Raw genomic sequence first — 532162 nt, 5'->3', positions numbered from 1 at the left:
TATTTAAAAATAATTTGGTAGGCACATTAAAAAAACCATTAAATTTTTACAGAGAAAGGAGACATGTAATTAGTTTTCCTTTAAGAAGATTGAAATGGCAGTAATGTAATAGAAAACTATAGAAGAAAGTCATTTGGAAGGGGATATCAAGGAGGCATTATAATAGTAGAAATAGACAACTAGGAAAGGAAGTTTTTTTTTTTCCTGAAGTAGGAAAGTGACAGTAGGATTCAGAAAATGAAATAAATGTTTCTGTTGTCTTAAATGTATGAAGGTGAGAAAAGAATGAGGGCAGGGGAAAAAAAGGTTCCAAGCCTAAATGAAAGTGATAGTGCTGCTAATAGGTAAACTGAAAGAAGAATGAATGAGGAGATGACAGAATTGACTTTTGGGAGGTGGTACTGGGAGAGGCATTTGGCCACTGAGCTTCATCCCCAGACCTTTTTATTTTTTGAGACAGGGTCTATGTTGCTAATCCTCCTGCCTCAGTGTCCCAAGTTGCTGAGATTATAGGCATGTGTTACTGAACCTCACTCAGAATTGAGTTCAACATTTTAAATTGGATTGTGTAAATTTATCCTGTGAAAATAATTTGAAAGAAGGATCTGTATAGGTAAAAATAGTAACATAATAGAGAACCATGGGAGTAACATAAATATCCAACTCAAATGATTAATTGATTTAATATTTAAGTGAGAAGAATTACATGGAACTTAAATATATAACTAGGATGACTGAAAACAGAGTATACTGAACAAAGTTTAAATATAAAAACAAAATACAGCTTGTACACACTGACTACAATTATATGAAAATGATATATGCATATGGACAAACTGGAAATGGTTAATTCCAAAATCAAACTGCATGGAATGGGAGCATTATGGCTTAGTTGTGGGGTTTTTTTCCCTTAAAATTTCATCTAACAACATTTTTTGCAATAAAAGAATAGGAAAGCTTCTTTTGCTTAAATTTGTGTTAAGTAATTTGCTGTTGTGGAAGTAGGTTGTATCAACTTATTTTATTAAGTGTTAATAAGGGATATTTCCTGGACAAGGATTTTTTGTTTTTGTTCGTTGTTGTTATTGTTGTTGTTGTTTTAAATCCAGAACCCTTCACTGTAATAGAATTGAACTAGGGAAGATAGCATTGTGAATCAAAATAACTATATAACTGCAAGAAAACTTGCAGTTTAATCAACCAGCTTAAAGTCTCACTGGTTTTACTTTCTATTGTTTAACTTTTAGAACTGTAGAAGTTTTACTACCATTAACCATGTCATATAGTTCTGATGATATCTATTTAAAATTAACTTTTGATAATCATATTACAAACTAAGGTGTAATTTTATAGATTTTTATCATTAAATGCAATGTGCTTCGCATTGTGAATTTGTTAGAGAAAAGGTAATTTTCTTCTTGATACTTCAATATATAGAGAATAAATATGGATTGTATTGTCTTATGTAGAATTAGATTTTAAAATACAACTTTAATTGTGATATAATGACATACTGACATATAATAGATTGGGATGAGTGAACATGCTTTGTGATTTCAAACCTTCAAAGTTTATTGGAATTTGCTTTATGGACAATTTGTAATCAATTAGTAAATGTTTTGTGTAGGCTTGGAAAATATGTATTCTGCAGTTTTGGAGTGCAGTATTCTATATATGTCCAATTATATCAAGTTTCTTCAAGTCTAATATATCTATTGATTTTCTGTCTTCTATTTGATCAACTATTGAAGAGAGGTGTGTTAAAATCTGACAATGATTGTGGATTTATCTACTTTTTTCTGTCTGCTTTGTAGGTGTGTATAAATTTAAAGCTGTTTTATCCTGTGGTGAAAGATAAATTTTATTTTTATGAATGACTGTTATTAGTATGTTTTTTTGCTTTGAAAGCTTTATTTCATCTAATAACTGTTAGCTTCCTTAAACTTAGTGTTTCCATGTTGTATTTGGCACCACCTCCCATCAGTCAATCTTTCTGTGATCTTATATATCTTGTTTATTTTTAGTTTTGAAGACAGTTTTGCTAAGTTGCCTCGGCTATTCTTGAATTTGTCATCCTTGTGCCTCAGCCTCATAAGTTGCTGGGATTACAAATGTGCATCACCACACCCAACACTTAACAGGATTCTAATAAACTGCATATTATACTTTCCTGTTTTTAATCCCAATCTGACAACTTTCTATTTCTGTTTATATCTTTTTCTCAGTTTTGTTGGTGATCCTCTTTCTTGTCTGGTCTTTAGAACTGTTAAGTCCTCCAACACTTAGGCTTTTCAAATAAAACAAGTTGGTCCCCCAAAAAGAAGAAAAGTTTTATTATTAGTGGGGCTCTACCCACCAATTTTTAGTACTAAAGTTTGATTTCAGAGACAATCAACATTTTCAAATAACTGATTCAAGAATCTATTATTAAAGCAGCTGCTGTTGGAAGAAAATAACTGACAGTTACTTTTTGACATTGTAGTTCATTTTGAGCCACCAATTTTAATTCTGTCAAATGTAACTTTTTTTAAATAATTAGAAGTAATATATATATATATATATATACACACACACACACACTAGGATATATATATACACACACACTAGGAGATATATATATATATATATATATATATATATATATATATATATAAAATAAAGCTTCTTTTTTGGCTTCTTAGAATAGTACTTGTCATACTGCTGTCTGTTTTGTGTTGCTATAACAAAATATCAGAGCCTAGGTTATTTTTTTAATTTTTTTTACTTTTTTAATTTGTTTTAATTAGTTACACATGACAGTACAATGATCTTGACATACATTTGAATCAGATGGGGTATAATTTCTCATTTAGGTTATTTTATAAAGAAAAGAAGTTTGTCTTTGCTCACAATTCTGGAGATCCAAGAACATGGCACCAGTGTCTCTGTGTGAGGGTCTCCCTGGATGGTGAAAAACAGGAAGTGAGAGATTCAGAAGTTGCACCAGGTGCGCTTCAAACAGCAGCCAGTTTTCACAGGAATGGAAAAACATTAATCATCTCCCACTTGAATTCACCTGATAAAGGTTCTGTAATCTCTCAACATTGCCAGAGTGAGGAATCAGCCTTCCAGCAGATCAACCTTTGGGGGACACACTCAAATCATAGCACCAATATCTGTGTTTATTTAATAGCAAAGTGTGTTTGCTAATATTTTTTGGCCAAAATAACAAATTCTTCTTTTTTTTTTTTTAATAGTAGGATCTGCTACTCAAGTTAGATATTTTTATTTTTATTTTTTTTTACATTTGTCCCATTTCTTTTTTTTTTTTTTTTTTTGGTGTGCCATATTTTTTATTTATTTTATTTTATTTTTTTTATTGGTTGTTCACAACATTACAAAGCTCTTGACATATCATATTTCATACATTAGATTGAAGTGGGTTATGAACCCCCAATTTTACCCCAAATGCAGATTGCAGAATCACGTCAACAAATTCTTCTTTTCCTCTTATTTCTAAATGTTATAATTTCAGCCTTTCATGTTTATAAGATAGCAAACAATTATCGTGGAATATTATATGAACCAGTTATCTGGATGATTTTAAACCAGTAGCCAGCCAGGTTGAAAGCCATTGGGTTAAAAGACAAAACACAGAAAAAAAGTAGATAGACTCAGAAAACAAAAAACAAAAAACTTAGGCCTTAAAATGAGACAAGTAAAGCCCATCACACACAAATAGTCTTAACTGCCCCTTCCTCTAGAATAGGGTCTGTTACTCTTTTCTTAAATTTGGGTGGTCTCTTCCACCTCCACCATCTTAAAATGCTTTCTCTGGGGGAAGCTAGCCATCATGTATAATAAGTACCTAGAGAGCTCTGTGCTATAAGAAATTCAAGTCAGATGACAAGGTCACCTATAGGACTTTAGTTGATAACTACAGCCTAGTCTGTAACTAGGCCATGTAAGTGAGCTATTGTAGATGTCTGACTCATTATGACCCCCACCTCAGTTCACATCCAACTACATGTGAGATCACAAGTAAGAACTCCCCAGACATCTTAGTCCTTCAGGTGCTCTAATACCAAAAATACCATAAAATGGGTAGCTTATAAACAACAGAAGCTTATTTCTCACAGCTCTGAGAAGTCCAAGATTAAGGCACCAGCAAATTTTAATGTTTGGTGAGGACTTGCTTTCTGATGCATGGATAGCAACTTCTAGCCATGTCCTCACCTTGGGGGAAGGATCAAACTCTGGGACCTCTTTTATAAGGCCCTAATACCATTCATGAGGGCTCTGTCCCATGACCTGCTCACATTCCAACAGCCCCATCTCCTGTTATCATCAGTGGTGATTGAGTTTTATCATATGAATTTCGAGGCAAGACAAATAGACCATAGCATTTTAAGCTATTAAATTTAGGAGTTGTTTGTTTCACAGCAATAAATAATGAGGGATAGATGGGAAGATGGCAGAGTAGAGGAAAGCTGCATTCCAAGTCATGCCATGGCCTGAGACCAAAGCAACAGTTGTACATCTTCTCAGCAAGATGGGTAAAAGAGGGGTTTCACTAAAATTCAAAATTGGACATTCAAAGTGGCTTAGGGACTTGGGTACAATAAACAAAGAAGAAAGAATATATTGGAGGTTACCCAGCTGCCACACCATCATAGAAAGTGAAGGTGATTGGCACTGATTCACCACAGAGGATGATTCACACCCCTGTTGGGGTAGGTCCAAAATGTCTAGTTAGGCTCCTTCCTGAGGCTTCCAGTGGCCTATGTTATGTTTTTAGTGTGTAACCAAGGGCATGAATTGGCTATGCTATGGTCAGTGTGTATCTTCCAGCTGAAGTGGTTCTGGAGTCTGAGCAGGCAGGAGTGAATACCTTGGGGACTAAGCTCAGGAAGATTGTGCTCTTGGGAGCAGTTAGTGGAAGATTGGCACCCCTTGCCCCTCCACTGAAATTCTTGGGAGGCTCCTGCAATCCAAACCGGAATCGACTATTGTTAAGCCCTAGGGGTGGGCTGACCTAATCTCTCAGAAGCAGGTATCACCAACAAAGCCCTTGAGGCCTGATTAGGCCTAAGCCCCACCTCTGCAACTCCCCTCAGAACTGTGCATAAGCTTTACCCTGAGAGTGCACTAAAATGGTCTGAACAGACAGAACTCCAACTATAATACTTCCTAATATGTCACACCTTATACTAGTGAGAAGGGAAGCTGAATTTTAAACAACTTAAGTCTTACGCCGCTCCAACTGGCACATCAGACAGCAACACAAAAACAAGAAAGGGTTAAACCCTCACCCCTTGCTCTCTCAGTACAAAACTCAAGGAGAACTGGGAAAAAGGACTATTGAACTTAGACAGTGACCACCCAATCTGGTCGACTATTTTGACCATCTTTGTGGAGATGGTTCCTTCGTTCTTCATTAAGAATTTGTGTGTGTGTGTGTGTGTGTGTGTGTGAATTCTTGCTGTGTTAATTGGTTCAGGGACATATATACATACACTTATTACGTTTCTCTCATTTTTAGCATTTTTAATGTAGTTTCTTTTTTTTTATTGATTGTTCAAAACATTACAGAGCTCATGATATATCATCTTTCATACATTAGACTCAATTGGGTTTTGAACTCCCATTTTTACCCCAAATACGGATTGCAGAATCACAACTGTTACATACTCACATTATTACATAATGACATATTAGTGACTGTTGTATTCTGCTACCTTTCCTATCCCCTACTATCCCCCCTCCCCTCCCCTCCCCTCCCATCTTCCCTCTCTATCTCCTCTGCTGTTGTTCAATTCTCTCCCCTTTTTTCCCTAGTTTATTTTTCTTGTCTTTGTCTTTTGAGGGTTTGGGGTTTAGGGATTGTATATTTTTGTTTGTTTGTTCGTTCTGGGGGGGGTGGGTACCAGGGATTGAACTCAAGGGCCCTCAACCACTGAGCCACATCCCCACATTCATAGCCCTATTTTGTATTTTATTAGACACAAGGTCTCACTGAGTTGCCTAGTGCCTCGCTAAGTTGCTGAGGCTGGCTTTGAACTTGCAATCCTGCCTCTACCTCCTGAGCTGCTGGGATTATAGGAGTGTGCCACCACACTCAGCCTTTGTTTGGTTTTGTATAATTTTCATTTATTTATTTCTCTTGTCTTTCTCTCTTTTGCTAATGGCCTAATTCTATTTTTCCCCTCCTTTCATGTAAAAATCACCTGCTACATCTCTTCTGCATTCTCTTTGTTTATTTTTTGAAATTGTAAACTCTTTTCTACCTTCCTAACTCATTTTTCCCCTAATGAACAATTTTTATACCTGTCAGAACTAATTGGCTTATATAACTCTTGCTGATACAATCATTACTGCTTTGGATGATAAAACTGATACTTGCTGTTTGCTTTAAAGCCAAATCTAGTTCATGGTTATTGTTTTTACTGTTTAAAATTGCTGAACCCACTGTACCTGGGTTTTGGTGGTAATTATGTTGAAGGTGTTGTAGTAGGAACTGGGCATTTACTTTAATGCTGTGTATTTTTTGCAACAGTTATTAAAATTGTTTATTTTACCCTATTCTGTGAGGTGCCGGGAACCTACAGGGACAATAAAAATTGACAGGTTAGAAACTCTGCTGCTGAACTAAACCCAACCAAAAGACAGCATATCTTACTCCACACATAAATTAATGACACTCAATCTTCAGTTATACTTTAATGCAAATAATAGAAGAGACAAAAACCAAAACTGATGATTAGACCATGCCATTCAAGTTGGGATAATCATTAATATACTAGACAACATAGTAAACTCCTCCTGTCAAATTCCTTACCTACTTCATGATTTTTTATTGTGGTACTGTTGTTAAATGCCATTTCTATATAAGTGGCAAATAGTATAGACATCAAAGTAGACACCAGACATTTAGCATAAAGCTGTACATCTGTTGCTGAAATTAATGCTACTCCTGGCTCCTCCTTCCCTCTAAGAGGGTCAGAAAGAGATTGGGACACTACAAGATCACAGAGTAGAGATCCTGCAGCTGGGAAATACATCTCTACCAAGCAATAGTGAGTCTCACTCCACACACTCCATCTGAGCCCTGACATTTTGAGACAAAAGCCTCAAACCATACCAAGGATTCAAAGAGGAACAATCAGGGTGCTCACATCCCACCCCTTGGCATCTACTCATGTATCAAAAACAGAAGTCTCAGAACAAATAAGATAATTAGACACAAAAGGACACATGCAAAAAAAAGGGGGATCCACCTCAATTGATGGACATGTCCAAGACCCCTGAAAACATGAGGAAATAAGGAAACAAGCAAGACAACCCCCAACCCCAATCCACAATCCCCTAACAAAGGATCCCACTGAGAGTTTGTATGAAAGCCCAGAGAAAGATTTTTAAAAACTGATTATTAAAATGTTCAATGAACTAAAAGAAGATCTAAGGGAATAATTAAAAGAACAAATGCAGGAGATGAAAGATCACTGCAATTAAGAAATAGAAATAGTGAAAAGATACCAAGCAGAACTGGAATGAAACCAAGAAATACTTGCAGGCATCATTAACAGATTAAAATGCATAGAAAAAAAGAACCTCAGCCCTTGAAGATAGAACTTGAGTACACAGACTTCAATAAGGGGGAAAAATTGTAGAACATGACCAGAATATATAAGAACTCTGAGACAACATTAAAAGAACAAACCTGAGAATCATTGGGATAGAATAGAAAATGGAGATACAAACTAAAGACGTAAAGAATATTTTCAATGATATAGTTACAGAAAAGTTTTACTATATTAAATGAGATAGACATTCACACACATGAAGCTTACAGGACCCCAAATAGACCTATTCAAATGATACGCTCTCCAAGACATACAGTAATCAAAATGCCTAACATAGAAAATAAGGAAAGAATATTAAAAGCTGGAAAAGAGAAACATCAGGTCACAGAGGCAAACCAATCAGGCTCACTTCTGATTTCTTAGTGCAGACTCTACAATCAAGGAGGGCCTGGAATGAGATATTCTTTTTTTTTTCTTAGTTGTAGTTAGACATAATACCTTTATTTTATTTATTTTTATGTGATGCTGAGGATCAAACCCAGGGCCTTGCACATGCTAGATGAGCACTCTACTGCTGAGCCAAAACGCCAACCCCTAGAGTGAGATATCCTAAGCCCTAAAAGTAAACAACTGCCAGCCATGGTTTCTATACCAAACAAAACTAATTTCAAATTTGAGAGGGAAATAAAAACTTTCCATGACAAGAATAAACAAAAAGAATTCATGAGCACCAAACCAGAACTACAAAAAATACTCAAAAATAATCTGCATGCAGAATAACTAAAAAACAATTCCCAAAGTTCCCAAATACAGAAAGTTCAATAGAAGAATAACACAATAAATGAGAATCAAGACCAGATAAAATTTAGCAGAAAACCACAATGGCAGGAAACACAAACATATATCCATGATAATGCTGAATATTAATGGTCTAAACTCCCCAATTAAAAGACACAGATTACCAGAAACAAGTTGGATCAAAAAAAAAAAGGGGATCCAATTATATGCTGTTTACAAAAGACTCACAAGCAAAGACATCCTTAGGCTGCAAGAAAAATAATAGAAACCACGTAAACCCATATAGATTGAGTAATATTCTCTTAAATGAAGACTGATCAAAGAAGAAGTGAGAATAGAAGTTAAGGTTTTAGAAACGAGATAAAAACATCAAAATCTTTGGGACAGTATGAAAGCAGTTCTAAAAGAAAATTGCACTGAGTGCCACATTAAAAATGAACAAGCTATGCTCCACCTCAAGCCTTAAAAAAAAAGAACAAACTAACTCCAAAACCAGTAGAAGAGAGGAAATAATTAAGATTAGAGCCAAAATCAATGAAATTGAGAATAAGAAAGCAATACACAGGATCAATGCAATGAAGAGTTGGTTCTTTGAAAAGATAAATAGGATTGACAAACCCTTAGCCAAATTAACCAAATGAATGAATGAGAAGACCCAAAATGTTAGAGATGAAAAAGAGATATCACCACAGACCCTTCTGAAATTCATAAAAATTATGAGAATCAACTTTGAAAAATTATACTCTAATATACTGGAAAATATGGAAGACATTGACACATTTCTAGACACATATGAACCTGCCCATATTGAATCATGAAGACACAAAAACCTATACAGACCAATAACAAGTAATGAAATGGCAATTCAAGACCTTTCAAAATAGAAAAGTCCAAGTCCAGGTGGATTCTCAGTTGAATTCTACCAGATCTTTAGAGAAGAACCAATCTTTCTCAAATTATTCCACAAAATCGAAAGGGAGGGAACACTCTCAAAAATATTCTATGAGCCAATGTAACCCTGATAGCAAAACATAAAAAGACACATCAAGGAGAGAAAAGTATAGATCAGTATTCCTGATGAACATACATTCAAAAATCCTTGATAAATTATTAGTAAACTGCATTCAAAACACATTTAAAAAAAAGATCAAGTGAGTTTTATTCCAAGGATGCAGTGTTGGTTCAACATATGTAAGTGAGTAAATGTAATACACCACTTAAACAGAATAAAGGACAAGAATCACATGATCATCTTAATAGATGCAGAAAAGACCTTTAATAAAATCCAGCATCTATTCATATTAAAAACAATGGAGAAACTAAGTATCAAAGGAACTTACCTCAACATCATAAAGACCATTTATGACAAACCCAATGCCAATATCACTATAAAATCAAAAGTAAGATGAAGCTGTCCACTCTCACCATCCCTATTCAATATAGTTCTCGAAACATTAGCTAGAGTGATCAGGCAAGAATAGGAAATCAAAGGGATAAAAATAGGAAAAGAAGTCAAACATCTTTGCTTGCTGATGACATGATCCTATATCTAGGAGACCCAAAAATACTCCACAAGAAGACTTCTAGAGCTTATAAATGAGTTTATCAAAATAGAAGGATATAAAGATCAATACCCATAAATCAATAGCTTTCCCCTACTCCAGTAGTAATTCAGCCAAGGAAGAAAACCATTCCATTCACAATAACCTCAAAATAAAATACTTGGGAATTAATCTAACCAAGGAGGTAAAAGAACTCCAAAATAAAAATTATGGAACAATGAAGAAAGAAATTAGAAGATAGAAATAAGTTCCATGTTCTTGAATAGGCAGAATAAATATTGTCAAAATGGCCATACTACCAAAAGCACTATATAGATTCAATGAAATCTCCATCAAAATACCAATGACATTCTGCACAAAATTAGAAAAAAATCATTCTTAAGTTCATTTGGAAGAATAGTCAAAGCAATACTAAACAAGATAAGTGAAGCAGTAGGTATCACAACACTTGATGTGAAATTATACTACAGAGCTGTAGTCACAAAAACAGCATGGTATTGGCATCAAAATATACATGAAGACCAATGGAGCAGACTAGAAGACAGACAAATCTTTATATCCATCTTAAATTTGACAAAAGTTGCCAAAAATATATTTTGAAGAAAAGAGCCTTTTTAACAAATGGTTTTAGAAAAACTGGATAGCTACATGTAGAAAAAAAACTAGACCCCATATCTCTCACCATGCACAAAACTCAAATTGAAATAGATCAAAGACTTAGGAATTAGACCAGAAAATTTACAACTGCTAGAAGAAAACATAGGTCAACACCCCATCATATAGATGCTGGCACCAACTTCCTAAACAAGACCCCCCCAAAGCGCAAGAAATAAAGACAAGAATCAATAAATGGAATGCCACAAAACTAAAAAGCTTCTGCACAACAAAGGAAACAAAGAGTGTGAAAAGATAGTCTACGAAATGGTAGAATATCTCCTATGATGGGATTAATATACAGAATATATAAAGAACTGAGAAAACCCTACCAAAAAATTAATAAATGGGCAAAAGAACTACGCAGAAATTTCTCAGAAGAAACAAATGGCCAACAAATATAAGAGAAAATATTTAACATTTCTAGCAATCATGGAAATGCAAATCAAAACTATGCCAAAATTTCATCTTACTCCAGTCTGAATGGCAATGATAAAGAATACAAATAGTAATGAATGCTGGTAAGATTGTGAGGAAAAGTGTACACTCGTACATTGGTGGGACTGCAGATTAGTACAACCACTCTGGAAAGCAGTATGGAAAGTTCTTAAAAACCTAGGGATGGAAATACCATATGACACAGCTATTTTTCCAAAAGATTTAAAATTGGAATAGTATAATGGTACAGCCACCTCAATGTTTATAGCAGTACAATTCACAATAACTAAATTATGGAATAAACCCAGGTGCCCATCATTTAATGAATGGGGTTAAAAATTGTCTATACACACACACACACACACACACACACACATATACATACATACACACACAAAGGAGTTCTATTTAGTAATGAAAAATAATGAAATTATGGAATTTGCCAATAAATGATAAAAATGAAGAATATCATGCTAAGTGAAATAAGCCAAACTCAGAAACTCAAATGTTGAATATTTTCTCTCATATGTGGAAGCTAGAGTAAAATAAAGGAAAGGGGAAGGAAGGATTTGGATAACATAAAGATAAAGGGAAGATCAGTAATATAGAAGGAGATCAAGAAGTAGTGTGGAGGGCTGGGCTATAGCTCAGTGGCAGAGTGTTTACCTAACGTATGAAGCACTGGGTTCAATCCTTAGCACCACATAAAAAATCCTTAGCACCACATGAATTCTTTTAAAAATCATGTAATGTGCATGTATAAATATACCACAGGAAACTTCACTTTTATATATAGGTAGGTGGAATCAATCAAATATAAATAAATAGGAAGTCTAGTAGAGGAAGAAATATTGGAGAGGGAAGGGAGGGCAGGAAGAAAAAGAGGGATAAAGGGAGGGATCAAAAACTGAAATAGAATTCCATGCATGTATGAGTTTGTCATGATGAACCCAACCACTATGGATAACTATAAAACTCTAATAAAGAAATAATAAATAAATAATGATAGCAAAATCTGTTTGTTACTTGGAAGCATGTGATATCATTCTTTTTGGTTCTCAGGGGCAGGTAAAAGTGTAAAGGATCTGTAATAGGGTTCACTAGAGGAACAGAATCAACAGGAAGCATAATTATATAAAAAGGGGACTTATTAGGATGGCTTATGTGACCAGAAGCTGGATAGTCCACAATGACCATCTGCAGACTGGATAGCTGGAAGAACCAGTAGCTGCACAGTCCAAGAGGCTGAAGCCCCAGAATAAGAGAAATCAATGGTGCTGTCGTAATCTGAGACTGAAGGCTTCTGGGGAATCAATCACCTGGCAGAGTCCACTTTGGAAAAGTGAAGAAGTCAGAGTCTAATATTTTCAGACGTCACAAAAGCAATCAAGAATTCATTCAAGAATTGAACTTGCATCTGCTTCTGCTAACTTGTTCTTCCAATTTTTATTCTATCCAAGCCATCATCCTATTGGTCAGTGCTGCTCATCCTTAGGGAAGGTCTTCCTTTCAGTTGGCTGTCCCACATGCCAATGATTTCTCTACACACCCTCATTGACACACCCATAAGCCTCTTAATCCTCAGCATCTCTTAATCCAATCAAGTCGACAGATTCAAATGAACTATTACAGGCTCCAAAGATCTTGTTATTGAATGCAGAAGGCACTTGAATCTTTAGTGAGAAATTGAAGGAGAGGGAGAAAAATATCAGTGGAAGCTGAAGAAAAGGGGATTCTTGTTATGACAGAAAGTTTGGCAACATTATTGCTTACAGTAGCATGGAAGATGGAAGATTAACCTAGTGGATATAGATCTGACAGGAAAAGTTTTTCAGATGGAATGTAGGAATTTATAGTTGGTTTCTTTAACTGCCTATGATAAAATAAAGGAAGAAAGAGATGAAATTAGAAAAAAATAACATTTTTAAAGCAGCATTTAAAGAAAACATAAAGGAGGCAGGAATTGCTGGGTTCAGAAGTAAAACTTTCTATCCCAGTCTTGCCTGGAAAGAGTCACAAAATTATCAGTTGCTTCAGGGCAAAGATGAAATCCAAAGGGTTACCAATAAAGCAAAATATCAGGATGAAATTCTCAAGGGCATGGCTATATTCGTCAAGACCTAAGAGATTTAAGGGAGTGGCCATTCGTATTTGTTGTTCTCATATGCCCCTCTTCAGTTAAATAAAGTAAGTCTCATATGTCCTCTTCTCAGTTAAATAAGGACTTTTAAGAATCTGAAGGGCATTGTGTCACAACTTCATGGGCATCCCATAGTAGAGAAGGGCCTGTCTCAGGAACAAATGTGGGTATGGCTTTTATCTAATGAATCTACAAAAATTTTAAAAGAAACTGTATCAACTTGAACTGAAAGGGATAGAAATAATATAAAATAAAAAGAGGGCTTCGTATTATCAATCTTTTACTGCAGGAAGCAGTCTGAGAAAGCTACCCAGATACAAATAAGAGCTATTGCTTATAAAAAAGTAAAGATGTTTTGGTCTGGGGTTGTGGCTCAGCAGTAGAGCACTTGCCTAGCGCATAAGAGGCCCTGGGTTCGATTCTCAGCACCACATTAAAATAAAGGTATTGTGTCCAAATACAACTAAAAAATAAATATTTTTAAAAATTGAAAAGATGTCTTGGGAACCCAGAACATAGCTGAATTAGACCCTAATCAAGGAATTGGCAACATCTACCTAGCCCAAGTTCAGTGCCTCATATTTTATTCCTTTTTGTGTAGAAGTGTTAATTGTAGTTACCTTATTTGTCAACAGGAAGTGGCTGACTTGTCTCTTAGTTTGGGGATCTTCAGATTGAGATCGAAAGTGAAACTGTGCTCTTAAAGATCTAATATAGATGACGAGATGCTAACAGGACATTAGGGGTCACAAGACTACATGAGTGGGTATCTGTATGCATATATCCACATTTTTTACCGTGTTGAAGATTTGCTCTAGGACATCACACATGTTAAGCATGCACTCCTTTGGTGAGCTACAGCTCTAGCCCTAAATGAGTATATTTTACTTGTGGGAGAAATGTAAATTATTTATGGCTAAAGGACATACTGTGGTAGACTAAAATGGCCAATAATTCTTCGACATTTTTTTCTCAAAAGGGGTGATATGTGTGGCCCTGTCCCTTGTTCAGTGTATTCTTTGATCAATGGAGTACAGAAGAATGACTCAAGGCCATTCTTAAGACCTTAAGAGACTAAGAACTTCCAGTCAGAACATTTCCAATGAAGCTAAGGGAAATTAGCTGCCAAGTAAGAAATCTAAATAGTCTAAGACCTCCATGCTCTAAGAAATTCAAACTACCTTAAAGAGGTTACTTTTAGGTCTCTAGTTGACCAGGCCTGAAGGGAACTTCAAACCAATATTCAGTTTCATGCACCAGCCATGTGAATGAGCTGGATATGATTTGAATGTCCTGGATATTCAATCTGGTGTGACCTTCAGATGACTTTAACAGCCATTTGTATAAACTCACAAGAGGTACCTAGAGAGAGAACTGACCAACTGAGCTCAGCCAATTCGTAGCACAGGGAAAGATAATGAAAAGGTTTATTTTTAAAAATCTATTAAGTTATAGTATAGCATATTATGCAACTGAAAGAGACAGCATATTCCAATATTTAAAATCCCTTTTGGTTTTTCTTCTTGGCATCATCTGTCTATTTGGAAATTTCAACAATATTGAAGCTATAGCACTCTACCATATTGAAGAACTTCATGTTGCCCAGTTTAGGATGTTAATGTGTGACAAGGTTTATGAATTCAGGTAGTTAATAACAACATTTTTGTTGTTTTAAGTTTGAGAGTTTTTGAATTCTGGATTATTTGGATCTGTTGAATTTCTAGTTTATTTCCACATGGCATTCATGACAGTTTTGTAAATGAATATATTAGCAGAGTCCTTGAATCTAAAATTCTAGCAGAATACATTGAGAAGAGTCCTATATCTACATAGGACAAGAAGATTATATTGGTTTTTTTTAAGCATGTATCATTTTTTTCAAATATGTATAAATAAATTTTTTCTTCTATAATATTCACTGTAATATAAGCTTTATTCAATCTTCACTTTACTTAATTGTAATCTAGTTATCATAAAATACCAATGCCCTTGAAGTCCTTTCAAATGGAAGATCTTCTCTCATGTATCCTATGGATCTCAGGGCCAGGAACTGATAACTAATAAGGTTACAGCCCTTATGATCCAGTCATTGCCTTTGAATATTGCTGCATTGCCTAATACATGGGCTTTGGGGGGGGACATTTCAAACCATAATTTATAATATATGGCCTTCTGAATGATTTTACTGGCTCTCTTTGTTTTAGCATAAATTTTTCAAGGTTCATCTTTGTTAATATTTATATAAGTTCTTTTTTATTGGTTGTTCAAAGCATTACAAAGCTCATGATATATCATCTTTCATACATTTGACTCAATTGGGTTATGAACTCCCATTTTTACCCCAAATACAAATTGCAGTATCACATCGGTTACACACTCACGTTTTTACATAATGGCATATTAGTGACTGTTGTATTCTGCTACCTTTCCTTATATAAGTTCTTTATTCCTTTTTCTCTACTTATCAGTTAATAGAAATTTTGGTTTCTACTTTGGCGCTACTAGGAATATTTCACATAGAAATTTTTGTGTGAACTTGTATTTTCAGTTTTCAAGAATGGAATTGTTGGGTCATATGATAACATATGTTGAACCTTTTTTGGTGGTGGGGGAAGTTCATAGGAATTGAACTTAGGGTCTAATGCATGGTTAAGCATGTTCTGTAGCACTGTGCTACATCCCTAGCCTATGTTTAACCTTTTGAGGAATTTCCAAACTAATTTTCCAAATAGCTTCACCATTTTTAATTCCCTTTAACAATCTATGAGGGTTTCAGCTTATCCACATCTTTACAAACCAATACTGTTATGATCTGTCCCTTTTATTGTAGCCACCCTAGTGGGAATGAAATCATATCATGTTTTTTTTTAAATGTTTGTAGTTATAGATAGACAGAATGTCTTTATTTTATTAGTTTTTTTGTGGTGCTGAGGATTGACTCACACATATGAGGCAAGTGCTCTGCCACTGAGCTACAGCCTCAGCCCATATCATGGTTTTTTTTTTTAATGTACACAACACAATGCCTTTATTATTTTTATATGGTGCTGAGGATCAAACCCGGGTCCTGCCTGTGCTAGGTGAGTGCTCTACCGCTGAGCCACAATCCCAGCCCCATATCATGTTTTTTCTTTGTTTTTTTTTTTTTTTAGAGAGAATTTTTTGATATTTATTTTTCAGTTTTCGGTGGACACAACATCTTTATTTTATTTTTTATGTGGTGCGGAGGATTGAGCCCAGCGCCCCGAGCATGCCAGGTGAGTGCATTACCACTTGAGCCATATCCCCAGCCCGCATATGATGGTTTTTCAAAAATATTTTTTTAGTTGTAGATGGACATAACTTTATTTATTTATTTTTTATGTTGTGCTGAGGATCAAACCCAGTGCCTCACAAGTGCTAGGCAAGCGCTTTACCACTGACCCACAAATTCAGCCCCTATCATGGGGTTTTAATTTGCATTTCTCTAATGGTTAATAATGTGTAGCATCTTTCAATATATGCTTAATAGCCAATCAAGTGTCTTATATGGAGAAAAAAATCTATACAAATTTTTTGTTCATTTTTAATTGGGATATTTGTCTTTTATTATTGAATTAGTGGCCTTTTTTTCCTGATTTGTTTGCCTTCAATTATCTTTTCCTCCATCCTACTTCAAACACTCTTCTAGTTATACCCTATCACCTTGTATTCAACAGTCTGGCATCCCCAAAGTTTTAACATCAAACATACCACACCTATCTTTTCAGGCCTTTTGCTAGTACTCCAAGTTATAAGATCTTCATTCTACCATAAGGTCTTTGTAATTATTATCTGGTTATCTTAAGAACACTGGTTCCCTTGAAGTCCTCTGAGATGGCAAATATTTTCTCACACATCCATGGATCTCAGGGACAAGAAGTGATTTTTTTGCTTCGCTGCTGCTCAGGTTATTTTTCCTATTCTTAGTGTTTCTTTAATTTCACTCTGATCTCTAAATCCACTAATCCTGTGGCTTTTTGTTAATTTTTTATTTTGAAATAATTTTAGACTCACACATAAATTGCAATACTAGTATAACATTGTTTCATTATGTCCTTCATCCAGCTTCTCTGCTCTTAAGCTCTTACATGGCCATAAAACCAAATGATTATCATAATTATCAAAATAAGAAATTAACATAGATACAATAGTACAAACTAATCAATGGACTGTATTAAAATTGTACCAATTGTGCAAAAATTATTTTGCTAATTTTCTGGTCAGGATTCAATCCAAGGTGCCACAACAGCATTTAGTAGTTATGTTTCCTCATTCTCCTTCAATCTGGATATGTATCTTTTATTTCAGACAGATATATTCTAGGAATTATGTGCTTATTTATCACTGGAATGATTGATGAGTAGATTCTAAGGAATTACTGCTATGCCTTCTGTTCAGGAAGCTGTTATTCCCAAATCTCTCAAAGCTACAGGAAATCCCAACTGAAGCTATTTCATAACCCCACGACCAGACAATGGAAAGTAGTGCCAGGTCACCGCATTTCACACCTGTTATAAAACTCTCATACATTAACCATCACCACTGTGGGAAATATAGCCTCTACCTTCCAAGTCTTCATGCAAATCCCAGTCACTCATTGGAAAAATCTAAATTATCCAGAACCTTTGTAAAGGGAAGGGGGGTCTGGGGGAAATGATTCCTAGCTTCCATTCTCTGAGTCACAGATTTAAGCATGAAAGGAAGTGAGAGTAGATGTTGATCACAAATTAACAACGTTCAACTATAGGGGTGAATTGTATGCCCAGCCTGAAAAAAGATAAGTCCAAGTCCTAACTCCCAGTACTTGTGAATGTGACCTACTTTGGAGTAAAGATCTTTGAAGATGTAATCAAGTTAGGCTAACATCATACTAGATGAGGGTGGGCTTGAAGACCAATGAATATTCTCTTTATAAGAGAAAGAAGAGGAAGACTTGAACACACGAATAGAGGAGAAAGCAGGTAATATTAACATACTACAGCAAGGAGAACAAAACTGGAGATCACCACTTCTATAACCCGTTGGTCTGTCTAATAAGATATATATCTTAGACCAAGATAATATGAAAATTTTTCCTCCTTCTAACAATAGTTGGAATGCAAAACTAATCTGAACTAATCAACATTAACAATATTCAAAATCTAATTAAAAATTACTAGCTATGTTTTGATAAAATAAAAACATTCTGAAGGAATGGAAATGATTTAAATTTTTTTTAATGATACCTTTATTTTATTTATTTTTATGTAGTGCTGAGTATCAAACCCGGTGCCTCACACAGCTAGGCAAGCACTCCATCACTGAGCCACAACCCCAACCCTAGAAAGGATTTTTATTTGCAGACAACATGACTGTATATTTTAAAAATCCTAAAGAATCTACAAAAAAAGCTATCAGAATTGAGAAGTAGTTTTAACAGGTTGCTTCTATAAAAGTCATTATAGAGGGGCTGGAGTTATAGCTCATCGGTGGAATGCTTGACTCATACATGTGAGCCACTGGGTTCAATTCCTAGCACCACATATAAATAAGCAGATGGAATGAAGGTCCATCGACAACTAAAAAACAAAAAAATCATTATAGAAAAGCTCCATTGTATTTCTTCTGTATGCTAGAAATGAATAGTTAAAAATCAAAATCAAAAAACAATTTCCACTTAAATATAAACTGGGTGTGGTGGCATACACCGGTAATTCCAGCAGCTGGGGAAGCTGAGGCAGGAGCATCACATATTCTCAGCATCTTAGCGACACCCTAAGAACTTCAATAAGACCCTACCCTGTCTCTAATAAAATATAAAAAGGGGCTGAGGTGGCTGGGGTTGTGGCTCAGTGGTAGAGTGCTTGACTAGCATGTGTGAGGCACTGGGTTCGATTAAATGAATAAGATAAAGGTCTATCAACATATAATAAATAAATAAATGGGGCTAGGGATGTGGCTTGGTAGTTAAGTGCTCCTGGGTCCAATCCCTGGTACCATAAAAATAAATACATAATGAATAAAATTTTGGGGTCTGGTTTGCTCAGTGATAGAGCACTTGCTCAGCATATGAGAGGCCCTGGATTTAATTTCCAGCACCACCACACACACAAAAAAAATTAGAAATTAACCAGGGAGTTGAAACATTGTGTAATGATAGTTATAAAGCATTTCTGAATGAAATTAAAGAAGACATAAATAAATGGAGGGGCTGGAGATATAATTCAGTGGTAGAGTGCTTGCCTAGCATATGCAATATGTCTCATGTTCATGAATCCCTATCAAAATTCTAATGACAATTTTTGTAGAAATTGAAAAATTCATCCTAAAATTCATATGAAATCTCAAGGGACCCCAAATAGCTACAAAAATAAAAATAACAAAGCTGGGTGAGGGGGTCACATTTCCTGATTTTAAAACCAATACAAAGTTACTATAATAAAAATCTTGGTACTGGCATAAAAAATAGACATATAGACCAGTGGAATAGAATAGAGATCCCAGATATAAACACTTGCATATCTGGTCAAATGATTTTTGACAGGGGTGCCAAAACCTTTCAAAAGAGGAAAGCTCAGCAGTGGAGTGTTTGCTTAACACATACAAGGCTCTGGGTTCAATCCTCAGCACCACATAAAAACAAGTAAATAAAGACATTGTGTCCAACTACACCTAAAAAATAAATATTTTTTTTAAAAAGAGGAAAGGCATTCTTTTTAAAAACTGGATATCCCATGTTCATAGCAGCACAATTCACAAACAGTGGGACCAGCCTAGATATCCAGCAATAGATGAATGGATTAAGAAAGTGTGGTAATATATACATAGTGGAATTTTATTCAGCCATAAAGAAAAGTGAAATTATGTCATTTGAGGAAAATAGATGGAACTAGAGACCATTATGTTAAGTGAAATAAGCTAAACTCAGAATGTCAAGGGTTGCATGTTTTCTCTCATATGTGGAAACCAGAGAGGAAAAAGGAAATGAAAGAGGGAAAGAGTTGGGGGGACTCTCATAAAAATCCAAGGGAGATCAGTAGAGGAAAGAGACCAGAGGGTAAAGGAGGAGAGGAGGAGGGAGATGCTGTTGAATGATATTTGACAAATTATACTGTTATACTGTGTGCATGTAACAACAAATTCCATTATGTGTACAACTATAATGCACCAATAAAATATGTGGAAAAAGCTGGGCAGATGGCTCATGCCTATAATTCCAGAGATTCTGGAGGCTGAGGCAGTAGGATCCAGAGTTCGAAGCCAGCTTCAGCAAAAGTGAAGCAACTCGGTCTCTAAATAAAATACAAAATAGGGCTAGGGATGTGGCTCAGAGATGGATTACCCCTCAGTTCAATCTCCAGTACCCCCGCCCCCACAAACTGTGGGAAAAAACTGGTTCAAAAATGGGCAAAGGAGGGCTGGGGTTGTGACTCAGTGGTAGAGCGCTTGCTTTGCACGCATGAGGCTCTGAGTTCAATCCTCAGCACCACATAAATAAATAAATAAAAAGATACTGTGTCCATCTACAACTAAAAAAAATAATTTAAAAAATGGGCAAAGGATTTGAAAAGATGTTTCTCCAAATATATGATGGCCAATAACCACATGTATGTTCAACATCACTAATCATTAGGGAGATGCAAATCAAGTATTAGACTACGGAGAAACTGGAATTCTTATGCTATTGGTAGAAGTGTAAAATGGTACAACTGTAATGGGAGCAATATAATAATTCCTCAAAAAATTAGGAATAGAATTAACCATATGACCTAGACATTCCACTTCTAGGTATAGCCTCAGCAATGGTGAGGCACTAAGCAACTCAGTGAGACCCTGTCTCTAAATAAAATACAAAATAGGGCTGGGGATGTGGCTCAGTGGGCGAGTATCTTTTACTTCAATCCCCGGTACTCCGACCCCCCCAAAAAAAACTATTTAAAATTGTCTGATTTAAAGTCAAGGCACAATGAGAAATTTTTTATACCGCTACCAAAATTACAAAAATTTAAAGTCTGATATTACAAAGAGTTGGTGAAATTTGGGTTAATTGAAGTTCCCATACATGGGAATATAATTTGTTACAGTCATTCTGGAATACATTAGCACTATCCTGTAAAGATGAAGATTTTATGAACCCCCCAATAACCCAGCAATTTCACATTAGCATATGTATGGAGAACCCTATGTTTATATGTATAAGGATTTTCACAGAAGCATTGTTTTTAACAGGGGAAAAAAAACTAGGGGAAAAAAGTCCATCTAAAATACACAGAGTAATATGGATGGATTTCACAAATAATATTGAAAGAAGAAAGGGGAAAAAGAAGAAAGAAAAGAATACAAATTGTAGGATATTATACGTATGAAATTTGAAAATGAGCACAATTAACTAAATTGCATATTGGTATTTTATAGGTGATAAAAACAAAATATGTGAATATTATTAAAGTCCTTTTATTGTTTATCTCTAGGGGATATGTTATGGTTTAGACATGAAGTGTCCCCCAAAACCTCATGTGTGAGACAATGCAAGAATGTTCAGAAGTGAAAATGATTAGGTTATGAGAGCTTTAACCCAATCAGTGGGTTAAACCACTGATATGGATTAACTGGGTAGTAACTGTAGGGGAAGGTAGGGTATTGCAGGAGGAGGTAAAGTCACTGGGGGTGTGCCTTTGGGATTTATGTTTTGTCCTTAGTGAGCAGAGCTCTCTCTCAATCATGCTGCCATGTCTTGAGCTATTTTCCTCTGCCAAGCTATTCTTCCATGATGTTATGCCTCATCTCAGGCCCAGAGCTATGGAGTCATTCTACCATGGACTGAACCTCTGAAACCATGAGCCCAAATAAATGTTTCCTTCTCTACTTCGTCTTGTCAGGTATTTTGGTCACAGTGACAAAAAAGCTGACTAAAATAGGATGGGAGAGGATTATATTAGGAAGAGGCATATGGGGTGTCTTTTGGGGTGCTGGTAGTATTTTATTTTTTGACCTTGGACATAACCATATCTAGATTACATATAATGCATACTTCTATATGTACCATATCACAAAATGAATTAATGAAAATGGGGGGCTGTTTGCAAGTATCTTTCATTTTAGTATTCTCCACAAGGCAGTTCCATGCTGTTAGATAACAAAAAGAATCCTAGATTATAGCCCTTAAACAAAATCAACTAAACATTTCTAGAAAGAAACAATTAGATACCCTTCCTTCTGCCCCCAACAATTTACGGGTTAGTATAAAGCTCTGAAAGATTCTAAATGTCCATTTTGCATTTTTTTTGGTTAATTTTATTTTCTTTTTTCGGTACGAGGGATTGTACTCTGAGGCGCTTGACCACTGAGACACGTCCCCAGACCTATCTTGCATTTTATTTATAGACAGTGCCTCACTTTTCCTGAGGCTGGCTTTGAGCTTCCGATCTTTCTGCCTCAGCCTCCCTAGCCACTGGGACTACAGGCATGAGCCACTGCACCTGATGCATTTATATTTTTTAAAATATTATCAACTTTTCTCTTTCTTTATTCTCTGTGTGTGTTTGAGAGAGAAGAAAGAGGCATGCTAACCTGTCCTACCCCAAAGAAAGGACAGGTACAAGGTATAGCAAAACCAAGTCTTTTTACTGATTTGAAAGGATTTGAAAAGATGTTTCTCCAAATATACTCATAAGTCTGGGTGAGCAAGCATACCCAGAGTAGTTACAATCAGCATTTTATTCCCTAATGTGCAAAGTTCTTCCCCTGGTTCTTCATTGGCTGAGTACTCTGGGGTATACAATCTTCCCACATGTCACCCAGGATTTACCATCTTCTATTGGGTTATTTAAAAATATATACCTTTTGTTGTTCCCATCTCCTTTTGTTTTCTTGTGGAGGGACATTTTTTCTGGGATTGAGTGAGTTTTGGCACATATGCAATTTTTACTTCTTTACCTCAGTTATTATTTCTTTTTTATTGATTATTTAAAGCATTACATAGCTCATGATATACCATCTCAGTTATTATTTCTTAACAGAGAGATTTCTACCTCTGTTGGTAAGACCAACCCTTTACCCCCACCTCCTGTTTGTTAAGGGGCATGGACTTTGGATCTGCCACATCCATAGGCTATGGTGCTACTGTATGAGGTAACTGCTTGTAACTTTCCATTCTGCTCTATTTCCCCTCTGGCTGCCTTTCTTGCATCCCAATCTTATATAAGGCTAAATACTGTATTTTGAAAATAGACCACCACATTTTCTATTTTTAACAGTGTGTATGTGTGTGTGTGTGTGTGTGTGTGTGTGTGTGTGTTTGTTGGTGAGGATCAAACCCATGACCTTGTACAGGCTACACAAGTGTTCTACTACCTAACTCTAACCCTAACCCAACTGACACTAACCTCAACTTTTCTTCTTTTTTGATAAGTTACTGAAGAAAAGTTTTTTTTTTTTTTGGTACTGGGGATTAAACTCAGGGGCACTCGATCACTAAGCCTCATTCTCAGCCCTATTTTGTATTTTATTTAGAGACAGGGTCTCACTGAGTTGCTTAGTGCCTTGCTTTTGCTAAGGTTGGATTTGAACTTGTGTTCCTCCTGCCTAAACCTCTGGAGCCACTGGGATTACAGGAGTGTGCCACTGCCAAGCAGAAGAGGAAATTTTTGAGCATCATATATTAATTTTTTTTAGTTATACATGGACTCAATATCTTTATTTTGTTTATTTATTTTTATGTGTTGCTGAGGATAAAACCCAATGTCTCACATGTGTGAGGCAAGCACTCTGTCACTGAGCCACAACCCCAACCCAAAATATATATTTTTCAAATGCACTTAAGGGCTGGGATTGTGGCTCAATGGCAGAGTACTTACCTAGCATGTATGAGGCACTGGGTTTAATTCTCAGCACCACATATAAATAGATAAATAAAATAAAGGTCCATAGACAACTAAAAATATTTTTTAAATGCACTTAAAATATAAAGGACTAAAAATGGAAATTCTAAATGTTGGGTAATAATCTGTGATTTAAGATTACAGTGATGTGTTTGAAGTGGCTTTTGACTTGCTCCTGAGGATTGATTGAGCACTGCTTTCCCAACTGCTATTCTGTAATGTCATGCCACATTGATTGCTAGAAATTGGTCCTGGTGGAAATATTTATACCAGGAAACTGGCAAATGATAAATGCTACCAATCAGAAGCATCTTAGCCAGTCATTAAACATTCCTTGAGCACTGCTCAAGGAATAAGAGTTCTGAATGTAAGTATGAACTTTTATTAGTTTTCTTACCTTTGGAGAAGCTTAAGCTGTTTAAAACAAACAACTCTGTCAAGATAGATACTTCTTAAGCAAAATATGAAGCTCAAATAAGAGAACTTAATTGATGTAAATCTCAAAAAATAATAAATTGAAGAGCAAAAATAAAAGGAAAATTGGCATGTTCTAGACCAGGACCATACTCTAGACCAAGCTCCTTGTTTTTTGTGATAGTGTTGGTGGTAAAAATAAAAATTATTAAAATAATCTCCTTTTCTAATAGTTTGACAATTTATTTTTACTTTCAATTGCTCCAAAAGAAGAAAATAAAACTGTCCATTGTTCTTTGGAGATGAAAACATGAAGGCACTTTCCATATTTGGAATATCATGATTTTGTCAGTATTTAATATATAGTCTTTTCTTTTTGTTCTGGCTCCCTGGAGCTATTTTATTTTATTGGTATCAGGGATTGAACCCAGGGCGCTTAACCACTGAGCCACATCTCCAACCCTTTTTGTATTTAGAGACAAGGTCTCATTGAGTTGGTTAGGGCTCACTAAGTTGCTGAGGGTGGTTTTGAGCTTGCAATCCTCTTGCCTCAGCCTCCTGAGCCACTGGGATTACAGGGGTGCGCTACTATGCCCACCTTCTCTGGGGTTTTTAAATAAAGGTATCTATGGTTTTATTGCTTTCATATTAATCAGAGATATATCAGGAAATATTATTTATCTACTATTTCATTTGATGGAAAGTTCTCATAACTTTTCTGAGGTGAGATACAGCAGTCTTTAGAGAGTGAATGTCTAATAAGAAGGCAAAAAATTCAGAAAACCCAGGTTGTATATTTTGGTTGTACTAACCATTTACCAGATGCGTCATTTAATTGTCCTTTTCCTTAGTCTTTCCATTCTAAGAATTAAATTTAAAATACTAATAATATAATTCATAGGATTTCCACTTATCCCTTGGAACACTTTAGGATGAAGGCAGTGCTGAGGCATAAATTAATGAAATACAACTCAAAATAAGACAAAACACCTTTTACATTTTAGTGAACACTGCTTTCTTCCCTTTTACTCTCAGGCAGTGCAATATATTTCTTATTTGTGATTAGTACTGAACCTAAGACTTAGTTTCTACTTGGTAGAGAATCTACACCTTTTGAAACCAACTTATTCCTCTCCTTTCCTCTTCCCCTCCTTCTCTCCTTTCCTCTTCCCCTCCTTCTCTCCTTTCTCTCTTCCCACTCTGGGGATGACTTGCTTAGCAATGAATTTAAAGGTACAACATTCTCAAAAAAGAAAAAAAAAGCCTAGTTGCATAAGATATTTTATAGACCAAGCTCCTATAAAAATAGATTTATTTCCAATCTACCTATCCTATGAAGTTTAAAATTATCTAATTACATTGTTCCTTTAGATGCTTTTTTTTTTTTAATACCGGGGAATGAACACAGGGACACTAATCAATGAGCAACATCCTCATCCCTTTTTTTTTTTTTTATTGGATGTTCACAACATTACAAAACTCATGACAAATCATATTTCATAGATTAGAATCAATTGGGTTATGAACTCCCATTTTTACCCCAAATACAGATTGCAGAATCACATCGGCTACACATCACATTTTTACATACTGCCATATTAGTGACTGTTGTATTCTGCTACCTTTACTATCCTCTAAAATCCCCCCTCCCCTTCCCTCCCATCTTCTCTCTCTACCCCATCTATTGAAATTCATTTCCCTCCATGTTTGTTATCCCATTCCCCTCGTAAACTCTTATATATAATTTTGTATTACAATGAGGGTCTCCCTCCATTTCCATGTGATTTCCCTTTTTTTTTTCTCCCTTTCCCTCCCGCCTCATGTCTCTGTTTAATGCTAGTCTTTTCTTCCTGCTCAGCCTCACTGTTCTGCTCTTAGTTGCTCTCATTATATCAAAGAAGACATTTGGTATTTGTTTTTTAGGGATTGGCTAGCTTCACTAAGCATAATCTGCTCTAGTGCCATCCATTTCCCTGCAAATTCCGTGATTTTGTCATTTTTTAGTGCTGCGTAATATTCCATGGTATATAAATGCCACATTTTTTTTATCCATTCATCTATTGAAGGGCATCTGGGTTGATTCCACAGTCTAGCAATTGTGAATTGTGCTGCTATGAACATCGATGTGGCAGTATCCCTGTAGTGTGCTCTTTTAAGGTCTTCAGGAAATAGTCCGAGTAGGGCAATAGCTGGGTCAAATGGTGGTTCCATTCCCAGCTTTCCCAGCCCTAGAAAAAAGCCCTAGAAAAGGAAGAGCAAAACAATAGCAAATGTAGCAGAAGGCAAGAACTAATTAAAATCAGAGCAGAAATCCTCATCCCTTTTTATATTTTATTTAGAGGCAGGGTCTTGATGAGTTGCTTAGGGCCTCGATAAATTGTTAAGGCTGGCTTTGAACCTTCAATCCTCTTGCCTCAGCCTCCCGAACTGCTGGGATTACAGGCAGGCACCACCATGCTGGGTTTAGATGCATTTTTTCCCTGCTTTTCTTTTTTTAATTTGTTCTAATTAGTTATACAGTACAGTAGAATGCATTTTGGGGACACATCCTACATAAATGGAATGTAACTTCCCATTCTTCTGGTTGTACATGATGTAGGATCACACCGATCATATAGTCATATGTATACAGAGGGTAATAATTCTACTGTGCTTCCTACCCCATACCCCTTTCCCTCCCCTCACTCCTCTCTGCCTAGTCCAGAGTACCTCTATTCTTCCCTAGCCCTCCTTTTGTGGATTAGCATCCACATATCAGAGAAAACATTCAGCCTTTGACTTTTGGGCGGGCATTGGCTTATTTCACTTAGCATGATTTTCTCCAGCTCCATCTATATCAGCAAATGCCATAATTTCATTATTCTTTAAGGTTGAGTAATACTCCATTGTGTATGTATACCACATTTTCTTTATTCATCCATCTGTTGAAGGGCCCCAAGTGTGGTTCCATAGTTTAGGTATTGTGAATTGAGCTGCTACAAACACTGATGTGGCTGCATCATGGTAGTATGCTGTAGTATGATGCTGATTTTAAGTCCTTTGGGTATAAACTGAGGAGTGGGATAACTGGGTCAAACGGTGGTTCCATTCCAGGTTTTCTGAGGAATCTTCATATTGCTTTTCATAATGGTTGCACCAATTCGCAGTCCCACCCGCAGTGTATAATTGTACCTTTTCCCCATATCCTCACCAACATTTATTGTCGCTTGTATTCTTGATAATTGCCATTCTGACTGAAATGAGATGAAATCTTAGAGTAGTTTTGATTTGGATTTCTCTAATTGCTAGAGATCTTGAACATTTTTTCATGTTTGTTGATCAATTGTATTTCTCCTTCTGTGATGTGTCTGTTCAGTTCCTGAGCCCATTCATTGATTGCATTATTGTTTTTGTTTGTTTGTTTGTTTTTGTGTGTGTCTGTGTTAAGTTCTTTGAGTTCTTTATATAACCTGGAAATTATTACTCTATCTGAGATGTGTGTGGTAAAGATTTTCCCCCATTCTGTAGGTCTCTCTTCATGTTATTAGTTGTTTCCTTTGCTGAGAAGAGGCTTTTTAATTTGAATCCATCCCATTTATTGATTCTTTTTTTTTCTTGAGTACTGGGGATTGAACTCAGGGCCACTCAACCACTGAACCACATCTCCATCCCTATTTTGTATTTTATTCAGAGACAGGGTCTCACTGAATTGCTTAGTGCCTCATTTTTGCTGGGGCTGGCTTTGAATTCTCAATCCTCCTGCCTCAGCCTCCCCAACTACTGGGATTACAGGTGTGCACCATCGTGCCTGGATCCATTTATTGATTCCTGATTTTACTTCTTGTGCTTTAGTAGTCTTGTTAAGGAAGACAGATCCTAGGCTCTCCTGGTAAAGATTTGGACCCACTTTTTCCTTTATTAGGCACAGGTACATTGTTCTAGTGCCTAAGTCTTTGATATACTTTGAGTTGAGTTCCATGCAGGGTGAAAGATGGGGGTTTAATTTCATTTTGTTGCACATGGATTTTCATTTTATAGCACCATTTGTTGAATAGGCTATTTTTCTCTAATTAATAGTTTTGGTGCCTTTGTCTATTATGAGATAACTGTATATTTTGGGGGTTTGTCTCTGTGTCGTCTAATCTGTACCATTGGTCTACATGTCTATTTTGGTGCCAATACCATGCTGTTTTTGTTACTATAGCTTTGTAGTATAGTTTAAGGTCTGGTATTGTGATACCTTCTGTTTCACCCTTCTTGCTAAGGATTGCTTTGGCTATCTGGATTTCTTATTTGTCCAAATGACTTCATGATTGCTTATTTCTGTATATATGAGAAATGATGTTAGGATTTTAATTGGTATCACATGAATCAGTATAGTGCTTTTGGTAATATGGCCATTTTGACAACATTAATTCTGCCTATCCAAGAGCAAGGCAGATCTTTTCATCTTCTAAGGTTTTCTTCAATTTCTTTCTTTTTTTCAAGTTATTTAAAGCATAGTTGTTTTTTTTAATTTGTTGTTCAAAACATTACAAAGCTCATGACATATCATCTTTCATACATTTGATTCAAGTGGGTTATGAACTCCCATTTTTACCCCAAATACAAATTGCAGGATCACATCAGTTACACATTCACATTTTTACATAATGCCATATTAGTGACTGTTGTATTCTGCTACCTTTCCTATCCCCTACTATCCCCCCTCCCCTCCCCTCCCATCTTCCCTCTCTACCTCATCTGCTGTTCAATTCTCTCCCTTGTTTTTCCCCCCTTTCCCATAACAACCTCTTATATGTAATTTTGTGTAACATTGAGGGTCTCCTTCCATTTCCATACAATTTCCCTTCTCTCTCCCTTTCCCTCCCACCACTCGTCTCTGTTTAATGTTAATCATTTCCTCATGCTCTTCCTCCCTGCTCTGTTCTTAGTTGCTCTCCTTATATCAAAGAAGACATTTGGCATTTGTTTTTAAGGATTGGCTAGCTTCACTTAGCATAATTCTGCTCTAATGCCATCCATTTCCCTGCAAATTCCATGATTTTGTCATTTTTTAGTGATGCATAATACTCCATTGTGTATATATGCCACATTTTTTTTTATCCATTCATCTATTGTAGGGCATCTAGGTTGGTTTGACAGTCTAGCTATTGTGAATTGTGCTGCTATGATCATTGATGTGGCAGTATCCCTATAGTACGCTCTTTTAAGGTCCTCAGGGAATAGTCCGAGAAGGGCGATAGCTGGGTCAAATGGTGGTTCCATTCTCAGCTTTCCCAGGAATCTCCATACTGCTTTCCAAATTGGCCGCACCAATTTGCAATCCCACCAGCAATGTACAAGTGTACCCTTTTCTCCACATCCTCGCCAGCACTTATTGTTGTTTGACTTCATAATGGCTGCCAATCTTACTGGAGTGAGATGGTATCTTAGGGTGGTTTTCATTTGCATTTCTCTGACTGCTAGAGATGGTGAGCATTTTTTCATGTACTTGTTGATTGATTGTATGTCCTCCTCTGAGAAGTGTCTGTTCAGGTCCTTGGCCCATTTGTTGATTGGGTTATTATCTTATTGTTTAATTTTTTGAGTTCTTTGTATATTCTGGATATTAGGGCTCTATCTGAAGTGTGAGGAGTAAAAATTTGTTCCCAGTATGTAGGTTCCCTATTTACCTCTCTTATTGTTTCTCTTGCTAAGAAAAAACTTTTTAGTTTAAGTAAGTCCCATTTGTTTATTCTTGTTATTAACTCTTGTGCTATGGGCGTCCTATTAAGGAATTTGGAGCCCAACCCCACAATATGTAGATCGGAGCCAACTTTTTCTTCTATCAGACGCAGAGTCTCTGATTTGATATCAAGCTCCTTGATCCATTTTGAGTTAACTTTTGTGCATGGCGAGGGAAAGGGATTCAGTTTCATTTTGTTGCATATGGATTTCCAGTTTTCCCAGCACCATTTGTTGAAGATACTATCCTTCCTCCATTGCATGCTTTTAGCCCCTTTATCAAATATAAGAAAGTTGAGATTTTTGTGGATTGGTCTCTGTGTCCTCTATTCTGTACCATTGGTCCACTGCCTGTTTTGGTACCAGTACCATGCTGTTTTTGTTACTATTGCTCTGTAGTACAGTTTGAAATCTGGTATTGCTATACCTCCAGATTCACACTTCCTGCTTAGAATTGCTTTTGCTATTCTGGGTCTTTTGTTTTTCCATATGAATTTCATGATTGCTTTATCTATTTCTATAAGAAATGCCGTTGGGATTTTGATTGGCATTGCATTAAACCTATAGAGAACTTTGGGTAATATCGCCATTTTGATGATGTTAGTTCTGCCTATCCATGAACAGGGTATATTTTTCCATCTTCTAAGATCTTTTTCTATTTCTCTCTTTAGGGTTCTGTAGTTTTCATTGTATAAATCTTTCACCTCTTTTGTTAGGTTGATTCCTAAGTATTTTATTTATTTATTTATTTATTTGAGGATATTGTGAATGGGGTGGTTTTCCTCATTTCCATTTCAGAAGTTTTGTTGCTGATATACAGGAATACCTTTGATTTATGCGTGTTGATTTTATATCCTGCCACTTTGCTGAATTCATTTATTAGTTCTAGTAGTTTCTTTTTTTTTTTTAGAGAGAGAGAGAGAGAGTTTTTTTTTAATATTTATTTTTTAGTTCTCGGCGGACACAACATCTTTGTTGGTATGTGGTGCTGAGGATCGAACCCGGGCCGCACGCATGCCAGGCGAGCGCGCTACCGCTTGAGCCACATCCCCAGCCCTCTAGTAGTTTCTTTGTAGACCCTTTTGGATCTTCTAGGTATAGAATCATGTCATCTGCAAATAGTGATAATTTAAGTTCTTCTTTTCCTATTTTTATGCCTTTAATTTCTTTTGTCTGTCTAAGTGCTCTGGCTAGTATTTCAAGAACTAAATTGAATAGAAGTGGTGAGAGAGGGCATCCCTGTCTTGTTCCAGATTTTAGAGGGAATGCTTTCATTTTTTCTCCATTTAGAATGATGCTAGCCTGAGGCTTAGCATATATAGCTTTTACAATGTTGAGGTAAGTTCCTGTTATCCCTAGTTTTTCTAGTGTTTTGAACATAAAGGGATGCTGTACTTTGTCGAATGCTTTTTCTGCATCTATCAAGATGATCATATGGGTCTTATCTTTTAGTCTATTGATGTGGTGAATAACATTTATTGATTTCCGTATATTGAACCAGCCTTGCATCCCAGGGATGAATCCTACTTGATCATGGTGCACAATTTTTTTTGATATGCTTTTGTATTCGATTCGCCAGGATTTTATTGAGAATTTTTTTTTACTCAATTCAACCATATCTATAATCCTTTTATTCAGTATGGAATCACTATTTATTAGTAAATGCTATATCATTTTATGCTTTCCATAAGAGAGTTCATTTTATCCATGAAAAGTGAATATTTCCTTATTAAACACAATTAAATTTAATTTTTCAATCTGAAAGATTCATCATAGAAAGTGTTTATTTTAAAATAATTTCTAGTTAAGTTTATATTCAATAGCTTAATGTTCAAACCAAACATACAGAAATCCATTAACAAATTGACATAAATAATAATAGAATAAGTGCTATTTCATGCAGGTAAAAATAAAGACTTGTTTTATCTATTTATGACCTTCTTTCCTTCTTTATTATTGTTTTCTAGATATAAATTGACTTTTGTGTTTATACTTCTTTTTGATGTCTCTTGAACTCATAGGTGGTAGCATCCAAAATATTCAAGTCAAGAAAAACTAGCTTGTGATTGGTACATTACAATTTTCTGTTTAAAGCAGTTTTTTAATTGAAGTAAAAAAAGTTCAGCATGGCCTGCTGGTCTTTACAATTGTCACCCTCTGTTCTGTTCCAGTTGACAAAACTATTCAGTCAAGTATCTATGTCCAATTTTAATGAAACACTAGCCTAAACTTGTATGCTAGATTAACCAGCAATATTCATTCTAAGAAAGTGCATATACTATCAAGTACACAGGAATTCAGGATCATGAGAAATGTGTGCAAATCCTAGAAGCAATATGAAATGCATGCCTCAACAATCAGTGACTACTCTGCATAATTGATTCAATGAATCTGTAATTTAGCTTCCAATTTTTCATAATTGTGCATTTATAACAATGTGCTTCAATAAATTTAAAGTTGTAGTATAAATTGTTTTAATACAATAAAAAATATCTACATTGTATAGTTAAATCACTTTAAAGAATTCTAAGTCAACATACCAGGAGATATCTAGTATATTGATACTTATATTACATGAAGAATATATTTAGAATTAAATTGTCACCTAGTTTTCACTTTTCTTAAAATGATTTAATGTACATAATTTCTCACTTCCAATTTAGAAACTTTAGTGAGTCACATCTAATATTTATCTTCTATATATGACAGATTCTCTACAGTTTCTGTTGATGATTATATAGTATTTGTTGCTGTTTAGGATCAACAATTTCAAGTGATCCTTCATAATGAAGTAAGACACTTACTGATTCTTATTATTTTACTTCAAGTTCAGTTTTAGTTCCAGAGAAGGCAATGCCGTCTTAAAGACTTGGACAAGATTTTCTTTCTTGTTTTCTTTTACTCCAGGAAGATCAGTTAACAAGAAATACCTGAGGTTTCTTAAATTACACAAAGCAATGATGCCTTTATGTGTGATATTCCCACAGGAAATTATTTCCATTTCCAGTAGACTTTTTTGTAATTTTTCAAGTTGACTAAGCCTCTGCAAACAGTCATCCTCAATATAATGACACTTGCATAGTGTTATTTTTTCAACATGCTCTAGGCCCTCCATGTAATCAAATCCAATGCTCATGATACAAGAGTTGGTGGCATCGATTGCTTGAATCTTGTACTTGTGCAGAGGGCCTTTTGGGAGGTTGTTGTAATCCTTCTGCCACCTCTCCTGGCCATGGTAGCGCACTGTGGCCCCACAGTGTAATAGCCATTCAGACGCAGCCCGGTCAGGGCCAACATCCCTGATGTGATCGTAATCCACTTTATTAAACACTGCATTCAGCCAGCCCCAGAAGTGTCTGGAATCACATGACCATGGGAGTTTCTGTAAGCCACACAACTGCTGATAAATTTTTCCAAACAGCATCATTTGATAGCGTCGCAGGGAGGGAGGGAGAGAGCTGGCATCCACCTTTATTGAGAATTTTTGCATCTAAGTTCATTAGAGATATTGGTCTGTAGTTTTCTTTCTTTGAAGTGTCTTTGTCTGGTTTTGGGATCAGGGTTTTGTTGGCCTCATAGAATGAATTTGGAAGAGCTCCTTCTTTTTCTATTTCTTGAAATAGCTTGAAAAGTATTGGTATTAATTCTTCTTTGAAGGTTTTGTAAAACTCCGCTGTATACCCATCTGGTCCAGGGCTTTTCTTGGTTGGTAGTCTTTTGATAGCTTCTTCTATTTCTTCCTTTGTTATTGGTCTGTTTAAATTGTGTGTGTCTTCCTGACTCAATCTGGGTAGATCATATGACTTAAGAAATTTATCGATATCTTCAATATCTTCTATTTTATTGGAATATAGGGTTTCAAAATACTTTCTAATTATCTTCTGTATTTCTGTAGTGTCTGTTGTGCTATTGCCTTTTTCATCCCGTATGTTAGTAATTTGAGTTCTCTCTCTTCTTCTCTTCGTTAGCATGGCTAAGGGTCTGTTGATCTTATTTATTTTTGAAAGAACCAACTTTTAGTTTCATCAATTTTTTCAATTTTTTTTTGTTTCAATTTTGTTGATTTCCGCTCTGATTTTAATTATTTCTTGTCTTCTACTACATTTGCTGTTGTTTTGCTCTTCCTTTTCTAGGGTTTTGAGATGTAGTGTGAGTTCATTTATTTGTTGGTTTCTTTTTTTGAGGAATGAACTCCAGGAAATGAATTTCCCTCTTAAAACTGCTTTCATTGTGTCCCATAGATTCCAGTATGTTGTGTCTGTATTGTCGTTTATCTCTAAGAATTTTTTGATTTCCTCCTTTATGTCTTCTGTAACCCATTGATCATTCAGTAAGATATTGTTCATTTTCCAGGTGATGCAGGATTTTTCCTTCCTTCTTTTATCATTGATTTCCAGTTTCATTCCATTATGATTAGATATGGTGCATGGTATTATCTCCACACCTTTATATTTACTAAGAGTTGCCCTATGGCATAGTATATGGTCTGTCTTTGAGTAAGATCCATGTGCTGCTAAGAAGAATGTGTATCCACTTGATGATGGTTGATGTATTCTATATATGTTGGTTAAGTCTAGGTTATTGATTCGTTATTGAGTTCTAGAGTTTCTTTATTCAGCTTTTGTCTGGAGGACCTGTCTAATGGCGAAAGCGGTGTGTTGAAGTCACCCATAATTATTGTGTTTGGTCTATTTGACTCTTGAACTTGAGGAGAGTTTGTTTTATGAACATTGCAGCACCATTGTTTGGTGCATACAAATTGATAATTGTTATTTCTTGTTGGTGGATGGTTCCTTTTAACAGTATATAGTGTCCTTCTTTATCCCTTTTGATTAACTTAGGTTTGAAGTTGATTTTATTCGATATGAGTATGGCCACTCCTGCTTGCTTCTGAGGGCCATGTGAGTGGTATGATTTTTCCCAACCTTTCACCTTCAGCCTGTGTATGTCTTTTCCTAACATATGAGTCTCCTGAAGGCAGCATATTGTTGGATTTGTTTTTTTAATCCAGGTTACTAGCCTATGTCTCTTGATTGGTGAATTTAAGCCATTAACATTTAAGGTTACAATTGAAATATGGTTTGTACTTCCAGTCATGTTTATTTATTTTAGTTTGGCTAGTTTTTCTTCTTTGGTTATTTTTCTCCCCCTTTACTGAGATACCTCCCACTGTTAGTTTTGGGTGCTATTTTTCAATTCCTCTTCTTGTAGTGTTTTGCTCAAAATGCTTTGCAGTGCTGGTTTTCTGGCTGTGAATTCTTTTAGCTTTTGTTTATCGTGAAATATTTTAATTTCATTGTCAAATCTGAAGCTTAATTTTGCTGGATACAGTATTCTTGGTTGGAATACATTATTTTTCAGCGTTTGAAATACGTTGTTCCAGGATTTTCTCACTTTCAAAGTCTGTGATGAAAAATCAGCCGTTAACCTAATTGGTTTACCCCTGAATGTAATCTGCCTCCTTTCTCTCGTAGCTTTTAATATTCTCTCCTTGTTCAGTATGTTGGATATCTTCATAATTATGTGTCTTGGAGTTGGTCTATTATGGTTTTGAATGTTTGGGGTCCTGTAGGCTTCCAGGATTTGGCAATCCATTCCATCTTTCATATCTGGGAAGTTTTCTAGGATTATTTCATTCAATAGATTGTTCATTCCTTTGGTTTGAACCTCTATGCCTTCTTCTAACCCAATGACTCTCACGTTTGGTTTTTTTTATGACATCCCATATCTCTTGGATAGATTGCTCGTGAATTTTAAGCATCCTTTCTGTGTTGACTATATTCTTTTCAAGTTTATAAACTTTGTCTTCATTATCTGATGTTCTGGCTTCTACTTGATCTAGTCTATTTGTAATATTCTCGTTTGAGTTTTTAATTTGGTTTATGGTTTCCTGCATTTCTAGGATTACTGTTTGACTTTTTTTTAGGATCTCAATCTCCTGGGAGAGTTCCTTCTTTGCAATTTGAATTTGCTTATGCAGTTCATTTTCAAAGTGTTCTTTCATTGTTTTGACTTTCTGTCTCATGACTTCTCTAAGATTCCATTCCATCTGAGTAAGGTATGCCTTGAGTTCTTTCTCTGTCCATGTTTCTGATGCCTCTAGGTTCTCCTGTAGATTTAGGTTGTCCTGCATTACTTGTAATCCTTTTTTCCCTTGTTTTTTCATGTTGTTCACGTTACTTCCAACTCTGTTTAACTGCTGTGTTTCTGTTTTCTCCTATAAATTTGTTTTGGTTTTGTATATCTCTGTGTTCTCTCCTTTGTGGTGGGAGACTATGCCTAGAAATGTTGGGCTTTATTGTACTTTAAAGCTGATTCATTCAATTCATAAAAGGCTTCCGAATTCTGTATGCATATAGTGATCTGTTGTTTGGTCTTAGGACTTTATGTTTAGGTTAGGTGCTATGATGGTATGAGGGTTAGTATGTCTTGGCTACTTTGGAATATTGCTCTACTGAAGGGGGATATTAACAGGCAATTGGATCAGGGTGTTTGGTAGTAGCTAGGTATTTAGGAGCCTTATAGATGGCCTCGAAACATTCACCTATTTGCATTTAGACAATTACACTTAATGGAAGACATAATGCTAGGGATGAAAGTTGGGGGATAGGAGAAGGAAGATGCTCTTAAAAAGAAAGAAGGAGAGAGAGATAGATAGATTAGAGGAGAATGGAAAGAACAATAAAGCTTGAAATGGAAAAGAAAGAAAGAAGGAAAAGGGGAGAAAAGAAAAAAGAGAGAAAAAAATTGAGGTCTTAGAGATCCATTTTCTTCTCTTCCAGTAGGCAGAGCTGTGCCCTGCGAGCCGAGCTTCTGCCCTCTATGTGCCAACAGCAATACTTGTAAGGTGGCTCCTGGGAGTCTCTCAGTCCTGTTAGTCCAGAGCCGTTTCACTTCTCCGTCCCCTCCCCCCCTTCCTCCTGCCAGCCACCCAGGTCCTGTTCACCAGAGGAGGTCCCCAAGGATCTGGTTACACTTGCAGCCCCACCACGTGTCCTATTTCCCGAAGGACTGAGCACTCTCTCTGTCATTCATCTAAGCCCCTGTGCTGTGGAGCGGTGATCTGGGATCCAACAGTTTAATTTTTCCGGACCCCTTTGATGGGCACGCCCCCAGAAACTGGTGGCTAAGACCTTGGGTGTCACTGCTGGTGGTAAGGGGAGTTGGGGATTGGGAATCCCCTCTGCTTCCCTACAGACATGCCCCTGGAGAGATTCCGGAGGTTTCCCGGCTGCTTGTATCTGGAGGGGGTGGGAGTCACACACCTGCTAAAGTGGATTCTGCTGGGAAGGAATTCCGTCGACCCAACTCCGGTGACGTCACCTCTCTGTTATGGTGGGCCCCAGGCTCCTTGCTGGAGTGTCCAAATGGAGGGGTGGGACTGGTCTATCTCTGGTTGGTTTCCGTTCCCGGTTCGCTATTTCATGAAGGCTTGGCTAGAGACCTCTTCCTAGAGTCCCTGCGCCGCTCCTGCTGAGCTGCGCCTTGGAGGCTAGCTGCTCAGTCGTGGGGGCCGTGGGTGGGCGGCCGATGGTCGCTGAGTCGCGCGGGCGGGCAGCGGCTGGCGGGTCTGGACCTCTGTGCCATGTGGCAGAGATTCACTTGTCTGGGGCAAACTGTCACCTCCAAAAATCCTTCTAATTCCTGGCCGGTCTCTCTTCAGTGGAATTTTGCTAGGAGTTTCTCAGCAGGTAGAATCTAAGCGTATCAATGTGTCTCTCTGACCCCCTTATTGAGGAGGTACTGAAAGCGTTGCCTCCCCGTCCGCCGCCATGTTGGATCTCCTCTTTCTTCAATTTCTTGCTTTAGTGTTCTGTAGTCTTCATCATAGAGGTCTTTTACTCTTTTGTTAGATTGATTCCCAAGGTTTTTTTTCCTTTCATTTTTTTGAAGCTATTGTGAATGGGGTAGTTTTCCTAATAGAATTCTCTTTCAGTAGATTCATCAGTGGTGTATAGGAATGCTTTTGATTTAATGGGTGTTTGTTTTATTTATTAGTTCTAGAAGTTTTCTGCTGAAATGTTTTAGATATTCCAGATATACAATCATGTCATCAGCAAATAGTAATGGTTTGAGTTCTTCTTTTTCTATTCATATCCATTTAGTTTCTTTCTCCTGTCTAATTTCTCTTTCCAGAGTTTCAAGAATGATATTGAATAGAAATAGTGAGAGGCAATCCTTGTCTTGTCCCAGTTTTTAGAGTTGAATGCTTTTAATTTTTTTTTCATTTAGAATAATGTTGGCTTTGGGTTTAGCAAAGATAGCTTCTACAACGTTGAGGTTAGTTCCTACTATCCCCTAGTTTTTCTAGTGTTTTGAACATGAAGCGTTGCTGTATTTTGTCAAATGCTTTTTCTGCATCAATTGAGATAATCATATGGTTCTTTTTTTATCATATAATTCTTATTTTTAAGTCCATTGAAGTGATTTGATTTGCCAGAATTTTATTAAGGATTTTTGCATCTATGTTCATCAGGGATATTGGCCTGAAGTTTCCTTTCCTGATGTGTCTTTGTCTGGTTTTGGTATCAAGATGATACTTGCCTCATAGAAAGAGTTTGGGAAGGGTCCCTCCTTTTCTACTTATGAAATAATTTGAGGAGTATTTGTGTTAATTCTTCTATGAAGGTCTTGTAGAACTCAGCTGAGAATCCATCTGGTCCTGGGCTTTTTTGATTGGTAGGCTTTTCATGGTGTCTTCTATTTCATTGCTTGAAATTGATTTGTTTAAATTGTGTATGTCCTCCTGATTCAGTTTGGATAGATAATTTGTCTCTAGAAATTTGTTGATGTTTTCAACATTTTCTATTTTATTGGAGTATAAATTTTCAAAATAGTTTCTAATTATGGTCTGTATTTCAGTAGTGTCTGTCATGGTATTTCCTTTTCCATCACAAATTTTAGTAATTTGAGTTTTCTTTCTCTTCTCTTTGTTAGTATGACTAGGAGTTTATTAATTTTATTTATTTTGTTTTTGTTTCGTCAATTTTTTAAATTGTTTCTTTTGTTTCAATTTCATTGATTTCAGCTCTGATTTTAATCATTTCTTTTCTTCTACTGCTTTTGTGTTGTTCCTCTTTTTTCTAGGACTTTGAGATGTAATGTTAGGTCATTTATTCATTGACTTTCTATTCTTTTAATGAATAAGCTCAATGCAATGAAGTTTCCTTTAGTATTGCTTTCATAGTGTTCTATAGATTTTGATACGTTGTATCAGTGTTCTTATTTATGTCTTAGCATTTTTTATTTCATCCCAGATTTCTTCTACTATCCATTCATCATTAAATAGTATATTATTTAGTCTCCAGATATTAAAGTAGCTTCAATCTTTTATTTTATTGTTGATTTCTAATTTCATCCCATTATGATCTGATAGAATGCAGGGTATTAGTTCTTTTTTTGTATTTGCTAAGAGTTGCTTTGTGGCATAGTATATAGTCTATTTTAGAGAAGGATCTGTGTGCTGCTGAGAAGAAAGGATATTCATTTTTCAATGGATGAAATATTTTATATATGGCAAGTAAGTCTAAATTATTGATTGAATTATTATTTAGTTCTACAGTTTCTTTTTTAGTTTTTGTTTGGAATATCTATCCAGTAGTGAGAGAGGTGTGTTAAAGTCACCCTATATTATTGTGGTCTCTTTGATTCTTCAAATGGAGAAGAGTTTGATGTACTCAGATGCTCCATTGTTTGGGGCATAAATATTTATGATTGTTATGTCTTGCTAATGTATAATTCCCTTAAGCAGTATGCAATGTCCTTCTTTGTATTTTCTGATTAACTTTGGCTTGATGTCCACTTTATCTGATGTTAGGATGGAAAACCCTTCTTGTTTACATGATCCATATGAGTGATATGTTTTTTCCCATCCTTTCACCTTCATTCTGTGGATGTCTTTGCCCATGAGGTGAGCCTCCTGGAGATAACATAAAAATTATATGAAATTCAAATTTCCATATACAGGTACTGGGACTGTAACTCGGTGGTAGAATGTGTGCCTAGCATGTACAGTGTCTTGGTCTCAATCCCCAGCATGCATACATGCACACACACACACACACACACACACACACACAAAATGTTCTATCATAATTGAAGTTTAATTGCAACAGTAATTAACAGATTATCAGATTAATTTACATATGAATCTAAATATGTTGCAACCGAGATTGCATGCCAGGTAAAGTTTAAAATAGTCCTAAAACAGTGTGTTTTAGGGCAGGCAGGTTTGTTACCTATTATAAAAGAGTTGGGTTCCCTGAGATCACAGTTCCTTTTTTGTAACTCAAACCTGTACTTGTCCAGATTATACCTGATCTTCCTTGAGCTGTCTTCTGGTAATTGGGCCTTGAGGAACTGGCACACAAAAATGCTGATACTCAGCCTACTATCTCAGTGAGTAATAAAGCCCTTTGTCTCTGACCTAGTAGTCTTGTCTTCTGTCCACATCCACAACGCTATGGCAGAGTAACATGTTAGCTTATAAGAGAATAAAATCTCAGATCCTTACAGTTCTTGACAGTTTGGGTGTCAGAGATGGTATCCTGGAAGAGATAGGATTTTTGGCAAAGGAAAGATAAGGGTCTTGTGACCTGGTTAATAGTATTTTGGGGAAATCTATGGCAATCATTGGGAAATCTGTAGGAGCCTAATGATTAACCTGTATGATCAATGAGGCTATATACAATTCTCCATTATATTGCCTGTTCAATGAAAAGCTGATTGCTGGACAACTAATGTTGGGAAATAGGTTCAATGACAGTTATACAAATGTGTCCTCATTGTTGACACAACTTGTCAACTTGTCAGTTTTAGGGTCACCTCATTGTAAATGAGGACTGAGTATTTGCCTCAAAAAAACATGCACCTACATTGAATATGAAAAGAAAATTTGAAACAGTCATGGGCAAAAACTAGGCAAATTTTTATAACTGGCTTGTTTGCTTGGGAGAAGAGAGGAAAGGTGTACAAAGCTTGTTAATAACTGCAACAGCTAGGCTGCAGTACAGCTCAGCCCTTTCTTTGTCTATTTTACTAATCTTAGATCCATCTGGGGACCATAGTAAAATATCTTGTTTTTGTTTTCCAGTTTGTCTGAACTGCTATTAAGAGCTTTGACTAATGTAAGATTTTCCTGAGATAGACTTATTCCCTGGGAAGCCCAAGGAAGCATTTAGATTAGCATTAAGGCTCTTATTAGTCTAGGTTGGGTTTATGATGCTAATGAGGTTACTCCATGAATGAGAAAGAAACCTAAAGAAATCTAAAAATTCTTGCAATCAGCCCTGCCATCTCAGAATACTTCCCCTACTATTAATGTTGAGTGTAAGAATTAATATTTTAATAAATATTAATAAATAAAGCAAATATTCCAGATTCAGGTGGATTCCTCAAAAAGAACACTGCCATGTGAGCCAACCTCAAGTCAGCCAAAGGTCACAAAACCCAAACACAGTTGGAAAATGTGGCTGTGGATGTCAGTTCCTAAAGCTGATATAGTGTAGGCAAATGAAGATTTTTGCTATCTTATATAGGGTGTTGTGCTGACTGAAAACATTGGACATTTATTGGATTGGGCTGCAGTTACCGACAGCATAGTTTAAAACTCAGCAAATGCACTTTGCTTACTGAATTCTATCCTGTACCCCTTAATCCCTGTCTCTCCCTCTACCTCAAACTGATTAAAGGAATAGATGATTGGGGGAGGGAACAATGCATCCTTGTCACCAAGGGATGCCAAATGCTATCTTTGTCAGGTATGCAGGGGAACTTGGAGGAGAAGAGGAAATCAAACTTCTATGGCTCTGTTGGGTATAGGTACCAAAGTCACTATGTCCCCCATGAGAACCATAGGCATCTGCTTCAAGTAATGCTTTGGGCAGAGTTCATCTGGGGAAAGAGTGCAATTATGACCTCAGGGGGAGCCCCCCCATCTGGGCCACTTCAGGATATTATTGCTTTTATATCTGAATGTAGAGTAGAAATCGGTGTTTGTTACATGCTTGTATTCCCCCATTCTATAAGTATTAGAAGAGATTCTCCTGACTGGGAAAATGCTGCATATAGAAGTTCTAATGTCTATGAGCCTCCACAATTCTAATGACACCACCACTGAGCTATAAATTTACATGACTAATGATTTTGCTGATTGAAATCTCTGATAAGGCAAGGCAGCCTCCATTTGGAGGTGCCCCTGGAGGTTACCACAGCTACCATACGCACACACACTTTGAAAAGCAGCTATTAATTTGTTATTGGGCTCCTGTAGAAACTCAGTATTTGACTGATACAAGATTCTGATTCTCTACCTGATATTCCCATTTTGGGGTATATCAACATGGACCGAATGACTAATAAGGTGAGAAGGGCTCAATAAGTTTTACACATCAAATGGAAACAGTATGTTTGAGAATGCCACTATTCTGACCTAGAGGCATCTCAGCTTTATACTAAAAAGTGGCATTTATCCTTCTAGGGGCCTCCTGCTAGCTTTTCTGTCTGGTGCAAAGTTGCTGGCTCAATGGGATCCTCAATCCACAATTTCCCTAAATCCCTGGGCCTCATTCACTGACAGTCTGGCTAAATTGGAACCTGATAGAAGTTCTCTGAGCTGTTATGGCTATTTAGTTTCAGTGTACACTATATAGAACCCAAAATATTCAGTAGTCTGATTTTTTCTGAGCAAGTCCTCTTGATGAACCTTATTATATTTGTTCTGACTTTTGGGCTGTTGCCAGTGGCCTACCTTCCTAACTTCCTCTGCACACACTTTGGTGCTAGGTACATTGGTCACTGAGTGTGACTTTCCCCTTAAAAGGGTCATCTCCTCTTGACCAACTCCAAGATAATGATAAAGACAAAGGAGTATGATAGGGGCTTATAAACCTACATACGGAGGTCTACACTTGGAAAACTGACAGATTGAAAATACTTCTGGGCTGGGCCTGGGGCTCAGCTGTAGAGTGCTTGCCTAGCACGCGCTAGGCCCTGGGTTCAATCCTGAGCACCCCATAAAAATAAATAAAGATATTGTGTTCAACTACAACTAAAAAATAAATATTAAAAAGAAAATACTCCTTTTGGGCATATGAATTGTGAAAACAAATTATGATAGCCATCCCAACCACCCAAGTCTCTCATGTAGATGTTCATTCCTCTGATGGGTAAGAGCCCATTCTTCTGATGAGACTGATTGGTGTCAAACTATTGATAAAGTCTGCACTGACCTGATGGACACCTTGCTGCCTGTATGCATCACTGGATAGACACCATACATATCCATCCTCATAGACTAGGCACAGAGTAATCTAGGTATCTGGTGCAAAGGCAGACTCTTGCATGCTAACCTTATGACTCCTGATGAAAGTTGATACATTCTAGAGAATAACACTGTGCTCCTGATATAACATTAGACATCTGACCTCCTCTCAGGGATATTAGTTGTACCTTCAGTTGTTGACAATTTTTAAGCTTATGATATTACTGGTCCAGTTCAATCAGCTAATCTAGCCGCACCTTTGTGGCCTTTGAAACTAATCTGTTTTTTTTTTTTAACTTTCTGAGTCATTTGCAATCTGACAATAGTGTACCTTTTATTGCAAAACTCACTCAACAATGGACTAATAAGGTATTTAATGAAGCTTCCATGCTCCCTCCTATCCAAGGGCATCTGGTATTGTTGAGCACTGGAAGTTATCTCAAAAAATCAACTTAAAAAGATCTCTCATGCTACCTCCCTCACCTCTTCCTAGCCCACATACTTTAGTACTAGGTATTTTGGTCAACAAAAGTGGCCATCTCTAGAAAGGGATCATCTCTTGGATAACTCCTAGGTAATGATAAGGATAAAAGATGTGGGGTGGGAACTTATAAGCCTACTTTGAAATTCCTGGGCATTATGCTTCTTTCTTTTCCCTTATGGCAATTGCAGGTTAGTGTCGCGAGCTATCCGTGGGCTGCGTGTGGACTGTTGTGCATAATAGCCTAGTGAAGGGATAACTCTGGCATTGGGAATTTCCTGTGGCACCCCCCCCCACAGGGATTAACCACCTGATACAAGTGAACTTCCCCTTCAAGCTCTACCAAAAATCCCACACAACACCTGAGATGGGTGTGACCTGCCAAGATGTTAATCAACCTGCTGAACCCAAGACATCACATAGTTAGACTTTGCCCTTGAAACCTTATCCCTGCCTTTGATGTACCCCCTTAAATAAACCACTGGAGCCATTTTTTTTTCTTTGTCTAGTTCTAGAATCCATATGGACTAGATCTATCAGGGGCTTCATATTTTGTAAATATATTTCTGAGTATTTCTGTTTTGTTATTCACTAGTTTGAGATTTTAAGTTTTAAGGTGGCTTATACCCTCTGGGCAGGAAGAACTCCCAATGAGACACTGGTTGTTGACTGCCGTGGTAGGTTAGCTTGGTTGGTACACCCTCTGAGTGGCAGCCCAGCCAAAGGAGGCCTAAACGATTTAAACTTAATTCTGGTTCACTTGCTTGGATCTTATCGAATTAACATGGTCCCAGTTAATAAGGATAATTACCATGTGGTTAAGAACATTGTTCTCTGAGTTTTTAAATAGTGGCCATATGGACAAAAATGAGAGACATGATGGATCTCCAAAAGTATTAGAAAAATACTCTCATATGTTTTGTACCTTAGTTTTCTGGAAAAAAAAGTCTGGATGTACATAGAAGAAAATTAAGGGAAAGGAGAGGAAAAGGGAAGTTGTAGCTACTGGAATGGGAAGACAGTTAATTTTTTGTTGTTGTTGGAGATAGATGAAATAACCCTGCACTAGATAAAGGAACATCTTAGACCATGGAAAACATAGGAAAGAGAGAAGTATTAACAATCTTGTCTTCCAGAGTTATCCCTGTGTCTTTCCTCATGAAGTAGAATACTCTCAAATTTAATTTCTGGTCTGCCAAATCCTGTCATAGAGCTATGATGAAAGCAGACTGCCATTCTCCTTAACCTTAATAAGAGGCCCATTGAAAACAACAGGGATTGGCCCAACTCTTGTAGTTATAAGAGAGCTTCAGTATTTAAAGAAACACCACCAATAGATCATATAGCCCTTTGACAACTGAGAACTCTGCAAAGTGAGGCAACTCTGAATTATTTGCCTCAGAGGGATAACTGAGTTGCTATTTGTGTGCATCTTATGCCAATTATTCCTACAATGTGAACCATCCAATTTGAAGAGGTAGAATAAAACTTGTCCCTACTTTAACCAAAATGATCAGTGACATCATGTTGGCCCTGAAGGGAATTCAAGTCAGAGTCAACTCACTTTTTAGAGTTGTCAGGATTGATATAATTGCCCTAGATTTTCTCTTTACAGGCCATGACAAAGTGGGTGCAGATACTAATCCATACTGCTGTATTTAGATTAATGTTTTGAATCAAGTGGAAAAGTCAATACAGAAACAATATCTGTGAAGCAGCCAAAGTAAACCCTGGTGGTTTATGGGATTTGTTTAGTTGATTGGATCTGGAACCCTGGGAAGCATGGGGATTAATAATGTAGTTTGGCCTTATCCTGCTAATGGAGTTTTGTGGACAGTAACCTTATTAATGCTGTATGAAACAAACTGAATGGATTTGGTTCCAGCCTCTGGTTGTCAGAGTAACCAGCAGCATGCCACCCTCATGGGAAAATTTTCCAGAAATCAAGAGAGTTTAGAAACAAAGGGGGTGAATATTACTGGAAGAAATTTCTTTTTTAAAAAATATTTATTTTTTAGTTTTAGGTGGAATGAATCTTTATTTTTTTTTATGTGGTGCTGAGAATCAAACCCAGTGCCTCACGCATGCTAGGCGAGTGCGCTACCACTTGAGCAACATCCCCAGGCCCTGGAAGACAATTCTTTATGGGTTTCTCATGATTCTGCACCTTATGAATACAGGCATCAACTGTCTGTGGTAGGCAGAAAAAAAGCTCCCCAAAGATGTTCACATTCTGTAATCCACAGAATCTTTGAATATGTATGTTACATGCAAAAGGGACTCTGCAGATGTGATTAAGAATCTTGAGATATGGGGCTGGGGCTGTAGCTTAGTGGCAGAGTGCTTTCCTAGCATGTGTGAAGCATTGGGTTCAATCCTTAGCACCACATAAAAATAAACAAATAAGATAAAGGCATTCTGTCCATTTACAACTACAAAAAAAAAGAAAAAGAAAAAAAAAAGAATCTTGAGATGGAGAGATTATCTTGTATTATTGGGGTAGACCCACTATCATCACAAAAATTCTTTTTTTAATATATATATTTTTTAGTTGTCAATGGACCTTTATTTATATATGTGGTGCCGAGGATTGAACACAGTGCCTCACACATGCTAGGCAAGCTTTATCACTGAGCTACAACCCCAGTCCATCACAAAAATTCTTTATGAAGAAAAGATTGAGGTAAAGGGTTAGAGTGAAAGTGGAGGTAGGGGTTGGAGTGATGTGGTCACAAGCCAAGGAATTTAGGCAGTCTCTAAAAGATGGAAAAAGCAAGGGATAGAGTTGCCCTTTGACTTTCCAGAAGGAACGGCCTTTGATTTTAGTCCTTTATGACTCATTTTGGACTTCTGACTTTCAGAATCACAGGATAATAAACCTGTGCTATTTTAATCCACTAAATTTGTGCTAATTTCCTAGAGCAGCAATAAAGGCAAAATATTTAGTATAGTGCCTTTGTTGTAGATTATTTTTTGAAGGATATTTGTATACTGAACAGAAGATATAGTGTATCCTTACAGAGCAAAGGGAAGGGCATGGGGGATAGCTCAGTGGTAGAGTGTCTAGCAAGCATAAGCCCTTGAAAGGAGGGAAGAAAACAGAGCAAAGGGAAGGTATTTTACTTATTAAAAATTTGAGTTCAACATAAGCTTGAGTTTTCTCCTTTATGATGCAACCCACTGAATGTGCAAGTGTCACCTACCCCTCTTTCCATCACCCCATGGAAATTAGGACATGGGAACTGGCACAAGAAGATGTTACATTGGCTACTGATATTGCTGTGAGTAACAAAGTCCTTTGTTTCTTAGGAGTCTGGTGTCTTCTACTAGCTTTCATGAAACCATTAATCTGTAAGTAGGCAAAAACCTCAGATCCTTCCTAATTCTTGGTAGATTATAGAACAACTAAGAGAAGCCACAGTATTGTTCTGCCTTCTCTTTTCAACTCATTTGGGAACAAAGGTCAAAAGAATTATTTGATAAAATTGGTTGGTGGGAATAAAATGCTTTTTGAAAAACATCTCTCAGTTTCCCATGTAAAATTCCTCAACAGGTTGCTTTCTTGAATGTTACAAAACTATCCAATATCTATAAACATTATTTTTTTCCAGAAGCATTATTATCCTTTGGAATTCCTAGGTAATTTGCTTTATACCATAGATTATGAAAATTTGTGAACTATTTCTCTCTGCCTTCAGCACCTAATTTTCCGCATGGTCCATTTGCTTAGTTTACACAATATAATGACAGCCTCTTCATGTACATAACTTCCTAAGGTTAGGAAACATATTCCAAATACAACTATTTGGGATATATTCGTCAACTAAAAAGAAATCATAAGTCTTGGAGTTTTACAAAAAATAAGACTAAGCCTGTGTCTATTTATCAAATAGTTGTACACATTTTTATATATTTCCAGAAGGACCAGTCTTACCACTTCTGCAAGATATTCAATGGTTGCCTTAGGGATTGTGTTTCAGGGTTTCAGTAGTATCCTCATTATAAGAGAAGTCAAAGGAGAATAGACTTAGTCTGTTTTCTTTTGCTAAAACAGAATATCTGAACTGAGTAATTTATAAGGGAAAAAAACATTTATTTAGTCCATGATTCTAGAGACTGGAAAGTCCAAAAGCAGTTGCACCAGGATCTTATTGGATTCTGTGAGGGCCTTTTCTTTGACTTTTTTTTTTTTTTTTTGGTCCTGGGGATTGAACTCAGGGGCATTCAACAACTGAGCCACATCCCCAACACTATTTTGTATTTTATTTAGAGACCGGATCTCACTGAGTTGCTTAGTGCCTCCACATTGCTGAAGTTGGTTTTGAACTCAAGATCCTCCTGTCTCAGCCTCCTGAGCCACTGGGATTACAGGTATGTGCCATCACGCCAGGCTTCCCTTTGACTTTGAAAGTAACTTTTGAGATATTTGTGAACAGTTCCTAGACTGTGGGACAACTTTGAGATTAGTGCCCTAGGAGAGCCTTTATTTTCCAACACTGTGTCTTTCTCATAACCTTTACCCTTCTTGATTTGGTTAATAAAACTGCATTCATTTCTTAAGGCCTGGCTCAAATAATTTCCTTCAAAACCTTCTTTGACTTTCCCACCTTTTCCTGCCCAAGCAAGGAGTGAATAATGCTTCTTTCCTCTGAACTTTCACTATAAAGTAAGTTTAAAGTAAGTATGTATTCATCTGTGTAAGTATGTATGTATCTCGCTATAATATAATCATTGAGAAAAAGAAAGGGGTATAAAATATGATCTACTGCTCTAAATGAGTTTCCGCTCTAGTGGAAAAAATGATAGTCCAATAATTCAGTTCAACTGTAACTATACTCATGCCTAGAAATTAGGTTGAGCACTAATGAGATTAAGCTTGATCCTTTTTTTCCCCCAAGGACCTTGTTTAACAGAGGAAATATGCACACAAGTGTTGAGAGCCACAGCCAAAGCGGCCCCAGCAAACTTCCAGCTGCCAGCAAACTTCCAGCTGCCGGCTGATGATTGGCTCACAGCAGCCCCAGCAACATCTAGCTGATTGGCTCCTCTGCGGTGATTTTCATTGGGCTGTTTCCCTGCCCTTCAGACTGCCAGCTGATGATTGGCTCACAGCGGCCCCAGCAACATCTAGCTGATTGGCTCCTCTGCAGTGATGTTCATTGGGCTGTTTCCCTGCCCTTCAGACTGCCAGCTGATGATTGGCTCACAGCAGCCCCAGCAACATCTAGCTGATTGGCTCCTCCACGGAGCTGCTCATTGGGGGACTTCTTTGGCTCTGCCCACGCGACCCAGCCAATCGGCCTCAAGAACAGGAGGATTGTGGGAGGTGGTGAGGGTTGTGTGGGGGTGAGAGGCTTGTGGGAAGCCGGTGGTGGCAGTTGGGCTCTGAGGGTTTTTTCTTGAGGAGCTGTTTTGTTTGGTGTTTGTAGTTCTAAAAATAAAGTTAGTTTCTTTTGACAAGTGGCTCCTGAATTGTGCCCAGCCAGACTGCGGCACACAAGTAAGTATAATACAAGATAAAATCTACTAAATGACATCAAGAAGGTAATAAAGCTATATGGGAATACAAAAGATTGAGAGAGTATTTGATAAAAAAGAAGTTACTAGGGAAAATTATTAAAAATTGTTAGACTCAATTTTAATTGAATCTTGAAGGAGGATAAATTAATGGATCTAAAATGAAGAGGAAGAATTTCTACTTGCTGTGAATGTGTTGAAGGCTTGAGGCATGCTTGGAGAATTAAGTTCACTGGTTTGGTTTGGTTGAGGATATGGTTCAGGGACAAAATCTTCTGGTCAGAGTGCCCAGGAACAATTTGCAGTGTTTAGACATTGTGTAAAACTTTGGTGAGAGTGACTGAAAAGTTTTCAATGTCATGAATCAAAGTTCAGTTCTAGAAGGATAACATATGGCAGTGCTAGAAAATAAATCTGAGGATGAAGACGTTAGGCAGAGGAATCTGTTGGTTATTGCTGTAATCTAGGTTTGAGTTAACAAGGGTATGAACTAGACCTGTGTGGTCACAAGAGAAATGGTCTAAGATAAGAGAAGTTATGCTACAAGTGAATTGTGGAAACAATTATAATGGGAATTCAGAGGAAAATAAGATTGGATAGACATGGACACTCAAGGAAAGTCTTAAAGAAGAGAGAGCAATAATCTCTGCTAGATGAGGGGTGTAATATGAAAAGGTAAGAAAAGTATAACATAAAAGTGTTTCTAGAGATGGCAATAAACATCTTTGGAATGTAGTGTATCTAGAGAATAATGAGAGTGAGCTTGAAAGATGGCTTAGGAGTTAGTAGCAGGAGACTATGATTCATAGTAAGAAGCTTGGGCTTTATTTTCCAGGTAGTAGGGAGCTCATGATGGATTTTGAATGTAGGAGCAACATGAGGAATTCATGTTACTTATATTACTTATTTGACACATATATTACATTGTATTGAAGTTATAATTCCTGGACACAGGATTAAAGTTTGTCGAAGGGTACTCAATGTTAATTCTTATTGTTTAAATCATTCTGTGGAGGAAAGATTCTTTTGTCATGCAAATAATAATGTAGTTAAGTTTTAACAATAGATTTTCTCAAAATGTGACCTGTATATTTGCAGATGGCTCTTACTGGCTTATGAGAGCCGACTGGTAAAACTTAAGGTGTTTTGAGGACTAGGTAACCTCAACTTGGTAGCTCAAATTGATCATTTGCAAGTATTTACATCACAGAAATTGGCAAATGCCATAAATCTTGTTTTTTTGGAGAGCTGATTATTAAACATTTAACAGCACATCACTGGCTATCTTCACCCACCTCTCTCCTCCCACATTTAACTATCTTCTTAGGGTTTTTTTTTTTTTTTATGTTAGAGAGTGAGTTTTGTTGTATCTTCACTTCAGTACTCCATTAATGGTTAAAGAGTAGATGAAAAATCTTCTGATTGTCTCCATACCAGCCATTTAATAAACAAAAATCATTCAGGGAAAAAACAAACATCAAGATCAGCAATTGGCAAACTATCCCTGTGGCCCACATCAGATTCTATGGTTGATTTTTTTTTTAAGTAAAATCTTCAGTAAATACAGCTTTGCTTATTTAGTTATGGACTGTCCGTGGTTGTTTTGTGATACCAGGGCATATTTATAGTCTATAGTCTGCCTAAAGTATTTACTACTTAGCCCTTCCAAAAGTTTACAAATCCCTGATCTAGTCCATGATCCCCCCACCTCCAAAGGTCCCTTATAGGTTAGGGTTATGTTTATGAAAAGTACCACCAAAATGATTAACTATGCTGTATCTTCTTACAGATATATTACTTAAGTTATATAATATAAATGAGAAATTTTTAGAGGTTAATGTAGACACATAGTTACAATGTAATTCTATAAGTGTAGGGTTAGAGATATATACAGTGTATTTACAGGAGTGCAGACAGACATTGGGTCTCTAACTGTAGCCAGTGAAATCTTTCTGGGGAATGTGATATAGGAAAAGTGGGATTAGGCAGGTGAAGGCAAGGAAGAAGTCACACCAGACAGGGGAGGCAGTCCAGGCAAAGCTTGGAAAACAGCAGGACAGGAAGTCACAAATACTGACCTAATGAAGTTGGGAAGAGATTTTATTTAAATATATAGAACAAATTCCAAATGATTGGTTGTACAATGGTGGTACTTTCTACCCCGAGAAGTAATGATTAGACATAACCATTACATTTAGACATAACCGTTCAGCAAAGGACCTTGGGTTAACTCTTCATATTATTGAACAATGCTGGCACAAAATTTTGGTGATGTCAAAGTATGTCTTTATTGCAATTTATACGTCAGAACTTTTCTCTGACCCAGATTCCAAAGGGTTTTGCTAAAAGGTAGTGTTTATGGGACAGTATTTAATTCTACAACAGGGCTGAATATCCTTGCATATTTGGGTCAGGATTTTCATTTGTGCAATACTTATTACAATAATATACTGTGTTCTCTATCTTTAACAAACAATGGGGTTGGAGGGTGTGGTTTAGTGATAGAGTGCTTGCACGCTTGCCTGCTTGCTGCCTCGCATGCCCGAGGTCCTGGGTTCAATCCCCAGAACCACAAAATACCCTAACAAAACACTCAGAAATGGTTAATATGTATGTATGTGTGTACATACACGCATACACACACACACTTATTTTTTCCCCCCAAATGATGGCATCCTTTCAAATGTACGACTCAGAAGTAACTTCCTATATACACTGAAGATAATTTTTGAACAACCATCTTTGATATCACCTAAAGTCTGAAATGATGCAGTAACTTAATTTGATAGAAAACAAAAGGAACATTTCAGCTGTACTAAATTGTTCCAGTTGGGTGAGCACTCTTTGGGCACCCCGCTTCTTGGATACAGTGATCTGAGATTTGGAGATGTTCACACATGACTGTCAGCTGAGACTGTCAATAGGAGTTGCCCTGATCTTCTGACCAAACCGGTTTGACCCGAGAACTGAACGTTAGGGCCATGAAGCAATGATTGGTTCATAGGCGTTCACTCCATTTTCCTTTATAATTAGTCCTTTCGCCTTCATTGACTTATCCTCCAAGTTCCACGCACACAGCAGTTAGAACAAACATTTTAAAGCCTCCAACTAGGCAAACACCAACCATATTAACAACAAAATTCCTCGCTGCTATTTCATCATCAGACCCTCCTCGGTACTGTACGCAAGCAGGCAAGACTAGCACGCGGGAAAGTAAACTGAGCAGAGACTAGCCGTGGTATGAGGTGAGGAGGTGGGGAGACAACCTGGACCATGAGCGCGCAGGCGCATCCGCGCTCGCAGCGCCCAGTCGTCCAAGTCCCTTTCTAGTAATTTCGCTGGCCGTGATGTCATCCCGGTGCGCCGCACAGTGCCTCTTAGAAGACGCATTTTGTTTTTTGGTGACAGGAGTGAAAAAGAAAAAAATGAACTGATCTGCCCTGCCCCAGTTTGCTTTTAATTCTCCAAGCTGGCCGCGCCTACACTTTGCACACTGGGACGAGGGAGGAAAAGGGACGCAACTGGAGCTCGAAGCGGCGCCAGGCGAGGATGACTCGGCGACGCGGCCATCCGCGTTACCCGGCGTGCCCCGCGCGGCGCCGGCGGAGGGACGTGGGGGGAGGGGCGGGGGGGAGGAAGCGGCTGCGGATGTCGCTGCGAACCAGCGGCGTCTGAACATTGCGCTGCTGCGGAGCGCCCAATCCGGGCCTGCACCTGGAGCCCTCACCGAGCTCCGCGGCCCCTTGGCGGCCCGGCGCCGTTGCCACTTAGGCGGCGTGCCCTGCGTTCTCCGCTGCCCGGGCCAGTCGGCTCTGGCGTGTCCTGGCTCCCCCTTGCTCTCCTGCTCCCTCCTGCTCGCCTGAGTCACCGACGCCGCCGCCGCCATGGCCGAGAGTGGTGAGAGCGGCGGTCCTCCGGGCTCCCAGGACAGCGCTGCCGCGGCTGAGGGTGCCGGCGCCCCCGCGGCCGCTGCCGCTGCCTCTACGGAGCCCAAGATCATGAAAGTCACTGTAAAGACCCCGAAAGAGAAGGAGGAGTTCGCTGTGCCCGAGAACAGCTCGGTCCAGCAGGTGAGGCCGTGTGGGGCTCGGGCTGGGGTGGGGGTGGCGGCAAGATCTCCGCCCGCGATCGGAGGAGACGGTTTTGGAAGGGCCTGGGAGAGGGTCGTCCGCGGATGTGCCTTCGGCCATTCTGGATCTCATCCCACATTAGAAATTGCTCAAGTTCGCGGGTTTGCTCCTTTGGACACCGCAGAGGTTTGTGGCGGGGCCGCGCGGCCTGCTTGTGGGACGCGCCGCCGTCGCTGCCGCTTGGCTCTGGGTCTTCCTCCTCTGGCGTCCACCGACCCCCCAACCTCCTCCCCCAGCTCCCCGCCCTCAGCCACCTCCTCTCCAGCTCCTCACAAAGGAAAGGAACCCACCGCCTGGCTTCGGGCCTGGTGGAGGCTGGGCGGGGGTGAGGGTCCACTTTACCCTAGCTGCGGTTTTGTTTCATCAATAAAAAAGGGGCGGGGGTCTGCTCATTGTTTTACCTGTTGGCGGGTTAAGGCAGGTTTTAGGGTGAGGTGCACGTGTACGTTTATTCTGCGTTTTGAATGCTGAAATCTTTCTCATCACCTTTTGTGAGAAACACCTTTTGTGAGAAAGCCATGACGTTTTCCAGCCGCATCTTAAAAAAAAGTACTAGGCTTAAGGAGAAAAAGTGAACGACTTTTCATTCATGATGACTTGCTGTTTCTTTTTTAGTATATCTGTCATCACTTAGATGGCAGTCATTGGGTAGGTTTTTTGATCTTAGAGGGACGATAGCGACGTTACTTGGATACTGGGGATGCAACCCAGTAAAAGAAAACAAAACTGGAATTCATGGGGAATCTTACCAAATAATTTCCTGCTTGAACTTTGTTCAGGAATACAAATTTTGCAGTTAATTAAAAATCTTGGTGGAATTCAACACGTTGTTTCTAGTTTATTGTTTCCTGGAGTATTTTTTTTTTAATATTTATTTTTTAGTTCTCGGCGGATACAACATCTTTGTTGGTATGTGGTGCTGAGGATCGAACCCAGGCCGCACGCATGCCAGGCGAGCACGCTACCGCTTGAGCCACATCCCCAGCCCTCCTGGAGTATTTTTAATAATTATTGAATAGATCCCTGACAGTATCAAATAATGTGAATAGTTAATTTGGGGAAGCAGTTAACAATTATTGAAATGCACTTTTAAGTTTTCTCCAGGGTTTATCTAACTCTAAAGGTGTGTTTTGTGAAGCAGGAGGGTGTGTAGCATCAATTGAGAGAAACTTTTGTCATCAACTGAGTCATCCTTTGTTTCCTAACTCTCTTACAAAAATTTTCCTTAATATTTTTATATTTTTCAACATACAGAAAAGTTGAAAGATTATATAGCTAACATCAATGTGTCTCTCACTGTCAGTTAACATTTTCCTGTTTGTTTTATAACATAATTTATTAAATTCCATTTTATGTTTTTGAATACATTTAGAAATAAGTTGCAAAATATCAGCAGCAACCTTAACAGGCACTCCAACATTGTGTGTGTTATTCCTTTCAACTTATACAGTTTTTTTTTTTTTTTTAAGGTAAATTTGACATGCAATGGGATGCATGTGGTTGCCATTACATAAGTTTTTCACAAATGTTACAGCTGGGTCACTCAAGTCCTCAACAAAATGTAGAATTAATAATTGACTAGAAAGGTTTTTCTCTTGCCTTTTTCCAATCAGTTCAGTCACTTTCCATTTCATCAGTCACATTTTTTATTTCATTTTCACCAGAGATTTGATTTGCCAGTTCTAGAACTTCACATAAGCAGTATTTACACATAGTATGTACTCTTTGAGTAAGGCTTTTTTTCACTCAGCATATTTAAGATTCATTCTTGTGTATATTAGTACTTTTATCTCTATATTGGTTTCCACTATATGAACATATCATGATTTATCTACTGTGTAGGGCCATCTGTTTCCAGTTATTTCTGTTTAGTTACTATTAACAATCTTGTATGAGTTCTTTTGGTTAAATGTGTAGAAGTGGAATGACTAGGTTATAGGGCAGGCCTGTTTAGTTTTATAAGAAATGACTTTTTTTTTTTTTTAAGGCTTTTGTACTATTTTACAATCCCATCAGTGATATGTAGGTATTACTTTTGGTTCAGATCCCAGCTAACATTTGATATAATCAGTCTTTTGATTTAGCTATTTTAGTGGGTGTTAAATATTAAATTTTGAAGCATTTGAGTCTTTCTACAGTTTCCATTTTAGGCCTCCACCATCCTGATTGCTTTTGGAATTTTACTGCAAAATATTAGAAATAGTCAATATTTTGTAAATAAAAATTTTATTTAGGTGAATATCTGTGAGGACTTTTTTTGCTTTTTGTGATGGTGAAATTAAAATCCTAAATTCTGTGGAACTTAATTATAAATTCTACAGGTATAACTGAAGTGAATTTTCAGTAAAACTAAAGCCTTTTGAAGTAACTTTTTCTGGTGTCAGTTAATAGTTTTAATCATTTGTTTCTGTTGAAGCAGAAAACATGATAAAAATTTTAGTTTACCACTGTACCAAGAACCTGAAGAAAAATTAAACTGTGGGCTTTGTTAAGGGAAGCACATACAGGAAAAGTGCAAGAAATAAGAAAATTAGTTTTCAGTTGATCTATTTGTACAGTTCTACTTGGAGCACAAGAAAAGATATACCATTTTGAAATTTAAATTTTTCTTAAAAATGTTGAGTAGATTTACCATGCTTGTTATATATTAAAGTTTGTCATTGAGGGAGCTGAGGGTGTAGCACAGTGGTAGTGTGCTATCCTAACAATGTGTGTGGCTCTTCCTGGGGTCAATCTTTAGCACTGGAGAAAAAAGTTGTCATTGAAAAAGATGTCTGACATTAAGATTCCTTTAAAAATACAATGATGGAGCAGGTGCTTAGCATGCTGAAGGTCTTGGGTTCAGTCCCCAGTAACTAACAAACAAAGAAATTGGCAAATATTTGATCTTGAAAATTCTTATCTGGGAGGGCAAGAGGATAAGTAAAAGATCACCAAATGATAATATTGAAGACCTATACTTTATTTCAGGAAAATCCTATTTTCTATCATTGAAGATCTCTTTCAATAAATATTTCTATATAATGTATGTATATATATGTGTATATATATGTTATATAAATACACAAATGTTCTAATAATTGATCGAATGAAATCACATTAAACCTGGGTAGAAGCTGTGGTTTTAGCTAAATGGTAGAGCGCTTGCCTAGTATGTGTGAGGCACTGGGGTTTGATCCTCAGCAATGCATAAAAATAAATAAATAAAGGTATTGTGGTCATCTACAACTAAAAAAAAAAATTAAAAAAATTTTTTGTTAAAAAAACACCTGGGCAATTTGTCAAATAAGATGTAGTTGGCAGTTTATATTTGTATTTTTCTCTTGGTTTCTTTTTTAAAATTTTTATTTTTTTATTCTTTCTAGTTACACATGACAGTAGAACTATTCTGATATATTTATACAAGCATGGGATATATCTAATTCTAATTAGGATCTCAATCTTTGGATGTACACTGTGGTATATTTATATATGTACATTGGAGGGTTATATCAGATTCATTCCACTGTCTTTTTTATTCCTATCATCCCTACCTTCCCTTTCTTCCCCTTTGTCTACTCTACTGAACTTCTATCCCTTCCCCACTTATTGTAGGTTAACGTCCACATATTAGTGAAAACATTCAACCTTTGATTTTTTTGGTATTGGCTTATTTTACTTAGCACGATAGTCATCAGATCCATCCACTTCCGGGCAAATGGCCTCAAGTCATTCTTTATGACTGAGTGTATTCCATTGTGTATATATACCACAATTTCTTTATCCATTAGATGGGTTAAATAAAATATTAAAATATTAAAATTATTGATATTAATTTGACCTCTTTTTCCTTTTTTTGTGGTATTGAGAATTGAACACAGAACATTCCACATTCTAGGCAAGCACTCTTATCAGTGTATCTTCAGTCCCTCTCCTTACTTTTTCAATATGGATGCTTGAAAGTTTAAAATTCTTGTTTGGCTTATGTTTTATTTTGACTGGACAGTGTCTTACCCAGAAGGTTGTTTTATCTAAGGAAAGTTGGTTCCTGAGATAAGTTTTCTCTTTTGGGGATGTGTAGGGATTGAACTCAGGGCATTGCACATACCAGGCGGGTGCTCTACCACTGAGCTACAATCCTCAACCCTTTAAATTTTTTTTTTTTAAATTTTGAGATAAGGCCTTGATAAGCATCTTCCTGCCTTAGCCTCCTGAGTAGCTGGGATTGAACATGTGCCACCATGCTCTGAGAGATCAGTGTGTTCTTATTTGTTTTTTTCCTAATGAGTTGCTAAAAAACTCTTTTGCTTTTGGAGATCGCTTACTGCCCCCCCCCCCAACAGTGTAATTGAAGGACTCACATACCATTCAGTTCACCCTTTTAAAGTCAATATTTGACTTTTTTATTATTTTTTAGGACATTGACAGGATTGTAACAATCATCACCACAGTCAATTTGAGAACATTTTATTATGTCCAAAAGAAACCTTGAACTCTTTAGCAACTCTAGTTCCACAATCCTTTTCCTCCCAGCCCTAGGGGACTGCTGATATATTTTTTGTCTACACATTTGTCTGTTTTGAACATTTGTTATAAACTGAATCATGCAGCCTTTTGTGATTGGTTTCTTTGTTTCTTTAACACAAACTTTCAAGATTCATCCACATTGTAAATTCTATCAATGCCTCCTTTTTATTGCCCAGTAAGATTTCATTGTATGAATTCTTACCATATTTTATTTTTTCATCACTTGATGGACATTTTTCCCCTACTTTTTGGCTATTATAAATGTTGCTTCTATGAATTCATATATAAATTTTTGTGTGGGCATGTGTTTCCATTTTTCTTGTGTATATACTAGGAGTGGAATTGCTGCTCTCTGTTTAACTTTTTCTTATTTAATATATATTTTTTTAGTTGTAGATGGACACAGTATCTTTTTTATTTTTTTTAATATGGCGCTGAGGATTGAACTCTGTGCCTCATACGTGCAAGGCAGGTGCTCTACCACTGAGCTACAGCCTCAGCCCTAGCCCATCTCTGTTTAACTTTTTGAGGAACTGCCAGACTGTTTTTCCCAAGTGGCTGTGTCATTTTACATTCCCACCAGCAATGCAAGAGGATTCCAATTACTACATGCTTGGTAATACTTGTTATTGTCTTTCTGATTATAGCCATCCTAGTGGCTGTGGGGTGACATCTCATTGTAATTACTTTGCCTTTTATTATTACTTGAGCAGTAGTTATTGTAGTCTGGGAGTCCTTAATACTCTTAGGAAAACTGTGAAGCCAAAACTATTTTCCTAATAGTGCTAAGATGTTACTTGTGTTTTTCAGTCTAATTCTCACAAAAATGAGCAGTGATCTGGTTGTTCTGGTGCACACCTGTAATCCCAGTAGCTCAGGCAGCTGAGGCAGAAAATGTTGAAAGATTGAGACCAGCTTTGGCAACTTAGTGAAAGAAAGAGCTGAGGTATAGCTCAATGGTAGAGTGCTCTTGGGTTCAATCCCCAGTACTGCCAAAACAGAAACAAAAATTAGCAATGTGCTTTGCCTAAAGCTTTAAGATATCAGATATTGCAACAGATAGGAAAACTTAGCTGTTATCTTTTATGAGACTAAAGTGATTTGCAAAAATTTAAGACGGTGCTACTCTCTTTAATAGGAAAATAAGCTACTTTTCAGAAGTTTATTTATATTAATATGTGATAGGCTTATTATTTTTAAATTACTATGTCAGAGGATTTTTCACTTTTAGAAGATTTCTAGTATAGTCAGTATCAGTAGATACAAAAAAACAAAACATAGGGCTCTGAATTTTTTAAATGGTGTCCTAAGAACAAAAATTGCTATATTTAATAAGTTGAAGACTGACTCCACTAAGCTGCCATTGTCTTGCTTAGAAACTATAGTAACCTACTGTCAGTTTCCCAATTTTTCTGTAACTCTCCCTCATTCATTCCCAAGTAATCTCGAAAATTGTTCATTAGATCATGTGACATTCTGCATAAAACTAGTGAGTTTCCATTGATTATAGAATGTATCAAGCGGTGATGAGGCCCTGTGGGATGGTTCTTGCCTCTTTTCCATTCTTTACTCTGATCCCTTCTTTCTTCTTCCTCATCTGGTTCACCATACTGACTTCATGGTTTTTTGACCTGTTACTGTGGTTTTTCCCTGCTTCAGGACTTAGGTACGATTTGTTTTTGCTGTATGGCATGCCTCTGACTCTGCCACATCCCACTTATCCTTTAAATATCAGCACAGAGGTCAGTTTCTTAAGGAAGTATCCCTGATTGCCAGATTACATTAGGATCCCTTGTTATATTTTCTCACAGTACCTCGTTCTTTGTCATGATTTATCACAATTCAAAAACATATATTTATGTGATTAATGCTTCTTCTCTACTAGAAGGGGACTATGATTGTTAACATTGTGTTTCCAGAGCCTAGAACATAGTATGAACTTAGCAAATATTTATGAATGAATCTAGAACATTAGGCTCAATATGTTTTTAATAATAACTGTGAGTTATTGAAACTTTACTGAGTGTATGTAGCATGTACATAATCTCATGGCTTTAATTCTCTGTAAGTTTCATCTTAAACTGCTGTCCTTTAGCTCAGAACCCTCCAAGCACAATTCTTGACTGCCTCAGGATGTTCTTTCTTGTTCCTCTTTGTCTGGAGCTTTGTTCTAGAATAGCCTTTCTTGGCTATAGAGATCCTGATCTAAACCATAGATACAGAAAATGATTTGAGTAATATTCATTTTCCTTAAAGATGGAATTATAACTAAAAAATTTTAGATATATAGGGGATATAAAAATGTAATTCTTCTCATAGCAATATGCTGGTAAATGTTTACCAACCAATTCTTCAGAGAAAGCAACATTGATTTGTAGTGTTTGCCAATTTTTAGGATGTAAATATTCTCATCCTAGTAGATTTAAAGCTACTGGTATTAACCTGGCTCACAAAATTTCCCCAAATTAAGGAGCATTTGCTTCCACAGTTGCCTTAGGGTAGAGGTCAGCAAACTGTGGTGGACCATGTCTTTCATGCTATTTACCTTACGTATTAAGTATGATTCCTTTCAGAATAGATCATGTGGCCCAGAGAGTGGAAAAATATTTACTCTCTAGCTCTGTAAAGAAAGTTTACTGGCCATGGCATTATAATTTACTATTCTAGATCTCACACTGTTCATCAAAACTCTTCTCATTGGAAATTTTTACTGTGACTTATGTATAATCCAGCCCATAGAAAAGCAGTGCATACATATGTAATTTTTTAAATTGCCACTTAGTAGAATTGCAGTTATTTTTCATTGTGGCAAAATACACAAAATATAATTTATCATCTTTTTTTGCCATATACAGATTCCATTTTTTTTATTTATTCCTGGTGGTTATGTTCTAAATAGTATACCAACACACAGGAAGTTTATACATACTTTTGTATATATGCCCATATATACCTGATCTCTCATGTATATAATCTTAAATACTAAAGTACAAATCATTGGTAAATTATTTTTATTTATACATTGACAGCGTATATTTTGACATTATACAAATTTGGAGTACATCTTATTCTAATTAGATCCCGGTCTTGTAGTTGTACATGGTGTGGAGATTTGCTGGCATATTTATATATGTACATAGGAAAGTTAGGTCAGATTCATTCCATTGTCTTTCTTATTCCTGCCCCTCCTTCCCTATCCCTTTGTCTAATCCAGTGAACTTCTATTCCTCCTACTCCCTTGTTGTGTGTTAGTATCCACACATCAGAACTTTTGACCTTTGGTTTTTTGGAATTGGCTTACTTCAAATAATAGTCTCTATATCTATCCATTTACCAGCAAATGTCATAAAGCCATTCTTTTTCATGGCTGAGTAATATTCCATCATGCATATATATCACATTTTCATTATCCATTCATCTGTTGATTGAACTCGGACACTCAATCACTGAGCCACATCCCCAGCCCTATTTTGTATTTTATTTAAAGGCATGGTCTCAACTGAGTTGCTTAGTGCCTTGACATTGCTGAGACTGTCTTTGAACTCAGATTCTTCCTGCCTCAGCCTCCCAAGCTCCTGGGATTATAGGCATGTGCCACCATGGCTGGTTTATGCTGATTTTAAGTCCTCTGGTATATATCAAGGAGTGGCATTACTGGGTCAAATGGTGGTTCCATTCTAAATTTACCATCTTAATCATTTTCAAGTATACAGTTCAGTGGCACTAAGAAATCTATATTATTTTGCAACTGTAACCACTATCTCACCACTGAACTCTTCTCATCTTTCAGAATTAAAACTCTGTACTCACTAACAATAACTTCTCATTCTTCATTCTTTGTCAACCCCTGAAAACTACCATTCTACTTTCTGCTCCCTTCTTACCTTTTCCCTTTTATTCGTTTTAGCCTTTTTTGGTGTTTTCTCTCAAATGTCACTCTTTTCTTCCCATTCTGGGCTATTGTGAATGTTGCTTAGCAAGGCATAATGTATTCTTTTAAAATTTTAATTTCACAACAACTTAGGTTAGAGTATTATTAATTAACCCATTTTAAAAGTAAAGATAGAAGTTGATTATTTCTTACTGGAATACTTGGGACTAGAAGTGTTATAGATTTTGCATTTTTTAAAAAAAAAAATTGGAATATGTTTATAGTTTTTACCAGTTGAACATCCCTGATCTGAAAATCGAATATCCATTTTGACAGACTGCTTGGTTTACTGGCTAAGCAGCTGCTACACAGAGGTCTAGACTTGGGTATAATGGTTTTTTTTTTTTTTTTTTTTTTTTTTTTTTTTTTTTTTTTTTTTTAACCTTTAAAGCTCTCTTCAGTTTTGTCAAAGGTTGTAGCTTATATGTTTAAAAATTCGGAGTGCAAAGAAAAAATAAATACACTATACATGCTATTATTGTAAGATTAGAATAAATTCAAGTGGGGCTGGGGTTGTGGCTCAGTGGTAGAGCACTTGCCTAATACATGTACTGTGTTCGATCCTAAGCACCACATAAAAATAAATAAATAAAGCTGTATTATAAAATTCAAGTGATGTAGAAAAGTGTGTAATTAAAAGGCCCATTCAGAAAAAAGAGCTAACTTTTTTTTTTTTTTAAAGCAATTCTGTCTGGAATGGTGTTTTTTTCTATATTCACACATAATTTTTATTTATTCCTGTTAAGCAAGTGGGAACATGACCCACACTCTCTTTAACTTTTTGTGTTATCTTGCAATTAACTTAGTACTTGTTTACATGTTTTATTTGCATATTGATATTTTGAGAAAGGGAAAAAGAGCTTTGCCATGTTTATTACTTATTTTAAGTAAATTGTAAGATGGTTGGCATTTTGGAGGAAGCATGAACCTTGGAATTTGAGAAATTTGACTTTGAGTTTAACTCCTCTGAACTTCATTGGCTGTGGTTTTAATGTGGTGTAATTCTTGATTCGCTAAATGATTTCAAGAGATAATATGCATGAAGTACCTGGCTCAGAGTTTATATACTTTATCTCTACTGGTCTTCCCTCAGTACCCTTTAGCTCATCAGTAATTGATGTACACTATGTAATAGAAGGAAGCTTTAGAGTATTTCATCATGTGAGTAGTGAAACATTTAGTTTTGTTATTCTCTGTCAGATTTGGATTAGAGACTAAAAACATATTTTATAGATTGCACTGTAATATTTGTGACTGTTGAGTTTTATAAGATGGTGTCTTATATCTATTTATGTATTTAGTGTAGTTTCTCATACTTGACATTTTGTATAAGGTTTTATGCAGTGTTTTTAATAAGGCTGCTAACTTTAAGGTAAACATCAAATATTTGGAGAGTGAAAACCTACATAACTATTGTTTATGGAAAGTTTATTGAAGGTTTTTCCAAATAATACTAGCAATATTGAGTAAGGAACTGGTTAAAAATAGAGATTCCTCAAGGACCTATCAATTAAAATTACTGAATTAGCAAATGTTTGAATATGAGATGTATGTTATTCATACTATTTGGAAAATTCTTTTAAAAGCTATTATTATATGATTCTATAGGAAATGAAATTAATGTGTATGTTTTATCTTCAAAGTTTAAATAAATTTTACTTTTTCTTTGGTACTTGGGATTAAACCTAGGGCTTAACTACGGAGCCATATCCTCAGCCTTTTTTATTTTTTATTCTGAGACAGGGTCTTGCTAGGTTGCTTAGGTTCTTGTCAAGTTGCTGGCGCTAGCATTGAACTTGAAATCCTCTTACCTCACCAGGATTATAGGGCCATCCTGCCCAACTAGTTTACTTTTTTGATAGATTGCAAGATATTTCTCTCTCTCTCTCTCCCCCCCCCCTCCCCCCCCCTTTTCGTAAGGATATTAATAGGGAGGAACAGAGATAAACTGTTTGACAAATTTGGATTGTGGGGTATTTGTAAAGGATAACAGTCTTTTAGCTAACTTAAAGTCACATTAACACCTTCCCCTGTCCTTTTTTGGTCCTGGGGATTGAACCCAGGGTCTGGTACATGGTAAGCATGATATCTACTGCTGACCAGTACCCCTAGCCCCAACCTGGTTTTAAAAGTGATTATAATTCAGAGTTTATTCTCACATAATTAGGTCAGTAATATCTGTCTGCCAGAGTATGAGTACTGTGCTCAGGTAGGTTACATACATCTCTTGATTTTGCCATCAGCCCTGCAGAAAAAATACTATTTCCATTTTACTGATGAGGAAACCAAGGCTCAGAAACAGATAACATCTCCCTCATTACACAGCCAGAAGGTGGCAAAACCAGGATTTGGGAATTTAAGTCTGTATGTCTCAAAAACATTTTCTTGATATGCTAACACTTTGAGTGTTCTGTCTTCCGAACTAAGTTTGTGTCATATTTTCTTCCCCAAAATGATCAAGAACAGAGAGTAAAACAAAGTGGGCCTTGAACAGCTGCAAGCTGGCATCATAATCTTAATGCATTTTGTTTCAGGGTAGCACCTCATATTCTTTGAGCATTGTATATTGTATGGTTTCCTTGATTATTTGTTTGTTTCTTCCCCAAGTTAAAAATAGCAAATATTGAGAGGAGGTATGCTGTTAAAGATGAGCTGATAGTCTGGCAAAAAAAAAAAAAAAGCAGATACAGGACATTGAGAGTTTGAACAGTTATTGTATTAGAGAACAGCAGTTTATATTCATTCCAGTCATTCATCATTATCAAAAAGTTATATTCCTCAGGGTGGAAAGCAATTTTGGTGCTCACATGGGGTAAACGTCAATTAACTAGAGAATCCACCGACGTGAAACTCTTGACTTTTGGATGATGTTGGGAAAATGAGGAGCTATTGAACGTTGTTTTTGGCCATGCTGGGTTGGTTTTCAAATCATTAAATTGCCTATTAAGGTGCATTAGGATTTTGATTCTTGTGGCTGTTTTGAGAAAAATTCTAGTAGTTTTCTGTTGTTTATTATAAGTTGTCATTGCAAGCCCAGAGTAGGACATGCACATTTGCAGGAAATATGGATCTTTAGAGGCCCATTCTATCATGTATCTTTCATTTTGAGTTAATGATGGTCATTGTAGTCTTTAACTTAAATAGCTAGTCAGTTTAATGGAAATTATAAAAATTCCTTATGGTTTTAGTTATTCTTTAGGTGAAAATATTTTGCATAGGTTGTTGAAATAAGTTTTTTTATTTCAGTAGGAGTGTCTAAAACAGCTTTGAGATTTTCTAAAATTAATGTCAATACTAGTTAGCTTCCAGTTTTTATTTTGTTATTGTCCGATAAGCATGTAGTACATAAAACAACAAGGAAGTTAGGTTCAAATGCTAGAGAGAAAATTTCTAGAAATTTTGAAGCCAGTGTAAACTGGCTATTTCCATCTACTTTTCCCTTTTTAGGGAGCAGAATAGAAATATAAGAATCTTTTAAGTATGTGCTGAATTTTTGACCTTTCTGCAAACACCATTTAGATAATAAAACATTTTTTACTCTGTCATATTTGGATTAAAATTTTCTAAAATACATTTTATTTGGGAAAGTGTCTGGTATTGTATAATATTAAGGTTTCAGATGGAATAATGGCAGAATTTATAAAATTCTTAATCTCTTGGTTTTTGCTTGTTCCAAATTTTGGAAAATGTTCTAAGAACACATCAAAATTGCATTAGTCTTCTATTTTGGGAGTGGTTATAATACCTAAATTAGTTGACATTGATTGTTGGAAAATTTTTTATAAGAACTGAAGTATATAAAATGTAGTCAGATTACACAGTTGCCCTTTGTATAGTATTATAAGTATAGCTGTATCCTGTCACCATTTTTAACATTTTCTGACTTTCAACAATGCCATTAGTCCGTATTTCAAGCCTAAGGTGTTTTTAAGATCCAAGAGTCCCATGAGTTTGGAGGATCCTCCTAGTATTCAGTGACATTAATTGTCAGCAGCTCTAATTTTGTGAAAGGGTGATTTCTCAGTTCCAGTCTTTTAGGACTTTGATTTCTTGAGTTTTTTTTTTTTTTTTTAAGAATTGAACAAGATAATGTGTGCATTATGTCAGAAAACAGCTTTGCTGCATAATAAAATGTTTTTGAACTATGTCAAAGGGCTCAACTGAACTATTCACTGATGTTCGACAATTTTCTGTAGTTGCTGCTGTTTTGGATATCCGGTCTCATCTGTGCTGTGGTACTCATGAATGGTCATCTCTTGATTCTTGGGTGATTTTCTTTTATTCATGTCTTATCTAGTGTGTGGTCTGCTGCCTAAAACTAGGACGTCTTCATTCCAGTTCCTTTCAGATGACTTGCAAAAGACAAGGCATGTTTTAATTTCTTACTAATCACTTGAAATTGCTCAGGTCAAGTGAGTACTTGTATTTTGACTTCCTGCTTCAGAGTCAACCTTTAAAACTTTTTATTACAGTATAGCACAGAAGAATGCATACATCATAAATGCACAGCTCTACGTATTAGCACAGAGGCCAAGAATGTAGAATATTATCAACTCCCAAAACGTCACCTTGTGATCTCTTATATAAAACCGCCTCCTAAAGGTAACCACTCTTCTCACTTTTGACACTATGAATTTTGCTCCCTCCTTCCGCTTTATGAGATCACACAATTGGTTTTCATTTGTTGATTAGCCTCTTTTATTCTGCATTTGGGTATCCATGATGATATATGGCTATAGTTCATTTGTTGTCATTTTTCTATTAAATGAGTACTATAATTTATTCCACAATTGAGGGATAGTTGAGTTGTTTTCAGTTTTTGGCTAATATAAGTAATCCTGGTTTGAACTTTGTGGTTTTTGGTGTACCTGGGGACATGTAATGTTGAGTCACAATGTAAGCATATCTTCAGCTTCTATTATATGATATTTTCTAAAATATACTACTTCAACCTGCAGAATCCAGTTGCTTCACATACTCTGCAACACTGTCATATTCTTAATTTGAACCACTTAGTGGATGGGTTGCTGGTTTTAATTTTAAGTTTACCTGACTATTAACGAGAAAGAACGTCTTTTCCTGTATTTTATATTTTCCCTTTTTTGATAATGTTTCTTTTGCAGTCTCTGATTTTTTTTCAGTTGGGTCACTTTTTGGTGATTTAAAGACGTTCTTTATAAAATATGGATTTCAGCTGTTGCTTATTTGTATTCCAGATATTTTTTTCTCTGAATTACCTTTTACTCTGTTAATAATAGTGCAATTTATTGTGCTTTTTTGTTTTTTAATGGCTAGATCTTTCCATTATCTCACTTAGAGAATCTTTTCCAGTAGGATCACACTGTTGATTTATAGTCATTTTTTGGTTCTGTTTTTAATGTGATCAGAATACATACTTGGTAAGATTTTAATGCTTTGAAATATGTTGATTTGTTTTATGGTTTAGCATATGATCTAATTTTGTAAGTGTACTTCAAAAGAATGCTTAATCTGTAGTTGTTGGGTGTAGTGTTCTAGTTATGCCAGTTAGATCATTTGTTAATGTTTATGTCTTTTATATCCTTAGTAAGTTTTTCACATTGTAGTCTGTCAGTTACTGAGATAAATGTGTTAAAATCTCCTGAGTGGATTTGTCTGTTTTTCTTTGTAGTTCCATTTACTTTTGTTTTATATATTTTGAGGCTATAATATGAAGTGTGTTTAAAGTTTTTAATCGTCTTGTTTATAATGTTGCCATGCACTGGTTGCTTTTGTGTTAAGTCTGCTTTGTCTGTTAGAATAAGCCTTGCTGGCTTTCTTTGGTTAGTTTTTGCATGGACTCTATCCATTATTTTTACTTCAACCTTTTATAAATTTGTCTTTTTAAAAGCATCATGAAGTTTGGTTCTAAAATCCAGTCTGGCAGTTCCGTCTTTCCACATACAGTCTTATGTAGTCATTGATACTTCTGGTTTACATTTACCATTTGATTTTTATTCTTCCTACTTATTCTATGCTTTTTTCTCTTCTTTGAATTGAGTATTTTGTATTATTTCAGTTTCTTCCTTTTTAGGTTGGTAGATGTATACTGTTTTTATATCTTGGAGATTACCATATGAATCTTACTTATGAAATGTCTAAATTAGTAAATACTTACTCTTTTCAGATAATTCAGACTGTAGAGCGGTAGAATTCCATTTATACCCTCTTAGATTTTTCTTTCTTCTGTCTCTCCCTCCCTGTCACAGGACAGAAGACTTTCTAGGGCTTTATAAAATCAATTTTAACTTAGATTTATTTATACACACACACACACACACACACACACACACTTTTAATTGTCTTTTTATTCATTTATCTAGAATCATTTTCTTATCCCTGAATACTCTAATATCTCCTGTGGTGTATGTCTGCTAGGTGACAGATTTCTCTCTTTTAAATGTGTCTAATAGATTCTCTCCATTTTTTTTTTTTTGGTATATTTCAAGTTCATTTTAAGGGATATTTTGTTGATATAAAACTCCAGGTTACTTGTTATTCTCTCTGTCTTTAAGTTTTTTTTTCTTTTTTATTATGGATAATTTTAAACATACAGAAATTGGGCTTGAGATATAGCTCAGTGGTAGGGTCTCATGCTTTGGGTTTAATCCCCAGCACCATAAAAAAAGAAAAGAAAAACTCAGAAAGTAGAGATAATAATAGTAAGTTATTTCATCCAGCTTTGACAGTCTCATAGCTGTTGTTGTTTCAGGATTACTCATCCTTAAGGCTTTTTCCCTTTTCCCTATTATTTTGTAAAACTCTTATCAGCTTATTACTTAATATTTTGGCATGTTATCTGAAAGATAAGAACTCTTTAAAAAAAAAAAGATTGTCAGTATATTATGCTGTGTTACCATTTGCCTTAATTTCATCACTATGTACTCTCCTTAAAGTTCCCAATTGTCTCAAAAATATTTATTTTTTAGCATGAATTAGGGGAAAAAGAAGACTTTTTATTTCTTAAAGCAGTTTTAGGTTCATGGGAAAATTTAGAGTACAGATAGTTACCATTTCCTTTCCCCTTTCCTCCAACTTTCTCCACCATCAGCATCATACTTCAGAGTAGTACATTCATTATAATTGGTGAGTCTTCATAGATATCATTACCCAAACTCCATGGCTTACATTAGGGTTCAGTATTGGTATATGTAGATGCTGTGAAATCTGACAACTGTATAAATGACACATATACTCTTCCTGTTCTCTTTAACCCCTAGCAATCCCTGATGCTTTTTCTATCTCCATAGTTTTTCCTTTCTCAGGAATCAAGTAGACTTTTTTTTTTGTACTGGGGATTGAACCCAGGGCGCTTTACCTCTGAGATACATCCCCAACCCTTTTGGTTTTTGAGACAGCTTTTCACTAATTTGCTTAGGGCCTTGCTAAATTGCTAAGGCTGGCTTTGAACTTGTGTTTCTTCTTGGGAGAGTGGACATCATGCCTTGTTCCAGATTTTAAAGGTATTGGTTCATCCTTGAGATGTTAACCACAGATTTTTTTTTTTTTTTTTTTTTTTTTTTTGTAGATGCACTTTATTCCAGGTCAGTAGGCCTCTTTTTTATTCCTAATTTGTGGAGAATTTTGTCTTGAATGAACTCTGTCAAATGATTTTCAGCATTGATTAATATGATTGTGTGGTTTTTCTTCTTGTTTTGTCTGTTAATGTAGTGAATTAACATTGATTTTATTTCCCCCCAAATGTTGACTTAGCTCACATATTCAGGCTAATCCTACTTGGTCATTAAAACTTTTTTTCTTGTTTCTGTATAACTGGATTGGGTTTAGTAGTATTCTCTGGAGGATTTCTGCATATATGTTTGTGAGAAAGAGATTGGTTGGTAGTTTTCTTATGCTCTTTTCACTGGTTTTGGTATCAGGGTATAATACTGGTGTCATGAAATATTTTAAGATTCCCTCTTTGATTTTTGTAAGATTGAATGTGTTTTGGTAGATTGGTTTGCATCTTTCAAAAAATTTTGGTACATTTTATTCAAGTTGTTGATATTTTTCTGTAGTATTCCTTATCTTTTAAAGTCTATGAGGCTTGCTTCCTTTCTGTTGTTTTTGATTTTGTTAATTTATGTCTTCTGATTTTTTTCTTGATCCAGCTAGCTAGAGGTTTCATCAGTTTTACTGAGATTCTAAAAAGGTTTTTGTCTTGTACATCTGTTTTATTGATTTCTGTTCTTATCCTTTGGGTTAGTTTGCTGTTTGATTTCTAAAGATGGAAACTCAATTTACTGTGTAATGTGACCTTTCTTCTTAAATTTATCAGCCTTTAATACTATATATTTCCTAAATCGTTGATTTAGCTGCATATCACAAATATGAACAGTTTTACCTCTTTTTTGCTCAGTTGAAAATATTTTCCTAACTTCTTCTCAAGTTTCCTTTTTGACCCGTTTTTAGAAATGTTTGGTTTATTGGTTTGGGAACTTTAAAAATAATTTTTATTACGAATTTCTTCTTCTTAGTCCTCTTCCTCCTCCCTCTCTTCCTCTTTTTCATTCCTGGGTTATTTTTCATATATATATTATATATATATATATATATATATATATATATATATATATATATATATATTTTTTTTTTTTTTTTAGAGAATTTTTTAATATTTATTTTTTAGTTCTCGGCGGACACAACATCTTTGTATGTGGTGCTGAGGATCAAACCTGGGCCACACGCATGCCAGGCGAGCGCTATACCGCTTGAGCCATATCCCCAACCCCAACTAATATATTTTTGATGCATTATATTTATTGGTGTACTTAATTGTGGGCTTCGTTGTTCTATATTTATAGATACACGTGATATAACAGTATAATTTGGTCATTATCACTCGCCAGTGTGTCACCCATTTTCTGTTACCGATTTCTAATATAATACCATTCTTATACTTTTGATTTAATTACTTGAAATTTCCAAGGTTTGTTTTATGACCCATTTATTTCCAAAAAAATCTCCTTAGCAGTAGTGCTGTCTTAGTTCCACTGCTATAAGGCAGTCACATAGAGTGATTTGAAGAGGGTTATTCTTTTTTTAAAATTTGGACTGATTCCTTGAGGCAGTCTGTTAATGTAGATTCCTAGGTCCATTGTGAGGTTTTTCTGATTTGAACAGTTGGGTAAGCCTAATTGTTCTGGTGATTTTAGTAAAAATTTGAGAAACAGTGATCTATTATATTAGCTTATCGTTCTATTATCAGGTTCTTTTCTCTGCTGTTTTTGCATGTTTTTAGATAATCCTCTCCAGGTTTTCATGGTTACTTCCTAATCTCTTTTTGGTTTACACTTCTGGAAAGCCTTGTCTAGTTACCTTCTGTGTTCCTCTGTACTTTGTAATGTACTTGACTGATTCTCAATGGATTACTAACTTTCAGGGAAAGATTTTTACTTTTTATTTTGTTTCTTCATAGTAGTACTTGTTAATTGTTGAATGCAAAAATTACTATGGATAGTCAGTATAATAGACCATAAGGTTGGCTGTACAAGTATGCAATTAGAAGTAAAGGAGCAGAACTGGAGGTGGAAATCTGGGGAATAGCTTATTGTAAACTTATAATTTGTGGCTTGAACTAAATTTGGTCCCATTGACTTTAAAGAAAAGGATATTGGAAGCAATGAACTGTTAGACTTTAGCAGAAGATAGAATATAAAATATGTACATCAAAATAAGATTTTTGTTAGAGATAAGTGGTAATTTAACACAGAAAAGATGTGTTGTTGTATTGTTTGAATTTGAGGTACTTTTAGAAACTAAATTGGATGGTGTTTCATAAACACCTGTAATACATATTTATTTTTATCTTATTTAGTTCAAGGAAGAAATCTCTAAACGTTTTAAATCACATACTGACCAACTTGTGTTGATATTTGCTGGAAAAATTTTAAAAGATCAAGATACTTTGAGTCAGCATGGAATTCATGATGGACTTACCGTTCACCTTGTCATCAAAACACAAAACAGGTATGGTTTTAGAAGACACATGGCTTTAAACTGTAATAAACATTTATATTTCTCTTTTAAAAAAAAGTCTTGAGTTTAAAGGGCTTTCCTTGTCATTAATATTTAAATATTAAAATTCCTTTCTCTGTTACTGTTAATAAAATGTTTTAGAAAACAGTAGCACTTATACATTGTCAGATAATCATTTAATACTTTAGAGGATTCAGCAGTATTCAGTCATCATATCTAAGTTATTTGAATTGGAGAACAAGCAAGTTAATACATTTTTAGTTATTTTTGTTTTAGGGAGATTTTTAGACAAAGATCTTGGGTATCTTAGCCAACTACAAATCAATAAGCATATTTCATTAATTTGAGCACCATCAGCTTTTAAGAGAGACCTTTATTTTGTGTGTCACTCAGAATACTCCTAATTAAGCTGGAATTTTCTTGTCACAATTTTATTTTATCTTTAGTGATGGAATGTGTTTTAATTTGAATTTTTACTGCTGTGGCAGAACATCATGGCAGAAGAGGAAAGTGGCTCAGGACATGGCCATCAGGAAGCAGAGAGAGGGACAGACAGACAGACAATGCTTGCCAGGGACAAAATATTAATCCCATAGGCATACCCTCCAATGACCTACCTCCTCTAGCCACACCCTGTTTACAGAACCATCATCGAGTTAATGTCTATCAAGGGATTAATGCACTGATTTTAAGGTTTTAAGTTTATATTTTATCGAGCTCTTTTAAAAAATTTGTTCTTTTTTAGATATGTATTATGACAGTAGAGTGTATTTTGACATATTATACATACGTGAAGTATAACTTACTCTAATTCAGATGCTATTCTGGTTGAACTTGATGTGGAGTTACACTGGTATAAACCTTCTTGCATTGTCTCACAAGTGAGAGGACACATGGGGGACATCTCATCCAAACCATAATAGAGTGGCTTTAGACTTATTTGGGTATGGGATTTTATCATATCACTTGTGTACATACAAAAAAGATATAGATGACATAAATTGGTTAAAGCCTTTCTAAAATTACTTCACATTGGTTGTAAGTCTTCTGAATCCTCTTTTGACCAAGTCATCATTGTCCATATTTTCCCTATGATATCAAATTCTGTTCTGTCAGGATCATCAATGGTACAACATTTCTTGAGAACTATGGTGTGTTCTCCAGGATTTTCTTCCAGCTGTTGATATCTATTCAAGTTTTTATTCTGGTGTTCCTCCAATAACAATTATTTCCTTTACTAATGAAAAAATTTATTTCTCCTGTTCCTGTTCTGTGCTCCTCTATATACACATAATAATATCTTTCAGTGACAATTAATGGTGTAAATTTCTGAGGACACTCCATGTGGTAATCTAACTCAATGTGTATGCTATGTCTACTCAGTCACTCAGTACTACAGAGGGACATGTGTGCAGGCATTAGAGTTGATGCCTGACTGTACAAGTAGTTGCAAGTCAAGATACTGTTTTCACAGTTAAAATGAAAAACTGTACATCTTGGAATCAAAAAGAAGCCATAGATTTAGTTAATTCTATCTCAACCTTTTCAAAAATTTTTTTTTAAGGTTTTAAAGCCACTGAGCCACACTCCTAACCCTTTTCTATATTTTATTTAGAGATAAGGTCTTACTAAATCTCGCCAAGTTGCTGAGACTTGGCTTCAAACTCATCCTCCTACCTCAATCTCCCAAGCCACTAGGATTATAGGTGTGTGCCACCGTGCCCGGCTTTGATGAATTCTTTCTTCTTATTTTTTACTTTTAAAAATTTCAAGGATCAAAGTAAAACTGGCCCCCAGCCCTGTAGAATTAGAAGGGGATAGATAAAAAGTTCCTTATAGAGTTAAGCTTTGTGGATGTGACCAATCATCGATTATCTTCTGTGAGGTGTAACCTCTCTCCCTTTCTTAAGATGTAATCAGTATATTTGAAAGTAATGAAATAATTTTTATATATATATATATACACACACACACACACACACACACAAATATTTATGTGTATATCATACTCAAAGAGGAGGGCCAATTGCAGTATATTTTGTATTTTATAAGGTTTTACTATGTTTCTGCTTTTTTTTCCCCTAGTCCTTAGTTATTTTTATGATAATTTGAATCTGGAATTTACCCTTTGTTTCTGGATATTGGGATATCAGAGGTTCTTTTAAAATTAATTTACTGCTTACTTTGATTCAATTATTTTCTCTAGGCCTCAAGACCATTCAGCTCAGCAAACAAATACCACTGGAAACAATGTTACCACCTCTTCAGCTCCTAATAGTAATTCAACATCTGGTTCTACTACTAGCAACCCTTTTGGTTTAGGTAAGTGGTGTTAGTCATTTTTTGTAGAAATCAAATAACTCCTTTTCCTCCCAGGGTAGCTTTAGATAAATGACAGAATAAAATGTTAAGTAATTTTAACAACAAATTTTAAAAACCTTCTGCAGTTTACTTCTATAATTGATGGTGTTAAGGAAAAGTTGGGAATACAAGTGTGTTTGATTAGCTTACATTTATTTGCATTTGATAAGTTGTCAATAAATGACACAGTTCTCTTTCATAATGAAAGATGTAGTGTTTGTATACCTGATCTGACCACTACATAATTACATCTTAAGAAATTTAGCCAGTTGTTGATCATAAGCTGTAATCAATAATTTTTTCATTTGTAAAATGGAAGAATTAGACTATATTAATTACTTTCTAACTGTCCTGAATGCATAGAAGGACTGTGGCCTGAGAGCAAGCCCAGCAGTTAAGGATCTTCTATATTAGCTAAAACTACTTTTCATGTATCCTTTTTTTTTTTTTTTTTTTTTGAGTTCTGTGAAAAGTAAAAAATATTCTGAAGCTAACAAAAGTTGAAATAGATAGATGAATGACTTAAAGCCTCTTTCAGTCTTTAAATTGTATGTCTAGTATAGTACCTTGAAATGTCATTGTTTTTTATATGCACAATTTTCACATATCAAGGTCATAACATACCTTGTATCCTTTCTATAAGTAGTTTATTAATTCAGTTATACTATGCCAATTCAGTTATACTATGGAAGGATTTTAGAGAATGGCATGAATTTGAATATTCATATTTACTTTTTAAAAAAAATTTTTGCTTTTATTTTAAAAAGGTATTATGCTATATGTCTCCTTTGATTAAGGCAGGTAAATTTTAGGTGGCAAAATTATTTATTGTTATTTGTTCTTTTTAGTTATACATGACAGTGTATTTTGACATATTTGTACGAACATGGAGTAGATGGCAAAATTATTAACATGAACACTAGAGAGATTAGGATATAATTAGTGTTTATACTTATGAAGGATGTTGTTAAGGTAAATTTATGTCATCTTTCCTTACTTCATAGACAAGAATATTGAAGGCTAGAGAGGCTTTTAATTAATTTGTTTGAAGCTACAAAGCTCCCTAATCCCATTAATTCCAGTCTTAATCCTACCCCGGCTTCTTACCTCATTGTCTTTTTTTTGGTCAATTACTCTTTTTTTCTTTTCTATATTCAACTTTTCCTTTTGCTGGTTGTTATCTGTAAAGCTGTTGAATCTTACCATCCTCTCTGTAGGTTCCCTTCTTAGCTGTCTTTAGAAAAGGCATTTTCTGTTTTTTGAGTATATTTTCCCTTCACTAAATTGACTTTTATTTTTTTTTTTGTCCCATCATGTCACTGAAAATTCCTTGATAAGATTGCTACTGACCTCTCAAATATAGTAAACACCATTTTTAAATCAGTCTCTTTTTTTTCTAAATATATTTTTTGTTGTTGTAGTTGGACACAATACTTTCATTTTATTTATTTATTTTTATGTGGTGCTGAGGATTGAACCCAGCACCTTGCATGTGACAGGCAAGTACTCTCCTGCTGAGCTACAACTCCTAATGCTTAAAAATCTCTCCTTGAAATTTCCTTCCTGTAACTCCTAGATATTGTTTTTTCTATAGTTAACTTTCTAACCAGTCCTTTTCTATCTCACTTGTAGGACCCCCCCCCCTTCCGTAGTGTGGGTTATATTCTGATGATCCTCCACATTTCTACCTCAATTTACGTCACTTCTGAACTCATGCCTTATATTCATCTGTTTTTAGTCACCTGATGTTTTAGAAAACAAAGAAATGTGGGGAAGAAAAAGAAAAACAAAACAAACATAGCATCTTGCTCTTCAAATGCCTCTTTTCCCAGAGCTGGGGTTGTGTCTCAGGGGTAGAGCACTCGCCTAGCAGGTGCGAGGCCCTGGTTTCAATCCTTAGCACCACATAAAAACAAGTAAATAAAATAAATGTATTGTGTCCAACTACAACTAAAAAATAAATATTAAAAAAGAAATTGCCTCTTTTCCCCATGGAGGCTCTTGGTCTGAAACCTTTTTATATCCACCACCATGTAGATGTTTCTCCTTGTACTCTCTGGATGTAGATCCTTAATTTTTTCATTTATAATGTTTGCTCTGATTCATTTCTATAGTGCTGTTAGAATATCATCTTCAGTGGCTTTTCTGCTTAAGATGTTTCAGTTCTCTTGAAAGATTTTCAAGATATAACCCATGCCTGTCTGCTCCATCCTTATTTATTACCCATTTCAGAAGTTATAGTAGATTGTCTGGTCTTAATAGATAACCCCAAACACTGTGGTTTATTATAACAAAGTTTAATTTCTTGTTACAAACCTTCCTTGTGTGCTACGGGTTTCTCTCTCTCTTTCTGTTTTCTCTCTTTCTCTCTCTCTCTGTCTCTCTTCTCTCTCTGTCTCTCTTCTCTCTCTGTCTCTCTTCTCTCTCTTTCTCTCTCTCTCTCTCTCTCTCTCTCTCTCTCTCTCTGTCTCTGTCTCTTTTCTCTCTCCCTCTCCTCTCTTCTTTCTTTCTTTCTTTCTCTTTTTTGATACTGGGGATTTAACCCAGAGGCAATTTACCACTGAGCCATATCCCTAGCCATTATTTTTAAAATTTTGAGACAGGGTCTCACTAAGTTGCTAAGGCTGGCCTCTTGATCTGCTGGGATTACAGGTGCATGCTACCTTGCCCAGCTGCACTGGCCTTTGAGGCCCCCATTCTTATAGTCCTTCAGAGACTCAAGCTAATGAATTTTCGCCGTCTTGTAGCTACAGCACTTGGAACATGGCAGAAGAGGCAACTTAAGCATCTGAAGTTGACACAGTGATACACATCATTTCTTTCAGTTCTTTGGCCATAACTTGTCACATGGCCCTGTACAAGTATAAAAGGCTACACATGAACTATGTGGTAACCACTATATGTGTCTTACTAGTCATACTGAATTTTTTGTGGTTTCAAGAATATGTCAGTACATTTATTGCTATTTTGTGTATATACTGTTTTTTTGTTTTGTTGTTGTTGGGTTTTTTTTGGTGTGTGTGTTTTAAACCCCCCAACCTTCCCCACTTCTCTATTATTAAGTATCATGTCTTCTCAAAGCAGCCATTCCACTTAGGTAGTTTATTACTGTATTATATATCTGTTGAATTACTTAAGTCCATGTAAGCATTTTTTACCTTGTCCCTTGTATATATAGAAAATGCTCAGTAAGTGAGGAATTTATGCATTTGTTTGGTTATGTAATTTCATAAAGCAAACATTTTGTGATACATGTTTAATCATTCTCTTAGATCTGTTAGATTTTTCTGTGATTTAATTCCTGCAAAGAGGTTATCTATTTTTAGAGTGTTCCTGGCTTTCTTTCTCCTTGATTGGCAGCGGCAGTTTAACCAGAATTTATAGTGCATTTTACTTGTTAATGTAAGTTAGGGTTGTGGAAGATAGAAGTATAGTCCTGTGTGGGGTCCCGCTACTTTCTTTAGCTGGCATCTTCCGGGATGCTTTGATACCAACCAATTCTCGGAAACCAGCTGTGGATGTTCAATGTTCAATTCAGTCTTTTTTCTCGTATTTTTTTATTGGTGCATTATAGTTGTACATTCAGTTTAGTTTTGACACTTTATTAGAAGTTAGTTGTCAGGACTCACATGTTAGACTATCCCCACTTCAAAAATGAATTGGAAGTTTCTGGCCACCCTATACTTTTGATGAATCAGCTGTAAAACTGGGAGTTCCTTTGCCCAGCGGCCCTCAGTATAGATTTGCTAGAAGGTCTCCCAGAACTCAGGAAACACTTTACTTGTATCCTTTATGATAAACAAGTAAATATAACTGGAACAGAACAATGCTTTGAACAGGTAAATAGGGCAAGGTGTGTTTGTGTATAGAGGGGGGTGGGTAGAGGATGAGCAAAAAGCTTCCATACCCTAATTAATACACTGTTCTCCTCTTATCTAGGTGTTCTCACCAACCCTGAAAGATGTTTTTAGAAAGTTTGTGTAGACCTCAGTCTCTCAACTCTATCCCCTTCCCTTCTTGGAGGTCAGTAGGTGGGGCTCAAAAGTTCCATTTCATCCTTTGGTCTTTCAGATGACCAGCTCTGTCCTGAGGCTATGAAGAGACCCTATACTTTTAACCCTAATTAGCTTTAAAAAATCAAAAAAGTCTATTATGAATTACAAAAGACATCACACCTACCACTCTGAAAATTCTAAGGGTTTTAGGAACTCTGTCAGGAACCAAGGAGAAGGACCAAATACATTTTTAAAAAAAAATATTTTTTTAGTTCTTGATAGACTTTTATTTATTTATATGTGATGCTGAGAATTGAACCTAGTGCCATCAGTATTAGTTTTGGCTAATTTCAGGTATAGAAATAAAATGTGTGTGAGTAATAGGAACTCTGTTTTTGTTTTAAAACTGTTTCTTGGACTATTGAGTCAGATAATATTTTTGAATCTTCATATTTTAGCACAGGCATGGTAATGTTAAAATTTCTTATGTGTTTTTTTCCCTGTTAGGTGGCCTTGGAGGACTTGCAGGTCTGAGTAGCTTAGGTTTGAATACTACCAACTTCTCTGAACTACAGAGCCAAATGCAGCGACAACTTTTGTCCAACCCTGAAATGATGGTCCAGATCATGGAAAATCCCTTCGTCCAGAGCATGCTCTCAAATCCTGATCTAATGAGGCAGTTAATTATGGCCAATCCACAAATGCAGCAGTTGATACAGAGAAATCCAGAAATTAGTCATATGCTGAATAATCCAGATATAATGAGACAAGTATGTAGAAAAATAATTTCAGTTTATTTACCCAAAAAATTATGTTTCTTTTTAAATTTTCTATGGTGACACAGATTGCCCTGTGTATACTACTAAGCTAAAGAGAATTCTGTTCACTGTTTAGGAAAACTCATCAAAGCACTAATTTGGACTATTTAAAATTTTTTTTGTTTTGTTTTTGATGGACCTTTAGTTAATTAATTAATAACTATATAGTGCTGAGATTTGAATCCAGTGCCTCACACATGCTAGGCATGTACTCCACCACTGAGCCACAGCTCCACCCCTGATGACTATATGAACCCAGGATTTTTATGCTACATTTAAAAGTCACTTATTTTGAGGATTTAAGAAACAAAAGGTTCAGTTCTGGATATGGGCATTTTATTCATAACAAAATGCTTCCTTTTTGATGTTATTTGAATTGTAGCTTACTTTTTGAGGTAAAATCTACCATGAATTATTTAAAATAGTTTTCTGACTTAAAAATTATAAATTTGGTATAAAGCTCAAATTGGCTTTTGTGATTCTGGATTTATACCTCATTCTGTAAAATAAAGTGAGTCTTCTCATGAGTAGAGCAAATGAATTTTGCTTCTGGGAGATTTAAAAAAAAAAAGAGCGGAAAAAAGTAGAAATTGGGAGCCAGGTGTGGTCGTGCATACCTATAATCATAATGGCTTGAGAGGCCGAGGCAGGAGGATCACAAGTTGAAAGCCAATCTCACCAATTTATTGAGGCCCTGTCTCAGAAAAGGGTTGGGGATGTGGCTTAGCAGTTAATAACCCCTGGGTTCAGTCCCTTTTACTAAAAAACAAAAACAGAAAAAGAAAGTAAAAACAAGGAACAAAAAGCAAATTAAAGATTGATCATTGTAAAGAGTTGCTTTCCTATTATGCTGGTTAAGGTTAACTGGAATCTATCATTTTGTTTTTAAACTAACCTTCCAAGTTCAGTTTGATTACAAGGCACATGTAGTACAGGTGACTCCATTCTGGTTTGGTTTGGTGTACTGGGGCATAGTGGAAGAGGCTAGTCTGAAACAATGGCTTTCCATAAACTTTAACAGTAGTTAATGGCTAAGATAATTCTTATGTAGTTCAGTCTTTTTTTAAAACATATTTTTTTTCCTTAGACATTGGAACTTGCCAGGAATCCAGCAATGATGCAGGAAATGATGAGAAACCAGGACCGAGCCTTGAGCAACCTTGAAAGTATTCCTGGGGGATATAATGCTTTGCGGCGCATGTACACGGACATTCAGGAACCTATGCTGAGTGCTGCACAAGAGCAGGTGATCCGCTGGTTCCAAGGCTTAAGCCCTGAAGTAGCTTCTAAAGCAAATATGTGTGTGATTGAGGAATGTGGGGAATGTGATTTCATTAAAAAATAGTTTCTATATCTATTATTTAAAAGCTTATTTCCGATTTTCATGTCTTTTTTTTAAATTACAGTTTGGCGGTAATCCATTTGCTTCCTTAGTGAGCAATACATCCTCAGGTGAAGGTAGTCAACCTTCTCGTACAGAAAATAGAGATCCCTTACCCAATCCATGGGCTCCACAGGCTTCCCAGAGCTCATCAGCTTCTAGTGGCACTACAAACACTGTGAGTGGCACTGCTGGTAGTACTACCAGTGGCACTGCTGGACAAAGTACTACTGGGCCAAATTTGGTGCCTGGAGCAGGAGGTATGTGTGTAACAATTCATGCTTTTTTCATTGTTGTCTTCACCTATAATGGGATTATAAGTATTGCTGTGTTATTTGTATGTGGATGATGTATACCTTTTATGAAGTATCTTTCAATGTTGCAGATTTTGTGGGGTGTTTTAGGGGGGCAGAGAAAGGATTTTAAGTTGTATACACTTGCAGAGTACAGTATGTTTTGATATATGAATATATTGTGGAGTGATTAAATCAAGCTGATTTGCATCTGTCACTTCATACACTTATGTTTTTTCCTGTGGTGAGAATAAAGTTATTAGCAGTTTCCAAGTGTATAGTACATTGTAATTAATTATAGTCATTATGCTATATTGTAGATCTCCAGAACTTACTCAGGGAAAGATTTTTAAACAGGAATGATGAAGGAAGTACTCTTGTTACTATTTGAATTATGTATTGGAGAAACCAAAAATTAATGAAGGGAACTTGATTATGAGGTCATTCAAGTAATGCAGAGCAAATAAGATTATTACTGAGAAGGTGACTGAAAAATAAAAGGTAGAAAAACAAGCAACTCTTTATTTATTGTCAGAGAAGTAGGAGGAATAAAAGATAAACTACTCTTAAGTTGCTTGGCCACGTTTAATTTCTGAAGCTGGTCTTGAACTTGCAATCCTTTGTTTCAAGAGCCTCCTAGCTCTTGAATCATTGGGATTATAGGCTTGTGCACTGTACCAAGCAAAATGTGTATTTTAGGTGTCTGCTTCTACATATTTCAGTGAATTTGTATAACCAGGTGCCTGCCACTGTGATTAGGACATGAAACATTTCCATCACTCCAGTAAATTTTTTTTATGCCTTTTTTCTATTTAGTTCTTTTCACCACATCGACAGCCACTGTGGATTAGGTTCCCCTGCTTGTGTCTTATTTACTTTCATATACTTGTTTTGAAATTTATCCATGTTGTTTCTCTAGTTTGTTCCTTTTTGTCAAAAAGTAGTCCCTTGCATGGGAATCATTACAGTATGTATGACGATTTTGCCTAGCTTCTCTCAACTTTATAAAAGATGAAGAGCAAAAAGAATTAGAATTGAAACTTGGAAAAACCTGGATGGGATAAAAGCAGTATATGGTAGGATCTTGGCAGCAGCCAAATGGAACTATTTTGTGGCCAAAAGAGTGGTCTGTGGATACTTTAAAATTGGGGCATATGTTGAATTGGAGAGGGTGTCACATGATTCATATAAACTAGGGCTCCAGGATAGGCACAATTAGAGGATCTGGGTAGTATGTCCATCTTTGTCTGGGAGGAACTAGTCTTGACTCCATCTTCGGTAATTGCTGTTGTTGGGCTTCTTGTTCTTGGTGAATGTTTTGCATTGTGCTTTCTTGAATTTTGCTCTGTTCTCAAACCAAACCTACAGAACTATTAGATGTATGTCCATTTTTTAGGCCATTTCTTTCTGAAGGCTTGGGTTTAGGTGTTGGTTTATGTAGAACAATGGTTCATATCTTACAATTGTTTCTCAGTGAACACGATTTGGTTCTTTTGTGAATGCTTCTGGTGCCTATAGGAAGGTCCTTGGAGTCTGACATCTGATAAGCCGTATACATTTCTATGTTCAAGCCCATTGATGACAGCAAACTTTTGTTTTCTAAAGGAAGCTTTAAATATGTTATGGTCAATCATTTGTGTGCATTGTGGTAGAAAGGGCTATTGAAGATTTCCAGAGGCAGTTTTGTGTCTTCACATGCTCATAAGAGTGCTGAGAAAAGTGGATGGTAGTATCATTTCAATAGTAGATAAACTGAAGTGCAGAGGGAACACATAATTATCTGTGTTGTTATTCCTAGAGCACGTTTCTTCGATTTAATCTGGTTTTGTTTTCTAGATCAATCTTTAGCAGTCTTGACAGGTACTGTACCCATATTTGGTAAAAAGTAGATTTTCAGGTCTTAACCCCAGACCTTGTGGGGCATATAATTTTTCAGGGGTGGGAAGGTTTTAAGATCTGTGTTTGTGTAAAGGTCTTAGAGATTATGATGTATGAGTGGATAAAGGATTTACTTTTGTCCACTTTTCTATAGGTTAGACTCAATAAATGGATGCCTTTTAAAAACTATTCATATGGGCTGGGGCTGTAGCTCAGTGGCAGAGAACTTGCTTAGTATGCATGAGGCACTGGGTTCAATCCTCAGCACCACAGAAAAATAAATAAATAGGGGCTAGGGTTGTGGCTCAGTGGTAAAACGCTCGCCTAGCACGTGAGAGGTGCTGGGTTCCATCCTCAGTATCACATAAAATTAAATAAATAAAATAAAGGTATTGTGTCCAATTGCAACTAAATAAAAAGATATTGTGTCCATCTGCAACTAAAAAAAAATAAAAAATACAATAAAGGCATTCATTCTGTCCATCTACAACTACAAGAAAACAACAACAACAAAAAACATCCATATAGTTAAAATTCAGATGTTAGTGTTTTCCGTGAATTTGGTCTGTGATCATTAGCCACAGTGACAGGATTAGTCCTTTAGTAGCTTTGTGTTACTGTATTGTGTACCTGAGATAGATCAACTTAAAAGAAGGAAGATTTATTTTGGTTTATGGTTCCAGAGGTTTCTCTCCATGGTCACTTGGCCCATTGCTTTTGGTCCTGTGGAGAGGTAGTACATTAAGGCAGGAAGGAGTGACAAAGGAAGCTGATCACTTTATGGTAGCTACGGAGAGCAAAAGAACAAAGAGTAGGGACTAGGGTCTAATGTCCCCTTCAAGTGCACAGCCTCAGTGATCTTTCCTCTGGCCTCACCTTTTAAAGTTTTTGCTGCCTCTCCTAGCACCATAGGCTGGGAACTAATCCTCTAAGACAGGCTTTTGGGGGTACTTCTCTTAACTGTGTACTTGGCATATAAATAGAAGAAATGGAAGTATAGTAGCACTTCCCTTATATGAGCAGACCTAGATATATTTTAAAAAATACTTTTGTTTTGGCAGAGGAAGTGGAAAAATGATATTCTAGGTGAGGAACATTTTAAAAACTCATTGCTGAGGGAAGAATCAGAATGAGGAGAGTAATTGATGATCACAGTGGTATATGTTCTTTTATAGAACCCAGTGGATATCCTGAGGTTTCTGGATAATAGTATAGGTTTTATAAAAATTGAAGTACAACTGTGTGTGTGTGTGTGTGTGTGTGTGTGTGTGTGTGTTGATTCTGGGATTGACCAGGGATGCTGAGCTACATCCTAATCACTTATTTTGAGTCTGGTCTCACTAAGTTGCCAGGCCTCAAATTAGCTATCCTCCTGCCTCAGCCTCCCAAATAGCTGGGATTACAGGCATGAGCCACTGTGCCTGGCTTTAAGTAATACCATTTTTATTTTTTAAAATTTCTTTTTAGTTATTGATGGACTTTATGTATTTATTTATCTACCTATCTACCCATTTATTTATATGTGGTGTTGAGAATTGAACCCAGTGCCTCACACATGCCAGACAAGTGCTCTATCACTGAGCCGAAACTCTAGCCCAGTAACCATTTTTAAATCAAGAAAAAGAAAGAATCCTGTATTCTGCTTACTTATTTAATTCTTATTAACAGTTCTTTTGAGAGAGATGCTTTGTTCCTACTTTAAATGCTATGTAGAACAGACAGAACAAAGATTTAATCAAATATCCTGACCAGTAGGCTGTTGGAGTTTTTAATAGCAGGGTGTTGACATACAAAAAATCAGTTTTGCAACTTTTACTGAGGTTTTTAATTTAATGACTTAGTGCTCTAACATTTTATGTTGATGCTCCCATCAAATTAAAATAAATAAGAAAAATTAGTTTATTCTGCCAGCCTGTCTAGGTGTCAGCATGTAGATCACTATTATGATTCTAACTCAACTCTTTAAATTTTGACATGTGTATTATATGTCTGAATACATATATGCATGTAACAGTCAAAATTCTTAACTCTTTTTCCTATAAAAATTTAATAATGTAGAAAGTGAAGAACTAGCAAACTTTTCATGTAAAGGCTCAGATAATACTTGAGGTTTTGCATGCCAAGAGGCAAAAATTAAGACTATTACATCATGGAAGAACAAAATTCCACAGATTTTTTTTATTGGTGCAAATAAAAATATAGAAATAATTAAGTACAGTGTTTTTCTCATACATATCTCCTAATGAGAGGAATGAACTTTTAGAGGATACCATTTTGTTTAATTGGGGTTCACAGTGTTTTTTTTTTTTTTTAACCAAAATTGTAAATGTTCACCAGTTAATACTGACAAGTAATGAGACTTTTATTTCATTTAAAATATGAATTTATTTCAAAATTATGGTTTTAATAGCATATTTATCAGTTGGGATAGGCATGTGTAGAATTTTTGCTAGATTCTTTGGCTTTAGCATGCCATTGCATTGTAGATTAATCACTTCAAATTTAAAGTAGTATTTCCTCAATCACACAGTTCAGTGAATTTTAAAATGTGAAAGTTCCTTTACACTTGGGTTGGAGCTGAAAGTGCTACTGGTAATATGAACTCAAAAATAAATCTGCAAATTTGTGGGAAGGGAGATCTTGTTGCAGTTTTTGTAATATACTTTTAATTAATTTATTTTTTAATGTGGTGCTGAGAATCAAACCCAGCGCCTCACGCATGCTACCTCTGAGCCACAACCCCACCTCCTTGTTGCAATTTTTGATAGCACAAAAAAAACAAACAAAAAACCCAGTTTGACTTTCCTTGTGATTCAAACAGTTTTAGGTGTGAGAATGACTTGACTGCAGTGTGAGTTTCACATGTAAATGATAAATTACCAAACTCTCTAGAAAAAAACTAATTTTTAAAGTTTTTCTAAATGTTTAATGATGTTGGTTTTGTTGTGGTTCTCATTTAGAAAAATTTTAATCTGAGTCATGAAACTTTATCTCTGTGAAGCCACTGTATTTGGGCATGTCAGGATATTGAACTATTTCTAACAAAAATTTATGGGATTGACTATTAAGTTAAGAGTAAATGGTGTTCATCATGGGTACTTCATCTAGTTCAATAACATCACAGACTAAAATATTTTGCAGATTATCTGCTGATGAATAAAATAATGAATAACCATAGTTGTTAACTACCTTGTTATTTTTATAAGCTTTGTAGATTGATCCAACTCAACCCTTATATGTATTTTTTTCACCATCTTATATAATACATCTACTTCAGGTTGTTCCAAAGTGCTAATATTTTCTCAGCTTTGAAAATCGTCTCACTTCAGTTGTTCCATGCAGATTTTTTATATGAAACCAAATTTTCAGTCACTTCAAACTTGGCATTGACTTCTCAAGTACAATAGATCTAAGTAGTATCAGTAACATCTGTTGACTCATCAGTAACCGTGGAATATCACTCGGAATCATTTATGTTGTTTTAAATTGCATATTGTTGTTGTGCTCAATGTCTTTAACTCTTTGAGAAAAGACTGTTCTCCCAGAAGGTTAAAGATTTATTTGGCTGCTACAATTAAAATTTAATTAAGTTTGCTAATTAATCACTGTTGGTAGATGACTTTCCTTAATTGGCCAATAAATAAGCCACTTGGAAACTTAGCTCTGGTTCCAGCCTTATTTTCGTGAGGAAATTAAGCTGTGATAAGATATTTAAATTTTGATATTTTTCCTCACCATTGCTTTCTTGTGAGTAGGGAACATTGTGATTAGTGCTTAGTGTGGCAATCTCTGTGTATGTTGTAGCCTTCAATGTCATTTCATAATAAACAGTGTTTTGCCGTCTCATTTGTAGTCTACCCACCGCACCCCGCTTATTTTCTTTTGATATGATTGGTATGCCCTGGTAGTAAAAAAAAAAAAAAAAAAAAAAAAAAAAAGATTCTACAGCAATTTCATATGACATGAATTATAACTGACTGACTCTTGTTTGTGTCACACTGAGCAGCAATATGAAGCAGTGATAGTGCTATACTCTGTTGCAAGTATTCCAACTCTGCTTTTGTAGTACAAAAGTGTGCCCATAGATAATAACCAAGTCAGCATGACTGTTCCAATAAAATAGGATTTACAGACACTAAAATTTGAATTTCAGATACTTTTCACATGTCACAAAATATTTATCTTCATTAGATCACCCCCCCAACCATTTGAAAATGTAAAAACAATTTTTACCTTATGGGCTATAGAAAAATAGGTTGTGTGCCAAATTTGCTGTGCAGGCTGTAGTTTGCCAACCTTAGAATACTTCTTGGATTCTAGGATATGGAAAAACTAAATTGATGCTTCCAACTTGAGAAAATAGGAAAAACAAATTATTATAAACAGTATTATATAAACTAGAAAGTCAAAGGGAAGAGTCAAGTGTATTATGCCTGATAAAAGTACATTAGATGGAATAACGGAAAATGACAAAGCTAATGAGTTAACATAATAAGTTTTAGAATATTGGGTGATAAACTGTTAAATCACTCAGGGGAAATTCTCAGGGAGTTAGAAATAAAACACAGACACACAATGTACCTTTAAACCAAGCCCCGGGGATGGCTCCTCTGCCCTCTATCTCAGGCTCCCTAAGCTAGGAAGCGAGGATCTACAATAGAGGCTAGCAAGAGCTAGTGAGCACGCTTTGGAGTGGGCTTTTATTGGGAAACTCTAAATTCTGGGGAAAGTCCTGTCCAATGAAGGTCAAGGGGGGCAGGGTTGCAAAGACAGGTGAGGTGATTAGGTCCCTGGGGTTGTGGAGAGACACGCCTCTACAGGAAGACACTGTTACTGGAACCCTAGAAGGGCCGGGCAGTCTAGCAGCATGGCTGCTGCCTGATGCCTCATCACCCAGAAGGGGGAGCTAACTCAGTTGGGGCGAGGTTGGTCTCCCACAAATACCTTTTGAGTTTGAGTGTATATAGTCAGCAATTGAAAGGGGCGGGGTACAAGTTAAACAAATTAATTAGTTTTCAAAGAAAAATTGCCTAAATAGTAGAGTTATCACATTGAATTAACAGAAATTCAACTGTAGCTCTCAGTCAAAAAGATAAGAAAAGTAAGAATAATTATAACAAGCATTTTATACATTAACTAATTTGTCACAACCACCCTATAAACAGTATTTTCTCTATTTTACAGAAGGGGAAACAGAAATATGAAGAAGTTACTGTCCAAGATTGCATAGTAGTTAGGTTGGATTTGAATCTAGATAATTTGGCTTGAAATAACTGCTCTTTAGTTACTGGCTCAAATAACATCTTTTAAATGTTAAATATGCCTGCTGTTTCAGTCAGTGAATTGTGCCACTTCCCAAAGAAAATGGGATGGAGGCTTCTTTTTTCAATGTATGAGCACATTGAGTGCCTAATAGGATTCTTAATTAAGTGATCTTCTGCAATCCTGGAGGAAAACTTAATCTAGACTTTTTAACTTATGGTAGTTTTCAACAGTAATTTGACCATATCTAATTTTTGCCTGAAGTTGACTTTAGAAGCTAGCACTGCTTAGATAAGGAATTTATTATAAATGCAACCAGAATCTTAAAATCACAAGTTCTCTTTTACTGGTATATGTTGGTCATGTATTTTTGGAAATCTTAGTTTTAAAATTCTTTCTTAGTTTAGTAGGTACATATGAGGTACATAGTAGTCCCCACTTACCTGAGAGATATATATTGCAAGACTTCCAGCAGATACCTAAAACTGCAGAGTACCAGTTCCTATGTGCTGTTTTTTCCTCCTAAAACATATGTACACAAATTTAATGCCTTTCCCATCTACTAAGCACTTAACATGAACTGTGACCATAATTTTTGCAGTCAAAACTTCTGTATTCTGAGGGGCAACAGCAAAACTGGCCTGAATTACTTTTTCCTTTACAATTTTACAGGATTTGTTTCTTACTGTAAATCTTAGTAGCCTCATCATATTTTTTTTCTCCTTTTAATAAGCTTTCACCTTTTCATTTAAAGGAAACATACTTAATGGCATTTCTGAATTTCCAGCAACACAACTCTTGTGCTTTGAAATCATTATTGAGAAAAATAAGGGTTACTCTGAACACAAGCATTGCAGTACTTTGATGTTTAGCTACTAAGTGACAAAGTGGATGGGTAACAGATACATATGGATGTACTTGACAAAAAGGGGTGGAGCAGGACAGCATGAGATTTCATCATGATAACTTAAAACAGTTTGCAGCTTAAAACTTATGTGTGTTATTTCTGAAATTTTCCACTTAATATTTTGGATCTGTGTAAAGTGAATCTGTTGTTAAGGAAGAACTCCTGTGTACAGCTGCAGTCGCTAAAATTTAAGCACAGGGTATAGTATGTTTTAATGCTTTAATTTTGTTTATGTAAGTTTTTCTTAATAAAATGTCTTTTTTTTTTAAACCTTCAGCTAGTATGTTCAATACACCAGGAATGCAGAGCTTATTGCAACAAATAACTGAAAACCCACAGCTTATGCAAAACATGTTGTCTGCTCCCTACATGAGAAGTATGATGCAGTCACTAAGCCAGAATCCAGATCTTGCTGCTCAGGTGAGTTTTTAAATTGTATTAAAAATAACTTCAGGTAAAACTAACATAACTTAATCTAGTACTTTTGATTTTGGTATATTTGTGTTGTGTGTGCTAGCTTAACACATTAGAAATGTAGGTAAACTCCAACTTTTTGGATAGTTTTGTTTTTTTGTGTGCTAAATTAGTATTTCATATAATTGAAACAGTTTCATCTCTGCTTCATTGACTAGAAAGTCTGCTATTCATTCACTAGAAAGATGTGCAGGCTTACTTTTTGTATGTTGAGTTAGGAAATGACTATAAAATGTTTTGGATTTACCCTTTCAAAGTTATACTCTTCTGTGAAATGTGAACCTTTTAAAAGCTATTAAGAATAGTATCAATACAGTTGAAAGACTTATGTATTAGACTGCCCAGATTGAAATAGCAATGCTAAACATTGCACTTGTGGAACAACTAAAATCTTTTATTAAAATCAGAGAGGAATTTATGAGAACACCTGTCCCCCACATCTCCTAAATGGTACACAGGTCTTATATTGGATTATTTGTTTTCCAGTTTGTTTTTCTGAAGAGACTAAAATTAAGAAAAATAGTGGATCTCAACACTGGCTGAGCTATTCAGGATCATTTGGATCATCAGTTCTTCTTTAAAAAAAAATGCTGATGCTAATCTTGGTGTTCTCTAATGGATTTACATCTTTCAGGTCTTAAAGAAGAACAGGATCAGTTCTTCTTTTAAAAAAATGCTGATGCTTCAATACCCATCCTTAGAAATTTTGACAGAATTAGATTGCATCTTTCCTCCTCCTTTTTTTAACCTTCTTGAGTCCTCTGATTGTGATGTACTGCCAGATTTGGCGACACTGAACCATGAAGAATGTGAAATGAACCTTGCTTATCTGTAATTTATGTTTGCTGTTTATTAAAAATGCCCCCCCCCCTTTTTTAACATTCTTACTGTCATGTATATCTAAAAAGGACAAATTTAAAAAAAAAAAAGGCTTTTATAATCAGATATGGTGGTGCATGCCTGTAATCCCAGAACTTGGGAGACTGAGGCAGGAGGATCACAAGTTCATGCCTGGCCTGGGCAACATAGTGAAATCCTGCCTCAAAAAATGAAAAAGACAGGATGTAGCTCAGTTATAGAGCACCTCAGGGTTCAATCCCCAGTACCAAAAAAGAAAGGTGAGGGCGGGCGGGGGGGACACTTTTATAGAATCCTAGGAATTTTAAATACTTTTTAAAATTTTAATTTTAAAAAACTTTTTTTAATCTCTTAATTTTAAACTCTAGATCTCTATTAATAGGAGTATATAGTATATGTTTTTGCAGTATAATACATTCTGCCATTAAAAATTTTGTGTAATAGGAAATATAGACCAATTTTTTTTTTAAAGAGAGAGGGAGAGAGAGAAAGAGAGAGAGAGAATTTTTTTTAAGAGAGAGTAAGAGAGGGGAGAGAGAGAGAGAGAATTTTTAATATTTATTTTATTTTTTTTTAGTTCTTGGCGGACACAACATCTTTGTTGGTATGTGGTGCTGAGGATCGAACCCGGGCCGCACGCATGCCAGGCGAGCGTGCTACTGCTTGAGCCACATCCCCAGCCCATATAGACCAATTTTTAAAGAATTTTTATTTTAAAAAATTTGCATACAAATGGCTAATGAACCACACTGGATGTGCATCTTGGTTTTGGAATTTGACCTTAAAAAGCACATTCCTAGCTATTATAACCATAATTTTGTATTTATAAAGTACTTGAGTACTTTGATACACTGTTTTACTCTAAAGTAAATGTTGAAAAGAATAGCTAGGAATGGATGCCTTTTACTATAGACAATTGAGAAAAGTTTACAATGCACTCTGGTTTATCAGAAGATTAACATTTGTAGTTTCTATATTCACTTTTGATTTTTTAAATATTCAAAAACAATCTTATAAGTATAAAAACTGTACTAACTATGATATAAAGTCAGGTAAATTAGGAGAAATTTCCTAATCAAATAAAATGATTTTCTGAGAAAGAATTAAAATGGCATGCTTTTTTCTAGATTAGTTTAGATGACATAAATCTCAAAAAGTAAATGTGGTAATCTCAATGTGTTCATAATAAAGAAGTATCTGACTGAAGCAATAAAGAAGCAGGTTTGTTGACCTCAAGTAGGTATTATTTTATTTTCTGTGAACTTATTGATCACCTTGAAATGAATACTTTATGTCCATAAATCATTGTCGTATTCCTTCATTGATTATTGTGTTGAAATTAAATGATCCATTTTGCAACAATGGATGAATTAGAAGAGGGAGGGGAATTCTCTTTACTTCTCTCATGTACATGTAATTGCTCTTCCGATATGGTTAGCTACACTAGAGAAAAAGGATCATTTCCTCCCTAGATTTTGGACAGGTAAATAGGCTATCAATAAATCATTGTTAGTTGACGTCACACTTTATACAAAATGATGTAAAATTTGTCTTTTTCAAAACTATACTAATTTATTAGTTCCTGCTTTTGCTGTTAGTGTATTGTAATATTAAGTTTCAAGTATCCCACATCATGTTAATATTGGCCCTGACTTAAAATTCTTAACCTCTGTTGAAGGTTAGGAGATAATGCCACTTTTATTTTCTCTGGTGGTAGTGAGGTAAAATCCAGATACTAATCTTGGTGTTCTCTAATGGATTTACATCTTTCAGGTCTTAAAGCATTTTAACAGTTTTCCCAGAGGACTGTTGGTGCTAGTTTTGGCTGATTTTCACCTAGCAGTTCCATTTCTCTGGCAAGTTGGTTGCTGTTTTGTGGTGTTATTTTTCCAGACATAATATTAACTGTTTTGTAGTAGACAGGTAGAAATGGCGGTTCCAGATCTGGATTTTTCTCTGTGCGTAACCACTTGTGCATCTCGGTTTCTAAGCAAACCATGTATATGAGAGAGATGATGCTGTGTCCCCTTCTCCCCCATGTCCTTGTTGTGGACAGTATTTTCCCTTCTTTTTTATTTATGTTCTACCTTCCTCTCTTTAAAATGCCAGCTTAGGCATTAGGGGAAGATAGAATATTAAACAAGGTACATTACTTGTTTCAGATATTTCCAGTTAAAATTGTTTGAACACTTGCCCCATAGATGATGCTGAATAATCCCCTATTTGCTGGAAATCCTCAGCTTCAAGAGCAAATGAGACAACAACTCCCAACTTTCCTCCAACAAGTGAGTAAGAAAAGATGCTAGCTATCTTCGGTAATGATTTGCTTGAAAAAGTTTGTTGATGAACATTTTCCTTGCTCTTCTTTGGCTGATAGCAAAATATAGAATAGAATATGATAATCCTGCCAATTCGTAGAGAATTCAGCTTGATCCTACCTGAGCCCCATTTTACTGCTGACCTTTTGCTTATGTTTCTTTAATGTTAATTCTGAGGAAAGAGCTACTTTTTTTCCCCTTTGCTTTCGAGGATTTAGGATTTTGAATGCTTTGTTAATACCATAAATCATTTCCTTTCACTTTACTAACTTTGAAGTGCTGCTCTGTGTCATATGATATACTTTATGGTTTTAATCTCAAGTCACAGGAAAAGCTACCCTATTCTGTTGTATAGATTGGATTCTTTGTAATGTTTAATTTCTTATAAATTAGTAGAAAGCCTGTTTTCTAAGGGCTAAATCTTATTTCCTCAAACCTGGAATTTTGTAAAATTAAAATTGTAAGTGTTGTCATATAAGGAAGATTTTATTATAAGGAAGATTTTATTATTAAAAAAGTACTGAGATTGCCATGGTATTTTATTATTTAAAAAGATAATTGAAAAGTCAGTTTTGGTGTTTTGAAACTGGTAGTTCTAGGGCTTTATTTATTATGAAAATGATTCTCAGGCCTGTCATTCCTTAGCAGAGGTTAGTTAGTGTTCTTGATCTATTGTAATGATGTAAGCCTATTTTTTTGGTCAGGTGGTGAATATCTGGAGGTGGAAAGCTGAATTCAGGACACAAGTATTGAGTTTTGGAATTATTGTTTTAGAGTGTACATTATTGATAAATTGTTACATTAGCAACAGATACAACTTGGTCAGGAGGAATAAGAGGCTTTCACCATATTACCATGTTGTGCATTTGGAGGCCCTCTCTTAGAAATAATAAATTTTTCTTCTGTTGGAGAAGGGGAATAGTTGTGGCTTCCAGAGTCACTCCTGATTGTCTTCCATTATGCAAATGTCTTTCATGATGAACTTGGGAGGAAGTCAAATAATGATTTGCATACTAGATTTGCTGTCAAAGAGGAGGACTTGTGTTTTGTTTGGGGGAAAGAAATTATGTATTATCATATTCTGGGAGTAAGGTTTTAGATTTTTCTCAAGAAACACAGGAGAGGAAAGATGTGAAAATCACCGACACTGATGTTAATTCCCTTGTAACTACTGATTTTCTTTCATTGTTCCTTAGATGCAGAATCCTGATACTCTGTCAGCAATGTCAAACCCCAGAGCAATGCAGGCCTTGTTACAGATTCAACAGGGTTTACAAACATTAGCAACGGAAGCCCCCGGCCTCATCCCAGGGTAGGCTTATTTGGGAAAGATTATGAAAGTGCATAATGGTTGTTTTCTCTCAAAATTTCACAGTTAATGTCATTTCTTGATATTTTTGAATGAGATTATTTTTAGTGAAAATTTTTAAGTTATAAATGCTTATTTTTTAGAAGGCAACTAATAATATGTCAAAAAGTGTGATTCACTACCTGTTCTAGAGTCTAGTTTTACAAGTCCTTAGGTTTGTAATGAATTTGTGCTTTCTCTAGGTTTACTCCTAACCTGGGGGCTTTAGGAAACACTGGAGGCTCTTCAGGAACTAATGGGTCTAGTACTACACCTAGTGAAAACACAAGCCCCACATCAGGAACCACTGAACCTGGACATCAGCAATTTATTCAACAAATGCTGCAGGCTCTTGCTGGAGTAAATCCTCAGGTAACAGTTTCTTTTTCTTCAAGTTTTGCCTTCTTTAATATTAGAAATTTAGGAATTTCTAAAAATAAAAAGGAGGAAAAAAGTAGCTCTTTAGTATTTTGACTAATGAAGAACACAATTTAAAGAATCTTGAATCTAAAATTAAGCATTATAGAAATTGTCAACTTTAGTGCTGTATCATTTGCTAAAGGAAGCATTGTTAATTCTTGGGAAGAATGTTTTAATCCAGTGCCTTATTTGTTTCACAAAATTTTGTCAGGAGGAATAGAAGCTTAATTATCCTCAGAACTCCCTGGATAGTTGTAATATAGTCTTTATTTTTACTTGGAAAAAGCCTGTCTCAATCCTATACCATAACATCACCTCCTGTGTAACTTATGAACATGAACACCCTACCTCTCAGAAATGTTGTTATGTCTGTAAACATTGGCTTTACTAAGAATGCACCATTAGACAAAGATGATTGCCAGTTCAAATCTATTTTGATAGGTTGCCTCCATACTTCAGCATGGAAAAAAGTGTCTCAAGATCTGTTAGATGCAGGAGCTGGGGTTGTGGCTCAAGTGGTAGAGTGCTCACCTAGCACATGTGAGGCACTGAGTTCGATCCTCAGCACCCCATAAAAAATAAAATATATCCACCTAAAACTAAAAAAATAAATTTTTATTTAAAAAAAGTTCTGTTAGATGCTAATTTCAAGCCTTGATAAACAAAGGAGGGTGTTGTTATCGTGTGTGTGTGTGTGTGTGTGTGTGTGTGTGTGTTTTGGTACTAGTGATTGAAACCAGCGGTGCTTAACCACTTAGAAACATCTGCAGCCTTTAAACCAGCGGTGCTTAACCACTTAGAAACATCTGCAGCCTTTTATTAATTTTTTTATTTTGAGACAGGGTCTTGTTAAGTTCCTTAGGACCTCGCTAAGTTGCTGAGACTGGCTTTGAATTTAACCTTTGTCTTGCCTCAGCCTTCCGAGCTGCTGAGATTACAGGCATGTATCGCTGCACCCAGATCATGTTTGTATTCTTGATACCTTGCGTAGTTTCTAGCTTATGGTGGTACTCATAAGTGTTCATGGAATTAATACAAATAAAAGATTTAGTTATTGGACAGAATTAATCTTTATATCAGTTGAGCAGTCTCTCCATTACCAGGTAGACTAGGGTTGTTTGGATATTTATGTTTTTTGTTTTAGTTCATTTCTAAAAGATTTGATGTAGCTGAATTGTCAGCATTAGGAATATAGTTTATGAACTTAAAAGTTTCGGAATTGGCTAGTAAAGTAATTGAATCTCAGCCTTATTGGAACTTCAGGGTTTTATACATGAGAATACTGGCTTATAAAGTTATTCAGGTAGTAAGTAGCCACATAATCTAGTTCTAAACTATTTGCTTTTATGTTTTTCCCATCCCCCATGAGCCTGTAAAATAATGGTTGAAGTTTATTATGGTGCTGCTGCTTTTTATTGTTTTGTTGTTTTGGGGTGGTGCTGGGATTGAGCCCAGGGCCTTTTGCCTGCTAGGCATACACCTATTTACTGAACTACACTCTTAGCCTGTAGGACTTCAATTTTTTAAGGGAAAATTGCACGATCTATTTGAAAAGATTTAAGTGTAAACTAGAGTAAAATAAAGTGCTAACGAATTTTAAATATGTTGAATGTTGGATAATGAGTTCTTTTAAATTAGTGCATCCCAGTTATACAGAATGGTGGGTTTCATTGTGCATATTTGCATGTACATAAAAAACACAATTTGATCAATTTTACCCCCTCCTACTCCTTTCTTTCCCTTTATTCTAATGGTCGCATACTTTCATGGCATCTCTTTTTTTCCCTCTCTGTCTTCCACATATGAGGGAGAACATACTTTTCTCTTTGACTTTGGTCTCTAGTTGATCCATTTTCCTGCAGAAAACTTCACATATACCATATTTTCTTTACCTATCCATTCGGCTGATTCTATAATTTGGCTATTATGAATTGTGTTGCTTTAACCATGGGTATGCAGGTATCCCTAAAGTATGCTGACTTTAGTTCCTTTTATAGCTGGATCTCATATGGTTAGTTCTTTTTTTTTTTTTTTTTAGTTTTTTTGAGGAGCCTCCACACTCATTATCATAGTGGTTGTATTATTTATATAACAAATTCCCACCAATGGTGGTATAAGTGTTTTCTTTTTCCTCCTGAGCCTTCTAGCACTTATTGTTATTTGCGTTCTTGATGATTGGCTAGGCAGGTCCTTATAAAGTACAGTAGATCAGCATATGTTTTTAAAAAGCAGTTAAAGTATGTAAAGTTATTTAGGTGTGACATGGATTGGTTTCCCTTTGAGTAAGCTTGCTTATTTATTTATTTATTTATTTATTTACTAACAGCTACAGAATCCAGAAGTCAGATTTCAGCAACAACTGGAACAACTCAGTGCAATGGGATTTTTGAACCGTGAAGCAAACTTGCAAGCACTTATAGCAACGGGAGGTGATATCAATGCAGCTATTGAAAGGTTACTGGGTTCTCAGCCATCATAGCACCATTTCTGTATCTTGAAAAAAATGTAATTTATTTTTGATAACGGCTCTTAAATCTTTAAAATACCTGCTTTATTTCATTTTGACTCTTGGAATTCTGTGTTGTTATAAACAAACCCAATATGATGCATTTTAAGGTGGAGTGCGGTAAGATGTGTGGGTATTTCTGTGTTTTTCTTTTTTGGAACAGTGGGAATCAATGCTTTTTCATTTAAGGCTACTGCATGCATCAAACACTTCTGCATTTATTGTAATTTTTTAAAAACATCACCTTTTATAGTTGGGTGAACAGATTTTGTCCTGCATCTGTCCATTTTATTTGCTTTTTAAACATTAGCCTATGGTAGTAATTTATGTAGAATAAAAGCATTAAAAAGAAGCAAATCATTTGCGCTCTATAATTTGTGGTACAGTATTGCTTATTGTGACTTTGGCATGTATTTTTGCAAACAAAATGCTGTAAGATTTATACTACTGACAATTTTTGCTTTATTTGAATACTGTATGCACATTTGGGACTGCATTTCTAGAAACATACTGTGATAGGTTATCTAAGCAGAATACCTATAACCAAAAAAGTAAAAATAAGGAAATACTTTTAAAGCTTAGTGTTTCCTAGTTGTATAGAATCTTACAGCATCTTTGATGAACATCTCAGCAAAAGTGCCGGTTAGTCAGGTTTGTTAAAAATATGGTAGAAAAGCTGATTCTGGTTGTCTGTTTAGGGACATTTAATTGTACAGACAGCATAATGTAACATTGTCTCAACATTCACAGATTGACTGTAAATTACCTTAATCTTTGTGCAAACTGAAGGAGCACCTTAGTATACCCCAAGATGCATTTGCCTAGGTCTTTACAGCTTCTCCCATAGTAGTTTAACAGGCATTACAATTTGTAATTGAAATGTTGCTTTCACTGAAAGTGTTGATGTTTCAGTTACTTTTAATCGCCATATAAAAATAGAACAATCTTCTGGGTTTATCAGTTTTCTTTTTCATGCACAGGCAATACATGAATTTAAAATGATTTGTTAGCCACTTGTTTCTGAAGTGTTTGGATAGTTCTATTAAGAAATAGTTAAATATTGTGCTTTTCAGAGACTCAGAGAAGGGAATGGGGGGGGGGGCGAGACGGAATCTATCCTGAATTGGGCCAGCCTAAACTAAATAATACTGGCAATCAAGATTCTGTTAGGATTTCTGTGCATATAGTGTAGTCACGAAGTCTTATTTGGGGTGAAAAAGAGCCGTTTTAACAATGTTGAGTACATTTGGCTGTTCTACAGCCTTTTTCTTCCCTCCCCAAAGAAGTTCTCTTTGCCTAACTCTCAAATTGTTGGGGTGGTACATTCCTTTAGGACCAATTAAAACATAACTTTTAGAGGGTCAGTAATATATTTGGCTGACTCTGGTTCAGTATTCTCTTAGGTCGTTATTTCTCTCATGTACAGTTTCAGGAAATTGAAATGTTAAAATAACCTAAAATGAGTTCAGACCAATAAAATCAAGGGAAATACAAGATGAATTCCATTATTTCTGTAAGTTGCTTGCTATTAAAAAGTCAAGAGGCCAGGTTGCCCACCAGTCCATGCACTGTTCTGACACTTTCCCCAGGAGGAAAACATGTACAGAGGTCAGGGTGGAGGCATGACCACAGGAGGTTAAGAATGTTCATGTGTCTTTACTCTTTCTGCCTTATGCCTCAGTCTGGTTTAAAGACTTTTGTATTGGTGAATGGCAGTATACAGTGTGGGACAGTGTCATAACTAATTTGATGATTTATTAATCACAAAATAACAATAAATCTCTAGCTTTTACACTTGGTTTGTCTTGCCTCTTTTGTAGAAAGATAAAGATGTCTTCTCTCTGTCTTTTAAAAGCTTTTGAAGTAGATTCACCCCAAATTTTGTCACACTTACTCCTTTTAGTAATTTTTCAAGCTTTCCCAATGTTGTATACACTATGTTATGGTGTGTTAAAATTTGCAGCTTACTGGGAAGGGATGTGACTTGGGCTCTGCTCTTTTTTGGTTCTGGCTAGTTAATTTGAGTAAGATTTCATGATTTCTTTTATAATTCTTTAAGATCTTAAAGTACCTTTAAGCTGTTGCAGAGGCATGAGTTTTTGTTTCTGATATGTTTACCTTAGATCTAAATATCTGTTAAATGGTAAAAATCCCACTTAATGATGGTGTGAAAGCCATCTGTATTAAGTAGAAACTGTACTTCACATTTTGAATATTGATATTTCCCCAGGCTAGCAATATGTGATATGATACTCATTTGGGATGTTGGGGAGGCAGCAGCAGCAGCAAGCCATACGTCCAAGTCAGCCACTTAAACATGAGGGTAAAAGACTGTCTCTCCAAGTATACCATGTTGCTAAGCTGTGATGTTTGGTAGGTTAGGTGTTTTAAATGCATTTTCAGCTTAATGGTATTTTCCACTTACAATAGGTTTATCAGGAAGTGAACATATTCTAAGTTGAGCATGTTTGAAATTCTTAAAAGCACAAAACAGACATTTAAAATACAGTAGGCTTAAATTGTTCTCATTGAGTTATTTAGTACAAATTGAATAAAGAATGGTCTAGTAAAAATAACATTTCAGGATTTTATTTCCCAAGTGGAACCTTTATGATATATCCTAAACAAAGTGTAGCAAATATTGAACAATCATAAATCACTGTTGGCCTGTGTGTATTCAGATTCTTAGATTTTAAACTTGGTTTAACTATAGTAGTAAAAGGGGTTTTTGGATTTGGAAAGACAGTATTACTATGTAAATAGGTAAATCAGTGACAAAATATAACAGAATAGATAACAATTAGTGACAAAAGTGAAACTAGACATATTTAACCAAAAAAGCTGATGTGGTTAAGGCAAGGAAATCCTGTATGTTGTACTTTCTCTCAGAGGTTAATATTATACTTGTTAAAAGCTACAAGAAATCCTGCAGTAAAGAAGTCTGTTTGAAAGTGGTTACTCCAGCCTTTTCAAATCTTTTATTTGACCACTTCTCAAGGGAATGCCATATTCAATGACACTCTGTGGGGGAAACTACACCTAGAAATCATCCCTTCTCTGGTATTGCACATGATATTCAGCTATTTTCCTGGGCTTATATATAGCTTGCCATTCTTTCTGGGCTCAGTTAGTTCTGCAGTCTTTTTAAACTGTGTTAATCCAGTGATTTATTTATTCTGAACCACTTTAACCTTTGCCATCAATGGATGTGTTTTCTCATTCTCACCTCTCAGTGCTTTGTTCTATTTTGGTTTTCACTTTTCTGCTCTGAAATTGTCAGTTAAGTAACATCAAATGTCCTTCTCAACTTCTCTATTATCTTTTCTCATAAGCATCCATTACCTCAGAAAGTTGTCATTTTTATTGAACATGTATTAAATTCTTTCCAGTTTCAGTAACTATAACAAGGTTCTGTTCCACATGGGCCTCACATAATAGGAAGTGGAGAGTTGGACAATAAATAACACATATATTGCCTGCCAGGGCTAATGGTAGATAATTTAGTGAAAAATTCAGCATAGTAAGGAGGCTAGGTCAGGAAGGGGGTTGGGGGTTATTCTTACATAAAATAGAGAAAGCTACATTAAGAAGGTGATATTTAGCCAGGCATGGTAGCAAATGCCTATAATCCAGAGGCTAAGGAAGCTGAAGCAAGAGGATCGCAGGTTCAAAGCCAGCCTCAGCAAAAGCAAGGCACTAAGCAACTCAGTGAGACCGTGTCTCTAAATAAACAATAAAATAGGGCTGTGGCTCATTGGTTGAATGCCTCTGAGTTCAATCCCTGGTACCCCCCACCCCCCAAAAAAACCCCAAAACCAAAAAGTGACATTTAAATAGAGACATCATCGGTGTGAAGAACTTGCCAAGAAGAGAAACAAGTAAGTAATTTGTATAACACAGGAGTTCAGGTGGTTAGGCAAGGTGATTTAGGGAGAAAGCAGTATAGAGAATAAGATTGAAGAGATGGGGACTGGGGTTGTAGCTCAGTGGTTGAACACATGCCTTGCATATGTGAGGCACTGGGTTTGATCCTCAGCACCAAATAAATAAATAAGAAAGATTAAAAAATAAAAAACCAACAGCATTTCTTAAAAAAAAAAAGATTGGAGAGTTGCTCTTAGCATTTGTGATTATTGTAGGATTAGGGAGAATTTGCATTTCTGACAAATTCCTAAGTGAGAACTACTGAACTAGGAAAACCTTGTAGAAACATGGAGACTGGTAGGGGTAATAATCTAGCTGAGAAATCACAGGTGCTTAGGCTGTGGTAGTAGTATTGGGAAATGCTAAAAAGTAGCAGATTTGGGGTTGTTTTGAAGGTAGAATAAGATTTTCTAATAATAGTGGAGGTATGAAGTAAAGAACAATAGAATTTAGTCTAAACATGGGGATAATGTAAATCAGTAAGTTTGGTTTTGACATGTTTGTTGTATGTACTTACATATTAATTGGAACATACTGAGAAGGTGGTTGGAAGAACTGCAAAGCAAATGAATAGGTAACTGGAAGGTGAGAATTTAGAGAGCTCCTGTGAAAGCAAGTGAAGAAACTTATTCGCGAGGAGATGTGTATGATTGATTGTTCAATGCTCCAGCTTCGTGTGCTATGACAAGGGGTTTAAAGTGGTGGGGAAAAGTTAGAGTGGACTGAGGAGATAGTGAAGGTCATAGAGATTGCAGTAGTTGTAGGGAGAGGCATGTGTTGGTGGTGTGGAAGTTTGCCTTCTTTCTGCCTTCTTTCCGGTTGGGAAATCCATCATGTTTGTATTCTGTTGGGAGTTATCAGTATATGATCATTCACAGAAAGGGTTGAGGGAAGCAGTCTTAAAGTAACTGTTTTCTACCAAAAATCACAGAGAGACAGGAGGAGTTGTTCATTTTTGATTCACAGAATAGTTTTTTTTTTAAATTTTAATTTTTTGAATAAAAATCACCTGAGTTACATAGGCTAAGGTGTGTGAGAGTAAGTTTCTGGTTCTTTCCAGTAGTCATTTTCTCAGCTGGGGCTGCCTTTCATTGTCAGGAAAAAGTGGCTTTTGTGTATCCCATTTGAACTGTTCTTTGTGAGTAACATCTTTTGCAGTAGAGGAGAAACACCCCCTTTCTAACATTTCTGTTTTAGTGAAATTGAGTAGAATGAAATTGAGATTTCCTCTAGAACTAGGACAGTGGTGTAGCACATCCTCAGTTTGTTATCCTACTCTATACATGTTAATGTTTGTTTTTCTAACTTCTAATTATAACATGACTAGTCAAGACTCACAGCCCACTCTTGTCTTGCTTTACTCTGTCCTTAGAGTAGTGATAGGCATGGATAGGGCCACTAATTTTCCTTCAGAAATCCAAAGGTCGATGTGGAGCCAGATTCTTTAATGGGCATATAATCATCAATTGTGCATTCGGTCTAGATTTTTAAATTTGTTCTTTTTAATTATTCATGATAGTAGAATCTATTTTGATATGTTTATATAAACATGGAATATATTTTATACTAATTAGGATCCCAATCTTGTGGATGTACACAATGTTGAGATTCATTGTGGTGTATTCATATATGTACATAGGAAAGTCAAGGTCAGATTCTTTCACAGACTAGATTCTTTTTGAAAAGAAAAGTCATTCAGACATATTCTTCACTCCTTACATTTGCTAGAGAGGGGAGGGAATTTCTGCTGTTGAGTATTATCTAATGCTTTAAAACCAAATACTCCATAAGTTGTGGCTTAGGAGCAAGTCAGCCTCCCCATCCGCCAATACTGCAGAGTGAACCCAGGACCGTACACATACTAGACAAGTGCTCTATCCACTGAGCTATATCCCCATCTCTTATTTTGTTTGTGAATGAGCATTTTTAGTAGGATTTGATGAATATAGATATAGTGATTTTCCCAGATATCGAGAATTTACATGGAAGAGGGGTTATTCACATGGCTTTATAAGCATGCTTTCATCTGGGAGTGTACTCAGGATCTAAGTTCTCTCCAATTTTGGGCCTTTCTACAGGGCTGCTTGTATTTGTGTACAACATGGTGACTGGGCTTCAAGAGCAGATATTAAGAAAAATGAAAGCTGCCTGCTTTTAAAATCCTGGGCCCAGTATCATTTCTCCCATAGTCTGATGGTCAAGCAGTCTTAGCTTGTCCAGATTTGAGAGGTCAGAGACCCCATTGCTGATGGGAAGAATATTAAAGAATTTGTGAACATCTTAAACTACAACACACTCTAATCCCAGTAGGAGAAAAATGATGAGTGCATTTTTCTACTTAACTGTTCCTGTCTAAGAAAAGTTGTGACTCAGCTGCTTGTTGAATATTATAGAAGGAACTAGGTTATTCTTGACTTTGAGTCCTGTTCTCTGGGAAACAGTCTGCAAAAGAGGCATACATTGTAGTCTACTTCCTTGTGGCAGTGAGGTTAGGAAGATGGGCATGACCCCTGTGGGCCTTTGGCTTGTATTTTTTAAAAAAAAAAAAACTGTGGTAAAATACCTATGATATAAAATTTACCAATATAGTTATTTTAAAGGGTACTATTTAAAGTGGTATTAAGTATATTTATAGTATTCTATCATCACTATCATCTAGAACTTTTTCATCACCCAAAATGAAACCCTGTAGCCATTAAACAGTCACACTCTTCTATTCTCCCCTCACTCCAGTCCCTGGCAACTGCTGGTTTGCTTTGTCTCTGCATTTATATTCTCTGCAAAGTTCATTAATATGTATCTTCATGTCTGGCTTCTTTCACTTAGTGTGTTCCGAAGAACCATCCATATTGTACAATGTATTTCATTCCATGGCTGAATTATATTTCTTCATTTGTATTTACCACATTTTACTTATTTGTCTGTTGAAGAGCACTTCGGTAATTTGCCTGTTGTGAATAATGGTTCAGTGAACATTGCTGTACAAGTTTGAATTTGTTTTCAGTTCTTTAGGATATATACCTAGGAGTAAAATTGCTGAGTCATATGGTAATTCCATTTTTAGTTTTGACAGCTGCTAAATTATTTTCCATAGGGGCTGTCCCTTTATTTATTTATTTTTCCCTTCTTTTTTTTTTTTTTTTTTTTTTTTAATTTTGGAGATAAGGTCTTGCTTAGTTGCACAGGCTGGCCTTGAATTTAAAATCTTACCTCAGTGTCCTGAGTGGCTGGGATGACAGTTGTGCACCACTGTACCCAGTGGGTATATCATTTTTATTTTTGCCATCAGTTTCTATATTTCCCAAGGTGTGTTTTGTTTTGCTTTTTAAATGTTCATTCTGTTAGGTATGTCCTTGTGATTTTAATTTGCATTTCGGTAATGAGTAATTTTTGTTTAATTTGCAATTGGTCTGTAATTTGCAAGGGGAAGACTAGAATATTTCACCCATTCCCACCCCTGCTCTTGGGGGGGGGAGAGCGGGGAGAACAAGGACAAATAATGCATCAAAGAAAACAGAATTATTGGATGTTGAAATGGTGCTGGTGACATTCCAAGATGATCTTGGAATGACCAAATAGAGGTGTCTGGTTCCTGCCTCATTCACAAATATGAATCAAAACAATGAATGAATGGTTGCATTTCAAGGAGAGTGGCTGAGGAAGAACATTGGAACTCAGCAAAGGAAGAGATGGAAACCTTGTAGGGCATGGAAAGTTGTAGGCTATTGAGCTTGCAGCTGATATTCCTTGGGATCTTGGGCTTAACCTCCTTGGATCTTCAGAGTCTCAGGATGTGCACTTAGGGCCTTGGTATTACTTGCTTGCATCTTCTTCAAAGTCTTCAGTTGTCCTTCTTGGCAAAATGCATGTTCTCAGGTATGCTCTTGTGGGGAGCCATTTGTGGACTAAAAGCAATGTTGCAGCCATTAGGCAGGAAAGTTTGTTATCAGAAACTCAGTAGCAATCCCATTGGTTTGAGAATGCCTGGTTCATGTGGCATCGCTCTATCTCAAGTTAAGCACAGCACTGCAGATGGGTGGGACTCACTAAGAGCCAAACAGCCTGCCTATCCCCTCCTGTTTTTCTGAGAAGAATCAAGCACCAAGACAAGACTCCTCCTTTATACCTACCAATCCCCATTGATCTGTACCACTATAAATAAAGCAAGCATGGGCTGCATCTTTGTACCCTTCTGGTTGTCTTAACCCTTCACTGCGCCCCCCCCCCCAAAAAAAAAAAAAAAAACAACAACATATTTCTGGTCTTGTGTATTTTGTGGAACTGTTTTCATAGCTTTTATTTTATTTCGTACCCAGCCCATCCCTAGAACAGAATAGAAATTCAAAAATTAATCCATCTTTACAGCCAACTGATTTTTCAAGAAAGATGCTAAGAGCATCCATGGGAGAAATGACAGTCTCTTCAAAACATGGTGGTGGGAAAATGGAGGAGATATATAAATTTTTATATATATAATTTCCCTCGCCCATGTGGGACGTGAGAGACCCTTAAGAGATTCATATCTTTGTGATTGGGGCTTATTCATGCCATTTTTAGGACTGATTTGATGTGGTATTGTTCTTGGACTTGGCCATATCTTATTTGTAATCTATGACTCCCTGAGTACCTGGAACCAGAAAAGGAAGCAAAAGTAGCATTTTATATACTAATAACAGATTGGTTGAAAGGAAAATAAAAAATGTAATGCTGTTCATGGTAACTTTAAAACTAACAAACACTATGACAGATTTGACCAAGAAAGAGAAAGATCTCTATAATGAAAATTATAGTGCTCTACAATGAAAATTATAGTGAAGAAAGAAATGAAAGAGGACACACAAAACAATGGAACAACATCTCATGCTTTAGATTGGAGGAACTGACATTGTTAAAACATCCATACTACCCAAAGCAACGTGTAGATTCAATGTACTCACCATCAGTATACCGGTGTTTTTCACAGAACTAGGGAAAAAAACAAAATGCATGTGGAACCACGAAAGATCCAGAATAGACAAAGCAGTCCTGAGCACCTCCATCCCAAAACAAAGCTTGAGGCAGCCCAGTCAAAATATACTACAAACTACTGACTTCAAAATATACTACAAAACTACAGTGATCAAAACTGTATGTTGCTGGCATATAAAAACATATATGAAACATAGAACAGAATAGAAATTAAAAAATTAATCTGTCTTTACAGCCAACAGGTTTTTCAAGAAAGTTGCCAAGAGTATCCATAGGAGAAATGACAGTCTCTTCAAAACGTGGAGGTGGGAAAATGGAGGGGATATATAAATTATATATATATGGATGAATGAAACTTGCCACTTCTCAGCATGTACAAAAGTCAATTCAAAATGGATCAAGGATCTAAATGTAAGATCCCAAACTATTAAACTGCTAAAGGAAAACACTTCAAGATGTTGGGCTAGGCAAAGATTTTTTTTTTATAAGACTTAAAAAGCATAAGCAATAAAAGCAAACCTGGATAAATGAGATTATATTAAACTAAGAAGCTTTTACACAGTAGATAAAACAGTTAAGAAGTGACAGAGGGCTGGGAATATTATAGTTCAGTTGGTAGAGTGACCTAGAGAATGGGAGACAAATATTTGTAAGCTTTTCATTTGACAAAAGGTTAATACCTAGAATATGTAAGGAATTAAATAGCAAAATAATAATAAATAAAAATAATAAAAATGGGCAAAGGATTTGATTACATTTTTTATTTCTTAATTTTCATTATAAAATTTGTTCTTTTTAGTTATACATGATGAATGTATTTTGACATTAACTGTACATGGAGTACAACTTCCCATTCTTCTGGTCATATGTGATGTGGAGTTACATTGGTCATATATTTATACATGAACATAGGAAAGTAATGTCCAATTCATTCTATTGTATTTCCCTGAATAGATATTTCTTTAAAGAAAATATACAAATTGGGGCTGGGACTAGCTCAGTGGCAGAGCGCTTGCCTAGCATGTGTGAGGCACTGGGTTCAATCCTCAATACCACATAAAAATAAATAAAATAAAGATACATTGTCTATCTACAACAACAACAACAAAAACTTAAAAAGGAAAATACACAGATGGCCTAAAGGTATGTGAAAAATGCTCAATATCACTAGTCATCAAAACTACAATGAGATACCATCTTACTTTATCTAAAAAACAGTGCTGGTGAGGATACAGAGAAGAGAACCCAATGCACTATTGGTGGGAATGTGAATTAGTATAGACATTATTCAAGATGGTATAGGAGTTCTTCAAAAAACTGAAAAATAGAACTACCTATGAACTAACAATCCTACTTCTGGTATATATCCAAAGGAAATTAAATATTATATCAAGGAGATACCTACCCAACCAAAATATAAAATCAACTGAGATGTCCATTGGTGGTCCAGTGGATAAAGAAAATGTGGCATATTTGCACAAATACTATTCAGACATAAAAAAGGATGAAATCCTCTAATTTGCAACAACATGGATAGAATGAGAGGTCATAGTGTTAATTGGAACCAGGTATAGACAAAGATTCCATGTTCTCATTTGTGGAAATTAAAAACATTGATCATATAGAAATCAATCACATAGAAGTAATAGAGAATAGACAGGAGTCACTAAAGGATGGAAAGGGGAAGGGCAACAAGTGACAGCAAAAAGGGTAGATCATGGGTGCTAAAATTAGGGAAACTAGTTCTAATGTTCTGTAGCACAGGAGAGTAACTATAGTCTGCAACAGCTGTACATTTCCAAATAACTAGAGAAGAGTTTGAATTTTCCCAGCACAAAAATAGTATTTAAGGATATGGAAATGTTAATTATCCTGATTTCAACATTATACTCTGTATCAAATTGTAATGCTGTATACCACACATAAGTACAAGCACTTAAGTCAGTTTAAAAATCAATAAAAAAAAGTGTTGCTGGTTGTAGGCAATACTATTGACCAACCTGAACTTGGGTTTTTACAGAAAAATCTTAGAAGTTCTATATTCTTTTCTCATTGCTTTCTCCATCTAACTCTCGTACATGACCACCCAACATGACTTTAATCTCCTCTTGAAGGTATGATTTGTGCCATATCCTCATATGCTAGTATATGCTACTTTGCATGCATATACGGTGTGCCCTTTGAACACTTATCTCAATTTTGAAGTGACACTGTTGGAAGTCCCAAGATCACATAGGCATAGGCGATGGGTGCAAACAAGCTTAGTAAAGGCATGTGGGTGAAATGTTCATGGAGAAGACACGTGAGTGATGATGATTTCTATTCATATGAGAAAGACACGAAACATTTATTAGACAGTAAGGCAAGTAGATGGTGACATCCTTAAGAAATTGACGCATTAGTTGAGAGTTACAGAGTTTTATCGGCAAAGGTGTAGTAGTTCTCAAGCCTTGCTTCTCATTTGAATCAACTAGAGATTAAAACATTTATTCTCTCTGGGTGAAGCTCAGGCATGAATTTTTAAAAAGCTCCCAGAATGGATCAAGAGTACAATCAATAATAAATGCTGGGGAGGATGTGTGTGTGTGGGGGGAAGGTACACTTGTACATTGTTCATGGTACTGCAGAATTTAAAAAAGAAAAAAAAAAGCTCCCAGATGATTATAATATCCTGGCAGCATTGAGAACCATTGATTTAAAGGAAATGGGAATTTATTAGTAATTTAAAGCAATGCTTCTCAAATAAACTGCATGAATCACCTGGGATCTTGTTAAAATGCATGTTCTGATTCAGAAACTAAACAAAAAAGTATTCAAGACATAAATGTAAGAAACTGAAACCATAAGACGCTTAGAAGAAAACAGATGTACATCTTTGTGTCCTTGTTTTTTTTTTTGTTTTTTTTTTTAGTGGTTTATTAGATATGACACCAAAACTCAAGCAACCAGTGAAAAAATAGGTAAATAGTACTTCATAGTACTTTTGTGCTTCAGAGGAGATAATCGTGAAAGCTAAGAAATTGAGGGAATGAGAGAGATTTGCAAGTCATATATGTGATAAAGAACTGATTGATTTAATAGACAAGTCAACAACAACAAAAGAATTCCTTAAAATAGAGCTGAAAAAAAAAGTGTTTCTTCAAATATAAACAAGTGGGCAATAAGCACATGAGAAGATGCTCCACATCATTAGGAAAATGCAAATTGAAACCTGAAGGTGGTAACACTTTGCACTTACTAGGATGGCTTTAATCTCAAGAACCAACCAGTAAGTGTGAGGATGTGAAGATACTAGAACCCTCTGTCCATGCTAGTGAGAATGTAAAGTGCTGTGGCCACTTGGAAAATAGTTGAACAATTTCTCAAAAGACTTAACTGTGGAGTTAGTGTTTGATCCAGTAGTTCCACTGTTTGGTTTTTATGTATTTAAGAAAAACAAGAACATGGTTCTACAAAAACTTGTACAGGAGTGAATATTCATGGCAGCATTATTCTTAACAGCCAAAAGGAGAAACAATCCAAATATCTGTGAACCATGCATAGATTTTTTTTTTTTAAATACATAGAAATGTTATCCAGCAACAGAAAGGAATGAAATACTGGTACAGGGCCAGACTTCTTTCTTTCCATTTTTTTTTTTTTTTTTTTAACTCAGGCCCTGAGTGCTCCCTGAACATGTGTTGGTTGGTGTTGGACCTGATAGACAACTTACACAACTTCTCAAGGTCTTTTCATTCCCACATAGCTCATCCATAAGAATTCTAGCTATAGAAGAGAAAGTGGTGTGTGTCCTCAGACGTTGACCATGTCACTGAAGTCTGTGATCTCAGAGTATAACCAATACAGTGAAAATGGGGCGGTAGCCTTGCATGTGTTATCCTCCCCAGTGCAAAGTCTGCCCTCCATACTGGGAATTGAACCTGAAAAATGCAAGGTAAGCACACTACTACTGAACTACGTCCCTAGCCCTTTTGATTTTATTTTGAGACAGGCTCTCACTGAGTTGCTTAGGTTGGCCTTGAACTTGGAATCCCCTCCCCGCTTCTTGAGTAGTTGGGGTTACAAGATTCCGTCATCATGCCCAGCTTTCTTCTTAAGTAAGTGTGAGCCTATCTAGTGGAGAATATGAATCTAATGAAACAATTCTTTGTAATCCTACAAAAAAAAATTTGGTTCAGATTTCACTTTGTGGGATTTTTTCAATTTTTTATTTTTATTTTTTGCTTCAATGGACTTTAGAACCTAGTCTTGCCGAAATGTGTACTGCAATATCACTCTGGAAATCCTACCAATTCTTACCTCTTGTGAAGGGATGTTCAAATTAAACGCTCCCATCTGAACTCTTTGCTTCTCCTTCTAAAGATTTGTGTCCTCAGCAAATTCAAATAAAGGCCTAAAATACCTTAGTGACAATGATCTCTCCAATGAGAAAAAGAGAAGCAATCCTCTCATCTAGGAGCTAACCTGGTTTTAAATCTAAGCCTCTGCGTCCTCCTGAACATGAAACACATATACAGGACACCTACATCACTAGACTTCTCTGCAGCTAAGATGAATCAAGACAAAGACCATTCTGATGTCTGAACACAAGAGAAAAACGTGAACACTGCCCCCATCACAAAAGTGATCAATTGTACCCTTAACCTCACTTCATTCCTCTCATACTATGACTGACACCTAGTCCCAGTTCTTGATGGCCTCCTTTTAGTGAGCCCTGCTTCTTTTGAACTCTCCCCCAAATCACCTATCATATATTCACATCTTCTTTAGTTCTAACATCTTACCAAGATCCCCCCACAGTTCTTGAAGTATATGTTCTTTATATAACAAGTAATAAACCTAGCTTGTTGAATGCAGGTGAGTTCCTGCATTATGTGGAGCTGAGTAGTGGCTTCCCTATTTGGATTAGGATTGCACTTCTCATTTTGTCAGCCTTTACAGTCTCCCACAAACCACCAATGTTATGGTTTGGTTCCCTGCACTCTCCCCTCCACCCCCCCCCCCCATATCTTTTGGGCATTCAAGTTTTTGCTTGTCCTTCCATGGACTATTGTGGTTTGGAGACATTTCCCCCAACACCATCACCATCTGATTGGGTCCTCAGTTTAAGTATGTGTTAACACATTAACTCTGAAATCTCACAAAGGCGGAGTTCAGTTTCCACAGAATCCTGTCTTGGTTGGATAGTTGCTGGGGGAAAACTGCTGGAAGAATTGAAGATTATTAGGAAATCTGCACCAGTCAACATTCCACATCTGACTTTCTATGAAGCTCGTCCAAACAACTCCCTTCAGTGCTTTGACAATGCTTATATGCTGGATATCCAATCTAATTCTACTTCTTTGGTAATTGCTGGGCATTCATACTGCCCATAATACAGTTAATACCCTGCCCTCAATTATTTTGAATATATAGATTTGCTGTTCAGTGAAGGGAGAATATATTTGAATATCAACATTTCAGAAAATTAAAATCCCTGGTCAATCAGTTCTTTAAGCCAACTTATTTCAATTTCCTCCTTGGTTTTCCAAAAGATTTGTGTCCAAATTTCTTAATTTTCAATTCCTCTCCCATCATTGAAAAGAAAAAAGTGATCATTAGAGCAAATGAGCACTGAACCCTGGAGTGCCTTGTGACACCCACTATGGTTGTCTTGTCCATAGTTCCCCAGTGAGTTTAGCAGGTTGCTGGGTCATCCCATGCTCCCTGGTCCTCATCCCAGACCTTGTTTAATTTAACCTGGCCAAGGTGCAGTGGGAGATGCCATCAGGAATTAAGAAGGAAAAGCTATCAAAGCCAAAGTACAAGATTCACATTCTTACAGGGGGTTTACAACCCCTGCTCCACTCTGCAATCTGAAGAGCACGGTGGGAGCTATGGCCTCACTTCTTTAGATTCCCGGAGATGGCAAGTATAACAAGATCTAGAATTTGTGTCAGGTTTTGGTCTTAGCACTTGGAATATTTTAGCTCAGTTCTCACAACTTAGGAGGCAGATGTTATCCCTGTTAAATAGGATAGGAAAATTAATCCAAAATTATTTTTTTTTTTTAATTGTTTTAAGGGCTGGGGATGTGGCTCAAGCGGTAGCGCGCTCGCCTGGCATGCGTGCGGCCCGGGTTCGATCCTCAGCACCACATACCAACAAAGATGTTGTGTCCGCCAAGAACTAAGGAATAAATATTGAAAGTTCTCTCTCTCTCTCTCTCTCTCTCTCTCTCTCACTCTCTCTCCTCTCTCACTCTATAAAAAAAATAAAAAATTGCTTTAATTAGTTACACATGACAGTACAATGATCTTGATATATCATACATTTGAATCAGATGGGATATAATTTCTCATTTTTCTGAGTGTACAGGTTGCAGAATCACATTGGTCATGCAGTCACATATATACACACAACAATAATAATGTCTATTTTATTCTGCTATCCTTCCTTTCCCCCATCCCCTCCCCTCCCCTCCCCTCCCCTCCCATCACTTGTCTCTACCCAATCTAATGTGACACACTACTTTCCCCCCCCCTCACATCATCATACATGCATTCTGTATAATGATGAGGATCTTCTTCCGTGCAATTCCCCTTCTCCCTCCCTTTCCCTCCCACCTTTCTTCCCTATCTAGAGGTAATCTTCTCATGCTCTTCCTCCTTACCCCATTTTGAGTCACCCCCTTTATATCAGAAAAAACATTCGGCATTTGTTTTTTGGGGGGCTTGGCTAACTTCACTTAGCATAATCTGCTCTAATGCCATCCATTTCCCTGCAAATGCCATGATCTTGTTATTTTTTAGTGCTGAGTAATATTCCATTGTGTATAAATGCCACTTTTTTTTTTATCCATCTGTTGATGGGCATCTAGGTTGGCTCCACAGTCTAGCTATTGTGAATTGTGTTGCTATAAACATTGATGTGGCTGTGTCCCTGTAGTATGCCGTTTTTAGGTCTTTTAGGTATAGTTCGAGAAGAGGAATAGCTGGGTCAAATGGTGGTTCCATTCCCAGCTTTCCAAGGAATTTCCATACTGCTTTCTATATTGGCTGCACTAATTTGTAGTCCCACCAGCAGTGCATGAGTGTACCGTTTTCCCCCGCATCTTCGCCAGCACTTGTTGTTTGACTTCATAATGGCTGCCAATCTTACTGCAGTGAGATGGTATCTTAGAGTAGTTTTGATTTGCATTTCTCTGATTGCTAGAGATGGTGAGCATTTTTTCGTGTATTTGTTGATTGATTGTATATCCTCTTCTGAGAAGTGTCTGTTCAGGTCCTTGGCCCATTTGTTGATTGAGTTATTTGTTTTTTTGTTGTTTAACTTTTTGAGTTCTTTGTATACCTTAGAGATTAGAGCTCTGTCTGATGTGTGAGGGGTAAAAATTTGTTCCCAGGATGTAGTAGGCTCCCTATTCACCTCAAAACAGGCTGGTAGACCAATGGTACAGAATAGAGGACACAAAGACTAACCCACAAAATTACAACTACTTTATATTAGACAAAGGTGCTAAAAGCATGCAATGGAGAAAGGATAGCATCTTCAACAAATGGTGCTGGGAGAACTGGAAATCCATGTGCAACAAAATGAAATTGAATCCCTATCACGATGCACAAAAGTTAACTCAAAATGGATCAAGGATCTAGGAATCAAACCAGAGACTCTGCATCTAATAGAAGAAAAAGTTGGCCCTAATTTCCATCACGTGGGGTTAGACCCCAAGTTCCTTAATAAGACACCTATAGCACAAGAATTAAAACCAAGAATCAACAAATGGGATGAATTCAGAATTCTTCAGTACTGAGAAGGGGGACTAGCTAGTATTGAGAGCCCTGCCGAGGGATGGCAAGAAGTGTTTGCAGTGATGGAGAAATATTTCATATTGTTTTGAGCCACTGCAAACTGTTCCCACCTTGGTCTTCTTCCCAAGTCAGAAGGGCTGATTTGGGAACAACATTCCCCTGTCCCTAGTTCAAGGACATGCTCCAAGCATCAGTGGCTGGAGGGATTCTCAGGGCTGTTTGTGCATGTGTGTCCTCCCTGGCCACAAGAGGGCAGTACTGCCCACATGGTAGCCACCTTGTGGTCACTTTTGGGAAGGACAGAGCAGTGGTTTTCAACTTGTTGATTCATGGCTCCTTTCTTTTTTAAAACAACTATTTCCTGATGCTCATTTTACAATCTCAAGATGAAATTAATTGCTAATGAAACTTACCTGATCCAATAATAATGAGGTCTTAACTCTAATATAAAGGAGACATAAAACTACCTAGATGAACACAACTACCCTAGATGAACACAGTGGGATAAATGCTTGTGCCAATTGGTGGATCTCTGTGAAAGGAGATTATCATACCAGTCCATAAAAATAAATGCAAATGGATATAGGTATATTATGTTGGTGGCAAATACACCATGATTTTTTTAAATGGTCAACAAATGTTGGTGAGGTTAAAAGTACAGTAGAATACTATTTTCCCTTTATATGCAAAGTTATTGCATTCTTGGAAATTTCAGAGTATATTAAAACTTCAAAAGTATTTTCATGTATAACATAGATCTGCATTGTTACAATAAGCGGGTTTGCTGGACATGGTCACACACTCCTGTAATTTCAGTGACTCAGGAGGCTTAGGAAGGTGGGTTGTTTGAGGGCAGCCTGGGCAACTTAGACCCTGTTTCAGAATAAAACATAAAAAGGACTGGGAATGGAGCTCAGTGATTGAGCACCCAATCCCTAGTATGGGGGGAGGGGAGGCTTTCATTTAGTGATACACGACGTCCAACAGAATACTTGGAAATCAGTTCTTTTTTGTTGAGAACTGGCATGTACTGCATGAAGTCTTGTTCCTTGTCTGCTGAATGGCAGTACCTGTTGTTTCCCATTCATTACCATCATTGTGACCAGCATTTTGACACAAAACCAATGGCTTTATGGGTTCTAGAGGGCTGGAACAACTGAACTGCACTTGGAGATGCCAAAGTTTTCCAGATGTCCCCAGACTGGAATAGGAGCCTGTTATCTGTGCCTACTTGTGTCACACTGTCTTAGAGCCATGTGTTTGCTTGTTCAGACCCCTGCTTCTTGAGGATAGGTCCCACCTTCATTTCTTTTTCCCCAGTACCCTTCCTGAGAGTGGGGGCTGCTGAATAAACCAAGACAAGAAGCTTCATTTCTGCCAGCCACTTCTTGAGGTTCTGCCTCCAGTTCACCATTACAGCCTATAAGAGGTTATCTAGAACATAGAAAGGCAGCTCACAAATTACAGTCAAAGGTATCCTCAAATCCAGAATGGCTGAAGAACACAGTCTACTTCTCAGTAAGTCCCACATGAACTTCTGCCCTCCAGCATGGGAATAGATTAGTGCTTCATCTCGGGTGAAGATGAAGTAGCTGGCTTGCTCTTAGGGATTGTATTAAAAAATATTTATCCTCAATGTGATGTGGTTGGAAACTGTATATTCAGGCCTGTTGCTTCCCTCTCTCTGATTCTTTCCAAGTGGGAGGGAGCTGGCACTTGATCTGAAGTTGTGCCTCTCTTCACACATTGTGGTGTATTTGCTGGACTGATTTTTTTTTTAATTGAGGTAATTTTCATACCATCAAATTCAGCACTGTAAAATATACTTTAGTAGTTTTTAGTATATTCTACTACATTGTGCAAACACTACTGCTATCCACTTCCAGAACATTTTATCACCCCAACAAGAAACCTTGAACCTATTAGCAGTTAGTCCCAATTCCCATCTTATTCATCCCATAGCAACCCACTAATATGCTTCCTATTTCTATAGATTCACCTGCTCTGGATCTTTTGGCTAAATAGCTTCATGTAAAATTCTTACATACATGTATGAATATATAACAAGGAATTCCACTATTATGTATGGTCATAACACACCATTTCTTGAAAATCCAGAAAAAGTAAAGGGTTTTTATGTTTTAAAAAATAATTAAATGGGCTGGGATTGTGGCTCAGCAGTAGAGCACTTGCCTAGCACGTGCGGGGCCCTGGGTTTGATCCTCAGCACCACATAAAAATAAATGAATAAAATAAAGGTATTGTGTCAACTACAACTAAAAAAATATTTAAAAAATAATTAAAATAAATGGCAAATAATATGTAGCATTTTTTTGGTTTCTTTCACTTAGTGCAATATGTTCAAGGTTCATCTGTGTGGTTGTGCCTATCAGTACTTCACTTCTGTTGATGATTAATTGTAAGAATATTCATTCATCATCTGATTGACTTGAATCTTAGAAATGGCTTGATCCATCTTCCTTGTCTTTGTGTATTCACTTCACTCAAAGGTCTCCTCAACCTCAAAACCAACCACAAAACCAAGAGAAACATTTAAGAGGGGAGAGGCTGTCCTTTTCCTCTGGGAAGACTGTCTTAGCAAGTCCAGCTTACCCTGTGGTCTGCTATACCCAAGGCCATGTAAATCAGTATCCTTGGCCAGAAAGGAAATTCACCCCACCCCTTTGTTTAGTCCCTTCTATCTGTGATCCCAAACAACAGCCACTCTGTGCAGCACCTCCCTCCCACCCTGTCAGCCCAAAACTTCACTTCAGAGGTTGCATATTGTCGATAGCAAATTGTAGGAATTATTGGTCAGAACCAAGCCAGCGCTGAACTTTACTTTTGTCATAAGTCTTCCTGAGCTGCTCTCTGGTGGTGCTCAGCACAAACTATCAAAAACAGAGTCCTGATGACCTGAACTTACCCTAAGTTCCCAGCCTTGGCTGCTTATCAGAGCCGGCTACGGATCTCAGATCAGGGACCCAGGCTCCCTCCTGAGAGATGCTGGTGCAGTAGGCTTGTAACAAGTGGGAAAGCATCCATATGTTTTACTTCTTCAAGTGATTGGTTCTAACATGCAGCTGAGGTTGAGAACCACTGTCTTCCTCTATTTGTCCTTTTCTTGTCACCATGAGAGAGGGCCCAGGGCCCAGAATGGTAGTCCAACTGTGGAGCAGCTGTGGAGGTCTGGTCCAAATCTTTTGTCAAGGAATGTGCTTTGGCTTCTGTTATGGGAAGGGAACTGGGGGTAGGGCACAGTCTACCCAGAACATGTCTTTCTGCAGGTCTAAATCCCTATTCTCAAGGGCCCTGCCACATTCATCCTTTCTCATGAGGACTATAGCCTGAGAGTATTAGATGCCTTATCTCTCCACCCAAACTTAAGTCACCTGAGAGGTAAGGCTTTGTGTTCCTCAAACCCTACAGAATGCCCATCACAGCACACAGGGGACTAAGTACAATGGGTTCATTGATGCCATCTTGTGCAGGAGCAGAGTTTCATCTATCTGGAATATGTTAATTGGATAACTTTAAGTGTTTGGATTCTGAATAGGAGGGTCAATATAAATTGAAGCCAGATAAGAGATGCTCCAAATAGCTTGGCAGGGAGAAAAATCCAAGACTTTACATTTTTTTTAGGCAAGAGCCATCCACTAAAAAACAAATCAAATAAAAAAACCCCCATCCACTCAAAAGTACCCTTTTAAAAGTTCCCCAGTAAGCTGTTGAGTCTGAGGCTCGTGTGTATGAGACTGCATGCCCTTGTGAAAGAAGTAATTCATTCTAAAACTTACTCTAGCCAGAGCTAACCAGGGGCCTGCGGCAGTGGCTGGGTTCTGTGATAGTGAATCGGACAGAAGAATAATGCATCTTGGGAGCGTAGGAGGAAGAAGGGCTGTAATCAGGCCCAGGCTGCTCAGATTGCAGCCTCCATATATGGGTCCTTTGTAAGCTGTGTGCCAGAGGCACACCTGCACCTCTGACCTCCCACCTAGTAAGCTGCTCAGCCCAGCTGCTACATGCCAGCAGGACCTTGGTGCCCATGGCAAGGTTGTTTCATGACAGCCACAACAGCTCTTGTGCTACTTCTCTGCCTACCTAGTGTCCACCACTGAAGGGTTTTACACAGGGGGGTGGACAGGCAGATACCACTGGTCTTAAAGCTTTCTCTGGACCCCCAATGCCTCCTCTAAAACTAAGGAAGGCCTGGATCAAAAAGTCCCATGTTTCATTCACTCAAATTCACCTTTGGAGTTTTGGTATATCCATGAACCATGTGTACTTTTTATTTATCTTGAATTCATTTTTTTTAAATACCAGGGATTGAACCCAGGGGCACTTAACCACTGTGCCACAGCCTTACCCCTTTATAAATATTTTACTTAGGATCTTGCTGAGTTGCTAAGTGCCTCCCTCAGTTGCTGAGGCTGGCTTTGAACTCACCATCCTCCTTCCTCAGCCCCCCAAGCTGCTGGGATTGCAGGCATGCTCCACCACGCCTGGCTTTTTATCTTGAAATGTCCTACTTTCTTTAAATATGCAGTCAGCACTCCACATGCACAGGTTCCACATTCATCACAGATTCAACCAACCTTGGATAGAAACATTGAGGAAAAAAATTGCCTCTGTACTGCACGTGCACAGGCTTTCCTCATTATTCCCTGAACAATACAGTATGACAATTATTTACTTAGCATTTACTCTGTATTAGGTATTAAGTAATCTAGAGATAGCTTGAAATATTACAAGAAGATGCCTAGAGGTTCTAAGCAAATACTAGGTCATATAAGATTTGAGTATGGCCAGCTGGTCTTGAAACAAAACCCTTGCACATATGAAGGGATGCAGATATGGATGTTTTTCATTTTAAAAGAAACTAAAGTCATTATTTTGAATGAAAAAGTCAATTTCCTTAAATACAAGCAAAATAACAATAAATACAAGAACAACGTAAAGTGATTAAATTGTGGGGAGACCATGAGCTCACAGAAGTCTGAAGCCTGTGGCTCTTTGTTGGAAGGTGAATATACGAGGGATCTGAGTGATCCACAGCTGACTCATGAGCACCAAGGGCTGGGAATCCGAGGGTAAGTTCTGGCAAGCAGGGCTTCATTTTGGATCACAGGATCAGCCTGGGCTGGGAGGGACATTTGCACAAAAGAGGCATCCCCAATGTCTCAGGGAGATGGAGTAATAGAAATGTAAGGGAGAATCACATGCATAGAATCATTTAATGCTGTGCTCCCAAACACTAAAACCTGGAATCGCACACCTTATATATTCCTATACTGCTGCACACTTTGGGCTGATTACTGAAGTCTGTACCCAGCTCTCATACTCTGCAAGTGCACACATTAGGAACTTTACAAGTTGAACTATTTTGACAGCTCCCCTACTTGGAAAAACATTTTTTTTCCTCTGATGTAATTATTTTCAATCTTCATTCTACCAAAATGATCCTTTTTATGATCATGAAAGATTTTGTTGACCACTCTACCTTTGAAGTAGCATTTAGTGTTCTATGTTTAAATTATACACATATATAACACACAACTTGCTCAGCAGAGAGCTGCTGGTCAGTATAGACAATATCATATTAAATGACAATTTTATTTAAAAGGCAAGAAACTTGGTATTGCTGATATATTTGCATAGGTTGTTTGAAGAGCTGGGCAAGGCTTGCTCGTTCTACCCATATTGCCTTTTGAGACCCCAACGTAGGAGCTGCTGCTAGAACTGCAGCTCAAGGACAGTGAACAGATTAGGCAGTGTGTGGAGTGAGATTACTTGCTACTAGATGGCCGATTTTGCACACATTTCTGTTCCAGAGACGAATTTTCAGGGGATTTCAAGGATAGCCAAGTTTCATTTATTATAAAATATAGGCATTAGTGGAAAATGTTCTAAGCAAAGTAATGATTTCTATCATCAATTATAGAATTTCCTCTTGTCATTTGATGGCATCACTGATGAATTTAAACTTCAATTTAAGCTTGATTTTTAAAGTTCCCTTCCTTTTCTCCCTACGTGACAGCCCATGACACGTACAAACACGTACATCTTGACACACCAAGGTTGGTTCAACCTTAAGAAGCATTTAGAATACAGCATGGATGAGGAGACTGGAACAAGGTCTGGAATGGGACACATCTATGACTGATTCTGTTCTGGACCACTGATGTGTGTCATTTCATTTTCAGAGTTTCCATAATTACAGCAACGATCTCTGAAAGACTTTTGTCCACACTGATTTGGATGAAGTTTTCTGGAGGTGATGGGGGCTCCAGAGTATCAAACTGGGACTGTAATAATGCAGGCGGCATAAAATGTTCTTTTCTTTGGTGTAAGCGTCCAGAGATGACCTCAAATGACCCGCTCAGATGGACCACCAAGAGCTGCACCTCAGCTGTCTTTTCTTCCTTTCTTGACTCCCCAGACTTCAGAGGTGCACCATTTTTTCCTCGAATTAAGATGTCTCTGTATGTTTTCTTTAAGGCTGAACAGGCTAGAACCACATGCTGTCCTGAGGTTACATCTCTGTTTAAGAAAGGAAGGAAAGAAGGGAGGGAGGCAGAGGGCTAAATAATGAAGACATTTAAAATAATCAGTCTTTTTTTTTTTTTAAACCCAGGGTTGCTTAACCACTGAGCCACATCCCCAGCCATTTTCTTTTTTTAGATTGTTTTTAAATTTTTTTAAATTTTTATGTGGTGCTGAGGATCAAACCCAGTGCCTGGTAGGCAAGCGCTCTACTTCTGAGCTACAACCCCGGCCCCCATCAGCCCTTTTTAATGTGTTAGAGACAGGGTCTTCTTAAGTTGCTGAGGCTGACTTTGAACTTGTGATCCTCCTTCTTCCTGAGCTTCTGGGATTACAGGTGTGTACCACCATGCCCAGCTAAAATAATCAGTCTTAATTCTAGGTGGAGGGCTCCAGTTTTACTTCTCTGTCAGTGAAAAGTGTCAGAAAATGCAGGTTAAGCATCAGGCATACCTGGCTTTGGGTTAAAGATCTTCCACTAGTCAACAGAAGAATCTCAGACAAAAGTATTTACTTCCTGGGGGGTCAGTTCATCATCTGTTAATTGGGACTACCCACATTAACTGCTATAGAGCTGTCCTAAGGGAAAATAATTGCTTGATATGCCTGGTATACAGAAGAGCTCAGTGTTGCTGACTGCTCCTATGGATGCAGGACATGCTCAGCCTCAGTGTATGGACACGGGCTGCTGGCATGCACCTGTGCAGTGCAAATGGTTGGATCAGGTCCTCTGATGGACATTTAGTGATTTGTACTCTACAACTGGCTTCTCCCCATCCACATTCTGCAGCATGGTGTGAAGGGTGGGAGTAGTTGCCAGTGCAGAGCTAGAGAAAAGGGCAGAGGAGAGCATCAGTTCCTGTGTGGGCAAGGTGAACAGGATGGGAGAAGTTTCCAGGGATGTACCAAGGAGAAAACTGGAGCCAGAAATAGAGGCAGTGTAACTCAGCACCAGTAAGGAGAGACCTGTGTGGCCAGAGACCACACAAGAGAGTGAACCATGTTCCACTGGGCTACAGTGTGTGGCTGGCATTCATCTTGGGGCTAGGCTGTGATTAGAGTTAAGAGGTGAGGGTAAATGCTGGTGTGAGTATCTGATAGAAAGTTAAGGGGCCTTCCTTTGATATTATGGCCAAGTTGAACTGGGACCCACTGGTTGGAATGTGCTGAGAACCCAACCTACAGGCTCAGCCATAGCTCTGCCCCACAGCCATGGTGTGAGCTTGTTTATTCTCAATCTAGAGGTCTGGTCTAGGCCCTCCTGAGGATTGTCACTTCTGCTTTGATTACTGGTCAGTATTACAGTAAAGAAACTCTGACATCAATACATGGGCAGGAGTTCTCTACAGTAAAACCCTAAGCCCAGCCATGTCAATAGGGTGTGAAAACAGCAAGTTGAATTTCTAATCATAAGTATACTCTAACTTCATATGGTCCAGATGGTATTAATTTGATAAAATATGACTTCATCTTAGAAAGTCATAACCCATTTCCTGCCTTTTATCCTTTACCAGTCCCAACCAGAATTTCCAGTGGGGTCAGGCCCCAGGTGGAAGGATCTTGTTAGAGGCATGATAGAGAGCTGGATAATGCAGGTCTCTCCAATCCTGGTGGACAATTACGTGTTGACTTACAAATGACCCCAGTCTTTCCTGATTGTCACAACTTAAAGGGGAGAAAAAGTAATGGCTAAGATAGGCTATAGCATCTTCTTCTGTCTTCCAAGTCCTTGAATTATTACATAACTTAATGTGTGATTTAGCCTACTCTTGGAAGTGTATGTAATTACATATTCACATAGAAGAAGATAGAAGGGTGGCATCAGTTAAAATTTTGTGAGGACTTACTGTGTATTAGTCATTTTAGAACATAATCCATGCATCATTTTATTTCTCACAATAATCTGTGAGTAGGAACTATATTTATCCCCATTCTACAGATTAAGAAACAGGCGTGGAAACTGAATGGCTGTCAAGACTGCCAGCTAGAAATTGTGGAGCTGGTGGGAGATTTGTCCCCAGAGCTCAACTAACACATGTGCTGTCCATGGCTCATTGATATCCATGTTCATTACTTGAAAGGAGTGGACTCTATTTCTGGGATCCTTTATCACTACTTGGTTGTGACTTGTGACCACTGTCTTTTCTCAGGCGAGTTTTTACTTTCTGGCTGACGCCAAAGCCCTATGGTCTCTTACCTTAGTAAAATGTCATGCAAATTGCAAAGCCATGGAATCCTGTCCTGAAATTAAAACAGACACAAATTGACTTCTAGGTATAGTTTGTACAGAAACAACTATGTCATGTTCACAGATGTTAAGATCCAGTTGTTTCAAGAAGTAGGTCATATACCAGGGAGAGGGGCCAAGTCAGTGGGCCATTAACCACAGAAATATTTTCTTGGTTTGGGTGTCAGTGACTCTTTTTATAACAATAAAAATTGCCTTAAAGCACCATTAATTATCTATCCCTGAAAATCCCCATGGTGTATGTTTTCCCTTGTTCTGGTATGCTGACACATCTCTTGCTGCTTTCCTTACATATCTCAAATGCAAAGGGGTATTCACACATACCCTATGCCAATCTTTGAACTTTCCAAAACAAAAGTCTCTTCAGATAAATAAATTGTGAGAAATTTGTATTTTTGCTAAAGAGAAAATGGAGGAAGTTTACACAGCAAACTGCAGTGTCTCACAAAGAAATCCTTTTACACATGGTTCTCTCCTCCTTCCCAGGAGGAAGATTATTGGCCATAGTGCAATGAAAAATAAAGATGAAAAAGTTTTTTAAATCATTTTTTCAGCTGGGTATTTCTATGCCACTATAGTGTGCATTTGGGAGTTAGGTGGGGCTCTGGTTTCTCAAGGATGCCTTTTCCCACCTTGGCCCAGGGGAGACACCAGATTCTTTGCTGCTTTTGAGTCCAGAGGGTACAAATATGTTTTCTTTTCCATATTTTGTTACTGGTGGCAAATATTTGTAATCATTACAAAGGCAGCCATCAAATCAAACTAAGGGTATCTTACTTTATGTAAAGATAACAAAGTATGTAAAGATAACATAAAGTAAGATACCTGTGCTGTGTGTTTTATATTGGCTTACAGCCTCCTCTCCCATCTCTTCAGGGACACCAGATAACAGCCCTGCCTTCCTGGCCTTGGGCAGCTTCAAAACCTGGGGAAGGAGTTATTCCAGCTTAGTTCAATGTTGCTACTTTGATTCTAACACCTGAGATTTTCTCATTTTGCTTTAGACTTTGGTCAAGCCTTAGGTCACTTTAATTTTCTCTTGATCTTTTCCACGAGGAGCCTTTTCAGCTCCCCAGCTCTGAGCGAGTACCTTTGGCTCCCAGATTCTGCCCAGAGCTCAGGCTTTTCCTACTTCTTATTCAGAGTAATTCAGTGTTCAGTGACTGAAAGTTTATTCTACCAAGGCCATCACTCTGTGCTCAGCAAACCATAAACCCTCCTTAGAAAACTGTGTAGTATAAATGTTTTTTCTTCATCAAACAAATTAATTTTTTAAAACATTGTGTGCTAAAATTGGGTTGAGGATCCTGGAAGATTTGCTAATCACAGACCTCTAAGACTTTACTTTCATGAACACACTTCACCCAGTGATCTTAGGAGTTCAAATGCAATAGCTACAAAATTCATACAAGGTAGAAATCAAACAAAAACAGCTCTGTCATTTATACCAATTATATCCTAAGGGACAACAGCTACAAAATTCATAAAAACCATTATTTAAATTACAATAGCTATTGCTATGTATACACATTGTAGCTTAAATGGATTCAACAAATGAAACATCAGTTTATGCCAACACTTGTCTAAGTGCCTTTAGTGAACAAGTGTGGTCATTTGTAGATGCAATAACAAGATGATGAGGACTACCAGCTCCCAATTTGCAGACCACAAGAACTCTGTTAATGAAATTAGAGATATGGAGAGATTCTTGGAGACTCTTGGAGAAGAGCATATATATTTAATGTTTATTATTATCAAGATTCTACGGACATCATTCCCAGAAGCTAGATGTTCTACAGAATCTGCTAGGAAAAAAAGTTGAAAGAGCTACATAAATGTAGCCCATAAATGCAATTTAAAACTATAGTTGCAAAACAGAATTTTCTTGGGCTTGGTGGGAAGCAGGAGGGAAGGTGTCAAGGATTTTAGGAAACAGGGAGAATGAGCTGGACTGGCTGAAATGTGCAGTATTTTGTAATGAAAAATTGCTCCTGGGCAGAGGCTGCCAGTTGAAGCACCGATTTGAATTTCCACTTTCCTTCATTTATTTACAAGTGGGGATTATGTGTTTAATGGGCCCTAGACACTGTTCTGGGTCCATACTCTAGACATGATCATTCTGAATTTGAGTTACTTTGTTTTGTTTTTGGTGCTAGGGATCTAGTCCAGGGCTGTGTTGCTAAGCAAGTGCCACACTTCTGAGGTACATCCCAGCCCTTGAGTTAACTTCTAAGGCACCATTAGACCCCACAGTTCTAAATTCCTGTCTTTCTTGCATTCCCTTGTGATTAGCAACGTTTTCCTACCACATTTATGGACTAGTGGAGATGAAAAAGATAACATTATTTTTATAAGCTGGTTTTTATTTTAAACGTACATATTTTCTAAAGCAGAAAGCTGTAACAAAGTAGGGAGACAGGGCCTTGAAGCCTCATGCATGAGGATGAGGATTCAATCTCTTTCCTGCTCCCCATCCCCCACCACTCTTAACCTTTTTCTTTCCATTTAACCAACCCGGATTTACTTCTTGGGAATCACATATTTTGTGAATTATCAAAGGTCATTAACCTAACAGGAAAAGTATGACCTTTAAAATTAGAGAGACTCCCTTCGCTGGGTGGCTTTTCTCCAGTTATTAAACTTCTCGGTGCCTCTCTTTCTTTCACCTGAAAAATGGGTATCATATAATTTAGTGAGCTGCTTTGGGATTTAAATAAGAAAACGAATACAATTTCACTTTAAACATGATTTAAGGGTTGAAATTAACTTTGAATCTTCAAGAGTTTTAATTTGTGAATTTATAGACACTGGGATTTAATTTCACAAATGCTGACTGTTTAATGAGCAAAGCACCAAATTGAGCATTCAGTATGGAGAATGGTGGATTTTGATAAGGCCTCCAGAAGAGCAAATCTTGAAGGATAAGGATGATTTCAACTGGAGAAGGACTTGCCAAGCAGAGGGGAGGGGTGAGCTGAGACTAGGAGCATAAAGATATGTCCTGAGAACTGGGGAAAAGAAAAGGCAGCTACTTAGCTCTGGGAGCAGGGTCTGGAGAGCCGAGTTGGGGGTGTGAGGAGATGCTGATTCACTAGCCAAGATCTAAATGACCTGCTAAGGAATTCAGACCTTATTATAGGGGCAGGAGGAAGGACTTGGATGTGTGAGCTCCACATTTATGTTCCTGATGTCTGTGAATAAAGGGAAAGATCTATATCTTGTTACAGATGAAGAAACTGGGACCAGAAGGAGAAGCAAATACCCAGAGCAATGTACCCTCTGAAGAGATACCTTGGACAGCATAATAAATAACAAGTGGTCAAACCCACAAAAAATGTCTTAGAGGAAAGAGGAGGAAACAACTCAGGTTTGCATTCCTGTCTGCTGGTTCTGATGTTCAAGGTCATGTCACTCTCCATAGTCCCCACATGCAATAATGGGAAAGGCACGGGGCACCACTACCCCCAGCCCAGGGCTCAGAGGGAGCACAGTAAACCTTCTTCCAAGAGTTAAGCCAGAACATCAGGAGGCCACAGGTTTCCTTGGTCTACAGTTTCAGTGCTCTGATGGACACAAATAGAGAAAGTGCCTTCTGGAAGTGATGGGTCTTTGGAGAAGAGGAAGAGATGGTAGAGAGTATCAGCTCTGTTGGGGGAAAGGGGAAGGAAGGGTGGAAAGCATATGAGGGGAGGAGGGGAGAAGGGTTGGTTTTTACCTGGTACAGAAATTAAGTACACAAAGGAAAGGATGCATGTATAAAGAACACACCCTCCCTCCTCCACACACACACAAAGGGAAAACTACAAAATTCAATTAGTAAATATTTTTGAGGAAAACAAGGGTGATATATCTGTGAAAAAAATTTGGTACTTTGCAGATTTCTTTTAATACTGGGACAAATATTACATTTACAGTAAGGAGAATTATTATTTTTAAAAGCTCTCTTTTCCTTTTTTTTTTGGTACCAGGGATTGAACCTTAACCACTGAGACACATCCCCATCCCTTTTTTATATTTCATTTTGAGGCAGGGTCCTGTTGAGTTCCTTAGGGCCTCACTAAGTTGCTGCATCTGGCTTTGAACATGTGATCCTCCTGCCTCAGCCTCCTGAGCCATTGTAAAAACTCTCTTTTTCAAACAGACCTTAAAATCTACTTGGGTATCACTGTGGGACAGCACGGTGATGCACAGAGGAGATGCGCTGACTGAGAGCTTTGAAATTCTTTATTGATACCATCATCATCATTCTAATAAGTTTTCACAGCCTGGGGGGAATATCCTTCCAGGCTGTCACTGTCCATGGAGCTCTGTGCAATGATGAAAATGTTCTGCCTCTCTATTGTTCAATAGGGTAGCCACATGTGGCTCTTGAGGCCATAAAATGCCACCAGTTCAACCCAGAACTGGATTTTACATTTTATTTCATTTTAATTAATTAACAATTAAATGGCGTCAAGGAGCCCTTGATAGTTCAACTTAAGATCTTAGCCCTGAGCTCTCTGAGCATAAAACATCCCCAAATTCCCCTAGAATTCATCAAGTCAAACCTGTACCTCAGCCTCTGACACTGTAGTTTGATCCACATGGTACAGATCCTCAGCACAGCATCACAGGACTAGTTACCAGGGCAACCAGAGGACACAGGGCCAGCACAGCTGTGACCCACACTTTCACTCCTAGACTCCCTCAGCTCTTGTCAAGTATGAAAAACACCTGCTGTTCTTCCTCCTTGTATCTGAGGTTGGTGTGCTTCTAAGGATGGCTGACTTGCAGTTGCTCTTGGATATATTCAGAAAGTGCAGAGCTCCTCCTTATCCATGGCTTCACTTTATAAGTGTTCAGTTACCCAGTTTACCATGGTCTAAAAATTTTAAATGTAACTCATAAATAAAAATTCACGAGTTTTAAATAACTTTTATTATAGCACATTGTTATAACTGTTTTATTTTGTTATTAGTTACTGTTAATCTCCTATCTTGCCCAATTTATAAACTAAACTTTATCTTAGACATGCACAGGAAAACATCATCACACAGAGTGTGGTACTACTACCCATGGTTTCAGGCATCTACTGAGGTCTTGGAATGTACTCCCCATCTGTAAGGGAGCACCACTGTAACCTGTTTCTTCCAGTGGCCACTGGAAGAAAAGGGCAGGGACAGCTTTTCTCCTGCATACAAATTCCTTTTCTGGATTTTACCTACCTCATTCAGAGAGCCTACTGAACAAGCATCACTGGTAAACAACAGTGATGCCTGTTCAATGATTTTTAAAACCCATCTGTTTAGGCCAGGAGTGGTGGTGCATGCCTGTAATCTCAGAGGCTCAGGAGGCTGAGGCAGGAGGATCACAAGTACAAAGCCAGCCTCAGAAACTTAGCAAGGCTCTAAGCAATTTAGCGAGACCCTGTATCTAAATAAATAAACAAGGCTGAGGATGTGGCTCAGTGGTTGAGTGCCCCTGGGTTTAATCCCTGTTACAAAAACAAAAACACAACAACAACAACAACAACAAAAACCCATCCATTGTAGCTCAGAGGCAGAGTGCTCGCCTAGCATGCATGAGGCCTTGGGTTCGATTCTCAGCACCACATAAAAATAAAATAAAAGGTATTGTGTCCACCTATAATTAAAAAATAAATATTTTTAAAAACCCATCCTTTGGGTTGCTTTGCTTTGTTACCTTTTATGTCACTCACCAAAGAGAAACACAAAATAATACCAGCACAATTACACTCTGAAATAATGATTTACTTTATGTGTGTGGATCTGTGGTTTATGGTGTGTCTGTGTGTAACACTAGAAATAGTAATAAAAAAAGTGATATTTACTGAATGCTTTGGGCACTATTCTGCACACATTTTTCTTATTATTTCATTAAATTCTTCCCAGAACCCACTGATATAGGTCCTGTTACCATTCTAAATCTACAGGAAGAAAATAAGGCACCAAGACGCAAATCCATTTTCTGAAAGTCACATGAGCGTGATGTTGAGTTCAGGTTGTCTATATTGTTTATTATTTCTAATATGATATCAATATTATTTAAATTATTACCCTGTGTCTCTTTCATAGTTCCCTTGCCCCATGTCCCATATCTTCTAAAATCAGATGTTGCAAACATCATTTTGCTGGCTCAAGGCTTGAACCATTGCAAACTCAAGTGACACTTCCCAAAACAGGGAGAAGTGCCAAAGAGTTCTCTAGAACAGTTTGAATAATGGTTGTGACTGTCACCTTTCAAGGCAGAGCAAAGGGAGATGATTTAATTGGAGGGTGAGCTGAGGCCAATGAAAAGTAAAACAAGCGTTGGTCTTTGGCCAGTTCCATTTGTTCCTGCCCTTTGGACACATTTAGCCCAGGGAGTAAGACGTGCCTTGCTGCTGTGTGGATGGACCCAGCTCTTGACCTGGCCCTCTCGCTCTCTCTTGAATTACTGTTCCTTCAGCTGGTGAATCCCAGAGTTTGTAATCCAGTTTGAGAAAGACTCTTTGGGATGTAGCCTCGTGACTGTGCATAAAGGACAGTGCCATTCATTTACGCATTCATGCACTCCAAAACATGCCATAAATATTTTCTGACATTTACTCTGTGTCAGGGCCTAGGGTTACAATGGTTAACAGATAAATGCACAGTCCCTGCCCTTTTGGGGGTAAAGTCTAGTTGTAGAGATGATTAATCACATTCTCACACTAACATTTGCTGAGGTGCGACTGGGACAAGGACAACAGGTATATGGTGTTCTGAGAGTTCGTCACGGAAGCTTCAGAGAGGTTGGTCAGGGAGGGCTTTGTAGAGGTAAGGGAGCTGAGATATGAAGGAAGAGCAGGTTCACTCTGGGAAGAGGAAAGGAAGCGCATTCCTGGCAGAAGTGGATACAAAGGTCCTTCAGGGAGGGGCATGGTAGCAGGAGGGACTGAGAGGGTGGCTCACAGCATCTAAAATAAGCTGGAGGCGGGTGGGCATGGAGGCCAGCCTGCACATGTTTAGGAATTTAGGTGTTTGGCCTGGACTTTGAGAGCAGTAGGAAGCCATTAAAGGATCTCAGGCAGGGGTGACATGACCACACCTGAATTTTCAAGATCACTCTGGCCTTGGGGTGGTTGTCAGAGTCTAGTGATGGTGGTTAGCTGATAGGACCTGGGAGAAAATGAGGAACTTCCCCTTGTTTGTGACACAGGGGACCTCTGCCTTCTCAGAGAGGCTCCACATTCTGCAGACTAAAACCTGGCAACAAGGTATTGTGGCAGACCCTTCCCAAGCTGGGGCAGAGGGTGACACTGCTCCTAGTGCTAAGCTTACAGGGAGGGTCAGGGCCAGAGCTAACAGGTGCAGGACCCACCATGCAGCTGGCTCTTTGGAGACCCATCCTCTGGTTATCTCATGACTGAGGAACTCCACCATACTAAGCATGACAGAGATCTCAATACCAGGTGGAGTATGTGTGTTGGATACAGAGAACCAAAGTTACCTGGTCATTCAATGGTATCCCTTTCTCCATCTTCATCCGATTTTCCTTTGGATGATAGTCATCTGCATCATAGAATTTCCATCCCAGCTTAAAGAACAAAGGAAAAGAGAGTATGTGGCAGACAGTAGGGCTATGTTACTAATGGGCAGTGTGGAAACAACACTGTTACCCTCCTCCCCATTGTAGGTGCCAGGACATCCCCCAGGGAAAAGCCCCCCGCCCTTCATTCACCACTATTCATAATTATCAAGGAGAAAAACTGACTTGCTCCAATGGTTCCTAAGCCATGCAGAGGTGTCTGGTTGAAAATCACCATAGGCCAGAAGAAAGGGGGGAAAGCAATGGGACAAGAACACAATGGGACACACAGTTGTTAAAACAGGTTACCTCGGATGCCAGCAGGGCGCCCACTGTTGATCTGTGGAGAGGACACAGATGTTCCAGTTACTGCCCTCGCTCAAAGTGTGCAGCACTTCCTTCCTCACAAGGATGCCTCGGAAACACGTGTCTGGGCAGTTGTGCTAAAGTGCCAATCCCTGTGTGATGCTAAAGTGATGTCCTTCCTGTTTTCTAGGAATGCCTTTGAAGAAATAATTAACCAGTTGCCACTGTTTGTTTTTCAAAAGGCAATATATCAGATTTCATTAAACCTCTGAAGTTTTTTTTTCCCCTTCAATAATCAGTTCTCTGGTCTGTATTGTAAAAGAAAATACTGATTTAATAAAATGACAAAAATTCTGCTGAGGAAATTGGAGGAAGGAGTCTGATGGGGGATTTAAGCTCTAACTGCATCCATGCAAAGTTCAGTGGGCATACAGAAGCACTGGAGCTTAAAAGAGACAATCTTAAGGGACAGGCATGGTGGCACACATCTGTAATCTTAGTGGTGCAGGAGGCTGAGGCAGGAAGATGGCAGGTTCAAAGCCAGCCTCAGCAAAAGCGAGGTGCTAAGCAACTCAGTGAGACCCTGTCTCTAAATAAAATACAAAATAGGGCTAGTGATGTGGCTCAGTAGTTGAGCCCCCGAGTTCAATCACTGTTTACCCAACCCCCTTCCCTCTAAAAAAGACACTCTTAAAATAGAGGTCATGGGTCAATGACTCAAGAACCACCACCACTTGTGAAGACTGGGAGTTAAGGGCTGGGGTTGTAGCTCAGTGGTAGATCATATGCCTAGCAAGTGTGAGGCACTGGTTTGATCCCCAGCACCACATAAAAATAAATAAAATAAAGGTATCATGTCCATCTACAACTTCAAAAAAAAAAAAGGAGTTAAATGCTCTCTGTGCACAACATCTGATAACAACTGTTGTACCCTAAAAAGCAGTGGGAGCTAGAGAAAAGGGCTCAGAGCTGGAAATGCAGAGGAACTCAAAAAAGGAGGTGTGGTCCATAGCCACAATTCAGCCACAAAATGTCTGGAGATCCTGGGAAAGTTGCCTGTTCCTCTAATCCTCAGTGTTCTCAAGGGACCTGAGGTACATAATTATCCTTTCACCTGTATTTTAATCAGTGAATATTGAGCACCTACTAGTTCCCACAATCCAATGGTGAGACCTCTGAGACGTGGTCTCAGCCCTCTTGAGGCTCACAGTCTAGGGCCATGGGGAGGGATGGAGCCTGGCAGACAGTGATGCATCCAGTCATTTCTGGCTCTCAGTTTCTAAAGTGTTGCCCAAACACTCTTTTTACTGTATCCTTACACCATTTTATTTTGCGATCTCTCAAGTTTTGCCAACCCCTACAATTACTTACTTGATTATTTTTATTTAATTACTTCACTTTTAAAATTAAGTACTTTAAAGAAACACCTTTTTCTTCCCTTTTATAGGCATTGCTCACTTTAAATAGAAGGTAATAAGAAAGATGTATTCAACGAAAACAAAACAATGTGACTAAGTTCTAGTTAGACACTTCTGTCTAACAAGGGTCTTGTCATTCTTTTTTTTTTTTTAAAGAGAGAGAGAATTTTTTTAATATTTATTTTTTAGTTTCGGTGGACACAACATCTTTATTTTATTTTTATGTGGTGCTGAGGATCGAACCCAGCGCCCTGCACATGCCAGGTGAGCACGCTACAGCTTGAGCCACATGCCCAGCCCTCTTGTCATTCTTTTGTTAAAGTAGTATCCCAGAGTGTCAAAGGTACACTGGTATCCGGGGCTGGGGATGTAGCTCAAACAGTAGTGCACTTGCCTGGCATCCGTGCGGCCCGGGTTCGATCCTCAGCACCACATACAAACAAAGATGTTGTTTCTGCCAAAAACTAAAAAAAAAAAATAAATAAATAAATATTAAAATTCTCTCTCTCTCTCTAAAAAAAAAAAAAAAAAAAGGTACACTGGTATCAAACCAAGACTGGCTCCTTGATGTAAACAAAGGACTGAAGGAAAAACAACCCCTTTCCCATTATGTTTGCTCTACTGAATTCCAGAGGTGGAATGCTACAGACAGGTGGTGAATCACCAACCCAGGTGAACTCCATGCCTGATGAAGCCAGAACTGAACACAACACAAATCACATTTAAGACCAACTTAGATTAACCATGAATGAACATGTCAGCTGTCACTCATATTCTAAAAGGAAAGCTATGCAGATTCAGGTATAGATTGGCAGGAAGAAGATAGAAGGGAAAAGAAAAGCCACTGTCTGCTGCTCCATCCAAACCTCCCCAACCAGAAAATGGGGACTCTTGGACACACACCAGGGATCTACTAGAAATGAGACAAAGTGAGTGCCCGCTTTGGTGGAGACTGGTCAGATCTAAGCATTACAAACAAAATGTCATGGCCCAAATGTCTCCCAGTGGGTCTAAATCAGGAATAAGGAACTTAAAAGACATCAGACTAGCAGGAAAGGGAAGGGATACAGAATAAACATATTTGAAAGGACCACTTGATCCACCAAAGATGGGGGTGGCTTCACCAAGACTGTCAAAATATAAAGAAAGCTGGGCTGGGGATGTAACTCAGTTGGTAGAGTGCTTGCCTAGCATGTACAATGTCCTGGGTTCAAACCCCAGAACCAAAGAAAAAGTGAAAAACTAACAGTACTACTATTAAAATAGTTCATTCTTTTATTCTTCAAGTCAGCAAATATTTACTGAGCACTTACTATCTGCCAGGCACTGCTTGGGACACATATCAGTAAATGAAAAAGATTTCATACATTGGTGGTGGTGGGGGGTGGACACAGTAAAAACATTAACTAGGTAAACTTCCTGACAACATTTTAAATGGAATCTTCCTGTTTTGAGACTATTATTCTCTTAAGCCATTAGGCTATGGCAATTATTTTTCCAAATGTTATGAAGTATAATTAAAAATCCTGCAGGGCCCTAAGAGGAATTCGAAGAAATCATCAAAGAATTCACTGTTGCTACATCCTAACGATAAAAAATAATCAATTCTCAGTCATTTTATTACTCAGTCAGCAACATCTGACACATCGCTCTGATCTTTAGCCATCAGAGTGTTCTGGGCTCAGTCTTTTGCTAGTTTCTACTTCAATACTCCTATGGTGATCTTAGTATCTCATGTCTTTAAATACATCCATGTGTCAGTAATTCCCACATTTTACATCAAAAGAACTTTCTTCTCAACTCCAGACTTGGATATGCAATAATCCCTTGATATATCCACTGAATTAAAAGGCCCATCCAATGCACCATATCCTACACTGAGATTTGTGTGTTTTACCAGGACCAAACCCAGGGTCCTCTTACACATGCTAAGCAAATGCTCTACCACTGAACCACACCCCCAGCCCACACACTGTATAGGTGTCCTTAATTTATCCTTTGCCATACTAGAATCTAAACTTTTTGAGGACAGGAATTTCATCTGTCTTGTCTACTATGTGTCATTGACAAAAAGACTGAGCTCAATAAATAGTTACTGAGTACATTATAAGCTGTAAATAACATGATTCAGACACCCCTCATCTGGCTCAAGGCTTACACTCTGCTCAAGTTCATAGAGTCAGGCAGCATGAGATCTAAGACCTAGGACTCAGATCTCACTACATCACAGTATGACAATAATTTTATACTTTCTAGTTTCTTCAAATCATAGGACAGCTAGGGATTTTCAAATTGTTTTATTTTGGGGGTGTGGAGGGAAAGGCTGGGGATCAAAGGCCAGGCATGCACTTTATTACTGAGGGTCCTGGGCTCTATGTTTTATTTCAATTTCAATATAAGATTTCCTGTCTTTGAGGCTCAAAACATCAAGATAATTTTGGAAAGCTATAATTTACTTCCTGAAACAAAAGCCTTTAATACACTCCTGACCAAATAGGTAGTTTGTGATTCAGAAAATTCTAGAAGGGTACTGTTAGGCCTTAGAAAGCTATTTCCTTAAGTTCTGTCTTTGCTGCTTGTCGTTGGATATTACAGTAGGTAGGATTTTGTTTTGGTTTTGTTTTTTTCATAAAAAACACAGATTTCGGTTTTATCAGAAAGCCAAAAGCTATTCCCCAAATGGGCCAGCAGCTTGGCTGGGTAGAATATGCATATTTTCCAGAGTTCTCTCCAAACTCCCAGGAGCCACCCTCCATATTAACAGGGTCTCTTTTCATTTTAACTTGATAAATACTGATCAAAGAAAGGGGGAAACGACACCAGATCTTCACGTTCACTGAACAAAACCAAATCAGAAAAGTCCAGAAACTCACACAAGGGGGCAGCCGTCCGCCCAGTTCGACAAATGTCTGAAAGAGGCTGGGACATGGGCTCCGCAGGCTCCGGCCCTGACAAAATGTCCCAACCCCGGGCATTTAGAGCCTCCTGAGATGTGGGGTGGAACCGCCGTCCCTCACGTTGGTGACCTGTCAATCACTCTGCCCAAGCGGCCTCTTTACAAGGGGCTCCAGACCCCGGCCGGCGTGGCTAGCTAGAGCCTGGGTTTTATACGCAGAGACCCAAGGTCTCCCGTGGTCCCCGGCCGGGGCTTAGGCGGGCGGGTTGGAAGGTGGACAAGCAGGTGCCACGGGTTCCCAGGGCCTGCGGGTCCCCGCCCGGCCGACCGGCGGCGCCCGCCTCCCCACCAGGTGCCCCTGCACCCGGCCTCCTGGACCTACTTTCCGGAGCCGCTGACGCCCATCACGAGCAGCGCGCCGGGCGCCGCCATGGCTCCAACACGGCTCCTTCCAGTCGCCTTCCGGGCCCCGCCGCCCGGCGCCAGAGCGTGGACCCGCCCCCGCCCGGCCGCGCGGCCTCCTCCTCCTCCCTCCCCGTGCGTGGGGCTCGCCGCATCCTGGGTGCGTCCCGCGGGCCCCTCTGAGCTCTCCGAGTCCCACCGCCGAGAGGTGAAGCGCCTCCGGCAGCAGGGAGCGGCTGGACCACCTCCTCCTGCAGTCCTCGCAGCGGCCCCTCCTGCTCTTCCTCCACCGGTGGAATCGGCAACCACCCATTCATTTATAAAAAAAAAAATACTTGTAAAAAGAATAAACAAAATAAATCCACGCTTTCACATACCACGAGGCAATAAAACAACTCTACCAAACAATCTGCATCTCCAGGGTAGATGGAAATCAATATTTTATGAAATTGGGATCGTGCTGTACATTGTTTTGTGACCTGGACTTTTGTTTCCGTAAATATTTCGGAGATGATTTTCGGTGTCAAATATAGAGTTGGCCATATTAGCATATGTAATGGCTGTATGGCCCTGCTGTTTAATTTAGCTGTTTAATTTACTTAAGAGGAAGGAACACCCTCTTTTAAATGCCCATTTGCCTTAAAAGGATGTCTTAATTATGCATCATTTACAATATTTGATTAAAAGCCCTTCTAAAGACATTTTGCACGACCTCCTTTGTTTATCAAATAGCTGTTACTCTGTCTTAGAAAAAAAGAAGACATAAAAACAGTAACGACTATTTCAATTATCCCTGCCTGACTTTATTTTTTTATACTTAGCCTGAGTGGATGAGATTTCTGATAGGGAGTTATAAAGACAAAGAGACAGGTCTTTACAGTTCAGTTATGGTCAATTAACTTTTTTTTTTTAAACATCTACAATCTGCAGGTTGATATAATATTAATATTCATTAAGAGCTGAATATTACCCCCCAGGCACTCCTAGGCTAGTAAGAGAAATAGATGTGTAAAATAAATACAGTCATATGTGTTGTTTTACCAGCTCACTGCAAATAAAAATAAAAATAATTTCATATTTCTTTTAATGTTCAAATCATAAATGATTAGCAGAAAGTCTGGTTATTCTCTCTGTATTTCACTCCCAAGGTATGTTTAAAGACTACAGCGAAGACATTTTGTTGCACCTCCTTTGTTTACCAAGTTCACATTACTCTGTGTCCTAAAAAAAAAAAAAAAAAAAAAAAAAAATTAAGGAGACACAAAAGCAACCATCTAATGACAATTGCAAGTAGTTCAGATGGTGGCAGGAAATAGCCTACTCAGGTTGAATAATTTGAAGAGGGTTTAACAAAGGGACTATATAAAGAGATATGGGTAGGGTCAGAAAAAGCAACAAGGAGCAGCATCTTGGTCTTAGTAACTGAGGAGAGATGTAGTTTCCAAGGGGGAAAAAGAGAGAGAAGGAGAGAGAGGAGAGTGTACTCAAGCTGTCCAGATGCTTTATGGAGAGAGGTGTCTAATAGGACTCCATCTCTAGAAGGGAAGCAGACCATCCTCTTGACCCAGAAGAATGGGGATCAGGGAAATAAATGACCTCCCAACCCCTCTCCTTGCCTTCTCTTGTGGTAGTGGCCCAACTCCACTGATACATAGTGTGTTAGCTTTTTTTGCTGCTGTGACTAAAGAACCCCTACAGAACAACTGTAGAGGATGAAAGATTTATTTGAGAGCTGTTTCAGATGTCTCAATCCATAGACAGCAGACTCCATTCTTCTGGGCTCATGACAGAAGAGTTGGCAGAGGGAAGCTGCCCCATGTTGATCAGGAAGCAGAGAGAGATTTCCACTTGCCAGATACAAATATAGATATGAATATAGACTCCACAGGCGCCCCCCCTTCCCACCTCCTCTAGCCACACCCACCCCTTCAATTACCACTCAGTTAACCCCTATCAGGGGATGACTCACTGATTGGATTAAGACTCTCACAGCCTGTAAGGATGACCTCAGGCCTGAGCCTAAGCAACTCCATTACAAAACCCTGCAGTCTCCCCAGGCACAAGCCTACAGAGCCCTCCAATATGTCATCAGGCATAGCCTGGTAAATAAGTCATGAACAAGCTATAAACAAATCTTTTTCCACAACTCAAACTCAGAGTGAAGCCACTGGTATAAACACGTCACTTGCCTTAACCCTGATGAGAGTCAAAGTGTAAAATCAGGGCAGAAGCCATCAAACCATGTATTTGCTCTGAAATGTAAAATGTCACTAAGAAACCTGGTAACAGTTGATAGGGACCCAAAGGGCGAGTAGAAGCTCCAAAAACTAGTATAAATAATAGAGAAAAAGGGCAGACATTCAGCCAGCTGATATACTTGCCAGAGAGCCTGATGAGGACCTGAACTGACATCCCAACTTTTCTCATCATCTGTCAGATCCTCTGCATCACCCTCACCTCTCTCAAGCTCTGTAACAGCCTCTTAACCTTGGTGAGAATGGTGACTTCTCCTTATGACCATCTCCTTAACCAGCTGTCAACTCCCCTCCAGAAGAAGCCTCCACTGGTTGCTGACCTGATCGCTGTGCTCTGAGTGAGTGTGCATCTGCTGGACTTAAGGCCTAAGGCTTAAGACTTTAGATCTGGCACTTGAACTTAGCGTGCAGAGGTAATGTCTGTAATAGGTCTCTCATGATTCAGTGTGTTTGCAGTGCTTAGAATTAACTTATAATTGTTTATCTGCATTTGGGGTAAAATTGGGGGTTCATAACCCACTTCAATCTAATGTATGAAATATGATATGTCAAGAGCTTTGTAATGTTGTGAACAACCAATAAAAAAAATTAAAAAAAAACTTATAATTGTTTGCTTTGAATTGATTATGTCTATTGCAGTGCCCAGCATTAAGGATTGTCATTTCTTGATTAAGAACCTATTGAGTGAATTGTCTTGAGTGATTTCAGTGAATAAAACATTGAAAAGGGCATAGCACGTGGACATTCTTTATTTCTCCCCTCAACTGCATATGTGGCACCTTTGCCCATCGTGACACAACCCAATCATTTTGCCTCTGAGCCTTCTTGCATTGTTTCACATGTGAGCTTTTGGGGGACACCACATCTAAACCATAACAGACCCCAACTGGAGCAGAGAGCTAGGGAGCTATTGAAAGGGTCCTTGCTGTCATCTCATATGTACAGAACAGAGAAGAGAAGGTGGAGAGTGTATCTGGAGGGACAAATGAAAAATCTCCCACACTTGTGCTAATTAGAGTTGTGAAAGCCTTCTGTGCTTACTTCTAGTCCAGCAGAACTCAGGGGGTCCCTAAGAGCTGAATTCCAGAGCTGTTGGTTTCCAAAGAGTGCCATCTGCTGGCCCTGGTTGTCTCAGGGCCTCCTAGCTATAAACTAATGGGCAGCCCTGAGGCTGAACTTTGGTCCAATATTACGTTGTGTCTGTCGACTGCAAAAACTGCTGAACTGAGGTACAAGATGCCCTGGAAACCCCAAGAGTCTATGAGGCACAGCTTTTTACATGTGTTACCACAGTGACTCAAATCTCAGTCACCTTCAGACTCAGGTCAACAACCTACACTGTAAGTCTTGCCCAGTAATGATGACCATGGCAATGCTCCTATATGCAGCTGCCCATTCCACAGGGGTCATATGAGGTCCAATGAGAATATCCTCTCTTAATGTACATAGGCACTTCTCTGGGAACCAAATCATGGAATCCTGTGATTCCATTGCCAGGTTTATATGCCAGGACACATGTACACAAATGTACAAGCAGCCTGCCTTCCTTCCTTCCTTCCTTCCTTCCTTCCTTCCTTCCTTCCTTCCTTCCTTCCTTCCTTCCTTAGTTCTAATCAGTTATACATGACAGTAGAATGGTCTTTGATTCATTGAACATAAATGGAGCAAAATTTTTCACTTTTCTAGCTTACATGAAGTAGAGTTACACCATTCGTGCAATCATACATGTACCTAGGGTAATGATGTCCCTCTCATTCCATCATCTTTCCTACCCTTTTGTCCCCTCTTCTATCTCCTTTACCCTATCTAAAGTTTCTCCACTTATCCCATGCCTCCCCCATATGGATTTACATCCATTTATCAGAGAAAACATTTGGTCCCTGGTTTTTCGAGATTGGCTTACATGGCTTAGCATGATATTCTCCAACTCCATCCATTTACCTGCAAATGCCATGATTTTATTTTCTTTTAATGCTGAGTAATATTCCATTGTGTTTATTTATCCATTCATCTATTGAATGGCATCTAGTTTGCTTCCATAGTTTAGCAATTGTGAATTGTGCTGCGATTAACATTGAAGTTGCTGAGTTACTGTAGTATGCTGTTTTATTTTATTTTAAAGAGAGAGAGAGAGAGAGAGAGAGAGAGAGAGAGAGAATTTTTTTAAAAAACATTTTATTAGTTGTTGATGAATCTTTATTTTTATGTGGTGCTGAGAATCGAACCCAGTACCTCACACATGCTAGGCAAGTGCTTTACCACTGAGCCACAATCCCAGCCCCAAGAATTTTTTAATATTTATTTTTTAGTTATCGGCGGACACAACATCTTTGTTTGTATGTGGTGCTGAGGATCGAACCCGGGCCGCATGCATGCCAGGCGAGCGCGCTACCGCTTGAGCCACATCCCCAGCCCCATAGTACGGGGTTTTTAAGTCTTTAACATGAGGAGTGGGATAGCTAGGTCAAATGGTGGCTCCATTCCAAATTTTCTGAGGAATCTCCATACTGCTTTCCAGATTGGTTGCACCAATTTGCAATCCCACCAGCAATGTATGAGTGTGCCTCCCCCCCCCCCCCCGCATCCTCGCCAACACTTATTATTGCTAGTATTCTTGATATCTGCCATTCTGACAGGAGTGAGATGAAATTTTAGTTGTTAATTTTTTTTTGTAGTTTTAGATGGACAGAATGCCTTTATTTTATATGTTTATTTTTATGTGGTGCAAAGGATCAAACCCAGTGTTTCACACATGCTAGGCAAGTGCTCTGCTTAGAGTAGTTTTGACTTGCATTTCTCTAATTACTAGAGATGTTGACCATTTTTTCACATATTTGTTGATTGATAGTATTTCTTTTTCTGAGAGGTGTCTGTTCAGCTCCTTAGCCCATTTATTGATTGGGTTGTTTGATTATTTTTTTAGTGTTAAGTTATTTCAAGTTCTTTATATGTCCTGGAGATTAGTGCTTTATCTGACGTGCGTGTGGCAAAAATTTGCTCCCAAAATGTAGGCTCTCTCTTTACCTCATTGATTGTTTCTTTTGCTGAGAAGAAGCTTTTTAGTTTGGATCCATCCCATTTATTGATTCTTGATTTTATTTCTTGCGCTTTAGAAGTCTACAAACAGTCTTTTTCATAATAGTCCCAACCTGAATGTCCATCAGTAGCAAAGTGATTTGATAAATCATGGCATATTCAAACAATGAAATACTGTACTGAAAATAAAGTGAACTAACTACAGATACAAAATCTTATCAAAACCATGATGTTAGCCAGGTGCAGTGGTGCATGCCTGATTTGGGAGGCTGAGGTAACAGGATCTCATGACCTAGGCCAGTCTCAGCAACTTAGTGAGATCCTGCCTCAACAAACAAACAAATTCATGATGCCAATTGAAAGAATGATAACTATATGATCCCCATTTACAGAAAATTTAAAAACAAGATAATTAAGCAATATATCGTTAGTCCAAGGAGATCTATCTATCTATCTATCTATTATCTATCTATCCATCCATCTATCTATCTATCTAATACAGTAAAACAAGAGAACAATTAACCTAAAATTCAAAATAAGGAATGTTTGAAGAGGCACAAATCATCTTCTAATGAAGTGTTACTTTTCTATTTCTTAGCTGAGATATTGGTATTTATTTTATTCTTTTACTTTAAACTGTATATTTTATATGATTCAAAGTGTATAATACATCATTACATCATGCACACACAAACAGTTGGATGCTTTTCTACCTAATTTATAAATCCCAGCAGTGAAGAGGGACTTGGAGAATTCCTTCCTGTGGGCAAAGCAGGAGTGATTTGCTAGGAAACTAAATTCATCTTGACCTTCACCTCTTCCAGCTTGATTTACTCCTTCTCTGCTGCTAGTATTTCTGCTGACATCGTGCTTGAAGGCAATTCTCTCTGGAAAATGCCTGTGACACTGCACAATACTTCTTCACCAGTTTGTTTTTACTTGCCACTAAATAAGAATTATATTTTATTTAAAAAAAGCTAAAACAAAATAACATGAAAATACTCCTCTGCCTGTCTTTAACAAGGTATGTCTTTATTTCCTCTATTAGCAGCCAGTTAATTCAGGTTACACTTACATGATTAGTTATTATCTTTTAAAAAAATGCATTCCAGGGGCTGGGGATATAGCTCGCTTGGTAGAGTGCTTGCCTCACATGCACAAGGCCCTGAGTTCAATCCCTAGCACCACACACATACCCCACCCTCCCCCAACAAATATACTCCAGGTACATTTTTCCCTTATCTTTTGATTGATACACAAATGATAGATCCCTTCCCCCCGCCATCCAGTGCTGGGGATTGACTCAGGGCCTTTCACATGCCAGCCAAGTATTCTACCATTGATAGTTTTTACAAGTACAAATTCTCCAAGTAACAAAGCTGCTTCTTCAAAAAAAAAATTTTTTTTTAGTGGAAGACCCAGTTACACTTCAATACTCTCATCAAAATTGCTTCTTCCAGCTAATCCAAAACAAGGGGAGAGATAATAAAAGAAAGATAAAATAATAAAAGAAAGATCAGTGGAATAAACAAAGGGAAATAAAGGGAAGGAAGAAATGATGGGATAGGGAAAGACAGTGTATGAATCTGACCTAACCTTCCTATGTACATACATGAATATACCACAGTGAATTTCTCTACTGTGTGTATCCACAGTCACTAATTTTTAAAAAACTGTATATAAATAGCAGAAAGATCATTAGAGTAGAGGGAAAGGAACAGGGGAAGGGAGGAGAGGAGTGGAAGCAGAAGTTGTGGGGACAGAATTAGAGCAAATAATATTTCATGCTTTTATAATTATGTCACAATGAATTCTATTGTTATGTATAAGTAAAAAGAATCAATAATAAAAACTCTGAGAAATCCAACATTAAATAATTATTTTAAATTTAAAATAGCTTTTTCCATTCTTTATTTTCTTAAAGAAAAGTTATCTGGCTAGCCTTTCACAGCTTTTGCTCATGTGGTATACATTTTCTAAATTTTCTCTGATAATTCTCCTAAATAAAAGAAAATGTCTGAGTTGCTAGTTATTTGGCTCCTTTCTTTTCTACTTTTATTCTCTCCTTTGTTGACTGACAGTCACAAGTAAGGAATTTGAGTACCCTAAGTCCTCATGGTGTATCAGGAGGCTGTCTGCAGTTGCATCTTCTTGTAGAAGTCTTAGAAAAAACATGTCAGGGTATGTCAGTACCTGGATCACTATGAATATCAGTGATCCTTGCATGGGGTACTAGGTTACCTATTGCTGCATTATAAATTACAACAAAATAGCAGGGAACAACAACAAACATTTATTATCTTACAGTTTCTGAGGGCCAGGAAACTGGGACTAGCAGCCAAGATGACAGCAGGGCTGCAGTCTCATCTGGAAGCTCAACTTGGGGAAGATATGTTTCCAATCTCATTCGTATGGTTGTTGGCAGCCTGCAGTTGGCTGGAGACTTCCATTTCTCACTACACCTCTCTCTCCACAGGCTGCCTAAGTGGCTTCACAAATGGTAGCTGGCTTCCTTCAGAGAGAGTTTTGAGGAATGGGGGTGGGGGATTTTTATAGCCTAATTTTAGAAAAGACTCATCATTATTTGAGGAACAATATGAGAGGACCCTACACAGGGGTGTGAATATCACAGGGTAGGAAATGTTGGGAACCATTTTGGAGGCTAGTTACCACTCATAGAACCTATAATAGAGAAACTTCTCTTTTTTTAAAAAATAATTTAATTGTGGTGGAAAAAACCCATATAACAAAACTGCCATCTTATCCAATTTTAAAACCACACAGTTCAGTGTTAAATACATTCAAATTGTTATAAAACATATTTTCAGATTTTTTTTATTTTGCAAAATAATTTCTTATAGCTGCATTTCATATTTATTACATGCTAGTGGATGATATTACAGTATTTTTGTTCTGTCTTTTAGTTTAGATACTTATTCTTTCTACCTATCTGAGGTGTATTGCCTATTGGCCCCATTTTGCACTTAGTACTATGCCCACACGGTTGCCCTTGCCATGTGACTCTGCAGCTCTCTATATGTAAGCTCTCTGCTCTATGACTTTGGCCTTCGCCATCTGATTTACTCTGGATGATGGAGTGGGGTGGAAGTGACAGTGTACCAGTTTTGAGCCTCGGCCTAGCATAACTTTTCTGTTAGTCCTTTTGTGCTTCTTTAAGTATATGGACAATAGACCCCAGGGAACTTCTATTCTGACTCCTGCCCTGCCCTAGATGAGCCCACCACCAAAACTCCTCCCATGAACTGGCCTTGCTAAACTTTAAAACCCAGGCCCCCCTTTGTTTTTTTGAGAATTTTAATATTTATTTTTTAGTTTTCGGCGGACACAACATCTTTGTTTGTACGTGGTGCTGAGGATTGAACCCGGGTCACACGCATGCCAGGCGAGCACGCTACCGCTTGAGCCACATCCCCAGCCCCAAAACCCAGGCCCTTGTTGGAGCCTGCTGCCATTTTCCCTCTCAAAAACGTGCCCCTCTGTTGCTTAATAAAGCATCACTGATCCGTTGAGGACCTATCTCCATTTCTTTTTCTTTTTGTATTCCCTTTCATTTGGTGCTGAAACCCAGGACAGAGATTTGGGGCTCTTTACCTCTCCCCCATCCTAACTAACCTCTACTGCTTTTTCATATTTCCCTCCCATTTCTCTCTCTCCCCCCATCTCTTTCTGCCTTATATTCAAAGGTTAAACAACCATGTTAAACAGCCGATGAGATCTGGAAAGTGACCGTTGATTGTGCCGCTCTTTTGTGATTCTCTGAGGGCAGGGAAGACCCCAGCCATGACTAGCATGGCTAAATTCCCATACTGACTTCTCTCTCTCTCTCCCTCCCTCCCTCTCCCTCTCCCTTTCCCTCTTCCTCTCTTTCTGCCTTATACTCAAAGAAGGAGGCTCTTCTAGAGTTTTTCTTTTTTTTTTTTCTTCTAGAGTTTTTCTGCCTCTGTAATGCCAGATTCATGGGACCCCAGTAGACCTCCAGGAGCCAAATCCAATGCAAGCACACAAGAGTCTTTATTGCAAGCTCAAGCCTGGACTCACAACCATTCCGGACGCAGTAGTCCCAGGGAGTGAGTCCCGGTCCTTTGTTCAGTGAGATTTTATAAGTTTTGGAGGGATACTCTATGTGTCATAACATCACCCAGCAAATCATCACACACTGAGGGAAAGTCAAACAACAACTCTTAACATTGATTAGCTCATTCACTGGCAGGAACAAGTTGGGTAGGGGTGATTGGTTAGTTCAAGAGGGGGATTCCTTTTAACTGATTGGTGTAAGCCACAAGGGTTGTACGCGCTAAACTACGTGGTATGCTCTGTGGGTTTTTCCAAGGGCAAGGGTCACACTCCCTTCCTTGGACAGGCTTTTCTCTGAGGTAGAGGCTGGTTTCTCAAAAATGGAGTCACATCAGTTTCTCACCTTATGGCCACATAGATGGAGCAAGGACCTGTATCATATCTTTTATTGATATCAGAGGTATCCTGCAAATCACATCTGCTCCAATTCCTTCCTTCCTTTTGTTTTGTATTCAGACCTCAGCATCAGGGGCTGCTTTCTGCCATTTTGTTCCCACATGCCACATTGGCCTTCTCATTCTTTGAAGAGGTAAGGTCCCTTCCAGTGTCTTGCAGAGGTGCCCTGCTGAGACACTCACCTTTTGGCTCATTTGGATCCTGGAGGTCCTCCACCAATGGGATTGCAGGAAGGGATGCCCTCTCATTCTCCAGTGGAATTCTCTCCAGTGATGGGTGACATAAAAGGATGCCTTGATCTTCACTGCTACCCCAGTCAAACCTCTCCAACATGGGGGCTCCCACAGGACTCCCCTTTAGGTTGTCTCATTGCTCATCCAGACCCTGGGGGTCCTCCACCAGTCTAACCTCAACCTAAGTCAATGGCCCAAATTCAGAATTTCGGAACTTTGACTCCCATATCCTCCAAGTCTTAGATAATTTCCTCCAACAAAATGGCAAATGGCCCAAGGTGCCTTATCTCCAACTTTTCTTTTACTTTCACTCAAGGCCTTCATTATGCCAACCTTGCTCTGATGTATAGTTAATTTGTGCTGATTCCCTGCTCCATAAACCCCCTAGAACAGGTCCTGACTTCTAGTCCTCTTCTTCATTTACTGCCCCTGATATAGTAGATGAACCCCCACTGAAAGTAAATAAAGCTGGAGACTTATAAAGGAAAGTTTTACAGACTGAAATGCCTGATAATTATCAAAGGAGATTATCAGAGTCACAAGCTTATCTGCTGAGTGAGTTTGAGACTGACAAATCTTCCTAACCTCCTACATAGGCAAGCTTGATCTGTTTCTGTGTCTACTAGTAAAAGATGCAATGTGTCACATGAAAGTCCTAACATTACTAAGAAAGCCTGAAGTAACAGAAATGAAGGGATCTCCACTAAGAACAGAGATTATGCCAAAAAAAGGTATTTTGTAAAAATCCGATGATATTCGATAACTACATCTTTTGGGAGCATCTGTGACATTATAAAACTAAGTGTTGTGACAGCACTGGCAATGTTAAAGATTTACATTCCCAAATAAAGGCCTTGTCTTGACTGGCCTAGTTATGGGAACAACTTCTTAGCTCTTGCACCTTCTGGCGAGAGATTACTGTTTTCTGTCATCATCATATAAATTGAGTGTTCCAGATGATGCAACATTTATTTTGTATTTATCTCATTCCAGTACTCATGTTTTTTTGTTTCTCTCATAGAAGCACCCCATATCTACCAGATGACTTTATTACCTGTTCTTCCCAAAACAAACTTTTGCCATGGACCCCTTGACTGACTCAAAACATTCCTAAAAGGGAAACCCAACTGCTTGCCCCATGTCACCCCCTCAGCTTGAAGCAGCCAGAGCAATTATCATCCATTTTCCATTGCAGCAGTAAGATTTCCATTTTCAGAAGAGGGGTTGAGACTGGGGGACAAAGTTAGTGTAAGTAATAAATGATTGGGTCAGAAATATGGGGGCTGAGGACCTACTGGGTCAGGAGGAAATAAAATGTCAACACCTTCAGACATTTTCCCCTCTATCTGTTGCCAAGGTGACCTGCTTCCAGGGGATTGTTCCTTCCTAGAAAGAGCTGTTAATGAATGAATGCCTGCTAGGCTGCCCTCTTCCTGCCTGTGCCCCTGGGTGGCTTGTTCCTGCCCTTGTATCACTCCACCTCTGGCCTACCTTTTGTCACTAACCACATAGGCAGGATAGGGCTGAAGAGAGAGGCAGGATGGGGGAAGGAAAGGGCATGCTAAATGTTGTGTATAATGATTCTATCAAAGGGGAACACTGTGCTGACCCCCCCACATGCTTTCTTTTCCAAGAAGCAACTTACCTGTAGCCCTTCCTGGCCTCTGAGGAGAGGATATTTCATATTCCTTAGCAAACTATCTGTTCACTGCAGGAGAAATGCAGGCCCAAAAGAATGTTGATAAGAGGAACCAAGTTGCCCTGTAGGAAGAGACCTTTGTGACCAGATCCTAAAACTCTGGAAAATTCTCAAGCTAGTGCTCCCCTAGCTATAAAATTAGACTACATTCTCTAGACTGTCATAAGACATATTTTTTCCTATAATCCCCCATATGGCAAGAAAAAGACCAGAAAATCTGTCTCAGTTATTTAGAGTAAAATTACCCCTCATCTGTCCTAGTTCCGGATTCCAAATTATTTATTTTCTCTAGTGGAGATGTCACCCAGAGCACCAATGGACCTGCCTCCCAAAAGGCAAGTGAGGAGTGAGAGAGAAGTAAGTGAGAAACGAAAGATGGAGACCAGGCAGAGACACATACAAGAGTTTATTTGTCAGAGCTGACAGATAAAGACCATCTCTCAATAGGGGAGAAAGGCGAAACAGGCTTGAGTTCTGGGACTTTTTATGGGGGAGGCTCAGGAATCAGAGCTGGGTGGGTCCTAATGCAGGTGGTTAAGGGTGGGGTTGGTATGAGGGAGTGGTGAGCCTTTCTCAGAAAGGCCCTTGAGTGGGAAAATGAAACTTTTTCCTTAAAATGGTGGTTGTCACTTAAGATGGCCATCCAGATGCTAAGCAAAGACCTTATACCTCCCACTTCAAATTGATGAGCATCATATAAAATCAGGGTCTTGTGAGTATGAGGACTCAAAAGGACAAAGGGAATGTGTAAGAAATTTTAAGAGCATGACTATCTGGCAAATGTTCTCCTTTAAATTAAAATAGTTCTCAAGAAATTAGTAAATATCCTCCAGTCTGAGTGAGGCCCCATCCCGAGGTTGTAGAAAGAAAGGGAGAAATTGCTGACCCCTATAGTCTCTGGAATCAGGGAGTTGTCCCTTAGCCAAAAGGACAGTTTTATTGGCACAGGTGCCCATGTCTCTATTTATTTTTTAAATTTTTGTTCAGAAGGAAACCTCATCCTCAAAAGTAATAGGGTATGACCTAATCACATTTGAGATGAAGGAGATGCCTAATAATTTTCTGCATCCAGCCTGGACTGATTACCAACTGTGGAAATTAAAAAAAATGGTTAAAATGCTCTAGGTTCAAAACAGTAGCTTCCCATAGCTTCTGCCAGATCTCTATCTCATGGAGGCTTGCATTGAACAGTAAATTTCAGAGGCCTGCAGGGTTTGCAAGGGCTTGCAGAGAACTAATATAAGACCGAAGGGGGAAAAATATGTCACTTTTAAATCTAGGCCACTTGTGAGACCTAAATGGCAGTCTTATATCCCTCTTACAATCTAATGATCTCATATATACAAGTCTTCTTTAAAGAAGTTAGCCTAGTTTGAGAATCTTTACCTAAAGATTTCAGGGCTCTCTCTCATTCTTTCAATATCTGAACTCATTCTAATCCTAGCCAAAAGTAAACTCAGATCTGATAAAGATGTTCTGCATGCTCCTTTGCTAATTACAGCCATGCCATTTTTTTTCCCTATAGCTCTTTATCTCTTCAATTCTACATTTTTGAGCTCATGGCTTTATAGTGAATTGACATATGATCCTGCATGCCTAAATTAATATATTTTCCTAATCAGTCTTATTTTATCTAACTATAGAGGGTTTTATATTGTCTTTGTTCAGAGGCCAATTTTCAAGAGTTAACTCTCAAATATATTGGGAAAATTTCCTTTTACAACAAGCAGCTACAAGATTCATGTCTCCTGTCTGTTTTGTGTAAGTGTGCACACCTGTGTTCTGTATTGTTGTGTCTACATATGTATTTGTGTCCATCTATCATGTACATGGTATCAAAATTGGCATATAGATAAATAAGTATTCTTAAATTAAAATTTAAATAAGAACAGATCCAAATATCTTTAGTTCACATGATTTAAAAAAAGGATGGTTCAATTTAAAAACAGATGAGAGTAAAGATGTCTTTAAAATTACTAACTCACAAGTTTTTCTAGATGATCAGACAACTAATAGAGTTTTGGTTCCTATAAAATATCTAGAATGTAATATCCATTGTTTCTAGGATTTTTTCTTCAATAAGAAAGAGATGGCTAGTGCTGTTAACTACCCTTGTCTGATATCTTGGTTTTTACAATTAAAATTGAGTAAATTAGTTTTAACATAAATGGGATTAATCACAAATGTGTTTGTTAGAGACTTCTGATTAATATACAAAGTTACATTGCTAAAACATCAACTGCTAAATATAAAATCAAGAACTCTTAACTTCTTAAATTCCATAAGGTAATATATTTAAACATTATATGTGTTTTTATAAATTGGTAAATGGAAAAAGGTTTAAGGTTGGTTTGTGTCTGTATGTTCACTAAAACAAGGTTACTAAGAGTTAAGGTTCTATCAGGTATAATTTATATTTACACAGTATAAAAGTTTTCTATTGGGTTTCAGTTAAAGTACTATAAAAACAAAGTATTTCATCTTATTAAAGTGAAGTAATTTGTCTAAATTTGGAAATTTTATAAGGCTATTTCAGCATGTAAATTTTAAAAAGGGCTCAATAGCTAGGAAATAGATACAAGAAGGTTCTAAATATGGAAATATATTTTAATATGAGAAGTAGAAGGAAAAGGAAACATTTCTGGAATAAAAAAGTATTTTGTGTGGTAAAGTGTTAATAAAATGTCTAAGTAAGTTGCAGAAGGTTTGTGGAGGGAAAATGTCAAAAGTTTGTGTGTAATTAAGTTGGTTGTATATAAGTAACAAAATCAGTTAAAGTTAATCAAGGCTTTTTCCTAAGGTCAAATATTACTGTACTGATATAAACAAAAGTTTGATCATCTATAGGTTAAAGTAACAAAGATTTTCTAAGACATTAATTTGCTCTTAACTGTCAAGACAATTTCTTGTATTTGTTAAGTTTTATTCCTTTTTTAAAAAGATGGATACAAATTTTTACTTATTTTTATGTGATACTGAGAATCAAACTCAGTGCCTCACATGGGTGAGTCAAGTGCTCCACTGCTGAGCTATAACTCCAGCCCCCAGTTTTATTCTTTATAGCAACTGTTCTTAAAGGAATTAGAGTTTGTACAACTCTGGTTAAAAAACTACTGTTATTTTAGAGTATTACATTATATTAGAGATTCTGAATTTTTATTTGAAAGCTACATAAAAATAATGTAATTGTGGTGCTATTACTGGCCTCTCTGTATACTAAATGTATTCATATCTTCCAAGTATACAAATATTTAAAGTATTAGATTTAGAAGAACACTTTGTCTAGCTTGTGTTCTTCAAACTAAAGTTTAAAGTAAAGATTTGGGATTTTAAAATTATGTTTCTAAGTTCATACCTATTATACAAACTCAATATGTTTTTATTCTTGTTAATTTAATTTTGTATTTTTCTTGTAAACTTAAACTGTTATCTGTTAGTGCCTTACAGAAGTACAACTTCTAATATAATAACCTAAGTTAATTTGAGATAATAGGCTATCATCTACAGAGGACAGACAGGATGTAAGGCTAACTTCCAGTACTAATACTAAATCCAATTAAATAGAAGTTATAGATATTAAAGTTAAAACCCAGTACTCCAATTTTAAGACTGGTGAAACTGGCTTGCTAGATATTTAAGACCAAACCTTACAGACTAAAGAAGTAAAAAGTCAGGGGGAAAAGAGCCAGTATCTGGCTGTTGTCTTCTAAGTTAGCTTAAATGCAGGGAAAAAGGGGACTCTTGAAGGGCTTTGCAACTCTGGGCCGCATGACCTCCCAATCAGGGGGATCTTTCAGACCCTGGAGAACAGAAAGCTGACCAGTGCACATGCTACAAAAGAGGAGGGTCATTGGAGAAGGGCAATGTCCCTGATGCTTCCAAGGGAAGCCACATGGTCAAGGGGACCCTGGCCCATCCTGGCAAATGGCACCAAAAGAGCTAAGAAGCTGCTCACAAGTTTCCAAGAGTGACCCCCTGAGGGAACTCAGTTGACTCTTAAAAATAGATAGGAACAAGGTGAATTTGACCATATTGGTCAAATTCATAGGGCTAGAGATATCTGCTGGGATTCACACAGGAGCAGCAGGATTAGGAACCTCTATTCACTACTATAAAAAATTGAAGATCTCCAGCAGGTTGCCAATTCAGTACTGACTTTATAAAGTCATGACTGTTGTTCTGCAGAATCATTGGGGCCTAGATCTCCTTATTGCCAAATGAGGTAGCCTCTACCTCTGCCTTGGTGAAAAAATATTGCTTCTATGTCATCAGTCAGGACTGGTAAGGAATAAGGTTAAGCAACTACAGGACTAATTGAAAAGCAGAGACAAGAACTATCCAATTCCTAAAATGGTGGACTTTCTGGTTTCTCCCTCTTTTAACCCTTCTAATACTCATTTTTATTGTAATAACCCTTTCCCCCTCATTGCTTTATTAACTTTATATAGAAGCAACTTCTTGACTAAGTGACCCATCTAGCCCAGACCACCTCCCAAGAATATACAAAAGCCATTCTCCTCCTTCCCTTACATTGTGACTCTCCTGAGGCCCATAAGGAAGGAATCACCCACGATGATGCTGCAGTTTCTTGGCTTTACACCCTCCCTCAAGCCACAACCACCAGGACCATGTAGGAGCCTAAAATACCTTCCACCTCTTTATCCTCTTCCAGGTCTCTGACAGGGGATCCTCTATTCTGCCCCTTCTCAGTAGGAAGTAGCCAGATATAACATCCCAACTCATTATACCACTTTCAAAGTCTGAAATGAAGGTTGTGGACAATAGGCCCCAGGAAACTTCTACCCACCCTCCTTCCCTGCCCTAAATGAGCCCAACACCAAAACTTTTCCTATGACCTGGCCCTGCTAAACCCTATGAAACCCAGACCTTTGTTGGAATCTGATGCCTTTTTTCCTCTTGAAAATTCTGCCGGTACATCTGCCAATTGCCCTGGGGTAGTCTTTGCTTTGGTGATGCTCTGTGAAAGATGGTGTTTATTGATTAACTATGGATAGATCACGATAGATTATGATGGATTCCACACAAATGGGTTCATCAACACACTGTATTGACAATTAGTTTATTTCTTCTTCGCACCAAGGTTGGATTAAAGAATATGGGGTCTGTGATTTTCTGTTTCCCCAGTTGGATGAAAGTCTTTTTCTACATTGCACTTGTCCCTATGACTGTAGAAGCCATCTAGTGCCATGCTTGGCATACAGAAGGTGATCCCCGTAAAATGTGTCTGCTGAATGAATGACTGAAAGAAGAGGAAGGAAGGAAGCTGGGCATGGTGGTGCATGCCTGTAATCCTGGCTGTCCGGGAGGCTGAGGTAGGAGGATCAAGAGTTTGAAGCCAACTTGGGCAACATTGTAAGACCTTGTTTCAAAAAACCCCAAACAGACAAAAACAGGAGGAAATGAAATAGGAAGGGGGGGAAAGGGAGAGAAATAAAAGCACTCCCCCTTTTGGTGTGTCTCAGTGGCAGGCCCTGGCCTTGACTTCAAGCAAAACTTGCCCGTGTGGAAGCAGTTCATTGGATGAGCTGGACTGGGGGTGGTTACAGCAGAAAGCATTTTCATTTCTCACCTTGACCCCCTCAGGACGATTCTGTCAACTTGTTTCCCTGTCTCTGAATGAAATAGTAAGCGTATCTTAGAGCATTCCCTTCACCTTCAGGAAATAAAAGTCTAATCTTTTCTAAGAGCAAAACGCCAGTCTCTTTTCACGTTGAAAGCCTCTTACCTCCCTCTGCTCTTGCTTGGTCTGTCCCTGTGGGTCTGTAGTGGGAAGGAGGACAGTGCTCCTTTCTTTTATCCCTCTTCACCTTTTCTCTGAGGGAAATGAGATTTGTGAGACAAAGGTCCACGTCTTAACAGCTGTTTATGACTTTCATCTGGTATAGAGGCCTCTGAGCATGTTGGAAGTTATCTGCAGGGACTGTATGAGGGAGGGACTTTCAGGATTCCTTTGTCTCAACAGAGGTTTCACTTTTATCTTTGCTTGTGGGTTTTAATCACTCCAGTGACTCATTTTTTTTCAGTTTCCAGCATGACCTTCTCAGAGGGGAGAAGCATTGGTCCAATACGTTCTAAGATGACAGTCTTCTGTGGGGTCCAGGTGTGGCCCATGGACAGCCCCAGGGAATCCTCATTCTGCCTGGCTCTGAGAGATGCTATTCACAGGGGTACTGAAAGCTCAGTTCTTGTCCCTGTTAATTAGGAGAAGGTTTTAAGAAAAAGTAAAAGTTAAGTTTTATTGATTTGCTAGAATGTAACAACACAGCAGACTCAAGTCTCAGAGGCTTCTAGGAAGAACAGAAGACTTTGAAAAAGTGAGATACAATGGTTAAGCTTCAGCTGTGCCCATCAGAATTCATGACTCATATCCAGATGGCTCCTTGAGAGAGGGCCATTTCTTAAACCTGCTGGTACCAGCTCCCAAGTCTGGATTTCTTTATTCCTGTGGTCAATGAGCTGAAGGACAGATAACTCAGCCTAGGATGGGAAGGATGTTAGTCTTATTGCCTTCCTGTGGTCAGGTAGGGGGTGAGGGAGAAGAGGAAGAAAAAAAACGTGTCTGTGGTTGAGCAGCAAGGTCTATACTTACAGCAGGAAGCAGACACAATTCCAACAGGGCATCCTGGTCTCTGAACTCTGCTAAAGTCTCTTCTCTTCAGATTTTCCCTCTTGGTGCTCAGTTCTGTGCCCCCACCTTCCTAGAGATGTATGCCAAACTCTCTGTGTGCTTTCCTTCAAGCCTCTTTTTCTCAGTTAAGGTAAGAAGGAAATATAACCCTCTCTTTCCTCCACGGAGCAGGAGAGGTGGTGGGGGAAAGGACCACACAGAGGTGGGTTTTTGCAATGCTGAAATTGGGGAGGAAGGCTCATCTATAGTTCATAGACCCGGTCTATGGCTGATCACTGCAGTGGAGAAGTTTCCTTTCCCCTTTAGGCCTGAGGAAGTGCAGTGCTCCAATATAGAACATTTTGAAGTATGCTCACCAAGACCATTGGTTTTATTAAGCATAGAAAAATAACAGCCACAATTCTCTGGGTGACTGATGTACTTTAATAGGTGGAGAAGTAAAGAAGAAAGCATGGAAGTTATGCCAGTACTGCGTGCACCTTGTTTGTGAAATTTCTTGATACATTGTATAATGCAGAATTTCAGAGGCTTCCTGCTCTATGAGATGGCTCAGTCCTGACGTAGATTACTCAGGGCTTATCATCTCAATGTCTTCTGATTTCTGGCTCCTCCTTTTTTCCATCAGTGCAGGCCCTGGACTGTTCACTAAGACCCTTGCAGAAGGGTCCATGTAAACAACACAAAATCAAATATTAAGCATCCTTTTTTACTAAGAGCCCTTGGCCTTACCAGCCTTTGGCTGGGGAATATTTTGCTGATTGCCTCACCCTACATGGTATTCTACACATCTGTCATTTCAAAAGCTCAGATCTCTGATGTGGCTCAAAATTCCAGTTTCTTTTCCATGCAGGAAAAAAATGGTTTGCTTGTTTTGGCTCCTAATATATTATATTTTCTTTTTCTTTCATTTCTTTTCTTTCTTTCTTTCTTTTTTTTTTCAGTACTAGGGATTGAACCCAGGGGTATTGTACCACTGAGCTACATCCCTAGGCCATTTTACTTGAGACAGGGTTTTGCTAAATTGTCCAGGCTGGCCTCAAATTTGTAATCCTCCTACTTCAGCCTCCTGAGTCCCTGAGAATACAGGTGTGCACAACTCTGCCCAGCTATAAGAAAGACATTTTTTATTTGGTGGTGTTGTTATCCATTAAGATAATGACATTTTCAGTATATTCTTCCAGAGCTGCTTTGTTTTGTTTTGTTTTCCTGTTTTGCTACCCAGCGTCTTGGAATGGTGCCTACAACATAGTAGGCATGTTATACATAGGTGTCAGGTGAATGTAGCATTAGTAACTAGTTACTAGGCAAGTGATCATGGACATATAGAACTTTGTATTCCAGGCACTGCAAACTTTTAAAGTTAAGATATACTTTTATATATTATATTCAATTAAACATACATCTAATGGGTAAAGCTCAATAAATTAAAGCTCAATAAATATCTGTATACACATGTACTCCTGTAATTGCCACTCAGATCAAAATGTAATGCATTTCTAGAACTATAGTTTGTTTTCTTATGCTCCCTCTCCAAGTTGATATATCCTCAAAGATTGACATTAGTCTGACCTACATCAGATTAATTTTTGAACTTTTCAGTGGAATGCATAAATGAACTTTTTAGTGATTTTCTTCTCTTAATCAACATGTGCATGTCAAAGTTATTCCATTAGTTGTTCATTGCAATGATTTCTTTTTCATTGCTGCCTAGTATCCCACTGAATGACTATTCCACAATTTATTTGTCCATTTTTCTCTTCATAGACATTTCAGATGTTTTCAGTTTGGGTTTTTTTTTTTTAAAGAGAGAGTGAGAGAGGAGAGAGAGTGAGAGAGAGAGAGAGAGAATTTTTTTAATATTTATTTATTTATTTATTTTTTAGTTTTCGGCAGACACAACATCTTTGTTGGTATGTGGTGCTGAGGATCGAACCCGGGCCGCACGCATTCGAGGCGAGCGTGCTACCGCTTGAGCCACATCCCCAGCCCCAGTTTGGGGTTTTAATGAAAACAATGCTGCTATAAACATTCTTGCCTATGTCTTGCAAAGAAGTAGTTTATGCATTATCGATTATTTATTTTATGGTTGGCATTTTTATGTCTGTGGAATCAATATAACAAAGGGTCTGATTCCAAGGTTTTTGCAAATTCAAAAATTTATTTCTATGGGCCCATCTAGGATTAGTCAAGCCTGAAGAAATAATTCAGAACCAAATTGACAATTGGTAAGATATGTGAAAGTATTTTGTTGCCTGCATATACTTGTTGCAAAATGTTAGTTTCTCTTAATATGAGATGATATAGGAGAAGTCCCAGAGCTATTTTTGGGGGGGAAGTGGTGGTGCTGCTGGGAAGGAAACTCTGGGCCTTGCACATGCTAGGCAAGTGCTCTACCACTGAGCCACACCCTTTCTTCCTTGCCAAGCTAACTTGTGTATTCATGATTTACAATCCTACTAATCCTGTAAAAGTTTCCAAAAACTTAAGAAAACAAATTATCATTGAGAACATTGCTTGGTGGCTGGGTACCTTGGTGCATTCTTGTAGTCTCAGCTACTCAGGAGACTGAGGGAAGAGGATCCCTTTGTCCAGGAGTTTGAGACCAGCCTGGGCAACTTAGACCCTGACTCAAAAAAGAAAAAATTCTTGCTGGGCATGGTGGTGCATGCCTATAATCCCAGCGGCTTGGGAGGGTGAGTCAGGAGGATCATGAATTCAAAGCCAGCCTCAGCAAAACAACCAACCAAACAAACAAAACAAACAAACAAACAAACAAACAAAAAACAAGACACCAAGCAACTGAGACCCTGTATCTAAATAAAATACAAAATAGGACTCGGGATGTGAGTGCCCCTGAGTTTAATCCCTGATATCCCCCCCACCAAAAAAAAGAGAAAAATTCCATTGTTAACATGGATTTAGAGTGAAAAAGAATTCAATGAACTCAGCAGATACTTATAATATGCTGTGGAGGAGTTAAATGAACGTCACCATTACTCTATACGGTTCACTTTCCCATCACGGGAACCACTGGAGACGTGGGGTTGCAGCTGGAGCAGGCCTATTCTAGACCTTCTCCATTTTTCTTTTTCTTTTTTTAAATGATAAACTCTTCTTTATTGAAAGACATTCAGTTGGGAAGTAGAGAAATAATTGTTAGGTAAGCTTATATGGCACATGATTATGATTAAGTTCCACTAATTCATATTTCTGAATTTATGCTTTCTGTCCAGAGCATTATATTCATGCAGCAGTAGTAGGAAGCACTGATTTTTAAATTTTCCTCATTTAGGTCCATCCTCTTGATAATGCAGTGTAACATCAGGAGCATTTTAGCTGTAGTCATTTTCTACCATTTGAGTATGTGATGTTCTAATGTTCAGAAATCAAGTCTAAGTCTAGGAAATTTAGACTGATTATTTTGTGCTATACAAAACTCAACATGTATAAATCCAGTAGTTGTACCTGGTTTTCCCCTGTGTTTATGTTGAAATTTTCCATCATTTATGGCTTGTCCCAAGCACAAAATCCTGAGCCAAGGGATACCAGGTAATAGAATAACATGGTTGTAGCAGTTTGCTTTTGCACACTGTTCAGGAGTGCACGGATTTATCTAAAGCCTCTTTTTTTCTCTTCTGTAGCATCTTTAAGTATTTCCTCATTTATCTTAGCTGTAGTAGGCGTAGTCTGTGGAGTCACAGTGTGTCCAAACCCTTGGTAGTGACCCATGGGTGAAGGTGGCATAGAAGAGGCAACAGAAATTGCATCTTGTGATGATGATGATAACAAGCTTGTGTGTTCATTTTGATCTTGATCCTCAGGAAAATTTTTTCCTAGGATGTCCCCTGACTGTCCGTCCAACATGTCTCACTTGTTCAGAAATGTCATCTCTGATATCTGAAACATCCCACATGGCCAGAAAGGAATCAAAGCATGAGCCCTCTTCTGCTTCTTGGACATATGGTTTATATGAGAATGTGTAGTGATGAGCAATAGCAGCAAGGAACATCTCAATACAGATAATAAAGTCCTGGAGTCCTGTGGCCACGGCTTCTACAGTTTGCCATTCCCATGTATGCTTTTCAGAAATAACGCCAACTTTTACCAACAAAGCAATAACTACTGCTTGCCAAAAAGAAACAAAAACCACCAGCTTTACACAAAGAAATTTGCCAACAGGTTGGATAGGACTCAGTTCTTCCTTTAGTACTTTATAAAACAGCAGGAGACAATACATGGCAAACAATTGTGACATGTTATTTATTATAACCAAATAAGTCCATGCATTTGAAAAGCTGAAGTTTCCTTCATCATATATACCAAGCAGCTCACAGATTAAAGCAACGATGGTGGTGAATGGTCTGACAACTGTGTACTGCAGTACACCCAGTTTGCACCTAAATAGCAATACTTCTCCCATAGGCCATGGTGGACAGCAACATAAAGGTGGAAAATGTTTCTGCTGATCTTTGGCTTCAAGGATTAATACCAGATTTGGATATCGGTTAGTTAAATAATTAGTAAGGAATCCCATAAAGTTGTAAATGACATAAGCTTCATAGCATTCTCTGCAGGTATCCACATATATTGCAATGCTGGGATATTTTAAAGCTATCCAACTATCTAAACTGTATATGGGTACCATCCAAAGAATCCTTATTATTGGTTTTTGTAGTTCAGGTTGTGTATAATGCACTAGGTGTTGCAGTATCACCCACAGCGATATAGGTATGGTCAACAGCAAAAAGATTCCAGCAATAAACCAAGCCTTGGTGTGTATTCCAACCTCCAGTTTCTGTAATTCCCACACGCAAAGGGGAACCGCAACGACTATGGACACCAGGTCGATGACCACAGCTAAAGGTCGAATCCACTGTCTCCAGTTCCTCCAGGTACACGTGCAAGGCATGTTTTCGCATAAACCAGATCCCCGTAGCGAGGAAAAAAAGCTCAAAGGAGATCTTAATACGGAGCCCTGTTCCGTGGTTGTTTTGTTAACAGAGAACACAGAGAACGAGCTGTTAGGCGACTTTACCAACAGCTCGAGCCGCCTCCTGGGCCGGCGTTGTGCTTTCTGCTGCTCCTGATGCAACTTCGGCTGCTGAGGGTGCTACCACGGAGCAGTGCGGGCAGCATCCTTTCTTCCCCACCCCTCATCTACCCGGTTCTGCCGCGGTGGAAAGCCCGGGCGGAGCCGCTGCCCTCACCTGGGGATCGCCCAGAGCTCCGCCTGCACCAAGGCCTGGAGCAAAGCGGCGCCGACCGGACCGGTCTCTAGGGCCCCCGCACACTCGGATTCTGCCTGCTCGGTCTTTTCTTTGGGGATCGAGCTTCCTCCCTCCCGCGCTCGCAGGCGTCTCTTCGCCCCACTCTGTTGGTAGACAGGGCCCCAGGATTTTCTCACTCACTTGCACGGGACATGCCCCTCCCCCGGCGGAACCCCTCCATTTTTCTTATTGGTAGTCTCTTCTTTCCTCATTCAATTGTAAAAACCTCATTGTATACTTGTGTATAATTTTACCCAATTTATCTTTTATTGCTTTATTTATGGCATTTCTTTTTGCCCAGGAGAAGTTTAAGATATTTACCTACCATCATTTCAAAAACAAAGATTTTCAAGCAAAACTATATATCATGGCACTTTCTATAGAAACATGCTAAAAATATGTTGATGTTTATTTATGTCATGGCAATTAGAAAACCTTTAACAGAGAAAAATTGTTTTATCCATATATATATATATATATATATATATATATATATATATGAAAAATACATTACTAAAACGAAGTAAATATTCATTTGTTTTTAGTTTATTGTTTTAACTATTTTCTGATAATCTCATTTTCAGACAAGTTTGGCAGCTGTCAACAAATTTTAGGAAGCGTATGTTAGGAAAACATAATCTTGAGAAAATCCTGTCTATAAATTTACTTTCATTCTGTGAATTGGCAAAGATTGTCCTTGTATGATTTTAGTGTAAATATGTTGATCCAACTCATGGAAAAAAAATGAGTGTTTTTTTGTAAGAATAGCTTTCAGACCTCTATATCATAGTTCTCAATTGTTTTCCCTCTGTAGGCTCATATTCAAGTTCACAGAAATACATGAATTAAAATCTTTCAGTTACTTAAAAAGTTTATTTGTCACAGACTTTAAAGTAATAAAAATAAAGCAGAATCTTTAAAAATTGACCATAAAAGTAATAATGGTTTCATCTAGGTGGGAGAGATGATGTGCGAACTCTTCCACAGGTGTTTACACACAACTTGATGAAGAGCTTAAATTACAGGTGAAGCCTAACACCTCATGGTTTTAATTCCTTAGACTCTACTTCTGGTAATTTAGAGAATACGAGCTCACAGTGTATGTCATTAGGAGTTGCAGAGAGTGGAGAATACTTTCAGATGTGCTGGGTTTTACAGAAACAGTAGACAGATCTCATTGTGAGTGGGTTCAGTGCTCCATCAGATGCTAAACCAACCAGCATGGCACACAGATGTTGTGATGGAGAAAGATCCCTACTCTTCAGTCTGGCTTCATTCATCCCAGGAAAGTCATTCTTCAAGCTTTGTTTCAAGCATTTGCATGTGATGTAACAATATGCCCAGCCACATGCCATTGATTTTATTGTTAAATAAATGAAGAAAACCATTAATGAATGGTAGTAAAGAGCTGGCTCCCCAATTGACAATGATTGATTCTTAAGATATCCTGATGTCCTTTTTCACATTAAAACTTAACTCTGAAGGACAATTAATTAGAGAACCAATTAGCAGGGCTGACTGAAGTAATATAAAAACCCATCTTGACTTTTCATTATTGGTGTCATAGAATGACATTTCTTTTTTCCAAAAGAAATATCATTCAGCAGCTTTGTGAGATCCTGTCCCTCCTCCCTCCCCCCAAAATAGATGGGATGTAGCTCAGTGGTAGAGTGCCCCTGGGCTCAATCCCCAGTACCAGAAAAAATATATACATATATACATAGCCTCAGCAAAACACACACACACACACACACACACACACACAGACATATATATATATATATATATATATATATATATATATATATATATATATATATATATATATATCAGCTGGCAGTGTAGTGGTTCAGGTCTATAATCCAAGCTACTTTGGAGGCTGAGGCAGAAGGATCACATGTTTGAAGTCAGCTTTTGCGATTTAGTAAGATCCTGTCTTAAAATCAAAAGTAAAAAGGACTGGAGATATAGCTCAGTGTTATAACACCCCTGGATTTAGTCCCTAGTATCAATCACTAAACCAAAATAAATCAAAACAACCCCCACAAAAGAAATATCAATCTTTATGTCTGAATTAATTCATGAACAATAAAGCAAAGATCATTTTTATCATATTTATTTGATCATTTGTTACACATGACAGTAGAGTGTATTTCTACATATTATGCATACACGGAGTATAACTCATTCTAATTAGGATCCCATTCTTTTTTTTTTTAAATTCTTAAATCTGTTCTAATTAGTTGTACATGATAGTAGCATACATTTATGCGATAATATATCATACATAAGTAGAGTATAATCTCTCCTTTTCTGATGCTACATGTTGTAGAATCACATCACTCATGCAGTCATATATGTAATAAGGTAATAATGTCCGTTTCATTCTATTATGCTTTCTACTCCCATATCCTAATCCTTCCCTTCATTCTCTTCTATGTAATCCAAAGTAACTCTATTCTTCCCTACTCCACGCTCCCCACCCCACATTGTGAATTATCATCCATATATAGAATCCCATTCTTGTCGTTGAACATGATGTGGAATTATGCTGGTCATGTATTCATATATGAACATAGGAAAGTTATGTCCAATGTATTCTGTCTTTCCTATTCCCATCTTCCCTCCCTTTCCTTTATTTCCCTTTGTTTAATCCAATGAATTTCTGTTTTCCTCCATTCCTTATTGTGTGTTCGAATCTGCTTATCAAAACATTTGGCCTTTGGTTTGGGGATTGGCTTATTTCACTTAGCATGATATTTTCTGGCCCATTGATTTTCTGATAAAGGCCATGATTTCATTTTTCTTTAAGGTGGAATAATATTCCGTTGTGTATATATACCACATTTTCTTTATCCATTCATCCATTGAGGGGCACCTAGGTTGGTTTCATAGCTTAGCTATTGTGAATTGAGCTGCTATAAACATTGATGTGGTTGTATCACAGTAGTATGCTGCTTTTAAATCCTTTGAGTATATGCTGAGGAGTTGGTCAAATGGTGGTTCCATTCCAAGTTTTCCAAGAAGTCTCCATACTGCTTTCCATAGTGGTTGTACCAATTTGCAGTCCCACCAGCAATGTACCTTTTTCTCCACATCCTTGCCAACATTTATTGTTAGTTGTATTCTTGATAATTGCCATTCTGACTGGAGTGAGTTGAAATCTCAGTGTAGTTTTAATTTGTTTTTTTTTTTTTTAAAGAGAGAGTGATAGAGGAGAGAGAGAGAGAGAGAGAGAGAGAGAGAGAGAGAGAGAGAGGAGAGAGAGGAGAGAGAGAGAGAGAATTTTTTAATATTTATTTTTTAGTTCTCGGTGGACACAACATCTTTGTTGGTATGTGGTGCTGAGGATCGAACCCGGGCCGCACGCACGCCAGGCGAGCGCGCCACCGCTCGAGCCACATCCCCAGCCCTGTAGTTTTAATTTGTATTTCTCTAATTGTTAGAGATCTTGAATCTTTTTTTTTTAAATATATTTGCTGAACATTTGTATTTCTTCTTCTGTGAAGTGCCTATTCAGTTCCTTTGTTCATTTATTGATTGGGTTATTTGGTTCTTTGGTGTTAAGTTCTCTAAGGGTTTTTTTTTTATATCCTGGAGATTAATGCTGTATCTGAGATGCATTTAGCAAACATTTTCCTTATTCTGTAAGCTCTCTTTTCAAGTTTTTGATTGTTTGCTTTTCTGTGAAGAAGCTTTTCAGCTTGATATCAACCCACTTATTGATTCTTGATTTTACTTCTTGCACTTTAGGACTCTTGTTGAGGAAGTTGGTTCCTAAGCTGACATGATGGAGGTACAGGATCTCTGGTCTAATGATTAGGTCCTTGATCCACTTTGAATTTAATTTTGTTCAGGTTGAGAGATAGGAGTTAAATTTCATTCTGCTATATATGGATTTTCAGTTTTCCCAGCACCATTTGTTGAAGAGGTTATCTTTTCTCCAATATATGTTTATGGTGCCATAAAGATAATTTTGATGTATGTTTAAAAGCAATTAGTACCTCATCCTTTACAAAATAATCTGAAAAACAAAACCAATGAAAAACAAATTCTCTAAAAGCATTTTTATAAAAAAGCATTAGAGCTTCTTAGCTCTTTTGCATTATACCCCGAATTTCAACAGAGTTATTATTAATGTGTCAGAAGCTCTTTCTTCCTTGGGCATGTAGCACTTAAGTTTTTGGAGCTTAGCTTCTTCTAAATAATAGAATACTTGCCTTATCTATTTAACTGTGTGGTTAAAATGAAGCTGAAAGCATTTGTAAACTGCAAAATACTATGGAATTGCTGTTGGCATATTTTAGTTGATAGCAATTTAAAAGGTAGATAATTTTTAAATCTATTCCTAACCTGGCTACCAAGTTAGATATTACTATATTCCATTAGTAACAACATGATGGTAAGGGGAAAATATTTTTAGATGAATTACATGAAATCTTTGAAGTGTATGACATTTTTAAAAATTGTAAAGGCTATTGATATAATATGACATCTAAAAAATCAGTGGCATTTACTATTCCATTTCAAATTTCTGAAATCTATGTAAACAAAATTACTTGGTAATATTTTCCTCTAAGATGGCCAAACTATCAAATGTCTGCTTAAAAGATATTTGATACCACCTGTGTCTGGGGACAGTATTTGCAGGAATACAGCCTACACGGATGGAATGGGATTTCCTCCCACCTTGGGCTTAAGTGGAGAAGGACCTGGCTGCCATGATGGTGGAGCTAGGTAAGAAGTCTCCTCCCAGACTGTCAGTCACACAGCAGACTTGGTGCTTCTGGTAGCACCTGGCTCATCTTCTCTCTTCAACAGCCTTGGGTGTCTTGAATCAGAAACATATCTTAATAATGATAATTTTATGGGTGGGAAAAATACAACAAAGTTTAACGGCTTTCCCAAGTTCACAAAAACCAGCATGATTGCCATCTAAATGTGACTCAGTCCTTAGCGTGGGTGTGGGGTAACATGTGTCAGATGGAGCAACCATTTTTCATATTTTAATTTCACAGAAAATTTGCTTAATTTTATACTTAATTTTGTTTCTGAATTTAACTACAGTTTTTATTGTCTGACATTAACACCCAACATCTGAAACAAACTTACTGTGTTTTAACTTAATATGAAGTTTTCAAAAAAAAATTTGCATAAGATATGGGAACCTCCCATCAGCATGACCTTTAGGTTGGGAGAGAAAGAAGGAAGCAGTCACAGTTGAATGGAAGTGAACAAAACATGAATCATCAGAAGAGCCGGCCCTTGGATGAACTAGAAAAGTGTTGACTCACTAACCCATATTCTCCTCTGCTGACTACCAACCTGCTTTCATGGTACAGTAGCTAAATAACCCGGAGCCTTAATATAACATTTCATTTAACATTTTTGCTTCTTTCTTGGTGTGTGGGAAGCATATTGTCAAAAGCAGATGAGAAGAAGTAGGTAGATGTTGAAAAAAAAAAGATTCTGTCTTACGCATGTGGTTTGGATTATGTATTCACGGAGAACAGTTAAAAGATTTTGGCATCCTATTTAGGAAAAAGGAAACCTAGGAAGAATTGTCATCCTGGTTATTATGGTTTAGATATGTCCCCCAATGCCAGAAAGCAATAAGATGATTGGGTTTTGAGAGCCTTAACCTAATCACTGTTAATACACTTGAATGGATTAACTGGGTGGTAACTGTAGGTAGATAGAGTGTGACTGAAGGAGGTGGGTCACTGGGGGCCTGACTTTAGGGTATGTATTTTGTCGCTGGTGAGGTATGCTTTGTCTGCTTTCTGATTGTCAAGTCCTGAGCTACTTTTCTCCATCATTTTTCTGCCATGATGTTCTGCCTTATCATGGGCCCAGAGCAATGGAGTCAGATGTCAAACCCCGAAGCAAAGAAAAGACCACGGACTCCAATTTTAAATCAAATTAAAGCAAGCTTGTATTTGTGTACACTGGAGCTGGCCAGGATGCCTCTCCTGAAAATCCTGGGCTAGAGATCAGTACCCAAGCTTTCCAGGAATAAGGTTTTATAGTACAAAAAGTTGCAAAGGAGGGTGTCTTGAGAACTTACAGATAACAGGATTTTGACAAGCATAATACAAAGGCAGGTCGCAGGTTAATGATCTTCATGGCATGATATTTCAAGATAGGGAATAAATTCAGATCCCAACATCAGAATTTATGAGGCGCCACTAAAGTTTTGTCGAGGGTTGTTATCTGGTCAGGGAAAGCCAGGCATGGGTGACTTCAAGGCTTGGGCAGGGATTCCAAGCAAATTTAGAAATTGCAGTAATTTATAGTAAAACAGAGATTAACTTTTCATGACTTTTTGACAAGATGGACCCCAATCTTAAAATGGAATTAGGCTGGGTTCATCATCAACCATCTGATACTGTGGGCACTAAATAAACTTTTCCTTCTCTAAAATTGTTCTTGACAGGTCTTTCAGTCACAGTTGCGAAAAAGCTGATACCAGTGAAAGAACTCTTGGTTCGAGTCTTGAAAGGTTATTGACCCTCAAGCTAGGTGACTGAATTTCTTTTTACCCTGACTGATTGGAGGTAGAATATTCACTGTGTCTCTAGATTGACCAGGATGGGATGGGGCAGATTCCATTTGAAACCATCTGTTCTTCTCAACTTGAGATTAAAATGTACACTGGGCAAACTGTGAAAAGATATGCTTGTCTTTCCTACCTTTACTTTTGGAAAAAAAGTGAAAAATTACATATAACATAAAACTTATCATGTTAAACATTTTCAGTGTATAGGTTAGTAGTGTTGATTTCACTCAAATTGTTATTTGACACCTCTCCAGAACTTTTCATCTTGCAAAATGGGAACTCTCTACCCATTAAACAATTAAGCCAAAATGCTGAGTGGCTGAGCAGAGGCCATATGAAAATTGCTGTGGAATTGTCTGAGATGAAGGAATAGATGAAGGAACATCATGGTGGAAGGACATGTTAGAAGACAAAAACAGCTACTCTGTTTATGGTGGCCAGGAAGCAGAGAGAGAGGGAGAAATAGAGGCTGCAGGCAAGACAGATCCTTCCAGGGCACACCCTCAATGACCCACCTCCTCCAGCCATGCACCACCTGCTTACAGTTAGCACCCATTAGTCCATTCAAACTGGGATGGACTCATTAAGTTACACCTCTCATAATCCAATCACTTCACCTCTGAGCATTCCTGCATTGACACAGGAGTTTTTTTGGGGACACCTCATATTCAAATCATAACATTATCACTCACTGAGAACAATGGAACTGATCCTGGGGAAGCATGCTGGGCTTTGGCTTTGGCCAAATGGTTCTTCCGAAGTTTCCAGTCCTCTGCACTTCAGGCTGCATGTGCAAGTGTCCAGTGGATACCCATGGGTTCCCATCCTCCAGCATTAGCAGACAGACAGAATGAGAGGCTCTGAGTTTGCACAGAACTGGTGCCTACAGAGATGCCATGTTCTAGGTGTAGGCAGAGGACATGAAGCTTGTGTGTTGGATTCGCCATTCTAATGACCCCAGTGAACTTAATCGTCCCTGTCTATAAATACAGTTACACTCTGCAGTACTGGGTTGAGCTTGGGACTTCAATATATGAACTTGTTTTGGTGGGGGGGGGCTGGCACAAGGGATGAATTATTATTCAACCCATAACAATTACCAAGAGATGTTGTTAAAATCTCCAACTTTGTGGATTTTTCTCTCATTTCATTTTGATCAGGTTTTGCTTTACATAATTTGAAGCTGTGGTATTAAGCGCATACAAATTTAAGATTAAAAAAACACTTCCTTTTGAGACTGTTCTCTTATCATTACAAAATTCTCTCTTTATCTCACACTTGCCATTTGGGATATTTCACTCTCTTCTACAATAACCAGCATCAAATATCTAATTTTCCTAATTCTGTTATGCAGTCACAGACTTAAAATTTTTTTTATTAGACAATGTACTTTTTGTCAAATTTCTTTCTCTTTTTTTGAGAGAGAGAGAGAATTTTTTAATATTTATTTTTTAGTTTTCGGTGGACACAACATCTTTATTTTATTTTTATGTGGTGCTGAGGATCGAACCCAGCGCCCTGCGCATGCCAGGCGAGCGCGTTATCGCTTGAGCCACATCCCCAGCCTCTACTTCTGTCAAATTTCTATATCATTTTGGACTACATTTGTCTGCTTGTGTCAGAAAAATAAAAAATAACACTAGCTTAAAAACGTTGGAAATTTATTTCTCAGTTATAGAAAAATAATCTGGAAGTAGAGGCAGTTCAGGATTGGAATGCAATGTCATAAAATTGTCAGATTCCTTTCTCTCTGCCTCTTTACATAGCACAGACTTCTAGGTTCAAAGTCACCTCATGGCCCAAGATGGATCCTGGGGGCTCCAGGCATGATGTCTGCATTCCGAGGCAGCAGGAAGAAGAAAAAATGGATTGAAAGCTTACTTCTGCTTACATGCAACTAGTCAAAATTAAGATACATGGTCACACCCAACCTCAGGAGAAGCTGGGAAAACTTATCTTCACGAGTGGTAATATACTTATTAGGTAAATTGGGATTTTGAGAGCTAAGAGGAAGTGACATAGCGTCAGGATAGACAAAAGGCAGTTTCTATTACTGTGTTATATCCAGTATTTCTTCCAAGGCTGTCCTTTTTCTTGTTGGGTTCTTTTGGCTCTCAGGCCTTTAAAGGGTCCTGGACTGCTTGCTTTGCTGTATCAGAAGAACTGCTTTATTTCTCCTGGCTGAGAGAGGTCTCCACTTTGTGGAGGAGGCTGGCCTGTGACTGAGGCTGTCTCTGAGGCTGCCCTGCAGCTTCCTGACTTGTGAGCCTTCTGCCCATGGAAGTGCTGCTGTGGGGGGCTCAGTAGCCACATGTCTTCCTGCAGGGGTTACAAACCAAACACAGGGAAAGTGGAGTGTTGCCAATGCCCTGAGAGGTTCCAAATGAGAAGGGTAGATATTTTCAGGATTTTGTTTTGTTGAACCACAACGCAAAGAAAAGACTACCGACTCCAATTTTAAATCAAATTAAAGGAAGCCTGTAATTCCAGCCAGGACTATCTCTCCCCAAATCCTTAGATTAGAGAACAGTCCCCCAGCTCTCCAGGAGCATAGTTTTATAGCACAAAAAGTTGCAAAGGAGGGTGTCTTGAGAACTTCAGATAACAGGATTTTGACAAGCATAATACAAAGGCAGATAGTAGGTTAATGATCTAAATGGTTCAACATTTCAAGTTAGGGAGTAAATTTAGATCCCAACACCAGAATTTATGAGGCACCACTAAGGTTTCAGAGAGGGTTGTTATCTGGTTAGGAAAAGCCAGGCATGTGTGAGTTCAAGGCATGGGCAGGCGTCCCAAGCAAGTTTAGACATTGCAGTAATTTATAGTAAAACAGAAATTAACTTTTCCTGACTTAGTGATATGATGGCTCCCAATCTTAAGACGGAATTAGGCTGGGTTCATCAGTTTCTTTTTGTTTTTGTTGTACTGGGTATTAGACCCAGGGGTGCTCTACCACTTGGTACATCCTTAACACTTTTCATTTTTTATTTTGAGACAGGCTCTTGCTAAGTTGCTGGGGTTGACCTCAAACTTGCAATCCTTCTGCCTCAGTCTCCTAAGTCTCTGGGTTTTCTGGTGTGCACCACAGCACTCTGCTATTCCCAAGCTTTTAATGAAGCTCTAGTTTAAGAAAGACAAGACATAAACAAACTGAAATTCAAGACAGTGTCTTACTATGAATCGTCATACATTTAATTCAGTGATAGAAATCTTGATATAATGATAAGAGCTAACACACACACCATGCACTTTACTTGTACTATTGCCGCCCATTTAACAGATCAGAAAATGTTGAACAGAGAGGTTCAGTAGCTTCCTGGGGTCATACAGTCAGTAAGTGTCAGAACCCATATTAGAACCCAGGCATTCTGGTCCCTGAGCCATGCCCTTCCCTTATCCCTTAAGAGGAGGACTGACCTTTTCTCATCTTGCTTTTTAATTTTTCTTTCTTCCTTTCTTTTTTTAAAAAAAAATTTTTAGTTGCAGTTAGGTACAATACCTTTATTTTATCTTTTTATTTTTATGTAGTGCTGAGGATTGAACCCTTGCACGTGCTAGGTGAACACTCTACCACTGAGCCATGACCCCAGCCCCCTCATATTGCTTCTTAAGGGAAACTGGAAGAGGTATAGGACAATTTTAAAAGCAAAGTGGATCTTGCTCAAAATCTTCTAAGACATTGATTTCAAAAAATTTAACTCTCTTCCTTCCTTTCTAGTATTCATCCACTAAATTTAGACTTGGGAAGAATAGAAAAGGGGGGTGCTTTGGTAATCATCTAATTTCTCACCTCCTCTTTCTTTACTTTCTTTCTCTCTCCTCTCTTTTGCTGTGCAGGGGATTCATCCCAGGGTCTTATGCATGCTGGGCAAGTGCTCTACCACTGAGCTATATCCCCAGTTTACTGGGTCCAGTTGGATCTGGCAGCTTGACCTTCTCTACCACTTGACCTTTCACCTTGAACTTTTCTGGTTTTCTCTGATTAAAAAAAAAAAAACGCCTATATTTTCCTCATTATATAATGTTAGAAGCTTCAAAGTCCCTTGTGTAATAAGTTATGGAACACACAAACAAATAGCAACATCCCTTCTCCCTGAGGTTTGAAGCAGGAAGCTCAGTCCTTCCTGGCGAGTAAAGATCTCTGTTCATCCTGCAGCTGGGCGCCTCAAAAATTCACGTGGCCTCAGATTTCCCAAGGCAGAGGGTCTCAAACTTCCTATGCACCAGAACCCTCTGGAGGGCTTGTTAAATCAGCAAAGCCTGGGCCCCCCACAGTTTCGATTGAGCTATTGTTGGGTTTGAGAATTTGCACTCTATCCAGTTCCCAGGTGATGCTGCTGTTGGTTCAGAGGCCCCATTTTGGGAACCACTGATCTACCAGTGGATTTCTCCATGCTGGAGTGCCAGCTTCACCTGTCATGGAGTTTCCAAATGTGGCTGGGGCCATCCCTATCTCTTGGGCCAGCTTTCCCTGCTGTCCCTAGCCATCAGGCTTTACAAGGAAACTAAGGGGACTCTGAGCATGTGTTCAACTGTACCTTTGTTCCTTCCTTTGTCAGAGGAAAAGGGAAGAAAAGGCACCAAGATGAGAATTTCCAAGTGCCTTTTCCCATAATTCTTGCAGATTGGCTTAAGTTACTGCAATTGGAGGCTTACTAGCTGTTATGGTTTCGATATGAGGTGTCCCCCCAAAGCTCCTGTGTTAATGCAGGACTACTCAGAGGTGAAATGATTGGATTACATGGCTGTAACCTAATCAGGCCATCCTAGTTTGAATGGACTGGGCGGTAACTGAACACAGGCGGGCTGTGGAAGTAGGTCACTGGAGGTGTGCATGGGAAGGTTCAACTTGCCTGTGGTCCCTTCTACCTTCTGGCTCGCTTCCTGGCACCCATAAGCAGTGAAGTTTTCCTCCATCATGCCTTTCCACCATGATGTTCTGCTTCATCTTGACCCATTAGAGTTGGCCAACCATGGACTGAAACTCTGAAACCGTGAGCCAAAATAAAAATTTCCCCCTCAAAGTTGTTCTTGTCAGGTGTTTGGTTCACATCACTGAAAAGTATACTAACACATTAGCTGGTCCAAAACTTGCCTTCCTCCTACTTATTCGTTATTGGTGTCATGACCTGGAGTAATAAATGTGTTGGACTTCATATTTTATACAACATTGTCAGGTTAGTAATTTATTAGGATCCCAGGATGGTGTCCAACTTGTGGAGAGCAGCGAGCCTTTGCCATTCTTGCTAGTTTAAAAAAATTACCCAAAGTAGAACATACTTATAAAACATTTAAGTTGTATGGGCTTGATATAAAAATTTACATTATAAAATTAATGTCGTCTTCAGCATCCTCTGCTAAAGGTCCAAGCTGTTTAATTTTGGACTTTTCTTTGCATACATATTCAGGCCCCATGTGAGCTGATTCCCAACTGCAGTGCTGTACCAGTTGCTAAAATATTGGAACACTCCAGTAAGCACTGGTAAATAGCCTCTATGTGGCGCCTCTGGAAGGCCTGTCTCCAGGTTTTAGGCACTGTAGGGCACATGGTGAAGCTGGAGTTCTTTCTGAATTCAAGTAAAAGGAAAAGTGGAAGGATGATTGGAGCCCATGGCTCCCACAGGCTGCTGAAGAATAGACTTAGAAATAGGAACATGGATGCTCAAGGCAAGTGGGGACAGGACCCACTGGGCAATTAGGGCAGCAAAGGAGATGAACCCTTCCAATGTCAGTTTTCTTATCCCTCTACTCAAGGTTAGAATCAGGAAAGATCTGTGTAAGATCAGGCAAGGTGGGCAGCGACCAAAGGAGGCAGATTTAAAAAGGCCGCCGATAGATGCTTTATTTGAGATATCACTCCCTGGTGGAACTCGATCACACCCACAGAGTGGGCAGGAGAAGGGTCTGAGGAGAAACCACGTGGGAATTCCATCAGACTGGGATTTTATGGGCCTCATGGACGGAAGGGAAGGGCTTGGGACAGGGAAAGGTGTTTTTAGAGTCCCTTGTCCCATTGGAGTTGGTCAGGGAAGTTGGCTGAACTCCAGGATTGGCCAGGGGGTCCTGATGATTGACAGGCATTAATGGGAGATCCCACTGATTGACAGACATTTCTGTCGGCGCCTGATTGATGTTTCTTTCCCATGCAGGCTGCTTTGTTCTAAGTCACTGCCACCGACCTGACAGCCTGACTCCTTTTCTCTATGTTGATTACCTCAGGTGTTTGTTTTAGTGGTGGAAAGCTAAGTAAAAGACCCCCAGGTTTCTGGTTCCAGATGCCAGGTTAAGTGGAGAAGCTGTCTGGTGAGACATGGGAGAGTGAAGAAGGGGGAGAAGCAGTGTGAGTTCCTGTGGTTAGAAGTCAGGTAGAAGAGGAATCATGTCAAAGGAGACTCAGTGTCTATCACCAGAGAAGCAGGAGAAAAATCAGGATCCTGTAGGTTTAGGGAAGGTGAAAGAGGGAGCTATCAACTGTCGAAAGCTACTGACAGCGAGAAGTAATTGAAATGTGTCCGATGGATTTCATAACACAATTTAAACTGCACTTTGAGAAAAACATACATTGTTTTGGGAAAAAAAATTGTAATAAGAAGAGCTTTTGCTACAGACCCCTTCTCTGCCCTCTGGTGGCAGGACTTGGATATGGCTGATTTAGGGAAGCCAGTGTGAATAAGGAGCAATATTAATATTAATTTTTTAAATTATTATTTATTTTTAATCAATTAATTAATATTATAGTAAAATGTGTTTTTTAAAAAAATATTTTAATTTGTTATATATGACAGCAGAATGCATTACAATTCATATTAAACATACACAGCACAATTTTCATATCTCTGGTTGTATACAAAGTATATTCACACCACTGGTGTCTTCATACATGTACTTAGGGTAATGATGTCCATCTCATTCCACCATCTTTTTTACTCTCTTGCTCCCTCCTTTCCCCTCCCTGCCTTTGCCCTATCTAGAGTTCTTCTAATCTTCCCATGCTCCCCTTCCCAACCCCACCATGAATCAGCCTCCTTATATTAGCGAAAACATTCGGACTTTGGTTTTTTTTGGAAGTGGCTAACTTTTCTTAGCATTATATTCTCCAACTCCATCTATTTACTTGCAGATGCCATGATTTTATTATCTTTTATTGCTGAGTAATATTCCATTGTGTATATATACCACAATTTCTTTATCCATTCATCTAGGTTGGTTCCACAGTTCAGCTGTTTTGAATTGTGCTGCAATAAACATTGATGTGGCTGTGTCCCTGTAGTATGCTGTTTTTAACTCCTTTGGGTATAGATCAGGAGAGGGATAGCTGGGTCAAAAGGTGGTTCCATTCCCAGTTTTCCAAGGAATCTCCATACTGCTTTCCATATTGGCTGCACCATTTTGCAGGCCCACCAGCAATGTACGGGTGTGCTTTTTTCCCCACATCCTCACCAACACTTGTTTGTATTCTTAATAGCTGCCATTCTGACTGGAGTGAGATGAAATCTTAGAGTAGTTTTGATTTGCATTTCTCTAATTGCTAGAGATGATGAACATTTTTTTCATATTTTTGTTGATTGATTGTATATCACCTTACTGAGAAGTATCTGTTCAGTTCTTTGGCACATTTATTGATTGGGTCATTTTGTTTTTTAGCTTTTTGAGTTCTTTATATACTCTAGAGATTAGTGCTCTATTTGATGTGCAAGTGGTAAAAATTTGCTCCCATGCTGTGGGCTCTCTATTCACTTCACTGATTCTTTCTTTCTTTCTTTTTCTTTTTTAAAGAGAGAGTGAGAGAGGGGAGAGAGAGAGAGAGAATTTTTTTAATATTTATTTTTTAGTTCTCGGCGGACACAACATCTTTGTTTGTATGTGGTGCTGAGGATCGAACCCGGGCCGCACGCACGCCAGGCGAGTGCGCCACCGCTCGAGCCACATCCCCAGCCCACTGATTATTTCTTTTGCTGAGAAGAAGCTTTTAAATTTGAATCCATTCCATTTATTAATTCTTGATTTTAATTCTTGCACTGTAGGAGTCTTATTAAGAAAGTCGGGGCCTAATCTGACATGATGGAGATTTGGGCCTACATTTTCTTCTATTAGTTGCAGGGTCTCCGGTTTAATTCCTAGGTCCTTGATCCAATTTGAGTTGAGTTTTGTGCAAGGTAAGAGATTAGGGTTTAATTTCATTTTGTTGCATATGGATTTTCAGTTTTCCCAGAACCATTTGTTGAAGGGCCTATCTTTTCTCCAATGCATGTTCTTGGCACTTTTGTCTAATATAAGATAATTGTAGTTTTGTGGGTTAGTTTCTGTGTCCTCTATTCTGTACCATTGGTCTACCAGTCTGTTGTAGTGCCAATACCATGCTTACCATGCTGTTTTGTTACTATTGTTCTGTAGTATAGTTTGAGGTCTGGTATAGTGATGCCACCTGCTTCACTCTTCCTGCTAAGGATTGCTTTAGCTATTCTGGTCTCTTATTTTTCCAGATGAATTTCATGACTGCTTTTTCTACTTCTATGAAGAATGTCATTGGGATTCTGATTGGAATTGCATTAAATCTGTATAATTTTTTTTTGTAGTATGGTCATTTTGACAAGATTCATTCTGCCTATTCAAGAACAAGGGAGTTCTTTCCATCTTCTAAAGTCTTCTTTAATTTCTTTCTTTAATGTTCTGTAGTTTTCATTGTAGAAGTCTTTGACCACTTTGGTTAGTTTGATTCCCAAGTATTTTATTTTATTTGATGCTATTGTAAATGGGGTAGTTTTTCTCATTTCTCTTTCAGAGGATTTGTCACTGATATACAAAAATACCTTTGATTTATGGGTGTTGATTTTGTATCCTGCTTCTTTGCTGAATTCATTTACTAGTTCTAGAGTTTTTCTGGTGGAGCTTTTTGGGTCTTCTAGGTATAGAATCATATCATTAGCAAATAGTGATAATTTGAGTTCTTTCTTTCATCTGTCTAATTGCTATGGCTAGAGTTTCAAGAACTATGTTAAATAGAAGTGGTAAAAGAGGGCATCCCTATCTTGTTCCAGTTTTTAGAAGGAAAGCTTTCAATATTTCTCCATTTAGAATCATGTTGGCTTGGGGCTTAGCATAGATAGCTTTTACAATGTTAGATATGTTTATGTTATCCCTAGTTTTCCTAGTGTTTTGAACATGATGGGGTGCTGTATTTTGTTGAATGCCTTTTCTGCATCTATTGGGATGATCATATGGTTCTTATCTTTAAGTCTATTGATGTGATGAATTACATTTATTGATTTCCATATGTTGAACCAAACTTGCATCCCTGGGATGAACCCCACTTGATTGTGGTACACTATCTTTTTGATATGTTTTTGTATTAATTTTGCTAGAATTTTCTAGAGAATTTTTGCATCTGTGCTCATTACAGATATTGGTTTGAAGTTTTCTTTCTTTGGCGTGTCTTTGCCTGGTTTTGGAATCAGAATGATATTGGCTTCATAGAATGAGTTTGGAAGTGCTCCTTCTCTTCCTATTTCCTGGAATAAATTGGAGAGTATTGGTATTAGTTCTTCTTTAAAGGTCTTGTAGATCTCAGCTGTGTATCTGTCTGGTCCTGGACTTTTCTTGGTTGGTAGACTTCTGATGACATCATCTATTTCATCACTTGAAATTGACCTGTTTAATTTGTGTATATCATCCTGATTCAATTTGGGAAAATCAAATGACTCTAGAAATTTGTGCACATCTTTGATATTTTCTATTTTATTGGAGTACAAGCTTCAAAATAATTTCTGGTTATCTTCTGAATTTCTGTAGTGTCTGTTGTGATATTTCCTTTTTCATCACATATGTTAATAATTTGAGTTGTCTTTCTCCTCTTCATTAGCATGGCTAAGGGTTTGTCAATTTTACTTATTTTTTTTAAAGAACTAACTTTTCATTTTGTCAAATTTTTTCAATTGTTTCTTTTGTTTCAATTTCATTGATTTCAGGTCTGATTTTAATTATTTCCTGTCTTCTGCTACTTTTGGTGTTGATTTGTTCTTATTTTTCTATGGCTTTGAGATGTAATGTTAAGTCATTTATTTGTTGACTTTTTCTTTTTTTTAATATTTATTTTTTTAGTTATTGGCGGACACAACATCTTTGTCTGTATGTGGTGCTGAGGATCGAACCTGGGCCGTACGCATGCCAGGCGAGCGCGCTACCGCTTGAGCCACATCCCCAGCCCCGACTTTTCCTTTTTTTAAGGAATGAACCCCATGTAATGAACTTTCCTCTTAGTATTGCCTTCATAGTACTGGCCAGAGATTTTTGATACATTGTATCTGTGTTCTTATTCAACTCTAAGAATTTTTAAAATTTCCTCCTTGAGGTCTTTTGCAATCGATTGTTCATTCAGTAGCAGATTATTTAGTCTCCAGGTGTTGGAGTAACTTTATTTTTATTTTATCATTGATTTCTAACTTCATTCCATTATGATCTGATAGAATGCAGGATAATATCTCTACTTTTTTATATTTGCTAAGAGTTGCTTTATAATAGATGGTCTATTTTAGAGAAGGATCCATGTGCTGCTGAGAAGAAAGTGTATTTGTTCATTGAAGGATGAAATATTCTATATATGTCAGTTAAGTCTAAGTTATTGATTGTATTATTGAGTTCTATGGTTTCAGCTTTTGTTTGGAAGATGTATCCAAGTTGAAAGAGGTGTGTTAAAGTCACCTAGAATTATTGTGTTGTGGTCTATTTGACTCTTGAACTTGAGAAGAGTTTGTTTGATGAGCATAGAAGCTCCACTGTTTGGAGCATATAAATTTATTATTGTTATGTCTTGTTGATGAATGGTTCTCTAAGCAGTATGAAATGTCTTTATTTATCCCTTTTGATTAAATTTGGCTTGAAGACTACTTTATTTGATATGAGAATGGAAACACTTGCTTGCTTCCACAGTCCATGTGAGTGGTATGATTTTTCCCAACCTTTCACCTTCAGTCTGTGTATGTCCTTTCCTATTAATATTCAGGGATATTATTGAGACATAACTTATATTTCCAGCCATTTTTGTTTATTTTTGGTATTTAACTTGACTTGGTTTCCCCTTTGATTGGTTTTTCCTTTAGTGTAATACTTCCCTTTGCTGATTTTCATTGTTGTTTTTCAATTCCTCTTCATGGAATATTTTGCCACAGGTTTTCAGAAGTGCAGGCTTTCGAGTTGTAATTTTTTTTTAACTTTTGTTTATCATGGAAGGTTTTTATTTCATCATCAAATCTAAAGCTTAATTTTTCTGGATATGATTCTTGGTTGGCATCCATTTTCTTTCAGAGCTTGGTATATGTTGTTCTAGGATCTTCTAGCTTTCAGAGTCTGGGTTGAAAAATCTGCACATAGTGTAACAGGTTTCCCCCTATATGTAATCTGATTCCTTTCTCTCATGGCTTTTAATATTCTCTCCTTATTCTATATGTTAGGCATTTTTATTATAATGTTCCTGGTGTTGATCTGCTGTGATTTCAAACATTTGGTGTCATGTAAGCTCTTGAATTTGGTTTTCCAATTCGTTTTTCATATTTGGAAAATTTTCTCATATTACTTCATTGAATAGATTGCTCATTCCTTTGGTTTGAAACTCTATTCCTTCCTCTATCCCAATAACTCTTAAATTTGGTCTTTTTATGCTATCTCATATTTCTTGAATGTTCTGCTCATGGTTTCTTACCATTTTCACTGTGTGGTCTATATTCTTTTCAAGTGATATATTTTGTCTTCATTGTTTGAGGTCCTGTCTTCTAAGTGGTTTAATCTGTTGGTGGTGCTTTCAATTGAACTTTTAATTTGGTTTATTGTTTCTTTCATTTCAAGGATTTCTGTGTAGTTTTTTTTTTTTAGAAACTCTATCTTCCTATTGAAGTAATCTTTTGCTTCCTGTATTTGTTTATGTAGCTCTTTATCAAAATGATTTTTTGCTGCCTGTATTTGCTCTCTTATATTATCCTTTAATTCGCAGAACATTTTAATCTTATACATCCTGAACTTTTTCTCTGTCATCTCTTCTTATGTGTTGGCCATGGATTCTAATAATGTAGTATCTTGATATGTTTGGGGCACTTTCTTCCCTGTATTTTCATATTGCTTGTTTGTCTTCCCTTCTAGCACTGTGGATCTGAAGCATTACTGTTTTTACCCTATAGGCTTATAGTGTCCCTGTAGGGATCCAATACCTCTCCTTTGAGGTGAAGGACAATGTTATCAGATCTCAATATAAGCAGCATACACCCTAAAAAATGTTTACTATTAAGACATTTACAGTTTGATACAATGTACAGAAATGGTAAATTCAATTATTATCCAGAATTCAGTAGGTTTGCAAAAGGGTTTATAGTTTCTAATGGTGGACAAAGAACCAGGGGTGAGGAGTAAGATGATGGGCTGAGGAGGTAGAAGTTGGGGATATAGAGTTGTTACATCTTAGGAAGTGTGAAAGAGAACTCTAAAGAGGAAGATTAGCAGCAGGAGAAGGGAGAGGAAGTAATTTTGGGTAGATAAGTAAGTGGAAAGATAGTAGAATACATAAAACAAACACACACATATATAAAGAAAAATAAAAAATGCTAAAATAGTAGAAATTGGTGGGAAAAATAAAAAAGGAATATACAACATAGCTGTAATATATTATTCAGACATCCTAGTCCTCAAAATCCTAATTTATGCAAAGTACTTGGCTTCACATATGTTGGGGATGTCGGGGTGGGAGAACAGAGAGGGAGAGGGAAAAAAAAATCTTGAAGGAATAAACAGTAATGTTTTGGTTGGAAATCCGTATCTTTCTGGCTTCCCTTCTCCTCCAAAAGGTGGGTTCATCTGTTGTTAGCTGGTATCGCTGCCCTTAGGATGGTGAAGGTAACCAGCATGTCACTGTGCCAGGTTAGCAGTTGCTGAGGAGAAGGGGGAGTTAGAAACTGGGTACCTGAAATTATTCCATATGGCCAGCCAGAGTTCCAACCTGGGAGTTGCCCCCACTGAAGTTGGTGATGATGGTGACCCAAGTTGGAGGCACCTGCTTTCAGCCATGGGTGTTGGGTCGGGTTGGGGGAGCCCAGCGATGGTGTTAGACAATGAGTTCAGAGAGGAGCTCTCTGGCATGTACTGTGTGACTGTTGACTGACTTCAGAGCCTGTGTGAAGTTTACCAGTGCAGGCAGGCTACTGTGCTTAGAGGACTATCTCTGCTGCTGCTGAATCCCAAGATGGCGGCTACTGGGGGAGTCCCAAGTTGGTTGATGGGGGTCCACATGGGAGTGGCTGCCATAGTTCCTGTGTATGGGAAGCTGCCTGGTGTCCTGCATGGGAGTGGCGTCAGTGATTTCTGCTCTGGTGGGTGGCTGAAAGGTCTGCGCGGGTGTTGAAGGTCCCACTCCACTGCCTGCTAGTCCAGAGTGGGTGAGTATTTGGGAGACCTACTCTGATGCTGAGGCCTGGAGCCCTGGACCAGCTCGTTGGCCATGATTCCCATTGGGGAGCAGGAATATTGCTCACAGAGAAGCAGTATTCTCACTACTTGAGACCCAGGTCATGGAGTGACACAGAATGCTGCCTCCCTCTGGCCCACCATCATATATATTAAGATATCTTAATGAAGTTTTCCAAAATGAAATTTAGTCTTCATGTTCTTTTTTTTTTTTAGACAATAGTTAGAGAAAACAGGATTTTTATAAGAACAAGTTAGTGTGCAGCAAAGGCAGTAAAATCAGGAAAGAATAGTTTTGCTGAAATGAATTCTTGAAGGGGGAAAAGAGATTTGTAAGTCACATAATTATTTGGGATAGAAAATACTCTTGGCTTTGGAAACAAGACCCAAATTATGACCCACTGAGTACTCTAAGTATCACCTGAAAAGGACTTAATGGAATAATTTCAGTTTTTAAAATGCATTGCTTCTTTATGAGATGCATTCAACATTCAAGAGGCTACAGGCTTATCTACCCCAGTTGCCATCTTTGATTTTCTGGATCTGCTTGAGAAATTTCTTCATGTGATTTACTGATCTCAATTCTAAGTCAAAAGTAGAACTTCACCTTGGAAATTGACTTAAAGAACCCATGTGTGTCAGTTTTCTGTCATTGTAAAAAGTACCTGTGATAAACAACATATATAGAGGAAAGACTTATTTTGGCTCACAATTTCAGAGGTTCTAGTCCATGATTGGCCCATTGCTTTCAGCTCTATGGTCAGGTAGCTTATCATGGAGGAAGTGTATGGTGGAGTAAATCCTCTCACCTGACGGTCAGGAAGCAAAAGAGAGGAAGAAAAAAGCTGAGGTCCCATGATCCACTTTGAGAGCACACTCCCGGTGACCTTCCACTAGGTTCTACCCCTTAAAGATTTCACTACCTCCCAACAGCACTACCTATTGTCTAAGCTTTTAACTTTTAGGTCTTTGGGGGACACTAAAGATCCAAACTAAAGCACTATGGAATAATGTTTAGAACCTCTCCAAATGCTACTAATTGCAGAGTCTTGAAGTAAAAAAATGCAGCATCTTGCCAATATTTCATTTCATTCTATTGCTCAATTCACATTAAATTTATTATTAAGGACATAAAATGTGAGTAACTTTTGTTTGTTTAGGTTAACAGATTCCACTTGGGAGAGTTTTGTACCTTATCCAAGAGTGCAATTAGATCACACTGTTTTTATATGAGGTTGGTAATTTCATGGTATTCCAGTATGGGGGACTTTTACCCACCCTGACATTTTAAAATAAAGAGGGCATCTTTCGTTAAAATATCCAAGATGAAACAAATGCTGAATTTCCTAATAAAGCAAGTTTAAGAACAAATAAACTCTAAGTCATTTTAATCAACTGATATTACTTTAATTAATTGTATTTAAGAGTCGAAAGTTCTCTTGGAAATCCACTGATCTGGATAATCTGGAATGCTCCCAGTCTCAATATTTTCTGATCTGAGTCTTGAGATTTAATTAAGATACTCATTTTTATTTTTAATAATAGTTTTAATGAATATAATTCATATTTCATACAATCAAAAGTATATAATTCAATTGTTTTAGTATGTTCACAGAGTTATATAGACATCACTGCAATAAAGTTTAGAGCATTTTAATTACCCTCAAGTGAATCCCTGTTGAAACCTCATACCCACTAGCAGTCACTCCTCATTCCTCCCCAAATACTCTGTCAATGATTCTGGACATTTCTTATAAATGGGGAAGATATGCATATATAAATACACACCTATGTACATATAAGACATACATGATACATATTTATGTATAAATTATATGTAATATTTAGCACATAGAAATAATATCAATATTAACTATATTATATAAAAATGTATATTTGTTGTAGAAATATTAATATACAGAAACATTGCTATTTATTATATATAAATTATATTTGTATATAAATTTTGTGGCATTTTGAGATTTTTTTCACTTAGCATATAGTTTCAAGGATCATTCATACTATAGCATACATCAGCACTTCATTCTTTTTCATTGCCAACTAACGTACCATTGCATTTTTAATCCATTCATTAGTGGATACACATTTGTGTTGTTTCAATGCTTCCCCCCACCCTTTGGTATTGGAAATTGAATCCAGGGGCACTTAACCACTGAGCCACATCCCCATCCCTTTTTATTTTTTATTTTGATACAGGATCTCACTAAGTTGCTTGGGGGCTTGCTAAGTTGGTGAGGCTGGCTTTGAACCTGTGATCCTCCTGCTTCAGCCTCCCCAGACACTGGAATTACAGGGGTGTGCCATTGTGCCTAGCTTGTTTCAATTTTTTTTTTACTATTTTGAATGCTTCTATGAATGTTTGTTTACAAGTTTTTGTATGAACTTATATTTTCATTTTTGTGGGATATACACCAGGAATATAATAGCTGAATCTATAGTAACTCTGTTTAATCTTTTGAAAAACTGCCAAACTATGTCCCAAAGCAGTTACACCATTTTACATCCCCATCAGCAGTGTAGGAGTTTCCAATTACTCTTTATCCTTGCCAACACTTGTTATTATCTGTCTGTCTGATTATAGTCATCATGGTGGATCTGAAGTGGATCTTTTAGTTGTTTTGATTTGTATTTCCTTCATGATTAGTGCAGTTGGACATCTTTACTTGTGCTCATTGTTATTTGCATATCTTTGGAGAACTGTCTATTCAGATTCTTTGCCCATTTTAAAATAGTCATTTCTTCTTTTATTTTTGAGTGCTAAGAGTACTTTATATATTCCATATATAGTTCTCTCATCAGACATAAATTGCAAATATTTTCTCCCACTATATGGGTTATCTTTCTATTTTTATGGTGTCCATGACAATACAAAAGTTTTAAAAATAGTCAAAAATTTACTTTTATAATTTTACATTTTAATATTAAAATTCCTTAATGTGGAAAATTTCAAACAAAACCAAGAGACAATACAATGACCTGCCTTATTTGTAGCAACCACCTTCAACAATTTGCTGTTCTCATTTTATCTCTCTTCTTTCTCCACAACACTTTTTTAGTTTGCTTTATTTTTCCCCAGAGTTCTTTTCTTCATTTAAAATTAATTTTATTTTAATTGACAAATCATCATTGAATATACTTAAGTGGTATTATTATTATTTTTTTTAATTTTTAAAAATCTTTTTAGCTGTAGTTGAACACAATACTTTTATTTATTTATTTTTATTTACTTATATGTGGTGCTGAGGATTGAACCCAGGGCCTTGCATGTGCTAGACAAGTGCTCTACCACTGAGCCACAACCCCAGCACCACATTATGATGTTTTGATATACACATACAATGTGAAAAGATTTAAATGAGACTCATTAACATAATTGTCACCTCACTTCTTATGTTAGTCAGCTTCCTGTCACTGTGACAAAATACCTCAGATAAACAACTTAAAAGGAGGAGAGATGTATTCTGGCTCCCACCTGCAGTCTGTGGTCACTTGGCCCCATGGATTTGAGCTCGTGGTGAGGCTGAATGTCGAGGTGAGGAGCATGTGGCAGAGCAAAGCTGATTACCTTATGGGTCAAACACATTAAGCTATGAATCTTTCAGTAACTAATCCATCCATGAGGTTAGAGCCCTCACAGATCATTTCCCACCTCTGAATCCTGTTGTATTAAGGTTCAAGCCTCCAACACAGGAGCTTTTGGGGGACATTTGAAATCCAAATCCAAAACACTGCACTTACTTTTTTTGTGTGTGTGTGGTGCAACATTTACAATTTACTCTTAAAGTACTTTGAGATACACATTACACAATTGTTAACTACAGTCACTCTGTGCAAATAGATCTCAAAAAGAATTCTTCTAGGGCTAGGGATGTGGCTCAAGTGGTAGCACGCTCGCCTGGCATGCACAGGGCACTGGGTTCAATCCTCAGCACCACATAAAATAAAATAAAGATGTTGTGTCCACTGAAAACTGAAAAATAAATATTAAAAAAATTCTCTCTCTCTTAAAAAACAAAAGAAAAGAATTCCTCTAGTCTAATGGAAACTCTGCATCCTTTGACTAACAACCCTGTAGTCTCCTCCTACCCCAAACCCCTGCCACAGATTTTTGGTTACCATTATTCTACTCTTTACTTCTAGGAATTTGACTTTTTTAAGAATCCTGATATAGGTGAGATCATGTGATATTTGTTTTCTATGAATGGTTTTATCTGTGTTGCCTCAAATGACAAAATTTCCTTCTATTTAAAGCCGAGTAGTATTCCACTGTGTATATTTGTTATTTGCAAGCAATGTAAATATTCTCTAGCACCATTTATTGAAGAGGCTGCCTTTCCCCACTCATCCACTGATGGACACTTAGGCTGATTCCATGTTTTGGCTGTTGCAAATTACGCTGCCATGAACCTGGGGGTGCAGTTAGTGCTTCAACTCATTGACTTTAATTCCTTTGGATGTCTTACTAGAAGTGAGACTGTTTAATTGTATGGCAGTTATATTCTTAGTTTTTTTGAGAAATTTCTGTACCATTTTCCTTAACAGGTGTACTAATTTACATTCCCACCAATAGACTACAAGGGTTGCTCTTTATCAGCATCCTCACCGACACTTGTTACCTTTCATCTTTTTGATAAAAATCATTCTAACAGATGTGAGGTGATATCTTATTATACTTTTACCCTAATGATTAGTGATACCAAGCATTTTTTTCATAAACCTATTGACTATTTAAATGTCATTTTTTGAGAAGTGTCTGCTGAGGTACTTGACTATTTTTAAATTGAGTTATTTGTTTTCTTGCTGTTGAGTTGGTTGAATGCATTATATATTTTGGATCATTAATCCCTTATTAGACTATTCCCTTATTAGATGTATAATTTTCACATATTTTCTCCCACTCTATGAGTTGTTTCTTCACTTTGTTGATAATTTCTTTTGTTGTGTAGAAACTTTGTATTCTTTGATTTTAATTTTTAATAATACAAATTAATTGTGCATATTCACGGGGTCCATTTTGTTATTTCCATACATGCGTACAGTGTGCACTGATCAAATCCAACCTCCCTTTTTGTACCCTCCACTCCCCATCCCCTTCCCAAGCTCTAATAATCATTCTTCTGTTTTCAGGTTGACATTTTTCAGCTTCCACATATAAGAAAAAGAAAACAGAGTACTTGTCTTTTCAGAAGCTTTTTAGTCTGATGTGATACTATTTGTCTACTTTTGATTTTGTTGTGTGAGCGTTTAGGGTCATGTCCAAAACATTCCCACCTACACTGATGTGGTAGAAATTTTTTCTTATAGTAGTTTTTACAGTTTCAGGTCTTAAATTTCTGTTCAATTCATTTTGAGTTGATTTTTGCTCATGATGTAAGCTAAGGATTCAAATTTCATTCTTCTGCATGTGGACAACCAATTTTCTAGTACGACTTGCTTAAGAGGCTGTCCTTTCTCTAATGTGTATTCTCAGCATTTTTGTCATGAATCAATTGACCATATGTATGTCAGTTTATTTCTGGGCTATCTGTTTCATTGGTCAATGTGTCTGTTTTTATGCCACTACCATACTGTTTTGATTACAGCAGCTTTATAATGTTTTGAAATCAGGAAATGTGATGCCTCCAGGTTTCCTTTTTACGCTCAGGATTGTTTTAGCTAATTGGGTCTTTTGTGTTTCCATATCAATAAAAGGAGTGAATTTTCTTTTTCTGTGGAAAATGACATTGGAATTTTGATAGAGGTTGCGTGGAACCTGTAGATCATTTTGAGTAGTATAGAGATTTTCACAACATTAATTGCTTTACTCTATGAACATGGGATGTCCTATCATTTATTTGTGTTTTCTTCTATTCTTTCATCAGTGTTTTATATTTTTCAATATGCAAGTCTTTGATCTTCTTGTTTTATTTATCACTAAGAAAACCTCTCCTTTTAGCATGTGCTTTTGGTCCATGAAGGCTTTGTCTTAACCTATGATAACAAGATTTGCACTCATTTTTTTCTTCTAAGTGTATTAGAGTTTTAGCCTTTGCATTTAGGCTTTTAGGATCCATTTGGACTTTTTTTTTCCTTTTGTACTGAGGATTGAACCCTGGTGTTTAACCACTGAGCACATACCTAGCCCTTTTTAATATTTTATTTAGAGACAAGGTCTTGCTGAGTTGCTAGGTGCCTTGCTAAATTGCTGAGGCTGACTTTGAACATACAATCTTCCTGCCTCAGCTTCCCGATCACCTGGGATTACAGGTGTCCATTTGGACTTTTGTGTATGGTGTGAAGAAAGAGTCCAACTTCATTCTTTTATATGTATATATCCAATTGTCCTGGAGCCATTTTTGATGACTATTCCCTTATTGCATTGTCTTGACCTACTTTGAAAATCAACTGCCCATAAATGACTGACTCCATTCCACTAATCTATATGTCTACTCTTATGCCATATCTTGTTGACTGATGCTTTGTGTTAACTTTTGAAATTGGAAAGCATGAGTTCTCCAAGTTTGCTTTTCTGTAAGATTATTTTTGTTTTTCTGGGTTTTTTATATTTCTCTATGAATTTTAGGATCAGCTTGTCCATTTATGAAAAACGAAAGCCAGCTGGGATTTTGATATGGATTGCTCTAACTCTGTAGGTAAATTTGGGGAGTCTTGTCATACTCAATAATATTATTGTCATACTCAGTAATATTTCTCATCCAACTAATATGGAATGGAGTATTGGGCTTATTTATTTAGGTTTTAAATTTCTTTCAACAATGTTTTACACATTTCAAAACTTGTACTTCTTTTAAAAATTATTCTCAAGTATTTTTTGATACTATTGTAAATGGAATTATTTAAAAAATTTTTTTAGATAGTTCATTGCTAGTGTAGAGAGATTGATTTTTTTTTAGTTTTTAAAAAAAATTTTGTTGTTATTGATGGACCTTTATTTTATTTATTTATATGTGGTGTTGAGAATCGAACCCAGTTCCTCATACATGCTAGGCAAGTGCTTTTCCACTGAGCCACAACAACAGACCCCAGTTGATTTTTTTAAATATTGAGTTTATGTCAGGCAACTTTTCTGAAATTGATCATTAGTTCCAATAGCATTTTAGTAAATTGATTAGGATTTTTCTACAGAGTTATGGGGCACATAACAATGTTTCAGTCAGTGTGGAATACATATACAACAGTAGTTCCATGAGATGATAATGGAGCTGATATTGGTCTGTAATTTTCTTTATTTATGATGTCTTTGCTTTGATATCAGGAAAATACAGGCTTCATAGATAGAGTAGGAAAGTGTTTCCTCTTTTTCTATTTTTTTTAAATAAATTTGTGAAAAATTGGCATTAATGGAATGCTTCCTTAGATACTTGGAAGAATTAATCAGTGAGGCCATCTGGGCCTGTACTTCTCTTTGTGGGAAGTTTTAAAAATAACAAATTCAATCTTTTTATTTGTTACAGTTTTATTTAGATTTTCTATTTCTTTTAATTTGGTTTGGGTAGTTTGCATCTTTCCAGGAATTTATTTAAGTCATCTAAATTTTTTGGCATGCAGCTTTATGTGTCTATTGGCCATATGTAGACCCCCGCCCCCCTTTTCTGAAACTTTCTCACTTCTACTCTGTGGTTATAGTGGCAGAATTCCCTACTCACATTTACAAGGCATGAACTGATTAAGCTATCTGACCAACTGGACATTGAGAAAGAGTTGTTTTACCTTCATTCATATGGACTGTCGACTGAGAATATCTTGGCAGCCACATTTGCTATTACGTTTCTTGAAAAAATGAGAAAAGCATTCTGCAATAAGACAGCTGACTGGAGGAGTAGATACGGGAAGCAGAGGTTTGATTAGGATTAACCCCTGATTTCAATTCATTATTGAAATTGAGTTGTATCCCTGCCAATAATTCCTCACTCTCATAGTCATATTTTTTTTATGTCCTTGGAGAGGACATCTTTCAAGTATGAACTAATAGAATCTTGATTAGTAAATAACCGGTTCCCGGGAACTGTGCTTTGTAAGTGACAGAACTCAAGGAACAATTTCAGCTGGAGGTAGCAAGGCTGTGCTATGTTCTCAGAGTGGTGTTGCAATTAGTGGTGATCTTCAGGTCTAAGGACCTGAATTGAAGTAGATAAAGAATGACTGAACAAGGATTTAGCAAGGAATGAATTTTTTTTTTCTGTTAGTAGCTAGTAAACGGAGGGTGCTTAGGGCCAGAAAATCACATATATGAATAAATAACAACAGATAAGGTTCTTACTGGGAAGATGGAGAACCTGGCAATTGGGAGAGAGAAATCTTGGAAGACCTGATGACCCCCAAAGCCCATTCTAAGAGGTCCTTTATTGGACTAAATGGTGTAGCATTTTGGATCTGGATGGAGAGATTTGTGTTAGGGAGTATCATTAAGTGGGACTCCCCCAAATGGAACTTATCCATGAGCCATTAAATACAACCATGATTTCACATACCCTATTATCTCTAACAACAATTACAAAAGGGTAAAATATGTATTTGGGGCTAGTGTCCAGTTGGAGATTGTTTTGATAATTATCTTCTTTTTTCCCACCATTACTTATTAGGTGGGGTTTTGTTGTATTTACCATTTTTGTCTATTAGTTGTAAAATCATAAAGGGCTCTATCTGGACCAAATTGAGATTTCCTAAACAAATAATGGACATTGCCTAAAGATCCTGAATGAAGGACCATGGCTTTATGAAACCTCTCTGTGTAGTAATTGGGTGTGACTTGGTCTGCTGGTGGGGAGAAGATAGTGTATTATTAAATGAGGCCATTATTGGAATTTTATGTGCATCAGAAGAAGGTATGTATGTGCTAGGTAGAAAAGAGAAAAAATTCTAGGATGATGGTCCTGCCCTTTGTGAAAATCGCCACACCTCTTGTTCACATGCATACAGTGGTGTGTATCTTAGTAGCCATGTTTTGAAAATCTAACATAGCTCTTTGGCTACTTTTATTGTTAAAAGGTGGACATCTGATAGACACTTGGCCAAAATTCCTTTCTTACACCCTGGGGATCTGGAATGTCCCTCAATGGCTCTTGTCTTGAAGACAGTTTCTGATGCAGCAGTGTTCAGAGATGGGGCTTTTGGAAAGTGATTGGATCACAAAGGCTCTGACCCATTGATGACTTCATAGCTGATGGGCTATGGAAGTAGGGCCCAGTTGGAGGAAGTAGGCCACTGGAAGCACGATTTTGAAGGGTTTATTTTGTCTCCATTCCTTTTCTCTGTCTCTCTCCTTCTTTTTCATGGTACCATGAAGTGAGCAGCTTTCCTCTACCATGCCCTATGCCATGATGCCCTGCATCACAGGCTTAAAAGCAATGCAGCCAGCTAGTCATAGACTGAAACCTCTGACACTGTGAACCAGAATATCTTTCCTCCTTTAAATTGTTTATCTCAGGCATTTTGTCACAGTTACAGAAAGCCTACTAACACATCCCTTTACTATTTCTAAAGTTCAGTGATGGAAGTCTGACCAAACTGGGAATTCTGTGCTGGGAGAAGGGAAGAGAAAGGGAGGTAGGGAGGGAGGAAGAAATGGGGGATGAGGTCATTCTTTTCCAAATGACTGGATAAGTAATAAGTAAAGTTATTTGAAATCATAATTTTCCACCACATGGCTCGAGAAGGAGAGGGAGCTGGTATATAGAAAGAAAGAGGAATGAAGGCAACACTTACACCAGAGTAGAGATGAGAGAGGCTGCTTGCTCTGGGAGCCCACTGTTTGTTGTCCTTGGGTTCTGTGATCCAGTTCTTGCAGTCAGACTCTGCTTTAGTTAATTTCAGTAGGTTTTTTTTGCTACTTACAGTTAAAAGAATATTAACTAATGCAGTCAAAGATTTGCCACATTGATGGTAATATTCGTAATATGATGATTTGTTATGCAAACAAAACATAGCAATATCTTTCTTAGGCTATAACCTTAGTAAAGAAAAATAATTTCTTTATAATTTAATTTTGAAAAATAAAGTCATTTCTTTTTTACTATCTTCCCCTTCCTCCTTCTCTGCATCCTCCTCTTTATTATTTATTTATTTATTTTTGCTCTTGGAGCCTAGCACAATGTCAGACATCAGTAGATATTCAATTAATGTTTAATGACCTGAACTGAACATAAATAAAAAGAACAGTAAGAAAAAAATCCCATCATTAGGGGAATCAAACCATTTTCATCTCTCCCTGGACCCATATTTGTCCATACACTGTCATCATTTTTTATTTAATGGCAATCCCAGGACAGACCCAGTTCTGTATTCTATCTTTTTTCAGCAATGTATTTCAAACATATTTCTATGACGTTCAGAGCCTTCCAAATTGCAATTATTATTGTTGCTTTATTAATAGGAAAAGATAAATTTAGAAACTATATTTATACTGAATATTTCATAAGGCAAAACAGAAACGGAAAGTGCTTTGGTTGTAGTCAGCGAGCCAAATCTCCTGCTCCTTATTGCTGCATTGTCTTTTCCCTTGCAAAACCATATCCTGCTCAAATCCAGCTCTGCTCTTACTTCACGCCTGTGCCACTGCTGCTGAGCATGTCTGAAGGAAAACCACCGTCCCAAGGACAGGTCTAACTTTCAGTTCCTGATCACCAATCCCAAAAGGCCCTTAATGCTGCACAGCAATCATTCCATGTTCTCCTAATCTATTTACTCTCCCATTATCCTAGGTGATTATATTATTCATTCACCCTACACTCTGATATTTCCTCCCCTAGCCTCTATCTTAGTTGATGACCTTGCATTTTTTTTCATTGAGAAATGAGAAGCAATGACTTTGCAAGACCCTACTACTACCTAATCTACCCCTCTTTGTTCTGGTATTCTCTGCCTTTCTTACTATTACTATAAATCAACAGAATATGCTTTTTTTTTTTTATATTGAGGATTGAACCCAGGGATGCTCAACCACTGAGCCATAACCCCAGCCCTTATTTTTTATTTTGAGACAGGGTCTTGCTAAGTGTCTTTGGGCCTCATGAAGTTGGCAAGGTTGGCTTTGAACTTGCGATCCTTCTGCCTCAGCCTCCCTAATTGCTGGGTTTAAAGGCATGCACCACTGAGTCCGATGAGCATACTTCTCTTTAACTCCAGTCCATTCTTGTTACTGAGCCTCTCCTCTCACTGGCTCAAGGATTTTGCTCCAGCAATTCACTGCCATTCTGCCACTCCCATCTTTTCACCACTATTCTTTTCCTTTCTACTGAGTTCTTCTCATTAGACTACTAATGTGCTTCTTCCTTAGTCATACCCCTCTACCCTGTTCATACTCTATCTGCTTCTTCATTTCTTAATTCCTATTCAAGCAAAATTCCTTGAATTCAGTGGTTTTTAAAGTGCAGTACAAGGACCAGCAGCATTAGCATTACCTGGGAGTTTGTTATAAATACAAATTGTTGTCTTGCTCCAATTCTATTGAATCAAAATTCCAGGGAAGGACACCAGCAATCTGAGCCTTAACAAGCCCTCTGGGTGCTTGTGATGAATGCTAAATGTAGAAAAACACTGTTTGGATATAACTGCTGACTCCAATCTCTCTTCTCTCAATTCTCTTTTATTTTTTAATTACATGTGTTAATTGTACATATTAATGGGGCTCACTATGATACTTCACACATGCATATGATGTGCACTGATCAAATCCAACTTCCTTTTATCATTCCCCACTCTCTTAAATACATTCCAGCCAGGCTTAGATACCTTCATTCCATAGAAGCTGCTTTATCAAGGTTGAACATGATGGGGACAAGGTTTCTCAATGTGAGAGAGAAAAGTTACGGAAAAGCAAGACAGGAAGGAATAAATCTATGGTGCTGGTTTAGTCAGAGACATTGCTATGAACTTACGATTAGCTGAATAATGGTAGAGGTATATAGCTACAGAAAAAATTGTAGATATGTGTGCATACATGGGTGAATATATATGCATATATTATTTATCTCTGTCTGCTGAGAGGGCCGGGGAACAATGACATCCCAGTAGCAATGGGAACACCCAAACTCCAGATTTTGGTTTCTAATATTACACTTTAACAAAAGAAACAAAGGCCCATTGGAGAAATGATTGGGGCAGGGAAAATACAAGATAAACGGAAACATCTTATAGTACCATAAATTAGCAGAATGCTAAGGAAAAAAAAAGAAAGAAAATATGGGGACATGTTTTAGAAGCCATACTGAAAAGCCCTATGGCCAAAGCTGGAAAAATCTGAGCAACATAATAAATCATGTAGTATTGGTTTATAAAGTACAAAATAAGTATACATGGGTCCATGCTGATGTACAGAAATGATTAAATAATAACCAATTGTGGGAGATGAAACAATTCTGAGTAATATATGTATGTAGATACCCTTTCCTCTAAAAAGTGCAGCTTAATTTCTCTTTTCCTGGGGCTAGGTTTAGTGACTCTCTTCTAAAAAAATAGTGTAGAAAAAGAAAAAAAATAGTGACTTTAGAGAAAACTGGTAAGCACTACCTTCATCAAGGAATGAAGATGAACATCTCCCATGATGTCATGGGGATATCATGTTATCATGTACATCCTGAAATGATGTGATCATTTCAGGGCATGTCACTTCTGTGATTGTCTCCCCCCCCCCCCAAAAAAAAAAAACCTAGCCTGAATCTATTCATGATTAAAATATCAGGGAAAAAAATTGGGGAACTTTCTACAGGACAGCTGGCCAGTGTCAAGGTGTCATGATTAAGGTCATGAAAAAAAAAGGAAACACTAAGAAACCATTGCAGATCAAAGGAGGCTGTGGAAGCATGACAACTGAATGCAGAGTGACACTCTGGATTGGATCCTGGAACAACAACAACAAAAAGATATTAATGGAAAGACTGGTAAAACCAAATAAAGCAGTGGAGTTCAGTTGATAGTGATGTATCAGTATTGGTTCTTCTCCCAGTATACCATAGACTATGGATTTCTTTCTATCTCACTGGTTGGTTTTGGTCTCCTTTGCTGATTCTTTCTCACTTTTCTGAAGTCTAAACATTATAGTGTCCTGGGGCTTAGATCTCGGGCTTTTTCTGTTCTATAAGTCACTCCCTGGTGATCTCATTCTTTTTTTGTGTGTGTGGCTTTAAATACTATCTATAGACTTCTAACTTTCTAGTCTACTAGACCTCTGCCTCAACTCTGCATTTACACTTGGAAACAATTCAAATATCCACAGGCATCTCATCTTTAACTTGACCTAAACTGAGCTCGTGATATCTCCCCACAAACTTGCTCTTCCTTCAGTCTTCCCTATTGTGACAAATGGCAGTTTTATCTTTTGGTTACTAAAGTCAAAACATAGGAGTCATAATCAGCATTTTTCTCTTTCTCTTACTTCAGTTTCAATCCATTGGAAAACTTTTCAGATGTGCTTTCCAAAATACACTCAGAATCCAACCACTCCCCAGAATGTCCATTGCTCCCCCTCAGCTCTAAACCATCATTATTTCTTGCTTAGATTACAGAAACAGATTCATAATTGGTCAAGGGCTTCTGCCTTTGATTCTCCCAATGTGTGCTCAACATGTTAGCAAGTGATCTTATTAGATTGTGTCAAAATCAGTTCAAAATCCTTTATGGAGGTCCCAATTTTTAGAGCAATGGTCAAAACCCTTAAATTACCTCTCTGCCTTTGTCTGATCTATTCATTCTGCAATGTCTTCTGACTTCAAATCTCACTGCTTTCTCTCTCTAGCCCACCTGCAGAGACATCATGGCTGTTCTTTAAACAATGCAAGCACACAACTTGTGCAGATCTTTATGCCCATTGCATTTTCTGTTGGGGATACAGTTTGTAGTAACTTGTTAAGAAACAATAGAAAACCAATGAAATTGAATTATAAAGGTACCAGTAATTCAAAAGTAATGATTGACTGCCAACCAGGTAATTTCTTACGCTTTTATCTAGTAAATTGCAATGCTCACTCCTACTCCCAATACCTCCATTCCCTGTATAAATTAGATCACTGTCTAATATACTATTTTCTTATTCATTTTGATTATAAGCTCTTTCTTTCGCTGTAAGTTAAGCATGCTCTTTGAGCTGCCTTTTTCATCTGGTAGTTCTTGTGCTGGGAGGAGTGTCTAGAAAATAGTAGATATTTAGCAAATGTTTGTCTGATGTCATGTAAATGAATGCAGTTTGGTGGAGGAGGTGGGTGGGAATTGGACCAACATGAACCACTTTGTTGAACAAAAACTCAAGCTGAAAATGTAGTGGGTACTTGAACAAACAAATAAATAAACAAAAAACCCCAGAAATTCTGGGCCCAGTCTTAAACTGTGGAGTTTCCAGAACCCAGCATTCTGGAGAGTGTTAGTTTCTGTGCTGAAGTGCTTTTGATTCCACACAAAACAACTAAAATGAAAACTTCCAGGGAAAGTTCTCAAATGATATCATTCTCAGACGGCCAGGTTGGAGAGTCTGGCAGCCAAATTTAGAAATGTGGCAATGGAAAGAACAGCAATCAGACAGCTACTTTCCTCACTCTTAAGTGTCATAATGGAGGAGGAAACGTTGCAGCTCCTGGGTATGGGCTGGACACTGGGCAGCATGCTCACACCTCTGCCCCGGTTCAGGTGAGGGCTCTGTGGACAGGTGGAGGTGCTTTAGATCAGGTTGAGAAAGAATTTGTGTCTCAAAAAAGAGATCCAACTTCTTTTCCAATGCTGCTGAAGCTTCCCATCCATCTAAAATACATGTGCTTCATTAAGAAGATGGTGTGAGGCTTTGAAAAATGGCATTAAATATTTATGTATTTTATTTAGCACAGTGCAGTACCTGAACAGAGATAACTTATTCCACCCTCAGGGAGTCTCTGGAACATTCAGGCTAGGGTTTAATATCTCTTTTAACCACATCTTCCCTTTTCTTTGCAAAAATAAAAAATATTCTGGACAACTTCAAGAAATTGGAGGGATGATTCTATCCCTTGCTCATATCACCTATTCACATTTTGCTATATTATGTTCAAAAAATATCCATACTTGTATGTGTTTAAAAATAGCTAAATTTTAATATAGATATTGTTGTGGTTTGGATTTGAGATGTTCTCCAAAAGCTCCTGTATTAATGTCAAATATTCAGAGGTGAGATGATTAGCTTGTGAGGACTGTAACCTAATTAGCCGATCCTATTTTGAATGGACTCACTAGGTGGTAACTCTAGGCAGGTGGTGGGTGGCTGGAGGAGGTGGGTCACTGGGGATATGCTTCAAAAGGGTTCATCTTGCCTCCAGCCCTGCCCCCTGTCTCTCCTTTCTTCCTGGATGTCATGAATGGAGCAGTTTCCCTCCACCATGCCGTTCCTCCATGATGTTTTCCTTTACCTCAGTCCCAAAGCAATGGAGTTGGCCAACCGCAGACGGAACCTCTGAAACCATGAGCCAAAACAAAATTTCCTCCTCTAAGTTGTTCAAACCAGCTATTTTGGTCACATCAAAGAAAGGCTGACACAGATATTTTTTTTTCCTTAACATAAGTTAAGATGTATTTGGATACATTATATTCCTCATAATTCTAATATCAGTAGCTGAATAAGATTTCACAGGATTAATACATGGCTATTTCCATACTTTTAGATAGGTGGACTATTTACTGTAAATAATGTTGAAGCAGCTCATTTAATAGCCTTCCTTTTCTCACAGATGGGGGCATGCAGATATGGTTCTATGGGACAGCAGAATAATTGGTGGCTTATTTGTTGATAAAAGAGACCATTCCCTAACTTCTTTCTCAAAATTTCTCCATTAGCCTAATGTATTTCCTAAAATCCCCACAATTGGCAAATTTAGGCTAAGGCTTAAAAATTAGTTAAAAGTATGTTACCTTTCTTAAAACCTAAGTCATTATCACCCACTACTTCCTCATTACTAATTAATGTCTTAGTTTGAATTGTCATTCACCCTGCAGATGTTAAAGGAACAGAACTGGGACAGTTGGGTTTTGACATAGGACTAGGGGCAATATTCCTGCAGGGGACAAATGTATCTCAGGCTGGGAAGCCCTGGCTGACTGGGGCCTTTTGAAATTCAAGATGCCTGATTAATAGTGAGGCTCTGAGAAGAAGAGGAATCTTGTTCTGAGAGTGGATGAGCCCCATACCTGAAATCAGTTGCCCTATACTTCATGTCTAGATAAACAACTTCCTCCACCTCCTGCTGTTTCTCACAATCATATCCAGAAACAATAGCATGTGTTTTCAGTAAACCAAAGCAACAATTACATCAAGAGAGATCTCTGACCTTAGGCACTTTTGTATCCACCTGAGATGAACTGGAATGGTGTGGCCCAGTGAATTCCTGAAGGGACAGCAGCAGCCAGCTCCATTGACTCTGCCCCCTTACTTCCAATTGGAAATAGCACCAGTGACCTCTGGAATACTTCAGCAGAATAATGGAGTAAGGAAGGCAACTGGAGCAACTGTGCACCCTGCAAAATCTCATTATTATTCTTCCCAGGAAATGGGCTCTCTGGGATAATGAGTCTACACAGTGTTTACATGGGAAAAAATTAAATTACATATCACTGGTGTTAACAACCTAACTGCCAGCCAGCTCCATCCGGGCAGCTAAACAGTATTAAATAGAATGTATTTCTAACATATGCTGCTTCTGCCTTTGGAGCTGATTCTTTTTGAACTTTGGCTTACTCAGTGACACCAAATTGGCCAGCTCTGCCTTTGGGCCATTTGGAATTAAAAGGCAAATGATCTACTTTTCGTGTTTCCTGAGATACACCTTGTACAGGTCTCATACTTCCTACTTCAGCAAACTAAGCAGAGCTTCTTCAAAAAACCCGTGTATTTTGTGCCAGCAATCAGAGCTATCTGGTGACTCAAGTGATGGCTCTTGAGCATAGACAACAGGCATATTTCTCCCTCTACAAACCAATATCTGCCCATTCAACATGGACCATTTCACATGAAATTTTGGGTAATTAAAGCAGGCCAGAGATGCTCTTTCCCTGAAATGTCAGGGGAATGGACTCAGTTTTTGGCTTTGTTTTATCTAAGAAAGCATTCACATATTGCTCTCAGATGGACTTGCCTTATTAAGTTGTTAGGTTTGAGATATCCTGGTTGCAATGAGAGATTTAATATTCAGGTAAATGTGTAAACAAGGTGAGATTGAATCTTCTGGCCCTCATGTTAGTGATTTGTCTAAGACAGCTCAGAGCTGGGTGTGACTTAGTGATTTGGAAGACTCCTTCTTCCGCCTTTCTCTTTTTACTTAAGTGGAATGAAATTGGAGAGGAATATTAAGGAGATGTTGGGACTAGACACCTGTGGACATTATCATCATCTTATTTTTTAAAAATGGGGTGCATTGCCAGTGTTCTCAGAAAATTAGTTAACAAAACTTTCCTTATGGCATCCACTTTAAAAAACTTTGTCGATATTATTTTTTAATTGATAGATTGTTATGTTTATGGAATATAGTTGATATTTTTGATATACGTATACAATGTGGAATGATTAAAATCTAGCTAACATACTATCACTTTACTTAATATTTTTTAATGATGTTACATTTGAAATTTACTTTTTTAGTTATTTTGGGATATATCATTTATTATTGGCTAAAGTCACCCAGTTATGCAATAGATCCCAAAACTTATTCCCCTGTCTAGTTGAGATGCGGTACCCTTTGATCATTAGCTATCCATTCCCTCCCTTCTCTACCCTGCTCAGCCTCTCCATAGCCATCACTCTACTTTCTACTTCTCTGAGTTAATGTCTTTAAGATTCCACATATAAATGAAATCATGTGGCATTTGTCTTTATGTATGTGATTTATTTCACTTGGCACAATGCCCTCTAGATTCATTCCATGCTGTCCCAAATGACAGATTTTTTTTTGAGGCTGAGTGGTAAATAATAGTATTTATATAAAGAATATATTCTTTATATATTCATCCATTTACAGGTACTTAATGTTGACTGCTTATCTTGGCAATTGTGAATAATACTGCCATAAAGATGGGAATATAGATATGTTTTCAATATTGATTTCAATCCCTTTTGAAATATTCCCAGATATGGGATTGCTAGATCATATGGTAATTCTATTTTTATTTTATTTTATTTTTTTGTGGGAAACTCTATACCATTTCCCACATTGGCTCAGTAACACACAGTATTCAAGGATTCTCTTTTCTCCTCCTCCTCCTCATAAACATGTACTTTCATTATTTTTTTTTTTTTAAAGAGTGAGAGAGAGGGGGAGAGAGAGAGAGAGAGAGAGAGAGAGAGAGAGAGAGAGAGAGAGAGAGAGAGAGAGAGAGAATTTTTAATATTTATTTTTTAGTTCTCGGCGGATACAACATCTTTGTCTGTATGTGGTGCTGAGGATCGAACCCAGGCCGCACGCATGCCAGGCGAGCGCGCTACCGCTTGAGCCACATCCCCAGCCCACTTTCATTCTTTTGTTAAAAACCATTCTGACAGGCATGAGGCAATATTACATTTTTAATTTCCACTGTGCATTTTTTCATGAGCCCATTGGCCATCTGTATATCCTCTTTTGAGACGTGTCTGTTCAGGTCCTTTGCCCATTTTTAAATTGGGTTGTTTCTTGTTATTGAGTTGTTTGAGTTTCTTATATATATTTTTATTAACCTTTTTCAGGTGTATGGTATATAAATATTTTCTTTTGCTTGTTTTAGTTGACTCTTCACTTTGTTGCTTATGCTGTGCAGAGCCTTTTAGTTTGATGCAATTAGTCTGCTTTTGCTTTTGTGGCTTAAACTTTCAGGCTCAGAAGCAAAGAATTCCTTTCCCAGAGCAATGTCATGGATATTTCCTCCTATGTTTTCTTCACGTAGTTTAGAAGAATACAGATTCTTAGACTTAAGTCTTTACCCATTTTGATTTGGTAGTTGCTCGTGATGTAAGTTAGGATTCTGATTTTATTCTTCCCTGTTGGAGAACTAGTTTTCCAGCACCATTTATTTATGGATTGTCCTTTCCCCATTCTGTGCTCTTAATCTCCACTTTTTCCATGGTCACTGTACTTACCAGATGCCTGAGGACTGACTGGGGCAGAAACTTAGCCTCTGACACACCCGGAAGGTGAGGATGGGATTAATAATGAATATTCCTTTCCTATTATGATATTATGACAATCAACTTTATACTGGTAAGGATTAAGGAAGGGTCCATGCAATGATGCAGGCACAGGGATAGCCCTGCAGGGTAGGAATACCATCTGGACATAAAGTTCACGTGTCCAAGTTATACAAGCAAACATATCATCATCTGAAGTAGTCACCACATGAAGATATATTCTTATTTTTGTAAAATAGTGCAGATGAAAGTGCTCTGAAAACCCTCAAGCACCTTGTAAGAGGGTAATGTTTTGAGATATTTACTTCTTCGGCACCCTGTCCTCCATGCTCCATTGTTAATTTTTTCCTTTTTGGCAGAAAGTAGAGATAAGAAGCTTTTTCCTAGTTTATGTTTCAAAAGCCCACATCCTATGAGAGCTGGAGAGGACTCAGGACAAGCTAAAATGTTGGAAAGGGCAAGGAGGGGTTCCTGCTCCTAAGTTAGCCACAGTGGGGGAGGGGGCTGCCCAAAGCAGGCAAGGTTAATAGAGCCAGAAAGAGGAATTTTGCCAGTGAGGACCAGGGGGGTGAGGGGGATGGAGGTTTGGGGGGAATGGGGGTGTAGGATGTGGGGCATTGTGGGCCTGGTATGGGTAGCAGGAGCCAGTTGGGAACCCAGCCAATGCTCACTCTCTCCAGAGAGCATCATTTAGGGTCTGAGCTCCAGAGTTAAGCTAAACTAGGCGGGGAGGCTCAAAGAAAACAGCCTAGTAAGCCCCTGAACTGAAAAAGTGTTTAAACAGCCTTGTTACACCTTAAAAGACCCCATCCTGGGGCTGGGGATGTGGCTCAAGCGGTAGCGCGCTCGCCTGGCATGTGTGCGGCCCGGGTTCGATCCTCAGCACCACATACCAACAAAAGATGTTGTGTCCGACGAGAACTGGAAAATAAATATTAAAAATTCTCTCTCTCCTCTCTCTCACTCTCTTTAAAAAAAAAAAAAAACCCATCCTGCATGCCAGAGCACCTGGCTTTTAATTATAACTCTATCTCTAAGTCACTCCATAATCTTGGGCACAACAATGCATTTCTCTGACTCAGTTTCCATATTACAGCTATTCATTCACCCTCTTATTCAATTTTTAAATTTTTTTTTTTTTAGTTGTAGACTGACAACTTTATTTTATTTATTTGTTTTTACGATGTCCTGAGGAACGAACTCAGTACCTCACCCATGCTAGGCAAACGCTCTACCAACTGAGCTACAACCCCAGCCCTCAATTTTTTTTTTAATTTAACAACTACTCATTCTTCACCTCTTTTATTAATCAATAAGTATTTACTAAGTGCCACTTATAGGTGAAACCCTGTGCTGGTCTCTGGATATACAAGGTGATATGACCTCTATGCAGAGACCAAAGAATAAATTCCAGAGCTCCAAAATGAGGGGGCATGAGCAGTTGTTAATTCTGACATTCTGTAATACTGTTATTTTAAGTTTAATTATGTCAAAAAATAGATAAAACCCGTGAATCAATGACAGTAAATTCTTGCCCTGAGAAATTGGTTTCAGTATCTGGAATTGGCTGATGGTCATTCTGAGTTCCTGTGTACTGGGAAAGGCAGCTAAGGCTGAGGTGCAGAACAGAACCAAGTCCCAGGTGGCCCAGCAGTAGAGTCTTATGTTCTTGTATTTATTTCTGGGTGAAGTCACCTTAAGGTTAGCTTTTGAATAAAACTCTGTGGTGGTCTGCTCAGGAATTCCATTTTTGTTAACTTTATTCATGGATTTATCACTGCTTTCAGACTCTGTGCCCAAGTGAGGGCCTTCTGAGGCATCAGGGCTTGATCATCTGTTCCTTTGCCACAGTTAGTGCTATGCTGTCTTCCCTCCCTCTCACCTTCTTTCAGATTTCAAGTAGTGAAATAATGCATCTAATAACCTACTTGTCAGAAATGCCAATTTTATGTCCCCTGCCATCCCAGTTAATTGACAATCTTCTACCTTCTGTTGAAGTTGTCATTCCATGAGTACTTCCTAAACAGCTAGCCAGATTTCTCTATGAATGTTTGCTTTCATATTTTGTACCCTTTCTGGACAGGAGCAACTTGATTCCTACTCCTTTATGCTCCAAATAAATGACAGTTGCCCTGCACCAGGTAATGTCTAGACTGAAGCATAAGACATGATTTCTGCCTCACGGAGCTCACAATACTAGAGAAGGGGTGGACACAGATAAAATTAATGGTGATGCAGGTAGAGAAGGCGGTGCAGGTAGAGAAGTATACAGGGGTTGCAGCAATGACAGAGAAGAGAAGCAGGCATGCTGGGCTCTTCTTTGTGGTAGTTTGCATTCTTGTCCCCATTCTCTGGGGACAAGGATTATACTTCCATTAACCATTATGTCCCATTGTCCTACACATAGAACACCTATAAATACTTATAAAATTTCTTTTTTATATTTATCCCATAGATAGGATGCTGGAACATAATTTAATGTTAGATTTGGCCACAGAAATTGATTTGGTTGATTAAATTATGTGATGATTTTTTTTTTTTTGGCAAGGCACAGTGGCATATGCCTGTAATCCCAGTGTCTCGGGAAGCCAAGGCAGGAGGATCACGAGTTCAAAGCCAGCCTCAGTAATATAGCAAGGCGCTAAGCAACTCAGTGAGACCCTGTCTAATAAAATACAAAATTGGGCTAGGGATGTGGCTCAGTGGTCTAGTGTCCCTGAGTTCAATCCCTGGTACCGCAATGCCCCCCTCCAAAATTATGCGATCATTTTGGTCAAAAACTTTAAAAGCTAGAATATGTTCTGTTACATTTCTTTTATTTTGTCTTTTGTCATGATGACCAGCACACATTCTGGGTTGTTCTGTAAGCCTGGGTCCTGGAGTGGAACTGACATATGATGATCATGTGGAATAAACAAGAAATAAATTGTTTAGTTATTGAGATTTTAGGGCCATTTGCTACTTCAGCGTAGCCTAGAGATGGGCTACAGTGTGACATTTCAATACATATATACTACATATAATGGTCAGTTTGGCATATCTACTACCTCAGACATTTATTATTTCTTTGTGTTTTGAACTTTCCAAATCCCCTCTCCAGGCTGTTTTGAAATATTCAATCAATTGCTGTCCACCACAGTTATATTACGGGTACATAGTAGCAACTCCATAAGTGTTTGCTTCAAAAAGAGCTGAAGGGGTAAAATTGGCCTCAGTGTGAGGAGGAGGAGGGGAGAATTAAGAGGGGTCTAGAAGGCCTTATATATAAGGAAGGTCAGCAAGAGCCTGGCAGTGATGGGTATGGTCAAGTTTTCCAGATGAACTCAGCTGGGAAGGTTCACAGTGATTTTGGTCTCCCCTAAAGTCTCCAGTTTGCTTGCTATGTCACCAGCAAGCAAGCTTTGGATATGATTATACTGATTAGCCAGAAAAGAAGTGACACACAAAAAATATTGAACATTTCACAAAATCACTGGGCAGGAAGGAGTCATTGCTAGAGAAGCAGACATGGGGAGGCATTTCCAGAAATAACACCACAGAATTTCTCAGAGAAAGCGGTATTTTCCAGCCCCACCAGTAAGAGAAAAAACTAATGGTTGTAGCAAAGACACTCAAAATACAGTGGCTTCAAGGATATGAGTTTCTTCTTCATCTCATGATTTTAAGGTGAGCAGGATAGATCAGTGTCATCTTGGAACCCAGCAGACTTTCAAGTCATTCATTGTTCCCTCTTCCCTGAGTGTTGTCACAATCTGGATTATCAAAGCTGAGTGCCTTGATCCTTATACCTTGTACCTTGATCCTAGTTAGTGGGAAGAGAGAAGAGGAGGCACATCCATGGTTTTGCTTAAATCTGAACATGGCATATAGCACAATGCTTCTACTTCATTGATAAGAAGTTAGCCACATGTTCATCTAACTGTTAGGAGCATGTTCCGGCCACGAATCCAATAATGGCTCCATCAGTACTGTGCTAGTCGTCAACTCTCATTGCAATCGTGCTGTGTGACAGGCTACACTAAACCTGGTGACTTTTAAACAAGCATTTGTTTGCATTCTCACAGATTTTCACATTGACTACTGTTTAGCTGGACTAAGCTAGACCTTTGAAAGGCTCTGATTAAGGATTCAGGTTGACTGGACATGTTGCCAGGGTGGGGGTTTAGGTCAGCTCTTTGTATGTTTGTTCTGGGGCCCAACCTGAAGGGACGGTATCTTTTCTTGTTTTTTTTTTTTTTTTTTCTTTTTAGGAGAGATGTGCACAAGAGTGAGCAGAGAGGCTTGATTCTTCTGAAGACTCAGCCTAGAAATGGAACACTGTCACTTTCCTCCACATTTCATGGGCCAAGGCAAGTGACTGTGACTAAGCCCAACATCAGTAGGGCAAGAAAAAATACTCTGCCTACTCTACTGAGAGATACTCTGATTTTACATAACAAAGGCATGAACGTGTAATTCTAATATGGGGAGAGCATGAATAATCAAGAACAATGATTCAATTTATACTCTGTGAACTAAGAGGAGGATGTATTTTGATGGACAGCTAGAAATCTCTGCCACATAAAACTTTTTCAGTTGTTGGCATTCATAGAATTTCTATAGCTTATTGGGATGAATTAGAAGGAATTTAGGACTATGTATTTAGTCCTATGTAAGCAGGACTTCGTGAAAAAAAATTATATAAAAAATATATAAAAATTATAAACAAAATATAAAATATTAGTTATAAAAATGAATTAACATTAAACTTAAGTAAAAGTTTCTATCTTTTATGAGAAAACTAAGTTTGCTTCTTGTGACCTTAATTATTTTATTGGTGTGTAATTTATATACAAAATATAGTCATTTACATTGCATAATTTGATGACTTGTGACAAATTTGTACACAACTTCTTTTGGGTATCAAATTTTATATTTGAAATGGCTATTTTCAAGTTCTTTGGAAATTTATTGTGGTATTTGTGATAGATTTTGAATAATCAATTGAACAATTTGGACTTGCTAATGCTGACCATCTTTGACCTGCAAAAATGGTAATTTTTTATGGTTTAATATAATACAATTAAATTTTGTCTAAGTATTTTTTAAAAAGTTGAAGATTTTTTAATTTTTTTTAGGTACCAGGAATTGGTACATCCTTGGCCCTTTTTAAGAGACAGGGTCTTGCTAAATTGCCCAGGCTGGACTCAAACTTGTGATCTTCCTGCCTCAGTCTCCCCTGTTGCTGGGATTAAAGGGTGTGCCCTAAATTGAAGCTTTTTCTTTTAGCACATATAGATGTCAGCATACTAATCTTAAGAACTCACTAATAAAATCAAGTAATCATTAAATGTAAACTTTATTTCCCCAAAGTTGGCATTTTTGCTTTGAATCCATATACTTGCTAATACACAAACACATTTTTTTTTCATTTTTATAATTTTAAAAGTTTCTAATTTCAATTTAACTTCAGGTGCAGAAAATTGTTAGTTACACTATTGTACTTAAGCTAAAAATATCATTCAACAAATCTGCAAGGTGAGATTCATTTGCCAGATATACTAATTTTAGCTCATCCATTCTTGATAACTCTCTTTCCTTGAATGACAGTACATCTAGGTATGAAAAGCAGAGTCGTACACTGATCCTATACTTTGCTGAAAAGCATAAACCAGATGGACTCCAGGAGCTCTTGTAAGATTCTATTTTAGTTTCATAGTTCCATGTGCAATTCAGAGCCATAGGCAAACATTTACATACGAGAGCTTCTCTATGAATAAACACCATGTGTTACTTGAATCTCCGGGTTTCATATAAAATTCATGCTGTATAGGGCCTTTACATCTTCCTGACATTGCAGCCAAATCATGACCACACACTTTTAGTGTTTCCATATCCCTCACCACCCAAAATCTTCACTTATTACCTCAAACAGCTCAGTTTGCTTGTAGAACAAATAATGTTCCTCCAAGCATTTCTCTCCCTGGCTTCTAGTTAGCGCTATGAACTGACATAGTCACTCATACTTCAGTTGCATCAATTGACTGATAAATCTTTGGCTTACCATGCTTTCTCCATTATATGAAATGTCATCTGTGTGCTTGCTAATAGCATCATCTGATGAGGGATGCTTTTCTGTTTCCTTTGCTGTCAGTGGATCCAATTAGGCTGTTGACAATTTCCATGTGGCAGATAAAATGAGCACTTCATCTCTGTATTTGAGTGAGGCATTTTAGCTTTAGCAATTAGTTTCATGACTTTGTAACCAGCTTTCTGATGTTATCGTTATCATACAAGGACTTTATTTCTTCTTATTTATACACAGATGCTTAAAAAAATAACTGTCTTTGTTTGTTTGTTTGTTTGCTTAGTGTGTGGGAGTAGGGCTGAGGTGGCAGCACAGTTTGAATGGGGCCATTGCTCAATTTGATTTGTAAACAGGACATCTAAGATGAGGAAGAGAACACATCGGTGCAGATAAATTCAAATTTAAGACTATGTTTAAAAATTACCTGATTAAAACTCTTTTTTTTTTACTGCTGTGTCTATTTTGTGAATCTGATAACTTTTAAATTTTATTAAGAAAAACTTCATAAATAAGTATGTGTAAAAACATTCAATACATAAAGATACTCAATAGAGTTTAAGTTTAAACCTTAATGTAAACTATGAACTAGCCTGATGCAAGATGACAAAAATGGGTGAAACACCTGCTTCTCATGGTTTAATATCCAGAATATATAAAGATCTCAAGAAATTAACACCCAAAACACAGTCCAACCAACAAATGGACAAAAGAACTAAAAAAGCCACTTTTCAATAGAAGAAACACAAAAGGCCCACAAATACATGAAAAAGTGTTCAACAACTCTAGCAGTTGGGGAAATGTGAATCAAAACCACATTGAAATTTCATCTCATTACAGTCAGATTGGCAATTATCAAGAATATGAATAATAATGTACTGGCAAGGATGTGGGAGAAAGGTACACTCATACATTATTGAAAAAATATACTTCAGAAAAAATTTGAATCGATACATTTTTAGGGCATCTTCATTTTGAGCATGTTTTATAATAAATTTTGTCAAAAATTAAAAGAATGAAATGTGTGGAAAAACCTTCCAAATATTAAACTGTAATTTTCACTTAATTTAATAAAAAAATTCTAAAAAGTACACAAAATATCATAGACCTTAATATCATAAAATATTAAGAAAAAACAATCTTGTGATGTTGTAAAGCTCCTAGGTCACTTTTTAAAAAATATTTTTTTTAGGTGTAGTTGATACAATATCTTTATTTATTTATTTTTATGTGGTGCTGAGGATTGAACCCAGTATCTCCCATGTGCAAGGCAAGTGCTCTACTACTGAGCTACAGCCCCAGCCCCCCAAGTCACTTTTAATGAATAGAATTAATTATGTTTATTTAAAAAGTAGACAAAGAAATTCCAGTATAAACCTGAAATGGGCTAATTAAAAACTTCAACAGCAAATAAAACTAAAAAGCAAGAAAGAACAATGGAGAAACTTAATGAAAAATCAATCATCAAACAGCAACTAATAATAAAACAAAATATATTTTATAGTGGTATAAAAGTTGGGTAAAGAGCATATTAGCTGAAAAAGAGAACTAAATATTTTTTGCTCACCTAAAAGACAAAAAATTTCACTGAAAAAAATTGATTTAAAAAAGAATTTTACTGAAATAACCAAACTACAGTGAAATGAACCATCAGACAAATCGGGATATTCACATAGGCAAGCCAAAGTCACTGGTTATTGCTAATACTCCCACGGAGTTACATGCTGAGTTCAGAAATTTCTTAGAAGGGACAACATAGTGTTCAGAATATTTTCAATGGGGCTGGGAGTGTAGCTCAGTGGTAGAGTGCTTGTCTAGCATGTGTGGGGCACTGGGTTCGATTCTCAGAATGGTGAATAAATAAATAAATAAATAAGCAAATAAATAAATAAATGCATTAAAAATATTTTCAATGATTATTTTAAAAAGCAAGACCTCATTTTTAGAACATTTTAGTTTCATAGAAAGATTATGCAGAAAGTACAGAATTTCCATATAAACTGTTTCACCCATTTTTTTTTTAAAGAAAGAGTGAGAGAGAGGGAGAGAGAGGGAGAGAGAAAGAGAATTTTAATGTTTATTTTTTTTAGTATTTGGCGGACGCAACATCTTTGTCTGTATGTGGTGCTGAGGGTCGAACCCGGGCCGCACGCATGCCAGGCGAGCGTGCTACCGTTTGAGCCACATCCCCAGCCCTATTTCACCCTTTTTTTCTTTCTTTTTTGTTTATTGTTTCCTTTTAGTTATACATAATATTAGGATTCATTTTGACATATCTACAAAAGAATGGGATATAGTTTGCTCTAATTCAGTTCCCAGTATTTCCCCCTTTCCCTCTCCTCCCCCTCCCCCCATTCCCTTCCCTTTATTCTACTGATCTTTCTGCTATTTATTTATAGTTTTTTTTTTAAATTAGTGTCCTGTGGATATACATAATGTATATACTGTGATATATTCATACGCATACATAGGAAGTTTAGGTCAGACTCATTCCACTATTCTTTCCTTATCCTGATCCTTCTCTCTTTCTCCTCAATCCCTTCCTTTACACTGGTCTTTCTTATATTTTGGTGGAATCTGACCCTTTTTTTTTCCCCTTCCTTCTTTTGGATTAGCTTTCACATATCAAAGAAAATATTTAACCTCTGATTTTCTGGGTCTGGTTTAGTTCACTTAGCATGATAGTCTCCAGTTCCATCCATTTATCAGCAAATTCCATAATTTTCATTCTCCTTTATGGCTGAGTAATACTCCATTGTGTGTGTGTGTGGTGTGTGTGTGTATACACACACATTTTTTTATCCATTCATATGTTGAAGGGCAATGGGAGGTTGGTTCCATAGCTTGGTTGTTGTGAATTATCCTGCTATAAATATTGATGTGACTGTAATACTGTAAGTATGCTAATTTTAAGTCTTTTGGATATATACTGAGGAATGGGATACCTGGGTCATGTGGTGGTTCCATTCCTATTTTTTTCTGAGACATTTATATACTTCTTTCCAGAGTGGTTGCATTAATTTGCAGCCCTATCAACAATGTGTAAGTGTAACTTTTCTCCCACATATTTGCCAACACATTATTACTCATTCTTGATAATTGACAATCTGACTGTAATGAGATGAAATTTCAATGTGGTTTTGATTCACATTTCCCCAACTGCTAGAGCTGTTGAACACTTTTTTTCATGTATTTGTGGGCCATTTGAGTTTCTTCTATTGAAAAGTGGCTTTTTAGTTCTTTTGTCCATTTGTTGGTTGGACTGTGTTTTGGATGTTAATTTCTTGAGTTCTTTATATATTCTGGATATTAAACCATGAGAAGCAGGTGTTTCATCCATTTTTAACATCTTGCATCAGGCTAGTTCATAGTTTACATTAAGGTTTAAACTTTGTGTTTAACTGTTCTATGGGTTGTGCATGGTGTCATGTATCCACCCTTATACAATGGTACAGAATATTTTTACACCCTTAAAATTTCTCTGTGCTTCACCTATTCATCCTACCTGTTCCTGAACTACTAATCTTTTTACTCCTGTCTCTATAGTTTTCTAGAATGTCATATGGTTGGAATGATACATTCTATAAGCTTTTCTGATTGGCTTCTTTCACGTTTCAAGTTATTCCATGTTTTTCTCATGACTAGAAAGCTATTTTTTCCCCTTTGCCCAGTAATATCCCATTGTATTGATGAGCCACAGTTTGTTCACTGATTTACCTATTGAAGGACATCTTGGTCACTTCCAATTTTTGACAATTCTGAATATAGCTGCTATAAACATCCATGTGCAGGGTTTTGTATGGACATAAGTTTTCATCTCATTTGTATGAGTACCTAGAAATGGAATATTACCAAACTATCTTCCAAAGTGGCTGTACCATTTTTAATTCCCATCAGTGATAAAGAGTTCCTGTCACTCCACGTCCTGACCAGCATTTGGTGTTGTCAGATTTTATCCAGTTAATAGATCTGTATGGAATTCCTTGGTGATGTGATGTTAAGCACATGCTTATAGATGCTTACTTTCATTTGCATATCTTCTTTGGTGAAGTGTCTGCTCAGATCTTTTGATGACCATTTTATTTTATTATTATTTTTTGGTGGTTCTGAGGATTGAACACAGAGCCTCACACATGCTACGTAAGTATTAACCTATGAGCTACACCCCTGCTCTTCTTTTGCCCATTTTACAATTATATTATTTGTTTTCATACTGTTGAGTTTTAAGAGTTGTCTGTATATTTTGAATATCAATCCTTGGTCTGATATGTGTTTTGAAGTACTTTCTTCTAGTCTATGGCTTGTCTTAGTCTCAACAGTGTCCTTCCAAGAGAAAATGTTTTAAATTTTAATAAAGTCCAGCTTCTCCGTGATTCTAGTTTTTATAAAAATTCATCACTAAACTCAAGGTTACCTACATTTTCTACCATTATTTTCTAGAAGTTTTATAGTTTTCTATTTTACATGTAGGTCTATGATCCATTTTGATTTAATTTTTGTGAACAGAATAAGGTCACTATCTAGATTCCTTTCATTATTATTTGGCATGTGTCTGTCCAGTTTCTCAGCACCATTTGTTAAAAAGACTATGCTTTCCCCACTGGTGCCCTGTTTCTTTGTCAAGGATCAGGTAGTTATATTTGTGTCTATTTCTGGTTCTATCCTGTTCCATTGGTTTAGTTGTCTATTCTTTTGCCAGTATCACGCTGTCTTGGTTACTGGCCAGGTAGTGCCAATCCTCAAAGTTTGTTTTTCTTCAGTATTGTGTCAGCTACTCTGAGTCTTTTTCCTTTCCACATAACTTTAGAAACAATTGTTGATATTCACAAGATAATTTGCTGGAACTGATTTGAATTGCATTAAATCTACAGATAAATTTAGAAAGAACTGACATCTTAACAATGTTGAGTCTTCCTATCCATTAATGTAGAATGTATCTCTATTAGTTCTTGGATGTCTTTCATCAAAGTTTTGAAGTGTTCCTTATATAGATCTTGTAAATATTTTTTTTAGATTTACACCTAAATTTTTTTATTTTTATTTTTGTTACTGAGGATTAAACCCAGGGTGCTTTACCACTGAGCTACATCCCCAGCCCTTTTTATTTTTAATTTTGAGACAGGGCCTCGCTGAGTTGTTTAGGTCCTCACTAAATTGCTGAGGCTGGCCTCAAACTTGTGATTCTCCTGTCTCAACCTCCTGAGTTGCTGGGATTTTAGACATGTGCCACCAAGCTTGGTCTTAAGATAATCTCTCTCTCTCTTTTTTTTTTTTTTTTTTTTTTTTTTTGTGGTGCTGGGAATCTAAGCCAGGGCTTCATGCATGCCAGGTGAATGTTCTAACACTGAGCCATATCCGTAGCCTGATATTTTTTCAATTAGCAATTTTTTAAAAAATATTTTTTAGTTGTAGATGGACACAATACCTTTGTTTATCAATTTATTTTTGTGTGGTGCTAAGGATCAAATCCAGTGCCTCACATGTGCCAGGCAAATGCTCTACCACTGAGCTACAGCCCCAGTCCCTCAATTAGCAATTTTTAATGGCTGTAAAAATGTTTATTTTTAAGAACAATCTATGACATTTACAACCATCAATCTTTTGTGGCCAGGCCACTTTTTATACATCTGTGGCTCACCAAAGTATTGTTATGCATGAGTTGTGAACATTTTTGATAAGGAATGGCAGTAATAATCACTGAACATGAGCCACTACTTTTGTTAAGAACTGGACATTGCAGTCACTGGCATGGTTGATGTTCTCATGCCTCAAATGAACCCACTTTTTCATTATTCAGATGTCTCTGATCATCTGTGTGGACAAGCCCAGGTCTGAGAATTGTTGTAGAGGTGTGGATTTAGTCAGGCGTTTGTTCGCTAGAGCTATAATTATTCTGTCCTACAGATCAGCCACCAGTAACATTCCTGGAGGTCACATCACTCCAAAGTCCACTTGGGGGTCACTGTCCCTGACTCTACCCTTGTCCTCCTTGGCAAAGAAGTTTAAGCAGCAGTCTTTGGCCCCTGAAGACCCAGACTCCGATCATTCCCATTTAAGTCAACTGCAGTGTCTTTCACAGCCCTGCCATGGTGGTGCCTTTCAATGATGATGGGATGGCGGTGCTTCCTTCAACGATTCTCTTTTTTGTTCAAATTTTTTTCATTTGTTGGTTTAAATATACATGACAGTAGAGTGTATGTGACATATACATACATGGAGTACAACCAATTCTAATTAGGATCCCATTCTTGTGGCTGTACATAATGTGGAGTTACACTGGTTGTGTATTCATGTATGAGCAAAGGAAAGTTAAGTCCAATTCATTCTATTGTCTTTCCTATTCCCATTTCCCCTCCCTTCCCTTATTCCCCTTTGTCTAATCCAGTGAACTTCTCTACCTCCCCCACCACCCCGCCCCACTTATTATATGTTAGCATTGGCATATCAGAGGGAACATTTGGCTTTTATTTTTTTGGGACTGGCTTATTTCATTTAGAATGATAGTCTCAAGTTCCATCCATTTATCAGCAAATGCCATAATTTCATTCTTCTTTAAGGTGGAGTAATATTCCATTGTGTATATGTGCTACATTTTCTTTATCCATTCATCTGTTGAAGGGCGCCTAGATTGGTTCCATAGTTTAGCTATTGTGAATTGAGCTGCCATAAACATTGTAATATGGTGATTTAAAGTCCTTTGGATATAAGCTGAGGAATGGGCTAGTTGGGGTGAATGGTGGTTCTATTACAAGTTTTCTAAGGAGTCTCCATACTGCTTTCCATAGTGGTTGCACCAATTTGCCATCCCACCAGCAATGTATGAGTGGACCTTTTCCCTCACATCCTTGCCAACATTTACTGTTACTTATATTCTTGACATTTGCCATTCTGGCTAGAGTAAGATAGAATCTCAGTGTAGTTTTAATTTGCACTTCTCTTTTGCTAGAAATCTTGAACATTTTTTTTCATGTATTTGTTGACCATTTGTATTTCTTCTGTGAAGTGTCTGTTCAGTTTCTTTGCACATTTATTGAATGGGTTATTTGTTTGTTTGTTTGTTTGGTGTTAAGCTTTTTGAGTTCCATGTATATCCTGGAGATTAGTGCTCTATCTGAGGTGCAGGTGGCAAAGATTTTCTCCCATTCTGTAGGCTTTCTCTTCACATTCTTGACTGTTTCCTTTGTTGTGATGAAGCTTTTTAGTTTGATACCATCCCATTTATTGATTCTTAATTTTCCTTCTTACACTTTAGGAGTCTTATTGAGGAAGTCAGTTCCTGAGCCTACATAATGAAGAGTTGGGCCTACATTTTCTTCTGCTAGGCACAGGGTTTCTGGTCTAATGCCTTTGTCCTTGATCCACTTTGAGTTGAGTTTTGTGCAGGTTGAGGGACAGGGGTTCAATTTCAATCTGCTACATATGGATTTCCAGTTTTCCCAGCACCATTTGTTGAAAAGGCTGTCCTTTCTACAATGTATGTTTATGGAGCCTTATCTAGTATGAAATAACTGTATTTATGTGGTTATGTCTCTGTTTCTCCTATTCTGTTCCATTGGTCTTCATGTCTGTTTTGGTTCTAATACCATGCCAGTTTCACTACTATAGCTCTGTAGTATAATTTAAGGCCTAGTAATGTGATGCTCCCTGCATTACTTTTCTTGCTAAGGATTTCTTTGGTTCTTATGGGCATCTTATTTTTCCAAATTTATTTCATGATTATTTTTTCTATTTTTATGAAGAATGTCATTGGAATTTTAATAATAATTGCATTAAATCCATACAGTGCTTTTGGTAGTGTGGCCATTTTGATAATATTAATTCTGCCTACCCAAGATCATGGGAGATATTTCCATTATTCTAAGGTCTTCTTCAATTTCTTTCTTTAATGTTCTGTAGTTTTCATTGTAGAGGTCTTTCACCTCTTTTCTTAGAATGATTCTCTAAAAGCCTTGTTGTAGGGGACATGATTAAAGAGATACAAGTGGGCTACTCGAGAAAATCCACTTCAATGCTTCCTTCTCCTTAAATATTTGGATAATTTCCTGCACACATACAAAGAGATTCTTCCTTTCTTATTTTATTTAACTGAGTTCAAAAGTCAATGAGTTTAGATGGTACATTGAAACCAAAGTCACTGAAAAGTGCACTGAATTAACAGGTTCATACAAACACACAGTCTTCAATTTAAATTAGGAGAATCTTGTAGCTATTTGTCTTCCTAGGGTTGACTTTGTAATTAGCCTCCCAGGGAGTTCCTGGATATGATTCAAGTATTAAGAGTGAAGTAGACCCTGGTGATGGGAGGGGGAGAAGAAGGTTGGCTTCTCTTATCAAGGTAACTGCTTCTGGTGAGATAGGGTTTTCAAAAACAAGGCAGGAACACCTCATTACATAAGGTAAAAAGGTCTGCTTTTGCTGTCAAGAAAGGCTTGAGCTTGAGTTATTAGGAATCATCCAAATTCTCTTTTGTAGTTCTATTCTTTTTTCCAGAGTCCCACTCTTTCCAGATGCTAAATCTTTCACTTGTAAAATTTGATGAGGCTGATGATTAAATTGACTTTATAATTTGGCAATTTGTAGATGAAGTTTTGAGTTTGTTTTTTAGTTGTTTTAGTCTTGTATTTCAATTAATAAAAATTTCTTTTAGCTGTGTTATAGAAATGCTTAGGATATGAGATGCCCCCATAAAACCCATGTGTGAGACAAAGCAGGAGTATTCGGAGATGAATGATTAGATTATGAGAGCTATAATGTAATTAGTGGATGAATCCATTTGATGGATTGATAATTTGAATGGATTAATGGGTGTAACTATAGGCAGGGAGGAAGAGACTGTAGGCAGGGAGGAGGAGGCTGGAGGAAGTATGTCAATGAGGGTGTACCCTTGGGGTAAATATGTCAATGAGGGTGTACCCTTGGGGTATACATGGCAACCAGGAAGGAGTGGGGAGGGAGGATTATATTATCCCTTGACCTCCTCCCTCCCTACTCCTTCCTGGTTGCCATGTTTTGAGATACTTTCCTCTGCCACCTCTTTTACCATGATGTTCTGTTTCACCTCAGGATCCAGAGCAATGGAGTTGGTAAACCATGAACTGAACCTCTAAAACTGTAGTCCAAAATAAACGTTTCTTCCCCTAACTCCTTCTTTTCAGGTATGTAGGTATGTTGGCCATGGCAGTGCAAAGCTAACACAAGAAAGAATACAGCTTCTTTTAGTCTTGAGCTGAATATTTAGGACTCTGAGAGTATCCTTGATTTTCTTTAAGTAGTTCAGGTTTAAATTCATTCTTGTGAGTTCATTTTTAGTTCCTCTTCCTCCTCCTCCTCCTCCTTCTTCTTATATTATTATTTTGGACAATGATTTCCCATAGGACAAAATTTTGGACACTTGATTTCCCAAAGACTTGTCTTCAATGGGTACTTCAATTCAGGTAAAAGGTAATGTACTTAGTTGTTTTCCCCCGAAACATGCCAAGGGTTTCCAGAGTCCATATTTTTATAATTCTTGAAATCTGAGCCTTTATTCCTAAGTAGGGCAGATACCCAACCTCAGATTCTTCTCATATCCTCAAACTTCTGTTTCTTGCAGAACCACATTGGATGATCTTTGTTTTGTCTTTCTCCATACTGTCCTTTTTGGCCTTATTTTTCTTCTTTGAAATATGAGATAATAATTTGGAGCCTAAGATGAATAAGTGTGTGGACTTGGAGGAAAATCATGGATTATGTTGGGTGGTGACTTTTCTTTGATTTCTTGGCTACCTTTTGGGTTGGGAGAGATGATTCAAACATAGTTGCAGTTTTCAAACTAGAGTGGCTATCATCACTGACACTTCATATATACATATGTGGCTTTGCAGGTTACAAATAGTAACCTGTGCTCCACCGGCCTTGTCTCATCCCAGCTTCTCATCCACCTGTGAGAGGGGAGGCAGCTGTATTCCCCTTTGGCGTTGAGAAAAGAAATGATGAGACTTTCCAAGATCCACAGAGTGGGCAGTAGTTGGGCCAAGAATCAAATCAATATCTTACTAGACCCTGACTTCTCCTTCAGGTTCTGCCCTAATTTTCGAAGCCCCAGGAGAAGAGTATATAAGATGGCCCATGTACTATTTCCAAAATTTAAAAGTAAAAATCCAGCTATCAAATGTTACATTAAACATACTCTATCCTCCTATCTGGACAAATTGTTGCAGTTTGGTGGATCCAGAAGCAGACACTAGCCTGTGGGATGTTTATTATGATCAAGGAGGGGAGGAAGCAGAAGCAGGTAGAGGGAGAAGTCCATAGGCAATGCAAGCACCTAGCCACAGTCAACCCCACCAAGTGTCCTACAGCATTTGTTGCCTTTTACACAGTGTAGTGGTAGGTAAAATTCCTGGACCTTGTCTTCTCCACAGGACCTGACACACCTTCGGATGAGGGGGCTCCTGGCAGGTGTGGCAAACCTTGAAAGAGCTGGGCAAGTCCTTCCTCTAACAAACATTCCTTTATGTTCAAGAAAGGGCAGTAGGGCAAGAGGGTTCCCATCAGTTTCTATTCTGTTATCCAAGTCCCCACCTCTAAGCTCCATATAGCTGCCTTAAAGGCCACAGTTGGTCACCCAGTTGGGCCTAGGGAACATCACACAGGGGCTTGTGTTCCTCTGGGGACGATAGTAATTTCCCAAGGGATCATAGGGTTCCCCTCACGCAGAGATTAGTGTAAAACGGGATGACACACATCTCCTTTGCCATCACATTCCTGGGCAACTGGAGGTGAAGGAGACTCTAAAGGGGGAAGAGCAGGATAGGAATCCTTCTTGCCAGGATTTAATGTACAACCAAACATTATACTGAGACGTTGAGAGATATAAACAAGAAATTGCTTGAGGAAAGCTCTAAATTTCTTAAAGAAGGGGATTGACTCCCAGTTAATATAAAGTAAACCAACGGTTTAAAAAATCCCCATGAGGACCAGACATTGTTACTATTAGCGGTATTTCTGGAGTAGCTTGCCTCCTGTCACTCTTTGGGGGCTCTCCATCTACTCAACAGTCCTTTCCCGCAGTGGAATCCCCCTTGTGGGAGTGGGTCAGGATCCTTCTTCGCCTTTTGCTCGAGGCCAGGTTTCTGGGGCGGAGCAGTGCAGGGTGCTGTCGGGCGCCTAGGGTGGCCCTCGGGACTGGGACAAACCACTACCAGGAGCCAGATCAATAGCTGCCAGAAAAGGAGGAGACGGAGAGGCGGAGGAATGCTGTGGGGCCCAGCCTGACGCAGCGGCAGCGGCGGCGGAGCAGGCCACTGCTAGGGCTCCCGGGCCACCCAAAACAGCTGTCCCTCCGCCTTCGCCTCCAGCGGCTCGGTGCGCGTGGGAGTGAGTGCGTAGCGCGCCCGCTGGGGGTCGCGGGCTCTATGCATCCTCTGAGATCGAGCCCTGGCGGAGGGAGGCGCACTAGCGCGCGCGACAGGAGGAGGCGGGGAAAGAAGCGGGCGAGGCCGAGGAGAGGGAGGGGGAGGGAGGAGGAGGGAGGAGGGAGGAGAGAGGGACCCGCCCGCCGAGCCCCGGCTGCCTAGCATGTGTGGCCGCAGGCATCCGACGCTGCCGCTGTCCCCCGGCTGAGCCGCGCCCGGGTGTCCCGGACGCAGCGTGAGCCAGTGTGTGTGTCCGCGCCGGTGAGCGCCGCGCCGGCCCCAGCCTCTCGCTCGCTCCCGGTTGCTGCGGTGCATGTTCGCTTCCTGCCACTGTGTGCGGAGAGGCAGGAGGACCATGAAAATGATCCACTTTCGGAGCTCCAGCATCAAATCGCTCAACCAGGAGATGAAATGCACCATCCGGCTGCTGGACGACTCGGAGATTTCCTGCCACATCCAGGTGCGGGAAGCCCCCGGAGAGGGTGCAGGGCGCGGGGTACCCCTCCCGGGAGCAGGACTGAAGGGGTGCTCTGAGGGTGGGCGTGCGCGGGTAGGAAACCCACCCGAGCTCAGGAGCCCGGCCAGAAAGCCAGATTTCTCCTCGTTTGCCCTCGGAGGCTGGGGTCTTTAAATGCCAGCCATGAGGGCATGGTCCTCCGCAGGCTCCAGGCGCACCTTATCTGCGCCGGGTCCCCTTACCTGGCATGCACCTTGCACTCATGTCTCGCTGTGTCCAGGTTGGGGGAGCCGGGCAGTTACCTCCGGGGGCCCCTGGCCCCTTCTGACCCTGCTTCACCAGGAAGTGGGAGCCCCGCGAGCTGAGAGGGACACTTGCCTGTCGCCCACTCTTGTTTCCTCCCTTTCTCCACGTGGATAAGGCATGCACCAGTCCGGGTTCACTCATTTCTCTCTCCCGCGCCCAGGCTCCAGAGGTGTCCTCAGTCCAGGGACCCTCTTCCGGCTCCCTCCTGCCCCTCTGCCAGTGGTCTTTACTTCTCTGTGTGGGGCAATGTCGAAGTTTCCCCAGAGTGAGAAAGATTGGGTAGCCTTGGGCTCCAGCTTTGAGAAATGCGATGCGCACAGGGTTGAACAGGAGCTACCTCGAAAGGAACATGTGAAGTCCGAGCTTTTCGGAGAAAGGATAAGGATTTGTGATGCCAGCAATGGGGAATCCTGCAGAGAACTGGGTCCTGGGAAAAAGAGTCCTTTGGAATCTTGACGGACATTCACTATTGCCCAATGTAGAGAATGCGCGTTGCTTTGGCAAATGCATCTTTGCTGGCATCCCTTTCCTTGAGTAGTAAGTGCCTTTGGGCTTGCAGATCTAGTGTGAACTGCGAGTGTGTGTGTGCATGAACACGCGTGTGTGTGCATTTGCGATGCGTGTACATATAGGCAAGTCTGTGCCTCTTTCCCTGATCCCAAGATGCCCCACTAGGAGCACACAATCTGGAAGGGTCGTATCAGGGGCTCCGTACTATTAGCTTCTGACTTCAAAAATTTTTAATTATTTCTGGGATTTCCTCTTCTCACCTACCAGTCTTGAGTCTTGAGGTTCCAGGACCATGCCTGTGAGAGGTAAATGGGGCAGCGTCTCCCAGTGGCAGGAATCCTCTCTAGACTGTGTTAACCATATATGAATGAAAGGTCTTTCCCTACCTATTAGAAAAAAAAAAAAAAATCTAATGTCCCCAGATGGTGTCATTATTTAACCAATCAAAACGAATTAAACCTTTATGTGTGTGTGTGTGTGTGTGTGTGTGTGTGTGTGTGTGTATAGTTTATGGCACCAGGACAGTGCAATTCATCTGTAAGCTGATAGCTAGACAGGTTTCAAGGCAGAGATGTGATGCCATATGATCTCACAGGAAAGTAGGCTCTGGTTGAATTTTCTGAAGAATCTTGAAATTTCATTCTGAGCTAAGCACCACTGCTAAACTTAATAATAAAAGGATTAGCAGGCTAGGCAGTTTTTCTGCTGCCACCATGGTTGTGCAGAAATGTTTGGCATGTACTGTCTTGTGATCCAGAGAGAGGTTTGCATGGTTTGCTTGAAGTGCTAAAGTGGATGTATGGGTGACTTAAGTCATAATGAATGTGCAGATAATAAAGGGGCCAACAGTAGACTGTGAGGCTGTTGCGGTCTTTCCCAGTCTCTCAGCCCTCTACTTTCTCTGACTAAGATGGAGTTGACATTTGTTTTTTCTTTCTCTCCTTTAAGACCAACTCTTCCTTAGAATAGATAAGTAGCCCCCAAAGGACAAGCATTTGTTTTCTATTGTTCTAGGAAACAATCAAGTTTCTTAACCTAATAACAATTTGGAAAGTTTTAATTTTTATAGCCCAACTGATGCCAAACAGGTTAAATTTTGTATTCCAAAAGGTTGATTTTGACATTGATTAAAAAAAAATCATGAAACATTTTTTTCTGCCTCTCCTGTCCCCAGATGGTGTCATTATTTAACCAATCAAACAAATTAAACCTTTTTATTTTGATGATTTTGGACATAATACTTCTTAGAGTATTCCAAACAAGAATTAAAATTTTACTCCCGGTATCATCTAGGTTTATCCCTGTTTGTTTAGAGAACAAAAATACTTAGAGGCATCAGCACTTATTTTGGGAAAATCCACTTGTGTTTCTTCCCTCCATTCTTTTCTTCCTTCTTCCCTCCTTTCCCTTCCTTCCCTCTCCCTTCCAGGGAATCAAAAAGTTAAAGGACTGTATGGACTATCACAGAGAGGCACACCCTCCCACCGTAGCCCACACCTGTCTGCCTGAGTTAGGAGCTCTCACACCTGGTGCCTATCTGACCCCTGTTCTCTCCAAGGTTCAGGTGCTATCTGTGGAACCCAGAACAAGTAGAGAAACTCAGGTCAGGAATCCTTGGAAAGATCCTTCCAAGGATCAGTCTGCCTTCCTTATAAGTGAGTACCCCAGGTTGAAAGAAAGACATCTACTCAAATAGGTTCCCTTGGCAAGGTGCTGGAAGGTGGCTGCTCTGGAGATGAATTCAGGACATGGTAGAAATCTTTCAGATTGTTGTTTGGGGCCACGTAAAAACTCTAGGTACCAGTTTTGAGTATCTTCCACGTGACAGCCCTTTGCACTTATTAGATCTAGTCTTTACAACAACCTTTAGATAGGTATGGTTTCCATCTTATGGATAAAAAAACAGAGACACTGAGATTTTAAGTGACTTGTCCAAGTCTACATCTCTAAAAAGAGGCTGAGTTTCTGGCATTCAAACCCAAAAATTGTTTGGATCCAAAGCTCATGTATATTTTTGACATATTACCCCATAGTTAAATTGCCCAACTTTCAGTGACACTTCCAGACACTGAAGTCGATAAACCCAAGGTGTGGGGTTTGCACCAGTGACTGAAGGCCAGTCGAGACTCATGATCAGTGAGGTCTAAGTGATCCTCCCTGCCAGTTTGCAAATTTAACGTACCCAGAGTCTGATAGGAAAGCTGGTAGCCCAGAGCTGATTGAACACCACAATCCAAAGGCCACTGGGGGTCATTTCTGCTCTCAGGAGATTTGGTGTTTGCCTTCAAGAAATCTATGCCACACTATATTTTTATATTTCAGATTGTGGCACCTCAAATTATCCCTGTGCATTAAAAGATGAAGCTAGAAGCTAAGGGGGACTTGCCTGGCTGTGCTTTGATTACAGGGTGTGATATAAAAGGTTTTGTCCTCTCAGTGTACTTTCCACAAAAGGGAGAAGGCGAGTATTCTACTTACTACTTCCCTCTACCCCAGGATACTTGCATTTACTGTTTTTTTTTTTAAATGAAAAGATGTTGCAAAACAACAGCTTTTAAATATTTCTTTCCCAAATGATATAATTTGATTGTATTTGCAAAGAAAACTTTCAAATACACAAACTAACAGCTTAGTCTCAGCACCCTGGTGGTTAGTTCCAGTAGGAAATTTGGAAGTCACTATCTTTGTCTCATCACTGGTATAGGATGCTGTCCCATCATCTCATTTACATGTAAATGTTTAAGTAGAATGGAAAAGGAATTCCAAATAAACGTGGAGTAAAAGGGAGCACTGGACAGAGGCTCAAGGAAGGGAAGGAGTTGCTGAATGCTCCCTATTGGCTTTTTCCATTTGAGCCAAACCTTGAAGTTCAGATATTGTAGGAGGATGTGGATTAGCCTTACCCCCCTTTTTTCATTCAGTCTTGCTGCTTTAATTACAGCAGAGTCCTAGCCATCCTTTATCCATTTTTCAGAAACCGGCACAGATATTCACAACTCTAATAAACTTGCCTTTTTTAATACTAATATCAATTGAGTAAAATTTAGACTTTTTTACATTATTCATCTTTAGCAAAACCTGGTAAACATGGCTGACATGTTTTGAATTGGTGGGAATCTGTGTTTGTATTTGAACAGCAGTCCCAGCATAGTGCTTTTCACATAATAAGAACTCAGTAAATAAAGGTACAGATTGAATAATTTCCTTTCTAGTCTATTAAATTCACAAGGGTAGGGACATTTTTGTTGTTGATGTTGTTCACCATGGAGTCCCTAATACCTGGAGTAGTGTCTGTAGTATTTTATGTGTTCATTAAATGAATGAGAGCTAACCTACACAATATTTAATTTAGCTTTCAACACAAGGATAGCATGATAGCATTGGCTTGGAATCAAATGTGTGATTTAATTATGTTAGCAACCAGTTGTGTGACATTGAGTGAGTCATTTCTTATTTGTAAATTAAAGGAGTTGGGTTAGAAGAAGGACAACAGTTTTAAAAGTCTCTGGTTTAATTATTACATAGGAAAATTGCATTTGAGCAAAACAGGGCTATCAACCGAGTGGTTACATTCATGTTATCTCAGGTGATTTTCATAATTATCCCACATTATCTTCATTTTATTGATGTTACTGTGTTATTGCATGTTATCTCCATCTTGCAGATATGGAAAATGAGATTCAGAGTGATTAAGCAATTTGGGTCACCTGGGCCAATTAATAGTGAGCCATGTCCAACTCACTATTACAGGCAGAAACCCAGGTCATTTGATGCAAAATCCAGAACTCTTTCTTCTCCGTGGCAATGCTTCTTGGGACTTGAGAGTTAGGATGCTTTTAGTTGCAAGTAAGAGAGTAGCTAAGTTAAAGTGGCTTAAATATTAAGGATACTTATTATCTTACTTAGCAAGAAGTCCAGAGATGAGACAGCTTCAGGGCTGTTCTCCAAGCTGCATAGGCCCAGGTGCTTTCCATCTTTCTACTTTGCCATCTTCAGCATGACTGCTATGTCATTATAGCCTCCCTGATTATAAGGTGGCTGCAATACTGGATGTTGGACACTACCCCACCCAACACCCGGAGGAGGCACTCCCTCATGTGTTTCTTTTTATCACAGAGGCACATCTCTCCTAGAGAACCCTTCAGTCTTCCCTTCAGATTCCGCTGGCCAGGACTGGATCACATTCTCATGCCCTAGCTACAAAAGCATCTAGGAATATGTCCATCTTTATAATGGGAGATGAGCTTTGCCATTATGGAAGGAACAGAGGAGTGTGTGTGTGTTGGGGAGGAACAGCTAGCTGTTGGCTGATCAAGTTTTGGTGTCTTTCAGAACCCGTGAAATTGGATTGTAATTATTATTTCAAGAAATCTTTCAGGAGAGTTTAATAAAATTTTTTCTCAGCTCTGGCTTATTTTAGAAAATATTTGTATGATCCAGTTCCTGAACAATAAAAATCATTAGATAATCCTTTGTGGGTTTGTGCTGTTAAACATCAGCTCAGTCCTTACTGACGCTGTATGTTCTGGGCCACTGAAAGGTGGCTTGTCTAGAGCAGGTGCAGCTCTCTACAGAGAGCAAGCTTTATGCTTGTTGAGGTGGCAGGGTGGCAGGGTGGTGGAGGGCTTACGTTCTAGAGCACTGCTTGCTTGGCTTTGAGCTGTGGCTGTGCTGTTGTGTATCCAGGTGACTCTGGGTAAGTCACTTTAACTGTTTGGGCCTCAGTTTCCTCATTTATAGAGTGATAATGACAATGGCACAGATCTCATGGATTTATGAAGGGATTGAATGGAAGAATATGTGTCCAGTATTTCGCTTAGTACTTTTTTTTTTTTTTTTTTAGTAAAAGCTGAAAAAATTGTGAGTGCTATCTTAACTATGTAAAGATACATGTTATGATTTGGACATTAGGTGTTCAGAAAGCTCCTGTTTAATGCAGGAATATTCTGAGGTGAAATGATTAGGTCATGAGAGCTGTAACCTCATCAATCCACCTAGTTTGAGTGGACTATAGGCAGGTGGGACACGACTCGGGAAGGTGAATCACTGGGAGTGTGCCCTGGAAGGGTTCATCTTGCACAAAGCACCCCCACCACCACCCTGCCACCATGAACAGAACAGCTGCACTCTGCTATGCCCTTTACCATGATGTTCTGTCTCACCTAAGCCCAGAGTAATGCAATTGGCCCACCAAATTATATGTTGGCATGTGCTCATCCAATTACCATTCCAACAGACGAGAAACTACCCTTACCCTCCGCCCCCCAACCAAACTGATTACAATAGTACTCTGCATTTGGTCAATGTTTTAACATTTACAACATGTTGGTACATACATTTTTCAACAATACAGTGGAGAATAAGTGAGGAATTATTATGCTCATTTTATAGATGGATAATAGGAGGCCCAGTGACTTGCTTCAAACCAAGGCCCATGATCATCCTGCTGGTGAAATCCAAGTTAGGTTCAGTTGACGACCACATCGTTTCTGCTAGTAAGGATAACCCAACACTTTTCTCTACCACGCTTATCTAGAATTCCATGCAGAATCTACTGAGAACCAGACAGAAAAGGAACAGAAAGGAGAGATAGTTTTTTGAATACTGTGGTCCAGCACCAACGGTTTTAGGCCTAGATAACATACGGCATTTCTTTATATTAAGTATATACTGAAAAATGCAGTACTATTCCAAAGATCTGCTAGGATCTCAATCCCTTGATACCCTCAAGGTAAAGGCAGAGTGCATTGACTACAGGGAGAATGTGATATTGCTACCTCCACATCATTTGGATGGCATATCAGCCAGATGCTTTAACTACAGGCAACAAATTCTAATTTGAACTGACATAATATTAACGACATTTACTGCCTCATATATTCAGGAGTCCTGATTTAAGGACTTAATTCAAGGATTGAGACGGTTTCCCTGGGGCTCCCTTGCCTATTTCTACCTTTTGCAATGGCTTCATTCTTGGGCTGATATTGAAATGGTTATAGTAGTGCCAGTTCTCATATTTTCATAGAACATCCACTTTCAGGAGAAGAGAGAAGCCATGTCCAACTCACTACTCCAGGCAGAAATCCTGTAGTCAATATGATCAGACTTCTCAGGTCATATGCCCTCGCCTGAACCAGTGACTGTGACCAGGGGAAAGGAATGTGTTCTTAGTTTAAAGTGGCCTCAGATAACCCTGGGATTCAGGGTGGGATCACCTTTCCCTCCAGGTGTTGTTCTGCATCAGGGAGAATGAATACCTAAAAGGCAGGACCGCCTTTGGAGAAAGGGGGAAATGCCTCCTAGGAAGATAACCCATAATACCTCCTCTAGATAGTTTGTTTGGTTAGTTGTCAAAGTGTGGCTTGGAGACCTCTGGAAGGCCCTGAGATCTTTCTGTGGGGGTATATGAGGTTCAGACTATTTTCAAATGTTACTAAGGTATTGTATGCCTTTTCCCAATAAGTTTTATTGAGATATAATTCACATTTCCATTTAATAACCCACTTAAAGTGTGCAATTTAATATATTAACTAAGTTGTACAAACATCACCACAATCAATTTTAGAACATGCAAAACTCATGCCCTTTATCAGACATTCTCAATTTCCCTTTAAACCTCCCTGCCCTAGGCAACCACTAATCTATTTCTTGCCTCTACATATTTGTCTATTCAGGACATTTGATAAAAATGGAACCATGCAATATGTGGTCTTTTGTGTCTGGATTTTTGCAGTACAATGTTTTCCAGGTTCATATATGTTGTAGCCTGGATCAGTATTTTGTTCTTTTTTCTTGTCCAGTATTAGTTCATAGTGTGGATATATCATAATTTGTTTATTCATTCATCAGTGATGAACATTTGGGTTGTCTCCACTTTCTGGCTATCATGAATAATGTTGTTATGAATATTCCTGTAGACATGTTTCATTTCTCCTGGGTATGAACCTAGAAGTGGAATTATTGGGGCATGTAGTAACTCTATGTTTAATGTTTGAATAACTACTGAACTGCTTTCCAAAGAAGCTGAACCACTTTACATTTCCACCAGCAGTGTGTGAGAGTTTAAATTTTTGCATATTCTTTCCAGCATTTGTTATTATCTGTCTGTTGGATTATAACCATCCAAGTGGTTTCTGAGTGGTATCTCATTGTGATTTTGATTTCTCTGATGCCATTTGCATTTTCCTGATGGCTAATGATATTGAGTAGCTTTTCATATGATTATTAGCCATGTATATATCTTTGAACAACTGTGTATTCAGATCCTCTGCTCATTTTTAAATTGGGTTATTCTTTATTATTGAGTTCTTTATGTATTCTGGATATAAATCCCTTTCTCTATTCATTGATTTGCAAATTTTCTTTCCCTTATTTGGGCTGTGTGCTTCCTTTTTGGTGATACAAAAAAGTTTTTGAGTTTGATGAAATCATATATATATATATATATATATATATATATATATATACACACATACATATGTATATATAACACATATGTACTTTTATTTCTTATGATTTTGATGACATAGCTATGAAACTATTGTCTAAGCCAAGATCATGAATATTTATGTATGTTTCCTTCAGTTTCATGGTTTTCTCTCTTACATTTAGGACTTTGACCCATTTTTGATTTGACACGTAGTTTAAAACTTACCATTTGAATGTGTACAATTCAGTGGATTTTGTTATATTCACAAGGTTATACAACCATCATTACCATCTAATTCCAGACATTTTCATCACCCCAGAATAAACCTGTACATGTTAACTGTCACTCCTTATCTTTGATCCATTTCGAGTTAATTTTTGCATATTGTATAATATAGGGGCTCAACTTTATTCTTTTTATGTGGCTATCAAGTTGTGCTAGCATTATTTGTTGAAAAAAATGATTCTTTCCCTATTGAATTGTCTTGTCACTCTTAAGATGATTGTCTTTCCCCATTTCCATTCTCTCACCTGTGTACAGTGTACCTGTTGTCCAAGTGTACATGTTTTGAGGCTTCATGAGGTGTGATATCCCAGCAGAGTGACGGGAGAAGCATGATGAGAATCCAACTCTCTGTTGAGTTAGACCTTAAGATGTTTGCAGAAATGTAGAACAATGCTATTTTTCTCACTAAATTATTTTTTAATTTGTTTTGTGTCTTATAACTTATGCTATTTATGTTGATATGTAGATTACTGTTATTTTTAAATTACAAAATTGAATATTTTAAAAAGTCTTAGGAAATATTGACATATACACAAAAAATTTATAGATCTTCAATTGTGTAAAGGAGTTTAACAATTGCTGCTATAGGTGACTGGTGATTTCCTGAGCTTCCTGAAAAAAAAAAAGTCCTAAATAAAACAAAATAGAATTCCTGTTCATTTTGGGCCCTCATTGGTCACAAATTAGAGGTTTCTGAAATATGTACATTGGGTATGTATACATGTATATTTGGAATTCTCTGTAGTAATCCTATACCTCTGTGGGTGCATGTGTTGCTTGTGTGAGTGTTCACATGTATTTGTGTGTGCATATGTGTGCATGTATGCGTATTGCAATGTTAGGAATTGAAGAATAAGACCAGAATCCTTTGTGTAAAATATTTCCCAAGATGCTCTCCAGCTGCATTTTGACTTTTTTTCAGCCCTAATAATTAGATGAAGCCACATTTTATTTTGAGACCCTTCTTTTGATTATGGAAAATGTGTAGCAACTATGCTTGTGTTTAAAATGTAAACTGCTTGAATCAGATTCTTCAGTGACTTGAGTTCCTAAATTGTTACTTCTTTTTCTGACTAGACATATTAGGGAAAACTTAAAAATATTGCAGGAATGAAAATATAAGAATTTATCTTGTGGAGAATCTAATATGAGATTTATAAGGCAAAAGTGATAGACATTGGGTAGATAACAGGATTTTTTTAGTGCCACTTTGTGTGATGAAGAATTTCAAATTTCTCCTCCCATGAAGTAGTAGAGAACCAGATGTGGAATTTGAGATGGGCAAAAACAACAGGATTATGTTCAGGAGCCACCAGGATAGATTTTGCAGCTGGGGTTTGATTTGAACTTGATTCAGGCTAACGAGATTCAGTGTTGAGCCCCGAGAGGGGGTGTGTAAATGCTTCTCAGTCTCTGATGTTTCTGAGAATCTTCTGTACTCTGGTTCAAATGTAGAATCTGATGCATGGTTTCTTGGAAAGTCATTTCTAACATGCTTCCAAGTAATGCTTGAGCCTCTGGTCTGTGGACCACACTTGGAACAGTAGGACATTGATGGAATTATCAGTCTCATGATAAAACTGTTTCCTTGAGTGTGGGGACTGTTCCATTTTATTTCTCTCTATGGTGCCTCACCTGGCACACTTCTCTGAGTTAGATGTTCAGAGAGTGGTTGAATGAATGCATAAAGAAATCCATGTTGATTTGGACCAAAGTGCTGATTAGTTGCTGAGGATGGAATGATTCCTTATGATAGACTGCCCAAGTCAAATCAAGAGATGGCTTTTCAAACAGGATTTCCTGTGATGGCAAATCTGATGAGTATTGAATGTTGGTGAGAGCCAACAGGGGCCTTGAGTTAGTGACAGCTTTCCTGTTCCTCTGGGCTACACTTTCTACTCTTGCTCTCCTGTATCCTGGACTCTTGGTGGCATTGCCAAGGAACTCTGAAAATATCTTGGCATAAATATTATGTATAAGCCAGGAGTGACTGGTGGTCCCCAGAGGCATATGGGACCCAGCTGTTTTTACTTTCAGATGTGACCCTGAGGGACAGCAACCCAGGAAGACAATATAAAATGAGTTCTTGTTGTAACATGATCTTTGGAGCTGTTTGTACTGGTGGCTTTCCCTGAAAATGGGATGGAAAGGAGAGGGTCACTTTAGAAAAGAAAAAAGATGTTTATTCTAAAAGGAAGGGCATTTGTATATATTAAACCACTATGTTTTTCAAAAGTGAATTAAAGGTTTTTGAAACCACATCAATCTCATTAAATAAACATTTGTTAAATATCTTCTATATGCCAGCATGGAACTAGCAACTAAAGACACAAAAGAAAATAAAATCAGACATTGAGAGGCTCACAGTCATTTGGGGAAAGATAGACAAGATAGTAATTCAAGTACAAAATGACAGGTGTAGACAGGTGTATGCAGGTGGAAAATCAAGAGGAAGCATCTGTATCAGTCTGGGCCATCAGTATTTCTGAGATAGATGAATTTTGACTTCCACTTGTCCTTTTATATCTTGCTTACCCTGGGTATAAACCAGTATGACTGGATGTGGGAATGGAGAAGGGGAGCAGCTAGGATGAATACCAGATGGTGGGTTTCAATGACAGGGGTAATGTTGATGCTGTTCCAGGAGAGTTAAGATCAGTCACATCATTTTTATGGGCCAGTACGAAATGAAAATGTAGGGTTTCTTGTTCAAAAATTATTAAATATTTTAAGATGGTAACAGGAAACCATTAAGCCAAGTAATGGCCCTTCTAAGTATGGGTCCCTGGGGAAAGGTACATGTCACATCCCATGAAGCTGGCCCTGAGGACATAAGACTAACATAGAAGCAGGTTAGAAGAGAGGATTATGAGGTCCACTTTGATATGTTGACTTTGAAGTGGCTGTGGGATATGTGAATGGAGAATTACCAGTATACAGTTGGGTCTAAGGAATAAAAGTTGCTGGACACAAAGATCTGGAGGCACAGGTCAGGGAGTTCTTAGGGTCTCTTTAAAGTGTCGGCAGAAATCACTAATGATGAAACCACCATGACTGGTCTTCCTGTTTTGTCTACATTTTTTCTTGGAGCATTATGGTAGATTAAATCAATGGATTATGAACTATGGAATTCTTTCTAAGAGCACTTGATTGCTTTCTCTTCATTAGTCAGCTCAGATCTGAATAAGATCAAGAGATGGTCCCCATTTTCTTCTGCAAATAGGGGAGCCAAACCATAGTTTTCAGTAAAATGTGTTTTTCTGTCCTTAATCCTCATGTCCTATCTTGAACTAGCAAATGAAAAAAATCTCTCTCAGATTTCAAATTCTGAGTCTCAAAGCATAGGATTTCCACTATAGGCAAGTTGCTTCCTGAGACAGTGTCATGAACATTAAGTAGACAATACATTTTAAAATTCTGTCAACAAAACTATGAAAAATAGCTTTGCAAATTATACTGCAATAATTTATTACTTACTTAATATTTATTTATGTCTCAGTTATCTCCTATGGCAAATGTTGTTTTCTACTTGGTTTCCAGGGGGTTTATTAAAAAATTAATTAAAATAATTCAAGTTCTGTAAAATTGCTCACAGAAATAATCTATTATTAGTAATATAATGACCTGAATCTTAGATGTACAATATAGTTTATCTAAATGTATCTATGATTTTGGGAAGGTATGAAATATGAGTATTCTGTAGCAGGAGAAAGCAATTAACATATTAACACATCAGGATTTGGTTTGTTTTACCTCAGAAGTATAATTTGTTGTTGTAAGGTCCCAGGAAGTCAAGATTGACAGAACCTGGATCTTCATATTCAAACAGAAAATTCAAACACAATATCATTTACTCATGGATGTTGTAATAAAATTAAGCAGTCTTTAAAAAAAACAGTAACTAATTAGCTTTATTAATAGAAGAGGGGGGAAAATCCTAATTAACAAGTTGTCTAATAATTCTTCCTTGATGTATTCTAACTAATGTTTTTATTTTTGGCTGTTATATGCACATATTATTGCCCATTGCTTTGAAAATCATGCTAGTCATTGTGATTTGTGTCTTATATAGGCATATTACAATGTTATGGTGATGTTGGGTATTTATTGGTTCTTTGTTTCGTATCAATCTTTGTCTTTACTTCTATTCATCTTTATATCCTCAAGTAGTACAGTAATAATGTGTATTAGCTAGTTGGCTAAATCAAAATACAGAAAGGTATGAGATCTCCTACTTGGCAGGTTAGGATAGGGTATTATGTCTTGAGTTTTAGGTTTGCTCCAACTATACTGAATACTACCATTATTTTGTTTTTGAATCTTCCTCCATAGTCAAAGTAATGTAATTCTTTCTTGCTAACAACTTTTTTTAATAGCACAAGAGGGAAACCATACATTGTTCACATTTCTGGGTAAAGAAAGCAAATTGATGTTTTAGGACGGTCATCCAAGGACACAGTTTAAATTCTTTCCTTATCTGCTTTCTTTAGTAATGAAAAATGAAAATTGTAGTCAACCTACCACACCACACACACACGCACACACATACACAAAACCACACACACACACACACAACCACACAAACATATGAATAGTTTGTCATCTAACCTAACTAGATAATTAGTTTCCTTTGATCATTTGGCATGGTATAAATATTGCTTATAGTTCAAAATTTAGAATTAACTCCCAAGATACTGCAAAGAGAAATAAATTAAGGATAATGTCAATAGCATTCCCTATTTACCCTCTAAGGAAATTTCTCCTGTAGTGTGAAGATTGCAAGTTGAGCTCTTAGCAATCTCAGACCATGATATTTCAAGGGCCTCTAGAAAAACATGAGAACAAAATATTTATTGGCTCTAGCTAAAGCCTTATTAGACTCTCTTTGTTTTGAAGGCTTACGCAGAAGAGTAATGAAATCTCTGGAGTCAGGGGTTGAAGAAACATTTCAGGTTCTTTCATACCACCTGGAGCCTTGTCAAGAATAACTTCACCTCCTGTGTTCCCAAATCTCAAGGGAAATGTATATCTGCTGAGGGTCATCCTGACACCTGGGGTGGGGGGCACCCTGAATGACACCTTTAACTTTCAGGTTTGGAGACATAGGTTCTCCACCAGGCATAGTTGGCCCTTTTTTGGTTCAGTGCTGATTAAAACGGGGCCGGGCGGGGGAGGGGAGGTGGGGAGAAAGGAAGAGTAATGCAGAAACTCAAGGGCAGCCATGAAGCCTGGGTTTGCAGCGCCAGCAGCAGTGTGGTAATTTGAGAATAGCAAATTAGAAGAACAAAGCAGATTCTAATCATAGGCCACAGAAAGGAAGGTGGTTCAGGTTTATCTCCAAATTGTACTTCCATTAGAGAAAGGGAGGCTTTTAATGCTATTAGCCAATATATATTGTTAAAGATTTCTTTCTTCCTTTCTCCAGGCTTTCTTTAGTACGTTCACTGAGTAGGAAATGCCAGCCAGCCTTTCTCTTCCTTGTGGTATTGAGCAGTTGTTAAATTTTACATCAGGCCCTCTCTGGCTATGCTCAGAACCATATATAAAACACTTTCTTGGAGTTACTGGAAATTGGGGTGGTGGGTTCGGGAGTGGGGAGAGAGAGAGGGAAAGAGGAATTGATTTTGAGATTTAGGGTCTTTACCCTTTAGAAGATTCCAGACTGAAGGCAGAATTGAACTCTAAAAGAGTGTTTTTTTACCATCCATCCATCCATTCACTTTTCACTCATTCACTTCTCCACCCATCTGTCTACTCACCTACTAATTCATCCATTCACCCACCTGCCCGCTCATCCATCCATCCACCCATCCATCCATCCATCCATCATCCATCCATTTTCCATCCATCCCATAAACAAACATTATCTCTAAGGGACATTGAGGTTTGTGAGTTCTTAATTAAGTTTTTAAATTTCTATATGCTATTGAGACTGATGATAGTCCTGTGACCTGTGACTTTCAGTGACTGCACCAATGAAGCAAGTCTTTTTTAATTACAGATCAGGAAATTGGGAGGCTTAACCGTGGAAAGCCATTAGCCTGTAAGGATGATTCTAAGCATAGCCAGAGAAGGCCTGATGTAAATGATTGTAGAGACTCCAGGAAATAAGTGTTGAACAGTGGTTGCCAGGAGTTGAAAAGGCCTCTGTTGGGGACTGTTCTGGGTACGAGAGGTACAAGAAGATAAATAAGAATATAATCCTTGCTAGCTTATAGAGAATACTAGTAGAATACTAGTCTGGTAGAGACATGTAAATAGATTTGAAGTGGTACGATTGTGAAAGAAGAACACCAGAATGCTATTGGAACTCACTGAGGGGGCCGATAGTGAAGTCAAATGTAGCATGGGGAAAGGCATATCCCTCCTTTAATCTCTAGTCACTTTCCTCCAAAGTTATCACTTCTTAAAAGGGAATTCCTTGAAATGGATCACTGACATTTTCTCACATTTAAAATATGAGTGAGAGCATCTTTAAGAACTTTGCTCTTTTTTTTTTCTTGCAAATATCTCAGAGAAAATTTTACCTTGCTCCAAAGTGTTATTTCAAGACAAGTCACACATATCCCATCTCTGCCAGATTTCACTCTTAAAGTATCTACAGTGTAGAAATACTGAAATACTGGAGCAGTGAGTGGGGGCCCCTAATGTAGCTTGGGAATGGCCAGGATGACTTTCTGGAGGAAATAACATCTGAGATGAATTTAAAAAAAATAAATTGGCCAGTAAATTGAAGAATATGTTAAGAAGGGGTGCAGTTAGGGAGGGAAGGACATTCTACTAGAAGGTTAAGCATGGTAAAGACATGGCATTTGAGGGGAACTGAGAGGAATGCACTATAATTTTATGAATTGGCAGAGTCCCATGCAGTAGGGTGTTGGTAATTACCTGCTTAGGCAGGTAGTGAAATGGACAGCTGGAGTTTAGAGAATAATATTGACCACTGTTTATTAGGGAATGATTAAGAAAACCTCATTGAGGCATGGTTTGTGTGGGTCAAAATGATCTGACAAATTGTTTTGCAGGAGCTTGACTCACACTTCTAGAGCTACAGGTAAGATTTGTTAAGTGTTCCATCTCAGGCTTTGAATGCCTTAGTGCTTTTTGTAAAAGCACCACCGAAGGGACACTGGAGTTAGTGAGATCTCAGCAAAGGTTTTAAACTTCTATGTGCTTTTGGAAGTGGTGATGATCCCATGACCTGTGGCCTTCAGTGCACTCATGGAAGCAAATCTTTCTTAATTACAGATTGGGAAATTGGAAGACCTTATCATGACAACTCACCCCATTAACCTATTAGGGTGATCTTGAGCATAGTCAGAGAGGGCCTAATATAAATAATTGTAAAGACTCCAGGAAGTGTGTCAAACAGAGGAGTGAGGAGTAAAAAAGGGCTCTTTATGCATGTTAGATCAGTTTTTCCAATAGAACTTTTGTGACCATAAAATGTTCAATACCTGTACCATCTAGTTTGGTAGACACTGGCCTCATGTGGCAGTTGAGCACTATACTAGTGTGACTCAGGAACTGAGTTTTTAATGTTATTTAATTTTAATTCATTAAAATTTAAGTAACTCCATATGCTGGTGGCTACCATATTGGGCACCAAATGTCAGCCTTTTAACAGTGTCATTTGTCATTTGAACCTTTGGTGAATGTGTTACTTTTGGAGTTGTAAAACCATAAGAGATTTTGAAGTACATAAAAGTGCCTTTATTCTCAGAGAAGACTTAGAAAGTTGGGGAGGATTTTAGGTGATTTATTGAACAACCACATCTTTCTCACAGAGCACTTGAAATCCAGAGAAGGGAGGGGATCCACCTAACCTGGCAAGTGACAGCTCTGGGATGCCAGTATCTGGCTCCTGTTTTCACAGTCCTTTCTACTTCCTGATAAGATGTGTCCACGTGAAAGTAGTCAAGGCTGCTATGTGTTCACTTTGGATCTGAAAATAAGTAGCATAATGATTTAGAGAGAGGAAAATCACTCCTAAACTTATAATTCTTGATAGATAGACATCATCTCTCAAATCAGTTTTTCTCTCTGTCATTTATTCTGGAGGTAATATCTTTTCTTTTTTAAAAATAATTATAAAAACACTTAGTAAAAAGAATGGAATAATACAAAAGATTACCCAACGAAAAATAAGTCATCCTCATACATCTGTACCTAGGTATAGAGGCCTCTATGATGTTTTGGAGGTAAAGTTTCCCAAAATATTCTTTTTTCTTTCAGAAAACAATCTTGACCACTGTTTATTGTGGAGTAATAATAGCTCCATTGAGGTGTAGTTTGTATAGGCCAAAATGACCTGGAGAAATGTTTTGTAGGCTAGCTCCAAAAACACTTGTAGAGTAAGAGGTAAAATGTATTGGCTTTAAAAAATCAGGCACTCCAGAAATGTTGGCACCCACATGTTTTCCTTTTCCTGAGCTCCTACATTCTCTTTGGTGAGCTCTATTTGTGTTGGATGGTTAATAATCACATCCTAGCTTTGGGGAATGTCTTTACTGCTTCCTCTATCCTGTCATTTTATTTCTCTCCTTTGCAGCATGACTGGAATAAATGAAGAAACTCCCAGGCCCTTTCCTTTCTCTGCCTGCCTCTGTCTTGCAGACTTGGGATGTCTTCAAAGAGGACCTTTCCTCCCAAGGGTCCTGTTTAAAATTCTGTTCTCAGTGAAGTGTGAAGAACAGTCAGAGATGCTGAAAGACATCTGATGTATGAGATTCCTCCCAAGGAATAGTGACTTTCTCAGATGACTCCCAAAGAGAGGGGCAAGAGGAAAGGAGGCCTGGCCTCCACGAGGAAGAGAGTAGAAAGGGAGACATGGAGATCTGCTCTGGTGGTATGGCCACACATTGGGTTTATATATGGCCACAGCAGGCCCTTGGCCATTTTTGCAGGAGGGCTTTGAGAAGGTTTGTAATGAATGAGTTGATCATTCAGTAAGCAGAATTTTAATGTCCACCACAAACGCTGTGTGAATCTTTCCTTGAAAGTGACTGTCCCAGCCACTCCCATCACATTCTTTCTTGATAATTTTTCAGAGCATTTATGGATGCTATTAAGTTGCTCATTTCTTTGTGGGCTTGTGTGTAGTCTCTCTTCCCCGTATACTGGCCACTCTCTGAGGACAGGGATGCTGCTGTATCCTAGTGTCTGGAACGTCCCCAGTGCCTGGAACATTGAGCTCAGTAAAAATATTGGTTAGCTGAAAGAATAAATAAATTCCTATGCTTTACCTAGTAGTAACTATCCCCATAATAGTGATAAATACCATTGTTGTGTGCTTAGTATGTGTCAGTTCCTGTGCTAAATACCTTTCATCTCATTGAATCCTCAAAAGCAGTCCTTGGAAGTGGAAATTAACATCCTTACTTTGTAGGTGAAGAAAATGAACCACAGAAATGTTGAAGATTCCTGTGTGGAGTTACGTGGCTAGTTAGTGGCTGACTGAGCTTTTAACTTGGGTCTGTCTGAGACTTTAACATTTAACAAATCAAGGTACAATCCCTAGAGATATCAGCTTTGAGCAGTAACTTCAGAGAGGAGCCCTACAAAGGAAGCAGGTGAGTGTTGGGCAGTTGGGAGCAGGCAAGGCATCTGCTCCTGGGGGGATTTAGATGGAGACACCCACATGGCCCCATTAACACAGTGCTGTGGAGTAGGATTATCCCTGACCCAAGTTCCTGGTGGATATTTTGAGCAGTTGTGAATAATTTAGGTGCTGAGGCAGAAATGCTTCTTTGCACTGAATTCTAACTGAAAACTGCTGAAATTAAAGCCAAGAGGATCAGCAGCTGTTTGGTTATAATTATTATTATTTTTATTTTTTGTTAAGGAGCAGGGGAGAAAAACAACCCTGAAATCAGCCACATGTTTTGCCTTTTTGGTGCTCTTTCCTGGCTTTCCAAATGGCTCCTTGGTGCTTGTGAGTATTTTTATTTTTATGAGATCATATTTTGCAAAATACCTGGGAGCCATTTTCACCATTCTGGGTGCCCAGAGAGCACTTACTTTGATCCATTTTCCTACCAGGAGAGCTGAAGTGGAGAAAAATGAGGCCTAATGGGCACCATAGTCTCAGCAAACCCCTGCTTCTGTGAGTCCTCCCTGAGCCTTGGTGCTTTTGCTCCTCCTCAGCTATGGGGGTATCAGTTAAGCCTCCAAGTGTGAATTTACACAGCATGTTATATTCTGTAAATGCCTCAGATTCTGTTTATTGGTCATCTCCAAGCAAGTCACTAAGCAGGAAAAGAGGAAAATGTGATAGAATCTGGGCCCAACACTTAGCATAGCTTGGTGAGTTAGCCCAGCCCAGGGCAAAAACTTTTGAGAGGCCAAGTGCATCTTCCTAATGAGGGTTAGTGCTGTCCAGGATCTGAGTGTGATCGTATTACATCTTTTAAAGACAGTTTCTATTGGGATATAATATACATACCCCACATTTCACCTTTTAAAATGTACAATTTCATGGTTTTTAGTGTATTCACAGATTTGTGCATCAGCCACCATAGTCGATTTTAGAGCACTTCATCACCCCCAAAAGGAGACCATACCTGTTGTCACTCCCTCCAACTCCTGAATTTCCTCCATCCCTAGGCAACCACTATTGTACTTTATGTCCCAATAGATTTGCCTTTTCTGGACATTTCATGTAAATGGAATCATGTAGCAATTGGTATTTGTGACTGGTTTCTTCCATTTAGCATAATGTTTTCAAATTTTTCCCTGGCAGCAATTATCTGTACTTCATTTCTTTTTGTTGTCTAATAATATTCCATCGTATGGCCATACTGCTGTTTATCAATTCTTTGGTTGATGGATAGTCAAAGTGTTTCCCTTTTTCACTAATAAGAATAATGCTACTCTGTGTAAAAGTTTTTGTGTGGACATAGGTTTTCATTTACCTAGGAGTAGAATTGCTGGGTCCTGTGGTAGTTCTGTGTTTAACTTTTTGAGGAAATTCCAGACCGTTTCCCAAAGTGACTGCACCATTCCCGTGGGATACGTGTGGGCATTGAGATGTCTCCATATCCCTATCAGTGACTCTTGTTATTGTCTGCCCTTTCGATTGTAGCCATCCTAGTGGGTTTGGACGGGGAGGTGGATTGACACTGCAGTTTGGATTTGCATTTCCCTGATGGCTTTCACTTCCATCTTGACTTTAGTTGTTTTCCCCTTAGTGGCCGAATGGTGTTTTTGAGGGTTAATGTTTGAACAGGAGAAGAGAATGAGGCTATCTCTGGAGGCCTCGTTTCCACAGGCAGCCTCATGTCTATGGGGCATCTTTCATGCTTGCACCTTTCCATCTGTAGGGCTGGGGGACCATGACTGAACCACTGCCCAGGACTTCATGTGGTAGCCACCTGCTACCATCTTTACTTATCATAAGATCCATAAGAAATATGAAGATTTAAAGAAATTTGCTTTTAAAAGTCAGTAACAGATGTCATCCTGTTATTCACAACCTAGGTTGTGAATGTTTCTTAGGTCATAGTGTTTTTATGAAGACACTGTATCCCAAGCCTACAACATGGAGAATGAGTGTGTTTTCCAGTTTCTTTACGTCCTCAAAGAATGAACAGATAGGCAGAGCCCAGATCCTGGAAATATGTGTGTTAATTAAACTCTTTGTTTTGAGATGGATTCACATATAGTGGTAAGAAGCAATACTGAGAGATTTCATCCTTGGACTGTTTTGCTGTGATAGGAAAAATGAAAATTTACTGAGGGATTGGAAAATAACTCTGGAAGTGTGCCAAGAAACTCCAATGATTTCTGTGTCCTCTTCTCCCTGCTTTTCCCAGTATGAAGACCACATGACCATGAGCTGCTCCTGAGGAGTGGTTGTTTTTTGACAACAGTTATTCAGCTTTGAGAATTATTTTGGCTTAAAGTAGATAAGCTTAATGACAGCACCCCTTCTCTTTCCTCCCATTCTTGCGCTTAAGAGTCATCAGCTCGCAATGAATCTTCTTGTCCATGGCTATAGCTGCTGACTCTAATCTGCTGAACGTTTAAGAGAAATCGAGCCTGCCAAGGATCTCATTTTAACTTAGATCTAGCCCATACTGGAAAAATAATCTCTTAAATGAAGCAAAGAAGGTAAATGAGCTCAAGATTGTAAACCTGGTCAGTGCATTACCTGGAACATTGTTTTAAATCTGGTGCTATCTTTGATTCAGTACATATATATCACATATCTGCCCCGAGTTAGGGATTGCTTGAGGTTCTGGGGCTATAATTAGAGAATGAAACACACAGAAATCCCTGGCCTCATGGAGCTTATGTTCTGCTGAGGGGAGACAAAAAATAAAAAATAAATAAAATATAGAGTATGCCAGTTGCTGGCAGGTGATTTGGATAAAAAGTAGGAGAGGGGATCAGGTGGAGAGGTAGAGGAGGAAGGGCATGGGATTGATTCCAGCTTTAAATGAGGTGATCGTGAAAGAACTCCCTGGGAAGGTGACCCTAGAGCAGGGATGGCAACCTTTTTCTGTAAAAGGCCAGGTAGTACACGCTTTAAACTTGGCTGGCCCATTGCTCAACTCTTATAGTTCAAAAGCAGCTGTTGAGGTGTGTAGGTGAGTGGGAGAGCACTTGCCAAACATGTGCAAAGCTTTGGGTCCATCCCTAGTACCACAAACAGATAAACAAATAAAAAACCTCAGAGGCAGCTGTAGACATTAAAGGAATGAGTGTATCTGTGTGTCTATAAAACTTTATTTGCAGAAATAGAGGATATTCTGGGCTTGTGCAGGGGCTGTAGTTTGTCAATCCCCACATTAGAATAAAAATGTGAAAGTGGAAGAATTCAGGTCCTGTGGTCTAAGGGGAGATCATTCTAAGCAGAAGGAGTAGCCAGTGTAAAGGCCCTGAGGGGATTGGTGACCAGCATGAGCGAAGAACATGAGGAGTCAAGTGACCAAGCAGAAGAGTAGTGGGAGATGAGGTCAGAAATATGCTGGGGTCAATCCTATGGGGATTTGTAAACTAGTGAAAGTAAACTCAATGTGTTTGTTAAAAATAGAAGAACAATCTGTGAACTGATTTATAAAGAATTAAAGTATAGTAAGCATACATAAAGGCATATATTCATAAGTGTGCAGCAAAATATACTTTTATAAAGTGAGCACCCTGGGGGCACAACATGCCTGGCACCCCAGAAGTCCCCATGAGCATTCTAGCATCACTGCTCCCTGAGGGTGACCACTGTCCTGCCTTCTAATGCTATAGGTTAGCTGCCCCAATGTATTTTGGACAACAAAATTTTTACATAAAAGGCATCAGGAGGAATACACTCTTTTGACTTCTGTTTTAGCTTCTTATGCTCAACATTATGTTACTGAGATTCATCCATTTTGGCGCTTGTAGCTGCCATTTAAAAAATTCTCACTGTTTCATGAGAGTCAATTTCATGAATATATATATATTATTATTCATTTTTTTAAAAAACTGTCAATGGAACTTTAGTCATTTCTAGTTCTGGTCATTGCCAGTTGCTTTGCTTGCTATAGCTTTTTGTTTTTGGTAACTAGTGTGTTAGTTATATTTTTTGTTGCTGTGATGAAAATACCTGACAAGACTAACTTAGAGGAAGAAAAGTTTGTTTAGGATCTCTGTTTCAGAGGTTCATGTGGTCAGTCAGTTCTATGCTCTGGGTCAGAAGTGAGATGGAGCATCATGGCCAGAAGGCATAACAGAGGAAACCACTCAGTTCATGGGAGCCTGGGAGCAGAGAGCAAGAAAGAGAAGTCCGGGGGTCAAGTTGTAATCCTCAAGGGTGAGCCCTCGAGTGACCTACCTTCACCAGCCACGCCCCACTTTCCTGTAGTTACTGCTCCATTCAAATCAGGGTGGACTGATTAGGTTATGGCTCTCATATTTTAATCATTTCATCTTCTGCGTTAACACAGGAGCTTTTGGAGGACACCTCATATCCAAACTAAAACAAATAGTAAACTCTTCCATGCAATGTCTACCATGGTTAGAAGCTTTTGGACTTTGGGGTTTTGAGACTTTTGGTGTTTGAGAATACAGTCACCCTGGATCATTCACTGACTTGTCTGGGAATAAGGGTTCTTCTTGCTGCCTCTCAAGAGTTCATATCTGACCAGCACTCAGCTGTCCATAGGCTGAGCTGTGCAGTGGGCATTCACTACCAGTTGGAGTAGTTTGCCCAAGTTGTTGTTGGTGGACTCCATCTTCCCCTTTGCATTCCTATAGCAGATGTCTGTCTGCTCCAAAAAGAGGTTTCTAGGTGGAGGTCCTTGTGGCTCTCATGAGGTCTTCTGTAGCCTTCATCTGTGGGATGATGGAGAATCTTCAGTCTCTAAATCTATATAACCATGATGCAGGAGAACCACACTTTTAGGTTGCAACACTTTCTTCTTACATCATAAGAAGGAATTTAAACATTTAGCTAGCTCTCGATGGAATTTCTATATAGAAAGGAGGATAGTGTTTGTAAACATTCTTCATGAAGGGCTCAGACAGCACCAGGAACGGATGAGATGACTTTTTGATGATTTGGAAGCTCACCTTTTTGAAAACACAGTTCATGTGCTGAAAGGGAGACCAGGTGTGCTTGGCAGCTGTAGAGTCATGAGGTAGAAATCTGATCACTTTGTTAGGAGGACCTTGGTGGCACTCCTGCCTCTCTGGCTCCCTCAGCCACCTGACCTATTGCCCCTCTGCTCAGCTAGTACCCTTGCCCCCGTCCATCTGTAAGTCCTCCCCTTAGTAGACAGAAGGGCCCCAGCTGCTGATCTGGTGGCCTCAGCACTTGGCTAACCTTAGAGCACTCCTGAGTCACCAACTGGGGCGCATGCAGTCTTCAGTGTCCTTTTTCAGCACTTTATGATTTGACTGGAAGGGGAAGTTCCTTCTTGTGGACTCACTCTAAGTTGAGGAGCTCAAAGAAGATAAACAAGTAAGAAAATTAGTAGGTTGGAAAAAGCAAGAGAGAAGGCAGCCTTGGCAGCTCTGAGCTTTCTCCCCTGTTTATGATTTTATGCTATATTTTACAGGATTTCCCAGTGGAATGGATATTTTAGATCATTCCATTGCTTCTATGTGAATCATCATAGCCTACTCCTTCAGTGGTGCATTATTATATTATAAAAGGAGAGCTCTTCTCTCATGTGGAAGAATTTCTTTTTAAATTTTTATTGTTTATTTTTTTGTGTGTTAATAGGGATTGAATTCTGGGCTTTATGCATGCATACCAGACAAAGACTCTATCACTGAGCTACACCCCAGTCTTGGAAGAACTCCTGATAGTTCACCTAATAGAACACCTGGCACAGAGTAGATACATGAAAAGAATGAATAAAATTTATCTCTGAGCTTCTTGCAGCAACTCTGGCCTCCTACTATTTTGGTCATGCTGAACCTAGTATGGCTTATTGTTTGAAACTAACTGACCCAATCTGATTTCTCAACATCTCCCTGAAGATTTCTAGTCACTCATTCATTCATTTACCATACATCTTCTGTGAAAAGATCTTGGGGTCTAGAAGTGAACAAGAAAACCCATTGGAGCTTATATTCTAGTGGAGAGAGGCCGACATAAGCAAACACTCATAAATATAAAAAATTATGATAGGTGGTGATGAATTCTAAGTAGAAAAATAAAATTGGGTGTTATGGTTTGGATCTGGATCTGGGATGTCTCCCAAAGGTTCATGTGTGAAGGCTTGATTCCCCAATGCAGCAATGTTCAGAGGTGGGGCTTTTTGAAAGTGATTGGATTATGGGGCTCTGATCTCACCAGTGGATTAATCCGTGGATAGATTCATATCTGAATGTGCTATTTGGATGTGGTGGAAATTGCAGGAGATGAGAGATAATTGGAAAGAGTGGGTCATTGGGGGTGTGCCCTGGGGATTATATCTTGTCCTAGCCTCTCCCCTTCTCTCTCTCTCTCTGTTTTCTGACTGCTGTGAGGTGAGCAGCTCCATGATGTTCTGCACTGCTACTTACCTGGAAACAATGCAGCCAGCTGACTGAGGACTGAAGCTGTGAGCCCCAATACACATTTCCTCCTCTGTGTTGTTTTTTTTCCAAGTATTCTGTCACAGTGAAGGAAAGCTGACTAGCACAATGGATAAAGGAGAATAGAGAGAGAAGAGGAAGTGAAGAGGTTTTCCTGTATCAAGAGGGAAGCCTTCTCTGATAAGGTGCTATTTCAACAGAGGCTTGAAGGAAGTCTGGGAAAAAGAACATTCCAGAAAGAGAACAAGTGTAAAGGTCTTGAGGCAGAAGGGAGGTTGAGTGTTTGAGGAACTTGGAGTAGGAGCAGAAGGTTAGGAGGGAAGCTCAGAAAGATGGTGGTAGGAGAGCCCTGAGGGTCTTATAGGTCACTTGAAGAACTTTGTAAGCCTTGGAAGGTTTTGGTAGAGAATGACATGGTCAGGCTATGTGTGTTTCAGGAAGATCACTCACTTTATGTGTTGAGAATAGACTTTAAGGAGACAGGAGCAAATGTAGGAAGACCCATTAAGAGGTGTAAGATGTACCATTGGGTGATGAGTGGTTTTAGGATGCCCAAGGCCAACAGAATGTCCATTAGTCAGTGATGGTGCTCTGCTTTTGTGTGCACTTCAAACTTAGGACATAAACATTGGCCTGGCCTTGGAGAGGGAGCCGGCAAGGGCAGCTCCTCTTCCTCTCTAAGGGCCATCACCATGGGGCAGCACAAACCCTAAAGGGGCTGGGTAGATGTGGGTATCATCAGTGCCCAACGTATACCCCAAATTTCAGCAAGATCTTGAGAGAATATCTTTTTCTTTCCTCCCCTGCTCATACTGCTGTGATTATCACCAGTTGCAGGGCAGTCCCTCTCCTGAGATACAAGTTCCAGCTAGTGTTATTACACAGGGTCTCAGTGAGCCATGGTTCCTCGTTTTCCTTCTTGCTTGAATGAGTTGAGCCTTTTCTGTCCATGATTTTCACTAAGCCAATGGGGGCATTGCTCTCCTCTGCTTTTTCTGGATTAGTCTCATCTGGTCCACTTAGCTGGTGGAGGTCTGGCCCTGGAGTGTTGGCCATCTTGACCCTTAGGTCTGATTTACAGTGCTTCATCATCACTACTTCGTTTCTGTACTTTTTTGCCTATTGCATAATGAATGGCCATACATTAGTGTCTCAAATCCACACTTATCTATTAGCCTTGTAGACGGGAAGTCTGAGCCACTTTGGCTAGGTCCTCTGCTCAGGTATCAAGAGGCTGCACTTAAGGTGATGACCAGGCTGGGCCTTTTCGGTGGAGGAGGGGAGAGTTTGTTTCCAAGGTCACTGAGATTGGCGGTAGAATCCATTTTTTTGTGTTCATGGAATAAAAGTTCCCATATTCTTACTAGCTGTTAGCCAGAAGTCACTTTAATTATGGAGATCACTGCACACCTTGTCATGTGGTCCCTTTCAACTTCAAGCTGGCAGGTATCACTTATGCTTTGAATCTCTCTGAATTCCCTTTTGCTAACCGCTGGAGAAAGCTCTCTGTTTTTAAGGGCTATATTACATTTGATGCCTTTGGATAACTTGCAGGTCAATTGTGCCATATAATGTAGTATAGTAACCGTACCATATAAAATACACTATCATGGGAGTGCTGTCTCAACATATTTATAGGTTTTGGGGTTTAGGAGAGGACTCTGTTAGTCTGGTGGGCTTTTGCTGCCAACACTGGTCATATTGACCTAACTTTGCCCTCATGATGATTTCTACAGTGTGCCTTTATTTCTAAGACCAGAGTTTGTCCCTTTTCAGAGAGACAGTTGACATTTTGAAGCCATGCGGTTCCCCAGCATCCAGCACTGTATTCAGAAACCAATGTTTACTGTTTCTCTCTGACTGAATGGCAGGGGGCCAAGGAAATGATGTTCTATTATATCATTATATGATCATTAAAAGTTCTCATTAAGGCAAAAATTATGAGGGCCGATATGTTCCAGGCATTTGTATGGTTTGATTTGAAGTCTTCTGAATGATAAAATTGCAGACAAACTCTCCTGTCCCTGTGCATCTGTTAGCCCACCACAGCCAGCTTCCTGGTTTTGTCCTGGATGTACTTCCCGTCTTTTCTGGAACACTTCCTGTGATCTACCTATTGCATTCTTTGACAGGTCTTTTTATAAAAAACTCTTTCTTCTATTGGGCCCTTCTCAGTGTCTTTCTGACATTTGCAACACATATCTCTTTTCTTTTATAACATAATGGATATTCATATATTCAGAGGCAGATATCAAGTCTCAGAAAAATCTTTTTTTCCAAACTAGACTCTGGCTTTGCTAGGCAGCCTGCCTCATTACCTTCACTATGAAAATGTAATCCATCCATATTTATTTATTTATTTATTTATTTATTTATTTATTTATCTTGCTACTTTGCCATGCTGATCTTAAATCCCTGAGCTAAAATGATCCTCCTGTCTCAGTCTCCTGAGAACTGAAAACTATAGGTGAGTGCATTCATGCCAGGTTTGGAATTCAGTTTTAGAATGTAGGCTCCACCCAGGCCAGGAAACTTCTCTGTTGTATTCATCATTGTATCCCCAGCTCCTGGCACAATACCCAGTGCAGAGTGGAGACTGATAAGTATTTATTGCCCAGGATGCAATTTCCTTTTGAAACTGAAGTCCAAGTGGCCTATGCTTAAGTATGTCAGGTTCTCCCTGTTTGACATTGCCCAGTCTTTTGATCCATCCCAAGTCTTTACCTAGAAACAGTTAATGTCTTTGGTTTTAAAATACTTTTCAGAACAAGGTACATAAATAGGTAAATAAAATAAGTTAATGATTTAGGCACTTGAGAGACATTGCTTCCATAAGTAACAAATTTTGGTGCTTGATTTAAATTGTGCCTCATTTAGAGTTGTGGTGGGAAAGAGGAGGTAAATACATTATAGAGAAAAAGGATTATTAAACATAGAAATGCATTTCCTTTCCCCTCCCTACTCAAGTGCATGGAGTCACTTAATCAGATGCATCTCTGGATGTCGGCTCTGACTGCAGACATGAAAAATGAAACCTCACTAACAATATGAAGAAATTCCTCCCAAGAACATACAGGAGATGTGGTTTCCTTGCTGCTTGGGACAGGCAATCACATTATTACTCAGAAAGAACAGATATGAGTTTTTGTGGTGGGTATTTGCTGTGATATTTTAACATTAGTGATCAGTTTAAAATGCATTATTTTGAATAATGTAATTTTCAACACATTTGCATAATTTTTTTTTCTGAAAAAAATATGTGTGCTTAATATCTGTAAGAAATTGTAAGTTATATATGCTGGCTTGGCAGATAGGCTCTATAACCTGAATGTATTATAATACTCCCATGAAAGAGCATTTCATATTTATAAAAATTTCAGTATGCAGCTATGCTCTCTAAAAAATTAAGGGGGTATCTTATGTGTATAACAAAGGGGTTTACCTTGTCCTCAAGACATTTATCTTTCCTCATTTCAACATATATTTATCAATTCCTGTGATATGTAAAGAAGTGTGGTTTTAAAATAGCATTTTCAAAGAAAAATCTCTGTTGTATCATAAGATCTAGAAAAACAATTATAGAAAATAATTCTTTATAGTCTCTTAACATTGTTTGATAAACATCCAAATAAACTAGCTTGTTTTTGATAACTTTAATTTGGGTATGTTTCACTTATATTAAGCAAATTTTAAAAATACTTAAAAAATAGCACTGGTCATTTTAGGTGAGGAATTTTAGTTCTTTCTTTAGCGATCTCTCCCAATAGCATGCCTAATAATTAACTGATAGATGATAATTAATTGAGAGGTGATTGTAAAGCATTGAAATGAAAGCCATAAAACACTAGAAGAGAAGCTAACCTCTATTCACCACCATTCTCTCCTCCAAACTAAAATTGTGTTCTCTAGATATTTGCATTTTGTTGGAGTCCAAAGAATCTATCAATTCTACAACCTTTTTAGCCAACTGCTTTGACTAATTAATAGACTCAGTCACTCAGTAAACTCGCACTGGCTGCCCCAATCCTGCCAAGGGTTTCATTTATAATACTAGAGATGGAGAGAAGAAAAAGCTCTGTAAGAGATTGAAGAGCTTTACCTTCAATAGGCCAATGGTTCTCATATGACCACACCCCAATACTGTCTTGTGTGTGTAAGCATGTCTGAGTGTGTGTGTGTGTGTGTGTGTGTGTGTTTGCACCAGCCTATGCTATGTACTATGTACTCTGGCTGATGGCCCTGCACTACGCTAGAGTAGGAAGTGGACTTTTCAGGATCATTTTTAAAAATTGATGACTTTTTTTGATTGTATGAAAATTGAAGTTATTTTCATTAAAAATATAACAACTTGAAGGATAAACAAACCTGGAAGAATGTATGCATGTTTTCTAATGAAGGCCTCTGTTGCCATAAGCCAGTTGGAAAAATGATCAGTGATGACATTCATTGTCAGTGAGATATTGAATGAAGGTCTGACGGGTACAGCCTTTTTGCCAAGCAACCTGATAAAACTTATTAAGAGCCTTTAAAATATCACATTGGCAATATAATTTAATACTTATTCGTTTTATTCTGGAAGGATGAATGCCATGTTTATAATAAGTTTGTTAAAGAATTTGTAACAAAATTAAGGTTGGGAAATTATCTAAATACTCAACAATAGGTCTTTTATTTAAAAATGTGATGTAACTAGTGATTGATTTTTATAAAACCATTAAATGTATAGTTCTTGAAGAATATTTAAAGCCATAGGAAATATTTATTTGATAAATGTTTTAATGTAATGTTTATAAAATAAAAAAATATATTTTAGATTCCTATAAAAATTTACTGCTTTCTAAGGCAGTTTTAGGATTAAAGAAAAATTATGCAGAAAGTACAGAAAGTTCCCATTTTTCCCCTCTTTGGTATCCCCCCCTCTCAAATTATTAACAGCTTTCATTGGCACATTTGTTTGCATCTATGAACCACTGTTGATACGTTATTAACTCAAGGTCACATTTTACGTTGGGATTCACTCTTGATGTCTTACACATCTATGGTGTTGACAAATGCATAAGGTCATAGATCCTCAATTGTAGTATCACACAGAATAGTTTCACTGTCCTAAATTTTTTTTGGGACTGTACCTACTCATCCTTCCTGTTTAACCCCTATGAACACTGATCTTTTTATTATTTCCATAGTTTTGCCTTTTGCGGATATGATATAGTTAGACCATACAGAATGCTGCCTTTCAGATGAGCTTTTTTTCACTTAGCAATCTAAATTTAAGGTTCCTTTATGTTTTTTCATGGCTCCATAGCATATTTCTTTTTATTGATGAATAACATTCCATTGCCTGGTTGTACCACAGTGTGTAGCCTACTGTGGACATCTTTTCTGCAACCAAGTTTTGACAATTATGAATCAAATTTCTGTAGACATTCCTGTGTGGGTTTTAGAGCTGTGGGGACATAAGTTTTCAATTTATTTGGGTAAATACTAATGAACACTAATTTTTTTCTATGAGCCTTATTGCTCAAATATATGGTAAAGCTATATTTAACTTTGTAAGAAACTGCCAAACCATTTTATATTCCTACCAATCATGGATGAGAGTTCCTGTTACTCCACATTGTCACCAGCATTTGGTGTTACAAGCATTTTGGATTTTGGTGATATCTCATTATAGGATTTTATGTATTGCTGGATAATTTTACTAGACACTTCAGTTTCGTTAATGTACCACACAGGTAGGCAGGTGTGGAAAGCTGCAACCTATTAATACATTCTATTTTTGGGTCCTACTTGTTTCTGAAGAGACTTTTCTTCATCAGTATTTTTACACATTAGTTATTTTCAGTTAAGAGTCAAAAATGCTGAAAGCTCTTTGAGTCCCTCACATAAGTTCTCTCGTTCGGATGAAGTTTTTTTTTTCCTACACTACATCCTTCACTGTTCCTCAGTTTTAAAGAACCAATCTTCTGGGAATTTTCCTCTTACTGTCAGCACGGTGAGTTTGCAGCTGGTCTGCCCTCAAGGGAAAAGCATCTGCTGTCAGGTGTATTCTAGTGCCATCTGGAACAGTGTCTCACTCAGAACTTTTGTTTACATAGACGATCCCATGGCACTTTCTAAGCTGAGTTTGCTTTGGTGTCCTTATGGGGTTAGTGTCAGGAGCAGTCGTGATCAATCATCAGCTTCACCAGCTTTTCAAGTTGCGTGAAGATTTTTTTTTTTCCTTTTAGTGACAAAGCCAAAGACTTAGTCAATCTGCAAGGATATTGCTAAGTTAGAGGGAGCATGCACATTGTGCATATAAAATTATCCAGCAATACGTAAAATCCTATAATAATCTAAAGAGCTAATATGGTAGATCCTATGGTAAAGCCATTCTTGTTCTCATGGGTATTTCCCTCAAGTGTTGCTTTTCTCAGTTTTATGGCATTAATATTAATGATAATATCAGCTGGGAGAGAGATATGGGAGTCGTGTCTAGGAGTTGTTCACTTGACAAATAACACAGCTTTTGCTTCTATTATGTTTTTGGAGGGTGTCTTGGAGGAAAGATATTGAGGGGATATTCCAGGCCAGCACTGAATAGTAAACTTTGCATGATAAAGGAAATATTTTGCATTGTCCAACATGGTAGTCACTAGACACATGCCTATAGAGTGTTTGAAATGTGACTAGTGCAACTGAGAAATTGTATTTTTTGGAAGGGTTATGGGGGATTGAATTAAGGGGCACTCAACCACTAAGCCACGTCCCCAGTCCAATTTTCTATTTTATATACAGACAGGGTTACATTGAGTTGTTTAGTACTTTGCCATTGCTGAGGCTGGCTTTGAACTTGACATCTTCCTACCTCAGCCTCCCAAGCCGCTGGGATTAGAGGCGTGTACCACTGAGTCCAGCTGAGAAATTATTTAAAATTTTTCTTTATTTGTTCTTTTTAGATATACATGACAGTGTAGAGAAACTGTATTTTTAATTTTATTTAACTTTAGTTAAATTAAATGTAAATTTAAATAGCCCCTCATGGCTTGTGACTGAGAAAGGCAGGGGAACACATGAACTATTTGTTGACTGCTCCCTGTTTCCTTTGTCAGAATGGTAGGCGATATGATGGGAAGCAGAAGTACATTAAACCTGAAAAACTTTTGGTCTAATAGCTTCCATCATGGAACTTGAGATCATTGCCTAAAAATGCTTCTCAGTTGGATTTGTGTGTGTTAAGTTTGGTCTTATATGGTTGTCAAGAAATTTGTAAGTAATGCCCAGGAGGTTTTAGGGACATGAAATTTTAGTCTTTCCATTGGTGAGCTCTATCACTGGGGGTGAGGTGGGATGGAACAATTCTGAGCTTCATTTTCCCAGGTATAGTGAATCCCATGAGAATACCATCAAGATATCTGTTTTCAGTAGTAGGTACCATTTCAGCAGGCATTGAATGAATTCCCTTTGCTCTTGTGAATTCAGATTTAGTAATCAGAGAAATCAAGTACTGCCAAGAGTATTAGTCAGGATTGGCTAGTTTATGCTCTGACAAGTCTCAATACCCCAAAGGCTCCATTCTTGGTCCTTTAAAATCTGATGCAGCTGGGCAACTGTTGAGGGTGGTTGTCCTTTATGAAGTCATTAAACTGCACTGGCTCTTTCAATCTTGTGCCTTCATCATCAAAGCCACCAAGAGTCCTGCAGAAGAGTAGCAGAGAGGACTGCAAGGTTGCCACCAGCTCATAAATGTCTAGATGCAGCTATGACCCAATCCTCCCACTCAGACACCACTGCTACCACTTGACCACATGGCTCCACCAACTGCAAGGGGGCTGGAGAGGGTGGAGGAGCCCATGGATATTTGGTAAGTAGCAAATGTCTTTTCTATACCAAGTCCTTAGCACAAAAAAGTTCAAATACTTCAGAATGACTTTGAAAAATTTAGCTAAAATTTGGGAGGTTGTGCAAAATGTTTTGATTCCTAGATTTTAGTCACATTTTGGAATTTAATCAAATATCTCATTTCTCAGGAAATTCACTTCTATTTCATTTTGTACATTAACTTTTACAGTGCTAATTTGCCTGAGATCCTATGGGCTCAGGTGCTCATAAATAAAAAAAATGTTATGGTTATAATTTCATTTTCCAGCTGAACAATTTTTAGTTCACATCTTTTGGGATGTGAATTGAAATACAAATAGAGTAACATGCATGATTCCCTCAAGCTTGTACTGAACTTGGGCATTACTAAGGCATTTTATAAGCGTGTGGTGATTTGTTTATTTTTAGTCTTACAAAACCCTGCGTACTAGAGACCCTGGGGAGACAGTCTTCATTCATAATAGTCAGCTTTAAAGTAGTAAACATCAAGGGAACACCCAATTTTCCCTAAATATCCTCTCTCCTCAACTATCAGCTTTTCTGATTTCACAGGGAAGTTACAGAGATGTGCTCTCTGTCATTCTATCCCAAATTCCTCTAATCACAGGAGTGGCCAGGGCATCTGCCTCAAATGCAGATTCTCTGTTTTCAGTGGATCTGAGATGGTGTCTAGGAATGTGTATTTTAACAAACACTCTTTGATGATTCTTAATATTGGAGCAGTTTGCACATTTTATCTTGTTTGAGATAACAAATTGGTTTGGAAATAGGATTCTTATCCCACAAGTGAGACTGAGACAGTCAAGACCAGAGTTCTTGATAAAGAACAGTTGATGAGTTTGACTTGTATTTCATCAGCTTCCCAGACTACAGTCATTGCTCTGTTATTTTCACAAATTATGCAGTAGTCTCATATTATCTATGCAACTGCTTATTTAATATTGTTCTTTCAGTGATATAAACCAACTTATTTAAATGGGAATTTATGCTGTGAAATCATGGCTTTACCATTTAAAAAGTTCATGTATCACTTATAATTTCATTTATTTATTTTAAAATTTTATTTAAATTTAGAAATTTAAAAATGTGTTCTTTTTAGATATCCATGACAGTAGAGTGTATTTTGATGACACATACATGGAGTATGACTTATTGTAATTAGCATCCCATTCCTGCAACTGTATGTGATTTGGAGTTACACTGGTCGTATTCATATATGAACATATGAAAGTTATGTCCAATTCATTCTATTGGGTTTCCTATTTTCATTCTCCCTTCCTTTTATTCCCCTTGTCTAATCTAATGAACTTCTATTTATAGTTTCAGATCACTCATTGTATAATATAAACCATACATGGGAACATGGCATAAAATAATTCATTATGCCAGTGTAGGGAGGTCTCATGCTTTTAAGACACCAGTTTATTCAATCACGATTCATGGCTTGAAAAAAGCAGACATGCTTGCTGAAATTCAAGCATTTTAATTTTTTTCATAGCCACTGATACCCTTAATTGAAGCAGGACATTTTGAGTAATAGTCATAAATACTCAGACTTAATAATAAATGATTATCACAAATGTCCTTTGTGAAATCATTTGTGTGACCTTGCCTTTAGTTGGATATATCCATGTCTATGTTTATTTATGGTGGCCACATACAAAAGTTTTCAAATAACTTTTCCCCCACAATAAATACTAAGTTCACCACCATGACTTTTGTTTCAGAAAAGATGCTTGCCGTATATATCACTATATAGGGATACATCACTAAGTATAGGAACATGTATGTCCAGGCATGGAACATCTTCTGTGTTCTGTAGAAGATGCAGTGAGTAAATTTGAACATGTTCATTGTTGTATTTGGCAATTTGAAATAATGTCTAATAATTCTTGACTATATTCTTTCTAGTTTCTTAGATCTGCCATCAGTCCAGTACCTCCTCTTGATCCCTGTCAGTCACCACCAATTATTACAAAATTCCTTGAAAGAAAATTTCTCTTCTCCCAAGCTTTATTCACTTGTTTCAGTCAGGTTTCGGTCCATCTATGAAGGGTACCATCAACTTCTATTTTATTCAATGCGGTGGTAAAGTTCTTGCATCTCATCTTATTTGGCTCCTGGGCGTGTTAGGACCCTCCTCCCTACTTCTTGGATTTCCTCCTGTTTTCTGACCTCTTCTTCCAGCCTCCTTGCCTGACTCTTTCTTCCTTGTTTCTGCTTCCTTTTATGTTGGGTTCAGATATAATGTGATAAAGAGAAAGGTAAATGTAGGGGAGTATTTCTCCACATCATTTATATAAATAAACAATTGGAAACCGAGAATGGTTGAATAAATCATTAAATGTTCTTAATGGAATATTGTATGACTGGCAAAGCATAATTTCTCAGAAAACATAATGACAGTGGGAATATTTATGACCTTTAGAGAAAATAAAAGTAGGATATGGAACTGTGTATAGAGAGTGATCTATATATAGTTTTGTAAAGATCATATATGTATATATCTGCACATACAATTATCACATAAATGCATAAACAAAAGACAGATATAACATAATTTAAAGAGATGGTAACTAGTTTAAAAATATTCCAAAAGAAACATATAGTAAGAAAGAAAGCAAAACTTGCAAAGTTCTGAGAAAGATCTCAGATGGTGCGGTCCAGAATATGGCATTGGGGGTCAGTTGGGGAAACATTTCAGATTCTCTCCTGAACTACATCTTTTGATTTTTAAAAAACTTCTGTTCAAGTTTTAATATTTTTAATTGATATAACATCTGAACATTTATGTGGTATAGTGTGATAATTTGATACATTTATGCAGTGTTTAATAATCAAATCTGAGTAATTAGCAAAAAATTTCTAAATAATTAAAAAATTAAAATTGACCTGAATTGCATGGATATCATGCACATTCCCATTCTAATGTTAGAAGAAAAATACATATGGAAAAACTTCATGTGATTTTTCTGAATATCTACTATTTCAGAATATTTTGCTCCATTTCATTAATGCAAATAATTGAAAAGAACAATACCCCTTGAACACATTCTATTGAGAAATGAGAATGATTGAACACATCTATTTTGTCCATTTTCCCACTCTTACATGTCCATTTCATTAATGCAAATAATTGAAAAGAACAATACCCCTTGAACACATTCTATTGAGAAATGAGAATGATTGAACACATCTATTTTGTCCATTTTCCCACTCTTACATGTTAATGGAAGGCAAGAAGAAGGGGGCAACTGCAGACTTTGCCAACTCCCCTAATTGACTGTCATGACCATTTTATTGTTGGCATAGTTATCACATGGACTCTTCCCCTAAGGAGGCTAGAAAAATGGTTTACTTTTTCCAGGTTCTTATTGGAACAAGGGAAAAGGGAGTAGAGATTGTTTTTTGGAGTCCCTAAGAGATAAGGTTAACATCCAAGAAGAGTTTGAAATACCTTTGGGATAGTTAATGCTGACAGGCAGCAGGAGGAGTGGCCTGGGTGGGATGTGATGGGAAGGTTGGGCTATAGGGGTTCTAGAAAATTTTGGAGGGGAAGAGCTCAAGCTGGCCATGAAAAAATTGACAGCATTGAGTAAGATCTACATTTCCCAAAGTCTTTCCTTGAGATGTTCATAAGTGTTCTGTGAATAATAAGTTTGAGAATCTTTGTCTTATCCCTGTCTCCTAAATTCACAAGATTTTTATCTTCAAGACTCTGAGAAATCCTGAAGTTATAACAAACAAACAAAACAGCCCATTTAACCATCAACTAGCTGGTTAAGAAGATGGCTGGGATGAGAAGGTGTCTACAAGTCAAGGAGACAGGAAAAGATGGCTGGTATTTCTCTTCCCCAAAGTCAAGGGAGGTGCTCTAGAAGGATCACTTATAAATCTGGGAGGATGTCTGCAAGAATGGAGTCCAATGTTCCATTTTACTGTAGGATATTTATTGATTACTGGACTTACTGTCCCACCTCTGATGCTCCCTGGATAGAGTAGAAGGGAATGAGGGAGGATAAAGAGGAGGCTGTGACCTGAAAGGTGGCTAAACTTGAACTGAACTGCAGCACTCCATCAGAAGAGCTGCTCATGGGTCCAGGGCATCCCTGAGAATTGGGCATTGGAGGCTAAGGAGGTAGGGATGGTGAGGTGGACATAGCTGGATCTTGGAACTGAGTGGGAAGGAGACCCTGTTGGACCCCCCAAGGAATGGATTAATGTTGAGAGCTCGGCCACCTGTTCCCCAGAGGCCTCAGTGGCCTGATAGGTCTAGGAAGATAAGCAGCAGCAACCAAGGGGAAAAAAAGGGGGGGAGCTACAATTTTACATTCCTGTGACTGCTCTCTGCCTTTACCCTTAAGGAAAATGGGCAGAAAGGAGGGTTGGGTGTGGAAGGGCCCTTCCTTCCTGCACTACTATAATCATGGGGAAGGGGGTGATGCGATATATGTGGGCCCACATTTTGGGAAAAACCCCTAAACCTATGCCATGTTTATAGCCCAATGAGATGAAAAATTTTTTTCTGACTAATGACATTTTTTAATGATTGAGTTGTATGTGCTTCATCATCTGTATCAAGCAGTCCTCATGGTGTAGTTTTAACCTTTGTGTAAAATGCTCTGGTTTCTATCAGTTTTAGGTTCTATTGGGAAGATACTTTAATCAAATCATCCTGTTTATAGCATTAAATAATAATTTAGGACTGAATGGTCCTGGGGTGACTTATGGGAGCAATGGTAGTCCTGATTTACTCTTGGTGTTTATGGGACTTATTTCCTTGGGGATCCAAGATGTGTGGCATATACATTTTTAAATCATAACTTAGATCCTGTGTTTTACAAATACACCTACAAATAGATAATAACAAACACCAAACACCATGGATTGCTATCCAGTTTGGGAAGGAGCCCATTAACAAATACAGTTGTCACTTCGAGATGGGGACATGTCCTGAAAAATTAGTCATTGGAAGGGAGATTTTTGTCATTATGAGAACATCAGAGTGAACTTACACAGACTAATCCAGCTACATCATCCCTATACACCACAGGCTTATGGGAGCATTGTCCTCTGATGCTGTTGATCATAAACCAAACTGTCTTTATGGGGCCCATGGGTGTATAGTCACAAGCTCTGCATCCCTCTGGGCATTCCTGTCCCTCCCCAGTTCTTTATTTTTTCATCTCCCCAGAGTTACCTCCTCTCCTGAATTTGGTGCTACCAATGCATGTTAATTCAGTCCAAGTAGGGTGACTTTTCCAGGCAACTATATTCAGCTAAATAGACAAGAGCTCAAAATACCACTTCCTGACTGTGTGTAATGTAATCCCTTTTCTACCAAGGGCCGGGTCAGGAGGCCGTGGAGGTGCCTTTCCTGGCTAACCTTCCCCTTTTCCATTTGCTGGCCCTTGAGGGTTTGTGTGGAAGGACAAGGGTTGATTAAAGCTTGTGGAGCCACCGAGGAGACAGAACCTTCCAGACAAGTGACTCTGACAGCTCATCACAGACTTGAAGTGCCCCTTTGTGGCCTCAGTGATGCATGTGGCATCTCTCTCCCAGACAAAGGGAGGACTGACTGGCTGGCTGATGGCCACATATAATGACCCCTGAAAATTCATTACTTTGCAGGGTCCTTGTTTGCTGGAGGAGGCTCTTCAGCATGCTTCCCCTGGCAGGGAGTTAGCATCCAGGAAGTAAGGACACCCAGCAGGCACCATTTTTATATGATCTCAAATCACATTTATGATCTTTTCTTGATCAGAGCTCAATGTGTTATTGCAATCATCCCCTTCTCCCCTTAGTGGAACAGTGAACTTATTACTTTTTCTTTAATTTCAAATTCCTGCACTTTAAATCCTAACAGTGTTCAGATTCAGTGCAACAGCATTTCCTGAATCATTCTAGGTATTAGATGAAAAAAGAGAATTTCATGGGCGATTCAGGGTTAAATAAACTACTCTGAGAGAGAGAGAGAGAGAGAGAGAGAGAGAGAGAGGGAGGGAGGAGGGTTGGGGGAGAGAACCTGCATTACTTCACAGAGCCTCCAATAGGTTAATATTTATTGTGATTCTATAAAAATGAAATATAAATATGATGGTTACCAAAGTCATGACTGTGGAATATTTTTAAAATGAAGCATCTCAAGAAACAATGGGCTCAGGACATACTTTGGGGTCTGCTGGCATAACACATTTGGCTTATACATTTTTCACTTTGTTATGCTTGCTTTTTAAATGGTTGCTACTGGCAACAAGGAATAGTGTGGTGAGAGACAGAGAGAGAGGGAGAGAGAGAGAGAAAGGCTAACAAACTGGATCTTTCACAAACTGTTTAATCAGTCTGTCAACTAGTCTGCAAATTATAGGAAGCTCATTAAAGGCATTTTTTTTTCCTAAAAAAGATTCTGTTTTCTAGTATTTAATTTTCCTACATTCTCTAAGGCTTCCTCGTGCCAAATAGATTGTAAGTTTTATTCCATTAAAGAATGTGGGACAGCAAGAGGAAGTTAGAAAAATGCCTGTTTGTTTTTCCATTGCAATCCTCCCAGGCTGTCCATCTTCAAATGGACTCTGTTGCTAATGGTCTGGTGCTTTTGACAGATCTGCAGTTCTGTTTTGCTCTAGAATGAACAAACCAGAGGCAAGTTCCTGTAATGACTGTGGGAAAAGGCACAATTAGCATATAAGCAAGATGATAGAACATGACAAAGTAGGCTGGTGTTAGTGTATTTTAGAGTTGGGGGAATTGTTTTTTTTCTAGGGCAAGCAATTTAAATCACATTTATTAGGATTGGAATGAAGTCTGGTTGCCTTCCAGTCTTTGACCTCTCAGTGACCTGGCCAACTGGGAGTGTTTGACCTAGGGAGAGGCTGGATGTCAGTCATGACAACCAAGTGTTTATTGTACTTGGTTGCTACCTTTATTGAGATGTTTATTAGTGAATTATCTACCCTAAAGATAACTGCAGGCAATAGCAGCTATTAAAACTCATTTTCTACAACTACTCAAGGTTGAGCCAAAAGTAATTATTTTAAAAATGGCGAGTTTAGCTTGATAGTATTTTAAGATCAATGAAATAATGTCTGAGACACAGGGAGAGGGCACCTTCGATCAGTGTGGGCAGCAAGACAATCCAGGTGGTTTTGGTGAGTTGGTGATGAGTTTATATAGCTTATTTTTCTAAATGCCCATCTCTCAAGTGGCCCCCAAACCTGGCACCAAGGTCCTATCATACAGCAATTGGAATACTTTTCTTTCCTTCTGCCTCTGCTTCCCTGGTATGGAATTCTGCAGGCTTCTGCCAAGGGTCATGGCAGGACTATAGAGAGGATTGTAGAGATGACCAGACAGCTGGGCAGAATTTCCTCCTTTCCCCCTGCCACCATATTCTCCCCAACCTTTCTCACACAAACACACATACACACACACACACACACACACACACACACACACCCCTATTTATGAGGCCTAGCTCCAGCTGAGGGAGAAATGGGAGCTGACTTGCTGACTTAATTTACTCAGCCTCTAGAAGCTTACTTTATTTCTTTCCCCTTTTCCTTGTAGTGTTTTCTTCATTGTGCAAGATGAACAATGTCTAAAGTAATTCCTGTGCATATTCTTTAATTACTTAGTTGAATATTTAATGAGGATGGTACTGATGGTACAGCTTTGGGTTTGGAGAGTGGGAGGGAGGTGTGTCAATGAATGAGACAAGGTACCTGGCTTTCGGAACCTCACCACCAAGTGGGCAGCCTTCTGTGATTAGCCAGGGAGATCTTCATGGAGAAAGGGAGTTTTGAGTGTGCAATGAAGTGAGAAGCATGATGCAAATATCAGGAAAGTGCAAGTATTGCACCTGGTGTTTTTTAACAGTAGGGATTCCTCTTTTTAAAGCATAGAGATTCTGTTTATGGATTCATTGACTTCTTTTGTCTTCTGTCTTATTTAATCTCTTGTGTCCTAATCCTTTGTTTGAAGTGGTTGAATGTTTCCTTCCACTGATGATCAGTTTTCACTCAGTTTCAGTAGCTCGATGGTTATGTTTGCACTTAAAGACGGCTGATTTGATGGGAATCTGTGATGTGAAAGCTTCGGATGAACGTAGAGCGAGGTATTTTGAAGGGGCTGTGCAAACAAACCACTTTCGCTTACACCCTTCCCTTTCTGTGCAATGGTGGATTCTCTCTGCAGCTAGGTTGGAGGGGAGCATATCCCTGAGATGCTTGTGTATCCTCAATTATCCAGTTGTATGTAAATTATGTAACTGTAATAGAATTGTAGAAATGCCTCACTGATTAATTATGCTTCCTTAAAAAGGAGTCCAAAGAGTGTATATTTTGGTGACTCCAGATACGATATATACTAGGAATGCAAATAGGAAAATTGTATAGCTTAGGACTTATTTTTATTATGGTTGAAATTATGCCAGAAATTGGTAAAAATTTTAGTCTCTATTGTTTATTGAAAAATGAATAAAAATTTATTTTGAGCTAGCCTTACATTTCTGTAATGGATGGTTCATCCATGGTAAGGTGCTGGCTAAAAACATTTTAGTGGAATTTTTATCATTTTGGGGGTGCTGCTCTTTGAATCTACACTGTCTGCCAAAACCCCAATCTTATTTATCTCCCTAAGCCCTTTTGATGTGTAGACAGTCTAGGGAAATCATAGATTTTCCCAAGGCACTCACTTATTCTCTCTCTTGTGCTAATTTTCATCTTTATTGCTCCACATTCAGCAGAGTAATATGTGGTTAAATCTCTCTTTCTCCTCCACTGGGCTGATACAGAGTTCTTTTAGCATGTCTACATTCTGAAGGACTGACTAGGGCTGGCACAACGTCAGTGCTCAGTATGAATTGGTTGCATTAAATCTGTTTGTGGAGAGTCTAACCACTGTGGAGGTGTTTGAAATTCACAAGCTCCTGCAGCATCCTTGAGATCTTTATTACATCTCACCTGTGTCTTCAGAATCCTTTTAGCACAAATATGAGATGAGGAAAAGATGGTTTGCATTAAAATTCAATTTCCTACAAGTAGAGATAAAATACAGATAGTCGTTAGTTAGCTCTCTCTTATTTCATGGATATAATATTTTGGGGGAGGGAGGGAGGTGGTGAAATTTTTGTTTTTAGGAACAAGAGAAAAATGAGAAGTGCTCTGAATAAAATCTGCCTGATTCACTTTGGAAGGTGGCTTTTCAGTGGCCTCTTATAACCCATTGCTAATGGCTCTCAGCCCCCCCCCCCCCAAGATTGTGACTATAGGCATATATTTTACTTCCCAGTGATGATAACTTGGGTGACATCATTAATATTCACCTCCTTGCTCTTCTGAAAACAAGCAGCATGTCAAGGGAGATGAATGGCAGGGGTGAGGTGGGAAATAATGCTATTTGCTGTGCCAGCAGTGTTACAAGGATCCCTGCTAACCAAAAGCTGAGATAAAACATGCTGACAGTGGCTTTTGGGAGAATATTCATAAACGGTCTATGGCTTCATGTTGATTCAAGATGTCGTTGTTAATGTAAGAATTTACTTTCCTTCTCTGTGTGCTTAAACTCAGGCATAGAGTTATTAAATTATTGTTCTCAAAGGACTTAGTGGTGTATGTCCGTGTAAATTGAAACACTAACTTAATGTTCCTTTAAGCAAAGGCAGAGTTTTCATGGCTCAGAAATAAAGTCATAAACTGGTGGGTTCACCTGTAAGAATATGTAAGCTAATGAGATAAGCTGAGGGCTTGGCCACTTGAATGCCAGGCAACCTGGAGTGTCATCTTTGGTAAAGTACATCTTTCTCGACTGCCCGCTGGCCACCACATGTAGAGGGGGCTGTGGAGGCCCTAGTGGCTAAGTCCTAGTTTAGTGTATAGCCTGGGAGAAATGCTTGGTAATGGGCAACCTTAGTGGACCACTGGCATCAGGAGTAGGCACAGTAGGTTTTTATAGTTCCATTGGTTTCAAATTTCAAAATTGTGCCTCTGGATGGAATTTACCAAGTGTATTCATAGACTAACATTCATTGTTGATCAACAGAGAAATGTGCTATATAAGGTTATATTCTTTGCTGTAGGATTATACCTAAATATATTAATACATTTTATATATCATTATATGTTGTATATCCTATATGTCATACAATAGATACATTAATATATTAGAATATGGCAAAGAACTCTTTTAAAATTTTTTTGGAAGTTTTAAGAATTGTTGACCTGGACCGGAATTTTGAATTCCCTTGGTTAAAATCTCCCAAGTTTTACAGATAGGCAATCTATGGCATGTGTGTGAAGGACAAGGCACATTCATGCCTGAATGGGACATGGAATTTGGGTCTTATAATGCACTGCCTAATGATTTTTCTTTGACTTCACGCTCACTGGTTCTTTCTCTGCCCTTCTCTCCTTGACCAGAGTCACATCTTGGTAGTGGGAATCCCAAAAGCAGACTCACAGTGATTCCAGATGGTATTGCATGTTTGTGCCTGGAGCAAGGGATCAGTGTAGGCTGTTACTGGGAACCCAGGGGGTCGATGGAAAAGCCAGCTTTAGATGTGAGACACGACATCTCTTGTCCAGAATTTAATGACCCGAAGAACTAGAATACTTGCAAACTATTTTTTTCTCAGTTTTAATGAAATTGCTTAATGTAATTAAATGCTAGGCAGCAGCAAATAGCAATGCACTGTTTACAGATCTCCCATCGAGTAAAGATCAAAGAGGAACTGTAAAATTAGTCATGTGCTTGTTAAATTATTTACAAATTACCCTGAGGTCTAATGAGATGGATGTTAGTGTTGAAGGCAAACCAGCCGATTTTCCACATCAGATTACTGATGAAGGTTATTTTAACATCAGAATTATAAACTCTATGTACATGTAATGCTACACACCAGGAAGGAAATAGCCTAAGCATCCTGCAGGTTTGTTCTCTATGTGCCAGATTTCCCAGCCTCTCACTGTTGTAGGATTTTGATTTGGGTTTGTCTGTCTGCTGTCCTCTCTAAGAGGATTTATTAGTGAAAGGCCCAGACGAAGCTGGTCATCGATATTTGTTTCCCTGGCTGAGGCTCTAGGGACAGAATTAATCACAGCTGTCCTCCAGCACACATGGCAGCAAAGTCATTGACATGTATTTAGTTAGTATTTGAAACAGTGGACTTTATTTTATGTATTTAAAACAATTGCCAGACTATTCATGTGTCTAGATGGATATGTCTTCAAGGTAGAACATTTCTTTGGATTGTTTCTTTTTACAACGGCTTGATTTTACTGGGGTGCAAATAATATTTTCCAAGTGTACATCATTTCCCTTTCAGTAGCTGTGCGACTTTAACTTTTTAAATCATTGATATTTCATATCCTTTGTAGAAGTGGCAACATATTTGTGAAGTGCCCATATCTACACAAGACTCAGAGAGTTTTCCTCTGTGCTTTCCCCCTCTCCCCATAACTGATTGGGGGAATTTCATGACTTGGAAAAACTTCAGTCCATTTATTGCATTCTATACATTGTCAAGGGATAGCATTTAGAAATAGGTTTATGCCTCCTGTAACATCTTTCTCATAACTAGTATGGAAGCAGAAAATGAACACTTGATCTAAGTAAGTGCTTTAAAAGAATTGATAAGCTTCACATGGTGGCCCATGCCTGTAATCCCAGCACCTCAGGAGGCTGAGGCAAGAGGATTGTGGGTTCAAAGCAAGCATCAGCAAAAAGTGAGGCCCTAAGCAACTCAGTGAGTCCCTGTCTCTAAATAAAATACAAAATAAGGCTGGGGATATTGCTCAGTGGTAGAGTGCACCTGATTTTAATCCCTGCCCCGCCCCCCAAAGAAAGAGATAGATAAACAATGGCAGGGGAGAGTATACTAATTATTAAGGTGGGCTTTAAACATATACTCTTAAGGAATAAGCACTTATTGTTAAATTCTGAAATCTTCATTAAAAATGTTCTCTTTCAGTGAGAAGGATTAAATAAATTCTTCAGTGAGTTGATGTACTGTGTACACATCCCTTCAATGTTTTTTTCTGAAATGCTTTCTCATGGCCTACAGTGGTATATGCAGGCTCAGTACATGCACTTGTGATCTTTATGTCTAGCATATTTTAAAATCCATATTCTTTCACTTTCCCTGATGCCACAGGTTGCATTTGTATTAGACAAGATTTTAGTTGCAGACATTAGAATCCACAATTGCTCATCTAAACACAAAGGTTTATTTGATGATGTTGGTAGCTCACAGTCTCATTGGCAGCATTGAAAACACTATTCAAAACCACACTGCAAAACCAGACTATTAGAGGGCTTCTGACTCTGCTATCATCAGGGAGCTGTCTGTAACAGGAGGATGCTCCCAGGACAGCTCATGTACCAGAACCATACCTTCTCTGCCATCTTCTCAGCCATGGCTTTCAAGGGAGCATGTTGACTCAGTGTTGATGCCTGAATTATTTGATTCAGATTGGTCTGCTGGTGGCCATCTATGCTCCTTCCTAACTGGAGTGTCTCCATTTCTTCTCTTCTGATTGAATTGTCTTAAGATGTCTTATTCTTGCAACAGTCCATCCTCAGCAGCTTTGGCTTTAGAACTTTCCTATTCCATATATCATGTATTTATTTTATATAACAATTGTTATCATAATAATTTTTAAAATGTTTACAACTCTTGTTGACTAGTTTATTACTGTGATTACACTTGTCCTTATCCCCTAACAGGGTAGCACCTACTATTAATGACCTATACAGTTGTCCCTTGATTTCAGGAGCCCCCATGGATGCCAAAATCCAAGGATGATTGTTTCTTATATAGAATGGTCTCCTATTTGAATATAAACTCTGTATATCCTCCCACATACTTTAAATCATATCTAGATTATTTATATCACTTAATACAATGTAAATGCTGTGTTATGTTATTTAGGGAATGACGGCTAGAAAAAGTACATAATTAAGCAGATGCAATTTTTTGGGGGAATATTTTCAATCTGAGGTTGGTTGAATACCTGGTTGCAGAAGCAGAAGATATGGAGGGCTGTCTGTGTGTATTTGTTGTCAGTGATAAAGAAATGTAATTGCTAAAAGCATGGCATCTGATTTTTTTGGAGTGTCCTACTGGTTATTTCTCAGGTGTTCTAAATAATGCTTAATAGAAGCTATTGACCATCCTGTAGATTATAGTGCCAGTTGAGGTCTTTAAAAAGAGACAAATCTTTGTCCTTTATTATTTCATAAGTTACACACAGTTGTAAAATGCTTCCCAGTTTTTGTTGAAATCATCTGGTAGGGAATCCAGCAAATAAATATTCTTGGAAGTTTTCAAACAGATGGGATGCTACTTCCAAAAATGTACCCGGTAGGAACTCCCTGCAAATGAATGCCTGCTTCTTGCATAAGCCTTGTCGGTGGTGGCTGAGACCCAGCAGTAATCACAGAGACAGGGAAGAGCCATAAAAGAGGATTGCACGGCAAAGTGCAAGTGATTTTCTGCCTTTACTTTTGTATTCTTTGTTTGATTTGTTAGGTTTTCCCTTTCATTGTTCTATGAACTCTTCTTTTTTAAAAATTGAAACAGCCTTTCCTATGTGTATGCTCTGTAGGTAGGATTTTGGTTCTCAAGGTGCTCTGTGCAAAAAAGGGTTCTTGTGGTCAAATACCTTTGGGAAACACTACACTTCTCCTCTTGGTGACCACAGTGTGCGTTACATAAAGAGCTCAGGGATGCTCCGCTAGGAAGAAGAAACCCACGTGATTTTACGTAGCCTTCTGAGTTTCCCTTCCTTATTAGACTGGAGACTCTTCTTTGCTGGATTACTATGGAACATTATAGAGAATAATTCTGAGATCAAATAACCTGAAAATTTTTGACAAGTGGAAGTTTTACATATGACGTTTAAGCTTTGGTTATCATTTTTAAAATTTAGTATTGGACTTCTTATGTGATTAATTATGTGATCTTCTAATGGTGTTATTGTAGTGTTTGGCTTGTCTATGTGTGGATAGCTTTATAAAAATCTGCTGGAAGTAGCATTTCTGTTAGGAAAAGAATTGTCCTTTTTATCGACACCCTGTGGTGCTGGGATACCTCATGTGTGCAAGCAAAGCCCTACCACTGAGCCACATCCCCAGCCTGAGACTTGTCCTTTATAATGAGAGTTTGCATTAATTAATTAGTTCTTTCCTTTATTTATTCCCACTTTTTATTGGTCCATTATAGTTGTACACTCTGATGGGATATATTGTTACATATTCATACATGCACATAACATAACAATATTTTTTGGCCAGTGTTACTCCCTAGTACCTCCTCCTCCCTCCCCACCTCTTGCCCCTTGGTTCCTTTCCTCTACTGACCTCATTTTGATTTTAATGAGATCCATCCCCACTTTTATTTTCCTTTTTCCTCTCTTGTTTCTGAATATGAGAGAAAACATACAACCCTTGATCTTCTGAGTTTTCCTTATTTCACTTAACACAATGGTCTCTTGCTCCATCTATTTTCCTGCAAATGCTATAATTTCATTTTTCTTTATGGTATCCATTGATGGACTCCTAGGCTGGTTTCTTAATTTGGCTACTTCGAATTGTGCTGCTAAAAACACAGGTGCAGTATGCATTAATTTAAATGCTTCCTAGCAGCAAGTAAAAGATCCTGTGAATTCATATCAGTCTGACAATTATTGTCAGCCTTTAATTTTTTTGCCAGTTGAATCATTTATAAAGATGTCTCATTGTGGACTTGACTTGCATTTTCCTAGTTACTACTTATTTGGTGAGTTTTCCTTAGTTTACTGGCCATATTTGATTTCTCTCCTGTGAAGTATGTGTTCATATCAGGGGCCCAGCCCATTTTCCCATTGTGTTGTTTTTCTTATGATGTGTAACATTTACATAATTTCAACAGTAATAAATTGCTTATTTTTTTACTCAGTCATCCATTCAGTGAATGATGAGGCCATGTGCAGCGGACCCACAGTTTGACCACACAGTTTCTGCATTCCAGAGATTACTTTCTAGTGCAGGCAAATAAATTATTCACATAATATGTAGGAACTCTGCCCACCAGGGACCTTGGGAAGCTCAGAAGAGAAGGTGCCTAGGTCTGCTTCAAGCAGTTGGGGAGGCTTCATCCAGGTTGTGATGTTTGAGCCGAGTATTTTTATTTTTTATTTGTTTGATACCAGGGATTGAACGCTGAGCCATATCCCTAACCCAGTATGTCTCACTAAGTTGTGTAGGGCCTAGCTAAGTTGCTGAGACTGCCTTTGAACTTGCAATTCTCCTGCCTTAGCCTCCTGAGTTGCTGGGATTACAGTGTTGCACCACCGGGTCTGGCTCTTGAGCCAAACTTTGAAGATCAGTTCACCAAACATGTGAGGCAGAGGGGTGGTGTTGGGGGATCCTGGAGGCCTCTCAGATATCCCTGACAGCTCACTGAATGAGAGTGAATGGACCTGAAACTTAGCTTTCTCTTTTTAAAAATAATTTTTAGTTGTAGGTGGACACAATACCTTTATTGTATTTTGTTTATATGTGGTGCTGAGGATCATACCCAGTGCCTCACACATGCTAGATGAGCACTCTACCACTGAGCCATAACCTCAGCCCTAGCTTCTTCTTTTATTAGGGTGGAGGCTCATAATATTTTGAGGTTATAGGACTCTTTAAACTATAGATAAACTAAAATTCACCACTTTAATGCAGTGCTGGAGATTGAGCCTGGGCCTTGCACATGCTAGGCAAGTACTCTACCACTGAGCTATACCCCCAGACTCAATCACTTTTTTAAATTACATAATAAAGAATTTACCATTTTCATCATATTTTAGTAGGTGTTCAGTGACAATACATGCACATTTTTGTAAAACCATCATCATCCATTACTAGAATTTTTCATCATCTTAAACTGAAACTCCAATTCTTTTTTTAAAATTTTTTTCAGTTGTAGTTGGACACGATACCTTTATTTTATTTATTTTTATGTGGTGCTGAGGATCGAACCCAGGGCCTCACACGTGCTAGGCGAGTGGGTCTACTGCTGAGTCACAACCTCAGCCCCTGAAACTCTAATTCTTAAACAAGAATTCTCCATCTCTCCCTCCCTCTGTTCTGCTTTTTGTCTCTATGAATTTGTTACTTTAGGTACTTTATGTAAGTGGAATCATATGATATTTGTGCTTTTGTTTCTGGCTTTTAAAAAAAATTTGGTGTAATGCCTTTAATGTTCATTCATATTGTATCAGAATTTCAGAGGATGAATAATATGCTATTATACTTATATGTCACATTTTGTTTACCTACCTTCAGTAGACATTTTTGTTGTTTCCACTTTTTGGTTATTATGAATAATGCTGCCATTGGACATTAGTGTACAAATATCGTTCCAAGTGCCTGTTATCAATTCCTTGGGATATATACCCATAAATGGGATTTCTGGTCATATGGTAATTCTATGTTTAGTTTTTTGAGGAACCACCATACTCTTTTCCATAATGCTGCACCATTGTACATTCCCACTGGCAATATGCATAATTGTTCCACATCCTCACCCACACTTATAGTTTTCTTCTTTTTCTTTCTTTTCCTTTTTCTTGATTATAACCACCATAATGGGCATGAAGTGTTATCTCTTTATAGTTTTGATGGAATTTTCCAAATGGCTAGAGATATTGAGCATCATGCCTCAAGACTCCTTGGAAAACCATAAGAAAATTACGGATTTCTGGTATAGAAAACGCATGCGTGCGCATGCACGCACGCACGCACGCACGAAATAGGCCCAGGCTTGGGAAAACTTTTATGGGTTTGACCCTATGGGTCAGGTATCTCTAAGCCATTGTGGTAAAGAAAATGGACTGCATGGTTTTAACTTTTCTTAAGAAGTGTGACAAATCCATAGTTCTAAACTGAAATATGTAAGTCTTTTCACAAAGAGTTTTTGTTTTTTAGGATGTAGTTTTTGTGCTGAAGAGAGGAGAAAGAAGGGATATTAGTCCATGGAAAAAATGAACAGGGTGAAGAAGTTTGGTCCAAGCATTTAGGTATTTTAGGATGAACTCTTGGGGGAGGTTAGAGTCTGGTGGTGTAAGGGTCCGGCAGAGCGTCGGAGAAAGAGACCACACAAAAGACTGGCTCCATGCAATTGGCAGGAGAGGATTTATTGAACCAGCATGCTGGGGTTCCAGGCTCACTCAGGAAGATAGAGCAGCCCAGAGCCCAGAGCAGTGGTCAAGCAGAGCTTAAGTCCACTTTTTGGAGAGGGCCGGGGACTTTGCATACATCAGAACAAATCATCATGACGCGCGGGAAAATTGAACAACAACTCTGAGACATGATTAGTACATTCATTGGTGGGAACAGGCTGGACAGGGGTGATTGGTCACTCCTAAGCGGGGTACACATTCAAACTGATTGGTTTTGGGGCCTGGATGCCTACGTGCCGAGCTACTCAGAGCCCTTAGCTATTAAACAACCAGTGGAAACAGTGGAAATATTTACTGGGCAGTTCGGGTATTGTCCTAACAGCTACAGGGATAACAGGTTTTGGGGGTAGCAGAGGAATTTTAACAATACCTAGTCTTTTACTTTTTAACACAGGCCCTGCAGCTTGGAGACTTTACAATGCCCGGTCTCTTACACTTTAACTCAGGCTTTGCGGCTTAGAATCAGCTTAGAAATTTTACCTTTACAGTGGATTTTCTCAAACTGAGAGCCGTGGTGGGGGTGGGACAAATATTATGTGAATGATTCCAAGGAAATGTCTAAAAAAGGCTCAAGGCTTACAACATCTGAATAGAGCAGGAGGCCCAAGTGGGTGGTGTTGAGGGAGCCAGAGGCGGAGATGGGAAGCCCAGGGCAAAGGAATTGTAGATTTAGGGCCAAGAAGTTAATAACTGCGTCATGGATGGAATCTGGAAGTACAGGGCAGGGAAGAATGCTTTTGCTCTCTAGGTTCATCAAGTGGAGTCCGTGTATGAGACAAAAGGCTTTTCTTCATCAGCAATAGAACCTTGAGGTGGGAAGGTCTTGATAATTGCCTGGTTTGAAAAGCACAGGCATTGAGGAGCTTGGAAACAAAGCCTTCATATTCTAGAAGTGGAATCAGAACATGATCAGGTTCTTAGTGAGACCAGCAGTGAGCTGGTTCTGTATTGAGTGGGGCACCTATTGCCCAAGGGATTGGCCTAACCCACATTGGAGAGAAACTTGGTTATATCTGAGGCATGCCCAGTTAGGAGACACCAGCTGCAGGCACTGGAATTATCTAGGATAGTGGTTCTCAGCCTTGATTACACATTAGAGTCACCTGGGACGCTTTACAAATCCCTGTGGCCCAGCAGGGATCCAGACTCTTTAAATTGGAATCTCTGGGGAGGGGAGGTGAAAACTTGGCATCAGAAGTTTCTAAAACTTCCCAGGTGACTCTAAACATAGTCACAGTGAGAGCTTCTGACTTAGGGATAAGCAATCATTATACATTCCTAGTTGTCTTTGAAAAAAATTAGTTCTCAATTAATTTTGGTTGAATCCAGGCTGCCGAGTCAAAATTATTTCTTTCCTCTGTCTCTCTACTCACTCAGGAGAGGGATCTCTCTTTTAAAAAAATATCTTTATTTACTTACTTTTTTACTTTTATGTGGTGCTGAGGATCGAACCCAGGGTCTCAGACCTTTGAGGCAAGTGCTCTGCCACTTAGCTACAGCGCCAGCCCAGTAGAAGGATCTCTTGGCCTAGTTCTAAAGTACCTTACCAAGTCATTACCTTTCAAGCTTTTATGTGCATGCAAATCACCTGTGGCTTGTGAGGGAGTAGCTCCAAGTCTGAGAATCTGCATTTCTTACATGTGCTTGGGTGATGTTGCTGCTGCTGAACTATAAGTAGCAAGAGTCTATGCTTATAACCATCGAGATGACTTTTACTCATTCTTTTATTCATCAAAATATTGCTTACTACCTGCAGGACACTTTGCTAGTTAGGTCCTAAGGGTGGGGTTGTGAACATGAAGGAGACAGCCTCTACCCTCAAGGATCATAAAATCAAGGAAGAAAGGCAATGAACCCATCATTTCATCAACAATTACTTAAATACAGTTATGAGAAGGGCACAAAGGAAAAGTTCAGGCTGTGATGAAATCATGTGATAGGAATTTGGTTAGTAGGACGTGATTGTACTTGCGAGGTAGTGAGCCCCAAGAGACCCATGTTGTGCACTGATGTTCACACTAGCTGTGGGAACTAACTTCTTCCCTCGACCTCTAAAGGCACCAGCTATATTTAGTATATTGTCCCTCTCTCTATTCCTGCCTTACATTTTCCCATGATGGCCTTGGCCGTTCCTTTGACTTTTCTTATCCACTTGATCTCTTCTGGGATCCTGGTTCAGATTTTTAATTATTGATGCACATCTGCACATCTCTAGCTAGAAGACCAGTTAGCACCTGAAATCCATATTCTGGAACAAAATCCTCACCCTCTTCATCAAACCAGCACTTCTTCAATATTTCTGATAGTGTTTTTTTTTTTTTGGCCTGTCAGGTGAAATCCAACATATTCTTTTAACTGATAAGGATACCACTATTGTTGGTCCAAGAATGCAGTACCTATTTTTGACATAGATGTGAAGTGTAGGGATGTATTACATGTGTGTGATTCACAGGTGACTTAAGGTGACTTGTAGCTACTCATTGAATGTTAAGAGAGATTTGGGGGAGGAAGGAGAACTGACATTCATTCAGTCCATATATTTTTGCTAGGTTATTTTATGTACCTTAATTCATTTATTCCTCCCAATAGCTTTCTAGGACTTTATTGTTTCTTTTTATCAGTAAGAAAAGTAAGACCTATAGAATGTCCAGCAAGTAATATGATATCAGCATGTAAACCTACCTTTTTCCAATTTCAGACACTATTATATTCTTTCAGTAGGCCTCATTTGTATACTGCAAAGTGCTTGCTAAAATTATTATTGTGAATATATTAAAATGCAAGTTCCTTTAAATATCAATTATGAATTTTTTTTCAAATCTGTAGAATACATTAAAGTGTATCTTATGAAATTAAGCTTAGTTACTTTAAAGTAACTGTCTTGCTTGCAGCATATGATATTAGTTCCTTCTCATAGATTGAAATAGTCTGTTTTGGATTTCTTTGAATTTTTCTTTTTATTTCTGTGTTCCACCTTGAGAATTTTCTACTGAACCACCATCTTCCATATCAACAATTCTCTCTTCAACTGAATCTATTTTGCTATAAATCCACCTATAGCATAAATTACATTGTATTTTTCAGTTCTAGAAATTCTTACTTTGTCATCTATTTTCTTAAACATGTTAATCAATTATTTTGTTTTGTAGTGTTGGGGATTGAACCTAGGGCTTGACACATGCTAGGTAAGCACTCTGCCACTGAGCTACACCTCTAGCCTTAATCAATTAAAGTCTATGTTTAATAACCCTAATATGTGGATCACATGTGAAACTATTTTTAGGGTCTATTTTTCTTTTCCTCCTAGACCTGTCTCTTAGTATGCTTGTCAATTTTTAATGGAAATTTGAACATGGAAAATGAAAAATTTGGAGGCACTAATCATATACTTTTTCACAGATGGTATTTTTTTCTTTAGTTTCTGATAGACAGGATTTTAATCATCTTAATTCAGCCTCTCTTACCCAAAAGTTATAGCCTTTTAGAGTCCCATTTAGAAAATCAGAGTGTATACCAGGATTCCTCCTCTTTGGTGAGCTCTGAAATCCAAGTATTATCTCCTTATCAGTGGTGACAGCTCTGCTTTAGTTTATCAGCCCTGTAGCAGCTGTTTTCTCTCTGCTTCTCTCCTCTCTGAAATTTACAAATCAGCAAATGCCTAAGTGGTGGTGGTGGTGAGGAGAGAGCGTTGAGTGATTTCTATGCTTCCCCACTTGGCTTTCAGGTTCTGGTTGTCTTGGTAACTCTTAGATGACTTTAAAGAGATGTTTTGTTTTAAAATTTAATTCAATTTCCGTCTATGCTTTCTACCATTGTTGAAAGTGACACGTCTTCTTTTTCTTTTTCTTTTTTTTTAAGTTTTGAAATTTAAGTAAGTGGGGCCTGGGGTTTGATTCATCAGAGTTCCCAAGAAACAGGTGTTGTACAGGTGTGCAGGTAAGAGATTTCTGTTGGGGTTGCAGGGTAGTCTGCTACTTGCTCATCTCATAAGAACCTCTGACTTTTCCTTGTCTTAACTTTTTACTTTGCATTCTGAGGTAACTTGAAAATGAGGGAATTGAATAGTATGCACTTTAAAAGATAAAGAATGTAGATTTATTCAGCGGGGGAACAGGTTTAAATGTTAGAGACAGTATCTCAGGGAGACTTCTTGGTAGTAACAAAAAATAGTCATCCTTCTATAAAGGAAGTTAAGAGAGATTTCTGCTGTATTTTGTATATTTTGAAGGTTTGCAATTCTGAAGGGTGCGGTAGTGATTTTTTGGAAGTGTTTTCAGTGATTTTTTTCTTTATATTTGTACTCATATAATAATGTATTTGAGTAGAAGCATATACAGCACACATTTTTCTTCTTTTTTTGGTATTGTCTTTTGTCATAAAAGGATTAAACACAAAAACACAAGTTCTCCTTAATCTCTCAACCTTGAGGGGAAAGAAAACTTCAGCCCAGAGATTGTTAATCTCAGTAGGAGTTTATGGTTGTAAGATTTCATCAGCTTGCTCTGGCACAGTTACATCTGCCTGTTTATTTTTCTGCTTTCTTCTCTGCTAGCATTGAACCTGGAACTTGAAGGAGGCCAACCTGCATTCCCTCATAATTATGAGGGAGGCTCCCTTGGTTTTTGGAACCTTAAAGTTAGCATGACTGTTTTCCTTCAAAGGAGTGAGCTTTCCCAATCAAGTCACTAACTAGCCTGTTCCCTCCCTTTCCCTCCTTTCATTATTATTCTTGATAGTGAATTGCAAAGAAAGCATAGGATGCATTTTCTGTCCTGAAGAAACCTGGGCTCTAGTTGTGGAAAAAGTTAAAGACATAAAAACATTTGAGTATCAGTCAGAAAAAAAAAATTGAATAGCAACAAAAGTTACTAAAAGACAATGTACTAAATAGACTACACAACCTGCTGTAGAAGTTAAATAGGGGTAGACTGAACTGGTGTCGTGTAGAAGGATTCTGTGGAGTTGAGGATCAGTGGGGGAACATCACAGGTCTTTGGGTGGGTAATGGAATGACGGTTGTTTTGGGAAGGTTAAACTGGCAGAATGCAGAGTCAGGTAGAAGGGGAAATATTGTAAACAAAGTGGATAAGAGGTTTCACCCTGATCCCAGGGAGTGTGGTAAGGATGGGTGACAGAAGGCACATGAAGAAGAAGACTGCAGAATGATTTCAAGAATATTGATGACTGATGGTCTCTAAGTAAAGGCTCTTGAAATTTTATGCATAGGAAAATTATGTGCATTTGAGGTAGTGAATTGCAAAATATCAAAAATATTTTATACAAAAAAGGTTGAAACAACCCAAGCCCATCCTTTGTACTGTGACAGGAGTCACCTCTCATGGCATAGCTTTCCACATTTTACCAAATGGATCCATTCAAACAAAAAGTGATTTTTTCAGTAAGGATAATCTGATTTTTCTGTTGACAACCTGATTATAAATTTAGAAGTGTGCTCTCATGAAATAAAAAGCACCTGATGAATACCGTGTGGGCCCTTAATGAGGAGGAGCTGGTGCTTGGTAGGTGTGGCATTCCTTTGACTGGTGTCCACCTTTCCTGGTGACATTATCATAATTCTGACTCCAAAATGTCTCCTCTGTCATGGTGATGTCTGGATAGACACCATGCAGGGAATGTCATACCCACCTGAGTGACTGGGTGTGCCACTCTCTCCCATGCACTACTGACCTTTAATCCTGATAAGCATTTCCAAAACTGTGGGCCAGGGAACATTCTTCCAGGGCACATTAATGTGTGTGTCCTAACAGGACTTCTTTCAGAATGAAGTTTGATAAATGCTGCATATTTTATTTCTCTACCTGGAGTTTTCTCTGAAGATCAGAGTGCACATTGGCATATAGATGGGTCTGAGAAGTTGGGTAAGTGAGGAAGCTGGTTTAACATTATTGAACCTGGCTTTTCCTGTATTTATTTGACCATGGAACACTTTTTGCATTGTACTTACTAACATCTCAGATATAGAGTACTGGGGAAAAACCAGGATGCAAAACACAATGATTACCTGTGGCTTTTCTGATGGCAGCCTAATTCTTTAAATGAATGAGAAAATGAATGAGACCCCCCTGTTCTGTGCTGTCACTAGGCAAGGTGACTTAAGTGTATTGTCATATTTTAACTTCAAAACAACCCTCTGGGATGGATCTAAAGAAACCAGGACTAAGATGAGTTAGGACACTTGCCCAAGGTTACGTGGTTAGAAGTGACAGGCCCAGACCTGGCCTCCAGATCAACTTCAAGTTCAGTGCAGGACCCCGTTGCTTGCTCCCTGGTGAGGGTTTTTGATTCAGTCAGTAAAACAGCAGCTGTTTCATCCCAGGGGTTTCATGCGTCACCACTTAAAAAAATGCAAGTGTCTTTTTTTGGTAAAATAAATATCCCAGGATTCTTCAGAGTTGTGGTCAGAAAGAAAACATTGAGCACAGTGAGTTTGTAATGATTGTCCTTCATCCCTTTGCAAAAGAGAGGATGAGTGTGAGTGCCCACTGATGCTTTCTCTTCTTTGCATTGAGTGGTTTGGGCTCTCTTGGTCCCACTAATTCAGCTCTTGTTGCCCTGCCTTCACTTTCCCTGAGCTGGTGTCCCACCCACTCCATTGATCTCACATTTGTTAATCTTTAGAAACCATCATACTCTTTACTGTGACAGATTTGAGAAAATTTCATGTCCTTCCCTTGTGATCTCATGAGCATCGTGGCATGAGGCTGAATATTGACATGAGAGAATGGAGCAAGGCTCTGCAGATATTACCTGTGTACAGTTGTGTGTCAGGTTCTGAGACTTTCTCATGGGACTAGGAATTTCCTGATAGTCCAGATGGTTCTTTTTTTCCTGCTTCACCTTCTCAGTACATGTGTCTGTTTGGTCAGAAGTCCAGATCAGTTCTCTGAGCTTGTTCTTCTCAGTTACCTCTTAATCTGTCAAGAGGCAGAAGATGGCATCCTGCTCCCCCTTCCCAAGACAAATCAGAACTTCATAGAATAGACTTCAGTTGTTCTCTAGATTTAGGCAGGACCACTGAATTGCTCTTAGTTTCTCTTTGCTTCTATGTTCTGCTAGTAGCATTTAATGAGTTTTAAAGAGTCAGAAACTAAACAGATGGGGGGAAATGCTCCAGCTTGTTTAAGATTGTCTATTCGTCACTTTTTCTGAATGTGAAGGGAAAGGAAAATCACTCTAAAATGAAACTCAACAGGTTATCTTCAAGACTTCTTTGGGTAATTTGTTCCTCAAACATTAATTCATTATTCATGTGCACTGTGCAAGGCATTAGGCATGGTCTTGAACATCAGAAATCATTACATTACAGCCTACCAGGTGAGCCTGTGCTTTCTGTTCATGAGTCCAGACCTTCCAATGAGGATCTTCCTGGGATGGCAAAGGTCTGCACTTCCCTCAGGCGAGGCACATACTGTTATGCTGCAGACTTGGAGAGCTTAGTTGTCACAAGACAAGGGATTTAAAAAAAAAATATTTATTTTTTAGTTATAGGTGGACACAGTGTCTTTTTTTTTTACTTTATGTAGTGCTGAAAATCGAATCCACTGCCTCACACATGCAGGCGAGAGCTCTACCTCTGAGCCAGAAAACCCAGCCTACAAACCAAGGAATTTTTGAGGCTGAAAATCCCAATCTACTCTCTGGTTGCAGCTTAGTTCCTTAAATGAGAACTAAAGATTGTTTATTAGTCTCCCTCCCTGTATAAGTCGCTATGGAACGTGATTTACATATATTTTAATTTAAATCTGTAAACAACTTCCTGTGATAGATCTGAGGAAACTGAGGCTCAGAAGAGTTGTCTAAAGTTATACAGGAAACGGCAGGGCAAGGGTTGGAATTCATATCAACTCTAAGTCCAGTGTGGGTGAGGTTCCATTGCTCCTTCTCTCATGAGAAGTTTGGGTTTAGTAAGGGTGGGATCTGGAATATTCTCTGGTCTTTTCTAGATGTGCTGTGATAGAGAATATGACTGGAGTTTTGGAGCAGCTGGAAATTTGGGGCTGAGACCTTAGTGGTAAAATGTCTCCTCCCTGTTCTCCTCCCTACTTCTTCCTCTCTCTTCCTCTTCTCCTCCTTATTTTCCTTTTCTATCTTTTATATATGCCAGTCTCTCCTGGGAAAATGAAAGTATTTGAGTTCATAGTTCCTTGTAGCTAGATTCAGTGGTTTCAATATCTGGGACCAACTGTACTTTAAAGAGACCCATCCTCAGAGGTCCCCAGGTTGGGAATCTCTACTTTTACAAAGCTCTCAGGGATTGAAATGTGCATATGAATCCGAGAATTAGTGGACCAAGAATTAATCATTGTGGCCCTTCTAACTAACTGGGTACCGCTCTCCTCATTCCCCCTGTAGTTCTCTGAAACATCCTATTGATGAGGAGCCACTGGCTGCATGAGTTTTAATTATGTATGACCATGGAGCCTTCGCCTGACAATAGCTGGTTTCTAATTCCCATCGTGGTTTTGAATTCAGTCTTCTCTTCTCCAATTTAACACCGCCCCCACCCATCTCTCTTTGTAAAGAAGGATGGTGTTGCTCTTATTTAATTCCATGTTTTCCATGAGGGCATTTTTTAGCTTTATGGATGACTTTGAAAAGGTGCCATCATTTGGTTTTAAGCTTGTCCTCCACAGTGATAGCTTCATGAATAAGATATGACTCCTTTTTCTCACCAGGCTCTTCCCTGAGGCCCTTGTACTCTCTGGTTTGCCTTTGATAATTTGACCTGTGAAAGTTCAAATTCTCCCTATCTGGTGTGAAATCTTTAAGTCCCTTGACCTATAGATATATCATGTAATGATTGTCTAAGAAGCCTGCTGACTTTCTTAGCAGTGTCTTTACCATGGGGAGATTCTGAGTGAATGCCTGTTGGATTGATTTTGGCACAGTTGAGTTTTCTTAGAGTTGCTCAAATAGAAGTTAACCCTCAGCAGTGAATGGCTACTTCCACTCCTGGGGATGAGATTCTGCTATTTTCTTTGAGGAAACTGGAGTTTTAACTTTTGTCTGTCCCTGACTTAAGTTAGCTTTATTTGCTTGGTGATGGATTGTCTCCAACCAGTGATACTGCTCATCCTTGTTGGCATCTGTATCTTGTCACATTTTAGTTTAACTGCCTTTGAGTTCTTTGCTAGTTGTTGGACATTTGTAGAGCATATCGGGAACCATGCCTGAGTGAGCTTTAGTGTCTATTGCCTTTTGGCTCTGGGCATTTCTGGTGCTGATGTCTTTTATCAGGTTGGAGTGTTTGGGTATTAAATTTGGTCAATATGCTGACAGGGATGCCTGGGTGGATCTGGAAGTCAAAGTCACAACCACTATGTGGCTGCTTTGCTATTGTCATGGCTTTAGCCTTGTCCCTCTCTTCTCTCTCCTCCCAGATTCCATTGTTGTGAGTGGCATATTGTCCTTCCCTGGCCCCATAGCTGGCGCAAAATTTAGTGTGATTAATTGCTATGGTGTTCTTTTCTGTTAATTGCCCCCAAAGTTCCTACAGACAAATTTATTAATCCTGCTATTGAAGCATGGGAGCAATTTACCAAGCTTCAAATTTTCTGAGGAATCTGGGACAGTAGGGATTTGTGGAGCCAGTTATAGAGTTGGAAACTAAATTCAGCAAGATTTGATTTGTCTGGGCCCTAAGACTAAGTAATTCCTCATTGTTAATAAAGAGAAGGAATGAAAATTTTCAGAATCTGAGGTTTGGTCCAACTTATTCACCTCTCTCCACTTCTCTGGGTGGCTAGGTGCTTCAGAATCATTTGGTTCTGAGATTTGCTCACCTGAAGCTGAAGAAAGGGTGGAATGAGCCCCAGTTGCTTCCAGAGACAGAAGACAAGATGGTAGTACTCTATGGTCCTAGCAGATCACAGGATAATAAATCCATCCTGTCTCAACAAGGCAATGTGAGGCTTGCTTGTGCACTTCTGAAGCTGTGTGTCAGTCAGTTAAAATGTAATTGATTCAGGCACACATGTATTTAACATGTATTTAACAGGGTACATGTCATGGACTGCTAGGTGGTATCCTGCATTCTTTTTTCTGAAACAAATTAGAGGTATGAAATGCAGGAGGATCTCTTTTGGAGCACTTCTGATGGGTATATTGGAGGAACCTTTTATATCCACTTAATGGTCTTTTAAGAAATCAAATCAGAGCTCTGGTTTTGTTAATTTTTGCCCTCAGAGTAAAATTTCTCCAAATTCTGGTGGTAATAATGGTTTTGGATGTGGTTTGTTTCCACCAGACAAGAGGGTCTGAACTCCTGGGCTTCTTGCTGAGGTCAAGATTGAGATGTACTTCTTTAAAATTGGCCAGGTAACATATTTTGGTTTGGGTTAACACCTGCTGTTTTCTGTACAGTTTGTGAGAGAAATCTTTGTACCACTATTGCTTCATTTTCTGATATGGACATGATAGATTGGTGGTTTCTCAAAGGATTCACAAATTCAAAATTCTTTTGGTTGACTAAGAGCTTTCTGGTTAAGATTAAGTCCTACAGTTCCTTGTCAGACTCAAGTCTGGGTACCAGTTATTAATACATAATGAAGGAAAAGGCAGGTGGAGTCTAGCCTGTCAACGATCAGACTTGAATTTCCCAGTCCTCCTTATTTATTTTAGCAGCACTAGCATTTTGGGGGGTAATCAGATTCTTCCATTTTAAATATTCTCCCAAATAGTTGCCATCTCTGTCTTATTTCTTGTACACACATACTCATGTATGTAGAGATGTTGGATGTATTCTCAAATGTTCCCAGAGAATCACAGTTGACTCTCCACATGGCAGAGATCTGTTTTGATGACAAACCTGCTGGTATTGTTCCAAACTCATTGTTTGCCTGTCCCAGGGGGGTATGCATTTCTTTCACTGTGCTTCTAAGGTACCTGGCTGTCAGAGAGTGGCTTTGTAGAATATAGTCTGTTTAGGTAAATGCTCAGCATTCCTTTCTCAGAAATGTGTAGCCAACAAAGATGCACCCAAGGCCCAGGACTTGGAGCCCAGCAGGATCATAGGACTCAGCTTACTAGCCTTTCTGTCTGGAGAAGTGTGAAAGAGTTTTCCCAATTGATAGGCAGTCTTTGTTGCCAGAGGAAGAACATAATATATTTTTTGAAGTATTTTCCCCCACCAAAATGCAAATTTTTTCCCTTGTTTTAGAATTTAATTTGTACATTTTTTGTAAAAAAGACTAATAAATATACAGTGTATGTGTGTGTGTGTGTGTGTGTGTATAATATATATGTAATTTTTCTGATGGCTAGTTTGGCTAGACTGAAAAAATGATATACTGACATCCTGGAATAGTTTATAGCTATTTTAAAAGAATAATATAGATTTACCTGTGAGTGAACATGATTAGAAACTCACATACACACACACATGTGCACACACATGTACATGCACACACATGCAAACTTTTCCATATGCAATTTCAAAGAGAAATAAAATGCAGAAAAAGCAACCACACCTCTGCTGATCATGGTAATTTCCTAAGCAGGAACTCTGCTTCCCTCAGGGATCCCTCCATAATTATAGTGAAGGCCACCAGCAGCCAAATTGAATAACAGGGTCTCAACAGCAATTCTTACTATGTGCCTTTTCATTTGCCTTTAGACTGGATGCTCACAGACCTCATTTTGGAGTTTTGATGAAGTCAGTTGCTACAGGAATAAGGGCTTTTGGTGGACATGAAAGGAGATGACGGAATTCCAAGTGATAACTGCTTCTAATAGAAGGTTCTAGAAGAATCAAAGTAGATGAGTCCTTCCAGGCACTTTATAATTTGTCTAGAGAACCTAATTGGTGTTTTGTTGTCAATCAGTTTGAAGTCCATGATTAAGATTTTCCAAATTAAAAATAAAACTTAGAAACAATTTGAATGCAGTTTCAGTTGATTAGATGAGAAAGACAATAGTTTCTAAAACTGTCTTCCTCTCTGTCTATTGACTTTAAACTGAAAGACACAATTTGAGTTCAGCCAAGGTAGCTGGTTACCAGGGTGCATAACTTGTGTGCAGGTCGGTTGTTAGGTCCTATACTATATATAACATTTTTGGGGGGGGGTACCGAGGATTGAACTCAGGGGCACTTGGCCACTGAGCCACATTCCCAACCCTATTTTGTATTTTATTTAGAGACAGAGTGTCACTCAGTTGCTTACTGCCTTGCTTTTGCTGAGACTGGCTTTGAGTTGGCTTTCCTCCTGCCTCAGCCTCCCAAACCACTGGGATTACAAGCGTGTGCCACTGAGCCTGGCTTTATATAATTTTTATTGCTTGGATCTGTATACATATTTCCCCTTTTCAAGAAATTCAGGCATACAGAGAATGTAGAAAGCACAGAACCTTGAAAAAATGAAAACCAGAAAAATCAAGCAAAACCTTTTAAAAAAATACATACTTTGGAGAAGGATTTATGTAATGTTTGCACTAGAGAAGAAGGACAGCAGGAATGGGAGGCTGTTTGGGGCAGACCACTGGAACAGGAGTCAGGGCACAGCTGCTCTGGACTTTCTGACTCCTGCGTTGTCTTGGCACAGGACAGTTTCCTCATCTGTACCCTGTGGTTAATCTCTTCCTGGCTCTATCAACCTTGCAAGTTGTTGTTGAGATCAAATGGGTAATGGATATAAACTCAACAAAGAAGACTCAGTTCAGCTTAAAAGATTTTGCAGGAGCCATTGGTTTTATCTTTAAGGAGCCTCATTAATTTTTGATCAGTTTAAACAAATGTACAATTGGGATAAGTGTTTTCAAAGTGACCTGGGTACAGGGTGTCTACTGAAAAAGTTCTAGGGACAAAAGATTGTCTCTCTGACACAAATTGGTCCCAGGGGGTTTTGGGTGAGAGTCTTTCCTCTCTCAGAAATGCTGACCATTGCTGACCCAGGCATTCTGGAGAGTGAGAAGATCTGGTCTTGGGGCAAAGAGGGGTGATGATGATCTTCCTTATCCTTTACCTTCTAATGTGATAGAGAAAGAGCAAGAATCCAGCTGGTCCCACTTGGGAGAGGTCACTAGTTCCTTAACCGGCAGCCAGGACTGAGGATTTGGGCTCATAAGAGAAGGTGGTGGGCAGATGGGTCTTGGAGCAGGACACTGCAGACTCTGAGCAGAACACACATCATTCTTTGCCAGCCCAGATAAAGAAATTCTTGAGTAATTTATGAGATTGCTGTCAGCAGTAACAATAGGAATGCTCCAGTCTGAAGTTCAAAGAGTTTTGGCAAGTGTCATGATGGGAGAAAGCCTGATGGCTTTTGTTGCCAGTGACCAATGATCAGTGTTAGGTGTGTGCTTGTTAGAGTTGGGCACTGGAATAGACATGCTGGGGGTCAAAGAAGATGCTCAGGAATCCTGAAATAAAGAGGGATGGCACCTTGGCTGGGAGGAGTAGAAGCACACCGGGCAGAGGTGTCTATGCATCAGATGACATGTCCTCCCCTTGTCCCGCCTGACCAAAGGTGGGCAAATTCTGATGGTACCTTAGCCATCAACAGACAAGAACTTTATTTCTCTATGGGGTGGTTGGCAGGTAAATCTCCCACCAGATGTGAGCTGTTTTGTAAACAATATTGCACTGATTCTAAATGAGTGACTTTCCTTGGCAAAAGCAAAGTGGCAAGCGGGTTATTATTATTATTTTTCAAGCCAGGAGAAGCCACTTTGTTGTTTATCACCAGTGAGGAATCCTGAATATTTCTGTGTTTAAGGTTAGCAATTTCTTGAGCAGGATAGGAAAATCTGAGCCAGATGCTTGTTGATTAGCTTCTTAGGCTCCTTCTGATCTTAATTGCTTTCATTTCCTTTGCTGTCAGAGAATCCCCAGAACATCACAGTGCCATTTTTACATCTTTCTCAGTCTAATGAGTTTAGAATATTTATGTGACCATACCAACCCCCAAACAAACACGACCATACTGAGAGACTATCATATAGTTATTTTGGGTATAATACTTACTTATAAAGTCACTTTATGGCCATAAATACTCAGGTAGTTTTTTTCCCTTTTGAGCTATGTACTAATAAACATCATTACCTCTTGTTTTGAAACACAGTTGACATATTAATTAATACACACATGGTTTCCTTCTATTACCTACTGTCTTCTCTGATCTGACTAGGGAAGCAGCTGAGACCACAACAAGACTGCATTTCTTCTATTCTGTAAAATGTGAAACTCTAGGTAGGGATGTCTCTAGGTGGGTAGAGGTGAGGGCCTTTGAAACCCCGAAAGGAGAGAGAGGAGGGAGGTTCTCTGAATCTGGGAAGCGGTTGCAGTGAGAATAATACTTTAGGGAGGTGGGACCATGAAGTTGAAGAAGTGTCATGGTGATCCCATCGAGGATGGACTTAGGAACATGGACCCTCTGTCTTGCCACAGAGCATTGGGGCCCTAGAAACATTGGAACCACTGGACCTGAGATGCCACCTGGGACAATGGGCATCTTAGCTATAGCTAGTGAATACCAGTGACCTGACTGAGAACCCAGGGGCTTCCTAATGCTTAGGTGTTTCAGAGACCTCAAGACCTTGGTACAATGATGGCTAAAGTAGGAGACAATATGTATCAAGAATAGCTGAATAAAAAATTCACTGTGCTTGAATTTCCTTACAACCCAATGGAATGGGAGGCAAAAATCCAGATTTATAAGACAAAAATTGAGAAATGTTATATTATTATATAACATATATCTTGCATACCTGAACTCATTTGCTAAGTAGACAGAGATAGATTTATGTTTAAACAATATAAATTTCTTGTTCTCATATGAAACTTAGAACTTCGTGATTTTTGAGGTTGCTCCATCTTTACAGTTCTCTTACTTATAATCTGTAAAACAAATGTAATTGACTAATAGAATTCCTAAGAGAATTGCTTGAGAAATTGCTGGGAAAAAAGGGAGTTTTCCTAACAAATTGATGATCTTAACATTGTAAGCACCTTGTGTCGTGCAGGGGCTCAGACCCTGGGAAACAGATTTGGGATACCAGCAGGTAAAAGGAGATGCAAGGTGCAGTTAGGATACTAGACATGCTTTATTCAAAGGTGGGAACTCCCTGCTGAACTTCCATAGGCCTTTATTATGTGCAGGCCAAACAAAGAAGACACAGTACCAACAAGTTACATAAGTGGGTGCATGCTCACAAGCAGATATTTATGACCTTGAGTACACATAGTGAATCAGGGTATTTATGACCTTGAGCTGGCCAGAAGTCTTGGTGAGGGAGCCTAACTATAGCCATCTTGGGTGAAATTCCTTGCATGTACTACATCATGGCCTTGGAACTCCCATACCACAAATCTTGTTCATTCTTAGGACTCAGCCAAATGTCATTTTCTCTGGGAATCCTTCCCCTGATACTCTTTGTCCCCAAAGACTGGCATCCTGGCTTCACCCCATGTATTAGTTCTCTATTAATGACATAACAAATTACTACAAATTTAGTGGCTTGTAACATATTTCTTTTATAGTTTCAGAGCTCAGAAGTCTGAAATGGGTCTCAAGGGGTTGGAAGTCTCAGTGTCAGTAGGGCTATGCTACTTTCAAAGGCTGTAGGGGAGATTCCTTGTTTTTTTTTTTCAGCTTCTAGAGGTTGCCTTCCTTGGTTTGTGCTACTCCTCCATCATCAAAGTCAGATCTTCAAATATCTTGTTGACCCTGAACTCCTCTGTCTCCTTATTCCACATCTAAGGATCTGTGGGCCCACCTGGATGATCAGTGATAATCTTATTTCTAGGTCAGCTGATAAGAGACCTTAATTTTATCTGTAACCTTCATTTCTCTTTGCCATTCTTCAGACCTAGGGATAAAGATGTTGATGTCTTTGGAGGGCCATTATTGTTCCCACCACACAGGTTGGTAGTTTCCTGTCACTGGTCATCTCCTTCTTTGACTCCCAGAGCTCAGGGTCTGTGTATGTTTCGGGCTGCATCCCCAGCAATTTGTATGGGCATTTCAAACAGAAGCCCTAAACCATGTACTAAACCATGAATAGATTTAAATTAGCCACTAATCTTTAAGAATTGGGCCTTCACACACTTTGTTTATATAATTTTTTAAAGTGAAAAATATCAACTGAATAAATAGTTACTCATGGGGGAAAGGAAAACCAGGTAGAAGGGATAGAAATTTGTCTTTTCTGATGTATCTTGTTTTATATACTTGACTTTAGAACCATATAAGTGTTTTATATAATTACAAAATAAAATTAAATCAAAAGGAGATAAATCCCATTTTTATGAAAATAAAGGATTCCCAATTTTTAATGGAAAACATGAAACTTTATGGCATTGGTCACGTGACTCAAGGGACCTTGCTACTATTTGGCCCCTGTCACCCACATCCATGAACTGATAGCTGTGGGCATTTTGCTTTAGAATCCTGGCCTGTAATAGGAACCTAGAAAGTTTATTTGTTGTCTAACTTGATGGCTGACTTAAAACCTAGGCAGTGGGGTAGATTAAATTGGGAGGGGCCTGAGAACAGAAGACCAGCCTGGGGAGGGGGTTTGGCACTAGGACTGGCAGAGCTCAGAAGTATGTGGCCAGATGGGATCAAAGTGCGATGTGTGTGTGTGACATGCCATCTTAGCTGGGGTCTTGGAAACAAAGCCTGAGAAGAAGACTTATGCACAGGTGATTTATTTGGGAGATGATCCCAAGGTGCTGGAATAAGAGTGAGGAGACCGAGGGAGGGAAGCAGAACCAAGATAAGAATGTTGTCATGAACTGAATGTCCCCCTCCCATTCATATGTTAAAGCCTCCAATGTAGCTGTATATGGAGATAGAGCCTCCAAGTAAGTATGATTAAGTGAGGCCATAAGAGTAGGGCCTGCTCTGATGGCATCGGTGTCCTTATAAGAATAGACACTGAGAGCTTGCTCTATCCTCTTCCTCTTGTATGCATGCACAGAGGAAAGGGTATGTGAGGACACAGGGAGAAGGTGGCCTTATACAAGCCTAGTGCAGAGCCTTCACCAGATGCCAAATGTGCCAGTACTTTGATCTTGGAATTCCAGTATTTAGAACTATGGTATTTTGAGAAGGCAGCCTGAGCAGACCAATACAGAGACTTTGTTGAGGTTCATGCTGTGGGCTATAGCAACCAATTCTGCTGAGATCTGAGGAGAGGTCAGAATTGTCAGCCCAGAGGACAGGAGGCAGGGGCAGCATTTGCCACCAGCTTCTCTCCCCTGTTGGACGAGTGGGCCCTGGGAGTGTTAACTTTCCTGCACTTATAGGCTGTGCTTGTGCATAGGTCCAGGCATCTCTCAGAGCCTCTGTAGTCTTGGGAAGCCCCCAGGTGAAGTGAGGGTATTGTCAATGCATGAAGCTTGCATGCTGTGGTCCACTCAGACATGGCCAAAATTAGGGGTGAGGTCAAGAGCATATGAATTGGAGCAGCAGAGGTGTCTGCTTATGGACATCTGTTTCAGGTATATGTATGTTGGTGGTGGTGGCAATGGGGGAGCAGGGTTCAGGATGCGGGGTTGAGAAATCAGGATCAAGCAAGCAGGCAGACTGAACCCATGTCCAAGGCCAGAGCTCTGAGGAGTATTGGATGGGGTTCACAGCCATGCAGGCTCTTAAATAATGAATAAATAGAATATGATAATTCTTCCCAAGACTCAGTTCCAATATTTTCTCTATCCCTTGCATTATACCACCCAAACTTTTGTTTCTTACCAAGTAAGATCACCTGGCAGGTGTTTTAACTTTTCTCTCTGTTCAGTGAGGATCAGCTAATGAACAGGCCTGGAAGAAAGGATGGCCTGAAGCAGAAAGGTAGATGAGTATAACAAAATGTTCAGAATAATAAATATTTGTTAAAAAAATGAATAGTTAATTCATAAATGGAAAGTGGTGCTTGGCCAACTGACCATCTTTCTTCCTGTTTTCAGTATTCAGTTTTGTTTCTTTGGGTTTTATTTCCCCCTCCAAGTCCCATGTTTCATTTACTTTTGGCCTGTGGATTTCTCCATTTGGTAAAGATTACCATTATGAGTGTATCTTGACTTTGGATATTTTCTGTTAGCTTTTCCCTTTTGCTGGATTTTAAGTTCATTAGATGTGTCATTTTGTTTTCTTAATCCCTTTGCTTTCATTCCCATGGATATCACTCTTGCTGGAAATCCTCAGACCAGTTACCCCATCTCAGGCTTTGTAGATGACACTTAGAAGATCATTTAATGAGTCCACCTCTTCAGCTTTGTGACAAGTGTGAGAACAGGTGGGAATAACCAGTACTACTGTAGGGGTCTTAAGCTGGGCAGATTTCTTTGTCCCATTGAGTTAATCATCAATTCCAAATTTAAGAATGTATTTTCTCATCTCTGAGTCACAGCCTGTGATAGAACACACTATCCTGTCAGTTGACTCCTTGGACAGATCCTGAGGTTATAATACTCTTTCAAATCTATATCTATATCTATATCTATCTATCTGTCTATAGATAGATATAGATAGATAGTTGTTGAAGGACACAATACCTTTATTTATTTATTTAATTTATTTTTATCTGGTGCTGAGGATTGAACCAGTGCCTCAGACATTCAGGGCAATTGCTCTACTACTGAGCTATGACCTCAGCCCATTTTTTCTTAGAATACAAACATTTCTGGTTTGTTTTTGGCTTCAGTGATTACTGATCACCCCCAAACTATAGTCATATATCCCATAAATACATGTTAGAAGAAGGTGAGTAGAGGCCTCTGAACATATTCAGTCTTGGAAAAGCCACCTTTCTATTAGAAGCATCAGTAGTATTTGTGCATTGGGAAGGACTATTTTTTTTTTTTTCAGTGCTGGGGATGGAACCCAGGGTCTCACATGTGCTAGTGAGTACTCTTCCACTGACCTACTTCCCTAGTCTGGGAGAGACTTTAAATAAAAACCCACTTCAACCTTTCCATTTTAATAGAAGAGAATCCAGAGACCATAGGGACCAAGTGAAATGGCTTTGTTCACTCAGCAAGTGAGTGGCCACATCCTGGTTCAGAATCCAGGTGACTCAGCTCTAAGTTCACTATTGAGCTGGTACACAGGCAATCTTGGGGTCAGTAAGGGTGCATGGCACTTATACGCTGGGAGTAACTACTTTCTTTTATTCTCAATTTGTCCTTTGTCTTTCTTTATTACTTTTTTTTAAAAGCCAGTTAAATGCAGGAAAGCCATATGTCATACATTAGACTCTCATTTATAGTACTGATATTTTGAGTAGTATTTCAGACAGCTGCTGGGTGTTCTCTCTCTATAGGAGAACCCACCCTGAATTATTATGTGCTTGTCCTTATGTCAACATTCTGAATTAATTTATTATAAGATGTTGGGCAATATTGTAATTAGATGTTTGTCTTTGCTGCTCATGTGAATCTAATAAACCATTTTATAGGATAGTGCTATGCCTTGAATTTTATAGCACCTCGCCCCTCCTTTTTTGCAGTGATGGAAACTGGACTCAGGATTTAGTACATGTTAGGTAACCGCTCTACCTCTGAGCTACTGCCCCAGTCCCATGCACCTTCCTCTTAACAAACCCAGGGTGTTTTATTCATTAGGCTTCTTATATCCCTAGTTTTTATTGTTTTAAGCTGTGTTTATTTCTTTTAAAATTGAAGTTAAGCATTTAAAACGTACCATAAATTAAAACCTCAATAAGATATCATTTATCACTTAGCTTGCTAAATAGAACACTTAGTCCATTATGTTGACAAGAGGGTAGGGAAAATATGATTTCATACATGGCTGGTGGGAGTTAAATTGTATGACCTCTGTAGTGTGGATACTTCTGTAACATCCACCAAAATATTTTGTATTTATCTGTTCCGATCTATCTTTGTATTCATTTACTTACCTACCTATCATCTGTCTCACTCTTTGACTCAGTTTCATGTCAAGCAATGTGTTGTGAATATTCTTGAACATTGTGAAATGTATACAGGGGTTATTACCAGCAACACTGTCTTTTTCCTAAGAGATTTGATGTTACCTCTCAATTGATGGCAATAGGCTAAATCAAGCATGGCACATCTATACAACAAATGTAGCCATTGGAAAGAATGAGGCAGCTCCATATGCATCAAAATGAACAGATCTGTGATGTATTATCAAATGAAAACAGCAAGATTCTGCCATTTGTATTAGAACAAGGGGGAAGCATATATACATGATTGCTTGTTTATGTGTGGAGTATTTCTGGATATATATGTGAGAAGTTACATTGATCACCTATGGGGAGGGTCACTGGGTGGCTTGGGGGCAATGGCAGAGGAGGCTAACTTTCCTCTGTAAACTTTTTAATATATTTCATAGCATTTACAGTTCTAATTTAAAGTTTTTTTAAACAAATACGCAAGTGATTTCCAATCTACCCAAAGTTTTTAATGATTATGGAATACATTATGATTATGGTCTTTTTATGTTTCCTGGATAGTAAATAAAAAGAAAAGCATATTTTTCCACCTATAAACTTGGTAAATTGTTGAAGTTTCTAGTATATTCAAGGATATTTGCTTATCTTGACTTTTTTAGATTTTTAAAAACACCTATTTAAAACATTGTATATATACAATTTTAAAAACACACCAAACTACATATTGCTTAGGAATATAAGAATATATAGTAAAATGTAAAGAAATATACAGACATAATAATAAACACAAGTTTAGTGGGGTAAGGATGGGGATATATAGGATATGGAATTCAGGAGGAATGTGGAGGTACATGGTTGTTCATTGGATTTTCCTTTATATCTTTTTGCAAATTTCAGACATTGAATAATTAAAAAGTTAATCAGTGTTACTGTCAGAAAATAATATAGTTCTGTGAAATCATAAAATGATGCAGAAACAATATGGGTACTGATGACCTTTGTTTCCCTTGTTCTCTATTGTATTAAACTAGAATCTAGAACAGAATCTGGACCCTAAAAATGTTTGTAAAAATGAGTAAACAGGCATAAAAGTCCATGAAACTATTGAAATGATGGCTGGTGGGTTGTCTGATGTTCTGGTGCATCATCTTGTGTAATGGGATTACAGAGAAAGAAGTGAACATACAGATGATGTCCACAACCCATAAGATGGGTAGAAAAAAAGAGCCTGGGGAATTTTCTCAGTAAGTAGAAGTCAAGATGAAATATAAAGAGGTGATTGGGTCTATGATAGAGTTTAGTTGCTACCTGTACTTTAACTTATTAAAGATTATGGCTTGAGAAAGACCTTTTCAGGTCCTCAGTGGGACTGGGGTGTTTTCTTTATACATCACATTCAATGGTTCCCTTTGTGAATGCAATGTACTTGGTGGAGGTGACTAATGTGGGTGTACTCTTGAGTTCCCCTTGCAGTACTGTTGCTATCCCTCATGTCTGTCTCCAGCTTGGGCGTCAGGGTGTATGGGTGTGCTGGGAATGACTGGCATTTATCTCAGCCTACTGGTGGGGGCAAATTAACTTATGTTAAGTTAATGGCTATCAGCCATTTGGTTCATATGTTTGTTTAATATGTAGAGATAGCATGAAAGGAGTGTGGGAAAATAATAAACATGATCATCTACTTTAGCCACAGAAGATGTGTTAATGTATAGTGACAATAAATGAATCATTATTATGTGCATGTGTGAATATGTTGCAAATAATCCCATCATTATATACTACAATGATGTATTAATAAAAAAATGTGGAAAGAAGAAAAAGGGAAAAATAAATGAATAATATGCTATTGTTGCTTACTACTATGAATTGAGTACTCTGTATTGCTAGCTAGAGCAGACCTACCCAACAAAAATATAACATAAGCCACATATATAACATTTCTTTAGTTCCATTAAAAAATAAAAAGATGGAAATTAATTTTAATAAAATATTTGATTCAACCAAATATAAAAAAATATTTCAATTCATAATCAAATTTAAAACATTATTAAGGAGATTTTGTATTCTTTTTCTTCATGTTATATATTTGAAATCCTATGTGTATTTTATATCTTCAGTAGGAAACTAGGTTTTTACAGGAATAGTTGATCTATATTCAGATTTTATAAAGTAGATCCACATATTTAAGTTGTTCTATACATACTTACATTTTCTTCTAATAACTGAGCTAGGCATTTGTTTTTAAGTGTAAATAAAATAAAATAAAATAAAATAAAATAAGATATTTAACTCCCCAGTTCCACTAGCCACATTTCACATGATCAGTAGCCATATGTGGGTAATGGCTCCTCTGTTGGGTATTGTAAATTTCTGCATTAGACTTTCCCCCACTATTCCAGGAATTTATCAGTATGTTTTTGAGGGACCATTAGAAAAAAGATTAGAAATATTCTTATGCATGAGTAGCTTATACACTTATAAAACAGATGTCTATATTGCTCTCTGTTAAATTAGTTTCTTGAATATATATTGCAGCTGTTTTGGAGATTTTGATAATTCAGACTTAAGATCCAAGATTTAGAGTGACTAAAATTGGGATGATAATTTTTTCACAAGTGTTCTTAAGCTCAGGTCAAAAGATCCAAGTAGCTCTTACTCTAAGAAGTGATATAGAACTTTTCTGTTTTTTTTAGAGAAAAATATAATAAATTTGGAAAAATTGAGTCCACCCACAAATAATCAAATTGAACTTCAAAAAAGATGGAAAATAGAAACTTATGGTTTCAATGACTCAAGAATTAGCTAACAAGGAGAGAGGTAATTTAGTTACTAGATATTAACAAGGAGGAGATTGATGTAAATATGTGTTGATGTGCAGAGTCTATCACATCAAAGTTCAAGATAGCTAGATGAGAAGTGTTGAAAGATTAGCCACAGTTAATTTTGCCCCCTGGAGCATGTCTTCTGGAAAGTCATAGAGGCCTGGAAAAAGGGGCAAGTATCAATAGTGCCTACTGATAGCTTGTTTAAGGGTATTTGAGCCTGGACTTGGGGTTTTTATAGGAAATGGAATTACCAACCACCAAGAATTCACTGAGGATGCTTGATAGCTATTACTAATTTAGAAATGGCTCATACTCAAAAACTATCAAACATTAGTTATAATAGTTATTAATTATTAAACAATCAATTATTCATGATACTTATTACTTTAGTAGTTATTATTACATCATTAGATTATTAACATTTATTAATAATTTATAAGTAGTCTTATCAAAATTAGGGGCAAGGAAGGCACCTAATCTGATTTGAGTGCTATTTGGTGGAATTGTTTGTGGACATGACTCCCTGCTCCTGTCCATGGCAGCTCAGACTTCACTTTCTTGCCGGTTATACCTTCCACCTGATGTCCCTGTAAGAAACTGGCAATGGGCATTTCCTGAAAGGTTCTTGCCTGCATTCCAGTTAGGCCCTGGCTCAGGCTATTTGGCAACAGCCTAAACTATCCTGTGGCTGTCCCCCTGCACTGTTTTGCAGACAATCACTTAGGTCTTCATTATTCCTCATTCAAATAGTATAAGAACAGGAAGAACAGGAGTGCTAAGAGTGTGTTGTGTGTGTTTGTGTGTGAGAGAAAGAGAGAGAGAAAGAAAGAGAGAGATGTGTATATTTGTATGCTTGTGTATGTTATAGAGGGGCAACTTAACATTTCCTTGTTGGTCTTTCAAAAGTTCAAAAACTGTTTTCTTGCTTTCTTTGCGCACTGGGGATCGAACCCAGGGACATTTTACCACTGAGCTATATCCCCAGTTCTTTTTATTTTTTATTTTGAGACAATGTCTCATTAATCTGCTGAGACTGGCCTTGAACTTGCATTCCTCCTGCCTCAGCCTCCTGAGTGGCTGGGACTGCAGGCTTACACCACCACACTTGGCCTCAAAAACTGTTTTCTAATTAATACTTGTATTATGGAAAATACCACCTACTCTCTCCTTGTCCCCCAACTGAACATATCACTGAAGTAGTATATTTTCTTCTAGTGTTTAAAACCCCTTTATGAAAAATCCCATTGACTTTGTTTAAAAGGATAAAGTATATTAAAAGAATAAAGCGCTATGAGCAGTAAACAAATTGCTCATAGTTTAGGGGATTCATCCTCAGCACTCTTGGGTGAAGGATAATTTTGCATAGATTGCTTAAGTTCAAAGCTACTATACATAATGTTTTCCATGTTGGGACACTTATTAAATGTGTTCATTAAAGCCTCATCTTTATTTTATCCATTTGGAAAGATCATCTCCTCCTCCAATTCAAACTCCTGTCTTTTTCTCACTGCTCAGGCTTTGAATGATGTCACTATTGCCAGCATTCAGAGGTCCTTGTTGCTGCTTTGGCATTTGATTTGCAGCGTGGTGTTTTTCTAGGGAGGGAGTTTCTTAACAATTTTCTTTCTCCTGCCCAGGACAGGCAGGCAGCCAGGCAGCCAGGCAGCCCCTACAGCAGCTGATCAATATCCAGCTCCGGTGGCCATCCAGACTCCAGCTCTGCCATCTCCTAGGAATCAGAGCCCTCCCTTCCAGGGGAGCTGAGGGTCTTTGTTTCAGGCTGCCACGTGGGACTCTGCTTTTCCAAGAAGGAGGAGGAAGGCTGATCGCATGCATTTTGCCCTTAACTGCCTTTTGGACATTGGTCTTGGAATGAAAACACGAAACACGAATGTTAAAACTGAGGGTGACAGCTGGGATCTCATTAGCTTAGTGGCTGTCACATATATCTAGGAAAGAGGCTGTGGGCATGTGGCTGGCTGTCTGAGAAGCTGCTCTCTCTGTGGTGCATGCATGCGCGCATGCCTGTGTTCCTGGAGGTGGGGCAGACATTTCAGACTTTGCCATATAATTTACTTGCTTAAGCTTTAAAAAAATTGTCAGTTGGATTGTAACCGGCTTGGTTATTTTTCTTTATGTGTGTTTCTGGAAATATCTTTAAATTTCAGCTTAGGCTTTTTGGGACATTCAAGGTGAAGAATAAACATATTATGAGTTTGTTCTTTTTTTAAAAAAATTTTTGAGGTGTGAAATGCACACAGTAAAGTGCCTCTAGTGCATTCTCTGAAGTGAACAACCCAGATTCAGATGAGAATATTTCCATACACTCCAGGGGCAGAGGGCCTTGGTTTGGTCATTTAGGGAATATGTTGGGTTTCCAGAGTTAGCCTACCACCACTGCCTTCCTTATCTGCCAGTCCAGCTTCTGATTCTTAGATCTTTCTAGAAAGCTTCTGGATCAAGTTTAGACTTGGTTATCAATTTCAATCAATGAAGATGAGCCTGGAACTGAGATATCAACTCCTGTTTTCAGACAAAGCTGAGCTGAGAGTAAATGGTGCCTGATGCCGCAGAAGTCAGAGGCCTGTGCAGGGCAGATTTGTGGGCTGTTGATTCCCAGAGTGAGTGTGAACCAGAGGCCTGGGTTCTGGACCCAGCTCTGTCATTAGCCTGTGGGGAACCTTACTGTGACTTCTGGAGTTCTGTCCTCTCGTGTGATAGCCTTATCATCCCAGTGGAAAGATGGCCCTTTGTGTAAATAAAATAAACTCCATGACCTCAGAGTTCATCCAGGAAACTTCTGTGATCCAGGAACAAGACCAGATGTCCTTCTTCTAAAAGATACTTTCCAGCTGTTCACTGGCCTCATTCTGTCTTCCTAGAGGCAGTGGCCAGAACTTCCAGAAGGCTGGATGGGACCTTAGAAGGCCATTCACTTGTTCTGTGTTAGGTTTTCAAAACTGCAAATGTGAATAATAGCACTACATTCTCCATGGGGCTGTTGGTGTAGCATACCAGGGTCCTCATGGAGGGCAATCAATCTGATTTGGCAGGACTGCCTTACCACCTTCCCCTGTTAAATATTTTGAATATCGCCCCAAGCTACAGAGAGCATCTAGTGAGACCCCTGGTGCAACCCCTCATGGTTGCTGTTTCCCTGCCTGATCTCCTTATTGCCTATGATGGCTTAGCAAGCCTCCTACTCTCAAATAGCATACTGCATATGATTAAGACCCAAGACCCATTCTGCCACATTGCAGTGAGCTGAGCAAGACCCCAAATTACAGGAGATCTGGGAATTGGCAAGGAAGGTTGCTATCTGGGTGTGCTCTGCTCTGCCTTCAGTTCTTCCAACTGGACCAGTAAAGCTGAAAGAAATTCAAAGAAGCAACTCTTGGTCACACTGCCCACCCACTGCTGCCAAGATAATTGAGAACTCACAGAGACTAGATGCTTTCGAGGTTTGGATGGCATTTTAGCCAAAGAAAAGTGAAAACTTGAATATCAAATCTGTTTTCAACCAGTGTTTCCTTCTGTGAGGGGAATGAGGATTGTCTCACAGGCCTTCCTTAATTTCCTTGGGCAATTGTTCCTATTCTGAGATACGGAGAAGCTTTGGAAAGCTGCACTGGCCACCCCAGAAGTCTGCTGATGCACATCTTTCTCGCTTCCCACTTGCCAAGGCAGGGATGGGTGGGTAGCATAAAGGTGAATAGAAGGTCAGGGGCAAGACAAGAAGGAACAATGGGGACTGAAGCAGAGGTGAGCATGCCCCTCTCAGATAGGTTTTTCAGCTATGTGATATAATGTCTCTCATACAGTGTGTTTAGGAATGCCCATGGGAAGACTAGAAAGGTATGAAGGCCACAGGGGAAATAATGTTAAAACTGAACTCCTCTACATATTCAAGAACTGCCTTTTAGGTTTTCAAATTAAAAAAGAAAAACCTCACATCTGCAGGTTGTGCTTACTTTGAATTTGCTAAGAATTTGCCACTTCTGGTAGAGTTGTAAAGGAACAGTACACATTTATGCCAGATATTGTAATAATTTTTAAATACATGTTATTTTATTTACTTATTTTTATACTTAATTCATTTTTTTGATGCATTATAATTTTATATAGTAGTGCAATGCATTGTGCCACATTCATACATGCACATGACATAATTTAATCACTCTCAGTCCCCAGTGTCTTTCCTTTCTCTCCCCTCCTCCCTTCTCTGAGAGAAGAGCAGCTTCTCCCCCTTCTATTACTGTTATTAGTGCATTATAATTATATGTAAAAGTGGGATTCACTAAAGTATATTTGTACATGGACATAACTTAATTTGGTAGCAGCAATTCTGTGAAGTAGGTCTCTCACTCCCCTATTTTGGATTGGCACAGAGAGGACAAATAATTTGCTTGGGGTTACTCAGGACATGGTGAGACTCTATCTTTTGGTCTTGACCTGCCCATGGTAACGCTGTATTTTGTGGCCCTTACCTGCCCACTGGTCTCCAGTGCCAGTGTTAACATGTGTCCTCCCTGGAACTCTCTGCCTATTCTGGGGCCACCCTCTGACTTGCTGAAATCCTGGCCTTTTTAACAGCCTGGATCCCTGCAGTGCTGACTGTGGGCCCCTTGTTGCTCCCTCAATGGGTCTCACCCTGAGCTGACATTCATCCAGCCTGGCTTTTGCCCATAGTCTACCCCACAGGGCCCCCAGTGGAGGGAGGGAGGCTGCTCTGCTTTCTCTTCTGGGGCTCCTTGGACACGGTGAATTAGAAACAAGCCCTTCTGTTGTGAGCAGGATTTGGGAGCTGACAGTGTGTGTCGGGGGAGGCAGGTATAAATCGCTGCTCAGGGTTGGTTGTGTTTTCTTCCCATTTCACATATACTCGATTATAAATAAATTAGAACATTTGGAATCCAGTAAATTTAGCACCCCATACTCAAGTGCTCCAGGAATGCTTTCACATATGCAGTGAAAAGGAAGAACAATTGGTGTAAAGTACAAGAAAAGGATTTTTCTAGTAGGCAGGTGTTTTCTTGGGTTTGGATGTTGCTGCAGTAGACAGAATTTTATTTTCAAGTGTGGGTTATAGTTTTACTCATAGATCTGGTAGGGGTACCAAGAGGCAGATTGTGTGCTGTGAAAGCTGCTGGCTCCTGATGGTGGGATCAAAAGTCACACACTTGATCATCCAGCTGAGCCCGAGGCCATGTGTCCTTGCTGGGCTGCTCCACATGCCCTACATGGTTAGACTTTCTAGGCCATTTCCTGGTGGAAAGGACTTGTATTTTTCATCTCTCCTCTTCTCTGAATGACTGGGTATCCTTGGACAAGTAATTGATGTCTCTGAGTAACAGTTTTCATATGTATAGATTAAGGATTATAGTGGAAGCATGCTGAGTTACTTTGAAGATTGAGACAATATATGTAAAGAGTTCCTTGTGAATGCTTGAATGCTGTGAAATGCAGGTTAGGACACATGTCAAGCCCCTCACCACAAACTTATAGGCTTGGTCTGGCTGCTTGCATCTGATTGTGACGTATGTAGAACGAGTCTTAGCCCATTCCCACTCCTTTTGCCAAATAACCTTTTCATCTTATGACCTTGCTTGCCTTTGAAAGGCAATTCCAATGTGCAAATATTCCTAATCCTCAAATATTCCTTAAATCTTTCATCAAACTCAATTGTCCTTTCTCTTATTGTCTCTTTTCCTAAATCCATGCTCATTCTTAGCCATGGATGAGTAGACATATCTTTGCATTGGTGAATATTGGGCATACTTCTTAAGTATATTTGCTTTATTTTATGAACATAAAAGAGAACTAGTTTTGACAAATGAATGTATCTCAAATGGTGAACTATTATGCAACTGAGACTGTGGTGGGGAAAGGAGAGGCCTCTTCTGGTGCCCTTATGGACCATATCATCTGGATGACACTTCAGTGATACAGCTGAAGTCACCTGTGCCTTGTTCATAATTTTTTTGGTGCTGGAGATTTAACCCAGGGTCCTGTACATGCTAAGCAAGTGCTCTATCTCTGAGCTATATTCCTAGATGTATTTATATCCAACACGTTTTATATGGAACTTGAGTTGGGTAGCAAGTAATTACTAGAATAAAAACTAAAATATTAAGAAATAATACAAATTAAGAATAAGGGTAAATATAAACTAAATGAAATGTCAAGACCAGGGAAAAGCTGAATTCAAGTAGCAGGCTATAGGATGTGGCATAGTTGCTACAGGTGGACCATGTGGTCAGGCTGTGAGCTTCCTAGAAGGCAACTCAAAAAAGGAAATGCAATCTAGTCATGAGACAGAAACAAATAAACAAACAAACATACACATATCAGTTTCTACGAAAGATGGAGATCTCTCAGTTCTTCACTCCAACTTGGATCTTCACTAGAAAATAAGCAGTATAGCCATCCTAGTCCCAACAATATCTCACAGCAAAAGCAGGATTTTAGCCTGTTTCTTGGTTAAAACTGAGGGCTTCTAGAACCTGATATTTAGTGGCAACCTGGTAAGGGGTCACTTTGGGTCAAAGTTGTGTATATACACAGCTTTTGGACTGAGTTGACTTTGCTTGGGGACAATGAAAACTAACTTCACTTAACGCAGAGCCAAAGGACACGAGTTTTGAAGGAAATTCCAAAGAGTGCACAGTGCTTTCTATTGTGCTTGGGAAGATTTGAGAAAGAGACTCATCCTTGGTTTGAATTGGGTTTGAACTGACTGGGATAATCATCAGCCACTAGTGATATGAAAGCTAGGCCAGACCTAAGTTTGATTTTCTGTGCAAACTTGGTCACTTTGAAAGGCTGAGGGAGGAGGTTGTTGGTGATGGAAAGAGCTTAGAAAAACTTGACTTTCTGGAGGATCACTCCCCTCTCCTGGGCAAGCAGGTCCAGTGGCCATGTATGTGGTTGTCCCAACCTACTGTGGAGTGAATGCATGTCATCTCAGGTGCACCTTGTTTCAGTTGCCTGTGCACAGTGTTGAAGAACTTTGACCAACAGCTCTAAGTACAGACTAGATTTCTGAACATTAATTGCAGCATTTAAACATTTTATAAGTAAGCAAAAATAAAAGGAATATATATTCTTAGTGACCAAACTACCCTTGTTTATTTTGGAACCAACAAATGTAAGTATTGAAAAATGAAAACTCTAGTAGTCTTTGAAAGTACGAACAAGGCTTGTCCTCGGAGCAAATGCCTGTTTATTGAGGAACAGCTCTGCATATTTATAGAGCCAGGGGTGGTTTGACAGTTGGCATGGGGTGCTGTTTGATTGGGGGGTAAGGATCAGGTGAGCCAGCAGGGCTAGTCTGATTGGTGGGTAGGATTAGGTGAGCCAGTAGGGCTCTGATTGGTGGGTAAGGATCACGTGAGCCAGCAGGGCTTACCGTTGGACGGCTCTTTTTGGGGGATGGGGAATTTAGTCTTTGGAGCCGAGCTGACTCCCAACAGTCTTCTTCCATGGCTTTAAAAATATTTGTTTCTATTTGTCAAGGAAATACAGTCTTAATTAGACACAGTACAAAAGAAATCTTAAAGATCACAACAATTTGGTTGAAGATGTAGCTCAGTGGTGGAGTGCTTGTTTAGTGTGCCTGAGGCCCTGGGTTCAATCCCCAGCACTGAAAAAAAAATAAAGAATTACAATTATCTGTGATTCCACCATCCAATAATAATCACTATTGACTTTTCCCCCATTTTTATGTATTTGTATATATACTTCTAAAGTTATACATATTCTCCTGGTGTAGATTAAGTGGTAAGATTAATATGAACATTAAGATTTATCCCTGAAGTCTTTTTAAGACTTGAATAATTTGGATTTAGAAGAAATATACCAGATACACCATTGGGAAAAAGGTGAGAGAGAAAGGTAATGAAATGAGATGGGCAGAAGAGGGGAAAGTGAGGGAGAAGAAACTAATACTGGTTATATGTCAACTTTGGGACAGGGACAGCACAGGGAGTTTTACCCTACATACTGTGACTTCTAGAACCCTGAAAGGTAGGCAATGGAGTTCAACACTCTGAGAAATAGGAGTTCAGGTTGAGGAGTCAGACAAGCCTGAATTTATATCTTGGCTTTATTGTTTTTTTTTTTTTTTAATACTGGGGATTAACTAAGAGGTGCTTGACCACCGAGCCACATTCCCAGACCATTTGTTAAAATATTTCATTTAGAGACAGGGTTTTACTGAGTTGCTAAGGGCCTTGCTAAGTTGCTGAGACTGGCTTTGAACTCGAAATCCTCCTGCCTCAGCCTCCCTAGCCCCTGGGGTTACAGGTGTGTGCCACTACACCCAGCTTGGCTTTACTTTTTACTAGTGTAGGGCCTCCTTTCTCCCTATAAGTGCCATATAAATCTTCTTTCATATGGTTATTTAAGGACTTAAAGGTTTAATGTGTGGGCTGCTCTTATACCTGGCATCTTGGAACTCTTATTCTGAATATAAGTAAACTGATTTTCAGAAAGGGCAATGCACTGAAGATCTCATAGCTAGCATGTGGTAATGTCAGGATTTCAATGTCCATGTGTTGGGCTTTGGAACTTGTGCCTCAATATTGCGTTAGATTCATGGCTAAGAAAAAGGGTTGTGTTTCCAGTAGTTCAATATATTTCATTTCTTTTATGTCAGATGTCTATAAAGAAGTAGATGCTAATGCTTTGGAATTCATACTAGCTATTTGGGCGGACTGTCAAGAACAGAAAGACATTGCTCTGTTTGGATATAAAACATGCCTCTCTTTTTGTGGTGGTGGTATCTACAACTGGTGGCATTTGCTCTTAAAAACTGAGAAAGGGTTAATGTGTGTGTTTGTTTTTGCCCAGGAAAATGGCAATGAATTTCATGCTTAGGGGTGCTGACTACTATTTAGCAATGAGGCTTTTTTTCCACTAGATTAGGAAACAGATGTTTTCTGGTTCATTGAGGAGTTTTAAAGGCTGAGAATACTTAAGAGTTATTTTCCAGGGCTGTTGACCTCAATTCTTGGATTATGATCACTCTGGCTGGGATCCAGAGCTCTAGAGCTTTTAATCTGTAGAAACTCTTTTGTGTATTTATCTTACTAGACTCAATGTGACCTTTTAAATCCTTAATTTATGGAGGTGTAGTTTAGATCCAGAACTGGGATTATTATTTTTTTCTCCTTTTGGTCTAAATAACTAATGTATCAGTATCTTTGCCTGGTGAACTAGCCTGGCATAAATCTTGGGATTGATTCAGTTGGAATCTCTGAATTCTCAGGCATTCCCACCTTCTTTTCAAAGATGGCATTTTGAAACAACAAAAGCAGAGTTGACATTGTCCAGAACTCAATGGATTTATTTGTTCAGTGACGATGGAAGAGGTCATGCTGCAGTAACATTTACCCACCCAAATGTCAGTGGCTTTTTACATTTCTTTTCTTGTTCATGTTCCATGAAGGGCTTTGGGGGCAAGGTTCTCATCTTAGCATAATGACCAAGATGATGGAGGTTTCATCTTCCATGATCCTTCAACCGTAGTAGAAACGGAGTGCGGTAAATCCCTCACTAATTCTTTAAGCTTGATTGGCTAAAAAAGTCACATGGTCAAGACCTACTTTAAATGGAGCCAGAAAGCACAATTAAGTCATGTACAATGAAGGATAGGAGGATCGGAATACACGGGAGCCTCCCTAATGACCATCATGGCCCCTGGGTACCAGACTCTGAATTAGGTACCTCACATATCATCTGGAATCTTAATCCTTCCTCTGTTATGCACAGGTTCCTATTCCCATATTACATATGAGAAAAAACAAAAAAACAGACTCAGAGAGGTAAGATGAATTGCCTATGGACAAATGAGTTTGTAATTGAAATCTGGTCAATATTAAAGTGTACAAATTTTCCTTTCTGTTCTGCTGCCTTTGACAGCCTAGGTTTTTATCTTCTTCTTCAACTGGACACTTCAATTGATGTTGCCAATTAATATTCTTCCTGTGCTCTATGTTTGTTGAAAACTGCGTGGGAGGTGACAGTTGCTGGTGGCTCCTTGGGGATGGTCCAAGGAGAGTTCATGCATTGAATCAAATCTCCAGATATGGAGAGTGCAGAGGTCAGAGGAGACTAAAGAGCAACTGTGGGTCCTTTGGGGCAGTCCAGAACTGGCAAATACCCTCCTTGGTCATTAGACTCTAGATACCACCACATGCCTGTTATATACAGTGACTGATTATGTTTACGTTTCCGGAAGGAGCTTTGCGTTTTATTAATTTAAATGACAGTTTGGTGGAATAATGATTAGAGTACAGGTGAAGTGCTGTCCTCACCTTAGAAGTGACCCAGGTTTGTGGCCAGTGGCTATAAGGAAGTAAGGTTTGGTCTCTTCTGCTGGTAGAGACAAGGGCACTCTCTTGGGCAGCCAGTCTATGACAACAAACTTACTAATGCCCAAAACCACCTTATCTGATTTTTGTAATGGCAGGTGTCATGGAGATATTGCCACTAAGGTGGAGGTATTTATTTTGGGACCTTAGATGGATCTTGAAAAGTAATTCCCTGTTTGAGAAGAAAAAACAACATTCTGAATTATAATGAAATAAATTAGAAATTATAGATTACTGTCTCCTATCTGGTCTTCCTACTGATTTCTCCATATATGATATGTACTGCTGCTAATATTGTCTGTTTACTTGCTAATAACTACTGTCACTTGCTGGCTGATCGATCACCTTCTGATGGTTTCTCATGCTCACAGGGGAAATTGAAGCCCTTATGGAGACATATGTAACTCTTCATGTATTGTCTGTGTCTACTAATAAAATAAACATAATATATATGTCAAGATGTATGAAGGAAGTTTCTGCACAACAGAGGAGCCATTTTCAACTGCCCACTAAACAAAAAGTAAGAATTTCTTCCAAGAGAGGTTTTGTTTGTCTTCCCAAATTAACAATGTGCTGATTCCTCAGAAAGAAGCTAACTCTAAGAGACAGCAGATGTGGAATGGTCACCTTAGTGAAGAAGGTGCTTTGGTGTTTTGTAATCATCTGGTTGCTGTAACCAACAAATGCTGAAATGCTTGCTTTGGTCCATCACAAGCCGGAAGTTGGCTTCTCAGAATAGGGCAGATCTGAGAAAGAAATGTTCCATGTGTTTACCAAGAGAAGAGGACCTGGATCTAGTTATGATAGGGCCCTTCCCTTGCTACTGGTTGTGGGTTAATACCATGTCCTTAAGGAAGAGGAATTGAAAACTAATATCATAAGCCTCTTTGGAGCCTTTATGGATATGGTCAGTTTATGGACATTAAATGTTTTATGATATTCATGGCCTAAGCCACATTTCTCCATGCTCTTCAAGTTTTAAGTCAAGATAAATTATTATGTATAATTTATATATGTCTGGAGGTGCAGCACTTACACAAAAGGTTAGAATTTGCATAAGTCTCTCTCCAATGAGTTTCTTTCTCCAGAGAGAGACCTGTTGCAGCCATTCATTGGGTGGGAGAAGGCTACAATGAGGCTCAGCTCAGCTCAGGCAGGAACAACTTCTGATGGCCTTTTCCACTGTGGGATACAGGACATTGAGAACAAGAAAGGGTTGCCCCTGATGAGGTTGTTCACCCTACCTCAGGGGCTGTGCCCTTGGTCATCCCTGAGCATACAAGTCCACGTGTGTGTCGAAAGCACTCACTATTTTCTGAGACACACACACAGGCAGATGGAAACAACCCATGTCTCTCCGTAAGTAGCCATGTTCAAGATTCATTCAGGATGTCATCTCTGAGTGGCAAGCATGATTTTTCCCAAATAGTTGGTGAGTGTTTCAACAATTTAAAATATGGAATTCACAGATTTAGTTTCTTTGAAGTAATGCTATATGCACTAAGCTACCCCATACTTGGAGGCTTGCTTTAGAAAATGCACCTTCCCTTCTCTTCCATTCTCTCCCCCTTCTTTCCCCTTCCCCTTCCTTTTCCCCTTTCCTTTCTTCTTTCTTTTTTTGGAAAATTCCAAAAGGCATTCTTTGAGTCATATCTTTTCTTGGTCTGTTTAATAGTAATTTAGCAGAAAATTTTAGCCTTTTACTGGCACTTCCAGCCTCACTGGGAGTCTGCTTATAGCACCAGAACAGCCAGTGTGTGGGAGGTGAGGCTGAGTGTGGAGGCTAATTCTGCAAAACTAAGTGTGTTTCCCACATATGCCCTCGAATGCCCTCATCTTTTTGTTTTAGCCCACACTGCCTTTTGTGCTCTTGAGGATACCCACTGCTTCATTCACTTAGTTTTGCCCAGGCATCATTCTTTTAGAATGGCAAATCTGATACAAACTTCTTGCCCCATGGCAAAAATCAAATAGTATACCCGACCTAGGAAGATGCAAGTGTGGCGTGTCTCTTTTCTATGCATTGTATTCTACCTCTGTTGGTAGACCCAGGTCTGTGTGTCACTTTACACCGTGAGTCTTGGACTGGTCAGAGGATGGCTGGGCCCGTAGGAGGAGCTATTTGGTGTTGGGTGGAAGAGGAACCACTGTGATTGTGGTCAGAGGTAATGACAGCCGTGAGCCCAGTGGAAACTCCTTGTCACCACGGTATTTTGGAAATAATTGTCAAGCTTAGATTTCAGTGGCAGAAAACTGAATAGGCACTTGTTTATAGGACAGGGAGTTAGATGGGTCAGATGCTAAAGAAAGTCTCAATGTAAAATTTTCAATAAGCTAAAAGTATGACTGTCATAGAAATATATAGTGTGCATGTGTCCAAAATTTATTTAGCTCATTAATGAGGGAACTAACAAGATGATAAAGCTGGTTCAAAGGTGAGTATGGTAAGTATATATATTCAGTGAAATAAAGTAATGCTGGCACAAGATTTACTGTGATCCAACAGGGAGAGAAAATGGTGAGATGATAACACTGTAAGCTTTGGGTTATTTCTTCTGGGCAACAGAAATTATTTGCACCTTATCACTCTTATATAAGTTAATATCTAATGTTATAGTATGGACCCTAAAGAGTAATAAATATTCACTTTAGTGAAGTTATCATCCCTAAAACATCAGGTGTACCTTATGTAGCTTTGTTAGACAATGTTGTATGTGACCTCGAAAGGGCATCTAGTCATATTTTTTGCCTTATTTCCAAGTTTTTGATATTTTTTTCTTGATAATTCATGACAGAACCATTGCAGAAGGGTATCCTGTGGTCAACATCCGAATAGGTTCCCAATTTCTTGGTTGCTATTTATTCTGAATGGTTAGCGATTTCCTGGGCACCTATAGATTCTGGGTTGTCTGTTTGCCTCATCCTTCTTTTTTCAAGTGTGGTATGTTGTGACTATTTTCAGGGATGCTGGCGCCTAGGTAAACCATCTGTATTGATATTCTTTTTCTGTCTGGCTCTCTCGTTTTATTTTTCTCCCTCTTGGTTCAGGTTGGAAAACTTCAGCCACAGAATAAAAATGTATATCTTTAAATGGCATGGCTATTTTGGGAAGGGCATAATTGAAAAACAAAACTGTGTTTTTGTCTGGTTCAGAATAGAGCTTTAAATGAATCTTGTGAAGTAACTGGTTTCCATATAGGAAATGAACATTTTATGTTTATGAGCAGTAACATTTTTTTATTTTTGAATTTAAAAATTCACTTTATCTTTCTATTGCCTCTTGAAGCAAGATCCTCTCTGCTAATAGATTGACCCCCTTGTAAGTGCACAGGTACCCCCTCTCCCAGTAAATCTTATTATAAATTAATTAATCTAAATGATTTTACTAAAGGAAACTATGTGATTAATTCAGACACACTAGGTTCTTATTTAACAAAAAGCTAAATATAGGGAAGCCCCTGGAGTCCTGTGTAATTCCTGCTGTACAGACAGCTTCGCATGTCAATTACTTTATTTAATTATGTTTCAGGAGCTCTGATCTGACCCCTAGTATGACAGAATGACATACAATGACAAACAATTTCCATGGATTTGCATGGTCATTTCTTACTTTTGGAACTACGTAATCTCAAAGAGATGCTGCAGATTCAGTGTCTGAGATCAGAATTTTAGGAGAGGGATTGCAGGAGTGGGACAGAGTGAGCTGGAATCAGTGAGGTGAGGACCTTGGGGAGGGAAGTCGGTGTGTGCCTGTCTGCCAGAGAGGCATTGATGCACCAGGAATCCCTTGCATCTGACTCCTGAACATGTCTGTATTGCAGGCTCTCTTTTCTTGATAATTAGTTTCAGGGGATTTAACTTTTGTCTGAAGCCAAGTTCTAAGGTTCTGGAGATTTTGGGGTGTTATAGTCTGGTTCAGTTTCTTTATATTATGGTCTGAGGACCACGTCAGAGTCATTGGGGCAGAGGGTTGTTAAAAAAATGTAGATAGATGGTTTCCTCCCCAGATTTACTGGATCAGAATCTGAGAATGGATGAAAGAATCTCTATTTTAAAGCCTCTCAGGTCATTCAGGTCATTTTAAAAATTTGTCAATAACCAAAATGGATGTTTATGAAAATTCTGCACTGCTTGATGTCCCTAAACAATACAACACAACACATTCTTTCATTGAAATCATCTTGGCTTCTTGTTAAGCTATGTAGACTAAATAATCCATACCAAGGATTATATGACTTAAACACAGTGTTCCTGGGGGTTGGAGATAGGTGGGAGGATGGTGTGACTCCCCAGTGAGACAGAGGGAGCTTTTTGGTCTGGACCCCTGAGTCTCTCTGCACCATTGGCTTCCTTGTTTGCAGTGGCTTTAGACCTCAGTTTGAAAAAGCACCAACTTGTAAGCAGGCTACTTGACTGCATGAGAATCTCCATTTTCCAAACCAGGTTGGACAAGAGGCTTTCCTGGGTGGCCTTGGGAATTTGCATTCAGAAGTACAATGAACGCTGCATATTGACTAGGAAGAAATAGAACAATGTCCCTGTGGGGTACATCCACCCAGGCAGCTGCAGAACTAGGAAGCACTTTATGAGAAGCATTAAATAAGGATTTAGATATTAGCATCCTGTGTTATTTACAGTTCCCTCTGGATAAGGAGAAGCTCTGGATTCCTGATCTTGTTACAACATATCCCCACCCATTCTCTCCACTGGAAACCACAAGAATCCCTAGACTTTAAGAGTAGACATTGGGAAAGAACTGTTGATTAGCATAGCTGGTGTCTTCTTAGGTATGAACAAGTTTACTTTTAAAAGTTTATTAAATGACTTCATGATCCAGAAACCCCACCGTCCTAACGCCGGATAAGCAGGAAGGGACAGTTAAGTGGAGGTCTATTGAGTTCATGCATACCATGGGCCAGGTGGATGCTGAGTGCTTCACATGCACCCTTTTGTTTAATGTTGGACATTTACCCCCAGTCACAGTTGAGGAAACCAAGGCTCAGAGGTTATACAGTCAAGAAGGCACAGAGCCAGGATACAAAATGATCAGTCTAACACCGCTGACTGTAAGAACAGGCCAGACCCATGAAGACCAATGGCACGACATCCTGGAAGTGACCTCAAATTCCACCTGAGGCTCCAGTGGTGGAGACTCCAGTGGTCAGGGCATGGGGAAATCCCAGCCAGAAGCAATGCATGTTCACTGTCTAGTTTTGGAAGAATTTGATATTTGCTAAAGCAAATTGCTAAGCCTCATGCTTTGAGGAAAGAGGTTTATGAAGAAGTCTTCTGCCTCCCTGTGGATATCTTTTAGCCTGGAAGTCCCAGATGGGGCACTCCCTGCTATCTTAGAGAGGAGGTGATACAGGGAGAATTTGCAGTACAGTAAGGGGGTGGCTTCTAATATATGTCCTTAATGAGTTTTTCCTAGGAGGAAGACATGAGAGGGACAAAGCACAGTTCTGGGGAAAGAACCAATCCCTCCTCCTCTGATCTTAAGGTCTTATAACCTCTTGTTTCCCCTATTATTGCTGAGCACACAGATCTTGATGTTATAGTTAAGGGTCACTTCCACTTACGTCCTTTATTAACATAGTGCACTAAGATAGCACTCGTTGGCTTTCTTATTCTTCTGCTTTTGTGATTTTTAAAATAAATGTTTTAAGAATGAAAAGGAATCCTTTCATATTGAACTTATATTTATTTTATACTGAACTTGCAAACATATTTCTTCAGGCTTTGGATGAGTAATCTCTGACCTTTGTTTTGAAAGTTTAACCTGCTGGGTTCTGAAAATTCCAGAGGGCTTGGGGCAGTGGGTGGCATTTTCTGTGGTGTGGTGGCGGTCTTAACTGAGGTTCACACATAATGTTTTGGAATGTGAGTGGGCAGTTTGGAAGCATGGGCAACCAGACTGTGGGGAGGCAGCCACACAAAGGGCACACAGTCACATTCCTCCCAGGCCATCAGGCCAGCCTGGTGGCTGCTTGCCATCTGGCAGCACTCTTTGATTTCTTCCCTGGAGAGGGATTCCTGGATTCCTTGGTGCAGGGGTGACTCAGTGACCTGGGCAGATGCTGGTCTTGGCCTAGTGGCAAAGCCAGAGCTGCAGCAGCAGTTGATGCAGGAGGAGACTGCTTTGAAATACAACTCCAGCTCCTCCTCTACAGCCACTGGATAAGGTAACCAGCCTCCTGGGAAGAGGCTCAACATCAAAAAGGGAGGGGCACAGAAGGAACTCAAATGAAGAATTTTAATTCCAACCCTGCCAGTCACCACCAGATTTGGGAATGCAGCTAGGGAAGGAAATCGGGTGAAGGGTTCAGTTAATAAGTAGGATGCCAGGTGCCTACTGAAGATCATCTGTGCCTGGAGCTGCTACAAGTTCCTTCTGAAAGATCCCACATTTCCCAGAATAAGGCGAAGCCCCATATTGAACTAGGAAAACTAGGAATTCTTTCTCCACAGAATGCTATGCTAGCTTCTAGCAGGCAAGCGTCTTTATGAGTTGGTGATTTTTCTGATAAGAGCTCATTCCTGAAAGGTAAATGGAAATTTCTGACTAGAAGTCAGATGGGGGCAGGAGGTGAGAGTAAGGAAAAATTAACACGAGATGCAGGCACCAAACTGGGAAAGCCAAAATTATAAGGGAGCTGCAAGATCATGGAAGTTCAAAAGGGCATTAGAGTCAACAAATCAGCGAAAAGGGAAGGCCAAGGCAAGTGACATCTTTGACACCTTAATAGGTTCAGCAAAAAATGATACTCCCAGGAAGTGAAGCAGAAAATGTTTTATCTCAGTGGTAAAGGAAGAAGAAAACAAAAACAAAAGTTAAACCACAGAGCTGTTTGAGATGATCACATGTGAAATACAAAGTAAAAACTTAAAATAGAATATCAGAAAAAAATCACAATGAAATGGGGAAGAAAAGGATTGAACACAAATGGAGATTAATTCAAATTTTGTCCTAGAGATTTTTAAGAAAACAAAGATGATTTTGGAGGACAGAACAAGTCATCCTAACTCATATTCCTGGAAATGTATGCCAATAAATTATTCACAAGAGAATAACAAACATTTGGAAGCACATGTGGTGTTGCTTGTATTTTGCAAAACAGAAAATATATTACACCACTGTCATATTCATTTATGGCTGGAAGTCTTGTTGGGTGAAGGAAATCATGTGTCTAAAGTGGCTGATGTTCTCAAGCATCCCTGCTGTTGGATGCTCTCAAGAGGCTACACAAATGCACAATCTGGAACTAATATGCTCCTTCAGTGGGTTCATAAAGGGACAATGGAAACCCCCACCTCTGCTAGTTGAGATGTTGCTCAGAGTAAGCTTACAGGACATGCTTTGCTTGTTAAAGTGTTCCATAATTTTATATAATTATCATAAGACCTCATTGTTTGCACTAGGGGTCAAAACATCAATTCTTATCACATAGGGGATCTAAAAGGACCAGGTGCTATAGATTAACTGTGGCCACAGAGTACAGTGGGTAACTGGCTACAGCAGCAGCCATTTGCCATTCTCCCCCAGCCAGCTGCCTGCCATTGGGTACCCTGAGCCAGTGTTACCTACTCAGGTGAGTTTTCAAGACAGGCAGCTTTTTAGACTTTAGATAAAGTCTCATTTTTAAACACTGGCTTTAAGCATCAAAGGTGTGGATATGGGACCACCAGTGGGCTAACTCTAGCTTTAAACTTTTGAGTAAAGGAGATTATATGTGAATATTTAATGGCTCTTTTGTATGAAATCAAAGAAGATTTAAGAAAAATCAACTAAGTTTGTGGAAATAATAGTCTTTTTCTTTTACCATGGCTATAATTTTAACAACTTAGGGAAAAGGTATGTGGAAAGACAGTCTGTCACCCATTCTACAGGCAGTAAGGGGAGACACGAGCTGTCCATGAGGGCGGAAGGGTTCTGAGCCTATCCTAGAGGTGGTCTGATTTTTTGTCACAGCCCACAGTAACGCCTTCTGGCTGATCTCCAGGAGCCATCTTAGCCATGTGCGGCCCCAAGACCGGGAAGTGAGCATCAGTCTGCAAGTTAGGTTTCCTTTTCTCCATCATAGGTTTCTATTTCTCTGATGTAACGTGCCCTACATGGAAGGAGAGGACAATGGCTGGAATAGGGCTGTACTTTAGGGAGATCTCTGCATTGGTTTGTAGGAAAAGACAAGCAATAAGATAGAGAAGCAGAAAGAGAGTAGGCAGAGTCTCAGAAAATCAGGGTCAAGTGTTTTCTCTCACATGTGGAAGTTAAAGTAAAATAAGGGAAAGAAGGAGAGGGGCTTGGATATCATAGAGATATAAGGAAGATGCCTGGAGTAGAAAGAGATCATAAGGCAGAGAGGAGGCACGTGAGAGGGGTGGAAATGTGGAATGAATTTAACAAAATCAGATTGTACAAACATAAATATGCCACAGGAAATTTCACCTTTATGTATAAGTACAAAGAACTAATAAATAATAAATAAATGAGTGAAAGGAAGCTCAGGAGAATAGAGGAAAGAGAATAGGGGATGGAAAATTGGGGAAAGGGGTATGAAATAAAATTCTTGGCATGTGTGATTTTGTTAAAATGAATCCAACTACTATGTACAACTATAAATGTTCTAATAAAGAAGAGAGTAGAAGAGAGTAGGCCGGAATCTTTTGAAGTTGTCTCAATGAGAGGTATTGAGGCCAAGACTAGGGAAAAGGTAGTTTTAATATCAGATGAATGGGCTTGATTGATGTCCTTGGTGTTGTATAATAAACAGGATTTGGTCAGTGCTTAGTGATGAGGAAGAGAAGTTCATGATGGTTACAAAGTCTCACATCTAAGAACCTGGAAAACTGTGGTGAGGAGGATTGGACATGGTGAAGGGAGTTGAATTTGAATGGGGCTTGTGGGCTTGCAGATGAGAGGTAAAGCTTGGATATGGCTCGACCATGTCTGCTTCCCTGCATGAAGTCAGGATTGGAACTGGGGGACTGAGTGAGATTCTTGAACAAATGACAGATGGGAGACAAAAATCCTGCACCAGGAAAAAAATAAGTGGCTGAATGGAGTCTGATAAAGAAAAGCATTTTAATAAGTGGAGGAGCATGAGCTGTCTCTCACTTGTGTACCTGGCATCTTCTTGGCAGAAGCCTCATGGAGGCCCAGGAAGATGCCTGGTTGTTCCAAATTTATGAATGGGGAAACAGGGCTTAACCATGAGGAGCTGGCTGGCAAGGATGTAGGACAGTGAGGCAGGTGGTGGGGCTTTTCCCAGAAGGTGGGTGGTGAAGGCAACAGCAAAGAAAAAGAGTTCAGTGCTTGCAGGTACCTCAGAATGAAAGCAAAGGGCATTTTTAAGGATGTCATGGGGAACATGTTTGTTAGCAGAGAGGAAGGATCAAAGGATGAGGGAGACATAGAAGATCAAAGCTCAAGATGAAGTAAATAATTAATGGGGCTGAGTTGCCAAGCAGGAGCAAGAGATGGGATCAAGAAGGAGCTCCTAGTGACAGGAGCCTGAAAGGAAGCTTTAATGCAGAGTACCTGAGCCCCACACAATGGTGAAGCATCTCAGTGGGAAGCTACAGATCTGAAAGGAGCCACCTGCTCTGGTAGTGATGGCCTGTTTCTGTGGCATGACTATGAAGGGAAGTATTAGCCATTGATTTCCTTTTCATCTGAATATTTTCTATGGTTCATTCATGTTAATTCTCATCAATTATAGATCAACACAAATAAATTCAGCCTAGTTGAAGTAGAAATGGCTTTGATTATCTGTCCTTTTTTTCCCCCAAAGAGGTCATGCCATTATTAGTTGCTATCACATGAGTTGTGTGTATGTGGGTGTGTTTAGCTTCAGCAAAGAGCAGAGCTTCACACCAAGGGCAACATTAAGAGGGATTAATTTGTTATTTCACTTACATCAGTATTGAAGTAATGGATTTAACACATACTTTTATGATGGAAATTTTTCTGGGGGGGAACTCCCTGCAATATGGTAGGAAGAACTTGGGCTTTAGAGTTAATTAATGGGTAGAAATGTGAGCTCCAGTATTTCCAAGTGGTATGGTCTAAGTTAAGAACATTGCTTAGCTTTATATTCTCCAACTGTAAGGCAATAATGATACCTTACAAGGTTTTCATAGTAATCAGAGATATGTAAAAACAGCAATTCTATATCTTAGTAAAGTGGTGGAAATAATAATAAAAGTTATTGTTAATCACTAAATGAACAAAAGACTAAGTATTTTATTTATATAAGAAATCAGGTCAGCATGAGTATAGTATATGTATAATATGTGTGAGTGTGATATGCACGTATGAATGTATTTTTTCATTCTCTTGTTGATGGATGTTTGCATTGTTTGGTTTTATTCCATAATTAAGACATATTACTATAAACATTTTTATACTATCTCCCCATGTGTTGGTTTTTCCTCTGACTTCCTATTGAGAATGGAAGTACTCATTAAGCTCATCTTTACCTCTGCTAGGCTCAATGAATGCCTCATCACTTTTGTTATGGTTTAGATCTGGGATGTTCCCCCAGAACTCATGTATTGAATGTTTGTTCCCCAAAGCAGAAATGTACCGAGGTGGGACTTTGGGGCAGTAATTGGGTCATGAGGATCCATTGATGAGTTAATAATTGAATGTACTGTTGGGGGTAGTAGAAACTATAGGAGGTGAGGTCTAGTTGGAGGAAGGATGTCACTGGGAGCATGCCCTTGAAGGGTCTACCTTGTCTCTGACACCTTCCTCACTCTCTCTCTGCTTCCCAGCCACTGTGGGGTGAGCAGCTTTGCTCCGCTGAGCCCTTTCACCATGAGGTACTGTCTCACTATAGGCCCAGAAACAATTAATGGCATCAGTCTATCATGGACTGAAACCTCTGAAACCATGAACCAAAAATGAATATTTTCTCCTTTAAGTTGATTTTCTTAGGTATTTTGTCACAGTGACAAAAAGTAACACATTTTTATAAAGGGGCAGTTCTCCTTTACACTCTACCAGCAGTCTATGAGAGTTTCTAGCTTCTCTGGTTCCCATCACCCTTGGAAATGTCAAACTTTAAACTTTAGAATGTTCGCCAATCTTGCTGGTAGGGAATGTTTTCTTGTTTTTAAATAAGTAGTTTCTTGATTATTGATCAGTTGAACATCTTTTCACCCTTACTGGCCTTTTGAGTTTTATCTTCTATGATGTGTCTAGCATGCTTTTTGATCTTTTTTTCCTGGACTCATTTTTAAAAAAAGTATAAAGGTCATCAATACATACACATACACACACACACACACAGTACAAATTTATGGACTGTATCTACTAGTTACCTGAACATAATAGGTATTGAATAATGAGTATCAAATTAGCATATCATGTACTACACTTCTAGATCAGGTACAAAACAAGTCTATTTTTATCTTCTGCCCCTAAGGGATATGCAACCTGGGCAGTCTTTCTAAAGACTTCATTCAATGAAGTCAGTGCCTTGTGACTTCTTGGATTATTGTGATGGGAGGTAGGGGAACTCTGACATGCCAACCACTTACAGTGATAGGAGCCGCATGTCCCCATGAGATATTCTGATGTGTGGAATCACTCTGGCTTCTTTCCAAGTCTCTAATCCTCAGGCCACTCCCATGAGATTCTGATTCCACAAGTTGCAGTGCGAATCTGAATTTAGAGCAAATGCTTCTGGTAATTCCTGTGGTGACGTGACTTTAGGAAACCCTGTGTGTGCCTGTCTATGCCTGTGACTGAGATCCAGTGGGGAAGGACTGAGTACTTTCCTTTTTACTCTTTGGCACAGATTTAGTTGGGAAGCAGTATCATTCAGGGGGAAAAAGTGGCTCTAGAAAGAAGTTTTCTTGGTTACATAAAACCAGCTAAGCTCCTTTCAAGTGTTCAAGTCCAGGCCAGATAACTCTTGTCTTCCTCAACCTGCAGCTGGCCTGAGCCACCTGGTTGTCTTGGTGTTCCCACCACCAGCCACAATGATGTGTTTCAGTATTGTGGCTCAAAAGGCTCTACCTGGTCTTCTTTCACCTACTTCCAGAATTTTTCCTTTTACCATCTCTTGCCTGTCCTGTGCTTCAAGCCTGTAGGTCTTTGCAATCTGGGTCTGTGCAACCATCTCTCCCACAATGATCATTTTGTTTCTGCTGTTTCTTATGTCTTACCTTCTACTCTAGTTTCCCCAAGCTTTCATGTGCACACAAATAACCTGCAGACTTTGCTAAAACAGGGGTTCTGAATCAGAATCTGGGGTGGTCTGGGGTGAGCCTGAGATTCTGCATTTCTTAGCAAGCTCCCAGATAATGCAGGGTGTTATTCAGTTAAAAGACCACATTCTGAGTCAGAAGATTATAAGATGCAGCCTGTGCATCATCTGCTCCTCTTCTGTGCTCTTAGTACCTGGGCCAATTACTGCCACCCTTCTCACACTGTGTGATGAGTTCTTTGCCTGTCTTTGAGTTTCTTGAGGGCAGGAATGTTGCCTCCAATATCTTTATTTACATTTTCAGTGACAGTATATAGGAGACATTCAACAAATATTTGTTGAACAGGCAAAGGATTCAAGCAATTCAGGCAGATATTTGTCTGGTGATTCTTAGCTGTTTGTGACTGTTTCCCTATTGAGGCCAATGACTCGTTGCATTTCCAGATGGTGCCCTCTGGCCTGAAGACTTGGCTCCACTTTCTACAATGCAGCAGACCTTGCCAGAGGAGGATGAGCATGTGGGTGGGTGGTTAGCTTTGGCTTTGGAAGAATTTAACTTCTTTGTGTCTAATTTAGGTCAAGATTAGACGGCTTAAAATTAGCTCCAAATTCTGAATTTTCTTTGGATCATTTGCTCACACTTTCGAATACACATGCGTGCATCTTTTATGGTGTAAACTGCCGAATCAAACTCTTCCTCTTCTTACCCCATGAACACAGGTTCCAGAATAGTCTTTCTAAAATGCAAATTTTGATTATGCCACTCATTGGTGTTTCCTTCTCTTTTCAAGGAAAATCCAACTCTCTCCCAAAGCTTACGAATAGGGTACCTGACAGCCAGGTTTGACTGTTCCCCTATTCTTCCTGTTGTCTGTGAGTTAGTTCTTCTTTCACTTTCAACAGATGACCTTGCTCCTGAGACCCTTCAGCTACTGGTCCTGATTTCTCCCCACAGCCTCACACCTTACTTTTCAGCCAAGTTACTTAGTTGTGAAAACATGTTGACGCCGCTCATTCTCATGAGAGGTAGCTTGTTAGCAGCTCACTCTTGGATTTGGTCTGGATGATTATTCTGTTTTAACTTGGCATTACTGCATGTACATCCTGTGAAAACCAGCAAGACTAAATAATGAACACATTGGTTTATGTTTTCCCTCATAAATCTTTTAATGATTGGGTTAATATTTTCACAGACAAATGGGTTTGAGACATTCTTGTAGGTGAGTAAGCAGTAGCTAGATAGGAAAAGAGGTTTCCAGTCTTCAGAACTTATTCTGCTGACAGAATGTAGTCTTCATCCTTTCATCTACTGTAAACTTGTTTATCAGTGCTGGTTGGTGCAATAGCCGAGGACAATAAAAGAATATTATTTGCAAAGAAAAATAGACTTGGGCGAACTGCACACAGTTTCTTCATTCTTCTGAGAGTTAGTATTCACACCTATAAAAGGGAAAATAACAAGAAATTCTTTGTGTAGATAGTTATGACAATTAATAATGCAGAACTGTTGAGTTATATACCCCACAGGTACATAACTCTCCTTGTTTTAAAACTAAACCAGTTGAGACATTTATTTATTTACCTGGAAACAGTAGCAGTACAACAAATACGTTGTTTGGTATTTACTTTTGGTATTGTTTTTCTGTCATGATGCAACGTTCTTTTTTTATGGTGGGAGGGCTTCTTTCTTCCTCTTTTCATTACTCTAAATATATTTTATTAATGCAGCCATGTTGAATTCCTGAATTGACCTACTTCTTTTTGAGATACTACTGTGTGAGGGATATAAAAGAACTACTCTTCTTTTCTGGAAACACAGCTGCTTGAACTATGTGGGGCCAGGCTTTCTGTTAAGGAAACCTCCGTTGGAGATAGTGTAACACAGCAAACAGATTCAGTGTTCTGAACATTTTGCTGTGAGACCTGGAATTTTTGAAAACCACATGGTATATAAGTAGAAATGTAGAAAAAAAAAGAAGTAGAAATGTAGGAAAGAGAAAATTTAATAAATTCTATATTGTATGAGGTTCACTGCTCGGTAGAACTGAAATTTGGATATAAAAGATATTCTGGAGCTGGAGAAACATTTGCCATTCAGCTCTAGGCCAGCATTTAACAGGGTTTCTGTGAGTCCTCTCAAATTTTTTGGTGTGAGGGACATCAACATCTTACCAAAAACTTGTTAGAAATTCAGTCTCTGGTCCCTCCTTAGACTACTCAATCAGAAGCTACAGTTTAACAAACTCTTCAAGGGATTTGAATGCCCATTAAGGTTCAAGAAACTGCTCTTGCCCAACACTCTTCAATAGCTATCTTGTACCATCCTGCTCCATCAGGCTTTAGATACGAATCATCAGTCCCATGTATCCACTCTGTATGTGCTACCCACTCATTACTCAGTAGTTGTCTTGGTTATCTGATCTACTGTTGTGGTATTGCAGTAGTTGTGTTTAAGTGGGCTTTATATTACTTAATTAGGGCCCTGAGGTGCAAGAAAAGTGATGCTGGAAATTTAGATAAAGAGAAGTTGCTAGATTGCTAAGATTTGTAGTACAATAAGATATGAAAGAGAAACAGAGTGGGGGGGGGACAGGGAGAGAACACATTTACATAATCTTATAGTACATTGTCAAAATTGTTCTATTTTATTGTTATTGTTGTTAATCTCATACTGTGTCTAATTTATAGATTCAACTTTAAATTTTAGCATAAATAGGAATGTATAGAAAAAACAAGATCTATATCTGTATCTATATGTAGATTCAGTACTATCTGTGGTTTCAGGCCTTCACTGGGGGACTTGGAATACATTCCCTGCTGATAAGGGGGGACTGTTGTATTTCTGTTATTTTACAAATCTCAGAGGATAGAAGATATATTTCTCTATTTCTACCTACAGTGTATCTGGCTTACAAAATATATACATTGATGCTTTTTCATTGGCTTTATTTCTTCTTTGATTTTATTCTTCACCCATAGATGCTTTAGTTCAGATAATTTAGTCCCCTGAAGAGGCTTTGGGAAACTTTTGTTTATATCTTTGCTGAAGCAATAGTCCCCTGGCCTCTCAGGGCCTCCCTCACCGGGGAGTATTTATTACATAAATATCACCTTTGTTACTGTGAGGATTTTAGCAGATTCTGTAACTTTAAGAGGACTGTTTTTCTATGTCTCCATGCTGATCATCTCTAATCACTGTTCCAAACTTAAATTCTCTTTATCAGATTTGGCAACACAAAACACTTCGCAGCTGTTCACTGGTGATACTTGCCTAAGTGATGATACAAACATCTGTTCTGGCTGGAGTTGCTCCCGAATTTTTCCAAGTGGAGTTCTGTGACCATCTGTCCCTTTTTTCCCCCACGTGACCCCAGGGTCCTATTGGGGTGAGGGAAACTGAAGAGCCATTTGGAGAAGGGAAATGAAGCTTGATGTAATAGGAATGAATTTTTACTCTAAACTTGAAATATTTATTGACCAAAGTTATACCTTTGATTACACTTAAGAAATGTTATATCATCAGATATAGAGGAACTTGTCATCTCCTTGTATTTATTTTTGTCTGAAAATATTGCCTGATTATAATCGGGAGGCATACTTAGGCCCCAAGAGTGGGAAGGGGCTGGAGTGATCATCTCAGTGTACATAGGAGTGAGAAGCTTCTGTTGGGCCTCCTGGGGGGCGGTCACAGAAGAGGCAGGTTAGGGACTTATAAGTGTACAAGTGAGTTCAGAGGGTCCTGGGACCTGTACAACTGTGACAGTTTTACAGGTATGTTCAGTGTTGGGGCAGAGAATATGGCATTTGGGACTTGCATCATGCAATCTGTTCTTTTGAATTCCCCTGATTTTAGTATTGGTTGATCCTTAGCTGCCCAGATTTAGGATAAGGCTTTATCGAACATTTTCTAGGGGATTGTGATACTTAGAAACATTAGTTTTACTAGAGGAGAAAAAAAAATCATTCTGCCATTGGCAACCACTGGCTCCAGAAAGAAGAGGACAAGAATGCTCAGCTCACAGTGATAAGGAAAAATAACTCTAGTTGCCACCTTACTGATCAGGGAATGGCAGGGCCATTTTCTTTCTTGAAGTCTAGCCCGTTACATGGTTTGTACAGGTTTTGGAGATTGACAACCTGTACTAGGAACCTGTCTTCTACCTCCTGACTGTGCCACCTTGAGCAAATGATTTATTTTTTTTCTGTACCTTAGTTTCCTCATCTGAGAAACATAAGGATGGTAATAGCTATTTGCAACACCATAATGAAGATTCAAAGTAAGAACATGTCAAGTGTAGGGCACATGGCACACCCTCCATAAATGACAACTGTTTTGACTATTCTCTGCTGACCATTTCAGCCCTGCTGAGGACCCATATCTTTGCAGACCAAAAGGTGCCTTGGAGTTTTGCTGTCAGCAGACGCAGCAGGGTGAGCTGCCCAGGAACCATATTTACTGGGAAATCCTGCCATCGAGTGGATTTGGGAATGACCGTGGAATATGTATATTTGTTAATTTGAATAATGTAGTAGGAGGCAAAAGTATAATTGTGTTTGTTTATAGTGTCTGATTCCTTGAAATGCCCACATCCATGAAGCCCACTGGTCTGCTTTGGGCTGTTCAGCCTTTTGAGGGAGTCGAGGATGATGTAGAGACTTATTTTCGTCTTCACTAGCTTTCCCAGTTTCTTTCTGTCATCCTCCATGAGGCTTTCCCATCTGCTTGCTAGAATTCTGTTTCCTGCAATAGAGTTTATAGGATAACAAGAGCACATGATCTTGCAGGAAGCTAAGTGCCAGCTGGACATATGATTTTGGGAACAGAGCCACAAGAAAACTGCTTTTGGCAAACATCGATCTGTTGTGTAAAGAGAAATAGGGGATGGATATAAATTTCTATCTTAGGCTGCAGATGAATCTTTACTTGAAGACAACAGGCAAGGTTTCTAATCCACACTGTACCTTGGGTTTTGTGGCATAGTTCATCTTACTTTTCCTTATCCTGGAAAGAAAAGTGCCTCCAAGAGCTGGTAGAGAAGGTGAAAATTTGTTTTAAAAAAATAATAACAACAGTAATGCAATAAACTCAAAGAGTTAAGGTGGCTGATACAGATGCTTGTTAAAATAAGGTGAACAAAGAATATGAAGTGTGCCTCCTAAATCTTTCTTCTCTGACATCCCCACTGTACCTCACTGTCCTTCATGATCATGAAACCTAGGAGGACTTCTCTCCCACATAACCCACTTGTGAGTCTGGGAACCCATCTTAATGCCTGATAAAATTGCCCCTAACAAATATTTTCTTTTAATGTTCTTTCCTTACCAAATTAAAAAAAAAGTAAGAGCCAAAATAAAACACAGCTTTAGACTTTATTTAAAAGAAACACATTTAAAAAGTCATATATTCTCTAGTAGACCTGTAATCCCAATGATTTACAAGGCCAAGGCAGTAGGATTGCAAGTTTGAGACCAGTCTTAGCAATTTAGCAAGACCCTAAGCAACTTAGTGAGATTCTGTCTTAACACAAAAAATAAAAAAAGGGCTGGGACTATGGTTCAGTGGCTCAGTGCCTCTGGGTTCAATCCGTAGTTTAAAAAAAAAAAAAAAGAAAGTCATATTCTTTAGGAATGAAAAACACAAAATTCAGAATTAGCATTGGTTTATGTGTCTTGGCTGCTATTATAAACCTCATGGTACCCCCAAATATGTTTAGTGACTGTGTCCCATACAAATTATTTATACTTTATTATGTCAACCCATGGCATTGGGGATCCAAGGTAGTACATGTAATTAAGGTTGCTTACAACGGAGGTTATCCTGGATTATATGGCTGTGTCCAGTTAATCACAGGATCTTTAGTGTGCAGGAAGGAGGCAGAAGAGCCAGTTTCTGAGAGATGAGATAGGAGACAGAGTTGTGCACCCCTGCTGACTTTGAAGGTGGAAGTGGGTCACAAGCCAAGCAAGGAAGGGAGGCTCTTAAAATCAAGAAAATAGATCTTCCCTAGAGGCTGGGGGAAGGAACACAGTCCTGTTGGCACCTTGATTTTAGCCAAGTGCGATCCATTTTGGACTTAACATTCTGAATTCCAAAACTATAAGACAGTAACCTTGTGTTGTTTTAAGCCACTAAATTGCGATTTTTTCTTACAGCAGCAATAGGAAACTAATTACCTGGGAACTTTTAGGTATGAAAATTCTAGGACCCCTCCTCCACCCCAGACCTACTGTATTAAAAAGTCCACGGGTGGGGCCCAGTAATCTGTGTTTTAGTAAGTCCTGACAACTCCGATGTTTGTTAAGTTTGAGACCCAGTGCTTTACGTTTTTACCTCCTTGTGGTTCTTAAGCACATGGGCCTTCAATTCTAGAGGAGGAGAAAAAACACATCATAAATATACCAGATTATTTCTGGTTCAGAGAAGCCCCTTGCATAGAACAGCTTGGTCTTGCTTTGTGCCATAAAGGAACTGAGGCTTGTGAAAGGGACGAATGCATCGGCATTGACACTTTGAAAACCTTTTGAGAAAATCAATTTAGGCAACATCTTGGATCCTGCACTAATGGAAACTGTGAACACAGAGTAAGGGTGAGTGAGGGAGAACAAGAGTGGGCTCATGGGGGTAGGAGGGGCGGCTGAGGAAGGATGTCATGATGAGAGGCTGGGAGATCCTTACAGGCTGTTCAAAGGGAAGGTTCACTTTGCATTTCTGTGAGAATAACCTTCCCCAAGAGCCCAGATGCTGGCTCTGAAGTAAGTTTGAGCAGGAACAAGCCTGTCTCAGAAGTCATATCATTTTTTTCCTGAGGATGTCTAATTCACTTTTGGACAGGAGTCAGCTCTATTTCCGATCAATAGAAACAACTTATGCAGGACATGATCTTGGTTGGGTATATAATAATGAATCACCACCTCCCCCCACTTCTTTCTACTTCACAAATTGCTTATGAAAAGCTAATAGAATGTCTCCAAAGAATCTCCTTTCTTTGTCTCAGGAGAATAGTTTTATTGGTCATGATATTTATTATTAATTTCTTATTCCTGGTGTATTTTAAAAAGGATTCCGGGCAGCTTATAGTGGCGTGCCAGATCTCTTCTGATTACCCCTCTAGAGCTGCCTTCTCTGCTCTTCTCTTCTCTCTCTGCCTTCTCTGCTCCAATGTCAGATATTTGACATCAAGATAAGGACAACCTGGGCCTTTGGTTTCCAGCTAGGTTTGACAACTTGGGCCCTGGCAGGATGCCACAAGAGTGTAAGATCTGAATATTTTCTCTCTGGCTCCCTCCCTGTGTGGTTGCCTCAGGCCAATTTCCTTCCTGGACTGTGATCACTATTCTTCCTGAAGCATCTTCACCAGATGCTCTCTCCAGCAAGTTCCAGGACCTCACCTCATCCCTTTGCACCTATTGGGTGAGTGGGGTGACACTTCTGATGCTTCTCATTTTGTTCCTGTACCTCCTCTGATGGCTCTTCTCCATCTAACTCATACCTTATAAACAGTCCCTTTGAAAGAAAATCTTCTTGAATTACTCTAAATTGACCATCTGCCTCCTGTTGAGACTCAAGTAGATACACATATCAGTACAAATAACAATGGAATAAAAACCTTGAAACAAAATGACATCTTAGAGACAGAACTAGAAATTGAGATACTGGCTATTGGCCAACGAATTTGTTGGCTAATTGGATACCTATCTTTCGTGAACCACCTGTTCGGGCCTCTTGCCTGTTCTTAAATTGTTTTGTCTTTTTGCTTATTCATAGGAAAAATTTATTTAATTAATTTTTCTTGCAGTACTAGGGATTGAACCCAGGGGCACTCTACTGTTGAGCTACATCCCCAGCCCTTCTTATTTTGAAACAGGATCTTGATAAATTGGCCATGTTGAACTTGATCTTGCAATCTTCCTGCCTCAGCCTCCCTAGTGGTTAAAATTACAGGCACTCACCACTGTGACCAGCATTACAGGAATATTTTTAAAAATATATTTTGGATATGAGTCTTTTGTCAGATATAAGTATTGCAAATCTCTCTCTCCTTAGCCAGTAGTTTGCCTTTTTACTATCTTAATTATATCCTTTGTCTAACAGACATTCTAATTTCAATGAAGTCCTCTTTATCATTGTTTTGTTTATTTGGTTAATGCTTTTTGTGTTTGGTTTAAGAATTCTGTCTGTGCCAAGAGCATGACAATATTCTCCTATATTTTCTTCCAGAAGTCTTATTGTTTTGCCTTTCACATTTATGTCTATGATCCATCTCAGAATGACTCTTTTAAAACAGCTTTATGAAGTCTAATTTACATATGATTAAATTTATTCATTTTAAGAGTATGATTCAATGATTTTTTAGTAAATTTGCAGAGTTGTGCAACCATCTCTATAATCTAATTTTAGAACATTTCCATCACCCAGAAAAGAAACCTCGTACCCATTTGCAGTCATTCCCCCTTCCCACGCCCAGCCCCAGGCAACCACGAATCTACTTTTCTGTCTCTACAGATTTATCTTTCAATTTTTTCTCTCTGTGTGTGTGGAATGTAGTTATTTTGTTTGAGCACAATCTTTTCTCTCAGAAAAAAAGGAGTCTAGTTCTTTGCATGAAGTGCCTGGCTTATTCTTGCTAGGACCATAATGCTATCATTTCTGGGAAAAATTACAGTACTAAATCTTTATACAGGCATTGGGTAACATAATGGACAATGTCTGGCCACATTCTGGCAAGAGAGATAGAAGTCTCCAATAGTTATTTCTTTGGTTGCTCCTTGCTGAGAGTTAAGAGATTACCTATCACCCAGATGGAATTAGTCAAGGCATTTTTGTGAGAAGCCACAATATTGAGACTTATGTTCATGTATTTCTGATGATCTAAATCAACACACTGGAAGAATTTAAGGAAGGAAGGAATGGGCAGGCAGTATGGTCCTGTTAAATTCCACAAGCCTCAGTAGGCTTTTAGTGAGGGCAGATCACAGTAATTTTCAGTTGAATTCTCTGATGGGCGAATGCCTGAAGTGTGGAGATGTTTTTGTTGTATTCGAGTGGATCCATGTGCCACCAGGTACGAAGGTGACAGAGCTGACATATTATTGTGAACATTTAAAGGCCTGGTGTGTCCTATATTTCTGCACATTTCTCCTTTGTGTATGGATACCCGGTGATGAGGGAGTGTAAGGACACCAACATGCCTCACTGATAGGATCTTCCATTATTCTTGGGCACCTAGAGAAATAGATAGCTGGTTCCCTAGAGTTCCATGCCATAAAGAACGAGAGAAAATAATTTGGGGCCTACATAATTTAGGAAGAGTTATTACTATTTGGACACCTCAGAAGATAGATTTATATTTTGTTGTATTCAACATGTTCTGTTAATTTTGAAATATAAGGGGGATGCTGACTTATTGGGTTTAGTTACTTGTAGCCTACTAAATATTAAAGATTATCTACTAAATGCAACCATTTATTTTGACCATATTTTGATGTTGAATATTTTGAAAGCATCACTTAGCCAGCATATTCAGTCTCTCGCAAAGATTGCTCAACTTATTGATGTAGCCTCATTACATCGGCACAGGGAAGGTTGCCTGTTTGTCTTAACAGCAGTGGGATAGGTATTCACTTTATCCAATAGCTGTTTTGATTAAATATGTCAAAGAGAAAGACACTTGTCACAACATTCAACCCATTAGATGTTTTGCTCCTCCACAGTTTTACTCAGAGTGGCTACCCATTTTTTTTTCAATCCAGCAAAAAAAACTGGGGTCTAGTTAAGATGTCAATGCCTCAGACTCCTCTGAAGCATTGCTTACCTTAAAAATGTAAGCTGCAATCATTCCCTGATCATCATCTCCAATTGCCTTGTACCTGATTCAAGCAGAACTCTAACACTGTATTGCAGTTTTTGTTGTTGTTGTTTACATACCCATCTTTCCCCTTTAGACTGTGAGTTCCCAGGAAAACAGTATGTAACATCATAATATCTCTAGTCCCCATGGTTCAATGAATAAAAGTTGAATGATTGAATAAATAAATGACTCAAGAAGACTCTTATGCATTGTCAGTGGGAGTGTAAATGGGTATAACCACTTTGAAAAGCTTTCTGGAAGTATCTACCACAGGTAGACAAACACATACTGGGTGTCTTAGCAGTTCTACTCCTAGGTGCACTCCTAGTAGAGATACTTGTGTTTGCTCTCCGGCTGTGTTCATAGCAACTTTCTTTGAAATTGCCAAGAACTATAAACCATGCAATGCTAGAATGGATAAGTAAACTGTGCACTCACACAATGGTCACACTGTAGAGCAATAAAGTGAATGAATGCTCACACAGAAACACACACAGATATCAGAAATTATTTTGAGCTGAACAAGGAAGACATAAAGAGAACACTGTAGGATTTCTTTCACTTAAATTATAGAAATAAGCAAAACCTATGATAGGAGTCAGAGTAGTGTGTCCTTTTTTGGGTAGGTAATAACTGAAAGGTTTGGAATGGGTTTTTGAGTAGTTAGTAATGTTTTATTGCTTGATCTGAATGGTAGATATATGATTTGTTCATCTTGTAAAAGTTCCCTGAGCTGTGCGTTTATATACTTATGTATGTTATATCAATATGAATCTTTACATAAAAACAAGAAGAGTGGCTAGAGTAGTCCTGCCTTAGATACTGAGAATCGTCTGATAAAAGTCCATTTCTATGCATACTGATTCCAGAAATGGTGTGGGTTTTGAAGAATAATGAATTACATGAGATAAAATGTGAATGGATAACTTAGCTCAATGGGGGTTTCTGGGCATAGACTCAAAAATTGACACAGATTAATGACTGAGGTGAAAACCTAAATACTTCAAAAATGTTTACCCCTCTTTGATGAGACAAAATAATATATAATAATCAGCTGTCATGAAATAGTGTGTCTCAAACTTCTTACTTCCATTTAAGATCTTAAATGAAGAGAGGTTTGTAGTCCTGGCCCCGCCAACACCTTTCTGCTCCCCTAGAAAAGTAGACAACCTAGTTTTATAAAGGGATATCCAGCAGAGTATTTAATCGGTAATTTTAGGGACCCTTTTTTACTTCTGGTCTCCCTCAGGAACTGGTAGATAATACTTTAAATCATAGGACAGATGAGGAGTTGGGAGAGAACTTCTACAGAGGAAGTGACTTGTGCAAGGTCGGGGCCTCCTTTCTCATTGGTCCTACAGGTCTGACCACCATCACCTCTCTGACCTCATCTACCTGCCCCCGATCTCACTTGGCTCCAGCATCAGCACCTTCTCTTCTCCCTGGATACTCTTCCCTGGTTTATCACTATGCCCAGAGTCTTCCTGTCCTTCAAGTCTTTGCTTGCCTGTCATCTTCCTAACAAGGGCTGCTATGATCATCCCATTTACAATTACAAACTGCCTTCCCCACCCTTTTACTGTCCTGTTGAGAAATTTCTGGGTACACATAGGGAATAGCATACTGGGATGGAGTAAACATGGTCAGGCTTTGTAATGAAATCACCCCAGAGTTTGAAATTCAGCTGTTGCATCTTGGTGGCATTCCTTAATCTTTCTCTGGGCCTCAGTGTCCTCAAATGTAAAATGATCTTACCTCACAGGACTGTTGCCATGGCTAGGAAGGATACTACAGGTAAGGCACCTGGCAATGGATAGACTCAGCAAGCCTCAATAAATGGGATCTCGTCTCCCTTTCTCTCTAGCCATTATCTCCCTACATAGGGAAGATGACTTGCACATTTGGATGCACATTAGGATGTTCAAGATGAGAATGAGTATATTTTCACAGGGAGAACAAGTTAGCAATAAGAAGTTGAATCCATAATAATATTAGCCTTCATCTTATATACCCCAAAATGACTTTTTTAAAACCCCAAGAGAGGAAGTGGCTTGAAGCCTCAAGTACAGTCAGGAACTGATGGTTTAATAAGCCCAATCTCTAAGGGGCAGGTGATATTCTATCCCTAGAGGAAGGTGAGATAATGAGGATCTCTTCTCTTGCGCCAAATATTCAGAGGGTTTCCAGAGAGGAACTGTGTCACTTAGAGTCAATTCCAAAACACCCCGAGGGGCAGCAAAAGGTACTATTACCCTCTGTGGTATAGGGATATTCCTTTCCAGTTGCTAAGCAATTCATCCCTCTGGCCTGACCTGGCCTCATTACTCTGCCCTGTTTTGAAGTGTGTGTGTTTGGCGGTGGCGGGTGTGTGTGTTGTGATCATATGTGGCTTTTAGCAAGATCATTTAGGGTTTTCTTGGTCCTTCCACGCATGAAAGTAAGTTTCTGTCTGAAAAGCTAGTTAAAAACTAGGGAGATTTTTGTCCCTTGAGAACAGAATTAGGAGTAATTACCAACTGGTAGGAAAGCTGTCAGTAGAAGATGCTGTTGAGACATCTGACATCATAGGACAGATGAGGAGTTGGGAGAGAATTTCTGTGTCTGTTCACCAGCTTCACACTTAGCCCAGCAAGTGCTCAGGAACACTGTGAGAGGCTGGTTGGCTGGGAAAGAGAAGAGCTTATTGAAAAAGAAATGTTCTCAAAGATGTATACCAATATTTGAGTACCAGTGATTTTGTGGAAAAGAGAAGTGTCAGAGAGTCACAGAAGTGAGTTCAAATCCCAGGTCTCACTCCTATGTGTTGTATGAGATTCTGCTTCCCTACCTGTAAGGTAGGGATATTAATATCACTGTCTACCAAAGTGACTATGAGTATTAATGAACTAATACATGTAAATAGCTTATCACAGTGCCTGAATCATAACATATGCCCCGACTGTCTGCTTTTATTTAAAAACATGATAGTTGGTGTGTTGTGCACAGTTTGCAATGAAGAGCAACACATTTTTTTTAACAAAAGTTTGGTCCATCTTCTGAAGGAACATGAGGCAAAGTTGATGGAGTGGAGTTCTTTATTTTTCCCCTTGAGGGAGGGTAGAAGTTGGATTATCAGGTAGAAAACCATCATCAGAGAGCAATTCAGAGCTTAATTAAATGGGGAAGGAGGCCAGTTTAATAAATGCTAGAAAGGAGAATGCAGGACAAGAGCAACTAGAGCAAGGCAGCTAATCCCATTCTGTAACCAATAACTTGTAATATCAGGAGCAAGCATTTGATTCCTTCTTGCGTAGGGTTTGTATTGTGTGCTTTCAGTATCTTCTGACTTTTTCATTCAGCAGCCCACCTCAGTTGGGCTACTGTCTGGGAGTCTGGGGGAGAGGAACCATGCCTGCAGATTGACAGTCTTTGCACTCCCAAGGGTGCTCTGACCTGCACAGAACCAATGATGTGAGGGACAGCAGAGAGGTGTGTATAATTCTCTGTAGCATTCTGTGAGCTGCCTGGGTGGACTTCTAGGACCAGGGATTGGGTGAGCTGCTGCCTACCCTCTTCCTTCTCTCTTCTTTCCCAGCTTAGCAAGGGAAATCCATTTCCAAGCTGACTCCCTGTTAGTCTCCCCACCACCCTCCTTGCACCCTAATGGCAGGTCTTTGATGTGCTGCTGTGTGGACCATGACTCAGACTGCCTGTGATAATAGTTTAACTCTGCTATAGTAACTGGTGATGAAAGGAAGTAAAGCAGAGGTTTTAGCTTTGAGAGGCAAAAGGACTATTTTCACTGAGGGGTTAGATTGGAAGAAATAAAATTTAGGGTCTGACACCAAATTTCATGACAAAAATGGTAGATCAGTTTACTAATTCAGGCTGAAAGAGAGTTTGCGACTCTTTTCTGTAGTTCAATCTAATTTTGATGTCTCCTACTAAAATAGTTGGAAAATTTGTCATCCGTTTCTCCTGAACTTTCTTCCCTGCAGGGTTGTGCTGAAGTTCTGGGGTATGTTGAGTGCCAAGATATTGGAGGGAGTCATGTTCATCATCATTGACTATATGTTCACACTAGCCAGTCCTTGGATCCAGTGGGGATTCCTGTGACTTGGAAAACTAGTGAGGCCAGAAAACTTAGAGCTTGAGGTTTTGTTTCTCTAGATCTACTGTGTCTTTCCTCTATAAATTATATCTAAAAGATTTTCACCCATATCCAATTTTAACTTCTCTTAGTATGTGATTCCATGATTGCACCTGTGTTGGGTTGGCCATTTTTTGAATGTTTTTGGCTTTGGGAAATTGATAGGTAAAAATAACACTTCATTATGACTTAATAGATTGTGTTAGTCAGCTTTTTGTCATTGTGATCAAAATACTTGACCAGAACAGCTTAGAGGAGGAAAGATTTATTTTGGCTCATGGTTTCAGAGATTTGAAGCCATAGTTGACTATCTCTATTTCCTTGGGCATGAGGTGAGGCAGAACATCATGGTGGAGAAGGGCTTGGAGAAGGAAAGCTGCTCAGGTCATGGTAGATAGGGGGAGAGAGAAAGGGGAAGAGATGTGTCAGATAAAAATCTTCCAGGGCATGTTCCTCATGAGTGACTGACTTCCTCTAACTAGGTCTCACTTCTCAGTAGTCCATTTAACCACCTATGGATTAATCCAATGATGAGGTCAGAGCCCTCACAATCCAATCACTTCCAAAAAGCCTTACCTCTGAACACATGAGACTTTGGGGGACATTCCAGATACAAACCATAACAAATATTTTGAATAATTTATTATTCTGTGAATCACAATGAAGAATTTGGTGATACAGTGTTTTTTCTTGAGAAAGGAAAGCTTGAGAGAAGGGATAAAACTACAGGTATGTAATGATATGAGAGACAACAAGACACCAATATGGAAGACAACCAAGACAGTATCTCATCAATTTCCAGTGTGAAGTCAGAGGGTGGAGTCATTGAGGATATGATTAGTTTAAAGTAGGAGCAGGCCCTGCAGCAAGTTCTCTATTCTCAGGTTAACACATCAATAACAGAATATTGACAGGTGAAGAGGAAAGCTTTGTTTATATAGGGGAACTGTGTGTGTGAAACTGTGGTGGTAGGGGGCATTTTATGGAGTATTCTGAGTGACAAAATGAAATGGAGGAAAATGTGGTAATAAAGCAAAACCCAAACCATGTACCAATGAACAACAACAACAACAACAACAACAAAAATACAACTCAGCAACGTGAACAACAGATACATACAATTAACATTTCTGGATTTGGTTGCACTCTTCAGTGGGGTGTGTCCTCATGAACACTGGTTAACATTTCCTGACCATGAATGGAGCCCCTTTGACATCCTATTCATTGTCCAGTGTCCAAGGAACCAACTTTCTGAGGGGCTGGCAGCATATAATTTGGGAGCAGCACCATGGGTTGAAAGTTGGGTTCTGATCTGGAGGGTTACCACCAGGATCTCTTCTCCATACACAGGAGGAAAAGCCATCTCCCTTTCTTTTTGAGCTCTTTAAAATCCACCAGAGCTTGTTACCTATGGGAGCTTTCCTTCCTCCTTTCAGGAGGCCCACGGGGAATCTTTAGGTGCTGTTTCTTCTTGTTTGTACAAATCCTGGTATGTAAACTGCCGCAGAGAGAGCACTGGACCCAGAGCACTGGACCCATGCTTCTAGACTGGTCTTCCACGACATGGAGAGGTCTTATCTTTAATGTCTTCTGCCCTCTCTTCTTCTCATCTTCCAACTGTTGGCCATGCAGATGGAGAGGAAAGATCATGAGGCCCTTCACCTAAAGGACAGGAACTACAAGGTGTGGAGAAGAGAGAGAAGCAGGGAGAGTTGCTCTGAGACTGGAGCCAGAGGAAGCAGAGGACCATTTTCCACATTCTAGGAAATCTAATGATGCATGCAGCTCTTCAGCAATGCTCTTCACCCACTTTATGATTCTTAACACCAATGTCTTTCATGAGCTTCTTGCAGCCATTTCCTGAGTGTTTTGTGTTGGGGGAGAGGAGTGATGGAATGTGACAAAATTGCTGGAAAAGATAAGAAATTGACTTTGTGAAATGAAACCCAAGTGGCTGTTTGATTTAATCTCTCATGGAGTAATCTTGCAGGATTTTCATCAGGACAGAAAGTAAGAATGAAGCTGCAACCCTGCCCTGCTGCCAACAAACTTGTCAAGCTGAAGTCCTCTGCCAGCTCTGGGCCTACCCCCATCAAATGCATGAATGTGGAGGAGGGATGGTGGACACTTTCAACACTATTTCTCTTTACCCCCAAATTACCCCTTCAAAGTTCCTTTATGAATTTACAGGGGACCCAACTATCTGGGCTCAGATGCAAGTAAACAGTGCTGGGACAGTGCTCTGCTAATGAGGCAGTGTGAAAACCCAGAATTGCCTGAACTTGGTTCTGGGATGCACCTTCATCAGCATGTAGACCAGCCCACTGCTGCACACTTGGGCCCTTGGATGCCCAGAATGGTTGATAACTTGCCTGGTGCCATAGGTTGTCAGCAACTGGGAACTCTTAACCAGTAATGGGACTTTAAGAGCAAAGATATTCTCACTTCACTCAGCTTCTCTTCTTCCTGGTTGCAAAGGAGGTGATGCTTCTGTACATATGATAATTATCATACCATATCATTTGATACTCTGGTTTGTGAGTCTTCAAGATACTTCTTTATTGGCCTGTGAGAATGTAGCCTGCATGCTACCTTCAGAGAGTAAACCATTGTCCTGTGAAGTTAAAAAGAAATATGTTATACTAATAATCAATCTAATGTTTGTTGTCTGTAGAAAAGCTAGAAAATGCAAATGGGTGCAAAGAAAAAACTAAAAGTAACCTAATATTCATTCCCCACAGACATACCATCAACATTTAGCCTTCAAATATTTATTCTCTATGTCTATATATGTGTGTGTGTGTTTATATATGTGTGTATAAATATATACAGATGTGAACAATATAAATTTTGTAAAAAATAATTCATTCTACCCTCCTCCCCCACTTTACATGTGTCTTGAATACACATACTTAGGAGTAAATCTATAAAGGGGGTCCTTACTTTTATAACAGTTTTTAGCATGCATCTCTGTGCATTTGTATGTGTTTATAAAAGTGTAGTCAGGTGCTGTGTTGATGCATTGCTAACAGAAGGTCAAGAATGTTCTTCAGGAATGAAGAGCTGGTAGAGTGGATGTGATATTTTTCTTCCTTTAGGAACCTGCTGTCTGCCACAAAGAGTGAAAGAGGGGAGAGGAGGCTCAAAGAAGAAAGTGAGTTTGTAATAGCTGATAATGACAATTAAAATTCCCATAAATTGTTCTCTATATTTTTAGTTTCTTACAAACAAAACACCCTAGGCTTAGGGTGCTGTGTAGTCAGAAGAGATGTAAATATAACCAAGATGTCTCTCCTCCTTTCTGACTAATTGCTTGAGGAAAGAGGGAGGTGTGATAGTTAGGGAGTCCAGCCTACATCTTCCAGTCTTTAAATATTTGTGATGAATCATTTTGGTGTGCCTGTGTGTGTGTGTATACACGTGTGTGTGTGTGTGTGTGTGTATGTGTGTGTGTGTATGTGTGTATGGGAATTCCCCAGCACACAGAGGAGTTATTTCAGAATTCCAGGACCATGTGGGCTATAGACCTGCTTACTGCCTGCCCATAGACGCAGGAACTTTCTGAAATGACGCTATTGAACTGAGACATCAGGGCTTCAAGAGTGGAATTGTGGGCCATGTTTTTTTTTGGGGGGTGGGGGGTGCCAGGAAAAGGAGTACAGTTTGAGATAGAGGAAAAACAAATAGCTTGGAAGAATTAGGGATGGAGGTGGGTGGAAATTGTGCATTTCTAGAAGGTCATCCATTCAAATTAGGCTGGTGCTAGAGCTGTAGGAAGAGCAAATGACATACTCTCTGTGCAGTCCTAAGCACAGGCCCTCATTGATGGTGAGCACTCAGTGCTTTGCGGCTGCTATTTCTATTGTGGTTATGACCTGTTGTACTAACCTGAATTATACTGGATTGCAAATTTCTGTTGGTGACCATGTTTAACCATGTATATACTGAAGTAGTGGAAGACATTCCCGGGCTAACCTAGCCATCTAGTGGCATCACTTCTTTTCCTGATTGGCCCACTATGCTCCTTCCCTTCTCAACCTTTTCATCATGCTTCCTAGACAAGTTCCACCAAATATGGCAATGATATGCTTTGGTCCCTTGCAGAGCTCCCTTTGAATTGGCATTACCCTGTAGTTTTTAGCTCATGTGAGTATCCCAGTTATCCCTTGTCATGTACTCTGTCTGTTCCTTGTCTTCTCTGGAGAGGAAAAATGATTTCTTATTGCAAAAGAAGCTACTAACCTACATCATATTAGGATAGAGGTTGGGGTACAGTGGCCTTGTGGGCTTGGTAAAAATTTGTACAGCCTGAAGGTATTTTTTTTTTGTTGTTGTTGTTATTGTTTCTGGGAGGAGCTGAGGAGGGGATATTCATGTGGCTATCTTGAATAACCAATAATGAAGCAAAGGAAGTAATTTTCAAATACTTTTTGCCATTGACCTGATCCTCTTTAAATGTGTCTGAGCCTTGTAGAGACTCAACCATGTGGACTTTGGCTATATTAGAGCTCCGTGTATATGAACTCTTCAATTCATCTCTCTGGCCTTGCTCAGTTTTCCTTTCTTATGGGCTTACCTTGAGGGGACTCGCCTGACCTCACCTGAGCTTAGCTAACACTGTAAGTGATAATGAATTTCTGAATTTCTCCACAAAACACTTTTGTTCTGTGTACTTTGCCTCACTATCATAGAGGAGCCAAATGCTGCCTTGTCAGATTATTCTTAGAAACTGGGGGATCCCTCCACAACTGAGGGTTCTCAACACATAGATAGGCGTATGAAGGTATTCAATGTTTAACTGGACCAAAGAGTTTGCTTCTTTTTTTCACTGATTTGCTCAGTGAAGCCATCCTGTATGCAATTTCAGGAGAAATTCTGTCTTCCTTATTAAGCTTCTGGGTGTGTTAAGAATTCCATAAGCAGAAACCATCTCTTCGCTCTCTGTGTGTGAGTGGTGGCTTCTAATTGATGGTTGCTATATTTTTCTTGGAGCACTGTGTTCATAATTCATTTAAAAATACGATCAACAAGTGATTCCAACTAGATCATGGTCTGTAAGCTCACTGAATTATTCCTTAAAATACAAATAATATCTAAGGGTTATATGGAAATTCTGGAGATAAATTAGGAGGATTATAAAATGCTGTTATTTTATATAGGTATTTGAAAATTATTATTTCAGAAGGCAAATCCAGCATGTTATGCTAATTAAACCAAGTGTCAAACTCAGCCTTTGTATGATAGATATTGGGATAGTTCACAAGCATTTCATTCTCATTCTTGTGGACACTTAGTGGATTTTTTCTCCTTTACTGTCTTTGAACTAGGCAAGATATATAACTTCCTTGGCAGTGAGCTACAGTGGCGTGTATCACTTCTGGGTAGAATGCCTGTTAATCCTTGTCTTTTCTCTTTGGACTCAGAGGCCTGAGTTCAAACCTGAGTTTTGCCTATTTTTGTCATATGGCCTTGGGCAAGTTACTCAGCTACCTGAGGTTTTGTCTTCCTGTTCTAGAAAATTGGAGAGTAGCTAGCTCACTGAGCTCATGTGGATTAAATCAGATGAATAGTTGAGGGAATGTGAATACAGGGCAAGGCACACATGGCCAGGACACTAAAGAGGTCCTGAGCATCACCTCCTGATTGAGAATGTGAGCACAAGAGGTGTTGATGGTGGTGACTCTGGTGTGGCTCAGGGAGGTCATCGGGCTCAGGTGCCGGGGGCCAGCCCCGGCGGGGTCCAGGGAGTCCCGAAGGAGGAGTGGCGTCGGCGAAATGATGAGACAGGAGTCGTTCCCTTTGAGCAATCTTCAGAGAGAGAGCTAAAGCTGCTTTCTCTGGGTCCCCTTTTTATTACAATTTTTCTCATCATTATAGATTCACAATACGTCATTGATTATATAACTTAAAACTTTGCCAAGACATGACATTTCCTTAACCATGATTGAGAGCACACCGATCTACATTCTTTTAGGATATGACCCCCAGCCATACAATCATCAAAGTACAGATTCATCAATAAAACATGTCACCAATTTACATCCTTCAGATTTTCCCAAGATTTACTATTTTTCCCAAGATGTTATTTCCTTATTAACTAATGTCAAACTACGTAACCAGACTCTAAGTCTCCTAATTAATCATTAACCTAAAGTACACCTGCACTTTATTTTTAATCTAAAATTCCCATCTTAAAAAGTCCCTTTAAATCTTATATTTAAAATGTCCTAAAGTTTATGAATCATCCTTAAAGTATATCAGAAACCTATATAGCTAAAGACTTAATAATTTTTAAACTTAAGAATCTAAATAATATTTTTAACATTATTCTAAAACTGTGTCTTATAAAGCTATTTTAATTAATTCCTAAATTTATTCTCATAAAACTGGTTGAGCTGCTTTCTCAGAGAGTTTCTTTTGTTTCTCAGTCAAGGTACACTAGTTCTCAAAGAATTTGTTTCTCAGTCAAGGTACGCTAGTTCTCAAAGAGTTTGTTTCTCAGTCAAGGTGTACTAGTTTTCAAAGAGTTTGTTTTTCAGAGGATGATTGTTGTCTGTTATTAGGTTTGTCCACAATGTACTAAGATAGAAGAATAGCCTTTTATTTTGTCCTTGATATGCTGAGGGGTGGGTAGCAGAACAGCTTCCAAGGCATGAACTACCTGTTCTGTTCTAGCCATCTGAAATTTAATTGTTTGGCATTTAACATACTCATGCCTCCTGTGAGAAACATAAGCATGAAAATGCAAAGTCCCAATTACATAAAAAAGGGTCTCATGGTTTCGGTTACCCACCAACCAGTGTGGCTTTGCCAGCATTCATCCTCACTGTGACCCTGTCAAGACAGTGGGAGAGCGGCTTTGCCAACACTTTTTCTCACTGTGACCCTGTCAAGACAGTGAGTGGGGGATCGCCTTCACCACTCAGGGGGTTGGCCCTGTTTCTCAGGACTTGTTAGAGAAACAATTGTTGTAGATCGTAGGCTTGACTAACACCCAGGAGCAATTATTGAATAAAGATGTGTTTGGATATAGCTCAGTTGGTAGACTGCTTGCCTTGCATGCACAAGGCCTTGGGTTCAATCCCCAGCATCACAAAAGAAAAAAACACAAGTGTGTTTAAATTTGGGAAGCGTGAATAATAAAGACAGCTTGCTTCTGAAAGCGCTTTGCCTAAAATATTGTCTCAGTTATGGCCAAGGAATTACTTAAAAAATGTTTCTCCTCCCTTGGAATTTTATTTATTTAGTTGATTAGTTTTGGTACTGGGGATTGAACTCAGGGGCATGTTACCACTGAGCTCCATCTGAGCCCTTTTTATTTTTTTATTTTGAGACAGGGTCTCCCTAACTTACTTAGGACCTCACTAAGTTGCTGAAGCTGTCCTTGACCTTGTAATCCTCTTGCCTCAGCCTCTTGAATCGATGGGGTTACAGGCATGTGTCACACTGCCCAGCTCCCCCTTGGAGTTTTAGATAATGAAATCAAACACCTTTGTGTGCACACTCGTCTTGAATAATGATGTTATTTTCATAAAACTTTTTTTGTTGGTTAGTCTCTTAAGATGCAAGTTTATTTTTATGTCCCCTAAGAGGCTCTGCTGGTGTTATTTTTTCACTCTTTCCCTTCCCTTCTTCCTTCCTTTTGTCCATCCATCCTTCCTTCATTTCCTGCATCCCTCCCTCTTCAATTTTCCTCTCCCTCCATCCCTTACTTAATTATTAGTAGTTAGCTTTTATGTTTCAGAGTAATTGTTGGTGTATAGGAAAATTGAGCAGAAAGCACAAAGTTCCTACATAACACCCTTTATCCTGTTTCCCCTATTATTAAGATCTGGCACTGGTGGGGTACATTTATTACAGTTGATGAATCAATATTAATACATTATCATTAGCTAAAGTCCATAATTTATATTAGGGTGCCCCTTGGTGTTGTAGAGATCCATAGGTTTGGACAAATACAAAATGCCATGTTTCCACTGTTAGAGTTTCATGCAAAATTGTTTCACTGCCCTAAAAATCTCTGGTGCTCCATCCAGTCATTCCCCTTCCCTACAAACAACAGATCTTTTTATTGCCTCTATAATTTTGCCTTTTCCAAAATGCTAATGATATTTATACAGTATGTGACTTTTTCAGGCTAACTTCTTTCACTTAGTAATATGCATTTAAGATTAATCCATTTCTTTTTAGTGTCACATCTAATTTCTTTTTATTGCTATTTACTTTTTTGTCCCTTTGTATGGATACATCAGTTGTGAATCCATTTACCTATTGAAGGACATCTTAACTGTTTCCATGTTTTGGCAATTATGAATAAAACTGCTATAAACATTTTTTTTTACAGGTTTTGGTGGGGACATAGGCTTTAAAACTCATTTAGGTAAATATCAAGGAGTACAATTGCTGAATAGAATAGTTAGCAAATGCTTACTGTTTTGTAAGAAACTTTTGAACTTCTTCCAAAGTGACTGTTCCAGTTTACATTTCTGTCAGCAAAGAATGAGAATTCTAATTGCTTCACAACCTCGCCAGCATTTGGTATTGATACTGTTTTAGAAATTAGTCATTTAATAGATGTGTATACGATCTTGTTGTCTGATTTGTAATTCTGTAATACCATATGACGTTGAGCATCATTTCATATGCTTATTTGCCATTTGTATATCTTTGTTGGTTAGATGCCTGATCAAATCTTTTGCCCACTTTTTGAAATTAGGGTGTTTGCTTTCTGATTGGTGAATTTTAAGAGTTCTTTTAAGATATGTATTTGTACGTATGTGTATGTATGTATGTATTTTATTTATACACACACACACACATACACATTTTTTTTTGGTACTAGGGATCGAACCCAGGTGTGCTTAACCCAGTCCTTTTTATTTTTTATTTTGACACATGGCCTTGCTTCAAATTTGTGATCCTCCTGCCTTAGCTTGGTGCTATTACAGTTGTGTACCACGACATCCAGCAAGAATTCTTTGTATATTTTGAACATAAGTCCTTTGTCTGATATGTAATTTACAAATATCTAACATATAATAGTCTGTGGCTGATCATTTTCATTCTCTTAGCAGTTTATTTTATGTAGGAAAAGTTTAATTTATTTATTTAGATACTGGGGATTGAACCCACTGGTGCTCCACCTGTAAACTACATTGCCAGCCTTTAATGGAATTTTAAATTTCGAGACAGGATCTCATACAGTTGCCAAAGCTGATCTCAAACTTGTAATCCTCCTACTTCAGTCTCCTGAGTAGCTCAAATTACAGGCATGTACCATTGCACCTGGCCATGAAAATGATTGAAATATTTAAGAAGTTCAACTTATGAGTAGTGGTTTTTGTATTATATCAAAAAAGTAACCATAAGCTGGGTGTGGTGGTGCTCGCCTGTAATCCTAGTGGCTCAGTAGGCTGAGGCACAAGGATTGAGAGTTCAAAGCCAGCCTCAGGAAAAGTGAGGTGCTAAGCAACTCTGTGACACCCTGCCTTTAAATAAAATACAAAATATGGCTGGGATATGGTTCAGTGTTTGAGTGCCCCTGAGTTCAATCCCCAGTACCAAAATAAACAAACAAAAAAGTAACCACAAAACCCCAGGTTATGCACATTTTTGTCCTGTTATCTTCTTGAAATTTTTTAATTTTGTATTTTACATATGTCTGTTATCCAGGCTTGAGTTGATTTTTGTTAAAGGTGTAAGGACTGTGTCTAGATTTGATTCTTTTTTGCATGTGGTTGTCCAATTTTTCCAGCAATATTGAAAAAAATATTATCCCTTTTCCATTAAATTGTCTTTACTTCTTTGTCAAAAATCAGTTGACTATATTTAAGTAGGTCTATTCTAGACTCTCTGTTCTGTTCCACTGATCTTGTTATGAATTCTTTCCTTATACCATGTTGTCTTGGTTGCTGTAACATTATAGTAATTGTTGAAATCGAGTAATGTCAGTCACCTTGCTTTGTTTTTCATCCATATTGTGTTGGTACTCTTATATCTTTTGCTTTTCCACAAAAAACATTGAGTTATCAATTGGAATTTGATTGAGTTTTCATGGAATTTATAGATTGTTGGGAAGAACTGATATTTTAACAATATTGAGTCTTCCTATCCTATTCATGAATAAAGGAATGTTTCTTCATTTATTTAGAATTAATTTTATTTGTCTCATCAGAGTTTTTTATTTTAATTCTAAGTTGTTCACTGCTGGTGTTTAGGAAAGCAATTCCTATTTGTGTATTCGACTTATTTTTTGCAACCTTGCTACCATCACTTATTAGTTCAAGGAGTGTTTTGTTTTGTTTTTGTTTTTGGTAGATTGGGATTTTCTGTATAGACAATCATGTCATCTGCAAGAAAAGACAATTTTATTTCTTTCTTTCCATCTGTCCATGTTTTATGTCTTTTTTGGGTCTTATTGCATTAGCTAGAACTTTTGGTATGATATTGAAAAGAAGTTGTGAGGGGTGCATCCTTGCCTTGTTCCCAATTTTAAGGGGAAAGCATCTTGTTTCACTATTAAATATAATGTTAGCTGTAGGTTTTTATTTATTTTTTATTCTTTTTTACAGCTGTTCTTTCTCAAGTTGATTAATTTCTTTTTTAACCATTTAAAAATGTGGCTGCAACAACCAATTCAAGCAGACCTGGGCTTAAATATTGACTTTGTCACTTTCTAGCTGCAGTGACCTTGGGTAAATTAACTAGCCTATTTGAGTATTAGCCTTAGTTTCCTCAGTATGAGATTTAAAAAATATGTTGAAATTGTAGAAAGGATTAGCATTAGAAAACTTTTAAATTATTCAGAGGTGAATGCTTTCAAGAATTGGATGTGGCATGAAACCCAGAAACAGTAAGAAGAAAAGATGGAGAAGTAAGAACTCTCTGAGCACTAAGCTGCGGCAAAAATTGCCAGGAAGAGCTGAAAAATCAAATATGATTCTCTAAGCATTGATATGAATTTGTCCATTGGAACAAAAATGACCCGATGATTTGGTGCAGATACAGAATGCATCTTTTAAAGTGAAATGATAGAACTAATCAGAGATATGATAAATTATTTTATAATGGTGTACTAAGAATTGTAATGTAAAATAAAAAAAAAAAAAACCAGGAAGAGTGGGGAGAAGATGGCCTCTCAGGAGGAAAAGGTTTTTCCTTTTAAGTGCTATTGTTCAGCATGGTAAATAAACTATAATAGCGTATTATACATATCAAAATTGTTAAGAGAGTATGTATTAAATGTTCTTCCCACAAAAAAGGGGAAATATTTGTTTTGGGCCAATACTTGTAGAAAACAGAGTAAAACTAAATTACTCTTAGTTTCTGCACTTTATCTTATGGAGGACTAGTAACAACTCTTCATGTTCCAGCACAGTCTATGGACCACACCTTGACCACACCTTGCTTGATAGGTTTTTAAAACATTAAAATATTATGATTGTTTTCACATTATTTTAGTAGAGTATTTATAAAATATTAATTCATTGTATACAATACATGGTAGGGACATTGGCACATTTTAATGTCCAGGTGAACAAATTCTTTCAACCCAGTTCACACATTTCTTTTCTTTCTTTTTTGTTGATACCAGGGATCGAACCCAGGGGCACTTAACCACTGAGCAACCTTCCCAGCCCCTTTTTATATTTTGCTTAGAGACAGGGTCTCGCTAAGTTGCTTAGGGCCTCCCTAAATTGCTGAAGCTGCCTTTGAACCTGGATTCTGCTGTCTTAGCCTCCCAAGCCACTGAGATTACAGATGTGTGCCACCATACCCAGTCCACCCAGCACATGCATTTCTGAGACCGTATAGTCACTGTTACAGACAACATTAAAAATGTATACTTAAGCACTTAAGGATTTTAGTCACAGATGATCAAATTATAGTGACCCCTGTATGAGGAGCCCCTATTACTTAGACATTTGTATCCTATCATTTTTCACATGTATGAAATGCTGTCGAGATGAATAAAACACAATTTATGAAACAGCTCTAATGAATTTATATAAGCTGTTTGATTTTTTCCCCCTCTTATTCAGTTTTGAAAGTGCAGCTGCTATCCTTTGGGAAAACTGACAAAATTTTGATATTAAAAAGTCTTTTTACTTGAAATCTTTGATAACTACTTCTCCACACAGACCTTGAAGGAATGCATGAAAGTTAGCTAATTCTGTTACATAGAAAGAATAGTCAATCAGAGAACTCTGCTGTCTTGCCTGAGACTATTAGTGCTGTGCAGACTGAAGGGTTTCTGTGAAATACTTTTCTTCCCAGACCCCCAGTAATCCAGATCTGAAAAGCAATGCCTCATTTATTAATTCAGTAACATCTAGGGTGTTAACTACTGGCTTCGGCAGCAGGGAAGATGCCTCTACCCTTAGGAGGCTCAGGAAAAATTCTTGGGTCAGAACTCCAGTTTGTCCTCCAGTTCTTCTCCTGATGTGAGATGTATGGACAGATAGCTGGGCTGTGCCTCTTCACACCTGACCAGTGAACAAGCCTTTCTAACACTTGATATTGCGCTTGTGTGGTCTCTTGTTGAGTGCAAGAATTGCATTTAATGCATGGAAATGATAATAACAGAAACTTTAGTAGCTCACAAACCTCATCCAGATTTCCCAGGCATGAGTGGAACAGAGTAGAATGTGGGGGCTATTTGCCATCTTCCTTTGCATGAAACTCTATGATACAGATCATTTTGGAAAATAAATGGGTTCTTATTTTTCTAAGTCATCTCTATGGACAGGTAAAATTTTGTACTTTTCCCATGTTAGGAAATTCCTGACCAATGCTTCTCAAACTTTAATGTGGATATAAATAGCCTAGGGATATTGTTAAGAGATCAGGTTTAGTAGATCTGGGCTGAGCCTGAGAGTCTGTTTCCAACAACCTCCCTCCTAGGCAATGCTGAGGCTGCCGCTCTTCAATTTTGTTGGTATTTCAGTCATATTTTAAGTAGCAGAGACTACATCCCATGTTGTGGGTTGTCAATCCATTTTGTGTTGTTAAAACAGAATACCCAACATTGGGTTGTGGATAAAGTAAAGAGGTTTATTTGGCTTATGATTCTGGTGCCTGGAAAGTATAAACAGCAAGGTGTTACACATCTGGTTGCTACAACATGAGCGGAGAAGTGGAAAGGGTACTGGCCCCAGGCAAAAGGGCTATGCATGTGGACAAAGGAGCAAGAGATTGGGGAGGAGCCAAGGTCACTCTTACAACCATCTACTCCTATAAGAATTAGCCAGGTTCTGTAAGAACTACACTAATCCATTCCAGGGTGGGGTACCCTGTGATCTAATCATCTCTTGAAGCCCCTACCACTTCAATACAGCTGTATTGGGGACCAGTCTCCCAGTACATGAACCACAATATTGGACAAATGATATCCAAACCATAGCACATGAGAATTGGCCTGACCTGCTTTTGTGGAAGGTACTGACGCCTATTTCAGCTACACTTACATACTCCAGTTACTACATTGCAGTGGTATCTTTCTTATCTCAAAGCTCTTGAGTAGTCTAAGAATATATTGCTGAGGGGTATATATGTTGGTCACTGTGTTTAATTATTAGCAAAAATCTTTATTATGCTTTGGACCACATATTTCTTAGGACAAAATGACAGCAGTATCTGTATGCCCAGTTAAGATTTGTTCCATCCATTTTATTACAACACATTGCTTTGACTCATGGATCTTGTGTATCCTGCATATGGTAGGGAGTTCCTCATGGTACACCTGAATGCAGTGAGCTTTGCAATCCAATCATAAAATGAGGAACTCAATGTGTTATGTTCAGTGAGTTGATAATACTCAGTCTCTTTAAGATGAGTGGACTACAGAGTATATGTGTAAGAGAAACTAAATCTATTGATTATATTCTGGGCATTGTAATCAGCTATTGTTGGATAAAGGTTGTCATTTGAGTCTCCTGGTGTAACAAAATAATCACAGAAATTTAAAACCAAATTCAATTTTGATGATTTGTCTCTTTTGACTCACATCAGATGGTTTTTCTTACAAAGGCCTTTCAACTCAGGCAAAATTAAAGTTGAAACTGATGTCAGGCTGGGCACAGTAGCACATGCCTGGAATCCCACCAATTTGGGAGGTTGAGGCAGGAGGATTGCAAATTCAAACCCAGCCTCAGCAACTTAGTGAGGGCCTAAGCAACTCTGAGAGACCCTGTCTCTAAATAAAATACAAAGAAAAAGGGCTGAGGAGAGGTAGCTCAGTGATTAAGTGCCCCTGGGTTCAATCCCCAATACCCACCCCCTGTCAAAAAAAGAAAGAAAGTTATGCAGGAAAACAGAGGCTTCATTCATATCACAACTTGTGCTTCACCCAGCACTGTGCATCCTTGGCCAGGAAGTGGCTTTTCCACCCCATCCCTGAGCTGGTGATTGTACTTTTTAATGAAGACATCACCATGTAGCATAGGCCAAACTAATCTTCTAAATTATTTTTAATGGATTAGAAGAATGGCTCACTTAATCTTTCTAGTTTCTTAATTTCTTTTCAATAGGCCACATTCCATCCCTAAAACATTCTGTAGGTCTGTCAGCAACTTTGATTGAAGCATGAATTAATCTTATCAGAATCCTGATGGAGGCATAGATGGGTCTTTGCTATTCAGAGGGTTTTGTTGTAATGTAATCTTAATCAGATTTTGCTGGTATGTCTTTAGGAATTTTGGAAGGGAAGATAATCTAACCAATTTAGCAATCGTATAGCACAAACATCTAAACCAAAATAGAAATAACCAGGGTTTACCCCAATGACAAGGGCCTGTATTTAGATCCTAGTCCTGGGATGCTTGATCTCCACAGTACCTTTCTATGTTGATGTATGGATGGAAATGGTGGCTTTAGGGCTTGAGGAAACAGGTTTCCTAACATTCCTGATGGGGTTGAAGTATCCAGTACTTCTCACTGCACTGCTGCCTAGACTGGCAGTGGACTCAGCATAATCTGAGGAGACAGTGTCTGGGTAGGAGCTTCAAATCTGCAGCCAGTTGGTCTAGCTGAGATCCTGCCTTGTTTTGTAAAGTTGTGTGACTTGGGAAAGTCATAGAATCCCTTTGTGGTTCAGTTTCTTCAGATGTAAGATGAGGACCTTCCTCAGGTTCCTGGTGAGGATGGAACAAGTGATTAGAATAATCATCCAGGGCCTCGTATGTGCTATCTGAGGGATTGCAAACTGTGGTTCTCCACAAGTATTGAGAATTGAAGTCAGTGTTCTGAGTTGCAAACAGAATTTGAAAAATTAAATAAAACATATTTTGCAAATATTAGAATGAAATAGAGCATTCTAGAGTGCATTGCGTCTATTCAGGGTATTGTTGAATATCCCTTTGGCTCCTCTTTTTGGTGTTCTTTTGATTGTGTGTGCTCATGTGCATGTTTTCAATGAAGTTGTGATTAACAGAGTATGGAAGCCCCTCCTCCAGAAACAAGTGAATCCATTTTTCTAAACACAGACCCATTGGGGTGAGTGAGGCCTTCCTTCTATGGATACAATGTGTAGGTGAGCTGTGACTGGAACTTACATGTGCTTCCCTTGCAGAGGGAAACCAAAGGGCAGTTTCTTATCGACCACATCTGCAACTACTACAGCTTGCTGGAGAAGGACTACTTTGGCATTCGCTATGTGGATCCAGAGAAGCAGCGGGTAAGAGCTAACCCCTATTCAACCCATTCTGAGGGAGGAGCCCAGGCTGTGGGGCACTGTGGGTGTTCCTCCCAGAGCCCCTGTGGGGTCCTTGTTCTCATGGACTATTGGCCACAGGAAAGTACTCTTTCAGTGGGTATGTGAGTCAAAGGCTTAGGCCCTGTCCCACTGGACTGGGTAGAACAGGAAAAAGTTACATTATAGGTCTTTCCAGAAAGCTGGTCCCACCTGGACAGAAGAGAGAATATTCCTGTGCCATTTGATTGGCACAATGGCATCAACAGTGGCCACATAAAATCTGATTAGAGAAAAATCCCCCAACCTCTGACAATAAAACACTACTGGTAGATGAGAGGGTGAATGCTTAATGGGTTTAGGGTTTTCTTTGGGGATCATGCAAATGTTTGGAACCTGATACAGGTGGTGGTTGCACAACATGGTGAATGTACTAAATACCACTGGAATGTGCATTGTCAGTTTTATGTTATATGGATTTTACCTCAATTAAAAAAAAAAGAAGCTTCTGACAGATGAAAGATTAAATTACTTTGGAAGTTAGTTGCTCCTTGTCTTCTTGCTCCTGGACACATTTACCCTTTCTAGCTCACAAGAGTGAGCAAGGAGTCTCACTTTTCAAGCAGGTGTGTGCTTTGGTGTCTGTAGGCATGGCATGTGCTAGACTTCCTGGGGCATGTGCCCCTCACATCCAAAAGACCCCTGGAATCTCTGTCCCAGCCACTAGGGCTTCCTCTTCTTGCAACCCTGCTGAGTATTTGAGCTGTGGGCTAGAGGCTCTGTACAAGTGTGAATTGGCTTCCTGGGATGCCAAGGTTTTGGGGGGCAGAGCTAGGGGATAGGACTCCTTTTTAATTTTCCCCTTCTTCTCCAGGGTTCCTGGTTTTCTTCCTGTTTCCTCTTCCCTCTCTACAATCCCACCAGGCTATTAGTTTAGTATTTACTGACTCAGCATGAAGAGGGAAGGTTTGCAGAGTGTACTTTTGTAAAGGAGGAAGGAAGATGTTTAAGGAGGAAGATTAGGTTTTGTTCTGGGACACAGAGGAAGTTATTTAGCTCCTGGAGTCCTATAGGACCCTGTGGGGGGGATACAACGAAGTGGCTCAGAGGAAGAGGTTTTGGTTTCCTATGGAACCCGAAGTCACCCTTGGATGGGCCAAGTATTTACAGAGTGAGGAAGGCAAGGACAGTGGTGAGGATGCAGGGCTCATATGGTGTCAGAGAGGGGGTCTGTGGTGTGATATTTACTACTAAGTAACAGTGGTCCCTAGACTTGGCCCTGCAACAGAATCACCTTGAGGGTTTGCTAAAATACTCAGTGAGGATCTTATTCCAGACCTCCTCAATCAGAATTCCTGGGCCAGTCTCAGGAACATGTATTTTAACACATTCCTATTCTAATTTGGATGCAGCTGGGTTCACTTGGTCTTCTGGCCAGTGTTGGGAACCATGGCATAAAGGCACTCATAGACATAGCTTCTTATGGTTTGAGAGGGTATTATATGGAGAGTAAAACGGGCTGAAAGGTCCCACAGTTAGTAAGCAATAGAATGAATATTTGAATTTAGGATCATGGGGATTCAAATCCCTAAGCCTAACAGACTCTGGGCTGTATTCATCATCTAATTAAAACTGGAAATAAGCTGGGTTGGTTGCACACACCTGTAATCCCAGTGGCTCAGGAGGCTGAGGCAGGAGAATCACAAGTTCAAAGCCAGCCTTAGCAACTTAGGGAGGCTCTAAGTAACTTAGTGAGACTCTGTCTCTAAATAAAATATTAGAAAGGGCTGGAGATATGGCTCAGTGGTTAAGCACCCCCTGGGTTCAATCCCTGGTACCAAACAAACAATCCCCCCCTCAAAAAAAAAAAAAAAAAAAAAAAGTGAAACTGAATATTTCAAAAATGAGATCATTTTTGTGCAAAATTCCATTCTAAATTATAGACATCCAACTTATAGGAGAAATTCTAGATACCATTAGTTAAGCAATCATCATGCTCTAGGAAGTTTACACATAAAGTATCTAGTCTTCCCAAAACCCTGCAATGAAGAGAGAAACAGGATGGGGTTTGAACTCACATCCTTTCCTTTCTATTTCCTACATAAAATTTGAAACACAGCCCTAGTCTTTTTTTGTAAAGGCCCACATAGAAAATATTTTCAGCTTTTTTGCTCAAATAGTCTCTGTTGCAATCACTCACCCTGCTGTTTTCATGAAAAGTGGCTGTAGACAATACCTAGATTAGTGAAGGTGGCTCTATGCCAATAAAACTTCATTTTTCCTTACTGTGCACTAGAAATCAGGCAGTTAGCCATAGTTTGCTGACCTTTGGCCTAGGCAATAGCTAGAAGCCACTGAAATGTGTGAGTCTTTTTTCTTCATAGTTCTTAACCTTTGCATTGGGGAGATATTGGATGTAATTAAGAAAGGACTTCAGAATTAAGGAATTGGAATCAGAAATATCAATATGAATTCATGATTTTTAAGATATATACCATAGATAGATATGTAAACAAATATAGATGTGTGTATAGGCTGGGCTAGTACATGCACACATAGATTTCCTGTTCTAAGAAGTTCTGTGCTCTAAGAAGGCCTAGAAGCAATGATACCAGAGCAGCAATGAGTACACACAGACTTTGGGGTCTAAATACCATCTCCAACCACAGCAACAAGGTCTTTTTGCAGAAAGTGTTGATTCCAGGACTGAAATAGGAGAATCACAAGATGAACCTGGGGTATCTTGTGGTACCAGAAAGTGAGGAAGTACTGTAGCTGTGCACGCGCACACACACATGCACTCACATGCACATGCACAAAGGACAGAGTGCTAGGTAAGGCACTGAGCTTACCCCAAACAAGTGCCAATGGCTCAAACTGGAACAATTGGAGTAGCAAAACTAAATAACAATAGCATTGTTATTAGAACCCATAAAATGAAATAAATATCATGAGGCCATATTGATATAAATAATTGAACAAATAAATTGAAGAGTAAGATGGGACTGTTTTTTTCTTACAGAAGAATTCTGATTAAAAAATGTAGAAGGAATGAAGAAAAGAGAAAACCACCATTAGAACAATCCAATACTAATTGTTGCAGCTAAGAGTCATCAAAGAATCCTAAAATCAGTGGGCAAATTTTGAGGAGCAACAGGATATTTCGAGTCTCAGAGTACCTCCATCTTTCCCAAATATTTTTTCAGTACAAAGGGGGAAATAATAACTTTACAATGGAGAAGGCTGGAAGGCACCACTTTAACTGAGATTAAAATAAACATCACCAGTAAAAAGGTACCAACACCATGTACCCCCAGCCTGAGGCACTGGGAAGGGCACACTGTCTCTGGTATTCTTCCCAATAAGGCACAATTTCCATCAAGTCTGGAGAAAACATCAGACAAGTCCAAAATAACTTAAAGCTTTTCATTTAAAATCATGAAGGTGGTAAAAGACAAGGAAACATGGGGAACTGTATTAGATTGGAGAGACACTTCAAGTAAAAGCAACATGGGATCATGGAGTAGATCCTGGAACAGAGAAAAGTATTGCAGTGGGAAACTGTGCAAACTCCAGAATAAGTCTGTCGTTCAGTTAATACTATTGTGCTAGTTACTGGTTTCTTATTTTTGTAATTGTACTGCAGTTACACAAGATGCTAATAGTCAGGAAGAATGAGTGAAAGTTACACTCTACTGTTTTTGTGAATTTTTATATGCCTAAAATTATTTTTTAAGGTTAGAATAAAAGATGTCTTTAGGCAGATGTGCTTCGTTGTTCTTTGTGTTTTGACTTGACTTAGCTTAATTTTTAAGGGTAGTAAATTAGAGGAAAAATGTGGGGGACACCCCAAAACAAAACTGTCTTATCTATTGTAGCTACTAAATTTCTTGGAGTCCTAAGCATCTGCCAAACCCATACCTGAGAACTTTTATTATAGCTTCTGCATGGGTTGCAGGGTAGTTGCTGTACAAACCTGTCTAGACTTTGGATTCAGAGAGATATGATTTAGAAATCCTATCTCTGCTGGTAAAGAAGTAATGTGATCTTGGCCAAGTTATTAAAGCTCTTTGAGTCTCTGTCCAAATAAAGATAAAATACTTCTGTTTGGAGCTGATATGAGAATTAGATATAAAATATATAAATACTTAACACATAGTATATATTAACTACAATATATATTTTAATTTTATTATTAATTATTGCTATTATTATTCTTACAGTTATGATACATTAGGTCTAGGTGAGGAATTATAGCCATGATTAGCATCCCAGACCTATCAGTGTTTGTAACAATTTCTTTTAAAGGCAGGGAACACTATCATGATCTTTGGAGAGAGAAAACAGAAAGTGAGCATTGAAAAATAAGAAAATTAATGGACTCAAAGGCATGAAGACATGCTGGTTTGGGAGTCTTAAGCAAAGACTAGTTTACCAACATTGTTTTTGTTGTTGTTGTTTTGTTTTTTGTTTTATTTTTAATCAGCTCTTGTACTTTTTAAATAATTACAAATAAAACTGATAAGTTATTTGGATAGAAGCTAACTAAGAAAGAAAACCAAGTTAGAGAAACTGAAGTGGGACTTACCTCTGTTGTGGGGCTAGTGGTTTGCCTGTGTCTCTTTCTCAATTGACAACAAACTATTATGGAATATTAAATATTTAGCATTATTACGTTTGGAACACCATATGTTTGACAAGATGTCTCCTGCCCCACATGCTCTGAAAGTGATGAGGACTGAATCAGTAAATAATGACTATTTTTTTTTTCTATTTTAATGGCAAGGGCCCAGAGTTTCCATTATTATTATTTTGTCTGATGGAGGGATAGGTTAAATACCAGCTCATAAGAACCTCTTTCAGTTTGCACCACATTCATCTGCTGAGGAATTCCTATAATTATAGTTGCCTAAGATTACAAAACAGGTAAATAGAATTATCCTGGCTTTACTAAAAGAGAAAGCTGGGTAATATTTCTAGAAGTATTAGTAGAAATAATTCCAAAAAGGAAAAGGTAGTATTTGGTCTAAGTCCAGGTATTTCTTAAATCTAGCATATTCTTTTCACCATTTTTGCTCAGGTATTTGGGTAACTTCTTGTTGGAAAGATGAAATTTTGAAATAATTAGCTGGATATCATAACTTTAGTTTCTGTGGTTATGGTTTGAGATATTCATTTGCTGGATTTCCCTTCTTTTTCTTTCACACCTTCACTTTTCCAAATGTAATTAAGGAAGCCATTCCCAGTGCCTTAGAGCTGAGGGAGTATCCTCTTCCATGCCAGCCAGAGAAGGCGTTATTCTAGGACTTGGTTGTGGCTGGTTTACAGCCTAGAAGGAGACTGTACTCAGTACTTTGGATTTTTAAACTTCCCTTAGTTCTAAGCATCTGCCAAACCCATTAACATTAGTGTCACTGTCTTCCCTGACAGGATGGTTATGCCTTATACCAAAGACAAGGGAAGTCCACACCTTTGGGGGCATGCTCCTCAAATGCCCTGTGACAGGGCATTGTGTTTCAGATGTCCTCCAGACACCACAGGGTTTACATGCTTTCTAATGGGAGAGTGAGCTGCAAAATCATGGATGCAAGGGCATGTTGGTCCTTGATGCCCCCCAATATAATTACAGCCCTGAGGTTTTTATGTCGGGAGCCAGAACGACCTAGTAAGCCTATTAGTGAGTTTTATTAATAATGGAAAAAGACATTGTCTGTTAGAGCAATTTGCTTTTTCTAGAGACACCTTGGGGAGGACATGGAGTGGAATAAAAATCATCCCAGTGATTTGAGGTTTTACTCTGGGGATGGTGCCAGGAAGCCAGACAGCATTATGTCCCACCAGCTGCTCCTGCCATTGAAAGGCTGCTTCCTGCTCCTCGGATAATTACTTCACAGATGCTTATAACTAGGAACAGGAGTGATACCTAAGATTTAGGGCAGCCATGTGCTGAAGAGTAGGGTTGTTCTGCTGCCTCAAGTCCCTCCGGTCCCCGACATGGGTTTCCCCATGTAGTGAGTTTCCTTTTGCTTTTAAGGATCAAGAGGCATTAAAAGTCAAGACTTTCTGAGTGCCCATATGGAAAGCATAGGTAACTGGCCTTGTGGGTGAGGACTTTGAACATTCAAGTCACAAGTAATCGTAATAACATCTTTAAAACTGGATATATCATCTAGTGGTTCAGTTGTGGCCCAAAATATTAACATTGACAGACTTGAGGAAATTGTCAGAATCCTTCAGCAGACAGCAGGACTTGGTGTTTAGCTAAAATAATTGCTCATAATTGGTGCTGTTTATATCTGACGTCCTTCTGGGAGGGGAGAGGAGGGATACCTGATAAAAGGTCATGATCTTGAAGCCACTTAGCAAACCAAGAAGTCATAATTTTTATGGGGGGGAGAAATGCATAAACTGGTTATCTTGTTTGGACCAGAAGGCAATTATAACAATAAGTGGACCAGGAAAATACCATTTTATCCTTGTGTCAGGAATAAATAGGAATATCCAAGGTAGAGAGGCTTTGCTCTCTTGGTGGTGGGAAGAACCTGGGCAGGAAATCAATTAGGGAGATAAGGTTTTTCTCTTAGGAAAAAAAAATTGATGGAGGGTCCCATAGCCAAAGATCATCAGAAGTGACTGAAAGCCAGTGGATTTGGGAGTTTCAAGATAGCTTTCAAGACAAGCTGGGAAAAATATCAGAGTGAAACTGTGGTGTATAGCTTGGAGAAATAAAAACAGTACAGGTTAAGAAATGATGGTTTGACGTAGACTTTTGTTTCTTTTTAGCTTCACCATATTTCTTTCAAAGTTCGGTTGTAATTGTGTGTTTCACGCATGGAGGGTAATGAGGAGTAGCTTGTGTTCTAGTTATTTTACTGTGTAACAAGCCTCCCATACTTTAGTGGCTTAGAAAAACCCACATTTATTATAGCAAATAATTTTGTGGTTCAGGGATTTGGGCAGGGTTTAGCTGTGGTTCTTCTGCTCTTCATGCCATGTGCGGGCGTCACCCAGTGGTGTTCAGTTGTTGGCTAGTCTGGTCTGGAGGGTTTGAGACGTCTTCACTCATGCCTGGTTGGTACAGGTGGTTGGAAGATGGGGCTTGGGGACCTCCTCTCACAGCATGTAGTTTCAGGGCCTCTCCAGATGGCCACACCAACAAGGTGTCTGAACTCTTCAGGGTTTGGATTATATATGAAGCCAACCACCAAACAAACTCTATAGGAAAGAGCAGATTTTGAGTTCAAATTCTGAACTTGTCGTTTGGGAAACCTGGGAGATAAAGTAGAAATTCTATCCCTGCCCCTCGCTGATTATATGACTTTAGCAGATTCCTTACCTTTCAATGCCTCAATGTCTTCATCTGTAAAATGGGAATATAAATAGGGCCTGTCCCATAAGGTTGCTGTTTAATTGTATTAATCCATATTATCAGCTATGTATCTGATCCTGTATTCCTTGTTTAAAAAGTTTGAATGGTTTGTGGGTCTGGCAACTTGGTGATATTTGACCTTAGAACATTTTAGTGATAATGTTAATAAATTTATGTGGCATGACAGCAAAATGTTATATGAATTTCATGATAAGCTTGAAGGAATCCCATAATTCCTCTTATCCCAGTGTGCTTTAAGATAATCAGGAGTAATTGTTTTTATAAATTATTTGAAAATGTGTTTCATTTTCAAACTATAACTTTTTTTCTTTGAGAGAGTACACTAAAATTTCTTGGATGTGGGTTAAGGGCTAGCATGCAAAGGGTCAGGCCCTTAATCTGCTTTTCTTCTTCTTCTTCTTCTTCTTCTTCTTCTTCTTCTTCTTCTTCTTCTTCTTCTTTTTGTTGTAGATGAACACAATATATTTATTTATTTATTTATTTATTTATTTATTTATGCTAAGAATCAAACCCAGGGCCTCACAAGTGGTAGAGTGCAAGCATTCTACCACTGAGCCACAGCCCCAGTCCCCTTTCATCTGCTTTTGTGAATAAAGTTTTATTGGAACACAGTGACTCCTATTTATATATGTATTTTCTGGGACTGGTTTCATGCTCCAGAAGCATGAAATCTGAGTAGTGACAGAGACCATTTGGACCACAAAGCCTAAAGTACTTACTCTTTGGTTCTCTCTTTCCTCTCTCCTCTCCTCTCTCTCCACATCCCCCAGTCCCTCACCCTCTTTTTCTCCCTCCCTCCTCCTTTCCCTTTTCTGATAGAGAGCATTGAAATTAGTGAGGAGGATGGAGGCTGCCTAATGTTTGCATGGATGCTTAAGTTTTCTTGGACTGTCTGTCTACTTTTCTTTCTTTTTTTTTTACATTTATTCTCCTAACTGTCACATATATTTTGCCTATCCTAAGACTCTAGAATACAAAATATGTTATGAATAAAGGAGTAAAAAACACTTTGCCAAAGCAATAAAATTTTTCTTATATAGATTGACTTCCAAATGAACAACAACCTGAGCATTCTTGCTTTACAGATTTATTGTTGTCTGTTGTTGCTCTTGTGTCAGATTTTATTGAGCTGGAGTGGAATTTATTGTTATTGATACCTAAATAATAAGGGCCAAGCTCTAACCTACCATCCAGAACCATTCTTTCTTCCTCAGCAGAGGCCAAAGGACCTGTAAATGACATAAATTGTCTACATAAGGCAGGGACTGGGTTACTCTGGGCTTTGTCTGGGAGTGTGTGAGAACCAGGCCATCGTTTTAGGGCCATGATGGGAATGGTCAGATTTTGGATCTGATTACTATAGAAAAGAAAAACAATCTCCTGCTCGAGAAGGTGCATTCAATCTTTTTAAAAGCCCCATGGATTAGTTAACACATTTTTCTAGGCTGTAAATTACTCTGTTTTGGGCACCAAAGGTTTAAGAAAGATAACAGAGAATCGAGTAATCTATTCTGCAATCATAGGCTGAATCAATTTTAACAGAAACTGAACATTTGAAGATAACTAAATGTTATAATAAATTGTTTACTTTTAGAAGGTTTTTTTTGGTCTTAGCAGCTACCAAATTAAAAATCAATTTACTTAGTCACAAATCACCAGTTCACACACACCTTCTTCTTCTCCCAAACAAGCCAAAAGTAGAATTTACAAAAGATATGCACCATTTATTTGATGGGTTAGAGAAAAATGATCTCTTAGGGCTCAGTGCAGCTGGGCCTGGATAAATTAAAAAGAGGAAACACTCGGCAATGTCCTTATCCTTCAGGTTCATAGAACGTGTACTGTTAAAGCTGAAGAAATCCCAGCATTTCTCAAATCTGCCCCCTACCTTCCCCCACCAAAATTGCAGATAAGAAAGTCAGGATATAGAAGGTTTCAGAATCCCCTTACTTTTAACTTCCTTTGTAAACTTCCTCCTAGACATATATTTTTTTAAAGATTTCATTTGCTCCCAATCAAAATTTACCAAGAAAGGCCCTGAAATGTGGTCAGGGTAGATTATCAATATTAAAAGTCCTCTTAAATTGGGACCTCTCACGGGGGCTTTGCAGGTTTCCAAGGTTTAAGCTTAAGGCACTAGGGATAAACTGCTAAGGAAAGGATTTTAAATACAGAAAGTACAGTTATTGGTGGAGAGTTAGGAAGGCTGCATTAGGTCAGCTTCCCAGAAGAAGATCTTGGAATAAAAATCCTAGTATAGTGAATTGTTAGGAACTGTTTCCAGGAAAAGACTTGTAGGGGAGCGGGAGATTAGGACAGAGAAGGAAAGGAGGCCAAGCAAGTATGTGAGCTTGGGCAAAGTCCTGCAGAGGGGCACTATCTCCGACTCCCAGAAGAGCTCTGGACTTAAGAGTTGGTCCTGTTAAGTGGTGAGGTAGCAGAGGCATTTATACTCCTGCCTGTCAATCATTAGTTAAGAGCTATTCTGATTTGCAGAAGGCAAGGTGGGTTAGGGAGGCTGAATTCCCCGCCCTATGATGGATTCCAGTAACCTAAGGGGCAGCCTTTCTAAAAGGAGAAGACTGCTGAGTCCTAACAATATCTGCAGCAGATGCCTTCCCAGCATCTTCAAATAATATTAAGGAATGCGTCCTGCGGTTCATCTTCCTTCCTAAGTTGATTTTGTAGAATCAATGATGTTGTCTTAGTGGCCTTAGACTTTAGAATTTTTATTGTAAATGAGAGTTGAGGAAATGAAGTTTTCAGCTATAATAAAACAGCCATGAATTCAGATATTTGGTTGTCAGAATTTTCTTTCTGCCACTCTTAGGGAAAATCAATTTCCAATAAAGAGACAGGCCTTTTTTTTTTCTTTTTAAGACTAAAATATCATACATTAAAAGTAGCAATTGAAAGGAAAACAGAAATTCAGTAAGTATTCTAAGCCTTATATCTAATCACCAGGCACACCCCCACATCACGGTTGTTTATTCACACAGATGTAATCCATCTCTACCTCCAGTAATGGCAGGAGTTGTTGATGTGGCTCAGACTCAACTTCAATGGCCAATTCACAACTCTAATTGGAAGAGTTGAGAAAAGAGAGAAGAAAGAAGAAGGGGATGAAGAGAGAGAGACAAAGGCCTAATAAGTTGGTATTGTGTTTAGATAGCAGAATAACCTCCTAATGAAGAGCAGAAGGGAAAGTGAGGTGGGAGAGATGGGAAGAAGATAACAGAAAGGGCCTCGGTGAGGGCAGCCACTGCACAAGCTAGAGTGTCTCTATCAGCCAGTGTTAAGATGGAGCTGGGAATTACAGAAACTCCTCTACACACTATGCTGTGTTCTAAGGGCTTCTTCCTGAATTAACCCATTTTATCCTTATTAAGGATGCTGTGAGTGAGGAAGCCCAGGGATTTCCTCACAGTCACACAACTACCTAGTGTCAAGGTTGGGATTTAAATCCAGGCCTGTTAGCTCCTGGGCCTGGCCAAAAATGTCAACTCTAGGTGCTTAGCTGGGTTTGGTATCTGCCTGTAATGTGTGAAATTCTTCCTATGGAATCTGAATTACAGGAAATCCACCTTTATTCTTAATTTTAAGAATAATTTATTTTATTCTTAATTTTAAGAATAATTTATTTTATTCTTAATTCAGAGCTTAATTGTCTATTTTTTTTAAAAATTGGCTTTTAGGGCTGGGGCTGTAACTCAGTAGGAGAGCACTATCCTAGCATGTATGAGGCACTGGGTTGAATCCTCAGCACCACATAAAAATAAATAAATAAATAAATAAATAAATAAATAAATAAAATAAAGGTATTATCTCCATCTACAACTAATTTTTTTTAAAAAATTGACTTTTAGATGAAATTAAACCTCTTTCTCTCATTATGCATGAAGCTCAACTCAAAGTGGATCAAGACCTAGGAATTAAACCAGAGATCCTGCGCCTAATAGAACAAAAATTAGGCCCAAATCTTCATCATGTCATATTAGGCCTTGACTTTCTTAATAAGACTTCTACAGTGCAAGAATTAAAACCAAGAATTAATAAATGGGATGGATTCAAACTGAAAAGCTTCTTCTCAGCAAAAGAAACAGGTGAATAGAGTGCCTACAGAATCGGAGCAAATTTTTACCACATGCACATCAGATAGAGCACTAATCTCTAGAATATAAAGCATTCAAAAATCTTAACACCAAATAAATAAATAACCCAATCAATAAATTGGCCAAGGAACTGAACAGACACTTCTCAGAAGAGGACATACAACCAATCAACAAATATATGAAAAAAAATTGAACATCTCTAGCAATTATAGAAATGCAAATCAAAACTCCTCTAAGATTTCATCTCATTCCAGTCAGAATGGCAGCTATTAAGAATACAAACAGAGGCTGCGGTTGTGGCTCAGTGGTAGAATGTTCACCTATCACATGCAAGGCCCTGGGTTTGATCCTCAGCACCACATATAAATAAATAAATAAATAAATGAATTGTGTCCAGCTAGAACTAAAAAATAAATATTAAAAAAAAGAATTCAAACAACAATAAGTGTTGGCGAGGTTGTGGGGAAAAAGGCATATTCATACACTGCTGGTGGGACTGCAAATTGGTGCAGCCAATCTGGAAAGTAGTATGGAGATTCCTAGGAAAAGTTGGAAAGGAACCGTCATTTGACCCAGCTATCCCACTCCTCGGTATTTATCTAAAGAACTTAAAAACAGCACACTACAGGGATATAGGCACATCAATATTTATAGCAGCACAATTTACAATAGCTAAATTTTGGAACCAACCCAGATACCCTTTAGTAGATGAATGGGTAGGGAAACTGTGGTGTGTGTATATACACATACACACACACACACACAATGGAATATTACTCAGCATTAAAAGAGAACAAAATCATGGCATTTGCAGGTAAACGGATAGAGTTGGAGGATATTATGCTAAGTGAGGCAAGCCAATTCCCCAAAACCAAAGGTGGAATGTTTTCTTTGCTATGAGGATGCTAACTCTAGAGGGGTTGGGGGCAGGGAGCATGGGAGAAATGGAGGAACTTTAGATAGGGCAAAGGGGAGGGAGGGGAAGAGAAGGGGCAGGGGGGTAGGAGAGGATGGTGGAATAAAATGGACATATATATGTCCATAAGCATATCTATGTAGACATGAATGGTGTGAATCTACTTTGTGTACAATCAGAGACTTGAAAAATAGTGCTCTATAGGTGTAATATGAATTGAATTGCATTCTGTTCTCATATATAACAAATTAGAATAAATAAATAATATAATTCAAAAATTGACTTTTAGTTATTCATGTAAGGCACCAAAACATGTAAAAAGATGAATATTGACATCATGATTTTCTTTGACAAACACTACTACATCTGTGTTCCCTATTATCCACTTTCACTGGTATCACTTCAGTGTATTTCTCCCAATCTTTAAAAATATATTTAGATGTTTGTGTATGTGCTCTTTGAATATGTTGGTAGTGTTTTGTGCTTTTTATTTAAAAAAGAAAACACATTAATTATTGATACAGTAGTTCTTATTTTCCTAAACTCGCCTGATTTATGACTCTCTTAGGATCTCAGTAATTATTTTGCAGTATTCATAGGTTAAGAAAATACATAAAAGTTCTATAATAATAGTTAGGTCCAAATAGCTTAATAAGATTTATGTGTTAACAACTTAATAGCCATTAAATATATATAAATTACAAGAAAATATTATTTTTTCAGTTCATTCTAAAATAACCACAATCACTTAATAATGGGAGGTGTGGTGTGTGTGTCCCTGTTGGCAGCCCTGGGATCCCTATTGGATGGTGCCATGTTCATTGCCTGTTCCATTCCTATTTTAGCTTGGTGCTTGATTTTTATCACAGCATGGGGAAAAAAAAAGATATCAAAAGGAATTCAGCACAATCGAATGTTGGAACCGTGAACTTCTTCGAGTTCATAGTTCCCAGGGTGCTAACAGATGCCTGGTATGACTATGTTCCCCTGGGGTGCCAACGGCGGCCATGGTTATAAATTTTGCAGTTCACTTTTTTTTTTCCCACGGTGTGCCTTAGAGATCTTTGTTACACTTGAAGATTTACCTCACCTAAAACACTGCGGAATCATCCAGAATACGAGTAGATCAGTTTGTTTATACATGTTCCTGTTGGCCATTAATGTTACTTTTAGTCTTTTGTAATTTTTTAGTGAAAAACCTTGCTATATGCCTCTTTGTTCACCTGGGTGACTTGGAGAATAAATGATTTGCTGGGCTATATGCCAGGCATGTTTTTGTTTTTGTTTGTTTTAAATTAAGCTTGGTCCTCTTTGAGGGAATGATTTTCCTATAGTCCTTTGAAATACACATGATGGATATAGTAAGTCTATGGTGGCTTGGCAGACACAGCCAATCCATCATGGCTCTCGTCTCTGAGCCTTCTACTGTATCAGAACCATCTTCACAGTCCTGATGTGGGCACACAAAATGGAACTGACTTGTCATTCCTTGAGCCAGAGAGGAGTTGGAGAGACAGGCTGAAGTCAGGCAGAGAAGGCCTACAGAGTTCAAAAGATGTCAAACTAGGAGCATTCAGAAAACATTTGTATTTCAGATATTATTGGTTAAGTGACTGATGATTGGTCTCTGTGAGAAAACAGCAGTGTATTGCTTTCTGGTTGCTGTTAATTGTTTCTTGCCTTAGTTATAAAATATCCCATTTATTTCTAGCAAAGTAATTTAATCAAGGGAACCCTTTTATTATTCTCTTCCATGAAGTCTATATATTGAAATATATGGTCTACCCATTAAATTGTACTTATTCAGTAAAACCAGTGGCAGCACCAAACAAGCACTTATTATTTCTACATCCCAAGCATTGTATCTTATACTTATTAGCTTTTTAAATCCTCACAGTAGCCCCATGAGGTAGGTACTATCACTTTTTCCATTTTATAGTTGTGGTATTTGAGACACAGAGAGTTTAAACATTTTGCACAAGGTTACAGAGCTGGTAAGTGATATAATGAATTAGTTGTCTACTGTTCAATTATAACTATGTGATTTCTGCTTAGAAGGAGATAATGAGGATTCTCAAAATGAGTCAATATAATTTTGACCATAAGTAAGGAAACTTGCTGTGTAAGTTTGTCTGTGTGACATGGTTGGGGTAAATGTACTTTTTTGTTATTGTTGTTGTTAGACTTTCCAGTATGTTGAAACAGTGAAGAATCTCATTATTGTTTTGAAGACTAAAGAGATCTGACACCATATATTAGAAACTACTGATTTGGTTACTTAATTTTTCAGTTTCAGAGAAAACAGGGAAAGTTCATCAAAGAGAATAAATGTGTTGCGGTGCAAACTGATCAGGTGGGAGGGCACAGACTGAGAGGTTAGGAGCTACTCTCTGCAATCCCGCTGCACAGCTGGCTGCTCCACCACTTATTATCAGGTGACCTCAGGCAAGTTGTTTAATATCATGAGCCCCAGATTTCTCATTGACAAATGAAGTGGCTGTGAGGACTAAATAGGACAGCACATGGGAAGTCTTGATGAGCACCAGGCACTTAGTATGCGCTCAACAAAGGCAAGCTTTTTATTGAACTTTATGGGTATGCATTGACTTCCCACAATAAGGATAATATGGCACCCTGCAGTTACTAGGTGACACAAAGGAGTTAAAGTGAGGTGTAACAGATGGTAAGTTTTTTTTTTCTCTTCTTTCCTCTCTAACATCAAGCAGGCAGGGTGCCCCATGAGGGAGGACTCCCTGACCTCATGATGGATTCCCCATGGTATCCTTTTTATCATCTTTATAAACTGTATGCATAGATGACTCTTCCTGACATTCCCTGAACAGGTTCAGGAACATCATGTTTAGTGATCTCAAAAGCTGCCTGGTTCTCAGCATGTTGAAATGACCTTTGTATATGGCATGGGGTGAGCTGGCCACTGGGACCGTTTTGGTGTCTTCTTCAAATAAAATGCCCAGCCGTGACATGATTCTGAACTATTCAGGTCTTGGCTTCTTTGTTTTGTGGTAAAGCTGATTTTTTTCCTTAATGACCTGAGGCCTCTGAAAATAAGATTTTAAAAGTCATTTGTTCCCTGCTACTGTAAAGAAAAATATCGTCTCCGTGTGAGATGGGGCTCATGCTGACTTGGCTCAATATCCATATTAGAGGAGGCTGCTCTGGAAGAGGAGCTGGGTGCTGATACTATCCAAACTGTGACTCTTTGAGGTCATGGATGTCAAATGCTCCAAATCTTTAGCCATCTGTGGTTTTCCCAGAATTGCCCAGGAGTCAACTAGAGTTGCTAGAACATCCCACTTAAGTGCATATCTCTCCTTTATCCTTCTAGCAACTGTATGATTCAGATATTACTCAGAAACTGTTGACCTTCTAATTTATACCCTTGTCTGTGTTATTATTATTGTTGAGTTGTTTGTGTTGGTCTTTAGAGGGTGGAACATTGAAGAATATCTATGGAACCAAGGTGGTACCTTGGAATTCTTTTTAGTTGTTAAGTCAACAAATTGACCCACAATCTGTTTTATTTTTTCTCTCCCTAGCACTGGCTTGAACCTAACAAGTCCATCTCCAAGCAAATGAAATGTAAGTGTCAATCTGGGGTTTTACTTTTGCTATGAAATGTCCAAAGATAGATTCTGTTTCTTGACAAAGTTTCTCCTGCCAGGAGAAAAATGGGTAGAGTTGAAGATATTGGGTGAGCAGGGGCTTCTCTCTCCCAGTGAGGGCTGGGTATCCTCTTCCCCATTTTCTGGACCTTGGCACCCCCTGCAGTCTCTAACCCTGTTGTCCTCTGTGCCTCTTCTCCCTGCCATCTTGCCCTCACATTTCATATTCACACAGGAGCTTTGGAATTGGATGGATAACTATCCCTTAAACATAATCACCAGGAACCCTGGTTCCTTTTCATTGTGGGTGTGGCTAGTAAATGGTGCAGGGTGTGGGGTGCAGTCTGGAGGGGGATGGAGGAAGCAGGTGTGTTTGGAAGCTAAAATCTTACCAATAGCTTTACTAAATTTTGTTATTAGATTTTACTCCTCCAGCTCCCAAAATGAAGTAAAATATGTTTTTCTGGGTAATTGTCTTAAAGTTCTGGTGTTCTGAACACACCTTCTATCTAGAGTCCTTGGTCATCCACCAGGGGTGTTGTGAAGAAGTCATTGACAGGTAGTCCTGGGAGATGTGGGGTTTTTTTTGTTGTTGTAGTCATATGCACCAGACTATAGCCAACCTGCTTTTATTTATGGTTTGGAGGAGAAGTTCTGAAATGTACCTCAGAAATTCATTGCCTTCCCCCAAATCCATTTATCCCTCTCTATGTCAATTTTCCCAGGATTCTGCAATGTAGGTGATAAATCAGTTTTTCACCGGAGATCAGATTAGTATATATCATATCGTCCATCATCATTTAAGGTTTTTTTTTTCTTTCTCAAATATGATATTATTCTGGGAAGGGTTTTCAGGTGGGAGAAGGAAGAGACTGAGCATGCAAGGGCTTCAAACTAGCAACCAACATATGTATTCCTTAACCTTCTTCTTTTATCCTTCCTCCTTGTCCCACATCTGCCTCCCCCCATTCTTTGAGAACAAATTCTGTCTGGCCAGTGCAAAGAAGGATTTATTGACATGAGAACAGATGCATATGCAGGTGTAGAAAGTCCAGGGAGGCTAGGCTGTTGGGTGAGGCTGGAACAGTGTTGGGACAAGGCTGAAACAGAGTTGGGGCATGCATCCCCATAAAGATAGAAAGAGCCCAGGAGACTTCATACAGTATGCTATGCAGGAAAATGAGAACTAATGCTTGAGAAAAAAGTAGTTGATACCTAGCTTTTGTTCCATAGCTTCCAAAAGTTTATATTTTTATTTATATATTAAAAAACATTTCAGCTAAGTTTCCAGATTATTAATTAAGATTACTTTATTAATTAAGTAGTCTTAATTAATATTAAATGTTTCTTTGACTTTGGTTCTTAAATGTCATGGATTCTTTTTTTCCCATGGACCATAGAAATTTTTGAAATATAATTTATTTTTTAATGTAGTTTCAACATGTAATAAAAGGAAAAATTAAAAATCATAAAATATTTAAAACATGTGAGGATTTTGCTGCTTTAAGAGCTTTGTCTTCACAGTTAAGCAAACTGTACAGCTGACTGAAAGTATGTGATATTTTATAGAAATGGTTTAAAGTTTGGCATTTGACCACTGGCCAATTTCAATCTGATGACAAATGGGATCTGACTCTGGAAATAAGAATAGTGTAAAAGTCAATTTCCAAACCAGATCAGGTGACTCACAGATTCCAGGAACTAACAAGGGTATTACCCATCACCCAGTGCCCTGTTTTGTTGCAAAGTATACTAATGTACAAAAAAAATATGATTTTTTTCAAGATTACAAACCTAGTTTTGTTGTGGTTGATGACGATGTCTTTTAGCATTAAGAATCTGTGTTCTGGAGCTATTAACTTTAATGTATATTCTGGAGCTATTAACTTTAATATAAATTGGGAAAAATTTAAAACTGGGGCTTATACATTGTGAACCTAGAAAAGCTGATTCCAACCCCAGGAACGCATCCATGAGTTGCAGAGCCCCAGGAAGTGTCTTACTAAGGTAGGGACATGCCTGTTATGTTCCTGTTGCTTTTTATTAGGCTATGCTTATGTTATTCCTTGAAGAAATTGTTCTCACATTCCCATCTGACTCACACAGGGAAGTGGACATTCAGGTTCTTTGTTCTGATCCTTTCTTTCTTTCTTTCTTTCTTTTTTTTTTTTTTGAGGTAGGGGCATCAAACCCAGCTCATTATACATGCAAAGCACTACCACTAAGTGATATCCCTATCTCTGCTCTGATCCTTTTAAGAGCTTCCCATTATGGGTTTTCCTAGAAATGATGTTTCCCAGGGTTGGCTGAAGGTCAGCTGTCCTGATTAACAAACCCTGCTACAAAGGCTTTATTGTTTCTTAGTAGTTTTAAAAGCAATATCATGTTGGTGGTTTTTCAAACAGTTCAGAAAGGTTTAAAAAGAAGACCAAATCTATTTCCTTTCTTCTCTTCCTTATATACTCAAGCCCACCCAGAAAGATAACTATTAACACTATATTTAAAAAATTTAAATGAGCATATGTTAATTGTACATATTTACGGGTTACAGTGTGATACAATTGCAATATGATCAGATCAGGGTAATTAACAATATTTTGCATGTCCTTCCAGGAATGTCTGGTATTTATACATTCTCTCATCATATATAAGGCCTGTTGTAGATAGCAATGAGATTGACCTCTTTATATTGTTTTCCCCATTTTTATTTTTTAGTAATTAGTTTTGGAGATTTTGCAATATCTTTGATTGAGGACTGATATTATTTTAAAACTGGTTTTCTGGTTAATTGTATGCATGGATATAATTTACTTATTTTGGAAATAGAGATTGTTTCTAGGATCTTGCTATTACAAATTATACTGCAGTAAACATGCTTGTATAAATTCTTGCTTCTTATAAAAGTACATCTGTACTACAGATTCCTAGAAGTAGCTCAAAAGACATACACACTTTACATTTTTAGTTTAAACTTCCATTCAAGGAACTTCTAGAAGTTTATTTCCACTAATGTTGTGTGAGAATGCTTGTTTCCTCTAAATCTTATTGAAATGGATATAATTAAGTTTACTTTTACGATGACATAAAATTTATAAAGGAAGAGAAATATTTATTTAATTAAAATCTAATTAATTAGATGGTTAATTAATCAGGTATAAATTTTTAAATTGGGATACTTGTTAAATGAAAGTCTTAATTTTCCTTTGAATTTAGGAGAGACACTAAATTTTATTTTTTAAATTAACATTTGGTAAAATTGACTTTATTTTGGTGCAGAGTCCTATGAACTTTAACACATAAGTACAATTTTATGACCAGTGCTATAGCTGGAAAAGAATAGTTTTGTCGCCCCAAAACTTCTCTGTAGTTAATCCCCGAGAGACTGATAGTCACTGATCTGTTCCATGACAGTAAGTTTGTCTTCTGAGAATCATACAGCTTGTGAGTTTTGAGAATGATTTTTTAAACTCAGCACAATAATATTCACTCAAGTTGTTGTGTATCTTAATATGCAATACAGAAAATTAATGAAAATAAAAGCTAGTCTTTGAAGAGATCAGGAAAAATTATTCAGCCTCTAGGAAGACTGAGGGAAAGAAGAAAAGAGAAGGTACAAATTTCCAATGTCAGGAATGAAAAGGAGATATCACTACAGACCCCACAGAATAATTCTAGGCATGTAAACCTGAGAGCTTAGATGAAATAGATTAATTCTTCAAAAAGCAAGAATTACTAAAACTCATCCAATATGAAATATGTAACTTGAATAGTTTCACAGCTATTAAAGAAGTTAGGTTTAAAAACTTCGAGTTCCCTCACTGTTGCTAGTGTTGCTGCCAGAACTCCCTGTCCTGCTCCTTAAGTTGTAACCAGAAACTTTTCCTGGAATTTTCTGTTAGAGCTGATGCTCACTTCTCAGGTCCTGACCAGAGGATGCCAGGGGAAAAAACATGAACTCATTGCTGGTTCAGTGGCCTTCTGAATTCTCATGTCTGCCTGCTATTGTTTGTTTTTCAGTTCTTAAATAGTTGCTGCAAGTATTCTGCCCAGATTTTAGAGTAGTATTCCGTTATATCCTACCTGGAGTTGGAACCTTAAAGTCAAACTTTTTATTATCCCTTGTCTATCAGGTCAACATGCAGATAGCCTGCATAATTTGTCTGGGCAGTGCTGAGAAAATATCGTCCTGATTTTTCTACGCCACAGCATGTCCATAGGTATAAATACGAACCAGGTTGATTCTTTTCTTGTTTTTCATGAGTATTCAGATAACAGGTACTTTGCAAATAAAGTATCAACAGCAGCAGCACATTTTGAATGTCTTATTTTCAGAGTCCTTGCTTTTCATGAAGGAATATTGCTATGCAACATTAACAGTGATTATTTTCATTTTTAACATGTGGCTTTCAGCCTTGATCCTGTAACAGTGTAAATGTAGCCTGTATGCAAACATGTGGTGGCACTCACTAGGAAGACAATGTACTCTCTATAGGATCTATGTTGCTGCACAAATTATCATAGCATGAAAAGTCTTAAAAATTACATGCTACAAGTTGGATGTTCACATATGTATGTTGTTTCCATAGGATCAAATTCAACTTGCTTGTGAGCATCCATTGAGGGCCAAAAGTTTAATTTTGTCACTTCAGGGTAGCTCAGGATATGCTTGTTTAAAATTTATCTCTTTCAGTCAATTCACAATTTAAAAATAGTCACTTAGCAGTGCGTATTTCATATTGGGGTATATTTCCCATTTCAAGAGCTTTCTCCTTCTCTCCTCCCTGCAATGGGATCATGAGCAGGAGGGATTTAGGTACCCTTTTGATAGCAAGGGACCTCTGTCATGTGTTCAGTCCTCTGTGTCCTTATCTGGCGGGTCCCTTGGGTGTTAGCTTCTTTCTCCACTCAATCATCTCTGGATGTCATGGGCCCCACCTGGCCTTTGTCTGTGCCTGTCTGGTGCCACTGAGGCTGTGGTTCTGGCTGTGACCTTAGTAAGCAAGTCTCTAGATGTGGCCCTTCTTATTCCTACTCCAGGTCTCTTGCTTGTTGGCTTTTAGCACATCTATCTGAATTTACCACTGCTGAGCCTCAAGGAAACCTGTGGATACTGGCTATGGCCTCCTTTGTGTGTAAACACACCATGCTGCTAGTTCTCCAGTGCTCTCCGGAGGTTCCACAAAGAACATTTCCCCTCAGTTGCTCTGGGATTTCTTTTACTTGGTCCCTATACTTCACCCTATTCAGTCATGTGCAGAATGTTGAGGGGTGCTGGATTCCTTTTTAAAGATCTAGATAGCATCTCAAACTTGGCTTATCCTAAGCTCTCTACCTGTCTTCTCTTTCCACTCCTTATCTCCAACTAGTAATGGATCTTCACCTCACATACAAGATTAAGATTCTAAAACCATAGCTTTCTTATCCAACAACATCTATAACTGTTTCTCAAATGTAATAAAAGCGCTATTACTTACAATAACCATAACAAGTAAAACATAAATTTCTTACAAATAAATGTACATTATTTCTTTTCTTTTTCTTTTATAGTACTGGTGGTTGAACTCAAGGCCTTGTGCATGCTAGGCAAATGCCCTACCATTGAGTTATACCACCAGCGCACAAATAAATGTAATAAGAAATGTTCAAGATCTAGATAAACAAAACCATGGAGTGCTACTGTGGAGTTACTATAGAGTATATTTTAAAAAGAACTCAATAAATGGAGTCTTCTCATGTTTTTGATTCATGCTGCTTATAAAATTAGTTCCTCACAAATTAATTTGCAAATAAAAATTTCAGTGAAATTTGTTATGGCACTTAATAGTGATTCTAAGCCTTATTTGCAAAAGGAAATGTTTAACAATATATAAAAAGAACAATGATGGAGGCATTGTTCTGTTAGATTGCAAATAAGAGCCTAAAACAATAGAAGCAATAGTAATTAAAAGTCACCTAGAAATAGACACATGTAGAAATATTTTTGAAAATATTTTTTTCCTTTTTTGCCTATTTTTCTTTTTCTCTTTCATGTGTATGTGTGTGTATGTATGTGTGCGTGTGTGTGTTGCTAGGGTTTGAACTCAGGGTCTCATGCATGCCAGGCAAACACTCTACCAGCCCTATACATAGCAATTAAGATACACCCAGGAATGGTAAAATAAGCAGTGGAAAAGAAAAAGACAATCTTCACATTGATCGAATATTTATGGCAATATGGGTTATGATAAAGATAGTATTTCATGTCAAACACAGAAAGATTATTCAAGACATGATTTGGGGGTAATTTTACATTTGGGAAAAAATTGAAGACATATCTCATACCATACATGCCATGTAATTAATTCCAGATATATTAAAAATCCAATCAAAATAGAAGATTGGTGGACTAGATGAAGGGGATTGAGGGGGAGGGAGGAGGGACAGGACAAGGGAAGGCAGTAGAATGAATCTGACCTAACTTTCCTATGTACATATATAAAATACAGTGAATCTCACCATCATGTGTACCCACAAGACACTAAAAATATAAGTATAAAATAATAAAAAATTCAATATATTTTATAATCTATAGAAGCTTCTGGTAAAAATCTAAGAGTACTCTTTGTACTCATGGGGCAGATCAGGGCTTTCAACCAAAAGGATGAAACTCAGAAGTAACACAATGAAGTGCTGAGAAATTTGTGCAAAAATTAAACTTTTGAGCTAGAACATCTGGTTTGTTCACTGCACATTAAAACCCAAGAAAAATAGTGAAAAGAACATTTGCTAAACATACAAGATGCAATAGTATGCAGAATGTATAAAGTAGGACACTACAAACCAAAAGATAAAAACAGAAAAATTGTGCAAAAGGTTCATAGAAGAAACACAAATAAATGGCCAATAGCTCACAAACAGATAGATCCCCAGTATCATTAGTAACAAAGGAAATGAGAATCAAAATGAGATAGTTTTGTTTATTGTGTTTGGAAAATTACAAATATTGATGATATCCAGTAGATGAGGATGAGAGTAACACTTTTGGTGTTACTTTGCACTGGTAAAGTCATTTTGGAGGGAAATTTGGATGTATCTTTCATGAATCAATGCTCCTGTGTCTCTTGATCCAGCAAGTCAATTTCTGTGAATCTCTCAAAAGAAAAAAAATCTCTCAAAAAAAATCATTCACACACACACACACGTGTGTGTGTGTGTGTGTGTGTAGATAGATAGATAAATAGATAGATACTCATTGCTATATTGCTTGTAACATTGAGAAGTGAAGCAATGGAAGGCCTAGCAATTTTGTCAAGGCTAAATAAATGATGTAGAATATGCATAGTTATTAGAAGAATGAGGCAGACATATATGTTAACATAGAAAGATTTATTAGATATATTTTCAAGCCAAAAAAGCAGATAAAAATGCCACATATAGAATAACTCATTTACATTAAAGTAAAATACTATTTGTACATAAGGATATAAGTACATAGAAACAGGACTGGAAAGGTGGATACTGTCGTTACCTCTGGGTAAGTAAATGGTATAGAGGGACATGAGACTTTTACATTTTATTATACATTATAGTTATATTTTACTCAGGTCTCTTATGATAAGAATATATGCATATATATCTTGGTTATAAAAAAGGTAAAAGAGATAAAAGAAGAGACAGCTTTATGCAAAAATCAAGATAGAAACAGAAAGGAAGACTCAAGGTGCATTATGTATTAAGAATCAAGGTGCATTATGTATTAAGCATATAAAAATAGGGACTTAGATGAAAGCAAGCCCACTTACTCTTCTAATAAACAGGCTCTCTGCTTAATCCTGGCTGGTGCCTGTCTGAGACCTGATTAGCTCAGCAGGGTAGTTAAGATCATATTCTTGCCTGATTTACCAGACATTGTGTTGCTCCCAAGCACCCTGGAGGGGTAGGTGTGCTTGGAAATGGCCTCTACATGCCAATCAGGGTGGGAGGACCCCACCTCTGCATGATACATGGGTCCACACTCAGTTATAGTAGCAATCCTGAGCCAAGCTGCGGGATGATGTCTATGTCTATGGTGCTCTTTCCTTGAATTCCCATGCCACTCCCTGGAAATCTGAGATGTTATCTTATTCCTTATACCCTCCTTAACTTTCTGGCATCCCCCTTGGGGCTATCCTATGAAGCTTCCTCACTGGTGAATGATTTTGACAGAGAGAGAGAAGGAGAGGAGAGGGAGAGGGAGAGGGAGAGGGAGGGAGAGAGTTGACATTGATTTTGCTTCAGTGTAAGCAACAGAAGGAGAAAAGCCATAGATCCTGCTACATTCAGACCTAGCTTGGATGTTTGACTCCCATCTGGATTTGTTCTTCCAGTTGCTCCCCATGATGAGTGTATTAGTTTTCTAGGGCTGCCATAACAAGTTATCACATACTGGGTGATTTAAAACAACAGAAATGTATTCTCTCACGGTTCTGGAGGCCAGAACTCTGAAATCAAGATGTCTGCAGGGCCAGGCTCCCTCTGAAGGCTCTAGGGAGGATGCTACCTTGCCTATTCTAGCTTCTGGTGGTTGCCTGTAGTCCCTGGCTTTCCTTGGCTTGTGGCTGCATCCCTCCAGGCTCTACCTTCATCTTCACATGGCCTCTCCCTGCATTTCACTGTGCCTTTGTGGTCTTTCTCCTTTAAAGAATCAGCCATTGGATTTAGGACCCCTGTACCTTAGTAGGACACATCTTAATTTAATCATTTACATCTGCAAAGACCTTATTTTCAAATAGGGTCACAATCTGAGGTTCAAGGTGGACATGAGTTTTTTGGGGGGTGGGGCTGGAACTGCCCAGCTCACTACACTGAACAATCACTCTCTGACCTCCCAGACCCTCAGGATTTGTCTACTTTTTGGTTGGCCTTTATGCCTTTGTTTTGTAGCTCATTTTTTTCTTCCACTTTGTGTATTTTTTTCCCTGAAGTTGATCACATATTTCTGAAAGTAAAGCTTTGCATATTTTGTTTCTCCAAATGCCTGTAGTGACTGACAGTGACTCTGTCTCCAGACCTTCTGGGCCAGCCTATCCTACTGTCCTCATTCATACTCACAGACATATCTAATCATATCCCAGTATTGAGTTTGGGAGATTTCCTCACCTGGTCCATGGCCTAATGGACTGTTCATGTGATTAGTTCATATTAAATGCTTGTGGGCTAGATTGTCACGCTCTTTATGGGGAGCAAGTGGAAGAAGTTCAATAGAATGAAACCATTGTCAAAATCCAAGTCCCTAGCTGCTATGGTTTAGTTTTGGTGGTTTTGTGTCTTCCCAGTTTTTTTCTTCCCAATGCTTCTTTTCAGGAAAAGCAACTGTGATTTTTGTTCAGGCCATGGGGGAAGGACGGGGGGGGGGTGTCCCAGAACTTCCAGTTCTGAAAGTCAGTTTCTCTCATTCTAGTGATAGTTCAGTAGGTAAGGCCAGGTACCTCTTTCTGTCAGATTGAACTGTTTCATCAAATTTTTGCCTTTAATCCATCTGTTAGAATGTTAATGCAATTTGGGCCTATAAATGGTTTCCACGTTGTGGTCTTTTTTTTCCAGTGTGGAAAGGGGTCAATGGGAACAATCATGAAGACAAATCCCGTTGTTTTCATAATGTGCAATTCTAAATGCACATTTGACAAGACACAGATTTATAATTTTATCTTAATTCTTATGGTATAGTGGGGGTGACATTAATACCAATTTGATTGAGTGCCATGAAGAGTCCTATGGCTCTAGGGAAGACCCAGTGCTCCTCCTCATGGAGAGAAAGCAGAGGGACAGGAACTTCTCCTGGAGGAAGCCTTAGTTCACTAGGATGATAATTCCAGAAGCTTCCTTCTTCCTTCAGGGTTTCCCATGCTTTTTCCTAATGGTCCACATGAATCAAAACTCCATTTGTGTTGGTAACACTGATGTCTGAATGAGAGCCGTGATGGGCCAAGAGGTTCCCTGCTTGCTATAGGAGTACTTGAGGTAATTCAAACGTGGGCCAGGTGGGTAGGAAAACTTTGCATTTTCCTTTGGTTGGAGATCCTTTATAATGAGTGATTTGGGTTGCAATTTAAAAAAAATAAAATCTCAGTACCAAGTTATGTAAGTTGGTTATGGATGTTATTATTGTTAGCGTTATAGGTTGATTTACACCTACCAACATGGGTCCAGTTGGTTACACAACATCAACAACAAGCAGGTGCTTGGGTATCTTGCCTTCAGAAAGGTGCTCTTGATAACTTTTTGGCTAAAGTTCCCAAGTCAGTGCATTCTAGTGAGGGCATCAAAATCTTCCTATAGTTGCAAGGACAGCCAAAAATCTCTTCATCCGTCACTTATCTTATAGCCATTTCATTGTCACTCCTCCCTGACATATGATAGTCCCCCTATATTCTTTTAATAAGATAAAGGGCCAAATGAAGTTGAAGGGCATCACCTCAACCATGTTGCTCCCTCCTTGCACATGAGAGTAATCACAACTTGGCTGTGCTGAGCACTGAGTAGCCAATAAATCACATCATCTTTACCATTGTCTCTGTGGACAAACCTGACTGCTAGCTGAAAGGCCTGCAGGCCAAAAATAAGTTTCACATTTGAAATGGTTGGGGAAAAAAAAAGCAACAATATTTACTTTCTGGTCTCTCTAGAAAGTTTACTGACTCCTACTGTCTGTGGTTGCTTCTATCATTTCCCCATTTTACAGATGAGGAAATAGAGGCCAAGAATTTTAAGTTTGGCTTTATCAATTTGTTCAAATGATGAACTCGGGACTAGAAGTGATGGATCCAATGTCTCTTTCAGAGCATCTTCTGAACAGGCATAGGCAGTCAGAGAACTCAGGGACCAAGGATTCGAAAGACAACTGCTCAGCATCCCGGCATCCCCTGAGAGTTCTTAGATTGTATGTATATGTGTGTGGGCATGCCTGTGTGTGTGAAGAAAGCACAAGTGGGAGCCATAAGAGGAGGAGGATGACTTAAACACAATTGAAAACACTGTCTTTGCATTGAAAGCAGAGGTGACACAATAGCTATCCTTGCAGTAGAAGCGATGGGGGAGCATCACTATTGTTGATGCTGACGGCAGCAGATATTGTTAAATGATAATAATCCTTTCCAAGTGAAGAGAGCAGGCAATCATGCAGTCTACATTCTCTGTGGCTCCCCCCCCCCCTTAAACATATCCCAAGAGTCCTCCTTCATTGAGTGAGTGAGCAGTGCTCTTGCTATCAGTGCTCAAGTGTCGTTTTGCCTGTGTGTTCACAGTGCTTTCAAACTCTTTAGTTATTGAATGCAGCACAGATGCCTTCATTAGTGTTACTGTGCATGCCATGTGGACAAGAGGGATATGGGGGTGCCATCTTTTGTCCTTATTCTAAAGCCTCCCCAGAAAAACATGGGAGGGAGGATGTTCGTTTGCTCAGGAATAAAAAGATATCAGTTGTATGAAGAGGCCAGGAGCCCCCAGTGCCTCCTTGGTTCTCCCATAAAGAAAGCCTCAAATTTGTGGGTATGAGAATTTCTATCTGCAACATCAAACCCTTTGCAGGTTCTGAAATTCAGACAAATTGATCCCACTTGTTGTTCTTCTCAAGAGTCCCAAAAGAGGAAGGCACAAAATATGTTCCAGGTACAGGAATTTCCCTAGGACCTGCCAGAGCTGTGGACTCTATACTTGAACTCTGTTTACAGGAGACTTGGGGAGATTTTTCCTGGCTGTGAGCCAGAATTATATGAGAAAGATCATGAGTGTGTATGTATTTCCTGAAGTTATGCTTTTTATTTCCCTATGATTCTTTATGATGATTCGAGAAAGATTTTTGTATGTTAAGGAAAGCTGCTAAGTGATGTTTCTCTCTCAGAAACCCTATTTGTTTCTAAAAAGATTTGAGTAGGGTTGTTGGTTAAAAATAGAAACTTCTTTTTTTTTTCATTTCCACCAAGGAGCCTGCTCAACTAATCATTTCCTCTCCCCAACTTCATTTCTGGGCAAGATCTCAACAGAGATGATAAAGTCTGTCTCTGCTTTATAAATGGCTAGACCTCTCCCCATGTTCTCAGTGTTAACCAGCCACCAAAATAATGATCCCTGGGATATGCTGACACAAAAAGGGGCCACTGAGCTGCCCTGAGGATATGCTTGGCCTCCTCAGCCTGTCTGGCAGGCATGGGTTGGCTGGGAGAGAGAAGCCCTGCTGTTTTCAGAGCAATTACATGCTCCTGGCATTTAAGAGTGGGGTTTGCATTTTTCCTTTTCTCTGCTACTCAGTGGTATTCTCCGTTTTTAGCACTTATATGGCTGAGTAAATGTTTTTCAGCTGTTGAGCTGAGCTCAATTCAGTCTTCCCCATCTCCTCCCTCTCATTTCCGCCTCCTGTTTCCTGCTTTTCTTGTGGTAGGAGTGTTTATCCCAACAAAACAAAGTCTTACATTTACATAATGGCCTGTGTTTATGTGCCAAGAGCTCATCGAGTATGTCTGGGAGTGGAAGTTGGTTCTGTCCCCACTTCCATACAGGAAACAGGGCTTAGGTGGCTTTGTCAAGATCACTGCTGGAAGTACACTTCAAAACTTGGAGTCTCATCCCCACCATCCTGTGTGACCCCTCATAGATGTTGGAGTCTGAGTATCAGAGCAGAGAAAGACTACCATGCAGTGACCTTTCTGGCCAAACTAGTAACAATACACAGTGGCTGCTCATAGTGACACTGATGAGATAGGGCCCCTGTGCAGGGTATGGACTTTATTGGTTCACAGTAGTTCCTTTATCAGATGTGTCTATTTACTGATTCTGCACCAAATGTTTGGCTCAGATGAGAATCATCCTTTACTTCACCCCCTTCCCTATGACTGAAGAATAAGAAGCTGGGTTTGATGGAGTTGCTTAGCAGCTCGCAGAAGGCAAGAGGCAGCTCTCTACAGGGAGATTCAGGACCTTGGACATGTCCCAAGGAGTAAAAATGCTGGCTTCCAGTGGAACCCTGAAGTGTCCCCTTCAGCAGTTACACAGCTGGTGTTTGTTGATTGACTAAAAATTTTAAATGCTCATGTCTCTTTCCCTGTTTGGTGTTCTAGAAAGTGTGAAGAAAATTGCAATTACCTTCATGGATTTGGTTGGAGGGTGGTGTGAAGAGCCATAGAAGTGGGAGTCTACTCTCACTCCTTAAATCCTCTCTTTTTCTTTTCTGTGATAATATGACCTTCTAATATCATGCATATATCATTTATTTTGATTTTTATACCTGTTTACCCCACTAGAATGTGTTCACCATGAAGATAGGATTTTTTGCCTGTTCAAATTTGCTGTTATTTGTATAACACCTAAAACTGTGCCTGGCAAGTATTAGGTGTTCAATAAATAACTGCTAATTGAATTTAGTTAATCTTCCTTCTAGAAGTAGCTACTGTAACCAAAACCAGAGTATCTGAATTTGTTCCAGATGTTGAGGGGGCTGCCGGGTGGGATCAAGAAGTTGAAATAAAAGAATTTGAGGTTTTCAAAATGTGAATACCAAGAATTGCTGTAGCGATTCAGACTCTGGACCTTCTGGATTAGTATTTTAATTCTATCACAGGAATTAAGGAACTGATGTGATGGCAGAGTCTAGCTGTTACTTTTGACATCTGCTTGATGCTTCAGATTCATCGTTTGTTATTTCATTAACTTAGACAGATGGAAGGTCAATTATTTTTTTTTCTTTTTAGGGTCAATCTTACTGATAATTGCTCTGGGGATAACACGTTGAACAGACATATAGGTCATACCATCATAAATTTTGTCATCCATAACTAGAATAGTATTTTGGGGGTAATTATCCTTTTGACCTTTTCCAGCTTTGTAAAGAAGCATTCTTTGACTTTACTACTTTTTAAATGATATGATTTTGCATTCAGACCCTTAAGTGAGTTTTTCCAGGCCTGGGTGAAGAGGTTGAAGTTCTTGAAGTTCAGTATAGAACCCTGGACTTACTGGTTCACTGTGCTGGAACCAAGTGCTCCATTTAATACAGAAAACTCTTTCTTTGGTTGTCCACAATACATGAAGCTAAATGGATATGAATGACACAGTAGGGGGTATATGAAGGTAGAAGAGAACAGAACATTTTGGTCTTGAAAAGTGTCTCCTTCTGTTTTTGTTCTGCTGCCAGCTACCACTCCTTTTCTGATAATGGTCTACTGATGAACATATCATTAGTACGATGTATAAATCTCTTCCCAGATCACATTCCAGAAAATGGAGGGGGATATTAGAGCATAGTGGGTTTTTAGGTGTGACTTAGCAACAGCATATGTGAAAAGAATTAAGAGAATAGATTAAGAGTGTTATAAACTCCAAGTGAGTCAACATTGAGGCTGCTGTTGCGAGGAAGCAATAATTCTGCCCAGCGAACCCTGGAGTGCTGTGGTTGAGGAAGCACAGAGCAGATGAGAAAGTACTCAGGGCAAGGACATTCTGAAATCTGACATGAGGAGGAGAAAAGAGAGCTGGGAATGTAGGACCCTGAGTGCTGTCTTCAAACGAGGTGGGCTCTCCATGTGGGAGAAGCATTAGATGTTTTTGGTTCTTCAAGTTTGAAGTGAGGTTGACTGGATGGAAGGATTTCCTGGGTTCAGAGATGTACCAGAGAGGTGCCCCTAGGCCCCACTGCCTGGTCCTTTAGGAAAAGTACTATTCCTGACTTATATATGATCAACTCAGACACCTACTGAAGCCAATGCTAAGGCATGGCAAGCAGGTATGCTACCCAGGAGGTAGAGAAAGGACAACATCTTCTGTGATCTTCTTCTTTTCTAGTCAGCTGACTTTATTTTTTTCTGCTTCTTTTGAAACACTTTACAATACCTATTGACTCAACAATTCAACTTTTGGAGATTGTACTTTATGAGTAAAAATTAGAGTAGTTCATGATGTATGCACAGACATGTGGGTGTATAGTATAATATATATTATACCTATTATAGAATTGTTTGAATTGCAAACATGTGGAAACAACCTGAATGACAATGAATTATTACAGTGGGTTGGATCTATATCTACTATCTAGGAAGAATAGGCAAGATATAGAGTTAAGTGAGATAAATAAGAGAAACATATAGTATGATTTCATTTTGAGAGAATAAACTTAAAAAAATTCCCCTGTGTAAAACTGGGCTTAGTATATGTTTTTGTGAGGATGGAAAAAGGAGTGTAAGAATGTAGATGAAGTTAACAATGGTTGGGGAGCTTGGGGGTGGATGAGGTCTGGTAGGAATCTGAGAGACAAGAAGATGCAGGAATAGAGATGAAGGAAATCAAAGGGTAGGAGAATGGCTGCATGTTCATACATATGTGTGTCTGCGTCTATCTTTATTGGTTGTGTATAAGCATATTAATTTAGAGGACAGGAAAAAAGACAAAGGAAAGAAAGGAAGAAATAAAGAAAGAGGGACAATTCCTTTCCTCTCACATGTTAATCCCATCTTTGGTTTTGCTCCTCTTTTATAAAAATGCTCTCAAACTTTCTGTTAAAGACAATCTGGAGATTTTATAATGAAAAATCATCTTTCAAGTTTTAATAATTTAGATATGGTGTTTTAAACAAATTAAAAGGAAATCTAAGGAATTTTCAAAGGTAAAATATTTAATATTTTAAGTTAAGACTGAATATCTTGATATCATGAACAATGAATGACGGAGACTCAGTTGTATGTTTCTAAGTTGTTTTTTGCTATGTAGAATGTGTCTGTTTTCTCCTAGTACTTCAGAAATATGTATACTTTCCTAAATCTAGGGTACACAGGATCAAGCTAAGAGCACTGGCCCAAAGCTCCTAATTTACTATAAGGAAGAGTTATAAGGTGTGTGTGTGAGAGAGAGGGAGAGGGAGAGAGAGAGATCAGTTTTTCTTTGCTAAGATAGACATAAAAATACCACTATTTTCTTGGGATTTGGATGCTTTCTATTAGATTATTTAATAACTATTTTCCACATTAAATTATATCTGTTATACCTTCATATTTGAAGTAGACGTTTCTTTCTACATAAAGAATAGCTATGCATTGTAGAGTTGGCTGGTTATTTAGCCCTTGCTTATTTTGAAATTGGAATTTGGGGAGAATAGGATGCTGTTTCATATTCCATCTGATGTGGACCCAGAGCTGATACCAGGCAGCTATATTGATTGATAAAGAGGCAAGTGAGCAAGTATGTCAGATCTATGGCAACAGTGATAGGGGCATAGTTCCTTGATTTTAAGGTGTTCAATTTATATACTAACTCAAATCTTAATTCATCTTACTTCACATGTATGCATTTATTAGGGTAACAATGCAAATAAGCAATGGACTTATAATTGAAGATGTTAACTAATAAGAACAAAAAAAATTAACAATGTTAGAAATCCTGAGGAATCTCATTAGCTGGTCATTGAGTTCTGGATTTTTAATGCAGTTAGAACATCCCAGAATTATGAACCTCAACTAAAATTGCTGCCTATGTAGTACCATCTTGATTCAGAAATGCTAGAAAATTATAACAGTGTTTATTTTCATACAGTCAATGGCCTTATATGTAGACAATACTTAAAAACACTATGAAGTAGGCTCTGCATGGCTATTTACATGTTTTAAAGTCTTAATTTTAATTCAAAGGCACCATCATTTTGGGAAAACTAGTCATGTATAGTGACATTTTTCCACTTCACAGGCTGAAATATCTTTCATGATCCCCCAAACCTGAATGGTGCTAATGGGCAATTTATCTGTCACAAGTGGGTGGGAAGAATCAGAAGAGAAAATGTCTGTGGAGCTGTGACTGAAGAGAATAAAGGAATGAAGGTCAGCTGTGATGTGGAAAGATGTCCTCACTGACTAGGTTGCTTGTATTCTGCATTTGCTCTCGGCGTCCTGTCAAGCATTTTCTTTGAGTTTTGTTGTCACTGTTGCTTTGTTTTCTTGGGCATTCTATCTGCTTCTCCTGGTGAGGCACCCTTTCCCCTGCCCCTCCTGGCTAGTCCGTGAGGCTTCATGGCTGACGTTCCTGTGTGTTGGAGTCCGTGGTCTTCTGCTGCTTATCTCATGCCTTTTCTTTATGATGTTTCAGCTCATCCACCATACACCATGTGCTTTAGAGTGAAATTCTACCCACATGAACCCTTGAAGATTAAAGAAGAGCTCACAAGGTATTTTCCGTTTGTTTGTATGTTTAACCTACACCTTTAACCAGCCGTGGCCTCTGCCATCTTACAGGCTTAGAGGCGCCTCTGGTCTAGATCATAACCTCTCAACCAAGCAGGCGCTAAACTCAGTCATTTGGCCAGAAATGCTCTCGTACATTTAATTGTCTTGGGATTTTTTTTTCCCAAACAATTGTCACTGGGAGTGTAATTAGCTGCACAAAAAAGCAGTGGTTTTGAGGGGGAGGTACTCTGAAGACATCTGACAGTGGGATGCTAAAAATAAGTAGATGAGGACTGTCTTTAGGATGTGGGCAAATTCATAGCTAGTGCAGCCTACTTTTGGGATCTTAGCTGTTTGGGGAGGAGAAAGATCACAGTCCAACAGAGTGGACAGTTGGTTGTTCAGTTTTCTGCTTGCTAAATGATGACTCCACTGGAGCAGGTTTCCTTTCCCTTACAGACTTTTCTAAGTTTGAAGTTTCCAGTTCTCAGATCTCCTCTCTTCACATCTCCCTCTGCTGGGGTTACATTCAGTTCACCTTCTGGAGGTTTTGCTTTTTGGCAAATGTTGCTGAGCAGGCCTCTCCCCAGGGAGGCCAACTTCATAGTGGATGGAGGAGAGAGAGAACTGTTGTGCACTTCATTTTTGATGGGGCTCTGATTTGGTGACCCCCCAAATCACTGTATATAATCATCTCTCAAAATAATCGGCTTATGTGCAGATGCAATAGAAAAGCAAATGCAAATTGCTCTGATCATTGGCAGGGGGAAAGATAGGGTTTTTAGGTATTTTGCTTTCTTGTTACCCAGAGTCTCTGTTAAAGCTTGACCCCAGTGGCACTGAGGTGACTTTGGAAGAGAGCAGATGGTTCTGTTCTCTGATTAATTTGCTGACAGTCATTTAGAGAGGTTTGTGCTGGGGGTAGAGGAGTAGGGAGAGAGGCTATGTATGTGTGTGGAAAGGAGGAATAATAGGTCATTATTTTACAATCTGTCTCTTTTTTTCTTTTTATTTAGGTAGGTAAAATTCATATAACAAATTAATTCCATGATCAAATAGCATACAGCTCAGTGGCCTTGAGTACACTCACAACAACCATCAATACTATCCAGTTCTAGAACATTTTTTATCATCCCCCCAAAAGAAACCATATACCCCAAACCAGTCACTTCTTATAGTCCCCTTTCCCAGCCCCATATCTATTTTCTGTCTTAATGAGTTTTGTCTATTCTGGATGTTTTATATCAGTGAATTCATAGAATATGTGTCTTTAACCTGATTTTGGTTTGAAAATTTATTTGATAATTTCTTCCTCAGTTCTGGCTATCTAGCCAGGGCCAGAAGTTGGGTGAGTTATCAAAAACAAACAAACAAAACCAACAATAATAACAGACAAAAGAAGATATTTGTTCTGCACTGAGGGTGTTAATGTTGTAGTTAGGAGGATGAGATTAAAAAAAACCTGCTTTACTTTTGTCATTTGTTTTCTCCACAATCTTGTCTGGAGGATAAAAATCGAATGTGTCACAGTATAAATTAAGGATGGATCTTATGTTGTTGATGAGAAAGGTACTATTTGAGAGCAAAAGAATACAAAGGTTTCGTTAATAACCCTACTTAAGCCCCTGTCAGTTGAACTTGCTAACATTTTCCTGACTTTGACTAAATAACTCAGGCACAAGCAGTGGAATATTGTGAATATTTCAACATTTCCAAAGGAAATTAAGAAGTCCTCTGCCTCTGCATAGATAGATTTTTTTTCCTATATGTCAAATGTGTCACACTATTATGTGTAATTAAAATGTACCAATTAAGACTTAATTGAAAAGGAAAAAAATTAAATGTGGCCTACTTTTAAATAAATCTGACAAAATAGAAAAAAATACTTTTTTTCTTAGTCAGCATGGTCCTTAGTATTCCAGACTAATTTACAAATTGTGCCCAAGTACTTATAGTTTAAACCCTTGTCTTGAAAGCATTTAGCTTTTTCTAGTATGGTAAGTTATTATTTTGTTGTAAGATTTGACCTAAAATTTGAAGAGGATTTAATATATGAGCAGTTGAAGTCCCATTCATGACCATGCTTATGAATAAAGAAATGTTAAGGAACAGGTTTAAGAGGGCAGAGCAACAAAAATACCCATGAAAAAGGATATTTGAAATCAGTTTTTATCCTCTCCTCATCTCTCCACCATTTGAGCAATCATCTTACAATCATTTAGATTTCTGAGCTTTTATAAATGCCATATGCAATCAAATGTAGCCAAAAGTATGTTGGTTTAAAACATATTTTTTAGTGAGAACCATCTTTAAATTCATGGAAGCAATATCATTTATGGCAGCACAATAATTCATGCCCCTGATCCTCTTGTGTTTTGGTTGCTTAATCCTTTCATGCAGGAATGATACTAAGGAAGATGGATTATTTTTTGATGGTGGTTGTATTAAAAAATGAGCATTCTGAATCTGAAGCCATCAAAAGCCCCCATGGATTATGTTGAGTCTCCAATAAATCCTTGATTATCTCCAGAGATCACTGATATGAGCAAAGACCCAAGATGTGATGCTGTGAAAGTTGATTTTCTTTTGTTAGGAAGCTTTCATCAAACCTGATTTCTGAGTTACAGGATTAGAACCCAAACCTCTCATTCATTAGTAAATAGTTGTTTAAAATTTTTCCACTACTAAACTCATCAAAAAGTAGAAACTAATGCGTTTGTGTTCAAAACACACATTCAACAATTAGAAAAGAAACCTCATGACATTTGGCCTGGAAGTTTACAGTCTTTAGAGAAGGAAAGATTTGATCATTTCAAGTACTTAGATCCTGACTTTGGTATTCTGGACAAACCAGGGCCATGGTCTTAGAAGTGAGGTCCCTGGACCAGCTCAATACTGAGCACAGTGCATAACATAAAGCAGGGTGAGATAAAGAGCCATCCATTAATATTATCTGGGAACTTATTATAAATACAGATTATTGGTCCCTGCCCCCGACATACTGAATCTGAAACTCTGGGAGGGGACAGCAATCTATATTTTCACATGGCCTCCAGGTAATTCTGATCATGTCAAAATTTAAGAACCATTACTCTAAGATAATTTGTATTTTCAAAAGCACTTGTTTCTTTTGGCAGACATTAAACTGTATAATCCAGTGGGGTATAGTATGGTCACAAGGTTGTGCTACCACCATCATGATGTAATTCCAGAATATTTTTATTCTCCCTAGTAGGAAGCTTGGTACCCCTCCTCTCAGTCCTTGGAAACCGCTAATCTTGTTTTCTGTCTGTATAGATCTGTCCTTGTTGGACATTTTGTATAAATGGAATTATACATTATGTGACCCTTTATGTCTGGATTCTTTCACTTGACATAACATTTTCAAGATTTATCCTTGTTGTAGCATCTAACAGTACTTTATTCATTTTTATGGTTGAATAATATGCTGTTGTATAAATAGACCACATTTATTTTATCAACTCATCAGTTGGTGGATATTTAAGTTGTTTTCACTTTTTAGCTATAATGAATAATGCTCCCATGAATATTCACATATGAGTTTTGGTGAGGGCCAGATTCTGATTTAATTGGGTCTGAGGTAGATTTCAAGGACTCATGGCATTGGCGTTTTTCAGAACTCTCCCTGAAAGATTCTAATGTGTAGTCGTGGTTAAGAGGTTGCAAACTGGTGCATCCTAGCCGGTTTTTGTTTGGCACTATAGTGATTTTTTTTAAATTTTATCTTATAGTCTAATTTTTATTTTCTCTTATATATGTATTTTTAATTTATATATGACAGCAGAATGTATTACAATTCTTATCACATATATAGCACACAATTTTTCATATCTCTGGTTGTATACAAAGTATATTCACACCAATTTGTGTCTTCATACATGTACTTTGGATAGTAATGATCATCACATTCAACCATCATTAATTACCCCATGCCCCTTCCCTCCCCTCCCACCCTTCTGCCCTATCTAGAGTTTGTCTATTCCTCCCAGGCTCCCGCTCCCTATCCTATTATGAATCAGCCTCCTTATATCAAAGAAAACATTCTGCATTTGTTTTTTGGGGATTGGCTAACTTCACTTAACATTATCTTCTCTAACTCCATACATTTACCTGCAAATGCCATGATTTATTCTCTTTTATTGCTGAGTAATATTCTATTGTGTGTGTGTATGTGTATGTGTGTATATATATATCACATTTTTTTATCCATTCATCTATTGAAGGGCATCTAAGCTGGTTCCATAGTTTAGCTATTGTGAATTGTGCTTCTATAAACATTGATGTGGCCGTATCCCTGTAATATGCTGCTTTTAAGTCCTTTGGGTTTTGAAAACAATTTGTTGTAACACTTAAAATTCAAAGGTTTCACTTATGAATCTAATCTCAATGTACTTTTAAGTTTAAAAATAAACTATTTTTTTAATCAAAGGAACACACACACACACACACACACAATAAGCACTTCCATGTGTATCATTTTAGAAGTTAAATAGTACTAGAAGGTTTATAATTAAAACAATCCCCCTGTCCCCACCTTCCCAACACCCAGCCTTTCCCTAAAGGTTAGCACCCTCAATTTTTCTAGATAGTGGATGTGCTAGACCAGTGCTCTGAGCTACACCCCAGCCCCTTTATACCATTATTTCTTGATTTGCCAACTTTAGTCCTTGTCTCCTGACTTCCTGCCATGGTGAAAAACCACTCAGTCTTTCTCTCCTATCCCAACTTCACTTTTCTTCCCCCATGACCTGGTTATATATAAGTTTTTGTTAAACCAGGGGTCAATGTTACTTTAAGTATGTATCAATATTACTCACTGAGCCAAATAATACATTGTAAACTCTTTTCCTCTGCATGCTTTCTTTTTTCTCCAAAGTTAGTAGTAGCCTCATGTAATCATTTGTTTGGTTTTTCATCTACCCATTGTTATTTTTTTCCCCAATGTTCCATCATCTCTGCTATTTCCTTATTTTGCTGAAGTAGATCTTCCAAGTTTCTTTGTGAAATCCAACACTTTATCATACATATCTATTTTCCAACCAAGGCCAAAAACCTTCACAATGCAAGGACCCAAGTTCATGGGCTTTGTCTCAAAACACAAAGGTCAGCCAACTGCTTTTTCAAAATGAGGAGAGACCAAAGCTCTGGGGAGCCTCACATCCTTGTCCCAAGCTCAATTTTCTGAGAAACTGGGCACATACTTTCCATAGGGCTGGAGCCAAGAGGTGGCTGCCCTCATTGTAGGGAGCCCCACCTTCTGCTTTTCTTTTCTTGGCCACCTTGCACCAGCCCATTTCCCTGGCCACAGGTTTTCCTGGCCTCTGCAGGCATCTACATCCCTGGAGAGGAGGACAGGATACAGATGACAACTCTAATCATGAATCTGCTGGCTTTCTGGCCTTGTGACTAAGCCTTTTTTTTTTTAATTCATTAATGTTTCTGTCTACCAATGAGAAATGACATGCTAGTCTTTTTACTAACTGAATCTGTTTCCTGATTCTTCATTTCAAATGGAACTTGGGTGCCCAATATCTGAGGTATGGTGATGATGATGGTGGCCATGGTTGTCACTGTATGGGAGCAGTGGCTGCTGGGCCCTGTGGCTTCCGTTAATTCTTTTCATGCCTTTTGGAAAAGGCTGAGCCCATATAGCTTTGAAATCTGATAAGATCTGTTTAGCTACAGATACTCTGGATTTTCTAAAGGTTTTTCTCTGCTTGGAATGTCTAGACTGCCACCTGGGGCTGGGTGGGGCTCTGGTGACCCGGGTAGGCAGAGCATGAACAATCCTCCTACCTCTTCCAGGCTTTAGCCAAAACTTAGAGCGACTGTTTCTGCTTTTGTGTTGCAGGTACCTTTTGTATCTGCAAATTAAAAGGGATATTTTTCACGGTCGACTGCTGTGCTCCTTTTCTGATGCTGCCTACCTGGGTGCCTGTATCGTTCAAGGTGAGTCTGGCCCCACTGTGCTCTCTCCCATCATTACCTGAAGCTGCAGAGCTTTGTCCCATGCCTCCCCTCTCCCCAAACTGTGCCCATCTTGTTATGTCTGTGGTTGGAGGTGTGGTGGGACTGCAAATGTAGCACAGTGTCCCTTGCTCAACTTCTGTCCGAAGCCAGTGGAATCTTGGTGGAAGGCTGGTCTGAGATGTTCACAGCAACCTCTGCAAAGACAAAGTGTCCTACAAAGTCCCTAAATAGGGTGCAGAGTGTCTTTTTCAAAATTTCTGAACTGTGTAGTTATTTAAGAAATCCTCTAGAGGTATGAATATTCTGTGTTTTGAATTATAACTACCAAACATGAGGTCTAAGGGCATTTTGAGAGGGGGAAACCGTGTCTAGGAAGGTAAGTTTCAAATAAGGAAGTCATCCCCAAAGGATGGATATATATATATATATATATATATATATATATATATATATATATGTATGTTTGCTCATCATATATGTATATATATATTTCCATGTGTGTGTTTGCATATATGTGTGTAAGTATATGTTCATGTGTGTATATGTACACATATATTTTCATGTGTACCTGACTGTGTGTACATAAATATTCCTATGCGTGCTTGTATGTATTGTGTACATGCATATTTTCTTGTGCATATTGTGTATATGTACATTTTAACATGTGTATATGTGTTCATGTATATTTCATGTATGTATTTGTATGCACGTGTGTATTTCATGTGATGTATCATGTACATGTATATTTTCCAATGTATATGCATGTGCATGTATATTGTGTCTAATTCCTCAGTTTTTCTAACCATGTAACAAAGTGAAGTGAAAACTAGTTTCACTATCTCTTATACCTCAGTTTGAACCTTTTTTCCCATTTCCTGGTTATTTCACCATAGACAAATTGCTTAAGTGCTTCATGCTCCAGTGTCTTCATCTATTAAATGAATGGTCAACCTTCTTCCCTGGCTGTGTGATTTCATGAGACCATTCTGCACCAGGTGGGGGGAAGTGCAGGAACCTCAGTGGTGGCTGCTGTTCTTTTTAGGGTTAAACCAGCTGCAGGGAGAGAGATCAGTGGGAAATAGTGAATTCAGAGACCTGTGTTGGCTTCTAGATGCTTCTACCTTGTAAGGACAGTGTTTGAGAGAAGGCCCTCTAGTTCCTGAGGCAGCACATTGCTGGGGATGTGCCCAGCACTCGAATGAAGTATCGGTTGGGTGTGCTGTTCCCTGGGGTTTGTTGGAAGGCAGCTGGCCTCAGGGGCTATTTGCAGAGACCCTGATGATCCAGCCATTTGTAGAAGAATGCTTTTGGCATGTCTATGAGGGGAGAGGGAAGGGAGGGAAACATAGAAGGGGCGGGGAGAGAGAGAGATTAGTGCCTGAGTGTGTCAGTTTATGATGGATCTAGAAAGAATAACACAGGTGACAATCATCTACCTGTCACAAGGCCAGATTTCATTCAGTGCTTAAGAGAGACTCTGACCTTCTCCTGGGGATCACACTGTGGCCCACCTCTGTGCTCGTGGGACATCCTGTGCTGTGAAATTCTTCCTTTGACCCTATTCCCAGGTGTATCTGTTCTCTAAGTATTCTGAAATGAGTGTTGGGTGTTAGTCTGCAAAACCCGAAAGAACAACTTAGAGGAGAAGAAGTTTATTTTGGGCTCCTCTGAGTTCTTTCTTGTTTCAGAGGTCTCAGTCCATGTCAGCAGACTCCGTTGTTCTGGGCCTGAGGTGAGGCAGAACATCATGGTGGAAGGGTGTGGCAGAGGAAAGCTGTCAGCTCATGGCAGCCAGGGCGGTGACGGGGGCAGAGAGAAGTCATGGACAAGATACAAGGTGTAGTCCTCAAGCACATGCCTCCAGAAACCTACTTCTTTCAGCCACGCCATGCCTGCTTATAGCTACCATTCACTAGTACATTCCTTATTAATCCACTAATAAGTTACAGCCTCCATGATCTAATCACTGCTTAAAAGCTCCATCTCCGAACCTCACTGTATTGGGGGTTATGCTTTCCAAACATATACTTTGGGGAGTGTGCTGTGTGTTGCTTTTTCCCTTCCCTTGGAGCATCCTAGTGCAGTGTAACAAACGTTGGAAGAAGTGTTAAATCCCTTGGATATTTTCCGGTTTAAAGTGTTCAGAACTAGAGTGATTCTGTGATGGGAAGTAGTCCGACGGGCTGTGAGGTGGAGAATGTGCTTGAGAAAGCCATTTCTTTTACCCCAGAGTGAAGGTCTGTTAAAACCTCACATTTGTATTCCTTCGTGGTGAAGATGGTGCACTTCTGGTTCAGGTGCACTGTCTCAGGAAAGGAAAAGGGAATCGATACTAATCCAAGCAATAGACTAGCATCGGAGGATTTCAGAATGTATTTAGGCATTAGTGAATTACTGTCAATTCTCCAAGGGCATGCTCAATGTAGATCTATAATGGAAAGCTCTCCATCCTGTTTATATTTCAAATGAAGCCACAAAATTCCATCCAGATGAGCACGGCCCTATTTCATCCTTTATTGCTATTATTATTGACCACACACACAGATGTGGCTAGGAAAGTAGAGTTGGAAATGGACTGAAAGACCTTGAAAGAACATTTTGTCTCTAAAATGCAGTACAACCCCTGGGTCATTTGTAGCAAGTTCAGTAAAAGCTGAATTCTTAGAGTTCTCTGGTGCTTAGACTGAATATTTAAGTAGCTCTAGAGGTCACTAACAAATGCAGATAAAGATGGGCTTTCTCAGAACCACTTATTCATGCAGAGTAATAAGGAAGGTAGAGTCACTGACTAGAAAGTGGGAGGTTATGTGATATTCTAAAGCCTGTTTAAGGAGTGTGTGCTAAGCTTCAGTGTATTCTGAGTGTATAGAAAACAGTCAGTCTTCTAGAGTTTTGTTACCTGTAGTTTTGTTACGTGAATCTAAGGAACATAGTCAATGCATGCAAAATGGATGTCTTTTCATAATACAATTTTCAAAACAAACATACATAATCCTTAGAATCTATTTTTATTCTTTCTTGGGAACATTTTTTGTTTTCCTATTCATTCTACAAAAGAGCACCACGTAAATATTGATCTTATCTCTTCTTCTTGCTGTGTGAGTCCCAGTGGATGTTTCGGCTCCTGCTAGTTACTCAGGACTCAGTGCAGCTACTCCTTCCTCTAAGTCTTCTTTGGTCCACTTAACATAAAGCAGCCTCCCTTCTGTCCATGGTTTTTCCCCATACCCCTGTTTGGTTGTCTTGTAAGCACACATACCTGAAGTTTTCTTGCTGAGTTGTTTTGGGGCTTATTGTGTTTCTTCCTATGTTAGTCAGTTTTCTGATACTATTAAAGAATGCTTGAGGTAATCAGCTTATAAAGAGGTTTACCTTGGCTCACAGTTTTAGAGGTTACAATTCAAGGTCATTTGGCCTCATTGCTTGGGCTTGTCACAGCACATCATGGTGGAAGCATGTGGCTGAGGAAACCCAGGAGCAAACCCAGGAGCAAAAGAAAGTGATAGAAACTGATGTCCTACAGTCCCCTTTGAGAATACACCCCAGTGATCTAAAGAACCCCTACTAGGTCCCATCTCTTAACATTTCCATTACCTCCCAGTACCACCAAGTGGATGATCATGCACTTAACCTGTGGGCCTATTGGGGCAGGGGGCATTCTAGATTCTCTATGTAGAATCTAATTCCATAGGAGCAAGACTTGGGATGCCTCTTTATTGCAGCTTTCCTGTGTCTTGCACACTGGAGATTCTCCATGAAATCTGTCGAATGAGCCAGGATACTTTGCTCAATTGCTCTGACATGTGCTTTCCCTCTACACTTGGGAAAGATTGAGCAACTGCCTGTTGGGAAGGTATTTACTACCTCATTCATGTGTCCTCCAAACAATTATTGAGTAGCTGCTGGGTGTCAGGCACTGCAGTACAGAGTACTATAGGAGGGCAGGCAAGTAAGCAGACCATTGTGCCGATATTTTGATGACTACATGGAGGGACACATGGGTTGGTTCCTGCTATAGTGCCCTCAGGAGGGTTCTGGCTCAGCAAGGAGGTCAGGGAAGATTCCAGAAGGAGCTGACTCTGAAACTTTATTGTCCTGTAACTGGAGTTCTTTTGGAATGAGTCTTCTCCCAACTGGGGAAAATGCCATTGCACATTATCCTTACCATCACCAGAACTTACTCATCCTTTTTTTTTTTTTTAATTTTTTATGTGGTGTTGAGGACCGAACTCAGCGCCTCGCATGTGCTAGATGAGTGCTGTACCGCTGAGCCACAACCCCAGCCCTCTTACACATCCTTTTCCTTCAGATTCTTTGGATTCTTCTGGTAGTTAAATTTTCAAAGTGCTAGGGCCTGTTTTAAACCTCTGGCCATCCAGTGTGCTGTGTCTTCTGATACAACTTCACCCTTAATGTCCTGTGGAGAAGAGAGAACTACAAATGGCTCCCTCTTCTTGATATGAGTAGTGAGAAGTCCTTATTCACTAAAAGACTGTGCTCACTTTCAGCTGAAGTCGAACTTAAAGACAAGCTTTAGGGGAGGAGGGAACAGTATCTGATAGGGAGGCAACCCTATACTCTCCATGGCATTTCTTCTCTAAGTTTTATGGCATTTTCCAGGCTACTTATTTGCAGAATGTAGTTCTACAAGTCTATTGTATCTCACAAATTTTCCTGGAAATAGAAATGCACCCCATCAACAAGGCCCCTTCTCACCAAGCACTCTGCAAGCATTGAAAACAACTTAGTTTCACATTGGGTCCATTACCTCATTACCTATGGGAAATGGGAGCATTTGGTGTACCATTTCCTAAATTTTTAGGTCCACAGCCAACTCCACAGCTTAGGTGTACTTCTTTTGGAACTTACGTTGAGTTAATCATGAGTTCTTGGTCCACTCTCATCACTGGTCCCTTTGCATTATTTATTGATTGATCCACTTACCTTTTTCCCATTATTCTCCATTTCCTTTTCTAAAGGTGACAACTGGGTTCACATATGTCTTTGCCTATAATTTGTAAAGTGATTAATATTGCTTTGTGTGTCTATACTTTTAAATTTCATTAGTTAAATGGGGCTCTAGAACTCATTTGATTTCTTTCCTTTATGATTAGAATACTATTTTGGAGATCTCTCCAAAACTGTTGCTAGTTACATGTCTTGTTGCTTCTAACCACCAGTGTGTCCTGTAGGGTGCATCTCCTGTGTTTTACTTATCAGTCCCACAAATAATGAACACCCAAGTTGCTTCCCTCTTATGATGATCATGATTGATGTTGTGATAAAAACCCTTGAACATATCCTTTCTTGCACCCAGAGCTGTTCTAGGATATATGCCCACAAGAGGGATTTCTGAGTCATAATATTTGGCTAAATACTCCCACCTTGCTCTCTAGAAGAATTGCATGTATTGAGAAGCCCCAGAAGTGCATAAATGTTTCTGTTTTCTCATGTTTCTGCCAACTTCCTAATTTCTTGGCAATGGTATTTGTGTGACATCTTGTTTTGGTTTGCATATCTCTTATTACTAATGAATTTGGGCATTTCTCCATATACTAGCCCTTTGCATGTCCCTGTCTGTGAATTGCCTGTTCATATCCTTTGACTCTTTCTCTGTTGGTCTTCCAGTCTATTTTCTCATTGATTTGCCCAGATTTTTTCTGTCTTCTAGAGACTAGCCCTTGTCAACTTCAGATTTTGCAAACATATTCTTTCAAAATGACACCTCCTGTATCGTCAGTATGATGTCTTTTAGTGAACAGAAATAATTCAATTTTGATTTGATCAAATTGATCAATTCCACCCCTCTCATGATCAATAGTATTTTGGATCTTATTTTTAAAATTCTTCCTCAGTATGTATATATGCATCCTAGATTGTTTTAAGAACTGTACAAGTTGAATTATATTAAAAAGCTTTTAAAGAGCTTTGTTTTCCTCTGGTTTTGTCCTTTTCCTGTCATTAGCTGATTTGACATTGATAGAACAGCAGATAGATATTATGGAGTTGGTGTGATTTTTCAAATGTGCTGAAAGCATACAGATTTTTTTTTCCACTTCAAAGTCCTGCTGGGATCACGTTGACAAATACACTATCTTTAGTTTATTCTCCTGGACTATATTCTTTATTTCTGTCTGAGATGCTTATTCATTTTACTTAGCAAGCTTGTGGAATCAATAGAAAGTATTCCTACAGCCAGACATAGCCTTGGTTTCTCTGGGCCATAGGCTATGCACCCACTTCTATTAGATTCTCAGGACGCTTGGAGATGGGCAGGCATTTCTTTTTCCTCTTAAATATTCTCCAGAGGTGCCTTGCATTAGAATGCTGCAACAGCTTTAATCCCAAATGTTCTTTCAGTACTCAGGTGGATACTCTTGTTTGAAGAGCAATCCATTTGTGTTTAAATGCACTCTCCTTGGATTTCTTCATGTTGTGTTTTTTTTTTCTTTTTTCTTGTTTTTCACTGAATGAGTCACACTGCATAGACCTCAGAGCTGGCAGCTCCAGCCAGGGGATTCTTGATCTTGGAGACTATTAACTGTGAAGAGAATCTTGAGGAAGTTTCCCAGGATAGCTACTTCCTAGATATATCAGAGAGGCATTTAGTTTAAAAAAATTAAATTTTTAATGGACAAAATTTTGCATATTTACAGTGTACAAAATTTTGTTTTGAAATATGCATATATTATAGAATGGTTAAATTGAGCTACTATATGCATTATCTCACATACTTATAATTTTTGTGGTGAGGATAAGAACACTTAGTCTGCTCTTTTAGAGGTTTTCAAATATACTATACATTGTTATTAACTGCTGTATAACCTTGTTGTAGAGTAGACTTCTTGAACATATTCCTCCTAACTTCAGTCTTGTACCCTCTGGCTACCTTCTGGGGAGTGGTGTTCTTGATGGTCACAGTGAGTGTGTTACCAACATTCAGTGTCTGAAGGGTTGAGTTGTCAAATGTCCTACAATTCCTTGGGAAATCTGAAACAATAAAACTCTTCAGTCCTCCAAATGCCAGCAGTGCCCCCATCAAGAAATAATCCTTTAAATTGCTTCAGTATACAGATAAAGAAAACAAGACCCAGAACAGGGTGATAAGTGCCAAAGCTCATGGAGCTAGACTAAAACCTGAACACAAGTCTCTAGATACCCAGGCTGTGGGCTTTCCATGTGTACAAATAAGGTTTGCATGAGTTTATTCCAGGATCTTCTTTTGGATGAATGAGACATTCCACATGCACCTCGACCATGCTGGGTTTTGTTTTGTTGTATTTTTTTGGTGTCAATGGACCTTTATTTTATTTATTTATATACAGTGCTGAAAATTGAACCCAGTGCCTCACACATGCTAGGCAAGTGCTCTGAGCTATAACCACTGAGCAACAACCCCAGCCCCTATACTATTGTTTTTAATCTTTCTCTTTTTCTTCACTTTTTACTGGTTACAGCTGAGCTTGGTGATTATGATCCTGATGAGCATCCTGAGAATTACATCAGTGAGTTTGAGATCTTCCCCAAGCAGTCACAGAAGCTCGAAAGAAAAATCATGGAAATTCATAAAAACGAACTCAGGTAATGTGGGTAGACATTTATGAAAGAGAGATGAGAAGGTATTCTTACTGCAGGAACTGTGGAAATCATGTGAAGCAAGAATATTTGTAACACATAGGTAGACTGTTTCAGGTGGCAAAGCCATTTATCTAAGCACTGTCAAGGACACCCAGATATCCTCTGTCAATGACAATCTCAATAGTGTGGGGAATGGTCTAGGAATGGTCAGCAGTTACAGAGCTACACATTTTCTCCTACTTAAGGATTTCTAACCACCCTTAAATAAATCATCCTTGCCAATTTTGAATTTGGCGTTGCTTCTTTTCCTCTTGTGGATAGAAGCATTGACTTCAAGTAGAGCAGAATCCATTGGCAAAGTTCTGTTTTTCATGCTGCTCCCAAGATGATAGGATTCACTGCCTGCTCCTCCTTTCCTTGTCCTAGGTGTTTCAGGATGGTAAGTACAGAGTCATCGTGGAAGGAGTACCAAATTGCATAGTATTCACTATGTACCAAGCAGTGTTCTAGGCATCATGTATATATTGACTTCATTTAATCTTCACAGTAACCTAGGAGATAGGTTCTATGGTTGTTCCCATATTATAGACGAGGGAACTGAGGCACAGAGATTGAGTGATTGAGCATCTTACACATGACTAATGTCAGAGCTGGGATTTAAATTCAGGCATCCTGGGTGCAGAGTCTGTGCTCTTAAGGCTATGTGGAATAAAATGAAGCATGCTTAGGAATCATCACCCACTTGGAATTCAGATAATTCAGATATTCTAGTCTGCATTAGGGTTTAGATCCTGTGCAAATCATAGAAGAAATCCTTTTGATAATAATAGTAAGCTTAGGCAATGTTATGACAAATATTGATGAAGAATTGCAAGATCTGAGGTGCTTTCATCATCTGGGCTTCTGGTAATTATGAAGAAAATAGTGTCACTGGTTGATGAATTCTGGAACAAAAGTGTCCCATTATGAATGAGTGCTAGAGCTTCCTATTTTATGCAGACACTCCCCCTTCTGGTGAAGTGTGGGCATTCAAAGTGGCTGCATATTTTAGCTTGGAAAGGGTAGCCTTCATTCCTAGAAGTAAAAATAATTAGACATCAAAACATACTTGTTTTAGAAAGTAGCCTACCATTTCCATGGGTTAGAGTATTGCTTCCTAATGAAGAGTTTTGTGAGAAAATATATGAAATCCTCACTCTTCTTTTTACATTTTAGAGACTAGGGTGCTAGAGATAACAATAAAGTTCCAATATTTTGGGTGAGGGGTCTATGTCATAGGAGCATCCTTCCTAGAGACCATAGAGTAAGGGCTCTTGGATGAAGAAATTGCATCCATTGTGTGGATTGGGAGGAAAGGTCTTCTATAACCAGAATTTTCAGGGTCTTAAATGTTTAGAACACATTATAATAAATATTACTTGGGTACTTACTGGATGCCAGAACACCATGCAAAGAGCTTTATATGCCTTATTCCATTAGGACTCCCAAACACTATGAGGTGGGCACCATTAGTGTTCTCAGTGAGGGATGAGGAAAGTATAGCCTGGAGTGGTCGAAGGACTTCCCTTGATGGTTATTAGCAGACTCAGGACTTGCATCTTGACACCAACATCCACACTTTTACCCGTTTGCTGATCAGTCCTGAGAGGCAGGTAGCTGGGCAGATGTTTCACGGTGTCACCATAGCAATGGCCTGCGAGGATGGACACCAGGTGGGAGAGGAGGAGGGGTATGTGATTTCTACCATTCAGAGAGCCAAGGACCCGAAAAAGAATAGAAGGAAAGAAAATTGAAAAAAAAATCTTGAGAGACATGGCAGTAAGATTTGGTGACCAAACTGATTTTATGAGGAAGTAGGTAAACTGAAAGATTCCAGGTTATTTTTAACAATCAGAAAGCTGTGTATTGGACCTGTACCAGCTCCCAGATTTGTTGAGATCTCTGAAAGTGGTCATTGCGATCTAGGGACCAGTCAGTCACTGTTTATAAATCTCAGAAGTAAGAACTGCAGCTCTGTGTGTCAACCAGGAAGCCCCAGGAAGGGGTCAGAGTCACAACTCCAAGGGATGCAACTGCCAGGCATCATGTGACATTGCAAGGGCAACTCCAGGGCATATTTTCCTGTGTATTTTTTTTTTATCTTTCCCAAGTAGACACACACACACTTGGTTCTGCCTCAGTACTACAGAGAGAGATTTTAGGTTGTGAGGGGAGGACAAGAAGAGTAGAAGAAGGTGGTAGTGCAGAGGAAGAGGAGTATTCTGCAGTTGGATGGAAAGCCTGCTGTGGAGGTCGAGGCTGCTCTGGAGGTTGGTGGACATAGGTGGGGAATGTGTTGATGTTGTGTGGGGAACAGGGTCTTCAGTTGGGTTACTCTGCACACTTCCACTGTGAGGAGGGGGTCACAGAAGAAGGAAACCCATGCTAGGCTGCACCCGGGCATGTATCCTAGTCTCCAAGTTGACCACTGTACATGTGACCCTCCTCACAGCAAAGGGATGATGCGCAGCCATCGACCTGTTGTCACAGAGACTTCCTGAGAAGACGCCAGGTGGCTTTTGTTGGGGTAGCAGGGCCCCAATACATAACTTGGCTACTGAACCAGTTGAGAAAGAAAACAAGAGAGATAGTAATAGAGTTGCTTAAATATTAGCAGAAATGATGATGATGATTTACAAAGAGAGAAACATTTTCACCTTAGGGAAGCAGTTTCAAAATCCTTTCCCAGATATTTAATTGAGTGGAATCATTCAAATTCTATGCTCACTGAGAAGGGACAAAAGCTTCTCTACTGTGGGTGGGGTACATTTCTCAGGGAGGGAAAGGAACTTTCCCAAGGAGGCTACACACTGCTTGAAGGTGAATCCTAAATGTCCTGGCAGACAGGCAGGAATAAGAGAGTTCTTTGGGGGAAGAAGGTGAGAGGTTCTGCAGTTTTGAGGTACTGCAAAACAGAATGGAAAACTGAGATTTGAGTAATGGTTTCCTTGGATGAAGTGCTTAGACTGCTTGGATATTTAAGAGATTGGTGTGTGAAGATTAAGATTCATGCCTGGATCCACTATTCTTCCTTAAATGCCATATGGCTTATGCTTTATCTATGATTGCATCGGAAGGCAGGATAGAGAGAATCCATGGTTTTGAAAACGTGATAGTACTTTGTAGTTGTTGGTCACCTCTGAATCTGTCAAGGTCAGCTAGATTTTGCTGAGGACAACCTCCAAAGCTCAGTGGCTTACTGTAAGAAAGGCTTCCTTGCTCTGTTTTGTCCACCTGAGGTCAGCTGGGGGACTCTGCTCGTCATTGTCACTCAGGGCAGTCATCAGCTTTATTTTGCCAGCTGTTGAGCCAAGGAAAAGAGAGCCTTGGAAAGTCTTGCTTACCTTGGAAGTGATGCATGTCACTTCTGCTTAAAATTCACTGGCCAGAAGCTGTCCCAAAGTCCTGCCCAATAGCAAGGAAATGCAATTCTACCCAGTGTCTAGAAGGTGAAATGAGCTAGAACAGCTGCTAAACAACCCATAATGACCTTCACAATGTCACTGACTGATAGAGTTGTTTTTTGGTTTTTTGTCCCCCCCCCCTTTGTTTTCTTTTCTTTTCTTTTAATAGGCTTTACTTTTTGGAGAAGTTTAGGTTCACAGTAAAATTGAGGGGGATTTCCTCAACAAGGATTTCCCATCTGCCTTCTTCCCCCTGACATGTATGGCCTCCCCAGTTATTAACATTTCTCTTTGGAGTGCTATATTTATTATAAATGATGTGCACATGGATACATTTTAATTATCCACAATTTATAGTTTACATTGGAGCTCACTCTTGATGTATATTCTATGAGTTGGAGCAAATGTATAGTAACATGTATTCACTATTAAAGTATCATACAGAATTGTTTAACTGTCATAAAAATCATTTATCACTATCACCTAATCCTTAGAAACCATGGATCATTTTGTGTCTTCGTAGTTTTGACCTTTCCAGAATATCATAGTTGGAATTATTCAGCATGCAGCTTTTTCAGATAAGCTTCTTTCACTTAGTAATATGTATTTACACTTCTTCCATGTGTTTTCCAGACTCAATAGCTCATTTCTTTTTGGCATTAAATAGTAATCAATTGTCTGATGTACCACAGTTCATTTATCCAGTCACCTACTGAAGGAAAACTTGGTTGCTTCCAAGTTTGAGCAATGTTACTATGTGTGTATTTTCTTTTTTTTTTAAGAGAGAGAGTTTTTAATATTTATTTTCTCAGTTTTCGGCGGACACAACATCTTTGTTTGTATGTGGTGCTAAGGGTTGAACCCGGGCCGCATGCATGCCAGGCAAGCGCGCTACCGCTTGAGCCACATCCCCAACCCCCTGTATGTGAATTTTCATGTGGGCATAAATTTTCAACTTATTTGGGTAAATGCCAAAGAGCCTGATTGCTAAATTCTATAGGTTTAGCTTTGAAAAGCTAAACTGTCAAACTATTTTCCAAGGTCTCTGTACCATTTTGTATTCCCACTAGTTATGAATGTGAGTTCCTGTTGCTCTATATCCCTGCCAGTTTTTGGTGCTGTTGGTGTTCTGATTTTGGCCATTGGAATCACTAAATAGCTAATAGAGCCTTATTTAAAAAGACTTCCCAGAACCATTTTGGGCCTCTTGTGAATGAGAGGATATGGAGATGTGCCATTCACATTATTGAGCAGATGTCAATGCTAAAATGGATTGACTCTGAATAATTCTTCTAGATAAGTTGTAGTAAAATATTTTTTACTTCCTGAGCCACGTGGTCTCTGTTACAGCTACTTACCTCAGCTTTTGTAGAGAGAAAGCAGACACAGATGATTTTAAACAAATGGGCCATGATTGAATAAAACTTTATTGGTAAAACAGGTAGTGGGCCAGATTTACCCCACTGTTTCTAGTTTTCTGTCTCCTGGTCTGAACATGGCAGAGTAGGTCTAGATTCAATTTCTGCTTCACTCTCCTGTTTCCTGATGATTTTAAAACAACAAGAGCTGTATTTAAACAAAATGTGCATGAAAAAGAATCTCCTTTAACTTACAGACTTCATTGAGTTTCGGGTGTAGAGATGAGGTCATAGAACTGGGACTGATTTAAGAACAGGTTATTCCTCCTTCTAGAGCCCTCTAGTGGCTGGAAGGAGTCATCACCACAGTCTCTGGGGACATGATTACTAATTTCTATTTTTGGCCCTCTTGGTTTTTGTTTTCCACAGCTTTAATCATAACCATCTGGGTTCAGAGGAAATACCCATTCCATTAGTCCTGAGGGTTCTTAGAGGAGGTTCAATATAAAAATTAAGAGATTTCACTGTAAGGAGCCTGGATAAACTTCTCTGGAGGCATTTATTCTAGAGTTTCTACTGTGTCTTTCATCTTCTCATCACCAGTTTATCAGGTTGTCATTAGGAGAAAAAAAAAGTACATTAACTTCAGTCCAAGGCCATAAGATTTTAAATATTCAAAAGCTCAACTTTCAGTGAAGCTGTTTTGATGAAGCACATTCCTTGCTCCTGAAGTGCAACAAAGTTATCCAGTTAGCCACCACTGCAGTGGTCTAGTGCATGAGGTTTGTGCTGGAAACAGTCATGACATTGAGTGTGTTTTATAGAGAGCAATTATCTCTATTTCTCAAGTCTCACATTCTCTGTAAATCATGTGCCCTGGCTTCCTAGCAAGGAGTTATAGTAATATTTAGCTTTCTAGAAATAAGTGCCCTGTTATGAAAAATAATCTTTAGCTGTTCTTCTGATGAGTGGATCACAAGAGCCCCCTTAGGAAATGTTTTTGTCAGCTTTGAGAAGAGTGTTCATTGAGTAAAAGGAAGAGGGGGAATTTCAATTATTTTATAACCCATTTCTTCAGATACGCTTTCTTTCTGTCCTTTCTCCTCCCTCTTTCCCTTCTCCAGTTCCTTCCCAAACCCTCAAATCTCTCTTTCTGATAGGTTATCAAATCCATTTTCATTCTCTGTTCCTATTTAACATAAAATCTTTGTTACAAATATGGAGACAGAATGATTTGGCATCACACGCTCCTCCTATGAGAACTAGATCCTTGCATTTTGTGGCCTAGAGTTAGGGACATCTTTAGAGAGAAATGGACCATGGGCAAATGCTGTATGCATCCAAGTTGTAAATGTTTTATATACAGGTGAAATCTGGCCAAAGTGACTTGAAAAGAGAATGAGCCTTGATACCACGGTGCAATGTGCAATGAAGGAAGAAGTGGGATTGTGTTAAAAGTAGGAGTCAGCCATTACTTAATCCATTCTGTGATATTTCAATGAAATTGACACAGGTGAATTAAAATAGGCTAGAAATCATAACTTAAACTTCTTTTTAATGTCATTAATAATCATTCACAAATATCATTCATTAATATTATTACTTCATTAATAATAGTAATGAATATTACCACAAATCATTTACCTATTACTTTTTATCAAAATAATAAAACTCTAAAAACATAAATATTTATTTCAAAGTTACCATAAATGGTATATTTGTTGCTCAATTTTTTAGGTGTTTCATAAATGGGATGATGGAACATAATGGGTTAATACATCCTGTGGTTATTCCTGATATGTAATTCTAACTTACAGGGTAGAGCTAAAGACTGAACTTTTGATGGGACTAAAAGCAGTGCCTATCATTCACTACGACACCCTGCCATCCATGATTCCTCCATGCCTCCATTCATCTTTGCACCTGTCCATTCATACAACACACATAGGGCAGCTCTGCATGGAGAACTGCTGTAGTGTTGAATTGCTTACTGCAAATCTTCAACTGCCTCACCATCAAGCTGGGGTCCTCATGGTCACCCACACTCCCCCATGATCTCAAGTATTCAAAGATTTTATCTAAAAGGGAATATCTATATAGCAATAATTAGTTTGCTTCCTACTTTTTATTTTTTTTCAGTTTGTTTAGATTTTTTTCTTTTCTTTTATTTTTTTATTGGTTGTTCACAAAATTACAAAGCTCTTGACATATCATATTTAATACATTAGATTGAAGTGGGTTATGAACCCCCAATTTTACCCCAAATGCAGATTGCAGAATCACGTCGGTTACACATCCACAATTTTACATAATGCCCTATTAGTAATTGTTGTATTCTGCTACCTTTCCTATCCCCTACTATCCCCCCTCCCCTCCCCTCCCATCTTCTCTCTCTACCCCATCTACTGTAATTCATTTCTCTCCTTGTTTATTTTCCCATTCCCCTCACAACCTCTTATATGTTAATTTAATATAGCAATGAGTTAATTTTGTATAGCAATGACGGTCTCCCTTCATTTCCATGCAATTTCCCTTTTCTCTCCCTTTCCCTCCCATCTCATGTCTCTGTTTAATGTTACTCTTTTCTTCCTGCTCTTCCTCCCTGCTCTATTCATAGTTGCTCTCATTATATCAAAGAAGACATTTGGTATTTGTTTTTTAGGGATTGGCTAGCTTCACTAAGCATAATCTGCTCTAGTGCCATCCATTTCCCTGCAAATTCTATGATTTTGTCATTTTTTTATTGCTGCATAGTACTCCATTGTGTATAGATGCCACATTTTTTTATCCATTTATCTATTGAAGGGCATCTGGGTTGGTTCCACAGTCTAGCTATTGTGAATTGTGCTGCTGTGAACATCGATGTGGAAGTATCCCTGTAGCATGCTCTTTTAAGGTCTTCAGGGAATAGTCCAAGAAGGGCAATAGCAGGGTCAAATGGTGGTTCCATTCCCATCTTTCCCAGGAATCTCCATACTGCTTTCCAAATTGGCCACACCAATTTGCAGTCCCACCAGCAATGTACAAGAGTACCCTTTTCTCCACATCCTCGCCAGCATTTGTTGTTGTTTGACTTCATAGTGGCTTCCAATCTTACTGGAGTGAGATGGTATCTTAGGGTGGTTTTGATTTGCATTTCTATGACTGCTAGAGATGGTGAACATTTTTTCATGTACTTGTTGATTGATTGTATATCCTCCTCTGAGAAGTGTCTGTTCAGGTCCTTGGCCCATTTGTTGATTGGGTTATTTGTTATCTTATTGTCTAATTTTTTGAGTTCTTTGTATACTCTGGATATTAGGGCTCTATCTGAAGTGTGAGGAGTAAAAATTTGTTCCCAGGATGTAGGCTCCCTATTTACCTCTCTTATTGTTTCTCTTGCTGAGAAAAAACTTTTTAGTTTAAGTAAGTCCCATTTGTTGATTCTTGTTATTAACTCTTGTGCTATGGGTGTCCTATTAAGGAATTTGGAGCCCGACCCCACAATATGTAGATCGGAGCCAACTTTTTCTTCTATCAGATGCAGAGTCTCTGATTTGATATCAAGCTCCTTGATCCATTTTGAGTTATCTTTTGTGCATGGCGAGAGAAAGGGATTCAGTTTCATTTTGTTGCATATGGATTTCCAGTTTTCCCAACACCATTTGTTGAAGATGCTATCCTTCCTCCATTGCATGCTTTTAGCCCCTTTATCAAATATAAGATAGTTGTAACTTTGTGGATTAGTCTCTGTGTCCTCTATTCTATACCATTGGTCCACCCGCCTGTTTTGGTACCAGTACCATGCTGTTTTTGTCACTATTGCTCTGTAATATAGTTTGAAATCTGGTATCGCTATACCACCTGATTCACACTTCCTGTTTAGAATTGCTTTTGCTATTCTGGGTCTTTTATTTTTCCATATGAATTTCATGATTGCTTTTTCTATTTCTACAAGAAATGCCGTTGGGATTTTGATTGGCATTGCATTAAACCTATAGAGAACTTTTGGTAATATCGCCATTTTGATGATGTTAGTTCTGCCTTCCATCTTCTAAGATCTTCTTCTACTTCTCTCTTTAGGGTTCTGTAGTTTTCATTGTATAAATCTTTCACCTCTTTTGTTAGGTTGATTCCCAAGTATTTTATTTTTTTGAGGATATTGTGAATGGAGTGTTTTTCCTCATTTCCGTTTCAGAAGTTTTGTCGCTGATATACAGAAATGCCTTTGATTTATCCATGTTGATTTTGTATCCTGCCACTTTGCTGAATTCATTTATTAGTTCTAGTAGTTTCTTTGTAGACCCTTTTGGGTCTTCTAGGTATAGAATCATGTCATCTGCAAATAGTGATAATTTAAGTTCTTCTTTTCCTATTTTTATGCCTTTAATTTCTTTCGTCTGTCTAATTGCTCTGGCCAGTGTTTCGAGAACTATATTGAATAGAAGTGGTGATAGAGGGCATCCCTGTCTTGTTCCAGATTTTAGAGGGAATGCCTTTAACTTTTGTCCATTCAGAATGATGCTAGCCAGAGGCTTAGCATAGATAGCTTTTACAATGTCAAGGTAAGTTCCTGTTATCCCTAGTTTTTCTAATGTTTTGAACATAAAGGGATGCTCACAGACACTGAAAGCAAGAAGGTCATGGAACAATGTATTTCAAACACTGAAAGACAATGGATGCCAATCAAGAATTCTGTATCCAGCAAAATTAAGCTTCAGGTATGACAACGAAATAAAAATCTTTCATGATAAACAAAAGTTAAAAGAATTTGCAGCCAGAAAACCAGCATTGCAAAGCATTTTGAGCAAAACACTACACGAGGAAGAAATGAAAAACAATAACCAAAACCATCAGTGGGAAGTGCCTCAGTAAAGACAGAGGGCGAGGGGAAAGATAATCATGGAGAAACAAACTAAATTTTTTTTAAAAAAGGATAAATAATCAAACATGGATGGAAGTACAAACCATATATCAATAGTAACTCTGAATGTTAATGGCTTAAACTCTCCAGTAAAGCGACATAGGCTGGTATCATGGATTAAAAAAACAAATCCAACAATATGCTGCCTCCAGGAGACACATCTGATTGGAAAAGACATACACAGGCTGAAGGTGAAAGGATGGGAAAAAATATACCACGCACACGGTCCTCGTAAGCAAGCAGGGGTGGCCATCCTCATATTGAATAAAATCGACTTCAAGACTAAGTGAATCAAAAAGGATAAAGAAGGACATTATATACTGTTAAAACGAACCATTCACCAACAAGACATAACAATTATCAATATTTATGCACCAAATAATGGTGCTGCGACATTCATAAAACAAATTCTCCTCAAGTTCAAGAATCAAATAGACCACAACACAATAATTATGGGTGACTTCAACACACCTCTCTCACCATTGGACAGATCCTCCAAACAAAAGTTGAATAAAGAAACTATAGAACTCAATGCCACAATCAATAACCTAGACTTAACTGACATATATAGAATATATCAACCATCATCAAATGGATATACTTTTTTCTCAGCAGCACATGGATCCTTCTCAAAAATAGACCATATATTATGCCATAGGGCAACCCTCAGTAAATATAAAGGGGTGGAGATAATACCATGCATTTTATCTGATCATAATGTAATTAAACTGGAAATCAATGATAAAAGAAGGAAGGAAAAATCCTACATCACATGGAAAATGAACAATATGTTACTGAATGATCAATGGGTTACAGAAGACATAAAGGAGGAAATCAAAAAATTCTTAGAGATAAATGAAAATACAGACACAACATATCAGAATCTATGGGACACAATGAAAGCAGTTTTAAGAGGAAAATTCATCGCCTGGGGGTCATTCCTCAAAAAAAGAAAAAACCAACAAATAAATGAGCTCACACTTCATCTCAAAGCCCTAGAAAAGGAAGAGCAAAACAACAGCAAATGTAGCAGAAGGCAAGAAATAATTAAAATCAGAGCAGAAATCAATGAAATTGAAACAAAAGAAACTATTGAAAAAATTAACAAAACTAAAAGTTGGTTCTTTGAAAAAATAAATAAGACCGACAGACCTTTAGCCATGCTAACGAAGAGGAGAGAGAACTCAAATTACTAACATATGGGATGAAAAAGGCAATATCACAACAGATGCTACAGAAATACAGAAGACAATTAGAAATTATTTTGAAAACCTATATTCCAATAAAATAGAAGATAGTGAAGACATCGATAAATTTCTTAAGTCATATGATTTGCCCAGACTGAGTCAGGAGGATACACACAATTTGAACAGACCAATATCAATGGATGAAATTGAAGAAGCCATCAAAAGACTACCAACCAAGAAAAGCCCAGGACCGGATGGGTATACAGTGGAGTTTTACAAATCCTTTAAAGAAGAATTAATACCAATACTTTTCAAGTTATTTCAGGAAATAGAAAAAGAGGGAGCTCTTCCAAATTCATTCTATGAGGCCAACATCACCCTGATTCCGAAACCAGACAAAGACACCTCAAAGAAAGAAAACTACAGACCAATATCTCTAATGAACCTAGATGCAAAAATCCTCAATAAAATTCTGGCGAACCGAATACAAAAACACATCAAAAAAATTGTGCACCATGATCAAGTAGGATTCATCCCTGGGATGCAAGGATGGTTCAATATACGGAAATCAATAAATGTTATTCACCACATCAATAGACTTAAAGATAAGAACCATATGATCATCTCGATAGACGCAGAGAAAGCATTCGACAAAGTACAGCATCCCTTTATGTTCCTACTTTTTATTAATGGAAGGGAGCTACAACTACCATTCAGAGCCTTTAGCTCTCAAGAGATTTTACCAGCCCCCCAAAAAGCAGATTGATACCTAATTACTACACTTGAAGGACCCTTAGAGTCCAAATCAGGGGATATAAGATGAAAGTCCTTGGGCCACATTATGACCTAAATGTATGTACCTTGGGCCAAATAGTAGTTTTTAAAGTTGTTGCCATAAAGGTTTAGCTTGGCTTACAACTGGGAGATTTAGTGACCCGGATTCCTGACACTCATAGGGCAGCATTCAGCAACAGTACCCTTTGGAAAAATCATTTGCACTCTGAGTCGCCATCTTCCCTGCTCTGTCAGTTCACCTTCTGCCTCCACGTATTGAGTTTGTGACCACCAACTGCCAGTTGTGACAGTTAAGGAAATCGGGTTCTGAGAAATTAACTTCTCCAAGGCTACACAATTATGAAGCAATAGAAACCTGAGTTTCTATGTCGTGTGCTCTAATCTTTCTCAGTTGCTGCTTTCCTATAAGTTGTGATCCTGCATGACCTCGGGGTATCACCACTGTACTGTCTCCCTCGGAGCATGGCAGTTATCCAAATTTGCAGTGTTTTATCGAATGGTCTGCATAGAGATGTTCCTTAATAGCCCCTTAGGGGTTTATGAGAGATAACATCCTTCTCTAAGTAAAAACTTGGAAGTGGAGCATTTCACTTCCAGTTAAGATATAGAAAAGCATGCAATATTGATCTCCCCTAACTTCAAACTAACACCAATGCAAAAGGTAAACTACAAATTAACCTTTTTTGATCTCATTTGAGAACTGAAGTTGTAAAGAAACTCAAATATACTAAAATCCCAAATGGCCTTCCAATAAGAGACAATTGTTTTGGCTTTTGGTGGAATGATGGAAAGAGAAGGAAATTGCCAAGGTCAGGGGTTGGGGGACAGTGAGGCCCACTAGCCAAATCATTAACCTACTAGAGAACTTAGTGAAGAAGTCCCTCTGAGGCACCCAGATACCAACCATGGCAGGGTAGCCCATGCCAATGGCAGGGGACAGGACATCAAGAAGAAGAAAGATCTTCTTTCATACAGAGAGTCAGGGATGGGACTGAAGAAATGGGTTTCCTTGCAGCCCTCCAGTTCTGTGGCCAAGCTGTAATGCAGAGTGCTCTATGGAGTCTCATGGGTGCTAAAATCCTAACCTGTTGAAGGGAAAGTCCTGAGGGTGCTCATAAACATTTGAAGCCAGTGTTGCAGAAAATTTAAAGTTACAACAAAGCTAAATCTTAAGTTGCAACCAAGTTGTAACAAAAATTAATTTAACTCAAATTGAGAATTTTGCTTTTCAAAAAGAGAACAGTATATTGTTTTTCTCCCTCTGAAGTTAATTCTGGACCTTGTAGGTACCAAATAGGTCAGGTGGACCCAAATCCATTCCCTTGCCTGCCAGCTGCACTCCGAGTAGCCCAAGTCATTCCTGGAAAAGCCTCTACCTCATCCCATTATTAGTGGCAATTAATAACTTTCATTCATTCTTTGGGGCTATATGTTTTTGCACTCTATGTGATAGTGTGCTAAAGGAGGATCAATAGGAGAGAGGTTGTTCCTCTTTGGCTGAAAGAATTCAGAACAGGCAGGAGAGAGATATATAGTGAAATACCTAATTACTTGACCTCACCTAATTTAGTAGAAAAACATCTCTTTGGAGAAGTGCTAGCTCTTAAAAAGAGAATTCTACTAATCACTGGTCTTTCCCTCTAAATGTCTCATTAGAGACACTATTAATCTTAGCAGAACATATTCTGGTGCAACATTTAAAGGATGGAAAATCTTTATTTTCCATTACCGAACAGAGTTTTTGCCAGAAACAAATATCTAATGGGAGATTTTAGGAAATGGAAAAAAATTCATTTAATTGCTTTTGTGTATCTTCTTGGAAAACAGATTTTTAAATGTTTCTTCCTCAGTAAGCTGGGGGCCTCAGACTACTGGGGTCCCTGCCTTTTCTCCTTTGGTTTCGATCTCTTTGCCTTCTCTGAACATTTGTAGTAAGCCCTTCTCTGTGTATGATTTTTAAATTTAGATCTTTTAAATGCTTAGCCAGTGAAGACTTGTAGTTAAACTCATACTGACTCTTTTCTTTATTTAAAGATGAGCTTTTGCTTTGCTCTATCTCAGTCTCCTACCTCAATTTCCCCTCAGTGCAGAATTTCTCACTTAAGTCATATGTGGGCCTAGTAAAGGAAAAAAATGAGATTTTGAGGATGAGGAACTAGATAAAACAACCCTAAGATTCATATGGAACTGCAAAAGACCTCAAATAATCAAAGCAGTCTTGAGCAAAGGAACAAAACTGGAGATATCACACTGCCCAACTTCAAACTGTACTATAAAGCTATGGTAATCAAAACAGCATGTCATTGACATAAAACAGACCCATAGACTGGTGGAATAGAATAGAGAGCCCAGAAGTAAATCTACACATTTACAGTCATTTTGTTTTCAACAAAGATGATAGTAATACCATGGAGAAAGGACAGTCTCTTCAATAAGTGGTGCTGGGAAAATGATATCTACATGCATAAGAATGAAATCAGACCCTTGTCTTTCACCATATACAAAAGCCAACTCAAGATGAATTAGACTTAAATTTAAGACCCAAACATCTCTGACCTCTAAAATTTTGGTTTCAAGTTTCTCAATTTTTGAAAGCCATAGAACCATACACTGCTTATTAATTTGTCTGACTTCTTTTGTTCAACTTTATTTTTTTGTGATATTTATCTATCTTGTTGTATGTAGTTTCAATTCATTTATTTCATGGCTGTAGTATTCTATTTTATCTCTTTATAGATATTTGAGTTTTTTTGTTGTTGTTACAAATGGCACTACTATGAAACTTTTACATATGTCTTGGTACAACATACATTAGTTGCTGTCGCCTATCTGTGAGTGAAATCGCTATATTTTAGGCCAAACATTTTTATTGCATGTAGGTAATGCCAGAGTGTTTTCCAGATTAGTTCTACCAAATTGCCTTTCCATAGTAGTGTATGGGGGTTGTTTTGTTACACATTCCTAGTAGTGCTTGTTTTTGTTAGTCTTTTTAATTTAGCTATTGTATGAATATGTTAATACTTTCTAATGGCTTTAATTTACAATTTCTTGATCATAAAGAAGTTGAGAAGATTTTCATGTAGTTGTTGTATCCTTCCTATTTGTTAAATGCCTATTAAGTATTTTGCCTATCTCTTTCTGACTTTCTGGTTATCTGGCTTTTTAAAGATTTATTTATTAATTTATAGAAGCTTGAGTTTAAGGGTACATCCTCTGGAGCTGGGTATGCAGTGGTTATGTGTTTTCAATTAGAAATTAGATACCATACTGGACTTAGGAAGTCTAGAGTAGTGCTCAGAAAAAAGACCACTTACCAGAGAAAAATTATTCACTGTCTATCTTAGTAGGTTTTCTGTTGCTATAACAATATACTAGAGACTGAGTACCTTATAAAGAAAATGGGCGTTTTCAGTTCAGAGTTTTGGGATTCAAGAGCATGGCACCTGTACCCCCTCACCTCTGGTAAGGTCTTTCTTGCTACATCACAACACGACAGAATGCACACATGGTGGGAGCATATGTGAGAGGGACAGATCACATGGCAGGAGGCTTCATGAGCTATCCTTGGTTTTTTAGTAACAACCTACTCTCATGTGAACTAACTGAAATAGAATGAGGACTACATGAATCCCTTGGAAGGCAGCACTCCCAGTGACCTAACCACCTTCCACTAGGCCCCACCTCTTAAAGGTCCCACCACCTCTCTCATCACCCTGGGGGCCAAGCTTCCAACACAGAAGTCACTGGGGGACATACTTAAACCATATCTAAACCATACCACTTTCTAACATGAACTTCTGAATAATAATCTTTTACAATCAACTTGTTCCCAGAACAAAATTTTTTTTAAAAGTGGACTTTAAAGTGAAACTTGAATTTTAAGAATAAATAATGTACCAGGAGCAATGGTGCATGCATGCAATTACAGAGGCTGGGGAGGCTGAGACAGGAGGATCATAAGTTCAAAGCCAGCCTTAGCAAAAGCTAGGCGCTAAGCAACTCAGTGAGACCCTGTCTCTAAATAAAATACAAACTAGGGCTAGAGATGTAGCTCAGTGGTTAAGTGCCCCTGAGTTCAATCCCTGATACCAAAATAATAATAACAATAGATATATGATATGATTTACAAAAAAGGCAATGGCAGCCTAACCAATCACAAGAGTGGCTAACTGTCCAGAGCAGAGGAATTCTGACTAGTGAGGACCTTTCAAGTGGAGTGGGTGGTTCATCCTGGAGCAGGGAATGGCCTGGGACTGAGGGAGGACAGGGATGCCTTGACCTGATCCTGGCTCACTTTGGCTCTGTCTGGGTGATTAGGCTGAAGGTTTGTACTGAAGGCCATCAGAGTGGGTTGCACAGCTTCAGCTGTTTTATTCTAGTGTGTATGTGGGTGAGACGAGTTTGTGTGTGTGTGTGTGTGTGTGTGTGTGTGTGTGTGTGTGCATGTGAGAGAGAGAGAGAGAGAGAGAGAGAGAGAGAGAGAGAGAGAGAGATAGAGAGAGCGCAAATCCAATATTTGGATTCAGTAATCATTTGTTTTCTAATAAAAGTTAAAATACTGCAGGAACTTATAAAATAGGCTTGGAGAAATACCTAGGTGTTTTGCGAAAAATCTTTCAAACTCTCCTTTTCCCATTCCTGTCAATATAGTTGGTGACTTTCTTGAGTGTGATGTTACTTTATCAAGAGGAGAAAACAGTTAAACTGACTGTGTTTTGAGAAGAAAACAATTCATAGAAGGAGTTAAAGTTAGGATTTCCTGGATTGAAAGGGCCCCATCCATATGAATAAATAACATTCTCCCCATGTATACTGTGTCACAGTGAAGTTTCAGACACTAAAACTGAAGAAGAAATCTTGAAGAGCTTCAGGAAGACTTTATTTTCCTAAAGAAGACTTTGAGGTAATTCCTTAGGAACATTCTGAAATAGATGGATTTCAAAATCAACACTTTATTTAAAAGAAACAGGTATCCTATTTGGCAACCTTCCTTTTCTTCCCCAAGTTCCTGTGGATAATAGGAAAAACATTAGTCAGAGGATATACAAGAAAGGATTCCATCTTTAAGGATCCAGGCCAAAATTTCACAAGATAGCAATGGTTCTGGGTGATTTGGACTATGGATGGGTCAAGCAGCCATCACAGAGGGTAGGCAACTGTACTGGGAGAAGTTGGGCAACTTTGACCCCTTCCTCTGGTTGGCCTGTGCTGAGTCAGGGGCAGCAGTGGGCTTGAGCTGAGGTGTCCCGTGCATGAGCAAAGAAATTTCCAGAAGGAACAAAAAACTTTACCCCAGATCAAGTGACATATTCTTCCCACATGGCACATCTCACCCTTGCCTACAACATCTGGAGGCCACTTTGCCAAAGGGATGTATACAAGGTGAGCATCCAAACAAGGATTGCCAAGCACTTAAGGAAACAACTCCCTGAGAGACCGACTCAGCCCTCAAAGGACCCTCACCAAGAAAGTAGCCTTCATGGAGCAAATAGGATTGGACCTTCCAAGAAATGAACAGAAATCCTGAGAAGGCGAAGAGGAATTGAAATAAAAACAGGCTGCTACTTCACAATACAAAAAGACATTACATTGAAAATGCAATGCTTAATTGATATTTTAAAAGACATAAATAAGATGAAAAACAGAACACACATAGTGGAAGAATGAATTGGTAAGCTGGAAGTTTGAATTATGAAATTCAGAAGACAGAGATAAAGAGAATGAAACGAAGGTTTAAAAGGCATGGAGACCTAGAAGCTTCAAAATACATTTAATAGGGCCTTTCAAATGAGTTACACACACACACACACACACACACACACACACACACAGAGAGAGAGAGAGAGAGAGAGAGAGAGAGAGAGAGAGAGAGAGAGTGTCTAGAGGTCAAAGGGGGAATGGGGAAGGGAAGAAAAAGATAAAAAGAAATAACCAAAGTGTTGTTTGTTGGATTAAGATGCTCCTTGGACAAATAGGAACAAAATTCATTTTCAAAACTAAAAATGAATTTCTGTTGTTTTCCAAATCAAATTCTTCTTGGTGGTTAGTTATATAATTATCTTTGGGGAATGATTCTGATTTTATATGGTATTATAATATATTAATTATAAATGTGACATTTTAATGTTAGCCAAAGTGGGGTCTTTGAAATGTTGCTCAATTCTTGGTGTTTAAGTTGGCCCTGAGAGAACTTCAAGGTCATCTATATTTGTAGTCTCCTTTTCCTCCCCTTTGAGTCCAAGACCTTGTTTACCACCCTAGAGGACAGTCTGGGTCTAGCGGTGGAGATTTCCTTTCCAAATCCAGGGCTTTCTGTGGAACGGCTGACAATTCTTTGTTGGCTGGATGGCTCTGTTTAGGCCTATTGATGGAGTAACAGGATTGACCAGTTTCTACCCCAAGCAAGAAGAAATGCCATTCATCCTGGATAATCTTTTTAAAATGAGAAGGAAAGAACAGATGCTGAGTTTTATTTTGTATTAAGATTGAATTTACAAGGACCTGTTTATTGGTAACTTGATAACCTTGATTAACTGTATGGGTCACTGGAGTTCTCAGAAGACATGTGAGCATATTTTGGAACAATTCGCTAGAGAATATGAGCTCAGATTTCTTAACAAAGGGCTCCTCATGGTGAGAAATAATTACCAGCTTTACCGATTACTATTCATGTAGGGATTTTTCTCTTTAGTTTAGAATAGTATATTTGATGGATTGAAGGGATTCCATGTTTCTTATATTTCCTGTTTTAACTCCCTAAACTTTTCTTGTGTGATTTTAGAGGCCAGAGCCCACCAGTGGCTGAATTTAACTTACTCCTGAAAGCTCACACTTTGGAAACCTATGGGGTGGATCCACATCCATGCAAGGTAACTCCCCTCTACAGCAGATCACCACATAATGATCGATTTGCCCAAAATAAAGTTAGTTGGTGTGCGGGTCTGGTAGAACCCTCTTAGGAGATTTCCACAGCCTGACCCACAACTCCTAATTGGAAGGGGCACTAGTGGGTTGTGGTCACTACTGAGTCAGAATTCCAGGGGTGCAGCTGGGAAATCTCCCTCTTCATCAAGGAGTTTTGGCAGTTGATTTTCTCTAAGACTCTAAGAGTCTTCCAGTAACTTGCTAATTGCCATGTAGGAGCCACTTTTTCTAAGTTACCATACATGGGTTTATTCATCAAGTGGATGTTTCGTTTCTTTTCCTTCCTTCCTTCCTTCCTTCCTTCCTTCCTTCCTTCCTTCCTTCCTTCCTTCCTTCCTTCCTCTCTCTCTCTCTCCTCTTCTCTCTCTTCTCTTCTTTCTTTCTCTTTTCTTTCTTTCTTTCTTTCTTTCTTTCTTTCTTTCTTCTTTCTTTCGATAGAGGATCCCAAGAGATTTGCTTTCAAAGCAATTACCTAGCAAGAATATAGTCTTTAAAAATGGGAAAATGGAATGAAATAAAGAAATATTTCAAATTACACCATGGCATTAGTAGTACTTCTTTCTATTTTTTCCTTTACTCATAGTATTTGGCAGTATTTCTCATAAGGGTGAAACACAGACCATCTTTAGCAGAATCACTTGGGCTCCACCCCAGATCTACTGAGTCAGAATTCTGGGGGTGCAGCTGGGAAATCTCCCTCTTCATCAAGCTCCTAGGGATGCTTTGTACCTATTTTCCAGAAATGACATACACAGGCAATATACATTGCCTTTCCACATTTTAACTGTATATCAACTAGACACTAGCACTAAAACTAAACTAAATATATCAGTCAGGTTCTTAAATATAATTGGTTGGGTTAATTGGAAATAGTGACCACAACCCACTAGTGCCCCTTCCACATAAATCCTGGAAGATTTATGTGCCCGGATTGGACCAACTTATTTAGCTAAGTACTAGTTTTGAATGTTCAGCTCAGGCTGCTCATTAGAAGCACCTTGGGAGCTTCATAAACATCTGCTGCCCAGAACACACCCTGCCTCCATTATATCAGAGTCTGCTGGGGAGGAGAACCAGGCTCCCAGATGATTCCATTTGTAGCCAAGGCAATGTACTTGTCCACATTTCGCATTTGCATCCTACACAATTGTTTTAGGATATGTTCCAGCTGCCCCTTTTAGTAATGTTTTAAGTCAGTCTATTCCACTTAGTGATTTCTATTTTAACCAGAAATCGAGCCTCTTTTTTACTTATGGATTACTTGGAGACTGAGTTGACTTTATTGTTGTTATCCCTTGGTCTTACTTGACTGAATGTTCCTTGTCTAGGCTATAGGCCAATTAGGCTTTTCTGGACATTTTTATATTGCAATGATCAGAAATCCTATTTGTTTTTAATCAGAGAAGACACTCAGGCGTTTTGTTTCATTGTATTAGAGGGCTAATGGTACCAAGAACAGTTTGCTTACATTATAGAGCTGATCTAGAACTCTAGCAGCCCCAGAAGATACTTGGAAATAGATGTGATGTTTGGGAGTAATCTGTATACTTCCAGAAGGTTCCTGGTGAGGCAGAAGGTCCATTACAAAAAGAAAAGGCTACAGCTTCCTGGACCTTGCCCAAGTTTTGAAAGTTCTGTTCTTAGAAATTTCATCTCAGAAACTTGGTTTATTGCTACAATCATTGGACTTGACCAAAAATTAATCCAGGGTGAAAATGAGTAAGCATGCCATTTGTCATTTACTTTATCTTCCTCAATCCAACAGGTTTTTATTTCTATTTTTAGGATTCAACAGGCACAACAACATTTTTAGGATTCACTGCTGCAGGCTTTGTGGTATTCCAGGGAAATAAGAGAATCCACTTGATAAAATGGTGAGTACTTCTTTGGAAAACTGGCTTACCTCTTTTTTTCTTCTTCTTTCCCACTTCCTCCCTTTGGATTTTTTTTCCATCTCAGGTAGAATGTCTAGAATTCATTTCTTTGCCTTGGAACTTCATCATAAATGAAACCCAATCTAGATTGCCCTAAGTGGATTTATAAAACTAAGGAGTCACATTAGGATACCTAGACTTGGGGGCTTTGCCTTCAAAGAGACATTATATTCACCAGAAACTTCTACTGATCTGACTATATGAGGGAACTCAGGCTGGATCAGGGTGAAATAAAGGTGTTAACTCTTAAGTCTGTTTGTATTGCTATAACAAATACCGGAAGCTGGATAATGCATAAAGAAAAGAAGCTATTTAACTCGTGATTCTGGTGACTGGAAAGTCCAGGTATCATGGTGCCAGCATCTGGGGAGGACCTCTTCGATGAGCCACAACATGGCAAAGAAGTAGGGGAGAAAGATAAGTAGGCAAGTGCAAACAGCCTGTGTGCAAGAGTGAAAGCAAGAGACTGGGAGGCACCAGACTCACTCTTTTATAACGACCAGCTTTCTTGGGAAATATTATACTCCTGTAAGACCTAAACCACTCTGTGAGTTCAGCATTAATCCCTTCTTTTACAAGGGTTGTGATAACATAGTTACCTCCCACTAGGTTCCATCCCTGAAAGATCTCACCACCTTTTAATACAACTACATTGAGGACCAAACTTCCAGAAGATGGAACTTTAAGAGACCAGCCATACTCATACCATACCAGTTCCTTGGAGCAACTCGGGATCATTTTTTCCCACTCTTCCTCACACTCTTGCCCAATCCTTTGTGCGAACTCACTATTTGTTTTCCAGCATTATAAGTGAAGTTGCTATTGGAAGTAGTAGGCATGTCCACTCAGAATGATATGCAGATTAGGAAGACTGAAGGAAGAAGGGTCAGATCCTCAGGTTTCTGAATTGCTTGAGCTCTGGAGTAGTTAGGTTAAAATATGGTGCATCTCAAATGCAGAGTAATTTCTTTTGATTTTGTTTTATTTCTGAGCATATTGAGGGATGGAGATAAATAATCTCCAGATGGTTCATTTCTGACTTGTCTATCTTGTCTGCATCTTTCTGGTGTTCCTGGTTGTGGTACTGATGTGGATCTCATTCTTCCTGGCTTGTTCTTAGGCATATGTATTTGGACCTGCTTTGTACACACATGTTACTAAAGAAAATTTTCTTATGTTAATCCTAGTAGTGTTTTTTTAATAATCCAGTAAACTATGTCACTCTCACAAATCCTCGACCTAAGTTAAAACAGATTAATTCATTTAAATGATTAATGAATTTAAGTGATGTATTAAGTGCAAATAAGAGTTTCGAGAGTGCTAATTGTGGAAGAAGAGAACAAGTGGGCACAGAGGGGGGCTGAAAGTGTCAATTGAGTAGAAGCCAATGAGAGGACAAGGAAGCTATTTAGAGAAACTGGGGTCTTAGAAAAGAGCAGACAGTGTAGGGAATGCAGTGTACATTCGGTAACCTATGCTAATCTAGTACAGAGGGTTAGAAGGAAAACCAGGTGCTAAAGAGGGAAGATGCTACAAGAGGGAAGGATTTGACAGGAGTTTGGGAAGAAGTCCTGAGGCTAATAGAATCATGCCACTGAGGTTCAGGTAAGTGAGAGAGAGTATTACCTGTTCTTTTTCCCCCAGAAAAAAACACAAGAGACATGTATCACTAACCTAGGAATTAAATCAAAGGAATAAAAATAGAATCCTGTCTTTACACCTATCTTCTCATTGAGGAGCTGACTTGGGGCCGACATTCTAGGCAGGTTTTAATCAAATAGCTCCTTGAGATAAAATCTAAAGTCACCCTGGCCATATGTTGTCATTCATCAACTTGTTCTCACAATTTTGACCATTTCAATGTGTAATAAAGCAACTCTTTTGTAAACAGGGAGAGTAGGAGTGAAAATTTTGCAGTGTGGTCTAGGTGCTCCTTAAAGATTGATGTGGAAGGATTAGAAAGTCAGATATCTTGAATCCATATTATCTCATTAACAGATTCTGAAATAACCACATTCTTCCTACCTTGCAAAGTGAGCTGGCCAATTAATGTTGTTTTGGTCGTTAATGTTCACTAATACTCTAGAGCTCCTTGGAAGGAAGATGTAGCCTCACTGTAAAAAATGGAAAAAATAATCCTGAGCTGCCCACGGGTCCTCTCTTGGGGAAAAAAATTGCTGTATAATTCACCTGGGGCTTTTCACTGCTCATTAGACCTTCACCAATGATAAGATATTATCTTGTTTTATTGCAGTCTGCTTGGCATTTGTGAGTCAGCCAGATTCCTATGGGAAGGCCAGGTACTTTGGTTAGCTGCCATTTTTTTTTCCTTCTCACTCAGAGTCTTTCTTCTCTTAGGCCAGATGTCTGCAAATTGAAGTTTGAAGGGAAGACATTTTATGTAATGGGCACCCAGAAGGAGGTCAGACATTGTTTTTCTAACTTCCTGTTGCTGTATGTGTGCGCATGTATGTGTATGAGAGAGCTTCGAGAATAAAACCTGGCTAGAGCATTGTAGCCCCCAAAGACCGTGACTTTGAAGTGTAATGATGATGGCAGCTATAGCTGAAAACATTTTAGAGGTGAACAAACAAACATTGGGTTTGCATGTTTAAGAACAACATCAGTGAGCAATGCTGACTATGTAGCCCTGTGTGAAAAACAGATGAGGATAAAGATAGGAATAAAAGATGGACCCTCTCCCTCCCTCTTCATGCCAAGATGCGGCTGTGTGAAACACATGAAGATACTTACAGAGCTAAATATCAACAGGGCTTGGTGTTGTAAGCAGTCTGTAAGTCCCAATATTGTTAAAATAAAGGAGCTACCAAATATAGGTTGTGAGCTTGCTTGAGAATGGATGTGGGAGAAGGCCATCACCAAACATTGAACCTTAGGGCTAGTTCCGAAGTTTGCATATTTTCTTGACCCTATTTATCAATTTAAGTACTAAATTATTAATTAATTATTAATTAAGTCCTAAATAATTAATTAATTATTCAAGGATGGCAAATAAATTTTAAAATAATCCCAATCTCATAGGGAGGTAGGTGATGCCTGGAGTGTTGAGAAGGTTTGTGAAGCTGCTTCGTATCAGAATCAGGTCTTAGATAGATTATTGAGGTCCATGGTGGGCTAGGGAGGGGGAATATCACTCCATCCACACTTTGTAGAATATAGTAATGTATTTAGTTATTTCAAATATGTGTGGTAGGAGGCAGGACACAAGTAGGTAAATACCTGGAGAAAAAAACATAAACTGTGTTTAACTTGCCCTTTCTTGCTTTGTTGTATTTTATTAGAAAAAAGCCATGTTGGCATTCCATACTTCAACACCAGCTGCCTGCAAACATCTTTGGAAGTGCGGGGTGGAGAACCAGGCCTTTTATAAGTAAGTAGCTTTTAGTCACTTAATCATATGTTCTAAAAGCACTCATGGAGCCCTTGATGTTTTGCAAGTGGTTGCATATTCATTTCTTTTAATGCAGCTCTTTTTGCTATATTTAGGTGAATTATAAATTTCATGCATTGTTCAGGGTGACTCCTAGCCATTGTTGGCCTGACTGAGTTCTGAACTCTATGTTTCCCATAGAAAACTGTGCACAGAATCTATTTCTGGTTTGCTGTTCCCCTAGAAGCAGAGCCCTTGAGAGAGAGTTTAGTGCAAGAAGTTTATTTGAGATGAAGCCAACAGATATAGCATGGAATTGAGACAGAGAAGTAAATAATATAGGGTGAATTACTGAGCAGATGCCTACTGTGGGCAGCCAGGCTCAGCTCTGGTAGGGAACTATTGGAGACCATATAACAGGCCCCAATGTGCTCCTGCAAACGGGCAAATATGCAGTGCTGTTTATCTACTAGTTTCCCCATTCATTTTGGTTAAGGGCTTCTCTGGAGGGCAGAATTAATTCTTTCTGGAACTTCTGGCTTATTCTGAGTGTGGGTTGAATGTGCCCTCACAGGATACTTTGGGAAGAGAGTTTGTCTCAGTATATAGAAATGAGAGGCAAAGGTTAACTGGTAGAATTCCTTCATAATCTCAGAATATGGAAAGTTGGGCTGGACAGGAGGACTTCAAAAACCACCCATAAGACTCTCAGACTTCAAAAGGTTCACATGGAGGAGACCCACCTGCTGACTGGAGTAGCAGTGGTAATGGACACAGTCAAGGACCTAATCTTCCCTGACCAGGTCATCCCACCCTGCTGCTCATCCAGGTGACTTTTGCTCAGTTTTCCCCACAATTAGATTCTGCCTTCCTCATTAGACTCATCTCACTGAACATGCCCTTGAAGTTTTGCAGATGGTTGCATATTCATTTCTTTTAATACAGCTCTTTTTGTTATATTTAAATGCTGTCTCTGAACCTCCTGGGCTGTGGCTGACAGGACCATCAGGAGAATGATGGCTTGGATAATGATTTGTAAATCTGTTTTCAGCCCTAGACTACTTTTCCTTAAGTGAAATGTAGCCAAAGCCCAGTGTGTAGAGGGATAAAAGTAGAGAAGCTGGGCTTGTAGATGGGGCCAGAGTTGGATAGGAGATTAAAGATCCTTCACCTGTTGTTCATGGTTCCTTGAACTTGGATGACCAATTGGATGATATCTTGGAATCTCCCCACAGTTAGGACTGAGAGTCCCACGTTTCACATCCCTCACACTGGGCAAACCTTACAAGAATAATAATTCGAAAACCCCTAGATGAGACAATCCACAAAATGCTGGGCTTCTAGGAATGTCAGGAAAAGGTGATGAGAATCAGTAGATCTTCCCACAACCATCAATACCTCAAGGTATTCCTGTGCCCCCTGCAGTCTTTGGAGACTGGTAGAAATGGGGTTCTTTTGGCCTCTGAAAGATCAATATGTCAGGGCTGGGCCTGTAGCTCATTGGTAAAGTGCTTGCCTCGCATATGTGAGGCATTGGGTTCAATCCTCAGCACCACATAAAAATAAATAAAGATATTGTGTGTTCATTTACAACTAAATAAATGTTAAAGAAAAAGATCAATATGTCTTGAAACCTCTGCCTTTATGAGAGTTTACAAAGGGAAATGCAGAGGGTTTGATGCTCTTAGTCTTTAATTGGAGGTTGTGTCTTTTTTGGTTTTGTTTTTAAAAAAATATCTTGAAAGTTAGAATACAATTTGCATGCCATAAAATTCAACCTTTTAAAGGATACAATTAAGTGCTTTTTAGTATAAGACACACTGTTGATCAATCATCACCATTATCTAATTCCTGTACAATTTTATCAACCCCTCCAAAACCCTTGTAATCCAATAGCATTCACTTCACAGCCCTTGACAACCACTGATCTACTTTCTGTTTTCATGGATTTACCTATTCTGGACATTCTTGTAAAATGGAATTATAAACAATGTGACCTTTTGTGCTTGGCTTCTTTCACTTGGCATATGTTCAAGCTTCATTTATGTTGTAGCATTTGTTAGTACTTTCTTTTTATAGCTGAGTAATATTGTACTACATGAGTATACCACATTTTATTTATCCATTCATCAGTTGATGGGCATTTGGGTTGCTCTCTCTTTTGAGCTGTTATGAAGAATGCTACAATGAATATCCACATATACATTTTTATGTGGTTTTATACCTGGAGTGGAATTGCTGGGCCAGAGGGTAATCCCATATTTACCCATTTGAGGAACTGACAGTTTTTGGAGCCTTAAGATTTTGGAACTACTGGGTTCTTCCATTGATGGAATGGCTGCTTCCTGTTTAAAAACATTGAGTTAGCTATTTGAATTAATGTTTTATTGTAAATGAAGAAGTTGATAAATGTAGAAATGTAGTCAAGACATAAGGCAAAGACAAGATAGATATAGCACTCTTTTATTATATATATATATAATCTCTCTGAGTCTTGAAACTAGGTTCTTCTTTTCTGGGTATTTCCTGAAGACTCCAGGCAGTGAAAATGTATTTACTGGGTCAAACTGATAAGGCATGGTTCCTGTCTTTAGGACATTTTAATTTCATGGTAGAGATCAAAAGGGGACTGAAAATAAAATGACAGGGGGACTTCCGAGGAGAGCATGAGTTTTGCTCCTGGGGCTTCTAAGGGGTTGAAGATCTCCTCAAGTGGAGGAAGGATATTCTGGCCCAGGTGAGGGACCAAGGCAGGGAAGCAGAAGACATATTTTAGCAAGATGAGTGGCTACACAAGACTGAGCAGAGGGTAGATGACATAGCATGTGGGGAAATGAAGAGCCAGGAGAACTTGGGCCAGATATGGAGGCTCCACCATCATGAAAAAGGGATGTAGTGTAGGTATGGTGCCACTCTTGATGATTCACAGGCATCCTGTGCGAGGGAGGAGTAGAAGCTTTCTTTCAGAGCCTTCTCAGTGAGTCTTACTGGGAGGGACTTTGGCACCATCTTGGAATCATAGTGAAATCATAGGGTCCTATCAAAGAATTCCCTATCAAAGAATAATTTAGAGACATTAATTCATTATTTTCACACATGTTGTTTCATCATGTGTGGAAAAACCAGCTGACGGATGGAATGAAGTAAAGGCAAAGTGGTGTTGAAAGGAGAGGATATAGGGAGGAAAAAAGTGCAGTCCAGGGAATCTGTTTTGTACACTTTGGGGTAGGTGAAGTAGCAGCCAGGCAGCACGGAGGCCAGTCTGACCATTGTGTCCCTAACAGGACCAACCAGACAGTCCAAGAAATCCCTTCCAGACATTTGTTGATGCTTCAGAAGACCAGAGAGTTTACCTGTCAGCACACATGACAGACTGTGTGCCACTGACCGAGTCCTTGTATTTTTTTTAGGCCCTGCTACCCTGCCTTTCTCATTAGGACTTCCAAAACCTGAGCATTTGTGCTGATCTGAGATTTTCTATAACGTTTTTCTTTTCCTCCATGATCACATAATCTTCCTTGTTCTTAGGAAGAAGGGAAGATATTGCTTGTTCTCCAGCTGTGCGACCTTGGGCAAGGCTCTGAAGTGCTTGCTGCCTTCAGTCTTAATCTGTAGGGGACTGGAACTCAGGTGTGCATTTGCATGCTTTCCTGTGGCAAAGCATAATAAGTGTATGCTTTGAAAGTAAACAGGCTTGGGTTTGAATCTTGATCCTGTCACCAGCAGTGTGACTTGGAACAAATCCCTAAAACTGTTGGGCTTTGTCTTTACTTTTCATCTATCAAATTCAGTGGTAATAACCTGCCTTGCACTGTTTGGTGCTGCTAGGCACAAAAACCGTGGATAAATGGCAGGTGCTGATATGACCATTATTATGGCCCCTCTGAAATGATGAAAGTATCTGAGCAGCAATTGGATACAGAGCCCAGTCCCCTTGACTCCACAGGGCTCTGGTTCTGTGAACCACCTCAGGGGTGGTGCCTGCTTCCAATGCAACTCCAGCCCTTGTCCAGAAAGACAGAGGTCCTGGCCACGCCTCCAAGTCTTTGTGACTGGCACAGCTGGCAGAGCAAGGCCCTAATCTTGTTTCCTGGGTTGGGGCTGGATTTCTCCTTCCATTTTTACTCCACTTGCCATGGGAACAGGGAGTCCTGATGGCTGCTGCCTAGGAATTCCCCAGGGTACTTTAAAGACATGAATGTGCTGCTGGTTGTCAGCTGGCTCAGGGCCACCGATCCAGTTTGAAATTTCTGGCTCTGAGATCTGCTGCCTGGGAACAGAGCCCAGAAGCAGAAACCCTGACTTTCCTGTTTACTCCGGATCCCAGGGATCCCCAGCACAGACTTAGTCACCATTTAAGAGCTTCTTTTATACCATGTGTTGTCTAGGTGCCACCAGCTCCAGGGGGCTGGAGCTCAGTGTTACAGGTTACTGGTTCATTGAAAGGAAATCTGATGCTTTAAAGGAGTCAGTAGCTCTCTGGTGTCTTCAGTGCTAGGCACCGAGGCCCAGTGGAAGCACAAATGATCCTCCCTGTCCCCATTTAATATGGAATTACGTGCAGGGGATAAAGGAAGTCCCTAATTTCTCATTGGGAATTTGGGGTGCTAGAGGAACAATAATATAAGAAAGGATAAATTGATCCCAGAAAAGCTTCCTCCATTGGTACCTCGCCCACTTTATCAAGCACCTGAATCACCAGGAGATCTTGTTAAAATGGAGAATACGGTTTCCAGGTGATGCTATAATACTATAAATGCAGGTCCACAGACTACATATTTAAGTAATAAAGTTTTAACTGGAGGTTCTCACTCATGACTACTCATTAGAACTACCAGGGGGAACCTTTAAAAGACACCAATGGCTGGATCCTTGGATCCGACCCTACTAGAATCATAATCTAAGTTTTCACCAAAACTTGTATATAAATGTTCATAGTAACATTATTCATAATAGGTGAACAAAGTGGAAACAACCCAAATGTTCAAATGACCAAACAAAAGGAACAAACCCCCCTCCCCAGGAAATAAGATCAGGGCTTTGCTGTGCCAGATGAAACCATTAAAACACATAGTGCCAGGTGGTCAGAGCTGGAGGCGGGGTCAGGTATTTACTGAGGAAGGGGTCAGAGGAGTGGAGAAAGCAAGAACAAAATGTGGCATATCCACACAATAGAATATTATTCGGCCATAAAAAGAAATTAAATACAGATACATGGTATAACATGAATGAACCTTGGAAACCTTATGCGAAGTGAAGGAAGCCATTTTACAAATATTATATATTATATGATTCTATTGGTATGAAATGCCAAGAATAGGCAGATGCACGGAGACAGAAAGTAGAAGACTGGTTGCCTAGGGCTAAGGGTGGGAGATGTAAGGAGAGGAAACAAGAATGACTGCCAGTAGTCACAGAGGGGTTCATTTTGATCAAAATGTTTTAGTATTCGATGGTGATGATTAATTTTTGATCCTATTTTCAGGTGTGTGAATTATACTAAAACCCACCAAAGTGTACAATCTAAAAGGGTGAGCTTTTTGGTGTATGGATTGTACCTCAATACAGGTGTTATTTTGAACAGTGTGAATCTGGATGAGGGCTCTGGTTTCGGTGGTGATAATGGCATCCCAGATGGTGCTAATGTGTATCTGTAGGTTGAAAACTCTGCTGTAATCTGGGGGTTTTACAAAGAGGATCCCTGGGTCAGCACTAGCACCTCCAGGAACTTGTTTGAAATGCAGACTTCTGGGGTCTGCCTCAGACTTATTCAATCAGAAACTTGTGCTTGGAAAAGGGTGATTCTGATGCTCACTAGAGTTTCAGAGCCTGTCTGGCTCAGCCTGATTTTTAAAATACTAAAATCAGACAGATCTGAGTTTGCAGCCTGGTTCCTCAGCTTTTATCATGTGACCATAGGTAACCTTTCTGTGCCTCAGTCTCCTTAATGTGGTCTGCTTCCTCCTGGGGGAGAGCTATGAGGATAAAACAAATTAATATGTTTAAGGTGCTTTGGATGGAGCATGGCCCACAATAAGGGCTCAATAATAACAAATGTTGTTATTATTACTCCTAAACCATGGGAAACATTGAAAAAATGGGAAATGTGTTGTTAATTTTAGAGGTGGCCTCTTGGAATATCAACCAGTGTCCTAGCATCCAACACTGACTTCCATCCCCAGCCCCTGGAGTAGCAGGTGCCAGGGGAGAAATTGGAGACCAGGGCCCAGGGAGGTCAGTCCTGCAGAGAGTACCTGGGTTTCCCTGTAAGGTCAGATGCCTGAGCTTAGTTATGCTTCTGGCTTGAGATTTTGATGGAGAGTTGGGGGTGGAAGTGAGAGAGGGTAGACAGAAAAGAAGGCAGAAAGCTGAAGGAAAGTGAGCTGCTGTTCCAACTGCCACCTCTCCCAGCAGGCCCCTATAGCCTGATTCATTCCACTGCACTGGGTGGGAAGAGGCTCTTCTCCTGGGCTTGCTGGTGATGGTAGAATCTGGTAGACAGAGGGTCTGGAACGTGTAGGCTGGAGTTAGGGCTCTTTATTTTCAGTGTTTACAAGGTGGTTCCCTCTGGGGATTTGGGGGATTGGCTTTGGTAGCTTCTTACCCTGCAGAGGTTTAGAGAGTAGTATTATGGAGGAAAAGAGTGAAGGCAGGTGGAAAGGAAGGGAGGAAAACTATCACATGACGACATAGTACCTGCTATGTACTTTCAAATAATTGAATCTCATGTACCCCTCCTCAGAGCACTATGAAGTAGGTACTATGATACCCTCTTCCTTTAGAAATACCTGGAGAAACCGAGACTTAGGAAAGCTACATGATGTGACCAAGGTTCTGGGCTATTGTTCTTTCAGGTGAAATTCATCTCTTGGGTTATCTGAGGGAAGTCTGGGGAGGCAGAGGTTCTCAAATGCAAGTGGGCTGTCTTGGAATCACCTTGGGATATTTGATTAAAACACAAATTCCTCTCCAGACCTACTGAATCACAATCACGAACGATCAAGCTGGAGAACCTCTGTTTCTAAGACTTGCTCCAAGTGGGGCTTTTGCCCCGTCATGTTTGGGAGTTAGCATATTGGGTTTGTTTAGCTTCTCCACTCACCATTTCACCTTTCTTGTTCCCCTATTCATTCCCCTCTTTCCTGTGGCATTTGTTTTCCAATTCCTGGTGTGTTTATGTTGTTTGAGCTCTTAGATTAAACTCCCGTTAAATTCCATTGAGGATATCAACTGAGGCATCCCAGGAGCTACCCGGGCATTTGAGAGGGCAGAGAATTGATGGCGACTCTCTCCAGCAAATTGAATGACACAAATAGTCATCCAGGAGAATCAGCTGCTGGGAAGAAGCCAATGCTTTCTCCTCTCCTCTCTTCCTGAGTAGACAGCCATTGGCTTTCTCTGTGAAATGCATCTTTTAACTTGCTTTTCCTGGGTTGCTCTGAGGGTTTTCTGGAAAGACAGTGCATAGCCACAGCCTCCCTACAAGAGGCCATCCTAGGCCTAAGAGGAAGGTCGTGGCCTCCTCACAGGGCCTGGAAAAGACAGAGCTAAGGCTGAATGGGTGTCAAGGTAGCTGCCACCTCTCCCAGCAGGCCCCTATAGGGATAGCTGGGAGATTGACTAGTGTGCTAACTTTAGGGGTCACTTCTGTAAAACGGGCCATGTTGAGTTTAAATTTCCAAAACCCATTTAAGGCTCTGAATCATTTACTTTTTAGCAGACCACTTTGCCTCAAGATCCTTAGGGACATAGAATTGAAAACATTTAAAAATTATAAAGTGGTTTCTTAAAGGCTCTCTCCTTCTGCCACCTCTGAGGGTATGGGAATAACAGCCATGCCAAGAGGAGATGGGGACAGCAACGGTCCTACCCTTAGGCTTCAATAGAGAAGGTGGGAGTAGAGATGGAGGTGGTGCAGATGGACTTGGAGCAGGTATGTCCTCACAGAAGCCAGAGGACCCAGCTTGGACCATCTAAATGTGTTTTACTGGGCCTTTTTATCCTCTCAGTTGGGTGTGGTCTCCTGTCCTATCAGGACCCTCCAAAGTATGGATCTCAGGATAGAGGGGGAGAGAGAAATGGGCAAGTTTTTTGTTGTTGTTGTTTGTTTGTTTTTGCAAAAGATTGTTACTGTGGTTTTCTATTGTTCTTTGAATAATGTCCCAATTCCTTAACAAGGATGACTTAAGGTCTGGTCCTGCAAAATTGGACTCTCTCTCTCTTTTTCCAATCATTCATCTGCACATTCACTTTTCTTTCTTCATTAGAAAATTGTGGGGTGGGGGAGAAAGAGAGAGAGAGAGAGGGAGGGAGGAGAGAAGAGAGAGAGAGGAGAAAGAAAGAAAGTGTGTAGTAATAACTTGGGGAAATATACTAGGTCTTCTTAGTTCTGCAAATGCTTAGGCCGAGGGCTTTTGAGCTTTCTGCCCTTCTGCCAGGCACCCACCACCAACCACCACAGTCCCCAGGTTAACACCTTCTAGCCCCTGAATCTCTGCTCTAGTGTCCTTTTCTTTGAACACCTTCCCTGGTCTCCCAGAGCAGATCAGTCCTTCTCCCACATGTTGTCATTGTAACTTTTCCTTCATAGCAAGCCAAACAGCTTGTCATTTACATTTATTTACATGGCTACTAAATTTAAATTCATTTCTCCTCTAGATCTTGCACCCCATGAATGCAGAGAGCATGTGTCTTCCCTGGGCTTAGCTTGGTGCACAGATCAAGCAGGGTCAGTACTCACGAGCCAATGAGTGAAGCTTCAGGAGGCTCACAAGTGGCGACTACTGCCTGCCTAGAAACTTCTAGCCATAGCCCTGGCTCTGTGGGTGTGTTTATTCAGAATCCTATAGAACATATTTGTTTTGTATGTGTTTTAGAGATTTTTTGTGACTATTGATATTTTAAATCATCCCAAACTCTGGGAGACCTTTTGGATTAATTACATAAGGCTTAAAGGACCTCTGCAGAGGTATCCCCAGCTGTCAGGGCAATTTTAGGGCCCTATGTTCAGTCTCAGGGCAGTCCATGTTCTTGGCTGTTTTTCAGTGTTGTTCTGTTCTTTTTTATGAGTGTGGCTCAGAGGTGCTGAGTCAGTGCTTGTCTGGGCTTCTTGTCCCTCGTGTATCTTAGTCATCTGCTGGAGTGGAGTCTTTGAAAGGGCACTGGGTCATGGTGAAACAGAAGCCAGTGACCATGCTTGTGGTGACATGGCCCCTTGTTCCTGCCTGGGCAGTGTGCAGAGAGTTCTTTGTAGCACAGAATGGTCTTTGTTGCCAGAAAGCTGTTTTCTGTTACAATATTGACACAGAATCCCTTTTGATCATCAATATTGCCTAGTTCGTTTTGTAGGCCATTAGCTACTAAGAGATTATAAAATCAAACATATGGGCCATGACCAGAGTTCAAAAAGAATGAAGGGAAATGGCATTGGAGGATATCAGTGATGGCATCAGATTTAATACAAGAAAAAGTATTTTTTTTTGTAAAACTTTTCTTTCAGTTCCTATTTGTGCATGCTGAGTCACAATATAAAATGTGTTTCTTGCTGTCAAAATATCTGATTACCACAGTTCTACAGTAATGTCCTACTTGGATTTTTCAATGTTGTTACCCACTCTGCCTTGCTTTTTCTTAAAGGTATGCAAAATCCAGTCAGATCAAGACAGTGTCAAGCAGCAAGATATTTTTTAAAGGAAGTAGATTTCGATATAGGTGGGTATCATTGATCCCATTGCAGTTGTTGGGGTTGGAGTGGGGATGGCTATTTACATTTGCATGATTTGCTCAAAAATAAGTCCAATTAGATTTATGCTCTTCCATTCATTTCCACTTCATTGAGCTCTTATGCTCCCAAAAGACCCTTGACCTCCATACTAGGTTCCCTTTGTAGAATAAGAGAAGGAGCGAATACTTAGAGTTGTCTCAGACCACTGTGAAATTTTAAAAAAAAGTAATATGTGTTCTCTCTTCCTCTGAGCATCTGCACATACCTGTATTTTTGTCTTTCACAGTGGTAAAGTTGCCAAAGAGGTGGTGGAGGCGAGCTCCAAAATCCAGAGGGAGCCTCCAGAGGTACACAGGTGAGTGGGTTGGTCCCCTTTGGTTCAGGCGGCTTCAGGGATGGACAGAGGGATTTAAAAGCTGTTTTTTCCATGGACTGTGAAGGTATCTCAGTGGTAGAGCACCTGCTTAACACTGAAAGAAAAAAAAGAAAAAGCAAATTCTGATTTTTTCAAATTCTTGATAATACCCTGTGTGTAATTTAAAAAATTAAATTAATTAATTTTAAACTCTTTAACATCCCTAGAAATCTCCCTTTGACAGATTTGGCTGGGTTGTGGCATGAGTGCAGCTGGATTCCTTTTTGAGTCACTTACTTTGGGAAGAGATGTTAATTAGATATGGAGTATCATGTGAGCAAGCAGGATGCCTGCTATCTCTTGGCCAAGCTCTGGTGTTCTGTCCTGTTAGAACTGCCTAATTTGCTGTCTCCTTCATCAGATGTGGTCAGTTCCCATTGGCTGGACTCCTTTAGACTATTTCACATGAGGGAAGAGGCTCAGATGAGCCCTTTACTCTCAAGGGCCACCTACAGGAAGGAGGGTCTAGTTGTTATCAGTTTGAGGGTGCACATCTTCATTAAGGTGACTATCTAGGGTAATTTTTAAGAATTAAATATTGTTTTGACCAAACTGAACTTTGCACCACCACAATTTACACAACCTATTGAACATGTTCAACCTCAAACATGTTAAATATCTTAAAGCTAAACATTCATATCATGGTGCTTCCCCCCCTTTTAAGGCAAGACCATCGTGAGCCAAATTCCTTAGTGAATTCCCCACATGCTGGTTGGCACCTGTCCTTCTTTCTCCATCTTTGGAACCCAGAGGTGTTTCCTTTATGCCCAGGATTGCTGAGTCTCTGCCATTTCCAGGGTGCCATGTAAGCTGGGTGCCACTTCTTGTCCCTCAGGGTTGTGGGCAGGAAGAGGCTGCAGTCCCACAGAAATGAGGGTAGGCCAGTCTGGCAAGGGTACCTAACTGGCACTTCTCTCCTCTCCCAAAGAGGGGCACAGAACCACAGCCTACAGGAGATCCTATGCAGATGTATACAGATTATAATTGAACCCTGCTTGCAGTGGCCTGGTGGAGAGCTGTCACATGCATGTATAAAACCAGTACTTCGTGCTTTAAGAGGCAGGAGAAAACTGAGGGGCTGGGGAAGGTGGAACAACTTGGCTGGGGGCACCTCATTGTAATACCTGAACATATGATGGCCCACCCATCAATGAGTTCCTCCCCTGCCCTAAACTGTGATCATTCAGCACAGTGTAGAAAAGAAGCAGCAGCATTGATAAAACACATCATTTCAACTTATCCAGAATCTTTGCCTTGGAAATAATTTCAGACCTCACCTAGTTTTATTGCTTCCGCTCATTGACAGACTTGGACAAGTGAAATGATTTATCCAAGTCATATTTGGTGCCGCAGATGCAGGTCTAAAGTTCCAGTGTCTTGCTCGTGAGATCTGAGCTCTTTTCTCTCTGGTGCTTGCCACCTTTGTTGTCCTCTTAGAAGGTAGTAATAGAGGCAGAACTACTTCCAAGAGGCTCTGCTTTGGTTTACTTCTTCCAGCTTGAAGTCTGAGTATTTGATCTTTTTAAAAAATAAATAAATAAACTTGATGCTGGGGAGTTCTTTTGTTGGTAAAACAAACAAACAAACAACAACAACAACAACAACAACAACAACAACAAAACACCAGGAAACTTTTTGAACACAAACTTTCAGAGAGACATATTCCTCATCATAAAACTTTCCAAGAGTCTCATAGTTACCATCCATGAGAGGTCAATGAGATCAAAAAAGAATATTTTGAAATACTTCTCTTATAAATTGAGGTTTTCATAATTTAAGGAAATCAAGACTTCCTAGCTCAGGGCTTCTCAAGCCTTAACTTGCACAGGATCACCTGGGGATCCTTTTAAAATCAGATTCTGATTCAAAAGGCCAAATGATGTTCAATAGTCTGCATTACTAACAAGCTCCCAGGTGATGGCCATTTGGCTGGTCCATGGACCACACTTTGAGTAGCTGTTGTCTCCGGTGGTATTAGGGTGAAGGGAGCAGCTTGGCCAGAGTGAAAGCTTTTCTTGGAGGGCACTGAACCACCAAAAAGGGGCTGGAAATGAATACAGCCTGAGGCATCAATCAATTCCATTTCTCTTTTCTGGAATCTTTTAAAATCCCCCAAGATATTACTACAAACAAGGACTCACAGGCTTTTGAGGCCTGATTTTCATGCTCTTTCTTTGTCTTCTACCACCCTCTTTCATCTGTATGTGAAAGACTACTAAGTTCATATCCTCAGGAAGCCTCTCTTGTCCTTGGTTCTTTGTCAGAATCCCTTAAATCTCTGACAGTACTGGGAAGAATTTGGTTAATGTAATGGTTTTAAACAAAGCAAGCTCTGGGAGGCAAAAGCTCTGTCCCTCTTTGTCCTCTCCATATTCTCCATTTCTTAACCCAGTGCTTGGTGTATAGTAGAATGCAGCACTTGTTTGTTGAATGAATTCATGAACTTCGAGGGTAACAGTAGCACCCCTGTTATTTTCTTTTGTGGATGAACTGTATTCTCAGCCCCATTATTTTTTATTTTAGATCTGAAGTCTGTCCAAGATGCTGCACTGTCAAACTTCACCTCTCCAGAGGCAGCATTGTGGTCAGAGCAGTGATGATATGTGATACTTTCCTGTTGGCAAATTCTCTTTCCCAGCAAGTAGCCAGCTGCATGGTAGAAAATTGTTTGTCTTAGACAATTATTTTATTTTCAAATTATTTCAGCTTCTTTGTTATGGCTGTCAAATAATGAGCTCTTCTCTGATGGTGGGCATCCAGAGATGACTGTTAGTATAGAATGGTGATGATAAGGCTTTAATTAAGCATCTTTCCTCACCCCTGAGATTCTACTCGTCAAACAATGACAGGTTCATGGACTCCTACTTCTGAGGTGTGTGTACAGAAAGACAGAAACAGACTGAGAATAATGTCTTGGAATTTTTCTTGTTCTTCAAAAAAAGGAGCTGAAGTTAACTCTGATGTTAGGTCACTGATCATTTATTGATGAGAAGATCCACAAGCAAAACTCTCCTGGGATGGTTACTGGGTAGAATCACTCTCCCGATCTGACACAGGCTGAAGCTCACTGAGCACAGGGCTGACTGTGCCAGTCACCTGGGCATGACAGCCACCACCAGGCTTCTCACAGGCAGCATTTATATCTGAATCAAGCACATTAGTCTTGGCTGTATTGCTTCCCAGCTTATAGCCTTGGGTAAGTCACTCAGCTTCCCAAATCATCAGTTTGCCCAGGTATAAAATGAGATTTATGTATTGCTTTTCCTAGATTTTGTTGGGAGGATTATAATTCAAGTATTTTGAAGTTATAAAACCACACAATTGTATGTTTTGATAGTGTTATCATCTCTTATCCAAAAATGGGAAGGTAGGATCTGAAAGACACATTTGTGTTAGTATTCCTGTGGATGAAGTTTTTGGAGGCTTGCTAGCAAGGCCAGCATTCCAAGAAGTGGTGAAAGAACTTCTGCAGCTTCATTCTACCTCTCTATTTTATGCCACCATTTTTGGGTCCTGAGTTTATCCATGTAAGTGTTACATAACCCTGGTTTCCTTATCTGTAAACATGGTATTTTTTCATGCCTATCTTAAAAGCATATTTGAGAAAAACCAGGAGGTAAGTTTAATACAAACCATGTTTTCCAGCATTAGAATCAACTTGCAGTTCCCAAAGGAAACCTTTCAACTTTAATAGCGTTCTTTGTGGCAGTCTTCTAGGAGACTTTTTTAAACCTGAATGGGCTACAAAGTGGGTCAGGCCTTTTTCATAGTCAGCTAACGGACGGGTGGATTCTGAGAATGGAGTTACCTGACCTGTGTCTTGGCCTGGCCTGGGGAGACCCAGTCATAGAACCAGTTACCTCATGACAAGGCTTGGTGTTTTAGTCAGCTTTACACCACTATGACCAAGTGACCCAGCAAGAACAGCTTAGAGGAGGAAAAGTTCACTTTGGCTCATGGTTTCTTAGGTTCTGACCCTGGGCTGCTGACTCCACAGCTCTGGGCCGGAGGTGAGGCGAAGGGTGCCATGGAGGAAAGCAGCTTTGGACATGGCAATCAGGAAGAGGGACAGCTCTGTTCACCAGGGACAAAAAAATATAAACCCCAAAGTCATGCTCCCAGTGACCCACTTCCTCCAGTCCACTCCATCTGCTTATAGTTACCACCCAGTCAATCCATTCAAGTAGATTAATCCACTCATCAGGTCACAGCTTTCATAATCTCATCATCTCACCTCTGAACATTCTTTCATTGTCTCACACATGAGATTTTGGGGGATATCTCATCTCTAAAATGTAACACTGGGTGTCTCCAAGGATTCATGTTATAGAGCTGTGGTTCTGGTGCACTGGTGTTGAGAGGTGGGACGTTAGCAGTGGGGCCTTGTTTGGATCATGGAGGCCCTGTGTCTTTAGTTAAGTTATATAACCTCATCGTCATCTGTAAATATGGTATTTACCTTACCTATTTTACAAGTATACCGAGAAAGAAAATGATGAGAACAAGTGTATACAAATCACTTTCTTAGCTAAAAAAAAAAAAAAAGGCCATTCAGAGTCTGGTATTATATTATCATAGAACAACTGTGCTCTTGAGCTCTCACAATAAAGAAGCCTTGGCACCTTTAAAAGTCTGCAAAGAAGATTAGAGTTAATGCTGCCACAAGCCAAGGAATATCTAAGGCTCCCAGAAGTTGGAAGAGGCAAGGAATGATCCTCTCTCGTAGGCTTTAGAGGGAGTACGGTCCTGGAAATTCTTGGATTTTCTATTTCTAAACTCCAGAATTTTGAGCAAATAAACCTAATGTTTTAAGACACACACACACACACACACACACACACACACACACACACACACATACACACACACACAAATCTGCAAAGGGAAAATGAGGTGAAAAAAGGAAATTTTAGACTAAAGGAGGTGGGTAGGTATACTAGTGCATTTGAGCTGCTATAACAAAATATCATAGGCTGGGTGGTTTATAAAGAAGAAAAAATATTTCTCTATTTTTTATAATTTCTTTCTTTCTATATTTCTCTATAACAAAATACCATTGGCTGGGAAGCCTATGATCAAGGCACTGGCAGAATAGATGTCTTGTGAGGGTCTGTTTTCTCACAGATGGTGCCTTCTTGCTGTGTCCTCACATGGTAGAAGGCAAAAATAAGCTCCCTCAGACTTCTTTTAAGGCCCTACCTCTTGGTACCATCACATTGGAGGTTATTTCAACAAATGAATTTTAAGGGGACATAAGCATTCAGACCATAGCAGTGGGGAAAGGTAGGAAACTTGGATTTGTTTCCTCATTTTGCTTGCTCTGTCCCCCAACCTGTCATAATATCATGGTTTGAAGCCCTGGATTATTTGTGCTCCAGGGAAATCCCTAGTCATAGCCACCTTTGTGTTTATCTGAGTCTAAATAATGTTCCTCTCCGTATTCTGTTACTGGAGAGTCTCAGGGTTGTAATTCCCTACAAGTACCATCTGGTCAACCCTGGGCAGATCTCTAAGCCCTTGTAGTAGCTATGGGCCTTACTATAGTGGAGCGCCTGGGGCCTGTGAGTGTAGGGGCTGAGCCAGCATCTTCCTGACCATTCAGTGTTAAGGATGACCCACGTCTTGAAAGTAAATCTGTCCCAAAACCAGCCATTTGCTGGTCATTGCAATATTGGTTGAGGCAGGAGGATGCTTGCAGTCTTCAGCCAGAGAATGTTGGGAGGAGGACTGATGGGCAGTTAAAGACTCTTCATAAAGACTTGCTAAGGGCCCATCATTGTAGCATAAACAGTGATTTTTCGGAGATAAGAAGAGTTGCCAGCTTAAGTGGTTGGCATGGTCAGTCATGGGGCAGAACAAATCAGGGTTGTTTTGTGCAAGAAATTAATATATGGGTGTTAGGGTTTAGATGTGAGGTGTCCCCCAAAAGCTCATGTGTGAAACAATGCAAGAAAGTTTAGAGATGAAATGATTGGGTTGTAAGAGGTTTAACCTAATTAATGAATTAATCCCCAATAGGGATTAATTGAGTGGTAACCGAAAGCAGGCTGGATGTGGCTAAAGGAGATATGTCTCTGAGGATTTTGCCTTTAGGGGATTTATTTTGTCCATGAGGGGGGTATTTTCTTTCTCTCTCTGCTTCCTGAGGCTATGTTCCCAGCTGCTTTCCTCCTCTATACCCTTCCCCATGATGTTCTGCCTCATCTCAGGAGTTATGGAGTTGGCCATCTATGAACTGAGATCTCTGAAACCATGAGCCCCAGAATAAGTTTTCCTTTTTAAAATTATTCTTGTCAGGTCTTTTTGTAATAGCAGCCAAAAAGCTGATTAAAACAATGGACATCTCAGAAGTCAGAAAGCTAGAAAATCCATGCAAAGAATAGCAATATGTTGCACTAGGATAGACAGAATCACAGTCATTAATGACCACAGGGACAGAATAAATTCCATGAAAACGCAAAAACTGAGAACCATTGACAATAAAGAAGGAATCTCCTCCCTCCTCCCTCCTTTTCCTTCTTCCTTCTTTCCTTCCTCTCTTATCTTGCTCCCCCCCTCTTTTTCCCTCTCTTTCTTCTCTTTGTAAGAGTTTCTCCCTCCCTATTTTTTTTCCTTGTAAACTCTACCATACTCACTAGGACTTGCCTCAGGCATCAGTTCCCCTGCAAGGTCCTCCCTGGCTCTCCCCTTACTCACCAGGATCTGGTGCCCCTCCTTAGTACTCCACTGGGACCCTGGGTCATCAGTCTCCTTCATGAGATGTGTGTTTTTCCAATGGTGTCTATAGCACATCAATGACTCATGAAGTGAAATAATGGTCAAGGCCAGTATTTCAAACAAAATAAAATAGATTTAAAAAAAAAAACGCAAATCACACATAGCTGTGGGTAAACACTCATAAAACACTTATTTTCCTTGTGGGCCTTCCTGCATTTCATAATGCAGTTCTCAGAGAAGAAAGTTTGAAAATCCTGGTTCTGGACAGTGAGTTGCTTAAGGCGGCAGGGGAGCTATACCCCTGCCAGTACAAGGCAGACCTTCATACCCGTTAGCTATATTGTAAGTGGCTGAGGAATGAGGTAAGCAAAGGACTACGTGATTAAGCAAGTCCCTATAAATTTCTTCCAGTTAGTTCCATCTGTTAATTCAAGATGTTAAAAGACATCCTGTTCCTCCCCTCTTCATCCCAGGTCTAGCTCAGGCTAGAAGGCAGTCCCTCCACCAGGCCTAGGAGCACCTATGCCAGTCTGAAATGACAACATGCCAAACCAGGATTACACTTGGTTTACTTTGGCTTTAAACCTGAGCACCCTTAACACAAAGACAAACAAGACACCTTAGGGCAGACAGAGATGGCCAGGTCAGCCCTCTCTGCCCTTACGGTGCTTACTGAGGCAGGGAATGCTCAGTACACCAATGACTGCACAGAGACAGAGGTGACATGCAGATAGCTGTGAAAGAACAGAGAGCAGTATGAGAAAGTGATAGAGGGAGGGAGGGAGAGAGTGAGTCTTTGTCTCTGTTGTCAGGAGCCATCCAGGAAGGCTTCAAAGGGCAGGAGACATTTGACAACATCTTAGAAGGAATTGTTGGTTCTGGTTTTGACAGGAAACGGGAGGGGAAGGGTGCCAGTCATCCACCTGCAGGTCCCTACCTCCTTGTCTGGCAGGACAGACAGCTGGTCTCCTTGCAGTAGGCAGTGCAAACAGGCTCCCCAGCTGTCAGGCAATAGTTTTGATGGACACCTAAACAGTTTCCTTGCCATCTGCTGTTGCCATAGCCACTGGTGTGAATGTTCCTTCCCAAAGGAGGAACAGACCTGGATTTCATAGCTGGCTGGTGAGAAGGGTGAATGGGAATATTAATCACTGGACATCCAGCTACAGAAAGATAGCTTGTAGCTGTAGCACATCTGTGCCATCCATCTGGCAGGGTCTTTTGGTGCTTGTTCTATTCCTCTGAGCCACACCCTTCATTCACCTTTCTGCATATCTAGTTCAGTGATAGCTGACACCTATGTTTCCTGTATCTTCTTAAGATGTTCACATCTTCATCTGACATTCCCAGGTCTGATGGCATCTGGGGAACTACATTTTCTTTTCCTGGGTTTCATTGGAACACATAGATGTCTGTCAGGATCTTAAGGGCAAGAAGGGTGGTGGGTCTTGAGTTTTATGTCACCTTTATTTCTAGCTTAATCCATTGTGTGTGTCTAGAGGCACTTCTCAGCTTGGGTAGCCCTGAGAGAGAAGGGGTTAGCACTCACAAAGGACATCAACTCGGTTTGGCTTTTGTCTGTTCTCAGAGTCAGCATTACTCAGAGTCGCAGTTCCCACTCCTTGAACAAACAGCTCATCATTAACATGGAGCCCCTGCAGCCCCTTCTTCCTTCTCCCATTGAGCAGGAAGAGGAACTTCCCCTGGGTGAAGGTAAGTCAGCCACTTCATTCTAGAGATCTGCTTTGGAAGAATGAAGAAGCACCAATTTTATGTATGCTGGGAAATGGGTTGAGTCAGGGGCCTCAGTGAGTCATACACTATGTTTTAGTAAATACATTCTTTTTCAGTCAGAAGTCTGTGTGATATTGGGAGTTCTATCCATTTTTCTTGGAAGTTTTACTGGTACAAGTATTTCTAAGATTGCATGGGAAAACAGTAATGGTGTTGGACCTAAACTGTACAATGTGGTACCCACTAGCCATGGAGGCTATTTAAAATCAAGTTTAAATCCATTAAAGTTAAAATTCCAATTCCTCAATCACACTACCCGATTTTCAGTTCCTAGTGGCCACGTGTGGTTGATGGCTGCCATACTGGAATCTGAGGCTGAGAACATTTCCATTATTGTAGAAAGTCCTCTTGAAAGGTGATGTTTTCTACTCCATCACAGTTCAGTTGGTGGTTATAAAGAATTCTCCACAAGTATCTCTGTGCTGCTCATCCTCTTTTTGCCTCAGTATTTTTCTAGTCTCTTTTCCACAAGCACCTTGTCTAATAGTTTTGATACAGACTAAATACATGGTGCCTACTTTAACCCCCAAACCATTATATTTTTTAAGATGATAATATGTGTGCTGATAGACTCATTCTCTTCCCTTTCCTCCTGACCCTTCTATTGCTCCTCTTTTTCTTCCTTCTCCTTCATGAGAGAAAGGGAAAAATCTCACCGTACATGGTAAGGCAAATCTCAGATTCTTACTAACCTCAAAGTAAACCAAAAACAAATGCACACAAAATAAGTTTTTCTGAATACAAATATAGTACGCTTTTCCTTAACTTTAATACAGTATTTTTTTTTGTTTTATCATTAAAAATGTAGATACTTGGAAATGTAAGAGGGCAGGACTCCTTGTCCCTGAAATATCACCTTTACCCCAGTCTCAAATCAAGAATTCCTTCCACAAAAGCTTTTTGAGTTCTTAGTAAGAGTTTGCCTTGGAACACAAATACACTTGAGAGAGGCAGAAGTAACCAACTCACACTGAAATGTGAAGAATTTTACTAAATATCTTTCTGAGAGAATGCTTTGATGGTTAGAAGGGGAACTGAGGAACTAGATACCAAAAATACCATGGTAGAGAGAAAGCGTGAAACATATGGAGAATGGGATCTCAGAAGATGCCTTCTGTATCCAGCTGGGCCACAAGATATGGTAATTATGAGAACAGGCTGGCTATAATGGCCTTTTTAATCTGTCCTTCCAACTAATGCTGTAAGTTCCACAGTAAAATACTTTTCTTAACCATGAGTCTCTGGATCCATGTTGCTTTTCTCTCTCTCTCTTTGTGTATGTGTGTTTTGCAAATGAAAGAAAATGTTTTGTGTTTTTCACTTCTTTTCATTTCTGGTTACTGATGATTTTATGGGCTTCATCCCATATTCCTGAAATATTGCTTTGAGGGAAAAATCACTTTTTCTTAAGGTTTATGATTATTTCAAGGTAGAATGAGAGAGGACATGACTAATGCAGTAAATAATGGGAGAAAGAATAGCGTATGCATGAAATTGTGACTCCACATTATCTGCAAAAATGGAGAATAGCCAGGTGTGGTGGCACACACCTCTAATCCCAGCAGTGGGGAGGCTGAGGCAGGAGGATTGTGAGTTCAAAGCCAGCCTTAGCAATTTAGTGAGGCCCTGAGCAACTCAGTGAGACCCTGTCTCTGAATGAAATCTAAAAATGGGCTGGGGATGTGGCTCAGTGGTTGAGCACCCCTGAGTTCAATCCCCAGTAACAAGAGAGAGAGAGAGAGAGAGAGAGAGAGAGAGAGAGAGAGAGAGAGAGAGAGAGAGAATAAATAGAAATAAAAGTTGTTACACCAGACAGGTTGAATGGTTGGCAAGGGGAATACAAAACTCTAGGCCATTTCTGAAGTTCCCCTAGGACATGAAGAGGAGGCTGGGTAAGCTTTACTCTGAACCTGTCATCCCATTCCATTAGAAGCTTCCATTTGGCTCCATTTTCTATAGAGATATTTTAATGCTAAATACTAGCCTTTTCTTTCACATAACAAAAGGATGCACAGAAGACAAACAATTATAGGTAAGTGCAATACAAATGCAAAATTTCATCATATGGAGTAGGAATCCATTAACTGTCTTTTCAATTTTCCCTGTTTGAAAGATTCATCTTAATTTTTTTTACCAGCTGTGAAGCCAAGTTGATGTCTCTCTCTTAGAAGTTCATAAGAGCTCTGTCAATATCTAGTAAAATTTTTTCCTCTAGGAGGTTTGTCCCCTTAAAGGACATCTTCATGGATTTTAAAGCTCAGGTAAAAACCTTCTAGAATGGTAGAATAAATTTAAAAGGAAGACAAGTAGAAACAAAAATATTGTTAATTATTCAAACAGTGAAATGATCCTCCCAGTGTAGAGTAAGAGCAGAGTCATCCTAGTCACCACAAATTTCAAAGCAGGATTCCTAGAGTACATGAAGATTTGTGTTCTCAATACCATTCTGTTGTGACTACCAGTCAAATTTCTATTCCATACATGTCTGTTGTCTTTATCAGGCAATGGTATTCAGACAATCCTCAAGATGAATACTGGTTTTACAGGTTTATGTCTTCCTGATTTGTAAAGAGAAGAGAGGCAGAGAATACAGCTCTAAACTGAGATGGTCTTCCACCTTTGTGGATGAGTCCTGTTTCTGGCTGTTTGTGCACGAACAGTATGATGAATTCTGTTTCATCCTTCCATTCTGCTATTTCAGGATGTTTTTATGTGTGAGCAAGAAGAAAGTTTAAAAAGGATAGAAATTCATTTATTCCTTAATACACCTATAACAAATGCCACTCACATAACCGGTCAACCACATTTACCTGGGCACATTGCTATGAACTATGCAGATGAAGATGTTCCTTCTTCCCTGGAGGCTCACAGCAGGTTGGGGAGAAGACAGTGGATCACAGAGGTGCTGAGTAAGTCAGGCCTCTGCTGACTGAACTGTGTGCTCACTTTTCTGCCTGCTTCTAGGATCTCAGTGCTTCAAGCTTTTGGGAGAGTGACTTGTCCCTTAGTCACCATGGAGTGTCTGCCGTAAAATCAGTGAGCAGTGGAATGAACAAGACAAGATTGATAGAAAGACAGAGATGTGAGTGGTCTGCTCCAGCCGCAGCAATGCATGTGTGGTTGGAGGAAAGAGTACACAGGAAAATGCTGAGGGTGAGGTAGAAAGCTAGGAAAGGGCCAGATCAGAATGGGTCTTCTATGACTTGCTGAAGTATTTAGACTTTATTTAACCTGAGAGCAACTGGGAAGCATTGAAGGGTTTCAAGTATGGAGATGATGTCACTGGAATTGTTTTTTGTATCTCTCTGGTGGTATGTGAAAAATGGATTCAGGCGAATTTGGTGGTATGTGGAGAACAGATTCAGGCGAATATGACTGGAGCTGAATTTTTAACTTCAGTATTATTGACCCCTTGAACTGACATTTCTTTGTTGGCACACTGTGTGTTGTAGGGTGTTTAGCAGCATCCCTGGCTTCTACCTAGTAGATGCCTATAGCACCCCGCAAGTCTTAACAATCTGAAATATCTCCATATATTTAGCCAGATGTTCCCTGGGGAGCAAAATGGCTTTCTTGCTAATAACCATTGAGTTGGAGGCATAGAGACCACCCAGGGACAACTGAAACAACCCCAAAAATAAATAGACAAAGTCTGAAGGGCTGAAAGAGTGAGCCTAGGAGAAGGAAATGGATTCAAGACTTGTTGGCAGGACCATCATCAAGACAGACCATTAACAACATAGCAGGAATGTGGCCCATGGGCTTCTACCGTCCAGTCCTGTCTTTGACTCGAAGATATTGAGTGAAAAAACTATGACTTATTTATTTCAAATATGAAAAAAATTAAATATGGGAAGGTTTAAATGGCATGTCAACATCACCCAAGAAATCAATGGAAAAAAAAAATGGTTAGGTGTTGGAATGACCAAGAGAGTGGCCATTGTTTTTCTGAGCATTAAATACAGAGTGTCGGAGCCTTGGATATCCCTGCTTACTTTTGATGTCGCCTTCCCCATCTCTGTGTGATGGCTCAGATTCTTTTTTGGAGGAGTTTCAAATCATATGCATTTTAGAACTGGATTCATAAACAGGTCAAGATTGGCAGCCCAGGTGCTATTAAAAGAGTTGTCTAATTAGGAATTTTTTTAAAAAATCAAAATTGTAGAAGTAGAATGGTCTTAACCCTGACCTTTGGAAGCCACATCTCTCTTAGGTCATGGGAAGGTTCTGGTGCCTTGTTTCATAAGGTGCCCTTGGTGGCAGAATTCTTGCTGCTACCATGGCTCTCTGAGGTCATGGCCACCGATTTGTCAGACAAGTTCTTTTCATTCATCCCAGAACTTCAAGTTTCTCAAAGACAGCTGGGCAGAGTATTAATGCCCAGATTAACCCAGCAGTATTCTGGAAACACATGTGACCCCATCCACCCAAAGGACAGCTGGAGGATTAGCTCTGAAGTGAGCTGTGTCTGTGTAGAGGAAAAATAAAATCAGTTCCTAGGCACCACTCTGCAACAGGAATGTTTTCGTGCTCACCCAAAAGTTGCTTGGCTACGGGATCCAAGGGAATTTCTGTAGTGGAAAATTTTAGATGAGAATGGCAAGACATTTGAAAACTGAAAGTGCCACTTTAGAGCTTTTCAGTATTTCAAATGAAGAAAATATTGAGAGTGGGAATTGTTCTGGTAGAAAATGTCACTTTAAGGAGTCATTAATTTGAATAAATTCACACGTAAAGTGGAGCAGGTTTTCCAACAGTATATATAGCAACATGCTCATGTTTTATTGGTGGAGTGTTTCTCTCATTATGGAAGAAATTTGGATTTTAGTAGAGAAGAGGGATGAAATTAATCACATGAGACTTGGTAACTGGCAATTACTGACACACAATGAAGATCCTTCTTGTCTGCCATAGCAGTGGTGTGGGCTGGTATAATTAAACATGGCAGAAAAGCCATGCTTTTCCCCCTGGGTGGGTAAAACAAAATGAGTTGAAAATATTTGAAACCCTACTTCTGGGCAAGTGAAAGCACAGTAGAGACCCCAGAAGTTCCATGATGGGAGGATCTTGAGAGAGCAATGCTGTTGGGTTAAGTGGAGGTTTGATGCTGCATTTCCATGTGCCTGAGAAAGTGCTCATGTCAAAGCATAGATGGAATTAAAGTAAAACTAACTCCCCAAGCTACACTTTAGCACTGTCTCTGTAAATATTTGTGTGTGTGTGTGCGTGTGTGTGCGCGTGTGCGCGCGTGTGTGTTTGTGCACATTGTGTTTGTGCATATTGAGTATGCATGTATGCTTGTGTCCTGGATGAAACAGGGCATGCATATGTGAAAGGGAGGAGATAGAGGTCTTTAAAGGTTGCTTACAGTGTACAGCCCTAACCAAAGGTGGCTTAATATGGCATCATTGAAACTCTAGAAAGACTGAATGTGAACATGTGAAGGCATTTGAGCTTGTAAGGTGCTATCTTGATCCCTCAAGTATGCTGTACTCTTGATCCCACCTGCCTCCCTCCCCAGCACACAGCAGGAATATGGAACACAGAGCACACAGCAGTGGGTCCACTGCAGGCCTCTCAACCTCCTAACAGGCAGAGCCTTTCGTACCCTGCACAGTTGCTCCCATCCCATCACTGAAGTCTCTGACAGCCCCTTGCTGTGGTTCCGCCATGGTGAGTTCCTTTCCTTTTTGTCCACCCACTGTGGTGTCCTTCCTGCCTATCAAATATGAACCTTCTCCTCCCTCTGCTTTCTCTTCCTGGTGTTCCATGGCTATGGTCAAACAGATTTACCCTGTTCTTACCTTTCCAGTGTCCCCTCCCTCCACCATTTTCACCTGTTAAGCCAATTCTTCCCTTTGTCGGGACACACATATTAATAGTGATGCACTAGTCTCTTAAAAATGTCTCTTCTGTGTGTCTCATGGAACAATAGTAATTGCTTATAAACCTGGTGGAACCTCCTTTCTCCTCATAGTTACTGTTACCTGGGGATGGCAGACACATCAGCATCAGCTTCAATTGTACTTGTCCCTGCTGCAGAGTTTTGGGATTTTTATTTGCTTTATTTTCTCATTATGTAACCACTATGTCACCTTCCAGAAACTCCAAAAATTACTAAAAAGCATTGATGAGCAGAAGAAAGTCACCTCCTAGATTATCACTCTCCTAGAGGCAACCAATAACACTTTAGCAATTTCCTTCCCCATGTTTTTTAATGTGACTGTGATCATCCTGTGTATATCCCACTGTTTGCTTAATTTTAAAGATACTAGAGCATGTGAGTGTTTCATAAATTGAACTACAGGTCAAATAAGGAATTTAGGAACATGTTAAATAGAAATACAGACAATCAGATTAATATCCCAAATTAGGAGAAATTCACATAAAACACGGTTTTACAGATCAATTTAACACTGCAGGTGCTTGGGTTATCCTTAAGTTTCCCATTTAAAGGCAGCTGCAGTGTCCCACTGCTGACAGGCGCGTGGCAGTTGAACTCACCTCTGCAGGAGCTAGGAGGCCTCCACAAAGCTGAGGACAGCCTCTGCTTTTATTTATAATTGCAGTATCAGAATCAAAACTTCAAAGTCATCGTCACACCTATTGAATCCCCGAAGAAAATACCGTGGTTTGGTCGGTAGCTCCTCTAGGGTAAGAGATGCCAAGTGCATCAGAGGAAAAGATAAAGGCCTGAGCCAGCTCTGCAGACTCACATTTGTAGTCACTTCAAAAGCTTTTCATCTCCCCTTTGTGAGCTTTTCTTTGGAGCTGTTTCCATCCTTGGAACTCTGGTTTCTGGTATTTACTGACAACTTAAGTACTCATAAGAAGTTTGTATCACTTGAAAGAGATCTTTGAAATTTTAAATATTTCCAGCATTGTGAAGGAGGTAAATGCCTTGTTTCCCACATAAGTTGAATCCATCTTATCTTGCAGTGATTATGTAGCTTAATATCTTAAAATAACAACAGTGTGTTTCATGTTAGTTCTGCAGTTGGCTAATTCTCCACAAATAATTCCTTTTGTGGGATATAGAATTCCTCAGTGGAAACATCTTGAGATGCCAACAGTGTAGATCTATATAGTTCAGTGTGGTTCTATAGGCTTGACCAATTTTCCACAAATAGTTCATTTTATGGATTATAGTACTTCTCTGTGTAAACATAGCAACCATTCAGGTAGTTGCTCCATTTCTGCATTAATGTCTTGGACAAGAGAGGAAATATAAACTCTAGTCTTGGCTACTCCACCAAGTAGGATGACCATAGACAAGACCCTTCAGCTTTCCAGTATTCATTTGCTTAATCTATAAAACAAGTTTAGAGCTTTCTAGCTCTAAACTCTGACTTTGAATCTTCTGCTGAAGGTAAAAATGGTAAAACAAAAACAAAAAACCCAAACATCCAAGACTATCGCTTGAGGTCTTTTGTAATAAGAATGGGAACTTGAGAAGTAAGCCAATCTCAAAAAACCAAATGCTGAAAGTTTTCTCTGATATAGAGAGGCTGATTCGTAGTGGGGTTGGGACGGGGAGCAGGGGAAGATTCGACATACGGTAGATAGAACAAAGGGGAAGAAAGGGGAAGGAGGAGGCAAGGGAGTAAAAAAAGATGGTGGAAAGAGATGGACATCACTACATGTATGAAAAAGACATGAATGGTGTGAATATACTTTGTATACAGAGAGATGAAAAATTGTGCTCGGTATATATAATATGATTGTAATACATTCTTCTGTCATATACAATAAATCAGAATAAAAAAATTTTAAAAATCCAATAAAAGGAACATCATTTGAGGGGACAAAAAGAATGGGAACTTGGGAACAGTAATATTTTTCAATGCTTTTGAAGGCTAAAGAGGAACATTGAAGATGGTCCTGTACAGTGTTCAGCAAAGTATAACCCACGGCCACCCAGCATCCATTCATTTTTTTGGTCTTGGAGCCAGCAGTTACGCCTTAAATTATTATATAATCACCTGCATTATAGCCTTAATTTTACCTCTCAGCCTTCAAAACTTCATATGCACAAACTGGATCTTCAGATAAAAAGTTTGTGAACTCCTGATCTAACACATCCTCTCAGAATTCTTCTAGAAATTAAGTCTGGAGAGGTGAGGCAGTTTGCCCAAAGTCATACTGGGTAAATATTGAGGCTGGGATTAGATTATTGAAGCTGGTCCTCAGATTCTTGACCCAGGTATCTTAGATGATATAGAATACATCCAAAATGTCTCAACTCTGTCTCACTGAAACAGGTGCTACATCTATTTTTCTATTAAATCAGTCACCAAGAGAGCCAATTTATATTTATATATATATATATATACACATACACACACACACACATATAATATATATATATATATACATATATATATATATATATTATACACACACACACACACACACACACAAATGTGGGGGAGCTCTGTGATTCAGTGAGAAAAGTTCCTGTGTATCCAGGGTGGTGTTCCAGTCTTTGGACTTCTATCTCAGAATGCCAGGACCTGTGCCTCCCCAGGGATGGACATCATGTAGGGATGGGGGGGGGGTGACTGAGCGCTTTGGCCAGCAGTATTCTTATTAGAACCAAGCTGTGGAGGAAACAGACTTCCCACAGGATGCTCGCTCCCTTCTGGGACTCATGCTCTAATTTTAAAGTTGAATTCATTAAATAAAGGAATGGCTCACTTTGAGGCTAGTTCTAATCCCTCATTTGCTCACCGTCTGTGTTAAGACTTGTTGTCTTGTTAGTGGAAGCAATTCAGTAGTGGAGCTTTCCAAATCATTGCTCCCCCTCAGGTTGACATTTTACTGCTTCATTTAAGTATTAACAGTTGATTGCTTTAAAGGATTTGCCTAGGGGCAAAAAAGTCACATGTCCTAGGAGGTAATCCAGTTACAGTCCTTGAGGGCTGGGATCCCAGCCAAGAGAGCATCATAAGGGTGACCAGCTATGACCACAAGAACATGGTGAAAGACTTTCTGCTTGGCAGCTAAATAAGCAAACATTCCCACCATGCCCTAAGAAACAGGAGCAGAGGAAAAGGGAAAGGATTGCCAAAGCCACTGTCATTAGAGAGCAGAAGTAGGATTTCCTGAGTTTTGGATGCATTCCACCATCAGCATGAGGCTCTGTTTTCTTGCATTTTTGTTCATGGGTTGGTAGTGAGTGTTCAGTAGATGTTCTCTGAGACACCGAGGCTGAAGTTGAGGCAAGATCTCATTGCCTCTCTCCGTCTCTCTTCTCTTAGGACTCAGTGTCACCCTTGTGGAAGAAAGCCTTGTGCAATGTGTGCTAGTGATGCTTTTTAGGCTGGCTCATGATGATAGGGCTGTGGAAGTTTAAGCAGAGCTTAGAAAAGAGTCTGTTTCAGTTGGCACAGGACTGTTGGCTAGGATTCACTCCTGAAGTGTATGCCCAATGCCACATACACATGTAGAAAGATGCAGGTTGATGGCAAATTAGGCCATACAGCTGAATCCAGAGTGGGGTGCATATGCACTGAGCTCATACAGTGATCCACTGGGGTGGAGGAAGAAACCACTCAGACTTCTACTGATATTTTGTTTTTATTAACTCCTTATAAAATTTCCATTGTATAGGTTTTATAATGTATGTAATAAACCAAGATAGCTCTACATGTATCTAATTTAAAAATAAATATGCAGCTGTTACTAAGTATGCGCAAACACTTTTTGTCTCCCAAAGCAGACTTGGTTACAATCACCCCAGCTCTTAGAGATAAATCTAAATGAAGAAAAGGTGGAGTGTATTTCTTAAACTCTGAGATTCCTATTTGTGCCAAGGCTCCGGATTCCTAAAATAGACGTGAGACCTCTCTGCTCTAGTTACGGTGGTGACATGCCATTTTACATGCTTTTGGTCTGCCACTTGGTAAACCAGCATGAGTCACCCAAGCTCAGTCTTGGCCTCTGCCAGGCTGTTTGGTAGTGCTGTGTCACTGTCATTTAAGTGTTCTGTGGAGGTCTCTGAGTCCCCAGTTATATGGCAGTTAGACTCTCATGGTAAGCATGTGTTCACCTGAGTAGACATAGGACGCATCAGAGGGCATTCTCTGGTGGTGGGAAGAGCATGGGATAGAGGGTAGGAGGGCTGGGGTTCATTCTTTCATTTGATGAACATTTACAATGATTTGGCACATGAGAGTCACTGACACCACCTAGACTTTACTTCCTCTTCTGTAAAACAAAGTGAGATGACTTCTAAGTTTCCTCCCTACTCTGTGTGGCTTTTTATAATTCTTCTCTCAAATCACTGCTATTTTTCAATATGTCCTTTGGACCATTTGTCAGTGTGTCTGAAAGCAAAGGTATAGATGTCTTATTTTTAAATATGGTAAATTAAAGAGTAAGCACTTGGCCCCATGATCTTATTCTTGGCCCCATCACTTATTCTTTCTTACTGTGAGTGACACAATCTTATTTTCCAGCATAAAATTGAAAATTAGTAGCAACTAGTTTAAAAGGGAATATAAAATTAATATTTTGCTTTGGAAAGAGCCCTTGCTTCCTTTAACACACCATCATTTCCAGTTGGAAAGTCTTTTAACCCCTGGGCTTCCACTTTAACATTATAAATGTGACAGTGGGCAGATGTTTTGGTCAAAAGGGAAATAGACTTTTAAGAGTGATGCACTTGATTATCTGAATGTAGATTGGCCATGTTGCTATTAAAGAAAGGAGTATCTGCTTTCAAAATATAGAACATCCCTTGTGGTCTTGTCAGGCCCTACCTGGCACCCTTAGCCACAGCTGACCTTTTGGTCCCTAAATCCAACCAGGGTCCCATTCCAACTCTAGGACCAATCTTACCTAGAAGAGATCTAAGAAGTCCAAGCCCAGCACTTTGGATTGGGATTTTAGTCCTGCTCTATCCATTGCTCTGTCTTGTCCTCTGACCCTTATGCCAACCTGGCTCCTTTTCCTGACTCCCTGCCTTGGTGGTGCCCAGGACTCTGCTCCCATAGGAATGTGCCAGCATTTCTCCCTGGGCCAGGCTGTGATCCTGACCCTGTTCCTTATCCTTGCTCTACTGACTGACAGTCTACATGATCTCTTTTCCTGGCCTGTGTCCCTGGGGCCATGTTCTGTTTCTTCTCAGATTAGGCTCTTTCCCAGCATTTGCCTCATCCCGAATAGGGCAGCCAGATTTTTAAATGCCAGTCCTTCCTTGTCAAACATCTCCTGTTTCCCAGTGGTTATAAGATATTGAACTGTCAAATCTATTTGCAAAAATCCTATTCACTTGAACTTTTCAAATTTACCCCAGGTTTACCTCCATGGCACCACCTCACTAGCCCCTCATCTCTGTCCACTGATGTTATAATTAATTCCCAAGGGAGCTCTCCACTTCCACTCCTATCCCCTCCTGACACCCATATTTTCCACACAGCAGCCTGAGTGAGTTTTTATGAGTGGAACTCAGATCTAGTTATGATAACATCTGAACTCTGTCCTCCAGCCTGTGTACTTTGCTCTGTGCCTGTTAAGCTCTTTTCTATTTCTCTCCTCTTCAGTCTGTGTTCCCTCCACCCTGGCTTTCCCATTCTCTCTGGAATATGCCATGGTCATTGTACAAGCTGTTTCATTACCCAGAAGAAATGGCTGGGCCTTTGTATGGCTATTTCTTGTCTTTTAATTTAAATTGCAGATCCTTGGAAGGTCTTCCCTGAATGTCCAATTCCTACTCATTTGTTTTCTCTCACACCAGTGCCTTTTTTTTTTATTTTCCCCAGAGCACTTGGCCTTGTTGAATGCTTTCTCCTCTGCTTACTTGTTTTCCTGTTTGTTGACTGTCTCCTCCAACCAAATTGTCAGCTCCCTGAAGACAAGGACTCTGCCTATGCCATTCTGTGTACTGTCAGACACTCTGACATTCTGGTATACAGTGGGAGCTAATTAATACTTGCTGAATTAGTGAATAAACAAACAAACGAATGTATACATTCTGAATGTGGCTAGGTCAACTTTTATTTGTATGGAAGAAGAAGGCATACAAATAGAATATATTGTCCTGGGATTACAGATTACCAGAATCAACCATTTTCTTTTCTTTTTATTTTGTTTTTTAATGGGAAATCAAGAGTAATACCTTAATCATCTTAGACAAATTGGAAAATACAGAAAAACACAAACAGAATTTTAAACTGCATGTAATCCTTGATGTTCATTCTGTGGGATATATCATTCACCTATATACTTTCCATAATTTAAAAAATTTTAATAAAATCTAAAGATGCATTCTTCATGAACATGCCAAGGTAATAGGGATGGCCAAGCAAACTTTTAACAATCAGTAAAACTGCTTCCCTACTATTTGGGAGAAGTGAATAGTAATGACATGTTAAAGGGACACATGGTTGACAGAAAAATTGAGACTGTCTTGTCTTCCTCTTGCGTAGCTAAAAGAAACAAAGGAAAGAGCTGTGTTGGGGAAAAAAATTCACCAACCCTTACTGATTAATTTGCTGCAAGGCACTAATTTGAACATGCCATGTGTATTAACTTGATTAGTCCTCACAACAACCCTCAGAGGTACATTCTGTCTTATAAGACTCATTTTACAACCATGGAAACTGAGGCCAGGATAAAAAATGGTGCAGAGTAGAACCCAAGGGTACCTCCAGAGCTTGTGCTGTAAACTTTGCTTTCTACAACCACTTAGTGAGTTCTGGTCCATCTACTAGGAACCAGCACCATGACTAGGTAGTTGATACACACATCCCATTTCCTTGTCACAACAAGTGTGAGAAGAGTTCTTTCTCCATCTTTTAATTAAGGCACCAACACTCCAAGTTGCCTGATAATTTTCAGTTCCCTGCTAAATAAAGGCAAGTTTATTGCCTTGTCTCAAATCTACGTCAGGAAGTTCACTGCAGTAGTAGACATGGAATTCAGGTCTGTGTACAGCTGTTACCATTGAACTCTGTCCCTCTTCTTTGGCTTCTGCCTGATTTATCAGTGTTTCTAGCATCTTATCATGGAGAATCAATTCTCCTCTTCACACATCCTCTGCTTTCTTTAACACTGGCAGGACTTCCCAATTCTTCAAGCACACAAATGAATTGAAAAAGAAAAAGTATACAAGGGCATCTGAATGTTGTGCTACTGATATTGTGCCCTGGAGCATGGGGCCCCAAATGAGGACAACACTCCCAGTGCAGTATTGTGTAAATCTTAGAACTTGTTTCACATTTCTGCCTTCCTTTTCTTCTTTCTCTTGAAAAGTAGCCACATTTTGGGGTATGGTTGGACAAGGTAGAGAGAAGTGCCTAGGACAATATAGAATGCAGATCCTGCTAGGTTCATTTTCTCTGAATAAAAACAGAAGATCCACAAAAGAAAGAGAATAAAGGAATTAATATCTCTGAAAAGTAGCATAGAGAGTTAAGAACAATTTCAAGAGAAAAGTGAAAAACGTAAGTGCTAGCTGGGCATGTTACATGAGGCACACTTGTAATCCCGGCAACTACAGAGGCTGATGCAGGAGGATCACAAGTTCAAGGCCAGCCTCAGCAACTTAGCAAGACCATGTCTCAAAATAATAAATGAAAAAGAGCATTGGGGATGGAACTCAGTGGCAAAGTGCCCTGGGTTCCATCTTCAGTACTGGGGGAGAAAGAAAAAGGAGTGCTAATTATATAGCTATAGTTAAAATAATAATAAAACAATTATATATAATAACAATAATGTTAGAATAGTAAAAAGAGGAAAGGAGGCATTTGAAACTATGGTGAGATTTAATGCTTGAGAATTGATGAGAGTAACTATCCTGGTGACAAACAATAGAAATAAAGAACTGTGGTGGGGTTGTTTCAGGTTTTCTACTTGCTTTCTGTTTTGTTTTTAGAAGGTAGTTGGTTTTAAGTAGGCTATCGGGTCACATGTTGTTTTAACATGATGCTAAGCACAAAGATTTGTTAAAAGATGAAATTATAGCAAATCTAGGTTTATGAGTTTCATGATTGCCTTTTCTATTTCTATAAGAATGCCACTGGTATTTTGATTGGGATTGCATTGTGTCTGTATAGTGCTTTTGTAGTATTGGTCATTTTGACAATATTAATTCTGCCTATCCAAGAACAAGGTAGATCTTTCCATCTTCTAAGGTCTTCTTTAATTTCTTTCTTTAGCATGTTGTAGTTTTCATTGTAGAGGTCTTTCAATTCTTTTGTTAAATTTATTCCCAAGAATTTTATTTTTTTGAGGCTATTGTAAATGGGGTGGTTTTCCTGGTTTCATTTTCAGCAGATTTGTCACTGATGTACAGAAATGCCTTTGATTTATGGGTGTTGATTTTTATATCCAGCTACTTTGCTGAATTCATTTATTAGTTCTAGAAGATTTCTGATGGAATGTTTTGGATCTTCTAGGTATAGAATCATATCATATCTGCATGCCCTTCAGTAGATGAATGGATGGGGAAACTTTGGTATATATACACAATGGAACATTACTCAGCATTAAAAGAGAATAAAATCATGGCATTTGCAGGTAAATGGATGAAGTTGGAAAATATAATGCTAAGTGAAGCAAGCCAATCCCCCCCAAAAAACCCAAAGGCCAAATGTTTTCCCTTTGATATGAGGATGCTGACTCATAATGGCGATGGGGGGAAGGGAACATGGGAGCAATGGAGGAACTGTAGATAAGGCAAAGGGGTGGGAGAGGAAAGAAGGGGGGAAGGGGATAGGAATGATGGTGGAATGAGTTAGACATAATTATTCTAAGTACATGTATGAAGGCACGAATGGTGTGAAAATACTTTGTGTACAATCAGTGATTTGAAAAATTGTGCTCTGTATGTGTAGTATGAAATGATTTGCATTCTGCCATCATGTGTAATAAATTAGAATAAATTTAAAACAACAAATCTAGGTTTATAGATGTTATCTGGCTTTGTTTGAGATTCTAGAATTGGGTAGCAATCTAGACCAAAAATGGTTCAGAATGTTCTATCCCACCACATAGGCAGGGTATATTTATAGCCAGGGAGAAGGCGTGAGGTTGAAACAGTTTGATTGGTTCATGACTATCTTATTTGAACAAGGTATGAACAGCTGGCCATTTGTGATTGGCTGAGACTTGGCTACTTGTTACAAGAGTAAGGTTGGAGTCTGTTTCTACATCAGGTTAGCTTTCAGCACCAAGAAACTGGTAGATCCAACTTAAAGTATGAATGGAGGCAGCTGTACACCAAACTTCTTTCAGTTTACCAGATTTATCTATATTCCCTCCAAATAGGCCAAAGGGAGAGCTGCCAAATTGAGCCCTAGACTATTGCCATGCAAATGAGCCCTTTATTAATCTTTGAAATTCTTCCTCTGCATTATTACAAAGCAACAATTCAGGTAGAATAGTGACTTTTAGATATGTTCTTTAGTGTCCTAAAGAATTTCAGTTAGTTTTTCAAGAACCACTATTGGTGACTAGGGAGGAGGCCTTATAGGAAGGTACCATTCCAGGGCCCCACCACTGCATCAGTAGATCTGCTTTATGACAGGGGATTCTGCTCAGAGTTCCATCATAAGGGGGATGACAAAGTGTTGAAGTATTGCTGGATTGTTAGGTCAGTGGTTTCCGGTTTGAAAATTTGAAGTTTTAGTTTCAAGTTTGAAAATTGACTCACCCCTTGAGTGTAGAGACTTCTGTAGCATATCAAAGACTGGTAACCTGTGAGAGGAATAAGCCAATTGTGAGGTTTCCACATGTAACCTCCCCCACCTCAGGTCATAGTGCACAGTTGGCCACACCGTTTTCCACTTCAGAATTTACCATCTGATCTTATTTTTTTCCCTTTCTGTGACATTTTTACATAGTTCAACTCACACTGTTTTTATCAGCAAACTCTTTTCATTTACTAATACATTGTAAGCATTTCCTGACATTATTAAATTATTCTAAATATGAATTTTTGGTGCAGTATTTCATTATCACATGTATTTAATCACTTTCCCCTTGGAAATTTTTTTTGTTATAATAAATGATGCTCTGATGAACATCTTTGTTCACATGTCCAATTATTATCTTAGAATAAATTCCTAAAAGTAGAATTTCTGAGCTAAAGAATACTGCAACTTTATATATTTTACTAAACTTCTCTCCACAGTAAAGTACAATACAAAATTTCAGTTGGATGCTCTGAATGTAATCCAGAAAAGAAAAGAAAAATATTTTATTAGAAAATCATTTTTTGTCAGCAACAGCTATTTAAAGTAGAAAATGCATATGTGATGAAATTGTGTGAGGAATTTTTTATTCTGAAAATCAGAGTGAGAAAAATATAACAGCAAAGAAATATAACTGAAAGATAGTTTATGAGGTATGGTTATTAATCAGTTGAATTTTTTTTCAACTATAGCATGCCCTGAAAAAATTCTGAAAAATATTTGATCTCTTAGTGCTCATATCAGGCACATTTCTGTCTCAGATGTACAAGTTGAGAGTTTTCAAAGTGCTAAGAGATTGAATGTGATGTTTGGTTCCTGCATTTAAAATATACTTGGTTAGAGATAGGAGCACTAACAGCTGTTGTTTTGGGGGCTTTTTTTTTTAAGTCAACTGGTATTAATTCGATGCTAAGGTGGTTAAAATGATAGTTTGGCTACTTACTAATTTTATGAATTTACCAGGTCAATCATTCTCCCTAAGCCTTATCTGTAAAGTGAAGAAAATGGTAGCATTGTTGTGGGGGGTGAAGGTGAAGCATGTGAGGAACTTACTACCTTATTGGGATTGTGCTGTCCAATATGGCAGCCCCACATGGGGCTGAAGTCCTGGAACTTGGCTGGTCAGAACTGAGATGTACTACACGTGTGCAACACACACAGTCTCAAAGACAGTCTCATAAAGGAATGTAAGCTGCTTTATAAATCATTTTTACACAGTTACATGTTGAAATGAAACTATTTTGGATATGGTGGCTTCAAATAAACACATTGTTAAATTTAAAATTCATTGTACTATAGTTTGCTTTTTAAACACTTTTGCCTTTTTTCAAAATGTGGCTTACATTGTATTTTTATTGGGCTGCTCTGCAGTAGAACATATTGAAGACTCAATAAATAATTTTTAGAAGAAATCGAAGTGGGTTGTTTCTCCATTGTGGAGTTACACAGTTGTCATCTTACCATCTGGGGACATTTGATTTTTAGGATGCTGTAAGACATTTGGTGGAATCTTCTGGTCTAGATGAGGAGTATGCATAAAATTTCATTGTTTGTTAGTGAAGTGAGTAGAGAGTTTAAAAATAGTATTCTCCACCCTCCTCCCTGCCCCATGCCTGTCCCTCATGAGTTATTTCTGTTGGCTGCATTAGGAACCTGACATTTGATTCATTCTCAGCGTGCCCTGCCTCAGTCCTTTAAAACAGAATGGACAGTTAGCAAAAGGTCAAAGCTGCTATGGCTGGTGGTGGCTGTCCTGGGCCGTGATAGGCAGAGGAGACCTGGGGAGATCGGAATATCCAATATGGCAAAATGCTTGGTCAAGATCCAGACTCGACGAAGCCTCCACTTGCACATGGTGAACCACTGCAGCAGTAATGTGTTTGTCCGTCTGCTGAGACATGGCTCCAAGGTCACAGCTCGAAATGCCGGTACGTGCCATGCTCTGGGCTGTCATCCCGTGCCTGAAGAATCATGCAGGCTTCCAGCTTCCTGCTCACTGTAGCGACTCAGTGAGAAGCCAAGGGTGAATGTAGTGTCAGAAATTTAATGAGTTATGGAAGAGAGAGAGGGAGGGAGAGAGGCAGAGACAAGCAGGGAGGAGGGTGAATGAGCAAGTGCAGAAGGTAAATGGGAGGGCGTGCTCCCTTTTCCATGAAATGGCATGAAGTTGTCAAAAGGCAAATTATGCTTTCTATTCAGCAGTGAGTTAGGAGGGAGGCAGTGGTGGTGTGCTCCTCTAGATTGTTCAATAATGAGAGATGACAAGGAGAAGGCAGACTGGATGATCAAAACAGACTCCCCCTCCTCTCACTGTTTAAAGGTTTCAGATCTCAGATCTGCTTGTGCGGGTGAGGCAGAGCTCCCCTTTATCTTCAAAGCAGAGCTCTACTAAAATAAAATATCAGAGCACTTGGATCAAACTGACATTCTTCCAGTTTCCTTTTCCTTGTAAATATCGTATGTTATGGTCCTTGGAAGAAACTGTAATTGAAATAAAAATTTCAAGTCAGGCCCTACAGCAGTAAAGAAGCTGTGCTTATATAAGTATATGTGGTATCAATCATCAGTTGATAATATATATATATATATATCTCCTGGGAAATGTCTGAAATTGGCCATATTGCATACATATGTGTGGGACTGACTTCTAAGTGAATTGAAATGAAACCATAGTACTTGTACAAGGACAAAAGTAATGCATAATGGGTTCTTATATGAAATTTTGAAAAACACAAATATATAGAATGTTTTCCTTTAGTCTAATATTCTCAAAAGTGAGTCTATGAATATTTGCAGATAAGATATGGGATATGGTATATATATTTTTCATGATATTGTTATAGTTATATTATTTTATAATCCATTTTTCCTTAATTATATGCTTGAAGGACTTTTCATATCAAAACAATTAATATAATTATCTTTTCAAAAATGGCCAAATAATGTTATGTAGTGTAGATACTACAATCCACTTATTTAATTACTAATTTATGTGGGAAATTTATTTTTTAAATTATCTGTCTATTATAATGCTACAATAAATGTAGAAATTGGTATTTCTATGATCAATTCTTAAAAATATAAATTGGGGTAAAGAACATACAAATTTTTATTTTTGATGCAAGTGATCAAATTATCCTGTAAGACAAATGCTTAGGAACAAGGTATGCATGAGAATCTCTACTCACCCATGTGATTACTAATCCTCATGTGACCAGTTTCTTAACATTTTTGTAGATGTTGAAAGAAAAATAAGATTACATTATTTTCATTTGTACAACCCTTTTTAATAGGATGAACATCTGCTCAAATGATAATTGACCATTTGCATTTTTTTCTTTGGAGAATTCATGTTTGCAGATTTCTATTGTGGTTTTGTCTTTTTCCTTATAGATTGTAGGAAATCTTTTATAATCTGGACTTTAATCCTTTGCCTGATAAAAATGTCAACTTTCAAAAAAAAAATGTCAACTTTCTTCTAATTAATTGGTTCTTGATTTTCAACTTTTAAAAGAAAGTGTTAACTTTTTGAATCAGGCATTTTTTGTATGTACAGACAACTTCTACATGTAAAGACTACTTCGTTTTTGTATATTTCAAGTTTGGATTTATGTCAGTTTTCCTTGTGCAAAAAATATGTTTTCTTTTTCATAATTAATGCATTCACTTGAACTATAAAATACTGATAACCTTCTACTTTTGGTATATAAAAATGGCAATTTCCTGTGGTATCTAATATTTATTTTGGTTTAATTTTTTGACATCTTTGGACTTTTCTTGTGTATATGACATGATATAAGGATATAAATTTTTCTCCAATTATTTAGCAATTTTTCCCCAAATTATTTATTTTGAACAAATTTTCGTTATACTTAAGGGAATGTTTCTGAATCTCACATTTTAGTATTTCTTTTTTCTTATTATGTTTATAGTATAATCTTGACAGTAGATAGGTAAAATTCCTCCCACATTTTTTAAAAAGGATTTCTATTTTAGAGTGGCTTTTAGGTTTCTAGTTAAAGTAGGAGGAAAATACAAAGATTTCCCATATGTCTCCTACGTCCACAATGTGTCCCTATCAGAGGGGCACATTTGTTAACAGTTGATGAACCTGCATTGACACACTGTGATTACCCAGCGTCCACAGCTTACATTAAGTTTTCACGTTTTGTGTCAGATGTCCTGTGGGTCAGACAAATGTATAATGACATGTATTCATCATCATAGTATTATATAGAATAATCTCACTGACCTAAAAATCCTCTACTATTCCTGTCCATCTCTCCTTTCCCCTAATCCCTGACAAACACTGATCTTTTTTACTGTCTCTGTAGTTTTGCCTTTTCCAGAATGGCGTATAGTTAGAATCATACAGTATGTTGCCTTTTCAGATGTGTTTCTTTCACTTAGTGATAAGCATTTAAGATTCCTCCATGTCTTTTCATCACAATACTTTTTAGCACTGAAAAATATTCCATTGTCTGGAGGCACTCATTGCTTTTTTTTTCCCAAAATTATTTTGTCATTTGTGAGAACTTTCTCCATTTATCTTTTTGAAGATGAGTTGGTATTTGTATTACAATAGCATTGAAACTTAGATTAATGAGAGAATAAAATTTTCAAAACATCGAGGGCTTCTATTCAGGAATATTGTTATGCTTCTTCATTTATTGAGATTTTCTTTTATGTCATCTTGTTATGTTTTAACATGATCTTTGTGGAAATTTTGCATATTTCTTATAATGGATATTCCGAGTATTATATGACTATCTTACTTTGTACACTTAGCTATTCTGAATGAAGTTTCTCATTATCATATTTTTATAATGTCTTTACTGGCATTTAGTGAGTCATCTGCTTTTATATGTGGATCTTGCTTTTGAACAGCTTACTGAATTTCCATTAATTATTTCCCCCAGTTTATTTATTTATTTTTTAAATACTTTTTTTAGTTGTCAATAGATTTTTATATATTTATATGTGGTGCTGAGAATGGAACTCTGTGCTTCACAAATGATAGGCAAATGCTCTACCACTAAGTCATAACCTCAGTTCTCCCTCAGTTTATTTTAATCTTTATTTCATATAGATAATCCTATCATCTAAAAATAGAGCTTAATCTATTTTCTAATATTTATACTTCTTATTTTTGTCTTTATCATATTGTATTATCTAGAGCCCCTAGAATTATATTGCTGTGTAGTAAGAGATTTTTGTCACGTTCCTGATTTTGGTGGAAATCCTTTTAATGTTTGGCTATTACATGTGTTTGCCATCATACATAAACTCCATTGCATTGAATTTTAGATTAATGAAAGGAGAACTCAATTTTAAAAATATTAAGGCCAATTATAAAATCTGTAATTCTAGTCCTTACTTTTTAGGAGATAAAAATTTAATGAAAAATCCACAATAAAACTGTAGCACGGTGCGATGACTGATTGTGATGATAAACAGATCCACAAGATGGGATGACAGCTGCCCCAGTTAGATGTCATCCAGCAGTCAGTAAGGGGGAATTCTAATTAACACCTGTTTCAATAATAAGGTGATTTGTTACCCAAGATAACAAGTCCAGAGGCAGAAAGGATTCCAGGGTTGAGAACCAATTTCATTTCATCTCCCTCCGCTTCTCTTCCCTGTTGGCCAGGATTTCCCTCAGAGCTGTGGCCATTTACATTATAGGTTGGCTGCCAGAGTTTCTGCTGGTCTCCTTTAGTTACAACAATGTCAAGAGATAGATAGAGTCAAACCTTTCCAGAATGTTCTTCTTAGAAGCAAAAAAAAAAAAAAAAGTTTCTCATAAGTTCAGTCCCCCCTCTCATGCCTTATTTTCTCTCTGTCCTTCAATTTTATTTTCAGGGTCAGCTTCTATGCCCATTTCTAAACCAAAGGTGACAAAGAGTCTAAATTACTAGGATGGGTTAGACTAATTATTTGTGGAAAAAATATAAAATGAGGAGTCAACCATGGTATTCGGGGATAAAAAGCATCTATATCAGACTGGGAGTGGGAAGTAGGAGAGCTTTCCTAGAGGAGGTGACACATGGGGTCTTAAAGAATAAGATCCATCTGAGTGCAGAACATTTTCAGAAGAGGCAATAGTCTGTACAAAGGCACAGAGACATGCAATGACATGAAACATTTGGCCCTCTAAATAAACTGATATGGTAGAAACATGGGGTAGCAGAGTGTTTTTGTGTTAAGCTAAAGAGTTTAGCCTGAAAGGTGTGAGAAACCTTTTAAGAAGAGGACTGATATAACTAATTGACATTTAAAAATAATTATTCTGGAAATAATTCCCAAGAAGTCACACTGAAGTCAAGAAAACTAGTTAGGATGCTATTGCTATTATTCAGATGAGAAGTGGTGTGAGTAAAGAGACAGGTGTGGCTTTGAAAGCAGATAAGAGCAGAGTTTGGAAAAGTTGGGGACAGATGTGAGCAGATGGTAGAAGAAATATTGGTCAACACTGAGATTGCTGGTTTGGGAGACTAAGTAGAAAATTGTGCCACATACTATATAGTGAGTGATCAAGGAGAGAAAGAGTTGAGCGGGAGATGATATAGTTTGGTTTCGGATATATTGAGACTGATGTTCCTATGTATAGTTGTGTGGAACATCTGGAGCTTATTGGAGGGTTTTGAGTTTAGATATTCAGTAACATGTATTTCTCAAGCTTAGTTGTGTTCTACGTTCTTGTGGCAAATAAATTTGGGAAATTTTGGGTTGAATAAAGTGAAACAGATTTCTTCTCTTCAGGACCATGCATACATTTTAATATGCCCAATAGTAATATTATTGAATGCTTAACCTGTGTCAGGAACTTTATGTGCATTGGCTCATGAATTCCTCTGCATACAGTATTGCATGTAATATGTCCTGGAATTTTGCCCATTTTATTGATTAAAGGAATGATATAAAGTAATTTAATACCTGATCCATGACAATTTGTTCAAGGTCAGGATTCAAGTCCAGAAAAGTGATTTCCGAACTTACACTCTTAAAGTTGATAATAATGTCCCAAAGGATAATAGAATGTGCACAGTTTTGCAAAATTCTCTGTAGAACATTCTTTTCAAGAATTTTAAGGAACACTGATAACCTGTAATTACCAGGTAGAGCAATTCTGCAGTAGCATATCAGAGCCATACATATGATTGAGACTTCAAGGAAGAAGGTATAGAGTGAGAAGAGCAAAGAATTGAGACCACTGCAAAGACAGGTGAGGAGACTGTGAGAACAGAAGAAATAGAGTCATTGAATGAAAACCAGGATAGTATAAAGTCTCAGAATAGGAGGACACACACACACACACACACACACACACACACACACACACACACACAGAGGCTTAGAAATATGGCGGTGATTGGAGACCTTGATGAGAGCCATTTCAGTGGGCTGCCAGAGCAGCTAAATGGAAATGCAAAGACAATGATTGCATGAATCATCCACATGAGCTCTAGATATCAAAGTCATGCAAGATGATTATAATATGGGTATCAAAAGAGTTAGTAAGAGTAGATGTAAAACCAGGAGGTCATCAGGCGATGGTCATAAGGGAAAGAGAGTTCAGTCTTCAAGGACAAAGTCTGTAAGGATGGGGAGGAAGTGAAAAGAATAAGCCACACTGCCAACTCTGCTGTGGAAGAGGACTACCTACCTACATGAAAGGCAATGTTCCATATTCCAGTTGGGGTTCAGGGATGGGGAGGACATTAGGATTTGCCATGCACACGTGTCTTTATCTAAGTTTCCATTTGTGTATACTTTCCTGAGTCACTGGGATGACTTTTCATAGGTTTTTAAATAGAATGAACCAGCAGCCTTCCAAAGATGTTCAGAAACATCAGATACATGAGTTACAGTTAAAGGATTAAATTTTATTCTCAAAAAAGGAGAGAGAAATTTGTAAGAGGTTAATGGCATACTGTCTTGAGAAATTTTGGAAGTCTACATGCTGCTTATAATGGTTAGAAAACATTTTAAGTCATTTAATGTATGACTAATAGCAAATGTAGAATATAATAAGTTTTAAAATTTATTTTATTTCTAACAAACTGTTAATCCCCATGGCACCAAATGACTTTTGTTTTATGGCTTCTATGTTGGCTATGATTCAATCATAGGAGAGCTGACGTATAATTATCATTAAGAGTGATTAGGCAAACCTTTTGAGAATAAAAGGAGCATTTTAGTAATACTACCAGGACCACACCCACACAGTGGAACTGTCTCAGGCAAATGAGGACAAATTGTTACCCTATACATAATGAAATTGTTTCAGCAAATAAAATTGGGCCAGTAACAGAGAAGGTTCTTCCTCTATAATTAAGAGGTGAGGGTCCCTTCAGCCCTCTCAGATTCCCTTCTCTTCAGGCAACATGATGGTTTGGGAAAAGAAAAATGTCCTGGAGCCAGACAGGACTGGGTATAAAGCCAGGCTCCGTTATTTCCGAGCTTTGTGATCTTGTGCAAGTTACTTATCCTCTTTAAGCCTTAGGTTTCCTCTCATGAATACTGCATGATTATATACTTCAAAGTATCCAGCCCTATTCATTAAAAAATCTTAACTCCCTTCTTGTCCCACCACTTAAAGTCTCCAACTTTAAGTCAGAGAGCTTATTGACAGACATAGTCTAAGATGGAGCCACAGAATGCTGGAACTAGGGGGATCTGGTCCATTTGTAGGTAAGAAGTCTAAGACTATACAGCTGGAGTGACCTATCTGAGGTTGCTCTAATTGTTGTGGCTCACCTGGGGAATGGACAGGTGACCTGCCCTCCAGGCCATTGCTCTTTCCATTCCATCATATTTTCCAAAGATAGAGTGATGACTCGTTCTGCCTCCTTCTCCTACTCCTCCCTCACTTTCTCTTTATCCTCAGTTCAGAATATAGCACACCTCCTGGAGTGTCACTTGCTAAGCTGATAGAGTTTAGCCCATCTTGAGAAGGTTGGTTCTTGTGTTAGCAACAAATATATGACCTCTGCAGAGACCCGCCAACTTTACACCCATTTGTTCTGTGGTTGTCCACCCTCTCAGATCCAGCATCTCCCTTTAACAACAAAAATCTTGTAATGTTCTCGCTGAGAGATACAACACATGTAACTTTAAAAAACTACATGTAAAGTCAAAATGTTTTAACTGTAATAGAAAGAGAAATTAGAAAGTCATTCTTAATTAAATAAGACTCTCCAAAGGCTTTTCTCAAATAGGATTCACTAGGAGGCAGAACAAAGGAGTGAAATGCTTGGAATGGGGAGGGGTGGGTGGATGGAACAGATGTAAGGTGAAAATGTGTTATTTTGCAGGCAACTCCAATACCTTTGGCATCTCTGATAGTGATGGTGTAATATTCTGAACTGCTAAACAACTCTTAGCAAAAGAGTTCATAATACCCAATGCTTGCAACCCTGAAAAATTCAAACTGTGTTAAAATGCTACTTCAAATGCTTTAGGTTTAAATGTAAAACAGAGGTAGGTTCTAGATTCAGATCATTATAAATATGTTCATTATGGATAATATCTAATATTTAACATTTGAAAGTTTTTTGGAATGCAAAATAATTCTTTATTTTGTGGAACTCTCCTAAATATTTTAAGATATCTGGTATCCTTGACCCTCACCCACTAAATGACATCAGCCCCTTCAATCACTGTGATGTCTGAAATGCCTCTATGATCTTCTAAAGGACCCTCCTCTTGGATGAATGGTGGTACTGCTTTACTGCTCTGGAGTTTAGTGGGCATTCCATAGTTGGGTGCTAGCACAGAGCTCCTCAGAGGGAACCAGAATAATGGTTGCCAATGATGTAATTTGCCAAAGCCTCCCAGCAAGGATGAAGGCCTCACAGGGTGAGCACCAGTGGCCATGACAAAGGAAGCAGCAAATGAGGCTGAAAAGTGTCTGCAAAGCGAGGCAGTATGGTTTTAGCCAAATGATGGCAATAAACATGGCAGATTTTAAATGGGAAAGACATTGCCACGTAGGCTTAGCATTATCTCAACAAACCCAAGCTCCAAAGTCAACTTAAGGAGGTCAGTGTAGTTAAATGCAAACGGCAGATGATCAATTATGTTCTGATGTCCCCATATTGTCCCCAAAGGACTTTCTTACATTGTTCTCTTCTTTGCAGTTTTGATCCTTTCCGTAACCTTAAGAGGTGGGGGTGTGTTTTCATTTTAAGGCATTTTAGTGATGCTTGATAACACATTGTTTAATTGATAAAGTCATCATGCACAGGAAACTAGACAAGGGTCATTAGCCAGATTTTTTAGCTATATAGTACATCACAAGTTTCTGGAAACTCTGGCTAAGGTATTGTGATTTTATCATACACATGCTCAATTGATATCTCGTTTCTGTGTAAATGTGAGCAATGCTCATTCTGTTTTTATCTGCCACTAATTTTGCTGTGTGTCAATAAAGACCCTATATTTTGCCTTCAGCAATAAGATGAAGAACAGCTTCCTAGTAGCATCCATCAACAGTCTACTGAGTAGGTTGGGCTGCTATGATGCATGATGTATCTTTAGGGCATATCATTATATCAGGATCTGTGCAAATAGTGCTAATGGAAATGGGCAGTGTCAGTCTGCTTCATTATACATGGCAGGCATCCTACCTATTGTCCATGGCCAGTCTACTCCATTAGTATTTGTCTTCTGATTCTTGCTACGTAAGTTATTATTACTTCTTAAGTTATTTCTTCAAATAAATAATGAAAACAATGGTATAAAACATATAATTTTATTACTATACTAAAATGAAATACACAATTCACCAGAAAAGGTATGTAGGAAACTTTTAGTATCTATCATATAAGGAAAATTACGAAAGTATGTATAACCAGCTATAACATTTAACAAGTATTTCTTATTTGTGAAACTTTATAGCTATTCGATAATTTTAATAGGTCTGCATAGTTATGTAAATTGGAAAGCTACTTTTCCATGATCATTGCCATTTCTTCTAAAACAAAGTTCTTGATCTTTCTAATTGAGCTTTGTGGATATATTCAGAAAGTTTCTCAGATATAGATAAAGCAAAATAAATTTATTTATTGATAAATTTATAATTATTTATTATTGAATAATACTAAGTTAGTATTTCTGGTCTTTATGGAACTCACCAGAAAAGGTACATATGAAACTTTTAGCATATCTCATACAAGAACAGTTAAGAAGATTTGCATAACCAATTATAATTAAATTCACCTTGTATTCCATAGTGGACTTGTTATAAAATGAATGTATTTGTTGATAAAAAAATGTTTGATAATAGAGCAAGTGCTGTTTATTGTTCTTTGTTGAGATCATAATGTCTGATTTTTGTAGGTTTTTCAAATTGTCAGCATCACTTACACATCCACAATTTCACTTACCCTCTCCCCAGCCTGGTGAAATAGGTGTTTCTCCTATTTTGTAGTGAAGCAAACTGAGATCCAAGAATATCAAGTAATCTTTAGCCACTGAAGCTCATAATATGAGTAAAGACAAAGCTGATATTTAAACCCAGGCTGTCCAGCTTTTGACTGGTTCTCTTCCATTGTACTCCAGCTGCCTTACAATTTGAGCACAGAGATGAAGGAAGAGTAATATGAATCTTCAGTACATTACACTCATATTTAGAAAAATTAGGAAAGGGAAGAAAGCTTTTATATCTCTGCCTACCTCCTTTCCAGGAAAATAAGTGAATATCTATATTGAGATCAATAACTTGGCAGATGTGAGTGACTTAAAATATTAGAAATTTGGCTGATTTAAAAAAAAAATCATAGCATTTTCTGAATGGCATCCTGAATGCCTGAAAAGACCCACAGGTGTATTTTGTGTGGACCATACAGAGTGTGAATTTTAAAGCTTTTAGATGGTACTCAAAATGGTCAATTCTTTCCAGCCTCCATCGCTCCCTATATACCTGTTCACATTTAGGTACCTGCTTGACCTGTGGAGGTCCTGGCCATTATCATACCTGAATTAGTTACTGTAATTGTTTTTCTCTGAAGGGGTTTCACTCTTTACTATTATTCTATTTTCCCCTTACATTTTAGACTTCTCCCAAGAAAAATAAATGAAAGAAGGGGAATGGAGAATGTTAGGAATAAAGACTGAAATTCTCTATAGTGTGGCTAAAAAAAGTCCTCACAAAGAAGGTGACATTTGATTCAAGACATTCAAAGGAAGAAAGCATGACCATTTTGAGGGAAGAGTGCTCCAAGCAGAGGGAGCAACAAGTACAAAGGCCCTGTGGTTAGAACGTGATTGGCATGCTTGAAGGACAGCAGAGCTGCTTAGGTGGCTGGAGTGGAGTGAGAGACACAGTCATGGGGGAACAGGGTTAGAAAAGTTAGGAAGGGGAAGAGGACATTGAGTAGGGTCCTAGACATCCCTAAACAACTTGGCTTTCTCTCTGAGGAAGATGAAAAACCATTAGAGAGTATTGAGAACATGAGTGGCATGGTTCACTCATGTTTTCAAAGAATCACTCCAGATGCTGTGTTGGTAGTGGCCCTTGCCTGCATGAAGACTGAATCAGGGAGATGATATAAGAGACTGTTTCAGTAACCTAGATGAGAAAGAATGGCAGCTCGGATCAGGGTGATAGCCATGGAGGTGGTAAGAAGTAGTCAGATTCTGGACACAATTTGAAGGTAAAAGCAGAAGTTACTGACAGGTTCAATGTGGGTATGAATAGAGAACAGTCAAGGTTTTTGGTCTGAGCACTTGGGAAAATAGAGATGCAATCTACAAAATATTGCAGCCTGGAAACATGAGATTTCCCTTGTCTTCTGGCTATAGGAGAGGGATATAGGAAGCAGAAGATAGAGAAAGGGTTGCAAATTAGGGCATTTGAGGAGAATAATCTCATATATATATATATATATATATATATATATATATATATATATATATACACACACACACACATACATATATATATATAATACAAATATACATAATTTATACATAATATATAAGATACAGTAATACATAACAATATATATGATTATATTATACATTGATATATATTTACATATTATAGTATTATATATTTGTATTCTATTTTTTTACATATTACATATATAATGCTTTTAGATAAGAACAAAGAGCATGGGCAATCTGTGTAACCAAAGAAGCAAAGAAAATTAGCAAATGGGGCTAGAAGTGGTAGCAGAGCAGTGAGACCTTCACATAGGATTCATGACTTTCACAGCTTTTCTAAGGGGGTGAGAAACATGAGCCCCCTGTTAGGGATAGGGTGCACCTGCATTTGTAAGTATTAAGCACTCAAAAAATCCATACTATTTTCATCCTTCCGTACCCTGTATTTTCTCCCTTTAGACATTTTATGGTGGTAGACAACTTATGGCTTTGTTTTTAGGCAGATTTTTCACTGCTGTGACTAAAAGATCTGACCAGAACAATTTTAGGAGGAAAAATTTATTTGAGGGCTTGCAGAATCAAAAGTCTTACATAGACAGCCAACTCCATTCCTCAGGGCTCATGGCAGAAGACTGTGGCAGAGGAAAGCAGAGAGATACCTCACTCTCCAGATACAAAATATGTACCCCATAGCCATGCCCTCAATGAACCAATTCTTCCAGCAACTCCCCACCTGCCTCCAGCCACCCTCAGTTAATCCCATCAGGGATGAATTTACTGATTAGGTTAAGGCTATAACCCAATCATTTCTCCTCCAAATCTTCTTGCATTTTCTTACATGTGAATTCTGGGGGATACCACATCTAAACCAATACAGGCTTACATTTGTTTTTTTCTTTTTGTGGCACTTTGATTAACTCAGAGGCACTCTATCACTGAGCTACACCCTTAGATCTTTACATTTTTTTAAAAATTTTGTTCTGAGATGAGATTGCCCAAGGTTGATAAATTGCTTAGACTGCCATTGAACTTGTGATCCTTCTGTCTCAGGCTCCTGAGTTGCTAGGATTACAGGTGTGTGCCACCACACCCTACTTATTTTTTGTTTTTATTGAGATGAAGTTCACACAACACAAAATAACCATTTTGAAGTGAACAATTTGGTGGCATTTAAGACATTCATAGTGTTGGCAACTAACACCTCCATCTAGCTTCAAAACATCTTCATTACCTCTAAGGAAAATCCTGTGTTTCCATCAGTCATTGCTCATTTCTCTCTTTTCCAGTCCCTGGTTACTACCCTTACAAAGCACTTTATGTCTGTGGATTTACCTGTAGTGGATATCTCATAGGAATGGAATCATACATTATGTGACATTTTTTGTGTCTGGCCTCTTTCACTTTTTTAAATATTTATTTTTTAGATATAGGTGGATACAATATCTTTATTTTTATATTTATGTGGTGCTAAGGATAGAACCCGGTGCCCATGCATGCTAGGCAAGCACTCTACCTCTGAGCCACAACTCCAGACCGATTTTGTTGTTTTTTATGGCTGAATAATTATATTTTATTATATGGATATGCCACATGTTGTTTGTGTATTTATCTGCTGATGGACATTTGGATTGTTATCATCTTTTGACTATTGGAACAGCATTGCTGTGAACATTACATACAAGCTTTGAATTCCTGTTTTCAATTCTATGGATGATGTATATACTTAAAAGTGGAATTGTTGAGTTGTATGATAATTCTATATTTGACTTTTTGAGGAACCACCAAACTTTCCACAATCATTTTATATTTCTCCTAGCAATGTAAAGAGTTCTAAATTCTCAACATCCTCACCAACATTATTGCCATAAAAACAAGCATCAAGTGGTATCTCATTTTGGTTTTGATTTGCATTCCCTGAATGATTCCCTAATGATTTGTGATGTTGAACATCTTTTTGTGTGCTTCTTGTCACTGGTAGATGGTTTATACTTTTCATGGTATTTTTTATTTGGACTATTCAGTGATCTCAGACCAGAGCTATCAGGATTGACTTTTGAAACATAAAAGCAGTAATGCACTCTTGTACATTTTCAAGAGAGAAATTGTGAAACATATGCTGGCTTACAGTTACCTAATGCAGCTGGCTGCCAATTTGGTGTCGTATTGTAGATACATCCTGGGAAAAACTGCTTTGATGCTGTCCTCATTTTCCATTGAGAAGCCAAAACTCAAAATTGGGAGGCTAGTCTTTACACCCAAGAGTAGGTAGTTGAATTTTCCATCTGTAAAAGAAGGCATTGAAAAACACCTTTCCCCAGTAAATTTTCAGAGAAATCCATGCCCTTTGACCAAGCAATCTGCCTTCTAAACATTTGTCTATTGAAAATTAACTGAAACAAAAGGGAGAAGAAGCTTTATATGTGAAGATGTCTTTTAGAACATTGTTTTTACAACTGTAAATTGATCTAAGAGTTCACCAATGGATGGCTAACTTATTATATTAACTAAACAGGAAATTTGGCCTTCTTTATAAGTTATACCAATGAGAACTTACAAAATGTTTAAGTTAAAATGTTAAATGAAGAAGCAAGATTTTCGTTTGTGGACATAGTATGATTGCAATTACAGTATTCCTTACCTAAAATTCTTGGGAGCAGAAATATTTCAGAATTTTCCAGAATTTGGAATATTTTTATAGACTTTACTGATTGAGTATCTCTAACTTAAAAAATTTGAAATCCAAAATTTTTTTGAGCATTGACACACTCAAAATGTTTTGGGATTTCAGATTTTAGATGTTTGGATTAAAGGTGCTCAACTAGATCCACAAAATTGTGCCTAGAAGGAAGACTAGAAAACAATACATCAGAATGATAACGAAATTATAGTTTTGCTATGGTATGGTATGGTATGCTATGCTATGCTATAGTATGCTGTGGTACAGCATAGTTTTATATAGCTTATTGGTTGACAGTTTTGACTTCCAAAAGACATCATTCATAACATAATAATGAATTATTATAATTTTTATTTTTATAAACATGACCACAGTTGGAGGTTTGCAGACCAGAATCATACACCTAAATGTTGTACATGTTTCCAACCATTTGAAAAATATGTTGGTTATTTTGGTTTAGTGTGTTGACCTTAGAATTTACTCTGCAGAGAATGTCACTAACAGGACTTTGTTTAAAGTCAGTATGTCATAGGATAATTTCATGGATCCCTTAAATTCCATCCATTGTTTTGTATGTACCCACAGGTTTTTGTGGGAAAAGAAAATGTGAACTTTAAAATAAAGGGAAAAAATGTCTCTTTGCAGGTGTTCCATTGCCTAAAGAGGACATTTCTGCTCCCCTGATCTCTAGCTCACCAGTAAAGGAAGCTCGAGAGTATGAAGATCCCCCAAGTGAAGAAGAAGATAAAATAAAAGAAGAGCCCTTGACCATCTCTGAACTAGCATACAACCCAAGTGCCAGCCTGCTCCCCACCCCTGTTGATGATGATGAGATTGACATGCTTTTTGACTGTCCATCTAGGCTTGAGTTGGAAAGAGAAGATACAGATTCATTTGAGGAACTGGAAGCAGATGAAAATGCCTTTTTGGTTGCTGAAGAAGAGGAGCTGAAGGAGGCTCGTCGAGCTTTGTCATGGAGTTATGACATTCTGACCGGCCATATTCGGGTGAACCCACTGGTCAAGAGTTTTTCCAGGCTCCTTGTGGTGGGCCTGGGACTGCTGCTCTTTGTATTTCCCCTGCTCCTCCTCCTTTTGGAGTCAGGTATTGATCTCTCCTTCTTATGTGAAATCCGCCAGACACCAGAGTTTGAGCAGTTTCACTATGAATACTACTGTCCCCTCAAAGAGTGGGTGGCTGGGAAGGTCAACCTCATTCTCTACATGCTGGGTTGCTCATGAGGTTAATATCTTATAAAACTAAGGGCTATATTCAATACTAGTGATTTTTTTTTCAGTAGATGCCTGGTTCTGAATGGACATGGGGTTGCCAACAGATGTTCCTTTCTCATAATTGATCACTCAAACCCTCCATTAGCTTTTCATAATTAAATGCACTTAAATCAAAGATAGATGTTTTACTTACGGGTCAGGAAGATGACCTTTACATAACCAAAATATGTTTATTTTAAGTGTAGACAACTATTATAACATAATGCATAATACATTGGACTGAATAGATTTCCCTGTTTTTAATAGTTGGCATCATCACAGCTATAAGGTTCAGAATCAGAATTTTAGTAAAAACCTAAGGGAAAGTTTTTGAATATAATCCTTAGTGGAAAATGATGTCCTCTAACCAATGCCTATACAACTAAATTTATGCTGGGCTTTCTGTTTTGTTTTTTTAAAACTATTTTTATGTGTTCAAACTATTTTGGTAAATTTTTAGCAAAAAAAAAAAAAAGCCTCCTGGAGTTATTTAAGTATACCGACTGTAAGACTAACAATGCACAAAGGTATATCGGGAATTTTTTAATGTTTTGGCACCAGTTTGTTTTTTAAAATATTTTTGGCTGAACAAGTCTATAATTTGTTATTACTTGCATATGGGATAGAAAATGGGTAGAAAGACACTTTAGTAAGTAAGCTCCCCAAACAGATGATGGGAATGGAGGATGTAGAAACTGAGAGCATTGAGTTGACACAGGGAAGTCCATTTTTCAAAGTTTTGGACAAGATGACTTGGTACTTTTGTCTGCACTCTGTCCATATATTTGGGCTAGGGAAGCAGAATGTTTTTAAATGATAGTAAAATTTTAAAGGAAAAATGGTAAAAGATATACCAGTTGATTGTTTATTGTATATTAAAACAAGAGTGAGTGGATACAGATAGAAATTGAACTAATGGAAAGTAGTGAAGAAGAGTTCTGGTGAGGCTTAGGCAGGTGGTGGAAGGCAAAGGGTGTCTTTCATGAAGGGGATGGTGACAAGAGGCATTCAATGATGTAAAGTGCACTCGCTGTCCAGTTGACATAAACATGTTTAAGTGGATCTAAATAAAAGTGGAGAAACTTTAAGGTAAATTTTTTGGTCCCTCATGCCATTCATTGTGATTCTGTGGAAGAAACTTCAAAAATGTGTGTGTGTGTGCGTGTGTGTGTGTGTGTGTGTGAGAGAGAGAGAGAGAGAGAGAGAGAGAGAGAGAGACAGAAAGAGAGAGACAGAGAGAGAGAGAGAGAGAGAGAGAGAGAGAGAAAGAGAGAGAAAGAGAGAGAGGATGAGTGGCTTTTTGATAAATACCAAGATTTATTCTTTATGGTGGGTAATATTCTCCTTTCCTTGCATGGTTTCCTTAAAATCTTAACTTATTCATCATTGGGCTTCCATTGGGAAAATGAGAGTGCTCATGAGATGACAAATCAGTTCAGCCTGGGTAGAGAATAAGATAACAGACAAATCCTGTAGTATCTTCCTCCACACCATTAAATCCATGATAGAAAGGGTCTGATGCTTTCCCATGCAGAGTACTTACCAACATTTGGTATGAGTGAGAAAGGGTCTGAGGTTTACAGCACAGAGTGCAGGATTTCTTATAAAGAAATGGGGCCCACCTATAATATCTCCCTAATGACCCTCCAATGCCACCATTAGCATAATTTCCAAATTGGGCATTCCAGTCAATGGGCAACTCAGTCAATGGAGCTGTTAGTTCTTTATTAGATATTTAATTTTGAAAGTAAATGTTGAAAGTCAGTTCATGAGGCCTCTGTTGAACACATTATAATATATATATATACTTGCTATTATATTTGCAGTGTTTTCTTCTTGTGGACTTTCAGTGATTTATACTAATATAGAAGTATATTTTCTATGGTTGGAATCTACAATAATTTATTTTGGACATTTGCATGTAGTCAGCTTGGAAATTGAAGTTTTAATATGTTCTATTCTTTTTTGACATGAGGGTACTCCAGTGTAGTCTATACAAATCTAGTCTCCTTTCTATCATTTTCTTTGAAATTCTAACCAAGACAAATTATCTAGCCCTTAATTAAAAAAATAATATTAAATAATATATTTAAATTATGGAAGTGCTATATTTTTCATCATACAATATTTGAAAAATATGCAGGATAATTATCGCATGTCATCCAACCATGAGATACATATGCCATTTCCAGTTAGCATCTCTTTTCTCTTAGGCAGATACTTCTTTGTTTATTGAAGATGTTTTCAGGTTACAGAGTTGACAGAATAGGATCTACTTGATTTAAATAATAGCCATCCAAAGTAAAATTGGATTCTGGTTTAGAATCAGAGCCTTTTAAAAATACCCACTTAAGTTGTGTTAGTCACCACTTGCCTTCATCAAATGTGGAGACTGCTTTGAAGGGGAGATGGTATAAGTAGTAGTAAGACACAGAGTTCAAAGCACGTGTGTGAGTATATGTATATTCCATATTATCGGTATATGTGTTTATATATAAATCTGTATATATGTATTTGTATAGACACAACCAATATGCCTTTCATACATAGTTATGCTTATTTTGCCCCAGTTGAAGAATTTGTGACATGTTGTTGTTCCTTTCCCTCTCAGATATCATGGTGGGTAACAACCACAGCTTCAAAGATTTGAATTTTTCATAAAGACTGCTGTGTGTACCTTTGTGGATTTGTACACACAGGCATGCATATGGCAAATACATATACACACACAACCTTGTCTTTAGTGCTAATGCAAGTGGGATTATGAAAATAATGTAGGTAAAGTATCATGTATTTCTATCTGTGCTTGGACCATATTGTAAAATGTTATGTATTTGGAGTATTACTTGTGGTTTGTCTAATATTTTTAAATATAACTCTGGGGAAAATTCAAAACACAATTGATTTTATTGAAATACTAGAGAGATGGGAGTCATGATACCTTTGTATAGTGAAATCTGCATTTCTCTGTCAACATCCAGATTGTTTTATATGTTAATATGGTGGCAGGAATCCCTAATAAAAATACTCTGGGGTAAAATAATTTTTTTGCAATCATTCAGTTTTATTTAAAGTACAGTTGTGTAGTCATCTTAATGGAAACTATAGAAGGTTTCCCTTTAGGAACATAAATTGAGTCACCTTTCAATGGTGATAATATGAAAAGAATCACAGGTAATAGATGAGATTAACTCTCTGCAGAAGTCACCCAGGCCCAAAGCAGGAATATTAGCCCTGGATATATGCTCAAATATTAAAGAAAAATATGGTGTAATGTAGTTCAGTGGTAAAGTCTCCCTGGATTCAATCCCCAGTGCTTCCAAAATATATTAGTAATAGTATTAATTAGAGAGCTGAGCATGGTGGTGCATACCTGTGATCCTACCTACTCTGGAGGCTGAAACAAAATGATGGCAAGTTCAAGACGAGCCTTAGCAACCTAGTAAGACCCTATCTCAAAATAAGAAATAAAAAGAGTTGAAGATGTAGTTTAGAAGGAGAGCACTTGCCTAGCATGCCCCAGGCCCTGGGTTCAAACCAAGTACTGAAAATTAAAAAAGCACAAAACACTAGAGAAATAGAAAAGAATAAACAAAATTAGGAGGAAAAATTAAGAAATTAAGTCCTCCTTACTTGCCAGGAAAGGCAGCCAGTGAGAGTTGCTTTAGACTCTCAACTCTGTGACACTTGCCTTTAGATCTCTCTTTCTGTCAAAGCCATAGAGGAATCAGCTATTCCATGTCCATCCACCCCTCCATACAAACTAACCTTGCAAGTTCTTCTTCTGAGGATTGGCCCAATGATTACAACTCCATACTTGAACATTAAATTAGAAGGTGTTACTTTGAATGAAAAGAGGAGCTTTTCAGGAAGAAAACCCTGGGATGTCAAGGGGAATTGGCCCCTAGCTATGGTGGCCTTTTAAGTCTGTCAGGTTCTTACTCAGCAACCTTCAGAAGGATGGGAGTAGAGGGGAGAAAAGGAATTCGGTGGTTAGTGCCCAGGGGTGAGGTGACCTATGTACCTGCGGTCCTGGCTCCAGCCAGTGCTTTTGTTTGGGTTATTCTCTGATGACCCAAAAGACTAACCAAAAAATGACCTTTGGCCACTTATTCAACCTCACCTCTGAGTGAAACCTCCTAAATCCCCACATTTTCTGCTGAGTCAAACAGAGGAAGGATCACCCACCAACAAGCCCAACATGGAGAAAAGTACTGGGGAGAGGCTTCCATCTTTGGGATGATTTCTGGGATGATTGTGACTGATGGGATTTGGGTCTCTTTTGGCCTTCTTTCTCTACTGGGTGGAGATAATGTGCTAAAGGTCCCTGCTTACTTGTCCTCCTGCTTCTTCTCTCTCTTTCTCTCTATCTTGGACCTGATTTTGGGCTTCCAGTCTCCGTGCCATAAACAGACCCAGCAGGACCTGTTCGTGGTGGGCCCAGCCAGGATCGGCTCTCCATGTTCCAGCCTCGGTCTGTGACTGGGTGGGTAAGTTTGGTGGGCCTACCCAGTGGGCTCAGCTGTCATCACTCTGGAGAGGAAGAAAGGAACCTCAGATCCCAGCTGTGATCTCCAATCCATTTCCAATCCATTAATAAAGCTGACTTTAACCTTCTTCTGGCCATTGTGTCTTTTATCTAGTGGAACTAGATAGCGGTGAGTAGGATGGTGGTTAATATTTAGAATCTCCAACCTACAATAATACAGACAAGAAAGGAGTGGAGAAGTTTGCTCCCTGCTGAGGGAATGTCTGCTACAAACATCAGGGAATGTCTGTTACAAACATGGGCCTTGCCAATGGAATAAGAACCTGGAAATGAATACTAGTAAAGAACAGGGCACAGTGGCATATGCCTATAATCTTGGTAACCCAGGAAGCTGAGGCAGGAGAATTCCCAGTTTGAGGAAGTCTCAGCAATTTAGCAAGACCCTATCGCCCCCCCAAAAAAAAAATTAAAAAAAATAAAAGGACTGTGGATATAGTTCAGTGGTAAAGTGTTCCTGGATTGAATCCCAGAGCCTCCAAAAAAGGAAAATTAGTAAAGAATAGATGTTGGTTGGAGTGGTACATCCCTATTCTTTACCTTTAGTTGATGCTTACCCTCCCTACATATCTCTTTAAAGAAATATCCAAAGCCATTTTCCTGGTTGCAAAGGAAAATTCATAATAACATCCTCTCTGTAGAAATAAGGATTGAAACAGGGCTTTCAAATTCCAGCAACTTCTTCGGCTAAAACCCTTATCTTGATTCTTTGTGCCTATAGAATCATGATTGTGGTCACTGGTTTTCCAGAGACTGTTCTTCAAGAGAAAGAATATATTAACCAGCCAGTATTAGTTTCTACTTTGTGTGGCAACCATATTCCTCAGAAGTTAAAAACCCAGTGTTCTGACTTAAGCATCAGACTCCTGTAATTTCTTGGTGTAAATCAGTTCCCTCTCCTCCTCAATCAACCTGCGTTCCCTCTCCTCCTCAATCAACCTGCGTTTGCTGACACTCTTGAGCTTTTGGTTCTGCAAAGTTGCAAACCAGACCACTGTGAACAGTGGTGGCCATGCAGGTGTGCTACTCCCTGGCCATAGGTTACAAGAGAGTTCATCCAAACCGGGGCTCAAGAGAGTGAAGTGGGTGTTTTTTCATGATTATGTCACAGCAACAAGCATTAGATAGGAATGTTCTAGATACTCTGCCTCTGAGGCTGCCTGATCAGTTAGATACTTCCTTTCAACAATTCCTCTAGTGTGTTTCTCTATAATATTCACACAGTGAAAAAGGAAAAAATTATTACTCTAGAGTCATAGCTCTCCTACTTGTCAGCAAGAATCAGATTAAAATTCACCAGAATGAACTACATCATGTTTTGGCCTGAGATTATAAATTACCGAGGAGACAATTTTAAACAAACATTCCAGCATTGAATATTTAATGCTACACACTCAATTTGTTTACCATAAATAAGACTTAATTTCTTGCTTAATGTGAGGTAGGGGGAGAGAGAATTAAAATAATCTAAATGATGCTTTTACCTCCGTACTCTTAAAGTTGACATTTGTGATGTACACATATAAAACATTAATGATTAGCTTAATTGTAACAGATTCACACCAAATACATTTGAGATTCTGTTTCACTGAAAGCTAACTTGATAATGAGAAATGTTGGTTTTGTGGGCATTGATTTGACGCTTTTCCCAGAACATAAACTGTAATGTGAACCAAACACTGTTAGTGAGTACAAAGACTCACAGTTAGAAAACTAGGTCTAGGGAAGTCTGCCCCAACAGACCAAAACTCGTCATAGGCATAACTTTTCACACCTCTCTTGGAATGGCTGGAGACAGCCGGGACACATTTTATTCCAAATTTCCCAGTTTTGAAAATTTCTTGACGCTGTCAGCTGATTACCAGTGTCATTTCCTCTCAATTTTGGCATAGACTTAGACTACATTTTCCAGCCCCCAAATAGTTAGATATGGCCATATCCCTGAGTTCTGGCCAATGGAATTTAAAGGAGAAATGATCTGTATTACTTCCAAACCTTGGGTGAAGTATGAGCCTTCATCTGTCATTGGATGTCAACATCTACAGTGACCTTTAAGCCACCAATTGAGGAAGTTAGGGCTGCCAGCAACTTGGATCCTTGAATGACTTCATGCAGAAGAACACCATAAATTCCAACCTAAAATGGACCTTTTTTGGACTGTTACTTAAGCAACAATGACTTACTTGGGCAATTTTCACTTCTCTTGCTGTCAACTTTCCTTATTCCAGTATTCTCCTAAGAATACCTCTCCTAAGAAAGGGGAGTACAGAAAGCAGGTGTAAGAGTTGTTCTGTGCTGGAGTGCTCCAGAAGATTCTATAGGACAATTCTACACAGAGAGCAGGGGATGGCCTACTGTGCTTGACTGTGCAAAACCTGGATCAGTGTTTACTTTTGGTGCTAAACCATCCTGTCATTCTTTCTTTGAGAGGCTTAATTGGAATCCAATGCAGGATAACCCAGGGTAGTCCACCCTTGAAGGGCAAATCACCCTTAGTTGAGAAACACTGGGGTTCAAGACTGATTTCAAGAGCATGTTACCTTTGCACCCTGCTCACAAATGCTTGGTTTATTGTCCTGATATTACCATTATGATATTTTTAATAAATTCAGCTTTGAACTTGTGATTTCTAAGTAAATTTGATGAGATGAACTATATGCAGGATATGAGCCGGGCAGTTGTAAGCATCAGGCATGCTGAGCAGTTGGTCCAAATGCCAGACACACACACACATGTATGGGGAAGTCTGAGGCAACAAGGGATTTGGAGGGCTGCCTGCACCAGCACATAAGCCCAAGTTAATGACAATGATGTAAGCTGCAGCAGAAGCTAGCCCTGGGAGAGAAGGAATAATTCCACATAGGGACATGACAGAAGAAAGACCCATGGTAGGAGGCCATTTTGCCCATCAGTCTATGGAGCTCAACCATGAAATATGTGCACAAATATTAACTCTCTAGCCTGAGCACTGGGCAAGGTACTGCCACCGGTCAGGCAGTAAATTTTGTCAGTAAATTACAATGTTATAAAGATGCACACATGGACAATGCTATAAGTGCTGTCAGGGAGTTATTAAAATTCTCTGAAGAGTATAGAATCTCTGGAATTGAAAACCATTACCACATCATAAAGCAAATATCCAGTCTTGGAAATATAAATAAAATAAAAAGATCCTCACATTTTATAGAAAAGAATACTTTTTTTAACATAAACACTTTCATGGACCAATTATAACAAATAGATAAATTGAAAATTAATTTTTCTTTTAATTGAAGACAGTACTAGAATTTATAAACAGGCTTTTAAAATTACATACAAATCATGAAATTACTTTTAGTTTCTCATAAAATATCCATGAGTTATAAGAAATGTCAAAGAAAACACTGAAATGTGGTTGTTTTAGTCAGCTTTTTCATTGCTGTGACCAAAATACCCCAAAAGAACAACTCAGAGGGGGAAAAGTTTATTTGGGGCCACAATTTTAGAGGTCTCAGTCTATAGATGGCCAACTCCATTACTCTGGGCCCAGGATGGGGCAGAACATAGTATGGGGGAAGGGGATGATGGAGGGAAGCTGCTCCCCTCATGGCCAGATCTGGAAGCAGAGAGAGGGGAGGGGTGGGAGTGGGGGGAGGGGCCCTAGGGAAGATGCAGTAGGTGGGTCATGCCCCCAGTGACCCATCTCCTGAAGCCACACCCTACGTGCCTAAAATTACTACTCAGGCAGTCCATTCAAACTAGGATGCACTGATTAGGTCACATATCTCATAATCTAATCATTTTTCCTCTGACCATTCCTTTTGGGGAACACATAATATTCAGACAATAACAGACATTATGTAAATGAATATTTCAAACTAAACTTTGACTTATAAAAAATTGTAAGAAGAGTTAAATCTTTTAAGAGAAATTGTTCTGCAAAAACCATCAGGTTTCAGTGTATTAAACTTTATATTTCAAAGTAATTATCAGAGATTTATCCTAATGTTGTTAGAGTCTCTAACCAGCTCCAGTAACAATCACATCATAAGAAAGATCCTTCTCAGAATTAAAAAATTACCAAAAATTATTTTTCATCTTATTTGTGATTATTTTCAGGAGTCACTGATGTTCCTCTGAAATTATAGTAATTGAAAATGAAGTTACTAAAAGAATAAGTTTTAATGGCCTAATAAAAGAATCTTCAGAAAAGTGAAAAAGAAGAAAAAATTTATGATTAATCAAGATATTTATATACATATATATGTATATGTAATAAAGTATCACTATTTATTGTAGTATAAAATTATTATGACTTCAAAATCTTATTTGTGTAATTTGTAATACTATACAACATAATTGTTGTTACTATGTATTACCACTTTTCCATATTTTATAAATAATAAAATTTTGTTTTAAATAAAAATTTTTACATTTTGATATCTTTAACTTCACGTTTCCCCTGTGTTTTTGAACATGGGTTCTACATTTTCATCTTTCACTGAGTCCCACAAATTCCCAAAGTTGTCCTTGGTTGGGTTAGAGGAAAAGAAGGTAGAAGGCACAGAACAAACACCTGGAATCAGAAAAGATTAAAATGTGAAAGCCAAATGTCTACAGCAAATTTTTCTTTCTTTGAGGAATTTAAAACCATATATATAGTGGCAATCTTATCTTACAAGAAAGATTGTGTCTTTCTTTTTGAAGATTAGGAGTGAGAGAACTATCTAAATTTATGGCTAATCTTTTTCAAGCATCACTAAATAAATTGGATTAAACAGGATGTCTATTCATGAAAACAAATGTGTGAAAATAAAAATTTAACACCTAGGATTTGACACAGACTTTTGACATATTGGACAAAGACTTTCAATCAGCTATGCTAAATTTTTTCAATAAATAAAAGGAAACTATATCTAAAGAGCCAAAAAAAGCATGAGAATAATAATACCTCATTAAAAAGATCAGTAAAGATACAGAAATTATAACAAAAAGAACCAAACAAATTTTGGAGTTGAAAAGTAGTAATAATCAGAATGAAAAATTCACTAGTGGAGTTCAATAGCATATATGAAGTAAAAAATAATCAGCAAAGTTGATGAAAAACAATTGAGATTAACCAGCATGAGGAAAAAAATGAAAACTGAAGAAAAATGATCAGAGCTTCAGGGACCTATGGAACACAATCAAGCATACCAACATCCACATAACGAGAATCCCAGAAGGACAGAAGAAAGAGAAAGGGGAAGAAAGAATATTTAAGAAATAATGGCTGAAATTTTCCAAATTGAAGATAATAAATGAGTTCAATAACTTCACAGGGTACAAGATCATTATACAAAAATCAATTATATTTCTACACACTATTAGTGAAAAATGAAACAATGAGTTTAAGAAGAAAACATTTTCAGTCAGAAACAAAAAATAGTCAGCAATAAATTTTGCAAAAGTATAAAACTTACACATTGTAAACACTCCATTTAAGAAAAGGAGATCTAAATGATTGCAAAGACATCCCATGTTTGTGAATTAGAAGAATTAATACTTTTTAGGATGTCAATACTCCTCAAAGTGATTTATAGATTCATGCAATCCTTTCAAAATTTAAGCTTCCTATGATGTAGAAATTAACAAGCTGGTCCTCAAAACTCATAAGGAAATGCAAGAGTCTCAGAAGAGCCAAAACAATCTTTAAAAAAAATTGAAAGACTCACACTTCCCAATTTTAAAACTTCATGCAAAGTTACAATAATAGAATCCGTATGTAAAAATACATAGATCCCATGGAATAGAATTTTGAGTCCAAAATAAACTCATAAATATATTAGCAATTGGCTGCAATTCACTCTCACACAGGTTACTCGGTGACTACCTACCCACTGCACAACGCCTGGCTCCCCCACCCCACCAGACTCCCCGGCACTGAAAGCCGACTGACTCCATCTTGGATAACCTTTCTCACCATATTTGGATGGGGGTAGCTCTCAGCTCTCAGATCAGATCTCTATCTGGCCAGGTACCAGGTATAAAACTCCCCCCCACCCCAACGGTGACCTTGGCAAAGTGACCACTTAACACAAAAACAGCTTCCAGTTGGGCAGGTGTGCAGTGCGACCACAGCGTTGCTCACTTGGTGTGAGCCTGGGTGTGAGAGGACTACAGGTGGGACCAGCTGAGTGGGAGGGAAGGGATGGAACTAAAGTTTGGAGCCTAACAGAGAGACCAGGAGCTGCGAAATCTCCAGGCAAGATAGGGAGACAATATTGGGTGCTCAAGTTAGATGAGCAGTCCCAAAAAAGAGACCCGTGAGGTGCAGCCTCCCTGCAGAGAATGGTGGGTGGCACTCCCTGCTTCCAGATGCCCTACACTGGGATGGGTCTTCCCACCCTGGTTACCTACCCACCCTGGTTACCTACAACATCCTGAAGGCAAAGACACCAGCTTAAAACAGAACCCCACCTATTGGATGAGAAGAGAAACAGAAAAGAAACAGATCTCTAAAACTAGCAACAACCTTGGTTCCTTCTTTTGAGTATTTTTTTTTCTCTCTATCTCTTCTACCCCTCTATCCTCTGGACCTCACATACCCAACATATGTGAAACCAAGAACTTTGCATGAAATAGGATTTTGAGGACTGAGTCATCTAAATAATATAATACAGAGATATTGTATATGCCTTTTTTCTTTTTCTTTTTCTTCTTTCATTTTTCTTCCCCCCTCCAAATTTTACTATTTTAATATCCTGTATTTCTCTATATGTGTTTGTTTTATGTACGCTACTGTCAGCCCATGTACTTGTCTACCCTAAATTACTTCCTGTCTATTCTCTTCATTAGATTTCTCTTTCACATTTCCTAAGATATACTAACACTATACCCTCAAATCATTCCCCCTCAGCATATTGTCCTACTTCCCACCCCAAGTTTCATTGTCCACTGTCAGAAACTAAAAACTTTTTAATGAAACTACTGATTATATTTTAGATAATATTGGATTCAATATTATCTAAAATCCAACATTTCTGAACATTGAGACTAAACTGTAAATGTCTTAATAACAACAAATTGTTTATAGGTGATATATTGTGGATATTGGGGTCAGTTAATTTTGTCCTTCCCCACACAGGAGGGATCTTGGAACCCTACAAGAGCACTACAAACCTATAGGGTAAAAACAATAACATCCCAGACCCACAGAGCTAGAAAGGAAGACACACAAGCAACATGAAAGGACAAGGAAAGAAATTACCACAACAAATCAAGACACCGCATCATTAGAATCATTGGCAGTCACAGCAGAAAAAATGACAGAAAAAAAGTTTAGGACATACATGGTTAAAATGTTCTGTGAACTCAAGGACGATATAGGAGAGCAAATAAAAGCAGTGAAACATCACTTTGACAAGGAGCTACATAAACAAATCCAAGAAGCAAAAGATCACCTCAACAGGGAGCTAGAGGTTCTTAAAAACAAACAAACAAATAGAAATCCTTGAAAGGAAAAAAAAATCCAATAAACCAAATTAAAGGCTCAAATGAAAGCATCACCAACAGAGTAGACCACTTAGAAAACAGGACATCAGACAATGAAGATAAAATATAAAATCTTGAAAAGAATAAAGACCACATAGAAATAATGGTAAGAAACTATGAGCAGAACATTCAAGAATTATGGGATAGCATAATAAGTCCAAATTTAAGAGTTATTGGGATAGAGGAAGGCATAGAGGTCCAAACCAAAGGAATGAATAATCTATTCAATGAAATAATATCATAAAAAATCCCAAACATGAAGAATGAATTGGAAATCCAAATTCAAGAAGCCTACAGGACACCAAATGTACAAAATCACAACAGATCCATACCAAGGCACATTATAATAAAAATGCCCAACATATGGAATAAGGAGAGAATTTTGAAAACCATGAGAGAAAGGAATCAGATTACATATAGGGGAAAACCAATTAGGATACAGCAGATTTTTCAACACAGACCCTGAAAGATAGAAGATCTTGGAACAATATATATCAAGCACTGAAAGAAAATGGGTGCCAAATAAGAATCTTGTATCCAGCAAAATTAAGCTTCAGATTTGAAGATGAAATAAAAATCTTCCAGGATAAACAAAAGTTAAAAGGATTTATAGCTAGAAAACTGGCACTACAAAACATCCTTGGCAAAATACTCCATGAAAAGGAAATGAAAAACAACAATGAAAATCAACAGAGTGAGGTAGTAGCCTAAAGGAAAAACTAATCAGAGAAGGAAATTAAGTCAAGTTAAATAACAAATATAAACAAATATGGCTGGAAATACAAACCATGTCTCAATAATAACCCTGAATGTTAATGGCTTAAACTCACCAATCAAAAGTCACAGGCTAGCAGACTGGATTTAAAAAAAAAAAGATCCAACTATATGCTTCCTACAGGAGACTCATCTGATAGGAAAAGACATACACAGTCTGAAGGTGAAAGGTTGGGAAAAATCATAGCACTCACATGGACTGTAGAAGCAAGCAGGGGTTTCTATCCTTATATCAAATAAAGTAGACTTCAAGCCAAAGTTAATGAAAAGGGATAAAGATGGACATCACATACTCCTCAAGGGAACCATACACCAATAAGACATAACAATCATAAATATATATGCCCCAAATAATAGTGCAGCTATGTTCATCAAACAAATTCTTCTTAAGTTCAAGAGTCAAATTGACCACAACACAATAATCTTGGGTGACTTTAACACACCTCTCTCACCACTGAATACATCTTCAAAACAAAAGTTTAATAAAGAAACTATAGAATTCAATAATACAATCAATAACTTAGACTTAACTGACATATATAGAATATTTCAACCTGCGTCAAGTGGATACACTTTCTTCTTAGCAGCAAATGGATCCTTCTCTAAAATAGACCACATAATGTGCCACAAAGCAACTCTTAGCAAATACAAAAAAGTAGAGTTACTACCTTGCGTTTTATCAGATCATAATGGAATGAAATTGGAAATCAATGAGAAAATTAAAAATAAAAATTTCTCCATCACCTGGATACTAAACAATATGCTACTGAATTAGCAATGGGTTACAGAAGACATCAAGGAGGAGATTTAAAAATTCTTAGAGTAAATGAGAACATATACCCAGACAATTGATTTTCAACCCAGGTTCCAAGACAACTCAAAACGGAAGGCTTTATAACAACTGAATGCCCACATGCAGAATAATGGAGTTGTACCCATTCCTCATACAGACAAAAAATAACTCAAAATAAATCACAGACCTTCTTGTAAGTACTAAAACTAGACAATGTATAGGAGATACATGAGAGAATATCTTGTCACCTTTGGTTAGGGAGTGGTTCTTAGATATAACAGAAAAGTATTAGTGATGAAAGAAAAAATAGATGAATTGGACAATAATGGACAAATTTTAAAACTTTGCACTTCAAAGAGCACCATTAAAAACTGAAAAGACAACTCACTGAAGGGGAGATAATATTTGCAAATCATATATCTTCAAGGGGATCTGTATCATAATATGTGAAGAATGCTTGCAGCTCACTAATAAAAACATAAATAGGACCTGGAGCTGGGCTCAGCAGTAGTGCATTTGCTTGGCATGTGTGAGGCACTACTAGGTTTGATTTTAAGCACTGCATATAAATAAATAAAATAAAGGTCTATTAACAACTAAAATAAAATTTAAAAACACATAAATAACCTAATATTCTGAAATGTGCAAAGTATTACAGAGACTTTTCTCCAAAGAAACTATATAAATGGCAGTAAACTCATAAATAGATGCCTAGTCTCATAAGTCATTGAAGAAATGCCAATCAGGGCTGGGGTTGTGGCTCAGCGGTAGAGCAATCACCTAGCATGTAAGAGGCCCTGGGTTTGAGTCTCAGCACCACATAAAGATAAATAGATAAAATAAAGGTATTGTGTCCAACTACAACTAAAAAATAAATATTTTTTAAAAAGAGAGAGTCTATCTCTTAAAAAAAAAAAAGAAATGCCAATCAAATCCACAATGAGGTACCACTTCACACTCACCAGAATGGCTGTAATTAACAAAGACAAAATGTCTAGAATAAAAAGATCTATAGTCAGAAAATAGGTTAAGATTTCCCAGGGCCATGGATGAAGGGAATGGAGAATAACTGATAATGGTAATGGATACAAAATTTCTTTAGTAGGTGATGAAAATTTCCTAGAAGTATATAGTGGTGATAGTTGCATGACTTTGTGAATATGCTAAAGAATAATATACGTTGTATGCTATGTATTTTATAGTATGTGAGCTATATCTCAATATAGTTACTACAAAAATATATTTGGTTTATATTTCATTAGGTTATTTTTGTAACATATTTTATAAGGAATACATGAAGTTGAGTGGCTTTGTTATAACCAAATACTTTCCCTTCCCATCTATTTGTCAGAAAGTTTTGAGACTATTTAATGTTATTGAAAACAGTTTAGTTTTAGCAATAAACAATATTTGTCCACAGATAAAGAATAAATAGCACACTTCATACCATTAGAGATGTACTGCTGATAAAATTTTATCTTTTATATTTAAGATTTAAAATTCTGTATCTTGGTTCCAATGTGTTGTAGAGTACTATTAAATGACACTGGGGGTGTAATCAACACCATCTTCAAATATTTTTTCACATTGGCACTTCCAGCAGAGTCCAATCCACCCAGGTGTCTCCTTTATCTTCCTGGGATAATTTCTTTGGGTTGTCCTAAGTCTTCCTAGATCTAGATATTTTTGCCTTCCTGTTTTCTGTCATTATAAACAAAAAAGTCAAGCATTTCTCCTACTTATTCTCTAAAATTCACTTCATTTGGCTCTTTAATTACAAGAGAGATACTACTTTCTAATGAAAACATTTGATTATGAAAAGAATCCAAATCGGTGGGGGTCAACTTGAAAAATAAACTTGTAAAGAGCTAAAGAAAATTATTCATGATTATACTACCTAGAAATACATAATGCTAACTTTGGATTTAAATTTTTTTCAGAATTGAAATAATGCAAAGTCCTTTAATATACAGCAAAGGGACTGAGCAGAGGGTCTCTCAGAGTGCTTTGCTATGTGATTTCTCACAACAACAATAACCCATCTGTTATACTAGGTTTTGTGACTGACATCTGCCCACTTCCAACCTTCCCCATGTTAGTATAGGGTTCTCATTTTGGAGATGAACCTACTTTACCTGACTGCATTGGCATTCCTCCCTTCCCAACTTTTAGATGTCTGAGTTGGCTGCAAGTATCCAATTCTGACACACAGTCTTGGAATCTTGCCCCTGAACAGCTGCTGGTTATCCCAGAGGCTTCTGGGCATAGTCCAACCACATTCAAAGTCAGCTCCACTTTTCAACTGTTGATTTTTGGCTTCTCTAAACAGCATGATGATCAGATCTCTGGCCTCCAGCCTACATGGAGGATCCCTTCCAGAGCATTAAGTTTCCAAATATGTGGCCTGTAATATACAGATCAAATTTAAATTGGGTGCAAACTTCTGTCTTCATTGGATTACACATGGATTTCCCTGCCACTCTCCAATTTAGTCATACTAACCTTGGCTGAGTCCTTTGGCAGACATGCTAATTCTAGTTTAAAGAAAATGGTCTGCTTACTTCCAGAGAATTCCATAAGTAATGATATTATCTGCTTAAAGAACAAGAGAAAGTCAGGTGCACTATTCTCCTCTCCAACATTTTTTCTATGCAACCAGGATGCTTTTCTTTAATTTTAGTATCTTTCCTTGACTGAGGTTTCCCTTTATTTGCAAGTGAGTTTCCAGGAAAACTAATTTTCAAATTTTTCATGACCATTTAACTTTTGAATAAGGATTGCATCCTGCCAAACAAAAAACCAACATGGGGCTTTCTTCCACTCACTATTTAAAACCTGATTGCACTATCATCTTAATCATTAACATCAATTACTCAGGTGATGAAGAAAATGAAATCAATTCTCCCAGTCCGTGCTGGCTGCAAGGTGCTATGCCTGGAAATAGGAGGAGGAGGAGGAGGAGGAGGAGAAGAAAAAAGAAAGCCTCTGGCTCCATATATCAGTTCTATAGCTTCCTGGCTAAGGAGCTTGGATGTGGTACTTTGAGTAATTTGTGAGTGTCAGTCTGTCTATAAAATGGAGATAACCAAGATCTATCTCAGAGAGTAGTGGTGAGGATTGAATAAACAAAAGAATGCCGAAAACCTGACACAAAAACCTTCATATGTCCTCCCTGCCAGGCTAATTCTTCAATCTCTGTTTCAAAAGAACACTTCCAACCCTCTCCTAAAGAAGGCAGCTCAAATCTGGTTTGCAACATTGACAAAACCAGAAGTGTCTACAGTCTGTACCATCCTACCTCACAGAAACTGCTTGGGGAGGTGCCTGTCACTCCAGGTTAGGGTTTTCCAGAGTGCCGCAGTCTGGCTAGGCACAAAATAACTGAGCCACCACAAAAGCCTTGTAGATTTAAACAGCAACTCTTTATTCCCGACTTCTCACCGCAGTACCAATACTATCAGAACCCCGCGGGGAACTCAAGGAGCAGGTGCCTGAGGCAGCAGGATACGCCCTATTCCCCCCGCAGGATCCACCCTAAACCTGGAGCTGCCCTAATCCCTGAGCAGGGTCACCTTTCAAACCAAAATACCATGCGTTATTTCTACTTGGCTATGGCTCTCAGCACCAGAGCATGTTCTGCAGAACAGCTGGTCTGAGAGTTGACGTGAGAAAAAGTTTCCATGGGAAATAAAAGTGAGAAATACTGGGTATCATAGCCCTAGCATCGGGAGTCACAATTCATCCTGTGGGATTAGGACCAACTTCCTTAATAAGACTCCTATAGTGCAAAAATTAAGACCAGGAATCAATAAATGGAATGAAGTCACACTAAAAAGTTTCTTCTCAGCAAAAGAAACAATCTGTGAGGTGAACACAGAGCCTACATCCTGGAGCAAATTTTTACCCCTCACACATCAGATGGAGCAATAATCTCTAGGGTATATAAAGAACTCAAAAAGCTAAGCACAAAAAAACAAAATAAACAACAACAACAACAACAAAAACCCCCCAAAAACAAAGACAAACAAACAAAAAACCCAAATAACCCAACCAACAAATGGGTCAAGGACCTAAACAGACACTTCTCAGAAGAGGATATACAATCAATCAACAAATATATGAAAAAATGCTCATCATCTCTAGCAATTAGAGAAATGCAAATCAAAACTACTCTAAGATATCATCTCACTCCAGTCAGAAGGAAAGTTATTATGAAGACAAACAACATTAAGTGTTGGATAAGGGGAAAAAGGTACACTCATACACTGCTGGTGGGACTGCAAATTGGTGCAGCCAATATGGAAAGCAGTATGGAGATTCCTTGGAAATCTGGGAATGGAACCACCATTTGACCCAGCTATCCCTCTCCTTGGACTATAACCATAGGACTTAAAACCAACATACTATAGGGACACAGCCACATCAATATTATAGCAGCACAATTCACAACAGCTAAAATGTGGAGCCAACCTAGATGCCCTTCAGTGGATGAATGGATAAAAAAATGTGGCATATATACACAATGGAATTTTACTCAGAATTAAAAGAGAATAAAATCATGGCATTTGAAGGTAAATGGATGGCACTGGAAAAGATAATGCTAAGTGAAGTTAGCCAAACCCCCCAAAATAAATGCCAAATATTTTCTCTGATATAAGGAGGCTGACTCATAGTGGGCAAGGCAAAGGGAGCATGGGAGGAATAGATGAATTCTAGATAGGGCAGAGGAGTGAGAGGGAAAGGGAGGGGGAAGAGGATTAGCAAGAATGGTGGAATGTGATAGACATCATTATCCAAAGTTCATGTATGAAGACATGAATTGGGTGTCAACAAACTTTATGTACAAACATAGATATGAAAAATTGTGGTATATATGTGTAATAATAATTGTAATGCAAAAAAAGTACATGTATAAAGACATGAAGTGGCATGAATATACTTTATATACAAAGATATGAAAAATTGTGCTGTGTATGTGTAATAAGAATTGTAATGCATTCTGCTGTCAGGTATTTTAAAAAATAAAATCAATTAAAAAGAAACACTTGCTAGAGTTTCTGAAACACAAACAACAAACCTCACAATAGACAAGGACATTTAATCCAGTATTTTACATACTCAGGTCCCTTATATCAAACAACTTTGATTGGATCATGAGACATGTTGTGGATAGCTCACTTAGCCTTAACTAAGTCAGCCTCCTCACCCCTTTTTTAGCAATAGGTCATGATTTAGAAGTTTTTGAGTCAGAGGAAATACATCATAGGCTGATATAGAACACACTGCTCTGACTTTTGATATGCCATGCATGCAGTTAATACAGAAGTCAGACCAGTAAACAGGTTATCAAAATAAGGCTTGGTGAATGCATGCGGTCACATACATTAATTCCTTGGTTTATAAGCCTGGATTTTTCTGGATTTTTTTTGTTTTGAACCCTAAGTGTGAACCAGGAATTGTGGAGAAGAGTGTCTTCCATATAAATTTCCCAGCTCAGCTACTGCCCCATTTGCCCTAGGGAGCCATCTCTCTGCATGCAAACTCTGCTTTCTAGACCTGCTTACAGTAACCTGGCTGCAGGAGAAATTAACTAGATTCCCCACCATGGGTGACTGCTGCCCCCCAGTGGGACACTCGCAAAGAGCAGCAAGGCCTCCAGGTACCTTCCACCTGATTTCCAGGAACTGAATGGGTGCTGCATGTCCAGCTTCAACATGCATGCTCCACTGGCCTGACCCCACCGTGCCACCCGCATACTCGGAGTGATGCTGGGGAGGGATAGTGGGGTGCAGAGGGCAGAACTTTTACCAGTGTCGGGTGGTGGTGGTGATACCACCGGTTATTGGTGACAAGTCCTGCTTCCCCACATGTTGAAGTTTGAACATTAGAGAAGCATGCCGAGGCTGAGGCAAGCATATACAGCAGGGTTATTTAAAAAGGGGCAACAGAGACTTCTCCTGCAAGGAAGAAGGGGGCCACAGCTGGTATCCTGGTATCCCAAGAGGCTAGGCAGAAATGAAATAGTTTGCCAGAAATGAAGGGATCACTCTGGTGAAATTGGTGGAGTTGGAGGAGAATGAATGAAAGCTCTATTAGGTTTGCCTCTGGATTACACCACTGGGCAAGTTTCTCAAATTCTCTGTGTCCCCCTTTCCTCTTCTTTTTTTTTTCATTCTATTTAAACTTTAATTTGTGCATTTGTGGTAATTTATGACTGCAAAACACTTTTTTCTTAGAATGACATAAAGGCACAATTCATCAGAATGCATAGTGTACCATTCAAAAATATCTTAGTTTCCTTACAAAGTGCTTGAGCAGTCACATACACATACAGTAATAGCAAAATATATTTACATTCTTAAAAATTTTAAATCTTAAATTTAAATTTAAATTTAAATCTTAAATTTAAAATTTTTAAGATTTAAATTTAAGATTTTAAGATTTAAATTTAAATTTTAAGATTTAAATCTTAAAAATTAAAAAAAAAAAAAAATATATATATATATATATATATATATATATATATATATTTAAAACTACAGAAAAAAATAGTGCTTTCTTCAGCTTAATTGTGTTAATATACCCTGCCCTCTAATTTTTTTTTAGTGATTGACTTCAATTAAAAAAATTCTTCTGTACACTGTGTAGTTATAAAATGCTGTCAGTTTTTAATGCTATAAGCCCATTTTAGACATTGCTTTCTATGCATAGTTGAGAACCAGCAAAGGTGAGCATTTAGTGTTTTATTGTAATGTTGTATTAATACTGTTTAAATTAGAGCCAGACAATTATGTTTAGTTCCTAATTAACTGGCATTTTAGAATAACTTTAAACAACATGGTTTACCTTTTTTTACAAGATTTTTCCCAAAAGATTTTGGGTAATAATTTGGAAGGTAATAAGAATTATCCCTGGACAATTTTAATTGTTTTCAGAGTATAATAAAAACATGCCTACTAAGGCTGAAATACTTGTTTTAAGCTCAACTCTTCATAGTTCAGTACACTTTCATGTTTCTCACAAGATTTAAATTTGAACAATTCTTAAGAGATGAGCTCATTATGATTAAATGGCTAACTCAGTATGGTTAGTTAAAAACTTGCTATTCCAGAGGTATAATGACCCTAACATGCTAAGTACTGGATCAAAGATGTTGCTGTTGAACTAAGGAAAAACAATGAAGTAATGAGCTAGGAAGAAAAAAAAATTAAAAACAAAATAAAAAACCCCCAAACTTCACGTAAGTTCAAAGTCATGATTTGCAAAAAGATATACCATAAGATATAAAAAGCCACAAACGGATCCTCTGAAGAGTTGTAAAAAGCATTTGATCAAATTATTTTTGAGACTTTTGAGGTACAGCTTTAGTGTTATAATAACTTTTTTATAAAATATAGACTGTTTTATCAAAAATATTTATACATTCTGTTACAATATATTGCTTTTGCCCTCAGTAACTGCCAATATAAAAATCTGGATTCAGTGGCCTAAAATGTACAAATGCACTTAATGTAAATGCTGGAGTCTGAGGTGTCTCCTTGGCCACTGTACAAAAGTGATGAAGTGGTGAAATTAAATAATAAGCCTACAACACAGAATACATTATAACTTGCACATATACATGTTCACAGCATGTATACAATGATAATCCCTATGGTTTAACAAAGATATAGTTCCCTTCTACAGCAGACACAAGAACAAAGTTAGCTACGTTGATAAATGTAGAATGCGTTTCAAAAAAGGGGTAATCAGTTCACTGATTCTGGAAGAAGATATGACTGAACATAAACATAATGGATGTCTATTTGGGAATGCATGAAGGTAATACAGTATCTTGGTTCAGGGTGATTAAAAGTCTCCATTCTTAAAATTTTAAGTAAATGCCGATGTTCCTATTTCTTTAGCATTGTTTAATAAAAAACTGTTTGGCAAGTAGCTCTGTTGGAAAGCTATGAGGTTCTGTTACATGGTTGGTAAAGATAAGGCAATAAAATTTTTTCTCATGATAAATATAGGAAATTTACAAAAGAAGCCATCAATTCATTCTGTTTTCAAAAATCAAGCCACCAAGGGTATACAAACTACCATTACAGTTTTTGTTATTATAGTAATTTCTTTTTTAAAAAAAATAAGAGCAGTTGCCTTAGTCAAACAGAATCATGCTTTATGTGAATGGTAATAGCATTCCAAGCCCTACTCTTTCCTTCTTGTAAAACAGTTAAGTGATCAATCTTCTTTCTACTTAAGGCAGACACAGGGCAAAGATAGGGACTATAAAAGAGTGGTTCTTTTTCTTTCTTTCTTTCTTTCTTTTTTTTTTTAATAGATTATTGATCCAAAAGTATTCATCTGTGATGGATTTTCATGGCCAATGTTCATTAGGCCTAAACTCCGTGAAACTGGTTCCAGTGCTCAGATTTGTTGAAAAACGGTGAGAGGCCACTTTTCAAGAAGGTATTAAAATAGCACTTTTAAACAAATCTTCATGTGTTTTTTTAAAAAAACTCAGAAGCTACTGGTGGCACAGAGAGCAAATGAAGGGTTGCTATTTTTAAGAGGTCTTCTTATGAGTCAGTCTGCTTGGTTTCACAGTGTCTAGTAACTTAACACCAATTAGCAATGTAGTCAAAATCTCTGAACATTTCTTGCTCCTCTTCTGAAAGTATCCTTGGTTCTCGAGGCGGAGTCAGAATAGGTGCTTCTGAGGTAAATTCATCATCGAAATTACTAACATCTTCTCCTCCTCTGATAGTAGGTACAAATGGTGGCTTTACTTTTTTGTCCACCAGAGCAATCCAATCAATTAGCCGGAAAAATGGGTGCTTCTTTACATCCTCTGCGTCTTTCTCCCCAGCTCCAAGGCGACGCTCAGGATTTCTTCTTAACAGCCTTCTCATTATGGAAATAGCTTCTGTAGATAAGAACCTTGGATACCTTACTTCATCATTTACAATACTGTCAAAAACCTCCTCTTCATCATCACCAGGAAAGGGAGACTCCCCAACGAGCATTTCGTATATAAGTACACCAAGGCCCCACCAATCTACAGCCCTGGTATAGGATGTCTCTGTTAATACTTCTGGGGCACCCCTTTCCTCTTCTACAAAATGGAGATAGCAGTATTTTCTCACTGGGCTACTATGACAGCCCTCCCTAGAGCTCCCCACTCCTCCTCTGTGGGCACCAGTTTCCTGAGATATCTGTTTCCAGTTAATCTATGGCCCACCTGGATAGACAAACTGCCCTCCAAGACAGTACCCTGAATCAGAGGTCATCCAGGATTCTCCAAGTCCATCACACCATTCCAAAAGCAAAGTCTGACAGACCCTGAGGTAGGAAGTGACCAGAGGAAATGTGGTGTTCAAGCTACCTGAAGCAGCTTTTGGTATATGCACAGGCCTAGAGTTGATAAGCAGAAAACCCAGCACCTATAGAGGTGTGTCTCTCCCCTGAGGGAAGTTAATTAGAATAGTTATAGGACTTCTGAGCATCAAGTTCACCTGGGGGGCTCTTCTGAGAGCACAGCTTTGCATTCCCACCAGACTTCCTCCAACTGCCCCTGGAGAGAAAGGCAGGACTAGACAGTCAAGAGAAAGCCAGAAAGTCCAGGGTCTGGGGACTACCACCATGTGCGGCCAGTTGTTACATGAGCTACATACCTGAGTATCCTCCTTCCCAAAGGAGGTAAGTTGCTGAGTGGGTTTCTGGGCTTCTCTGAGACAGGAGTCAGCCGAAGTCCAAAGTATTTGAATTTTAAGATAATATGTTAAGAAAAAGTACTAGAAACATATGTCAAATAATATTACACACACACACACACACACACACACACACACACACACCACACGGGGGCCCACAAACATGGTAAAAATATGTTAAAGCTTATTATAATAATGGGCATAAGAAGTAATCAAACTAATAAGCAAAATAAGTATGTTAATACTAAAAATAAAGTCACCTCTTCTGAATGTCCTGCCAAGGCTGACAAAGTGACTTCTTACATTACCCCGGGGTGCTCAAGGGGGCTCCACCTGGTCATCTGGGAAACCGTGGTAGCATCTGGGCCAACCAGGACTGGGTCAGGGTCGGGTCATGGCTGTTGCTGGAGCAGCCTGGGGGCACCAGAAGGGGCTGCTTGACTGAAGAGCCAGGAGAGCTGCTTCTAGGTTCCCATGACCAGGAGGAACCTGTTTCCTGGTTGGGATTCCAGAAAGGGAGACAGCAAGTTGTTTTCCAGCCCAGAATACCCCAATTTGCCAAATAGCCAAATTACCACTGGGTAGAAATTCAAACCCACCCCAGTTTCCCATTCAGGGCCTCCAAGTCAGTTAGATCCCCAAATGTGGATCTATCCAGGGAATGTTTATAGGGCCTGATGGTTGCCAGACCCTGCATTTGCCTATTCTTGTTACTCAACTCCACCACCAACACCACCACTGAAGCCAGAATTAGACAGACAGTATAGATAGGTAAATGGTGTCAGGTTGGATCAGGAGGCCAATTTTGAGTGAGTCTGAGAAGTTGGAGACTTGTCCCCTGAGGGACTGAAATGTTAATTCCTTCAGAGCCCTTCCTCCACCCTTATCAAGAACCCACCCCTACTCCTACTTGTTGTCAAGGTAACCTGTCCCAGGAATTGCCCCTCCCTACAGAGAGCTATAGGTTGTTAATGTGTCCTTGGCTGCTCCATTCTGCCCTTCCCCCTTCAGCCCACCAGTTTCCCACATTTGGGCCATCTCACCAAGCATTCCTGGGCCTAGTCATGTAAGCAGGAAGGAGAAAAATAAGAAGGAAAAGGCAGGAGAACAAAGGAAGCCTAGCACATACATAAAGGGCAGAAGACCTAGCCTCTTGGGATACCAGGATACCAGCTGTGGCCCCCTTCTTCCTTGCAGGAGAAGTCTATGTTGCCCCTTTTTAAATAACCCTGCTGTATATGCTTGCCTCAGCCTCGGCATGCTTCTCTAATGTTCAAACTTCAACATGTGGGGAAGCAGGACTTGTCACCAATAACCGGTGGTATCACCACCACCACCCGACACTGGTAAAAGTTCTGCCCTCTGCACCCCACTATCCCTCCCCAGCATCACTCCGAGTATGCGGGTGGCACGGTGGGGTCAGGCCAGTGGAGCATGCATGTTGAAGCTGGACATGCAGCACCCATTCAGTTCCTGGAAATCAGGTGGAAGGTACCTGGAGGCCTTGCTGCTCTTTGCGAGTGTCCCACTGGGGGGCAGCAGTCACCCATGGTGGGGAATCTAGTTAATTTTTCCTGCAGCCAGGTTACTGTAAGCAGGTCTAGAAAGCAGAGTTTGCATGCAGAGAGATGGCTCCCTAGGGCAAATGGGGCAGTAGCTGAGCTGGGAAATTTATATGGAAGACACTCTTCTCCACAATTCCTGGTTCACACTTAGGGTTCAAAACAAAAAAAATCCAGAAAAATCCAGGCTTATAAACCAAGGAATTAATGTATGTGACCGCATGCATTCACCAAGCCTTATTTTGATAACCTGTTTACTGGTCTGACTTCTGTATTAACTGCAAGCATGGCATATCAAAAGTCAGAGCAGTGTGTTCTATATCAGCCTATGATGTTTTTCCTCTGACTCAAAAACTTCTAAATCATGACCTATTGCTAAAAAAGGGGTGAGGAGGCTGACTTAGTTAAGGCTAAGTGAGCTATCCACAACATGTCTCATGAGCCAATCAAAGTTGTTTGATATAAGGGACCTGAGTATGTAAAATACTGGATTAAATGTCCTTGTCTATTGTGAGGTTTGTTGTTTGTGTTTCAGAAACTCCAGCAAGTTAATCTGTATTGTGACTTCCCCTGCTAGGGTTATGCTATGCAGCATTTCTCACTTTTATTTTCCATGGAAACTTTTTCTCACATCGACTTGCAGACCAGCTGTTCTGCAGAACATGCTCTGGAAAACCCTAACCTGGAGTGACAGGGACCTCCCCAAGCAGTTTCTGTGAGGTAGGATGGTACAGACTGTAGACACTTCTGGTTTTGTCAATGTTGCAAACCAGATTTGAGCTGCCTTCTTTAGGAGAGGGTTGGAAGTGTTCTTTTGCAGAATTAGCCTGTCAGGGAGGACATATGAAGGTTTTTGTGTCAGGTTTTTGGCATTCTTTTGTTTATTCAATCCTCACCACCACTCTCTGAGATAGATCTTGGTTATCTCCATTTTATAGACAGACTGACACTCACAAATTACTCAAAGTACCACATCCAAGCTCCTTAGCCAGGAAGCTATAGAACTGATATTTGGAGCCAGAGGCCTTCTTTCTTTTTCTTCTTCTCATTTTTTTAACAGTGGATTTCTAGGCATAGCATCTTGCAGCCAGTGTGGACTCAGAGAAGAACTGACTCATTTTAATGATTACCTGAGAAATTAATGATGAAGAGTAGGAATCAAAGCTGTCATGTCTCCAAGAGTGAGCAGAAGGAAGCCTGTAATGTCAGTTTTTGGTGGTAGGCATACCACAATCCTTCAAGTGACATATTGGCTAGGAATAAAAATGGGGCTATGGTTGTAGCCCAGCTGTAATGTACTTGCCTAGCATGTGAGGCCCTGAATTGGAACCCAAGTACTGGAAAACAAAAACTTAAATAACAGTCTTTTAGAAAACATAGAATATAAAACACAAAGAATAAATCCTAATGAGTTAACTCTGGACTTGAAGAGACCATGTGCCATATACATCCATGGTTTGCAACAAATGTACCATTCTGGTCTGGGATGTTCATATTGAATGAGGCTGTGCATGCATTAGAATAGGTATTGGGAATATGTATTAGAATAGGTATGGGAAATATATGTTCTTTCCAGGTAGTTTTGCTGTAATCCTGAAACTGATTTAATAAATAAAGTCTATTAGAAGAGGCAGAAGTGGAGGAGGAAGAGGAGATGAGAGAGAGGAGGAAGAGGAAGAGCTTGTCAATGTTCCACAAGGTCCAATGTAAAGAATTGGTATCAGTGCTTTGAAGTGTGCCTGGTCCTTTTTTCCCTCCCTCCTGTTAGAAGAATTAGTTGTTCCTTTAACTAAGTTCCCATTATGTATTATTCCTATAGTATATTGGTTACACTGCATTGAGTCAAAGTTATTTTCAGGTCTCATTTCCTGAACACTGACCTTTCCAATGGCAAAGGCAATGTAGTATTTTGTGATATTTCTACAGTACTAGAAATATGACATAGTAGAGTTTAATAAGTATTTATTTCGTGAATGTATGAAGGCCCTCCTGTGGCTATTGCTTTTTAATGCAGTTTTAAAGGATTTTGCCAGAACATGCTCTTTTTGGCTTTCAGAATCCTGAAAACAGCTGCCTCCATGTGGTTTATCCAAGAGACAGTGGTATACAGGAGCGTGAGAAAACATTGAAACATTGAGGGAAGTTTCTGACAAATTAAGAACATACCAATAATCCTAAACTAAGAATTTATACATATTGAGAATCTTCACATTAGTAACATTACTATAGTAGAGTTTGGGAAAAACAACTAGTCCTTGGAGACAATAAATATAAGCAAATGCAATGACAAATTCTGGACCAGAATTCTGTGTGGTGACACCAGTCAGCTGGGGAGTTGTCGGGTGTGGGGAGTGGAAGATCTTACTGGACAAAAGCCACCTCTGCATCATCCCAGTGGCTGTGTGAAGTGCCACAGGCTTTAGGTTTGATAAATGTAAATATGTGGACTGAATTCCTGGGAAAGAGGACATTTGCCATGTTATTATTATTCTTTTATATCTTCATAGGAATCATATGCAATTCATTTTCTTAAAAGAAGGCTTTAAGAGGGACATATAGAAAAACTTTAGACCTTGATGCTTAGAGTGAAAAGGGAAACTTAAGAGGTAATAGGGCACTAAACATTCTTAATGATTATTGCTCCAGTTGGACTTTGTCTTCCAAATTCTTGGGGGTTTCCAACCTGGATATTAATAAGCTTTTCCTATAAAGGGATCCCTGTATGATCCCTGTTTACAAAAATTCCTTATGTATAACCCACTGTCCTGGTTTTCCAGGTCCGAGAAGGAGCCAGAGAGAAACACAGGAGTTGAAGAAGCTGTTTTCTGTTATAACAAGGTGATTTCTCATTTCTTTTCCTTCATTCCTAGTCCCTTTCACACATGTTCTATGCATTCCCCAGAGATTCAGTACAGCATGGCCTTCTCACAGGGAGGGGGAGCCCTAGCAACAGGTATGTGAGTGAAGGCCTTGGGAAGTGCTAAAGAGTGTGTTGTGAGGTGAAGGATATGGGTAATGTGAAGGGGGTAGGAGGTTTCACCCACAGGACTGCACACCTCCTTTTCCTGTATGGTCCTTGTTACAGCTTTGTACTTTGTGTCCCTTACAGCCCCCTGGGCCAACATCAGGATAGAGACAACTTGCAGCAGCTCTTATGTCCAGACAACCTCTGTAACATATTTAATGAGGTCAGTCATCGGCTATCTCTGGCACCCTTGGAAGATGTTGCAAGTATTCAGACACCTTTGGATTCCACAGGTTATGTGAGAAAATCATCACCTTCCACATTGCCTGCTCTCTCATCAGTCCCAGGAGGGGAACTATTGCCAGCCTCCCTGTTGAAGCTTTCTCCACCTTCCTCATTCTCTCTTCCCCCTAAAAAGGTCATGCCCTCAGCTGACCTTCTCTTATCTTCCCCATTGAGTGACTCTCTGCCACCAGAGTCTCTTCCTCCCTTGGACTCCAAGGCCACAGAAGACCCTTTACCACGCCCATCACTTTCCCACCCCCCTCCCCCACCACATCCCACTCAGGAAACAGACACTCTTCTAACACAAGATTCCACTCTGCCTGTGGTGAGCAGTCCTGCTGGCTTGTCCACTTCTGTTCCAGTGGGAGGCATGGACCATTCCAGCACAGAGGCCCCTGTCAAGAATGTGCTGTCTTCCAATTTGGCAAAAGATGGTGTGAAACAGCAATTTCCTGCCCTCTGTTCTGAGAACTTATCTGGGGGATATACTGTAGCCTACTGTGTGGAGACTCCTAACATCTTGTTTCTGCCCCCCTGCTGTCCTGACGTGCCTGGAGAGACAAATCAAAAAGAGGGGTGATGTCCTCAAGTGGAAAGAAAAGGAAAAGAAAGAAGAATCCTTTCCAAAATAACATCAGCCAAATTACCAAGGATTTTCTTCAGAGAAAAGGTCAGTGTCAGTTGCTAATCAGCAGGACTCGGCCATCTCCCTTCTTTCATGGAATGAAAAAGGCAAATCAGAGGAACCACAGGTGGATCAGCAGTCCCCTTATCCTAAGAGCTTTGAGAGGACCATTTACAGAAAAACTACACCCAGCTCTCTATGGTGTCCCATCTCTACACCCCAAGTCCCTGAGCCCTAGTGTACCAGCTTCAGGTGATTATTCCTCAGCCTTTGTCTTCTTCAATACAGCATCCAATGACTCCATAGGCCACAAATCCCCAGTCCTTCTCTATACCCCACCCGTGTTCTTGCCTGGGAGCCAACCTCATCCCTTGCCCAAGACCTCTTCCCAAACTCAGCCCCAATATCTCTCTCCTGAACATGCCCAGACCCAGCTTCAGCCTCAATCCCCACTCCCAATTCTGTCACCTCCTAAAAACCAGTTTAGGATTTGTGGAGTGTGTGATCTTGGACCCCAGAATGAGGCACTATTTCTGGTGCCATCTGAAATTCATACCTCGAATACAATGTGATACAAAAAACACAGGAAAGTCTGTGGGGTTTACCCTCTGTGGTCCACAAATCCCAGGAGGACTTTTGTCCTCCAGCTCCCAACATTGTGTTGGTTAACCCATCCTCCAAAGCTCATGTTGCAATCTCCATCCTTCCTGGAAATTATCCCCTCTCAGATGATGTTCAGAAGAAACTAGACCACCACCTTCAAAAGAGGCATATCCAACACTCGTGGGGCCTGCCCCGCAGAGTCTCTTGTGGAGAGCCATTCTGACACGTGATTGGGTGACTCCCGTTAAGGGCCTGAGGCGCTCTGGCTGTGTCGGAGCCTTCCCGACCCTTTCCTGATGAGAGAGCCCATCCGTGTGGGGGTGTGCGTGACCACTGACCCCGGAGACCCAATCACTGACCCTGACCTTGGAGTACAGCCCCCCCTCAACCTTCATTGGATGGAATTCTCCCCTGAATCTCTTGTTCCCCAAATAAAAGGCTACTACCAGGCGTGTTCGCTCTCTCTCTCCTGCTAGCCCAGAGTAATCCTCGCTGCCCTGCTGGGCGGCTGGAGGCGGGAACCAGGTAGGTGAGCCGTCTCGGACCTAGCAATATAAAATAAGGTACTGTCTGTGTGTTTTATTTTGATCTCTTTTAACTAACTTTATGCCTAGAACCTCATTAATGAAACCACTGCGCAGGTCGCGTGGTAGAGTCTCTACATCCCTGTCACTGATGCGTCCTCTGGAAAAAATTCCTGAGACCTCTGAGTCAAAGAGCAGTCGTGCCCTCTCAGAAAATCTTTGGATAAGAGTCAGAGCACCAAAGATATAAATAAGGGGGGCTCGAGCCAACCCAGAAACCTTCATGAACTGAGCTCAGGAATTCTTCCTCTAAAGATGGGAGTGAGGAAGGCACAGAGAGATGGTACCAAGATTGAGCAACATCATCATGTGCTGAGTGACCGTGATAATGTTCTGGGGTCTTCCTCAAGGAAGGACCTAGTATGTCACTTGCAGAGTCCATCAGGTGGAACTCCAAGTACCTCAATGATGAATCCACTTCAGAAACAACTTGAAAATGCTTTGAACTCCCACCTGAGCAAGAAGTTTCAGGAAATCAATGAGGATCAGATTCCTGACACTGTGCATAGGTCATGGCATTCTATCAAGTTGGCATTGCCTGTAAGTGAGAAATCCACCAGACAAATGAGTCACAAACCTTTGGCACCAAGCAGGATGGACAGCTCTGTCAATACTACCCAGGCTATTTCCTTCCTCGATGCTGGCAAGAAGAGGATGATGGAAGACCACATTACACTGTTTCATAAGAGGTTGATATATGGCCTTCCCAACAGGGTTCAGGAATCCCTAGAGATCTTTAATGAACAAGATTCATATCACTCCTTTTCTCACTCCAAGTTTCCTTTTTCTGCCACCCGTATTTCTGGGGTGGATTCTAAACAGAGCATGTCCAAGACCCATGGAGGAAGATCTAATGCTTTCATGGAGACAAAGAGAAAACCAAAAATTCAATTCAAAATCTAGATCATCCTCTCCTTGCCACCTCAATCGTGGTCAAGAAAGAACAGGCGATCCTGACACAAACAGTCTTTGAGATCAAGCATGAGCATGTAGAGGACCTTCGCAGAATAAAGGATGGCAAACCATCTGTTCTGCCCCAGACACAGAGCATTATAGGCAAAGCTTATCAGAAACCACCTGTAGCAGCCAATAAATGCAGCCCAAAGCTGCCCATGAGGCAAGCTGGGGTTGGACCTCAGGAAATAGGACCTAAGAGACTGAGTTCCAGCTACAATGTAGCAAGGCTTCAGGGCAATAGGATGCCCTGGGGAAGTTCTTCCATGTCCAAGATATCTGAGAAATCCAGGGAGACTTTGAAGGCACAGGAGCTCTATGCTTGTCAGTCGCAACCTCCCAGTGCCTTGACAAACAGAAAGCCAGAAAGCTCCCCAGTGTCAGATGTCTATACTCCTGAAAATTCCCCCAAAATGTCAGTTGTGAGAGACCCTGGATTGTCACACCTTAACAATCCATTGTTTGGTGAGTTAAGGGCTAAAATGAAGGGGGAACCTAGCCAGAAACAAGGCCATAGCAATGGCATACCCCTTGTTTCAAATAGCTTGACTTCCAAGACCTTCCTTAAACATGACCAGGGTGCTGCCTGCAAGAACATGGCAGTTTCCCAGGTCCTGCATGTCCACCTGGACAACACACAGACTAGCATGGAGCATGGGCAGGGGCCCTGGGCCCCTAATCTTGACTTCCACAAAGACCAAGACAAGACCTGCCCAGCAACCGCTAAGAGAATGACCCCTCCAGGACCCAAAACACGGGAGCTTGGTGGAGGGGATGCAGGGTTGGGCACATGCCAACCCAGAAGGAGGAGCCATCACCCTCAATACAAGACATTAGAGCAGACACTTGGGAGCAATTCCTCTCAGCCCAGTCACTGAAGGGACCAGCTCCTCCTGAAAGCCTCAGAAACCCGATGAAGAACGTTTTTCAATGGCTTTATCCTAATATAAAAGGCAAAAGGCAAGAAGGTTTCCCGGAAAAGGGCAGCTCCCCATCTCACCTGTGCAGGGCAGAGGCCTAGTCCAAAGGAGAGCTGCCTTTATTGGGAATACTGACAACCACAGAATCATGAGAGACAGTGAAAAGGTCCTGGGGAGAAACGTGGGAACCAGCATGGAATCAATGTCACCTACCCCCAAGAGCCACATTTGTCCCCCAAGAAGTCTGGGAAAACTCAGCCCAAGGCAGGACTTCAGGTCCAGGCTGAATCTGTCCAGGTGCATCCTTTCAATTACAAGGCTCCTTGTTCTAAAGTAACAAGGGTCAAGTCCTGTAGCCAAGAATCAGGCCTTGCTGGCCAGAGCTGTCTTAAAAGGAATAAACAGATTAGAGACTTGAACAGAGAATCCCCAAACACTGAGGCATTTAGGGACCAAAAGCAATTCCCGCACATGCCCCACAGGGATCCCAAGTCTCATCCAAGTCTCATCTGTGGGTATCAAGTGGGTCAGGTGTCTGTGCCTGCCAGTGCACCTTCTGAAGTCACTGTGTTGGGAGATCTTTCCCTACTATTTAAAGAGAAAATTCTTATCCAACGTTTTCACAGAGGAAAATTTCCTTTCTCCTAATGATTATTCCTGATGGAGATTCCTGATTGTTCCTAATAAATTTTCTTACATGAGTTGTGTGTTTTCTGTGTACTGTGTTAGGTGCATGGGTTTTAGTAACCTATCAGTTGTGCTTTTGGAAGAGAAAAGTTAAGCTCTTATTTTTTGCCTTCATTGGCTTCTGTAAGGTGACAAGTTCCCTAGAGCTGCTGTTGAAGAGCTAAGACCTGTTCTTGAATCCCCTTCCTCGTGAAATTGGAGGAGGTGGCTGTTTCCAACCTCTTAGTTTAGCCTTAATGGTATTGTCTGGCAGCCCACACCTTCTCCCCTCATGGATTGGGCAGTAAGGCAGATAAGGCTTGCACACCAGAAAAGAGAATCGAAGACAGGTATATTTTTTAGAATAGAGTGGCTTAGTCATTTTTTAAGTTGTCACTGACCAGACTGTCACCGCGGGTGAACCTCTTCTGGGGGCATTTGTGGGCATTGCTGCAGTGGATGCAAGGCCATCTGGTAGAGAGACTGGGAGGAACACGACCAGTGAAACTCCACATCATGTTCAACCACAAGAATATGATCCTACTTAGAATATGTTATATTCCATGTGTGTACAATATGTCAAAATGCATTTTATGGTCATGCATATCTAAAAATAAAATAAAGTCTGGAAAGAGGGGAGGTGCTGCTTTCGAACCTGTCATGTGGGCATGTTAATATGTTTCAGAAGCATACTGTGACTGTTGTAGGGACAGATGAAGCTGGACACTGAGGAATAGCAGGAAGCAGATTTTTTGGCGGTAGCCAGATTCAAAATGGGGGCTTTTTGCCTCCATCAAGTCACCCTCTGAACCCCAAGTTCAGAAAGTTTCAGAACTTTATATCCACTGAAGGGGAGAGGCTCAGAGGCTCACAATCTGTAGAAATTTACATAAAAGCAGCTTTTTCACTGTTCTGGGCACCCAATTCAGGCCAAGGACATTCTCTATGAAAATCAGTGTCTGGGAAAGGGAGAGTTTTTCTCCCCTTTCCTTCACCAGCTGGTTTTCAAAGATTTCTCCACTGTTCTTTGAAATGCAACCGCCTCTGTGAATGCCTTGGGTACTCCTTTATCTCACTCTGCTTCAGCAAACATCTCCTACCTGAAGACACTGTTGTAGAAATTCTTGCTGATAGTCTAAGAACAATTACGCCAAGCAGAATTTTTGAGAGTCTCTGGAGAAGCTTAATTAAGATTTTCAGAGGGAGTGCAGGAGGGGGTGTGTTGAGAGCCACAGCAGAAGGGGCCCCAGCAAACTTCCAGCTGATTGGTTCACCATGGCTCCAGCAAACTTCCAGCTGCCAGCTGATTGGCCCCTCTGTGGTGATGCTCATTGGGCTGTTTCCCCGCCCTTTCAGACCACGGAGGTGCTCATTGGGGGACTCTCTTGATTCTGCCCACGTGACCCAGCCAATTGATGGAAGTTTCATACTCTGATGCTTAAAATGTAAAATGGTACAGTTGTTTTATAAAACATTCTGGAAATTCCTTAAAATTTCATATGTAGAGTTACCATAGGACCCAGTGATACCTTTTCTAGGTATATACCTAAGAGAAATGAAAATACAGAAATTTATGCATGAATATTTATAGCTGCATTATCACAATAGCCCAGGATGGTAACAACCCACATGCCCATCAACTAGTAAATGGATAAACAAAAGTGGTATATCTATGCAAATGAAATATTATTTAGCCATAAGAAAGGAATAAAACATTGATATATGCTACAACATGGCTGAACTTTGGAATTATACTAAGTGACTCTCCTCCCCCAAATGTCACTAAATGTAAAAGATTATATAAAAATGTGCTTGACATCACGAGTCATCAAGAAAACAAAAATGAAACACACTGAGAGATAACATTTTGCACTTATTAGGATGGTAAGCATCACAAGTCAGATAAATACCTCTGAGGAAAAATGGAGAAATTGATGGAAGTTTCATACTCTACTGGTTAAAATGTAAAATGGTACAGATGTTTTATAAAACATTCTGGAAATTCCTTAAAATTTCATATGTAGAGTTACCATAGGACCCAGTGATACTTTTTCTAGGTATATACCTAAGAGAAATGAAAATACAGAAATTTATGCATGAATATTTATAGCTGCATTATCACAATAGCCCAGGATGGTAACAACCCACATGCCCATCAACTAGTGAATGGATAAACAAATGTGGTATATCTATGCAAATGAAATATTATTTAGCCATAAGAAAGGAATAAAACATTGATACATGCTACAACATGGATGAACTTTGGAATTATACTAAGTGAAAGAAGTCAGTAGCAAGTCACCAAATATTACCTGATTCTATTCTTATGAAATGAAATAGGGAATTTTAATTAGAAACAGAAAGTAGACTAGTGATTGCTTAAGGCTGGGGGATGAAGGCTGATAAGTGTGAAATCTAGAATCCATGGTTCTTTTTGAAGTCACAAAAGCATTTTAAAATTGACTCCAGCGACAATGCACAACTCTGAATACACTAGAAATCACTGAATTAGGGGCTAGGGTTGTGGCTCAGCGGTAGAGTGCTCGCTTAGCATGTGCGAGGCACTGGTTTCTATCCTCAGCACCACATAACAATAAATAAATAAAGGACAATTTTTTTAAATCACTAAATTATACACTTGAATTGGGTGAATTTTATGGTATATGAATATGTTTCAATAAATTGTTTAAAAAGTAAAACTACCTGTTAACATTTTGACACATTTGTCGGATCCTCTCTCACTGCCTCTCTATATGTATATATGTGAGTGTATGTTTATGTATGTGTGTATGTGTATATAATATATGTGTATATACACATACACATGTACATATACGCATATATACACAAATGCACACAAGATTAATACACATTTATTCCTGAATATTTCAGAATACATTTCATGCATCATGTTTTTTCTCCTTATATATTTTATTGTGAATATTTAAAAAAGATATTCTCTTATATACTAAATTTTCCCCTTTCATGAATTTAGCATAGGCATAAAAATTTTGAACTAATCTTATTCATACTGCATTTTTGTGAATTTTTTCCCAGTAATACACCTTGTGATTATAATTTTTTAAATCTCCATTATAAGATACAGCCTAGAGTGTCACATTTCCTTTAGTTGCTGTGTATCTTTGATCTTCTTTAAACTGGAACAGTTTCTTAGCCCTTCTTTTTTTCTTAACATGACAACTTTTAAGAATATATCCAATGTTGCGTTTTATGGCTCCCTTTCTATCTAGAAGTTTTGGGGTGGAATTTATCTTGCTCAGATTTTAAAGAATGCTTTTATATTTGTGATCCTTGGGACCTCAGGGGTTGTCAGGGCCAGGTTTGTTGTAAACAAACAAACAATAACACTAGAGATGCTAGGCTATGTGGAGATTTTTCTAAATAGAGAGACCTCCTGTAGTCAAGGGAAGGTAGATAAGAGGAGACAGGCTTGATGAAGACCTTCTGTTAGGTAGAGACCAGAAGAAATGGTGGATGCTGAAGACAAGCAAAGAAGGGGGCTGTTAATACTGAAAAGCCTTCATCACGTGAAAAGGAAAGGGTTGGATGTCTGTGGCCAAAGCAGATGAATTCATCAGACCCAGCGAGGAGATGCAGGCAATTTCAGGAAAAGACACAGGGCTTAATTTCAATCCTAATTTAAGTATAATCACTTATAATCTAAACAAGAAAGCTTTAAGGGTAATGTTAAATAGCTAGCTCACATGGGGAGATTAAAAATACACATACTGTACACCATCCACAAGAATAACATCTTGTTTCAAAAAACATTTGGAGGAACCAGTAGGAATTTTGTTAGAAACAAAGTTGGGAAGAGATGAAACCTCATAGTTTCATGAGAATGTAACCATACATGCTGGGAGAAAGTAACCTACTTTGCTAAATAGAATTTTAACTGTGCTCATTAGAGGTTTATATGACACTACAGAGAAGCCTACTTCTCAAATCAGGATGGGTTTGGTCATAGGTTATGGTCTAGCACAACTGCTCTGTGAAATCAAGACAGTTAAAAACTGTTGGAAGGGAGAGAGGAGGGGGATAAGTGGGGAGAGCCAAGAGGCAGCGGGGTGGGACAGTATATCAGTAGAGAGGGAGATATTGGAGAGCCTGAAGGGGCAGGATAGCTTAAAAGAGATTTGGGGAGAAAGATTTATTAGAAGATATTGCCATGGACAGGCTATGCCCTTGGTTTCCTCTTCATCTTGGTTTCTGTTCTTTGGTCTTATGTGAGAGATCACCAAACAGTGAAGTGCTCTCTTGTTTCTCCAGGTAACAGAAGAAAAAAGCAGAATATTTCACTGAGGTGGATGTATGATATAGTGAAAGGGTGGAGTTGGGTGTTGGGGGGAGGAGGTGGAGGAATCTCAAAGTCCCTAGGGGAATGGATAGATCAGCAGGGTTTGGTAATGGGCGAAGGGCATGGGTTCATCTCCCATGTGTTGTCCCCTCCCCCACCCTCAAGAACCTCTGGTGTCTGTACTAAAGCTCTGTGATGCGGATCTGGAACTGTGGTCTAGAACATGCACTCTTAGTGACCAACTTCTGGTGAAGCAGGCCCTCTTCTTTGTCTGAGGAGCCTTGCTGCCGCATGGATGAGCTTCAGCTTGACTTCTTGGATGTTCCTATCCTTGACTTTCTGTGTGGAGTGGGGTTCCTCCTTCTGTCCCTGAGTTACCTGATAACAGATCTATATTTCCCCATATCCTGCAAACAGAGAGACATGAATCAGGTAAGTAAACAGAAGATGCTCCAAAATTTTAGATATTTCTTCTAAAATTATATATGCATTTAATGCTATAATTTCACCTGTAAGCACTGATTTTCTGCATTCCCTACATTTTGATACATTGTATTTTCATTTTTAAAATTTTTTTCTTGATACTACTTCTTTGACAAATTAATTAATAATATAAATTATTTAAATTGTTTAAACTGAGAAGCTTTTGTAATTTTTCAGCTCCCTTTTTATTACTGATTTCTAGTTAACTCCAATTTGGTCAAAAAACATACTTTGTCTGATTTCTACTCTTTTAAATCTGTTAAGGTATGTCTAGAATGTGTCCTATCCTGGTGAATATTCTGTGTGATATTGGGAAGAGTATTTATTTTGCTGTTGGTAAATTATTTATTAAATATCAATGATATCAAATTAATTGATGGTACAATTCAGGTCAAACATATCCTTATTGATTTTTCTGCCTCCTGGATTTGTCAGTTACTGAGAGATACTTGTTGAACTCTCTGATAGTAACAGTGGATTTCATCTATTTCTCTGCATTTCTAGCAGTTTTTGCCCTTTATATTGTGCCTCCCTGTTGTCAAATGTATACACTTAAGCAGTGTTATGTCTTCTTAGAGAACTGATCCCCTTAGTATTGACAAGGCTCCCTGGCTGCCTGGCCACAGAGCCAGTCCACTAATCTCTCTACAAGAAGTGGCAGTGAAGCAGCAGTGGAGCTGCAGAGCAGAGGCCAGGGTGGGCTGGAACACAGGCAGTGAGCATGGGCTGCAGCCTCACAGATCCTGTATACCCATAGGGGCCTGAGGCACTGCCAGCCAGCACCTAGGCAAGCCAAGGCTTACAGACCTGTCACCCCATGGTGGACCACTCAGGTCAGTGCTGAAGCCCACTGCAGAAGCCTGCTGTACAAAGCACTGCAACTGGGAACCTGGAACACCCATGATCCGAGAATCTCAACCTTCTGTTTCCCAAGGAGCATCAAGAAAATGGAAGTGGGGTGGACCTGAATGGAAGTTCAGTTTCAACAGTTAATTAATAGCATTCTTATTTTTCCAAACCCTGATTAGCAAAAGTCTGGACCAATAGCATTGACCCAAGTGCTATATAAAGCTCTAGACTAGCACTATCAGGTGGCAACTCCCATTGGGTCCCCTCTCACCTGCAGGAGTTCTGTTTCTAGTCACACTTGAATAAATCCTACTCACTCATCCTTGTCTATGAATTGTGGATTTCATTCTTCAAATGCACAAGATAAGCACCCAGAAACAAGAAATTGGTGGTGAGCTGCTGAGGTCTGCTTCAACACGGGAGGGTGTTGCCCACCATTAATAGCTGCGACATGTTTCTTGGCTGCAGAGGTCTGCAGCTTATGCAGACCCCCCCCCCCCCCCCGTACACATATCCCAGCAGAAGTGGAGATTCTAGATTCATCTCAAACTTTGGGTTCACTATTATGTAATGCACTTTTTATCCTTGCTAATTTCCCTTCTTTCTAAAGTCTGCTTTGTCTGAAATTAATGACTACCCTGCTTTTTAAATTACTGTTAACATGCTACATTTTTATGCATCCCTTTACTTATGTGTCCATTTAAAATGGGCATCTTCTAAATAGCATACAGATAGTCTTGTTTATTTTTATCCACTCTAATATTCTTACTTATAAATGATGAATTCAGATCATTCACGTTTAAAGTAATTTTTCTATACTTTTGGATTAATACCTACCATGTCTGTAACAGTTTATTATTCATTGTACCTTCTCTTTATTGTCTCCTTTTTCTGTTATGTGATTAAAACAGGAACTTATAGGATTTAGTTTTTATTTAGGTGATTTTTATATTAGTTTTAATTGTATATATTTAAGGTCTACAACATAATATTTAATACCCTCTGTCCTATATCTTCCCATTTTCTTCCCCAGCCCCCTGCTGCTCTTAGTAACCACTGTCCTTCTCAATTTTTCTATGTATTCAATTTTTTAAAAAATATTCCATATATAAGTTTGATATTACAGTCTTTTTCTTTCTATGTCTGGCTTATTTCACCTAGTGCATGATATCTTCCAGTTTAATCTATATTGGATCCATATAAAATTTCATCTATATGGATAATTTGTCATTGATTTTTTAAAAATTCTTACTGTTAAATGATTACTGCAAATATTTCTTCTGCTTTACTCTCTTTTTCTTCTCCCTGCATATTTAAAAATTTCCAAAATATATTACAATTTTGGGGGGGATTTAGACTTTAACATTTTTTTCTCTTTGCCTTTCATTTGGAAAGCTTCTATTGATATTCATTTAAACTTATTTATTCTTTCCTTAGCCATGTGTAGTCCACTCATGAGCCCATCCAAGCCAGTCTTATTTCTGTTATCGTGGTTTTTTTTATTTTTAACAATTAATTTTGATTCTCATCTCTCTTTTTTACATTCTGTATCTGTTGTTGCATGTTGCTTACTTTTTCAATGAATGCTTTAATGTATTAGTCATAGAATTTAGGGCTTCGTGTATGATAATTGCAAAATTGATGTGATACTTTTGTGGATTTGATGCTTGCTTTTTCTATTCTGACTGTTTATTTTTCCCCTTGTCTTTTAGCAAGCCTTGGGGGTTTTTCTATAGTTTTTGAAAGCCAGACATGATGTATTAGGAAACAGGAACTGAGGTTAATAGATTTTTAGTGCTAGGATTTATATTAACCTCACTAAGATATAGGGTATGTTAAATGTCTACTGCGGCTGTACTTGACAGAGGCTTCAATTTCCTCTAGTATCTGTAGCTTTCCCTAAGGTCATTTCCTTAGAACATTTAAGTACAACATGTAAGTGCAACATAAGCTCTTTTAACCATTACCACACTGTAGTCCTGTTAATATGATGGTAAGGTGTGTGTGGCAGGGTGGTGGGGGATAGGAGTATATCTCACTCTTTTAGTGGTTCTGTGTGCCATAATTTATAGTCCTAAACCCTGCATCTCAACCTCTCCACCAATACACACCTTGGATGAGATAAGGAGGCTACAATGGTTTGGAGTTGGGCAATTTCCCTTTCCTCGTGTAGGGTAAGTCTCTAAAATTCTGCTGAGTAGTCTTCTGTTATGGAGAATAACCAGATTATATTTCAAATTGTTTCTATTTTCTCTATTCCTGCCAGAAAATGTGAAGGTATTTTCATGGGTCTTCACTGTGAGAACTTGGGAGATTCTTCAGAGGAAACTCATGAAGTGTGAGAGACTTTTGAGATAGTGACTGTTGGAATTTTCTCACTCTGATGCTAGCCTATACACATCTTCTAGTTATTAATCAAAGGGTTCATTTAAGTGTTCCTACCACTGTATGGTTCCAGTGGATTTTGCTCCAGATAAGGTGATATTCACTGTAATGTTCTTTATTTACTTTCTTTGAGGACATGGACGTGGGTGGTGTATTTTCATGGCTCCAAGAAAAGTCATTTTCAGTTTATTCAGTTTTGCAAGCTCCTTAATGCCAGAATTAGGGGGATCTTTATTCTCTGTTCCTCTTCCCACATATCTAAATCACCTTGGTTGGCTCAGAGAGATATCTGAGATGGGAAATCTGCAGAGAGGACAGGACATCACTGTTCAGGCACCGATAGAGTTTCAGGAAGGTGTAAGTTTTCCACCTGAAGTTGGGTGTGATGGAAGATTCTAGGTAAAATCCTCCTGATTCTGTGACTTGCATTTGTTTGGTTAGAAAGTTTTGCTTCTCTGAACAAGAAGACTCTCAATGCTTGACCCTAAGTCCCATTCCCATGTCAGGTGAAGGATGCCTGACATGGGAATGGGACTTAGGATTAAGTGTCAATAGAGCCTTCCTTCCTTCATATTGGACTGATCAGGAAACTAGTGCTGACCTTTGAGTAGAGTCTGAAACCTGAGCACTATCCCCAGGATACAGACTCCTCTGGGAGAACACAGATGTGACTGTTGGCCCCAGATTCTATGTCCTCTATGAGCAGAGGACTTCTGAGAATATCAAGTATGGATCGCACAGGGAAAAAAAAATCATCCTTTGAAGATTTCAAGGTAGGGAAAATTGAAAATAGTTGATCATCTTTAAAATTTAATGAAAGGAAGAAATAATTATTTAAATGTAGAATCATATTATTCTTGAATGAATGTCTGGGATGCCTAGAGAGAATAATAAAGAAGCAAGTCCCAAGCTCACATTCTTTTCTTTTTCTTCTTAGAGTTAGGGAAGAGTCAAGAGAAGAAGAAAAGGTGGAACATTTAAAGGTAAGGGTCTGTCTGTCTGACCTGAGCTTTGCAAGGATGAACCTTTGTGTCCATTTTATGAGGTGCCAGGTCTATGATTTCTAAAAATGTCACTTGCTAGATACAGTGTATCTCAGGAAACAAAACCCTCAGAGGAGAGACTCAGGGGAATGCAGTCACACCTGAGACACTCCTCAAAGTCCCTGCTCTATCCACCTATGACATGAAGCACTGATGGACCTGGACAATGGGAGTTGTCCAATAAGTGACCAGGTAAGATACTGAGGAAGAACTATTGGTTGCTTTGTATTCAGAACTTCTACCTCCTGATATTGTGTTAAGTCTTCTACTTTCTTTCTGCTCAGATTTATCTTTTAGGCAACCACTGACTCCTATGCTTCACTTTGTAATTTTGAACCTTGTATGGGATGATATATGTGATTATACTTTACAAATGAAGCCAGATATTCATGTGAACCTTCTTAATATTATTTTTGAACATTTAACCTTTTCTACTGATTCTTGGGGCTTTTGGACTTTAATATCCTAAAGAACTCCCCCAAAGGGAACCCTGTATAGTCCTTATGTTTCTACCTTCATTATATATCACTGTCTCTCCTGATTTCCCAGATCAGAGAAGTTGCCAGAAAGAAGCAGAGGAGAGAAGGAAGCTGTTTTCTATCCTGAAAAGGTGATTAGTATTTCCTCCTCTTTCCTGGTCCTTTTATCATATATTTTAGTCATTCCTCAGGGATTCATGGCGGTTTGCCCTTCTCACAGGGATGTGGATCCATAGCAACAGATATGGGAGTGAAGGCCCTGGGAGAGGCTATAGAGCATGTTGTGGGGTAATAAATGTAGGGATTATGATGAGGGTAAGAGGATTCAGGTTGCCCCATCACCAATAAGACTGTGGGGCCTTCCTTTCCTTGTGCTGGTCCTGGTTACAGCTTTGTACTTCCTTTCTTTTGCAGTCCCCTGGGCCAGCATCTTGATACCACCCACTTTCGCCAGTTGCTATGTCCAGACCCTCTCTGTGAAGTATGTAATAGGACAACTGCTGAGGTCAGTCATCTGCTGTACCTGGCATCCTTGGATGATGTTCTACTCTCTCAGTCCTCTTTGGCATCCACAGATTATATGACAGAATCATCAACTTCTCTGCTCTCTGCTGTTTCATCAGTCCTTCCAGAAGACCCAATTACAGCACCTTCACCTTTCCCCTCCATTCTCTCACCTAATAAGGTCACCTTAGCAGACTTATTTTCACCCTCATCACTGGGTGATTCTCTGCCACCAGAGCCTCTCCCTCCCTTGGATTCCAAATTCCCAGTAAACCCATTCCCACCCCAAATTCATGCATTTCCTTCCCTCCCATTACATCACACTCAGGGAACAAATCCTGTTCCCCAACCAGAGGCCAATTTAGCTCTCAAGAATAGCCCTGAGGAGTTATCCAATTATGTTCCAACAATCAGAGGCATTGACTTCTCAAGCTTGGCAATTTCTCAATTCTCCTGGTCTCATAACAAGAATATAGTCCTTCCAAGATTACCACACTATGGTTTTCATGAAGAGAATGCTTCCTTCCATCTACCATATTTCTATTTATGGAAAAATTCTGATATCTCACATATGGAAGGAAGACACATTTCTTTCCTTGGCTTTAACATACAACAACTCTTGGAGAGACAAATAAAAAAGAGAATGACTTTCCAGATTTTAGAAAATAAAGGAAAGAAGCAGGGACCATTGATAAAACAAAAGTGGTCAGAATACCAATTTACAACTTCATGGAACTCACTGCAATCCTTTGTTGATGAGAAAGACACCATAGCTTCCCAAACTGGCTGGGACACCAAAGACAAATCAGGACATCTGGGAATTTGTCAGCACTTTGTATATGTGAAGACTCTGGGGGGAAATGTGGAGCATAAATACAGCCAGCTCTTCTGGGGTCTTCCCTCTCTCCATAGCGAGTCAATAGTGGCTACTCTTCTGGTCTCTAAGAGCTGTTCCTCACTAGAACCTCACTTTGTTTTATTCAATAGAACCTGTGATGTTCCTGCAATCCAAATCCAGGCTAAAGAAACTCCACCACGCCCTCTGTCCCACCCACCTTCCCTTACCAGCATACATTCTCAATCTTTTCCTCACATGAATCCCCAATCCCAAACTTTACCTCTCACTCATGCCCATTCCCTGGCCCATGGTAAATCTCCACTCCCTATACTACCATTATCTTCTCCACCCCAGATTCAGGTCTATGGAAATAATTTCCATAGATCACAGAATACAGTTGATGTTGACATCTTACCTGGAAATAAACACCCAGAATGGCATGGGTTGCACACACATCATGCACATTTGTGGAGTTTTGGCTCTGAATTTGAAAAATGTCAAGAAGCCTTTTGTCCTCCAGCTCCCACCTTTCCATCAGTCAGGCAATATTCCCAGGCCTATGCTCCAGTCTCCATCTTTCCTGGCCATTTTCATATCAGCAGTCAACCCCAGGAGGACCCGGAGCACCAGGTACCAAAGAATCTAATTCCGTTTGGGAACCTCCAGTCTTGCAGTCCTATAGGATCTGGAGTATTGATGGAGACTGGGATCACATCAACAGAGGCATCTCAGCACGGCCACAGACATGCTTACTCACAACCCTCTGAGCTTCAGGGCCACAGTAGCAAGGATCTCGAGAAAACAGAATGGAGTCTCTCAGAAAGTTCCCATGAGAATTTCCCCACAAAGTTTCAGCTGAACAAGGATTTGGCAAAGAATCTCAGGCATATCCTGGGGAAGTGTCCATTAGATAACCCACTAATGGTTTCAGAATGCAATCTAAGGAATAATATGAATGCTATATCTGAGAAAATAAGTGACTGTGTGTGTCACTCAAGGAATGACTTAGGGAATGAATTAGTAAATGTTTCAGGGAAGAACTTAGACTTGAATCAGATGAAAAGCATGCTCAGATTACATGTGAGCCGGAAGTGTTGGCAGATCACTACAGGTAGGGTCCCTGTAGGTGTCTGTCTTTCTTGGCTGGATGAGGACAATGCATTGCTGCCTCCTCAGAGTTCCCATACCAATACAGATAACAGAAATAATATGTCATCACTGGTGGGTAGGGTCCAGTGCCAGACTACCAACACAGGGCTTTCTTTCCTTGATAACAAAACCCAAAAGTTACTAGAAGCCCATATTATTAGGTTTAGGATAAGTCAGAAGTGGGGCCTTCCCCTCAAGGTTCTTGAATCCATAAAATCCTATGTACTGAGAGAAGCCAAAACATGGCCTCTTCCTCAATATAACTTTGTTTCATCCTCAACCCGAACTTCTGAGCTGGATTCCAAATCTAGAGTCTCCAAGCTCCTTACAGAAAGCTCTAAAGCTATTCATCAGAGTCAGGAAGAAATAATAAATTCAGTCTCTATTATGGATCATTCTCTGCCTGCCCCCTCACTTGTGGTCAAGAAAGTTCAGGACATCCTGAGACAACCATGTTGTGATACTGATCATGAAGTTACAGAGAATATACAGACAATTGAGAATGGCAGCCCGACATGTCTGCCTAATACAGGTAGAATCAAAGACAAAGTAAGTCAGACTGACACTGTATCAGAAGAGAGAGACAGTCCAGAGCAGGTCATAAGGCAAGATGGAGATGAAGATAAATCAAAGGATGAAATGGTAAGTCTTAGCCACAGAACAGACATGCATGAGGGCAAAATGATGGTGGGAAAGAATAAGAATTCAGAACATTATTCCACCTTTGACATGTGCAAGCAGATATTCAAAGCCCATGAGCTTTGTAATCTTCAATCACAAATTGGTACTATCTCAACAACCAGCAAGTTGGAAGATTCCCAAAAGATAAGTGTGAGTAAAGTAGAAACTATCCCAGCCACTCAATGCACCCCACCAATAATAATTCCTGAAGATCTGACACAGTTAGACCTTAAAAGACAGGTGTCTTTTAAGCTGGGGAATAAGTCACTTAGCCAGGCTCAAGGCTTTCCCAGAGATATAGTCCTTCCTTTATATAACGTCAATTCTGATTCTTCACTGTCTCACTCCAACAGTGACTCTAGTGAGGACATGGAAGTTTTCCAGCAGCTGCATTTCCACCTGAATGATTCAAGGACCAACATGTGTAAACAACAGGAGCTCTGGCTCCCTAAGCATATCTTATGGAATTGTTGGGATATGAGATTCCCACCAGCTGAGAGAAAAACGAGCCCTTTAATATGTAAAGGAGGAAAATATAGAGGTGAGGACTTAGGATTAGAGGCATTCAGAGCAATAAGAAAGAGCCAACCTGAAGACGACAGAAAATTAGAAGAGGCATCTAAGTCCCTGCCACAAAAAAAAGCGTTTTCTTCTGAAAGTTGCATCAAAAAAAAGATAAGAAGATTTCTTCAGTGGATGGATTCCAGGATAAAAAGCACATGCCAGAAGAGTCCTGTGAAAGATAGCGCTCCGTCTGTGAGCCATGACCCTCCTGAAGCCCATAAACTCATGGAAGCCCTTGGAAAGATCCTGGAGGAGAAACTAGCACATAGGCAGGAATGTGAGGCCTGGGAGTTGCATAAACAGAAGAAGGAACTGCAGGCCCAGGCAGAGACTGACAGAGGACAACCTACTAAGTATGGGGCTATCTCTGACAAACAACAACAGAAAGGGTCAGGTCCCTACTCCTGTAACCAAGAAGCTGTGTTTCCTGGCCCAAGTAGTCTTACAGATGTTAGACAGATCAGTGACAGTTTCAGAGCTCCTCAGAAGAGTGTCTCCTTCAAAGATCAAGCATCACTTCAGAGTCAATATCTTCCCCCATTCTCCAGGAAGTCTTGGACCCATCAAATTCCATGTTCAGGCAAGGATACCAGGTACCTCTGGATGCCTTCACATCTGCTAGAGACACTGGATTCAGAGCTTTGATTCTTCTATGCAAACAGAAAATGCTCCTTCAGCACTTAGAGGAAGGAAAATTTTCCTTAAAGGAATAATACAGGCCACTAGGTAGAAGCCTCTCAATTATCACGGTAATACATCCTATTATGGGAACAATATCTCCACAACAAATGACTAATAAATGTTTCTAATGATAGAGAGTGGAGTTCTGTGTGTCCAGCACTGTGGTGTAGGTTTCAGGGATCCCAAATGTATGCTTGAATAGTAAGGAGTCACTTTTGCTCTTAAGGCTGTTTGCCTTATTCACCTTTCAGAGGCAAATGAGGACTTATCTAGAGCACCATAGAAGTGCAAGGAATGGTCTTTCAGTACCAAGGCAATACAATGGCTGTGATCATGTCAGACACTGTATCATCCTTTTTAAGGGAAGTGGTCTTGGTCCCTCCTGTTCAGCTATGCTACATCTTACACCAAGTTTATGGTGATTTGGTAATGTTTGTATTACATATTGCTGTCATGAATATTTCAAAGTTTAATATCTTAAAATAACATTTACTGTCTCACAGTTTCTGTGTATTGGGAATCCAGGCAAGGCCTAGTTGGGGTCCCTGCTACAGAGCTGTAATCAAAATGTCAGTGGGGGCCAGAGTCTCATATGAAGGTTTTACTATAGAAAGATACATTTCTATATTCACTTATGTAGCACTTGGTAGTAGGATTCAGTGCCTCTAGGCTGGATGTACCCAGGGTCTCAATTCCTTGCTGCCAGTGGCTGGAGTTGCCTGTGGTCTCCTTTAGTTCCTTGCCTTGTGGGTCTCTCCAATGTAACAATGTGCTTCTTCAAAAAGGGCAATGACATCAGCTTTCTCTTATGCTGCTGGGATTTGGGGCAGTTCTGGGAATAAAACTCAGGACCTAAGCAACACTACATAAGCACTCTACTACTGAATTACATACCCAGCCCTAGAAGCAAATATCTTGTTTAGACCACATTTGAGATGACAGTGAATTACGCAATTGAATGCCAGGAGGCAGGATCATTAGAGTCATCTTAAAAGTCTACCTAGCATAAATGTTTTGGAGACCCCACTCATTTAATTGACACCACAGTGGCCAAAGGTGCCAAGTATATCCTCATCTTCATCTCATCCATATCCATGTCATCAAGGTCAATAGCTGATTGGAGTAGTGGCAAATTAAAAAGCACGAAAAAAAGTAGAGAAACGTGGTATGGAGATAAGGTGGTGTATGGCTATCATAAATGGAAAGTAAAGAGAAAGAAAACCTTAGAGCCATCTGATATGTCACTGCCAGTATTTATACTTAAGGATGGAGAAATTAGGTAAAATCGTCCTCATCCTAGCTCCTCCTGTCTCTCCACTCTGTCCTGGCTTCAAGGCTACAGGCCTACAAAAGTAAACTTTACCTTCTATAGAGATGACTAGGCTTAAAGAAGAAGAAAATGCTACAAGGCTACAGAATTTAATTTCTTTCCCTTTAAATATATTCAATATAGCGTACTTATCATTTCAAACTCTCAGCATGAACATCAGAGAGAATGAGTCTCCTAGTTGGTAAAATGCCACTTTCAGGAAATTCAGAGCATAGTACTCTCATTATGGGGTGCTTTCCATGCTCCTATGGTGTAAGAACATGAACCAAGGTAGATGTGGGGGTTTAAAGAGATGAACGACTGATCCAGAGACACATAACTTGCTTATATTCAGAGAAATATTGTATGAAGTCGTGAAGCAGAATATGTATAAAGTATTTAGGAAGTGATATCTTCAAATTTAGGTGGTAGCAATAGTGGTCCCACCTGATGATTATGCAAGTCTACCAATGCCTCACTGTGGAAGGAAACTTATGCTGGCAATAACAGGGTGATTTCCTCTGTAGGGATTCTTACTCTACTTAAGTATACAACTTATGTCATTTTCATTTGTGGCAATGTCTTTTACCAAGTTATTGATCGATGTTTCTTCACCCTACCAGAGGGGACATCCACAGGAATCAAAACTAACTTTCCACATTTCACTTTCAGGAAGTTCTGGGGTACTGTTCTAATGAATTACTAATGGCATTCATATTTTCTGCCCCCCAAAAGAATATTCAAGGCACCTGTTCCTGTTATACAGGTGAATCCAGGTTCTCATCAGCTATGTGTCCCTAGGAGGGAGAGGGCAGAAGGTGAAGCAGGTGGTGAGTTAAAAGAGGAGAGCTGCTTAATGATAGTAGGGGCTCTGGTGACTTGAGAATCAGGATGTAAAGACAGTTTCCTTAAGAAGATGAGTACTGTGCAGAAGTCCTCTGGGAGATAGCAGGATTTCTTAGGGGATGAAATTATGTTTACTGAGACAAGTCATCTTTAAGCCCCATTAACCTGGCAGTTACAGCAAACATTTTGTTTCCCATTCATGACATATTCTTTGCCAATAAACTTCAAACTTAATAGGTAAAAAGCCTATTAAGCCCCCAGAAATAACAAAGATTGGATATGTTTCTATCACTTAAAGTAGAAAATTTGAGCAAGACTTAATTTGAAAATATTAAATACTGTTTGTATTTGGCAGTTGTGAAACAAACCTGTATTTTTAAGTCTCTACATTTTAGTTACCTTTCTGTCTTTTAATAGAAATGCAACCTGAGTGACATAGAAAATAATATACATTTAAGAAAAGGTAGCCTAGAATAGAGCCCCCTTATACTGTAGGAAAGATTTGGATGGGAATGACAACAAATACAATTCAAGAGAATTAAATAGAGAACTGTTAACTTGGGTAACTCAAAGTATGAGAATAAGGATGAAATTAGGCAACAGGGTTCCTGCTGGGGATCACATGATACCATTAGGAATCATTTTCTATTTCTTGGCTGTCTTCTGAGTTAGCTTTAATGTTAGACTTTGTAGCTGAAAAGTTCATAGCTGCATCCTCCAAGACTGACATGCAGGTGAAAATGGGGCGTGCCATTCACTAGTTCCTTCAAATGTCCCATTGTGTCTTCTTGGGTCATATGCCCATTTATACCCAATCCCCGGGGCCCAAAGTGTGAAATAATCTTGTTGACTAAGCCTGAACAACATATACCATTCTTAAAAAAAGAGTGATGGAGAATGACAACTCTATTCTCACATGTTCTGAAAATGAGTTTGGAGTTACTTCCCTAGAAGGAATTAGAGGGAATATTTCCAGAAGGTAAGTAAATGCTGGGTGACAAGACAAACAAAAATAAAATGGATGTCTATTATAGCTGAGTCTCTCACTGCTCCAATTTTGCCTTCTTTCCCAACTAAAACCATTGACTGAAGTTAGGTGTTCAAGGAGAATGCTGATTTGCAGAGGTCTGTCTGGAGCCCCAGAGAGAATGTTCAAATTCGGGGAAATCAATTGGAAGCTCCAATTTCTAGCTGGATAAATGATCTAATAACATGACCACTTAATATGCACCCCTTCTCATCTTAGAGGCTTTTTCCTCCATTCCGAGTTAGTTATTGACACATTCTAAAACTTATCACCAGGAATACCTCTCCTGAAATAATTCATTCTGATATTTCACCCTTTATTCTCCTAGCTTATGCTCTACGTAGGCCAATTTGATGAATTCAGGAACTAGAAGCCACTTTAAAGTTTCTCCTCCACCAAAAAAATTGTTTGTCCTAATTTCCTCCCTCTTCAAGGAAAACTTCATGATCTACCTTCATCCATAGACCTGTATAGCTCAACTCCAAAGAGTCCTTCCATCTCTTTTCATCTTTCCCATCTGATAAAATCCAACTTTCTACTGTTTCTACACTGGCCTTCTTCAAAGGGACAGACTCCCTTTGGTTAAAACAACAGATGTAATTTTTAAACTAAACAAATGGTGCTTTCAACACATCTGAAGATAATCCTTTCATTCCTGTAGGGCTGCTTTGTGCTAGACAATCTTCTAAGCTCCTGGGACACACCAGATGCTAATTACAAGAGAGAGGAAACAAAGCTCTCTGCCTTAGTGAAACATGCATAATTGGTTCCTTGGTCAGTTTTCTTACCTATCCAAACTACATCACTTACCTAAACTTTACTACACTCCTCCTTGGTTATGCATATGAGCTAGACCATCATAGAAGAATGATAATCCAACAGGTGGAAATAATTCATCATCAAAACTTAGAATTCCCTCACCCTGATCTCCTTTCTCTCCTCTGCTCTTTTCTTTCTGTTAACACTGAAAGAGGATTCCCTGATGCCTGCCTCCATCTTCTTGGGCTGGACTCTGTCTTTGCTTTCCAGTCCACAATGGTATGTTGGAACATACCACTGAATTTCTACCTTCCTGAATGAGACCACTTCTACATCATGACCATCAAGACTTCTTTGTGCCAAGTATTTGATAATCAGCATCTAGTGGAGCTCAGATATTTCTGGAGAAATGAATGAGCAATGGAAAGAATTTTAGCAGGGTGGCCCTGCCCAGTAACACTTGCAGGCAGGGCCATGTACAGGGATGGACCATAGCCAGGGATGGGTCCTAACAGGAATACACTTTGGCTTTCTAAAAGTGGCAGCAGTCTCACTGTAGGCTTCTGGATTTGATCTCCATTGCTTCCAAAAGACCAGAATTGAAAATTGATTCAAAGGTATGGTGTCTGGTCACATGAGCAACATTCTTCCCTTCCATGCCTGAAGGATCCTACACTCCACTTGCCATTTTCATCCCAGTGGGCATACCCTGCAGGTCACCTGCCCATGAACTCCCATAGGAGGCTGCTCTGGGATTCTGTTGCAGCTCCCTAACTGCCCCTCCCTCTCAGTGCAGTGTGAATTGCTTATGTTGCTTTGTTCACCTAATGACTATAAAATTAAATTATTTAGAAAGTGAAGAGGAAAAGAAATATTGTATTGCCTTCTCTTATTTTTTGGAGGTATATCTGACATGAAAAATTATGACTTTAAGTATACAATATGATGTTTTGATATTTATTAAGTCATCAATATCATGATAGCAAATACATCCATATCATTTACTGTGAGGTTGTTTTAAACATTTTTGAGATAACTATACATTAACTTTTAGTTGTATGAAATAGTGGATCTTGTGTACATTTTATTTAGCTTTCTCCCAAGGCAGTATCTTTTAAAAAATATCAATATTGACATCAAGAAACAAAACATTTGTATCACTACAAGCATCTATCAGGTTGCCTTTCAAAGACACATCCCATCCTGCTCCAACACCCTGTCTGTATTTTTAAATTTCAGTAATTTAAAAATTTATATAGGAGCCATTATATGTAATTTCTTGGGATAGGTTTTAATTTCCTCAGCTTAATTCTCTGGAGATTCATGTAGGTGGTTGCATTTATCAGTAGTTCATTCTTTTTTATTCCATGGATTGGGTGTGCTGCAGTGTGCTTTACCACTCATTGGATTGCATGTAGGTTGTTTCCAATTTGGGGCTATTAAGAATAGAGCTTCTGCAAACATTTGAATAGAGTTTGGGGTGAATGTGTATCTTCATTTGTCTGTGGTAAATGGCCAGGGGAGTAACTGCTGAATACTAGTGTAGTCACATGTTTAGTGTTCTATCACACAGTCATTCTGTGGCTGTATCATTTCAAATATCCATAAGCAATGTATTAATGACCCAGCTTCTTTTCATTCCTGTGAGCAGTTAGGTATTCAGAGAATGGGGTGTTCAGACATTGATTCTTTCTGAGAAATTCCCCAAGCCAAATGTAATAGACTTGGCACTACTGAATACCATCCAGGAGATTTTCTTCCTTGGCTCCAGCAAACAAAAGTTGATGAAAGACCATAGATGTTTTTGTATGAAGATGATCTGCAGCCTTTCCCTCAAAGCCCATGAATCCATAGAAATCTAAAATATTAAAGAAGATCTGTCTCAGTCCTTTTCTTTTTAATTTTCTTTCCTCAGCTAACCTTATCTCTGTTTGTATTCTAAAGTTAGGGTTTCCAAGTTCCTTGGAGGAAGCTCTAACACTTTTCATGGAGACAAGGTGAGAACAAAAATTTTAGGCTCTGTGCTGATTCATCCTCTCATTGCCATCTCACCTGTAGGAAAAGAAGGATGGGGACCTGAGACAATCACCACCTGATATCAACCATGAATGTGTAGAGCACATTTAGAGAATAAAGAATGTAGAAAGATTTATCTTCCTGCCACACTGAGCATCATAGACAAAGTAAGTCAGAATCAGGCTATCCTAGTCAACAAATGCAGCACAAAGCTGCCCAAAAGGGAAGCTGGGGCTGGACCTGTGCCAATGGATAAAAGAATGGGTTTTTGTAAGTGTAGAAAGACTTCAGGTCAAAAGGATGAAGATTTCAGAATAACTTCTCTGTCCAAAAAGTCCAGCAGATTATTCTGTACTTTTAAACCACAATATAATATAGTAACATCTTGACAAAGCAGCTAAGTAGAAAGTGCCATGATTGCTGAAATCCCACACCAACATGATCAGTTCCTGGGGCTAGGATTATGTGGTAGTGCCCTTGCCTAGCACATGCAAGGTGCTGGGTTCAATCCTCAGCACCACATAAAAAATAATAAAATAAAATGATAAAATAAAAATATATATTTTTTATTTTATATAAAAAATATATTTTTATTATATATAATATACAATATATGTATATTATATATAATAAAATATATGTAATATCTATTATATATGTATATCAAGATCCTAACTCATCTGACTTTCAAAGTCAATTGGTAATGAGTTAAAGTCTAAATTGGAGAGCAGGGAGCTTAGCCAGGCTGGAGGCCTTCCCACTGATATATTCATTTCTTCAAATAACTTGAATTCCAAGTGTTAGTGATTCATGCATAGGGCACCTCCAGCAGGAACATGGAAACTTCTCAAGTGCTGCATGTCTACTTGGAAGAAACAGAAATCAGTATGGAGCAGGGCCAAGAGCAAAGGGACATTAAACATGTCTTATGCAATTGCATGAATAAAAATTTCCCACATGCTATAAAGAAACTGAGCCCTCCAGGATCCAAAACAGGAGAGCTTGGTGAAGGGAATATATGGTCAGAGCATCCCAAACCAGAAGGAAGAGCCACCGTGCTCAGGATAAGCATTATAGGAGACACTTAGGGGTAAATCCTCTCCAGCCCCATGACTAAAGCTCTTGAAAGCCTTTTCAGAAAACAGATAAGGTGCATTTTGCAATGGCTTTGCAGTACTATAAAATGCAAAGGTCAAGAAGGTTCCCTGGGAAAAAGCAGCTTTCTATCATCATCAATGCAAAGCAGAGGCCTACTTAAAGGGAGAGTTACCTTTACTGGGAATGCCAAAGTTCAGAAAATCATGAGATATATTGTAAAGATCCTTGTGTTAGTCAGCTTTTCATCATTATGACCAAAATAACTGACCAGAACAATGTGGGGAAAGAAAAGTTTATTTTGAGCTCACAGTTTCAGAGGTCTCAGTCCATAGTTGCACATATTTTACATGCCATATGCACAGCACAAGAGTTTATCAATTGAGGTCTTATTATCTCTAAGAATATCATGTACAAGATAACTGTTCTCAAGTCCATGTGACATGATTTCAAGTGGAAGCAATCTTATGTACAAAACAATCCAGTTCCTTTTCTGTGTTACCTATATATTTTAAAGAAACTTCAGATACAACTGACAAAAAAATCTTCGCTCATTGAAGATGGATAGAAAGTGTTAATTTGTGGGATTTAAAATATTGATATTTAAATAAATACCCAGAATACATAAATTCTCTACCTAGAAAATTTCTACATGATTATTTTTGATCATGCTATATAATTTAAAATTAAATGCCTTTTGTTAAAAGTTTTCTTACTTGATTCCTGCCTTTGAAAATCTAATTTGTGAACTAATGTTCATATTTAGTTCAGCTGTATCTATGGCATAGAAATTCATTTCAAAAATAGTGAGAGTTTCTGTAGAACCTTTACCCTGGGAGTGTGCCTATCTGATATGTATGGATGAAACTCCAACTGACATTACTTCCTCATTTCGTACTAGTGAGAATGGAAACTAGGACTTATACCAAAGAGCTTCAGTCTTATGCCACTCCAACTGGCAGCTCGGAGAACAACATGAAAACAGGAAGGGTTAAAATCCCCATCTTTTGCTCTATCTATCTATCTATCTATATCTCAGTACATAGCTCAAGAAATGGAAAGAAAGGCAGGTGAACACAGACAGTGACCATCCATTCTGGTCAACTATTTTGATCACCTCAGTATAGATGTTTTCTTCATTTTTCATTAAGAATCTGTGTGTGTTTGTGTGTGTGTGTGTGTGTGTGTGTGAGAGAGAGAGAAAGGGTGTGTGAGTGTGTGTGTGTGGGTTGATTATTCAGGGATATATATACATATTCTTATTTGTTTCATTTTTTTCTCATTTATATGCTTTTTAAAATGTATTTATTTTACTTGCCTTGTCTTTTGAGAGTTAGGGTTTTTTGGTTTGTAAATTTTGGTTTTGTTTTGTATTGTTTTCATTTATTTCTCTTTCTCTCTCTTCTTCTCCTGATAACAAATTCTATGGTTCATTCTTCCTCTCTCTAATTTTGCTTCTCCTATTTTCCCTCCTTCCTTATAATCATCACCTGCTACATCTCTTCTGCATTCTCTCTGTTCACTTTTTGAAATTATAAACTCTTTTCTACCTTCCTAGCACATTTTCTTCTCTCCTAACTATCTGAATTTTTGCCACCTTTTAGAATTATTTGGTTTATAAAACTTTTGCCTGCATCATCAATGGTGACACAATTATTACTCTGTGGATCACATAGTTGACACTTGCTGTTTGTTTTAAAGCCAAATCAGTTGCTTTAACTGTAGACAATTGCTGACCCCACCATTCCTGTTTGTTTTTTTTTGGTGGCAATTAATGTTGATGTCATAGTAGAAACTAAGTATTTAATGTTGCATACTGTTTGCATTAGTTGTTACTGTTTTTTTTTTTCTCTGTCCCCATTGTGTGAGGTGCTGGAAACCAACAGGGACACTAAAAGTTCACAGGTTAGAGACACTACTACTGAACTAAACTGAACCAGAAGACAGCACATCTTATTCCACACACACATTAATGACACTTAATCTTAATAAAAGAAAAAAAGAGACAACAACCAAAACTATTGATTAGACTATGTAATTCCTAGCCCATTCAATTTGGTATAACTATAAATATACTGGATGACACACTAGATACCTGCTGTTGAATGCCAGACCTAGTTCACAGTTTTTTATTGTGTACTGTGGTTAAATGCTGACCCAACCATTCCTAAATAAGTAGCAATTAGTGTTACAGATTTCAAAGAAGACACTGGATATTTATCTAAAGCCATATATCTGTTGCTGACATTAATGCTACTCCAGATCCTCCCTCCCTCTAAAAGGGCTGGGAAGAGATCAGGACAATTCAAGATCACAGAGTAGAGAGCCTGCATCTGAGAAATACAACTCAACTAAGCAACAGTAAATCTCACCCCCCCACACACAGTCTAAACCCGTTTGAGCTCTGACATTACTCCAACTCAAAGAATTGAAGAGACAATAGCCCCAAACCAACAATAAATCAATAAAGACCTCTCCAACCTAAGGACCTAAAGATAAACAATCAGAGAGGAAGTTCAGGTCCCATCCCTTGACATCTACTAATATATCAAAAAATCCCAGAACAAATAAGATAATTACATGTGAAAGCACACATGTAATAAAGAGAAAGGGGGAATCCATCTTAATTGATGTGTAAGTCCAATACATCTAAAAACATGAAGAAACAGGCAAACAAATCTTCCCCCCCAAAAAATTCAAAATCCCCCACAGAGTATCCCAATGACAGTGATATGGACAAAATCCCAGAGAAAAATTATAAAAACCTGATTATTAAAATATTCAATGAACTAAAGGAAGATCAAAGAAAGAACAGAACAAATGCAGGAAATAGAAGACCACTTCAATCTAGAAATAGAAATAATAAAAAGAGCTGAATCAGAAATCCAAGAAATGAAAGACAAAATCAAATTAAAAATTCACTTCAATATATCAATAGCAGATTAGATTGAGTAGAAAATAGAACTTCAGCTCTTGAAGACAAAGTATTGTTCTTCAGTACACAGAATGCAATAAAGGAAAAATTATAGAACAAGAACAGTATATACAAGAACTCTGCTCCAACATTAAAAGACCAACCAAACCTGAGCATCATGGGGATAGAAGAGAACATAGAGATACAAGCAAAAAGCATAAAAGAATATTTTCAATGAGATAGTTTCAGAAAACTTTTCCCTTACCATAAATGAGATATCTACATACAGGAGAAAGACCCAAATAGACCTATTCAAACAAGAAGCTCTCCAAGTCATATCATATCATAATTAAAATGACTATCATAGAAAACAAGGAGAGAATATTAAAACCTGCAAGAGAGAAATATCAGGTCATATTTAGAGGCAAACCAATAAGGCTCAATTCTGATTTCTCAGTTGAGATCCTAAAATCAAGAAGGACCTTGAGTAAAATATCCCAAGCTCTAAAGGAAACAGCTGTCAGCCACTGTGACTATACCCAGAAAATCTCAGTTTCAAATTTAAGGGGGAAATAAGCTTTTCATGATAAGAATAAACCAAAACAATTCATGCACATGAAGCCATCACTACAAAGAATAGTCTAAGATAAACTGCACACAGAGGAACTAAAAAAACCTATTCCCAAAGCTCCCACACAGAGGAAGATCAATAGAAGTATAATGCACTAAATGAGAATCAAGACAAGATTAAATACAACAAAACCATAATGGCAGAAAACCATATACATATATCCACATTAATATTAAATTGTAATTGGCTCAACTGCCAATTAAAAGACACAAATTAGCAGGATGGGTCAAAAAAGAAGATCCAACTACATGGTGTTTACAAGAGACTCATCTCATGGACAAAGACCCCCACAGGCTGAAGGTGAAAGAATGGAAAAAATATTCCATGCATATTAAACAAGTAGGAACAGCTATTCTCATATCTGACAAAGCAAATTTCAAGCAAAAAATAATCAGAAGAGACAAAGAAGGCCATTAAATCCTGGTAAAGGGAACAATCCAGCAAGAAGATGTAACAATAGAAAACATTTATGCTCCAAATATCAGCAACAAAATTACATTTAAAAAAATGCCACAACATCAAATTCCAGATATACCCAACCACAATAATACTGGAGGATTTCAACACACCCTTACTACCAATAGACAGGACATAAAAACATAAATCAATAAAGACATCTCCAACCTAAATGATACTATAAATCAAGTGAACCTAACCCCAAAGAGCTAAATTTATATTTTTCTCAGCAGCACATGGAACTTTTCCCAAAATAGATCATATTCTAGGCCACAAAGCAAATGTTACCAAATATAAAAATGTTTCTATAATCCTATGCATCCTATCAGATCACAATAGAATGACACTAGAAATCAAAAGCAAGACAAATAATAAAAATTGCATAAACACACGGAGATTTAACAATACTTTCTTAAATGAAGAGTTAATCAAAGAAGAAATGAGAGTAGAAATCAAATTCTTAGACATGAACAATAACAGGGATACAACACATCAAAATTTCTGGGACAATATGAAAGTAGTTCTAAGAAGAAAATTTGTAGCACTGAATGCCTACACTTAAAAAATAGAGATTGAAAATAAATAAGCTTATTATCCATCTCAAGGCCTCAGAAAAAGAAACAAAAACTAATTCCCCATACAGTACAAGATATGAGATAACTAAGATCAGAACTGGAATCAATGAAATTGAAAATAAGAAAATAATATACAAGGTCAATGCAATGAAGATTTGGTTCTTTGAAACGTTAAGATAAACCTTTATTCAAACTAACCAAAATAAAGACAGAGATGTCAAAAAGATTAGAGATGAAAAACTAAATATCATCAGAGATATTTCTAAAATTCAAATGATTATCAGAACCTATTTTAAAATGTATATGCCAATAAAATGGAAAATCTGGAAGACATGGACTAATTTTTAGACACATGACCTCTACAAATTGAATCAGGAAAATATAAAAAAAAAACCTAAACAGACTAATATCAGGTACTGAAATTGAAATAGCAATTAAAAAGCTTTACTCTGACACACAAAAAAAGACCAGGACCTGATGGATTCTCAACTGAGTTCTATCAGACATTTGCAGAAGAACTAACATCAGTCTTTCTCAAATTATCTCATGAAATTTAAAGGGAAGGAACACTCTCAAGTACATTCTATAAAGCCTGTATAAATAACTCTGATTCCAAAATCAAAGAGGCATCAAGGAAAGAAAACTATAGACCAACATCCCTGATGACCATAGATGCAAAGATCCTTAATAAAACATTAGCAAACTTCATCAAAAACAAATAAGAAAGATAATCCAGTGGGTTTCATTCCAGAGACACAAGGTTGGTTCAATATATACAAATCAATAAATGTAATTCACAGCTTGAACAGAATTAAGGATGACAATCACATGATCATCTAAATAGATGCAGAAAAGGCCTTTGACAAAATCCCAACACCCATTTATGTTAAAAACACTGGAGAAGCTAGAGTTGAAGGAACTTACCTCCGAATTGTAAAGGCCATTTATGATAAACCAAAAGCCAACATTATACTGAATGGACAAAACCCAAAAGCAGTTCCTCTATAATTGGAAGAAGAAAAGGTTGTCAACTTTTACCACTCCTATTCATTATAGTTCTCAAAACATTAGTCAGAGTGATCAGAAATCAATAAAAAGAAATCAAAGGGATACAGATAGGAAAGAAAAGAAGTCAAACTATCTATGTATGCCAATGACACAATCCTATATCTAGAAGACAAAAAACGCACACACACACACACAAACAAACAAATAGAAAACAACTTCCATCAAAAGATTTTTAGAGCTTATAAATGAGTTCATCAAAATATCAGGATACAAGATCAACACCCATAAATCAATGTCTTTCCTACAGTCCAAAACTGATTCAGCCAAGGTACAGATCAAGAAAACCATCCCATTTACAATAACCCAAAAATAAAAATAAAAAATAATAAAATAAAATACTTGGGAAATAATCCAACCAAGGAGATAAAAGAGCTCTACAATGAAAACTATAGAACATGGAAGAAAGAAATTTAAAAAGACTATAGAAGATGAAAAAACACCTTGGATATTCAGAATTAATGTAAAAATGGCCACACTACCAAAAGCAATATACAGATTCAATATAATTTCCATCAAATACTAATGGTATTCTTCACAGAATTAGAAAAAAATAATTTTTAAATTCTTTGGAGTATAAGAACCTGAGAATAGCCAAAGTCATACTAAGCAAGAAAAGAAAAGCAGCAGGAATCACAATAACTTATGTAAAATTATACTACAGAGCTGTAGTAAAAACAAAACAGCATGGTACTGGCATAAAAATAAACATGAAGACTAACGGAACAGAATAGAAGACACAGAGACAAATAGAGATAAATCCACTTACCTACAGCCATTTAATATTTGACAAAGATGCCAAAATATATTTTGAAAAAAGACAGACTTTTTAACAAATGGTGCTGGAGAAACTAGATAGGTATACATATAAAAATGAAAGTAGGACCCTATCTCTCACCCTGCACAAAACTCAAATCAAAATGAATCAAAGATACAGGAATTAGATCAGTAACCTTGCAACTACTAGAAGAAAACATAGAGTCAACCCTCCATAGCCTAGGTGACATCCTTAAAAAGACACCCAAAACACAAGAAATTAAGCCAAGTGGTATGTTATTAAACTACTACAGAAAAGCAAATGATCAAGAGCCTAAAGCATACAGAATGGGAGAAAATCTTGGCCAACTACTTCTCCAATAAGGGAATAATATCCAGAATATGCAAAAAGCTTAAAAAATAAAAAAACCCAAAAATCCAATCAATAAATGGGCAAAAGAATTAAACAGAAACCTCTCAAAAGAAGAATCACAAATAGCCAACAAATGTACAAAAACATGTTCAGCATCTCTAGCAATCAGAGAAATGTAGATCAAAACTACACTAAGATTTCATCTTACTATAATCAGAATGGCAATTATCAAGAATACAAACAATAATAAATGCTGACAAGGTTGTGGGGGAAAAGGTATATTTGCACATTTGTTGGTGGAACTGCAGTCTAGTAAAACCACTCTGGAAAGCAGTATGAAGATTCCTCAAAACACTAGGGATAGAACCACTATATAATCCAGCTATCCCACTCCTTGGTATTTTCCCCAAATACCTAAAATCAGCATACTACAGTTACATAGCCATCTCAATGTTTATAACAGCATAATTCACAATAGTTAAACTATGGAATTAAACCAAAAGCCTGTCTTAAGAAATTGTGATATCTATCTATCTATATTCTAGTCAGCCATAAAGAAGAATGGACTTATGGCATTTGTGGGTAAATGTATAGAAATGGAGAATGTCATGCTAAGTGAAATAAATCAAAATCAGAAACTTAAAAGTTGACTGTTTTCTCTCATACAGAAGCTACTGTAAAATAAAGGAAAGAGAAGGGAAGAATAGAAAACCATAAAGATAAAGGGAAGACTGGTAATGTAGAAGAAGATGGAGAGGGAGAGTGGAGGGATGGGAAAGGGGAGGCAATGCAGAAAGAATTCTTAAAATAATCATGTTATATGCATATATAAATATACCACAGGGAATTTCACCTTCATGTATAAGTAGGAAGAACCAATCAAATTTAAATAAACAGATGAGTAAGAGAAAGACTAGTAGAATACAGTAAATAAAATGAGAAAGAAGATGGAGGATGTTCAGGAGGCTCACAAACCGAAGTTAAATTCCAAGGATGTATGTATTTGTTGGGATGAACCCAACTACTATATATAACTATAAAGTACGAATAAAAAAAGAAAAAATGGTGAGAGTTTTTACTAACAGCACTCTACTTTTAGCAAAATGATATTTTAGAAATATCTCTGATGGTATTTATTTTTTCATCTCTAATCTTGTTGACATCTCAGTTGTCCTCCTGGCACCGCCCATGCCTGTGGAGAGAGCCAGCTACTCACCAACAGCACCTAGTCCCCTGTTGGCTCTGGAAACTCCTAGCTGCGGGTTTCGTGATGCCCTCAGGGTCATGGGTTCAGGTCCCATCAGGCATGAACTTGGTCCTGGAGACCGGCTGTTGCCGCGCCCCGCAGGTGGCGGGAGGGGCGGGGGCGCAGGAGGGCAGCAAAGCGGCCGGTCCCCCAGCTGGCAACGGCTTCCGCAGCACGTGGTGCCCAACTGAACGGAAAAACGGTCGCTGGCGCCCTGGGCCGCCATTAAGTGCCGCCCCTGCCGGCTGGCCGCCTTTCCCTCCTTCCCCGCCAGGGGGCGCTAGGCTGGAGGCTTGAGACCCGCCCCGTAGGCCCCGCGCCAGCCTGCCTTCCAGCATTCTTGAGCAAAGACCTTTGTGTGGCTCATTCTCTAGACTCCCTGAGAAACTTCTGCGTGAAGGGAACCAAAGCCAAGCCACTGGCAACTGTCCTTCAGGGAACTAACTCCCAGACCGGTGGAGCCTGAATTCCCTCTGCTCTTCTTCCTCTGGAACCGGGTGCCCACACTGTGTCCACAGCCTCAAATCTCCAAAGCCACTGCTGGGGTTGGGATGGTGCAAGGTAAGTGGAAGGGCCTCAAGGCTCTCTAGAGTGTCCTCCTGGTGAACCGCTTGCTTGGTTGCTGCAGTCTTTTGGCTGTCATCCAGAATTTCAAAGCCGCTGATTCTGAAAGTTTACCTTTTTTTTTTTTTTTTAAATCCTGTTTCTTGAGGGACAGCCCTGTAGAGTCCTCTAGAATGCCATTTTGCTGAACCCTCTTTTTGGGTTAGGGTGGTTGATCATTTCTTTATTTTTCTTTCTTTTTCTTTTTAAAAATTTCTAACAGATTGTTTCTTTGTATTTAAAGTGGGCTTCCTGTAGGTACCATATAGTTGGGTCTCTCTTTTTCATCCAGTCTGGTCTGTCTTTAAGACTATGTGGTAGGCACACGAATGTTCTCCTAAAAATGGCCATGCCCTAATCCCTGGACCTGTAAATATGCTAGTTCAGTTTTCAGATGGAATCAGGTTATCAACAGACTTTCAAAAAGGGAGATCCTGAAATCTCCATGTGGGCCCCGTTGGAGGATATGAGCCCTAAAATCTGGGAAAATTTCCCAGAAGTAAGAGAGTTTTGAGGCAGAAGAAGAGGTAGGTGGACTTAAAAGTGTGAGAGGGACTCTGACTTTTGGTGGCCTTTAGCACAGAATGAAGGGACCATGAGCAAAGGCATATAGTCAGTTTAGGAGCTCCAACAGGCCTCAGGTAATGGACAGCAGGTTAAGAGATCTCAGTCCTAAAATATACAAGAGCCTGGATTCTGTCAACAACCCCAGTCAGCAAGGAAGCACATTCCCTTTTAGTCTCCAGAAGGAAATCCTGCCCTAAATTTGGTTTTAGTTGGGTGAGATGAGACCTGTGCCTGACTTATTAATACTGAATTGTTCGATAATAAATTTGCATTGTTTTAAGTCACTAAGTTTACAGGAATTTGCTGTAGCAGCAGTAAAAAAAACTAATTCAGATCATTTATGTATAATTTGATTCTTGTTATAGTTGTGTTTAAATCTACTTTATGGCAAGTTAATCTGTATTGTGACTTCCCCTGCTAGGGTTATGCTATGCAGCATTTCTCACTTTTATTTTCCATGGAAACTTTTTCTCACATCGACTTGCAGACCAGCTGTTCTGCAGAACATGCTCTGGAAAACCCTAACCTGGAGTGACAGGGACCTCCCAAGCAGTTTCTGTGAGGTAGGATGGTACAGACTGTAGACACTTCTGGTTTTGTCAATGTTGCAAACCAGATTTGAGCTGCCTTCTTTAGGAGAGGGTTGGGAGTGTTCTCTTGCAGAATTAGCCTGTCAGGGAGGACATATGAAGGTTTTTGTGTCAGGTTTTTGGCATTTTGTTTATTCAATCCTCACCACCACTCTCTAAGATAGATCTTGGTTATCTCCATTTTATAGACAGACTGACACTCACAAATTACTCAAAGTACCACATCCAAGCTCCTTAGCCAGGAAGCTATAGAACTGATATTTGGAGCCAGAGGCCTTCTTTCTTTTTCTTCTTTTTTTTTTTTTAACAGTGGATTTCTAGGCATAGCATCTTGCAGCCAGTGTGGACTCGGAGAAGAACTGACTCATTTTAATGATTACCTGAGAAATTAATGATGAAGAGTAGGAATCAAAGCTGTCATGTCTCCAAGAGTGAGCAGAAGGAAGCCTGTAATGTCAGTTTTTGGTGGTAGGCATACCACAATCCTTCAAGTGACATATTGGCTAGGAATAAAAATGGGGCTATGGTTGTAGCCCAGCTGTAATGTACTTGCCTAGCATGTGAGGCCCTGAATTGGAACCCAAGTACTGGAAAACCAAAACATAAATAACAGTCTTTTAGAAAACATAGAATATAAAACACCAAGAATAAATCCTAATGAGTTAACTCTGGACTTGAAGAGACGATGTGCCTTATACATCCATGGATTGCAACAAATGTACCATTCTGGTTTGGGATGTTCATATTGAATGAGGCTGTGCATGCATTAGAATAGGTATTGGGAATATGTATTAGAATAGGTATGGGAAATATATGTTCTTTCCAGGTAGTTTTGCTGTAATCCTGAAACTGATTTAATAAATAAAGTCTATTAGAAGAGGCAGAAGTGGAGGAGGAAGAGGAGATGAGAGAGAGGAGGAAGAGGAAGAGCTTGTCAATGTTCCACAAGGTCCAATGTAAAGAATTGGTATCAGTGCTTTGAAGTGTGCCTGGTCCTTTTTTCCCTCCCTCCTGTTAGAAGAATTAGTTGTTCCTTTAACTAAGTTCCCATTATGTATTATTCCTATAGTATATTGGTTACACTGCATTGAATAAAAGTTACTTTCAGGTCTCATTTCCTGAACACTGACCTTTCCAATGGCAAAGGCAATGTAGTATTTTGTGATATTTCTACAGTACTAGAAATACGACATAGTAGAGTTTAATAAGTGTTTATTTCGTGAATGTATGAAGGCCCTCCTGTGGCTATTGCTTTTTAATGCAGTTTTAAAGGATTTTGCCAGAACATGCTCTTTTTGGCTTTCAGAATCCTGAAAACAGCTGCCTCCATGTGGTTTATCCAAGAGACAGTGGTACACAGAAGCGTGAGAAAACATTGAAACATTGAAATAAGTTTCTGAGAAATTAAGAACATAACAATAATCCTAAACTAAGAATTTATACAAACTGAGAATCTTCACATTAGTAACATTACTATAGTAGAGTTTGGGAAAAGCAACTAGTCCTTGGAGACAATAAATATAAGCAAATGCAATGACAAATTCTGGACCAGAATTCTGTGTGGTGACACCAGTCAGCTGGGGAATTGTCAGGTGTGGGGAGTGGAAGATCTTACTGGACAAAAGCCACCTCTGCATCATCCCAGTGGCTGTGTGAAGTGCCACAGGCTTTAGGTTTGATAAATATAAATATGTGGATTGAATTCCTGGGAAAGAGGACATTTGCCATGTTATTATTATTCTTTTATATCTTCATAGGAATCATATGCAATTCATTTTCTTAAAAGAAGGCTTTACGAGGGACATATAGAAAAACTTTAGACCTTGATGCTTAGAGTGAAAAGGGAAACTTAAGAGGTAATAGGGCACTAAACATTATTTTTCTTTAATTTCCCCAAATGCTAGCATTTAGTGGACAAAGTGAATACTCTTAGTTACACAACTGCTTTAATTTTAGGACTAAGGCATCATTTTTAATTTAAATAATGTACTAGTTTTGTTTAAAATAGGAGCATTGAAACTGTAAGGGTTTTGTTAGTCAAGGCTCTACTCCTTTCTGCCTAATCGAGAAGAAGTCACTTAACTTCTCTGAGCTTTGGATTTTTCACTGAGAAGATGGTGACAACAATACCTCTCTGGCTTTCCTCACAGGGTGGCTGCCCATTGAGAACCTTGTGAGTAATGTTTTATAAACTGGACAAATGAATTATGTATAATTGATGTTAGTGTAGGAAAGATGTTATGAAGCTCTGCCACTCATTATCAGTGGAGTTCATTGCTGATGGTACAAAAACCAAGTTGTGCCTTGAGTCTCATGTTCCTTTAAGTTTTAAAGGAACTTCTATTAGGTTTTGAAAGTGAATGTTATTGGCATTTTAGCTGAAATAAGTGTAGGTTTCAACTCTAGGTATATATACAACAGCCAATGATGCTATTTTGAAAAATAACAAATGTTCTTTGGCCACCTTCTCAAAGGATTGTTAATTCATATCAGTAAATTGGGGAAACAAGCAGGGAGGGACTATGATGCATACAAATCATTGTAGAACTGCTGCAGTCTTGGCTGGGCACAGAATCACGAGCCACCACACAGCTTTGTAGATTCAAACAGCAATTCTTTATTCCCGAACTCACACCGGCCTCCACACACGTACTGGGGCCCAGTTCTGCTGCCACCCAATTCACCTACTCCACGAGGCTTTTTTCCCAAAATGCTCTCTGAATCTCATGAGAACTCAATGAGAGCTCAGGCAGCAGGAACGCCCTAATTCCAGCAGCAATAATCCTCAACATTGAACTTCCCTAAAATCCAAGGTCTTGAACTGGGAACGCCTTAAACTTGTCTTAAACCGGGAACGCCCTAAACCCAAGGACTGGGATACTTCCTCAAACTGCAGGATACACCCTAATCCTGGATCCACCCTCGTCCTTGGGCAGGGTCACCTAACATGCAATGTCAACAGCGAAATTAACATGGGGTATGCTGGCAAGGAAATTTCGAATGCCTCATTCCTACTTGGTAATGGCCCTCAGCATAGAACCCACAATATCTGATTTGTTCCACAGATTTTTTTGGCAATCAACAAATACTGAGAGGTGTTGGACCTCTCCTCTACATTACTGTAGCTTTTAAACTGTGTAGGACTTACCTCTGCAGCCCATGAGTTCCTTCAGAGCAGAGCCTGTGGCTTAGAGATTTGTGTGTCATGGTTTCCAGCAGTGAATATTAGTTAAATCAAAATTTGGCTGAGGCTGCATATCAAACTCAAGAGGAAGTGACACCTCGAAAATTTTTGTCTTGAAGGTGGTACCTGCTCCTACCTAACTGAAAGGAGACCTTGCATGGCTTGAAGTCTTCTTACCGAGTCAAAGGAGATCAAGGAAGAATGCTGGCCATGGTTGTCAAATAAATGGCTTTAGGGCTTAAGAAGATCATGAAACAGCTGGCATGAGGATAAAGAGTTGTACACATTAGCAGGATAATTATGTAGCACAGTTATTCTCATCCTTTTTTAAATGGCAAGGCCACTCTTAGGTAAAAATCACAATTATGTCCCACAAGGGCAATCAGGTGAGGCTGCTCAAGACCAGATTCTGCCCTAAGGCTCTAACTCCTAGGTGGAACCTGGCCACCAAGGACTGAGGGGATCAGTTTTTTAGCATGTTTTGTGTAAGTTAGACTTCTGTTACTATCACAAAACACTCCAGATAATCAGCTTATAAATAGCAAATGTTCACAGTTTTGAAGGCTTAATTCATGGTTGTTGGCCCTTTATCTTTTGGGCTGGAGGCAGTTGTGAGAGCATGTGTTGAAGAAACTTCTCACCTTATGGTGGTGAGAAGTGAAGTGATAAAGGAGGAGGAATGTGTTCTCACTGTCCCCTTCAGGGTTAAGCCCCCAAAGAATGGGAGACTTCCCACTAGGCCCCACCTCAGCCCAATAGCACCACTTTTAGGAACAAGCCTTTAAAAAGTGGGCTTTGGTGATCATTTCAGTTGCAAATGAAGGCTCACTTAACATATTCCTGAATTGGGAAAGTCAAATATCTGTCACAAAATTCATGAAGTGGCCTGGAACTGTTTATAATTTAGATAGAGTAAGAAGAAGCAGGGTCAAAATAATGAGTGAAAGATTGAAATAAAAGAAGAAAACGATTGATTCTTGGATTTAAAAATAACTAGATTTGTCAAAGAATCTGTGTCTATGTGTGTTTATAAGCGAGTCACAAAAGACTTTGCACAGTTTAAGCTTCATTTATTTCAGGAATATAGGTGCTGTGATCTTATCCCCAATATCAAAGTATAAATTATATACAATATTTTATACTTATTTTAGTTTAATAAATAATAATGAATTATTCATTTTAATATTTGAGTCAAATATTCTGAGGGCACACAATACAGGAAGACTGGAACAAAAGGAAATTTACCGTTAATCATTAAAAAGTTAAATGAGTATAAAACAACTTCAATTTTTACATGTCAGTTAATGTAAGGCAAAAGCACTATCTAGATAAGATGAATATAAGGACATAGATAACCCTGAGATATAAATGTCTGGGTATAAGCAAGAATTACAAATACTATGCACCAATTTCAAGGCAGTGGAATTGGCAGGGTCCATGTCAGGGGCTCCAAGAGTAAAGGGGTCTCAGGTAAAGCCTGGGTCACAGAAAAAAACAAGAACGTTCCCTGGAGTAATATATACTAGGAAGAAAGGGTAGAGTGGGAATTGGAACCTCAGGCCTGGACACAGGGTCTGCTGGTCAGTGGGTGGGGAAGGAAGGGACTGTGGGCACACCTTTCTCAGATGCTCAGAAACCTTTGTGACTCTACCAGGCTCTGTGATGGAGGCCTGAGGTTATAGTCAAGCCCAGGCACCCTCAGGGCTCAGATGCCTCAGGCAACCAGCGATTCAGATGATGGAGAATATGCTCTCTTTTCTGGAAAGTAATACTCAGCCATGGCTGAACTCTACCTTAAATTATGTGGATACTGTCCTCAGCAGCATCTTTATGCCTGGGGTAGTGTTGCTCCTTCTGTACCTGTGCTACCTGGTGTTCAAAGTGTTTTTCTTGACACACTCAGAAACACCCAAGATCCTAAAGGTAGGGACCCCCCAACAGGGGTTCTTCTTGTGGTTTCCCATTTCCCTTCTCACATTAGTAAATGAGTTGGGTTGGATCAGAGAGACATGTAAGGTGGGAAGTGGGAATAGAGGATAAAACTTCACTCTTTAGGGGAAGAGATCAGGCAGGGCCAGGGGCTCAGGGAGGACTAAGATTTCCAACTGAAGCTCACAGACTATTTTAGGGTCTCGGTGAAGGGTTCCAGGAGAAATGCCAAAAACTAATCTGTTCCTGATTGACATCCTTACTTATGGTGGGTTCTCAGAAGAAGTGTCTCCAGTCACTTGGTCCTGAGTGCCATTCCCATGTCACCTATCCTTCATCAAACCTTCATGTTGGGAGGACATGAAGGAGGTTTGATGAAGGATAGGTGACATGTCCTAATAAGGACAGCAGTGCTGACCTCTGAAGGCCTCTTAACAGATCCTGGAGGCTGAGATCTGTCCCCTCCAAGAGTAAAGGGGGACTCAGGTAAAGCCTGGATCACAGAAAACAACAGGAACGTTCCCTGGAGTAATATATACTATGAAGAAAGGGTAGAGTGGAAATTGGAACCTCAGGCCTGGACACAGGGTCTGCTGGTTGGTGGGCAGGGAAGGAAGGGACTGTGGGCACACCTTACTCAGATGCTCAGAACCCTTTGTGACTCTACCAGGCTCTGTGATGGAGGCCTGAGGTTAAAGTCAAGCCCAGGCACCCTCAGGGCTCAGATGCCTCAGGCAACCAAGCGATTCAGATGATGGAGAATATTTTCTCTTTTCTGGAAAGCAACATTCAGCCATGGCTGAACCATGCCTTAGATTATTTGGATACAGTCCCCAGCAGCATCTTTATGACTGGGGTGGTGTTGCTCCTTCTGCACCTGTGCTACCTGGTGTTCAAAGTGTTTTTCTTGACACACTCAGAAACACCCAAGATCCTAAAGGTAGGGACCCCCAACAGGGGTTCTTCTTGTGGCTTCCCATTTCCCTTCTCACATTAGTAAATGAGTTGGGTTGGATCAGAGAGACATGTAAGGTGGGAAGTGGGAATAGAGGATAAAACTTCACTCTTTAGGGGAAGAGATCAGGCAGGGCCAGGGGCTCAGGGAGGACTAAGATTTCCAACTGAAGCTCACAGACTATTTTAGGGTCTCGGTGAAGGGTTCCAGGAGAAAATGCCAAAAAGTAATCTGGTCCTGATTGACATCCTTACTTACGGTGGGTTCTCAGAAGAAGTGTCTCTCCAGACACTTGATCCTGAGTGCCATACCCATATCACCTATCCTTCATTAAACCTCCTACATGTTGGGCTACTAAGGACAGCAGTGCTGACCTCTGAAGGCCTCTGATCAGAGTTTGGAGGCTCAGATCTCTCTCCAGAACATAGGGTCCTGTGAGGGAGGCAGATGTGCCTGTTGGCTCCAGATTCTATGATCTCCTTCTGCAGAGGACTTCTGATTGAGAATGTCAGAATGTGGAGCTCAAGTAAAATGCTCTCTTACTTAAGCTTTCTAAAGAAGAAAAATTGAAAATATTGTATTACCTTAAAAAGTTAAAGAAGGAAGAAATCTTCATTAATTAAGTGTAGAGTAATAATAATTGTAGAGAATGGATAGCTGAGTTTCTTAGAAAAAGGAGAATTAAAGTGAGTCCCAGGCCCTGATTCAATTATTTTTGATCTCAGCAAAAGAAGAGACTCAATAAGAGAATAAGCGAAACATTCAAAGGTATGTTTCTTCTTATTTGACCTGAACACTCTAAAGGTGACCCTTCTTTCCCCTTCCATGAGGCCT

At 38.7% G+C, this 532162-nt stretch overlaps 5 protein-coding genes across 9 annotated transcripts; 2 read left to right on the top strand and 3 right to left on the bottom strand.

The window, feature by feature from the left end:
• Positions 1-31799: 31799 nt before the first annotated feature.
• Positions 31800-33617, bottom strand: LOC308640756 (ATP synthase subunit s, mitochondrial-like). The gene has a single exon (XM_081278595.1). The coding sequence runs from the start codon at positions 33579-33581 to the stop codon at positions 32973-32975; it is 609 nt and encodes a 202-aa protein (XP_081134721.1). The 5' UTR covers positions 33582-33617; the 3' UTR covers positions 31800-32972.
• Positions 33618-52664: 19047 nt separating this feature from the next.
• Positions 52665-100896, top strand: UBQLN1 (ubiquilin 1). Its single transcript, XM_081266510.1, has 11 exons — positions 52665-53483; positions 71816-71967; positions 74183-74298; positions 78840-79102; positions 80238-80396; positions 80557-80791; positions 89149-89291; positions 92405-92488; positions 93718-93833; positions 94073-94241; positions 96616-100896. Exons 1-11 carry the CDS (start codon positions 53298-53300, stop codon positions 96766-96768), a joined length of 1776 nt encoding a protein of 591 aa, XP_081122636.1. The 5' UTR covers positions 52665-53297; the 3' UTR covers positions 96769-100896.
• A 17266-nt stretch (positions 100897-118162) lies between these two features.
• IDNK (IDNK gluconokinase) lies at positions 118163-134951 on the bottom strand. Of its 3 annotated transcripts, none has more exons than XM_081266617.1 (5): positions 134819-134941; positions 130126-130156; positions 129739-129825; positions 122218-122261; positions 118163-120017 (listed from the first exon to the last, which is right to left on the bottom strand). In XM_081266617.1, exons 1-5 carry the CDS (start codon positions 134866-134868, stop codon positions 119666-119668), a joined length of 564 nt encoding a protein of 187 aa, XP_081122743.1. In that variant the 5' UTR covers positions 134869-134941; the 3' UTR covers positions 118163-119665. The 3 variants fall into 3 exon arrangements, with proteins under 3 accessions (XP_081122743.1, XP_081122745.1, XP_081122744.1); XM_081266619.1 differs by lacking the exon at positions 134819-134941 and adding an exon at positions 134414-134796; XM_081266618.1 differs by lacking the exon at positions 130126-130156 and having other exon boundaries at positions 134819-134951.
• A 21620-nt stretch (positions 134952-156571) lies between these two features.
• On the bottom strand, positions 156572-158597 carry LOC308642361 (transmembrane protein 184C-like). Its single transcript, XM_081281235.1, is given in 2 exon segments — positions 156572-157020; positions 157022-158597. Coding segments are annotated over 2 exon segments (1299 nt in total). The 5' UTR covers positions 158111-158597; the 3' UTR covers positions 156572-156810.
• A 56577-nt stretch (positions 158598-215174) lies between these two features.
• On the top strand, positions 215175-466588 carry FRMD3 (FERM domain containing 3). 3 transcript variants are annotated; one of them, XM_081266586.1, is made up of 14 exons: positions 215175-215516; positions 339967-340071; positions 356062-356104; positions 373204-373282; positions 379153-379250; positions 386729-386852; positions 405317-405404; positions 407245-407333; positions 409752-409815; positions 410696-410784; positions 420421-420495; positions 420795-420863; positions 429229-429353; positions 461346-462564. In XM_081266586.1, the coding sequence occupies exons 1-14, from the start codon at positions 215370-215372 to the stop codon at positions 461939-461941; spliced, it is 1791 nt and encodes a 596-aa protein (XP_081122712.1). In that variant the 5' UTR covers positions 215175-215369; the 3' UTR covers positions 461942-462564. The 3 variants fall into 3 exon arrangements, with proteins under 3 accessions (XP_081122712.1, XP_081122710.1, XP_081122711.1); XM_081266585.1 differs by lacking the exons at positions 215175-215516; positions 339967-340071; positions 356062-356104; ... (8 more) ...; positions 420795-420863; positions 429229-429353 and adding exons at positions 446805-447060; positions 466367-466588 and having other exon boundaries at positions 461346-461804; XM_081266584.1 differs by lacking the exons at positions 215175-215516; positions 339967-340071; positions 356062-356104; ... (8 more) ...; positions 420795-420863; positions 429229-429353 and adding an exon at positions 446802-447060.
• Positions 466589-532162: the final 65574 nt, after the last annotated feature.

This window comes from Spermophilus citellus (assembly GCF_964194105.1).
Source record: "Spermophilus citellus genome assembly, chromosome: 2".
NCBI classification, from domain to species: Eukaryota; Metazoa; Chordata; class Mammalia; order Rodentia; family Sciuridae; genus Spermophilus; species Spermophilus citellus.
The sequence above is the reverse complement of the archived record's forward strand: the minus strand, read 5'-3'. Positions and strand labels throughout refer to the sequence as shown.

Bases quoted from the DNA above. Each gene is read 5' to 3' on its own strand.
- FRMD3 (XM_081266586.1), top strand. From the start codon at position 215,370: ATGTTCGCTTCCTGCCACTGTGTGCGGAGAGGCAGGAGGACCATGAAA. The intron at 356,105-373,203 runs GTAAGTGTCAAT...ATGATGTTTCAG, and splicing joins CATCTCCAAGCAAATGAAAT to CTCATCCACCATACACCATG. The intron at 405,405-407,244 runs GTAACTCCCCTC...TTCTATTTTTAG, and splicing joins TGGATCCACATCCATGCAAG to GATTCAACAGGCACAACAAC.
- UBQLN1 (XM_081266510.1), top strand. From the start codon at position 53,298: ATGGCCGAGAGTGGTGAGAGCGGCGGTCCTCCGGGCTCCCAGGACAGC. The intron at 80,792-89,148 runs GTATGTGTGTAA...TTAAACCTTCAG, and splicing joins TTTGGTGCCTGGAGCAGGAG to CTAGTATGTTCAATACACCA. The intron at 93,834-94,072 runs GTAGGCTTATTT...TGCTTTCTCTAG, and splicing joins GCCCCCGGCCTCATCCCAGG to GTTTACTCCTAACCTGGGGG.
- LOC308640756 (XM_081278595.1), bottom strand. From the start codon at position 33,581: ATGATGCTGTTTGGAAAAATTTATCAGCAGTTGTGTGGCTTACAGAAA.
- IDNK (XM_081266617.1), bottom strand. From the start codon at position 134,868: ATGGCGGCGCCCGGCGCGCTGCTCGTGATGGGCGTCAGCGGCTCCGGA. The intron at 130,157-134,818 runs GTAGGTCCAGGA...TCCTCTCCACAG, and splicing joins GGCGTCAGCGGCTCCGGAAA to ATCAACAGTGGGCGCCCTGC. The intron at 122,262-129,738 runs GTAACTTTGGTT...TTTTAATTTCAG, and splicing joins GGATACCATTGAATGACCAG to GACAGGATTCCATGGCTTTG.